At 43.8% G+C, this 563,587-nt stretch overlaps 30 protein-coding genes, 1 long non-coding RNA gene and 6 other non-coding genes across 43 annotated transcripts; 18 read left to right on the forward strand and 19 right to left on the reverse strand.

Annotated features, from left to right (window-relative positions):
- The first annotated feature begins 4,837 nt into the window (after positions 1-4,837).
- On the forward strand, positions 4,838-6,795 carry LOC128299439 (UPF0692 protein CG33108). Its single transcript, XM_053035409.1, has 3 exons — positions 4,838-5,557; positions 5,852-5,948; positions 6,015-6,795. The coding sequence occupies exons 1-3, from the start codon at positions 4,995-4,997 to the stop codon at positions 6,234-6,236; spliced, it is 882 nt and encodes a 293-aa protein (XP_052891369.1). The 5' UTR covers positions 4,838-4,994; the 3' UTR covers positions 6,237-6,795.
- A 146-nt stretch (positions 6,796-6,941) lies between these two features.
- Positions 6,942-48,515, reverse strand: LOC128299438 (phosphofurin acidic cluster sorting protein 2). Of its 2 annotated transcripts, XM_053035407.1 has the most exons (12): positions 48,452-48,515; positions 46,461-46,750; positions 16,025-16,841; positions 15,611-15,923; positions 14,230-14,382; positions 12,975-13,497; positions 12,736-12,890; positions 12,386-12,645; positions 11,943-12,296; positions 11,775-11,862; positions 11,578-11,694; positions 6,942-11,488 (listed from the first exon to the last, which is right to left on the reverse strand). In XM_053035407.1, the coding sequence occupies exons 2-12, from the start codon at positions 46,568-46,570 to the stop codon at positions 11,358-11,360; spliced, it is 3,021 nt and encodes a 1,006-aa protein (XP_052891367.1). In that variant the 5' UTR covers positions 46,571-46,750; positions 48,452-48,515; the 3' UTR covers positions 6,942-11,357. The 2 variants fall into 2 exon arrangements, with proteins under 2 accessions (XP_052891367.1, XP_052891368.1); XM_053035408.1 differs by lacking the exon at positions 14,230-14,382.
- A 1,779-nt stretch (positions 48,516-50,294) lies between these two features.
- On the forward strand, positions 50,295-52,025 carry LOC128310127 (3-ketodihydrosphingosine reductase). Its single transcript, XM_053046680.1, has 3 exons — positions 50,295-50,517; positions 50,593-50,840; positions 50,904-52,025. Exons 2-3 carry the CDS (start codon positions 50,627-50,629, stop codon positions 51,671-51,673), a joined length of 984 nt encoding a protein of 327 aa, XP_052902640.1. The 5' UTR covers positions 50,295-50,517; positions 50,593-50,626; the 3' UTR covers positions 51,674-52,025.
- A 459-nt stretch (positions 52,026-52,484) lies between these two features.
- On the reverse strand, positions 52,485-57,845 carry LOC128310126 (mucin-19). The gene is made up of 2 exons (XM_053046679.1): positions 57,497-57,845; positions 52,485-57,410 (listed from the first exon to the last, which is right to left on the reverse strand). The coding sequence occupies exons 1-2, from the start codon at positions 57,841-57,843 to the stop codon at positions 52,778-52,780; spliced, it is 4,980 nt and encodes a 1,659-aa protein (XP_052902639.1). The 5' UTR covers positions 57,844-57,845; the 3' UTR covers positions 52,485-52,777.
- A 2,476-nt stretch (positions 57,846-60,321) lies between these two features.
- LOC128310804 (methyl-CpG-binding domain protein 2) lies at positions 60,322-62,223 on the reverse strand. The gene is made up of 3 exons (XM_053047525.1): positions 61,960-62,223; positions 60,860-61,037; positions 60,322-60,796 (listed from the first exon to the last, which is right to left on the reverse strand). The coding sequence occupies exons 1-3, from the start codon at positions 62,079-62,081 to the stop codon at positions 60,485-60,487; spliced, it is 612 nt and encodes a 203-aa protein (XP_052903485.1). The 5' UTR covers positions 62,082-62,223; the 3' UTR covers positions 60,322-60,484.
- Positions 62,224-62,317: 94 nt separating this feature from the next.
- Positions 62,318-64,063, forward strand: LOC128309529 (metaxin-1 homolog). The gene is made up of 4 exons (XM_053045941.1): positions 62,318-62,501; positions 62,596-63,039; positions 63,101-63,592; positions 63,664-64,063. Exons 1-4 carry the CDS (start codon positions 62,433-62,435, stop codon positions 63,736-63,738), a joined length of 1,080 nt encoding a protein of 359 aa, XP_052901901.1. The 5' UTR covers positions 62,318-62,432; the 3' UTR covers positions 63,739-64,063.
- Positions 63,983-66,491, reverse strand: LOC128309528 (vacuolar protein sorting-associated protein 45). Its single transcript, XM_053045940.1, has 3 exons — positions 66,221-66,491; positions 65,957-66,155; positions 63,983-65,897 (listed from the first exon to the last, which is right to left on the reverse strand). Exons 1-3 carry the CDS (start codon positions 66,311-66,313, stop codon positions 64,465-64,467), a joined length of 1,725 nt encoding a protein of 574 aa, XP_052901900.1. The 5' UTR covers positions 66,314-66,491; the 3' UTR covers positions 63,983-64,464.
- Positions 66,492-66,937: 446 nt separating this feature from the next.
- LOC128310044 (elongator complex protein 1) lies at positions 66,938-71,167 on the forward strand. Its single transcript, XM_053046578.1, has 3 exons — positions 66,938-70,468; positions 70,546-70,952; positions 71,023-71,167. Exons 1-3 carry the CDS (start codon positions 66,969-66,971, stop codon positions 71,085-71,087), a joined length of 3,972 nt encoding a protein of 1,323 aa, XP_052902538.1. The 5' UTR covers positions 66,938-66,968; the 3' UTR covers positions 71,088-71,167.
- A 2,280-nt stretch (positions 71,168-73,447) lies between these two features.
- On the reverse strand, positions 73,448-73,519 carry Trnae-cuc (transfer RNA glutamic acid (anticodon CUC)). The gene has a single exon. It is a non-coding gene; the product is annotated as a tRNA-Glu (tRNA).
- Positions 73,520-92,129: 18,610 nt separating this feature from the next.
- LOC128297027 (serine protease 27-like) lies at positions 92,130-93,314 on the reverse strand. Its single transcript, XM_053032577.1, has 2 exons — positions 92,531-93,314; positions 92,130-92,448 (listed from the first exon to the last, which is right to left on the reverse strand). Exons 1-2 carry the CDS (start codon positions 93,312-93,314, stop codon positions 92,243-92,245), a joined length of 990 nt encoding a protein of 329 aa, XP_052888537.1. The 3' UTR covers positions 92,130-92,242.
- Positions 93,315-113,404: 20,090 nt separating this feature from the next.
- LOC128297156 (mucin-5AC) lies at positions 113,405-124,679 on the forward strand. The gene is made up of 8 exons (XM_053032734.1): positions 113,405-114,450; positions 117,926-119,960; positions 120,652-120,986; positions 121,068-121,164; positions 121,249-121,455; positions 121,524-121,948; positions 122,019-122,202; positions 122,522-124,679. Exons 1-8 carry the CDS (start codon positions 113,405-113,407, stop codon positions 122,570-122,572), a joined length of 4,380 nt encoding a protein of 1,459 aa, XP_052888694.1. The 3' UTR covers positions 122,573-124,679.
- LOC128297157 (heme oxygenase 1) lies at positions 124,659-126,012 on the reverse strand. Of its 2 annotated transcripts, XM_053032737.1 has the most exons (3): positions 125,834-126,012; positions 125,103-125,762; positions 124,659-124,963 (listed from the first exon to the last, which is right to left on the reverse strand). In XM_053032737.1, the coding sequence occupies exons 1-2, from the start codon at positions 125,928-125,930 to the stop codon at positions 125,116-125,118; spliced, it is 744 nt and encodes a 247-aa protein (XP_052888697.1). In that variant the 5' UTR covers positions 125,931-126,012; the 3' UTR covers positions 124,659-124,963; positions 125,103-125,115. The 2 variants fall into 2 exon arrangements, with proteins under 2 accessions (XP_052888697.1, XP_052888695.1); XM_053032735.1 differs by having other exon boundaries at positions 124,659-125,762.
- Positions 126,013-126,403: 391 nt separating this feature from the next.
- LOC128310188 (putative tRNA (cytidine(32)/guanosine(34)-2'-O)-methyltransferase 1) lies at positions 126,404-191,307 on the forward strand. Of its 4 annotated transcripts, none has more exons than XM_053046763.1 (4): positions 126,404-126,572; positions 126,636-127,294; positions 127,363-127,525; positions 191,206-191,307. In XM_053046763.1, exons 1-3 carry the CDS (start codon positions 126,452-126,454, stop codon positions 127,504-127,506), a joined length of 924 nt encoding a protein of 307 aa, XP_052902723.1. In that variant the 5' UTR covers positions 126,404-126,451; the 3' UTR covers positions 127,507-127,525; positions 191,206-191,307. The 4 variants fall into 4 exon arrangements, with proteins under 4 accessions (XP_052902723.1, XP_052902727.1, XP_052902724.1 ...); XM_053046767.1 differs by lacking the exon at positions 191,206-191,307 and adding an exon at positions 190,981-191,054; XM_053046764.1 differs by lacking the exon at positions 191,206-191,307 and adding an exon at positions 175,458-175,583.
- A 5,526-nt stretch (positions 191,308-196,833) lies between these two features.
- LOC128299252 (GS homeobox 2-like) lies at positions 196,834-199,681 on the reverse strand. Its single transcript, XM_053035156.1, has 2 exons — positions 198,927-199,681; positions 196,834-198,479 (listed from the first exon to the last, which is right to left on the reverse strand). The coding sequence occupies exon 1, from the start codon at positions 199,533-199,535 to the stop codon at positions 199,176-199,178; it is 360 nt and encodes a 119-aa protein (XP_052891116.1). The 5' UTR covers positions 199,536-199,681; the 3' UTR covers positions 196,834-198,479; positions 198,927-199,175.
- LOC128299249 (latrophilin Cirl) lies at positions 199,550-203,826 on the reverse strand. The gene is made up of 2 exons (XM_053035154.1): positions 200,109-203,826; positions 199,550-199,945 (listed from the first exon to the last, which is right to left on the reverse strand). Exons 1-2 carry the CDS (start codon positions 203,586-203,588, stop codon positions 199,697-199,699), a joined length of 3,729 nt encoding a protein of 1,242 aa, XP_052891114.1. The 5' UTR covers positions 203,589-203,826; the 3' UTR covers positions 199,550-199,696.
- A 216-nt stretch (positions 203,827-204,042) lies between these two features.
- On the reverse strand, positions 204,043-286,119 carry LOC128299253 (uncharacterized). Its single transcript, XR_008287291.1, has 5 exons — positions 285,640-286,119; positions 283,699-284,483; positions 251,873-251,902; positions 226,114-226,149; positions 204,043-204,314 (listed from the first exon to the last, which is right to left on the reverse strand). It is a non-coding gene; the product is annotated as an uncharacterized LOC128299253 (long non-coding RNA).
- LOC128299251 (chymotrypsin-2-like) lies at positions 235,197-238,449 on the forward strand. Its single transcript, XM_053035155.1, has 3 exons — positions 235,197-235,272; positions 235,332-235,732; positions 238,150-238,449. Exons 1-3 carry the CDS (start codon positions 235,197-235,199, stop codon positions 238,447-238,449), a joined length of 777 nt encoding a protein of 258 aa, XP_052891115.1.
- A 637-nt stretch (positions 286,120-286,756) lies between the features above and the next one.
- On the reverse strand, positions 286,757-290,174 carry LOC128296783 (conserved oligomeric Golgi complex subunit 3). The gene is made up of 7 exons (XM_053032266.1): positions 289,950-290,174; positions 289,401-289,902; positions 288,980-289,327; positions 288,759-288,922; positions 288,547-288,686; positions 287,383-288,476; positions 286,757-287,305 (listed from the first exon to the last, which is right to left on the reverse strand). Exons 1-7 carry the CDS (start codon positions 290,135-290,137, stop codon positions 286,895-286,897), a joined length of 2,847 nt encoding a protein of 948 aa, XP_052888226.1. The 5' UTR covers positions 290,138-290,174; the 3' UTR covers positions 286,757-286,894.
- A 399-nt stretch (positions 290,175-290,573) lies between these two features.
- LOC128310344 (transmembrane protein 141) lies at positions 290,574-291,035 on the forward strand. Its single transcript, XM_053046966.1, has one exon. It carries the CDS (start codon positions 290,694-290,696, stop codon positions 291,033-291,035), a length of 342 nt encoding a protein of 113 aa, XP_052902926.1. The 5' UTR covers positions 290,574-290,693.
- A 31-nt stretch (positions 291,036-291,066) lies between these two features.
- On the forward strand, positions 291,067-292,778 carry LOC128310343 (putative GTP-binding protein 6). Its single transcript, XM_053046965.1, has one exon. The coding sequence runs from the start codon at positions 291,067-291,069 to the stop codon at positions 292,705-292,707; it is 1,641 nt and encodes a 546-aa protein (XP_052902925.1). The 3' UTR covers positions 292,708-292,778.
- A 642-nt stretch (positions 292,779-293,420) lies between these two features.
- Positions 293,421-295,605, reverse strand: LOC128309768 (UMP-CMP kinase). The gene is made up of 2 exons (XM_053046234.1): positions 295,031-295,605; positions 293,421-294,588 (listed from the first exon to the last, which is right to left on the reverse strand). Exons 1-2 carry the CDS (start codon positions 295,460-295,462, stop codon positions 294,244-294,246), a joined length of 777 nt encoding a protein of 258 aa, XP_052902194.1. The 5' UTR covers positions 295,463-295,605; the 3' UTR covers positions 293,421-294,243.
- Positions 295,606-296,168: 563 nt separating this feature from the next.
- On the forward strand, positions 296,169-310,655 carry LOC128309582 (DNA-dependent protein kinase catalytic subunit-like). Its single transcript, XM_053046009.1, has 3 exons — positions 296,169-296,307; positions 296,372-299,129; positions 300,867-310,655. The coding sequence occupies exons 1-3, from the start codon at positions 296,169-296,171 to the stop codon at positions 310,495-310,497; spliced, it is 12,528 nt and encodes a 4,175-aa protein (XP_052901969.1). The 3' UTR covers positions 310,498-310,655.
- Positions 310,656-312,028: 1,373 nt separating this feature from the next.
- Positions 312,029-321,536, reverse strand: LOC128297844 (tRNA (adenine(58)-N(1))-methyltransferase catalytic subunit TRMT61A). Of its 2 annotated transcripts, none has more exons than XM_053033548.1 (3): positions 320,837-321,536; positions 312,377-312,546; positions 312,029-312,284 (listed from the first exon to the last, which is right to left on the reverse strand). In XM_053033548.1, exons 1-3 carry the CDS (start codon positions 321,462-321,464, stop codon positions 312,150-312,152), a joined length of 933 nt encoding a protein of 310 aa, XP_052889508.1. In that variant the 5' UTR covers positions 321,465-321,536; the 3' UTR covers positions 312,029-312,149. The 2 variants fall into 2 exon arrangements, with proteins under 2 accessions (XP_052889508.1, XP_052889509.1); XM_053033549.1 differs by having other exon boundaries at positions 312,029-312,266; positions 312,341-312,546.
- A 1,390-nt stretch (positions 321,537-322,926) lies between these two features.
- Positions 322,927-421,589, reverse strand: LOC128309605 (uncharacterized). Its single transcript, XM_053046042.1, has 9 exons — positions 421,579-421,589; positions 390,637-390,818; positions 374,692-374,756; positions 367,914-368,003; positions 345,262-345,654; positions 342,230-342,414; positions 332,808-332,914; positions 332,555-332,708; positions 322,927-324,526 (listed from the first exon to the last, which is right to left on the reverse strand). The coding sequence occupies exons 1-9, from the start codon at positions 421,587-421,589 to the stop codon at positions 322,927-322,929; spliced, it is 2,787 nt and encodes a 928-aa protein (XP_052902002.1).
- Positions 421,590-434,273: 12,684 nt separating this feature from the next.
- LOC128297254 (HIRA-interacting protein 3-like) lies at positions 434,274-437,440 on the forward strand. The gene is made up of 5 exons (XM_053032864.1): positions 434,274-435,775; positions 435,852-436,216; positions 436,280-436,430; positions 436,499-436,788; positions 436,847-437,440. Exons 1-5 carry the CDS (start codon positions 434,274-434,276, stop codon positions 437,119-437,121), a joined length of 2,583 nt encoding a protein of 860 aa, XP_052888824.1. The 3' UTR covers positions 437,122-437,440.
- Positions 437,441-440,544: 3,104 nt separating this feature from the next.
- On the forward strand, positions 440,545-480,604 carry LOC128310610 (WSCD family member AGAP003962). Its single transcript, XM_053047294.1, has 6 exons — positions 440,545-440,685; positions 477,741-478,405; positions 478,485-478,564; positions 479,630-479,801; positions 479,887-480,056; positions 480,146-480,604. The coding sequence occupies exons 2-6, from the start codon at positions 477,757-477,759 to the stop codon at positions 480,299-480,301; spliced, it is 1,227 nt and encodes a 408-aa protein (XP_052903254.1). The 5' UTR covers positions 440,545-440,685; positions 477,741-477,756; the 3' UTR covers positions 480,302-480,604.
- Positions 445,463-447,440, reverse strand: LOC128309616 (clotting factor B-like). The gene is given in 3 exon segments (XM_053046053.1): positions 445,463-445,516; positions 446,434-446,503; positions 446,623-447,440. Coding segments are annotated over 3 exon segments (942 nt in total).
- Positions 480,605-499,144: 18,540 nt separating the features above from the next.
- LOC128310749 (hypermethylated in cancer 2 protein-like) lies at positions 499,145-502,448 on the forward strand. The gene is made up of 2 exons (XM_053047463.1): positions 499,145-499,644; positions 500,102-502,448. Exons 1-2 carry the CDS (start codon positions 499,459-499,461, stop codon positions 502,214-502,216), a joined length of 2,301 nt encoding a protein of 766 aa, XP_052903423.1. The 5' UTR covers positions 499,145-499,458; the 3' UTR covers positions 502,217-502,448.
- A 501-nt stretch (positions 502,449-502,949) lies between these two features.
- Positions 502,950-504,397, forward strand: LOC128309792 (uncharacterized). Its single transcript, XM_053046264.1, has 2 exons — positions 502,950-503,076; positions 503,160-504,397. Exons 1-2 carry the CDS (start codon positions 503,060-503,062, stop codon positions 504,247-504,249), a joined length of 1,107 nt encoding a protein of 368 aa, XP_052902224.1. The 5' UTR covers positions 502,950-503,059; the 3' UTR covers positions 504,250-504,397.
- Positions 504,398-504,470: 73 nt separating this feature from the next.
- Positions 504,471-506,596, reverse strand: LOC128309791 (serine protease easter-like). Its single transcript, XM_053046263.1, has 3 exons — positions 506,239-506,596; positions 505,306-506,173; positions 504,471-505,242 (listed from the first exon to the last, which is right to left on the reverse strand). The coding sequence occupies exons 1-3, from the start codon at positions 506,477-506,479 to the stop codon at positions 504,588-504,590; spliced, it is 1,764 nt and encodes a 587-aa protein (XP_052902223.1). The 5' UTR covers positions 506,480-506,596; the 3' UTR covers positions 504,471-504,587.
- Positions 506,597-508,592: 1,996 nt separating this feature from the next.
- LOC128309624 (serine protease SSP1-like) lies at positions 508,593-508,940 on the reverse strand. The gene has a single exon (XM_053046065.1). It carries the CDS (start codon positions 508,938-508,940, stop codon positions 508,593-508,595), a length of 348 nt encoding a protein of 115 aa, XP_052902025.1.
- Positions 508,941-511,406: 2,466 nt separating this feature from the next.
- Positions 511,407-513,574, reverse strand: LOC128297420 (prostasin-like). Its single transcript, XM_053033054.1, has 3 exons — positions 513,337-513,574; positions 512,384-513,269; positions 511,407-512,315 (listed from the first exon to the last, which is right to left on the reverse strand). The coding sequence occupies exons 1-3, from the start codon at positions 513,572-513,574 to the stop codon at positions 511,706-511,708; spliced, it is 1,734 nt and encodes a 577-aa protein (XP_052889014.1). The 3' UTR covers positions 511,407-511,705.
- A 22,144-nt stretch (positions 513,575-535,718) lies between these two features.
- Trnay-gua (transfer RNA tyrosine (anticodon GUA)) lies at positions 535,719-535,814 on the forward strand. Its single transcript has 2 exons — positions 535,719-535,755; positions 535,779-535,814. It is a non-coding gene; the product is annotated as a tRNA-Tyr (tRNA).
- Positions 535,815-536,282: 468 nt separating this feature from the next.
- Positions 536,283-536,354, reverse strand: Trnaw-cca (transfer RNA tryptophan (anticodon CCA)). The gene has a single exon. It is a non-coding gene; the product is annotated as a tRNA-Trp (tRNA).
- Positions 536,355-538,162: 1,808 nt separating this feature from the next.
- Positions 538,163-538,236, forward strand: Trnai-aau (transfer RNA isoleucine (anticodon AAU)). The gene has a single exon. It is a non-coding gene; the product is annotated as a tRNA-Ile (tRNA).
- A 762-nt stretch (positions 538,237-538,998) lies between these two features.
- Positions 538,999-539,072, forward strand: Trnai-aau (transfer RNA isoleucine (anticodon AAU)). The gene has a single exon. It is a non-coding gene; the product is annotated as a tRNA-Ile (tRNA).
- Positions 539,073-540,134: 1,062 nt separating this feature from the next.
- Positions 540,135-540,208, forward strand: Trnai-aau (transfer RNA isoleucine (anticodon AAU)). Its single transcript has one exon. It is a non-coding gene; the product is annotated as a tRNA-Ile (tRNA).
- The last annotated feature ends 23,379 nt before the right edge of the window (positions 540,209-563,587 follow it).

Genomic DNA, 563,587 nt, shown 5'->3' on the forward strand with positions numbered 1-563,587 from the left:
GCCACTTTGTGGTTTGCAGTTTCTATGATGAATATGCTTCGTTATGAAGCATTCGTTTTAAACATTGAATTGATTTTAACATTTTCTTTACGAATTTCTTGTCATCGATTGGTGGATCTACCCCATCTGCACAGAGAAAAACAAAAGTTATCAGTTTATTAAACTCCACTTCAAACTCCACCAAACTGCGCTGTTTATTTATCCGATATAGCAGATCAGCGACATCCATCATATCTTTTGCAATCTAACAACATTCTTATTTGTTAGTGACAGTTGAGAAAAAAATGCTACAAGGGAATGGTTGCTGAGATGCAAATGGTGCCAAATAGTTAGGTAACTTCTTAGTAGGTAATAAGCTCAAGGTTTAGAGGTTTATGCAGAGATAAATTATAATATGTTATTCTCAAGTCCCCAATAACATAGACCTCGATATCATATCAACGTCTCACACAATCTTAGTATCACATTAAGCTATTATATTCTATGACGAACATGGATGAGTCAATTCTTTGACGCTTCTTTTAAAATACACAGTAATTCAAGTATAAATACTACAACTATCACGCTTTTTGAGCTTTTTTTAATTGATGGTCATTTTACAAAAAGTCTTCGCAGCCCTGAATTAAATTTAAAATTGTGTGTTAGTTTATACTACAGAATACTGCGGTATAATGGATTAACTCCAACCATTGTTCATGATGAAAACTGAGTGTTCCACTCAAAATTACTGCTTCGATAGTACTAATGTTAATAAATGATACTGATAAACTATTTTTCACGGTGATACAGCTTTGTCTCTGACCAGTTCTGCGGGATCTCAATATCTGTTATATGCAAACTGTGCTCCAGAACGGAGCAGAACCTTCTAAATGTGTCAACGAGCACTTACAAATATCAACAGAAGAGTATCGTTGTAACCAGTCGGATCGTTCGATCGTGTGATCGGATAATATATTATCATCGTCTTATATTATTTTTTTATTATTCCATTGTTCACTATTTATTTTATATCAGTATTTGTAATCAAACTAATTGTCATACCGATTGGTGACGGAAAGTGCAGCTTTTACCTACAATCAATCCATCTACAACTACTAGAAATCCCCTTGAAGAGCAACCTGCAACCGCCGGCAACATCAATAAACATAGGAACCCCTTACCATTCTTTCTCCTAACTACTGTGGCCACTGTGGATAAATACCATCTATTATCGATAATCTCTGCCAATGGTAAAAGGAACCATGTGGCACTCACGAAGCTTGTCCAAGAAATCCTTCACTCACAATCGCATCAAACCACCTATAGGTTCGTCACACTGTGCTCTTTTTAGCCTCATACCAAGAAGATGCTGGTAGATCATAAGCTTTGCAATTTCCCAAAGAGTTCTAGCCAACATATTGATACGGTTATCGCTATCGGCAGCATATCTAATCCTACCAAACCCCGATTTAAACAACACAAATGATAGTGCGTAGGTTTTCTAAAATCCAACGTCCATAACAAAAGCATTGACAACATCCTCCAAAGGCATCGTACAAGTCTCGTGTCCGAAGAGGACTTCAGAAATATGCGACTTGTGCAGCTTAAGCCATGAAGTCGAAATCGAAGTTGCATGAATTGATTTTTGTATTAAAAAATTAAATTCAACCTTTATATAAACCATGCGCATTAACCGCTCAGTAGTGATAGCTAGCTTACACGGACGTCAAATAACGTACCCAAAATCCTACAACACACCGACCCACTGCCCGGGACGTCAGTTCACACGGCAAGGCACTATTAAATCCAAAATGTCCCGGTAAGCTAGCTTAAAGCCTCAATTACGGAAGTTCATAAGCGCCGAAACTCAATCCACCTGGACGCGGCACACCTGGTGCGCCACGACCGCTATGAAAAGTGTGTGCTTAAAGAATTCGTTCGAGTTTTTGAGCTCGAGACCGTCCAGGCGGGTAACCCGCAACCCGGCACGCCATCCGGTCTGCTTTGGTTCGACCAATCGGCCGGCCCGGAACGAATCATGTCGCCGGTCTTATCGATGAACTGCAGCCAGCCGCAGCGCGTCCCTGCGGTGTGAAGTTCTACGATGACCGTCTCTGTGCGCTTTCCGAAACTGAACGAATAACGTTGCGAACGAGCGAACTTTCCCGTGCCCTGGCCAGTGTGCAAAATGTCGCGAAACAACTGCTAACAAAGAACGACAAACGGTACAAAGCGAAACAGAAACAAACTCCAATGTCCAATGATGTTGGTGGACACCTTGCGTATTTTTTTTTCCTTTGGTCCTTCGTTTTATTTCTTCATCATGGCACCCCCCCAGTAAGAGCGCCACTATGCTTCGAAAGGTATATCCCAAACAATGGAACGCACACACAGTAACTTGGCCGCAACGGTCTCACAGGGGAGATGCCCGGGAGCTGATCGACTTTCTTCTCATCCGTTTTGGCGATCCACGCTCTCGGGACTGTCCCTTTGCTGACCAGCTTCTTTTTTGTTGCGCTTGTCGCTTTATGTCGATGCTTTATGCTCAAGCACCATCCCGATGAACACTTCAACCGACGGCCGATCCCCGGCATCCCAATAAAAGGCCATAACCGTAGAAGTCAACTGCAAAATAGGCACCTTCCGATTGTTTACCGTTTGCTGCACCTGCGTTTTCTAATGTCCGCCGGCGACACTTTGCTATTCCGGCGCTCGCCGTCCCTCCCCCGGACCAACCCGGTGGACTCGGCCAGCTTCCAGCCATTGTTAGACTTTCTGCAGTGACTGTGGATGTTTTGGATGGTGATGGGGAAAAAGAAAAATCGGAACACTGTACGGTTGGAAACATCCGGCACTGCTACTGCCACGACGCCATACTGGTACGAGAGAAAGAGAGAGCGTATCTCTAACGAACGCACAAAATCTATTCACCCAAACCGTTGTCTCAGGGCTGTGGTTTTGTTGTCGTTCGTTTCGTTTTTTTATAGGCCAAAGGCCTTCTTTTTGCCACAGTGTGCTAGCGTTTTTTCACCCCCCCGTAAACCTGAGAAGGTGGTGCAGTACTGTGATAAACTTTGCCGGGGTTTTGGATTCTGCAACTTTCCGAAACCCGGATGCCAAATTCCATCACCTTTTTCGTCCAGTCGAAAACGGTCCCCGAGGTCATCGATGTACACACGCAATAGGAGTATGCAACTTTGCGCGTGACCGTTATGCCGAACGACATTTGCCACCCGCGGCGGGATTCATGTACTCGCGTCGGAAGCACAACCGCAATGGGTAAAAAAAAAAGCGTGGACGGAAAAGTCTGCCCAAGCGAGAGGAAGACTAAGTGACCGGTTCGATTTTACGTTTCGCTGAGCTGTAGCGGCTGGAGTTAGTTTGTTGCCCGGAAGGGTACTATCAACCGTACACCGTGTCACAGGTGAGATGAATGTTGCATCCTGCGGGGTGTGCTTTTATGTTATTGGCGTATGAGAAGGGATGAGTGTGTTTCAGTTTTGTTTTGAGTTTTTTTGCTGTTGTGTGTTCATTGTGTGTTATACTCGCGACAGAACTTTTGTTCCATTCCTTTGGGGTAGTAATCATCCTTGTTGTGCGTTTTTTTATGTTTCATTTGAGTTTAGTAATTCATTGAATTTAAAGTTTCCGCTTTATCAATACGAGAATTTTTATTGGTACGTTTGGTTGTTTGCAGAGCTACTGGAATTATGCAGTTGTTGATTTAACTGCTTAATGTACTTCTATAAGTGTTTAATTATGCAACAGAACTGAAATAATTACTGCAGCAGCGGTTCAAGTATTGTGTTAATAGATTGTTATTCTCTGTGCTACTTTACAAGACGTTTTGACCCGTCCGGTCGAAATGGCATCTACTTAACCCTGATCTTTCCTGTGCTATGTGATTTGTGTGCAACTCCTATATAGAAGAAACAGGTTACGCGAAGTTTAACATGAATGTCACAAATATGCGCGACACACTCTTAATAAAAGGCCACCTTTGACGTAACTTAAGGCAATAATAATAAATAAATAATACAAATAATAAATGATACAAATAAAACAAATAATAATAATATAAATAAATGGTTTAATAAATGATACAAATAAACGGATAAGTTTTGTTGTAAAGTTATTACTTCAAGTACAAAAAATTTTCACGTGTTCCATCAATGTGAAATATTTCTATTCAAATATGAAATCTTTCAGTGAAATATTGCATCTCAGTTTCAACGTGTTTCATCTTTTCGCTTCACACTTTGTAAAATAATAAAATTAATCGCTCATCTCACACAATTTTTATCAAAAAACATGTTCATATTATTTATTATTGTGCATTATTCATTGTGGTACATCTTACTGAATAATGCTGCACAAAAAGCAGAACAAATCTAAAATGAAAACCTCCGACCTTATTCACCAAATGTCTCGCTGAATGTCCAGCTACCTTCACCTCAGTTCGTCGTTTGTTTACCATTTTTTTCGAAGAACGAAATCTATTTTTGACAATTCTTTGTTTCTTTCCGTTTATTTTCCCCAGCTCGCAGCTGTTTCGCTGGCACTGTAGTTGTTCTTCTGTTCTACTTTTTTTGCGAACGGCCATAAGGTGAGAATAGTGTTCCACGGTCCAACCGAATGTCCCAACTCCGTGCTCCTGCTCCATTTGCTTTCCCGTTTGGTTCCGTAACTCCAAAACCTACACGCCTCGGCCCCATGTTCTGTGCGATTGTTTCCCCACCCGTTTGTACCCGTTCTAACTGTGTTTGCATTCTCATTTCTTCTATTCCGCGCTCGGTAAAACTGAAAATAAAACTGCCCCACAGCGCACGACACACCGCCGTTGTCCCTTATTTTCCATCCCCTTTTTTGGCGCGTACTGGCCTAACCACAACAAAGGGATATCGCCATTCGCCCGTCCTTTTCCTAGCTCACCCTCAAACGCACCCGTTTCACTCTGTCTATCCGTGCAACAAAACCTTCTTGCGGGTGCCCGGAGAGTGCCACTCAGCTACTAAATGTCGAACAGCACTCCTTCGCCTCCTCCATCGCCACCGCCACCACCACCATCACCTGCGCCACCACCGCCCACCCAGCCCAAGACGCCCCTGTCCGAACTCAACCTGGATGTGCTCAATAACAGCAGCAACCGTATCGGTAAACCGAAGCATAATGTGATTCTTTCGTCCGGTGAATGTGTCTGGGCGACACAGTATCCCGAGATACAGAAGGCCTGCTTCCTGAACCGCGTATGCCAGTACGCACCGCCACGCGAACTGCGCGTACAGAACGTGGAACCGATACTGCAGAATGGACCCACCTGTGGATTGACCGCCTTGAGCATGATCTTCGATGGGGCACCGTCAGCGACTGCTTTACTGGAACTGGCCGTTGGCCGCGGCTACTCGAACAATGGTGAAATGTTTAGTGCACGCCAGCTGAACGAACTGTTTGAACTGGTGCTGGAGGAAAACCGCCACCTGGTCGAGTATAAACCCGTCACCCACACGCTGGTCGGTGGTTGGATGGATGATCCGAACATCCAGGTCAAGCTACGCCTCGGCGCAATGTTTCTCGTTCCGTATCCTTTTCCAACAAGACACAACACACTTTTTGTTTATTTATACCAGATTCTTTTTGTAGCGTTACGTTTGATTAATCTGTTAAGAAGAGTCATTCTTATGCTCTCTTTATTATAAAGGTTTAGAATAATTAATTCATCTCCAATAGTCTTCAATGAATGTTTAAACCGATGAGACTTATCTGACCTGACTATGGTCTGGATTGGAAAGCCAAGAGTCTTTTGCTGTCGGTTTGAACCGTACAACATTTTGTACAAAATATAAATCCTTTCCTTAACCATTACGAACCGCAGCTACGATCCGGACAAGAACCACACACCCTGCCTGAACAAAGGACATCGTGCCCATTGGGCACTAGTGGTCGGGTATCTCATCGATCAATTTGACGACGTAAGTGCATGTTCCCGAACCTGCCTATAAAACATTCAATAAAACGCTTCTTATTTACCATTTCAGTTTTACGTGTTTGCACGCCATGGGAAAACGAAAAACCTCGCCATATGGTCACTGCGGGACCTTTCCCGGAGCAATGGTAATCTAGTCGAGTTCTGCCAACCAGCAGGACATCCCAACGAAACCTTCATCCTGCCCGAGGGCGGCATGGGTGGATCCAATGGATTGCGATGTAAATTCATCATGATCGAACACTACAAGGCTAAGAATGAGATCGTACTTTGACGCGGAAGGAATGAAGAGACTTTCCCCTTACCGAGCTACATCCCCGTCGGCTTGTTTTCACAGATGTGTCCACAGCATTACCTACGCTTTATATAGGTAGCCCTTCAGTTCTTCCCAACGTTGCTAGAAGATATTTATTTACTACGTTCGCCGGGGAGAGATGCAACTATTTATTGAACTTTATTTATCTTTATTTTACTCATAGCTTTATTTTCGGGTTTCCGTTTTTTGGCTATATATATATATGTATATGTATATGTATATAATTTATTTTAAAACATGCATAAAACAGTATTGAGATATTTGTTGCCCTTCTTTTTTCTCCCACTCATTCACATTCTCTCTCTCATTCTATCTCTCTGCTTTGTGTTTCTGATTTATCGTCCCTTGGGCTGAGGATGGGGAACCACCCCACCGGGTAAACTATTTCGAACCGCTATCGACTTTAGCGCTATCGTTCAGGAATCCTTCTGGCACGATCCACTAACAACCACCACAGGTTGTTGCAAACACAGGAAATGTGTGCAAATAAAATGCAACTCACATTTCTGTCCGGACGTTCATACGTCTCCACCGAAGATGATGATCCCTATCCTATATGGCCCGGTTTTGTGTAAAGGATTCTTTCAAATGTGTCCCCATCCTTGCAAACACGCACCCACAGCATAACGTACTTTACTGTATTTAGTTTTCACTAGTTTCACATTTATTGCGCTTATTGTTTTTTTTTCTCCTGTTTCCATTCACGGTAATGAGGAGGGTGGCGGGGGTGGAGGGCGGTTATGATTTGAGTAATGTTTGCGGCATAATAATGGGTATGTATGATTAATATGTATGCTTGTCGGTTGCTTTATTACGTGTATATGATGCTTGCCATTCGAGTATGATGGGGTTTACATATTGATTCAATGCCATGCCAATATATAGATAAGTGTGTTCGTGTGTGCTGTGTGATGCATTCAGGGATAAACTAATAACACTCGCGAGCAACACGGTGGACATCTGTCCCACCGAGGAGAGAACGAGAAAGGAGGCAGAAACTGTGTGTAGAGTATATTTACCAGGGAAGTAACAAAGCGCACACATCCTTTACGACTTATACGAGGAGTGTATCTGATTAGAAAATGGTATTTTGTGTTGTTTTTATTATATAAAACATACTGCACGGATGAAAATAAAAGGAAAACTATAAAATCAAAAGCTTTTTTGTCGGTTTCGTCTAATTCACAAAGGAAGGACAAGAAAAAGACTAATTAACACTAGAACTACCGGACTTCCACGTAATCACATTAATATTTGTGTGTTTAAACACTGCTTTATTATGCAGGACTTTTATTGTACGAGCTCCAGTAAAACAATAAAACATAGTCTAGTGTTTTCGAAACTGTTTACAAACTATCCAACCTATTGTTAAGGGGGTAGTTCTAGTGTGAATGTGCAAAAAATCCGAATCGAATTGAATGAATTGTGCTACGTATTGCTCCACAACATGGCGCCTGCTCTCGAAGCCTTTAACATTAATGCTATCGGCCACGTAAATACACACTGCTACGAGGGACGAAATTCTGGCAATGGAGTAAGCATGACGTTAACCAGTTACACATTTCAACGGAGCAAAGCCTACAGAATAGTAAACCTAAGTCGGTAGTAAGCGTCTAATACGACTTTACACATCAAATAACGATCATTCTAAGCCGCACCCGATCAAAAAAGATGATAGGTATATGTATAGGAGACAACCGTGTAGCATTAGTGTGTTATCACACCGAACAGCCAGAAAAGCTGCACAACAAAGTGTTGATGACAGTCACGAACAATTGCCATAGCACACTACCTAGTGAGGGGCGTAGAAAACTCACTGGACAGGTCAGGTTGGAACAGCAAAAACCTAAATCTCTACGTGGAGGGATGCGTGCGCGTATGTGCGTTTGCCATAAAAATAAAACCCCGAAAAGGATGCGTATTACATGCATCGTACCTTGCACTAACGTTGGCATAATCTACTGCATGATCTACACATGATAGAAAGATGAGAGCTAATAAGAAAGCAGCAGTATTTGTGTTGCAACCTTCGCCTACACTGCTTACAGCCCATATGCCGCTGTTTAGCTAAATTACACTGTCTAGAGCCTGTTTATGTTTCCTTTGCTATGAAATGGCAATTTAATGATTTGATGTAGTACATTGTTTGTGGTTTGGATTGTGTTTTCTTTTTCTTTCACACGCATTATCTCTCCCTTAGTAAACTCCCGCATTAGTTTTTTCCACAGCCATAAGTAACGGACAAACGCTTCGTTCGTTTGTCTTGGGTTTATCTATGCGCACCACCGCTTCACACTGCGTTGGGCAGCGTGCGCGTGGCGTGTATGTCCTTTCATTCAAGGGATATGTGTCAGTGCAGTTTTGTGGGGGGAGAGTGGGTTGTGTTTATGCGCAATGTTGGTAGTAAGAAGCCTCGGGAAGGGTGCTAGCACTTTTCTACCATTACCCTACTTTTCCATCGTTAGTGCAGCTTCGCCTTGTCCCGGGAGTTAGAAACATTTTACCTCGCCGCAAGAATTTTCGCGGGTAACGTCAATATCACGAGCATCAATTTCAATTCTTTCGTGTTTGCTCTAAATGCTTCGATTATTATCATTACGACAAATATCCTGCACCGTCCGTTGTATGTACGTCTTGGTTTCGTATGTTTTCTTATGTCGTTGCGCTTTTGTCTTACTTTTTTATACGTACAACAATACTTACTCCTCTGTCCAATCTTTCTACCTTTCTCTGCTTTTTTCCCACGCTCTCTCTCTCTCTCTACTACTTCTGCAATTTCACGTAATATCGTATAAAATATTTTACAACTTCTTGCACCTTTTCACTGCGTAAAATGACTGTTCTCAATTACTGTTGCTTTTGTTTTCTAAACTACGACATTTACTGAATGCACAATGAAGTTTGCACACGAGCACTTACGAGCTGCTGCTACTACTGCTGCTACACAGAATAAATAGACGTTCACGGTTTCACGGTTAAACTGTATTTCATTTAATTCTGATATTATTATTTACTTTATCTTGCAACATTCAGGAAATTGGCCTTGATGCGGATCAAGCGATCAACCTTTCCATCCGTGCTGTGAGTGTCGTGTCGTGTACGTCGGCGCTTACGAATAACAACGATGGTTTTACTTGTAACTTTACGTAATAGAATGCGGGTTTGTGTTTCTATAGGTTCTTAAGAGTTTGATTTTATGAGCACATTGAGTTTATCTAACGCGATAATGATGGCATTACGGGGCTAAAGAAACCCTTTTCCCGTTCACCTATTTCCACATCGCACATGGAGAAATATGATGCAAATAATAACTAAAACAAAACTTTCCTCCACATTTATTATCTTACAAAACCCATTTTCATCGCCCCGTCTCAAACTGAAGCTAAGCGGATGTGACATGGTTCGTGTTTAATCGCTAGTTTTATCTACGTGCCGGTAATGCGTCCAAAACGCCCAGCATTCTCATTAATTATTGCAATATTACACAGCGGCATTACATTAGTTGTAATTGTGCCTGTCGTTACGGTTCTTTTTTGCGTTCAACAACAGCAAACGCGTACCGCCTCTTTCTACAATCGTCATCTCCGCCCTTTTTGCTACTGAACAAATTTTTACAATTTTAGATAGACACCTCATCCATACATTACGCCACTACGTACTAAACCTCTATGACAAAGTCAAGCAGTCTCTAAATGGTTGTCTAAAAATTCGGCCAAACGTTATTCCCTTTAAACTGGGAGCTGTTTATGAATTGGGGGTTTTTGCAGTGATGATGTGAGTTGACCCCTTATCTTTTTTACAGACGTATCGTTAAAAATAAATAATTCCAATCATGTGTGACTCCTGTCCACTACTTGCACAGTTGTGAGGTTTCTTTATTGCCTAATAAAAGCAACTTGTGCCTAGTATTGGATGTTGGAATTGGATGTTAAACAAAACCTTTCATCCTTCTTTAATACAATACACTTGTGTGATGTTTAAAGATGGACTGGTTGATGAAATGGGTCTAATTCCGCTCACCTGCAGCAAACCTATCGTCTTTGCATCACTGCATTCGCTCCTGTCAGGACGAAAACCTCAAAAGCTTCTTCCTTTCTTTTTAGAATGATACAATTCCTGACGGTAAATGCAAACGCGTTGTCAGAAAAGCATTCTGTTGTGCGAGAAATTTTGACGACACGTTTCACGCTTCGATTAATCGCTAGCCATTCTTAGTTTTGCTGGTTGTGCTTCTAAAGACTAGTTTTTTTTCTCTATCTCCCTCGCTCTTCCTGCTGAAGCATAACCAACAAAACGCCACACAGTAAAGCGGAGTGCGCGAGCTCCCGCACACATTGTAACGCTAAACACCATAATGATATGCGCCGTGTGAGTAGCAGTAGTTGTTGTGAAATGTATTGTATCTCACTCAAATCGCAAAATTCTTATCACAAAATCAAATAAATTGAAAACAAATAGATATCTCTCCCATTGGTACATTTGCACTCATTTCCATGCAGGAATGAGATACCGTGGAAAGCAAAGTAGTACCGACTATAATTTATGGTATACACTGATGCGCGTTTGCAATACTGACGCAACTGGGGCAAACGAACGTGTGCACCTTCATACCAAAAGTGAAAATCACGAACGAAATCTTATCGCAGGAAATACAAAACATTTTGCTACTACTATAAAATACATAATCTCCACAATTGCGATACACAACCTGCTGGATATATGGGTACGCACGCAGCACGCCTAATCCCCGCGCGAGCGGCTGACTGCGGCCCAGCTTCGTGGTCGTAAAAGACGCGATGTACCCGTGGTACTGCCGCTCGTGTGACCATGACCCGCACTACCGGCTGTTGATGACGGGAACGACGTATTCACTGGTGGTTCACAGCCGGCGGATCGTGGTAAAGGTGGCAGTTTGGAGACGATTGACTGTTGACAACCCGTCGGTAGCAGCGGTCCGAAAGCTACGAAGCCAGCGCGGGTCGGATGGGCGGAAGGTGAGGAGCCTAAAAACGACGGTGATGGTGTTGCTGGTGATGTAGGAGTGGGTATTAGCTCCGTCAAAACGGAGGATGAAACTGACTAGGTTAGCATTTCGGCCGGAGCCAGCGGGGCACCGACCAACGCTATGGGGAAGTTTTTAATGTGCGTTTGCCACTGGGAAGATAGTTGGAAAAATTTCACACCCGTCCACTCCGTACCATCGATGTACACTGCAACCAATTCCAACGCGAAACGATCGAAAGAGAAGCGAAAGGTTAGCTACTAATAAGTACTGGTCGTGCAAAACAAAACAACTTACCTCGCAACGGGACTGGGTGCGATTGTTTCGGTGAACATATCAAACGAGCCACTCCTTCAACGCACTGCTCTTTCTCAGCATCACGATCTTTTTCCTTCTTTTTACCCAATCTCATTACTACAAAAAAAAAACCATAAAACATGATTAAACAAGCATGACAATCGTTCGTGTAACCTCTTATTACAAAAGATACATACTTTTCTGCTTTTTCTCCTTGGTAGCAAAGCTTAGTGTTAAGCCATTTGTAAACTCGCCAAAGCTAGGAGCTTGCGGTAGTCGCCAAACCTGTTGTAGGATATCAAAAAGTAAGGAATCATTCAAAAACCAACAATAAAACATTCCAATCCAATGGCTTATAGATATACCTGCAGGTGTCGGAAAGTGCTCTTAATACTGTTTTTCCCCGACGGATCCTGGCCCTTGCCAAGCGGTTTCTCTTTCGGATCGAAATTTGGCCGTGCCAGCGGCCAATAATCCACCTGCAGCTCGAGCGACTCTTGCATCTGCGTGGAAGATGATGACGCTTGTTGCTGCTGTTGCTCCTTTTGTTGCAGCTGTGCAACCGCGACCGGTGTTTGCGATGTTGGCGGTGACGTTCGACCGCTCTGGGGTGGCGAACTCGACAGCATTCTGTCGGCGCTGCCTTGCGAAAAGTACGTTAACGATTCATCGAGATCAAGAGACACCTGGGGCCCTTCTAAACAGCCAATTCTAACGTCCTGTAAGCCGTAAAGAGAGCGCGGGGATTTGTGTGTTTAATTTCACAATATGAACATTTCCCATATTAAAGATCAATGCTGCTACTTACACTAACAAACGGTACAAATATTTGACAAGAGTCTTCATCGCGATAGTTGACCATCGCTTCGGCAATAGGAACTTGCGTGCACGGTCCGCCCGATATTAGATATCGCTGTATTCGGTTGATAAACTCGGCTGATTCATTCTTCGATTGTGCGCTTTCAAGGTTGGCCGTACGATCACAGATCTGCTGCCAACTCTCCGTACCGAACATGCTCATGTAGCTCGAATCAATCATCCCGATGTAACGAGCGACCGCGCATGATCCTACGTTAAGAAAAATCGCGTTTAGACAACAATTTATACGATACGGTTTATTAATCCGTATCCTTCTTGAGGACCTTCATTGCCACTCACCTAAAGGAACAATGTAAAATCTGATATGATTCACCCAATCGGGTGGCCGAATGCCCAACAATTCCACGTAATGACGCAAAACGGCGCCCTGCAACCAATCGCCTCCGACTAGAACTACTTTCACAGTTGTTGGTGGTTTTGCTGTTGAATTACAGCTGCAAAAACGGAGCAAAAAAGGTAACCATTAACCAATATCTATTGGCCACACACACAGACATGAATTTGCAAACGAGTCTTACTATTTCTGAATTTTGTTCATAAGCGCCTGCGTTATTGCCTTCACCTCAGCGGTATTGTTGGGTAAAAATGTAGGCCGAAACGTGGACGATATGAGCGAAGCTAAGCGCGGTGTCGGCGATACGGTGCAGGCTTCCGGCGGACCTACGATCGTGACCACCTCCGGTAGCAGCGATTCTTCCGTGGTAAATGTTCGCTGCAGCTGTTCGAGCAATGACCGCCGCGGTTCAACATTAGTCGGCGACAGACACGTTTCGAGCGGCGAAGGTTTCTGCTGTTGGTGCTGTTGCTGTTGTAGCTGCTGCTGCTGATCCATCTGGAAGCTGAGCACTTGTTTCTGCTTTTTGGCACTGTTCGGAGTGCTGCTGCTGGTACGGAACAGTCGGTTCTTCTTCTCAACTGCCGTTTCCTTCTCCTTCGGTGGACTGCCAGTGTTTTGTGGATCGGAACTGAGTGCTTCTGGGTCCGTATTGCCAGCACCACCCTCATTACCGGAACTATCATTTTTCCATTCTCCGGATCGGTCTGGGGAAGAACATTAAATACACATTTATTTTGATATTCTACAGTGTCAGCTAATGAACAGATTTACGTAGGAAATAATTTGAATGCTACAATCGAATTGTTAGAGAAGGTTGTGAAATCAGTGAGAGTGATATCGAACGAATCGTTATAGCGTAAGAAAATTGAAAGGAAGAAAAATTTAACAAAGGCAAAGGACCATCATCGCGTCAAAGAACCAGAACAGAAATCATAATAAACGGTAAATGCTTGCCAAAATTTAAACGTTTCCGAGCTGGAACAAACAAATCAAGGCACAGTTAATCATTAGCAGTAGTCGATTAATTAACTTCAAAACAAACAAAGAAAAACATAACAACACTAAACTGATGCCGCGCAAAAACCACGAATCGGAAAAACGATGCAGTAGATGCTTTGCGTTGGCGAGCATAAAAAGGTACTTGCTTGTCAGTGTAGGTAGGTGAACAAATACATGGTGAAACGTTTATGCAGCTCTTTAGCTTAGGAAGATAATTCGTGAACTGTAGGGATGCATCTACGTACGAACAAACCCGGTGCGGTGAGTTGACGGAAGTAAGAGAGTGATTGTGCACACAACGGGGAGGGTAAAATATATATGAAGAAGTAAAGGGTAGCACAGTGAAGGGATAGAGAGAATAAGAGTGTGAATAAAGACGATAGATAGAGTACGTGAACCACAACGATTGGTTTTGGTTGTTGTTGAAAGCTACAAACCTTGGATGTTACTGTAATTGCTAGTCTGATTGTTATTAATACTGTTGCCGTTCATACTATTAATAAGATTATTGGCAATTGTTATTGAATTGCTTTTCTTTTCGGCGAGCGAGTCACGCTTCTCTAAATTGGGTTTCTTTTCTGGCATAAAATCTGAAAGGAACGTAAAAGATAATGAAAGAAAACAAATAAAACAAATCGAAAGTACTAACTTAAACGGCTAGTAAGCACATTTTGACCAACACCGGGTACCACCTTATTACCGAGGGGGAATGTAGTATTTTGCAAACATACAAGATGGGGCGGTCGCGAAATGTTTTGATGAAATGAAACACGCAAACAAATTAAGGAAAAATGACACAATTCGTAAGAAACGCAATAGCCATGCAATAAACACGTCCTGGTTGTAGTAGTCATGAATCGTAAATGGAATGTCAATTTTTCCAAAGATGGCGAGTCTAATAGAGACAAAACATTTTAATTGATTTGTTAAATCCGACGCTAGAAAACTGATAAACCACCGGCGAGCGTGTTTGTGTCACAAAATATTAAACTGAATTTACTACAACACCGGAATGCGGTTTATAAAACACAAATAGCAAATAACTATAAACACTAGAATGACCACATCCGCCAAAATGATTGATTTTAAAAATTTAAAAAAATAATTTTTAAGAAATAGTAGTATTTCTGATTATTTGAACAAACTTTTAGTTTTGAGAAATGTGTAAAATTGGGTGCTTTCCAAACATTGTGTTTCGAAAACGAAAAACGTGTTTCGAAAAAGAATTGAAATTGAAGTGAAATTTCTTCCTCAGTCGTTTGAGCTGCAATCATTGGGAGGAAGTACATTTAATAATTATCAGAGCATTGTTGGAATTATATTAACCCAATATAGTTCACATTTCAAATTATAAACCAGTCAAAATTAATAGCAGGTCGTTCTAGCGTTAGCGAAGTTTTCCTAAATGACACTTGTAAAAAGAAAGCATTAAAATGAATATTATAATAATAAAGCAGCTTTAATAATAAATGTATCACTAGAATTATCAATCTATTTCTATCAGATTCCGCCAGCTATCAAAAGACGATGCATTTATGAATAAAGTAAATAATAACTGGAAAAACTATAAGCGATATGTAGCGTATATGGTACTAAAACTAGTGTAGTATCACCACTAATATCATGATGTAGCTTTTTGGTGGAAATCATTATGCAGCAAAGCAATAAACTAAAACAGGCGGTATTGGATGAAAATGCGCAAACAGGGATGAGGCAACGCGCAATTAGAAACAACTTGCTCCAAAACGCACAACAAAATCGGCCGCAGTTATTCGGTACAATGGCGGGCAGTGCATGGCAAGGATGCCATTCGTTTACCTTTGTTACCACTACCCTTCTGCATCGAGCTTAGCTGTATCGAGGAATGCTGCTGTGTGAGGACCGGTTTGCCCGTGTTCTCAAAGAATGGCCTTAACGATGGCTTCGGCGTCGAGCCGATGGAAAGACTATCCATGTCCTGCCCGGAATCGTCCCCTTCGCCGCACGACAGTGATTCCAGCTCCTGGAACAGTGCGTCCAGGTCGCGTTTGCCGCGCAGTGCCGGACCACGCTCCCGCACATCACCTTCCAGCTCTTCCGGCACCTTGAAGCGCTTGAGCAGTGAAATGATGCGTTGTTTGAAGTTTCGTTGCTAAAAGAAGACAGACAGGAAGAAAAAAACAGTATTTTAGCAACATTTCCCTAATGCTACGAGACTGTCGATGGCAGTTTAACCCATATCTCATCACTTACCCGACTCATTTTCCCCCGTGATTTTTCCTTGCCCATGTTGTCAAAATCACTATCGCTATCGGCCTGGTTGGAGGGCAACATATTACCGTCCTCCTGTTCACCGTCCTGTTCGCCCGATTCGAACTTTTTGTACGAGTCGCGCTTCCCGGCATAGTTGCGCTTGGCCGCGTACCCCGACAGCCCTTCGTCGTTCTCATCGCCCGAGCTGAACTCTTGCTCCTCGTCCTCGTCCGAGTACTCGTTCACGCGATCCGTCACCAGCAGGCTGTTGTTGTTCTTGTTGTCCTGATCGACGGGAATCGATGTGACCTGGGTGGCGCGCAGCGTTGCTATCGTTAGACCGGCCCGACCCGCCTTACCCGACCCATTCAGCTCCACCGTCATGTCCATCGACTTCTGCAGCACGGCATCCATCCGGATGACACCCTCGGCCAGCGTTTTGTAGCCGAGAATGGTTCTCGTTTTGTACTTTTTGCGCCGCTGCAGCAATATCAGCAACCGGTTACCGTCGCGCTTGATGAAATGTGGATACTGTAAGCTAAAGTGCAGATCCAGCTCCGTTTCCAGCAGTGGCGGTGAATTTAGCTGACCAACGCTGGCAAGCGAACCACCGCCCGATCCACCGGTACCGCCAGTGCCGATTGTTCCACCTCCTGTGCTGCTGCTGTATCCGCTGCTCAGCGATTGTGGCACGGGAATCTCGTGTGAACGGAGCGTTCGCTTTGAACTTTGCATCCGAACCGCCAGTGACAGTGACGTCAGATCGGACGACAGGGGAGTAAGCAGGGACAGGCGGGTAATTTTTAACGAGCATAATCTAAAAAGAAATATCGGATTTAAAAAAAAATAAATCAATAAGTGACAGTCCACAACAATAAAATAAATTTCAAAAATAATTCTAAATACAAGCTCCGTGTAAATGACGTACATTCATATCTTAAATTATGTATGCAACAATAGACATGAATACCATCGTTTGCAGTGTTTCCATTAAGTGTTTCATAACCATGCGAGCTATAAAACGGAATCCTTTTTTTGAGGTAAAAGTGTGGATAAATCAACACCACCATGGAACTGCGACCGATAAAACGAGGATACGGTTGTGCACGGTTTTATAGAACAGAAATTTCCCTTCGTCACGTGAAGCTGACCCATTCGTGACGCATGGGAATCGTGACACATTTACCATGCCATGTCCTCTCTTTTGTGCTCCTTTGTCACACCGTTTCGGTGCTGCCGGAGAGCGCGTGTGCCTAATGACCAATCGACGAAATGAATGTCGATTTAGTGCATAATTTATGAGCACCTAGTACAAACAATTCTCCAACCCCACACCGGTCTGTATCACCGACGCCGAATATCCATGGTGCATGTGGTTAGCCATATCGTGTGCGGATTAACGATTCTGTACCGTTCGTATGTTTAGACCAACATTTGTGATACGAATGGAAACGGATAAGATTATACATTAATACAGGTTTCCCGCAAATATGACGGGCGAAGATAAAACACCAAGATAACTAATTGTCCATCATTCAATATTTGATTTTTCGTTCAGAATTCCTGCTGATGTTGCCCATTGTTTCGTCATGGAGTTGAGGTGAAATTATCATTTGTCTACGAACAGAATTCCGTCCGTCATTCGGAAACATTCAATCCATCGGATCCAAAATGTACGTGACAAATTGTAATATCTTCGACATAGCTAGCTAGCCCAAGTCGTCCCGAAGTTCGCCCTAATCCCTAGAGAATTAACTCCCATTCACCAAAAGAACACACCTTCTTCGCATTATGAAACTCACTCTAGCGGACACCATCCGCACGGTTGCTGTTTGTGACTTTTTCCCAATTTCGCACGGCCCGACGAAAAAAGGTCACCGAAAGTTCCGAATCCACCACCTTATCTTTACCTCATCAGCTTATCGTCATATACCCTCCCAGGCTGATAACATGGACATGATACACCCAAAAGCTACCTTTCCCTATTAAAGCTAGAACATCGTCACCGGTTTCTTTTTTGCGTTCTTTGGCTTTTGCCTGCACCTTTTTGCAGGTGTACCAACGCTGACGATGGACATTAGTTATATGAAAGGGAAAAGAAGCACCACACAACAAATCACGTCCGTACGCGCTCTTTGTGTGGGACGGACCATGTTGAGTGTTTGCATGGTACGTGACGTAGATGCAATGGTAAACGGTGGACACGACACCTTTTTGTCTTTCGTACATCCCGGACCGGACAACTTCCTTGGACTGTATGTTGCAAAACCGGAAGACACACCCCCGCCACCACCAGCGGAAGTGCCATAATGTGTATTGCTTGCCATTAGGGCACCAGGGAGAAAATCACAATGAAGCCATCATTGTTGACAGGCTCAACTGAGCATGAATGTGAATATTAATTACATATCACGGGTTATCGGCTATCCCACCAGCAGCGTCGTAGAATGGCATCACATCAGAAGTGCACTCAGTCGAACATTGTTGCCAATATCTTTACCAAGAGAAGGCATTACAATTTAGTAAACTTTGTTGGAAATTCGTTGTTGAAGCAGAAAAATTGTTAGTTGTTGTCGAGAAAATTGATCAAACTATAGCTCGTGACTATAGCTTCGAGCAGCAGAGTTTGTTTCAATTCCAATAATGCCATCCCGGACGGATCCCCAACATGCATCCAAAAGCCACACTTTCAACTCGAACTGGAAACAAAAAACCTAATGTCTTACGTATTGCAAGCGCAGGAAACGAACCGCAGACCTTAGTGAACAATTATTTCTACTAACCACCTAACCTTACTTTCACCCTTGCTGCTAGCACGTCTGCCCCTATTAGCACATATAGCTTACCCACCCTTTCTACTGTCTATACGCACACCTGTCCGTCTCGACCTGTCAGTAGCAACCGGTGCACGAACCGTACCGTCCGCTCTTCTGCCAAATTAACCAATGAGCCACTAAAATTACTGTACCACCACAGCCATCGTGCACCATCCACCCCCTCCTTCCCGTCGTGACGTGTGCGGTGTCATCCTGAAATAATCTGGCACCGTTACCGGGAGATGTGTGTTGTTTTTGGCGGCAGAGGCGTCGGGCTGTACGCGAAAGCAATGCTTCCGAAACGTAAGCAAATTAATTGTCCGCAGTAAACTTAATTACACCAAATCATTGCGCAAACACGAAACCACAAAATCCACACACTCGCAGCCACATTGACATGTTCATTAGCGTGATGCTATTTTGTCTTTGCCAAATACTTTGCCACGAGCGCCGCTACTGTTTGGTGCGGCCAAACAAAAAGGTGTATTTATGTTATGCTACTTTTCCATCACCATTCTTATAGATGGTAGTTACTTGTACAAGTAAATTGTACAACTTTAACGTTTGTGTGTGTTGTTTCTGTTGTTTGTTGTTTTCATTTTATAGACAAACTTATCTCCTTCGGCAATGGACACCATTCAAACGTTCGATTTATCTTGTGCTTGTTGACATAATAAGCGTTTAAATCGTGAGATGAAAATAAAGGCACATTGCGATGGTGGCGGTAGTAGCGTCACGAGATCAACACTCTGCTGCGCTCCCTTAGCCATCTCCCTCCCTCCCCTCCGCGAGTCTGCCATTTGGTGGTTGTTTATTGTCGTACCGATTTATTTTTGCAATTTCACACATGGGCCAAGACAAACGACGCTTTCAACGGGAACAGTCTTAAAGGTCGGCAACATTGTGAAAGGGCATAGGAAACAGGTGTGCCAAACGCAGCAGAGTCGGGACAGGAACATTATTTACATTGCATTTGCAATACCAACAATAACAATAACTGCTACAGAATCATTCTGACAGAACATCTGTCTGTGCAGTAATAAATGTGTAATAAATGCAGTAATAATAAATAAATGTCTGTGAGTATAAAGTGCAAAGGCTTGTTAAGTATGCAATTTTGTAGTTTAAAAACTACAACTCTTTTGTCACACAAAACATATAACTATCTGTAGCTAATAGTTTGACTCTACTCTCCCTCTCTGCATAAAATTTCGTTAATGTCTGGAACCCAAATCTGAACGTATCGCCTATCCATACATACGAAACCTAAGGACATTATCGGCTGGAACTCCTTCGGTGTCACTCTAGTATCATTATTAGCTCACGAGATCCTGTGATCTTAAGTTTATTTTAATTGGATTTCAGAGATTTTTAGCTCTAACTATCTGTCCAATTCGTCTCACAATACAGAGATCATGTGTGTCTGCTCCAACATCATTCAACACAAACCGAACCAAAACCGATCGCAGGGAATTTCAGAATCAGAATCCTTATCTCAAAGGCGTATGTGACTACAGAAACTGCGAAAGATGTTTTGAGTGAAAGTGACCTGTTGCACAGGTGTTGACTCTTTACATAAATGTAGTTTTCTGTGTATGTGTATGTAATTTTTAACCCAAAACCCAATCTGAGAGTTTCCAGCGATCTTGCTTGATCCTCAGGAAAGTCCTGAACCATCGACATCTATACCATCTGATTATCCAGGAATCTGGATTGAGAAGGTGATCCTCAAAATGATGGCGATCTTCGACGATTCCATTTCAAAATCGCTGATGTATATGATGACTGAGGACACTAGTGTGAGTTTAGCGATAAGTCAAGCGATCACAACTACCTGATCAAGACATTCCTGGCCCTTAGAACCAATAAGTATCTCTTTGTATGTGACATTAGTCATAGGTCGTGCTTTAGTTTTGGGTCAATATTCCGCAAGAGGAGTTCATTGCGACCTAAAGATTAAACCCTCATTATGTTACCGAATGAGACCTTACCATCAATCAAAAGATGAAGGTATCTGTCGCATTCTGCACAAAAAAAAAACCTCATCAACAACAAAGGTCTGTAGAATCTGTGCAGCCATCGTTCGCACTTGAGTGCGTTTCCGTCATGGTACTACTTGCTGTTGTCCTAAACTACCAACCTGCCAACTGTCCGTTTGACGGATGTGAAGATCACCGCCGTATTACGACCGACCTTGCCCCAAAATTTTTCCCCATTTCACAGCATCGCACGAGCCCCGAGAGCACGCACCTTCAACCCCCCGTAACCTTTACACCAACAACGCTACATTGCACCGCACCGATGCAGAGAGCAACACCCTTCGCTACGCTGCACCGGGTGCCACGTTGTTTCCGTGCCCGTGCACCGTACGCGTTAACTTTCGCGAGATATTTTTATCTTATAATGTCCCCGAAAAGAACCCTGGCCCGATCGGTTCCTGTGCAGCTGCTCATTGGTTCATTGGTGCGTGTAGTGTGTTCATGTTAGAAACGGTAACATTTACGGCTCCTTGGCTTGAAATCGTAGAAAGAGAGGAATGTTGACACGCTGACCAACAAAAAAAAAACACACACACACACACAGAATACCGTGCTTGCCACCGGCAGTGAAAATCATGCCCCAGCATCATGGCCCCACAGTCAAGAAAACTCAAGGAGATGTAAACAAATGGCCGGTCTCCTGCGCGTCTGCGTACGTGAATGATGAGTTATTTACGTTACACAGCGAAACGTATGGGTATGGAGCAGCCACTTTGCGCTTTGTATACGAGGGGGGGAAATTGTACGTTATTCTGCTCAATCCAATTCAAATTACTACCTTTAATTATGCGACACCCGTGCCATATGAATACAAGTATGGACCTTCTTTTTTTCCCTCTTTTCCGCCCATCAATCAATCAAATGTGTCGTTTCGAATAAGACCATACGAATTGTGTGCGCTTGGGTCGGTAACGAACCAAATGCGAACGTTATTATGTATGCAAAACCACACGACACCGTACTTATGGTTATCTTTATCGATTATCAATTGATTTAGACGCAAAACGCGTATCGCCTTCATGGGCTGGGAACCATTACGGGGCGCGTGCTGCTGTTGCTTTTCACAGCCAAAACGGAACCAAATCAGGACGATCTGTTACGAGCACCATTTTTTTTTGTGTTTTTGCTTGCCACCAGCAAAACGTCCGCTCCATATTCTAATGCTAATGCGCACGCGGTCTCTGTATGATCGAATATGGGAACGAATGATTGATAGTAATTATTGCGCACTTAGCAGAACGCCAGATAAACAAATATTCCAATATGCAATTGCATAAACAAAGCCTAAACTTTTCACAAGAATAATTTACAACCACATTTGGTGGGTGATTGCAGTTAGAGAACAATATGTAAACAATTGTAAAATAATGGAAAAATAAATACAATGAGTTAAAAGATGCTGCGACAAACTAAGGGTCTGTAATTATAACTGGTTATATTATTACTATGACTAAGTTAAAGTTGATTGCTGCAGGAATAGCGCTAACATTTGCACAACAATGGTCATACAAAATCGAAATGTCCAGAGAAAAGATGCCAGCAATAACCACAACAAAAAAACCCTCCATAAATCAGGTCTTTTCAGATAACAACCTGCCACAGTATGCATCAGTCAGCAAGGTCATGCCAGAACAATCGGAAAGTTAAGTCCACAATTTACCCGCACCGGGGAGCCAAACTACTGCTTGCGACCCTTGGGTGGTGCCGGACGACAGTGAACAAGCAGTCGGTCGAGAGACGCAGTTGTTGATGAATAATTTATTCATCCTGCAAGCTTGAAGTTCATTTCCGTGCGGAATTCCCTTCGCCAACCAGCGTACTCCCGTTCCACCGCCGTCCAGATCCAGTTGATGGCGGCAACGGAACACAACAAGGAAATTCGTGTGGCGTAACCACTTTAGCGAATCTGTCAAAACGGTTAGAAAAAACCAACAATCACGAGAAGACGCTGTGACATGCGACATGCTGTTGGATGGTGAAGCACAAGTACATACGGCCAACATACCAAAAAAAAACGGATCATCACCTTAATAAAAGGAGAGGAGATATCGAAAACTTGGCATACAACTCCTTTTAAAGAAGCTGTTCTGTACTACCTCGTTCGAAATGGGGAAAATATCCAGACTCATCAATCTATCATTTTTTATTCCCGTACGCAAATCAGATGAGATGATTCTGGAGATGAGCACGATTATCCGGTTGCCCTTCGACTGCTGGCCTGGAGGTCTTTACTCGCTCGCTGACCCTCTCCTCAACGGTACCGGAAGCAGAAGCGGATACAGAACAGATTGCTCACCAGCTAACCTTCAGTGGCCATCAGAGTACGGACCCTGGTGAGGAGGAAGTATTTATGAACTCATTCATCATTCTAGCACACACGTACATTCTAGCTTTTGCCCAATTTCTACGGATGGTCCCAGCGAGGGACGAGCAATTGACCAAACCACCCCTATTATTCAACTGGACGGGCTGCTGCCTCTTCTCTCCCACCGCAGCAAACAGCAATTCTTCTCGAACGACAATACTTTACAGTTCTCTGCTCCACTTTTTGCCGGAACGGAAATGTCCAAAGGCATCTCTCTCCGCCCGCAGAAGGCCATAGAACCAGGCAAGAAGAAACCCGTGGCCGCCAAAAGTAGGGCAAGCATAGATTGGTGTTGCCTCATTGCTATTCCACCACGCTCTCACAGCTAATCATTCAATCTCAATCATCGAGGTCCTCCCCGTTTTCCCTTTCCTGTTCCCACCTAACTGTCCCCGCCACTGTTCCATTCTGAGACATTCTTTGCCGTGGATCGGAAAGTGTTTTGCAAAGAATCGCCACGAGCTCACCACCGGTTGGCGGACGCTGCAATCCCAATCTCGTTTGCCGTGGAGCATAATCGCATCGCTTCCACGTTCGACGCAACTTCGAAACATTTCGTACCACACGGCACGGTTAGCGTGCGTTGTGTAATAAATAATACATTTAATATTACGAGCTGTTACGCATTTGCAACCGATCGATGCATGTATCTTTCGATTTTTTTTATGATTATTATGGTTTGAGATTTCCCCCATCCTCCTTCTCTACAAAACGGCTCGCTGCACGGCTCACGCCGCATCGGAAGCTCGGCGCGGTCGGGTGTTTGTGATAATTTCTAACCGACCGCCCCGTCGATCTCCGTCGTCCGTGCAAGCAACATGCAAGTGAAAGCATCCGAATGTTGTTTGGGGGGGCCGAGCTTCTTCTTTTCCCACCCAAAGCAGCTTTTTGCTCGCATCTGCTCACTTAATAACGGCAGAGGAAAAAATCGATTACAGCACCGGAATGTTCGAAGGCATCAGGGTGAATGTGGGCGCACCAGATAGTGCTGAAAGGACCGTGGAAAACCGCCATAGGCATCGGGGGAAGAAAGATGCGTGAAAATTGCACGATACCATTTCCCAGCGCCCCGAAGAAGCCGAGAAGTATGAATCAATGGAAGGCTATGCTTTTAAGGTGGGTTTCGTTGAGCTTTTTGCTTACTTTCGGCTGCACCACCTTCTTATCTCACATGCAGCGCGCCACAACAGAGCTACTAGAGCACTTGTTCACTTCCTCAAACCGTGTTATGTCGACGGGCGCGTGAAGAACTGACGTATTTGTTTGTGTAACACATTCGCTCCGTTTGCTGCTGCTGCTGCTGCTGCTGCTCGGGAGCGGGTTATCTTCTGGTTCACCTTTTATCGTCTTCAAAACCGGGGGCACGTGCGTACAACAGCCTTTTTTTCCCCTACAGCATGATTTCATCCATGTAAAACGTATCGCTAGAACGTGTTGGCAGCAAACTGCAAACTCCATTGTACTCCAAACTCATCCAACTTTGGTGGCATACTAACCGACCATGATCGATCCGAAGGGGTTCTGCACCATTTTTAGCGCAAACCCCATCAATTCTCAAAGGGTTTAACGTTCCACTTCCACGTCGAATGGCAACCTGCACCTAATTCATCCATCCTTTTCGGTGGGACGATCTCGTCCGACTGCATCCAATGATTAATTGTGGTGTGTGGAAATTCACATTCCCCAAAACATGGACACGGTGCATCGAGCGAACCTAAAATGTTATCCCTTGTGGATAATTTATGAATTTAAATATCACAAAACCCACCAGTCAGGTTTTGGAGCGTTGAACTCGTACAACTTCTTGGTTCCTTTGGGGAAATGCAGCTGTAAATCAACCGACCGAGAGCACCAGTGAATGACGCCTCCAAGGTGTCAGAGCGAGAATTCGATGTTATACGCTAACCTTCCATCGACAAATCAACAAAATCTACGTATTCAAATACACTTCACTTCATTACTGACAGTGACAGACGAAGATTAAGCGGTTGCGACCTGTCACACGTTGGCCAAATCATTAATCGCTTCATCGAAACCGATGTCGCACGGAATTAAGAATGTATTCCCCACATCCCAAGGATGGATAACAGTTGGTCCAAGGTTTGTACAGCCGTATCTCACCATTCTGGACATATTTCACCCTCTTTATGGACGGTGTGTGTTCAAGCCATTTCGCCACATGTTTATTCACCATTCAGCGTGGCAATGGGCAGTCTGTGGGGAACGCTTTGCAACGATCGGGATGAACTGGAGAGAGTCGGCGAGATAACCATATCGGCAAGTCAGGAGGCGGTCAGGTCAGAACATCACGGCTGCTGATGACGCTGATGACGATGATGGGGAACGACGTGTGCGGGGTTAACCACTCGTGGAGTGGTTTGTTTGTTGACGCAGAAATACGACGCGCGTGGTTGGCATGCGTATGCAATCGGAGCGCTTACAGAACATCTTTCTACGCAGCAGCAGTAGTAGTAGAACGTTATGGGCCGTGACCGCTTTGAGCGGTTGGATATTAAATTCCCGTGACAAAAACAACAATTCGCACACACCGCCCTCTAGAAGCAGGGCCACGCTCTGGGTGAGTTTCACTTTCAAGTACGGCATCCGATGGAGGGAAATTCTCCACTGCCGCCATCCAAACACGACACACATGTGTGCGCCGTCATCTGTTCGGCGTTCATCAATTAGCGAATCATTTAAATCTATCTAAACACATCCGGTCCGTTTTCGTTGTTTCGTATATTGTTGATGATACATTTGTTCGGCAAACAGTAGACCGGAGCCCCGATCGCTCCCACCCAGACGAATTCGTGGCAACAAGTTGTGTGAAACATAGCGTTTATTAGTGAGCATCGGTGTTATCTTCACCGGCGTTATGTTTGCGGTGCCATACAAGGCAAATTAAGTTGATGGTACGTTGATAATGCTTTGCAAATGATGCACAAATTAACACAGAATAACTGAAATAATAATGGACATGGCATCTGTTTGTTCAGGTGTGAGAAACGGAAGCATCTGTGGACGTACAAATTTGCAAACCCATTCTGAACGAATGACATCAGCTAAGCCGCGGAAATGCGTGTCTATTGCGGGAAGTATTTTTTGGACAGCATCACAACACATCGGACGTGGAGGAAGCTATAAAACTGGGTGCCCTAAAATGAGGTAACACCATTGCAGCCATGTGCGAAATATCGCTCGTCCGTACCAAGTGCCTCCACATGGCGAAAAGATTAAGTTCATTCAGAAAATATACTCTTTCTCCTATTGCATGCATGCTAGAACTGGCATGTGTTATGTCAACGCAATGTACGCTGCACTTATGAAATATTTCGACAAAAGTACACTGAGCCAAATAAGAATAATACTCATCATGTTGTCAAACATTTGCTGAGTTTCCACACCAATTTCAAGTTGATCACGTGTGTAAAGTTGGGGAGAAATCATATTTAACATGATAAATTTGTGAGGAACTAAGCAAAATAAAATTGTGCCACTTTCGCTTTTGATCAACAAATCATCAAATTCCCGCAAAAAATAACATAGAACATAACAGTTTAGAAACTTTAAGGAAATTGTCCGAGCCATTGTTTCGAATTGATTAAAAAAAACGTGGATTCATAGGCAAAACCATAGGTTCCATGGTTTCTGGCCGATATGCTCACAGCATTCTCCACTCTATGGCAAAATCTTTGCGATTTTACGTCAGAAAATCAAGTCAGACTAAAGTTGTGAATCACGGAATGCCCATCGATGACTAATATGTTCAGTTCAGTTCAGTTCAGTTTTATTTACATATGTTAAGAATTACAAATTCAGTTTTAGATTTCAATATTGGTTTGGGCTTTTCTAGTCCTTTACACAATATATTGGTTTTAACTAACTATACTTCATGACATGTCATGTACCAGCTTTACGCTTATCTTTTGAATTTCGAAACCGCAGGGAAAACGCAGAAAAAAAACCCTGGTCACATTGACTAGCTTATAACTAAATCTTATTATAATTTGTTATAAGGAAGGAATGTAACCTAAAGCCCTAATACTAAACTTAATTCTAGGGCGCTTAACTTATTCTATTTACATTTGTACAGGCTATTTACTACTCGGCGTCGGCTAGTCGCGCAATTTGATTTATATTTATCCAATAGAAATTCTGCGTGTATTATAATTCTCATCATGTTAGTTCTTTTGTGTATGGATGAATAGTATGAATTTTGTACATTTGAACGCAAATTTGATTATTTGAATACAAATATTCTCTCCTTCAAACATCAACATTCAATACTTATCGTTTTAAGCTTTTCGTTATTTCCTAAAAAAATCAAATTATCGTATATTTATGTAAAGAACTGTAAACGTAATATCAACAGTAAGTAACCTTTCTGGCTTAAATATTGATCATAGATAAAAATTAGAAAAACATTTCTAACCCAACTATTTACATTCTACGCTCCTCCGTTGCCAAGTTAGTCAATAAGTCGAGCAGCTCGAGGAGATTATGATTTTGCAAAATCTAATCCTTTGAGTTACACAACAAGATTCCACTATCAAACATGTTTGATCCGGACCGTTTGTTACACATCGGAAATACAATCATCGTCAATTACGCCAAACATGATTGAAAAAACTAACCTCACTTTCCACAGTCGCGCACATGACCGGGCAGCAGCTTCTCTACCAGTCAGAAAAAAAAGACCGGTACCATTCCACCAGTTTAAGGGTCCGGCGTACACACTTCACGCATTTCCCCACCATTAACTTTCAAACCCACACATAAAATGTTCACCCATCCCGACACACACTCGGCCAGACCCGGGTCGGCAGTTGTCAGTCGCGACCTCTCTTCAAGGCAAATTTATTCCCAACGCAAACGCATCAACAAACGCGTTGGGCGCTCGAGCGCTCGACAGCCAACAAGGGCAATGTGCGGCACAGCGGGAGAGACCGAATGTGTAAAACCCCGTGCAAAATCTGTCGTAAATCGAGCAGATCCCAAGCACCGGATATCAAGCACGATCACGAATGGGGGCAATTTAGCTCACAACGACGCAGTACAGTGTGCATGCGCCAGTACGGTCCAAGATAACGCTGCTGCTGCTGCTGTGCGGATGAAATTAACTTTCACCCACTGGCGCGGTGTGTCCGCTGGTGCTGCGCCGATGCGACGCCGTTGCATTTCGCGCGAATGGATTTAAAATGTTTTAACTTTTCACTTTTCTGTCAATGGCCATTTAATTTCGCCGATTCATTGCGATGTGCTGCATGTGTCTGTGTGTGTGTTTGCGGGGGGGTTTTAAGAGATTTTCATTGTCACGGCTAGATACCGGCGATGTCTCATCGGTAATGCGATTTTTGCCCGTATCATGATTCACCTCGCCCCAAAACAACGTGGGAAGAGCTCTCAGAAACATTGTTCCGAGCTGATATACCGTTGCTTCGGTTAGCAACCGATCGAAATCGAAACACGCACGTAAGAATTTACATCCATGAGTCAACGCGCACGAGCACAAAAGAAAAACTCACTCACCTTCCTCACAAAAAAAAACTCCGATTTAATCCCACGCGCCTTCATGTACCTGTGTGTCACAGTAATTAAAAACTGAGACAACCGTTTTCGGGGATTCGGGGATGAGCGACCGGTCGGGAAATATTCTCACGCCCAGAAAATTGCGACCTACCGTTACGGAATGGAATGTAGAAGCAATATTTGCTTTTAGCACCACCCTGAGGTTGGACCACCGCGGGTGGCGGGAATTCCTCCCGAACCACGCGTTATGTCCGAGGATGAGTTTTCACCGGCTATTTTCGTCCCACACCGGAGATTCGTCCGAAATTCGACCTGTGCAGCAAACAAGCGAACCTCCTCGTCAAAATCTCAATCTTCCACGATGACTAAGTGGAGTGGAGTCTTCTGAGCAAATGTCCAAGAAAACCCGCAGCCGTTCGGCGAAAACAAGTTCAAGCTGGGTTATTTTTTTGTTTTGCTTCCTTGCCATTTCCCAAGCAATCATTATCATCAAATGCGTTTATTTGGTCGATTAATTTTCCCATTAGTATGCTGCCGTACACACCGGCACCACAAAAAAAAGGATGCTCTCCCGTGTGAGGATCGAAGCGGCAAAATCGAACGCAAATAGTAATGGTGCTATTAGCTATTAGCGTAACACACTCGGCATAAAACACGCCCCTGTTTAACAGCCCATTACAATCATGTCTTACAGCAGACGCTGGCTGCCACCCGGCACGGCGCGATATGACGTCGGTAAAACAACGGCGAATACAACCGTCCGACAACAACCGGGCGTCGTTTACAGCTGTACAACAGTCCTGATGCATCGAGCCTCTGTACAGCATTGGCCGGAGGAGTTCGGTGCATGGTTGTTGTTTTGTTAGTACCGTCTTCACACATGCAGGGGAGATGGAGATCTGATCGATTACCGGCTGGAACCAGTCGGTTGGAAAATCAAAGCTGATAGGGTCGTATGATAAGAAAGACCGTTTTGCTGTGCATGAAGCAGCAAATAAGGAACCGGCGTCGACGAGCGTATACAAGCGTTATCAAAACGCTATTCAGCTGATTTGCGATTCTTTTGCAAGGAAGTTTTTATATCTCTTTAACCACCTTCTAATCAAGTCCCCCCCTCCTGCTTGTCGGCTTGTAGGGTCGTAGCGCAAGTAATAGCACAACCTCGTAGCGAATCATTTTCCCAACCAACCAAAGCGCGTCACGGGTGAAAGAGTCAGGCAGTGGAAAATGCGGCCACTCACCGGTTGACTGACAGCCTGATACTGCTGCTGCTGCACCCAAGCGCCACAGCGTTTACGCCTGGATGGCAGAGCACAGCGGCTGTACCAGAAGGCGCGAAAACTATGTGAAACAATACGACGGTAAAAGGTAAACAATGCCCCGGGGCCCGGGTAGTGTGACGGCTTTTCACAGCCAGGCCGCGTAAAAAGGTGATGCAACACACGTTTGACGAGGAAGGAAGGTTGCGTTGACTGGGCTAACCATTTTGTAGCATCGTAGCAGAGATGCAGGCCGGGAAGTCGAACACTGCCGAGTGGAACAGAAATACCCATCAATAAGTCAATAAGAACGGGGTACACATGAAGGGCGCGCAATAGCAAATTGGCATTGAGCATCGACCCCAAAAACTCGAATCGAGTGTAATTTGTCTCCAGTCTGATGTCCGATCGAACACGTTCTGCGTCAATCGGAATAGAATCGTCGGCCGGCATGTTTGATTAAAAGGTGCGCTTGGTGAAGCAGGAAATAATTTACAGATCAACACAGGGTGACTGTTAAGGCAATTGTTTCAATTTTTCAAGTTTTGCTCACTTTTTATTTTGTATTACATAATTTTATGCAATATCTACAATGTAAAAAATGCATAAAACACGCAAACTGGTGGGTCCAATAATTTTGGGGTATGTGTGTTTTTTTAAAATAATACATGTTTCTTTTGCTTCCAAAACTAAATTAAACTTGTTTGCTGCAACTTTAGCACTATTTTGAAATCAAATTATAAGTAGACAAACTTAGTTTTAGTGTCCCATATTTTACAAATGAAGGCAAGCATTTAAAACGACTGTTCGTACCAAACTAAAATATAATGATCAAAAAGATTCGAGCGTTACATGATATTTTTCACGGAAATTCTATAAGAACTCCTTCGCTGAGATCGTATGGTTTAGCTGCAAATAAACAAAATTCTTCTGAGTATAGTCCGAAAATAGCATAATTTTGAATACCTACAGAATATCATTTTCTTGCCGATATCTACTAGATTCTGAGACAGATTCCATCTCAGATGTTGAATTAACTAGCAATTCAAGGAGTTAACTCCAATAGTGGGTTTAAATTGGGAGTTCTTGGCGGATTTTTTAAAAATTGATAACTTCGTTTCCAGTAATGCTTAATCTTTGCAAGCTTTGAATGGGTTCAGACCTTGCTGAAATTTCCACACCCTCGTACCGTCATTTGCCGTCATGTCCACGACTTCAGAGATGCTTATAGGCCTTGTCCGCGCAATACAGTTCCACTCACGAAGAATCCAGTTGGAAGCGTCCACACCGTTGCATGCGACGGTTTCACAATTTCGGTCACCATTCGGAGCTACAAATTATCGTTGGATAATTCCTTCCTCCAATTCCTTCCTTAAATTTAAGTTGCCTTTCTAAACTTTAATCGATCTTTCTCTTATTGAGGTCCCGCGAGAATGATCCCTTATGTCATCCTGTACATGAAAATGCTATGTCCCTTATGAATCTGTTCCGAATGATACAGCCCGATGATACCTGGATTATTTGACTGATTCCGGCTGAAAGCTTAACCTTTCTAACTTATGGTATGATCTGCCAATAAGCTGCCAAAATTTGAAACATCCCGTTATTGTCATCGGACAAATTAGAAATGGTTCTTGCTTTTCAAACACCCTGTGCTATTCTTGTGTATAATGCAAATAAACAAGCCGGAAGAATAATTACTTTTTTGTTGCTCTTGTGAGAAACCTAACTTACAAATCATTCACCTTCCAAAACAAAAAAGAGCTGCCGCTAAGCATTTCAATAACTCAAAGAGCCAACAAGGATACACCGGCTAACTTCACCGAAAACCCCAAACTCTAATGTACGTCCCAACAAAACCGCACCCATGATGGAAACTGATTTGGGTCGAACCCTTTTTTTGTTGGAGAGAGCGAGAGAGAGAGAGAGAGAGAGAGAGAGAGAGAGAGAGAGAGAGGTAAAAAAGGACCCAAAAGAATCCATCCATTTTGGGGTGCGCGCTTCCACACTTATCGATCACTTCACTCCAGGCACAACTAGCATGCACTAACGACATGCTGGTCGGGGGGGGTAAGGATGATGGTGGAGACCCAACGACCCAAGTTAGTGGTGACTCATTATTTATGCAGTACAGACACAGCATATTCCAAATATAGTGCCACACGTGCAGGCCGTCGTTTGGGAGCATAAAAACGCTCGATGAGAAGCGGCGCAAACGGAATGTGTTCCCCCAATGATGCAAAACGATCAGCAGGTTTTTTTTGGGGGGCTAACGATATTGGAACGTTCGTTAAAGTAAATCAAATTGCGGCACGACCGCGGCAACCGACACTTTTAGCCCCTTGCGGTCTTGAATTGCCAAGTGTGAGCGTTAAGATGATTGCAGAAATTATCGGAAACCGTTTGACCCAGCGAATTGGTTCGTAATCAATTTATGTAACGCTTCATTCAAAAAAGTGTACTTCCGAAATCGTGTGTCGTTTTTAGGTGAATTTTTACAACCTTCTCGGGGTGCCACCGTTTGACCAAAGGTGGGACGTGACTGCCATCAACGGTGAAAGTAATACCTGGACAGGGTCATCGAGTGGCGCTTAGGTCCAAACTTATCCATAAAGGGAGGCGAATTACACACGCATTTCATTTTTTATCGTTAATATCAAACAAGAAACCTGCGCCACGAGTGAACGCTTCATCCCGGACGTTAACAACAACGTTTCGTTGCCACAAACACACCGGGTATTGTTTTGGTGCAGAAATACAAAGCGTACACGCACAATAGCACTGCGGTGTGTTTACCGTGCGTTGTTTACTGTGTGTCGCGTCTTGATAACATGTTTTCTTGGCGACATAACATAACAACTACCGCAGCTACCGAACATTGAAAACGGGACGCTTTTCTCGCCCTTCCTTCGCGGCATTTTACAACGCAAATCAATATCGCTTCTCCGTATCACGGGCGACCATGACGAGTGCAAGGTGCAGACGTAATGACAGAACCACATTCCAGGCACGATTGAAATATTTATACGCTTCGCTTCTGCGCTTGCCGTATTCATAAAGTAGGTTGGTGGCGCAGCATAAAGATGAAGGTGGCGCTCGAGAAAAGGAAGGCCTCGGTCTTACATGCACGGTCGGGGCGGGTCGGGGCGGGGTACACCACTTACATTACCATCGTTCACTTCCTGCAAACATCCCGTGCGACGGTTTCGTGGTGAGTACGTACGAAACTACATATTTATAGCTTTGTTTTGTGGCAAATTTGTTCTGCCGGTGCCCGATGATGTTTGCGACTGGACCGTGCACATGGTGCGCCGACCGACTAGGACGAAAGGCTAGATGACGCTCACAAACAAACAAAAAAACATACCAAACAGGGGAGAAGGAGAAGAACCACACCAGAAGAATACCAGCCATAACGACATGAAAGCAAGCGACCGGCGACGGCACTTGCCCCCATTGGACCATTTTCGAATGGAAGTAATATGCTCGTTCGTTTGTTTGCAACTTTTATTGCAAATTCTTTTCGCATGAAGCAAACCCCGGGCGTCGGGTTTCCCATGGGCCCGCCATCGGGTGTTCTAGGCCACAGTTTAATAACTTTCTATCCACCGTGACATTCTTCCGGCTGACGGTCCCGTATGTCCGATGGCGCACACACAGGACCCTTTGCTCGTACGGCTGCACATTGAAGCCATACACAACCCCAGTCGAATATCATTTCCCTTTTTTTGCGAGTGACGAGAGGTTGAATCACCTCTTCATGTGGCAGGTACTTTTAAAGGAGAGAAGTACTACTAAGAACTTTAAAAATACTGAGTTTTACATCATTCTTCTTTAGTATTCTTCTAATTTAGCTAATTTCACAAGCCAGCGAATGAGCAAATCCTTTTTGGCATAAAGATCTCCTAAGCTGTGTCAATCATAGAATAATATTTTAGACTAAGTTTTCGAAGTCTCATGGTGGTATAGCGGTAGTGACGTCGATCTCCACACGAAAGGCCCTTCACAAATATCCTATCCGGATCCCGAGTGCGTCCTCTTACACGGGACCAACTCTCTTATCTTACGGGCGAAGTCACTCAATCGCATATCTCGATCTATCTGATCAGCCGACAGACTCATCAACGTCAATCTATGTCTATTTGGGACTATCCTGTACCTTTACGGACGGACCGGACCGTTGAGTGTCATTCTAATGGACATGGTCAGGTGAGGTGAGTGAATTTATCGTACAAATCTCATGAAGTTCATGTTTATGAAGCTCCAACTATTATGCTTCCAAACATACGAGGACAAAAACTCTTATGAGCATGTAGACCGAACATCTTAGATACTTATAATCTAGGTCCAGGAATCCCTGAAATAGAGAGTCAACTCCTTTCTGAAATTGTTGGAAGTATTATCAGAATAAAACAACTCACTTTAACTGTGCAGTAGTCGGGGTTTTGCTACAAGGGATTCGTAGTCCAAACATACGAGGACAAAAACTCTTATGAGCATGTAGACCGAACATCTTAGATACTTATAATCTAGGTCCAGGAATCCCTGAAATAGAGAGTCAACTCCTTTCTGAAATTGTTGGAAGTATTATCAGAATAAAACAACTCACTTTAACTGTGCAGTAGTCGGGGTTTTGCTACAAGGGATTCGTAGTCCAAACATACGAGGACAAAAACTCTTATGAGCATGTAGACCGAACATCTTAGATACTTATAATCTAGGTCCAGGAATCCCTGAAATAGCAAGTCAACTCTTTTCTGAAATTGTTGGAAGTATTATCAGAATAAAACAACTCATTTTAACTGTGCAGTCGGTCGGGGTTTTGTTACAAGGGATTCGTAGTCCAAACATACGAGGACAAAAACTCTTATGAGCATGTAGACCGAACATCTTAGATACTTAATAATCTAGGTCCAGGAATCCCTGAAATAGAGAGTCAACTCCTTTCTGAAATTGTTGGAAGTATTATCAGAATAAAACAACTCACTTTAACTGTGCAGTAGTCGGGGTTTTGCTACAAGGGATTCGTAGTCCAAACATACGAGGACAAAAACTCTTATGAGCATGTAGACCGAACATCTTAGATACTTATAATCTAGGTCCAGGAATCCCTGAAATAGAGAGTCAACTCCTTTCTGAAATTGTTGGAAGTATTATCAGAATAAAACAACTCACTTTAACTGTGCAGTAGTCGGGGTTTTGCTACAAGGGATTCGTAGTCCAAACATACGAGGACAAAAACTCTTATGAGCATGTAGACCGAACATCTTAGATACTTATAATCTAGGTCCAGGAATCCCTGAAATAGCAAGTCAACTCTTTTCTGAAATTGTTGGAAGTATTATCAGAATAAAACAACTCATTTTAACTGTGCAGTCGGTCGGGGTTTTGTTACAAGGGATTCGTAGTCCAAACATACGAGGACAAAAACTCTTATGAGCATGTAGACCGAACATCTTAGATACTTAATAATCTAGGTCCAGGAATCCCTGAAATAGAGAGTCAACTCCTTTCTGAAATTGTTGGAAGTATTATCAGAATAAAACAACTCACTTTAACTGTGCAGTAGTCGGGGTTTTGCTACAAGGGATTCGTAGTCCAAACATACGAGGACAAAAACTCTTATGAGCATGTAGACCGAACATCTTAGATACTTATAATCTAGGTCCAGGAATCCCTGAAATAGCAAGTCAACTCTTTTCTGAAATTGTAGGAAGTATTATCAGAATAAAACAACTCATTTTAACTGTGCAGTCGGTCGGGGTTTTGTTACAAGGGATTCGTAGTCCAAACATACGAGGACAAAAACTCTTATGAGCATGTAGACCGAACATCTTAGATACTTAATAATCTAGGTCCAGGAATCCCTGAAATAGAGAGTCAACTCCTTTCTGAAATTGTTGGAAGTATTATCAGAATAAAACAACTCATTTTAACTGTGCAGTCGGTCGGGGTTTTGTTACAAGGGATTCGTAGTTCAGATTGGAATTGGAATCACAATGTTCGGTGTACTACACCAAAAGTCTATAGGAACTACCATCTACAAAGAACAGGAACATGTGGAAAAGGCTTCCTGTAAAATCTTTTCTAAAACAAAAAAAAACACCAACCCGTTGAAATATTGCTAACCTTGCAGCATGGTATAATTCCTGCTACAGTTCCGTTCCACCTGAGGCATGTTCGGTGGTTAGCAATTTCTGACGGCAGCAAACAATTAGAAACTCATTCAGTTGCATCAGACACGCGGCGTGGTCTACATGAAACCAAAAGCTCCGGTGCAGTTTAGAAGGTACTGCCACGGCAAAGGTTAGGGCGTATACCGAGCCCCGAGCCAAGAATACGCCAACATGAAAACCCATCGCAAAAGGCAACACCAACATATTCCCGTTTCGTTAATGAAACCTGTAGCTGTAGTGGCCCAAAAGGTGCAATTCTCGGCGTGTGTGTGTGTATGGGTGGAGGTTTACCTACCGCCAACGGTGGTTTCGGTTTGCAACAGCAGCGAGGGAGAACATCCAAACACCAAAGGCACAATGTATATAGTGCGGGCCGTAAATAATTCAACGCGCGCACAGGCCTGCTCTTGGCGCACTACTGGCTCCAATCCTCCAATGCACGACCATCACCGGCCGCATAGATAAAGAAGCAAATTGCTGGTCTAAGTAAAATTAGAACATACGCCAGGCACCTGTCGCCACCATCGGAGCACTACTCCACTACTTCGCTCGGCGTCTTAAAAGCGGAAGCGGAGATCTCGGTGGGCGAACGGGCTCACACACAATGAAGCCAGCTGCACGCACGGACACGGCGCCGTAGCACCAAGGCATCCACAAGGCAACGTATGACGTGAGCAAAACTTGGCAATCCCGGAAATAGACCACTCCGAAAAGCTTGCCTGATTCTAGCCGAGGAATGCTTTGTTATATATCAACCCGATATCAACCGGTGAGGATATACACCCCAGCGCAGCTACAATTCGATCCAACAATTGCACAAACCTTTTTGCCATACGTTGTCCTTCAAGCTTCACGCATCCACTGCGACTGAGGCGGAATAGAATGCTAAAGTTCTAATGGCCATGTTTCACACAAGAGTCACCGGCGCTTTACCGCACCCGATGAGAGGTTCTTCCCGCTACGGTTAAAGTATGGCCTCACCAGAGTGGGGCATCGACGTAACAGGGCATATTTGTTTACATGTTTACAATTCCTCAGCTGCAGCGCATCGAAGCGATCGGTGCTCGGCTGGGGGAAAAAAAGCACCTTTACCAACGCGCCCCAACTGCCAAGGTCTACACACACGACCAGCTTCGTCACCGTAACCCGTTTGCGAATGCTTCGAACTACGGCTGCCCGTCTAAACGCAAACGAGACGCTCCATACATTCCATCCGTCGATTACTACAAAACAATCGAACGCAAACAGCAAACAACAAGTAGGATCTCCGGTGCCGGGCTTACACAGCAGCCCGCGGTGCGGTGTGTTTGTGTTATGAAATTTGAGGGTTTTTGCGGGACATGCACGGTGGTATCGGTTCAAGCTAAAACAAACAACAATTCATTACCTTCAAGCCGAAGATCGTCTTACCGAGCGTCCAATGTAAGCAAAAACCTCCCGCACTTAGAACGCTAAGCGGTGTGTGCCGGGGAGCCGTGGCAAGATGTAGCCAAACCGCGGTGACGCACCGAACCGTAACCGAGCGGGAAGCGACGGCTCAGGGATTTGAAGACCATTCGGGCAAAGCGTGTAAAAGCATGGCGCATTGTTAAACAAAGCGCACGTATCACGGTCGGGCCATCGATCAGGTCCTTCCGCCGACCGGCATCTCCGGAACAAAGAATTCAACCGCCGTCGGAGTCATTCCGTTCAAAGTCCAAAGACAAAATGAATCCATCAGAACGGGGAAATGTTGCCTTATTATACCTTAATGAGGAAAAGCAACCCAACGGCGAGCCCGCCGTCTCCCCGTTGTCTATGTTCCGTGGTGGATGCGAAAAAAAAAATACAAAACCACTTCCACCGCATCGCGCCTTACTTGACTTGAGAGAGGGTGATGAACAGGGTTTGGAATTCGCTTCCCATCTCTCCAATCACTACCTTGGCTTACCCATTCGCGATGGGACTAACGCTGCAAAACCCCTTATTTGGCGACTAAACAGTGCCCTTGGCTTGACGAGATGGCCTCGGCGAGAAGCTGCTGGAAGAGGCGGCCGTAAGAACCTTTATTTCCATTACGTACGAGGCTAGCTAGTGATCGAAATTGGAAATTCTCGGATCACTGCATCCGATCGAAAACCACCGAAGCGCGGAACGGTTTGCAATGCGCTCAGTTGATGATACACAACCACCGGTGCGATATCTCGTAGTACCCGCTGGCAAACACTTGACAGATAAAGTGAAATATAATAGGTCACTTTTCAATGTTCCTTCTTTAAGTATTCCAAGTAAGTTCCAAGAAGAAAACAACCTACGAAAGAAAACAAAAACACTAAAACCAACCCAACAAGTAGATTGTTTATCATCAGCAAAGCCCTTATCTAAAGCTAACCTAAATGATAAGATTAGAGATCTTTCTTTTGCTATTCTTTCTCTCGAGACACTCAGTAGTAGCAAGGTCGCCCAACAACAGCAAGGGAGATGGAATTAATCTTTGTTTGCTTAACTGTGGGAAAAAACCACTCCACGACATCGGGGTCCGATGGGCAAGGCGACCGTAAACGTGGTACAAAAAAGGTGTGGTATCATCAGCAATATAGATCTCATGATTGACTGCATGCTGTTGCATAATGAGTTGCATCCACTCGACCATTACCAGCATGATCTTCCGACACCACGTCGGATGCTGAGACGGAAGCATCCGTGCGGGTGCGACCTTACGTCCATGCAAAACCGGTTCCGTACAAGCACACACACGCAGGCGTCGATGAATTTGGGGCTTACGGCAGTGAGAAGGTCGAGCATTGAACGAGATCATTGTTCCAAATTTTGGTGAGTCACTGTGAGGGACGAATCACGAAAATTTTGTAGCAGCGGAAGAATGATTTACAACGAGTGACAGAGATCCACAGACTCGGACAGATGCATATAGAAATAGAGTACTATGAAGACAACAACAAGACAAGATCAAGGAAGACCCCGCAGGGTGCAGTCGCGTGCTTGGCCGTGCTTCATCACATATTTGTTTGCTTCTTTCAATCAGTGGGAGAGCTTGAGATCTTGTGATTGACACGGAAGGCCAAGGTGACCAATTATTGACCCGCTAGCGCTTATTCTTGTTCAGCGGAGAGTTCTGAGTTCTGACCAACGCGAAAAGTTGATCACCTGCTAGACAAAACAAAGCGTTTGGGGGTGCAATGAATTTTTACTTCACTCCAACGACGCGAACGGATTTTGTCCCTGGCCAAAATTTCACCAAGCTTCTTGATTCTACTTTTCCACACAACAGGGTAGAAAATCGATTTCACCTCACCAAACCCTACCACACCGTGTCCCACTTCCTCTCTCTTTCTCTCTTGTCTAACCCCGAACGAATTCCTTTTTCCAACTATTCTGTCGCACTTTTTTGCATCAAAATCAAACTACTGGACTTGTTTGGTGGTCTTCCCACCAACCGACCCTTCCTGCGGCTCTACCCTGCGAAACCTGGATTTAGGTGCGACACAAGCTGCACGTCACCACGAGTCGCGTGCCCTCCGGTTAAAAGCGGCCTGCAGTCGTTCAGTGGCGTACGACCGGTTAAGGTCGCGAAGAAGCATAATAAAAACAGACCTGTCAACAGTACTGGGAGAGGCCCGGTTCCGCTATTCCACTATCGCAGGCACCCGAGATTGCACCCACAACGGCAAGAGGAACGAAAGAGAGAGAGAGAGAGAGAGAGAGAGAGAGAGAGAGAGAGAGAAAAAAAGCAAACGCGACGAATGTCGCCCCAGAACGAATGTCGGTAGGAAACCGGGTGCTTCCGGTTTCGCTTCCTTGCGGATATCCCATTCTATCACTGGGCACCAACACCAACCATTCGCTCAACATTGGGCAAACACCGGGCCCGGTTACAAGAGCTGCCCGGCACATTAGCGCAGTGCCAAGAAAAACGACTTTAATATTCTGTTTTCCCCATTCCTTTCGGTTGAAGCTTTGGCCCGATATTGGACCACCGCAACCTCGTGTAAAGGCACATTGGTGTTTATTCTCTGCTTGGACGAAACATTTTGTGCACGAATATATTGGCACGGGTTGTGTAACGGTTGCGTCGTCGCGTTTTTTAGTTCCCCAAGTCCCCGCGAAACGACACAACAATTGCAGCGAATGTTGAAATGTCGCCCTGGCCGGTGGGTGACAAAACAAGAGCACCCACAAACCGTCCGATTCCGTTCTGGCAAAATTTGGCACTGACTCACATGGGTAGCAGAGATTATGAAATCCCAACCGCCGGAAAGGATAGTTGAATAGGATTTGCTGCTAACCGTGATGCTTCGTGATGGAAACAATCCAAACATGACCATGCGGTGGTCATGGTCGCAGCCGGCATATCATCACCTTGCTTTATTAGCGCCAAATAATGTCAACCTGCGCCTATGTGTGTTTGTGAGTGTCTCTTCCGCGCGAGATTCATCTCACAGGCCACACGTTGCACATCGTGTCCGGTGGCCGGAGCTAAATGCCAAAATCCACAACGCTAACCCAATAAAACGGTGCCGTGCCAAATGCACGACCGCCAGTTGTTCGCAGATCGTTACGAACGGTGCGGAACTAGTGACCTTTTCAAGACTCGCCAGGCATCGTTCGGATCGCACCTTGTTTAGACTATTTACGTATTATTATTAGAAGGTTTTTCGATGCATTCGTGTAACTTATCATAAATTATTGATTCCGATTTATATGTTCCAAATTCTTCTGCTTCCAATGATCAAAGAAAATCGTCTTGGTATATGTTTTTTGTTTATAAGTTTATATAGTAAATTCTGACAGCTTGACAGCTTGAGTATACCAAAAGATTTTCGACAAACTTGATATTTGTAATTAATCCTAAAATACTACTATATTTAATATATTGTGCAACTCCTATTGGCCATTACATCAGATGGACTTCCGCCGGAAATATCTTAAGCTTCTCTTGAACTACAGGTAAGGTTTACGAGTAAGTAGACACTCCAATTAATTTTTTTTTAGCTTAAAACAACCATTTATTGCAACTGGCTGAATTTACTACCCCTTTAAAGAGTTTTAAGCTGCGCTCAAAACAAATTAATGTTCGTAACAAGCCATTTTACGATGGCACAACTGTAAAAGTAAGACTCTCACTAAGGAGACACTTCGTGGAATGTTTTCCGTTGAAGATTAGCGTAAATAGTTAGCGAATATCTGTTATTGCAGTGTGAGCTTTAAAGAGCTGCCCTTACGCTGCATTTCAGCACAGAGTTCCTCAGCAGAACAAGCTAATGAAGTGCAGAAAGCAAAATAATTGGAACACCACCAGGCACTTGCAGGGAAAACTATCCGATATTATTACTTTTATACATTGCACATTCCCGTGCCGCTTTCTCTCTCGTCGACGGACCAGGCCGTAAAGTCCAATTATGCTTCCAGTATTGATCATAACAAACTGGAACCGGGCATCCGAATGGAGGGTAAGGGTCATGCTGCTCGACCATTCACCTTCCATGCTGCACGCTGTGCTGTCGTGCTGTCCAACGGTGACGCATTGCATGAACGTTCATGTTGTTGTTACATTTACATCGATCTAACATTGACCGAACGGGACCGAAAAGAACTTCACTGCAGTCTCAAAAAGCCCGTCCCTTTTGGTGGGTTAATTCAAATGAGTTGAAGTTCGCAAAAGTTACGCCATAAAACCAGCGTCAATTTGTTACCCAAAGTAAACAACCACGTGGCGTTCAGAATTTTTGCTATAATTAACGTTTAATTACGCAAACACTATAAACTAAACTATCTTCGTAAACATGCATCTTCCATTATCAGTGTGTCACCCCTCCGACGGGAGTTGGAAATGAACTTTATTGAACCCTTTTGGCTGTTTAATCTCAGCGTAACGCATTAATCAAACACATTTGCTGGCTTCTTCGGTTCTTTCGGTTCGGAACCCGGGATCGGGCTACGGATGACAAACAGAACGCCAAGTCAAAGGTCTTGGATTTGCTTTGACTTATTCCAATAAAGGTTTCATGCGCTGCTGGCACAAGAATTCGTTGTACGGTAGCATATGAGCATCAACACCGCGACACACATCAACCAACGACGAACGATTCATCATCCTTAATTTTAAACACTTTTTTCTTCGTCCAAATTTAACTTGACATTCTTCAGACGCTAAGAACCAACCCCGCGATATGCGCTGGGTAGCTCTTTTTTTTTCTTAAGGTACGATTTATGTTGCAGGCTAGTCGATTAGCCGAAAAAAAACCCTACAGAAGCGTGAGAAGCAGAAGGGAAAAGAACCGCACGAAACTGTATCGAAAGCAAACAAAGAAATAATCTTCACCTTCAGCGCATCCCACACGGAAGCCAAACGGACCGGAGCGACCGTGGTGTAACACCGGGACCCCGATGGTTCTCGTACTCGGCGAGATTAATGCTCGATATTTCCCGAAACCGAAACCGCCGGGGCGATACTCATCTCGGTGCGGATTGTTGTAGTTGGTCGAACGAACTTTTACCGTCTACACCCCAGTGACGTGTCATAGACATGGTTTATTGCTCCCAAGCGTTGGCGGTCGAAAACCGTGGGTGCAACACGAACTTGAACTTTTCCTTCCCCGAGCATAATCTTCTCGGTATTTATATTTTACGTTTCTTGATGATTTTTTCTGTCTGTCGGCCCGTCCTCTAGAGGTCCAACGGATTCAACCGCCAGTTCACTACCGTACCGGCGAGAGACCAGAGTAGGACTTGAAAACCAAACAAAACCCAAATCAAAACTACAAGAAAGAACTAGCAGCAGCAGCAGCAGCAGCAGCAGCTCGTACAACTATAAACACACCATCAAACTCAACTACGCAACGGAACGCAACGGTAGAATGATGCAATTAAAATTATAATAAATTACCACGGTACGCATCTCCTGCACGCGAGCGTGGTACGGAGCATGGCTCGGGAATTTGGGGCTTGTTTATACAGTATTTTTATCACATCTTTCCGCAAAGCCATATAATCTCCTCATCGTGCTGGGTGTATTCTATTGCCAAGCTTTTGATGAAAAGATGAAAGCAGAGTGAGAGATACACACAAGTCGTTGGTAAGAAATGGGAAAAAATGTATAGACGTTTTTCCTGCCCGGTAATATCGGCATCCAGCAACATATTTCCAACAAAACACGCATACAAGCACACGAATTAGGATTAAAAATTAAATAACACTTTCCATGGGCAAGCAACACACTAATTTGCTGACAAACGTCATGAAACGGCCATAAAACATCGCAACAAGAAAGGGCGGACAGCGTTCGGGTGCAAATGGCATGAAACGCAATCTCGCTGGTCCACGACCATTGGCAGATTTTTATAAATAGTGTATCGTCTCTGCAATAAAATGTTTTTTTGGGATCCGTGCGCCGTTCGATGTTTGGTTTAACCGTTGCGAACACATGATGGATCGTGCGGGGGTCTTGTTTTCTTATGATTCCTTGGAAATTATGTCTTAAGTACCTTTCTTTAGGGAGTAATAATCCTTGAGGGAGAGCTTTATTGTCCGATAGAACAAGACATGCCACAAGAATAAGCGCATACAGTTTTATGAAACAATGTCTTGGTAAGGTTTTTTTTTCAGAAAGGAAAAAAATGCAGACAAACGCAACATTGACCAAGGCGATAGGTTCGTCTAGGACATATGGCCACTAGCTGCCGATACTATTGTTAGTAGAGGTAGTTGAGCAACAAATGCTCTAACCTGAGGAGAAATTAGGAAAGACCCAGGAACCTGAATTCCCCAGTCGTACCTCACAGAAAAGAAGCAGACAGTTTTGTCTGATATGTTCGATTCGAGATGTTCAAAAATATTGGGTGATATTTATATATTCTGCTCCAAGAAATTCTTCATTTTGAAGGATCCTTTTTCTTTAAATTGCTATATTGTGGAATGGTTTAATTTTTCCGCTCAATTGTTTGACCGTTTTGACTATAATCTTAAACCTAATAGATCTTTTGAGAAGACCCATTAGATATATTGAATCGATTCATCAAATATTAACAATCTCTGAACCGCAGCTGCGGTCAAGGATTACGACTCAATATTTTATGTAAATCAAATCATACAGGTCTGTCTATCTGTTCAGAACGGTCTAGTTGAAAGATAATTACTATATAAAAAAAAAACAACCTATCTTGCTTAGGTTCTGATAGGGAAGCATATATAATTTAAGTTCCATACGACTTTGTTTGTTTGAAATGACAGTTAGTCTTAGTTCGTTACAATATATGCCATAGTGATCGATACTTTTATACATTTCCTTTGCTTCAATTGTACATATTAGCATTCAAATGATTAGGTTTATTACAAAAATAAAACGCTATAATTTAAAAATAGAAGATATTAACTATTAAATTATAACATTAGCTCACCTTTCCCACATAATTTGCAACCCAGCACAAACTCACAAGACAGAAAATGGCGATAATGTTTCACGAAAGAATACTAAACTCAATTTATGACACCTGTTCTGTTGCCACAGCAGTTGCAACATTGATCAAGGCAAGACCTAAATATTTTCCCCGGCATTCGTCGGTTACCAGTCCTTGTTGATTGAGGTCAACAGCATCGGAACCGGGAACAGGCACACTAGCAGTCACCGGGTAATCCGCCGGTCGGAAAGTCAGGCAACCTTTCCGAAAGGGCTGTCATTCTCCATTTTCCAGGAAACTCATTTTCCTCCTAATGAAAAAGAAAAATCACCGAAAATACCACCCGGTTTCTGTTTTCGTGGAAATCCCCATTCCTCACGATAAACTATGAACCGCCAGTGTAAGCGGGGAAGCGAGTAGAGGCCCATCATCAGAAAGAAAATGGAGATTGAGAGTGGAAAACCATTCACACGTCTCGTGCTTCTTTCCCGTCCACTGCCCGCGAGAACCCAGCAGAGATGGTGTGTAATAATCATCGTCACGATGAGTGACGAATGGGACACACACGCTGGGAGAAGCGTGTGTTTTCGGTGTCCTTTTTTTTGCTTGAAGTACACTAGACACATCCATCCCGACCCGTTCTATTCTTTGCTCAGAACATTATTTAGTACGCTTGGCTTGACTTTCGTTGCTTGTTGCGGCACAGAATATCAAAAGTGAAAATCGCTGTATCTGGGTCAACGACATATTCTTGGCGGGTTCAACGATTCAACGCCCCATCTGATGATTATGGGGGCAGCAGTGGCACGACAGGCGTACTCATAATGAACCAGCACAGAACAGAACGGATCGGAAGGGCATAGTGGTTATAGCCATTATTATTATTCGTGCCGGGGCCATCTATGTTCTGCGTGATGTGGAAGTGATCGCACCGTGCGCGTGATGAAATAACTATTTTATTCTTATTAATCAAGCTCACGGGGAAGGACAAGAAAATACTAAAACTCCCGTCCATTCATTTCCACTTTTTTTTAGCGGGATTTTCCACCGGCAAACTAGAAGTATCCTAGTGGAAAGTCAATTCTACATCATGCACAATTATTCTTACAAAGGGAGAGATGCCGAGAGAGATAGAAAGAGAGCAAATCGTACAATGCATACCACACATGACTTCACAGGCAAGGACTTCCAGATGAAATCAAGCATCTTTGGGCTACTCTTTTAATCCTCTTACTGATCAAACAACTTCATGGTGCCGCTGGTAATGCTGCTACTACGCAATATAATTACAGCGCATTATTACTAGCCTCCCGGACCAAGCAAGCCATGGGGAGAAGGAGTTCAGGTTGGGATGGAAACTGATTTCCTTCTCTTTTTTTTTTGCACTCCATCTTCAAACCGGGAAAATGTTCCCCCCTTGAGAGCAATCTGAGCTCTGGAGCATAGAAAGAGCGAGAGAGAGCGCGCGCGAATAAGAGCATAAAGTGACCGGACCAGGATGCAACCCGGTTTTTTGAGAGAATGATTAGTAATATTATAATAAAACGGAGTAGATAGAAAGCTGCTGGCCAGATTACTGCTGCTGGGGATGGAGGGTGGCGCAATTGCATACACACCCAAACAATTGCAGTTTTCAGTCGCTGCAGTTCGGTTTTACTTCAGGGATGGAAAAGAGAGCTGGAGCGAGAGATACAGAGATAGAGAGAGCTCCCGTTGGTTCTAATGAGACGAAAACGCTTTCATGTGTCTTGTTCCGCCAGTGCATTTGCAACCCGAAGACGCCATTTGGTATCATTGGGAGTCTGCCTTGCCCGGATGCATTTTGCATCCCACCCCATTACTACGGCACTTTCCCTTACCTTGGAATGCAGTTCGATGGTGTCCGGTCCACCTCCCAGGCAGCGAACAATTTCATCGGCACGGGTTTGGTCATGGCCATCCGTTCGAATTTCGTTACTTTGTCGGCCATCGCGTGCGAGTGTTTGCTGTGCGATGATACGTCACGTTTTCCGATTCACCCTTTAATGCTTCTTAACACACACGCACATAGAAACTCACACACTCACGTACATACACTTAGAACACTAGCCCCCCCTCAATAGAGGGGCGTTTTGAATGACGGGGAAATTTTTCACCTTCGGGACGTTTTCTGATGATTAGACAATTAGGGGGATGATTAGACGACCATAAAAAAAGATAAACAAACCTAAACTAAAGCACTAAACCTAAAGGAAATTCTTGCCGGACTGCACCACCGCACTTAGATGCCGGACGGTGATTGTTGGTGGTGGTTTGGGCGCTCCGGTTGCCTTGGCTTTCTCTCCCGAACGTAACGCGCACACATCCGGGAAAAAGGCTTCTCGTTCGTTCGCACAATCTCGGTCGGACACAAACGGGAACACACACACCGCAAACTCAGGATATGGACTCCTGTATCACTGTTCCCTCGGCGGCATGGAAGCTGAGGTTTCGTGAGAATGGAGGGGTCAGACCAGACACAATCACCGTCAACAACAAAGAAGAACTCCTCACATCCTTCGATTAGAAATTTTTAACATCTTTATCAATCATCGTCAAGTCGTCTTTCCTTTCTCTTTCCCGCGCACACTGTCACTTTCAAGCAAAAAAAAAAGCCTCTTTTGCCGACACGGTTACTTCCGGTTGTGCTTTCACTTTCCGGTTGCCGTTTTTTTTTTGTTTATGTTTTCTTCCGTTTTATCTTTATGCAAAAAACCCTTTCCTTGAGCACACGTATTACGGCACACCCACATACACACTGGGGGTTGCTGTGGGTGGAATTTAAGAGGTGCAGCGGCACGAGCGCCACTTCTCGCGCAACAACAACAACACAACAAAGAAACTCGCACACATACACATACAGACGCGCGCGCATAAACTATGCTCGCGGGAAGCATACGGACACATTAACACACACACACACAAACACGCCCAATTGATGATCAATGAATGGGGGATGGATGAGAGAAGAAGCTACATCTCTCTACCGTCACGTCACAGTAGGCCGTACACTGAAGGGAATTGTTTTCAATTTCACCCGTCAATGGCCATCACACACAAGCGCAACAGCAGAGAGAAGTGTGAGGATTTCCGGAAAAAGGAAGCTGAAGAGATTAAACAACCAGCCACAATACTGTTTTGGGGCCTAATTGTGTGCGTTCTCTGTCACTTTTTATCTTTCCACCACACTTATCACACTGACTAAAATCCTCCCCTTATACATTCGGCGCACTTTCACGGGGGGTTTTTCATGTGGTGCAACTTTTCACAACGAGATGTGCAACAGGGCCACCCAGCTACCTTCATCGTCACTCTCGGTCAGCATACTAAACAACGATTGCACCTCTTTGTTGAGCCTCACCTATCTGTTCTTGCCGGTGGGAATTGGTGGTAACGAACAAAAAATAATACAACACAGGTCAGAATCAGCGAGATAAACACACATACACACGCGTCTTTTAATCGAGAAGACTCACACCTGGCCCTGTTCCGAAGGTAGCAACACGGCCAAAAATTACTGCCAAATACCCCAGAGATACCGAGATCACTCGAGCCAGAATGTTTTTTCTAACAGCAATCACTTTTCCAACCAAACAACCAACATTCACACACGCACCCCTCCCGGCTGACAAAGATCTGGCCGGATGTCCAACGCCCAAAAATGACTCCCGTGTCTCGTGAGTTTGCCTTCGGGGCGCTCCCGGTGGTTTTTCGCGGAATCTGTGTGCGCGGTCTTGGAATGCTTCTTCACGCACGTCGCACGAATGTTTGCAACTACCCGCACTAGACAGGATCACCTACTGTTAGTTTCGTTTTGCACAGTTTCACTTACATAGCACAATTTTACAGGAAAAGCGGCATACACGACACATACGCACACCGCCAGTCGATTTGCACTTCTTCACGGGAGGAAGAAAACGGGAACACAATCGACACAATAGGCGCAGCGTTCGAGGCGAACAAAAAGGCAACCAATCGCACAGTGGGTTCGTGTTGCATGTATTTCGCCTTCAATTTTGTACTTTTACGTTTGCACTTGGTTATGAATGAAAGTTCTGCATATTTGAGCTATGAGGCACATACAATAAATTCTTTATTTTTAAAATTCTATAAAATGTTAGAAAAAATACACATTTGAAAGGAGTACGCATTGTATTGTGTCGTGAAAAAACTGTAAAATAAAAATTAAATGTCTTGCATTCGCCCATAGTTGCACCACGCGAGAGTGAGAACACTACTGGATCAAAAGCGAGAAGCATAAATAATTTCGCCCCGTAGCGATTTCATAGCAAGTCTGTCAAAGTTGACATTTTACCCACCTTTGTAGTGTGATCTTGCCATTTGCTCGCGCAAGATGTACAGGATTTGGCAATAGATAGGATATGGCGTGCCCAACATATGGAATCGCGCAAGCGAATAAGATAAAGCCTACCATTAATAGTGAAACGCAAAACACTTTATGGTATTGCGTGATCTAGATACAGAGTTTGGCGATAGATAGGATGTGGCGTGCAAAACATATGGAATCGCACAAGCGAATAAAATAAAACGTACCATTGATAGTGAAATGCAAAACACGTTATGGTATCGCGTGATCTAGATATGGAATCGCGTGGACAATTTAGTGAATATCAAATCGGCCGGTCGGTTTTGGAGCTGGGTACATATTACCCTGCTGAAGAGTTGAAATTTAAAAATAAACATTTCAAATTAATGTTGCATCCGCTTGCAGTTTGCGAGTCACAACAATTAAGCTAGTACGAAATGATGCCTGTCGTGCCCTAGCACCTGAAAACACACAATAATGCAATAGACTTGCAAAATTTTGCAATAGACTAGAAATTTTGCATCGTTTTAATCTCTTTGCTCAAATACGTACCTTTACAGGTATGTTAACCGACACCTCAAAGAAACGCACGATTTGCGTTAAACAGAAACCTGAACGCAGGATAAAAGTTGTTGTCCTGCACACTTGGAATAACTTTAGACGCTTTGCTTACCCGTGAATTTTACCTAACGACAGCATATATCCGTGCTTTGAAATCCTGTCTATACATACAATGTATGAAAGATCCAATTCAAATTATTGAATGCTTTAGTTGTATATGATATTCAATGTTGTTGGTTGACGGTGGAAATCAATTATTTTATGTTCTATTGTCATTAAACAATAATTTACATTCCTTTTTTGCGCCTCCAAAATTCGATATTTCATGCAACATTAATTTGAAATGTTTATTTTGAAATTTCAACTCTTCAGCGGGGTAATATGTACCCAGCTACAAAACCGACCCGCCGATTTGATATTCACTAAATTGTGCACGCGATTCCATATCTAGGTCACGCGATACCATAACGTGTTTTGCGTTTCACTATCAATGGTACGCTGTATCTTATTCGCTAGCGCGGTTCCATATGTTTTGCACGCCACATCCTATCTATCGCCAAACCCTGTAATAAATCGAAAGAAAACACCATAATTGCGGTATTTGATAAGAGGGAAGTAGTACAATAAGTTATTCTGATCGTTGTCACGCAATTGAATTAACTAATTTAAAGTAAGTTTTATAAAGTTTTATAAAAATATTTTAATTTTAGAACAAGTGTACGAACCTTGGCATTACAACGGTGTCGTTCGATCTAGATTACAGTGTAGTAACGGTGTTTTGTTTACTTTACAATTCCGGCAACACTCGACTAGAACAATTTAATTATTAAAGCATAATTCCTCTTCAAAAATCGAAAACTATCGTATCTATCTATCGCTCCTGCACTGCACTTCAGCCTGGATTCTGTAAAGTACGGCCAACGTTTTATCTCTTATCAGCATTTTTAACTAATCTTCTGTCAATCGACTTGCGGGTCCAAATAAGCATCCATCAATCGAATACGGTTGAGGTAAGGAGTGGTCCCTGATATCATATCTTTTCTGCTTTATAAACCCATTTAAACTTTTTCTTTCTGTTTTTATAGCCTCCGGCATTGCAGACATCGAGTTCTGCACGACATGAACCATTCCACCGAAATCATCCTGACCATTGCCGGCATTGTGTTGGTACATGGGTTAATTTTCTACTTTCTCACACGAAAGTCCCGACTGATTAAGGGCAAACATGTGGTCGTTACGGGCGGTTCCAGTGGGATCGGTCTGTGGGCAGCAATCGAGTGCGTCAGATTAGGGGCGCACGTTACTATCATAGCACGAAACGTGTCCCTTTTGGGTAAGCAACGTGTAATTGTGTCTTCCCGCATTGAATAAGTGTTGTCTTATTTGTTATTTTCAGAAAAAGCGAAAGAAGAGCTCGAAAAGAGACGCATCCGTGACACACAACTGATACAATTCCGATCGGTTGATCTTTCCAAGAGTTACGATGTGGTGAAAAACACGCTGCACGAGTTAGAGCAAGCGGTCGGACCGATCCACATGCTTATCAACTGTGCCGGTATGGCCATTTGCGGCACCATCGAAGACACCTCGATCGAGGACGCCCGGAAACTGATGGATGTGAACTATTTCGCTACCTACTACCCGACCCGCTACGTTTTGCCAAAGATGAAGGAAGCCGGGGACGGTATCATCGTGATTACTGCGTCCCAGGCAGCGCTGATGGGAATTTATGGTTACGGTGCGTACGCTGCCTCCAAGTTTGCCCTTCGTGGATTAGCCGAAACGATCGCAATGGAAGCACGGCATCGTGGCGTTAGTGTCACGCTTGCCCTACCGGCCGATACCGATACACCCGGGTTTGAGGCGGAAAATCGTTCCAAGCCGGAGGAAACGAAAATTATTTCCGGATCGGGCGGATTAGCAAAACCGGAGCACGTCGGCAAGCGGATCGTGCAGGACGCGCTGAAGGGTTCGTTTTTCTCCATTATGGGACTGGAAAGCTGGGTGTTGAGTATTCTGTGCGTCGGTATGGCACCGTGGCGTGGGCCATTGTTGTGCTTTGTGCAGTTTTACCTGTTGGGACCCCTGCGGCTTATCGGGCTGGCACTGCAGTGGAACTTCCAGCGGATTATAAAGAACTGTGCCAAACAGCGACAACGTACATGAACAACCAAAGGCAATGGCGACGAGTGGAAATGCGATGGCGATCAAATTAAACGTAACTGAATCCACCTAAACACGATAAAACAATACAATTAGCAACAATATTGCATTTCCTTTAGGGACTGCAATGTGTGTAATATCCAAAACTCAAAAAATAGCATCGTGCATTAATCTTAAGTTTTGATAACACAAATTTAGAAAGAGACTACCTAAAAATACGCGCACAACTTTCACATCAGATTAGGAAGGTAAAGCTCTAAAAGGATCGATTTATGTAAATCAGTTCTTACAATATTCAAACATAATAAAACCAAAAAACAGTATTGCGTGATGTTAAAAGATCAAAATTTACTATTACCGCAAAAAAAGTTATTTAATATGTTTTGTTCTGTTTTTCTTATATAATTACACCATCTGTTTTATTACACTTTCATCCTATTAACCTTTTGTTTTTCCCCCCCGGCTGTGGCTCAACGATCATAACCCGTCTTCTTAATGGTTTAATAGATATTTAAATCTAAAGAAGATACAGAAAAATCCAAAACTCATATACATTTCACTTTACTGTATAGGTTTGTTAATTCCGTTCCGTAACTGGAGGTTATGGTTGTAATTTTATTAAACTTTCCTTTCTTTTTATACAAAGTCATTTCCTGTTCCATATACACACACACACACGTACGTACGCAAATTTTCTACCACCCTGCAATTTTGACCAATTGAATGAAGACGACCCTTAGCAACTTTTGTTCGTATCATCGAATGAACGACATGAAACGGAGGTCAACCGTGGATATATTTGGTAATAGAAGAATCGTGAGTACTAAAGCAATGGAAACGATACACTAACAAGAAAGGGACTATTGTTTTTTTTGTACCGAAAGAACGTCACTGCGATACGCCGGAACTTGATAGTGTGAGAAGTTTGTAAACAGACGCAGAGTGCATGGCTCTGGATTAAGGCAGGCAGACACAGCAGCGAGGCATTCCGGAACGTTACATGGTAAAAAAAAACCTAACTTGCCTCCTCCGGGGGCCCTCTGTCCCCTTAACTTACCCACGGTAAACCCTTAACAACGTGTGCTCAACAACGTACCCTTGTTACGGTCACTTAACGCGCCTCGTCGCCACCTTTATTCGCCGCTGGCCACCCGTCGGTCCATTAGGTGTCGAGTTCGTACCAATGCTGAACGTAGGCATAATTCCACCACCGGGCACCACACCTGGACCACCGAACGCGGGTGGTGCACCAAATGCTGGCGAAACACCGCCCACCATCCCGAATGGTTGTTGTTGCTGCTGCTGCTGCTGCTGACCACCCATATTACCGCCAAAGTTAAACGCTGCGCCCGGTTGTTGCTGTGGTTGCGGTGCAACGGCCGCAACATTACCGGCGGAGAAATTGAACGGTGACGTTATACCACCACCTGCACCCGGTCCCTGCTGTCCTACCGATGCACCGAACGTGAATGGACCCGGGGTGGCCGACGTATTGTTGCCGGTGGATGAATTCCCTCCATTAACCATTGCGCCGAATGTGAAGGGTGACGCATTATTGCCCGCTGGGTTCGTGTTGCCGCCCGTTGCTACCGGTGATCCGAACATTGGTGGAGAGGACACATTTCCATTCGTGTTGACGCTACCGATCCCACCCGTGAAGTTAAACGGTTTGGCCGCATTCGAACCAAGGTTAAAGTTGAAACCGCCCGGTGCACTGGGTGTTGCCTGTTGTTGGGCGTTTAGATTGTTTTGTTGCATCGTACCACCGGCATTGCTGTTGGTCGCACCGAACGTGAACGGTTTGCTAGGTGTCGTCGTCTGATTGGTGGTTCCGATACCATTCGCAAGACCACCACCGGTTGCATTAAAGCCGCCGAAGGTACTGCCGGTGACACCGGCACCGGTTGCACCGAACGTGCCGGATGAGGTGTTGTTATTATTGGATCCAGCGCTGTTGGTCGCACCGAAGGTAAACAAACCTCCGGATGAAGCCGTTGGAGCTGGAGCTGCCGCTGCATTGTTCGATACACTCTGAGGTCCGTTCGTTTGTGTTGCTCCAAAGATAGAACCGGCCGCTGGATTTTGGGCGCTTGGAATAGCAGTTCCCGGGCGTGATGTATTGCCAAAGATGGAACCACTACCGAACGTCGGAACTGGACCGGTACCGTTCATAGCGCCCGCACCAAACGTGGGCACGGCAGAATTAGATGTGTTGCCACCGACTGTTCCAGTGGTATTGTTTGACATCGCGCCAAACATTCCGGATCCGGGAGTAGTACCCGCTGGCGTCTTATTTGCCACCGCACCGAATGTGAATGGAGCTGCGTTGGTGGCCGTACCAGTACCAGCACCGAACGTGGGTATAACTTGAGAATTTGATAATGTTGCCGGCGCATTCGACTGCTGTTGTTGTTGTTGGGGTGGTGTAGCTATACTTTGTGGCGTCGTGCCTGGTGCTGCCGCTGGTTTTGTCGCGCCAAAGGAGAAAATTCCACCCGTAGGCGCTGGTGCGCCTGCTGGAGAATTTATTGTAGCAGCATTGCCAAAGATGGACCCAGTAGCGCTAAGAGCATTGTTAGGAGCACCATTCGTCGGTGCAGGTGATCCAGCGACCGCTTTGCTGGCACCGAACGTGAACGGAGATGATGCAGCTCCAGTGGTTCCAGTTCCTGTTGCGCCAATAGCAGCACCGAAGATGGAAGTTCCAGTCGTCGTGTTTGCAGCTGTGGTTGCTTGGCCAGCAACAACCGACCCGAACATGGACGATGCAGCGTTCGGCTGTGGTTGAGATGCTGCGGTAGCGAATAGGTTCGTCTTACCACCACTATTACTACCATCGGATGGTGCGCTGCTGGTGGTGGTTGTGGTAGCCCCAAATATGTTTGCAGTTGTGGAGGGCGTCGGTTTCACGCCACCGAACATGAATGGTTGCGATGGCATCTGGTTCGAAACAGTTCCGCTGGTATTTGAAGCCGTTGTCGCTGTTGCCTGTCCTGTACTTCCGGCCAGTGAACCGAACGTTGGGAATGTTGTTGTGGGCGCCACGGAGGAAGAAACTGCACTTTTTATACCGGTCGCCGTAGGGCTGGCCTGCGCTGCTGTTGCTGCTGCACCAAACGTAAACGCACTGACAGGGGCAGCATTTGTTGTGTTATTACCACTTCCAAACGTGAATGCACCACTACCAGCAACCGGAACAACAGGTGTGATTGTGCTGGCAGAGGAACCCACCGCACTGATCGCCGTGCTGGTAAATAAGGGTCCGGCGCCGAACGTTGGGATTGTCGCGGATGTTGTTGCGGGTTTGTTGTTGGCAGCACCGCTGAAACCGAAGTTAAACGCAGGAGGCACTACTGTTGCTGCCGATGTCGTCGCTATTGTGGTGCTGTTGGTATTAGTTTGTGGCAGACCAGATGACGAGGACGCTACCGTGAGAGAAGCGGGGAGTTTGAAGCTACCGAACGTGGAACCAGCTCCGAAGGTGGGCAAACTGGCACTCGATGCCATCTGTGGTGATGTGGTTGTTGTTGTTGTTGAGACTGGGGCCACTGTTTTGGAAGCTCCACCCGTGAAGGAGAACGTTGGCGTACCGGTTGACGTCGCTGTGGTGGCTACCGTTGATGATGTTACCGGACTGCCACCGAACTGAAGTACGGGAGTGGGAAGCTTTCCAGCCGTGGCCGGTGAGAAGGAAATCAAATTCGAGTTGCTTAAAGCAGCGAGTGGACTGCTGCTTGACGGAGCGGTAGCCGTCTGTGCCGGTGTTCCAAACGTAAATGTGGTTGCCGTAGCAACCGTACTGCTCTGTTCGGAGGCAGCAGTTGTGGTGGGTTTAACCGGTAACGTAAATCCAGTACTTGTGGTCGTTTGAGGTGGAGTTGAAGGAATGGTAGCCAACGTCGCACTGCCAGACCCGAACGTAAACGTTAACGATTTTGCAGCTTCCGATTGTTGAGCGACAGTTACTTCGGGGGGTTTTTCTTCGTTCGATTTTGCAGCCGTCGTTTCCGTGGTGGGCTCCTTGGATGCGGGAGGAGCTATCTTTCCCAGTCCAGTATCTTTGATTGGATTGTTTATCAGAGCCGATAAACCGTTCGTGACTGTTCGTGACGAAGGTGGTGACGGTGTACTAACGGGCGTAACCACCGTATCCGTTTCTGTCACGCTTGCGGGCTTCGAAGCAACGATCGTTGGAAGTTCCTTGGGTATAGCATCTACGGTATCCTTTGCGGATACCGTGGGCCTACCTATACTGAACCCGGAGCGCGATTGTGTAAGTGCTTGCGATAAACGTGGCTGCGGTGGTTGTTGCTGTTCCTCTTCCTCCTCATAGTCGTCCAGATCGCCGCTTAGACACTTCAACATCACGGTTAGCTTCGATGGGGCCGGTTTCTTGAGCGGATCGCGTGAAGAACTAAACCCGCTCGAACCGAATCCGGACAGGGTTACATCGTTGGGTGATTTTTCCTTCGGCCTCACAAACTGCACCTTTCCACTGCCTTCACCGTGTTCGTCCTCCTCGCCATCGCTCGCTATTATACGACTGGTGCCTCTAGCAGACGGTGAGCCAGATTTATCCGCCGTCGAGGTTGATATCGCTGTTTCGTACGGCCGGTTAAAGAGTGTTATCTTTGGTGGAACACGGTGTTGCGTTGGTGCCTGATCCATCGTTTCATTGCTAGCACCGCGGACAGGTTGTTTCCAGTGGTCAATATTCGAACTGGTCCGGCTTGGAAGACCATTGGGTGCCCTCGGACTTTCACTTCGCCTCAGCGTTTCCGGTGTGTTTAGTGCCATGTTGGAAAACTTCTCTGGAGTGGCAGGTCCGACCATAGTGGAAGAGGATGTTGGCATTGTTCCAATTGCCGGACTGGACATGCTCACCGAAGCGGCATGATTCGCGTTAAAGCGTCGCTCCGCCCTTGGCACCATGATACGCTTCGGTGTGTTCATCGTCACCAAACTGGAGCTGAGCGAACTGAGGATGTCATTGTTTTTTATGCAGAGCCGCTTCTTTTGCGACTGTTGTTCACCACCGGAGCTAGGCAGACGGCCCACACCACCCAACCCGGGCCCCAGTTCTGACGGTGACGAAGGGCTACTTTCCGTCGTCTGTTCGCGGGTTCGCTTCGTAGCCATCCCGTGCGTTCCAATCGCAACGGCTGCCGTCGACGATGGAGGCCCACTGCCGGCCGCATCAAGCTCCGACAGTTCCTGGCACTGCTTCTTGATGCGATCCGCGTCCAGTTCCTCGCTGTTGATGCGCTTTCGGGATATTTCCTTCAGCGCATCCAGTACGCTACGGGTCGGAGTCGCTTCCAGCTCGGCACACGGTGTGATTACGCGATTTTCAACGTCGGCCTCATCACCTCCTCCGCCCCCGGATGGTCCATTTCGGGCCGACCCCAAACCACCAAACAAAGACGTTTCGCTGGCAGACTCGTTTGTGGTTGGTAGGAGCAATGAACCGCTGCGAAAAATGCTGCTACGCTTGTTCGTGTGAAAGAGAGAACGTTCCGGTGGTGCTATGCGGACCATGCTGAAGTTTCCATTCCGTCGGGACGCATTGCTGTTCGCGTAACGCAGCTCCTGCTTGCGCAACTGCACCAAAGGAAATTGTCCCGGTTTGTTGTAAACGCTCGACAGAGACTGGGAACGATTCATCGTTTGGGACTGGCTCCGATCGTAATAGCGCACCAATCGATTCACCAAACCGGGACTTTGCGCATCAGTCAGAACGCTAAAAGAAAGGTGGCAACGAACAAATACATATTCAAAACATTCAATTTGTCAACCTCCGTCAAAAACATTCGCACTTTTACTTACCGTGAGTTAACACGGCCAATTCCCGTCAGATTCCCACTGCTTTTGAACAGTGTGCGGTTGTTTAGTAACGGTGAAGTGGGCCTCCGTTTGGACTGTCCACCGATGCTGGTACCGTTCCAGGCAGAACTGAAACTGGTGCTGCCAATGTGCGTCGATTCAGCAACCGGTGGTGTACTGAGCGTCCGATCCAAACCCATCGCACTGCCCGCAAAGGAACTCAACCTTGACGGTGTACTTTGATTCCTGCTCGCGGATGACGATGACGGTGGACCGGATTTCATCGTGCTGTTGCGTGCTTCCGCCTGACGCGTACCCGATCTTTCTCGCTCCATCGATCGATCGAACATCGTCCCGCCGCACACGCTCGCGTCTTAACCTTCAAAACACGCACACGACACAAACGACCTATCGCGTTTGTGGTGCTGCACACCGTTGAGGGATTACTTGCCAAAAAGGAAATGCACTTTTGTTGATGCACTAGACTACCGCGCGGTGCATGCTTCCTTGTTCCAAAAACGGACCACAAACGTAACGCACATACGCACGTACACACACCTTTTGCGCAAACTTGCTTGACGTTTTACGGCGGGAGGTCCGTAGCTTGAATGCTTCCCTCCAATCGATGCGTATAGGAAGGGCACAAAAACACGAACTGGATAATGTACCACCGACCGTGTCCTTTTCACTTTCTTGCTTTGACTAAACCTGGCCGGGATGTAGTCGTAATTTATCCTCGCTTCTGGAAATTATGCTCGCAAATGGTGTCTGCACCAACTATTTTGGTAGAAAATCGCAAAAGTTATGACTCGCTATTGACACTTGGCTGTCACTTTTGACACGCTTTGCTGTGACAGCTGTCAGCATCGCATGCGAGTGGGGTTTTACACCAAAGCCCATAGTGCGGAAAATTCAAAAACGGTGAAAATCGAACATAATTACGAAGGAAATGTAAGTTTTTCTTATTTCAATGGAAATAGATGGAGAAAAGATATCACTTTGAACGATATTATCCAAGCCATATATACCATTTCTAACTAATGTACAAGACTTGTTATTCAAGGCTATAATTGTCTGTACAAGAAAGCGGTTGAACACATATTGCAGACTATCTGAAATCTGGTTTATTTGCAAATACTAGCTAATCGGCCCGGTTACAGGGCTATGCAACAATTCTATGCTATGCAATTCCGTTGTGTGCATAAACTCAAAGATGTTTAAAAAGAGGTTTTCATTCCTATTGGTGGACGTTGATTTTATTTCATTTAGTTTAATAATTTGTCTAAACTATTCCACAAAGCATATGCCAAGTCACATAGAGCTATTGTTGTTATTTTAAGGTTTTACAGATAGTGAGCCTTAACTATCTCTTAGTCTGAGATAGCCATTTGTCTGATCTGGACATCTTGCATCGTGTTTTAGATATTTGGCCGTTGTAGTTTATTAGTCCCGAACCTTGGTCAGTTATCACGAATGAAATGTACACGTCCTGTTTGCGTTCAGCTCCCACCTGGACTTTGCAGCTCATATGCGACATATAATTTTAACATTAGTACTCCAAATTACACTTAAGCGGTTCTTAAGAATCTTGCGTCACATTATACCCCTATTCCTTATACTGCTTTTCGTACGCAATGCACATGATTTGATCGAAAGTCGACGACTTTCACAATTGGAATCCTACAACTGATTTCATATGTCTAAGGTCAAGTAGGTATTCCCATTCAGTTAGCACTGGTTACACATGAGCTTTTCTGACTTCTTCTACCGATTCAGTATATATGAGTCGAACCTTTCCTTTAACAGGCACATGCATGTTTAGATTTCATACGGTGCCATTTTATCAGATGTGCCTGGTAATATATTTGGAAGCGGCACCAGTCTTCATTGGACAGGACCGGTACAAATTTACATCCGAACCAATCCCTCGTTGCCAGGCACAACTATTCAGGTTACGGGTAAATCAAGTTAAATAAAGTGCTCAGCTTGTGTAATGGATTGTTGAAGCACAGGCGATCTGCAAAACAAAATGCCCTACTAAAAATGTTCTCGTCCTACAAAAACTCCAAACATGGACTGCAATCGCAAACCCGAAATATTCGGTGAAGTACAATGATCAAGAAGATGATGGCAGCCAGTTCTCTTGGCTGGTATGATTTGAACTGACGATTGTTGACTATGATTTAACCGAGCCTTTCATTCAAAATATGTTTTCCTGAAGTTTATGGCAATATTACGTATTTTGCCTATTAGCATTTGATGGCATCTTGGCCATTGGGACTATGCTGCACAATATGCTGCGTCTCCAGACTCATGGTTGTTTGGTTTGATAAAATTTGCTCTATATAAACAGAGAAGTAAACAATAGGGCATAACTACAACAACATCTGCTCTTGAAATAGCAGTATCTGATGGTAAAATTATGAAGAATTGCAGCGAATCAAGCAGTAAAACAGCTTCTTAAATGCCTATATAATATAAGATGTTATAACACACGGTATCCTCTTATGCTGCTACCTTTGTGAGTTCAATGGTCATTTCTGGATTTCCTTGACATGTATTAAATAGGATAGTTAGTCCTGTGTATTGATATTGACTGTGGTGAATTATCAGATAGTAATGCACCTTACTAAACTAATGTAATATGCTAAAACATACAGTTCTTGACGAGGGTATTACAACGAGTTGTATTACAAGATACAACGAAAAACCCCTTACTAGGCAGCAATCGTCCGGTTGAAACGTTCCTGAAGGGATAGAATCAAATAAGCGTCAAGAAAACCTTGGTGGATATATTTGTTTGAAAAATTCCAAGTATATTTGTGTATTTCCATCATGCGGGCGTTGTACGAATAAGTAAAAAGTAAGAATCACGTCTAGCAGTTAAAATAGTGTGTAGGTAGTAAGCGACCGGTTGATGTTGTTGAGGTTCCGCTGTTCCGATCGAGGATGTCAGTACTCGCTCTCTCCTAAGGCTGTGTGCGGAAAAGCTTAGGCACGCAGCGCTTCCTGTAGCCGTAGTCGGGCGTACTGTACGCGTTCTTCCTGTCGCTTAACATCCTCCTCCGTGATGGTCACGTTCGTCATGAGCGGCTGGTGCGGATTAATGAACACACCGGCATTCGTGTTCAGGGACGTTTTCGATGCCGTCTGGCCAGTTACGGGGAGCGAGTTGTGGTGTAGGGCGGTGGCTAAAGACTGCAGAACCGTCGTTTCACGTATCCCCGGCCCTATTGGTCGCAATCGTTTCGGCAGTTCGATGGAACCGATTTCTTCATTGTGTGTATTGCTTGATCCAAGATTCTGTCGAGGAATAGATACATTTTAATGGAGGAATGTGTGGAACGCGCAAAGCTGTAAGAATACCTCTAAACGTTTTTCCCAGAACAGCTGCTTCGGTTTCACCTGATTACCGTGCTGGAGTTCGCGTTTCACTTTGGTATTGTCGGGTTCCTGTGATCTCACGACCGTTACCGGTTGCTTGAAGATCGAAGCCGTCTGTCTGATCGGTGGAATAAGCGATGTATCTGCTCGCATCGCTCGGCTGGACAATACGTACAAAGGAAAGTGAATAATTAGTACCCCAAACGGAATCACAACCAAACACCATTTAAACCCGCTCACAACTGATAAAAAGCATGCGTAGTAATAACGCTAATCCTACAAGAAAGAAAACATTCAAACCAAAATTCATTATTTACAATACGTATATGTAGGCACAAGTTTCCCAATGGCCATGGTCTTTTTTACGCGACCTCCTACTAATGGAAACTACCTGTAATCGTACTGAGATGGTGGTTTCACACCACAACCGGTGCTGATCGGTGTTGCATTAAGTGAATTACTTCCACCGAGTGGCACTGATGGGGGAAACTTCCTGCGCAGGGCGCTGCTATTTGGATGCTGTAGCAGATGATACCCCGGACCCTGGTGTGTGTTCAGTAACTGTGCAGCGCCCACCGAGAGCGGTGCAATAATGCGTCCAGCCTGATAATCGAACGTGGACAGATCGATCGTATCGCCGAGTGCGCGGGCAAGCTGTGGTTTACTTTCGATTCTCTTCCCCGATGGACTTCCAGTGCGAAATGAATGCAATGGGAGGTGATTAAGGGGGAACAGAGGAGTTTGGATGAAAGTTGTAGCATAAATAGATATCACGGGAGCCCCATTCCAATGGACAGTTCCGTTATGCTAACTTGAAATTTTGGTTCTAGCCAATTCGTTTATAATTTGGTCGCAATAGGTTGAATTAACTCCAGTGTGTCGGTTGATAGGAATGTTATCTTAGGGAAGAGCCCAATTCCAATCCGATTGCTTCGAGCGATCCAGCACTTTAAATTCACCCTCAATCAGCGACGATACACCGCGAGTGCCAATGAAGCAACTTAATTTTGAACAACCAATGCAAACTAACCAGTAACTGCACGCGATTTAAACCGTTTGAAAAGCACGGCACATTGTCTTACCTGTAGTAATACACATCGACTTTTCCAGCAGAAAGGCCTGTCTTGCGAAGTACCTCTTCCCGTTGCCAACCCTTCGGTAGGCCAACGCAATCGTTTCGCTTCCGTTCGATGGATACGTTCATGGTGCTTTTGAATGATGAATAGGTTTCAAAACTCCAAAACACGCCCCAGATTATCACGGTCTGTAAACGAAGTGCTGTATTTTCTGTACAAAATACCACCAGCGGGACACAGCTAGCGTTGTTTGTTTGTTTGGCTCGGAGCAGAACTTTCTTCTTTCTCTTCGCACTGTTTCGTGTGACAGTTGTTTGACAGCTAAGATTCGGTCGCCTTCTGGAAACGGTTCACCGAAGAATGAGAATTGCACAACGCGTAAACACACATTTCTGGTTATTAAAAAATACGCGAGTACATAAAATCAAGACTGGCAACCGAACGGCATATTGTGGTTCGAGCGGAACTTTATCCACAGGATGGAAATATTTGTTTATCGCGGCGAATGGGGACTACCATCGATCGATTACGAATGTAACCGGCTTTTGGTAAGCAATACCGTACACATTCCAACCGAAAGTTGCTTACGAAACATAATCGAATACTTGCGAATATCGGTTTTTCGTGGTTTTCTCTTTGCAGGCTTATCTAAAATTTTGCAATGCCAAAGTAACGGTCAACTTTAATGGGAATCCATTCAGCTCACCGAATGGTATGCTACCGTACATGATAGCGGACGGGAAGAAGATTGCCGGATATGGTCGAATAGTGGAACATCTGTCCGCTACCGGTATAGGGCCACCGATGGCAAACAAGACCGTCGACGTGGGGGATGTAACCCTGCATGCTACCCGCATCAACGGCCACATGCAGTATGTGCAGGAAAATTTGCATCCCTACTTTATGTACATGCTGTGGGGAGATCCAAAGAACGTGGACACCACCCGTACGGTGTATGCGAAACGCATTCCAATTCCATTCAATTTTTATTGCCCCCGAAAGTATGTGCTGCGCACGAACGATATCACGCAATCGTTGGCAGGATTTTCGTTAGAAGATTCGATCGAATTTCACGACGTGTCTGAGGTAAGATGATGCAAGCTGTTCAATTCGATTCGCCGTTTATAAATCTTTTGGGTCATTGTAGTTCCAACATAATGCTAAAACCTGCCTAAATTGGATTGCAACGAAGCTCGATGATAACCGCTGGTTTGTCGGTGACAGCCCCACGGAAGTGGATGGCATACTTTATGGTTATCTATCGGTTTTACTAAAGCTTACTCTACCAAATAACGTGCTCCAGAACCACATTCGACAGTGTCCGAAGCTTATGCAATATGTGGAACGAATAACGGCAACCTACTTTGCAAAGGAAGGATACAACAGTTTTACTGCATCAAAGAGCAGCAATAGTAGTGAACAGAAAAGTTCCGGCACTGGAACGCCAAATGATGGAAATTCTTCGTCATCCTCTGGCGAACAATCAGAGAAGAAGAGTGGGAATGATACCAAGTTTCATACCGGCCATCAGCAAGATCCGGACGATGGGCCGAAGGAAAGGCGAAAACGCTACATTTTATCTGGTTTGGTTGCGGCAGTTGCAATGGTAGGATTTGCCGTGTTGAATGGCATTGTGACGGTACGTAAAATTGACCGTTTGTTAAGGTGTATTTATATTTTGTAATTCGAAATGCTCCTTTTCGTTTCTAGCTTCCTAGTGAAGGAAATCATGGCAATTTCATACATTACGATGATCCGGGCGACTATGACGATGACGATAATTAGGCAGTAGTGTCCACTATGGTTCCCACTGCCATTGTTGTGTGCTCGTTGCTACGGCTTCCGGATAGAGTCGCTATAACCGAACGCTTTACAACGATCTAAGTAACATTTAACGCCCTATTACTTGGATCATTTTCAACGTCTTATAGCAGCAGTAGTATGAAACAATTACCAAAATTAAAGCGGTTTGCTGAAAGTGTGAAGAAAAATCACCATAAAGAGCTGCGCACGCATGTTCGTTACACTTAAATGCGGTGTAGAGTTTATTTGTTTTAAATCTTGTTTCACAGTTATATTATTTCAGTTTATCTAGATACGGCTTTCCTCGGACGAATAAATAAGCGAGCAAAGATACTACTTATTACATACACATCTTACGCACGCGCACACGCACACACCAAGGCCTGCCGGGAAGTAGTATACATACCAACAATCAGAATAATGTGTAAGGAATGGTGTTAACTAGTGTTGGGTGAATCTGAGTCAGATTCGTGAATGAATCTGAATCTCGTTTCTGAAGATTCATGTACTCCCAAAAATTCAAGAATCCTCATAGATTCGTGAATCTTTTGAGAATAGACTCAAGATTTGTATGTCTTCTCACTGAAGATTCATAGGAATGACTCTTCTCAAAGGATTCACTAAGCACTAGGGTCAACGATGATAGTTTAAATATGACCTATTAAATCTCGTTTGCTAGTATTAAAAGGAAGCAGCACTCATTTCCCTCTAAGCCGTCCCAGCCGGTGCATGGTGGAATTGCTGCAGCGAGCGCGAATGTTTAAATGGCACTCCAACCGTAGCGGCAAGCACTTCCTCGATGAACGATTCCGAGTTGTGGATCGTTGTGCCACCGAGAACGATCCGGTAGCCTTCCTGATTGTATCGATGGACTGCGAGTGCTTCTTCGTACGTTGCACCACCGACGATGAATACGATCACTTCAGCCGGTGGTCTCCGGAACGGTACCTCATTGCCCATGATCGGATACTGCGCATCGAGCGGACGTCCCTTGATGATCTCCTCGAGCGTTCCCTTCAGCACACACTCGTGCTGGGCGTACACGTTTTCGACCCCCTTCAGCTCCTTAATTAGATTACGCGTCAGCTTAACTGCATCGGTTATCTTGACTGTGTTGAACAGTTCCTGCCGTGCCACGGTGCTAATGTATTCGAGCATGCGGGGCGCAATATGCGGCCGGCCGCAACGATCCTGCAGTAACTTTAGCAAACCGGACGTGTCACAGTTTGCGTGCCGTTCATAACGCATCGCGTACAGTAATACGAGACGCAGTGCATTGGCCGTACTGATCTTGCCTTCCGATACGAGCCGCTTTACTCGTTGCAGCTGGGTCGAATGATCAGCCCGGCAGGCTATTTCTTGCTCCAGTTCGGAAACCTCAAACAGCTGCTGCTGACCGACTTGTACCGATAGTTCGCTGATTAACACGAGATGCTTCGTAACCGTGCCGGACATCTTCCGGAACTGAGGGTACGTTTCGACAAAGTTTTTCATATCGGCTATGCTTTCGATCTTGCGTTGATCGTTTGCCTTCTTCTGGAACTCGTCCATCAGCACCTTGATCGTGGTGGCAATCTCGCCAAAATTTGCGTACAAGTTGTTAGCGTAGAATTCATCCTGCTCCGTCGAGAGGACCACCTCTTTTAGGTCCTTCGGTACACCTGCAACTCTCGATAGGTCCACTCGCTGTTTATTGATTGTGAGTAACTCGTGGACCATTGCCTGATACGTCCACTGGTTGAGTAGCGGTGTGATTGGGTCATCTCGTCGGTCCAGTATGAGCAGGAGTGGTGGTGCAGCACCGTCTTCCGGTGGCCGGAAGCTAAACAGTGCCGTTTCCTTGTTGATCGTTTCGTGAACTTTTTTTGCGAGCGTTTGGGCTGCGGTGGACCCTGACCGATAGCGAATAGCCGGACGGAACTTGAACGATAGTAGCACGCTGACCAAACCCTGCGTGGAGCGCTCTAGTGCTTCCGGGTTCCAGTTCAGCGCCTGCAGACAAGTTGGGATGTGTAGCGAGAAGAGGTTCGGATTGACCGGCAGATAATCGGCGTAAATCTCCTTAAAATCCTGCACGGATTCTCCTTCGTCACTTTCGGCAAGCGTTTTTATGTCCGTCCGTGGGATAATGTTGCTGAAATCTGGTCCAAAAACACACATGAATAACGTACGTATGGGGGAAAACTTACAACACGCCTACATATGTAATAGGAGCCAAACTTTGGGCTTTGAAGTTCCTGCTGCAGCAAGAAGATGTTATCCTTCGTGGGACGCACAAATACGATGCATTTCAGATACTTCAGCTTTTCATTAGAACGCATGGAATCGAGCCGTTCGAACAGGAACACTTCCTTTTGCAACATCTCCGACTGGGCAAAGGCCATTGACACGATACTTATCTGGTTGGGAAGTGTGCAAATTAATCAATTGTCTATCAGAATAGCGTGCTTTGAATGCTGCTTACCGTCTCCCGGTCCATCATGAGTAATTTCATGCCTGGTCCGGCATCCGAGATCATTTTATCAATGTACATCTGTATCGCACGAATTACGTTCATCTTTTCAACACGATTTTTCTCTCTTTGGCGCCTTGCAATAGGAAGAAGCGGTACGTAAGCGTAGATCTTGAAATTATCCACGTACGCGAACGATAAGTTAATTGTTTCGCTTCCAGCTGGTACTTTTGTTACACCATTGCTATTATTGACTTTTTCACGTTTAATTTCCCTGCTTCCTTTATCAGTCCTAATTTTGCTGGTGATACAGCTCTGTTTTGACGTTGACTGATCGGCCCTTACCAGACCGATGTAACGTTTCTGAAGGGTTTTCACTTGAATCTACATATCGAAACCGGCACACCTCGATTATAATTATATGAAATAAGCTCTAATTACATAACAACAACGTGATAAAATTTTATGCGTTAGGCGTTTTAGGCGTTAATGAAAACCCTGTTTCTGTTGTTTATAATCAGTTGTATCTGATGTGGCCTATTTATTTACCCCTCACTGTAAATTGCTGTTTACGTCAGTAACAAACCGTTCCCGAAGGCTATTCTGTCATGTCAGTTTGCCGCAACTTACCGAAACAATTTTGTAAACACCAGGTACCAAACAGAAACGTGCTCGTGGAAAACATTAATAAAAAGATTCCTTTATTTGCAGTGCAGTTCTAACATTTCGATGAGCATAGAATCGTGAAAACGGCCGCACAATGAGGAATCTTTATCGTGTATCGCATCAAAGCTACGATCTATCGGAAAATAAGCTACTTGCTGTCCGCCCCGGTTTTACCGTCGATCAGAATGCGGAACTCAAATTTTACTTCGCCCAGGACAGTGGTGTGTTTTGTTGTCCCCTGCTTATGGACACGGAACGTCCCTTCTGTGAACCATTGCTTTCACAAAGTGATGGACACGAGGACATTATAGCGATCGAACATCTCGCTCTGACCGATGAGCTTTGCTGTGCATCATCCCGCGGCAATGTCTGGTCGTACAAGTTATCGAGTGGACAGGTGGAGGAAGTAACCCACTGCAAGCATGGCATTAAAGCGATGCAATGGAGCCCGGATCAAGAGTTGGTGGTGTTTGTGGACGGTGAGCTAAACGTTGTCACCATGATCGGTAGTGAGTACGAACCGATCAATGAAGTACAGCTAAAGGAAGACACGTTCGGTGATCGACAGTTCATGAGCGTGGGTTGGGGCAAGAAGGAAACTCAATTCCATGGTTCGGAGGGGAAAGCTGCTGCTACTGCTAAAAAATCCATACCCAAAAATGATGCGAACACTGGTCAGGAGAACGAACAGTGTGATGATTCGGTGAATATAAGCTGGCGAGCGGATGGAGAATACTTTGCGGTCGGTTATTTAGCACCGTTCGGTCAGCGAGCATTCAAGGTGTTCAATAAGGAAGGAGCCTTACAATTCACGTCGGAAAAGTGCTATGGATTGCAGGGCTCGCTCGCCTGGCGTCCCTCGGGCCAATGGATTGCAATCCCGCAAGACCTAAAGACGGGGTATGTTATTGCACTGTTCGAAAAGAATGGTTTGCGCCATCGGGAAATTCCACTCACATTGGATCCTCGACCCGGAGAGAAAGTACGTTCCCTTCACTGGAGTCCAGATTCGGACGTGTTAGCTGTGCACTGGGAAGATACGGAAAAAGGAACCAACAACGTGTTCCTGTACGTGATCGGGAACTATCATTGGTATCTAAAGCAAGACATGTCATACACGGCAGGTGCTTTCATTTCCAGCATTCAGTGGGATCCGCGACATTCTGCCGGCAAAACATTGCACTTGTTATCATCCGACCGGTACGAGAGTATTCGTTTCGATTTTCGCGTTGATCGTTCCGTGGGTCTTACGGAGGACGATCAAGCCATGGTAGCGGTTATCGATGGAAAACGATTGCTGCTTACTTCGTTTCGAAATGCCGTCATACCGCCACCGATGTGTGGCTACACACTGGAACAAGAACATTCTATTAATGCGGTCGGTTTTATTCGTACATCAGGACGGTCAGAAGCGACGGGACAGGACGTAAGTCCAAACGCATTCTTTACCATCGATGCACTAGGCGAAATTACTTTGTACGACACGAAGTATACGAAGGATACGGGACGGACCATTTTGTCTGGAGTTACCGTTTTGCTAAAGATTGCAGCCAGTAGAATGAGGGTTTCCGATGAAGGCAAACCTAGAACACTACATAATCTTTGGTTAAACCCGAATTATCTAGTTATGGATCACAGTGAAATGCGCTGCTGTGTTTACAGTATGTTACCGGCTACAGACGGGCCAACCTTAAAGAAAATATGGCCGAAGGAGATAGACAACGATGACGCAATTGGTTGCATAGAAGCATACGGGAAGGATAATATACTCGTAGAGTTGCTCTCTGGTCGCGTACTACAATTGGACGTATTAACTAACACAGAAGATGCCGCGTTGGATGCAAAAACAAACAACCATAGCGTTCTGCCCGTATTCTGCGAACAGCTGTACGTTGACCGCAACCATCCCGAGCGAACAGTTTATGCACTAGCACAAAACAGACGGCATCTGTACCGCAATGGTACCTTGCTGGCTTCCGATATAACGTCCGTTCTGCTTACGGAAAGTTATGTACTTTGCACGACAATTGCCGAGCTAAAATTCATAGCTCTTGGTAGTTCCGATGTTGCAGCGAACGATCGTGATCCGATCATCGGTGAGCGACGAGTTGAACGTGGCTCCAAGCTGGTAACGGTTGTGCCGAAAGCTTCACGAACCGTGTTTCAATTGCCACGCGGTAACTTGGAAGTGATCAATCCCCGAGTACTATCCCTATGCCTAATTGCGAAACATCTGGATGCGCTCGAGTACTACGAAGCGTTCGATATTATGCGAAAAGAGCGCATCGATTTGAATCTGCTCGTTGATCACGATCCTTCAGGCTTTTTGGAGCATCTCACGAGCCACTTTCTGGTCCAGATAACAAATGTTAACTGGTTGAATCTGTTCATATCGGATCTAGCCAATCAGGACGCATGTCAAAAGTACGAAAGTAACTATCGCTCTAGGAACGGTTCGGGTCCGACCCTGCCGGTCGGTTACTCAACGCAGGAAAAGGTGCGTTTTTGCTGTGAACGCCTACTAGCGGCCATGGATGTGGATCCGACGGTGTTAACGCTTCCGAAAATTACCTGCCACGTGAAACAGGGGCAGCTGGAAAAAGCCCTTGCACTTATCTGGACACTGAAGCAACGCCAACCCACGTCCGAACCGGCCGAAGAAGCGTTACGCTATCTGCTTTACTTGGTCGAGGTAAACGTGCTGTACGATGAGGCGCTTGGAATGTACGATTTTGGGCTCGTCCTGTTTGTGGCCACCAAGTCACAGAAGGATCCGAAAGAGTATCTTCCCTTCCTGAACGAGCTGAAGCGTATGGATGAGAATTATCGCAAGTATCGCATCGATTGCCACCTGAAGCGTTACGATCGTGCGCTGGAACATATCGCTCGTTACGAGACGGAAGAGGAACGGTTCCAGGAGGCGTTGGAATTGACGGCTACCCATCAGCTATATTCAGTCGCACTTCGATGTTACAAAACCAGTACCAACAAGGATTATTATCGTCGAGTGTGTGCTCTGTACGGCGATTACCTACGCAAAGGAAGTAAACACGCGGACGCTAGCTTAATGTACGAACGGGCCGGTGATCTACAGCAGGCGATCTCTTCTGCCCGCCATGCCTTGGATTGGTGTCGTGTAGTACGTCTGTCCACGACCGGTTCCATGCCGGCGGACGCTGTTTTGCGGTCGCTCGTACCGGCATTATTGGAAGCTGGAGAGTACGATGCCGCAGCCACGATCGCTTACGATCATTTAAAGGACACAAGGCTAGCGATCGATTGCCTGGTGAAAGATCATCGGTACGAAAGAGCGCTCTTGTTGGCAAACGAACCCGACCTACAGGCTAAAGTTCGGAGTTGTTTAGGGGAATATCTAACCACACTGGATGAAACGCTTTCCGCTGAAAATGAACAGTTCTTGCGACAAAAGGAGCGATTAGTGACGGTACGGGAAGAACGTTACCGGAAGCTAACATCCGCCGCAGATGGTGAGGACCATGGCGATGCTGATGCGGACTGTGGTGACTGCGATCTGTTCTCGGATAGTTCCACTATTGCTTCTTCACGTCACACCGGAACATCTGGACGTTCAGGGTAAGTAATAATGTTATTCGTACATTTTAGTACAAGAATTTTTGCATTCATTCCGAGCACCTTCTTTATTATTTTAGCAAATCCCACCGTTCGAGTAAAAACCGACGCAAACATGAGCGAAAACTGCTTAACCTAAAGGAAGGCAACCCGTTTGAGGATATCGCTTTGATCGACGCTCTGCACACGCTGGTCGTTCGTGTTTGCGGTGTCGAACGGCAACGACATGTTCGGTCCATTTGTCAGGTTGCACTGGAACTCTCCTACGACAACGAAGCACAGAAAATTCAGCATGATTATGGTGCGCTGTTTCAATTGATTCGCTATTCACTGGATACTGTTTGGGTGCCCGAAATGATCGTACCCGGAATGCCTCCGAGCAGTGGAGCTGATACGGCCATGGCAGGGGCTCCTGTCCACCTATCACCTATCCTAACACCATCGGATCTTGTGCGAGCTCAGGATGCCCAACGTTATGCTTTGATAAGTATGCTACTACTTAATCGACGTTTCAAATATTCTGTTTGACTTATTTTTCCTAAATTTTCATATTTTAGAGCCCCATCAGCGCTACAAACCAGAAGTACAGTCCATTGCCTGGCAATGGGATATCTTAAAATAGAAGCAATTACGTTTCTATTTTTGTTGATTTATGCACATTATTGGCGTTGCCGAAATATAAGAAAGTTATCTTCAAACTGAATAAACTTAGAAGAAACAAATATTGAAAACTGTGGGGATATATGCAAACAGCAGGAAAACACGACCGAAATGGTGATGTGATGTAGCAATCGAAACGTTGTGCAGCAAAGAGCATGATAACAGTTATCCAAGTTTTACGAGTCAATGCGGCATTTCAATTCATCGCGATCGATCGATTGTTTCATATGTTTGCATTACGGCACACGGGGTGATCAGGTGAGTATATAAGATGAATGTAAATCTGCGGGCCCCTGCACGTGAGGCCATGGTAAGACATGATGTTTTCATTTCAATTTGCACATCGTTTATACACAATACGAGACGTTTCTTACGTCGCGTACGGTAATCAAACCGTGTTTTGAGGGTAGAAAAGGAAAGGAAGGTGCATGTTGATCTTCAGGCGAAAAAGTAGAGGAGTGAGACAAAATTGGTGCCCGAAACTGGAGCACATTCGATGCTACCGAACGACGTAAGAAGAGCAAAATTCATCCATACTGCACCGAAATTCACTCAGCCCAGCTTGAAGCTAATTTGAAGGCAGACGAAAAAAATTCCCGTTGCGGTTGCGTTTGCTTTGGGTGTTCGGACGGATGCGGTTTTTTGTTGTTCACACGGGTGGTCTTTCTCGTTTTATTGAATCTCTTTCATCTGATTGTATGCGGACAGGTAGTGGAGATGAGTACATTCTAATCAATGTAAGTATTAAGCTAGAAATGACTAATTCCAGTGATATAGTCAGGGTGCTTCATTAATCTATCCTTGCGTAAAGTCATGTCTGTTAAGCGATTGCAGATGTGCATGCGTATGGTAAGCTTATCAAAAAGTGGGTGTCTACCCTCCATTACCTCATTTCTTCCAATCGCAGTCGATTCGATTCATTGCGTATGTATATAACACCCATTCCTAGAAAATAATGTTTCACATTTTTCAAGATAATTTTTATTGGTGTTTCGATTTTAAATTTCCGGATTTCACGGGTAGCTTCCAGATTTAGAATTAAATAAATTTAAACCTTACCAAGTCAGATGGTTAGTTAAAATTCATGAAATTTTAAAGATTTATGAATCTTTGATTAGAAAATCATGATTCATAATGGACACATAAATGATATTCGCTTTAAATCTTCTTTCAGAGTCGTACATCTAAATCAGTACCCAAATCTGATCCCAGTTTTAGATTCGACTCTCAACCGTTTTTTTTGATTTCAAGGACGCTATTTGATTTAAAGGAATCATTCCATTTTTTGAACTTCATGACGAAATGTTTCTAACTTATAATTAAAAACTTAACTTATAACCTTCAATACTTTAAATTAAGTTCCACTCAAACTAATCATTGTTAAAGCTGGTCTGGTGCCTCGAGTAGCCCGGATGCCTCAAAATGGATATATTTTTCTGTTTGCCAGGCACAAGGTAAAAGTCGTGACATCATCATCCCCTTGACGGTGAATAGAAAATAGTGTGCAACTAGTATCCTTACCCCGTTGCCAAAATCATAACCCGTTTTATGCTGACAATGAGTCGCAATTTGCAATTTGAACTCTAAACAACCTAGCTGCTAACATTCCAACACAATTATTACTCTCCATTGTTTCTGCAGCTACTGTTTAGTTGAATAGACAAACCACCAACCCCATTAACAAAACACGCAGCCTGGGGGTATATGGATGCAGCAGCAGCAGCAGCAGCAACATCATCGAGTTAAATTAATCGTTTCGAATTGTTGTGTTCTACGCGCACAGCTTGGTTGTCGTCACCGTACCGTGACCATCCATCTTATTGTTCGATAAGCCAACCTTTCAAAAACCTAAAACCATCACAGCAAGAAACTCTTCCGCCGTTTTGTGCAAGGTTCGTCATATTTGACATTGAATTGTTTAGATCGCTAGCTTTGCGTTACTTCCCTTGCAGGGTGGTTAGCATTTCGGGAAGATCGCTTGTGTGCCCGTTGCAACACTCGCTTAAAGGCTGACCAATAAAGCTGCAGCTGCTCCGGTTGATTGTGCCGTTTGATTACGGTGGGCACGTGGATATTATTCATAGCTTGCTGCAATTAGACAGTTAATTGATCCGTTCGTTAGCGATGGAGCGCAGGATTATGTTACACATTGTAGAATTCGCAGGTAGTTAAGTAAAGGATGGCGGAAACGTTAAACGCAAGGTTCTGCAAAAGCTTTTAATGATTTAAAAACATGTGCAAATAACCGTTTGAATTTAATTGTGATCATAAAGCACATAAAAAACACATAATGGTGCACAAACAATAAAAAAAGCACTCTTATTCCCATACCGGGAATCGAACCCGGGCCTTCCGGGTGAGAGCCGGATATCCTAACCACTAGACAATATGGGATGGTCGAAAGGGAGCGTCTAAATGACCACCGGCACACGAGCTACATTCTATTTTTAGTGGAAAATTAAAAGAAAATGCGCCTTACATCGAGTGCGCCACACAGATTGCTCTTTCAAAGGGGCAAGCAAAATGATGAGCGAAAATTTCCCAAAGCAAATTATTCTTTCCATTTTACACAACACAAAACGACAAATGACCCACGGTTGCATCGCCACCAGCTTTTGTGTGTTGGTTTGTCCAGGGGGGGTTTACTTTCTGCGCTGCGAATGCATTTTGGGTCGTGTTGTTTGATACCTCCAATTTTGGCAACACCCCACACGCGAGCGATCGTATGCGTAGGCGATGGTTTTGATTATGCGATTGTGCAAAGTCGGTTAATTTTTGTTTCTTCTTTCGTACGTCCAACAGTAAAGCAAATGGATGTTGTTCTGCTACTCACGGTGAGCTCAAAATTAGCATTAATTGCACTTATGTGAAATGTGGTTGGAATGTTTGGAATGAGCGTAGATTAATTTGTCCTCCGGTGCTGTTGCCGTTTGCTGGCCGAAGCTCAGCTATTAACGGGTTGCTTTGCGAAAGACGAAGATCAATAATTTCATCTACTGGAAGGGAATGGATAGGAAAGCTAATATTTTCATCGATGTGTGTGTTGCAAAACGTACGATTTTTGCTAAACTAAATCATCAAGTGTTATCCTTCCGAGGTTGTAATTATTGCAACGCTTCAAAGATGCGAGTTTACCTTATAATTGATTACAATTTGTAACAATTTGCGTATTAGCATACCACAAAAATGAACAGTTTGCACACGCTAACCGGCACACGGGAAGATGGGCGGGAACATTCCTAACTCAATAATGAAACTATTGATAAATGATTTAACTCAACGGATTATGATAATGCGTCCTTAATACGAGGCGTAACTGCGGCGCGGAGGTTTGTGAGCGACCGACTGTGCCAACATGTAACGGGGAAATTCATTTGTTTTCTAATGATGCCAAAACTTACCAAAACATTAAAGTTTCAGTGTGGGCCGGGAACAGACGGATAGCCAGCGATAAGGTTTGGTCGGTTTTGGTCGAACAGTTTTAACCGTTTACCCAGAAACATAATTCGCGCATCTGCGCTATCGGCCGCACACAGAAGAATTTGCAAATGTAAAGAAAAAAAGGCCGTTAATTTAATAAAGAAACCATAAAGATTAGCTCTAGCAATCATTAGCAGCCGCACAGTAGGTACGTACCCTAGGAAGGGATTTTTACTAATGCCCAACAGCTGCTATCAGGCGTGCGAAACTAATTCGATGGCCATAGTGTTTTAGAACGTCTAGATGAATCGAGAAGTCGGTCAATATGTTAAAACTCTTCTCGATTGTTTGAAGGTAACACATCATCTTTGACATGACCTAGTAAGCTTTTTCCATTCATTTCGTGCCATAATGTCAAGCATAATTTGTAGAACATATTGTGTTGCATAAATTGGGTTCATAATTCTTGTTATGTACTCCATAATACGCGCCGTTGTAATTTGGTTATTCAAAACATTGATGCAAACATTGTTTCTATCAAACGCGTGGTATAGCTTAGGGAAACTTCTCTTTGTTAGGATTGAGAAATTGTTTAATTTTTCAGTTCCAGTGACATTATTCACTTTGGGTTCTTTGTCCAATACTGGTAAATATTTCTTTGCCGAGTACGGGAAGCGTAAGGATGTTTGATCCCGTATTTCTGGACAAAGGTTCTGGCAAAGGTGAGGGCAGTACTAAAGAACTCCAGCAGCAGATCAAGAGCATATTGTGATAGAAATTATAATTGCCTTAGATTGGAAAAGTAAAAATGAAAATCCATGCAGCTTACTACTACTTATCAACTTAGATTTAGACCCTACTTAAACCAACAAAAACACTTGACATATTAGATTTAGACCCATATTACTTGACATATTAGATTTAGAGATAACCTGCTAATCTTTGTCACGGCAGTCACGGATATAGGACTATTATAATGGGTGAAACTGCTTGAGAATCTTGAGCCTTGCTACAAGAAGTTAGCAGAATGAGAGTCAGTGTAATGAACTTCACTAATTTCTCATTCAACTGGGGACATGTTGCAAATTACTTGTCAATAGTTTAAACTTTGAGATAACTAATCGCTTCGTGATTCAATTACAGCTTCTACCGCAGCATCAATTTTCAATCTTCGTCCTTGTGCGAGAACTAGAACCTTGGATGATCTTAACCGTTTGTTAATATCCTTGAATTCCATTTATCCGTAGCAAGTCTAGCGGGAAACGATGTGGATGCGATTTGATTAAGGTCCTGTCGTGGGAATAGAGCGGCCCCACCTCGACATAATCAACGAATTGCTTCGTCCAATCAGTCGTTGAGACATCAAAGATTGACTGAGTATCGCCATGGAATTTACGTATTTGCGAAACCAGACTTTAATTTCTAATCATTAGGGTAAACGTTGTCTGTAGCATTTCTGTTTCTTTTCCAGAACACAGCTAAATCTTCAAAATGTGAAACTACCCCGAAAACAATCCGTTCCGGAGTGGAGGAAGTCTGCTATTGTTTGTTCGCCGCTGCCGGTGCTGCTGCTGGTTTTCTATTGATAAAATTTCATGCTCCTTCCAACGCCACCGACATGATCGTTTGCCAATCGAGTGGTAACGTGTGTGTTTATTGTTAGTTTTAACTCGGCTTTAGGAGTACCTCACGCACCTCGATCCACGTACAATGTTTCTTTATTATTTTATTATCGAAGCACCCAGCACGCCCGCCGGCCCCCCAGCCGGGTCACAAGTGGGGCCGGAATTTGTGCCGAAAATGGTTAGGCCCCGGGGCCACTCCGTGGTGTTGGTACACACGATAGTACAGTTATAATTGCTCGGTAACGCTTCCACTGTTATTACCACGCCGGTGGCGGCGTCAGCCAGGCCCGGTTGTGTGCGGTATTTAGGTGAAGTCTTTCGTTAATCTTCTCATGGCTGTGCAATCGAACGAAATCAAACTTCTTGCTGCTGGTGGGTTTGGTGAATTGGTGGAGAGTAGTGATAGGAGCGCGTAAGTCATTTTTGATGTGTATTCTTTTGTGCGGTGGAGCAATGGGAAGAAATCACAACGGAAGCCAGAAAGGCAGTGGGGCTGCCAAGTTAATTGAAATTAATGATCTATTTTTAGTATCCTGTAGAAGGATACACATCGAATGTAATGTTAACCAATGAATAGTTAAAGTTTTTTTGAGTGACTTCAAACTTCTTTGGAGTATTATTCAGGGAACACATTGTGTACATTAGAATAGACTTAACCTTACAATACAAATAATTTTGAGGCGCTCGTATAACTCCCCTCAGTACTGTTTTGTCGAGGTAAATTGATCCAAAAGATGCGAAAAGGTCCCTTTTCGGTCTCTATTTCGTTCGCTGCTACCAGTTTACTCATAGCGATCACTCGGCTAGTGAGTTGAACCGCATCAAAACATCTCACTACGGTGATCGTGATGGAAAACTCACAATTTCACTGAGCTACCCAAGGTAAAATAGCTGCCCAAAACAAACCAAAATCTCGTGTAACCTAATTCCAAGGTGTGAGCGAGGAATTTTCCACCAAACTGTATTGCGCCGCAATATATCGACCACACACGCCCATGCACAAAGCGCACGCTTCTTCTGGCCCATCAATTCCCATGGCCTCGATCGGTTTTTAGATTTTTATATCTACTTCCTTCCTTTTTTTTTTGGCAACCCTTACCCCTCTTCTCTCAATTCCACGCCCTATGTGGTCGAATTGAGCATCTCCGCGAATAGATTCGTATCGAACTGTGCTTGAGCAGGTGGAGTGCAAAGTTCAGCGATGAAGAGGATGCTGCCGATGCCGTTGTTGATTGGGGTTTGGGGCAGCTCATCAACATCATCGTCGGCCACAAGGATGGAAAACTTTCCCTTCCCTTCTGGCACCGCATGGAAAGGTCGTAAGAGACGGAAAAAATCGACCCAGGCAAGACGCTGCTCGACACGGCCATGGTTTAATTGTGTTGCCCAGTGGAGCTGGGTAGCAAGAGCGCGCAAGGAAATGGAGGCCGGGCCAGATCGATCGCCGCTCAACCCTTTTGTGAGACACCATTTTGCATGCACCTGTGAATGCGGTTACGCAGTGCTGTCGGATCCGAAGGTGGTGTGCGCGTGCTTCTGATGGACAGGTCAAAGTAAATAGAAATTCGGAGGGTTTATTTATTGTTTTTTTGTTTGAAGGTCTCATCCAGGAGAAAATTGGTTAAGTTGATTTTATTCGTGCCTTGCCCACCCCACCGGACGGAAGTACGGTAAATGGTTTTTGGCTACTTTTTTTTCTTCGTAAACTTAAAAGTTAGTTATAATCATTATGTTTTTAGGCAGGTGTGCCTGATTTGATCACTAATAACTGACAGAGGAGAAAAGATGCGGAAATTTCAGATACAGAACATTCCGGATATAATGAGAACTTTATCAAACGAAAATTTAGGTAGATTTACCTATAACTGTGTGGATAACAGATGTTAGTTTGAATTTATTATTTAATTTTTATATTATTTACAATATTCATTGCATAAAAATACATATACAGCTTCCATTACAGAGAAGAAATTGCCGGAGACTGAAGGGCAAACATGGTTTAACCTTAATATTAAGTCTACCTGTGGCACAAATGTTTCCTTTTTTATTCAAATTGTATTTATTCCAGGTTAGTCATACGCACTAGTTCCCAATATATGAACGGAAATTTTGTCAGAATATACACCAAATATAAGAAATGGTTGTGAGATGGCTACTCGCTCACTGTTTCCTCGATACTGAAAGATTTTGTGGAACGATTAGAATGCCATTTGTCACTATGTGTGCGCAATAGAAAGGCTCTACGAAGAAGCCAACTTTAAATATCAAATTAAATGTTCAGTCAGCGTTATTATGTTCGGCATGGTGAAGATCAACTGAACGAAAATTCCGCAAGTACAATTCGTAACTTTTGTTGAAAATGAGTACCGAAGCATATATCTTTATTATGCGGGACTCTGTGCTAGATCTGGACCTAGATCTGATGGGTTATTCCATGTGGGCGTATGTTAAAGCTCTGGTCTGAAAAAAAAACAGTTCAGTCCGATATCACCCATGTGGCTGTTGATATTGGTGGACTTATTAAAAATAAACCATTATTCGCAATCTTGCAAATCTTGTAGATATAAAAGCGGACTGATATACGCATTAAATATGCTTAGACTTCTCTTGAACCAAGCAATTTTTTTATTATATCTTAAGTAAAAAATGACTTCATTTTCCTGTCTGCAAGAATGGTAAAGCTGACAAGAGTTGTCGTTTTTATATTATCTATCGTTGCTCGTTAGTCGTACAGGGTAATGATCGTAAAGGAATTTAGCATTGAGATCCTGTCATGTAAAGATCTCCTTCTTCTTCATCGGCACAACAACCTCAATCAAGAGGCCTAGGCCTACAGCACGCATAATCCATATTTGTTCTCTGGAAACTCTTTCTCTTGCTCCGAAAAAGGCTGATATGCTCTTGACATCCTCATCATGGTTTTCCTTGTCATAAACCTTACGCTCCATAATGCAAAATAGAAAATACATTTTTCTATCATACGTCAAACAGACATGCGATTAGCGATGCATTTATCACATAAAAGGTTTCTAAATTTCATCTTATTTTCACAGCAACCCTTCGAAAAGGGTAGCATCGTCCATTCTTCAAACTTTCTCCCATACCGCATGCATCCGTTTGCCCAAGATGCAGCTGGCGGACGACACCACCACACTAGAGCAAACATTTTTCATCCCATTTTCACCACACGAGCCGCATGCGTCGGCCCATTAGATTGGATTAAAGTGTTTTAATTGACGTTACATCGACAGAAAGCGACGCGGGATGCCTCACTGTCCACGTGGTCCACGCTAAGGATGCAGTTTCCCGATGCGTACCGAGCCCAAAATTATGTTGCGCTACCGCTGCGCGTGCGTTTCACTCGTTGCGCTTCAATACGCGACCGTTTGACCGCGTGAATGAGGCATAACGGGTGGGTGGCATAGATTAATTCAGTTGCGTTTGGTTTTTTTGATTTCCTTTTGCTCGCATTCCTGTGCAACGATGCACAAGCACCGAGGAAAGGAAAAGCGGGAAAAGTGTGAAATCGTATGCGTTATCTTGCCCGGGGGTGGAATAAAACTGGTCAGCATCAGCAGAAAGGATGGCGTAGTGACGAATGATGGGTTTTTGTTCATTTCTCCGTTAGCGCATTTATTTGTTCAATTTGTAATTATGAAAGATGAAGTGGAGCCTTTGAATTTTCAAACGCCCAAAAAGGCACTTCTTAATTACCTGTCAGCTTCCAGCAGCAAACCATCGCACCTTCATTTGCAATGCCTTCTTTTAAGTAAATTCAATAAAACAATAATGATCCAACGTTGCCCAGCGATGGCCATCTCTCCAAAGACTATGAGGTGCTAATCACCCTAACGGAAAGTGTTCCGGTAGGCCTTATGGGTAGGCACCCTTTTGGGTAGGCAAATTTTCGCAAATTCTTTCACCGTGAAGATGGTAATGATAGCTGCAAAAAGCAAAACAAAAAAAACCTTTAAATACCCAGTAAGGCTTCTTCACATTTGATACACCACATGTGCCGTTTGGAGGGATTTTTTGTCTTATTTGACGGGGAAAATACACATGATCGCAGCATGATCTCTCGTGCTGTGTGCCTGTTAGGTCAAGGTATTGCGGGAAGTGGAATAAGAATTGCAGAGTGGAGATTTCATTTTCCACATTCGGGTACTCATTGCCTTCCGCGAGGAAGCAATGCAGAGGTCGTTTAGCAAATTTCTCTCCTTAATTATGCGCACACACAAAAAAAAAACCTTCGCCATGTTGAACCTGTACCTCGCATGCTTACAAATCCATGCGGAGGACCTATCATTAAAAATTTAAACCCTCTATAGCCCGAATGTGCCCGAATGTGTCTTGTGGTGCTTCCCACGGCGGCCGTTGTGGCTTTGCCCTCCTTTAAATAAGGCCCCCCTCGATCTCCAACGGTTGTAGCCAGGCTTAGATGAAACCGGGAAGGAAGTTATGGTCAAAGCTGATATTCCGGCGATGGAAACTTATTGAGAAGCAGTTCAAACCTGATGCATGTTTGTGTGTTTATGGGCTGGTCAAATTTGCACTTATTACTTATCATTATTGAGACTTATTACCAACGAGTTTAATAATTCATTAAAATAGCTTTTGCTCCGTACTTTTGTACTTATTTTAAAATCTTTTTAATTGTGCAAGATGCTCTCTTTTACTTACACGACGATTGAAAAGAAATTAAATTCTTTCAAATTTTAAGATGTTTTCAAAACATACTTGCATTGTCTTGAAATATTTTTTACTATTTATTAATTTTTATTAATATTACTTAATAGATCTACACAAGCAATAACGGCCGTTCTATTTGAATAAAAAATAGATCTAAACTACATCCTAATTGGGTATGAACTCGTAAGTCACTATACATTTTTATGTCAGTTAACATTAACATCACAATAGCAGAAATATTTATAATTAATAGAATTATATTTTCCTACTTCACCACGTTCCGTAACTTCATGATGAGTTGAGAGCTCTATTTGAATTTCATAAAACTAATCTAAATCTAAACAAATTTTGCTTTTATATAAATTATTTTATTTATTTTATTCCATTGCAAGCTTGTGAAAGCTAAGTTACGTTTACATAGCTCATAATACACTACTCCATATTGCTCCCATTCAATTCAAGGATTCTAACGTCCTCCAGTTGAGTTTGTAATAAAAAGTTGAAACTTCTGTTTAAATGCTATAATCTCTTAGTGTTCCAATGGAAATAAAATATCAAAATAAGAGATAGACCTAACAATAACGCATTATTTAAATCATGAATGTAAGGTACAGCTTCAGTTGGTACTGTTAAAATATTAAAATTTTTCTTATGGACATAAACTTCGATGAAAAACTAATTCTGCCACCACACCTTCTCGTTACTTCACTACGCATAACTGTATTCTATTCGATGTGTTTCTCTCTTGTCCAACTTTTTACCGCTGGTACGCATGCGCAAACACATTATTTGTGGAAAGAAGGTTATTAAATTATTGCACCGAGCGCTGGGCAATATGGTTCACACCGGCCACAAAACAACGCGAACGAAAAAGTGGATCGATCGATCGAAAAGCAACATACACTGCCCGCCGATGCCGTAAGTGTAAGTGGGAACAAATTTGGGTACCGATGGCGCCAATGGGTCGTTTCATCATGGCAAGTGGCAAAAGCAGCAGCCAAATCCTTTTTGCCCCCGGTTTTTCGCTCCATTGCTTTTAACTCCACTGTGTTTCCAATATTATGGAAATGGAATTTTTCTTCGACAGTGAGCTTTGTCGAGGTGTGGGAATTCATCGCGATCACTGCCTGGCGTAATTGAATTGTGCAAGAATAAAGTAGTGCATACGTAAAGAAAATGCACACATTATAATTTGTTGATGAAAATACACATGGTATTGGTTTGTGTTTTTATTTTTAAATCTCATTGTGAAACAATCCTCCACACAAATTTTGTTTACCATAATTTGCCTCTAGCCGTAGCTATTAAATGTGTTGTTAAATGAAAGAAAAATACATACGCACTAATCGACTGTAACAAACTGACCGGTTATCTTGAACCATGTAGCCTCATTTAAATAGCCGATGTTTGGTTTTCGGAATTCATCCTACACTCGCCCTACGCGGAAACCAATTTGTCGAACAAATTGCTCTAATCAGCATTTACATATTCCATAAAACATTATTGCATGGTTCACCGGTTTCGGAGACGATCAACTCCAATTTTAGAGGAGGTTTGTTCGCGGCTGAAGTTAATACATTCATTTGATCATGGTTCGTGAAATTTCGAAAGTTCGAACGTACCTTTTTACACTTTTAATAACTTCATCTTGTTGCTTATTATGTAATGTACATTTTTTCTTTATTCAACTTATAATATCTACTACTACTGTGTCGTGTTGCAGACATTCTTTCGATGCTTATTTGTTTTTTTTTTTTAATTTGTTTCTTTTGATTTTTTGCAAAAGTGCAGCATCCACACGTTTGACGATTTTCATCCATTTTCTCCAACAGTTTCACCTCATGGAGGAGATCATGAGCATGGCATGCTTGCATGATTATCAAAGCATGTACAGATGCGCCTTGTGCGAGATAGATGGAAGACGATCCGCGGTTTCCACGACCACCTTGCAATGTTTGCTTTATTGGTGGACGAATAGCAGCTTTAAATCATTTCGCGATCTCTTTTCGACCGTCGTTATCTAGCGCTCGAATCTTGCGCTTGTTTATCTACTCACCATGGCTTTCCTTTACACATTTTGCTCGGTATGTAGGAACTGGTCGGCTTTCACTGGTGTATAGCGATCTTTCTAGATTAAAGTTTAAATTTTATTTGTGGTTTTTGTTAACAGTCCTTATTTCTAGTGTGATTATATTTTTTTAAATTGTTTTTCATACATGTTTCATACATTCATGTTTCAGTTCAAAATGTTCTTTAATTGATCTGAAGCACATAAAACATTCTAAACATTAAATAATAGAGAAGTTCTGAAATATACCTAAATTTTTTTTCTCCATACTTCTATCCATTTTCATTCGATGTAATATCACTTCTGCATACCTTTCTCCGAAACAAATCCCGTCAAAAGTTGTTTACAATGTGAAAATATGGTGTTTCAAAAGATGCATTTTTTTGTACACTAGCTGGCATTTCTTTTCCCTTGAGCTGGGACGTGGTCGACAAAAAAAAATGTTTCATGCCATTTAAACCACCAGCTACGTTCGCAGTTCACAGTTTCTAATCATATGAAATCAGTTTGATAGTAAGGCGCGATCACCAAACATTGTCCAAAGTGCGAAGAAAGGAAAGGGAAAGAGTGAGCAAAACACGGAAAGGAAAATCCTAAACCTTGCCTCTCGCCCTGTAAACGGCCAATACCGGACAACACGAGATCACCGTGCCATGCCGAGCTGCTTAGGCTCGGTAAGAAATAGAGCGTTAAGGAATCGATCGTCAAACCGGACGTAGCGAACGGGGTGGGAGAAATGGAAACAAGTGTTAGTTTCCTTACACTTTTCTTCCTTCCATCCGCCGACGCTTTCAATTTTTCACTTCGAAAGCGTGGACCGGCCACCGCGTGTCCTTCGGTGCGGTGACTTTAATCGGACACATTTAGGCGGTGCGTTTTGGCGAATGGTAGTTTCCCTTCCTTTCTAAATGGTCGTGTAAATTGACGCTACCGGCTACCGTGTGTTGGAAAATTGCGACGAAATTTTCACACTGTTTTCGCAAAATAAAAGAAATTTTTTCAAGTTATTATTGTTATGAATGGATGCGTGGATGAAAACACAGGAGAATGTGTTATAGAAGTAGTTAACAAGATGTTATTCTTTATTTTTGTTATTATTGAAAAGGTGCAGGTTTTCGACTACTAAAGCTTAATCTTTCCTGTTTATAATGCTATATAATTATTTTGTTCATATAATAATTTGTATGCCTTTAATTAATTTTGAATGAAAATTCTGGAAAATGCAAAACGTAATTTTGAGAACATTTTGCCCTCAAACTGCGTAATTGTTTTATCGTATATTCCAGAGATCTTGAGCTTATATAAAGTTTAATGATAATAATTTATATTAAATTATAAAACCTATGAAAAAAACCCCTTGATATGATCTTCATGTGCTCAACCTTATTTAACAGGCTTTACATAATTTGAAATTCTAAAACTACGCACTAATAATAATGAATATGAGCGTTTATCCCTGACTAACACTGTGCGATCGTATATGCAATTTAAATATAAAATAAAAAGTGTCGAATTCAGTGGCGCCATATTTTTGGGGAAAATGATCGCGCTATAGTGAAGTCCATTACCATGTAGAGTTTTCTAATCGCGCAACCTGATCCAATTTTATGATACTAATTCCAAATTATGGCACAGGATGGTACAAATTAATGTTTTGGAAACCTAGCTGAGGCCAGACTAGACTAAAGCGACCAAGGGAAGTTTAAAACATGTTACACTACCAATCTAGTACCAATAAACGGGGAAAGTAATCAATTTAAATTCGACCACAGCCGGTTAAAACTGTTTCACCATATGCGCACCGACGCCGAGCTCAGATGTGACGAAAGGTTGTTAAAGCAAAAAAAAATGTAGCTCAACTTCACCACGTGAACTACCACGTGTGGCTGTGTGCGTGTATCTGCGGAGTAATATAATACAACGTTCGGGAATCGAAAGTGAGCAGGAACCACATGGGCTCAACGAGGCAGATCAATTTTATTGGTTCATCTCCACTGGCGGTCACAAATATCGAAATCACCTAAAACCAGACGAAGATGAACACACGCCCAACGGCAGAGGACAATTAATGTTTACAACTTTACAAGTTCCAACCGCATGCGCATGAGCATTCGAGCAGCCTGCCGGTTCCTGCTTATTGGGGCGCGCATCCGAATTTCGAATGTCCACAGCCAGCGCTTCCTGGTTAAGTTTTTTGGTGAAAATTCGTACTTTTACTTACGTCATGAATGAAACATTTGTTCCTTCCTGGTTCCACCGATCCTCCCCCTCTTAACCTCGTCCTCGCGATTTTCCCGACCGGTAACTGCAAGCCATGTGGTTGCATCTTAATTGTTGATCCTCCTCACATCTTCCGCCCCAGTCGCACTCTTTCCCTGTCACTGTGCACTGTGCTTCTGAAAGGAATTCGGCTCAGTTTCTGGTCGGTGCCTTCGTGTAACACTCGCACACCGGGTTTTATGTGCTTTAATGCTTGCGCATTCATTTAACGAGTTGACCGCGCGTAGTTTAATCGGGTCAGTTGTGCCCGATCGGCTTGAAGACGATGCACCGCATCTCCGTATCACTGTGGCCGTAGCTCCACACCCATCTAACTCTCTCTGGCGGGAGGCAATGTAGCGGGAAAAAGTGAAACGAATTCGGAGGGAAAACATAGCAATGCTGCTGCCGGTGCGCTTCCAACCCAAAAGCCCCACCGGTGGCGGGATGATCTACGAAAGAAGCACCAATTCGTTTTGGCAAAGGTGGTGGTTTGAGCAAACAAGCAAAAATAATCTCCTCCTTCTTCTACCCCATTCGATCGAAAGTGGATAATGAGTGAACTAATAAGAGGAATGGTTTTAGACAAGCTGGTGAAGATCGCCCAGAAACAAATATGCGAAATTGTTGCTAAGAAATGATTTTTGGTATGTTTTCTTTTCAAATCTTGTTGGTAAAGTTTGTGTTCACAATAATTTCTATGCGTAACACTGTAATCTTAACTGGAATATGTTGGAATATTATTATTAGTATTCCTCGTATACAAGGCCACTAAAATTTGTAAGAAGTTCCTTTTGATAGTATTATGTCTAATCTCGATCCTAGATCCAACTGTGTGTTGAATAGAGTCCCTAGCTTTGTGTAATTGGACATTGTGTAACTAAAGTGAAAAATATGTTTAAACTATCATTTGCGTTATTTAACGTTTTACATTTTTGCTTTTTGTTTAAAATACTCCTCCTTTCTTTCTTCGAATTGGTAACTAAATTATAGAATTCGTGTAAATTTTGTTCGTTTCATAGCTGTTCCCGCCGGGTGTTCTATGTTGATAGCTCGCGATGTGTAATTGCGCTCTCCATAACGCTCGCCAGCATAAAATCGACAACGTTTTTCCTTTACTTGAAGCATAAAAGGTTTCATACTCTCTCTCCTCTCTCACTATTTATCTCTCAGCTACATGCGCTTATAACAGGTATGTCAAACTTGGCTGTAATGACCGGCCAGCTTTGTTTGTCATGCAACTAGATCCTTGAATCCTTGATTGGTTTATTAGTAGGGGTGGCCCGGTGGCATGATGGTAGCGGCGCCGGTCTTCACACCGTACGCAGGACTGACTATCCAGCTAGGAGTAAATAAAATCACAGAAATGGCAGACCTAACCCACTTGAGTTAGTTGTGCTGATAATGAAGAAGATAATGTTTGCTGGAGTGGTATTTTGGGTCATTTTCTTTTTCAAGAATTTTTCCTAATATGTTTTAAATAACAAAATAATATTACTACATTTAAGCAAAACTTGCTCGCATTGTCTGGTATTAGAATTACAGTGGAGCGCCGTTTATCCGGGTACCTTTTATCCGGCTGTCCCATTATCCGTGCTTCTCAAAAATGACATTTTCATATCGTATCCTGTCATGTTTACATACATTCAAATGTGCTTTTTTGTGCGTTTATACCCATGCGTACTTTCTAATGAACTCTGCAGATTTCAACACTGCAAAATCGTATGCTGATGGGTTGTTAGAATTCATGGACAGCAAGGGTTTTTGTTACAGTGATAAATTAGCTGTTCGAAAAATAAGAGCAAATATTATCAGCATGATGCAAAATCAAATCCAAACGAAAATCACAGACTTATTTAAGAATATCTAATAACTGTATGTACAAATCTTGAATAAAATAATCTTTGTTTTGATACTTAGTCCCAGACCATTGAATTGTGTTGTATAAACGCATATCTGTCAACCAAACTATATGAAACTTTTATCCGTGTTCTTCCATTATCCGACCACCATTGAGTCCCGACATGCCCGGATAATCGGCGTTCCACTGTAAGTGTTTCTAATTGTTGATTTCTTAAAACATTATACAATAGAAAATCAAACTAATAATTTCAGCCCTTTTCTTGTAATTATTTATTTTGTTTCCTTTTAACCAACCTTTTTCGCATAGGTAAGGAATTATGAATAATCCAATGGTCAGTGGTATGGTCTTTGACCCATACTTCAGTTTTTATTAGTTGCTTATTTGTCTTAATTTGTTTGTTTACTTATAATTCTATATATAATGCAATTGTTGCTCGATAATAAAAAATATTGTTGTCATATTCACACATTCAGATAAAAAGTAACGATACTGTTAAAAAAATACAAACATTGGTGCGTTTTCTTTCGATTTGCTAGTGAGTTTGACAGGCCTGCACACAAGTGGAAAACAATCGAAACCTCTCCCATTCCGCACGGGCGGCTCACGCATTTGCTGCACTTGTTTCAATTCATTCGGTGCGGATTCATTCGATACTTTGCCACCTAGAGAGACGGACGTACGTCGGTAGTGGTCGCGTCAGAGCTAGTTTAGTAGTGCTACGGGTTCGTATGTCGTGTGTTTGTTATGTTGTACCAGAGCGAGAGATTTGTAACCGCCGTTGCCTAGCAAAGTTGGACATATTCGCTGCCAAAACGAATCAGTGCTCGGAACGTTTTACAGTCGCGGTGAAGGTTATTTTTCGTATGTACAAAAAATACGCGAAGCTCATCGATGTCGGAAGATTTTGTTATAAACTCATCGATGCTACAAAAACTATTAAACGCGGTGTAGAAAAATGTTATAGAATACAATCCAATCCGTTTGACATTGAACAGAGTTAAAAGTGGCGAAAGAAGGAAGTGATTAAGCAAACGAATGGTTGACAAACATTAAGCCCGTATTCGCAGTACGATCTTGCATCCCTCTTGAAAAATCCAATGCGCCAAACGGTATTCCCCATCGGACGAGGGGTACAAGAAGTGTTGTGTTGTTGCGTGTGTCTCGGCCAACGCGATAGTAGTGTGCGTTTTCCAGTATGTTTCACCCAAAACGGTGACTATGACGACCACGGACCACCACCACCACGACAATGGCAACTGCGACACTGGGGAATCTGTTTATGCCAACCGCTGGCCCATTGATGACATTCCGGTGACGTTTTTTGGACGATGACGATGACGACAATAGCAGCAGTAGTACGATCGTCGTATTTCGAAAGTGATCTGGACGCCAATGGAGAAAAATTTAAAAAAAACCTCATGCACAGTGCGTCGATGGTTTTGTGACTCTCTGGCAAACACAAACAAACTCATTCGTGAATCATCCCTTATGGCGCTGCTGGGTTGCTATGCCTACAAGATATGCTGTTCCGTCATTGTAGTTGGCAGCATGTGGTTGTACCATGCAGGACGCTGGCGCGTTGAGAAAGAAACTAAGCATTGATCTGGCTATGCGATCAATTGATCTGGTGCAAGATCGCGAACGCGAGTGTTTTGATGGTGTATGTGCCACTTGAAAGCTACCCTTATGCTAAACAGTGCGTTACACGGATGTTTGTAGTGTCGTGTTTGTGTGCGTGTGCGTTGCCCGATTATCCTGTGATCGGTGTTTGAGTGAGAGCCGCCAGCGCTTTTCTTAATCCAACAACCCTGTTTTATGACGTTCCCTTTTGTACGATCTGTTTTACATCGTTTGCTCACACGTTCAACTCTCCGGTTCTGTTGGGGAAGGTAGCGTCGAAGAAAAAAAGAACCATCACTCGACAGAGTCTGTACGAGGCTATGTGGCTGGTGACAGAACCGTCATGAATGATCGTAAAGCGACAGGGAAAAAAAACCTACGTGTTTGTTGCGGTTCCCGTACGATGGTAGTGGTGACTTTTACAACCGCAACAGCGTGTTGTTTTGATCGACAGCTACGAGAAGTTCCAACCCCGTGCGTGCATGAAAAATGTTTCAGAGCGTAGGGTAGAGAAGATTTTTTTAGCGATTTAATATTAATTACTTTTCTTGCTTTTGTAGGGTAGCAATAGGTGTTTAGGTACAATCCAAATCTCAGACAGAAAGGAAGGCTTTTTGAAAGTTTTTTCATCTTCAAAAAGTTAGGAGTGTTCAGTGTGTAACAAATAGAAGTGTTTGTAGGGTGTATAGATTTCAAGAATTATTCACTAGCAATAATTCGATCAATAGACTTCGTCGAGCGGCGGAACGGCAAGTGACGAACCTGCGATATTGCTTCAACGATTGTGTCGAAGAACTAAAGATTTCGGTAAGTGTCAAGCAGATGTAACATTTATTAATTGTCTTAAGTTGGGCTTAAAGAAAACAATAATAATACGTTGTTATTGTGGGGTCTTGTGATCGGAACAAGTTTGAAGGACACTTTCAGCTATTTTGGATGGTATATGAAAATCATTCTTCTAGAACCTACATTATACTTGCCCTCGAGCGTGATTGGTTACAAGTTTTTGAAGGCCATAAGCCCAAAAGGCACTTTTCATTCCTTTTAGGGTAATATTTGCAAACGCCGCACCGTGTTGGTTGTGGCCTACCATAAACCTTGCTTTATTGGTGAGTGAAATTGCCTGTACCTGAAAATTGCAATATTAAATGGTATGAAAGATACCTTTTCAAGTCAGCACGAAGCAAGCAAATGTAAAATATCTATCTAGTTGTATATAAAGTAAATTATAAAAATTAAATTGATGTTATACACACTTTAAGTGTGTGAAATTATCGACGTCATTAACGATGACGGATCAGGGTCAGTAATTTGGTTTTTTCTTCCCCATTCGTGCTCCCTTCCAAGAAGGATGCGATTGATTTTTATCTAATTCTACCTTCGTTTCTGGGTTATAAACAAAAATCATTAATTTGAAATGATTTAAATCACAGCTTTGTTTCGTTGTTTCCGGCATGTGTGTTGAATTATGTATATACATAGTTTCAAACCCTTCTAGGAATTCTGGTCAAATGAGTCAACAAGTTTGCGAGAAATATATAGAAAAAACCATGATCATATTTGATTAGTCAGATAACTAATCTGTTATTATTTTTCAAAACGTTCAAAGCTTCTCCACAAAGAGTCTGGAAACACCTTGCAAATGCATTATTTCTTTGTCACTCGTCGAGAACAAATATAATGTTTCTTTCCAGCACCTGTTTAATAGCCTTCTGCCGTTTACGGGAAGGCGCTTGGTGCATCGAAGCGTAACACGTTCGCGGTGCCTCTTGTTTTTATTTGCGTCAGATCGTTCCGGGCGCATCGCACTCATCGCAAACCATACATTGCATTGCGGAGTATATTTGCGAGCTTTGTTTTTTTGGTTTTGTTTCCAAGCCTTAAAGTACGCGATACGAGATGATGAATGTGTGTGCAAAATTCAGAAAGAAGCATCAAAGAGAGCGAAAGCATTTTGAGGCGAGGGTTTGATGCAAACGCGGAAGGTTAAGGCGGACCGTAGATAGCAAGATAGACGGTATGAGGCCGTTTGGTGAGTCACAACCCCCAACGACGTAACGGTTGGACGAATAAAGTCTGCCAGGAAGTTGAAGAAGATGGGTGGTGGAAAATGGATTGAAACAAACAAACAAAAAAATACCACCACCAGCGAGGAGACATCGAACCAGACCGAACGCTTCTTCATGCGCTGTTTCTACGTGGTTGATTTATTTGCTCTCATTAATGCCCCCGGTGGGAAATCCACCAGGAAACGCATTAAGAGGGTAAAAAAAAACCTTCGCGCACGACGTTCGATAGTGCATATCGTTCGATAACGTGGCGATAAGAACAACAACAAAAAAAGCTCGAACATGACATCCGACTGAGCCAATACAGTCCTGTGCGGTGTGGAGATAAAACTTCACGGAAGCATCCAGACGAACAACAACAAAAAAACACACATAGAACACAAACCACTTTCTGTCCGTTGGCGAATGTTCTCACTTATCGATAAGAAGTCCAACAAGTGCGTTATTCTTGCGCTCGTACCGTAAAGGTTCGTGCGTTATCATTTCGCATTCCGTTTCGTGCTGGCAGGGTGGCAAAATTTGCTACAGCGCAAAATATGTGCCTTCGTACCGTTCGTAAGCCAACTTTCGGTAGCTTTACTACATCCGGTGGAACACCGGTATGTTTGCGCTTTGTTCTACTGCGTTCTGATGGTGTGGATAGCTGGGGCAAAAACACACACCGCAAACGGCGGAAATGAAACCGATGGCTGAAGGGTCGTCTGCCTTTGCCATTATCGATGGTTTATGGCACCACGCTAACAACAGGGGCGGTTTTGTTTGTCTTCCGGGTTTTGCTGTGATGGCTGCGAGTAGACTTTCATGCGTACAAAAGATATATTTTTTTAGCAAAACTAAAGCATTAACTTCGATAATGGTTAAAGTAGCTTTACTACTGATAACTTGGTGGAGATCAACGACTTCAACAATTTCCGAAACATATCTTCCCTACTTGATCGTGAGAACTGCACTAAGACATTGCAATCTTTACTTTCTCGCACCGGGGGCACATCTAAAGTTACTTTAATGAAAATAATAGTTACAGTGTGCCAGCGTTAAAATCTCGACCAGTCTCTAAAGACGGCACACACTCCCCACAGTCACAGTGACGTCCGTAAGAGCTCACGAAAAACGAAAAAGGGAACCAATGGACGGTCAAATAATTGAAAGAGAAATTTGCATTTCCGTTTTGGTGAAACACAATTCGGAAACGGAACAAACCAAAATGCGAAAACTCGTACGGAGAGTGGTTTGAAACATACCGAACCTGTCACGAGTCGAAATGCTGACCCTTTGTGTTTCGGGAGGGCCTCTGGAGAAATTCCAACCTAAATAGCTAGTGCCCCGGAGCGGAAGTGCGCAAAGTAAGGCGGAAGATCATCGGGCGATCGAGAATGCCGTGGCCAGATGGTGTATGGACACAATCGTTATTTATTGTCTCACTGATGGGTGGTTTGGTGAAATGGGCCGGAGTGATGGGGCCGATACCGCGCCCGTACCGACACAATAGAACGCCCATTTTGTCTAGCTGTTGGTGTCGGCAAAGTTTTCCATCACCCAGTCCAGTGCCGGATAGAGACAATCGAAGGAAATGATGTCGTTCGGCAGACAGACGGAACCGGGCGTCCATTGACGGGTGGCCCGTGACACGGTAAATCCGAGCAGACTCCACGTGCCCTGATGCTTGAAGTAGAGTGCCGTCCCCCGATCGTTGCTGGGTAGGTTGAGATCTAAAATATACAGAGAGAGAGGGAGAGAGTGGACGATATGAGCCCCGGGGTGCAATGGTTTGTGACGTGTGGCGCTCCTTACCTTTAATAGTGAAGGAAACGGTCGTTCCATTGATGGACCGTGACTTCATGGCGAGCGTCGATCCGGAGCATAGCAGGAACTCGTCCAGTACTAGGCGCACCGGTTCGTAACCTCCCAGCCGGTTCCTTTGGCTTTGGTTGAGTATGTACATTTCCGTCCCGTACAGTGAGGTCAGATCGAGCGCATCCACCAGGCAGACCGGGATGGGCTTCCAGCCCCTGTCGATCGTCGGCGCCGGTTCCGGCAGCAGCTCCTCACCACCACTGCCCTCCTCACTGGAGAGGCTCACGTCGGGCAACAGCTTCGGGACGGTGCGAGGTTCACTTAGCTGCAGCTCGATCAGCGCCAGATCCGACTCATCCTCCACGGTAACGTTGCGCACCTGGAACCGTCGCGATCGCTCGTTGTCCTGCTGCACCGAGACGACACCGACGTGCACTACGAGCTGGTCGGCCGGCAGCAGCTCACCGTCGGTGCTCCCGCGCACGGTCAGACAGTGGGCGGCGGCCAGCACGAAGCGCTCGTCGATGAGCGCACCCTCGCAGATCTTGGCCGGCGGATCCAGCCGCGAACCGGCCCAATAGTAGATGAGCGTGTGCCAGGGCCATTCGCCCGGTTCGATCGGTATGTCCGGATAGATGGTTTCGTTCTGGGCACGCCGCTCACCACAAAAGCACTGGTAGGCCACGGTCGGTGCTGGCGGCAGGAGTAGTACCAGTGCCAACAGCAGGGTCACCGATGACGGTAAGAGACACACGCGTATCCGTCCGGTGCGGATGGACATCTTGCCGCAAGTAACCGCGCCCGATCGCTATCAGTACAGGTTTTATACTGGACAGCTGGTGCGCGTTCGTCCGCGATCGCTCGATTGAGGATAATTCGGTCCAATTTAGAACGATCATTGTCACCCGGGTCTCCGAAAGATCCGAAGGTCGTTCCGGTTGTCGCCGTGTGGATTGGCACACTCTGTGTCTTGGTGTGATACCGGGCGATACCTTCGTCCGCTTTCTACTTGCATCTTCGTAAGGTTGGACGACATTCGGAATGGGGCGACGCATTGTTGTTACACCCAGACACAGACCGAGATGAGCAAAATGGTTGAACACAAGCGCGGGCTTTACGCAAACGGGAAGCGAACGGGACATTTTTGCACAAATTTGCGATTGCGTAAGTGCGCACGCCCCTCACAGCGATTGGTGTCACATCACATTATGTACGTACGGTTGGAATGGTTTTCCTCATTGATATCGATAACGCACACAGCAACCGCTGAAAAAACGCCTGTGGGCCTCAATCCATTCTTTGTCCTTTTATCGCGTTGCGTAAGTTGATTGGGCAACGCTAGAATTTTGTGCAGTCACAGGAGCACGTGTTGTATCAACCCAAGGCTTGTGGTGGATAAAACACCGAAACGTTTATTTCCCGATAGGCTTTATCGGTATGTTTTCACCCCGAATAGCTAGCTTGCCGAAAGAATGCGATTAGAATGGAAGGCGCACACAGCAGTCCCATGTTAAAGCACGGTAAGTGCGTGACTAGATCTTCTGGTCGTGATTAGCGGCATGAGTTTCCTTGATTTGTGCTGTACAGACACGTTCCACTCGATAACACCTTCCTGTGGTCCCAAAAAGGCAGCAAAAGCATATTAGCTGATAAAAGAGAGCGAACGTGAATTATGACGTCCTGTAGAACGGAGAGCTCTTTTTTTCCTTGAGAGCCCAAGCGGACCTTAGACATGGTCAGTTGCAGTTTTTCTTCACAAAGTGCATCCACATTTTCTTCATTGTTTGTGTTTCGATTCGGCATTGTTCGCGCATGGTGTGGTTTCTCTTTTTTTTGATCGTATCTGACAGCGCGGGTAATTTTTTGTGGCTAGAGAATTTGACCGGTGAATGTACAGTGGCGATCGAAGGGCATCTCCCCACAAGTTGATGGGTGGGTGAGCGCATGATACTGCGTGCCCTCCCCAACGAAGATACCATCACTCGCTGGGCATTGGGGGGGCCATTAGGAAATCCTTTTTCTTGGAGAGACCTTCACCGGTGAAGTTCTTGTGGAGTTATAGACAAAACAAAACAAAAATCAGCCCCAGTTTTTGTGTAACATCCCCCCGAAACAAGACACGCAACTTGTGGCCCAGCAACTGGGTCGTACTATAAACGGGGTTTGAAGTCGCTTTTTTTTTCGCTGCTTTCGAGCAAGAGAGCGCGCATGTCAAGTGTATTTTTCAGCGAAATGATGAAATAATCAACCTTCTGTGCGCGGCGTGGTTTTGCACAAGCATACTGAAAACGTTTCAGGCCCCCCGCGCGGGTGGAGGCGTCCATGTCATCGCGTTTATCGCGTTTGCGTGTTTGCATTCGAATGTGCTTTTCGTTCTGCTGTTTTTTTGGGGGCGTCTTGGACGCGCTTGGTGGGTGGAAATTACCATTCCATCATGTCTGTCATGTGCGGCCTTACCGTTCCCTATCGTACGGATCGATTGTAAGGATGCAAATTGAGAGCAAACGGTGGCGGGTGTCCTTCTTTGCTGTGTCCTTCCGTCATACAGGACGGGTTTTTTTTATACTCGTTCGTGTTAATACTTCCGTCACGAAGGTATGCGGTGGTCCCATTTTTTGGAGTCACCCACTGTGCTGCATGCCTGCATGTGACTTGTTGAGGAGGGTTATGTCCAAAACGTGTGTTCGATGTTCGATCACTTTTACTTTAATTCATGAATGGAACGTAGCTATGGTAATTGTTTCGGGAGGAACGAATTGTCCGCTATTAAGTTAAATGGAATTGGAATTGGGGTTTTGTTTTTCTATTGCCATTGTTTGTTCGCGTAATGGGCGATATGTTTGAAACTGGTAGATATTTGCATGCAAGAAATCGCAAATCGAGGTGTGTGCTCTGCAAAACGACCCCACAATAAATGCCCTTTACGCTACCAGACGCAAAAGGTGGGTAAGTTAAAATTGAGCGCATTGTCTAAAACTACATGAAGCTCAAGCGTGATGATCTTGTGATCGTAATGGAAATGTTATAAATGGTTGTTTAATGTTTTTTTTTTGTTGAATGCTTTAAGTTTGGAAGGGCTACCTCACATAGCCGCCCATGCAGTTTGGGCTCGGCAACGGCAACGAAAGAGGGAATTGGGTAAGCAAATTGGTTTCGCTGCGATTAAATGCGTGCCGGCAGCGTTCCCTCCAGCAAGGGATTTACCAAGAGCGTCTGTCTGTCAACCGAACACGAGATTGCTGGTGGCACAATCTTGCTTCTTTTTAAATATAGGGAGCTTGTGGAGAACTACCCTCGTTAGGAAAGGCAATTTTTTTAGTTACATAGAAGAAACAAGGTAGAAACTGCTTAAATTTTCTTGGTGATCGTTAGGAGATTTTAAGGTTTTTGCCAACAAACCCCTTATGGAACTGTTCTGTATCAAAAATAAAATAAAATATTCAGTTATACTTATTGAGTTACACTTATATTGAGCTAAGCTTCGTAAAAAAAGGAAAAGACTTGACATGAAATCTCTAACACTAGCGACGAACCCTTATTTAAGAGATTTCCAATGAAATATTAATGCAGAGAGATGCAGAGATTTGTGAAACATAAAAAAAAACAACATCATAATTAATATACAAATGATTAATTTGCTTGCTTGTAAAGCTTCCACAAATTTGCACAAAAAACAGACCTTTCATTTTTACATTCATCTTCTACCATAGAGATCGCTTCCGCCTTTCATGTGTGACAATAGCACTGCCACTCTCCATACAACTAATCAACCGCTATTTTTCGTGTCGATTTTTGTGTAATTAATGTTTTCCTTTTTGTTGCCGTGGATTTCCCGTTTTCTTGTATTTTTTTTTCGCTATGCCCTCTTACGTACGTATAAAAATCGAAAAGAAAATGCACGATTGTAACCGAATGGTCATTTTTGTCTCGTGTACCGGGTTGCGCTTAATGTTGGGTAGCTTCAATTTTGGTGGAACAGGATAGTGCATTCATTCGTTGATGATGATGATGATGATAGTATATGTGAAGAAATAAAAAGGCAAGGTAAAAGTTGACAAGAAGAAATACGGTTGTGCTGCCGGTATTGGTAGGTATGTAACGTGCCATATGTAAGGAAAAGTTTTGCATGACGCAGCAAAGTATCATCAGGCAACATTGGGGTTGCATCATTCGATTGCAGCTAGCCTTTGGACGAACTCTCTGTGAACAGCTCGGGACGTCGTTTAGTATGACAAAAGATGGGTTGTTAACAGCCCTTTTCCCACCCCTAGTAGTGATTTAACAGTCTAGTAATGTGTATGCTTTTTAAAGTGTTAAATGCTTTCCCTTTTCCTTTAGATATCTTATTTTGGGTATTTGACACAAACTATGATTATTCATCCTCACAAAATCACCATTTACACAAAATTAAAAAGGTAACAATTTATGAAATATTTAACACTAGAACAACCAGACCAGCCATTTTGACTGGTCACAATAATTTTTGGGATCAAAGTGAGCAGTGGCTTTGACGTATCTATTCTGCAGTAATAGCTCAGAAAGATATTAAAACATAATCCAAGTCTTTGAAAGTGTTCAGAAAAATGATCTTCAATAAAAAAACACTCAAAATGCTTGATAGTTCTACTATTATCATCATTCAAAATTAATTTTAAATAGTCGAATAATTATTTAATTGGATAAAAGTTTTTCTCATAAAATTATGTGGGTTTTTAATCATAACTATGTGTTTTTACATCTTTCTCCGCTTTTAACTCATCATAAACGAAAAAAAACTGGCCCTCAACTCCACGGAAATATGTCGCAACAACTGCCAGTTGCAGTGTTGTACCATAAAGCTTTACTGACCTATTTAGCGAGAAGAAGGAGAGAAAGAAAGCGTCACTCGTTCCTCACTAGTAAGCGGTAGGAAAGAAGTTACCTTATAACGTCAGTAAATGGTTCCAATGTCAAGCAGGTATAGTAATAATTTTTCACAGCTGGATTGCGTCTAACTATTGCCGTTCACGTCATCCTCTGTATGATGCACAACGATCCGCTAGCTAAAGTATGACCGGAAAGCCAGGGCGAGTTATAATTTCCGGACTCTTTTTTCCGCCAGAGCTGTAGTGTTTGAAGTTGTTCGATCAATGACAACGGGGTGGAAAAGAAGAATTTGGGAATTTGGGAATTGGAAGGACCTCATTTATAAGACAGAAAGAATTTACATATTTCTATGTTACATAAGTATACCGCAGAATATAATTAATGTTATCAGAATTTGGCCACAAATTTAGCTGTATAGCAACATGTTCAGAATGATGCAAACATTTTATATAAAACGCGGCTATATTAACGCGGCTAGATCTTCAAACGTGTACCAAGAAATTCCTCTGTATCATAGCCCGTGGATCTAGGAACCGGTTCCCTGGAAACATTTGTACAAGCCCAGAACTTGCCCACCAGGAAAACTGATCCACTTTTTCCACGCTCGGGAACTGGAACCGCTATCGCTTGGGACGCAACGATCATCGCCACACGTAAACTGTTTCCACGAGACTGGAGCGACAAATCAGGTCACATCACATTTTTACCAAACCCCCCCCATGTTCGGTGCCATGTTGGCAAGGAACCCAACGCAACGCTGGACATTGCCAATTTTCCCGTTGGATTTTCCGCACACTGCATTCGGCCCAATCGATGGAGCTGAGGCTGGTTGAGCTTGGAGTTTCCAGTCGCTGCGCGTGCTTGTTTCATAATCACACCGCCAGCGAGTGCACGGGCGCACACAGCACGTCGCCGTATCATAATAATTCCATCGATACACCGTCGATGTGCTGCAAAAACCCGGGGCGGTTTGCAAAGCGGTGTCGCAAAGTTGTTGGGCTGCGGGCGAGCTTCACCATCGCGTCGCTAGCATGCCTTCTACCCTTGAGCTGCGCGGAAACATTTTCCCAGCGCCAAGCCCGGCGCAATTCGTGGCTCAGGAATGTTTGCAAATGGCGCGTGGTAAGGCGTGAGAGGTTTGTCTTTGTGTCACTTGGGTTGTTCGGAAGTGGCACGGGGTTCGGTTCGGTATTTCTTCATGCTCCGAATCCGTTTGTGTCAGGGGATATCAGTCGCTGGGGGTTCGATGTTCTCGGGAATGGTTGGGAAACTGTTGGTGGATGCAAAACCGTACCGAACAAAGCCTACGCTCGACAAGATGGTGTGTGCGCACGCGCTGTAAGAATGTTCACTCCGCCCGCACAGGTTGCTCGATGCGAAATGTTCTCATCATAGTAGCCTGCAGTTCTAGTAGATGCAGTACCGATCGCCGTTAGCGCTGGTGGTGTTTCGGTGTTATAAAGCAAACAATCAAGTTGAGAACGTTTCCGTGCTGGAATTTGGAGGCGTTTGGACAGGAAACGTGTGAGAATCAGACAAGATTTATGAAATGTTTAATCATATTTCTTCCATTCATATCCCATTCTAGCGGGTTTTGGATGAGTTATTTTTGACCGAGAAATAAAATGCTTAGATAATGATAAGTCTCTTTGAATTATTTTCATAATTAATGTTCCGAGATCTACGTTTTTCTATGAAGAACTATTAAATTGAAACTTTGTGTAGTTCTTGACACCTTTGGATGCAATGTACAATGCAACTTTGGGTTAGTAAACTCCACATCCCAAAAGAAATCATAAGGAAGTATTAGCCGCTTTTAAATGTTAGATGATTCGTACAAACGGTACGATTACAGTATGGGAAGTTCCAGTAGCACAGGCGAATAATTACACAAAATTTGAAATGCAGATGTGCCGAAAAACATGATTTTATGTCATATCGTAAATTTCACTGCACCAAGCATTACCTTCCTGGTTGGTCGGGTTGGTGGTTCCGTTGGTAGTAGGTGTTGATTTGCCATGCCACTAGCGTTCTCACGCAGGCTGCAGACCCTCTCCCGTAGAGTTAATGAATTAATCATTTTCTGACAGATGGCCCAAAACAAAACCTGGGAAAAGCATGGCCAGACGCCTGAATGTGTTGGACAACTGTTATCTCCCGTATAATCGAGTACGATTGCATGTCGCTGAGGGGTGCCACCGAACCACGGGGTCCTCTGGACGGTTTTCCTCCGGTAGCTATTCTTCCCGCACGAGAAGCAGGTTAAGGTGTCGAATGCGTAACGAAGGTGGATTCGTTGGGCTGGTCAATTTTTGAGACCATGAGAGCTGGGTCAAGAGGCCGTCCAGTGCGCTGGGTGGTCCGTAGGTTCGTCAACGAATTCTCTGACATCCCCCATGATCTGTCGTGATTTTATTTACGTGGAACCAATCTTTTCATTGCGTCATGCGCGTTTCTCTCTATCAACTGCGATGAGTGGTTTGGAGGTTGGTGCACTTCAAACATTATCTCACTGATAAGCAAGGTGTACACTGTATGTGAGGGTGAATATTAGCTATATGGTGAGGCTGCCCGGTAGGGGTAGAGTTCTCCAAAAGTCCAATTGAGCGCCGGTATCGGTATCAGCACACCGCATCTGGCAAAGAGACGGTGAACGGGCGGATGTGGGCGATAAGAGGTCGCACGCGATGTGTATGAGTAAGCATCGAAAGCCCGGGAAGATTAGGGAACCTGGGTGTAGACGAATGCGTTACATCGTTGCAGTCGTGGACATACAGTCATGTACTACAGTGTGCTCTTGTTGACAATTGATGCGAGTGTTTGGAAGTCGGAGCAAAACGGTCGAGTGCTGTCCGATTAGTCCGATTTGGTTTCATCGTGAGGTACCTGGGATAGATTAGTGTTTAGTTGGTCAATGTTAAATAGTGTTGACCAAAGGGGAAGGTTGCTGGATAACCTTCTCCAATGCGTCGAAAGAAAAGGGCTGCTATCGAGTTTTGATAGTGACCATGAAAAGTGTTTTCCCCATACAATAGTGATAACGCGTCGTGATTCTCACCGTTCAGGGATGTTATGAAGCAGGACAGTGATAAGGCTTTTGGTGGTGATCAGTGCATTCTTTACGGCAAAACGAGATAACATATTTATTGAAAATACTTGTCTAATATTCCCATTATCGACAGTGAAAAAAGTAACTGAAATATTCATCGGCCTCATCCAATTCTTATCTTAAATTACTGTGAAAGTGTTCGAAATAAAGATTGTGCTCTCAGTTGTTGAATAATCGACGACTCCAGTCCTGCCCAAAACATGCATGCAAACACATAGAAATGGAAATTACTTTTTTTTTACAGCCAAAGCCTATGGTGCACCCATAGAATTGGTTCGATCGCTTCATTAAATCCATGTGACTTGTTTAGTGTACCGCATGAAAGAAGCAAACCGCCGTGTCTAATAGGGCCCCCCAAACGGGCTGTCTCGTTACCGACGTTAGTGCCCAAAAGAATTTCTTCCGCCATTCACCAAAAAAAAAAGGTTGGAAAATGTGCTAAACATTAGGCTACCACACGCTCGTACTAAGCAACGTTTTGGCGGTGGGTAGTTCAACGAACCGCGGCCACCAGCAACGCAAAAGCACCGCAGCCACATCACATAACCGGAGGGTGTCCGTCGCGCGACTCCGGCAAGCTCCTGGCTCAGTAGTGGTTTTCGAGAGGGGGTTTAGTGGTTTCCAATGCCCACAACCGCGCGCAGACCGCGCGTGTTTGTTTCCTGTTTATTTTCCACGCCCGACAAAGCACACGCGCACGCCGCCGTGTTTTTGCTTCGATCTTTCTATTGATCCATGAGTGGTTTTATCTGCAACATACACACCTTGGGCTGGGTGGTGCTGGCTAGCGTGATCAGAAAGAACTTCCCACCCCGTAGCACAGGTGTTTGAGGTGGCAGACTGAACGCATGCAGTTCGGTGGTGTTGGCCAGTTGCACAGCTGCAATCAGCGAACGCGAAGCAGCAGCTAGTGAGTGACGGGTGTCTGTGGGGTTCGGGCCAGCCAGTGTTCAAATGAAAACAAAGCTCAGAATAGCGAGACGGTATGTGGATGAAGCAATCGTTTGCTGCCCGTTGATTCAATTTGCAATTGTGCAGTGAGGGCCTGTACCACGTGCATTCTCGGTCCATCAGCCTAACGGAATCGATCGCAGTGAGTGAAAGTCTGCAACGGAGGTGATCCGCTAGACCAAGTTCCTCCAAGTTTGGTTTGTTTATGTTATGGTACAGCTGGAGCAACATTCTGGGCATGGCGTGCCAGTGAAGAAGAATGAAAAGCACAAGTGGGTTAATTAAAGGCGAGTCAGACATTTTGATCTGCATGCCCAGTGTTCAGCAACTTCCCGTTAAAGGGTGTTTTCTCTGGCGTTAGATAATCCGTTAAAATGTGCAATGTCCAAACGTAGTGTTCAATTCAATATTTCTACAGGAATGAGTTTACATCAGAGGGCACTATTTGAGTGTGATGACATACTCAAGCAGATATTTCCATTGGTGCGGTGAGACGGGAGATTAGGATGCGATCATGAATAGAGATGTTCATAACTACGCGGCTATTCAGAGGGGCTCAGTCATCAAGCGAGTAGTGATCGCGTGAGAAATATCTCCAACACGTCATAATTCCCTACGCCTTGTCTAGCCCATTATTTATCTTCCATGTTTTGTTTTTTTTTGCTCTCTAAATCGGGCAAGTACAGCCCCCGACGTTATCGCCCCGACAATGTTATTATTCCACCGATCAGATTTTGTAGATTCCTCCCGTATTGCATTCAACAATGTTTTATTTGGAAGCAGTGCGATCAAGTTACCTAATGAGAATTTTTTTAGACAAAACTGTGTACCGAGAGTGAACGTAATGGCCGCAAGGAAAGTGTTAAATAGAAAGTGTCGATCAGAGTAGTGGCAGTGTGAGAACTTTGAAGTTGCAATGTTTGTTTTTTTTGTGCATAATATCAATATGTACAAATCACTTTAAATAATTGAATAAACAAGAGTATCCTCATGCTCATCTTGTGTTGACGATCTTCGTGAACCATTCTGCCCATGTTGCGGTAGCGGACCCAATTGTCATGCGTACTCCCATTACGCTTGTTACCTAATCTTCCCTAATCAAACAACAATCTCCTCTAACGGACGGTCCCACGTTTTGCATCTTTGTGGGACGCCTCGTACGAATTTGTTAACTTCCTAATTTTCCTCTAACTCGGTCATCTTGCGACTGAAGGAATAAAGGAGTTGGAGCACTATTTTTAGAGTGGCCTTTATTTCCGGTTTAGGAACCGACACCGCTTATGGGTTAATTCAGCAATTCCGCAGTAATGATGCATTTGGACGGCTTGGATGGAATGCTTCGCACATCTGGTTCTGTAAGGTCGTTTCGATCGAGCCACTATTTGCTAACGCTCGTTGACACCAAGTGTCGGTTTTGTCAAACTGTGCCCGATTGAGGCTTGATTGCGTCGCCTTGCGGGTGCTTGTAACCCGCTGATTGAGACCGGATTTGGCCGGATACACCGGGATGTCAATCTGTCAGCAACAGCGGGACCGTTATAGCTATGCGCTAGAAAAGGGGTTTTCTGCGCAGATTTCATGTTTTGAACATACAGTTCGAAGATCGGTGAGACATATTTTACTCATCCCACTGGTAAGGACTCTAAAATGTCACTCTAAACTGGTTTGGTGAATAAATGTGTGTAGCATGTCATCGCCGTTTCCGTCTCATCTAGTTGGGAGATGTTCTTCTGACATGTGGTCGATTTGGTTGAGGTCGAGTTTTCAAGTTAAAATAAACACATACAAGCGATCCATAAATAAACAATTTTAATGGTTCAACTCGAGCGCTTATTTAATACTCTTATTAATTAAAATTCGAATTTACGTTCAAAATATAAAATAAATTAGTTGCTTCACAACGATGACTAGTCAATAACTAAACAAACGCTTAAAAGGAAGCATTAAGCTATTGAATCATCAAAAATAAATAAATGTTTAATATGCTTCATGATACACATCAGATTGCAATTTAGTTTCTAATGCATAATTTTAATATTTTTTCTTTACAGGTAAGACGATCTCCTTGCGACTTTTATTATAAAGACACCGTAGCAGGCAGAAAACACACTAACGACTGTTCAATCCGCACGATTTGCTGAGGTAAACGATGCATAATGGTGCTGCCCTACACCAGAGCAAATATCAAAACGCAATTATGAGCGCGATTGAGCTGAGTGTTGCGCAAAAGTGTCGTACCTAACGAGTGATCGAGTAACGATTGATCGCACACTGAGTCAGCATCGGGGGAGTCATTTGACGCTTCGCTGACGGGTAACTTGAGTGTGATCACAAAGTTCTGGGGGTGTGGTGATCACATGCTACAGTGTGGGAGGAAGGGGGGGTTTATGGTTTATTTATCGTTGAACAGTTGTGTAATTGAAAAGCACCTGATAGAACACACCGGAAGCTTTCAATCCGGCCCAATCAAGCTAAGGCGAACGATGGAGATCGGTTTGCATGCAGAACTAATTAGGCGACACGCAATCGAAGCGTTCAGTGCACTCGGCACATGCCACCATTCGCATTGCGCAAACGATCGTCAAGAAGACCGCACCGCGAAGAAGAAAGAAAGAAGAAGAAGATGCACCGCGCTGTTCATCCGTCTCCGGTGACAGTTTATATGCGGGTGATTCATATGCGCGTAATGTGTCGGAACCTTTCGGGCGATGAATCACATTCAGCGGGCGCACACTGCGAACGATTGGAATGCGACCGAAGCCGTCAATGTCATCGATTGTGCTTGTCCGTTCGATACGCGCCAGCAAATTGCGTATGGTGATCTATTTTGGAACGGACTTTGTTACGTTTATTTGTTTACCTACGTGGCTGTGTTGTGCGAACATATGGAAGAAAAAAAATCATCGATTGTATTTGACCGTCAACCTGCGCTTCATGCCATTGGGTGCTGATCGATTGCCGGCGGCCCATCATTGAATCGATCGATGAATAATAGGCTAATGATAAATCAATCGGAAAAGGTTAGTGCCATTATCGACCGAACGGCTGTGACGTTTGACGCGATCGTCTCACGTCCGCGTAACGTGCCGCCATGCTCACCATTTTGTGGCATAAAACCATTTTAATTCATCGTGACGCACATCAGGTTATGGTTCAACCGTTCTTCTTACCGACCACTTTCTTCGACGATGTTCATCCCAGGTGTTCAACTTCTCTTTTCACTTCATCGAAGCAACCGCAAATAAAGAAAAAAGAAAATCCAGCACCATACGCACATCCGCATGCATTAAGAAATGATATTCCGTGCTCCGCTTGTGCGCTGACCTCAAAATTAAGCGATTTGAAAAATTGACCCACAGACCTCCAAACTGGTCCGGCGAAGGCGAAGACGATTCATGCCGAATGTGCTGTTGGTAGCAATGGGTGTGATGGAGTTTTCGTGCCGGTCCTAAGTGAACCCAGCCCGAGGTCGTAGTTTTGGGCTTGTTCGGCAGATGGATAGTCGCTGCAACTACCCTCAAAAAAAGTAAGCTGTACCCATAGAACCGCGGGCATCATTACACCCCGTGCGCATAATCTTTACTAAACAGCCATTTATGTTGCTTCCACCACTGTGCCACCATCCTTTCACCGGTACGGCCAGTATGTATAGTCAGGGGTACCTTAACCCCTTTCGACACGGTTACAGCTCGTTAGGGGTGGAAATGCACGGGCGCAGGAAGGAGTACCTCACCCCTGTTGTTTTTTTTTTTCTTCATCGTACATTCTTTTTTTTCAATTTTGATGTAGATGTGGCGCATCACTCAAACAATTCAAATTAATTTTACATCCACCACAGTGCCATGCCACTCTTTTAGCACAACGATAACCTGCGATCGTACCGGAGATGCGAAGATGTTCTCGTCGTTCACGGTCAGCAAAAGTCAGTGAACAATTGCGTTAATGAGGTAACGCAAAACGCTCCGAAGAAAGATAGGGGCCCCGGTGCGGTGTTGCGTGCGCTGACTCTCGTCAGCTGACATGGGCGTCACGTGATCGACGAGGAATGGCGCCAACTGTGGAAATGAGTTGGATGCGTTGCTTCTCGCTGTGTGTCTGTGGGCAAACGATAGCGAAAAAAAAAGAGGCATCCGAAGGTCAGTTGCATTCTAGCAAACAACGGTCGGTCTCTCATGGTGGTAAAGTGCGTTTTTGCGCTACAAAATTCCCATCCATGTAAACAATTTCTTCCCCCACCGGCGATACACCGCCAAACATCGACCGCTCGAATGCCTGCTTCTTTCATCTTTCTTTCGGCTTCTAATCAGGGTCATTGGATGTAATTGTGCGTGCAATTGCATGCGGTTCCGATGCAGTTGGACCGGTGCTTCGCAATACACGCTTGGGGGGGTGTTGGGTGTTTAACGTTTTGTTGCTGGAGGTCGTCGTCGTGCGCTTTTTGCTCGACCAAAATGCCGATGGTGTTAATTACGGCGTCGGTCTCTAATTGCGTCCGAGTTAAGCAGAGTGACCGTTAATTTTAATGATGGTTCTTTTTTTGTTTCGATCCACTTACGGATCGAGAATCAGTTCGAATTAAAGTTACGCTTTATCGGGAATATTTGAACTTATATAGGAACACTAATGGGACAAAAGTTACCCCCTTTAAAGGTGTTCCGTTCTAGGTTAAGAGATTAAGTATCAATAAGTACAACGTGTTATCCTTTTAATTACGCCTGCATCTGGTTATTCCCTATTTAATCTTAACGTTTAAAACAAAGCGTTGCAAGTTCCAACTCCATTCCATTTTTAGAGCTGCCTAACGCCAGCTCAAACATGTTACGTGTTAAGGTGCGCTGGTTCGCGATTGAATATTAATTCAACACAACGAATGCTGACCGTTGTGGTGCACAGTCGTACCGGATTGGCGTTCACCAAACGCAGCCAGTATTGTGTGATTGTGACTAATGAGCCAGTGAGTGACTCTGTGTGAAGGAGTACTTTAATTTGCATGAGTAGCAGACAGGCTTAGTCTGATCACTTTGTCCGTTGTGTAGCTTTGTTACGAGACGCTGCTTTTAGTTGGTGGACATATTATGCATATTTCCTCTGCAATAGTTCACACGTGTCATTATGACCGTCTCTGGATGTTTGTACACATCTTCACGAGGAATGATTTGTGGACTTATATATTGTAATCGTCTTTACTGTTTGTTTGTATACAATTTGATAGAATGTATAAATTTTAAACCATTCTTAACATTGTGTTTTGGTTGGGTTTTTTTTCATGTATAAAGAAATTGTCACAAAAAACGAAGACCGTAGCGTGGTAGAATTCATTTTGAATCGTAGTTTGGTGGCGTTGATGGTTGAAGGTCGTTACCATGTCAACCATGGTCGGCTTCATGGCATGCTTCATAACAAGAGGATATTGACAAAACAGACGTTCATTTTTGAGGTTTTTATTCACAACTTCGATTCTACAATTTCTTTCTTTTCAAGACTTCATCTAAATATATTCTCTTACAAGTAGAAGATCTGCAAGATTCAATACTATAAATTCAAAATTACAGTGATTCCGTTCAAAATCTGGTCGATAAATGTTGCATAGCGGTTGGCAAACTTTAAGTGACGGTTGTTCGTAAATATAGACTCACCCGCACAGCACGTGTCCAACACGGGACGTTTCTTCAACGACATTCGTGTGTGCTTAAACGCCCGGACGTGATATCGATCCACGTGACTGCCCATGCTGCTGGTGGTCCTTTCTCTTTCGGTTCGCGCTTATGAGTCGCCGTGGAACGTGTCTCACAACGTGCTACCTGTGACACCCCGTACCGGTACCGTGGAGGATGTCCACGGTGCATTATTAATAATTGGGCTACTTTCACTCGCCACTCTGCCGTCAGTGTCTCGTGGAGGAGTAAAAGCAGATGTGACGACAGTGTGCAGTGCGATACGATGAGCTTGATCGTGCTCGACACCGATTCGTGGACCGTACGTGGACTGTAAACCATTTTGTGTGGCTATGTCACTTACACCCGATCAGCGGCACGTTCATCGGACTATGTTTTTTTATTGCTCCGAAAGTTTGAATCGATTCAACAATATTGATTCTGCTTCACACTATCCTTTTTCGGGGTGTTCGTTTTCCACTCGGTTGTCTACTAACTGTCAATGTCAATGCCGACGTTCGTTGACGTTTGCCGTTCATTGACGTTTCGGGTTAGTATTGGTGTAAAAATGCGCGCGCCACCGTGTAAAAGCGGAGAAACGTACGGAACAGGCTTGCTGCTAATGACCCGTTCGAGGCAATCAGCTGCTCCGAGCCCGCAAGGGCTAACGAAACTTGCTTATCTTCTTAAGATGACGCGCCTGGTTATAAGTGTGTATGTATTTTAATTTTTTCTTGCTTTGCACAATCACCTGCCTGATCGGGTCGATGGCAAGCGGTTCCGGATCTGCAGTAAACGGTACCGAGCGGGCCCCATCCGCTCCGTCCGTTATTCACCTTGCTGGCATTGAAGGTGTCATTTAGTTTCGTTCGTTTTGCAACAACGCGAGACCTATGCTACGCAAGTTTCGACTCAAGCACTGCCGCATAAGCATCGAACGTCCGTTGTGCTCCATTTGCATGAGCTGTTTATTCGTGGTTGCTATTCGGGACGCGTATCGTGCCGTTGAAAGTTCAAGGGTAACTATTTGAATCATCATGTTGCCATGTGTTTATTTGCAGCACTGGGCAGTTGGGGGAGATGGAAGTTTTCCAGTAAAAGGGAAGGTGAAACAAAACTAAAACAAAAATGGTTGTGTACAAAAGCCACCCTGAGGGTGGTAATACGAATATACCGTATGATGATGTATGGGGCGTAGAAAGTTTTGCTTTGATAGTGTTGCGATAATGCACGCCATCATAAAAAGGGGGAGTTGGACATTTCAAAAATCGATACCGAATGTAAATCGATAAAAGGTGTACACAGGGAAGGAGTTATTCTTGCTTTCCTTTGAGTTTTTAACTCTAAAATACTTTCGTGTAATCAATTTTACTATTTATTCCAGTTATTAAAATTTCTTTTTATCGAATCAAATCAATAGTTGCGGGCGTAAAACATTAATTTATTAAATTGTTAAAATATTGAACTAGCTTTCTGAAAGTTGCGGCTAGCTTCAGTGATGCATTAAAGTGATGTTCTGGCTATTATGCTATTGAGGCTCATGTAATTGGCCAGGTTTTGAACAGCGTTGTCCTGGAAAGTAGTGAGCAAAGTCCCTCTATAGAGCGGTCCCTCGAATTGATGATACTGAGCACAAACCCGTATTTACATTAGTGGGTTAGTGTGACTACGAATGTGGGAGTTGTTGAGTTTTATTACTTACTTACAATTAGTAAGTTTATTAAACAGTTTATTAGTTTACAGTTTTATTACTTTATTACAATAAAAGATTTGTAATTTACAAATATCTCACTGGTAATTCCGTTCTTCTCAAACCTATGTTCTGACATAACGTTCTATTTAGAGATTTAATGTTCAATATTATACAATTCTATAGTGTAATGTTCCAATTGTTAAGATTGGAACGTTTATTTGTACCAAGACGTATTACACTTTTCATCGCAATATGTTAACAATGTGTTCTCAGTGTTCGGACCAATAATTCCCCAAAACATGTTCAGTGTATGAATCAATCACTTACCCTCTTTATTGGAGCTGGTTCGTCAGCCGAAAGGAATTCAATGCGCCGTTACCGAACGACTCGCTGTGATTAGCGCTGCTGTTGCGTCGCTTTCGAGGGCCGTGGGAGCTTGTCTATGGACAAAAAGACCATTCAAATTTGAGCGGATTTGAGTCAACGGTTTAACCCCACCGTGTGTTGTTTGCATTAAAATTCTTTATCCCACATTTTCCCCCCACAGAACATTGTTCTGCGTTCTTTGTGTCCGAGTGAAACGGCCGGAGAACAAAGCAACGCGACCGAGGGGGGTGGGTAGTTTTTCATGAAATGAAAATATTAATATTGATAAAAGTGTGTCACCGCTGCATGTAAACCACTGCAGGCCGTGCAACGAAACAATCTCGCCTTCCCATCATAATCCGGGCCGGTAAGGCCGGTCGCTTCTAATCGTTCCCGACACCCGGAACGGCACGGTATTATTAACGAACGGGGTGTAAGCTTACTGTTGTGTGGCATTTCGGTGGTGGCTAGTGGTATCTCGGGTATCTCTGCACCAACAACACGCCATAAACGAGGGTGCGCGGCGGTATGGCTCGAGCGCGACACAAGCTTTTGCCCCATTACCGTGGCTGGGTGCATTCTGCCAGAAACGGGGATATTATTGCCAGTCCGTTACGTCGGTGTGTCATAAATATGCTATTAGCTGCAGGTGTGCGTTATTCGATCCAGATGTTGCATTTCCCAACACTTCGATGCGTTTCGTGGCGTTCGATTTCGGATACGAAAAACAGTTAGCAAAACAGTAATATTTATAAGAATGACAGCAAGCTATGGCTTTTTTTTTAAAAGGCTTTTAAACTCCAAAATAAATAACGTATAGCTCCAATCTTAAAAAGAAAACCCTTGAAACTCTTTTAATTGAAATGATTAAACATTTCATCAATCATGCAACGTAAAACATACATCATTACCACCTCTTAAAGACAACTCGTTGGGTTTAAGTTTTTGGTATTTTCGTGTGCCTATGTTTCGCCAGGCACACGCCCCAAATTGTTGCGCATTTGCAACACATCAACGCGACCTTAACGGGCTAAGTCGCTATTGTTTCTATCGAACGAAAGTCACATTTCAATGTCGAATTTCGCGCCCAAAATGAGTTTGCCAGTGGAGAGAATTCAATTTTCTACTTTTGTTTTCCACTTTCCGTCACCGAGCGCTGCCGGTAGTTTTCCACTTAATTTTCCACCGTGGATGAGGAGCGTCACAAACACCAAAGAAAGAGGTAGAATTTTCGAAATTCCATTAGCAAGAAAGGTGGTGCGCTGTGGTGAAAACCGATCGACAGGTGCGTTGGTCCAATCGCTTGGGCGAAAATTGGGAAATCGTCTCCTCGGACTCGGGCTCGGACAAGCCAGGAACGAGGTTGCCTGTCTCTGACAACGAATCGCAAGACATCGCCTGAGTAATTGCAAAAAAAAAAATCCTCGCCAAAGTGAAAACTTGGAATCGGACAGTATTTCCATCGAATGCTGCAAAAAAGGCAACAGATGTGACGCTGGGTGAGATGTTGGGCGCGAGGGCTCCCATATCAAAATTTACCTCCCCCATGCAGTGAAAGCATCACATTTCTCTCCACCACATCGATTACGGGAGGAAATGCATTTGCACACGCTGGAAATTGTGAGTTTGCCAAATGGATTTATAATTAGTCAGCGAAGATCAAGCGGGAAGTTGACGCAACGTATGGAGGATGATCGATTTTACACGCAATGATATGTTGGGCGCATGGGAAAGTGTGAATGAATGAATGTGTGAAGAAAACGTCTACGGTGGGCATTTTCTTTCGTTTTTTCACATATTTAAATTGTGTTTGCTTATCACCAATACCGACGCCATCTAGGGAAACCTTAGGCGAGATAAGCATCATTTAAACGATCAGAAATATGCCATACTCATACTCATACTGGTGAAGAAGATATCGGTTTAAGTTGAAACATTAAAAGAAAATTCCAATCTCTAGAGTCAACTTTGAAGGAACAGCTTAAGTGGTTTATGATATTTTTCTCGGGCACACGATGCTCTGCATGGACATGAGACTCCAGGTCATTTGTCACAGTCCACTCAGGTATAGAGTGCGGTATTCCGCACCAACAGCATCAAAAGAACTGGTGAACACGGATGATGATGAGTTAGCTGCTGTACCCTTCTTTTGCCTGTCAGTGTTTTACACCTTTAGGCAATGGTTAATGCGAGCGTTCTACTACTCTGCTGTACCATTAGTCTGCTGAATGGCTTAACGGGATTAGTGGGTAATGAAGATGTGTGATCGTAAAGAAACCAAACCTACTTAGCCATCAGGTTAGACAGAAGCGGGCCATTCATGATGCGTGCACAGCGTGCATGTGGAAGAATTTATTGTTTCCATTCGTTATACACTACCATGATGTTTGCTCTGGACCCATTTATTAGACGTGGAAGGATATTCATCTTGATGTCATTCGCATTCGGATATTCATCATTCGCGTCATTCGCTGTAATTGAATAAAAATTGGTGCCAAATAAAACATTTCCACCCAAATGGAAACACAAGTGGAAAGTTGGCTAGCAAAACGACAAACTCAACACCCATAAACTACACAAACACAACGTATTACTACCATAAAGCCAGCCATGGTGGGGTGGCGCTTTTTTTTTGGGTGGCAGAAATTTTAATGACATATCTCTCTGTCCCCGAACACCACGTACGAGTAGTGGGCGCGGGCTGGATAGGAAGGCTTTAATTTTCCGCACCCATGGTAATGGCGAGAGATTTCCGTCGATCATGTGGGATGGCGTTTCGTGGGAGTGTATGTGAAGTTTTCCTACCCATTTTTGTTTGCTTCATTCTTGCAGCTCTCCGCATGTGTAAATGTGTGCGGGTATGTGTGTCTGTGTGTGTGCGTATGTCCCCAATTACCGGCAACGGTCGTTTGTCAACGCTTTACATAGTAGGCCACGGTAAAGAGCGGAACGATGATCAAGATGATCGTGTGCTGGTTGAAACGATGCCGACGTTGATGATGATGTTACCCGTATGAAGTTGTCCCCAAAAGTAGTTTTCATTTCATCTGGAACTCTTCCAATTGTTGGAACTGGGGCTCGAGGAGCGCAACAAAACCGAGACGCATGGCGACGGTCACAGTGGTCTAGACATCACGTTCAAGCATTTCAGGGTCGTTATCAAACTCACAACAAAACCACGCCGGTTCAATGAATGGAGTTCCGCTCGTTCCGCAGTTTGTAGTAAACATGTCGGTCCGTACATGTCAACGGCACTGTCCGGACGTCCGTGATCAGGTTGCCAACATCCGGATGGACGGAATCGCTCTCGATGTACGGTGCAAAACCCTGGGCACGCCTAAACAAGCAATGCATCTCGTAACCGGTTAGGAAAACATTGACCGTAACAGCGAAAGAAACTGAGCCGGCTCAATGCCGTTAGACTCATCTGGCGGTTGGAGTCTCGAATCGATCAACCGCGTGTTGGTTAATGCGGGACCTGATCTGCACGAGTTGATGACTTCTCCGGACCCCGTCCGCGTGAATGAAGGTGAAAGTGTGTAATGCGACGAAAACATTCGATCCCACTCGTCGCGATCGTTCGACCGTTTGCCGATGGGTTTGGGAACCGAGCCAGCCCAGCTGGACGGGCGGATTGCCAGGGAGAGGAAGATGTCGATCACGAAGATGAGTGAACTGATGGACATGGTGTAATGATGGTCCCATGGCAGGCTTTTGCTTTCGCACGGATGTAAGTAAATGTTACGCGATACCGTGAACACAGGGAGACTGGCTGACTCCAAAGCATCAACAGCCATCGCAGTCGTTGTGGTCATCGTCATGGGAGACGAATATTTACATAAGAGTGGGACTGGATCGCACCATCCGGACGCTCTTATGTGTTATTGATGATGAGTTAAAGCTTTCTCGCTCGAATGTTGAAACAATTGCACGATACAATGTTAGACAGTGTTAACATATTTACAGGCACTAATGCACCCCGGCTAATGGTATATTTTGTTTCGCTTTCCTCTTCAACAGGTTTCCATTCTTCGCAATACTTTTCGGAAAGTGCTAACCAAGAAAGTGAACATCCTACAGACAGACCAGAGGACAGAAGAATGACCAGCACCTCACCGAGTGCTACTGCATCACACTGTAGAGTAGCGTTACTGTGAGAAAGTGGAAAACTCGCAAACTCTGTGCGTGTATTTCTACACCACCACCATAGCCCTGAACGAAACTGAGAGCAAATGTTAGAACAAAAGCGGTTAAATCGACAGACGTCCAGAATGGCACGATTTGTGGCATTGATGGCATTGGCCGGGTGTCTTGTGCTGCTCTGCAGTCATCTACCCTCGGCGCGGGCACGTGTAATTGTGCGACGTCAGGCGGAGGAATCCGGGCCAACCATGGCTTCAAACAACAGCGAACAAACTGTAACGGACGAGGTGCTCGAAGCGACAACGTTGGCCCCGACTGATGAAGATGCAGCCAATAAGGTGGCGACAACTCCACCCAGGCCAAACGATCGTTTCGAACAGTTCCCGGCCGATGGTTTAAACTCGGACAGTGCTGTCATTTCGGGCGATGAAAGTGAGGATGAGTTATTGGCGTCTTCCCTTTCGGAAACGATGGAACGGCAGTCGAGCGGTACCGAGGAGGAAGAAACTATTGCCAAAACGACACTAGCGCCATCTGGCGAGGAATCCATGGGCTCCACGAGAGACTCATCCAGCACCGGAGAAGAGGACAGTGCGAATTCTTCTTCCTCGCAAGGAACAATTGAATCGCTGAGCGCCAGCCAGCAGCAATCCGATGCGGATGTGTCCGATAGGAGCGAGGACTCGACGGAACTGGCCGCAGTGAATACGGTGGCATCTGCAGAATCATCTGCAAGCAATGATATTACCACCCCGGCACCAACAGCCGCTCCTGCCCGTTCGGATGTTCCAAATGAGGTGGGCTCTGAAGCGGAGAGTCTCAGCAGTGGTAGTGTATCATCGTCGACGGAGTTGCGAACATCGGAATCGGAACCGTCGTCTGAATCGGATCAAAGTTCACGGCCTGAAAGCACGGAACAAACGGTCCAGCGACAGGAACCGATTGAGCAGGACTCGCTGGCCGAGGAGACCACCACCGAGGCCAAAGTTAATGTTGGTGATGATAATGACGGTAGTAGTGTCGTCGCACCAACCTCAGTGCCCGAGCTACCCGAGGCAAACCCAGACGCGGAAACGTTAAGTGCCCCGGGTTCAAACCGTACCGAGGACGACGGCGCACGGTTCGACTTAAGTAGGTAAGTGATCAACAGGCAAATATACCGATACCAGGGAAAGATAACAACAATGGGGCCTCATTTTCGGGAGGGCCACTAATGATCGATCACCGTGCGCTCTTGGCCGTCGCGGAATGTATGCGCGCACTGGACTCGATTGGGAAGATGTGTGGGGTTTTTTTTTGTTTTGTGTTTCGCTGCTTTCCCGCCGGGTAACTCTCGCCAGATGGTTCGCTACTAATTTCGTGCGGCCTCGTTTTGGCGATGGAAGCAAGTGTAGGAAAGCGTGCGAGTGGCCGCACTTACGTTCATGATTAAACATCGACCACCGTTATGATTAGCGAGGCATTCGCGGTAGCGAGGGAGCTTCACTCGGGGAAGGTTGCGCTGGGTTGAGCTGGGCCTACAAGCACCACAGTTAAGGCAACAACAATAATCGTCTAATTTCATTTCCTATCGAACCCCAATCGCTTCGCTGAGCGCTTTCCCGGAGCATCGCGTCGCCTGCAATGGCGTGCGTGCGCGTGGCCTCAATCCTCTCTCTCTCGCTCTGTCTGTATCCCTCTGATCTCTATGCTTGCCTCCACACACACCAAATAGGAACATTTCGGGCCGCCAAAATGGCCATACAACCGGAATGACGTAGGGGATGGAAAATTGGTGTTCCTTCCATTCGGAACACCGGGGGGGGTGTGAAACAATATTGGGCGGAAAACGGAAAACTAACACCTTCTGCATAGGGCTGGCCACTTGCACGGGAAAGCGGGACTGGATCGTGCGTCAGAAGAAGAAGCTTGTTTGTGTTTTGCAACGAAAAATTGCCAGACTTGCGAAGGAGAATGGGAAGCAAAGTGTTGGATGGAGTCGAAGAAGTTTTCAATTTTCTCCTTCTCTCTCTCTTTCTCTCGTTTTCTTTTTTTTCTCTCTTATGTTCCATGTGTACTTTTTTCATCCCCAAATTTCCAGCAGATAACTATCGCAACCACCACCCCAAAATTTAAACAACCCTGAGTGCTTTTCCGATCGAACTAACCCGATCGCTGTCTGATCTGTTATCGCCGCGGCGCCCAATTTCTCAATCATGCGCTGATTTTCCGACCAATTTTCTCCCCACGATCGGGCGTGGGGGTGCTTTCTTTTTGTGTGAGTGTTGCTTTTTTTTGCAACAAAGACTGTTGAAGTGTTTCCACCGTTCGATCCCGTGGTAAAATCGATCTCAATTTTTCACTCAGTGTTTGGGGTTTGTTTTTGGTTTTCCTTCCAGTGAGCTAGTGGTATGGATGAGTGTCCATTCCCAGTCGCTATTGTTTGCAGCTACGTTTGGCACCTGATCGTGATTGTTGCGCGTGTTCTCTTTCTCGTTGTTGTTATTGTTGGATGATCTATTTAGCCTTTAGAAGCCGACCGCAATAGCGATCGCGATCGGGCAGTATCGAACAAATCAGCCCGGGCCCCATTATGATTGCTCTTCTGCTTTTTTTTTTGAAATATTTTTGGTTGTTGGCGGCATGTTTTTTTTTCTGCGTGTATTTGTGCCCCAATCTAATGCGCTATGTGCATGGTGGTTTGAAATTGAATAGAAATTATGATAAAATTTAGCACACCACAATCAAGCGTTGGCCGGGCCCTCTGCGCTTGTTTGCGATCAGCGTTTTGTTGTTCTGTTTTTATTAATTTGGCTGTGTTCGTGCACTTCAGTTACACGTCATGGTGGTGCGACTGGGGGGATTTGCCGGTGGTACACTTTGTACACACCAACGCGGCATCAGGCGGAAAGGTAAAAAAAAACCTAAACCCATCTAAATCAACGCTAACACTTTCCATTCCGACGTGTGTGCAGTATTTTGGGAAAGCGTGATGTGTTGTTAGTATCTACATTTTTTTTCTGCCCGTCTATAAATCATCGATGTGGGAAGGAAGGGATTTGTGTGAACTTTTTTTTTATCTATGTATGATAGATTTATTTTCGTGAGCAGTTAATGGTTCAGTGCGCTTTCGGTGTAAAAAGTATGCCACCAATTATTATCGACCGCTCTGGATTTGTATGGTGGCTGGAAGACTGGTCTGATTATTCAGTTAATTGCATTAGCTATGTGTTAACATGAATCTTACACGCGTGTGTTTCTTTGTGTCACGTGTGTAATTTGAATAAAAGGAAGTTTTCGGGAACGGTAGGAGAAGAAATTGGACATTGATTGGTAGTGTGTATTTAATTATTTGAATGATTATGCTTTACCCTAACAGATGTTAATTAAGTCAAGCAGGTTCTTTTGTTTTTTTTAAAGTAAATTAAGAAATATTTACAAAACAAGAAGAGATTAATTAATTATAAAATTTGCACTAATTCATCTGCTCACAATACACTATCTGCAACTTATCCCACCGAATCTCTTCATTATCCTGTATCCATAATTAAAGTGACATCCATGTTGTAGATTTTTTATGTAAAATTTCTTTCTCAATCATAATTTTATCAGCTTATAATTCATATTTTTGATTTGATTCCATCAGAGGCACTTGATTGCTATAATATTGTCCAAAATTTTGATTTTTCTGACAAATAGTGGAACGAATAGTGAAAAATGTCCCTTGTTGTAGATATTTAATCTGCTCATAATACTAGATTAGCTGCTATTATCACCAAAGTCACCAAATAGATAGTGAATTATATGCTGATCCCATTAATTAATGCACTTAATTATTCTATTTTCCTGAATATTGTGTTTTGTGATGAGCAGTGGAAAATCTTTTATAAAAACCTCGAAAAATGTTTGATTTATTTGTAAATATATTGATAACTCATGGAGCAATCTCTATTCAATAGTCCCTCCTATACTCTCGTCCAATTCGTTAGTTTAAATAATATTTAAAAATTTGTTTAATACCATACAACATTAAACAAATACTATTATATGGTATAACATTACCAAACAAAGACCATTAGTGTGGTTATTTTACAAAATCGATTTTTAAAAAGGAAGATGAAAATAGCTACACAAATTTCACCAATAACATTACTTTTACCGAACGGAACAACCATGTAATAACCATTGGCTGATAATTCAATTCATTTAATCAATACACTGCTCAATCAGAAACCGTTTAAAATTCCCGATGCACATCTTTAATGGTGGATGTGGTTCGTTTTAGCCGCAGGCTTTCTATTTCCTGCAGCCCTATCATTACTATTGGGGCCCTATCATTATTGTGCACCGAAATCAAAAGCTCTTTAAAACGCTTTACCGTTTGTGGAGATGTTTTTTTATGTTTTTTTGTTCTCTCTATTAATATCTTTCATGTAGTTTTATCGATAATGGTACCATTACCAGAAGTGATCTGATTTCACTGAACAGCTAATTCCGCTCAATCGTCGCTGGTTGGTTGGGATGCATTCCAAAAATTAATCGCCCTTATCACGGGACTTGGGCTGGTGAAACTGTAAATTGATGACTGCGGATTTGATTACACCATTAACCTTCTTTTTGTTCCATTGCAGGTATACGGCACCGTCCAACTACTCGCAGGGTGCTGTACCGCGGAACGAAAATTCCACTGATGATGGTGAAAAAGAACTTAGCACGGAGGAACCTTTGTCGGTGACCACACTATCGACGCTTAACGTTGGCGCGGAAGATGAGTCCACCGCTGATGGAGTACGTGTGAACGAAAGCGTGGAAAGAAACAGTTCCGTGTCGGTGGAAAGAACACAGATCGAAACGAATGCATATGAAGAAAGTTCCAATGAGGTGGAACGCAACCAGACACAGGCCGGTACGATACCATCGCGCACCAAGAAGGGCAAATTCTTGGACCAGTTCAATGAGGAAACTACCGAGGACAATGATATTAACCTGCCGAACGGTGCTGCCTGGGCGTTGGCCGGAATGCGCATGGTGGAGCGAAAGCAATCGGACGCTGGTCAGGCAGTGAGCGAAAGCACGGAAACGGTACGGGATGATAGCGAGAATGTGGTGGCAAACAATACGCTCAAGCAGCTGATGGATTGGGCAATTATTATGCAGCAAGCGGACTTTGCGAATAGTTCCTTCGTGCGTTCCACCGTAGCGTCGGATGAACCGTCGGTCGGTAAGGACAGGCGAACGTACGCGAATAAGGTTCCGACTGTCGAGGGCGGTGATGTTCTAAGCGAGGAGAATCGCTTAACAGCGGTCGTAACAGAAACTGCACCAACGAGAGCCGTCGCTGATGGGGAGAGTATGGCCACGGAAGCGGAGGATGCAAATGTGGTCGATACAACGTTTGTCCCATCAACCGAAAAACCCGATCGTGATGGGCAAGAGTTGGAAGATTTCAAATTTGAAGATCGATCTACTAGCAGCACTACGGTGGTGAATGAGATTGTGGGTACTAGCGAGAGAGTAAACGTTGTTCCCACCACCACAAGACGTACTTATGAAGTTAGTGAAAATGTGGACGAAACTGAGGAATCTTCGAAGATTCGTAACACACCGGAAATTCGAACTTCAACAACGACCACTCAACGATCGGACGTTAGCACTGGTGTAGGTATATTTGACGATGTTCCGATAACGACCTACTCTCCTGTGGCACCAATCCTAAGACGCACAGAGCAAACTACTCCTCCAATACCGCTTACAACCATGATCACGCGTATCGCTAGCACGATGCCTGCAAGACGTCCAATTACCTTGCAGCAAGAACTCGCCGCCATGACAACCACGGACGTGTCGATGAAGGAAATTACCAGTACGGACGTGGGTAGTGCTTCAGTCACTACCACAGTGTCCAGCAGCGAATTACCACCGCGCGAAGGTTCCGAACCTAAGCCACTAGAGCAGGACTCGACAGAATTTTCGGAAGTGAGCCAAAATGTGCGAAGCGACGAAAGGCTTCTGGTGACCACATCCACCATGGCAAGCGTGACCACCGTTGTGCCGAACCTGTCCAGTGCAACGCTTACAAACAACGTTGAGTTTGACGATTCCTCTGCGGGGGAAAATTTAATTGGACAGTCGAGCGTAACTACCGAACGTTCGGAACCACCCCAACCGACCACTGACGAAACCGCTGACGATGGAGGCAAAGTTCCGATTGTTTTAGATGACAAGCATGTGTACGATATGGTTTCAACAACGACACTTGTAGCAACAACCACCACCACGACCACGCCATCTTCAGCTCCTACAACGGAGGTCAGTCCTGGAACGTCACCGAACGGTTCGGGACAATCGGTTGGAATTTCGGCCGAAGCTTACACTACACGTCGCACAATTGATCGTTCCATGACGACAACCGAACTGTCGGAGGAGGAATCCGTCACGGAGGAAGACTACATCGAGCTGAACAATGTTCCGGCTACGGGAGGTAGTAATCAACCGCAGGGAGATGGCCAGAATCAGACGGAACAGGGTGTTCCACGGCAGGGTACTAACGGTACGACGGAACAGTCGCAGAGCGAACCGGCAGCAGAAGAGGATAACAGTGTTGTCGTGGCTGTGGTGGCCAGTATCGTGAGCGTGATCGTGGTGCTACTATTGATAGCGGCTTTCGTAAGTATTCTCGAGCGGAATCGATGTCCGGAACCATCTGTAACCGCTGTGAGCGTCTGAGTGACGCCAAAGAATGAATGAGTTTAATTAGGCGAGAGTGTGAATGGAATAAGAATGATCATTACAATGGGTGGTTTTTCCTCAAAGTGGGTTGTTTACAGGTTTAAAGGTTAATAATGTTTGAGTTTTTAAGTAGATGTTAAAGAATCTATATTTATGAAAGATTCTTTCCAATCATTTCTTCCATACATATGAGAGACACTGTATAATTAATCAAACTATTTCTTATAATCTCTCAATCGAGAATAGCAATGGTAAAGATCGTTAAGACTTGGCTGGAAAACTAACACATAAATTGTATAAAAACGGCATCAACCATATGTAATCAAAATGGTGAATTGGTTAAGAAGCTCAGGATTGCTGGAAGTCGCGTGTGAACCAAGTAAATAAGTTTCGTTAACAATCTATAGACAACATCGGACCACCTGTATAAAATGGTTCCTTTTATCCAGTGTTCTTTTTGCAAAACGTTCTAATCACTTGGTTTTGGGGAGTTTTGTGTTCTGATACTATATCCTTATATCCCCTATCCTTTTGCGCGTGTGAGTATGAACGAGTGCACATAGTGTAAATACCGGTTCCTAACCCTGCCGATCGATGGGCAGACAGGTGCACGCTTGCGCTGATCTAGATGTACTATCCGCCGTTGCAGATCGTGTTCCGCAAGCGCCAGAATCAGGTCTCGTACGGACAGCGCTGTCGCCCGGTAGGGCTGGATGCGTACAGTTTGGACAACGTGTCCGTGTACAATAGCGTCCGCCGGAAGGGCAATACGGCACGCATGTCTAAACGTTCGTACGGTAACTCAGCGTTCGAAGATCCCAACTTCAAAACGAACCCACTGACGGTGGCCGAACTGGCAAACATCATTCACAACAAAACGGCCATTTACGACGAGTTTAAGGAGATCCCGAATGTGACGGCCCGGGCTGATGAGGTACCGGAAGGATGTGAGGATAAGAATCGGTAAGTGGGTGGCGATTGCTGCCACTATATGGATGAAGGGTTTTGACACTAATTGACATTTTCTACGTTCACTTTCTAAAGGTACGCAAACGTAGTTCCTTTGCCGGAAACGCGTGTTCATCTGAAGCGCATGAGCGACGATGAGAAGACGGAGTACATTAATGCTAACTTTGTGAAGGTAGGTTGCGTGAATTGCGTGGCTTTAAGATCTCTTGGTTGGACATTTCAATTCTAACTGCAACAACCTCTCGTCTAAACCAAGGGTCCCAAGGATTCCGCCAACTACTACATCGCATGCCAGGCACCGATGGAGAACACGATCAATGACTTCTGGCGCATGGTGTGGGAACAAAACTCAAAAGTCATCATCATGGCAACAGATCTGAGCGAGAACGGGGTGGAAAAGTGTGCCGAATATCTGCCGCCATCGGTCGTTCTGGACAACAGCCGCACGTTTGGAGATTTCCAGGTAAGAGCGTGGTTAAAGCGTGGAACCTCCCCAAACACACATTCTAAATAAATAAAATGTCGTTATAGCTTACGTTGAAAAATCGTGAAAATAAGGAGAAGTACACAATCTCGACGGTGCATATGCGACACACGCCCAGCAACAATCTGCGCGAGATCATGCACTTCTGGTATCAGTGGCCCGATACGGGCGTCCCGATCGACGAATCGTCCATCATCGGTATGCTGCTGGAGGCACGAACCTACCTGAAGCTTTCCCCCTCGGAGCTGGCCGAATTTGCCACGATCGCTGAGGAGACTGAGGAATCGTCTCCGGTGCAGCCGAGTGGAGCGGCCAATGGAACGGATACCACTAACACTAGCAATAATAATAACAACAACAATAACAACAATGCCACCAGCAATGGTACGGCGGGCGCCGGCAAAGAGCCGTCCAGCATCGTCAGCAACGGTGGCACCATGGACAAGCACAAATCGCTACAACGAACTCAGGGGTAAGTCCCGGAGCAGTGATGGATGGCCGTACGTGATGGATTGATGTTTGATTTTGAACGTATTTTGCAGACCACTCACCGTACACTGTTCGCCGGGTACTGGACGTACCGGAACGCTGGTCGCGTGTGACATTGCGCTGCGTCTACTAGAGGTGCCACCGCGTACGGTGGATCTGCCACAGATAGTGTACTACGTACGACGAGGACGGGCCAGTGCCGTGCGAACACGCGAACAGTACGAACTGATCTACAGGGTAAGGCAAACTGTAGTTAATATAATTTTGGAGTTCACGTAGTAAATTCTGGAGTTCTTGGGGAGTGAGTAGTTTTTGGGGTTATGTTTGAGGTGCATCTGGAATCCTTCCCGCTTTGTGGAACTTTGGAATACACTAAACGCTGTGAACATAGTTTATTTCATTTACAAAAAAGCTCAAAAATGGTTTACGAACTCCACATGTTCCTGTTCAGCTTCAAAAGAATTTTGAAATAATTCCAACTTTACCGTTAAAAACATTCAAACTTCAAAGCACCTCGTTACCGTTGTATTAATGTATTGTTTTATCCACATTGCAGGTAGCTAACGTGTACGCGACCAAATTGACGGGACCGACCATAGAAACATAGGAAAGACTCATTTAAAATCAAGTATTGTGAGTATGTTCGACACAAACCACTCGGATGGAGATGAGCGTTCCATCGGTCCACGATCCTCCAGAGACTCGATCGACACTTGGATGGGGTGCGAGAGGGAAGCAGTAAAGGATGAACGACACCAACCAAACACCACCAGCATACGACAAACTGGCAGAAACTAATACTTCTAGGCCTGCAAAGCCACCAGCAATACATGGAGAGAAATGGATCCTTTTCCATCCTCTGCCATCTTGTACTTTCCAGGTTCACGCGTGAACTGGACGCACTCTCACACATTTCAATCTGACCCCCCACTGATTAAGTCCCGAGCGAGATCGACAGTGACACAGACACCGTTTGGGTTGCCGGATGGTGATGCTGGCTGCACTCGGCGGTAGCGAACTGGGCAGACAGCATCACCGTCTAGCCACGTGCTTCGGTGTCGGGATTACTCATAATACTTGATTTTAATCTCTAGCAGGGACTAGAGAAAATCGCGATAATCCTTCATCCCATTCCAAGCGCAAGTAGTAGTAGCAGCCGAAGTGAGAAGAAACGAGGGAACAAGAAAGTATTTGCATAATCGCGGCAAAATCAACATTCCAGGAAAGGTTGCGTGTATCTTTCTCTTCGTGAGGAGGATACACGTTTGGCGAAAATGCAAGCACGCTACCTTAAATGTTGATAACTGTAGAAAGGGGACAACACTTTAGCAAGGTTACAATTAACTACTCAAAATCTCATCTACTCTCATGCAGCACTTTCCACCTGTTTCCACAAGCCCGTGAGTTTAGGAGTTTTGTTTTGTACATGTGAAGTTCCTCGTCGGTGTATCGTTATCCTTTGTTTTGTTTTGTTAGTGTCGTACCGTGATGGTCCGGTTTGGGGAAGGATAAGCCTTCGTTCTGTTTAAACTAGCATAGGCATGTATAGCTCAAGAAAGAGGAATCGTTTAACGATCAGCTCAACAGCGTGTTTAACAGCTGGCGCTGGAATTTGAAAGAACTGCAATATAGGGTTCCCTAGGCATGAGAAGCTATCGACTAACCATTAACGAAGAACTAACCGTGTTTCAACACGGTCACGGGGAGGTCCGTTAAAGGAGAGAGAGAGAGAGAAATCGGAAGGATAACTTTGTTTTGTTGCAATATAGGATGTAATGGAGCCGTTAAACTCAATACATTTATCATCTATGACACTCTTAGGTTAGGTACGAAATTAGAATAAGAAAAGTGTCCCGCCCGATTTTCTCTTCCACCTTCCTCGCGTGCCCCCCCATAAGGTTAGATAGATTTCCAATGCACGTGCCTTCATCTGGTAAATTGCATTGAATTGCTCCGCAGTTGGAAACGACCGATGAATTGAACTAACTGACGATAGATTTGATTAGAAATGTGATACTTTAGCTACGGGATATTTACTACCGGAAAAAAAATGGAAGACACACTTACCTATTATTATACACGGCATAGATTTATAGGCAAATTTATAATAATAAATAGGAAGCAAAGGGTAGAAATTATGTGGACGTACCAATCGCGACGCATCCCATCTGCACGAGTAACCTCACGAGAGTTCAGAACGTGTGTTACCCCGTTTGAGACTAGATATTGGGCAGGCAGTGGGTAAAGTTTAGCTTTAGCACAAATGGGTATCGATTTCATACAGCTAATGATGCTTATCGTCCTGCCACGATTGTGTGTGTGTTGCATATTTATATACCATACACTCGGCCTCCCATCAACCTGATATTCTGATCTGTCCTTACAGCGACGTATATCGTTTACAGTGGTAAAGCTTATTCCACTTAAAACAAAAAAAAGCTCAAAAGGCTAAACATTTATCACGGCACAAAGACAAACTTTATGCCGATTATTTATCCGCGATGAGATGAAAAGCGTAATTTCGTAATGCATGAATCTGTTTTTGGTTTTTTTGTAGCGTGCGAACGAATTGTACATCGTACGAGAAAAACTAATACCCGTCTGAGGCTGAAAACTTAACGTAACGAACGACAAGCAATTGAACGAGATTTCTGTGACCATGTTGCGTGGGACAAAATTATACTCCCCGGGACATGGTACTACTTGTGTAGAAGATAGGGCAACGCGAGTCGGGAAACAGGACTGCAATAGTTCTCCTTTGCAGGACCAGTACCACGCGCTTCATGTTGACCACTATTAGGAGCGAGGGTTTCGATATTACTATAACAATAATCGCAAAATGTTTGGGTGCTATTACTTCGGGTTATGATATGAGTGGCAGCGCACAAAAGGAGGGTTCGCGAACCGTCCGAACCGGTACCTCTTTCTAGAGTCTATTTCGATGTTATAATTCCTAAGCGGGTACCGATTGGCTGGCTCCGTGTCAGTGTGGTAATCGCTATATTAGATGAAAAATATTAATCGGAAAGAAAAAAACAAAACTAATTCCATTCGTTGCCTGTTTGTGTGTTAACAATTCCGAAATTGATCGTTAAATTGTTTAATTCAAAATTTGTTAAAACTATAATCACACATACCCCCGTACATGCTCTATGGGTCTTGTCTGCTCTCAGCGTTGTTTCGTAGAATGTACTGCATCAACACGATGCCGGCGATTGCCATAGCAACGTACGCAACGATACGCACGTTTGCTGAACCGACGCCCTCTACCGTCCGGATGATGGTATTGTTCAGCTCGAACACTTTCCGGCTTTCGTCCAACATTCGCTGGTGCGTTTCCTCATCTAAACGGGCACCAAACTCGTCAACAATTTTGCGTAAACGTTGCTTCAATCCGTTAATACTGTTATCCTCGAACGTAGTAAGAGCCGCACCATCAATCGAGCGTTCATCTGCCCGTCGGAATGGATTAAACCGACGTCCCAATGAGCGGCGCTTTTGTAATATTTGCCCACCAGACAGAAGACCCATGTAGAGATGGTACACGTATGCCAGCAGCAGGTTTGCATTTTCCTGTTCGATTTCCGACAAATGGTTCAAATAGGCACACACTTCAGGCTTTGGGGTGTGCCGTTCGGACCATCCATCGCCGAGATAGAAGCGTAAATCTTGTTCGAACTGTGCCGTTCGATGTAGTTCCGGAGGTAGAAAATCGTGCGGGACACGTTGTTCGAGATGTTTGAAGACGTCGTAGAAGATGAGCAAACCTTCCGCCCAAACACGGTTATCGTAAAGGGCTGTCGCGGGATGGAGCAATGTTAACATACGGATGATTCTACCTAAAACTAGGGGACACTCCCTTACTTACCGAATGCTAACTTTGCGTTAACAAGTGCGTCGCTTACACTGTGAATGTCTCTCGTGGCTAGGCGCATTTGTTTCGAAAAGGGCACATTTTGTGCCATTTTGCTACACTTCACGATGCGTACCGAATGGATGACCGACTGGTAATAATATTGCGCAAAAAGGGGATGACAATAACAAAGAATCAGCTGTTCTTTTGTGTATGGTCGCGGCGTTGACTTCCCACCCGGTCGCGACCAACAGCTGGCGCTGGAATGTAAACAAAGAAACCGTTTCGTGTGGCAAGCGTTTTTGTTTTGGAGAGTTACGTTCGTTTGGCAGATGTTGAAAACGCTTCGCAAAGCGGTAAAATTTATTAAGCATCCGTATGACATTCTAGTGTGTTAATATTATCATATAATTAATTTATGATACAGAGAAATAGTAGAAAATACTCAGAATACATAATAAAAGACAGAAAAAACTGGTTTGCGTACGGATTCATTTCGATACGTGTATTCGTACCATAAGCTCAATCGGTTGCGAACTGTCATCGTTGACGTTTCAAAGCTGCAAAGTGCAAACTACAAACAACGCGTATATTTTCCGGTCGTGCGAACGTTCGTGCAAAACGCCGTGAAAAATGGGCAAAACTAGCAAGGACAAACGGGATATCTACTATCGCCTGGCCAAGGAGGAAGGATGGCGAGCTCGGAGCGCCTTCAAGTTGATTCACATCGACGAGGTGTTCCACATTTTCGACGGTAGGCATATGCACTGCTTCATCTCGATTGCCCCGACGCTTGAAACAGTTCTATTGCTTTTAGGTGTGACGCGTGCGGTCGATCTGTGTGCAGCGCCGGGCAGCTGGAGTCAGGTACTGTCCAAGCGGCTGTACGAAAGCCGCGAACCGAAGGATCGCGAAGAGGTTAAAATCATTGCTGTGGATTTGCAATCGATGGGGCCGCTGCCAGGCATCATTCAGCTGCAGGGTGACATTACCATGCTTAGTACGGCGGAGGCCATCATCCAGCACTTTGGCGAGCAGCAGAAGGCCCAGCTGGTGATCTGTGACGGAGCACCCGATGTGACCGGGTTGCACGATATTGATGAGTACATTCAGTCGCAGCTACTGCTAGCCGCACTCAACATCACCACGCACGTGCTCACGAAGGGCGGAACGTTTGTGGCTAAAATCTTCCGCGGCAAGGACACGACGCTGCTGTACTCGCAGTTGAGAATATTTTTCGAGCGCGTTACGATCGCCAAACCGCCAAGTTCGCGCAATTCCAGCATTGAAGCGTTCGTGGTGTGTCAGGAATATAACCCGCCTGAAGGTTACATACCGCAGATGATCAATCCAATGCTGGACGATGTTCGGCAGATAGCATGCCAAACGGATTCACCCGTGAATCGTGCGATCATACCGTTTCTGGTTTGTGGTGATTTGCGCCAGTTCGATTCGGACATGTCGTACAGTTTGAATGTAAGTTGTGGCAGTGCCTCGTTATTTCTGCTACGCACACTTATTGGCACTTTCTGTATACTTCACAGATTGACCCGGAAAAGGATTACGAATATCGCGATGTGGTACAGAAGCCACTCGCACCGGCGTACAGCGAGGTACTGGAGCGGATGAAAACGACCTCGCTGAAGCATGGCAGCATTAAGGTAGAGGCAGACAAAAAGAAGGACTAAATAAATCCACCATACAACAGTAAGTCACATTACGATAGCACATAACGGGTGGTGGAGAATTTCTTGTTTAACTCAGATGTTACTATCCGAATGAATTCCGAATTGCCTTCTCGATCGATTATTAGCAGAACGGTGCGTGAATAAAATGGTCCTACCATAGCAACCATAACTAAAGCCATCGGGACGATCGATGGTTAATCGGTACGTCCCGGGAATGGCAATTACATTCACATGACTAGGTTTAATCGTTGTGCCGATGGTTTGATAAAACGGGTGCGATTACCATGGTGGGCAGAACAGGAGTCATCGTTAAATGGATTGGATGGCTAATTGTGCATGTAGCCTTTTTTTATTATACCACGCAATTTCCATAGTCTTCCCATTAATGATACACAGAGTTCGCTAATGGGGACACATTTCTATTTGCATAATTACTTTCAAAAACGGAATGTTTTCGGACCCAAAAGTGCCAGTGCGAGTGAGCGAACCTGATCGTAGTTAATCGAAGCGAAAGTGTTTCCGGTACTTATAATAATTGGGCTGGTGTGGGACCATGTTTTATTACAACAATTTACACACGTACTACTAATTTAAACAATACGATAAAATGTACCGATATAGCGTGCATATGATATTGTACGTTGTATTAATCACCCACCCCAAACATTGTCATTTGCAATCGAATTGATAAGTGCATGAAGGATGGCTGTACGGAACATACCAAACAAAACGAAAAAAAGGTATGACACGCTTTAATTTGCAACGCGTCATTAAAAGTACAGAATGCGGTTGCCAGGCGAGCCATGCTGGTTACCATGGCAAAACCGGGCGCCCATACATTCCATTTTTCTCAATTTAATTGGTTGATATTTTGGTGGATGATAATGTTTCCACTACCATTGGCACGCATCGATTGCATTTTACAATGTGCACGGTTTGTTTCTTGCTCTTCTTCAATGAACAAATGGACCACGGAGCCGCACACTAAAGGAAATGATGGATACATAATGCGGGGTTTTGTTGTTGGTTGGTGTATATACTCCAAACGTTCACATTTGGCTTTCGGGAATTTTCGTTTCATCTTTCCAGTTTCTTCTCGCACCAATGGTAACTGACACTGCTCACCGTATGACTCTGAGGTTTCTCGTAACGGTAGGAGGCAGAAAAACCTCCACGGTATGATAAAACAACCAATTAACACCTGTAAAACACGACATTCCCATCGACATGCCGTGGGTAAACCATATGCTACCTGACCCGTTTGCTCATTATGCAAAATTCTGCATGTGATTTGATGCGAGGTTAATGTCATGAGATCTACGGAACAAATGACTCATCTCTCCTGTCCACCTCTTTTGCTGAACGGGTTGGAGTGACTGAGAGAGACACAGATAAAAATTGCATTCAACACATATGAGCAAAGGAAACGCAACAAAACGGAACGGGAAAGGATAAGAGTGATAAAAAAGAGTAAAACAAAAAGCAAATCTTCAGTGAGAGCATAAAATTTCATAAATAAGTGCAAACAAATTAAGAATGTAAAAATATTCGAATAATGTTTCGAAAGAAGCAGAAAAAAAGCCAAAAGGTTCAATGAGACCATCCGGGATGCATAATAATAATGCAAAAGCCATCATCCTTTCGGGATTAACATGATACAAAAAAAAGATCAATTCGGACCAGCCTTTCAACCCTCTTGCCTGCCAGCATTGGATGTATGTTGATGTATGCATTACTTATCAACTTCATTTTCCACCTGTTTTTTTGTGTTGATATTTTATTCCTTTTATTCGTTCTCTTGCTTCTCTTCATTATCGGCGGTTAATTTTATTTTGCAACAGATAATAATAGTAATGATCAATACAATAATGATTCATGTCTACAAAAATTCCCTACCGTAATATAATAAATCATTCGCTTTCACGTTCAAATTACAATCCCACCTGTTCTGCTTACCGCTACCGATTATTATCATTTTCGCGAACCATTGTACACTGGAGCAAACTTGTGTACGAGCTTTAATGTATCCTTTCGCGCTTATCCATTACGACGGTTTTATTAGGTTCTAGGGCATTAATTTTGCTCCCTTTCGTTATTGTTTGCCATTTAATGTCCAACGTTTGATTTAATGGAATAATTTATTAGATTGATATTTATGCATACTAAGCCTGAGTGGTATTTGGTTTAAAAGTAAAAGTGGTTTGAGTTGCTTGAGGTAATACATACATAATTTAAAGTCTTTTCAATATTTGCCGTTTGTCGAGTAGCGAAATGTTTAATTACTTTCTTATCGTGTGGTTTAACCGTTGCGGGATTAAGCCCTATGTAGGCATATGCAAATGCTGACCTCTGTAAAAGACTTTACGGACTGTGTCGTCCGTTGAACTCATAAACAAAAATTCGAAATCATAGTTCTCCAAATTGTAATGTTTTCTCCATTGTTCTTCAACGCATACGGGGCTAAATTGCCATATACAGAATAGTCTCTAGGAAAGCTTTTGCAATTTTATTTATTTTATTTTTTTTTTACAGTATTTTCATAGATCCAATTTCACCTTGGCAAAACTGATGGAAAAAAGCCTAACATCAAACTCTTAAACGTACAGTTGGTTTCTGTCATAAACATATGTAATATTTGTTTTTATTAATACTCCTTTTTCTGTTATTTATAGTTTTTTCTCTAATTCTTACCAATATTCGCGAAAAAATTTGTGCTTTTTTAGGCACATCTTGCTTAATTTTGCAGATGGCGATGATGACGATGATGATGATGATGCAAGAACACTTGAGACTCGGCTGGTGCTAATTACTCTTAACAGTTGTTTCATCTTCGATTGTTTTTTTTTTATTTTTCGTTGTGCTTTTGCCATCTTTTACTTTTTTTCGGCGCCTGAAGCCTTGCATTTCCACATCATTTAACCTGTGTTCTTTTGTGTCTGGTGTGGTTTGGCTTTTGCTTCTTTTCAATTGCTGTTATGCTATTCGCATCTTTCGCTTTCGCGTTTGCATTTGCTTCTTTGCATCTCTCCGCAGCTTCATCTGGCAGGAAGAGTATTTTTTCTGCTTGTTTCATTTGTTATGCCTTTTTTTTCACTTACCTATCACAGTACACACCGCATATGTGCATACACGCACAACTTTGGAGCAAAAGTGTAAGTGGAGCTGATAAAATGGGGATTTAAACTGTTTTCTTATTTTCGCAACACATTCCCATGTTTTAGCTTTTGCTGTTTTCTTTCCTTTTTTTTCTCTATCACTTACCTGTTGTCTAAATTCTTTGGCTTTAAAACATAAGAGTTTGCAACAACAAGAAAAAAAAACCCTGCGCTTATCTAGATTACATCCTTATTATGATTGTGTTTTATTTTGGTTCTTTCGTTCTTGCATACGATTTAGTTCGATGTTTGTCATGGGCAAACTTCGATTGCTGTGCCTTTTATCCATCAACCCGTGGTTGGTGGAAGGTTCGGTATTTGACATTTTGTTTATCAGTTGATTTTATTGCAACGTGCTCTTAAGCTTCCATCATCGGTTAACCAGGCACCAACACGGGGTATGGCCAACTTCTTTTTGTTTCTGCTTACTTATGTTACTGGCCATTCGATTCGACGTGTTTTGTGCGTCGTTTTGTTCTGGTATCGTCTTACGTTATCGTGTGCTCTTCGAGGTAGTGCTGGTTTGAACCGCTTATCCGCCTTTCCAGCTTTAGCTGCTTCACTTTTTACTGCAGCTTTCAAGATTCTTCACTTATCTGTTCATAATTTTATTGAGCGTTTTCGCTGCGGTATCGCTAATAGCGGTAAAGCCAGTGGAACACTTACTGTTCGCTTTATTGCATCGCAACTAGGTATGCTTTATGTAGCAGCAATTCATTTACTCTGCCATTCCTCCCAGTTATGGGCCACATGCACACACACACACACACCGAAACCGACCAACAATTCCGTCGGTAATGAATCGCTTTTCGAATGTTTATCAAGATTCGGATAATTTCAACGGATTCCCGGCATACGTTTGGGTCATCCTTTTTGGCGATGGCTTTTTTGTTTTCTGTTTTGGCGGTTGTTTTTTATTCCCTTGTTGCCCCCGGTGGGATTTCGCAACTCCGGACTCGCCACCATGTGGGACGTGCCTAATTAATTGATGCATCGTGGAAAAACGTACTCCCAGCGGGGAATGATGCAGATGTGGTCTGACCGATCATCTTCATCTTTCCCTCATACGTGCGCCGTTTGCGGAACCGATCCATCCGGCGGCCCTCGCCGGGTTCATTGAATTCGCGTGGTTTCGCGGTGATCCCTTCGCGGCTAAGACACAAGAAAGACGAAAATCTCCCGGGCAACATCCCGGCGGGGTGCATGAATTGTTGTCGTTTCGTGAGAGGGAGAGCGAACCGGGGCGACCCCGTGGAAACGTAAAGCGAAAAGATTGAAGGAACACATAAAGTGAAGCATAAAAATAAAAGGGGGCAAGACAAGTGGGCCGAGTACGCGAAAGACAAAACGAGAAATTACTCCCCTCATACATACACACACACACCCCTAATGACCACTGATAGTTCACTCCGGGCGGGCGGTTTGGCTTACATGGGGCTAATACGTTTTGGTGTACGATCGCCCTTCGACTGTGACTCGGGGGCCAGGCCTGGGTTTGCCGAGTGACGTTTCGCAATGTGTACGCAATGTCGTGCCGCGTGAGGAAGGTGTACGCGTTGCAGTTGCAATATCCCCAAACCGATGCATGTGCATTTCGCTCCGGAAGGAACGAAAGACCCATAAAATGAAAGCGGAGCCCAGCTCGGAGCCGCGGAGCACGGGAAATGCAAAAGTGCCCTTCGGTGTGCGGCGATGTAAAGTCCCCATTTTACAGCCTCTTTCGAGGATGCTCTCGCACTGGACGCATTTGCAATTCAACCATGATCGCTTGGTTCGCTCTTTCGGTGTTCTTGCAGTGGCGTCGGGACGGCAGTTCGGAACGGACATTTCTAACCGCGCCAGCCCGCTCGCGTCCCCGATGGCAACTGGTTTAGCAGAAGGTGAATGGCAAAAACGGGCAGACAAAGAAGAAATGGCCCGCACGATGATGGTCCACACACGCGGTTCTCATTGTGAGTTGCTCATCCGCCGATCTAACTCACTCTAAGGCACCACACTATCTCATTGCATGAAGTTTTAAAGATCAACAATCGCTACAAACTTTGTTTGAGGCCGTGGTCTATACCATCAACCACCATCAACGCTGGTGAAGTTGGAACAAATTTATTAGCTCTTTTCGCATAGTACAATAGATTTCCCGTTAATGACTTTTCAATTTTCACATTTGTGAAGCTTTTTTAACATGGCGGGAGCGTCAGTCGGGAAGGATTCATTTCGAACAAGATCCTGTACATATTCCCTTTTAGGTTGCAAAAATTCTACAAATCGTATTAACTTTACCACTTGTACTCAAAAACCATTAAAACAATTAATCGGAACTCTGCATTGGGAAATAATATTTAAATTAGTGTAGAATTCGCAGAGTTCTGTGAAGTATTCTATAAATTCTATAAAACCGTCTTAGAGGCTGAGGTGTATGGTGGGACTTTTAATAATATTGTATTTGCTATATTTTTGCCAACTTTTCGTTTATATGGTTTAGGTTTTAGTAGGTTATCTTACACATCCGGATCTTTCAAGATTGTTTGGGGGTTGTTTGGTTTGTTTCAGTGGAGGATCAATCCCCTTGGAAGCCCAGGGCGGAATTATAGTTGGGGCCTCTAATTTTAAAATTAAGAATTTAAAAAAAAATCTAAAACGATGAAGGAGGGAACATTGAGACCCTTAAAATGAGACAAAGCGAAAAGCGCAGTAAGAAAGAGCCTACTCCGCCTACCGTTTGATCCGCCGCTGGTTTGTTTAGGGGTTGAGGGGTTGTTTTAAGTCTCACATTGCTTTCTACAGTATCAACAAAGTTTAATCAAATCTGTTTTGGGGTTCATCAAACTGCCTCATTAAAATAATGCGCAAAAGCTTTGCAAACCTTATGCGGAATATTCAATAGACCACGGCCTTACCGCAGACTGTCCCCACAAGCTCACTCGTGCACTCGTGCCTTTTACCTCAATCCGTCACGCTGTTCAACCGGTTCTACGGCGTGTAGTGGTGGCCATGTTTTAGGGAGTCTCGTACGCTATCTCGCTGTTTCTTTTGGGTCAGTTCGCTTGGGGGCAGTATTTTCCGCACACATTAGTGCACGCATGTCCAACGGGAAGCTTCCTGGAAATCGTACCGGTACGATCACAACCCGAACCGTGGTTCGCATTCTCGAATTCGTTTGTGCCCCTGTGTGTACGTATTTTGAATGTTGTGAATACAGATGTTAAGAAGATCACGGTGACACGGTTCGTATGGTTTGTTCTGGACTAGCTTTGGATTAGGAGATATGAAGGATCTTCATCATCTTTTGGAAGGCAACCCTCGATTTCTTGTCTTACCTGCTGCTGAACTTCTATCCAATACTGTCTAACTCCATAAGATCCCTTCCTTCATTGAGAAGATTAAATAAAAAGAGATCAAATTCCATTACAAAAAATACACACACGTTCGTATATATATAAAGCGAACGATCAAGCTGCGGCGCGAATCCTTCTCCGTAACGATCGTCCCGGGTGGAGCTGGAAACATCTGCCGCCACCCTTTGATCGTGTGGCCCTTTGATAATCCATTGCCGGAGACTTGCTCTCAAAGAACTCTCCATCGAAAAGAGAAAAAGAAATGAATGCCACGCAAAGCTACGTACGATCAATGAACGAAATGCAAGCCGTTACGATCGTTCCGTACGATGGGAGAGCGAATAAAAAACCCAAATAATACTTCCCATACCGTGGCCACCTTGACGCTTTTTGAATATTTGTATCAGTTGGCCGGGATCATTTCGAGCGGATCGCGTTTAAGTGAGAACTAGAGGCCGGTGCGATGATATTCGCGTTAATGCCCAGCTTTGGGGATGCGAACTGTCAAAAGAATGGAAAACATGGACACACCGTTACGCTTGAGCTTAACGTCGGTTTATTTCGCGTTCGCTTTACAATTTGCATGCTGTGTGTTACCTTTTCCCACAGTTTAGTTTACATTTCATTTTTACATCACAATTGAATTTTTTTTTCATATAGTTTTGTCCCCGGTTTTTACTGCCGGAAAATTACTTCAGATTGTATTGTTTGTCGCATTTTTTTTTATTTGGGTTGTGATTTCAATTTACACGTCCATCGCCATTGATCTAACAATAATTACATTATTCTATTACCATGATTTGTTCGCAGGTATTTCCTATTTCCCTTTTTGTTATGCTTCCATACAAAAACAAAATTGTTGGTATTTTTTTTTCAACGCTACAATTATGGACCTTTTTTTATCATTGTACGATTTTCCATAATTGCATTTTTAACACCATTTCGATTGCTTCCATTTCAAGCGAATGTTTACATAACTTATCGAAACCATTCATATGGATCTGTTGTTGTGGGGGTTTTTTTTTTATTTGCGCACTTCTTTTGAAGGCATCAAATTGATGCCATTGATGTGATGCATTTATTTGTAGTTCGGGTTTCCTTTACTCGCGTCCGCACACATTGCCAATGTTTGACAATGGTTCAATTAATTTTCGCACACGCTTCCGTGCCTTTTGTCCCATATTTTAATGTGTTTGTTTTTATTGTCCCTTTTAAGATTCGTTATCCTTTAACGGGGGGAGGGAGTCAATTGCTTGCATTCGTCATCGTGCTTTTCTCATCGGTGGATTGACGAGATTGCACTTGTTATGCGTCATTTTTGTTAAGGTTAACTTTAATTTTTTTTCTGAATTTATTTATAAAATAGCTGGTATTAAAAAATATCAAACACAGCTGTTGTTCTCAATGCATACTGAACTAAAAAGGGGAATTGAAAACCAAACGGATTTCAAATGAATTTCCAGCCAGTCATCAGTATAAAGCAAATAGAAATTGAATTCCTGTATGACATTCCTTTCAGCACCGTGTGAGGTGCCATTTTCTATTGAATATTTGCTATCTACTCTGTGGGTCAGAGTGGGGAATTATTGCTAGGGGTCAGGGAGGGCGCGAATTATTCACTTCCGCTTTATCGATTTTGGATAACAAAAGAATGAGCAACAAAAAGAATAACATAACACCCAGCAATACACACAACATCGAAAAAATGGATGCAACGTTATTCAGTAGACATTTTTTTTTGTTAAATATTTCTCACTCACGCTGTCCTTTCGTCCTTTTGCATTCGTGTCTCTGCTCATCCGTGTTAGGTGAAATTTTGCTTCACCGCCCGTTGCCAATTTTGAACTGATCCGCTTATTGTAAAGTGGCGTGTCTGGAAAATGAATTGCCATCCCAGCTACAGTGATGTGAAAATAGGATGGGATGGGCGTTCGGATGAAGCTGTTGTCGAGAAAAGAACTTTTCCCAAATCAATCAGTTTTCCAGCACCCACCAACACTCACTCGGTACACATCGATTTGCTTTGTTTTAGTTCCATTTCCATGTATTGCTACCCCCGGACTGGTTGCTGTCGATTTTTCCCGTCGATGGCGATCGATCGGTGCAGTATTGGTTTATTGGTCTCGCAATCGATGACGGATGACCGTAGTAAGGATGCAGTTATGTGCCAGTGTAACAATAATCCGAATCCTTTGCCGTATAACCCTTTTCTCGAATTTTATGCCGAAAGTATGTTTCGGTGCAGTCATGATTGTAACGGAAAGTCCATTATTTGGTATGAGGTATAGTTGAGGATTTTCTGTACCATGACTACTGGCACGTTGCTATTGGTAACGCGTGGAGGTTTAGGTGTACAGTGGTGTTCACAAAAATGTGCGTGTTGGATATTGTTGAAATATTTTGGTACAGAAATTCAAGAGGATTATTGTGTTTCGGTTCATTGTGAACATTTGGTTTTAGATAGTAAATTTCGGAAACATGGGATAAGTATTTACATAATAACTAAAATTTGAGAAGCTTCTCGAATACTACGTCCCTTCCTCCTTAAGTTTACTCTTAGCTACTTTCCATGCCTTTCCAAATTTATTCTATGTGTTGCGATTTGGAATTTTTTGAATCGAAGTAACCATAGAAAAAAGTAATATTGTAAGCCGCATGAAAAATAGTTTAAGGAAGCTATGATTTTTTTAAAAATGGGTATATAAGCGGGAGCAATTGTTAAATAAAGCAGTTTTCGTAAATCGGTTGAAGTAGAAACAGCGAAAAGTGAAGGTTTCTTTTATCAGAGCTCTGGTTTTCGGTACCTTACCCCCTTCTGTCTGAATAGGCTCCCCAAGCATTGGATAAGGAGCAACTAGCGGGAAGGTCTGGTAAGCGGGACGAATCACCACCTCTGTTTCACCGGGAAAACTCCGTTACCGTCGCACTGAGTCTTTAGCAAAAGGATTAGTCCTTCGCTTGGTCTGCCGAAGAAGCTCGGCGTGTAACACTATGCTATTATTATGGATTAAATGTGGACAGTTTTGTATGTTAGTTGATGTTTTGTAATTTTTTTACAATTATCTAAAAATTGTACTATTTTATTTGTCAAAATAATTCCAATAATTAAATATAATAATTTTATCCACTTAAATATGTCAAACGTGATGTAGATTCATGCTTTTACAGCATACGGAAATGTAGCGTTGAGTTTTGTAGCGTTGAGTTATGCCTTTCTAAATTAATTCTACGCTATTTTTATGGATTAAATGTGGACAGTTATGTATGTTAGATGATGTTTTATATTTTTTTTACATTTATTTAAAGATTGTGCCATTTTTCTTCAAAATATTTCTAGCCAGTAGTCTATTTTATCCACTTAAATATGTCACTCTTAAACTATGCTTATACTTAATGTTACCGAATACTTAGTACCAATAATTCGCTTAGGTAATTTGCTTCATAAATGAATCAATTATATTAGCAATCCCTGAACTCTGAAGCCATCGAGATAAATGAAATAAATTTTCTAGCAGCAACACATACGTTACGCACTGTACTTGCATCGAAAAGTTTCAACGGATCAGCAACAGTTGCAGGGAATCAAATTTCGGCACCGGTTGCAAACAAATCTTCAAATCCATTTGCAAACTCGCACTGCATCGCAAACATTCGACATTCTGTGTGACAAATAGTTCCACATCCAGTTCAACAACCAAAATGAAGTGGCGTAAGCGTAATCGTAAAAGCGTTGCGCACTGATCTAAACATTAACCTTTTTTCGCATGTAAATTGTACCGGAAAAGTTGTGCACCCGACGGTGAGGCACGCGCTAAAGTTCACTTTGCCACTTTATTTACTGAAGCGATTTGGCGATGCACCTACCTTCAGTTTGCTGCCGGTACCGGCAGATAGGTATTTTAATAATTGCAACTTAAAATTTAAACTTAATTACGAACGAACGCTGTGCGCGGGGATGCATTGTTGCACCGTGCAAACGTGCTGCACGAGGTAAAATTTCCAAATGGGTGAATCTGTCCAGGGAACGGTGAATGAAACGCTAGAATGGAAAGCGAGGAACCGAAAGGCTGCATGGAAACTTAAACTTTCGTAAAACCATCACAACCCCGGAATTGGCCGGATTTGGTGTTTTGGTTGACTGGGGAAACTTTCTGGGGTGGATGGTTGTAGGTTTCAAACTTTCAAAGTTCTTGTCTCGAGAAACGGGGCGAATGAAATTAAGTCTCCCATGGAGCGCGCTCGAGGTATTAATGCGCTAATCAGGGCGCTATGAGACACTGTTGTTGGCTTTAGCGGGCTGCTACTCAACTTGCTACTTTCCACACTCATAGTTGGAAGTTTTACGAGCGACGAATTGAATTCTCTCATTGCATCATTGTTTTTGTAACGAATTTTTATCATTTCGTATATCCTCTTTTGTCTGTTGGTGCCTTAGATACTGTCTTTGCTTGTTTCTATTTTCACATCTCATGAGATTGTGTCTCACGTTGCTTGTTAAGCAAAAACTGTCCTAGAGGGTTTGCAGACCCAAATAAAACGGAAGGAAAAAGTACACAAATAACAAAAGCGCTCTTTCTAATTCCGTGACCGAGATGGCTTATTTCTACGGACAAGGATAGAACCACTCTCCGGAAATCCGACGGTATGCCCTACGGAGGTGGAATCGGATTTCTTTTCAATTTGCCACTTTGCTGTGCCTTTTGGATTCTTGTCCTGGGGCTTTACGAATGGCTTCGGCCAAATGGATGCAGAAAATGCAATCGTTGCGATAGATGAAATTATTTCGCTGTTGTTTTTTTGTTACTTGCAGGGTTTTCCGTGTTCCAAGTTAATGTATAACAAGACACCATCATATTATTATGAGATGTTTACTGGTAGATGAGCTTAGATGGTATCATACCGATGGCAATAATCGTAATAGCAATAATGGCTATGGAATAAGAAAAAAACATTGGATTAATTAGAATTATTTTTGTTTAGTTGTTTTCTGGCAGTTGCATCGTGCTCCGTGATTTACTAAGCAGGATATTTTCAATTTCAACTGTTGCTTGAACTGGCGATGTCCATGCAAAATACCATACCAAAAGATTTTATTTAAGATTAAATGTTAAAGGTTAAAGAATGACAAGCTGAAAAGTATGTTTACGACAATAGATGGTAGAAAATACATTTGCAACAATCATAAAACAGCGTGGATATATCTGCACATTGTTAAAGGAAAGAATATGCATACACTTGTGAAGAACTACAAAATAAGTTATTCTGTAAAGTGATTATTTTTTCTTCATTCTTAAATATATTTGCCAACAAGGCTGTAAATGCGATCGCAATATAACAAGCCGTTGATATATCATAATAATTGATCGTAATGATTGATCGCAAGCAATTCGGTTTGGCTGTTCTTCATGAACAAAAAAGTAAATATATAAACGATCGTAGGTCCGCTTAATGAACACTTCTTTAGAGTGTTATCAGAATTGTCACATCATGACCACGTTTTATACCCCTGCTTTTTATCATACTCTGTGAAGAAAATTCTCATCGAGAAGTTTCAGCAATAAGTAGGTCATCGGGACCGGTACAACAATACCTAGCCCCTGGTTTTGCTTTCCACGCTTTAATTTCCCACACTAATCGACCTTGTTCGAATTGTCCTTCTTCGCCCTTGTGCGGAGATGAAAGGCGATAGATGGTTCCAGCAACATTCCCTTCATTCGTCCCATATCGCCTTGCTCAGCTAGCACCATTGTCCCAATGACTGCCGGGGGACAAAAAAGGAAAACAAATCGAGCTCAGGAAGACGTGGTACAGCAAGATGCAATAAGAGATTTTTTGTTGTTTCCACTTGATTTTGCATCGACGCTAAAGAAGATGAGTTAGTGGAACGATTGAAGGTTGCGCACATCATTGCCAGTGTATTTCGCCTTTGAGTTTCTTTTCTACTGAAGATTTATTTTTTCGTTGCGCGTGCATTTATTCGCGTTCGCTTTTAATTGTACTGCTGGAAGCAAACGCAAATGCACACCCAGTCTCCTGCCCGTGCGGTAGAAAGAAGTGTTCTGCGAGATGGTTTGATTGGTTTTATGACGCTCGTCGGTCGTTGTACACTCGCGGACACTACCGGTCCGGTCACGCATAAATTACTTATTGCAATGCAAGCTACATTTTCGAGACTGCATACTGCAACACTGTTGTGCGCTAGATTTTCTCGAGCGAAGAGCAAACCCGTGAAGAGCGTTTGGACGTTTGGAACCGACATTCAATTAATGTTAATGGCAATGATTAAAAAGCAGCATTTTTGCAACATTCTTGACGACGGACACGGCACATCGGAAATGAGTTTCTTATCGCCTGTCCGTGGATGGTGGAAAAACGAGAAGAAATTAGATTAGAAAAAAGGAAATAGATGCACAAAATTGCATGTAAAGCGTTTTATTTGCTTATGGCGATAAAGCTCCGCAAAGATTGGTAGATTGCATTCTTCTATGAAATTTCGAACAAAAATACATGTTAATCTCACTCGTCAATGCCGATCTTATGAAGTGTTATAATAGGTCCCGGATATGTCGTATTATCGTCCCCACGGTTTTAGTTGTAACTTTTCATGAACAGCAAGAGATAGGGAGAAAACGAACAATATCCTTTTGCTCTGAACAATACTCCCTTCAGTTGACATGATTCTACACGGTACGGGTGGCAATACAAGAAGTCCTACTGCGTACCAACTGTGTGACCAACCACTTTCAAATCATAAACGCACAAGTGCAGTCACCGAAGCTGATAGCGTGCGTGCAGCTTTAGCCAACGTAATGGGTAGGCACGTTTTGTGCGATTGTGATCATTTTAACTTGTGCATGCAGGGAAAAATAGCATGAGCAGCAAGAAGCAGCAAAAAAACGGTCTAAACACACGGAAAACAATTACCCCCCCCCCCCCCCCCCCCCGTAAATTCCGGAAACGTTACGGCGGAAATGGTGGAAATATGAGCTGGAAATACCGTTTTATTGCACACAGTCACACGAGAGTGATCGTGATAAAAACAACCCCCGGAAATACGCAGCGAGCGTGTGTGTGTGTGTTGATTGTTCAGAAAGAGATGGTTCAGGATGTAAATTATGTGACTTGATAAGAAAGGGTTTCTCTTTGAGCTGTATATCCTGTGCAAAATGGATGAAGAAAACGCTTCGTTAGAAAATGTACTCCTTAATGCTGTTATATGGCATTATTGTTGTATATATATATGAAATTCACCTACCAGATCAGAACCATCCGTTAATGACTCGGAGCGATTCGAATCGGAAATGAGCCTATGCATACGCCTATGCTTTCTAGAATCTATTGGACCCATTCTATACATAATTGGGTCAATTCGACGAGTTGGACTTCGGATTTCGGATATGACCTAACGAATAGGCTGGAAATATTATCTCCGTACATAGATTTCAAAATTAGCAAGAAGATATCAATTCCGAACAGCATGTACAGTACGATGCATTTTTCATATCATTTGAGTTTCTTTCTCAATGTTCCATGACTGGCCCAATTCCTTCCATATGGAACTATTTTAGGCGTTTGCAAGGACAAATACACAGTCAGCATGTTCGGAAAATGGTATTACATTTCCAAATTCTAATTTGTGTCATTTCCAAACAAATCGAAATGTTATTTTCTTCATTTATATTTCCGTACATTTCCTCGACGGTATTTCAGGAAAATCTGGAGCAAATTTCAAATCAATATAACGGCAAACAACGGAATTAAGACCGAATAAGTGAATGCATTCATGTTCCCGTGTACGTCTTGCGTCATGTGCAATGTCGAAATATTTTGGGTTTTTTGGATTGTTTTTTTTAGGGAACGCCGCATGGATAACAAAATGTCGGATATTTCAGCAAAGAACCTAATTTTATTTTATTTCAATAAATATTTTTCCTTGTTCTAGTTTTTTCTTTTTTTAATGTTTGTTTTTGTGAGTTTCTAAGAGTATGTTCCCCTGACAAATTGTAAATTTTCAGTAATCTTTTGATTATTTTTTACATTTTTGTTGTAGTTTAATACACTTTTGGTTATTTTTTACAATTAAAACACAAATAGCGGCCGTTGTTCTTGAGTTAAATTTCAAAAAGAAATCAAACACAAACTAGGTTATAATAAAGCTTTTCAAAGTTGTTTATTAATTAACCACACATAAAATCTTTTGAAATTTTAGTAGGTGTTGGTGTCTGCCTTGTTATGAGGCCTAAATGAGGCTCAACTTTATCGCCAGTAACCCTACAGCACTCTTTCGGCCCCTGGTGTGCTGGTGACGATTTTTTCCCGCGCCGGATGAATTGATAATCCTTTCGTGCAATTTCGTACCATCATACCGCAAAACCTTACCTTCAGCGCTCCTAATGCTGGATGCTCCATCTCACTAACGAGAAGAAAGCACTGTACGGCAACAACAATAAAAACAGGAGGGGGGATGAAACAAACACGTTAACAAGGAAGATCCTTCAATGCCACATCGCACATCGCAACTGCAAACAAAGAAAAGCGGGAGAAAATAAAAGCAAAACCCATTTCTGAAGCATGTTCTTCAAGGTCTATGCAATAGTTGCTATAAAGGCGAGATAGGAATCGTTCTACGCGCTCACCCTAGTGTCGTCGTTGATGGCGTTGATAATAAGAATGCCGACGTATGATTGCGTCTTCGCACTTTGCGCCAAAAGCCGTTATTGCCACATTTTTACGCCCGTTTGTACACTACGTCTACGTGGAACACCGGAACATGCTACTTTGCCACCACCATTACCAAGGTTTTAAAGGTAGCGAAGGATGGTAAGCTATTCCTTGTGGCTTGTCCCTTGTGCCTAGAGAATGAAGAGCTTAATCCGTTGGTATGAGGATTACAAGGAGGTGAGTGAAGTAAAAAATTTTGAAAAAAGGAAAAGAATTCTTAAAGGAACGAATGAAAAAAAAAAACAGCGGTGGGTGGGTTAATCGGAGGCTTATAACAGTGAAGGTTTTGCAAGTAGATAAAGCGTGAGCACATAAAAAAAGCGGAACATAGAAAACAACAGCCAGACAATTACAACCACTTTAGCCACACAGTTTAACAGTTTTACCGTGTCATTGTTGTTTTTGTTGTCCTCTTTTATGATTGAACGTTCATTTCACCGCTTCCTGCGCTTGTGAGAAAACATAGAAATGAAACCGTTTTTCTCAGCAACGCATAAGCTACAGCTATGCATGATGGAACCGTTCCACAGCACCGTTGAGTCAACCCGCCTAGAAGGGGGAGGGCGGATGCAAATGAAATGAAATTTAAGAGCTGTTTAAATTTTATCTTCCATGTCGTTATTAATGTAATAATTCGCTTCTCCCGTTTTCGCAGCGTGTTGTCGAGGTGCACTCTTCCACACTCGTTAGCAGTGATTGTAATGGCGACATTACTGTTTTATTTGCCCCCCGCATGGCGTGTGGTGTGCGTGTGTGTATGTGTGCAACGAATTATTATTGTTTTTTTGGTGCTGTTTTTGTGATGAAATATCGACGATTGATGATTTTTCGCCAGTTTTAATTGGTGGATTTGTTGAAGTTTTAAGCATACGAGCTTAAACAGACTTTACACTGTGGGCACAAAAGTGTTAACATGCGACAGCAAATCAGTTCATTACACTAAAATATATACGAGTTTTTCTCAAAGTATTTTCAAGCATTCTGAAGCATTTGTCGCCAAACAGTATTTGTTTCGACATTTAAACTGCTTGTTATAGTTTGGTCCTTAAGCCGTTGTTTAACCATTCTGCAACATTAATATTAGATTGATTTCTACTGACTTGTTGCGATTTATGAATTTATTGACATATTATTAAACGGTCAGTGCTTTTGTCCTTTTAAGTTCAAGAATCTTGAGATGTGCAAAATAACTTTCCCTGAAGAATTCTTCAATCCATATAGTTCTGGTGCCCACATATCCCTTTAAGACATAACCTTGTTCCAAACACAGACCAAACCCTTCTAGCTGCGTTCGGGAACAAGATGCTAAAAGGATTTTTTCCCTACGTTTGGAAAGACCATTGAGATACCGTTACAGTGACGAGCTCTATATGGTTTTATGATTAACTCACTTTCGTTCAACGTATTGTCCTTGTCAGACTCCGGTAAATTGATCGTACAGAACGAACAACGGATATTATTTATCATACTTCTTGCCCATCAATTTCTAGGCCATTTTTCTCGTCTTCATAGCTTTGCTATGTCTCGCATGTCCTTGTTGAATCGCTTGATATCAGTTTTCTTAATTATTCGCTAGGTTTTACTGTGCATGGAATGAACGAATTCTTTCCTGAGTGCCAATTTATCTCCTCGTCTCCCGTTTAGGAATTCCACTGTTGCTTTTATGAAGTCCGGTCCATAGTTCTATTTGTTAGTATTCTGTAATGCTTAATACACAATTATGTTGACGTTTTTTGTCAAATTAAATCATCAATCAGTTGATGCGCCATATCCTTTGCTATTGCTTTGTAATTGCTATTTAAAAAAAAGGATCTCACTTTCTTTATTGTTGCCGATGTTAGCTTGTGGAGTGCGAGTTTGGGAAAATCGCTCTGGAAATCCACAGGCATTGAAAGCGTGATACAGACCTCATAAATCAGAGGCTTTACTGTTTTAAAACATCTATGTTATGTTACAAAAAGATCCCCAATACAGCGGCGAATCAAACGGTAAGCGGAGTAGACCCCTTCTTACTGCGCTTTTCGCCTTGTCTCATTTCAAGTTCCCTCAATGTCCCCCTTCCCTCCTGTATCGGTTTTAAAATTAGAAGCCCCAACTATAATTCCGCCCTGGGCCTCCAAGGGGATTGATCTTCCACTGCCCCAATATATGTACCTCACTGGAGCTCTATATAAAACATTAATGTTATTACAACCTAATGTCCTAATGTTTTTACCTAATTTTATATGTTTTGACATATGATATGGAAAAGAATGCTTTCATACTGTTAGTGCAATTTATTTTTAATAGTCTCTATAGATTCTACAAAATCCATCATAATAAATAAAGCCTAGTGGTGCTACACGGTGTTCACTGTTTCCTGAAACACCTTCGAACAGCATCAAGAAACACGCACCGATAAACGACCTTCACCGAGCATCACTTTACTAGTAAAAGCGTACATGAGAACGGGTGTACCTGTTTTCTCGCATTACCATTGCTTTTATTTCACGTCGAATCAGTACAATAAAATAAAGGACGTGAAGCTGCAAACCTACAACCGAACGCCCCGGCGTCTATGTAGCCGACATTGCCGAAGCATCCGCATGCTACGCGTCCATTTGCTCGGCCCACGGTTCGCCCATATCCGCCGCCACCTTTTAATTGCTTTTCTGGTTATTATCGTCCTAATAATTCCACGTACTATCACATCACATCGTCATCGCTGCCGTGACGTGCCCTGTGCGGTTGGGTGGAGATGTAGGGCCGGCTACGGGGGTAGCCCTTGGTGGACACACAAACACACGTACGGCGATCAGTACAGCAGAGCAGAACTCGCAACACAGCTACCACAGGCCATTCTTGTAGCGGACAACTTGCTGTACCGGACAACTAATCCTCGTGCGAGATAGACAATGACAAAAACGGTGAGAGACGGGTTCGAGTTCTGGAAGAGCTGAAGGCTGGAAGTATTTGTGGACCAACAACCGATGGCTAACAGCGTTAACTGATTTGTGGAACGTTTGTCAGCGAAAGGAACAAGATGGCGCCGTCGGATGAATCGGTGCAGCATAGGTACGAACACTCCGGTTAAGCTTTCTTGGCGGAAGGGAGTATCCAACCTCGGGCCATGTGGAAAATAAGGGGAATTGAGGGGAGGGATGGAAAGCAGAGAAGAGAATCAATGTAGCTTAATCATGCACTGGTCATAAATACTCACACGTACATTTACACACATACAGCTACATAAGGGCACACAACTGGATCTTTTGCACGTGGTTGGTCCGTGGGGAAAAATTCATCTTTCCCACCCTGTGCGGGAGGACCTGAGGATGAGTATTACATTCTTTTCCACCAGTCCACTCGTCGACCGAGACCGAGTAACGGTCACTCGCTGGGATACTGTGGAGCACGGAAAATTATTTCCCTCCGCCAACTCGGAAACAGATAACAGCAACAGCACCAAGGATTCACACTTGATCCATCGATTAATACAACCGACAGACAATGGGGTTTTGCGTTCGTGAAGCGGATGGAGAAAATTGAATGAACTAAATTTCACATCCTTGCCACGGGAAACCATCATCAGCGGTACAACCTGCGTCGCTCGGTAGATTGGAACGGAATGGGGAAGTACTCCTACCGCTATGCTCCAACCATTGCTGGGGTTCTTTTAGCAGACTACTAACGGTCAGTAGTTTTTCTCACGCTTCACACAGTATGAGAGTGCTAATCCGGCGGCTTAAAAGGGGAGAAAAAACCCCGACGGCTTTCCCGTCTCTTGTGTACCATGAGTGAATCTTTTTCTTCCCATCCAAGAGCGGACACGGACAGCAGGGAGGATATGCTCAAATTTAATAAGTGTGTGTATGTGGAGATCCAGCATCCAGCATATCCACCGGTCTAGTCCATCCGATAGGGTGAAGGATAGACGAGAGATAATAATTTTCTTTTATTTTTCTCCTTTTGTATAACTCCCTCCTACCCACGGTAGTATGTTTTTTGTCGTGCTGATTTTGCAACTATATTGCAATCTTTTTTTCGTGATTTGTTCCGCTTCTGGTGAAGCACATCGTGCTGAGCTTTCGAGCCGAGGAAGCTTAAGCCGGGAAAAATGAATTTACGATTACACTGGCGGGTGTAGTTTTTTTCTCACAACCGCAATGTTCACTTGTTTTATTATTTTAGTTCCTTTAAAAAATGTATTTCCAAGTTTTTTGTTTTACCAATTTTTTTCTGATAAAATGTTTGCGTAAAATGCTTTTGTGGTTAAATACATTAATAAGTTTTTGTTTTCAAGCAGAATGATGTATAAACAATCCCACTTTATCAAACATTTTTATAATATGTTGAATGTGTTGTATTCACAGAATTTTGATATTTATTTTGAAGATGTATAGTTGCCCCAGTATTAAAACCGCTATGGAATTGGCTGCCGTTATAGCAAGACCACATTAAAGCTGAATTATTTTAATATCCTCAGGTGTCAAAGGAACCGAACAAGCTCCACTACTGATGTCTTTAAATCGTCTGTCATAGTTTCGCTAGTACAACAGAGAGGATATTGTGTTACTCAAAGAAGCTCAACATCATAGCGATTCTTTCATACTTGATACGCATACAATCTTTTAGAGCAGCTCTCGTCACTACTTGCCTAGGAAATGTTTGCCTTCATTAGCCAGACTTCAAGCCGTAGAGACATTTCCGAACGATTTTTAATTTGCTAAATGGTTGATCAACCTTTTATGCTCAGCTTATAATTCAACATAGAAATGCAGGCTGGACACATCGAGGAAATGTAGAACGTTTGCAAATGTTTACATTTTCAGCATTTACAGTTCACATACATGTAGAAACTGAAGACTTTTTCATTTGTTTGTTTTGTTTGTTGTTGTTTGTTTGTTTCTTACGTCAACTCATAGTAGATGACTTTACGAGCAAAACTAATTTCGGGTTAAGTACCATACAATAATTTGTATTTTTGTTTGATTTGTACCTGTTTTATTTTGTATCTGTCATCTATGGTTGTGAGTACTTGAAGGGTAACACCAAATTTATCATATTAACAGTGTTAAGGATTGGCGTTATTATGAATTATAATATTATTTAATAGCTTACCTACAATGATGTGGGCGGCCCGGTGGCATGATGGTAGCGGAGCCGGTCTTCACACGAACGGCCCGGACCAAAATCCCATCCGGACCAATCCCCCGTAGCAAGGACTGACTATCCGGCTACGTGGTAAAATAAGTCGATACGGCCAGGCCGTTCTAACGAAAGAAAAAAAAAATATTGATGTGATGATTGAACTTCTAAAATACTTAAAAACCTATTTTGTAAACCGTTTGTAACAGTTAATTGTTATTCATTTGTTTGATGATGATGGTATTGGCCATATTATTAACGCTGCTTGATTTGAGATTTGTTCAATTTTTACAAGACAATTCCTTGTAATTTACCTATTCACGTAATTTACCTATTACTCGGTTGACGTTAACTAATATTGAATATAAAAATATTATTATTGTTTTCATAATTTACTATTTCTCTCTGTACTGTCTGACGTAGTAGATAGAAAGTATTTTTCCTGATTCTACGATGAACAGGAGTACTTTAATACTGATGATTGCTGTTAAGCAGATGCCAGTCACTGTACCGTTCGATGAAAAATGTACGAACGATAATAGCCCACGATGATGACAGAGGAGTAAGCAATCTCGACCTGCCGTCCACACCGATCGTTTATAGTGAATTTCATCGAAGAAATCGAATTTAATCCTGGCGTGTCTTCCCTCGACAAAACCCGGGAAAACAATCCGCGCGTACTTCATTTTCCAGTCGCTCCAACCACCGAGTGTGACCACCACTGGTAGCAGTTGAATTACCAACATGGATCACACTGCTTGCTACACCGTTTCGGGACAGGCGACAGACGAACGTTTCAATTCCCACCGGAGATATTAAAGTGAAATTGAAATCGCGCGTACGCATGGCAGTCGGTACCCCAAACCCAGGGCCCGTGACAGTGGTTGTGACCATCAACAGGACTCCCGCTTCATGTGGTTGTAGTGGAGACACAACAACGACAAACAACAATGATGTGATTCTTCTTCATACACTCGTACAAACATACGATCGTCGTTGTGTGTCGTGTGAAACTCGCACTCCAGTTCGCTGGGTGAATATTGGAGCGTCGTTTTACCATCATGTGTTCATTTCATCCCTTCGCAATTTTCTAAACCCCCTTTTTCCAACTTACCCACATCGTTACAGCTCTTTAAAGGGACTGTTTTTTTTCGGTATTTTGGTGGAAAAACGGAAGGATAACGATGAAGATTGCAATCACCAAACAAAAGGCAAAACGCACACCGTTGGCAGGAAGAAAAATCGTCTCCGATTAGCGGAGGAACTTTGCGAACTGCTGAGAATGTATGTCGTCCTTTTTGGGGTTTCGCTTGTGTGTGTTTGTTGATTTTGTTTTGTTCATCGTAAATATTTCGCGCACATTACCCCGAGGCAAACCAGGCACATGGCGGGAAGCAAATCAGCGAATCAACAACTTCCTTCTTTTTTTTTTGGTGGCACGATTGTCGTACGGTTGAACGAGCAAACAGTCTGAAAACCAAAAGGATTCGTTACCTTCTCAGGTGTTCTAGTCGTTGTCGTCCTTGCCGAGATGTTGCGTGCTGTGCATCAGGGTATGTTCGATCGTGCGTGCCGCACGCGCGTTTCGCTAACATTTCCTTTCGGCCTATCGTACCGCTTTACAGTACATCCTGTCCTAACCGTGTGTATGATTGTATCGCGACCTTCCATCGTCACAGGACGAACGTTTCTTGTTTTTGCTTCATTTTTGCAATCAAGTTTGGTTTAATTTTTCGTTGATTTGGTATTTCGAATACTTGTCCCTTCCATTCCCTCGTCCTCATCGCACTTCATCGGCAATGTGGATCAGCAGTTGGATTTGTGTCTTCTTTAAAAAAAAAAAAACGATGTCGTAAAGCCGTTGTCTGCTGTCTATCTGCACAAGGACACCGTAATGGTCTGGTGCTTATTAGAGCCGGTTTTGGGATCGATCAAAAAGCCGATCCTAAGACGGAAGCCACTTTACACTTCCATCCTATAACACTCTGGTGTGGCAGTAGATATTACCATCGCTTCCGCCGTTTGTCGTGTTTGCGAAATAAAACAATGGTGCACACTTTTCGCTACGATATGTTAGCCAGTTGATTGTTTGTGATTGGCCGGCGCAGGGCGAATGGTACGGGGATTGGATTTTCTAATAGTTTTCTGCACGCTGCCAACAACCTGGCTGTCAGCTTCGTTTCATGTTACGTGTTTGTTATTTTTTAAAGAAAAAAAAAATAGAGGAAAAACGAAATGGAAAGTTAAATCAATTAGAGTCACGGAAAAGCGCCGGAAAAGGGACTCCGTGCCATGGCGGACAGGAGGTGCTACGACACTCGTTGTTGACACCCGCCTGCCACTGTTGACAGTACAACTAACAATTTTGGCCGAACGGAACGAGACCTCGTCCCTCTTTTTTTCTCCTTTTAACTGCACTTATGACTCACCGTTTTAGCATATTTATTCTTGAACTGTAAAACTTGTTCAATCCCTGTTGTTCTATACATAATGGAAAATATTTATAAAATTATATTTGCTTTATATTTGATCGTTCGTTTAAAAAGCATAAATTTGGATTGTATTATGAATTGTATATGTAATCGAAATGGGTACTACTTTGGGATCTTAATGTACTTACGATAAACTCGCTAAATAGCTAAGTACGTAGTTTCAATGTTGTCCCAACCCTTGTTGTCTCGTAGCAAGAGAATAAAGAATTTTCGACCTCAAAAACCAAGTTCACTGTGGATCACTTTAGGAAACAATGATCACCTTAGCCATGAATCCTGAATTAAGAAAGCTCAAATAAAGCTTACTCAATATGGAGCGCTCAAGTTAAGTGACCGAGTCATTCGATGTCGGGCGCATTGCTCAACCTTGACAGGACATTAGCGTTTAACGCAAGACAAATGACTTCTCACCGTAGCAAAAATCTTCAACTACTACTTCAACTACTTTAACTATTCATGTACAAAACGATGGTCTAACATCTGTGCAGTAATTCAACGCCTACTAAGGCGCTAATAACTGAAAAGCGACAAAATCTAGACCTTCTTCACAATGGTAAATTGGCAAAATTTGAATAAAACGTAATGAAAATATTAGTTCCCTACTATATGCCATATTTTTAGACGCCTGATTATGATTTATTTTCTATTACCTGTAGGTTGAAACCCTTTCCTATTACCAAGCGTTGGCAACGTTTAACCAATGGCTATTTTAATAATTATCCGACACAATGATTGGAGCGCTGTGGTACAGTTTCTCCTTCTTAAAACACTTTCCCCTTGCTTATCAAGGAGGTGGAAGTAGTTTATGTAAGTTGGAAGGAAAGTATTAGAAATTTTTTTTTCCATTGCGGAATAATAACAAAATGCTGCATTCGTTAGTCTGTTTTGGGCTTTAAGTAACATGATATATTTGAAGATATAATAATAGCAGCGGTATTAGCATTTGCTACATGCTTATTCTTGCTTTTGAGCACAGATTGAAGCGTTTGATAATGTCTACTATTAAGCCATCGTTATTAAAGAAAAAGTGTGTTAATGTTAATAAATGCAAACCATTAGAGAGTTTTCAGGACTCGTTACCATTTTCCAATTACAACTGGTCCGGGCGATGGGGAGTTGTTTGTGTTTACTCATACTACCTTTTTTCCAGACGAACAATCCACGTGCTTGATAATGGATTGAATAACGAAAAACACCAAACTTCTCTTAACTATTCTCGATGTTTGTTCACATGTTTACCCCGAACCAGTGTGCTAGTACGAATTTCATATCTGCGCTTTCTGGTCGCAACACACGGAACTAAAACAGAAACCCCAAAAACTCAGATCAGCTAACAAACAAAGACCTATTCCGGTTACCATATTATGTTCGCTTTCACCTCGGAACTATCCATTACCGATGCCGTACCGCGTAGTGCGTTGTGGGTAATAGGATAGGAAAAAAAAAATCACTACTGAAAATCAACCATGCTGACCGGGCAGCGCCGTTTCAATCTCGATGCATCACTTGCAGTAACACGGTCGAATTTCTGTGCCGCGTGTTGTTTTGCAATTTTTGCGTCTATTTGATGCTTGATATGAATTTTGTACCGAAGCGCGAAACAGTGCCAGTTGCCGGAAATCGTACTATCAGCGGGTGGGTAGCGTACACAGACAGAATGGTTTTGCATCCGATGTCGCTCTCAATTACTGGTCGGAACGGTATGTCCGAACACGACTGCAAACAGCAATACGGGCGATTCATTAGCGGTCCCCCCGGTGGAGGCTATTCCACACACCAGACCTTTGTTTCGTTTCCGATCCGCAAGCCGTAAGTCAATTTCGTGTGTGAGTGCGCGAAAAAAGAACGACAACCCCTAGCAAAAGGCAATATTGAAAACGCCAAAATCCGCACCGTTCCGTTTTGGTTAGTGTAAATGAGAACCCGATGCAAAAGGATTCGGCTGGGCGCGAAAGCATCCGTCGAACGCTGTTGACCGAACCGAGTTATAGTGGATTGATTCTCGGCCATGATCTGTCGTGGCGCACTGGTACACCATGCCGGGGAAAAAACGAATCTACCCCGATGAGTTAGTGACCCGTGTGCAATTGAGTGGACATTCTGCGCCCGGTACGAAATGCATTCCATTCCACCGTGTCGGCTATACTGTGTGTGTTTGTGTGGTACGACAACGCAGGATGAAAACGCGAGACAGAGCGAAAAAAAGGTCAATAGTCACCCCCTCAAAAGAAGTGCACGTTTGCAAAAACGGGGGGGGGGAGAGCTAACGGAAAAGAATTCGTAAAAGGGTACTCCAAAAAGCTGGCCAACAAAAAACAAACTCTTCACTTCATTTTCGTTGGCGACATTCTCTTTTTACGGTGACCCCAATTTAAAGCGTACACCGGAGGGGGAGGAGATATGCTTTCGGTGCGAATTTTCGGTGCAATTGGCAAAGCGAGGAACACATCGGTCCAGCGTTCGAGGCGGACCAGAAATTAAGAACTGACCAGTTTCCTAGAACATGTACTTCGAATTCTTTAGCAATCATCAAACACGAAAAGCTGGTGGGCTGTTGGTGTTGACTTTTTTTATTGTCTTTGCTTTCATCGCCGTCTGGAAAACAGGCACGATGGCGCTTGGGATGCAAATAAAAGTTGCCATAAAAACGTAAATTAAGAGTGATCGAAACAGCAATTGCGGCACCGTCCGTCAACCATCCCTCCCCCAACACCAAATGCCGTGGGAGATCAGGCCGCAATAAAATCGTTCGTTTGAAATGAGGAAGACGAAATAATTTGGCTGAGCCCGGGTGCCCGGGAAAAAGATACCTCAATTTAAACATTTTCGGTGGTCGTACATCCAAAAATGGGGCTTTCGATGAAAAACGGCGGCATCAGAAAACATTGAGAAGAAAGAGAAGAAAAATAACAAAACTATTGCTGCAAGTTTTGTAAGATGGGTAACGAAGATGGGTAAATAAAAAGAAAAATACACAGAAAGAAAAATACCACGAAAAAAACGTGAGGGTGCACAGCAAAAAAGATAAAATTAAGAGAATTAAAAAAGGGGTAATAAAATTTTAAAGTAATACGAAGTACGAAGAGAAAGAGCAAAAAATGTACCGAAAGGCAAGAAGGGTATCGCATTGAGTACGAGCTTAAAATTGGACTAGAATAAAGAAGCGACACATGGAGAGATATACAGTACAGTGGACAGGATAACAGGTAATCGTAGAAGGCAATGAGCAGGGAGAAAAGAAGGCCATGAAGAATAGAGAAAAAAACAAAAACTAAAGGTAACTTCTCCACGAAGAGGATATCCACCCGGAGCAGCAGCGGGTTTCATTTAAAAGCCATCTCGCTCGCAATAAAAGAATCGAAGCGGAAATAAACTCCACGTACCGATAAACTCCAGTAAAAAAAGGGAAACAGTAGAAGAGAGCTGAAAATATATATAAAAAACACGCACACACACACTCACTTGTCCACTTCTAAAGAAAGAAGTAAAAATAAAAAGGCATGCAATGGAGTGTGTCGCAAAAAAAAGAGCAAAAACAGAATTGGTAAAAAAGAGATAAAAATAAAACAGAGCAAAAACAAAGAGAACGTAAACCAGGCGCAGCATTACACACGAAGCAGTACGTTGGTATATGATGCAGCAGCAGCAGCAGCAAAAGGTGCAGAAAACACTGGACAACACCCGACAAGCCGACGGAGACACGTGAAGAGTTGGGCGACACTTTCCGAGATGTGGAACACGTCTCTCTGCGAAAAAGGGCGATGCTGCAGGGAAGGTTAAAAACAAAACAACCTTTTGGAGAAGTGCAGAAACAAAATCAGCAACAACAAAAAGAAAAGGAAAATGAATCAAAACAGAGGAAGAAAAGACAAACCCAAACGAACGCAAAAGCAAAGTCGCACAACTGCTTGCCAAACGCAAGCAGGGAGACCGCGAGAGTGTTCGAAAGTAGAGGAAATAACTTGAAATCTGAACCGGTCCGGACGGTTTTTGCCGGACGGTGGACGGTGTTCTGGTTTTCCGGATTCTCTCTGGACTGTTTGGTCCTCTGATTCTTGGGGGTTGGGGTCACCATATCAACCCCAGCCTGTTCGTCGTTTCCGTGCACCAAACCAACCCCTAAAGCTGCAGAACTAGCCGTGGACATGGATGTTGGGGAACTCGCGCCAAACGAAAAACTATTCGCTGCAAATGGTGTACGCGAACGGTGCGCGCACAATGCTAGGCGTCGTCTTACGGATGCTGGGCAGGGAGCAGAAAACTTTTCCACCCCTGGTGGTGATCGGACGGCAAGAAAGAAGCACAAAAAAATGCAACCAGATCGCAAGACACTGAGGACAGCGTTGGACTGAAGAGTGAACACCGAGAGCGAAGAAAAAAGACACACGAAACGATACTATCACCCCTACGTCGCATGATCGGACCGAGCGAGAACGATGCGACGCGAAATGAATTGCACAAGAGTTTGCATGGCTCGAATGCCACCGTTGCGTGGAGCGTACATTGTGGGCTGGGATGGGATGCCACATGCCAGCGACAGGGGCGGCACCGTTACCGTCCCGAAGACGCGCCCGTCTTTTCGACTTTAAATCGCGCACAGATCGAGACCCGCGCGAGAATCGAAACTATTCATCGGTAAAATTTCTGACAGCCAACCAACGGACTTCGCTTTTGTGATAGAAAGCCGGACATTCACTCGGGGAGGAAGCGGTTGGTGAGCGAAGCGGACAGTGGAAGAGATGGATAACAAAAAAGCGAACCAACCGAACTGGAAAATCATCATAAGTCACCGGGTTTGGTGCCACCAAAAAGGCACCGCGTTGCCCCCAGAAGCGCTCCGGCGCGTCAGACACAAAGCAGTTGAAAGGGAAGACACGGGGACGGTGGGGGGGACCCGCGCGTGCACACGGTTCCGATCAAAGTTGGCGTTTTTCAATGCCATTTGCGGATCGAAGTTCGCATGCATGAATGCATCAGTTGTGCCGTAGTTTAAATCCGGAGCCCATCGTATCGGTCGTATTGTTGAACTGAAACAGGGAGATCTGCAACGGTGACCTAGTTGCATTCGCGGTTCACCACGGTGATGAGCCATTTCAGTTGGTTCCGCGTGATGATAATCGGTATGGCGGCGTGTGATTTTAGACGACTTAAAACGGCATTAAAACAGCTACAATGGCGAGGCCATTCTTCAAGAAATGTGATAAAAAGGGGATTAAAATCATTATCTCGTACAGTTTTAAAAAAAAGAGACGAAATCAAAGCTATAATAATTTTTTAAAGGCTTCATAAAATTATAAAGCTTTATTAGCAATTTATGCATTGTGGTATGAAAAAGTTTTAAAAAAAACTTTCCTGTACGGAAATTGAGGATATTCAAACAAGGCGTGCATCGTCAGAACCTTTACATCGGGCCATTTCAGGAGACTGACGTGGGATTCAGCATATCGTCCATATAGAAAACGAACCAAGAGGCCATTAATAAAAGAAACAAAAGCTTTTAAGTTCAAAAATACAGCATCTACAATGCACGAACTAATAACGAGAGCAGATCTCATCGAAATTGTCTCTCGAATTTACAATAATGTTTCGTATGTGGTTGCTTCACTTGGCTGGATAGTCAGTCCTGTCTACGAGGGATTGATTCGGGCGGGATTTTTGTCCAATCCTGTCGTGTGGGCCGCTTGTCTTGATTATGTGGCTGCGGGTAATTTAAATCAGTAGAAGCCAGTAGAATCTTTTTCCATCCGAGAATATTCAGAGACAAAGACCAAAACGCAGTAGGCACTACATCGGAAGAATGGCACCTCATCCAGGGTATAATCAACTTTGTTACTATTCCAATCATCTTTCATTACTTCATGCAAATTGTTATGGTATTAATCATCCACTCATCTTGTATAACTTTACGTCTTTTGATTGATACAAGATACCATCCCGGTTGATGGAAAGTGCGATTTCCATGGATAATGCTTTCTTCCATTAATTAAGCTCCTAAAACACACCAACAAAGCAGGCGTTTTACTGGAGCAACGCAGATGCACGAAACGGCCGATAAATAACAAGATTGATAGGAATAATATTCTCGCACAAGGACTGTATAGAGACGAAGTGAATAATATAAGATGCTAATGCAAATAATTATCTTATCTATCTTAAAGCTTTTAAGTAGGCTTGGAGGAGCTATAGACACAATAAATACGAGTCCAATAATAATGACAACAATATGGGTCTAGTCCATGCTTTGGAGTTTACTGTGGAGCTCTAGTCCAGAGTACATATACATGTGGCACACTTAACATCTTCTGAAAACACGGACATGGTCTACTAGAGTTTAGAGTGTAAATCATGCTATTGTCATTTATTGCCTCACTACTAGTGAGTCGTTCACTTAAGCCCTTGCTACAGGGGTTTGAATCAGAACAGATTCGTTCTTGGGTGTATTAAGCCGTGTCACGAGGAAAGGGACAAATTGTCTGCAATCTTACACATGGTTGGTTTTAAGCAATTCTTCACATCTCGTTGTTTAATTATGGCTGGATTTACTACAAACTTCGCTGTGCGCTAGTACACCCTGGCAGCACTAATCCCGGTGTACATTAATCCTCACCGGCAGCCCGCAACGATGGCGAGGCAAAACACACACACACACACACACATACAACGGACGTTCCCTGTTTGCCGTGTTAAGGATGCTCTGTTCTGAAATATACAGAAAGGTCAACCAACATTACCGAGATAAAGATTCGGTTCGAATTTAGACGAGCAATTAGTAGTATTTACGTTAGAGTTTAAGCCGCTTCTTCATGCGATGATAGCAGCAACGTTTTTCTTTCTCTCGCTTTTCGTCGGATCCATTAAAGCTTCCGAATGTCCGTTATCAACATCCATTAGAGCGTCTTGTATTTTTTTCTCTCTCCTCTCGTTGTTGCTCGCTGCAGATGACAGATGCAACATCGTTTCAACAACTTAATGATGATGGCTTTGCACTCATCCTCGTGCAAAAGCGGATCCGGGAATTAATTCGCATTTTTATTCTCCGATCCCTTTAGCCCCGTGGTGTGATGTCGGCCACGATTATGTTTTTCGGTGCATCGTTTCCATCAACATTTTTCATCAATGCGCTAGAAGAAGTTGCTGCTCTCTGCCAGCGGTTGTTGGCTGTCGTGGGGGTATGTATTTTTTGTTTCGGTTATTTTTGTTGTTATTCATTTTATCACTGCAATTGTTTTGTGTTGCTTTTGTTTGTGATTTCCGAAAGCAGTGCTGCGTTCGAGACGAACTTATTTCCTTTGAACACAGTGCTGCGTTTGCGTTCACGGTTGTGATTAACGGTTCGAGCGAATTTATGCGGAATTTTGTATCCCAGAAACGGGGAAGCACATCAGCGTGTCCTTTCTGATTAAAACTCATCCAATACTTTGTCCTTGTTTGTTTGTTTTTTTTTTCGTTGCTGTTATTGCTTTTATTTGTTTGCTTTCACGTCTCGCAATTTCTGTTTTCAAAAGCACTGCTCAGAGCAGATTAAGATGCTGATGATGAAAACACATTTCCCATCCCCCCGGGGGCGGATCTTTTCCATTTACTACTTATTTTCTGTTTTGATTATGGTTTATTTCGCCTCGTATTCAAACGATGTCCTGCCTGTATAGATGATTTAGAAATCAATTCATGTGACGCAATAACGTGTGTGGGGCATGGATATAAAATCCCGATCGGTTACACAGCACATATCCGCTCATTTGCTGCAAATTTGCGAGGCTATGATGTTCCTTTCTGCAATTCCTTCATCCGTTTAAGCTAAGGTTCGCGCTGCTTCGACATCGTTTGAGGCGCCTATTGCCAGCTGGCTACAAATGCTGTGCTATCCGCACAATTTAATACGATTTACGTAAGCAAAAAAAAAAAACAAGGACCCTAAATATGTGTCCTGCCTCGCTGCTACAATCTCGCGGGAAACATCGGGGAGGAAGTGTTTTGCTATCAAAATTTTACCATTCCTTTTGCCTGCTTATCACACTTGTGCCACATCAGCTTTTATCATCATCAGCGCAAAACGTACCGAGCGCGTAAAGGCAGCAGCAGCGTAGTTGTTATTATTTCTATATCCCACAAATTTTCCTGCGATGAATAGGATGTAATTTATTTTACGCTTATGCTCTCGTTTCTGTGTGTGTGTGTGTGTTTTTTTTTTACTGTTGGTTAGGACTTTATCCCTGTAATTCCCTCTCCCTTTCTCTTTATCACTTTCTTCTCCATCCCGTAGCTTACAGGGGAGCTTAAAAGAAGAAAAGATAAATAAATTTCCTTCCGAAAACCGTTTTTCCCACGGATTGGTGAATCGTCGTGATTCCGCTGGAGGAAAGATGATCGAATGAGATTTTTTTTTCGCTCGCTTCCTCCACCTACCACCCATTTGCCCATCATTCGTACATTCCTCATTTTCGGTGCCATCCGTCAGGGCCCGGTCCGTGGCGGGATACATCCGTCTGTCGACCGAACGAAACGAATGTGCGATTTCACGAGTGCGGGCACAATTAATCACAGCTTTAAGCCACATGGCCCGTCGCGGAAAGTCGAATTCCCGTTCCTTTGCACGGGACGCGTTGCAACACACGCGGAAACCGGAAGGTGTCCTCAATGGGAGGCGGAGGGATGTTAAGCAAAAAAAAAAAATAAATAAATCGAAAAACGGCTGGATGGGAGAAATAAAATTATCCACCCATGTGATATTGTTCTCTTTTTTGTTCTCTCCTCAAAGTGCTATCTTTTTACAGCCTTTGTGTCACATGTATTGTGAAATGTGTAGGACACTTTGTGGGTGATTATCCTGGCGTATTTAAAGCTATGCGTTCGGAGCATACTTTTGAAGCAGGAATAATTTCTATTGCATATTTCTAGACATAGCGATGGAGTAGAGGCAAATGATTACAGTTGTTTTAAATAAACAAAAATTCATTACTGTTTTGCATTTAGAAAATAAAACACTGTTTTGCATGTTGATTAACATAAACTCCATCCTTAATTGACAGCAAACTACTGCAAACTATAATTTAATTAAATAAATGTTCCTAGAATCTTTCTCTCATCTTTACTTCTTTTCTTAAATTCAACCTTCAGGCGAATACATCGATGCTCGGTGGTCACCTGGGAAGCATCTTGACAAAGGCCATTATACTATTAACAAAGATGTTCCGTTTGAGATTTGCCCATCAAAATAATTCTCTCAGTGACATCTTAGAGACCATGAGACGGTTGGCAGCCTTCGGTAAAGCTTTTATTTGTCCCACTCACATCTCCACTGCCTAAAGATCACATCTTTCGTCTTATGGTGTAGCTTGTTGTTGTCCACATCTTCCGAAAGACATATTGTAACCATATCTCAAACCTGCGTAACTCCGGAAGGAAAGGATACCCAAAGTACTCGGCACTTATTGGCCGATAGTTGATTCTGATTGGAAAATTCAAAACGCAAATGATAGTTTTGATTGGCAATCACTGGCCAGTTGCAGCCGATCTCAGTTGACACATTCGCAAACAACGATACAGATAGCTTTCCAACGTTTGACCGACTTCTGCGGTCTCCCAAACAAACGATGAGGTAACTATGTCCTTTGCAACTTGACGATCATGAATGCTGTAGTAGGAATAATGATCCTTCCTTGGAGGAGGCCCTGATGAAGAATAATAAGAGAATTTTAGTCGATAGTTTATACTTATGACAACATAGTAAAATCTATTTTTTCTACAGATAAGCTACATCAAATAGATATCTGGAAACACACTTTACACGGAAAATTGGAGGAGGCCCAGATTTGGGCCCTGATGATGTAGCCCTTGATGATCTTATCTTGGGGTTATCCAGGGGTTGGCAGGTATTATAGAACCCCCCTTTTTGCTACATTTCGCAGAACACGCAGCTTCTGACAATGTAAAATTTCTTTGCTCCGTAGTATGGTCCGTTTGGTCTGAAGTACGATCAAAATTTCAAAAGGAGTTGTCCGAGTCCTTGTGGTGATTGTTACAGATTATCGAATATAATAATAAGAGAATTTTAGTTGATAGTTTATACTTATGATAACATAGTTAAATTATATTTTTTGTACAGATAAACTACATCAAAAAGATGTCTGGAAACACGCTTTACACGGAAAACTTTGTTTCACGATAATACAATTAATACATTGCTGCTGTATCTATCACTTCATCGCAAAAAAAACCCATCAAGTTTAACAAAAAAAAAAAATGCTGCAAAACATATAAAAAACACGAGTCTCTATAAAACATGTTTTTTTACTCAGCGTTTAATGATATATTTAATTCCCTTGTTTTCTGTTTCTGCAAGCACCACACACAATGCGCAACGGTTCGTCACACGAAGCATTGCGAACAGGTGCAACGATAAAACCGATTTTATCCTTCACCTATCATCATTACCATTTTTTTCCACCGCTTAATTCGTGCATCGCCCTTCCCGACTGTCACAAATACAAAGCGAAATCCGTTGGGTGAAAATCCCGTTGGCGTTAACGTGCAAAGAAACGAATGTTTCTTGTTGCCCCCTAGCTCCCTCCAAAGTGGAGCGACGAAGGAAGAAAGCTTCCGAAAACAAAACCACCAAATCCTGCTGCAGTATCGAGTGTACTTTAGCTTCATTGGTGTGCCCTTTCGTGCTCCTTCCTTTCCTGGTGGATACGTTTAGCAGAATTCCACAAACTGTATCGATGATCAATAGATGGATTATCGAACGGAGAGAAGAAAACACACGGGAACGTTGAACCAAAACCCATCTTAATTGCATACTCGGCCCTTTGCCGAAAACTGCTCCAACCACTTCAAACCACCGAAGGGTCCGTAGGGACGGTTTGCAAGTGGAATGTTTGAGTACATTTTTAAAATGCCAACTTATTTGCCGGTAATCAAAATTCAGACGTTTTCCGTTCGGTTTTGCTGTGTTGCTTTGGCAAACATACGGCGGTTTGGTTTGGGATGGCCGGGTTCAAGGCATGGAATGGAATGTCTGAAGCTTAATGAGAACCAATAGAACCACCCGACATAAGAAATTCGACGGAAAATGTTAATTGAACGTAAGCGCCGGTGGATCCGTTGCCGTGAAACTGGTAATGATTGATTTTGATGCGATTTTGTTGTTTTTTTTTTTAACAACGCACTTCCATTTGCTTCATTCGAAATCGATAAAAGAGAAAAATAATTTTGTCCAGAAACGATGCCCACGAATTGGTTGTATTTGAAATTTATTCCGACCGATCGTACGGAAGCTTTCATTCTCGTCAATTAATTATCTGCCGTACGGGTAATGCTAACACAGCTGCTCTTGTGCAGTGTGCTTTTACGCTCCTGATTGCAATTTCTCTGTATTTCTTCAACTAACGCTTTACGCTTGCAAGTTATAATCCTTGTACCGGTTGTTTAATCTTCTTTAATGCTTCTACTCATAGCCCAAGCCATTGTTGTACGTGCCTAATTGGCTCTAATTGGTTGCACTGGTAGTGATTAAGTTTACAATGCAACGAGCAAGATTTTCTTTTATTATTTAACTAGAATATTAAACAAATTTTACGCAGTGGAGGTGCATTTTGTTGTATTGTGCGCGTGTTAGTTACAGAGCCTCATATATCAGCAAAATGGCTGTTAATGAAGGTAAGCTGGGTTTACCATTTTGTTTTATTCATTTGTAAGCCATTACAATTTTGTTTTGTTCGTAGTAAGCCATGTTTCTAGTGTTTCCATACTATTCCATTTCAAGTTCAACGAAGGTTTACAACAGCAAACAACTATCTTTGCTGATCATTAATTATTGAGGTTCAAATGGTTCGAACCACATCGTAAGATTTCGTCGGAATAAAATATAGAAACCGCTTTGTAGGATAAAGAAAACGGATTGGAAGGCTGCAATAGTGCATTATTTGCACGTATTTATGAAATCATCGGTGCAGTATTTGACGATCGATAGTTTGTTTAACTTAAATCGTAGAGCTTTTGAGTTTAATCGGTTAGATTTCCGGTGGTTGAGTTGGGTACAAATAATCCCTTTTAAGAATCCTTGTCCCCTTCTTTCACTTCATATGTTTCATTTGATAACTGGACAGTCTGATCTGAAGATGGGGAATTAGTCTGGACGGGATTTCGGACCGATCATGTCGTGTGGAGACCAATGCCGCTACCAAATAAAGCCCGCTGGTGACCTAATGAGCTTTACTGTGAAGCATATTAATTAAAAAAAATAATACAGCTACTTACTTCACTCACCTTCTTCGGTACACTACAAGACACATAGATAGAATTGTATATACATACCGCTCGAATTCTTACAAATTGCCTACCTTATGAATTTCCCTTGGAATGCATTCTTCTGAACACCCATTAATTTGTGGTATTGGATACCTCACAGCATGGAATTTTGGTTCACTTTATCCCAGAGTTGGACAACAATGTTTGATTTTCTCGCCGGAGTAATTAAACGTAATTCCATTGGCATTTTTGTATTGCAGAATAATGCACTGGAATAATATTAGTTTGTAAAAAGAATTCTAATGTACTACATTCAGGGTGGCTGCGGATGACTTTAAAGCTGCAAATTAGTCCCAAATATCTGCTTTACTATTGCTGAAGTCTTATTAATTTGATTAGCATGCCCTGAAGGAGGGGACGGGGGGGAGATGAGAAGCATTACGAAACTTTTACGACAAATTTCAGACCATTTCGGAACTTGCAATGAGCATCATGCATAGACTTACACATAGACATATCATTGGACTGACGTCCCTTGGAACACATATTAAAGGTAGAAATAAACTGAAATTCGTACTTTAAAATTCATGCAACAATAAAATATTCAGCATTTTATTTAATTTGTTTTAATACGCACGACATAAGTTGAATGTGTATTGATTGATGGCCATATAAAAGTGGGACTGCTCTGCGTTCTGACTGATGAGCTCATCCAAGGAAATAATAATAGCATACTAAGTTTGCAAGTAATTTTAAACCCTGAAAAACAATAATTCTGTACAAAAAGTTTGAATAATAAAAAAAACCCTACATAAACTATCAAAGTGCCGGAAGCGCTGATAAAAGCCTTCAAAAACCGACAAAATAGAGAAGAAGTGAAAAATAGAAACGCTCCACATAGTAAATGGAAGGAAATGCGAACACTGCACCAAACTTGCCAACAACGAGCGGGAACAATAGCATTGTTAAAACAATACCGGTCCAGTTGGAAGATAGAATGAAAAGTTTCCGTGTGTACGCAAGTGTTTTGGGTGTAGTAAAATGCAAGAGAAAAAAGGGCAACCGAACGGAACAACATTTGAGTAGCACAAAAACAAAACACACAGTTGCCAAATGGTGTACACTCGTGTATTTGCTGTGTTCGTTTTGTTATCGGCTGCGTCGCTATTGCAGTGCAGCAGCGACACGGCTCCGGCACGGTACACATTCGCACAAACCTCATCGAAACCGGTGTGTGCAATTACAGCAAATGCAGCCAGCAGCCAGTACGGCAAGCTAGCACGGAAATGCATTTATGCGCATATACACCGGACCGGGAAAATGAAATTATGCCACCCATAATATTTCAAAGCTCTGTGACACACCGGTCAGAACTGGGTTGTTTTTTCTCTCTCGCTACTTTCTTTGTTAGTCAACTCCATTTTAATGAGGTAACGTCAGGTGAGGCTCGCTCGCTAGCATGACGGGTGGGGAAACATTTTTTTTTTACAAAACATTGTTTTTCTAATTTTAGTAAAAACTGCGTGCTGCGGTAACTAAAGGAGGAGGTAAATCGGTGCTATATTTTTTTTTACTGCTCTCCCTTTATAAAAGGTGAATTACAAAACCCGAGAAACCATCGCGCAGTGTGTTAGTTTTATAGTAAAAATGAAAATAAAAAACTCACTCATGCCTCAATGTCACCATGCAATAACGGTGAATAAAGCTTCACAGCGTGTTCATGTTAAGTTTGTTTGATCTTCAATGATATTTTTTTCGAATTTCATGTTCTAATTCCTTTTTGAAAAAAATACCACCGGATCAGCTTCTAGGGGCACACATCAACCAACACTTGCTCGTAATATGGGGTTTCCTTCTTTCATTTACATCCTTTTTGGATCCAATAGTGTCGGCAGCAACTCATGCTATGTTGAAGTATCAACAACGTATCAACCTTTTTTGCTTAATTTCAACCCATGTTCTTACACGTATATTTTATTGTTGTTTATTTATCTGGTTTTACTGCGCTGGATATTTCCGCTTGCATGCCTCCGGTGCGGCAGGCATTTCAAACCACCTGTTTGCGGTAGTTATGTTACATTGTTTTTCTTTCGATTAAATTCTTCACAAAGGGATAAAAAAGGATTAAATACTAATGCTTGAAATGCTGTATCGTTCGTTATCTATAGAATTCTCTACAAAAATACACTACAACAACTCTCTTTGAGTTATGTTATGTTATGTAACCTCTGTTATAGGTATGTTATTTAATTTTTTTATTGTCACTCTGAATAGCAGCAATTCTTTCTGTATTTTGAACCAAATTGGATAATTTAAATTATTAGTACATTAACTTTGACATTTAACACAATAATCCAAGCGACATCGCTTCAGTCTACATTGTTAGACATGGTCCAAAATATCTTTATATTATTAAGTGCATCTAGAAGCTTTTTTAAATGTTTTTCTTTAATTGCATTTTATTATTATTATTATAAGAAGTTTGGTTACTCATAGGGATATTTTACACCTGTCACAAGCAAGCATATTTTCATTTCGATTTAATTACAATGATAAAGCAAATGAGTAACAAACCGCACACTATTCGTTGAATGTTTTTGTCTAAAAATAAAGCTTTTACTGTTTGTCGGTTATCGCTAATCAGTGTCCTTCTGCGCACTCCCCCGATAATGATGGGATCTGTTTGGAGTAGCGAGCCCACACTACACAGCTGAGCTAATCAATTCAAACCATATCGCGTCCGCGGTTGATTGTTCAAAGGGAAGCGGTTTCAGCGCGTTGGTGTTTTGTCATGTGGCCCACTGTACTTCATTAAATTAAGCTTTCGAACACGTACAATCGACGTGTAGCGAAAGCTTTAGTTCTGCCATTCATCATTAGCTGCATTGGTAAGTTAATTGTGGAATTTTAGTGCCAGCAGTTTTTGTTACAGTTTGCATGTTACCCGTGTTTTAGCCGGTATTTAATTGCAAGGCTATCGAAGGTAAGCCTTTGTCTGCCGCACCATTAACACGGTGCTGTAAAGCACGCAAACAATTAATTAATTGCATTATACGGTGTGTAATGCACTAAGCGCAAATACGTACCATGCTTCTTCTCACTCTCTCTCTCACACACACACACACACACTTTGAGGCAACCACACCGGGTTTCACTAAACCACTTATATCTGGAACGACTGCTTTCCTTAGGCCCTCGGAGTAAGAACGAGCTGGTTTGGTAATGGATATCAGTTCAAAGGGTTTACCCGTGCGTGCATTGGTTGTTGCAGTAGCTAAACCGTACCGTATCGCTGGTGAGTTGCACCGTTCAGCTCGTCGCATCTCATAGTAACTCATCTCATCGCCGCTCTTCGCGTGATTTTATGGATACGGCTTGCGTGGCTGCGAGGTGCAGGTCACACTTGGTTAGCACAACTGGATGAACGCGTCGACACAAAAGTGCAAATGGTTCGTCAACGTGAAGCAATCGATTAGTGGGTGTAGACGAGGGGATAAAAGGTGGGGAAATATTTATTTAAGCTTCTGCGCTCGCAGTGCTTGTATTTTTGCTAAGCCTGCTGCTGTTGTTTTGCATCAGTGAGTGGATAAACTGATGAGTTCAAACCAAATGATCCAAAATATCATTTGGAGAAAAGTGTTTCATTGTAAACCTGTGAAAGGTTAATATATTTTAAATTAATTTGTATGTCTAAAATAAGAGTATGAAACATTTGCATTACAAAAAAAAACGAGTTAAAAATATTAAAAAAAAACAATAATTTAATATAATAGGATATATAATGATTTCTTTGTGACATTTTTATTATTTTGAACAATGTATACGTTAACAACATATTGCACTACCCTCAACATTGCTGGCGTTAAACCGCATCCGCAGTCGATGGAGACGCGTGGTGTTTTTCGGTAGTGAACAAAAAACCTTGCAAAAAAAAAAACGCTTCTACCAGCAGTAGCATCAACAGATGAACCACACACACACACACACACACATACACTCACGTGTAAAACGAAAGACCGCAGAGTTCACAGAATGCTAACGAATAAATTTAAAACCCATAAAGAGCTGACACAGACACGGAAAAGGGGGTGGTGTTGATGGTGGTAGAGTGCATTAGATGTGTTTGATGGTGTACGTAGCTTTTCGTTTTCTTTTTTTTCCTGCCTTCCAATCTAACGCTCAACCAAAACCCCCATGCCTATCAACAGTGCGGTCCAATCGGTTCCAATCAACGACCGGGAATCGGGCAGAAACGCGAACAAAAACCCATCCATCCCTTTGATCATTGTGTTTGTGCGTCAGCGTCTTCCTTCCGTGGTCTTTCATTTATTTGGATCCATTTCCTCGATCATACACACATACGCACACATACATACATAGGCACACGAACAGGTGCAGCCACAGGGATGTGTGTACATTTGGAACAACCACAAAATCTAGTCAACTTCCTGTACTGTACTCAGCGTGTCGGTTAGTGGACGGCTTTGTATGTGTGTGTGTGTGTGTGCTTCCATCCCTTTAGGGAATATCCTTCGTCCGATGGGAAGCTCAGCGTAGCAGGATGATGGCAGGGAGCTGAAGTAACTCTCCCTCCGGTAAAGGACCTAACGACGGGATTCGTTCACGTCAGTCGTATGCAAATCAATCCTTGTGCCTTATCCTCTACGAAACACTCCAACATACCTAGTACCGTTCCCAACCGTACCAGCAAAGGTGGGCTGCTCTTTACTTTTGATTTTAAAATCCAAACCGTTTTCCACCGCCACGGGGCGCGATTTTACTTCCACGCCTGTGTTGTGCAACAATTCCAATTCCTCCCGTGCGAAGGGAGTGTAAACGCGGGAAAAAGTATTGAAGTGTGTGTGTGTGTGTGATAAATCCCCGTGGGCAGAGTGAAATCAATTTAATGAGATGAATTTGCTGTACCGATCGGTATCATAAATGCTGCCCTGCTAATGAGGTACTCTAAATTCGCTAGCGCAAATGCTTCCCTACCAGTTCTACCGCAGGTTTAACCGCAATGCGGATAAATACGGAACTGGCGTTACCTTAAAGTTTTGGATAACATTCTAAAGTCCTGTTGCTGGACGATACAAATTAAATGGAGGCAGACCGCGTTTGGCCGATTATCATGTGGAATGGAATTTTGTGTGAAGGATGCGCGTTGGCACTCACTGTATCATTCCTGTTTGGTCAAGAGTGTTAACCCTTTGCATTTGGGATCTGTCGTAGAAGTTGGTTTCGGTGCCATGGCGGCATGATCACGTCTCGAAATATCAATCAAGAGAATTTGAGAATAGCAGTAGGCTAGCCACCATTTCAAACGTCTCGCGCGTTGTTTTACCAAAATAGAAATATATGGTAAACAGATAACAATAAATTAATGAACAAAGAAAACTATAATGAATCATAAAAAATGTTATGGTTTGGGACCTCTGACCACGAAACGCTAATTTTACACCGACTTGTTGGTACATCCAGCCGAAAAATCTGCCAACCACTAAGGGATAATTGTATTTACACTCAACGACATGTTGTTGTGATTGAACTACGAGTACGAGTGTCTTGCACTTGGAATGAAATTCGAATTAATTGTATATGGAATGTATTGCTTGGTATCTTGTGGAAAATAATCCCACAGTTTACATTGTACTACGAGCGGGAATAAAATAATAAATACTGCTGGTTAGATACTACAACATGCAACTGGGTTAGTGATAAGAGTTGATGTAGAATTTAGATGTGTCTCTTTACAATGTATACATTAAAAATGGGCAATTTTGCATGAAAAACTATTTAATATAATTGAATGCATTTAATTTCACTTCAATCATATACATTCAGGAAAGGAGCTATCAGGCGTTCACACATCATTTGCTCTGAACCATAGCTAATGCCATTTAAAACAAATATGTTCGGGATCACGGCTATCAACTATCAACTGGCCAAAACGATGAGTTTTGTCAGTAAAACAATTTTATTAACCGTGCTGCAGTAAAACGTTATTATCAACCAATCAAAAACTATTTTTTACAAATTGCTCCTTCTGTGAAATTGTCTGCTAGCTGGATGTGACTTGACGTGTCTTGACGAACACTTCTTGACAAAAAAATCCATTTTGTACAGGTATTTCTTCGCTGTACGGACGATTGCTTCAACTTCCAGGAAGGACGCTAGGATCACTTTTCCGATCGATCTTTAGATATTGATACACTTTACAATGGTTTCATATATCAGGTCAATCTGTGCTGTGATGACCGGAACAAAATTGCTATTTGACATTGTGGCCTTTCTTATGATAGACAAAGGGCACTGAAAAAGCTTATTCGATTATGTCGGCCATGTACCGTCGTATATCCAAATTTGACTTTGAATATGTATAAGCTTTGAATGAAATATTATGTATCACCAATCATATGTTTCCTTTAGATTTTCCCAATTGGTAATTCTAAAAACTTTGTTATATTTCATTTTAATATCTGCTTACAATATTCCATAATGCTATAAGCAATGTTTCGTTTTTATAATACCAAAAATTGAATCAACTTGTCGGCTTATATTTAGCTCATGCAAAGACATACAATCAACAGGGTTAGAACTCGAATACAGAAAGATCCGTGCTGGGTTACACCGTCAGAAGCTTATCCATATGAAACTGATTAAATTCGCTCATGTGACAGGCCATAAATTAGATTCTGCATAATTTCCACCCGGAAAAAGTTTTACTCTCGTTTGGTTTAGAAAAATAAATTCTGTTCTGGGCCCCACTTTAGTTAAATCGGAAACTTATCTGATTACCGAATAAACCACCCAACAACACCCAGGCACACTGGTGGCATCCTTCGTCAAGCAAACAACACACATTTCTCACACCTTCGCCCGGCATGACGTGCAAACGTCAAACTTTGACAGCTAATTTGACATCCAATTTTACTTTACATCGAACCTGTTAACTGAAAGCACTTATACGACCTGCCGAGCCTATCCCGGTCTTTGTATGCAGTGGCAGCAGTTCTGTAGGCTAATAATATCTAAGCACCGATAAAGCCTGCTGTAGGCAGATTATAATCTTTCACTCTACCAGCTAGGGAGCTGGACCAGGAAGCGGGAACGAACACTATTTCCCTTCTGCCATTGGGGAAGGGTTCTCTCTCTCGCTCAAAACACTACCAGTTCCCAATCCATGTACCAGTTTGCTGCTCGATGGCTTTTGAGCTAACGATGCTGATTGCCTTTACCTTCTGCGTATCGCTAGTTCCACCCTTTCAGGGCCTGCCAGTAGCCGAAAGGGCTTTAGCGTCACCTTGCCTGGAGGATTGTGCTATCAACATCATCTTCATCGCCACTTCATCGGTGTTATCGGGAAAAGGGATAGCCGTCGGAGCCCAATTCGGTCGGCTGAGCAGATGGTGAGGGAATTCTAGCCGATGCACGGCGCGCCCTTTCTATCCATGGTCGATGTGTCCTTTGGAAGGCATCTCATCAATCAAAGATCCTCCTCCTATTGCTCCTATTGCTCCAGCTACCGAACGCCAGAACGGGATCTTCCACGGGCCAGATGCTATTGGGCAATTCGCGGAAAACGGAAACCGGAAGTCCAAGATACGCCGGAACGCTGCGTCACGCCCGTACACGCCAATGGACAGAAACCCCGAATCCCGCTGCGGCATGCCCGATCACAATATGATGTGAAGGAAATCGATCATTTCCAATCGCGCGTTAGCATAGCGGGGTCGCACTTTTGGCATATCATCCATCGGCCATGTCCTGCGGTTCACACCGGATGGGTTTCGTGGAGGGGGGCAAGATTAGGGTAGAGGGGATTGGGAAAGGCGGACAGATTTATCTCCTTCGCTTTTGCGTTTGATAATATTATAATCATCGTCCGTCGTGTCGTGATGGTGTCCAGGAACGGGTTAGGGTTGGGTTCGGATGGATGCGAACGATATTGGATATTGGATTCTATTGCACTTCCTGAGCAGAAAGAGAGAGCATGTGTGTGTGTGTGTGTATAGCAGGGGTGTGAGGAAGAAGTTGGATTTGCTTTCAAATCACTTCCGGGACTGGGGATTCCTCTGTAAATGCAGCCACACGATATCAAGGGTGGCGATGATGATGATGATGACGAGAACGATGATGTAGAAATGGCAGTGTTGAACTGCTTTAAAGATCGCTATTTCCATATTTGCTCCGTATTGTTCGCATCAAGCGGCGTATGTCTTTTTTATGCTGCTTTCTGTTTTACATAAACAAGAAGCGAGATTCTTTCGCGAGTTGGAAAGGAAATCGAAAGTCAACCGGGGAACACGGGGATAGAGCGCAACGGAATCACGCTCACGCAAATGATAATGATGAATGTTTTTGGCGAGCGCCAGGGAATGCCTTCGGAGTTCCTGAACACTGCTGCCAGCGTGCCTTTTGCGGGTAGGCTCGATCGATAATCGATGGATTCCGTGCGCCGTGAGTTGTTGTTTGCTTGGGACGGGCGTGGGCAAGAAAGTGGAGTGTTAAATCGTTTGTTTGATTTATAGACAGCACGCCCGTCCCGTCGGTGGCAGGAGGGCTTGTAGAAAATCTAAGTTATTCTAGTGCTTGGGGAAGGAAATGAAGAAAATGAAGGGAAAAACAATCAAGATGCAGGGTACTTCTGTCGTGGGGCTTTTTTCTTTTGGTGGTTGTTTCATCCGATTCACTCCAGAATCTTTCATTTGTCATTAGTACATAGGAAGATCAGCATTTGATTAGAATGAACGATGTGTTTACATTAATGCATTTTGAATGAGGCATGATCGGGACATGATGGACATGAGTTGGAAGATTTTGCCACAATTGACGAGATTTTAAAGATCTGCTAGACGCCGGGCGCTCTATCGTTGAACGGTTTAGAGGACTTCTGCAGCGGGCGAGTAGTCCACGAGTCGATTGTAGCATCAAATAAGTGAGTAGACGTGATCAAGATGGCATTGGAATCAAAGAACAAAATGTGACCAACAGGAAGGATGGAATTTGTGTGGGGAGTATTTGCCTGTTGAGCTGTATTTGTGTTTATTACCTATTTATTGCACCAATTCAGTTAAAGTCAAGCTCCTTGGATATTAAATCGTAAAAACTTATGTTGCGGTATGTAGTATAATTTAACATACTTTGAAGATCTTGTAAACATAATTTCCAAACAAAAATGATGAAGGTACAATTTTTATAATACTGAACAATAATTTCCAACCACGAAGAATCCACATTTTTAGTTGAAAGTTTCAGCACCAAGTGGTTCTTCTTCGTATTTAGTGTTTAAACTACTTTTTATTATCCACTTTATCCACTTTTTATTTTTTTAATACTTAAATTTCAAGAAAAAACAAATTGTAATGATGATAAGGAATATTTCTACAAAGGATCCATTTTCGAAGTCCATCTGTTTCGATTTCTGCTGTGAGAAATGCTTCACACTCATAAGTTTACTTTTTAACGATTCCGATTTTCCGAATCGGTCCTCTCCTGGAGGGAGGCGGCCTCACGATAGAAAACGTGGCAGGTCATCGTACGCTATTAACAGACCATCCAGGAGAAATTGATGGACCATTCCAGCAGTGGCACACCGGGTCGAAGGACGTTTTATGAAGGGAAATAAATATTCCACTCTCCGAAATCGCTTTCGATCGGTGATTTTCGATAAAAGGAAGAACGCAAAAAAAAGAAACGCAAACAACAACACGCAAATCGAAACAAACAAAGCCCAATACCGGGCCCGGTCCCCGATTTCACGCGCAGTGGTAGAATTTGTTTGTAACCTTTCGCCTCAGCCAACATGAATGGAACAGCGTGGGCCCACTAGTAGACACGTGGTGGCACGGTAGCAGAAAGCCACGGTGGTGGAATGTACTTCCAATAGATCGTTACGAAATCTGCGCTGTGGCACCCATAGGCATTATTAAGGGGCACACATTCGACCAATCGATCCCCGGAGCAATGACGAAGGTAAACAACAATTTTACGCTACTCAAAAACAGATTTAGCAAATATGTTGTGAATTACACTTTTCCTTTACTTGTCCTTTTTTATTCTTTTTGGAGAGGCCCTAACGTGTGGGGTGAGAGAAGTGGTGGGCCTGGTGAGAGGAAGATAGAGAAAATTCGGATAGAGCCGATTTTTATATCGCTGCTTAGTCCCTCAAACCGATGATGGGTTTTTAGGCCGTCTTGCCTTGATCACAAAATCATCAAACAAATATTTTTATGTCCCTCGTGACGACTTCTGGGTTTGCGATGAAGTTACGGGTGGGGAATTTCCTTTGCCGAATTAGGTGACCATTCCGTGTACCGTTGGCGGGATTCGCCTAGCACTCGCGTCCAATTTCCCGCCGAAAGTCCAAGCGGATAAGGTTGCGTGCCGATGATCAAACCAGCCCGGACGCTGCCAGTACAGTTTCGATTCATCCTTGCCCGAGTTCCGGTTCGAGGAAATTCAATCAAATCGAATATTATTCCCCAAGTGCGCGGTACGCTCCGCTTCCCCATTTTCACGAGGAAAAGCCAAAAGCCGAAACGGTCGAACGAACATCGCAGCAAGAAGTCGCTCTCGCCGGGGACTTCTATAGTTCTCCTTTTGAGTTACGAAGCTTGGCGAAGAATTTTCCATTTTTCTTCAACGCTTTCCCTCCATCGCGCCTCCATTCCCCCTGCTCCATTCTTGATCGACTCGCGTTCATTCATCAACTGCCATTCCGAAGGGGTGGGCCAGTTCGATTCTGTTTCCGTTTGGCGTATGGAAATTCGGCCCTTTTCCAACTAGCGCACACCGACCCACGGACATAACCACACCCAGTGTGATACGGTGATTTGCATTGGACGATAAATTGAATTCCATTTTAATGAGAATCACTCGCAACCACCGGGGAGAACACGAGCACCGAGATGGTGGCGTTGCCGTTCTGCTCGGTGAGAAGGTCACTTTTGAATTGGCTAATTTATGCGCTGCGTGTTGATGATGTTTTATGTGTTGGTTGTGCCTTCGGCCACCTCCGTACGGTGAGGTCCTTTGACACGTTTCTCCACTGAGAATCTTAGGGCAGGGTTGGGGCATCAGCCAAATCTCGTTCGCTCGAACATGTTGGCAAATTACGTTTAAAATGTAAAAATCACTTCAGCGGCGGGGTGGTTGGGTGGTAGGTTCACGGTTGACCGTTTTTCTCCGATCGGCAACGTTCTGCAATTCGAGAAGTTGTACACTTGAAGCGCACAACTTTCCGTTTCGTTTCCACTTTCCGTGCGCTTGGTTTTAGATGTTTCTGCTCTTTTGTCGCGGCGCGGATGACTTTTACAGCGGGCAGGGTAGATGTTTCTTAACAATTTTTCTTTTACTTTTTTTAAAACTTCTCCAGACACCTGTCTCGGAGTACCCGTCGGATTCAGCTTCTCCATGTTATGCGCCATTTTGAACCATCGTACCATTTTTATAGCATTTGGTTCCAGCATTTGCTTCCGCTGGAATTTTCACACCTTACAAGAGGAGAAAGGAAAAAAAACAAAAATTGTAGACGTTTTCCCTTACAGGACAGGAATTTGCTCGTTTTGTTGCCGTTATGGAGTTCCATTTCTCCCCAGTAGAACAGTAGAACAGTACAACGGCAAATGTGGCAATAGTTTTGAACGTTGAAACGATGAAAACGTTTAAAATTAATTGTCATTATTTCTGTTTATGAAATTATGTTTGTGATGTAATATTAATATTTAATTTTAATTAATTTAAATAAGATACACATTGATGATTCTGATAAAACTATAATGATTTTTCGTTGTTAATTCGGCGAAACATTTAGTGTCCTGGTTCTAGTCCATTTTTGATAATTCTTAATGGAAATCCAATCTTAGTACAATTGAACTAAATTTGTATAATTAAGAACGGTTGCCCCAGAAGTGATAACCAATACTATCGTTGCTCTGGTTCTAGTGGATCCTTTTGGGATTGAACAAATGATGCGTGCAATTAACTATCAAATCTAATTTCACCGATTTTTAAACAAGATACACCCATTGGTGAATACCGAAAGACTTATCGCTGGATATCGTGAATATGGCAAAATATTGTCTCCATAAGCAAGCGCGTCTAGCACTAGCTTAACTTTGACCTTAGCGGGCGAAAGGTACAATATGGATATTATAATGATAGAGCATCAGTCGAGGCCGATCGCTCCTGAGCAGCAGGAGTGACAGTAAGTTCTGATTGTGTTTTTTCCAAAAGCTGCACGATCATATTTCTGAAGTAGATCCTTGAGTGGTTGACGATCAGCAAACGGGAAATGTGCCTTGTCCTCCAGGAATTCCGTGATAAATTGGGGAAATGGTCACAAAATGTCGTCCGTAAGTTGTCTAGGAGTGAAGGTATAGATGATCGTTAGGAGTCTAAGTCTTGGACTCTAAACTGACATAATCAGTCAAGTCAAAACATCAATGAAAGAGAGTAGCTGCTTCGAGAAAAAATGTTTTTTCGAACACACTTTCCCAATGTGGTATTAGAAGCGTCCATAATCCCGATAATTTAGAGAAAATTAGCAGTGAACCGAAAACTAGCATCTACGCTTTGTGTGACTTTTGTTAATGTTCGGTCCAACCAGTGTAAAGCAGGTTGGTGGACAAACGATGTCGTTTGCTCTGGCGGCCTTATTGCACACTGTCTACCAAACCATGTAAGACATAACTATGCGTGTCGTCTTATAAGCCATCGTTAATCTGAGATTTGCTAAAAAAAAACTAAATAAATGAAAACCCCTTCGAAGTCCAGTTTATTGCTAGCTAAAGCTTTACAGCTTTACAGAGCACAGCAGCGAACCAAAAATTTAATGCGGCATTTTTAATTTCTGTTCCCGTATTTCCCTACAGTTTCTTGGAATCGTTTCACAAGAAGGCGTGAAATCTCGAAACGGCGGAAGTATCACCCCGGTGCGAGATTACGGTGGAAAAGGCGAACCATTTTTCCTTCATCCCGGAACAACCTCACCGTAGCCGGCGCAAAACCGGTGAAGGGAAAATCTTCGTCTAGAAGGGAGTAAACTCTCGTCCACGCTTGTAGCGACGGTAGAGTCAGTGACAAGCGGGCAACGGCAAGAAAGCACGCGGAGGTGAAGTGGGTTTCGCAAGAAAGTACGATTTCAAGGGAACACACTTGTACACGAATCCGTTTTCCCTTTTCTTCCTTTATTTTTTTTTGTTCTGTTTGGAACCACCATAGATTTCCCATCCATCCCGTGTATCCTAGTTTTTTCGTGAAGAAGGGGAGTGCCATTTGTTTTACACAAACGGTTAAAGCTCGCTCGGAACACGAAAATAAATCAATCCCACGCCAGCGCGGCCTTCGCTCGAAAGGGTTTTTGCAGCGTCCTCCTACCGCTCCCTTCAAGTCTTCCCTTTTGCTCCAACCAATGTTGGTCGTATCGCGGTAGTTTTTCCGCCGTTTTACCATTCATCCTGCCACCCAGCGGTAGCCCGGTTCCGTTATCAGCTGTCGCTTGTTAGCAAACCGGGACAGGCAAGATAGTACGAAGACCGGGTGCTTTGCCGTTTCTTTGTGGCAAAAACAATAACGACCTCCTGCGTCTTCCGGCAGGGAACAGTGCGCGTTCGGAACGTTTTGCCCGATTTCGAAGCGTTCGCAACGCAACACCGATTCCACGATTCCAGCGCACGGGAGTTTGGTACAATGTAAAACTTTTGCTTTGCAACAACGGAAATGGAAATGACAAAACACTCACTTCCTTTCGGGAGAATCCATCTCTGCCTGTGAGCGTACTTCGGCAAAATTCTCGTTAGCTATTGTTTCTGTATTTGAAACTCTGCCAATCGAAGTGTGCCATGAAAGTTTGTGGAAACGAATCAACACACTGCGCGTTGTGTTCGTGTTCACAACAGTGGAATGGAAACGGTTGAAGGGGGTCGCGAGCGGCGAAAGAGTCCGCTAGAAGACATGTTTGCAAATGAAAATGATCTTCATGCTGTGTAGCGCCTTAAAAGCGATACCAATTGAAAGGTATTGTCTGTGTTTTTAAACATTTCAGCATGCATTGAATAATTGAAGTACTGACTTCGATTATCCATTGTGTATGCATTGTGTAATAGCACATCTGTTGTAAATTCCTGACACACCTCTGGAAGAACATGTTTACTTAGTGGCATAGAAATGTTTGCCAGCAGTTTAATTCCACTTCTTTTTCGGGTTTGGGTCACAAATTTTGTTTAAATCGCTTACAAGGCGGACTTTTGCACTAACGCGGCATTTTCTCCAAAAGTACCAGGCGTCTCCATTGCTATCCACCTAATATACCTTTAATTAACAATAATAATATTTACTATTCGAATAACTTTGAAGACTTCCTCGGAAAGGATTTAAATTTACAGTAACATAATTATGTTACTTTTAACATTAATAATATGACAAGCACATACTTTGGCACCTATATCACACAAACACAACGTAACAGTTACCGGCCATATGAAGTGGCACAAGCCTGATAAACAAGTTATATGTAATTTAATGACAATTGTTTTAGCTTTTCTATTGAACATAGTTCTAATATATATATTAAAATCGTCTGTTTAGAAAGTATTAAAATTTAAACATAAATTTATTAGAATCAACCAAAAACCATAGAATATTTTGAAACATTTGTTGAAGCTTTTTAAAATAACTGCAATAAACATTATTTTTCGTCATCATAGAATAATTAATAAAATCAATAATTAATAAAACATTATTCTTTTTATTGCTATTCTACAACGAATTAGGAAATCTAAAAAAAAAGGACCTATGAATGTTCAAATGTTTACACTCAAAATTGTTTTCCATGAGTGTTTCAGTTAGCTAGCGTTAGCTTGATTTTAAATAGAAGCTGAGGTTGCTTAAATACTTAATTACAATGAAATAAAACTCGAATGGTTTACGCATTTAGCGTAGTAACTTTAGTCTTTTATCTGTTTTTTTTGCAGTCGTACAATCACTGATACCAACTTAAAAAAAAACACATAATAAAATAGACATTCTTCGTCAAATAACACCTCATCGTGGCCGTTCCCTATTAAGAAAACAATAATTAGCGGCATCTTTCTCAGCCTACTTAAGCTAACTCAAACTATAATCCATTCAACACACTCGCGAAACAGCGTGCCAGTGGAAGCAATGTAGTTATTAAATATAAATGTACATAAGGTGGAAATTAAGCAATCATGCAAGAGTGCCTCCGTGACCCAAACACCAACCGGGTTTCCGCTCGCACGATTGTGTCTTGTGTTTTCTGCCGCGGACACAACAATGCTGACCGACCGCTGCATCATAATTTATCCACCACTGACGTTTATGGATAAAGTTTTCCACCGCTTCCGCCCTAACCTTCACGTACCAATGGTTGTACCGTGCCGTGTGTTTGTGTATGTGTGTTTGGTTTTTTTTTCGTTTTGTTTTCTTCTCGTCATTCTTCCCGGTCACTTTTAGTTCCCCGTCCATTCCGTAAGGTGTTTTTCGTGTGTGTGTGTGTTTGTGTTTTGTTTTTCTTTTTGCCGTGTTCCGATGGGCTATCTCCTCTCGCTACTGGTGTGGTGTGCTGCTTCATCGTGTCACTGATATAGGTATTTGTGAGTGTTTACTTCATTTTCGGTCGGTTGCCTTTACTTATCCTTGCGGATGATGTCTTCATAGTGTCCTGCCCGGGTTTTCCCATTACAGTACGATCGCTTGCCGACCCTTGGGAGCATATTATACCCGCTTGTTTTTTTTTTTTGTTTGTGTGTTATTTCCATTCTCTACATCGGGATCTCTGTTCCTGTTTTGATGGAATTTTTCCAACGGGACACAACACCAGCAGAGAGTGTCCCGGGCCGTGTTGCAGAGGAAGCGTAAGGAAGCGGAAAAAGGGAAACGGGTGTGGACAATTTCGCTGAGTCCGGTTTTCAACCCTCTATCATCGGTGTGCAGACGCCGCCATTCGGTGTCCTTTTTCGTTCATTCAATCACTTCTTCCTACGGGTTGACGGTTCCCTCCTTTTTTGTTAGTTTGTTTGCTTTGTTTGGATGGGAGAGCTTTAGAAAGTTGTTAAAATAACCTTGACTGTTGAAGAAACGCGTGCGCTTGCGATTGACAGGCGGCAACGAGTGACAAACGATAAGGAGTTTTCCGAGTTCCTTACATTATGCATTGAAAATGATTAAGACAGTGTGACAAAGTCCCCACTCACGGCAACCGACAGGCAACAGGGATGCCATAAAAGAGGAGACAGCAACGAAATCATCCAACAATGTTCCCTGTGTTTGCATTGGTGCTGATGGTGGCGCATAACCAAACATTAACCATGCTTCCATGTGGCCGTGCGTTTGTGGATGCGAATCGGGTTAGTTAATCGTGCCCTACCCGACACGAAATAAAAGGACGATAAGTGTGTTGTGAGTGTTTGTGTGTGGCGCAAGGAGTAATGGGTTCGTGCTGCAGTGTCCACCAGGAAGAGGGCGCACGATCGTGAGGAAATTCCCAAACGCTATAACACAATTACAGCAGCATAATGCTGCGTTCCCTGTGGTTAGGCACGACGGATGTCTTCCTTGCTGTAACGATACAGCGTGTTTATGCAAGCGGGACAGCGATATACGGTGTGCAAAAGCAAACGGCAAGATCATCGGTTCTGGGGGTAGGAGCAGGACCAAGAAAAGAGACCTCTTTCAAAAAGGCTCACTTCCGATTCTGGAAGGGATGCGCACAAATGCACTTGCCCGAAGATGCCGGGGCAGATGGAGGGTGGCACACAGGCTGGATGCTTGTTGTGTGTCCGACGAAGCGTAACGATGTGCTTGGCGCTCGAGCATGTTATGTGCACTCGCTTGTCTTCGTCTGTCCATCCATTGCTTTTATTGCGGTAACACGCTTACCCTCTCCGGCAAGCGTCCACAGCCCTCTCACACACATTTGCTGGTTGAAGCATCCAGCCCTTTGCTGATAGGCGAGTTCTTCCTGGAACTTAAACTCTCCCAGATCTAGTGCAGGATCTGGAACGGGGTGATGTAAGTGTGCGAAGCGAGCGGGTGCAAGGAAAGCATTTGTAAAGGTGTTTGGAATAATATTAGTCTACTAGGTAAACTCAGGCTCACACTACACACGCCCATGCAGCGCCACCTTTACGACGGTCCGTTTTATTGTGCCATCCGTCCCTAAAGGGGCATTGTTATGCTACGGGCTGTACTGAATGCAGCTATATCTACATGCACGAGCGTGTAAGCTGGCTGGTACATCGAAGCAACGGCGTACACTACCAGTGTGTCTGCCGGGTGTGTCCTTCCAAGGTTGCTCTCTCTCTATGGTCTCGGTCTCTTAGTCTTGCTGGTCCTGGTGCCGGTGAATGTCCTTCGCGCAAGGTCCTGTGTACAAGGACACACCAATACACACTTCCCCACTCCTACTCCATGTTACCTCAACGAATCGGGGCCTATTGTCATCAGCGGCACCATCATCGTTGTCGTCTGCAGCGCGGTAGATAAAGTTCTTCTTTATCCTTGAATAAGGATAATGGTCCCACCAGCGCTTTCGCCATTGTGATGATGCCCATCTTATTCCACCAAGATAGAGAGAGAGAGAGTATCTATGTGTTCTTTTTTTTTCGGCACATGGTCCGTTTCTTCCGTATGAACGTTACTTCCTGTTTTATCCTTAAACACGCATACCAACGTGATCGTATTATCGTGTTGCTTCAGTCGCGTAATGTTGCGATGTTTGGAGAGTGATTTCTGGGGCCGCGGAAGTTGAGGTGACGGGAACGAATCAAAATGGCACCACTCCAAAGCTTTACCGCGACATAACGCTTGGTGGGCAGCATGTACACAATCCACCACCGGGGGGGCGGGTCCCTCACCCAGGTGGCACTCGAACGGAAAAGGATCAACAATGCAATTAACATGGTGAATGTGAGAGACGTAGTTCACATAACTTAGAGCACTTTGTCACGCAAATTGCATACTTCGCGGGCGTTGGTAACAAGTTGCGCCAAAAAGTATGCAATTCGCATTACAAAATGTTGATTCTTATAAATAAAGTGCATTTTGCGCAATAACGTCACTTTTTGGGTGGCGTACAATTCTAGCTTGTTTGTCACGCTTAATGAGACTGTCCCCTGAACTGTACTTTAAACAGCTGGTTGCGGTGATGATACCCTTGTCCTATTTAGACACCACACAAACAGTACCAGGAGTGCGTGTACATCGGCAACAGAAATCCGGACAGCATATGAGGCAGATAGGAGAGATAAAACAGCAATGTCATTCGTGTTTGCCTTCTCCAAAATAAACGCACTACTGACCTCGTTGCTAGAAACATGGCTTGCTGTTCGCCTAAAACCCCCAAAACGCAAAATCTGCTACAGACAACACGCACACGGATACAGACACTCATACGCACACATACCGCCCGCCTGCTTTGGTGACAAATTTTCGATTGTAATTAGTGAAATCGTGTGTATAAATGTCATGGTTTATTGGCGAGTGTTTGGTACATGTGTTGGAGGGGGGGTTCTTCTCTCCCGTGTCCGGTGCGGTAGAGGATAGCCCACAAACCTGGCTTCTCGCTTTGTGCCTTCCCGTTCTTAGCCGAATGAAGAAACTAACCCCATCTCGTCGGTTTGTTCGGTTGCTTGTAACAATAGCCAAGGGCTGATACCGGCCAATCTCTCAACCAAGCATGGCTTTCTGCGATCATCGGGTACTGCTGCTTGTGGGCAGCAGCTTCCAACCAGAAGCAGCAAAAGCCCATCCTCCACCATCCGATTAACCGAATAGGGTACCGAAGGCCTCGGTTTCGATTTCTAGCTGCAAGGACCACAACAAATCCCGGCATCAGATCGAATTATCTTGCCGGGCCAATCTCGACCAACGTCGAAACGTAACCTTGTCTGGACATCCGGGCTGTTCGTTTCGTTGCCTTATTTTTTGCTCTCTGTAAAGAAATGAAGCAAAAGAGGATACGAAAGTCCTTTGCCAATCCTTGGCCAAATCTTGGAGGTTATGCTTTTACTCCTACAGAGAAAAAAGCTCCCACTCCCGGTGTTCGGTGTAGCGTTAGCGTTGACCCATATCATTACGAAAGGCCAAACTGGCCGGAAAAGCTTCGGACACGAAAACCGGTGGCCTTTGCTGCGGCTTTTGGGACATGCCGGAATAGTTCCGGGAGCTTTGTGCCTTTGGGGGCCACCCACTCTTCCCCCGTCGAGTTTTTGGAATGCTAACGCTTGCGAACGCTATCTGCCCCCACATCGACCGGACGCAGCGCACGGTGGCCAGAAGGGATTACCCGAAAAAGGCAAAACGGCGGCTGGTTCCGGAACCGGGTGGTTTGGTGTATCAATCTCCATATCGATTCCCCTTCGACTGATGCCAACTTTGGAAGGTTTGGGGAGGATGGGGAGGCGAAGGTTTTTGTTGACTCCTTTTGTGAATAACTAGCAAGGAGTGAGGCTTTTCGTTTCGAAGGACTGAACAAAAACAGCCCAAAACTCTGTACCAATAACGAAGAGTGAACAACACGAAGAAAAAAAAAGAGTAAGAAATACATTCGCCATCACCCGAAATGGAAATGAAAATGGACGTGGAAATTGGCACGTACCGACACGCTCCAGCATCAGACTGGGGTCTGGAGCTGGGTTTCTTCTCGTTTACTCCCTTGACGGCCGGATGGGAATTTGGGTAAGCGCTCGTTTATGCTTGCGTACCTTCGGGTGCCTTTTTGGGGTAGTGTTTCGGATACACAACACCGCACGCCGAGCGCACAAGGTACACGTCGATTACTTACGATCCCTGCTCCCAAAATCCCACCGGTAACGTGTGGAACGGTATTGTGCGAGGAGCTGCTGTCCACGGAGGAAAAGCAAAGCAAATAAATCCAATCCGTACATTGTATCCATTCCGGTACGAATGGCCGTTTGGCAATTAGAGCTCCGTTTGCCTGATCGTTTGACCACCACAGCTGGATATGGTTTCGGTTTCAAGGGAACTGTGGTGCTGCATGCTTTGCCCAGTGAGAATCATTGTGTGTTGGGCAATCCTATATTTTAGTGGTAACTTTACATTGTTTGGTGTTCGATATTCTTGGAAGTGAATTTATTCGTTGTGTTTACAGATAACTATTTGTTTACATATATATTGCATTCCTTCCGGAGTAAAACATTCTTGGTTTAAGGCGAGCGCCTGATCATCTACGATCATCTACGAGTTGTTCTTAGCAACATACGCACGTGTACATATGCCATCTTCCAGTGGTTAGGGTTTCAATAGTGAACACAAATGTTTCCATTGGTGTGATTTCGATTAATTAAATTATGTTTCATCTTTAGCTTGATCAATTGCTAAAAAGCTAACTTTACCTTCAATACACCAGCTTTGCTAGAAAATGAGATGGAAACTGAACAACATTGTTTTAAAAGCCATAAAATTAACCACTGCTCAAATATTCATTAGCATGGAAGGTTCAGTTACAAAAAAATCGCAATCCTCGTTCAAAAACCTACACATTGTCAATCCCCGTCGTTGCATTATTGGCACTCGTGGCGCTCAAGCCCGCAGTGAGGTGGAAAGCACTGCCGTAGAAAGTATCCGTATCACCTTGTATCGCACTCAAATACCGTACCATTCGGACCCGGGATAAGCATCTCTACACCCTCGAACAGTGGCATCAAATGGCCATTAGATGGGCGCAAAGAGTGTGTGTGCAGAAGTACCCTCCAGTGTACAATATTCGCTCGGTTGCATTTCCGACTGGCCTGGCGAGCGATAGCAGAGATCAGTGTTAACCATCCGTACCGCTGTAATACGTGCAGGAATAGATGCAATAGAATTAATCTCCCGCTGGAATTGAGCGAAATGAAAAACGGCTCCGTTTTCTGCTGTTCCGCTGCTGGTTAACGCACCGGACTGTCCGCGCATGCTGTGTTTCCCCATTTGCCGTTGGGGTTTATTGTTACACGCGTTGTTGCGTATTGAATGCATTTCGACGTACCTGCCCTGTTGGTTGGTGGCAATCGAATTGAATACTGCAAAGCCTTGCAGTAATGTACCTCGAAAATACAATTTGTGTTGAGTTCTTTTTTGCATTTAATTGTGTTACACCACGAAACTGTAGCGATTGAAATTACATGCGTTCGTCGGTTGAAACACTGACCCTTATTTAGCGTCATCCGGGAACATATGTTTCGATTGTTTTTTTTGTAGCTAATTGTCTTGGCGCAGCACACAGAATGCGATATTAAATTTAATTTTGTAGTTCGTTACATTTCCTAAGTTTAAAGTTTGACCTGTTTTGCTCTTGGTACATATAAGGTTCACCTATATATGGAAAAAGTGGGATATTTTAATTATGTTGAACAAAAATCAAAGTACACAAATAAACCTTTTAAAATACAATTTATTTTAATCAAATAAAAATTCGGAATCATCTTGATTTTTTGCTCAACAACTCCCAACAACATCTTTGTAATATTCCTGTTCAACATGTGTCCTTTAAATACAATCAGCCACCAAATGTCCTTCCCATACGCTGTCCCATACAAGCCAACGGGAGTTGTTCTGGGTTTTATCAACAAAAGTCTCCACTAGTATGGTGTTCCAGGTTACAGGCAGCACAAATTGCATAATGATATCCGAAGAAAGGGACTAAATCACGCATAAAAAAACGGCACCTTCTATAGATATCTGCAAGCCTGCCCTAATAAAAGGTACGAATTCTGTGCAATAGGGGGGAAACCGATAAGGAACAACTCACGACAAAAGGATCCTCAAGCTCGAACCCCACACAAGCAGTACAACCAGCTACTAAAGCGAGCATCGACCTCCGGTGGAGACCACCGTTTCCCCACCGTCCACAATCCCGTTTTGAAGGGGGTGTGTTAAAGCACGGGTTGACAAAAAAAATCACCCTCGGGGTGGTTTTTCCTGTACCAATGTTAAATATTAAAAAAAAAATGTCCAAAGAAACTGGGGGAAAAATTATACAAAAATGAATCTGTAACAGAAGCGTATTGCAAGGGTTGGTGCATAGGAAAAAAAACCATTAAGGGATGTCCCAAAAGCCCTGACTAATCCCTACACTCAGCCCACAATCCTTTCGGTCGTTCCTTGTACTTGGACAATGAAGACAGTGGGGATGAAAAATGCTGATTGGATTAGTTTTCAATTTTTCCTTCGCCATCCGAAGTTGGCCAGCAAAAAAAAAAACACGGGGAGCGATGTTTCAAAAAGGGGTAACCCGGGAAAGGATTGCCAAGTGCAAGTCCGATGCAGCAATGGAAGGGCCTACCGTGTGCTTGTTTATGTGTTTTTTTTTTTTGGTTGCGATTTTCCTCTCAGGAAGCAGAAGCTTGGAGGATTTTTTTTGAGTAAAGAGAGCCCCTTTTTGTTAATTTTTTAACCCTCACATTCTCTCTCTCTCTCTCTCGCTGTCAAACTCTCATATCCTTTTCGTATTATTTGCATAACCTTAGAAAAAAAAAACCAGGCGACATCCTGAAACGGAACCACAATCCGGTGGCTTTCAGCTTTTGCTAGCCAGCAGCTGGTAGTGAAAATTCTTGCACATCAACCACCGGGTCTGCTGCAAAATGTTGGGTTGCCGAGTCGAAACCAATGAATTTTTAAGCAAACGAGCAACGGTTCGCGGTTAGTCGGACAAAAAATTAAACACCAAACCCGGGAAACTTCAACCGGGAAAAGCCTCAATGGCAAAAGAGTGTTGAAGAAAATAGCAAACAAATAAAAAAGCGCATACCTGCCGGATCTTTTATATTCCGATGCGCACCTCAAAGCAGTTTGCAGGTGGCCAACAGTGGTCTGGTCGTTCACATTGGGCCAGCACTGTGTCCCAATGAACGAACTTTAAGCGTAGTAAAGGCATTATGCTCTCCTCTCTCGCTGCAAAACCTCCATTATGCGACATACTGGACATACACGTACGGCGAACGGTAGATTGCCCAAGGTTGACCCAAAACCCGGACTTCAATTACCGACGAACCGGTACCCGTGGTCGGGTAGGCTAATCGAATTGATGTCCCAAAGTCAAATGGACGTTCGTGGTGGTTCCAACCCGGAGGGGGGGGATGGAAGCGAAAGGATTCTAAGCACACCGTTAGACGATTCGTGCTTGAATCTTGAATCCAATCCAAAGTGCTTTTTGTACCAATAGGATCTTCAGCAGAATCCAGTTTTCTGCCCAGTCTGCCCCCAATGTCCACCATTCCGTGCGCTTGGCTGGTTGGGAGAGGTTCACACTGGGACGTGAACACACCCTGCGTCATCGTCCTGACTCACCGTAATGCCTTCGCTCATTGATATTCAAACCATCGTATCCATCACGGTCTGATCGGGTAAATTCTTGACATAAAACCCAATTGTTGAAGCAAACCGAACGAAAACTAAAAACTGCCCAACCGTGCACTCGCAAATTCTACCTTCTGTACAAAGCCCGCAGCAGTCCCTCCTTTCGTCGTACGGCCATCCGGTATGAACTCGAGTACGGTAGTTTCAATCAGACAGTTGTTTTTCCAACGCTAATAGAGCGGTTCGTTCGCTTTAAAAACGAACGATCTTTTCCTTTGTTCTAGGGAATGCTTGGACTGGAGAATGATGAAACTCGTACATCAAAATCTAGTTAACTTTTTGCCGGCCAGCCTACTAGGATTTGCAGTAACCATGGTGCGATGATACGTGTACAGTGTACCCGGGTTGGATTCTTATAACGTTTGAATGAACAGAAAGAGAAAGGATTCAAAAATTCGACCAAATTAAAACTAAGAACGAAAAAAAAGCACACCCATATTCTTTTCAGTGAGCTCACCTTCGAAAGTCCGAAAGGCGTTCACTACCAATGCGGTGAAACTGCTACATATGCTACACAACCTTCCGGGTACAACATGCCAGCTGCTGTAGGGTAAAGTACATTGATTGAAATTATGTTTTGCAACGAAAAAAGAAAACCCGAGTACAAAGTATGAGCTGCGTATAGAATGAGGAAAATAAACCCTATCGGAAACAGGATATTGCTACCGGAGAGTAAAAATCCTTCGGCTGCTGTAGTGAGCGTGTGATAATGTATAACGATCGTTTTGTGTGTGTGTGTTTGTGCTGTATGTGAATCTATGCTACAGCTTTCCACAAATTGGTCATTCAATCCTTGTCGGACAGAGCAAAAGTGGTTGGTTCCTTTTTTTCTTCCCCGATTGCACCATCTGTCCGACGGTAACACACCACGCGAACAAGGGCTTGAAAAATCAGTACGAACGATAATGGCCATACCTCACGTAGCTCTCGATACACCTTGCAGGGGGGAAACTCAAGCGATATATGCCTGTCGTCAGTATCGTGTAGTACATGCATTTCGCACTCCCCCGTCTACCCTAAATCCTCCAGATTCTAGTTTCGAGTTGAAGACCTACCGTCTCCCCTTGCTTCCCCCTTTCCCTGCCTACGAACTTCCGGAATGCTACCAATTTCCGGTGACATTCCGATCGTCAATAAAAAAAAACAAGAATGTACTACACGAGACCGGGTGGAAAAGGAAGATACGAGCCAAAACGGAAGAACTATACAAAATGGGAAATACCGTTACGAATGCGGGCATTGCCGCCCATGCTGCCACTGTGTGTGTGTGTGTGTGTGTGTGTGTGTGTGTGTGTGTGTCGGAAACGATGAATGTCCTTCGGTATATGGCAAATCCTGCCCAACAAGCCTATCTATTTCTGTTAGGCGAACAGTTGAAAAAAAAAACCCAGAAACTCGCCTTTGTCGTATACGCAACTAGAGCACGGTATCAGCATCATCATTAGGGGCCGGAGGAGGGTAGTGGACGGTTCGTTCGTTGTCCCGGTGACCAACTGACCGACAGCGCAGAAACTCGTCCATGCCGGCTCCCTTCAATCTCCTATAAGGACATTTAACTCATCCGGTCCCAAACCGGACGGTACGAGAATGATGAGTGATGGACAAAATGTCACCTTCCGGCCAATAAGTCTCGCCCTCACGCCAGAACACACACTTCTTCCACAAACACACACACGCTGTGAAAGTGTGTTGGATGTTGTTTTTTCTTCTTGCTGTATCTTTTCCCTTCTTCCCCACCCCAAAAAACCATCTTCATCGTACGAGAAGCAAATCGGGAAATGACTTTCGATCCAATCAAGGCACTGCTTTAGGCCGTTCTCGTTATTTCAGCGCATATTCTCGTCCGCCGAGTCTGGACGTGCCTAAATTGGTGGGGCTTTTTTCTCTGTACCCCCCCTCCCAGTGGAAAACTCCTACGGTCCGCAGCAGAAGATCCTTCTCGTTGGGATGCTGTCGGTTTTTGGGGTATCTTAAACGATTTTCTCACTCCCCACTGTCCTTGTCCGGGTTCCGGGTTTTGTGAGACGGCCGCGCGCACCGTCCGTTTCGTCCTACACCGTGCATCCGAAACCCATCCCGTCCCATGATGATTGAGGCTTTTCTTTGTTTCATTGCTTTACCCACATTTTTTTTTCTCCTCGCTCACTTTCACGGTTTTGGATTTTTGCTGACCTTCAAGGCATGCCTTTCGTGGAAGGCACTTTTCTTCCCTTTCTTTGCCAGGCGCTGGCTGCCTGCCTGGGCCAAGTTTTGGTTAGCTTTCGTTTTTCGCTTTAACTTTCTGCCCAAACACCTCTTCCTCGGTGTTCCGGTTCAACTCAATTGCTTTCAATCATTCATTTGAGGCTACGGATTGTGTTGTTGGGAGGCGTTTAAGGATAAGCGGTGCGAAAAGAAAGATTTGATCGAGTTTCGGTGGACGGTGGTGCGGTGAAGCCCGTTACACGCCACCGCCGCCGGACGCACGTGGCGTGAAAGTGTTGTCCATTTGGATCTTAGTTAGTGGAGGGTTCGCAAAAAATAAATACAGTGTTTATAAGACGAACACGGGTCGAGAGACGGTGATGAAAATTTTGGCCAATTCTTTTGTTGTATTTGGCCACGGCTACGATTTGCTTTACACGCCTTGACTTCAATAAAAAGGATCATCAACCAAACGATGGTGAGGCTTTTTTTTTTTGGTCGACGTCAACGTTGACGCTCTACCGATCAAGACATTCCGGTTGAGGTGCGAAGAGAGTTTTACAAGCCAGCAGAAGGAGAGTGCAGCAGAGAAGGATTAGGCCATCCACAAGGGATGCGAAATCTTAGTGGGAAAATGTGAGATCTTTTCGTCGGATGAAAATTGGCCACACCGCAAGGAAAGCAAACGAACCAACGATACCATGGATCTGATACCCTTTATCAGAGAAGGGAAATGTAATGCGACTGTGCTGGTGTGCGGTATCTGTTGTTACCCTTTGGAGTGATTTATTTTCACCCCCGGCCTCCGGAATCGCCGCCGATAACCTCCGTTCAGTAGCGCATCAAACACGATTCGATGTAGTTCGACACCGTAAAATTATGGCTCTATTATCAACGCATGATAACCGTAAATCGATGGCACTAATATGGGGTTTTTTTTGGGGGGGGGGAATGGGATGGACATAAAAAAAAATCCATAGTACCACTGGATTTAACCCGCCCATAAAATATGCTCTGTGAGTGCAGCTTTCGAGAGCGAGAGAATAAAAGGCAGCACATATCAATCATATGGTTCATTTCCTTTTGCCAGCACACTAATCCGGAACCTGTTCAATGCGTTGCTCCATTTCCCGCTTCCGTGCTTCCGTGCAGTCCTGCCGCAAGATTGATCGGCGGATTGAAGTAGGCAACGAAAGAGGCGGTGATCTCTAATTCAAAGGAAACAGAAAGTTCGTTATGATTTATAATAGCCATACATTTTATAGCGAAACGGTAAGATGTGTTTCAGATGTTCTTTTTTATTGCAAAATTCATAAATCTCAGCATGACTGTGTAATCGTTTTTTTTATGGTATTTTTTGTTGGTTTCTGTAAATTATAGTAATTTTCTATAAAGACGACTCAATCATTGCAAGTAAATTATGACATTGAAAGCCAGTTTTTTAGGTAAATATAAAAATATACCTTTATTAGCGTTCTTTCGGGAATCATGCATTGCCTGATCATGCAGACTGAGTAGCAGGTCCAGGTCACAATAAATCCTGCAAAGCAAGTTTCTTCACTGTTTTAAACATACTTAAATAATTCGTATTGTCACAACGATTGACGGTCCGGCCTCTGCAGTACAATACAACAGGGTGATAATCAAATTCACGACAGAAAGCAATGAAACAGAGGTACTACGACTTATCCAAATCACTATCAGTATGAGAGTCAATAGATCGTGATCACTTCTCCTTCGTTTCTCCTTGGGAAAAATTACAAGACATCAGTCGAAATGGAAATTAATTTGTCGTTGCTAAAGTGTACAATTATAGAAGAAAAACCAAGAAGATATCTATAATATCAAATTCCATGCAATTAATAAATTCCAGTTATATCTTAACTCACTACATGCAAACAGCATGTCAAAAAGTAATAAATAAATCTTTGTACTGCTCTTTCTTGTAAACCGACAAGCAATGGAATAAGTGCTTCTCGGATTAAACTCATTCTTAATAATTTAACGAAATATTTTACGGGCTTCGGTGAAGTATTGTATCTATCTTTCAAACATCCATTAGTTGAAATATACATAAATAATAGCTATAATAAATATTGTCAAACATTAATTGAAATGTTAAACGCATGGTGGTCAACTTTTGTTGTAAGATTAATTTCGTTCAACCACGCTCTGGCTCAGCGGCGAAATGGAGAAAAAAAATCGAAACAAAACAAAAGCCACTTCAGATAACAAAATCAACCACCACACGCTTGACGGTTCCGATTAATCCGATAACCATTTCGTGTAACATTTACAATTCAATTCCGATTCCCAAATGCGAGAAGACGGGACGGGAAATTTGCATTTGGTGGTAAAATTTCTCCAATTCCAATGATCCACTCGCACGCCCTGCAGTGCCCCCCCCCCCCCCCCCCCACGGCAACAATCAGCTTACGAAATCGGAAAGCGGAGGAAGCGAAAGGAGGAAAATGTATGTACAAAATACTGAGAACAGCAATGCGAAAAGATTCAAAGCTTCCAAACCAGCGCGAAGCATATTTTCCACACTGCGTGGACGGACACAAGCAGCGGTGGGTGGTGTTCCGCGCGAGGAAAATTCTTTGCCTCTCGTAAGCGAAAAGCCAAGCGCTCCTAGGAATCCCACGCTAGAATTGTACGAAGGGGTGTGAACGAAAATAATAATAAAAAAAAACAACGCCCAACAAACGAACGAAACCGGTTGCTTATCCGATCTATTGATGTTTCAATTATGGAAAAAGACGATTTCGGTCCTTTGCTTGGTTGCTTGCTGCTTGCTTTACCTCTTGCTGTTCCGACCACCACCCAAAGGCACATTCCACGCAGTCTACCTATACACGAGGGCGAGACGAGCAATCTTGCACCAGCGATGGAAAACCTTGTACGATGGACGGAAAACCTTTTTCCTGGAGGGACCGATTACTGACCGTGCTCGAACAAGAGGCGATTTAGTCTGAAGTCTTGTGTATCGAGGGGAAAAACTTGACCTACTGGGGTAAGATTTGATTGTTTCTTTTTTGTTTCTTACTGTTTCAGTGGAACATTTGAGTGATTCATCCAAGCAGTTGAGCGACAAAATTGGGAGAGTAATTTGGCAATGCATTGCCACCGTGTTTTCTCCGAAGGCTACAACGCGGTAGGTTAAAGGGGTATTACACTTCAACCTGAATAAAAAGTGATTTTCGAGATTATTTTTTGTAAAGATTACTTTGACACAATTAACAAATGACCTATTATTAATTCTATTCCAACGCCTACTTTAGATAATTCTGTTTCCTACACCGAGATTCCTGGGACGCCTACTTGGATGGTGATCGGTGGACATCACAGAGGCCTTAATTTTTCGCCTGCTAGAACCTAATCAATATTTTCCCATTACCTTCAACTTAGCAGCTGTCATCGTACGTAGTATTTTTTATTAAGGTAAGAAATATATACTAAATAAAGTTATGGAAAAATACCACAAAAATCCTAAAACGCCTACTAGACATTCGATGTTTGGTCTGAAACTCGAGTACGGCTATTAGGATGAACAATACAATAAAAATGTTTTAATGATTTTGTTTATAATTTTTAGTGTGTAATGTCCCTGTCGAAGAAGAAAATTGTTCATAATAGATGACGGAAATCATCTTGCAGCATCGTACCTTTTTTCAACAAATCTCACTGATCGGTTCTTGTATTCAGTTGAAGGGTGACAACCGTACCTGAACGTAGATTGTACAATCTCGTAGAAGGGCACAAAAAAGTGATTGTAGTGCTCTTACTGAAACAACCAAACGTACGAGTGGGAAACAAAAAGGTTCGTCCAATTTTATCAACCACCGTAAGGATTCACCAGCCTTGTACATATACTCGAGCACTACGATAGGGCACAATCGGTAAGGCCAAATGGAAAATGGAATGCCGCTTTTCGGAAGAGAAATTCCTGAACCTCACCGAAAGCAGGAAAGAAGGATTTTCTTCCCCTTCGAACAAGGAAACCCCCGGTGATGACCGATGTCGATTATCGGCGACTCATAATAACCGGAAAAATGTTGCCACGTTACCCGGAATCAAGAAAAAGGGAGCGCTGTGGTGGGAACGAGAAAAAAAAGCGGAAAAGGTTTTTCTGCTCGTTCTACACAGCCGCAACCCACGGCAGCAATATTACATTGCTGGCGAATTGTGAACAAATTGGACATCGATTCCGATTTCAGCCCGGCCGGCCGGCCGGCCGACCATACCCATGATGATGGCGGGTGACCCCGAAGCGATGAAGCATGGTATTTTTATTTTCATTCCTTTCGGTTCCAGCTCAAAATCCACTCCCCTTCCCTCTCGTGCTGCTTTTTCCAAAGCGACCTGCCCGCCCTTTTGGCATGGTCCAGTCCACGGAGCGCGCGGGGTGGTCCACTTTTTCTGGATGAACACGTTTTTACGATGTCAAAAGTATCGAAGGTAAATGGGCTCGTTTGTGTGTGACCGTGCCGGTGAATGTGTGTGTGTGTGTGTGTGTGAGTGGGTCCAATCGGTGTAACAAGAGGTTTTTCCTTTTGCAGAGCGCGTGGGTAAGAAGTGAAAAGGACTCACACATCGATACCGATAACAACCTTCATCTCACCTCACAACCGAAACCAAATTTGAAGCCAATCCGATTTGCCGTAAGTAGCATTGGGGGCTGCTGGATGTCGGTTTGAATCGTCGTAAAAGCGCACATAAAGGAGGAAAAAAAATGGCCGAAAGCTTTTGTTCGATTGCATTGACACAACCGCTGTTACGGATGCGTGTTCGCAGTTTCCATCACTGGAGCCGGGCAAGAATAAAGCAACCAATTCCGTATCCCTATCGGTGTCCGATCTGCAAGAGGTTAATCGGTGAATGTGAAAAATCGGTTCCTTCAGCTTCCCTCTTGTGTTCTTTCACACACACACACACACACACACACACACACACACACACACACACACACACACACACACACACACACACACACACACACACACACACACACACACACACACACACACACACACACACACACACACACACACCGACACGTGTTCGAACGTGAGTTCACGGATGGAAAACTTTTTCCCAGCCAGGGGAAAGGCAACTTTTTTGTGCTCCACAGTTTGTAATCGCCCCAAATGGGTTGGGATACGATGTGTGAGGGATACAACAACAACTAACAAAAAAAAACTCTCCAAAACTTCTTCACCTCACGTTTTTGACGTGCTGCCCCTCCCCCTCTTTCCGAACCACATTCCACAGGCTTTGGCCCGCCGGAAGTGGGTGAAATGGGTGAAAATACCGGACGGCAGCAGGTCATTCACGAAAGCCGTTAAGGAAAATAAAGCCTTTCCGAACGATTGACTTTTATGAAACATTTATAAATTGCTGCCATCGCAGCCCGCACACTCCATATCTCCGGTCTTTGCTGCACGGTACGCGTTTGTGTGTGTGTGTGTGTGATTGTGTGTGTGTGTGTGTATGTAGAAGCTTTTCGCTGCAGAAGTGGAAAAGACAAACTGCTGCGAGTGATATAAAAAAAAACCCCGGAACATCGAACGGCGGTGGTAGGTACAGGTGTCGGCAGCAGTCCAAAGGCGGAAAGCATGCGCGACGCTTCGAAATGGCCGTCTCCGTTTTCGGTGAACGGTTACCTCCCTCACGCGAATGCGCTTCCGTTCGCGTTCTGCGTGGCTGAAAAACAGAATGTGTTAATGAGCTTTCCACGGAGCATCGGTTCTGGTGTGTCTCGGTGGGCGCTTTTCCTCACCCGCTAAATGACTCATCTCGAGAAATTGATCATTACCCGCATAACAAACGTGAAGACAACGTGGGGAGAGGGGGATTAATGGTTGGATTTAAGCCATTACTTACCACACCCGGAGTCCGTCGGTGAAGTTTCGTTGATCCGGCGAATAAACTAGGAGAAAAACACAGTCGGTGGTCTTCCGCAGATATCATCACCATTCTGAATGCTGGAAATAATCGATTTCTTCTCGAACCCGACTGGAGGATTGCCATTACGGTAGGACAGACAACAACAGAGACCATCACCATCGGTATCTACTTTTACACACAGTGAAGGTGCAGGACGGAATTATAAATGGGGCCTTTAATTTTAAAAACGATGAATTTGGGGAGCATTGAGGACCTTGAAATGAGGCAAAGCTAAAGGCACAGTAAGAAGGGGCTCCTGAACTCATTTTGAATCATCCCACGCCACGGGTAGTTCGCAGTCAAATTTCGCCAGGGGCCTCTTGTGGCACCCTTCGGGGACCCCTGTAGCATAAAGAGATGGGGCCTATGTACACACCTTTTACTATTACACACATTTTTTGGGGCCTCCAACATGGTGAGACCCTAGGCGACCACCTACTCCGTCTACCTTTGGTCCGCCGTTGATCCCTTTTCTCAACTCAACCACGAATCCGAAGATCGAACTATTAAATAAACTTTAAATAAACACACAAAAATACTGTCCACAAAATACTTCATATAAACACGTAAGTACGTAAAAGCATTTAGAAGGAAGAATCGCCACCAGCAGATGCTGATCGCGCCTCATAGTTGCATGCGGTTATGTACTGAGTATATAGTTTGCATGAATATACCGGCGAGCTGAGCTGTGCCGGTGCCCGAGGGACGTGGACACCGCTCAGCATACGACGATACGGATAAAGAGCAGTACAATAGATATCACATATCACAAATTTCAGCAGATTGACACATTCCCACATGGTTATTCTTCTTCTTGATGACAATCTTCGTTAAGGGACAACAGAGAGCAAAATGGAAAGAATTAATCACCTTCAATTAAAGCTAGAGGAGCACACGGTCATCTCAGTCGTCATTGCATATTATTTTTAAGCGCTTTTCCTTTCGTCGAAGTCTCTCCGCGCATGCGCGATCGGACACGCCAAAAGCGACCGGTTTTGTGATTTCTGACACCAAGAGAGCATCCACGAAGAGAGATAACATCAATCTGATCCGCACAAGGATCCGCCATCGATAACGCTTGCTCACGTTATCGTGCGCTGTGATGCTATTGATCAATTAAAGACCTTCTACTATTGGCTATTAGTTACACATACTATCGAACAATGGCCCTCTCGGGAGAGCGATCGATAGAGCAAATAGCTCAGCTACTGTGGGGAGAATCTTCCGTCTCGTTTCATCCATCCAGTTCTTACAGTGCGTCTCATAACTGTACCGATGTTAAGTTTTTTAATTATTAGCAGTAGGAAATGTGCTGTGCCACTATTTCCGAAGACATTATGTATTGTTTATTGTTCGGTTATTTTCCAACATTCATATCTCTTGTCGTCATGGGTTTAGAAGGATGCCATACATCAATATTTTCCATCAATATTCCACATTGTTATTTGCGTAAAAATAAACTTGTGCACAGGTATGGTACGCACTGTACTGATTGGACGAACGGAAAGAGATGCAAGATCAGTTGACGGATCAAGCGCTGTGATCACTAGAGGGAAGGGTACAGCTATATGAAATGATACCACGTGGTACGGAAATTTGTGCTACCTCTTCGTTGATCATGCTCTCTTGGTGTCGGAAACCAAAAATTCCATCGTTTCTGGAGCGTTTTCGACGGACGCGATCGGCGCAAAATACGAAAGAGATGCAGGATCCGTTTTGCCTTTTCCCCCTTCACTCTAATGCGTTTGATAGGAATGTGAAAGGAATGTTCTTTTATAAACCTTAATTCTCACACTCCGGTCATCAAAGAAATTGAATTTATGGGTATATATGGGTATGTATGTGCCTTACCTTGTTATCACTGCAACTATGAAAGTAAATAAACGAAAACATGGGTTGTTGCTGCATGCTATTCAGTGCCAATGCCAATCTTCTTATCCAAATTGCTAAGCACATTTGGATTGGGTAACATTACCTGGTTTGCTGCGCGTACGTCGTGTTTACCGGATGCTGTGCGCAGCGTCACTACGCGAACTGTTCCGTCCTTGCCAGGATGAACTGAAATAATACGCCCGATTGCCCACGAGGAAGGATTCATGTTGTCTTCTTTGACGATCACCAGTTGGTTTTCTTTCAGGGATACTGATCGACCATTGCAATGCTTGACTCGCGCTTGCAATTGCTGTAAGCAAGTGAACCGTGACTCCTTTCATGCTTTCAGCCCGAATGTAGCAGCAAGCACCATACACCACTTGTGATGCATCTGCGAAAATGTATATCTGCAGATTTGTAGCCGAAGTGTAGCGCGGAATGCGTAAATTACGACGTTATTCTAGTGAAGGGTGAAACCTTAACCATTCGTGCTGTAAGTGCGATGGGAGTTCGCTATCCCAGTCCCATGCCTTTCCTTCCTTCTTTAGCCATCCTAGTTTAGCGACGATTATCGTAGCGACCCAGCAAGCCGAGAGGGTCGAAGATCTTGGCAATGTATGACAAAACTATCCGCTTTATCAATACCGCTGTTGCAGATGGCAAAACACTCGAATGCGTTTGATAGGAATGTGACACCGACAGGCACCGACTGCCTACTTCGCCGCTGTTTACACATCCAGACAGAACCAAACTTCTTTCCATCAATGCATTTCTCAACGTAACTTTCTATTCTTAATAGCTTAATCGCGACGGAAATAAAACACATTCGCCAAATATGCAAGTAATTCATTTTTCAACCATTGTTTGTTTTTATTTCTTCCTTCCTAAATTTGCTTCCTTTCCTAGTTCGCTTCCTATGGTACGTGTGGGAAGAAGGAAAAGGGCCCCCTTCAAGCCCTTATATTCCATTCAATCTCTCTCTCTCTGTCTGTCTGTCTCTCTCTCTCTCTCTTCATCATTGATTGTTGGGGGTTTTCCTTTTACTTTCATTCCTGCAGAACACAGTGCAAACTCGCACCAATGTTCACTGTGTGTGTCAGAAGGGCTTTCGTGTATACATGTTGGATGAATTTCCGTGCCGCTCTACAATCAAATCACGGCGCTTGTATGAGTAGGATTGTGTTCCATCACGCTTTTCGGCTTCATTTCGCCTTAACCCCACGAATAAAACTCAATAATTAATGGCGCGCCGCCCCATCCATACTGCTGCGCAAGGTGATCACCACCTCAAACGTACGGAAATCAAGGTTTTAAAAAGCTGGGCGTGCGTCACATGCCACCCAACCCAGCTTTCCCTATCCAAGCACGGGTAGGGAGAGCGGACAGCGGACAGCAGCATGGCCGGAAAGTATGACTCGGAATTGGGAAAGTCTACGCTTGGTGTGGGATGGTGTGAGAGAGAGTACACTAACTAACAACGCTAACCATAAACCATTGTCCGGATTGTTTTGTTGATTCCGCCCGTGGACAATGCCTTCCCTAGTGTCGCTTGTGTTAAATAAAACTAGATTCTTGTGGTACTGCGCGATTTACGAACGCTTACGATTAGTATAGCTATACAGTTGTGTTTCTTACTTTGTTTTGTTTATACATTCAGCCACCAACATTGATTGATTGATTCTATCACTCGCTTCGTTATCACCACCATCACTTCTTCGACCTCTGTTCTCACACGCTCGTTCTTCCCTGTTTAGATTTAGTTTGCCATTTTTTGTTTGTTTTTGTAACAAAACACTACAGTCCTGTCATGGGTATTTGAAGATGGTATGTATTGCTTGCTTGAGTGACACGATGGAAATCCACAAATGACATCTTGTAAACGATTCCTAGTTTCAATAGTATCTTGTTTTGCTTTTGTTTCGTTTGTTTTTTTTTTAATTAAATACGTTCCTATTAACCTCGTGAGCGATGCCACACACGCACATCTAGTACATCATCACCTCCCAGATATTCATGTCTCCTAAAAATGTTTCGTGACAGATGTCCGTGCAGTTCCGCACTGCGTGCTACCTTTCGTTTCGCCCACTGCAGGGCGTAGAAAATACTATTTACAATGCGTGTTGTTTTTCCGTTTTACAAATGTTTGTTCTGCCGAAAACTCTAACGCGTGCAGGCGTGCAGGAATGAGATGGCCGGGCATCCATCAGACAGATTCGTTTCCCCCTTGCGGTTCCGTCACCGCTCTTACTGAGAGACCATCACTATAAATGCACACATTTAGGGACAGCAGTATGAGCAGCTAACAGCGACATATACAGAGAGTGTACGTGTAACTGACACAATTGTTACATTGTTTTTTACAAATAACTACACTGCAGTGCGGTTTTTTTTGTTTGTTAAAGGGCAGGGAATGGTTTAGTGTTCGTAGCAGAAGTGCAAAACAAAATGCCTAAAAAGTAACAAACACTGCAAAAGGATGCTACAAAGTGTGCTACGCCACACCGTGGTATCTGTGGTAAAGGAGAAATAAAGTAAAAGCGGAATAATCTAACTAGAGGCTTATAAATAATACACACAGTACTGATCCGTCACTCTGAAATGCACTCGTTTTCGATCGCTTTCTTATCATTCCGACTGTATAACACACACATGAAACACTAAACAACAATTAAATAAAAAAAAAGTTCTATATAATACAAAAATATAATAATACAAATTGCTATCCTTATTAAACTCAAAGTTACCTAATCGTACATCGTTTGGACCAATCGAGCACAATCGAGTGCTGGTGCGACCGTAACAAAACAAGCGTAGAAACGGACATAACGCAAGATTAACATAAAATGTCATAAAACGCAACAACAACAACAACAACAACAACAACAACAGTAGTACAACGCAACAACAACACAACGATAAGACTGATTGCTTTGCCAAAAACAAACAATAATCCATACCGATCGCGATCCACATACCGGTCGATGGAGCATCGTCGCCGTCGTCGTACTCGCCTTCTACTGCTGTGTCTCTATCACCGCGTACAAATCGCCAAAGCCCATGTTGCTGTCATCAACTATCTATCTCAACTGATACCCGCGCGCGTTCAACAGTTTTGCTTCCAAGTCCAATCGCTTCAGAAGCGAATCCCGGAACCCGGGCGCGTAGTCAGTGATATGATGCAGGCGTTCCGATCGTTCACAGGCTCATCAGAGGTTTCGTTTGCTGGGGATGGGTACGGCGTTGAGATCGGCGGCAGAAGCGGCAGAGCCACCCGGGTGCAGATGCTGATGCAGGTGGTGATGCAGATGGTGATGGTGGTGGTGGTGCAGCAGCGGCACACTGGCACTCGCGCTCGACGAAGCGGACGAGGCAATGGTACCGACCGTGCCCGCACTCACCGTACCACCCACATTACTGCCCGCAGCAACTGCTAGCAAACCCGAGGACGCACTGCTCCCGATACTGCCCTGGTGGTGGTGCAGATGATGTAGATGATTGCCGGGCGAATCACCTTTGCCTACACCCACACCATCACCGATCTCACCGCTCAGATTGTACGCTACCATCTCAGCGGCCGTGGTACTCCCGCTGCTACGATCGCTTCCGCTACTGTCCACACTGCCGCCACCACCGCCACCACCACCGATCGCTTTGCCCACCGGTGATAGCTGCTTTGTGCTGACCGGCACCGTTGCCAGCGTGGTCGTTATTAGCGAGGTGGACGCGATTAGAGATGATGCTGATGGTGATGATGGGCCGCCATCACCGCCGAGCCCTTGTAGGAGGATGGAACCAGCGGTGGTTGCGGCAGCTTGCGGTTGGTGGTGGTGGTGGCGGTGGTGGTGCTGTTGCTGCTGAAGGAGGACTGCTGCAGATGGTGCGTTGGCTGATGGTGCAGGTTGTTGGTGCTGCCGGTGCTGCTGCTGCTGTTGCTGCTGGTGCTGCTGCTGCTGTTGTTGTTGTGCGTGATGATTGGCTGCGCGTAATAGATTGATTTGATTATTATTGGTACGATAGAAGGGAAAGGGTTTCACTAGCGCATCGTCATCAACGCTTTTGCCGCTAGTGTGAAGGATGCTGTTGTTAGCGCTATTGCTACTACTACTACTATTATTGTTACTATTAAAGTTAGCATTTACATTGTTGTTCAGCCGGGCGAGATGATGCGCCGGATGGTGATGCTCGTAACCGCTGCCCGGTGGTGAAGGTGAACAGTTGCCGGGCCCAATGCCGCCCCCTCCGTTCAGGTTGTTGAAGGTGGTCGTCACCAGATTGTTGCTGTTGGCGTGATGATTGCTGCCCAGATTATTCGGGTGATGGTTGTGCAGGTTGTTGACCGGATGCTGCTGTTGCTGCTGATGGTGGAAATCGTCCGCCACCAGCAGATGATGACCGGTACCCGGTGGAGGAAGATGATGATGCACCAGATGATGATGATGATGGCCAGCGGTGGGGATGGTCGGGTGATGCAGATCCACACCCGCGTTGTTGCTACCGCCATGATGATGATGCAATCGTCCCGCAACCGTACCGTGATGGGCGGATATCGATAGTCCTGCAGGATCGCGATCAATAGTACCGCCTCGCAAACCTGCACTAGCTTCCGGACCACCGTTACGCAGCTTTGCGAGTACCGCGCCGTGGCAGAGTTTGCGCGCGAAGAGCGCGACAACGACAATGACGACCAGCACTGCAATGCCGATGTACAGCAGTAAGCTATCGTCCAGGTTGGACAGCAACGATAGCTGCGTCTCATCGTCGACCGCATCCACCAGCAGTGCGAAATTGGTGAGATGGTTGCACATGCACACGGTATGCGTGCTGTTCGTGTGCTCCACGTGACATCCGTCCTCTGACCACGCGTGGTCGATGTAGTTCCAAAATACGCACGTCGGATTCGATACGTTCTTGGTGCGCAGATGGCGAAGAATCATGCGAATCGGTTGCGAAAGTTGAATGTGCCGGCCCTTGCCGAGACTTGCGGAAATGACTTTACTGTTGAGCAATCGTAAACGGGGCGTCTCCGTTATATCGGACTGTGCAGACGTATCTGTGCGGGTACCTGCACCTCCCGCAGCTGAAGATCCAACGGTACCGCCGTCGTGTGTTCCCATGCGATCGAGATTACCACCGCCCAGCCCGGCAACGTTGGCCGATGCGATCCCCTCCGTATCGAGATGTCGATGCTGACTTGGTTCGGCACGCGCCGAAGACACGCCGGCACTGGAGGCAGGCTGTTGCTGCTGGATGTTGCTAAACTGTGGGCGCAGTATCTGCTCTAACCGATCAAACGCCACAAACACGATGCGTACCAAACCTCCCTCGCTGTTCTCGATCAGGGCCGCCTTTGGTAGCTCGATCTGATCGTTGCTGACCTGCCACCGTTCCGTGGAGGAGTCGGGAAATAGTTCCGTACTCTTGGCGAAGTTACGCGTCTCGAGCACGCGTATCGACAGCAGTATGTTCTTCACCTTCTGCACCACGTGCTTTTCGCGCAGAATCGTATCGGCCAGCAGGAACGCGTTGTCCTCCAACCCAGTCAGCAGCGAAGTGGCGACACGCATCTGATCCTCCACGCTCAGATCCAACCAGCTGGCGTGCTGCGATTGATCGAGCAGGTTGCTACCGGTTTTAACCACGCTGTTCAACAGCTCGAACACCAGCGCTTCCCGTTGCCGCTGGTCCGGTATTGTCTCGATGTCGTAATGCATCTTCTGCGACATTGTCTGTATGATCTTGGTAGCGACGAGCATATCGCCACCGTACAACGTTTTGCTGCTCGTCACCTGTGCCAGATCGTTCGCGATGGAAATGAGTGACGATTCCGGCTGCTGAACACGCACCTCCAGATTGTTCAGCCAGAGACTTCGGCACTGCGTTAGGTCCGGTCGGTAGGCGTACCAGGTAGCGGCACCGACCATCGATTGCTTATCGCTAAGGGCAACGCTGTTGCTACTAAAACTAATATCACCTTTGCCACTACCGCTCTCGTCCGCGGCCGGTGTGCCGGAACCGCCGGTACCACCCGACTGCTGTGCGGTGGTCTGCTGTATCTGCAGCATCTGCTGGTGTTCCTGCTGCAGGTGGACGCGCTGCTCGGGGCTGAGTGAAGCAATCGCCACACAGCGCCATTTGGCGATGCCGGTGGCACCACCCGGACAGGGCTGTACGTTCACTTCGCCGACGCGCGTCACATTCCAGAACAGATTGCGCGCGGTACTGGGTCCGCATGCATGGCTGATGTCGATCTGCACGTTAGCACCCCCATTTACGCTCGTACCGCCGACCGGATCCTTCCGTACGACGATGCCCGGCGGTGCCGCAGCGCCTGATAATACTGCAGTTTGGGTGGGATACAGATCCGCACCGTCGTCGTCCTCTTCCTCTTTCGGGTTAGCACCACTCGCCGGTGCTGTGCCATCGTCCGTCCCACCGGCTGGTGCTCTGGGACCGCCGAGGGGTTCTACCGGGCCGCCGCCACCCTTCTTTCGATCAGCAATCGTCTTAATGATCGCAAGATCATCGTTGACACTCTTGTTCTCGAAACCCTTATTGCGGAAGGTGGTCGGCGATTGGCTGGTTTTTGTGCCAGCGTTCCCTCCACCTCCACCTCCACCACCACCAGCAGGTCGTATCGTTGCTGGTGGTGTTGATAGGGCAGGAGTGACGGCCGCTACCACCGCTACTTCACCGACTCCACCCAGATCGGTGGTTAGGTTTAGCCGGCTCAATACCGGGCTGCGCACCGTCGATGTACTCCACACGATCGGCTGTGACGTTTTCAGCCACGGTGGACTCGGCCGGTTCGTTGTGGTGGAGGACTGCGCGGCCGATACGCACTGATAGTGCGCCTCGAGATACTTGTGCGTGCCAGGGCACGGATCACCGAACATGCTGGTCGAGGCTAGCACGGAGCAGTTCTGTTTCTGGGCGCACTTGGAATGCAGCACCCGCAAACTCTTCGGCGACATACAGTTGACGCTCCAGTCCACATTGCCGTGATCATTGCAGATGGTGATCGAGAAGCGGCCATAATTCGCCCGAATCAGATTGATCAAATCGCCCGGCTCGCACTCGATCATAAGCGTTTTGCCCTCGCAAGCGTACGCCGTTTCGTACTTCGGAGTTCCCGCAAGAGCCGCCGGCAGCAGCGCTAGCAGGAAGATGGCACCGGTAATGAAGGCCTGCCGCCACCAGGGACTGCTGCTCATTGGCGTCACTTTTCGCCGACGCCGGCTACGTGCACACTGACTTTCCAGTAGTGTGCTCCGTCGCCAGCAGATGGCGGGCGAACGGGTCATCGCATTCAAATCCATACTAAAATCGTGCTTCTCATCGTTGTTAGCATCGGTGCAGCTGTTACGTTTGCCGCACGATTGCGGTTCTTCCGCTGCTCGCAAAGGATCGCAGATGCTTGACGAACCCAACTCCCGGAGCAATTCACCTGGAGCATTGCTAAGGATACTCCGATCCCGATCGCTTCCGGCCACGGACGACCTCTCATTACCGGCTTCCGATTGCTTTCTTCTAGTTTCATTTCGCTGTCGCTTGCGCTCTCTTCGCTGCAGGTGAAGCAATTCTCTCCTCCTATCCTGTTCGGTTCGATCAAAGAGATCCATCTTAAAATTCTACTACACTCCTTAAGAGTAGTATTTGCTTATGGTTGCCTTGCCTACAAGGGCGCTCCGTCTTGAGCTACTATTGAGCTATAGAATAATTTATAACCTCCGCACCACGTCGATTGTTTTTCGCCTAGGCTTCCAAATTTGCCTATCACTGAAGCTATTGACATATGCCGCTGACAAATAAGTTTGTTGTCCTGCTAGCGGGTATCGTCCACTCATTGCCAGCGGTGCATCGTACGCCGCTGGATCGAGCGAGAATGCCGCTCAAATTGTGCTACATTCGATTGCCTCTTCCAGACTGAGCGGGCGCGCGCGCGTGTGCCCGCGTGGTGTCTTGGCGGCGCAACTACTGCCTAATAGTGCGCGGTGTTGGTGATTGCACGGTCAACGTAATTGCGGTGCCTTTTGACTTGATCGCAGCCGCCAGCACCGCCGCACTGCTGCTGATCGGCACGGTCACGACACTGACGACGGGGCCCCCGCCGATAATGATGCTGCTGCTGCTGCTGCTGCTGATGATGATGATGACTCTGGTGGCGAGCGTTCCTTGCCGGGGCTGTGTTGCGGTTGCAGTTGCAGTCGGCCTCCGGATGCTCCCGACGTACTCGGTGGTGTTGCCGTTGCTGTTCGTCCAATTGCTGCTGCTCCAACGGTACTAACTGCATCATCTTCCACGGCCGCAGACAGACTTTTCTCGTGTAGCTCGTGGGGTCTCTTCGACTGCTCATCCGGGTGTGTGCGCGGGGCATTGCAGAGATCGTAGCGGTGTGCATCCATCCGAAAGCGAAACAAGCGAGAAAGAATGAGAGAAAAAAAATTAAAAATATTTATTAAATCGTGACCAATCAATATCACACAATTTCCCCGGCCTTTCCCCGGTGTGTTGTTGCCTCACCGGCAGCACCAGCACCGGGTTGACCAAAAGGATCGCCAAACCCTTTCGTTCCCTGTGGCAGCAAGTCGTTTCTGGTTCGTCCCCGGGGGTTTTTCGGTCGGTTCGCTTTTTAGGTCTTGCCACTGAAGAACAAAACAAAACAAAAAATACCGCAGGCCGCATGATCTTGGGCGGATGTGTTTCACTATCGCCGCCACCATAAACATATTTATATATGTGTTTCTCTTCTCCCAGGTATCACGTGGAAATGACTTTTTTTTTGCGGCGAGTTTTTGTATTACTGTTGCACTTCTCCCCATTGCGGTTATTGCATCGAATCAGACACTCTTCTGATCGTGCGCTAAGTGGGACAGACCGAAAGTAAAGAGTAAACGAAAAAAAAAAATAAACGGAACTTTGGGGGCGCTTCGGTGTTGGTGGCAGGATGAAATTCTCCTCACGATCTGCGATCGATTCAATCTACACAGCTCTTCGCTGCAGCTCTTGCACCACCGATGCGCAGGATTGAGACGAACGATGGCGAATGGGAGAAAATGCAACTTTAAAAAAGCAGCACACATTCCCAAAAGCTTAACCCAAAAGTGAGATATTTATACGTTTTGCGTCGCTTCTTCCGCTAGGACACCGACGCCGCCGTACCACCCAAACGGTTGCCCATCTTCCCGAACTCCCGGTGGTGGTGTAACGTTGGTGTGCTGCAAAACCAGGCACTCGAGAATCATTTCAACACGATCGGCATTTCGCCTTTTTTTCTGAAGAAGGGAAGATCTTGCCATCATTACGACGATGGAGTTCCCTGCTAGTGATCTCGGCCTCGACCGATCCCCCCCGATCGGTCCACAGCTTCCTGCCCCCAAGCACACACACCAGGGCTAATTGATACGTAAATTGCACGACTAATCGCTTTGCAATTGTTTCCCCACACAGAACCCTCAGCTGTATGGCTGGTGGTGGTACACCGATGTACATAACTTGGACCTCGTAGAAGATGGGGAGATGTTGGCGTATTGGAATTTTTACCTCCGTCTGTTTTTGTTTCATGTAGTGTCGATTCTTGTCTTGAGAGCTTTTTTTTTTGGTGAGTTGCTAAGAATTTTTCAGGCCCCGTTTTCATGTCTATTAACCCGCCTTTTTGTCCTGTTTTTGCTTGTTTGTGGCAGGGCACGACTTTTGGCAGGAAAGCCTTAGCTCACGATTCTGTAAACCCCACGACCAGGCGATTCGATCGATTTGTCACCGTATCGGGGACGCATTTGGTTTACGGGGCGCGCTGCGGTTACTGGCGCGGCCACATTGGAATTACAGATTTCGTTCCCGCGACAAACGTCACCGGTTTGGGTCGGCAAATGGTCAAGGTTCTCGGCAAAACAAAACAAAAACACGCACACACGGTTTCGGTTTTGTTTTCACTGCTATATACCTTTCTTAAGCGCTTTTAATATGGCTTCAACAAAAGCTTGTCAGTTGTAGCGCAGATAATCCCTGGCCGGTTAATATCGAGACGCTCCTTAAATGGGCCGGGGGCCGGGGCTTTACTGGAGACCTTCGGCCTGGAAAATTCATGTCACCATGGTAAACGCCACCATATGGATATCCTCATCAAAAACTATTTACTTTTAATTCTGCTTAAGTCCACCCCGTGCGCTGGCTCACCCCAACCACCACACGCCCCATCCCAATATTATTCCGCTGGCGAAAGCTTCACAAATGCCTAGCCAACCAAGCTATTAAGCGAATAAAAATAAATGCATTTAAGGGTTTTTTTTTTGCAGTCAATGCTTCTTTCTTGCGCTGTCTCGTCCCGCTGGGAGCGCTTGTACGACACACAAAAACATGCACAGCGCAACACCGCACCAAACCTGTTGCAGTCGCGAGCCGGATCATCATACCAGCGCGGATTGGCGTTCGATTCCGGTGTGGCGTGGTTTCAGTAATAAGCGAGTACGGTGCCCCGAGGAGTGCCATTCGTTGCTCGGTCTCGCTGGTTTAACGGCGGCCGTGTGTAAAGTCGCATAATTTATGTACTTAAGCGTTAATACCTCGCGCGGTCTCCGCCACCATCCGGTGCGCGGCCGGCGCAGCCCGGATTACATGGTACTTAAAGGCGGCAACCAATATAACGACCCCAATCGCTAAAGCGCAACAAAAACCTGGTGACGAAGACGTGCGATCCGTTCAGCCCGAACCGAACCCGGAATGGAAATGAAGGCAGGAGGATCGGCAACGGATCGGCCGAATCGGCGGTAAACTGATGTAGAGGAGTACACTATCAGCTGGGCGGCAAGCAAGGAAGGCGGGTTTGGCTTTGGAGAGGTTTGAACAAAAAGCGTGGAATAAAAATATGTGTGTTTAATATCGCTAAATCGACACCAGATCCAAAAACGGCAATCTACCCCCTCGGCGTGCTGGCGAAAAAGAGACGCAATCGAACGAGTAGCGCGCAGTTAAAAGTAAGAAATATGGTCTGCACGGTAATGGGGATAAGTAGAAGTAATATAAAATTTAACCACGGTCCCATTGGTTGGACAGAGTTGGTCAGGGTTTGGAACACCTTGTCGAACCGCTCCTCCTCCAGTTCATGCATTAAAACATTACGCTTCTTCGAGCGCTCTGGCGCAATCCGGCATCCCTGTCACATGATTCAGTATGCGCGATTTCGATCCGCGCCCGCATCTCAACGGGACAGATTTGTCAACCAGCGAGGATCAGGTTTTCTCTCCATGACTCGATTTTCTATTAACGTTTCTTTTTTTCCGAACGATGCTTTAGATGATTAGTTAGGTGTACTGGAATGTATCTACATTTAAAGTCAACGTCCAATCGATCGTGTACCAAAAAAAAGGTACAGAAACTTGACACAAGTGACTGCATGGTCTTGGTCTATCAAACACTTAAAACCCTGAAAATGTAACATTACCATAAAATAGGAACAATCATAAATCTTCCGTAAAACTCAATACTAGACTGCCTCGTATTCCTTTGCCCATTAATGTGCTAGCCGCATTAAGTGAGATAATTTGACTTATAGGCTCTCTGTTGGGCTTGCGGGGAAGGTGCGATAAAAGCTGCGTCAACTATAACCAAACGCACACCAGCGATTCCAGTATCTCCCCCCCCCCCAACCAGTTGACGGCAGGAATTCGTAGACCATGTACACTGAAGTAAGGCAAAAAAAACCTGAACGCCCTCCTCCATCCTCCAGATCTTCCCCCTTTTAGCCCTTTTGCTAGAGCCGCGGGCCGGTGCAGCATCATCATCATCCTGCCGCTGCTGAGGACCTGCAATCTTTCAGAGGTTGGCATTTTTGCTGATGAGACAGTCGGAACGTCAGTAGAGCCGGGGCTCATCCACTGGGAAGGGAGGACCACTGCGACGGCAAGGCGAGCAACGGTTAAGCGCGAAAGCAATCATTATAAGCCCATCACAGTCCGCAAGCGCGCCAGCAAACACCACATTTGCAACACTTTGCGGTGGTGCCCCGGTTCAGGCTGTTCTGTTTACAGGGAATACGGGAAAAGAAAAACGGAGAATTGATGGAGAGCAGATTGGTGAAGCAGAACAACAACAACAACAACAACAAAGCTGGCCCATCATTAATAGTGGCGTAAACGACACCGCCCCATACCCTACGGACACCATCTTTTTCCCCAACACTATCCGGTGTCCGCTGGTTTGGTGGGGCGCCTAAAGCCGGTTCGCATGATCAGATCAGACGGTTCGTTTCTATCGCACCAAAGATCGCGCCTTTCGTTACACATCCGAGAGCAACCAATTTCAAGATCTAACGATCGAAGTCGCAGTGTAATTAACTAATTTTGCAAGTAAAAAATTATAAATAAAGAATGACTTTATTACTGAACGGGCGACTCAAGTAGGATTATGAAAATATTACGCGTTTTTACACATTTTTAACATTTTAACACGTTCACTTATGTAATGTTTACAGCAATATACAAGTACAGGCAGTCCCCGAGATACGCTATTATAGTGGACCGCTATAACCCGGGAAAAATCCGCGTAAATCGAATCCTGATGCAATTTCGTTTATACCTCAAAGTCACAGAGTCGACTTCCTTCTCTGCATTTAATTTATGCAGCGAATCAGGTGATTTTTAGAAAGATTACATTACAATCAGTTAGAAATAAATGTTTTATGTGACATAAAAGGTATTTTCGACCAATTTTTCATCATTTTGCTTAAATTTTGTGCAATAAACTAGCTCATCTGTCAAATTTCCAAAGACCGCATATCTCCGAATCCGCGTATAAGAAGAACCGCGTATCTCGGGGACTGCCTGTAATGGCCAAAACTACTAGCTAATTATAGCAGACCTCGGAGATCCGTCGTTCCGCGAATTTCAGCGTATGTCGAATTCGGGTGTAATATCGTATATATTTTTCCGACGAAAACATGGAAGAAGGAAAAACGCACATCCCAAATCACGATACAGACCCCCGCAAGAAAAAGGACTACTCTTTAGGATGACGGAATATACGCAGCAAAACGACCGAGTACACCCGGGATAAGGTGACCTTTCACCGTTTGGAGAAGGAAATGTCTTCAAACGAATGTGAATTGTACAATAGATTAAGTTACTCTTAGTTGTAAGCAATACGGCCTGGCCGTCTCTGAATAAATAAATAAAAAAATAAAAATCGTATATATTTGAAAGTTAGAGGATCAGAATGAACAGAACTTCTTCATTAACTCGTAAAGTATTTAATATTTCAAGTGGCTTCTTGAATGTTAATTTTGTATTGAATATTTTGGAGTGTCTAATTATAAGACATTAAGTATGCTCTACTTGCATGAATTTTGTGCTATAAACTCAAACATTTTTCCAAAAATCGTAAGCGATTCAGAGCTGCAGAGTTATAGTAAAATCATAACCGAAATGATGTAAACATTGGTAATGATCTTAAATGTTAGGCAGTATTCGATCACAACATACAAACTTCAAGCGTCCATTAAGCATCTTATCTTCAAGTATCTTTACGCAAAAGAAAATGTAGCCTGAACTCATTCATATTTTATTTCGTAATCTTTCCCCAAAACGGGGCATCCGCCATGTGATTGTGTTATAATTAATTCTATGCTTGGTTCAACCAGTTATGTAAATGATTTTTCGCATCGTTGTGAAAACAAAAATCCATTTAAACCCAACTAATGGGGCTGTAAAGGCCACAGAGCCTCGACTCCAACATCCGGGGCATCCGGGAGAGTGGGGGCTGGGGGCTGAGAAGCGCAAATATGCAACCTACCGTACTACGCAATCACTCAAACGTTCCCGCACCGAAACACCGCCTCAAGAGTAAGTGTGTGACGTGTGCACACAACACACTTTCCATCCCGCGACATGCCCAGCTTCAACGGGACGTTGACAGAAGCCCACAACAGACACCCAGCCCAACAGATACCGCAACAGGGTTTGCGTTCCACCCGTTTCTGCCCGTTTCCCGGGCCGGGGAGGAAATCCGATCTGATGGCGATTAGAGCGCCACGAAGCGCGGCCGTACAAGAATCGGGAAGTCGTTCGGGACGTCGTGTGTATGCAGGCGCGGGACAATTGCGGGCCCTTAAAATGCAACTCACGCAGCGGTCCGTCGTCCACGGGCAAAGCAGCAACCGATGCTGCCCCGTTACGCAACGGCAGCAGTAACGGCTGCTAGCCCAAACCATGCCCTGCAGCCGTTCGTGCATTTACACACAAGGGGCGAGGGCGAGAAGTGTGACGCCGGTGGTGTTCACCCTTTCCTGTCACGACGCAGTGTAATGTTATGTTGCATCCCGCTGAAATGGATGCTGCGTTGGAGAGATAGAAGGATGGCTTCTCGCACCGTTCGTCATTCGTGCCGTCAAAAAAAGGGAAAGGGAACGGGTCACACACGTCGAGTGGGGTGGTGGCTCTTTTGGCTTTGGTAGCGAAAACTAACACACGACGCCTAAATATGATTTAGCCTTCGCTTAGTACACGCGGGACCGATGGGTCATGAAAGCCATTAGACGCGTGAGATTCAGCGGTATTTGGACGAAAAGGTTAAAAGCGGACGGTATGGCGGAAAGTTCAGAAGCCTTCGGAAGGGAAACCACGCAGGCCGGGCAATGGGGCCTGGGAGGATTATGATGATCCCCGGGTGCTATAGTGCATTTGCTGAAACCTATCATTTCGTGCACTCTCATGCGGTTTGCACGCGATCTGCGATGGGCGGGTGAGGGGGTGAGCGCGGCCCATGTGGCAATAATGAAATTACTAAATACAAATTATCTGCTCACAACAACACACGATGCGATGCTGGAGGTCCATGGGAAAATTGGATGGTTCGGTTTAGCAAAAAAAAAAAAGAGGAAACACTTTTACACGTAAAATCCACACATGCAATTACAACAATGTAGCGGCGCCGCTGTAATGAAATGGAATCCCTTTTTCTTTCATTATGCCCTACGCAGGCACACACCTTGGCCCTTTACACACACGCACACACACGTCCCAGAACGCATCAACCTCATGGGAAATGGTGAAATTTGCAAAGCTCATATCTCGAGCCCTGTCAGGGAAAAAGTCCTTTAAATTTTACGCGCATTCCACCACGGTGCCACAAATTATGGCTCCCGTGGGATGCGGCATAGGACATGGGCGAAGAAAATCTGGCAGTGCCCCCCGGTAAAGATTCCGGCCAATGCGTGTCCGGAAGGTAGTGGTAGTTTGCAGTATGTTTAGCATATCGCGAGCGCGTGCTGGAGTCCTTTCGTTATGCCCGGCTATCAGCTGCGCCGGCGAACTGGCAAGGCACGGGATGGTTAAGAAATGTTCTGTGTGTGTGTGTAAATACTGAATTCCCATCGGACGCACAGCTGCGCGCCGGCAACAAACCCCACGAAGGGAGAGTTATTTTTTTGTACCGAATCTACCAACTTTATGCAAGAAATCCGTGCTAATCTGTCGCGTTAAAGCGGAAATGCTAGTGAATGGGTCTCGTGGGGGTCTTAAGTCTTAGTTGGGTTAAAAATAATACAACTGTCAGGGCTGTGGCAAGAAAGATTCGCAAATAATTGGAACACTGTGTGGCGCGAGGACAACGTTAAGTAATTTCGTGCCAGTCGTATTGTAATTAGGTGAAGTTTATTTGTTTCGATTTCTATATTTGTTATATTTGTATATTTGTTTTTTTTTTCTGTTCAGGTGTACCTTCCCTTTTACAGAACGATCACTAGCATAGCTGATTGGCATTAAATTCAGTAACATCGTCAACCTGCGTGTTTACAAATGTAAACAGTTCGACCACGATCACTAAACCAAGCCGATCGAGATTGCCGTGTTTGCCGAGAGAGGGCGCAGCCGTCGCCTCGTAGATCTCGAAGGAGCCCGAAGCAGCGTTGGAGCGATGACCGGAGAGGCTGGGATGACGACCGAGAGGATAAAAGTACGTGTCAGCGTTTTTTTCGAGCCTCTTTTTGGCTAGCGACTTCAAATAACAAATTTTTAAACAACGTGTGTGTCTGAAAGATTTTTCATTTTGAGATTCGAAAAGAGCCTGTTGCGTGACGCAACACTGGGTTCGAAGCTTGATTGTAGCATGTTTTTAAGGAATTTTCGTTGCATCTTCATGTCACAGAGGACCTCAAGCCATCTGATTTATCTACTGATACAAAAAAAGGCCCACGTAACGATAAATTATGTATAGCGACATCTGAAAGATTCTTATTCGACTATAACAGTTTTAAATCTAATATAGATATATGAAGTTAGACCCGTAGCTATTCTACGCTTTTAACCATGCCAGAAATTTAATTTCTTTGCCAACAAAATTATATACCACGGGGAAAAAGTACAAACAATCATACGGTGGTGAAAAATATTCAACATGTTCGCATCCATTCACAGTTGCTCCCGTGTCCCTCGCAACGTTATATTACACCCCCGTCGTAACCAAACTACTTGAAAACCTCACCAAACGAGACCGACCCCCTTTACGGCACAGAGCAGACAGTGGGAAAATGTTATCACCTTGTTTACGACCCCAAAAGGCAAGCTTCTCGGTCCTGGGGTTTTTGGCAGATGGATCATCGCATTACATACGTGCCCGTGGCTCGTTGACCATGAGATTCGATGACTGGTCCGGCAACAATGTTAGCCACAGAACCCACAAAACGGTGCTTGAACCGTAACAGGCATCCAGCCTGTGGTGTACGTGCCTTGTGTAATACACACACAACCAGAGTTTGATGGGTGTTTTATTTTGCCACACCATTGCCAACTACCTAACCCGGTCCAACCCATCAACGGATGTCAACAGCGCAGCTAGACGGGGCCATTCGATTTGCGAAGGATGACAATGCGTCACCGGTGCGCTGGGCTACTAGAGGACCACACTGCAGAGAACCACCGTACCACTGCTTTATCTCTCACATACCAACCGACACGTCGACTCGTCGAACGCTAGATACGGAGGCCATGCTTAAAAGCTTTCCGAGCGCGCACCGGATAAAAACTGCACGCCCGGATTCGCCTACTTACGCTTACCGCTGCTGACATTCAACGTCATGAAAAGTGTCAACATTTTGCCTGGCTTGCTCCAACCGTCGTTGGGTCCTTCCTTCCCTTGCGCGGTCTCCAGGTCTCGCGACCCAACTCACCGAGGCGCTCTCGAGACAAATCGCTTCGAGATGGACAAGCGAAGATAAGCGCCAAGCACCAGGCGCAAGACACTTCGTCCGCGACCGGTGGGGGTTCGGGATACCCTTTTAACATGCTTGCAGAGAGCCAATGTAAAAACGGCGTTCGAGCGTTCGAGCAATCGAAAACATTGTCGCAACAGACTCGAACTAACGGCCGGAATGGGGTGCTTAAGGGGTTGAAGATGGAGCTAATATGCAATTTCAAGTCACCCTTACGGATGGCGTTGAGGGACTTGCTATCGGTTGCATCCTGCAACTGCAGTGATACCCATTCCCGTGGTGCGATGGGTAGGCATCACTCGTTGTATATCTCATTTCTAAACAGAGTGCCCACAAACGTCGCACAAAACAGGTTCATCCTCCATTTCTCGGTGTGTGAGATGGCTGATAGCGATTGCCGTGTGCAACTGCAACTGAGGCCCGGCGTGTGTGCCTATGCAGCGAGCAGTGCAAATAATTCAAAAATCTCTACCTTAAACAGGTTTGCAGGCAGGGATATCAGTACTAGCCGGGTCCCAGCCGGGCGTCAAGTCGAGCATGCAAAGTAACCAAATATCTCTTCAATCGCCATTTACGAGTGGGAACAACTTGGCCGGTACGAAGCCATCCAACGTTCGTACGCCGCAGCGTTGTTCCATTCGACGAAGCGCCATCAACCGCAGAGACCAGGCGAAAAGGCGACCCTCTCGGCACCGTTTGTACAACGACGGACGACAGGGACGCACGTCGACGAAAACAAAAGTTGCCACAAAATGCTCATTTTTGCTCGAAACTGCAGGTGACTGGATCTGTGGTTTGTGCAGCGAGCCGCGGGTGCATGGGAACGGAACTGTTTAGTGCAAGCCCGTTGCTCCGTTGCCGTTTGCCGAATGTTGCCCGGAAAGAAGAAAGCATTTTGCTCGATGGCTGAAGCTTACTCAGCACCACTGGCGTTTCTTCCACAATGACCGCGGAAAGGTGGACGACGTTGTCAAGAAAATGAGTAATAGTACACCCAACACACACACACCCCGCGTTGGTCACCCAATTCTAGAGCCTGGCTACTACTCGTAGAATGTTACAAATGTCCACAATCGGAAAGGAACCGTCAGGTTTGAACTCGCCAGGGCGCAGTGTCGTCTGGTTGCGACAGGTATAAAGCTATGGAGATTAATTTGAAGAATGACATTCCATTCGTTGTGGTTGACGAACACTGTGGTGCTGGTGCAGTTTCTCATTAGAAACCCGTGTACCGTACCGAGCAACGAAATTCAAAATACCGGTAGCTAAATTAATGCATTATGAGGTTTTTTTTCCTCCCCAAGCATCGCCAGGTAACTAGGGGGCGAAGGAAACGGATTCGGACCATGTTATACAGGGGGAGAGTAAATTATTTCCAACATCAAATCTAAACCTTTTTACGGAGCAGTATGCAGATGCACAACAACGGGTCATTCCTATTGTCCCCCATAACAATGTGTTTTTGAACCTGCAGAAATCGGATGGTGAGTGGTGCAATTTACTTACGAAACTATCCAACCGTATGCTCTGCAATGTCACTCCGAAACACGTCCGCCCTAAACACTAGAGAACGGCATTTTGGGCAGTGGATGCCGTTCCACTGCCAAAATGGTCGCAATTCCTCGGTACGTACGAGAAGATAAAAAGAATGATCGTTTAGAGCCCTTCGGGGGATTGAAACCGAAAGCGAACTAATGTTCCACTTCCGGTGATGATGATGCCACCTTCCGTGCAACACAACGGGACACGCTCGCTCTCCTGTCTGAATGGCAAACAGAGGCATTTGGTTGCACTTTGTCTAGCGCTGGACGGGAATGCAAAACCGGTGTAGCTACGATTGGTTTGAAATTTTTCCTCAAAGACTATACACACACACACCATCATCCCGGTGAGGTAGAAGATACCACTCTGTCCTAAAAGTCCTCCCCGTAACTACGAATTCCCAAAAACCAACGAACCAATAAAACGGTTCATTCGCCCGGTTGATTGCCATACCCGGCACTGTACGGTATGCGAGCGGTAATGAAGACCCCCTCCCGGGGCTTTGATTGCAAGACAAGCCGGTTCTTCCACAAACACGGACGAACGCAAGACACTGGGAAAGGTGCTCGTTAAGCAAAGCATATCATATATCCGCACATATCGAAGGCAAGATACATTTCCTGCAATTACCGTGCCGTAAGCGAGAGAGCGAGAGAAAGAAAGACAGATATAATCGAGGAAATAAACATGACATCAGCAAACGGGACATAAGCACATACCCGGCAGGACATCAGAGGACACCTTAAGGCGGGGGGTCATTCACTATTGTCGCCTTCAGTGCGGCCAAAGTATGCCAGGGTCGTGTGTGTCCACAGTCCGGTGTCTCGAAGGTTTATCGCTCGGATGATATTCAACGGATAATACCGATTCTTGCATCAAGGCCCGACTATGGTTTTCCAACGACACGCTAACGTCATTTTGGACGTTCGGTACCATATCCATCGCATCGTTGGCTACTTCCCGGTGCGGTACAACAGGCGGTCCGTAAAAAAAGGCATCCTGCACTCCCCGGCATCAGCGCTTTATAACTTTGAGTAATAAAATATTTTCCCAACACTTTCACCGTCACCGTGCCGGAAATGCACTGCTCGGATCTTGTGGATTTTGGATGAAGCAAAAGGATCCATAAAACCTCCAGACGGGTATGGTTATTAATTCGACAAACTACACCGAGGCGAGGCGAGGTGCAACTAGCGCACGGTGGGCGCTACTGTTTGGGAAAGTCCTTTCCCAACGGTCAACTTTTGTTTGGCTGCCTTAGGACATACCCACTGTGGTGGGTGCCGGAGAATAGGAAAGGGGTTTTTTTGGTTGCAGAATATAACAAAAAAACGCCAGCCAGGGGGTTGAGGACACACCGTACAGGACACATTCGCCACGGACCATCGTCCATCACCGTTCGTTTCGTCAAGCTAACCCTGCTGAATAGGGGCGAAACTCTTCATTGTCTAACGTCCCATAAAACAGGCGGACAGGCGGATAGTGCTCAGTTGAACTCGGTCGGTGAAATATACTCTCATCACCATCATCATAATCATTAAAAAGTCTCCCGCTCCATGGGCCCTGTTGTCTTCAAACTTCAGCCATAATAATGCAGGGATTGTAACATCATTTCGCAAAAAAAATAAAATAAAAAGTTCCATTTGCTACAGGACCTAACTAAGGGACCTAACCAAGACATGGACCAACCCGCATCCGTGACCGTGCGCGCGCTCCATGCACTAACAAACTGCAAAACCCCGGCGTGTACTACCACATGATTCCAGCGGTCTGTGCCAAGTTCAAACCACTGAAACTGAGCCGCTCGTGGTGCGGCGGCAAACGGCGACATGGGGGGCGAAAATCGTAGTAAATTAAAAATTTAAAAAAGGCAGAAAAAGCAACGCAATCCTCGCATGAAAGGGTGCTGTAACTTTCCGAACTGTCCGACAATTGAAATAAAAAAAAATCCCTTCCATAAGCCATAGTTTTCCTATAACACAGTTAAAGGAGTCTGGTAGCTTGAGTGGAACACTGAAGAAGCGTGATCGGGGTTGGTGTGTACGGGCGAGGATTTGTATGTGTGCGGTGAGTGCACTTTTCCTACCCTAGAATCAACCGCAGGCTAAAAAAGGATATTAAATGAAGGACCCGGTACTGGATCATGCTGGATACAATCTCGAAGCTGACCGAAGCTGACTGTACAAGTGTGTGTTTGCTAGGGAAGGGCGAAAAAGTGAGTGGACTGCTGCTGTGTATCCGTAAAAGTAAATCTTAATTCCGGGTGAGATTTAACACATACCGCATTACCATCCCCACCCCCCCCTGGCCCAGGGGTCCCATCCAACCCCCCCCCCCCAGTGTGGACCGTGGTCGGAAATCCCTCTGCATTGGCCATATTATTTCATGTTCATTTTCGGTATTTGCAGTAAATATTAGCAGAAATAATAACCCTTTCAGGTTGAGGTTCGTTTGTGGGTTTCGGTACAGCACCTTTCCGTTGAGAGCGTGGTGTGGTAGTGCTGCGCTGTTTTTGTCGTTTTATAGCTTAATCCGACCGGTCGGTACCGAATGCGAAAGTTCTTTTACTGAAATTTATATGAAGAAGGTCTTTTAGCATTCTTGTTGGCATGTAACAAAACGAAGACGAAGGAAAGAAAGGCAGAGTAGTAAAATTGCAATCGATTGGTGGAAAACAGAAAAATGGAAAACTTGAAGTACAAAAAAACGACACACACACACACACACACGCACACACACACAGAGAGAACTTCAATCCAACAAGCTAGGCATATATGATCGAACCTTTCACGAGCACTAAAAGATCGTCAGGAAAAATGTTAGTTAAACAGCGAGACAGAGAGACAGAGAGAAAAAGAGAGGAAAAAAAAATCATTTTTCCGGGAAAAAAATCCACAAACGCGACGAGAGTTTTTAAGCTCAATGATGGATTTTCCAGACCGCTCCTGGTTCCGTCGTGCTGTGTGTGTGCTGCACAGACCGATGTGATCCGGATTCTCGTTGTATCCGTTTTTCTTCCGACGACACCATTTCCAATTTGGATTTCATTTTTTTTGCTCCCCGTCCTCACCCTTCCGTGTGTATTTCCGTACCGGGTTTTCCTTTCCATTTCCCACCCATTTACCCATGCACCGTGGGTAGACACACTTCAACGGAAGCGTTATTTGCGTCCTTACGATCGTACCCGGCGCGCCGACGGTTGAAATTGAGCCCTAAAAACCCAATATTTCATCTCGCAAGGCACTGCAACGGCACGGCGAACGAGTTCGTCCTGCAGCTATTTGCAAAACCTGGGGGTTTTTCCTCCAATACGTCGTGAAGAAGTCGGCTCTTCCATCAGTTTTCCGTGGGCATGGGTTTACCCGTATATATCCATCATGGCTCTTTAGCGGTCCCTTTTTGCCGCTCTCCGCCGGTTAAAATCCGGGCGAAAAGGGAGGCTTAACCCATGAGTACAAACACAAATATACACGTTCCACCTCCCCGTGCCACAACCCCGTCCCTGGGTCGGGGGAAAATGTTCGGTGGTAAAATATCAATAAAACCACCCCGGAGAGAACCTATTCCCTGTAAAAACGTTTTACCAAATTTTGTCGCTGTCCCTTGGGGAAAAACGGAAAACACACTAGGGATGCAACATTAGATACATGTGTGTGTGTGAATGTATGTGTGTCCATCGAGACTTAAAAGGTGACAGGGAAGGTGGTGTAAAGGATTTGAAAAGTGAGAACGATAACATTTCCATCATTTTCATCAACGATTGAAGTGTGTCACTGAACCTTTTCTACCTCCTTCTCTCACTCTTTCTCCTTCTCTCTCCCTGTGCGAAACCGATATTTGCTATCGAATTTACGTTCTCTCACACAACTACCGTAGAGTGTGGCCCACCGGCAAGGATTAGAAGCGAGTGTTACACCATCCCGCCTGGACGGTTACGGCGAGAAAAGGGTGTCAAACCCTCATGAACGCCGCAGAGACCTATTCACACACCAACGTGGCTAAATTACGTTTCTATACACGCACACCCCGGAGCAGCGTGGTGATGATGTTTGCAAAATGTTGCGGCATAAATGATGTAACAATAAGCGAAGAAAATGAGCGTAGAACCTTGTGAACCTACGTTTGGGAGAACGTGAAAAAAAAACAACCAGAACAATCACGCACTCAGTAGTATAATTGGCTCTTTTGGCTAACAGCTACCGGGAGTTGAAGTTCGTAAAGGAATGTTAAGGAATAAATGAGAAAATTAAAAAAAAATAGGAAAATTATTCCTTACTGGATTCAGAAAATTTTAACAAACTGAAATAAGAATAGTATCAGTTAATAAAACAAGAATCGATTTTATGGAAATGTTTTCTTTTTCATTTACTCCACAATATCAACGCACAAAATCAAACTGAATTTTACATAATGTTCTGATTATCCTACTCTTTTGAAGATTGATTGATTGGTTCTTTGCACACAAATATTTGGTTAAAAAAAGTAAATTAAAATATGAATATAAAATAAATGCTTTTATTAAATTAAAAAAAAATATTATCCTATAATTTTAAAAAATGTATAACTTCTAGAGAGTCTAATTATAAATCGAATGACTTTACACGGTCCTATATGAATGATTATTCTCAAAAAGAATGATTCAGCTCAACAATTTATCCTGCAAAGGGTGCCACTTTCGACCCAAAATAACGCAATGCGTTTGGAAAAGCAAATTCGACGACATTTTACAGCAACAAAATATCATTTTTATATACATCGCGAACATATCCTTCCACGATCGGTACAATATAAATAGTTCTAACCACACACACCGGTCATGTACACCCTTCGCTGATTTCATAACAGGCGCAATACCAACACCCGGAATCGGTCGGAAAGCAATGTGGAAGAGGCAAACAACCGCCTTTGCCTGTTTTTATTATATCCCACTCGGTTTATCCGGCCACCAACACGCCAGGACATCCCAAAACACAGCTTTCCTGCCAGACGACATTCACGCCTCGTACAGGATGGACAGGGAAACACCGGCATTACGCTCGGGCATTCTCGGTGTGGTGGTGTGGGTGAAGAGTGTTCCGTTCTTGTGTGGACAAAATCGAAAAGAATTTCCCTGTGTGTTCCCCGGTCAGGAAAAGGATCCAAAACGCAACCCATCTCAGGGTGGGCTGGAAGAATTCGGCGGGACCTAAGAGAGGCTAAGGTTATGCAAAGAAAATAACACACACACGAACAGAAAATTCAACCACACACCGAAACCGGAAGACCACTTTTGTGCTACGACGGCACACACAACCACCCAAAACCCGACCAGGTTCCCTTACCCGAGTGCGAGAGAAGAAGCAAATTTTTCCCAATGCCCAGAGACGAGAAGCCACCGGAGAAAAGGTCAACGAGTGGTTGCCGATTGTGCATAAATCCATAATTTATGAATGTTGCTGTAACTTGACGTAATCGGCATTGAATCCCCTCCGGCCGGGAGCGAACCGATCTGGGTGGAGAATGAAGACGAATGGAATGGGAAATATCCCGCCGGTGCTCTGGTCGGGCTATATCCCGTTCGTTTTTCACTTACCGGTTTACTCCCGGGGTCCCATATCGGGGGTGCGGTGGGGGCACCTTGTTATGGAGTGCGCTTTTCGTGATGAAAATGTGCTGAATGCAAAAGGAAAGTTCTACTGTACTGCGTATGTGTGTACCAGCTCGTGTCGGTGTTAGGTTACTTGGGTTTGGGGGAGTTTGAAAAAGGTTGAGAAGCTGAAGAAATGACAAAAAAAAGCATTTTAACAAAAGGAACCGAAGAATTGAACATGCTTTAGTGCGTACTGGTAGGTTTCGTGGTACAGAAGCGCCAAAGCTATTGTTAAAATGCAATTTCATCTTTCTTTTACCATTTTATGCTGTCGATCGGAGAACAGAATCCAGCGTTCCAATATATTTCTGGCATTATATTAAATCCGTATCACATCACAATTTATTTTTTTTACGAACAACATCATACATAAGGAATTTTAAAACATAATTTTACTTAAGATAAGTAAAATTACAAACTGTTTCTTTATTACTCTACCAGTCAATAAAATTTGTGTAACAAACACTTATCAATCCACCAGCTAGGAAGCAAGGATTATGGACATTTGTCATAAGGTACCAGTCGGTCGGCATGTAGCTCAATCGTAACTTCCCACAAAACTCATTTCTCGTCTATTTTTTTTTTCGCTCGCTTCGCTCAAATATCCAGGATATTCCTTGCCATCAATGTCCGTTCGAAAACCCCAGGAACTTTGGCGTTTTCCAGCCTTTGCTGTTCACTTTTTTGTTGCCGGATATTCAGCTCATGTTTTCCAACATTCCGACCGAGGGCGCGTGTGTATGTTATAGATCCGTTTATTTTTTTTCATTGTTGTTTTTTGTGTGCAGTACCCTGTAGGATTTCTTCATTTTTTACATCCATTTCTTGAAGACACTCATGCATGAATTCCACTTAGTGCTGTGAGGCTTACAATGAAATCAACCGCTCGCAGTGCGTCGTCGTCGGGTCGGGTCGGGTGTATGAAACGCATCTTTCTCCCAATCAGGTGCAACACATGCGTACCTTTGCCTTGGTCCACATGCGGTGAAGTGGTTTAAAGTAGAAAAAAAAGTAAAGACATACAGAAATAAAATTACACATAAAACAAAAGATTTGCTGAACGCGGTGGAACCAGCGGTGATACGGTTGGATTGCTTCACCACGTCGGGAAATGGTTGCAGGACAAACCCGGTGGTAAGGAACAGCAAAAGGTGATAAAACGGCACCATAAGCACTCCACAACATATCCGGGAACATTCAAACAAGTCCTGTCGTTCTGGTCTGCCTGGACCTGGTAAAGTCTGGTGTTTTTGTGCGTAGGGTTTGCGCTGAGTGAATGCGTGTTCGCTCCCTTAACACTAAGGGTGCAAAATATTGATTTTTCTATTCTTGCACTATCTTGCTGTACACTACACACTCACGTAACTGCAGCATAATTTTAGCGTCGTTTAGTGATGCAGCACGCAACCTTCTGGCGGTAGAATACCGAGCTGGCCGGGGGGATGCAAATTTCTTACACCACCGTCTCACGCAACCCCGCAACTGTGTCTCTTCTATTGCTGGTTCTCAATTTCCTGATCGTCAGTTGATATTACAGCAAATATTTCACCTCACCGAACGATGATTTGCTTCGTATGGAAGGAAAGTTCCGTGTAAGGTAAGGTCTTACTTCTTCCTAGCGCTTACTGCGCGCACAGGTGCTCGAGGTCTCGGCACCATAAAACGAACGGCGAAGGTCCTCACCTACGCGTAGCAGGTCCTGTGTAATGGCAGCAGAATGGCTACACAATTTATGATTCTATTTTCATATATTGTTTCTTCATGGCCTAGATCCGTTTTCGTGCTTCCATTACCGAATTTTTCCTTGTTCGCTTTTTTGCCCCCCCCGTCGAACAATAAATCATAGATAGTTTTTCCTTGTCCGATCGTTCGCGAAGCCCAAGGTACAGGAAACTTTCTTCTCGTAAGTTTTCTTCGAGCTAGCTTTCCATGCACACAGACTCATGAATACGCACCAGCACACAACCGGAATGGATTGATATTCTATTCCGATCGACACGAACCTTTTCGAACCGATGGCCCCGGATAGGAGGGGAGGGACTGCAGTTTTAACACTCACACACGAACGCTGTCTGCTTGTGGAAATAGTTTGCATACTTTTTTTTTGTTTTGTTTTGCACGAAAGTAAATTCACCCGCACGTGATCGGAAGCCAAAAAACGGAGCCAATTTCAAGGGGGTTAAAATTTACGTTCATATGCTGGAAGGACCTCTTTCGTGGGAGCTGGAAACGACGCTAACGGGTAAGAAGGCCAAAAACAAAATGAATAAGCAAACAAGCTAAACTAAATCATTCATGCGTGAAATGAAAAAAAATGTAAGGAAAAAAAGGAAGTCTTCTGCCACACGGTGGATGTAATGATTTACTGTCCAAAATGGCGATCATACGCTTTTTATGTCCGAAAACATTTATAACAAAAATAAAACAATAATGCTCCTTTTCCAATTTGCTTCCAAAACTTGTAATATTACTTTACTTTTAACCACGCTTTCTATACGTATTTATTAATGTAAAACATTTTTCTATTGTAGTAAATTTCGATTGAATCGCACAACGATCGCATGTAAACATGTACCACGACAAACGACACTTCAAAACCAGTAACAAGCTAATGAAATTTAAATTCTTTATTCTGTTGTACACAGCTTATCAGCCAGAAACAATCCGATCACAAAAAGCAGCGTCCCGTGCCGCGAGGTAAAAATGCGCCTAGAAACGATTACCTAAGCAGCGACGAGCAGGACCCAACAAAAAAAGTGGCCATCAAAAGGACGCGAACTCACCCCACCATTAGCGGAGAGAAAGGTCGGTCGCTCCAAGTGACAAGTTTGTTATGCGAATGAAATTTATGGTAAAATTTATTACCCACCTTCGCGAGCCGATGGGAGAGGGAGGTCGCAACCCCTAGGTCGTACGAAAGGAAACATACAAACTCCACGCACTTATTTAAATATTCCTGAAGTTCGGTGGACCGACTTCTTTGCGTTGCGTTCGTGTATAGTGCACAGAAAACATTACTAACTTTTCTTTTACGTGCGTGTATGTGTGTGTGAAAAAAAGGCGAAAGGAAATAATGTTTCGTGCGTGATTTTACCATCTCGCTTTGCTTGAAAGCCAGGTGCCGTCATTGGCTTTCGTGTCCGCGAAGTACAAGTTGTCCTCTTTTTTTTTAACAAATTTCGCTGTCTTGAAGACGAAACACACCAGGCAAACAGCACAGTGGCACGAATAACAAAAAAGAAAAGCACAGAAATACATTCATCCACCAAAAATATGTTTCCCCACCTTATGCCTTTTTGTCCGACACCCATCGCTCCCATTTGTCCCGGCGCCTTTCCACCCCACGCGCACGCCGGGGTGAGACGTTTGTTGGGAAAATAATCTCGTCAGCAGTCGCCGGCAGCAAGTACAATATCATGTCGCGGCCGGTTGATGGATGTCTAACACAACACGAACACGAACGAAAGCAACATAAGCGATAGGGTGGAGGGAGTGAGTGACATACAGGCGGGCGCATAGCTTACGGTGGTTCCTGTCCGTCTTCATCAGCTTCCTGTTATCACTCTGCCGAGTCCGACCCGGCGGTAAACATAAGCACAACAATCAGCTCTGCCGAAAGTGGAGCGCACACCGACCATAGAACGGAAATGCAATTTAAATTTCAACAGTGAAATTCCTGCATTTGTCCATAATCTAAGACGATCCATTCGGGATCGCTGCTTTCTGCTCGTGTTTTGGTGGGTGCAACAGATAACACACACCCAAAAGAACCGAGCGCACCGAAATGAACATCGAAACATTCCCCCACAAAATGGCAACAGTTTGCGCTTGTCAGGTAGCTGGGTGTGTGTGTGGGGACCGAGCGAAACAACAGCGCCCGTCAGCAGCAGGTTTAGAAGGTTTCGGAACATTGCTCACCTTAAGATAAGGAATCGGTGGTGTGATGCGTGGGGACAAAATGTTTTCGTCCTTGGTTGCATTTGGATTTTTGTTTTCGCCTGCGCACGGCGCGCTGATAATGGAAGCTTCCAGAAACATGTCCACATGCATTTGGGTTGGCAATGTTGCACCAGAAGACAACATTATTCAATTATGTGCTGCTTGCTGCTGAATCCGTGAGCTGCAGGTTCTTGGTTTTGTCTTTAGTTGTGCGAGCAATTTGAAAGTGTAATCGTTGTGATGTGAAAGACGTATCTGACTCATCATTGGAGAAAAAATAGAATCCACTAGACGTTCAATCATATCTAATTAACTTGTGCAATATTTATTGTGCAAACTTGTGCAAGTTTTACTTTTAGCACTAGAACTTCGATGATATTCCCAGATGTTTTTATTGGTTAATTCTAGGTCCGAAACGTGAAATACATGAGGGCAATCGCCTCCACTAAAGAGCTTCCTGTCTAACCAGAGAAGAAAATCTTCAAAGTTGTTCAAAACGGAGCCTTTTATTTATAAAATGAACTGAAACTGAATTTAATTTCCATGACAATTTTTTATGAGTTCTCTTTGACTTCAACTAAACAAGATACTCCAAAGTTCACTGGAACAGCGAATCAAAATATTAATATACTTTTCATACCATTTAACAAACTTCAGTTTGAGGTAAGCAAAATGTATATAAGAGTCTAGGGTCGTTATTCGCTTTTTTCAAATTTTCTAAAAGGAATTTATGGACTGAATCTATGATAGATATTATAATTATGTGATCACCTTGAAAGAATGTATAAGTCAACACTACTCAATATCCAAAATATCACACAGCTCATAAAGAGTTCCACGGTATGTTGATGAACCTCCACTCTTTTTTCTTTAGCACTGCCTTGAAGACGTTCCTTTGGCAAGTGGTTGCTCCCAGAGATCTCCCAAGCTCTGATTGTTATCAATGCGACATCCAGAGCGAGAAAACATAGTCCATAGTTCCTATAAAAAGCAATTCTTTGACGATTGCGTTAATCATCCATTCACTTGGATAGACTGAGTTGAAACTAAACATGCCATTTATGTCTTAGTTATCTGTAACAGCAGTGGCTTGTCTGTGCAATTTTTTCGAAATACTTACAACACACTGAATTCATTTATTTTTAAGGATTTCTTCAATGATCATACCTGTGGCAAATTTATACGATATCATAATACGAAATATTGATAGAAATTGCTTGAAGCTCTGTAATCCTTCTAGCAATGGCCTAAAATCATCTTTCGAACTCGAGACATCTGTACACTTTAGTTTGATAGTACTGTGTTTGAAAAAAGAGTATTCTAAATAAAGAAGAAATAATAGGTTAACAGGGATATGTTTCTAGCGTAGAATTACTGTTCGGCCATAATTCATCTTTTCCACAGTGTCACTTCTGAGGGGTATTTATTGTCGCATTCAACCGCGCATAGATATCAGTGATTGAAGACGGCAGATGTTACATCAAGGTTGCATCATTACAACGATGCTACAGAGATGCACATCTCGCACATCCGATAACGATCACAGTATACTTGTTTCGAATTTATGTAAGCAGTAACGCATCAATTTGTTATTAGCCCACACACACACTACCAGTTTTAAGTGATTGGTGGCAAAAAAACTCGTCTAATAGTTTTGGAAATTGCTATTCGCGACCACAATGGCAAATGTGTAACTGGCAAGATCTCTTTCGTTCGTAATGGCTAGCAAGTGTCGAAACTCCCAATTGAAAGCAACCGAACGAACCCGTACGCGGAGAGTCGCCTGAAATAGATTGCTTGCTGGTTTTAATTTGACGGAACATGCATCAACACTTACGCTAACTAACGGCGTCTAACGGGCAGGCAGCAGCTTCTGTGAAGTAGAAGGAGAGAAGAAAAAAAAACGAAGGTGATGAGAAGTTTGCACTAAACGAAATACCAATGAAGAAGGAGAACTCACTACGCAAAAAAAAGCCATAAAAACTCACACACACACAAACACAGAGAAACGACAAACGCAAATGGCGAAATTGAAGACAGCAAAAGGAATTGGTTAACACGCGTTGTTTTGTGTTGTCACGCCGTTCGGGGTGCCGTTCGATGGGAACAGCGTCGTGCGAAACTGTCCCCCGAAACGTCCGTCCGCGGGCGCAAATGGGACGCGCGCGTGTCGCTGAAGAAAGATGGAGGCGCATCTGGCCAATGTCCAGAAATAGCGCAACAACGGTTCGACCACGAGATCGCGCGCGCGTTGGCCGAGTTAAGATTTTTTTTTTGTGTGGTTGGTTGCAAGCCGTAACGCAAGCAAGCAGCAACGAGAAGGAAAAAACCATAGGGTTTGAACACGTCTAGGAAAGAGAGAGAGAGAGAGAGAGAGGGAAGAAACGCAAAGGAAAAAGATTGAAAGTGACAAATTATGTAAAGTGACGTGCGACCACACCGCAGGGACAGTTTGGTTGCTCGCTGACGGCGGTGCCGCAACACTGGCCGACCGAACCGAATGGTCGGCCAAAGATGGTGTTCCATTAGTTTTAAATATCTCTAACTATCGCGCCACACGGAGACTGGAATTACATATATACACACACACACGCACAATATGCGGTGGCAAAACATGGCTGTCCCAGGATCACTACTGCACTACTTGTGTGCCGTGGACACATCACTTCACGATCCGGTAGCCGCGGTGTGGATTGAAGTTCGTCGATCGAGCGGGGAGGTGGTGGAAAAATCCGATCAAAACTTGTTCATGAGCCCATATTACAATCCGAAACGGTGCCGTGCCTACCGGGCCCGCGACCAGTGACTGTTGTGGAATTAATACACCTTAAACGTAGCCAGACGCCCATCTGATAGAGATCAGCTTTCAGGTGCTTTTTACCGATCGCTTTCGTTGCTGTTGTTGCTGCTCTTGGGGCTATGCTTTCTTAGGTCAGAGGCTGCTCCAACTGCCACATACCCACGGGTGCCACACGCGTCCGCCCTCCAAGACCGCGCAGGACAACCGAAGGTGTCGTAGATGATGACGGGTGTCGGCTATTAGAGAGTGTGAAGAGGGAAGGCCGTACGTTTGGACTGATGCCGGGGCTGAGAGCACCGGAATTTGGACGGTGGGCGTTCATCGGCCCATTCAGCAAACGATCAAAACATTCCACCTTTGTAGCTGCGTCCCTCCCTCTCTCTCTCTATCCCTCTGTACCCTCTCGAGCTCTATTTCCAACGAGTAACGACGCGTACGAAACAAAAAGGTCAGTCGACTTACAAAAGACCTTCCCTTCCCTCGTCGTTTTGCGCCTTCCCCCAGCAAAAGGGTTCGCTCATTCCACAATGCTCGAGAGGAGTTTGCCACATTTTCTTCTTGTGCAGAGCAACCGTAGAGCAAACTTGTAGCTATACATTAATGCTTTACACGTTGCAGAGAAGCACCCTCCCCGAAGAAAAAAAATAATAGGAACAAAACCAATAGCTCTGGTACATCATCAGAGGTGCCGCAACCAGCACTGCTTACCCTCGTCACGACCAGCAAAGTTGTCGGCAGCAAAGTTCAACCTCCCCCCCTCCGCTCGAAGATCCTTTTCTTAAGGTCCACTTTTCGCATGATGAAGTTTGAATCATTAATTTCGCAACCCTTTTGCCATCCGTCGACCGCGTTCCCCATTTGGAAGACTGCACGACTTCAAATCCTAGTCCCAAAATATGGTTTTGACGCACGACCATAACACGGAGGAAAGAACACACAGAAAAACACGACTTCTAAACAGCAACAGTTCGCCCAAAGTCTTTTCCAGCAAACGAGTGGCGCAAGTCGCTTCGAAAACTGCGGTCTCGTAGCTCATTGTCACCGGTGCTATATCATACATACATTATCAATCTGTACACCCGGGGTGGGTGTGGGTTTTTTGCCGTCGGGAGGGTGTGGTGTCGCGGGTGTGGGGGTTGGGTTGGGGACCCAATATGTCCTGATATGGGACGACTGCTCGGGAATGATATATGTGTGATACGTCCCCGTGCTCCCACGGTCCGCCCGATCCGAGATATATGTATGTGGCTGGGTGTCACACATCTTCAATACACGGGCGCTGGTATATTATGCGTATGTGTCTCCGCCACCTCTAACTACCGGCCGTATCGCGTACGATCTCTCTCTCGTTGCTACTTTTTCAACAATGATAAGCTTAAGTTTTATGATACCCGTGTGTCACACCGTTTATGGAATTCGCCATCCAAGGAAGGATCGAACCCGTCACCTCCAACCTCCTTCTCACAGCAGCCCCCCCGGAAAAAAGGGGATGGTTTATGGACTAAAATCAAAAACTGGAGGGGTCTGTCTTTCAAGGTGAAGGTGCGGAAGAAATAATCATGATGGCTGCTGCTGCTGCTGATGATGATGATGATAATGATATCGATACCAAGGACGAGAGCAACTGCTACAGGACAACGCATCATCATGCTGCGATGACGGGGTAGTAGAGTTGGAGGGCGCGGTTACCCGTGATGACCCTGACGAGCCCAAAACGTAAACGTACACGTCCACCCGAATGCCGGGACCAAGAATGGAAGGTTAGTAAATAATCATAAGAGATCATTACAAGGCGATAGGCAGTGCCCATGTGCGGCGCGATACCAGCAAGGACCGAGGGACCGAAGGGCGAAAAGCCCGTGTCTTAGAGTTTGTTGGTGAAAATTTATGGTTCCATTCTTGGGACAGAGCAATCTTGATTAACTTTTACCCGCCCGGAGCAGCACTGTTCTGTGTGAGACCCGTGGCACCGCCAGCGAAACAGTGCGAAAAGCCTAAACCTCCGTGTTCTTCCGAAAAGTGCCTCATCGAAGCAGAGGGATAGAATAGTGAGGCCACCATGTTTTGAATCCTGGTGGGAAGTAGTGTGAGTGTGTGTGTTTGAAGATGTTATTTTGATTACGCAATATTTCCAATCTCATTATTAACGGAGCAAGGCGGAAGTACGGAAAGATGACATGGCGTGCTGCTGCTGCTACTGGTTGAAGCTTCTGCTTTTGTACTTGGCATAGAACAGACCCTTTGCTGTAGCATGGAACCCGACACGATGACCAATTGATGGTGAGAAGCGTTATGAAGCGGTCGTGGCATGACGAAAAAGGGGTATTGGGGATTTGCTTGGGCAGAATAGAACTAAAGGGAGCTAATGGTTATTAAAGTTTCCCAATGGAAGCGCTTATCTGCCGGGCCCGAATGTGTCTCTAGCAACTGCTTGGGATAAAGTGTCGATAAAGTAAAGCAAAGCAAAAAAAAAGTGATGCTTAATAGCAAGCTTAAACACACAATCTAGCAGCCCCTTGAGAGGACGTGTCCAGGAACTCGTTAGGAGTCAATCCACACTCACTGCTGGCATACGTATAAGCTGGTGATGGTGGTCATTAAGAATTCCATACCATAACCGAATCGTGCATTATTAGAAAGGATCAAGCGTTCCGAAACACTTGCTGCTAACCTTCGTTAGGAACCTCAGTCACATGTCTTTTGACAGCATTTCGCACAGCCCAGAGCAACCTACGTCAAGCAGGGTTGGAGCGTGCATACAAACGCAGGATGGAGCAAAGATTCACCCGCTTCTACGATGAAACGTCCAATCGAATCCACAACACGACGAACGTTTGCTGAATGTGCCACCTGTAGGAATGCTTACAGCACACGCAGATTTCAATCGATTGAGGCAATAAATTAATAGTGTTCGATACGACACTATATTGGCCTGGACGTCGACGTCGTCGACCGACTTTCTCTCCATAATTCCTACCCCGAACTTCGAATAGACGAAGGTCAAAATGTAGGATCTTGAACGTTAGTCTCGAAGCAATCGCTTTCTACGCTCACTCCGAACTTTGATTCCACACCGTTGGCGTCCTGTGGTTTTGCGACCGTGCCAGAGGCTCGGCATGCCGACGAGTTTATGACCATCATCATCGAGTATTACGAGGCAGCGGCACGCGTTCCTAGGCCAGAAGGCGCTTCCAGCTTATGGCGTAGCAAATGACCAATCATTCCCCCGGCCCCCGTTCTAGAAGCAGTCGATGGGCCAATGTTTACGATCACAAATTAAAGGCCAAGCAATGCCCCCCCGTATGTTCTAGAGGCACCCCCAAAACAACGAATGTGACACTTTTATTAAGATTTAACTAAAGTTCATTTCACCACCGTCACCGTTCCCTCCGCTGCTTACCCAGCCAAAAGCCGTGCAATCTCTGCTTGGGGAATTAAATCTTTGGCTTGAAAATGTAAATACGCAGTGCCATATAGTTGACCTTAACGACTGAACCTCATCATTTCCCATGGATATGGAAACGGGGAACCGGCAACCGAGACGGTGGGGAACAAGAAGAAGCATCATCAAAGCTATTAAAAATGAACCCATAAAAAGGTTTCTCCCAAACCAACCAACCATCCACAGTGCCTATGAAACTGCGGCCCACGTGCCCATATGGTGGAAGGTTTGTCACCGTCCGCTATCCGTTCCGCCCTCGTGCTGGAGCCCGTGTCGGATAGTAAATCATGAAAAATGATGTTTCGGTTCAATTTTCGGGGACAGATTTTATGCAGAAGACGTTGAACAGGGGAAAAGAGCAGGAGAGAAAAGCGAGAGCTTAATAAAGGGACATCTAGCCGTTCCATTTTGCGGGCAAGGAGGAGCGGGAAGAGCTCCTCCGTGGCAGATAAGACTAAATTCCTGCGCCGGTTGGTGGGGAGCGAAATCTTGGGAAAGTATCGCCTGGGAGCTGTAAAAACGGGGGATTTCTAATTGATGAATCTCTTTCCAACTCCCGGTGCCTCGGGTGATTGCACTTCAAAAATGAATAACTCTTAATCGTATTCAAATTACCACAGCGACGTCAGCGGCTTAGGCCCCGGTTGTAGCGCGATCGTGGTGATAGTGGTCGGATTATTAAAATAATAAAACCACTCGCCGTCAAGTGTAGCCATCGAGGATTTTACGTCTCGCTGCAAAATGTAAATGGAATTAAAAGTATTCTCCCATGCCCACTCTCCCGGCTCGCTTCGTTTGCATAAATTTCCACCGTTGATCCTCGGGACTAGTACCAACCAATATCGCGCACGGGAAGTCCTTTGGGTTCTTGTGCTTCGACCTCGCACACACTGGAGCGATGTCGTCCAGCGGGCACCGGACCGCAGGTAATTAAAATCACTTGAATGATAATTAAGTGAGCTAATTATTATTTATCCATGAAGTCAACAGTACAATCCACAGAGCACGATGTGCGACCTAGTTTCACCTCGCATCTCGCTCTCTTTCTCCGTTTATTTGTTGCTCTGCTGCGTTTTTTTTTTGTTTTTGGTTGAGGCAATCATGTTCGACAACACCAAACCGCACGGAATTGAGCTAATTATAAGTTCGCTGCGAATAAGCAACCACGTAGCTCGAGATATTGATCAGAAGTCATGCAAAAGAGGCAACAAAAGCAAAATGCTGAACCTTTTTGCTCGTGCCTTTCCGACTGGCTTTTCCATATCGAGTACTTATTAACAAATCATGCGTGTTTGTGCGGGATCGATCGATTGTTCCCTTTTCTCAAGCTAATTTCTCGCGTACCAGTGGCAAATAAAACAAAACAAATATCAATGTTGTAAAATTAGCCCACTGTTGGCGCAAGCTTACGTACGTATATAAAATGTCCTCAGGATATCAGATCTGGCTTCTTTCGCAAACCACACACCACCAAAAAGGCCGAAACCTTTGAAGCGCTGGAAGAGTGTTCGTGTCAAAGTAAAACATTTTCATGACGACCGTAAAACGGGGCGACGATAACCTTTAAGGCACCAACCAACGGAAAAAGAGGAGAGCAAATAAAACAGTGGAGAGAAAAAATCCTTTTTTATACACCATCCCGTCGTCTCCGTCCCGAGGGCTCACCCACTCCCCCTCCGCCCTCCATCGACCAGCGTCAACAATCACTTAACCAATTTAGAGCCAGCCATCCTTGGGAGTACGCTCCCCATTGCCTCAACATTCCCTCCCATCATCACTGTTGCTGTTGTGGGAGAAGGAATAAATTGCTGCTGTCACCAAACACCCCCAAACACCCACAAAAGCTTTTGTGTGCGGGACAGAGCCATTGCAAAAGTGAGTTTATCGTTTAGTCGTTACGCAAAATTTGTCCCGTTTTTTTAAACTCCTAATTGATTTTCAATCATAAAAACGAGGACTACAAAAACCCATAGTCCCTTCCTCGCGCCCTGCCACCTCTTTGTTCTTCCTGTCTTCTCTGCCTCCTCTTGGGTGAACATGGCGGCGGGAAAATTTGCCGAAAGGGAAAAACTCCCCAAAAACAATCAACTATAATTTTTAGATCGCTTTTATTTTTATGTTCACACCATAACACGGAACGGCTCCGTGGCCGTGGCGTGTGAAAGGAAAGTCGAATGAAAGAGGCATCTGGGTAAGGCACAGCATACCCCGCAGTCCAGGCCCCCTCCACTCGTCTTTTACACGCAACTCTCTCCTCGCTGGTCCACACAACCAGGCGGGAACCGTTTTGTTGTGTAACTCTGTGGCCCTCTAACGCAGGCAAGAAAGCAGGTGAAGAAGTAGTAAAATTTTGATTACCAATGGACGACGCCCTTATGGCCCTGGTTTTCACCGCACCGCACACTAAACTTTCCACCGGCAGAGGACGATTCGGTTTGGAAGTTTCTAATCGAAAAAGCCAATCAATAAATTCGATCGCTTATCAGCTTATTGGGTGTTTCGCGCGTTCACACGAAAACGGGCAGCGCGAAGGTGTCATGAAGGGGACACACTGCGAAGAAGTTTGCCGGGCCGGGCTGGCTGGATGCTTCTCGAAATGTACCGGTGGCTATGAAAAGACCGGATGAATCACCAGCTAGTGTCACGAATGAAAAGGAAGGATGCCATTAAGGGAGGGCCAATATTTTATACACCTTAAATGTGTTCCACACGCACGTCCGAAGATTGGGGTTCCAGTCAACCGTGACTGCCGGGTTGTTTTTTTCTTTTTCGGATGAATTTTCTATTTTCCAGACGTTTCCGGTCACCGATGTGGCCAAGACAGTTATAGAATGAAAGCGGAAATTAATAGTCCAACTCGTCCGGTCAGGCTAGTCAAGGTTGCGCTGAGGCTCGATTGAGCACTGGAGGAGGATTTGTACAAACATGAAAACAACATCTCACAAGACGAATGTTTCGGACGAAGAAACCGCAGTCCAACAACTCATTCGCACCAAATGTCTCTAACACCGCATCCTACTGGTGAATAGAATGGTCGAAAAGCCATATCTGTGGACGATAATAAAGATGTAAAACTGCCCAAAACGAAGAGAAGAACCACCGAAACAAACGTAGCAAAACCATCCCCCTCGATTGACAAGCTCTTCCTAGTTTCGTATAGTAGCAGCAACTGAGAAGACGGCAGATAGAGTTCTCCCTGTGTTGAATATATGTTGCCGACCGTATGCAGAGGACTGTGTAAGGCGCAGATGGTGAAATAGTTGCCAATCGGTTAGAGGTCTTTCGCTATCGCTGGAGCCGTACAACCGTGTGACAACCTTCCCCTGGATGCTCAGACCTTTTCTCGGTAAACCTCGCAGAGATGCTATCAGTAGCCTAGCCACTCTACGGCAGCACTATACCCTTGTGTGTGAGTGTTTGTTTCTTCCCTATCCGGGAGCCGAAATCGAAGCGAGATGGAGCTGAATAATATGTAACCCATTCCCACCTGTACGTCCGTGGGTGGAGTCCGCAAGGTGGAGCCGGTGGAGGTCGCAAGCCTAAGAAGAAGCCTACCCTCGAAGACTAATGCTTGCCTGCCAAGCGAGTCGGAAAACGGTCTTAGAAAACCCCCCCTTAGACAAGCAGGGGGGTAGGGCGTAACGGTGAAGGTGCACACGATTTACGACATCGGGATTAGAGAGTTTGGTAAATATTTCAACACTGCCTTCCCGAAACCCTCCCCCCAGTACCCACAGTACCTTCTCCCCGTGGAAGAATCGAAGGCACGGGGAATGGTGGTTTTGATCGACTCTCGTACACGCCGGGGATCTGTTTACGGGCTTCCGCTTCGTAAGCTCATGCCAAGAAACCCCGGCTTACAGCGAACCTCTGCACCACACACACAACGGGGGGTGTGTGTTGTGGGCATTTGTGTGCAGCAGACCCGGGGGCTTAAGTGAATCACAAATGGACATTGCCATTTTGAACACCTGAGCACCCGAACTCGTCCAGAGGAGTTATCGAAACGGCCGAAACGGTGGCGTTCGTTTCGGTACGGTTTCATCTCCGATAGCATCTCGAAGAGTGCTGCTACTACGGCCGAGAAGTCTCGAGAAAGCATCGGGAAGGCGAGGGGTGTGTATGCTTTACTATCAAAGGGATGCAATGGGAGAAGGGCAGGTGTAGCCTGCAAACACAGAAGGCTTCAATCAATTTCATTTCCCTCCTGGTAACCCGGTGCAAAACGGTGGGCGCTCGCTCGTTGACCAGTTATTAGCAGTTATCGCTTCGAGTAGGCGCACATTAACCTCCCTCCCCCTAAGAACGAGCGAGGAACAGCTGCGAACGCTAACGATAGTGCCAGAAGCACGGTACTAACGGCAGGATGTAATAAAGTTTACGCACCAGGTGTCCCACCGGCCGGAAGAGATAATCTTCTTGACCAAGTTATGAATTGCTGAAATTTGTGGAACCCGAAGATATGCGCTCGACCATCGTTCACCGATAAGCCATCGGAGCTGACCGGGGCTGAAGGGCCGACGGTAGACAGAAAAACAAAAAAAGAAACCATTAGATATGGTCCGGGCATCGATTGGAGGCTATAAAACGGTACGACAGCACACACGTCCGGGTGAGTTCCCAGTGTGTAACGCAACGCAAAACGGGAAAGAAACCCGAAACCCGGCCACTATCCGTAATGAAGACGTTAAGAACCTGCGCCATCTTGGCATTTCTAGCAGTCGCGAGTGCTGTGCCGCACCAACGCACCAACTGTAAGTGGACACTTCCGGCGGGGGGCTTTAGCCCATGAATAATCAGATCGTCCACTCAGCTGCGCCCACTCCACGGATTGCCGGTGGCGAGGAGGCGGCCGACGGCCAGTTTCCCTTTCAGGTGGCACTCATCAACGAGGGTTTGGTGTACTGCGGCGGAACCGTGCTTAACCGGCGCTGGGTACTGACGGCCGCCGCCTGCATCACCGGAAAAGCGCTCTCGGATGTGCAGCTGTTCGTCGGCAGTGCCGATCGGCTGGAAGGTGGCCGCAATGTGACCGCGGAACGGTTCGTGCTCCATCCCGACTTTGACTCGCAAACGTACGCGAACGATATTGCGCTGGTGCGTTTGGTGGAGTCGCTCACCTTTTCCGGTGTCCAGCTGCAGCCGATCCAGCTCGAAACGGAATTCTTCGCAACGGCCACCAATGCGACCGTGTCCGGTTGGGGGCGATTCTCGGTAAGTTATTTTGTAAGCAGCTGCTATCGGTGGCTTCGGGCAGTGATTTTGTGGAATTAGACGTGGAAAAACCGCCCCACACAGTGTCTAATTATTATGCCGTAATCCGATTGGATTTGGGCCTCAAGGAAGTGTAATGCGACAGCAATTCTTGGAAATAAGGCAATCACTGCGTTTAGTGTATGTTCGCCGAGCAAGAATTCACTGCTGCTACTTGTGTCAATTAACCAGAAAGTGATGAAAAAAGCAAACAGATTTTGTCCAAACAAGTACTGTCAGTTGCGTAGACGACGGGTCCCCCACACCATTGTGATGGATTATCGTGGCTGTGATTAAACATGGTGGGACGGTTTATCGGCTAAACCTGGTTCCTCGAAAACGTACACAGTTGCCAACCGGAAACGGGGGATTACGTTGGAACCGGATATCACCTTCACAAACCAACTCTCTACAAATGAACTTGGCTGATGTAACAGGTCAGGCTGATAATTGTTTGGCCTAAGACAATGTAAAACACCTTTTTTTGGCAAAATTATTTAACATACGTCCCTTCAAGGGCTGTTATTTTATTCAACATACATCCCTTCAAGGGTGTTACACCGATTATAGCCGGGTTTTAATTTTTGGTTAACATTTTTGTAATAGCATTTGCCATTTGCTTCAAAAATGGCCTTTGTTTCGGCGATCGGATCTTCATCCGAGGGAAATTTCTTCCCAGCAAGGATCCTTTTGCGATCTAAGGAAAAGAAATAGTCACTGGGAGCCATATCTGCGGAATACGGTGGGTGAGGAAGCAATTCGTGGCCTATTTTATTTATTTATTCCATGATGACGGCTCTCGCCGTATTATCAATTCGTGGCCTAATTAATGAAATTTTACCATTGTTTTTCGCCGATTTTTGGCACGGCACGTTGTCTTGATGAAACAAAACTTTTTTTCTTCTTCAAATGTGGCTGTTTTTTGGCGATTTCGTCCTTTAAATGCTCCAATAACTTGATATAGTAGTCGCAATTCATGGTCATTCCTTTCCCAAGATAGTCGATGAAGATTATTCCTCGCAAATCCAAAAAACCTGACGCCATAACCTTGCCTGCTGGTTGTTGCGTTTTCTCCGTTTTGGAGCAGGTTCATCGCGTCCAGTCCACTCGAATGACTGTCTATTGGACTTTGGAGTGAAGTGGAGAAGCCAAGACTCATCCATGGACACATATTGACGCAAAAACTCCGATTTATTTCGCTCAAACAGCTCCAAACACTGCTCCGAATCATCAAATCGTTGTTGGTTTTGGTCGAATGTGAGCTCGCGCGGCAGCCATTTTGCACAGAGCTTTCTCATATCCAAATACTCGTGAACGATATGTCCAGCACGTTTCTTAGACATCTTTAGGGTGTCAGCTATCTCGATCAACTTCACATTATGGGTGTTCTTAATGATTTTGTGAATTTTTTTTAATGTTTTCGTCAGTAGCCACCTCTTTTGAGCGTCCACTGTGTTCATCGTCCTCAGTGCTCATTTTACCACTTTTAAATTTAGCATACCAATATTTTATGGTTGATTTTGGAGGAACAGTGTCCAAAGACTCTTCATCAAGCTAATTTTTGGCTTCGACTCTATTTTTTCCCTTCAAAAAGCAATATTTTATCATCACGCGAAATTCCTTCTTTTCCATGATTACTCAAAACACATAAGCTGTCCAAATTTGACAGCCCTCGTTTGAAGGTTGGTAGAAACTAAATATGATATGGATTTAAATCTTCTAGCGCGACCTATGTGTTAGGCCAAACAATTATCAGCCGTCCTGTTAGTGTGTGGAACTACGGAAACGTATTAGACCAGCACCAGGGGTTGGTGTATGAGACACACACGCCAGCAAAACCGATACCGATTCAACAATTCTTTAATGCACTTTTCCGCCCACGGCTCTTTGACATTCTGTGCAGTCGTGAGCGCAAGTGCACGGGCTGCAAGAAAAATCTAAAAGGTGTGCAAACACACTTCAAACTTTCTACTGCTGAGCGGAGTGAGACCATCCAGACACGAACAATCCCCATCCGTTCGTGGGTCCTGTTACAGCAATGGTGCACAGACGCAGCCAAACGTTTGCCATATGTCCGTAAGCACACTTAAGTCGATTCAATTTACCATTTTAATCTCCGTCCCTGTCTATAAGGCAGTCCCCGCCATGGACGAGCGTTATCGCACCGGGGGATCCACGGCGGGAAACTTCCGGTACCGGGACCGGGATGAAACGTTTAATTGATTGAACCGAACGCTCCGAACGCTCAGGACGCTCAACATTCCGAGTATGGTTCTTTTCGTCGTGAAACTAAAATTTTATCCCGTGCGCACACAAATCATGCCGATGCACAACATTCCAAACGCCAGCTCCCTAATTCCGCACATCTCTCTTTCCAGATTTCAAACAATCAACTCCCGACTCGTCTGCAGTTCATCCGCACGGACATCATCGGCAGCGAGGAGTGTGCGGACCAGTTCGAGGAGCCGTACCGCACCCGAATCTCGGACCGCACCATCTGCACCAGCAATCAGGCCAACCAGGGCGTCTGTCTGGGCGATGCCGGCGGTCCACTCGTGCTGGACGGTGTGCTGGTCGGTGTGCAGTCCTGGAGCGTCCCGTGCGGTATGGGACTGCCCGATGTGTACGAGCGCGTATCGCACCACCGTGCCTGGATTCTGGCCATTACGCTGCTGTAGAGTGGATCTCCGTCCCGTACGTGCGCCGTACGTAGGTTAAGTGGTTAAGTTCTCTACATCTGTGCTGCTTGGGTCGGGTTCGGGATTCGCATCCAACCGAAAGCGGTACCGATTCGTCAATAAAATACGTGCACGGTGCGTTTGTCAGAAATATCGGCAGTGGATTCTACAAAAAAAAAAAAAACAACCGAACTTCCAAGCATAGTGTCATACATGCGCACCGGAGGCATTGTCTTCCTTTTCTTTTTGTCCGAGACTGCACACCCAATGGAATTCTCAATTTCGCGCCCGCGTAGTTACGAGCGGCCCGTCGGAGATAATCAACTTAAGCGATTCGATTTCACCTCATAATCCCTGGGAGCTGACGGCCGCTGTTTGGGGGGCCGGCGGTGCAAACACAACCGTCCAACAATGACACAACAAACATCGACATCAAGTCCGCGAGTCCGCTGGAAGGATTCGCGCCAGGCAAATAGAGATTGAGATGTACGCGATCGCTCAAGTGCCGCCCTGCTACCCCTGCGCTTGTATTCAATTATTCAACTTGATTGCTTTCCCAATCAAGACACCCCGAAGCGGTGCGAAACCTTGCGTTCATTGTTGCCGTTGAAGTGGAGATGGAGAGTCGGGTTCTGTCGGGTATATTCCAACGATCCAACGGTGTTCGCGTGTACTTGCGATGAGGAGATGGAGTGAATTTTTGGAACGTTTCCCCAACCACCCCTGGACGACTTTGTTAAATCGGGGAGAATGAACTTCCGGCGTATCGTTTGGAAGGGAGGGCAAAGTTTAAGCAGCACAAATCGAATTTAATCTTTACATTTCTGAATCGGGTGAACTCGGGTACGGCGGCAAGAAACATCCGATCGTTGAGAGTTTTTTTTATGAGCACACATAAAGGATGGGCCAATGTATTAGCTAAATCGTAGACAAAAAGGGGTAAAGTTTGCAAAATGAATTTACGCAACAAAAGCACCAAATCAGACGAATTTAGATCGCTCTAGAATGGAACAATTTTTCATTTGCAAGTGCTGATTTTATTCTGAACGCAGAAAAAGAACACAAATCTAATGTCATTATACGAGTTCCCCGTGCTAGACGTGTATCAAATTCGACCATCAACATGTAGCGCTACAATATGGCCATAGCATATCCTTCGATGAACGATGACTTGTCACAGCAACAGCAAACGGTACATAAATCATAGCCCGTGCGAAGGCGAAACGCAAAACGGTGGCCGCGAGAGAACGAAGAATGTTTTAATTTAATATGACAGAACGCAAGAAAGGAATACGCCAGTCCAAACACACAACTTCAACTCTCAGTGCAAATTCTTCGGTTTTGTTTTTTTTGTTTTCCTTGCCAGTCAGTCTGACCGCTCTGTTCGCGTTCGACAACATACTGGGGCTGCGTCGTTTTGGCAGCAGCAAAATATTTGCATAATGTATTGTTATTAAATTCCGTACGCGTGTTTTTTCTTCGCCGCCGCACGGTGCCGCACCCACCCTGCTGTTTGTCAGTGTGCTGCTGCTGCTGGATTGCATTTTATGTTCTGCTTTTCAAGCACATGAAAGCACACGTTTCCTATAATACCCACTCACACTCTCGGGAGAACGATTCGTTGCCGGGCCATATGCAGGTAAGGATCGAGAAAATTGCACCATCACCATCATCATTTTCCATCCATCAAAAGTTGGGAGTAGCAACAAATGGAGGGGGGAGGGCGCAAAGGTGAGCAACTGTAGAAATGAAAAATATGACGAAGTAGAAAAAAAAACACACACACACCCCCCCACACACACCCACGACATTCCCGGAACCGGGAGTTACCACACACACACACATGTCCAACGGGGGGACATGACACGCCACAGTGTTTTCCCTCAAATATGTGCTCATCAACCGCCGGGAAATGCAAGACCCGGTGGATGTTAGCCTGCCGACCGTTGTTCTGACTTTTCCATCACATGTTACCACACGTATACAGGGAAAACAAAATGAAAAAAAGCTAAGGAAGAAAGCAAATGAGCTTTTCCGCAATCTCTCTCGTCTGGGTGGCTCAAAAATAAATTGAACCATGAAGGATACACCATTCCACGGGAGTTTCATGGCGTTTATATGAAAGTGGGGATGTGTATGCTTGTTCCATCAACCTTAGACGGCAGAAGAGATTGAAAACTCACCACGCGCGTTCCTAGCACCGGAAGGAAGCATCCCCGGACATGGCCGAAACAGCGTTCTGGACTTGCGATTGCTTTTTTTGTTTTGCGTTCCTATTTTTTACTGTTTGAAAAATTGTGGAACATCATTTTCGGTCAAAACATCGCTCGCTTGTGGGCCCCTACACTTCAAATGATCGATGATGATGATGATGATGGTAGATGACGATAGCGATGTACCTTCGCAGTGCCCATAATCCCGGGATGCCCGAGCAGTGTCTTAATACCATTACTTCCTTAAAGCCATCTGCCCCAGCAAGGCCCGGCTGCGAGGAAAATTGATGCAATTTTGTTCGTATCGTATCGAAAATTGTCTTGATCTCCATTTTTTCCGTCATCTGGTCCGGGGGTGTGGTGGGGGCTCAGCAGCTTAGTCATTATCATCACCGCCATCGCTGGTCGTTATCAGCAACACGGTGGGCAGTTGTCTATGCTGAGACTTCAGTTTTTTTTTCTCTGCAAGCAAACGATGAACGGTTGCCGTTAGTTACCTTCCTCGCGAAGGAAACATTATCCGCGATGGAGAGAGCAAAAAAAAAATGGCAAAGACGTTGGGAGTTGGATTTGTGCTAAAATCAGCACCGCAACAACAAACCGAACACCGGCAGATACACGCGCAACACCAATAAGACATTGGTGGTATTAGAATTTATTGCTTCATTGCAAACCCCGCCGAGGAGACGGAGCGGTTCTCCCAAAAAAAAAACTTCCCAAGTAAAAGATTTCTTTCTTGCGCGCATAAGAAACCAAAAAAAAAAAGAACGTCCACAAGATCTCTGGTTGGGTAAGATGAAACCAAATGAAGGCGAGCCGGCCGAATTCTAGTTTCACCAGCACCACTGTAAACCCTCGGGATATGCACACAGCGCTACAGATAATTGAACTTCCGGATCCCTTTTTCGCCGGGGTTCGTTTCCCGGAATCGGAGCGAATCCATGATTTGCCCTCCGGCCCCCACCCGGTGTCGTTCTCGATCAAATGTCAAACGTTGTATATGTTGCTGTGTCCGGGGGGTTTTTTTTTTGCAAGATTTTCCATTAAGCAGCACACTAACACTAACTAAAAGACCGCGAACCTAATTGATATGGTAATGAGAGGAACGTGGCGATGTGTATTGATTTTCTTTTCCATTCGTTCAGGTTTGTCGTCGAACGTCTGCGCGGCAACGTTCGGTCGCGTTACGCTGCACAACGAGGGTATACTGCCAGCTTTCGGCAAGGCCCTTTTTGGCCGTTGTGACGTTGTTTGAAATGGGGAGGAAAGTTAAATAAAATTAAAATCAGCGCACGCTTGACCTGGCGCCGTTGCTTATGGTTTTACAGTAACGTCATCTAAATCAATTAGGTGTTTTTGGGGCTGGAAAATTGGGTCGACAAAATTAAGACAGTGAGGTATTGATACGATAGGCACTATGCAATAAAAATGAAGTTGTATTTTAAAGCCATATTTTACGCGATTCGACTTCGAATAACTAAAGTTGGTGACATCGATGTCACTCGTGAAAAATTAAATGATGGAACAAAATTTAAAGATTTTTAAGCCTGAGAGCACAAGTATGCAAAACTAACGTAACAAACGAGCAAAAAAGTATAACAGAAAATGTCTTAAAATGGAATGTGTAGAATATTATTGAAAATTGAGAGCGAAGGTATTTATTACTGTAAAAAGTTTCAAATTTACTCAATACTGTGTAAAACTTCTTATCAAACCCATAAGAATATTGGATCAGTTGCTACAATGTCCAACTCTACGAGCTTTATGACAAACTCACTATCCTCCGGTGGGTTAAGCATGTCATGAGAATGACGCCAGACAACCAGACCGGTAAAGTTGTTTTAGGTCATACACATGAACAGAGTGCTTAGCAAAGTTCAGCTCAGAAAGTCCAGTATTACAGCACATAATTTTCTTTGAGGTATTATTTTTTATTTACCCATGCAGCTGTAATGTTAAGTTGTTTTGTTTGAGGACAAATAAATCAAAACAATTGTTGTACAACCACAACGATTGTGCATCAATCAACAACACCGCAAAGCTGAACATGAAATATTCCAATTCCCACACAATTTAGGCTATTAAAGCGAAGTAAATTGTAACCGTTCAAAATATAATTTAATTAATACCAACCGAAATGGGAAGAGAAAGTGGAACAAAACACTGTTGCCACATGGCTTGAATAAAATATTCTAAAGCGCCCAAAACAACACCAAAACATAAAAAACGCAACAACCACGGCATGAACACAATCAACATAAATGTGAACTTGTACGCAGAGCAGCACCACACCACGGTTCATAAAGCATGTCCAGAGAACGAGAAGAATTGTGAAATAAATTCAAACACCGCCACAATGAGCACAAGAAAAATAGTGCACAGAACAACAACAACAACAACGAAAAAAAAAACTCAAACATTACTATGCAACTACACCTAAACTTATTCATATTATTCATTCACCAAGCGGTCCGGCAACTGCTGGATGCTCGGTCACACCGAATGCGAGAACAAAAGTAACTGCCCCCGGGGGCGTGTGCTTCGGTGAGCAAAGACAAGGCAAAAAAGGGAAAGTCGGCTTGGGAACCGCAACATAGAAACAACAAACTGGAAGAAAATTCCTTTCGCCCGGTGAACTATTTTTCCACCGACCATTTTTTCCGCATTTTAAAACGATTTTTCAAACGAGTTTCGCTAGCAAATGGAGAATGCATGCAACATTATTATTGGTACACTTGGTACGGTGTTTGCGTGTGCCGCGATAAGTGTTGGTTCTTCTGCTTTCTTGTGACCGACAGGGCCGAGAAAGAAGGGAAAAGAAGCAGAAAATACACGTTTATTATGATGCAACGAAACTTTCCTTCACGCCGGTATGACCACCAACGGCGTTTGTTATTATTCCACACGTAGTTTAACGGACCTGGGGTGGGCTTTTCTCTAAGCAAAATAACCCCCCCCCCCCTCCCCCAACGTATTGCATACCCGGACCACAAACTTTCTTGCCACCCCGGCACCACGGCGACCACGGGGCAGGTTGCCGAGCAGTATCGGTTTCATTTTAATAATTTCCAAATTTATTTACCACTCCCGCGGCGGTCGCGACGATCAAAAATCACCACCGGCAACGTTTGGACCGCTGGAAGGTACCATCTCCTTGGGAGGCTGTGCGCGCCGGCCGCCCTTTTACTTCGCAGTTCTGTCGACATCTGCACCCCAAAAAAAGGGGGCAGCTTCTTCGCGATTAGGCGCCACCCTTTCTTTTGTTTCTCCGGTGCACCACCTACTCCACCACCCGGAAAGGGGGCTAGAGCTAGTTTAAGACGACCGGGAGAGTTTTTGAAGTTTAAATTAACAATTTCCAATGACTCCTCCTTTTAAGCAAACCTTCAGCCGGGGGGTCCGGCTGGGAAAAGGGAAGATAAAATATTATGATGACCCCCGCCGGTTCTCAGCATCTCCAAAGGTCTGTGGGACGCTACCTTCTCTTCCGTTCTTCCCCGGTGACTTCCACTCCACCAAACCGCCCCGAAACGTACTAGATACACAAAGGCAATGTGGGCACGTTGTTGTGATTTCTTTGGAAATTAAATTAACAGAATAATTGCTGCACCTTTTGTCGTTGGTGGCCGCTCGTGTTTGCACCGTCAGCTGTGCCGCTGTGCTGGGGGTCGGATGACGTGTACGCGGTTGGCGGACGGCCAAGTTTATCATTTGTTTTCCATGGCCCAGGAAAATGGCCTTACCGGCATTAGCTTCGCATTGGGCGAGTGTGTCTACTCGGTTCACTTTTCGTGCAACAGAAACACGGTAAGGAACGGGAGAAATCAGCAAAATGCTACTAATAAACTTCATTTTCCTTCCGGCGCGCTACACCACACTCACAATAGGCAACGAACCCCTCAAAAAGCATGAGCCCACGGGGGTGCACTTGCTTCAACTTTTGTGCCAGTGTGCGCTCGTTGCCGATGGTGATGGTGGGCAGACGAAGAACTTCGGGCAGAAAATAGTTTTCCCGGCCGAAAACTTCCACGAAATGACAATTTCAGGCTAAAGTTGTGTCCTTTTGGGATTTTGGTTTCGTTGTGTGGGGGGGTGGGAGAGATGGAAAGCGAAGGCAACAACTGGGAACAACTGGCGACCCGGCTCAAGGAATGCGCGCGTACCCACACACAGACAGAAAGCTTAATAACAGCATACTCTGGCACCGGTGTGCCTGCTGCAGCACACCAATAAACGACTCGTCGGTTCATTGTCTAAGCGAAAGCGCAATAATGGAAATAGCAGCCAGTACAATCTCGTTGCGATGGAGGACACAACACACGCAGGGACCTCATCTTTCGCAGGGTGAAAAATGTTAAAAGGACATTGTCGCAGCACCCCGGAGAAGAACAGCAACAAACTTTTCCCATCACCTACAGGACCACCGCGAACGGTGAAGCTATTAGGTGTACATGTAAATTTAATTGAAATTATAAACATAATTCATTTGCTGGTGTTTATGGAGGTGAAACGGAACTTTTTTTTTTCCTAAGTGACTTGCAGATAATATTGAGATGTAAATATGTGCGAACGTTGTACGGTTGGTTTGGTAATCCATTGTGAATAGTGTTTTTTTTTCTGTAAGACTAAATTATTTCTGACAATTTCCGGTTTTTATTTATCTTGAATATAACCAATTAATTTTATTACTTATTTGATACTCGTACCCTCAAAATTTAAATATTTTGTTAAAAATGGAGTATGATTACGATGTTCCATAAATGTCCGATTCCTTCTTAGAAAGCTTAAGATTTAACATGCATGTAGTGTACGTCAAACAACTAAGAAGTTGGTGAATTGACAACAGGTCAATTCCATCCAGGAAGATGTGTTGTATACCGTAGGTCTGCTATTATACCAGACTGAATTCCCATAAAAACATAATCTAAGATTTAAATTTATTTTAAATTAAATCAAAATAGATGATCGCTTGATTTTCATAAAAGTTCGTTTGCATTTCTAGCTTATTGGAAACTAGAGATAAACTTGTCAAACTACTTTAAAAAATGCTGTGTTTTGATGCCTAATTTTCATGTCATAGCCAGTTTAAGGCGAATTACCCAGCTCAATCCAGTTTCCAAACTTCAAAATGCATGCAAATAGCAAAGCTATTTAAAAAATATCATAAAACATTTTGATGCACCTAATTGCGTGGGAATTTTCTCACATATTGCTGTACCAAATTTGTCATATATTTTTCCCTATTTTTTGATCAACTTTTTTTTCATTTTATATCCACAAATCCGCAGAGCAGCAAAAGGATGCATACGGTATGTCACTTGCGGTCATAGGCAACCGAATCTTTCGGGTTCTTTAGCTTCGTCTTCAATTTTTGGCTTCCCGATTTTTTATTTCTTCGAAAATGACATTTTAAGCGGATTTCTCACGTTGCCCGTCGTCATTCAGCAAAACACTTCGCTCCGCGGCTCCCTGCCCTACTGTACTAAACCGAGTACAGGAAATAACATTAATTAAGAGGCAAGGATGAAAACTATGCACTGTGCAAGGTTGGGCCGTGGCTTTTCCGTGGGGGGAGAAAACGGGTATAAGATTAGAAATTTTCCCCAAGGTTAGCATACACCATCATTCCACCAAAACGAAAGACCGCGGATCGGAAACCGCGTCGGTGAGAAATGGATGAAACGCGGGCGGGGGGCCTTTCGAAAACCGTGCACAACTTTCCCGCGAAACAGGATATATGCTGATGTCACTGTCACATGTCACACACGCGTCTTCCGGGGATATGTGGTCGGAGATGTGATTAAGTGAAAACTTTTCACACCGCCGGCACCGCACCGGGGTTCGTCCCCGGCTTACCCACACTAGATTGGTACAGTGTTTGCTAAGTGTGGTAGTGCTGTGTGTGTGTGTGTGTAAGGAAGTGCTTCTTCTGAAAGGGTTCTTCATTTATGGTGCGATTCTATTAAATTCACAGCGCACTCGAACGATGAATCAAATTATCCATTCAGCATTTCGAGGACGCACGAGCTAAATGATACGGATCCCCGAAGATGGTACCGTTGCGAGCGCAGGAAGGAATCAGTCACAAGTGGAAAAAGGACACGGAATCCGATTGCACAACAGCGTTCATGTTCATGTGTGCTGATTATGCGCAGACGATAGAGAAAAACTGGCACTGCCGAGCGGTAATTAAATTGCACTACGAGTGACACTTTCTCGCGCCGCATTATCTGCGACATCTGCACTACAACACTACGCAGTTGGAAGGTAAAAGCAATGTTAAGAAAATGATAATTAATAGAAGAAAAGCTGTGCAAGAAAAGCCTTACATGAAGATTTAGCAATTAAACAATTGTAAGAAAGTTAGGCAGGTACTTTGAAAAAGTATATTACTTTATTATGTTTAACAGTAAGTTTATTAAATCGACATGCAGTTGAGTATCAATTTCGCCATAAAATTATTATAAAAATATTAAAAATTCTAACCCTGTAAGTTTACTGTCACTACAACCGCACCAAACAATATTGTCCCAGTTTTCCACCACCGCTGACGGACACAGCGCATCGCATGCATGCATTTTTTCAATCTTGCCCCCGAACCAGTTTTAATGAGTTAAAATGACATGCCCATCTGCAGTAACAGCTTGAAGAGCTTCATTTATGCCAGCTTCAACTTTAGTTGACTGATGACACCACCGCGAGCTGGCATGCACGAGACACACAACATTTTCCCTCGCGACTGTTGCGCCCGCCGTGTATAAGGCGGAGCACTTGGAATGTTTAATCCTTTTGCCCGTTTGTGGTACACCACACCAGCGCCAGTGCACGAAGAACGAGTAATTGCACACGTTTGCAGAGGAAGCTTGTGAGTGGTAGAGGTTTTTTTTTTCTCGCTTGTTGTTGCGTCTGTAGCTTTTCCCACACTTAACCGTCTAAGTCCACTCATCTCATCTTCGGACGGTGAGGTATAGTGGATTGTTTTGCAACACACAGCACTACCCAGTGTCGGATTTCTTTCGACAGTGAAAGAAACTGAAATTGAACGAGAGAGGGAAAAACTGCGTTGGGTTTATCAAGAAGTTCTCGGAAGTCTTCCTTCTTTATACTTATATTTAGCACCTTAACCATAAGGAAAGCATTAATAAAGTGGGAAAATGCGTGAAAATAATGTGAAAGCAATGCATGCGATCCCGACATGCGCCGGTAACCATTTCACACCTTTAGTCGTGCTTCCATATTTGCTCTACGTCAGTGCAAAGACAAGGGAAAAAGCAACCAAAAAAAAAAAAATGTTACCATCACCAACATTTTTGGATCCGTTTTTGCTTTTTCGCACAGCTCAGCAAACGTAGCATTATACGCCTCCATATCCCAGGTGTACGCCCTTTGGGACACGGTGTTGACACTCTTAACGGCCCAGATACCAGGCCCGGGCGTATCCAGTTCAGATTCTCCGGTAATGTGGTGCAAAGTGGACTCCCACAATTAAGTCATCCGGCAGAGTGTCAAAAGGCTGTGCTTCACAGCCTCAGAAAGAGCTTCTTCAGCGGGTAAGGGCTTTATTTCTATGCACGCCCGGTCCCTTTTTGCCGCCGCGGGGATCTCACAGGGAGGGAAGTCCTACCCCGTAACGTAGGATGATATCTGTTTGCCTTCTAAAAGCGAAAGGAGACACCGAGTGGCTTTGAGCGTGTAAAAATGAACCTTCGGGGAATGGTTTCCTATGGGCACAAAATATGAATGGCCAGCAATACACACACACACTCATAAACCCGGAATTTGTGAAAGAGAAAAGTATGTGCACGTAACGTAGAACACAAATGTAAAAGAACGATAGACCATTCAGAACTCCGTGCCGTGCCCGATGTGGGTAGCTGATCCAGATCTTCATATGCCGCAGCTCTGCCGTACACCAGCTTGTTCAGCTTGTTTAGCTTTTGCCATCAAAGCTTTTCGAGTCAAAGTTCGTTATAGATTAATGCGGCAAACGATCCAACGGCTACGTAATGTGCTACCTCAATGCTGCCCGCTGCTGGCCTGCGTGTATCCACGATCGTATGCTTCCACGAGATGAATGAATAAACGGGCCAGCAGAAGAAAAAAAAACCACAGATACACAGCCAAACATAAAGCAGCACTGCACTCTTGAGGTCGGTAATTTACATCTTCACTGAAGATGCGGAACTTTGCAAACGGAAAAAAGGGGTTATTTAATTACATCTTGTTTGCTCGAAACCTTGCACTTGCATTAAAAACCAGACTCGATTTAATTGTTTCAATCATCGAGAGGCATAAAAATAAAACCAGAAATACTTATTAATGCAATCATATAATGCCTGTGAGCGGCAAGTTCGCCCCCGAAACACGGGGAATTAATGTTAATTTAAAAATTCAAGGGCATAACCTAAGGGGGTTGAGAGGAAAGCAGAAAAGCTTGCGAGACTTGGTCCATCGTTCTGAGCGGAATGGACACTATACCACCTTATCGGTTAACGAAGAAAGTCTTGAGATTAAATCGCACCACAACTGGCCCCGAAGAATGCGAACTCTTTTATCGAAAAATTATAGACGCTGAGTGATCATAAAAATAAAAAAAAACTCAGGAGATTTGGTTTTATTCTTTCAGCATACATTTCTAAGCTGCCTTGCGGAGTAAAAAAAAAAACCCCATGCACGGGGAACTGTGCCTAGCAGTTGATGGTCATTCCTTTTGGAAACCCATTACTTAAAGCATAACAAACAGTTCTCCCCCTTTTTTTTATTACGGAATGCAGAAGATCGGTAACACCAGCGTGTGCGCGCCCGTTTGTGTCCGTGCGATTGTAAGCGAGTATTTTGTAAGATAAAATAGACTCCCGGACTTGCTGCTAAGTAGTCTGCATCGTTCCGGTTTCTATGCGAGAAGGGGGGGGAGGGCGAGCGAATAAAATTATGATAAGCTCCAGCGGTGGACCGAATTTGCATGAAAATGGCACTCGCAGCCAGGCATTATTCCCGTGGCGCGAGTAAAGCCTTCCATCCCTATGCTGCCAAAGGGTGTGTGTGTGTGTGTGTGTGCAACGATGATGACGGTGGTGGTGATTCTTTCACTTAAGCCATCCTTTTTTTTTCTTAACAAAAAAAAAAGCTCACCTCACCATCACTCCGAGAGCTGGGCTCTGAGCGCTGTGCAAGGGATTCTAAGCTACGTGTCTCGATGTCCCGGATGGTTCAAGAGAGACCCCGAACAGAAAGGTGTGGAAGAAAAAGCGTGCAACCTTCGGAGCCTGTTTATGAGCCGCTGTCCCGTTGTTCAACAGCGTTTAGTGCCTGCTTCCACTCCCGCTGTGCGGGTTTCCGTCCAGACGTTTGTTGCTCACCCCGCCACAGCCAGTTCTGCGGGACATTCCACAAATCTTCATCCCCCTCCGTCAACCGTCCTTCGCACCCCCCTCGGCTCGAAGGCTTCCTGCGTTGGTGCTGCTCGTGTGCAGGTTTTGTAGCATTTTTCTTTCGTGTCTTCTCTCGCTCGCGTTCTGTACCAGCATCGCCGAAACATCATCATCGCCATCGCGACCCCGGGACGTGGAGGATGCCGGAACAAAACAAAACACCGCGACAACCCAAAAAACCGACCAAACGAGCGTGCGTAGTAGTGGGAAGAATTAGTTTAGAGAGAAAGAGAGAAAGATCGAACCGGGTCGAGGGAAGAGAAAAAAACACAATATTAAAATGGTTTCGCGCTGCGGTTGATAGTTGCTTTTTTTTTCGGAGGATACTGCTAAGGTTTCTCTTCCATTCTTCTTCTTCAATTCCCTGTGTTCAACCGCGTATCGGTCGGTTTACTTCATCCGTACGCGAGATTGGGCCCTGGACACGTACAGAATACACTCTCACACCGGTGTTTCGGTTCTTCGATTGGATTGTTGCTTTTGAGGGTGACTCTTTGCCATGGGCTCCTCCAAAACAACAGCAACCAAAAAAAAAAAGCACCCCGAACGATACCCAAACCGTAAAGCAAATCGAACAAAAAGAACTCGTCAATGCGCGTCTCCATCCGTGTGCGTGGTGGACCGAAGCAAATGGGATGGAGATAGGGGCGCACCCGTGCGCCCCATTAGCGTTGCTCTGTGCCGGCTGCGTTAATCCGTTCGCTGGTCGTTCTCAATCGGTCACCGCGGCCCATGGATGGTTACGGTGCTAGGAAGTCGATGCTGTATTGTACCAGCAAACAGTCCCGACCGCCGGACAACTCAACCGTAGCGAGCGAACGGTAAACGCAAACTATCCGGGCCTTAGCCATGCGTGGCGTTTCATGGCGTAAGCGACGAAACCCCCCAGGAAGGCTCTAATCTAACCGTGAACGTGATCGTGCGCTCCGCACGAATGTGAGCGCAGATTGTTTGGGAAGCGCGAGCGAGAAAGCGTGAAAACCGTTCGATCGATTGGTTCTGCTTTCAAAGAGTTACCCCCTCACGGAACCCTAATGGACAATCGTTGGATGCATACTCATCTTTATTATTACGAGTAATCTTGATTACATTTCTTTATATCATGTTCACTTTGAGCTCCCAAACTTTGTCTCTAGATAAAGTGAGAAAAAAGGAAAATCTATAGCGTTACGGCATGATGGGGTCTCGGGTTGGTTGAGTTTTTCTATGCGTTGTCTATGAAGTTTGGAGGTGAAATAACTTTATACAGTTCAGATTTTTCTACCAAAAGCTTTTTTTTGTTCTTCAGCACAATGAATTTCAAAACATTTGTTTTTCCTGCTTGTTGGACAAGATTGCCACAGTATTTAACTAATTTGACAAATTAAACAAGCATTTGATGGAGTTATGTTTCTGGTCGCCAACATAGATTTGATTTGTTAAAACAAGGGGTTGGAAAATTCATTCATTTAAAGTAATCAATAACTCGTTGCAGTGAAGTGGCATATCATAGCCGTAGATGAAAAAAACCTTCAATAACATTTGTATGAAATTCGTAGCTTTATCTAAAACGTGTTTTAAATCTTAACCTTTAGCTCGAAAATCCCATTTTGAACTCAGGGGCTAATTAGGTTTGATAGGTTGAAAACCTCATAAACTTCTGAGCAGAAAGTTTAACAAGTTTGATGCATATTTCACCATCAATTCTGTGAAAATTACGACACGCAATACGCGTTAGAACTACACGATTATTTGACATTTATCGTCTTGAATATATAAGCTTTTTTTAAATTTAGTTACCTTGTAAAACATTCATAGAATATTCCAAATCTGCAAAAAAAAAAGAGAAAAAAAGAAATTATCAGTAAACGGACTTTAGGTACACGAGATGGAAATGGTTTGTTATTGATGTAAAAATGGATATAATGGTATATATTGCTAGAAAATCTTGGAGAGAATTATAAAGTATATAATCAACAACGTGGTCCGGTGGTGTATTGGTAGCGACACTGTCAATCACACGACAAGACCGTTACAAATTCCCATTCGGACCAATCCTCTGTACGCTACGGGTAAATGAAGTCAAAGAAAGCATGATATGACCTAGGGTCCTTGAGGGTCTTGAGGTTGTTGTGCCGATAAAGAACATAGTCATCAACAGAGAGTAAGTTTATTAATTAGAATACATATACGTTTCTTTCCGAATTAATGGTATGAGCTTAGACTATTGGACGTACTTTATGAACTGCTCCAGTAATCTGGATAGAGGCTACTTTAACTAAATACTTTAAATTATTAAAACCGCAACTTCAGAAACTTAAAAAAATACAAAAGTTATAAGAAAACAAATAAAAATATGGCTTCGGTTCAATTTCAATATACAGAATTATACAGAGTAAATACATACATTACTACAGCAACTCTGGGTTAATGGTTCGGAGTCGAAAAATATTCGAAAACATTCTTACAGGCCTTATTGGAGGTGATGATGTTGGAATCGTAAAACATTGTACCCTAGCAATGCCAACTATTTACGGATGCAGCTCATTAAAGACCAAAAAAAAAGCGTTAAACGGAATGCGTTTCCGATTGTTCTGTGGTTTTGAAAGTGTGGGCCGGAAAAAAAAATCCCCAAAAAATAACCCTGTTCACCCAATTGCATAATTTACGAAGCATGCAAGTCATACCGAACTCATACCCATGAATGGTGTTACAAGTGGCGGTTGCACACAGCCACATACACACGCACATACTTTGTTGACTATTAAAATGCCATAAAAATGGAGGACTCAATTGCGAAACACGACCCCGGGGGGGCATGGCCCCCAAAAAGGATCTATACCACCCCCCCCTCCTCCCGCGTGAGTACATAATTCTCACTCTCTGAGCGCGGCAAGCGAAACATGATTCCATGTGTGATGATTCCTTTTCGCTGCAGTGTGGTGCGGGTTTCGTTCTAGCGGGCACCAGCACCGGGAAAGCCCCCTGTGTGAGCGCGATCGTACGAAGCATCGCTGAAAACAAGCTCGAAATACGATCCGTAAATGTGATCCGGCCGCTTCGTACTTGTCCTTCGCTCCTTCGCCTTGGGAGCGGATTGAAAGGCACACACACACACACACACACACACACACGGTTGGTGTACAGTGTACATTATTATTTGGCATTGCATTTTATTCAATATATCCTACACGCAGAGCAGTGGAGAGAAGAAACACGACACAAGAACGCGTTTGTGATCAGCTCACAAAGGAAAGAGGAACCCCCCCGTGGAATGGGCAGAGCAACATTAAAGAAAACGGTCCAACCTGTCCACATCTCCCATTCGCGCCAACCCATTCAATTCAATCGATCGTAACGAAAGCACACGCACACACACACACACACGCTGGTTGAAACTTACAAATGCAAGAATCCGCAAGATCGAGAAACTGGCGAGTATTTTCTTACCGGTTCGCGTTCGAGCTATTCTGGCTTGCTTCGTTTTTTTTTTTGCCTCCCCGTCCCCATTTTCGCTTCGATCCGATGCCGAGATTGGACAGTTGATGACCGATGAATCGTTCCTATTTTGCCGTTCGTCATCGACCGGTTATAGGCTTTCCGTCGTACCGTGCCTTGCTGTCCGACCACAACGGTCCACACAACGCCGCCCGCGTTGTCCACGCTGTCAACAAACGAGCGACAATAGCGACAACCGATGATCAACAAACCCGCTGCACGGAGGAGCAACTCACGGGCGGGGGTGGGTCCAACACTGCTAATGGGGGGTTGGCTGCCGGACTGAATCGCCCACGGTACGTGCATGTGCATGCGGCATATTGTACATGCTGGCGTGCGTGTCCGGAGGGATGGTCCGGACGAATCCCGACCCTTATTCTGGTTGTCCCTCGTATCTGTCTGTCTATTTGCCCGCAAGCTGTCCGCTTATCATGCTGCCCATCGTCGCCGATCGTTTCAATTATTCCGGTGCTCGATCGATCGTTCCGTTCTGGAATATATACACACATACACCGACAGATATACGGCCTGTTTCTACTTGACAGGGGGCCTCGGTGACTTGACAGTAGCCAACCGAACCGAGCGACGAGTCCAACCGAAGACACAGTGCCATGCGAGGTCATCGAAATAATGCACACACGCTGACATCCCTTCCATACCTTTCTTCACGCGAAAGGAGGTATGAGGCAGAGAACGGAAAAAAGAAACAGGGAGAATAAGAGAGAGAGAGAGAGAGAGAGAGAGAGAGAGAGAGAGAGAGAGAGAGAGAATGAAGAGTTCCTACAAGATCGATCCAGGTCGTCCGTTCATCTCCAACAGAATAAACCGGTTCCCGGTTATACACCACTCTCGGCCACACCGTGTACACTTCCAGAGTTCACCGTTTCCCAAACGTTTCCTCCCAATACCCCCACCCCCCTCCCTCCCCCACCCCACCAACACTTGGACGCAGTTTCAGAGTGCACTGTATCTGGCCGGCCCTATCGCGACGGCCATTAGACTGCAGAGGCAAACGCGGCGACATTCCGATGCAATGAGTCTCACACCGGCCGCGGTCACAGGCGCGTACCTGATGCGAAGGATTACACACCTTCCAAACTGTGAGTCATTGATTCGCTATTAGAGCCCATCAGAGCCCTTTTCCTCATTGCCTTCCCGCCCATTTCATCTGGCCGATCCCGCTTCAACGACGCCATTGTTTACGAGATGGACATGGGGCCATCGTATGAGAGGCACTCCGAAAAGTACAACCCCCATCCCCCCCATGGATCAGTGCACTGAACGCTCGTTGCTGTGTGCTCTCTCTCTCCGGCAAAGGTATGGACGACGCGCATAGAAGATTTATCGCAGCTAGGATCGCGCGGCGCAAACAATGGCGAACGAGCGCAAACCATATCTGCCAATATACTACGATATGGCATGCGGCCCTCTTTTCGCGAACATGCGTCGAAGAACCCAACATTGGAAGGGTGTGGGGGAGAGGGGGGTAGGAGGACGGTTTGCTTTCTTTTGCGACCAACTTTCAACCATTTTATTACCATTGGTGTAGCTCACTCGCCCCAGTGAAAAGGCTGCAACTTCCCCCCGGGACAAGTCCAAATCTCTGGAAGACTCCCTTATTTGGGAGTTACTAAGGTATACCCAATCGGGCCAAAATTCTGGCGCCTTTTCGTCGTATGTGTGTGTGTGTTTATTTCCCAGAACACTGATGACCTCTCTTACCACCAAGAGCTCTTTATGTTCCACCAGCTCTTTTCACCCGCCCTTTTTAGAATGATAAATGTCAATCGATAAATTAACTCCACAAAATGCGAAGCGCCGGGTATACAATTCCCCAACGTCCTCCCTTCCCAACCCCGAAATGGAAGCGAATTGGTTGCCACAATCGGCCGTTTAATGTGTCTCCCTCCCTGCGATCCAGATGCTCCGGTGGCTCTGGAGCTGAGCGCATGCAGGGTACAGCAGGACATGGACAGGTCAGAGATCCGGGCGGTCCTTGCAAATGGCGGGGAAAAAGAGGAAAGCAATGCACGATGTTGCGAAATAGAGTTACAGCAAATAAACTCCAAGCGTGCAAGCAACCGGCGAATCGGCGTTCACCTAGGCCACTATACTGCCGAGCCCTTTCCGGAGTCGATATGCAGACAAGCAGCAGCAGCACCAGGCACGACCGTCCGAGATCGATCGAATGGCGAGCAGCAACAGGGCCCCAAAACCCCGCATTATTCGCTTACCGCATATGCAACTCCACTCCCTCCTCGCAACACGGACAACGCAACGCAACACGCTGGTTTGAATTCTTACCGGCCGCATATCTTCCCTTCGGTTAAACTGATTTTAATGCAAATTTATCTTCATGCAGCAAACCAAACCCTGCCAGCCATTGCTGTGGAAACGCGGTCCGGGTCGGTTTGGTGCTCTTGTTGTTCTCGGTGGCTCGGGATTTTATCTTCGGTCTCATGTGGTGGTTCTCGTCCTCACCCGGGCATTATCATGCACAATTGTCGTGAGCTGCGACCCAAACAGCAAATGGACTCCGCCTACCCATTTTTTATTCGGATCTCTCGTTCTGGCCTACATGCGACGCGAGATAAAAAATCGAACACACACGTGATACACACGCAAAATCACGGTACGCGATCCACGCCCTCCATCGCGCGTATACGGATATCGCAACGCACCAACACATTCAAAGCAACCGACCGACAACGCGTGTGTCGACAGGTACCTGTGTACTGTGCTCGCGTCTGCCGACTTAGAGTAAAATTTTGTCCTTGCAGCTTTCGCGCCTATGTACGCATAGGCGAACACATTCAAAGCGACAGACCGATAACGCGTGTGTCGACAGGTACCTGTGTACTGTGCTCGCGTCTGCCGACTTAGAGTAAAATTTTGTCCTTGCAGCTTTCGCGCCTATGTACGCATAGGCGAACACATTCAAAGCGACAGACCGATAACGCGTGTGTCGACAGGTACCTGTGTACTGTGCTCGCGTCTGCCGACCTAGAGTAAAATTTTGTCCATGCAGCTTACGCGCCTTGCAGCTCAGCATATGCGGCTCGAAGCCCACATATTCAACCTCTCATTTAAAGCGTCCAACTGACTGGCGTGTGTGGATTTCTGCATTTAATCGTACTTAAATTATTATTTATTTCTAAACCATCGGTTGTAAAGTATTGGCAACACTTTAACTAAACAATTGGAACACATTTTCCTAGGATATTTGAAGGACAAGCGCACAAATTCAATGATCAAAACTAGGTATAATTTGATACATTCGAAGACATTGCTTTGTGGCGATCGGTAACACACGGGAGTATTTAACAATAGCAGGAAAAGTTTAAGTGTTAGATACATACATTGTTCTACAAAGTGGTTAAGAATAAGAAATGTAGTTTTTCTATACATATTAGTGGTGATTTTTCCATAATTTTTACATATTTTTAAGAATAACTAGAAAAGTAGCAGAGATAGATAAAAATGATGTTCTACAAAAATGTAAAGAATAAAATAATACATCTTTTTATGGTGTTTGAAAAGTTCTAAAACTTATAACAAAAATTTTTTTTCATTATTTTTCAATGCAAAAATGATTTCAAAATGCCTTAAATTTTATGTTTTATTTAAAAACAGCCAATCGCCAAGCCATTTGAATGTTTTTCAAAATTTTCAATGACAAAAATCCTTCCCGTTAGGCTTTGTTTATAAACCGTTAGCAACGCACGTGAGCCAAGCTACTCGCGCGACCCTGAAGGATGTACCTATTGCTGCTGCTCGACCGACTTAATCCAATATTCTCTTTCATTACAGCACTATCGCCACGCAAATATATGGGGAAAAAGAGTATCATTCTCTGATAACGGCTCTCACGAGAGAGCCAGAGAGTGGTGCTAGTTCCCCCACCCCCCTTTTTTTTGCATAGAATCATATTTTTGCTACGATCCGGCGTAGGTCCACACGCTGCAAAAGCCGCCGGGCGACTGAAGCGGGCGTGGTTACGCGCCGCTTTATATACCATGCGGTGAGAGTGTGTGCGTGAAGGTTGAAGTTCGTCTTCCTGTCGGTTGTCTACTCGAAAGAAACTTGACTCAAAATTTGACTATGAGAACAAAAGAAACTCGACCAAGAGACTCCGCCTTTGCATGACTGGGGAGCCACAAGCACACACACACACACACACCAGTCGAAGGGGCACAGGAGGATTGCTCTTTGCATTTTAGCTCGCGTTGTCAACGTTAGGTGAGGTTTGCGTTTTGCCGGGAGATTTAAGAAGCGCACCGGGACCCGGAATGTCGAATGTGTTTTCAAAACCCGCCACACTTCGGGATGCGTCCTGCAACTAGAAGTGGAAAGCGAAAGATTGCCAATCGAGAGGGCGCGCGCGCCAATAGCAGTAAAGTGCATCGGAACTGCGCTGCGGAACACGAACAGCAGAGGTCTGCAGAGAAAAACGAGAAAAAACAAAACAAAAAAACGATCGTGGGATGTGAGGTGCATTTGATGTGGCCCCGCGATGTAGATGTTTGTGCCGTTTAATAGAATATACACAGCTTCAAGTCAAGTGTTTAATGGAGAATTACGCTTTGGGCATGGTGTGGACACGTTGTTAGCATTGCACCGGGATTTCGCCAATCGTTGGGCCAGGTCTGTTTCGTGTTTCAATATTTACAGTGGCAGTTCCAGCAGAATGTATGCCTGCCTGATTCAACCTAACACCTTTGGCAAACACACTTCACCTGCACGGGGTTCTTCGGCGAGGCGAGTCGTGGATAATTACGCCTAAATTTATGCACCGTTTGCGACCGGCACCTCTTGCACACATTCCGCACGGGGTAGAGCATAAGTTATTCTTTACACCGAGGGCCCTCAAACAAATGCAACTCCGGTATGTACTCCGGTGTGTACTAACTGCGGGAAGGAGGTAAGTTCTATTATTTTACGATGCTCTGTTCTGGAGCTAGAAGGAGGAATTTTCCATTGCGATTGTCTCTTCCAGACGGTTTCGTGCGATGATGACATCGACATGGTTCGGTATCGTGCTTCAAAAACGCGCGTATCCGCTGTTAAAAAGCTAGGTACACACGGCTGGCGTTTTTCCACAAGTGGTTCCACACCAAAACCACACGCCGAACCTTCACAACAAAGCCATCGTCCGTCACATCGAACTTTCCCAACGTCATTTGCATAATCCATTGTGCTATCGAAATGGAATGGACAAGTTTAAGAACTGTCCGATCGAAGGACGTCGAAAGCCGATGGAGCCGCCAGCGGCAGCAATCCGAAATAGACCGAGTGCGCGGGCTAGGCGACTGAAGCGCTATGATTGGCAAATAAAGTGCACGATAAGTTGACGGGCGGTAGATGTGCGCTACTTCGGACGAAATTCCGTTTGCCAGAGGTTCACAGTATTTCAACTCCCGAACGGTAACATCCGAAGGATTCACCACTCGCGTTGCTTACCCTTTTACACCACCACCGCCCTAGAGCGACACCGGCCGTGCCTTGTGGGAAAGATTTGACAACTCGGAAAATCAAACCGGAATCAAACTTTAACGAGCATCCACACAATCACCATCCACCAACCACGATTTCTTCCGTCTTTTTATGCGCATGATTTGATGCCGCAAACGGATAAAAGTTCTTCCCGCTCGAAGAACAGCGAGTGAGGTGTGTGGAGAGCGTCGAATAACCGTTCGAATTCGTTTTTTTTTTTTTTGTTTTTTGCAAAACTGCAAAACTGAATTTGCATATTTTGTGCCCGATTTCTCGATCCAGCGATCCCGTTCGTTCGTTCCGTTCGCGCTTTGGGCAGAAAGTTCTTCGCCGATCGTTCGCGCAAGTATGTCGATTAATTACGAACGCTGGAGAGTGCGGTGGTAACTACTTTCCGCCGTACACCGTGGGATATCGTTTAGCCGCAAAATTGTAGCAAAAGTTTGCACGGTCCGATACGACGCGACTATGCAAATGACAAATTATCACGCCCGGGCAATATAACTGTGCCCCGTCGGATACGGTCGGTGCGATGAGAGTGTGTAAGAACTTTCCGTGGCGGATTACATTTTCGTACTAAAATTTCATTAAAACCTGACCCGAACGGGGATGAAATGGAGGATAAGGGAACGATAAAGGAGAAGGCGGGGAGGGAAAGGAGCTGAATACTAAATCTCTAAACCGTTTGAATCGTGCAAAGAGTTTTTACCGCACAATAAAAATCTATAAAAAATAGCATTCACTTAGAGTTCATTATCTCTAGTTGAATCGTGCTAATATGACAATTGTTCAACTCAAAAACTGAGTTTTTTTACGCTGGACTAAAGCTTTTACACTATCGGTGATAAAAATGATTGGTAATAAATAGAAACTACATTTCAAAAAAATTATCAGGTGTCTATCGAATATCCGGTTGTAATTACGATCCAAATCCGCAATAATTTCAAAATCGCTGAACGATAAGGGCAACATAAACTTAAAATGACCTTTTAATGACAATTGTATTTTAACATTAATAATAATTACTAAATACAATTGGAAGCAGATGGCCCGAATATTGTGACGAATAAGTTATTCCATCATTGTAAATAAATAAATAAATTATTTAATTAATAAACGAGTTTGTTGTGTTACTGTCGGACCATGAGTTGACTGACAGGATGTTTGACAGATAACTGTCGTTTTTATCCTGTACTAACACGCCATAAAACACAATCGTACGGGTAGAATCGAACATTTTTATGCTTTACATATCTCGCCGACCGAAGATACAAATTATATTAAATTGCATTACTTTCTCGTCAACTGAAACTATAGTTAGCATTCAAACGATTGTGGTACGAATTTAGGAGGTTCACAGTGCTCTGATACACCCCAATATGGATGACGCTCTTGTGCGCTTACAATAAAACAATCTTTTGCATTATTGATATGGATTCAATGGAAAAAAGATCAATTAATGTCAATTAAAAACGAATAGCGAAATAGTATTTATAAATTTTAATAGAAAAGCATTGTTAATCGTATAAAAATACCATTTTGTCGCGCGACGATAAAACATTCTCTCCTCATCTGTGATGGTTTTGGGCAACTCAAAAAGATTTAATTCGAATAGTTTCGTTTTGCAATTGTTCAACAATTTTCTGTAGTTAAATATGATACGGAAAGCAACATACCCCTTGGGATATAATTATCTTACATAACTGAACGAACAAATTGTTTGCTCATAATAATCTCCCCTCAAATACAAAAGAATGTATATGAAAATAGCACACATAGTAAGCAAATTGCAACTCTGCTAAATTAATGACTTTGATACAGAATTGATCGACTTCATATACAGATCTTTGTTTGAAAATTATTGGTAAAATTCCTTTTAGTTCTGCTTATGTTAGCTGTTATTTGATACATTTATTTACATGATATTTTTTATTCAATGACAAGCAAAGCAAGGGCATTGAACGATTTGTGAAAATAAATTTTAGAACATGTAAATAATGTAAATACACGAATACAGACCGCTACAAACTGTAATGCTAATAATTGATAAACATACACAACTATTGAGGCACGAGCAGGATTATTTCCAACCAATTACGGTTTGCTGGGGATTTGCTTCCCGAATAAAATACCACAAACCACCGTTACACACCGATTGCGCATTGTAAAATAAAATCAAACACTAAATAGTTCCAAATTCAATAATAAGAGTGCAGTTTGTGTCTCGGTACCATCCCTTCGGTACCATCCTTCTTTGCACCAGCGCGAAAGGAGCTGGAGTGCAGCAGGACAAGCCGTTGATTCACCTTTGGCTTCTGTTGACTTTAGATAAACAGCACCGGTACCAATCAATACGCGCATTACCGCTTGCGCTACAACAAAACCAGTGCGCAAACAATCGCCAACCCATCGGCAAAAGTGGGTCCGCCGCTACGCCGCGCCGTAGAATATTTCGATCGCTTCACATCGGGTTAAATCTAATCAGCGGTAAACAGTCGCCGGAAGAGAAATGGAAATATTTACACACGGCCGCTTGTGCGTTGCGCCGCCCTTCTGAACGAGTCCCACCCCGTCACCCCCTCTAACTTTGATTGGGCAAACTAATTTTCCAAATAACTACCATGCTTCCGTTTGCCGCATGCTTATTTCCCGGCTCGTCCTCCCGGCTCAGCGAACCGAAACCATATGCCTCCACAGCATAAACAACGCAAGCTGCCTAACGGAAAGTTTATTGATCGGTTTTTGGGGGGTACCGATTGATAATCATGATTACGAGAGCATGATGATGTTCTCGCACTCGATGACGCACCACAGTTGGCGACGGGTGATGGATGAAGTGCATCGTTATCATTAGCGATGGTTACGGTTCCGTTCCGAACCTCATAAGCGAAATGGAAATGGGATACGGATAGGTTGCTGGAAATTAGGACTGTCAAAAGACCGGCGGTAGGCGAAGACGAGGCCCGGAGGGGAAAGGAATGTGAAATGAAATCCGTGCCCGTTTCACATTGCGATCGAGCACCGTGTAGCCCTGGGCATCGATATGCACTTGTGCAAAAACATACAGGAAGCACCCACTTTCGGGTGGAAATTCGATCGCCTGAATTGACTCTTCAAACTCACTTCTCCCTTTTGCATAACGGGGCGCTATGGAGTGTGTTGTTGTACCATCGGGTTCTTATAGGTTGATCGCATATCGCGGTGCTTGGGTGTGAGTGTGCCGAACAGAAGACTCAAGGACTTCACTTCTGGGGGTCGTTAAACAGCAGGAAAGTGCGTTCTTAAGCGGAGGTTAACAATTGCCATGCAAAAATGTTCCAAGTGCTTTGGTGACTGTAAATTGATGCATTTGTTTCGATCCTTTTTATATCCCTTTACCCTTCAAACTCCCTTAAATATAGCGTTCACGTGGAGTGTGTTTTAACTGGAAAGTGAATTAAATGCCAAAATTATTAACAATATTTCCTTACACGTCAATGGAACACACTTTCCACTGAAACTCACACTGAAACACATGGAAAATAATGTTAAAATTATATTTATTTTAAATATCTTACAAATAATTATGTTAAATTTCAAAAATTCATCCAAAACACATGCAATACGCAGAGTTACTTTAAAATACCATTCTGTTATCAGTTACTGACTGTATTTTGTGTTTACATCTAATTTTAACTGATAGACAATTGTTTCAATAATCAGAACTAACAGTAGACGCTATTTTTGTACAGTGTTATCGGGGGATTGATAAATTCTTAAATCCCTACATGAATTCTAAAAGATTCGTTCATCTGTCAGCAAGCGTAATGAGTATTTGAGCCGTTTCATAAGAATTTTTATATTGACGTAATAGCACAAGCATAGACCTGATGAAGAACCTATGGGTGTCCATCCTTTTTTTTTTGAAAATTGACATTAAACATTTGACGTTTAATGAATGTTAAACGTTTACTAATTAAACGTTTTACTCAGAATTCCCTCATGATTCGAACACCTCCCAGAAGCGTCATACGAATGAATGATTAGTTAAGTGAATTTAGGTGTCTGATTATGATCCTGAACATAAAAGATAGCCATGAGAAATATATTACAAAAACAATAAATTATGCCCAATTAAAACTTATTTCTAATCAAACCATGCCTCTTCTTATTTAAAATTCTTGGAATGCCTCAGAAAACCCCAAAAATATGTTCAGTGTAAATATGTGTTTCTGTTTAAAATGTTATGCTGTTCTATGTAGCCTTTTAAGTGATGCATGTTAAACTTCCACATAAACGCTTAAGCGTGTTTTAAACATACGCACATAAATTTAAGCGAGGAAAACACGTTATTAAGAACAAAATAAATATTTTATATAACAGCGTTAAGCTTCTTTCGAAAATATCCAACGCATAATGTTATGCCACTCGCACTCACCCATTTTCAGCTCGAAATCGGGAGCTGTTGCCCAAAAATAACTCTATTTTCACTTTTCCAACAACATAGGCAACATCAATTAAAACAAGTAGCATGGAAGAGTTAGGTACTGCACGACCGTTTTCCGCCGGTCAAAGCGGATTATGGACTAAGTGTATGTTTTACCAAGCCCATTAGAAGCAGCGGCAGTTTCGGTTGTTTTTTTTTTTTTTTTGTTCGAGCTGTCAATGAACATCAAAATCGAACAAAAACACAATCGCCGACGGCAAACGAGTGCGTACAATGCACACATTGGGGCGGGTGGGTATCGGTTTCGGTTTCAAATTTCCAAATTGTATTTGTCATCGAACCGGAATCCGCTCAAACAGAGCCAAAGTCAAAGTGTAACTAGCTCCAGCAGTATCCGATGCCTTTCGAAATGGCAAAGTGGTTCCCGATGTATCGGCCACGGACGCATACACTTTCAACTGCATCGTTTTCCAGGCACAAATTAACCTTCCCAACCCATTAGTCAGCAGTTGGTCAAGTGGAAGGTCCATAATGCCCCCGGCCCTGCAACACACGCTCGCGACGTTCGAAGCCAAAAAGGAAACGGTAGGACAAAAGTGAGAACGCCGAGTTGGGTCGGTCGAAAAGGGAACCTAACTTAGAAGGGTAGAAGGTTCGAAGGGCTAGCAAATGAAGCCTTATCGTACGACCCAACAAGCGACATTCCCGGGCACCTCCACTATGGCCGTTTGCTGGCATTTTTTTTTTCTTTGCTATCTTTCCCGGCTAACCGCTGTGCAAATAATTGCCTACGAAAACGACACCGAACACAGAAAATCAATCTATGACCAATTTGTTAGACATTTGAATGCGTTCGCCTGCCTATCGCGGTGTGTCGGTGTGTATATGCTTCGGGCAGCGCTAAGCAAGCGGCGATCCCGGTGTAGGCACTTTGTTACTGCACGCAGTACCACCCCGCAGTGTTGTCGAGAGACAAATCGATCGTATTACATTCATTTGCTGGATTGCATTTATCACCGGCCTGTCAATTGCACGAGCGCATTTATGCATGACTGCCTGAGCACATGAACCAATTGCACACCACGAGAAGTGAATCGGTGGTACTTTTTAACCGTAGCGGCGAACCGAATCGTCGCTGCCCGAGTGAAGGGAACGTGAAGCCCGAAGCATAACAACGTCGATTGATGTTGTACAAGAGTAAGTGCACCCGTTTAACAAATCTAAAATATTGAAATAAAAAACACAAAAATATAACGATTGCGTAAAACACGGGCAACACCGCGGACAAACGGATCCCATTTCCGAAACGGCATCGTTTTGTGTATCAATTAAGTAGGAATTATGGATACCGCCTCTGACATCCTGCGAACGCATCAACCGAACCAAATTGTCCAACAATCATTGCGTTTGGCTAGCGGGCTCGTCACCCTTAGCGGGCTGGGGCTTCGCAGATGACGCACAATAGACTTGTTAGTGTTTCAGCCGAGGGCCGAAGAAGTTCCCGCAAACAGAAAGAAAAGACACGAACCGAGAGGGGTTTGTAAGTGGCCTGCGGTATGGAAAGCGCTTTAAATCGAAACAGAACAAAACATATGTACGGCGCGCAGAAGAAGGAGAGCATAAAAAAAAACAACCACAACAACGGTGGCCTCCACAATATACGGTAAGCCAATTAAGCGGAATGTTTCCGAGGCCACCGAAAAAATCAACGCGTGGACGGCATGCCGGACAACGAGGACACCGTCCGTAATAGAAAGGCAGTAAGCAGTGAACGTGAAAGGAAACAGTGTAAGATGGTCCCACAATTGGTACTGGGACGATGTATGTAGGATGTATGTTTATTTTTTTTCCCCCATTTAATCAACGCACAGCAAGAACTTTCTTGCGGTGCGACATTATGGAGCAATGCGGAATAATTGATGCATGGGGTTTTTATATGTTACAGGGGTTCCGAATTCTAGTGGAGTCATTGGGAGAATTCTTTTCAAGTTGGTGGAATTTATTGTGGAAGTATTGCAATGTTTCCAATACAATGAAACTTTTGCAAATTGAAATCAATTCTGTTCCAAACTGTGTGAAACAATTGAAACAAGAGTTGTTGATTCGTTGATTGGCACTCAAGTCTACAAAAACTGAAGATTATTTCTAGATTTTTTTTTCAAATTAATCTGAAAGCTATGAAGGGTGATTTTTCCAAGCTTCTTAAATTTTTGTAAATGGAGTTACTAAGAAAATTAATTATTTTAAAGTTTAACTGAAATGTGTTGAGATAGATACGGTATTCTTCTTAGTTTCTGGAACTTTGGCAAGTTGAAATCAACACAGTTTAACAAACTGATACCTCAGACATATTGCAGACGATCCAAAAAGTATTAAACACTAAAAAATAACTCGTCAAATTCTAGTTAAACTGCAGTAAATTCCAGAAATTCTCCGATCTTGCCAGTTGAACTCTAAACCCCTCGTATGATAATATTGTCTTTAGTTCCAATAAACAGAGCAGATTTGTACTTAGCTGAGATGAATGAGTATGTCAAATTTGGGGACAAAAAAAAACATCATGAACTGTTGTGACATATTGAATAAAGTCCACGTACGTCCAACAAAACTTCAAGCAGTAAAATGTAATTAAAATGTAAATTTACATTTTCAAACAAAATTCTTCACTAATCATGTGTACCGAACAGATTGTTGTATTTTATTTTATTTTATTTTTTTTGACAAATATATTTATCTTTTCATTTCTCCTGCACAAACACAGACCAAGCGAAATGAAACGTAAACACTGGCATTTTCACCCGTTTTGTCACGCACAAAAGAAGCAACATATAAGCGGGGAGAAGATACAAAATCCTAACCACAAAAGTTGTCATCGAAACGGAGGAGAACCAAAGAAGAAGAAGAAGAAGAAAAAATGACCAGAATTTATGTGTACCGGTGCGTTTTCTTTGGTGCGCCCTCTCTTGTTGGTCACGTTCGGTAATTTGGCCACTAGGCAACGGTCATGAAATTAACCTTTTTCCAAGCAAGCGAACAAAAAAAAAGGTTTCGTGAAAGTATGGCGCAGACAGCGAGAAACAGCCTTTTGCACGCAAATTGATGCAATTGGGCAGGACAAGGGCACCCGGACACAACCCACGGAAAGGGTCTAATTCGCTCTCTCTCACTCTCTTTCACCCTCTCGAGCTTTCAATTATTTGTTTATTATCAGCATCCGCACGCAACGCATCTTAACCCAAGCGTGGGTAGAAGGTGGTTTTAGATGCTGATGTTTTTTTTTGCCAAATCCAAGAATACGTTACAATGGTGCTGTTTGACATGCTAATATGGTAGAACTCATGTTCAATTTTGCCCCATCTTTATTCAATATGAGTCGTTTCGTGCGATGAGCACCCGGTTGTACATTTCATTAACTTTGATTCGGCTGTGATTAATTAGTGAGTACAAGGTCGTAAAACATGGAGAAGAAAAAACAAAGACAGATTCAGCTGTGCAGAAACCCCCTTTTGGTATTTGGTTCGCTTCGAAACGAAAGCACGACCATAACGGCAAGGTTAACCATGCAAGATCGTGATCGCATGTTGATTATTACGTTAAGATGGAATCTAATAGCAACAGAAACAACAAACACACAAAAAACCGTGTACTGCGAAACAAATTTCCATTGCTTCTCGCTTTCGTTTCGGTGTGTGTGCATCTATTTTGGCTCTAATCGAGTTCAATTTTTCACAGCCACGGCATGCAAAGCAAACGCTTCGAATTAAGATGCAGATGGTTTTGATAGGGCCGATACAATGCCGCACAATAGGGTTTAGGGCGGTGGCAGTGCAAAGTCGTGATCGGGCCAAACGGGCACGATTAATCCATCCCGGGATTGTCTACCGATCGTGCCCGGCCGATAGTGGCCGGTTTTACAAGTGTATTACCATTAATAGCAAAACAAAGAGAAAAGCCCGCATAAAACATCAGAACCCCTAAAAACGAATCTTGAGTGGAGGTATTTGTTTTCTGCTCGGTGCTAAAATAGCGTATTACATTACACGGTTAAAAACAAGCACGAAAGGCAACCAAAACTTTACATCGCACCCAACCAATATCCACGAAATCCCACGAAGATTCAAGTGGAGCAAATGCTGCTGTCTGGTGGCGGCAGACATGATTTATGATTTATGCTTCACAACTCTACACCTCCGCGTTCCGAGGGTTGGGGCTGTGCTGGTGGGAAACACTTATAAAAATCCCAGCACATGCCTTCGGTAGGTCGTACAACGCGTCGAGTGTCGAATCGGTGTGGTAGAACAATAATCGACCGAGTTGCCAAAACAAAATCGTAAACAAACAAATTGCAATTTACGGCGCTAAAGCCGAAAAGAAAAAAACAAACGGCCCGGTTGGAAAGAATGCAATATTGATGGGAAGTATTTTCTGCGTGTGACAGAACCAGAACTTGCTGCACTGGATGGATTGGACAATAATCATCAAAAAAAAACAACAGAAATTAAACCATCCATCAAAATGCTGAGGCTCAACAACCGATCGCACTAAAAGTATAAATTGGTTTTACGTGGTTTTGGCGCATTGAAAATGTATACACTCCGTCCAAAATTATCCACTGACATAATGTGCCGGGCAGTGGAAGGCCCACTTGAACGATTGTTTTCTCGACGACCATCGGGTTGTATTGATCTTGAGCCGGGCGGTTATGACCGCGGTCAAGTGGCTGCTAAATGAATAATTGAAGTCCACTGTGCCCGCTTCTCTTCGTTTGCCACACCAAACACACACACACACACAACATACCATACAGAATTACGATGGAAATGCTGGTTCGTTCGAGATTGGATTGATATTGATATGCCATGGCAAGAGAAAAAATGATTTTGAATTATTTAACTTTCGTACCGTCGTTTGGCTTCAGGCGGCAATAACAAAAAGGCAGCAATAAACGTTGGTTTTGTGGGTTTTTTGTGAGAGATGCTTTCACCTTTTAAGTCGTATTAAAATTTAGCCAGATTTAATATTCAAATTATAACACAAATAAAATAAACGATATTAAAAAATAATTTATTGCTTTCCTAAGTAAACTGAATACCTTTCAAAAATTGAAACGTATTTATACATACATAATACAACAAATCAACTTATGGATAAAATTTTCCACACCACCAGACAGTGGCGGGTTTAACGGTAAGCAAACTAAGCAATTGCGGGGGGCCTCGAGCTGACGGGGGCCCCGAGCTGAGACAGGCCGAGAGTTGAGGATTTACCTTTTTCAGGACGTGGGTTAAGCAAAAATTGGAGTAAACAAGCTTCGGGTATGCAGGTAAAATCCAAAATAATTTTATAAGACAAAGTCTACTGATCTACTGTTCTAAGAATGCCCCAATCTTGGGCTAGACCATTCTTCGGCAGGAGGGGAACACAGCAAATGTGTGCACAATTGTTCGAGCCAAGAACCCTTCAGTGCATTGCGGGTGATGAATTAGAACATTACTTACATTTCATGAAAGATAAGGGCACAATTCAAAGTTCAGAACTGAACATTCAGGAAATGCATAAAATAACAAGACAAATTGCGATATTATTGAAAATTTTCTTAACCATCCCAATGTCAAATGCTTCAGCGGAAAGATTGTTCTCCACTTTAAAACGTGTTAAATCACACTTGTGGAATACACTAGGATCAGAAAAGCTAAACAATTTAGCACTTTTGTATGTAGATTTATTAAATCAACTAGACACAGAGAAAATTATTCAGGAATTCGCCATTAGCAAAGCCAGGCGTAAAAATATTTAGCTCATACTTATAGAAAAGTGTGATATTTGATACAAAATTAAATACAGTTGCAAATGAACTCCAAAACGACTAGAATCAAATTGTTTTCTTTTCATTTAAACGCAAATTTAAACTTTAAAAAAATAAAATCAATAAGTTGAACCAAAATTGAACATTTGAATTAAATTAAAGAAAAAAATGAACTACAGGTATTTTTCATCTTTTTCAAATAAAACGTAAGATATATTTAATAAGAAAAGCATTTTTATTAGGGGCTCTAAATCTATTGTTGCTCAGGGCCTCCGCACTCCTAAATACGCCACTGCCACCAGAATGGCTTCGGTTGATTGAGCATATGTTAAAGTTTGTGCAGTAGAAACTTTTTCCAAGGCATTTAAAAGAAGGCAGGGTTTTCCGTGTGCTTCGAAGTTATTGTCCTCAACAGTCCTTAATGGTAGGTTTTCTTAGTACATTGATCTGAAGGGTTTCTGAAAGTTGGGGTAAAACCTTCCATACTTTGATTTCTGACCTTCAAATAACAATAAAAAACATGAGTTCCAAAAAAACCCATCGTTGATTATACAATATTTTATTCGTTGATTTATGAAGCACTTAAATTTGCTTATCATACGTATCAAAGTTTTGCTAGAATTTGCTCGCTATAGAATTACCTGGAGATTTTTATACGCTAGCTGTCAAGTTTAGGAACTTCACAGCTGGGTCATATAATTTAATAAATGCAAAAATGAGAATAAACAATTAAAAATTACACTCCAAAAACCAATTTTGTACCCACTTCGGTAGACGAACCAATTTTGACACCATTTGCACAAATAGCAGCAGCAAGGTTTTCGACACATTTACCTCAAAACGGTTCAGAAATGGGGCATCAACATGTAGTACTGGCGTGTTTGTGATTCTTGTGCTTTGATATTTTTGTTGTTTTTGCGAACTAATGAAATAATCATTAATCAAACGTAATAAAAACAGCAGCAGAAAAAAAAACAATTTCCTTCACCAAACAGCGTTCACCACCGCGCTGTGCACGGATGGCGAAGTAACGGCAATAAAGCAGCTAAATGCTAGCCGCAAATTAATTCTAAGTCGCTGCACTTGAGCCACCTAACTCCCGGCCCGGGAAGCGTAGTACTCAATGCCTTCCAGCCGCTGCTGTTCCAATATGTCACCCCCGGGAGCAAAGGCAACGGGGTCCTGGAAGGCAACGGAGATTTATTGGGTGGGTTTCAGCAACAATCATCACGATTAATCGCCGTTGCCCACAAAACCCCTTCTGTGTGGGCTACGGCTGTCGCGGATCAAAACTGTGGTTGGTGCGCGCTCCCGGTTGCCCATAACAATCGTGGCAAGCAGTTTCGGTTTGGTGTCCCACAGAGGGCGTTTCGTGTGACCGTTGCGAACAGACGAAACAGGGCGAAGAACAAGCGGGGGCTGGAGCACCAGCGAACGAACGATGACGAACGCGACCTTGAGGAATTTATTTATCGCTAAAATCCTTCAGCCATCGTACGTGTCTGAACGTGTAAAATATGCTAAAATCATGCTCAGCTTCATGCCTGCACATGTTCTTCTGGATGGTGCTCTTTTGCGATCGTGCATCGGCCAACCCCGATCCGTTGGAAGGTAATTGAGGAAGCGGTACGGAGCAACCGCTCGTCGTTCGGAGGAATGGCAGAAATAAAAATGGCAAAACATTACCCGTCAGCAGTGTTTCTCTCTACCGCCGAGTGCGGAACAAGTGGCGCCCTCTCCCCGAAGCATTTAAGAGCCGTGGAAAAATAACATTCTGGGCCCGGGCGGTGAGAGCAAAAAATAAAAATAAAACCAAACGACACCATTTTGTGCGCGCGAGCAGGGCCGCCCAGCACAATCCGAGAACCGGAGAACCTTATGGGATTGGCCAGTTTCAACCACGGCCGTTACAGTGTACCCGTGAGCAGCAATTAATTCATGCCAAGTCCTTCGGCGCCTTATCCGACGCGACCAAGTTACAACGGTGTTCCGAAAGGAAACAGAAGAATATTGGGGTGCCTTCGGTGGCTCACCATACCGTAGCGAGCACCGGGTGAAAGAAACATTCCATTCCGAGCTGATGGCGATCAAATCGACCGAAGGTTAGCAAATGTTAATATCTTCATTCGCACCGCAACCTCCCCCATCCATCCATCCGGCAGAAACACTAATCCCAACTGGCACTAGCACACAAACTGACTCATTCCGAAATCAGCAGCACCAAAACCGCGCTCATTGCTGCCGGGTGCTGGAAAAGTGTTTGCCGCAAATTAAAAGCACATATACACAATGTATGGTAAGCAGCATTTATGCTGATGGGATGTTTGCGGGGAGGCGGGATGTTTCCCCGGCCCGAACAAAGGGTGGAGAAAAAGTGAACGCTACCGGGGAAAATAAGCATTCCACGGGTTCACCCCCCCGACGGACCGACACTGTTGCCCTACATCCGCAAGGAATGTGTTTTTTTCCGTTGGCGACAAAAAATCGTTCGCCAAACACCCGCACCCGGGCGCTGGCGTAACAGCTGAAAGCAATCAATGGAAAAACTACCATCTAGCAGCTATTTATGTTGTTTCACCGTTTTGACAAAATCCGCGGTACGGCGGAATGGGCCACGGTGGTACCAAGCTGATGCGGTGATGGAAATGAAATGACAACCGATCGCAACGAAAGTGGTGAAGTAGGGCAATAATTATTACGGCAAAGAATTAGTTCATCCTATTTGATTCCATACTTTTATGTTGTATTTCTGTATTTGATATTTGAAGAACCGCGTCTCTTGATTGTTAATCAATTTTTATTCGCTTTTATATATCAAGAAAGTGTTACATCCATGATAAGGTCTGGTTCTTTGTTGGAAAAAGTACAACAGAAAAGTGCAAACATGTCCAAGACTATTAAAGTTATAGTGCCATATAGAAGAGAAAGATGGCTGATATGAGGTAGTGCCATATAAAATAACAACCATATACAATATGCATCTGGAGCAGATCTTGAAACTTCTGTAAATTGAAGGGATATTCCGTGATATAAAAATAAATAAGATAAAAAATAGGACAACATTTGTCAAAGATTCGAGAAGATTTCGAACGCCAAATGATATATCCTCCTGAAGGACTTCTTTGGGTCTCCTGATATGTAGACCTCAATGGTACAAATTCTTGATGGAATTCGAATAAATTTTAACACAATAAAAAAAAACGTTAATTATAAATTATTTTACATAATTACTTGATTAAAACAATAGTTTCAACATTCAGTATTTGAAAATATTGCTAGAATATTGGATTGGAATTTGAACATTTGTTTTGATATTTGTCGAGCAGAGTAGAACATTATTGATCTTTCCAATCGCGATCGTTTATCAATAAGTTTAATGAGAAAATAGGAAATTTCTGAAATTAACCAAACAATTCAGTAGCATAAAACTCAAAGCTGGGAAGAACTAGTTTTCCCTGATACCTCCCAGAAAGGAGCGATTTTCAAACAATTCATTAATTAATGAAATAAATTAATAAATGCAGTTAGTCAAAATCCCAATGTAGACATAAATTAGGAATTATTAAGTATATAATTTTAGACTATTATATTTTATATTGAAATACAGTTTTTGTTTGAATCTTTAAAAAAATAGAAAAGGATGCATCCATATGTCCATAGGCCATTGAAAAAATTGGCATAAGCTAGCGTTAATTTCAAAATCCCGTTAGAACAACTATCAGTATATTTATAAAAAGCTATTCAAGTTTGTAGGTATTTCAGTTTGTACGCCGTTAAACCTTCGAAAATAATTGAAGACTGTAAATAAATCGAACATATTCAAATGATCCATACATATTTTATTGCTATCGGCGATCCAGTTCGTGCAGTTATTTGACTTCAGTTAGACAATATTTTACTTGTTGCAATATTTTCCCCATTTCACAAACCTAACTGATGCTTCCTCCGATCAGGCGGATATGTTGAAATTCAGTTTAATGTACGTTACAGACAGAAGCAGCTGCAGATCAAAGCGCTCTCGAAACTCTCTCGCTGCAAATGTAATGCCACACCACCGCCACGGGAATTATCGGTTCACCAAAAGTCACCTGTACCAGACCATTAGATATTCCGTTTTCTTTTCTTTTTTGCCCGACTGTTCAGCCGAACTGCGGCAGCCAGCGTCAGGAAGAGCATGTTGCCCCGACTTCCAAACACTCCTCGTCCGGGGCGCGATCAACGAACGTATCATTAGCAAATCAACACAGGTTTGGAGAATATGGAGTTTGCGGTTTTACAGCAATATTTCGACAAATACACGCAAACGCACTCGAAACTCCAACCATCGCCCATCGCAAAGAGGAAGGCGAAGTAGAAAACAACCCCAACAACAACAACAAAAAAGACACATAATTCGACACCCCATCTCTCCACAGCGATCTTTATTGCAACGTGGGCCAAAACAGTTTGTGTGTTACGTTACGTGCGGGGGTTGACAACATTCGTTGGGGGGTTGGGTGTTCACGCTTTGGTCGTTGGCGTGCGAGGATCGTAAAATTATTTTCTTGGCCACACCAACAACCCCAACCCCAAAGAAAAAAAGAGCAAACCTTTAATTTCGACTAAGGCCCAGCACAGAACCCTTGGCTGGTAAGGTAGGTAGGTAGGTAGGTAGTGGGCAGCATACACCAGAACCAATTCATAGGTGAAAGCGAATGTGGGGAGTCGCTGCGAATGGGGGTGGTGAAGAAGATGGGAATGCTGGCTGGATGTTATTTCATATGTTTGGCAGGGCTTTAGTTGCGCAGCAGCGGGTACTGTGGCAAAAAAACGTTGGGCTGTTTAGCGTCAACGCGTGGAGGAATGCAATAAAAAGCAACCATTAACCAGATGTTGGCGTGGTTTGGCCTGTTTCCGGTCCGGGTGGAAGGGAAGGATGGAACGCCGGAACGTAAGAATCCGCTTTTGTAGCCTGGAAGGATACGCCCGTTTGGCAGCAACCACATTTCGGAATGTGGTTTTATTGAACCAAAACTATTCCGAAGACGAAGCAATTATGGTGGTAATTTTATCTTTTACCGGTTCAAGTCTTTTTTTTTCACTTATCGCTTATACGTTCTTTAGGCTGCAATTTTCCTTTAATGTGTTTATTTCAATATTGGTTGTTGCATTCCGCCCACTAGAGCGCGGTACATAATTTTATCGTAATAATTAAATGATTGCCAACATCGTACAAGAGCCGCCGAACACACAAAGGCGTACGCCAAATGTTTCAGCTTCATTTGCGATTAGCATTTTATTGGCCGTGCTTGGCTCCCATTCCCTGCTCGTTCCATTTTGGTTACTTTTTATTTAATAATTATTACCATGCTTTAATTAATTTCAACTTGTTTAGTTGATTACACCCCAGTTTCCAACGGGCCCAAATCCGTCCCACCGTTCCGGGTGGGTGGCTCATCAGCTGCCGTGCTCTGTGTGTGTTTGTGTGTGTTTGCCGTATGCGAATGGAACCGAAAATTCTTACCTCATTAGACGAGTTGCTAGTTTCTTGCTGCAGCTAACGGTGCCACAGGACGACGGTATAGACGCAGTCGCCCGATGCCGTGTTGAAGGTTGTTTAATTAAAGCACAACACACACACACGCACACAAAGTAAAGACCCTCGTAAGGCTAAAGCGGGAAGCATTAGGAGCAGCAGCTACATTCAAGCGTAACACCCAAAAGCATACGGCATTTTGGTTGCTTTTGGGAAGATTGTTTAGATTTCTGGTCCCGGAGCAAATCGGGCGGAGTAGAGAAAATTCGCTTCTTCTCTCCACAACCGTATTTCAACCCCCTGCTACACGTGAAGGTACATAACTCTCGTAGGATACGATCTGAGAGCAGCTGTGTAAGAACTGTGCGCACTGCAATTGCTTGGGCCAAACAACTTAAACGTTTCCTCTATGGTTCAAACTCACAAATAAATGGGAAGAGATAAAAATTTCACACCAATCGAAACCACTTCGACTCGCAGCATATTTTCCCCACCACCAACATCTTCTTTTCTATGGTGGCGCCAAAAACCAACAAAAAACAAGAAATAGAAAGAAGGAAAAAATTACACTCCACAAAATTGGCTGTGAGAAAGAAGGTAAAAAAAGCTTCACCCAACCTGTGATTGTGCACTTGATCGCTGCGCATTCAACACGATCAACGAAGTGGTGGTTGAGAAGAATAAGAAGAAGAAAAAAACACACACACAAACAGTTCCCCCCCCCCCCCCCCCCCCAGTAGGCGGAAAGCGATGATCAAAATTTAATTTGATAAATTCCCATGAACGACATGCCACCGCAAGTCAAATTAAATAATGGACGGAAAGAGAAGAAAAGCCGGTACCGATCAGGCGGGTTGATGCGCCGGAAAGCATATGGTGTCCGGAAAAAGTGCGAACGAAACAGGGGGAGCGAGGGGGGGGGGGGGTGGAGAGCGGAGCATATAATAGGAAAACTGCTGCTCCAGCAGGTTAGGTGGGTTCGGTCTCGGAAACGGAAGGGAAAATTTAAAACCGCACATCACCACACAAATCTCAGCTCCCACTGCTTGGGGACGTGGTGCGCGTGAAGTGATGCGGTGAATTGGTGAAAGGGAGCAGGCAAGACATATAAACAAATAAAACATAAATAAGTCAAGCGGCACTAAAAGCAAACGGCGACAGAGTACGGAAGAAACAAAAAAGAAAGCTATTGGATGTAAAAATAAGTTTCCCGGGGATTTCTTTCCCAATATTTGAGGTTTTATAGTGGAAAATAGTTGTTATGTTTTTGGTGAAAGAAATGGCCATCAAAAATTAAAACTTTTTGCCAAACCCACGAATGAATCGAGCCAGTTTGTGATTCCCTCTACCAAAACGAACCATACCCCATGGCATACAAATTTTCTACATCGAGCAAAGTAAAAGGTAGTTTAATGATGTCTAGTCAGGACTATAAGATGGACGAAACAGGATTTCCCATCTACTAAAGCCCAACAACGACATGTTGTCGAATCAATATTCAGTCCAATTTTCAGAGCATTTTTCCTTCAATGCTCACTTCAAACGAAGGTTCATAATATATGACATCATTCTGATCCCACCATATGCAGAGCACGATTTTCTACAATTGAATATTTAAACTTGGTGACGATCGAACTTGCTCACTGGACTCGCAAATGGTTTTTTTTACTTTGAGAGTTTCAAAAATTACTGTCCCCTGGAGTTTCCTGCAGTCAGTCACGTCAAGATACAACCATTTTTTTTTCATATTAAAATTATGTTGGCGACAACACTTGATCGGAACTGAATGCCTAGATCATTACTATCATTACATATAAGTGATGGTAGATCAATAGTAAACGATTTTCAAACTCAAGAACTCTCGTCTAACCTAATTTGTCCTTGCCAAGTCGGACGGTAAATCCACCTGTCTTGGCAAATCTCAACAAAGTATGACTGGCTGCGGAAACTTCAGATTAAAATAAGTCAATTCCTTCAAATAAACATTTTTTTGGTTCAAAACGTCGCCATTATGGCACTACAATGTTCAAACATAATATGTTACTCGCAGATGTCCAACTAACAAATGTGACACGTAAGACATGTGACACATTCTTGTAGCGTCAAAATTTTATAAAACGTCCAAAACTTACTTGTCGACCTAACGCCCATCGCCACAACCAAAATGAAAGGCTTAGTGAAATAAAATAAAAACAACTATTAAATAGAAAATGCCCCAAAACAAGAATGAATAGCACTGGTGAAAACAAAACAAACAAAAAACAACAACCGACCAGCGTTTATTGGACGCGTTGGATTGGCAGATTTGTGTATGGCGTGTGTGTGTGTGTGTGAGGCTTCCGGACATCCGGTTGGTTTATTTCATTTTTACCCCCCTTTTTTGTGTGCCTTGCAGCAGCATGACTTCACAGCTCGAGTCAAAAATCTGGGGCAAATACTAAATGGACGTGCCGGCCACAAAACAACGAGAAAAAGCCAAACTCACTCGCAGCCTACCGTAACCGAGCGGAAGTACTTGCCCAGTTGCAAAGAATTATCGCAGCATCGCGCGTTCTACCCGAAATTGGAATTCCAGTAAATACCGTTTTTACTCCTCGGTGCGTTTTAGTTTACTGCGGTTAGAATGTTTTGTACGGAGCTTTCGCTCCTTCGGTCAACATAAAACGGTGGTCAACGAATATCCCTTTTTTTGTTCCAGCGAATTCGTGCGATGAGTACCTTGGGAAGCAGTTATCTGTCGAGCGATATTGTCCATTTTGCTCCCCAAGAGCGATGTGGGCGTAATGCACGATGTATTTTTTAATTTTCGTGTGGATTCTTATTGTTTACCACATGTAGTGGGATAGCAAACACATATACAAAAAAAAAACCCTTTCATCCACCATTTCTATGCACTGTGCGTTCGATGGATAAAAGATAAATTTCGTTGGCGCAAGATAAACAAAAAGCACCAACAAAACAAAAAAAACGAATACACGGCACCGGTACGCTTACGTGTGGTACGAACGCCGGTTGTGGTGTGTCCCAGTATGGTGAGCCCAACTGGATTGGGAAGACAGATCCGTCCGCTGCAATATACGCGAAACCCGGTGGCTTTTTTCGTGGTTGTGAACCTTCTGATTAGTTTAAAAGCAGCGAGGAAAGCGTAAATAAAACAACAAACCAGCCGCGACAAACCTGCCAAACCAGCAAGAAATGGGAAAAGCGACAAATCAGGCACATTCACCCCGACAAACCAAAAAAAAATGGTTTACGTTCCCAGCAGCAGCAGCACTGTTTGTTTGTGTTGTTATTGCCACGCCACAACCAGCAGCCACGGACACGGGGTGTTGGAAAAAGCAGAAAGGAAAAGCCTCACCCCATCGGTATGTGCGCCAGTTGCGATCGGTATCGGCTGCGGATGTTTGTTCCTAGTGGGCCGCTTAAAATTGTATTGTAGGAAAGAAATGAAACGTCAACACGACCTTCACCGTTGGCATTGAGGCTAACCAGCGAGAATTAAACACACATAAACGGAACATTTTTCCTGCATTGTTTTGCTGTTGACTCACGAAAGATAATCTATCTTTTCCGAGAACATTGAAATTTTCCATTGATTGTTTATGTAATGCATGGTTGCAGTACATTTTTATTTGATTCGATGTTCAATGTTATTTAGGATGATCAGATGAGTATTCGCTACAATGATTAGTTCACCTACGAGTTCGATGATCGCACTAATTAGTTTCTCATGCAACGAATTAGTTTCTCTAGGCTATGTTTGGCTGGTTATGTCATTAGAATAACACCGGACAACCTCACAACTCTTTTTAGGCCATCCATTTAAACTAGATGTAGCGTGATACCGTCGAGTGTGATGGGGAAGGATGTCGGTGTCGGTGACGAATACACCTTTTGTCAACGATCCAACCCTCAATATCTTGTAAAAATGCCAAAATCAAAGTACTGGACAAATAACGAAGCTATTTTCGGACTATGTTTCGAAGTCCGGCCAGTTTGACTCGTTACATTGGTCTCACTAAATAGAATTATCTTAAACAATTTAACGAAAGTTTGAAATTGTAGTTCAAGGCATTTTTGAAACAGTAATGCCATGAAAGAAGAAAAATTTATTTGCCCAATTCACCAGCACCTGAAGAGAGTGATAAAATTGAGTCCTTAAATTGATTTTTTATTGCGTTTCCTAGCCAACATATGTTATTACTTAACTTTTTATGTCAATTATTGTTTGTTTTAATTCCAAACGTTCTCAAGGCACTGTGTCTGTCTAGGTAACGCATATTCTTTCTATCATAACAGTTTTAATTGTTATAATTCGACAAATGTTTTTTTTTAATATTCGACGAATTCTCCATAAAAAGTGCCTTTCGAGTATCATTCGAATCATTGAACATTTTAAAGCAGAATATTTTATTTATGCATCATCAAACTAACTTCAACAATGTCCAATCGATTCTGTGATGTATCTCACAAAAAAAAAAACGATCCATTTTACAAAACAATCAAAGTAGATCTTACCCGTTAGTGGAAACACCTCCCAATGCGGCCGGTACAACCGTACCACCGTTTGACCGTTCCGGACCGGCCAACAAGGAAAAAAACGAATTGGACCACCGAATTCCACCCATTTTAGCAACCCATATACAGCCAACACAAAACAAGCCAACCTGCATCAGGGTGTCCCGGGCAATCACTAACTACCATCATCATTCGTCCATCAAGCACCCCAAACGCAGCAAACGAGAAGACAGCGGTTGATTGTGGTTGACCAGAAGATGGAACGGGAGGGGGAGGTAGAGACCACACTAATCGGAAACTAATTTCCACTCAGCTTTCCACCCCACACAAAGGGGGTGAAGGTTGAGGAGGAGGGGGGGGGGGGGGAGTAGGAGGGGGATGGTGTTGTGCCAAAATAAATAGAAACACATTGGCCATAGGTAGTAGAGTACAAGGGTAGAGGGGGCTCACCAAAAACGCCAAGAGGTAGGGAAGAGCGGGTGGAAAATTCTAACATTTTTTTTCCCGTCGAGTAAAAGAATTCCCAAGAGCGAGAGAAGCATGAAGATCGTGTTTAAAAACAACAACAACGAACGAAACATCCATTTACAAAAAAAACTGCCCGCAATAGAGCTGATTGGAATTGGGAAGGGCACAAAGCACCGAGAAAAACCACAAGTAATGAAGCGCAGGAAAGCCGGGAAAGTACCGGGCAGCCGGGAAGATTAAACCGCCGTGTTGGAGGTTGTGTTTTCGTTTCCACTGTAGCCTTTTTCTTCCACTGCGCGCGGCAGCTAATCATCCTGCGCTCCCTTTTTGGCGTTTCGGGGCACCACCATTCGTCACAGCTTCGACTCAAAACGATGAGGCGCGCTGATGATGAGGATTAGTGTGTTGCGCCGCCCGATGACCCAAATTTTGGCTACCGCACGGTTGCTTCGCGCGCATCGGTCAGGTGAAAAATTGAAGGGCAATCATTTGGACGGAAAGGTTGTGTTTTTTTTTTATTTTCTTCAGAAGAAAAGCAAAAATAAAAGGGTTTCACAAATGGTTTTGCAGCGGGGGCAGCAAAAGCGGGGAAGAAGTTTACCATAAGAATAGGGAGGAAAATAACTCATTCCCAACGTGCACCGCTTCCCTCTACCGTGCACATATACACCGCGTTAGTCTACCGTTCCGATCCGGGTGGACTTTCTTCCGCCATCGCGTACCATAAGCGCACCGGGCCCGGCATGAAAACGGCACGAGCAGCCGCGAACGAGGCGGATAGAAAATGAATCCATCGCCATCATAAACGCTAAAAAAACCGATCCCGTCGTTTCCCGAGCCTCCATTACCCACCCCGGGTTCGCTGGTCACCAGTTTTGGACAAGCCGGAGCAGCAGCAGCAGCAGCAGCAGCTTTTGATCAGCCACGGAGAGAAAAGGACCGACGGGGGATGGAAATGGAAAGGGCCTCCCGAAACAGGGGGGATGGAAAAGGGAGGGGAAAATCTTCAACCAATTTATGATGGAAATGATGAAGCGATGTGGACGAAGATCACAGCTCGCGCGAGCGAACGAAGAAGTAGCGGAGATCGAACAGAAATAAAAAGAAATTGAACAGAGCAATGGGCTCCGTTAGCGTGTTGTCTGGGCACGGTGGTACAGTCGGGTGGATAGAAGAAGAATAAAAAAAACCAAGTGACGCATTGATCGATTCTGCAGTAAAGTAATACGATTTTTTTTTTCGTCGTAGCTTTGCTAGAACTGATCGTTGCAAAACGATTGATGAGATGACTGGTGTAAAACAAACGACGGTACAAAAAAATAGACACCACAACAAGTAGGACAATTCTTACGTAAATCGATGATTTGACAATAAAGTTTGAACCAAAACAAGAAAAAATATGAGCAAAAGCTGAGAAAACACACAAAAAAACTTATTTGAAAGTTTCTTGACCAAAAAATTATATTGCGAAATACGTGATTCACATAAATTAAGATGTTATTCACATCAATACGAGTGGCCTGGCAAGTTTTGGTTTGGTAAGTTCGTTAATTAACTTCGAGCAGAAAGTTTGAGGACTATTCTAGTAAAGTTTATTCATTCAATGCAACTGCCCAATCTGATCAAGCTGATCGCATCTACCTACTACGAAACCCAACCGCGAGAGAAGGAACGTGAGCACTGTCCAATACCGACCAATGCCGAAACGAAAAGGTAGAGCGAACCAGCGGTTGATAAACAACCGAATGCATGGCTCGTGAAGGCGAACCTGCGCTCGAGAGGGTGACGAATCGAAGGAACCCGGTGCAAAAGCATCACGGAAAACGCACCTCATTCAACAAAGAAGCAGAAAGAAGCAGCAATGGTGTGTAGGGAAAATTAAAATTAACAGCTTAAATGAGCAAGATTTGTTGTAAGCGCTCAATAATCGCGGCCCTCCGGGGCTCCAACATTCCAGCAACGCAGCAGCGAATGAGGAAGCGGACCAGCCGCGAGAGAGAGAGAGAGCCCTACCCGACGTGGATGAAAACGGAACGGTGTAATAAAAAGGGGGGAAACGCATGTTTCGAAGGTGTTTCGGTCCGGTTTGTTTGGTGCGCCCCAAAGGCGTCCCCACAGTCGGTCTCAATTCTCGAACGCTCACCGCACCGTCATCGTTCGCCATTGTTCGCCGGGCCGTGACCGGGTGTTGCCGGTTACTCCGGGACGGCACGGCAAAAGACAACTATGCGGACGAACATGGAGAGCCGCGCCGTAGGGCGGGCGGTACGTCAAGCGCTAGAACGAATGCTGCGCTGGCGAAGCTAAGAACGGACGAGGGCCGAACCTTGCTTTTTTTTGCTGTTGTTGTTGTTCCTCCGCTTGACGCATTTGGACGTGCAGAACATCAAGTGAGTTTTGGGGGGAGTCGAAATTGCATGCCCGGCGAAAAGACAACCGGCAAAACAACCGGCGAATGGGAATGGGGAAAAAAAAGGTAAACTGAGGAAGCTTAATGAAGGAGATAATCGGCGAGCTTCTGGTGAGGTAAAGTGCGCTCGCATTTTCATTTTATGGCCCCCCGAGCAGATGACTCATTACACACTGGCCGGTTCTGCCTCCTGAAGCGGATGGCCGAGCTTTTGTACCAATTAAATTAGCAAATACATTCTTCCGCGCGCGACCGGGACGGGGTGGCCCAAACTTTTCTGGCAGCGTAGGGATGTTTGTCATTGCTGTGTTTTTTTTTTTGCTGGGGAGGGGGAGTATTTTAATTTCTTACGGAAGTTTGGCAATTAGTATGCTCTAGCAGAGAAAAAAAAAAACACTTACAAATTTGCACAAAATTTGATTAAACATCAGGCGTTTATCAAGAACAACCTGCGAATGAATGGGTGCATCTGATTAACAACCCTGAATCGGAATGAATATTTTAACAACATGAATCATTCTAAATCTTTGGACATAATTATGAATTGAACACAAGAAAAGTTGCAAAATTTCAACTAAACTGGCCTTTGCATTTTAATGGCATTGCACACAAATCTACAGATACATCTTAACACAGAAAGAAAGTGTACTAGGTATAAACTCATCAGTCGTTGGGAGTCGACTCATGATTTGCAAGACTCTTCACTTAATATGCATATGACTTACTCTTCAAATAATATAAATAAATCAAATGAAAGATTGATCAACAGATTATTGATCAAACTATTATCGCCTTAGTATCAGTACATTAGTTCTATCCCTATTTTATTCCCTAGTAAGTACAATCTTTTTTAGTACTCTGGAAATAAATAGACGTTTTGCTTTTTCGCGGCGATTTTTTAAAGCCTCAACAGAAAGCATCTTGTGTAAAATGGGTTTGCTAAGCAGTTAAGCGATTTGAGGAATCTTATATCATACTTAGACATATATCTTGACTGATGCAGAAGATGCAACATGGATACCCACAAAAACAAACTTTAAGATAAGACACACTCGACAAGTAAACGGTAATTTTCCATACATTAAGAAACGTTGAGTTTACTTGTAAATTTACCAAACAAACTGAAAGTTCTATTGACTTTACTTATGATATCTTCATCATAACTTGAACAAGAATCTTCTTTACAGTTTGGTTTAAGCAAATATGTTACAGTGCTCTGACATCAATGTGTGGTCCGGCATCAGTCATGCTTCTGTAAACTTTTGAAAATGTTCTGTTTAAAGTGCATTATAGCACAAATGGAAACATCATAAGTTTTGCTTAATAATGCAGTGGACGTTCGTAAGATATTGAAAATTAGCTCATTTAAATTTTGATCATTTACCAGCGATGGAGTCTTTACGACCCATGATAACCATCACTGTGTGAATGGTAAATACTTAAAAATACATTTAAGAAGATGAAAACAAAAAAACATTACATCACCGCATACCTGTGCCGCTAAGGGTAAAATCCATCGTTGCTCATTATCATAAGCTGCAAAAGGTTCGTCCAGTTTTTGTTTTGCGTTTGTTTCGTTTTCAAATGGCGCGCCGTCTGTAATGAATCGTTTGTCGTACCGGTCGGTGGAATGTATCGATGTACACGTACTGGTCGCCACAACAATCACTGGTGGCTTTTGTGGTTTCTTTTCTTTTCCTAGCGCACGATAATCACCAGACGATGCTAATCAATGAGTGCGCCTAATGCACTCACTAATGATGGACCCGCAGAGCTCGAAAAGAGTCGCGAGGGCGTAACACACACATGCACACACACACACAAACACACAGAACACGCTTATTGCGTGTGCACTTCAGACGCAATGCACTTCATTCGGGCACTTACTTGTGCGACAATTTCACCTGACGCTCCTGCACTCGCTCTTCTTTGCTCACGCTCGCAATTCGAGATCGTGTGATCGTGTGCTCACAGAATGCAATTTCACTGTGCCGGGGAAAATATTCTCACTGCTCACTTCCCCGTTCTTCTTTTTTTTGCACGCAGTATGCTCAATCTTATGGATGCATATATGCACGCTCACGCCGGCCAAACATATATGCACTGGGAGAGCACCTTTTCATTCACATTTTCTGGGTAAGAATATTTTTGCACTTAATTTTCTTGCCTTTTTTTTATTGCTCATCGGGTTTGCACACACCGCCAGTGAGATGTTTTCCTTTGCACACTTTGCTCACTGCACCGATATGGCTATGATCACACTACCGCACTGTATTGCTGAAAATAAAGGAAAAGAGAAATAATCAAATGAAATAGCAGAAAAATGTAATTTTGATAATGCTAAGCGCACAAACATTGTAACATTCAATAACCCGTCAAAAACCCGGCAATCTTTCAAACCCTGGACCACTGGAATTACCATGGCAACCTATCGCAAAACGATGAAAACGATTAAAGCGCTTTGTTGTCTGAACCGATCTCAAATGTCGATAATTGAGGCTTATTTTTTGTACAATAAGAACGACCACGCCGTATTGTTAATTGAGCCCAAAACGTAAGGATAAGATTTTTGTACATTGCAGAAGATGTTTTGAACAAGACAAGAATCAATCATCTCTTTTCCAACGTTGCCACACAACAAAATCTTTGAAATCTTTTCTCAACGAAACATTCTCAACTCCGAAGAATTCGAACCCGTTTGCATTGCGTGCGTGTGCAGTTATTGCATGCTATTGAAATGGTAACATGCGGTAAGATTTTGTTCCGTAACATACAATAAGCAGAACATTCTAAGAATTCGGCAAATCGCAATCCGTTCCCCACGTAATCCCAGGTAATAAATCACTGCTAATTATCAGCGAGACTCAGTGCAATCGTTATTCACATCTTGTCGGTACACATCTCGAACTGGCACTATTGACTGAGGAGGTCCCGGAACAACTGCATATCCTTCTTCCTTTTTCGTATTTCTTCTTTTCAGCGCCAATTCTCATAATTAAAGCGTCAAGTGTGGGAATGAAGTGAGAAAATGGGAAGTGACAGATCCCGACGAGATGATGAGATTGATTTCGATGAGATTGTACAACAATCTCGATTCAGTGGTACACCGGGAAGATGAACACCCCATTCCGCAGGAGGTGGCGGGTGTATGTATGTGTATGTGTGTGTGTGGCAGGAAGAAGAGTGTCCTTCAGACGAATATTAATTACTGTCTACTTGTGGGCCAGCAGTCCGCATTTATTCCTCCCCGTGTACCCACCACCCTGTGCCTTTCTCTGTGTCGTTCCTCAGCAACCTGAGCAAGCGCAATTTTGAAGCCGACAAACGATGCCCTGGCCATGCAATTGACAGCTTCCTCCAAACCCCGAACAAAGGAAGTAAGATCAGCAAGGTGGAAAGGAATAGCCGGAGCGCTTGTACGTGATGCACCTACCCACGAAATCACCGCACATCGGCTGCTTTGTTTTGTTATTTTTATACTCTTTTCCCTCTATTCATTCGCACCCGATGCTGCTAGTTCCGAGAACGCACCCATCGAACGCCATTGCTTGTGCACGGCAAATTCAGGATCATTCACGCACTCGCATTCAAACACACATACACACGCGGAAACACACGCACGCACACGCGTACGATTCTCAGCTCAGACGCCGCGAGACGCCAATCAAAACCTCGGTGGCAAAGCACTTGTATCCGAATCGCGACGTACAGACGCACACACGACGAACGAACAAATCGCGCATACCATTTTCACCGTGTCTCGTGCGGCACACACTATTGCTTGATTGGTTTTTTTTTGCAACGCTTAATTTTCCATTATACGGCTTTCTTGTGCCTTTTTTTCCTGCGCGCATCAAGCGGCGGAAAATGTTACGCAGGAAAAATCTTCAACACAGCGCGAGCGAACACACAATGCGTCCGACGTCTCGGAAAGTTTACACAAAATACAGCTTGCGTTCGTTTATCCGTGATGCTACGTTCGGGCCGAATGTTCGAACGGCACGGTGTATCGGGTTTGTTCGGATGACAAAATCGTCGTTTGTTGCGCACAACGGGCTCGCCGTAAGGACGTCCTCGCTACTAGTCCAAATGATAGTTCTCCGAGTCGTTAACCGTCGTGTTTTATTTGAAATATGCGTATATTGATCTTCATGATCGCTTCCTCTCATATTGTTCTTAAATTTCATCAATTAAAAATCGTTGTGAAAACATATTGGAAGGGTAGAATTGTAAAAAATGATCACAATAAATTCATCGACATAACGGATACGTGTTGGACAATGATGCATAAAACATTTTCTAGAAACGATGTTAAACAAACTGAATTTAATGGAGCATTGAGACTAAATCCATTTTACAATGTTCTTAATTGTTTGAAGTAATTAAATGGATATTGTCCCTATTTAAATGATGGTGTGTCTCTCTGGTTCTGTAGGATATTTGAAAAGTATTGCCCTCTGGTGGTCGGTTTTATTACCTTTCTGCATTTGTTCGATGCAATTATATTTCCATTGAAATACGAATCTAGCTAATGTATGATTTATTAACAATTACGATAATACTTTTATTAACTTTATAAAAAACGCAATATTGAATTTGAACAAGTTCAAATCTTTAAAACCATCAATAAAACAGTTGACATTCACTTTTGGAATCATGCATTTTGCTTATCAGCGACCTGTTTTTAATCATTCTGTCGCTGAGGTTGGTCCTGATTGATGAGTTGCTGCTTCCTGTACTTCCACTAAAGCTTCCTCACCTTTTTCTATCTCCGATTCTTCGACTCGCTCAATTTCAACCACCGTATTGGCTCCACTATCGAAGCTAACCTTCTTTTCGATTGGTGGTTTTGACGGTTGTGTTTCCGCCGCATTGCTACCGACCGAAGAACCGGTACTGATCTTTCGCGTCGGTTGTACTTTACTACCAAAGGAAGCTACCGGTTGTTCGGCCAACGATCCACCGGCTAGATTAACGCTCGATAGCAGCACAGAAATCTGTTCCGCCGATGGACAGCTTACGATCGTCAGATCATCCTTGTTGTAGGCGTTTAGTAACAGGATTTGTTCCAATTTTACGAATGCTCCAATAATATTGTTCTGCAATGAAGAAGCATACAAACACAATTTTAAGTATATGAACCATGTTTGCAATTGGTATCGAAAACAAAACTTACCCGAATGGGTCGGAAGAGGATAAATTCCGTATCCTTGTTGGCGAGATACAGCTGCATCGAACGTTGCAGTCCAGCGAGTTTCGATTTGATATTTCTTAAGCACTCCTGTATGATGGAGCTAATTTGTTGCGGCGCAGCGAACGGTGCCATTCGCAATGCCATTCCCATGCTTTGTCCACTCCCTGTAGCAGCTGTAGATGGTGCTGCAGAACCGGCAGCAGTTGCCGTCTTTCCACCGCCCGGTTGATTGCGGAGATGATTTTGTGCCGCTTCAATAAACGTAAGCACAGGCCCAACGAGTTTGTTCGTGGCGTCTTTTATAAACGCTTCGCACACCATCTTCAGCTGTCGATCCACATCTTTACGCGAATCGAGCAGTTGCTCGCGTACCTGTGGTGTACCGTCCAGCAGAAACTCAAGCAACGCATTGTTCGAACCGAGCGAAAACAGTTGCTTGCGTTTTTGCAACAATTCGTAGGCAGCCGTACGCACCTTGCTAAAGTCTAGGCTTGTTTCCTTCGCGGTAAAATCCACCCGAAACGGTGCGATTTGTTCGCGCAGTATTAGCAAATGCTTAATTTCAAACAGCTCACCATCGATCGTGGTACGGTTCTGCGCTATCTGACCTGCTGCTGTCGAAACACTGTGTATGCAGTGTGCTAGCGCTTGCTGCGAAAGGCTTTGGAAGATGGATTTGTCAATGCAGCGATAGAGTCGCGAAAGGCAAACCAACGTACGGCGCACGGTCGGGTACCACATGCCATGCATGTCGGCGGGAGAATTTCCCGACCTCACTTTCAGGGCCGGATCCGTTGTGGGTGGTGTCGTTTCTAGTGACGCGAGTGACATTCCTGATGCGATAGAGCTTCGTGAATCGGCCCGCCTTAGCTGGGGAGGCGCGTTTTGATTTTCCTGTAGCGAAAGTGCAATGCTTTCCATCATTTCCAACTTTTCCGGGTAGGCGAGATCACCCGCAGAAGGACGATAGTTGCGAATGTCCGACTCAAGGTAGTTTTGTGCCCGGAAACCAATGCGTTCCTGTACGTCTTGCAACAGTTGGTAGACAATCTTTGCGAAGGCTTCAAGCGATTCCGCTGAGATAAGAAGAAAAATGCATAATGTTAAAATAAGGAACAGTGAATTAACGAGATGATTATAGCTTACGACTGTAGGATACGTGTTCGTCCAACATTTCCACCTTCAGAATGCTACATATTTCGGCCAGCGTTTCAAGATGATCTATACGAATAATGTAGGGCCGCAATGTGTCATAGAGAATGGTGCATAATCCTTCCATGTAAATGCTGCGAAGGTATAGAATGCGTTAATTTTCGTTTTAAATTATTGAAATCCTTTCCATAAGCCACAAAACTTACATCAGCTGGGCACTTTGTTTAGCGAAAAATTGATAAAACAGCCTGTGCTCATCCTGACAAATGTGTACCATAAAGGCACAAGCAGAGCGTACCAGTGCGCAATGATCGCCTTTGTGCTTCTTTGCAAGATCCTTTATAGCTTGATCGACACCGGATCTCATAATCTGTGAAAGGAGCACAAACATTAATTACCGAGCACATCTCTATCACACTTGTATTACCGTTGCTCGCTGAGTAAGATAGCTTTGATGTAACTCCCCGAGCAGCTGTTCATAGTCCGAGCTACGATCGAGACGATCCTCGATCAAGCCAGTGATACGTTTAATGCGCGGTGAGGACGCTTGAAACTTCCCATAGAACAAAACAAATGCTGCATCTGCCGTGGGATCGCCAATTTTTGGCTGATCAAGTGCTTCTAACGATCGCGGAACGCCGGAACCCTTCGGGGCGAGCACCTGGGCGGTGGCATTCGAAAGAATCCCGATCACGTACGTTTTCATCATCTGAGTAGCCTTGGCCAGACAAGCGCGATACTTTACAGCGTACGTAGATGCCTCACTAAACGATGGCTGCAGAAAGGGACGATAAAGCTACAATCGATAAAAGGATCTCATTCATGAATAAACTTCCCAATATACCCACGTTCACACGCATGTATTCGATGCAATCGTCGATCGTGTTAAGTATATCCACAAACGTATCGTTCGACACGGAAAATGTTGGATTGTGCAATCGCTGCGATATGCTTTCCGCCTGGGTGAAGTACTTTAGTCGCTTCTTTATCTCGTCGCCCGTATCACTCAGCCGCGTTTGATCCTGCAGCAAACTTTCACTCGCCCGGTGCAGCGAAGATGTTTTCTCCGACACAAAATTAAACTCCTGCGTCAGCTGGCGAAGCGAATCGAGCGACACATCGATTTCCTGCAACATTTGATCGCATTCGCTGGTGCGCGACCGCAGCTGTTCGTAGTATTCCATATACACATCGTCAAAGTGTTCGAGAATTTCGGCATCAATCGAATTGTACCAGGAAAGAAAGTTTTGCGTGGAGTCGATAACGCAAGCAGAGTGTTTGAACTGTTCCAGCGAGGCCGGTAGCTCTTCGTTCGTTGCGTGACTTTTGCTATCATCTGCTAGCGCGACGCTCTGAAATTAAATAAAAGGTTTAAGTACTGCTTAAGGGCGAATTACCTTGCACAACTTACTCCGCCACTCGCCGGTACGTTGCCGCTGGCCAGATCGGTTAGGCGATTGATGAAATCCGATTGCGTGGCACTAAGTGGAGCGAGTGGATTTTCCTTCAATTCCCATTTCACCAGCTTCGATTGAATCTTCCGCAAGCTGGCGTTATCTGCTCTCATCGTTGCTACCGTTTCCATGCTGTTGCTGATAGAAAACAGGCCCGAGCTGACCGGGACAATTTGGTGATAAATTTGTCCTCAGGAGGAAAGAAAAACAGTGGACGTGTTTGTTTACACCATCGTATGACGTTTGCTTCGTTCGTCCCGTTTTGACAGCTGATTCGCTACACGGCAGGAAAAAAGTATAAGCGACGGTGGAAAATAAACGCTTTGAGTTTTTTTAAAGAGGAATCAATACTTTATTCGCTTGATATTAATTGTTAATATTAGATTCGAAGTTGATATTACAATTCCAAATACCTTTTGATTAGAATCAGTGTACACGTAAATAAAAGAAATATGTTCGCTGAACACCATAAGATCATAACTGTATCATCTGTCAAAATACCGGGTTGATTTTGATTTCACAACATTTGTGTTTATTTACATCGCTTCACCAAAACCAAATGTTCCTGCCAGCCGGTGTGCTTTCGTAAAATCGCCAAGATTGCATAACGCGCTCGATCCAATTGCTGGGCAGTGGGCCAATAACATTCTTCTCTAGTTTCGGGTAACCGGCATCGGCTCGAACGCAATGAACGACATCCGGCTGCTGAAGGATCAACAGCGTGAAAAACATCCAGGCTTTGATTCGTACATCGAGTGTATGAGCCGGTCGTTGTTGACGGGTTTGGCGACGTTTTCACTCGGATTCGCCGGTATCTACTTCCTGCAACAGATCGGGCAACGCTATCTGCCGTACACTAAGAAAGGCAACATACTGGTGGCAACGCTTGTTGCAACCGGTGCTGCGTACAAGGTGACCTCGGATCGTACCCGTGCCTGTCAGGCACGGTGGATGGCCGTAGAAGAGAAGTACAGCGTACTGCAGGAAGCAATCGAGCCGGGAGCCGCATCAAACGAGACGACAATTTAGAGACGAAACAATAATCGTCCAATAGTTTACAATGTTAGGACTAAGTGTACGATCCGTTATACGAAAAGTGTGCTTGAAGAACGCTGTGCAATCTTACCAAACCAAAACCCTTGTCGTTACCACACGATGCCAGTCATTGGCGCGGCTAAATCTGCGTCGAGAGAAATATACTGATGCAAGCAAATACAAAGGCGGAAAGTTGGCTGGACAACGTCAAAAAGCAATAGCATCAGAAAACGATCATTTCGTGTCGGAAGATGATGAAACGTTGCACGCTGGAGATAATCGAACCGAGCTGATAGATGATCGTGATTACGATACCGTGGCTTCCAGTGCGATGCACGTTACAAAACAGATTCTCAACGTACAGCATGTAGTCATCATTCAGCCGTACATCAAGTGGGGACCACGGAAGAATCCCACCAAGCCGGAATTGTTGCTACAAGAAGCGGAAGCTCTCGTGCGTTCACTGCCCAAATGGACAATAGAGCTCAGCATGAAAATTCCGGTGGAAACGCTCGACAAAAGGCAACTTTTCGGTAGCGGTAAGCTGGACGAGCTTAAGAACATTATCCAAACACGTCAAGAATCCGGCACACCTCTTACCTGTGTATTTATCAGCAAAGGCACGCTCACTTACTCCCAAAAGCAAACACTCGAACAAACCTTTCGTCTCCCAGTGATGGATCGCTACTCGGTGGTGGTACAAATACTTCGACTGCACGCTGTTAGCATGGAAGCAAAGCTACAGGTTGCCCTTGCCGAACTACCGTACATCTGGTCGCAGGTGAAAGATCAGGACGGTTCCTCGAAAGGTTCGGGTCGGATCTTTTTGAGCGATTCCCAGCGTCAAATGTTGCAGGTACGTGAACGTAAGCTTCGCCACGAACTTGCCACGATTCGCTCACATCGCGAGTTGCTTCGTAACCGTCGTCGGCAGAAAAGCTTTCCCGTCGTGGCAGTGGTCGGTTACACAAATGCGGGCAAAACTTCACTGATCAAAGCACTCACGGAAGAGCAAAGTCTGCAGCCGCGTGATCAGCTGTTTGCTACACTGGACGTGACGGCCCATGCGGGACTGTTGCCCTGCAAGCTCGAGGTGCTGTACATGGATACGGTGGGGTTTATGGCGGACATTCCCACTGGGTTGATTGAATGTTTCGTAGCTACGCTCGAGGACGCTATGTTGGCCGATGTGATCGTACACGTGCAGGATATGGCACACGAGAACAGTGCAGAGCAACGAGCTCACGTAGAACGTACTCTGGCGAGACTAATGCACAAAGGTGAACGATCACTCAGCCCGAAGCGTGTTATCAACGTAGGCAACAAAATCGATCTCGTACCGGATCCGGTTGGGCTGACGATCGATTGTAATGATGGAAAGCGACCAACCTACGATCGATTACATCTCATTTCCTCCCAGACACTCGTTGGTGTACACGATCTGCTGTTGGAGGTGGAACGGAGAGTTCTCACGGTAACGGGACGGCAGCGGATTGTGATACGGGTGCCGATGGGTGGGTCGGAAATGGCATGGCTCTACAAGAATGCGGCCGTCACAGAAACAGCGGCCGATCCGGAAAACGCCGAACGGATGCTCGTGAGTGTGGTCATAACGGAAGCCAAACTGCAACAGTTTCGCCATCTATTCATTCGAAAGCGAAGTTGAGTTGCAGCTTTGTTTTATAATAAAAGTGTGTTATATTGTACAGAAACAGAGCGATAGTTTAGATGTTAAAGTATTCTGTCTTCAAAGACAGTATAAATTAACAGAAAACCAAACAAAATTGAATATTTATGTTATTCTATTAAAACATCGAGAATGTTGGATACCGTATCAATGCTCCTTCCAGATCGCCACAAGGCAGCAACCTTGGCTTGCTACGAGGTCTACCATTGCGACAAATCGCTGATACTTCATGGCAACGATGCGAAGCTGCCGCAGCAGACCTGTTGCGTCTTGAGACGGCTTTCAGTACGTTTCAGTCATGATGTTCCACGAGTGGCTTAAGGCTCGTATGTCGTAAAGAAACCCTCTATTTGACGAGTAAACCATAAAACCACTCTAATCTAGAGCACAACTAAAGTTCTTTCACAACTAGCTAGAACACATTACCGCTAGAGGTAATTAGAAAATTGGTCTGCTCAAAAAAACTAACGCGTGACATAAATGCTATACTGCTCCTTAGTACGCTCTGTGATGTGGTAGCCTACGGCTGCCCTTGCGCGTTTAATGTCCATCAAACGCGAAGTTATGTGATATTCCTGGGAGTCCACGTAGACTACAGCACGTACGCTGCGCTTTTCTCTCAATTTTAGATACGCGCGGCAAATATGCTTCTCACAGATAATATCAGTTTTTGAACCATTCTACTCTAATCTACACACAAAATTCTTGAATTTTCCAAGGGTATTTTTTATAACATGCCATCGTATATTTCTACTATTATTTATTATCCATTGAATTCGTTTCCCGCTGACCACATTCGAACACATAAGCTGGACACATAAGAGTGAAGTTGAATATGGACCCCACCATAAGACATTTACTAAAACACAATAATTGTATTAAAAGTAGTATTAAAACAAAAAAAAAAAACGTACTGCAAACTAATAAAAAGAGCATAATGTACGTGTACATTCGCTCCCGGTTCTGCTAGCACCATTTCTGGTGACGTTATGCTCTTTTGACACAAGAATTAATTAAGCGTGAAAGTTAATACTTTACTAATTTGCTTGCCTGCTTACAATAATGTAATTAATTGTCCGCCGAAATTAGGTTGTACAGTGTGGTAATGGGATGCAATCTACGCACATCAAGTTGGTCAGATAAATGTTGATAAGGAAAACGTGTCCAAATCCGTAGAAGAGGATGCTGGTTTTTGTTTAACCAGAACCATTCAAAGAACCCACAAATAAGCTCGCCTAATTTGCCTCATTTGCTGGAATGAGGTTAAGGGGATTCTGTTTCTAGATATGAAGGAATGTAGCACGCTGGCTCTGAGAGGACGTTTGGAAAGCGCAGTACGATTTCCCATTAGTTGATTTTAACATCTTCCCTATCTTTCATCCTTTTACAATTACTTTCCGAATACCGATGCTTAGGACGTTTGCTTAATGATATAAAAACAACGGGCGTCTATCAAATTGCGTGTACAAACTTCCTACCAGCAGTAGCTGTTGGATATTTTTCCTGACATCGCCTTTACTTCTGTTCTCCGAAGAGAGCTTTCACGTGTTCGAACACCGCATCCGGACCGGCGCTGGCATCGATTTTCTTCACCAGCTGCAACTCCTCGTAGTGCTTAATAATTGCTACCGTATCGTTGATGTAGGTATTGAACCGTTTCTTCAAACTTTCCGCATTATCGTCCGAACGGCCACTGCTTTCGCCTCGCTTCAGACACCGCTCGGTGCACTGTTGCTCGGAGCACTCGAAAAACAGCACGAACTGCTGCTCCACCTTGTCGGCCATCTTTTTCGTCCAGCCCTGCAGATTGTCCTCATTGCGGGGGAATCCATCGATCAGGAATCGATCGTTACCGGTTGCCTGTTGGATATACGCAGTGAAGCAGAGGGTAAAGCATTCAGCAACAATCTCATTATAAAGCGGTTCTCGTTCCGCGTCGCATCACAGTCTTTCTTGGCGCCCGTTTTGCGCCTTCTCCTTCCGATTGGCGTTTGGGGCTCTAAAAATAGCAAAAATCGTACAGATTGCGTAAAAGTGCGTCCCGTGGAGACACGGTTGAACTTGAGAGCGAAAACACGCTACGGCCTGAGGCCATCGATAATCTGGTCACCTATACAGGCGCAGTCGGGAAGGGTCATTCGATAATTTCAATTGTGTAACAATATTCGACACACATTCGTTGGGACGTTACTTCTGCTTATCAGAATACTAAATCCGGATAAGACTGGAAATGCGAAACTTGCGAATGAATGGTCGTACAGCTTTTCATGGTTTCCCTTCGGCTAAAATCCAGAACTCTCACCTGAATCGTTTTGTTCATAGCATTTTCCAACAGGGCGCAAGTAATTTCTACTGGCACGATCCGACCATTCTTGATGTTGTCCTCAATCAGTGCACCATACTCGGACCCTTCCCGGTTGCGTTCCTCGCGCAGTAAATCACCGGCAGACAGATGCGTATAGCCAAACTCTTTCACAATCTTTTCGCACTGCGTACCCTTGCCGGAACCGGGTGGGCCGAGAACGAACACAACCTTTGGCTTTCCCATCACGCTAAACTTCGTACCGAAGGGACACACGAGTAAACTGGTGCTTTTGCTTGATTGCGGAAGTACCGATTGCCGGATGTTTGCGAGCTGTTTGCCTGCACCGATACGCGTCGCGGACCAGCACTGTTTAATGTGATGATGATGCAGCACTGCCCAGCTTGTAGTGCGAGCGATAACGGACGTCATAAAATGTCTTGCGCGGAAAAAGGGTGTGCAGGGTGTGCGTATCTGCGCTGACGTCACCGCTACCGACCGCCGGAGGGGGTGGAAAACAACAACACGGTGGCGTTAGAAAATCGATTGAGTGCAGCAATTTCCCAGCACCGTACACAGGTATATTCGCGTATGCAATTAATGCCGGTCGATGGGTGGACGATCCATCGGTCATGAGGATACGACGTGGGATGACATTTCGTGCAATGTTTTATTGATAATTGTTTCGGGTAATAATGCAGGGTCTGTTTTATTTATAATAAAATAATTTGAAGCGTTTGCTAAGACAGTATCATGTTTTCTAATACGAGAATAAAAACTATTTTTCAAAAATCAGGATTTTGTGCGAGAACCAACCACAGTGAGGATGACAGCTGACAGATAAACAATAGATCGCGGCGCGCAATTTTCATTTATTTGCGATCTTTCTGTGGGCGAGACCTTTAATCGTGTAGTCCTCATACTACATCGTTTCTTCATCATATTATTTGTTGAAATCTAGCTTCATTTTGTTGTGAATTGTGCATAGCACCATAATGTTTATGTGAAGCAGCGGAAGAAAGTGATAAATACGAGTATTTTACGGCGGTACGAAGATTGATTACCAGTCTTGTTGCCGGTGTTTGCTTAGATTGCGACTTTGAACTGGTATAATATAATCTCTTTGATTACAGCACCAATGGCAATAGATTTAAGTACGTGCTTACGGCAGCTGAACACATGCCTCGATACGCAGCAGACCCCTCATGCCCGCAGCATAATTAATCGTATCACACAGCTGATCATTGATAAAGTCGATGAAAGCACCGCGGAAACAGGTATGAATCATCCGTTATACCCACATATCTCCAACCCTATCTTCTAATCCTGTTTTATTTTCAGACTTTAATCTAGAATGTTTGTTTGCTCTACCGAACGGATTGATGGCATTTTTGGAAAAATCATTTCCCACTGCGAAACTCTTTGCCAAGGCAATTGATGATACGTTTGATTTGTTTCGTAAAGTGATCGAGAAACATTCCTCGCTGCTTGGCAAACGGATGACGATCGTTGTGCCGATTGCACTTCGTTACATACAATCTTCCTCGGTATCGGCTCGATCGCGCGAGTTGGCAACACTTGTGCTACAGGACAGTATTGCGTATGGCTGTCTGCAAAGCGACACGTACGACAAGCTTGACCAGCTGCCCGGGGAGCTTCTATTGGTTTTCCCACAAGGAAAGCTGCCGAACCGTTTCCAGCAAAACCTTTACGAACTGTTAGGCCAGCTAGCAAAGCACTTTCCGGCGAGTGTGACCGAACCGGATAGAATGCGGGACACCCTTATGAATGCGGCGGAGAAACAGCTTCTGGAAGAAAATTATCCTTCGCTGGTATCGCTGGCGGGAGCAATTCGAGGATTGGACTATTTTCTGGTACATTTCGCACCGTCGGAGAGCGATCGGGAGATACGCCAAAGGTTGTACCTATTGATAAAGAAACTTTCGATCTGGGATGAACACCGAGCAGAGCGAAACGTTTTCCGCAATGCGTTACAGGTATTGGCGAACCATGCACCACTATTTACGCTGCATCTGTATCTGGATCACGTGCACTGGCAGAAATTGATTGCCGGTAAATGGATCAAATCGACGAATCAGGATGATAGTCAAATTGGTATAAACGCAATGTACGCTTTTCACGGTGAAATTGCACGAGTACTTTCCAATCCCGAGTTCACGGCCGGAAGCGATCGTGAATGTCCATCGACGGTGGATGTCCTGAATCAGTATGTGGCGTACTATCGGAAGTTGCTTAACTCGCCCGATGCAGATCGGTTTGAGATACGGATTGCTATTCGTGGATTCGGTATTATGGCTGGACCGTGCCAACAACTGGCCGGATCGAATGTGTCACTAAACGAGTTGCTTACGATCGTACTACAGCGGATCGAGGGTATATGTGAACGGTCGGTTGCAGCTGTAGGAGATATGCTTGAATTTTTACCCGATTTCATTCAGTCCCTGTCCGAGATTCTTACCCATGCAAAACAACTTACAGCGATACAGCTCGTCTCGGTACAAACGATGACCGTTGCTTTGGTTCGCGATTTTTATCATCTTGCTACGGTACATCATGAACTTATCATAAAATCGCTCGTATGCATGCTTCAAAACATTGGAAAGTTAGGTGGAAGTACTCGCGATCATCTACTCGACAGTATACTGCTTCAGGGAATTGTTTGGAGTTGTACGCATTCATTACCGTTCGCCACCTCACTGCCCGTACCTACGCCAACTACTGGTACTCATGCTGTTGCCGCGACAAAAAGCGACTGGAAACAAGATTTTGTGACGTACAAAAATTATCTTCCCCTTTGGCAGGGGCTTTTGGATAAAGCACACGGTACACAAGATACACCCTTAATACGAGCGATCTACCGTGCCTTCATGAATACGCTATTTGTGATAGTGGATAAGCTGGATTTATCTACCCGTAAACGGACCTTCCAGGATGATGATGGACAGGAAAGGGAACTGTTTTTCTGCGACCCTAACATCGATCTCATACCGACCAAACCCAAGGACTATCATATCTTTCTCAACCTTGTCGAACTGTATCGGGATGTTTTGCATGGTTTCCAAACGCCAACCGCTGTACGGGAGCTCTTCGCCGATTGGATTCGTCCGTACTTCGAAAGATTCGTCAAAGCATCGCTAGAACGTCCGCTGGTGAGTGGATTCGTAAAGCTGATCGAAATGGGGCTCGGTACGGCAGAAAAGATCGGTTACTTCCATCAGCGGGAAGGTTCACCCGTTGACACGGACGTTCGTTCGATTCAACTGGTGCTGCTGTATTACCTCGAACAAACGGTACAGAGAGCTTTGCATGCAGTCGGAGAACTTCAATTAGCATGTCTCCGGTTCGTACTAAATGCACCAGTTCGTTTGTTGCTCGATTTCGTTGAAGATGAAACCCAAAAGCAACCGCTAATGATGGAAGTGTTTCGGGCAGCTTTCCGTATCGGGCATGGATTGCTATCGATTGCTCGGGTGGCGCTGAACTCTCTCCGCCGTATGGTACGCTTCCGTTATCCACCGATGAGGCCGACGCTGCGAGAACAACTGCTCCGACAAGTTCTCCCAATGGTGGAACCATTCCTGCGCACACGGGACTCAACACAACCACCTGCCCAAAGTTTACGTTTGGCGAAGTTTAAGCGTCACCGTACAGCTAATGTTACTGCTGGGAAGATCGAACGCATTAAGCAACAACACCGAATCGAGCAGACGGTAGACTCGAGCGAACTCGTTACGTTTCAGATGCGAATTCTGAACTTTTTGGGCGATCTGCAACCAAACGAATGCTGCTGGTTGGTGGTGGATGAACTAGAGAGTACAAGCGACCAAGGATGGGACGCGTTGGACCAGTGTTCGCTTACACGATGGGATGCAGATAGTGGACGATCGCTCGAGTTGCGGTTGCTGTGCGAGAATGGAACGCGCCCGTGCATCAAGTTGGATGGAATTGTTGGTCGCGTATGTCAGTTGGCCGTGGAGTGTAGCGATCGTGCGACAAAGTTGGCCGCATGCGAACTTCTGCACACCATCGTGCTTTATCTATTGGGCATCAACTATCAGGATCAACTGGACAGTTTATGGTGAGTACGAAATTTATTGTAGATAATACAGGGTTACTTTCTCTCGGTAAAGTATTTAACAATTTCGCAATATATATAATGCATTTTTATTTAGACTTCATTATCTTCACTATTATCCCAAGCACAATTACTAACAACACACTTCCCAAAAGCATAAACCAAAACTTACGTAAAAATAAGCTATCCACCGTTTTATCCGCTTCGTCATTTACTTGAAGCAAAAATTCGTTCCGAAAAACGCATTGACACGGCTGCATGTACGAAATATGCTGGTACATCTGTGATCCTTTGTTTAAATTGTGCAGTTCTGCTTGGTATCGTGCGACCTCGTTCGTGGCTGTTGTTGCTACGAGCGCTCCAAATTGTATTATCTTTCGACTGATTTGGTAACAGCTCAAGAGCGATACGTAACCATTCCCATCGATGCGTAGATCCACGGCGGAAATAATGCCGAGCTTACTCGGGCCGGAAATAGGTGCAGTCGACGCTGGGTATGCGTTACGGCAGGCAACCGTAATATTGAGGATGTTTCCCCGAAGCCCAAGATGCAGTTCCAAACATTGTCCCATATTGGTGATGTTTGGAAAGATGTTAAACGGATTGTGGCCCGTATTATCGCCCACGATGCGAAGCAATTTAGCGGTAAGGTTAAAGTCGCCCTTCCGCAGCCAATAATGAGATGGCACCACGCACCAAAAGTCGTGCAGTATGATTGTTTGCGCGCGGAAAATAATTACTAGCACGGGTACTAACCGTGGCCACCGGAATAAGTACGACATTGCTACTAGCGAGTAGTAGGAAACATTCGTAACTAATCAATTTCCGGAAGTGAGAGCTAGATTAGGGCATGGTTTTATTTTTTCCGCTTTTATGTTGAGTAATTCGAAAGTTTTATTCACAAAGTTTTACATCATGTCTGTAATGATGGATATGTGGATGTACGTATTCTTTCGGATGTGGACACTTGCACAATAGTTTCAAAGTGACGATAGTTCTCGAACGGTGAACATTTCCTCAATAGAGTTGAGACCAGTTCCATGGTCATCGAAGGCAGGGGATCGAATGTTATTTAAATCGCTTGCTTTAGCTAGGATATCGATTTAATATGACCTAAATGACCTAATCGATTGTTAAACCACGAATAATCCCTCTCTGTGGTATTTGTCCTGTTTTCCTATTTTCTATTTATTGTTCAAAGCCATTTGAGCTATTGTATATCAAATAATTAAACACAGTGTTTTAACTGACTGCGGCATAATTATTTCCGATAATTTTCTCTTATTTAGGATCTAGCAAAACGTGTGTTAAATACGAAGGGTATATTTATTGTAAGGGCGATCCGTTGTCGTATTTGAAAGAGGCACCGGTCTTCTACACGACAGGTCCGGGTTAAAATCTAATACGGACTAATCCCCCATACGCAGGGCTGACTATGCTATCGCAGGGGTAATTATTGGTAATTAAAGTCAAAGAAAGCCAAAAATGGCAGGCCTAGACCTCGTGAGGTTTTTTTCCGGCAAGGAAGGATATTTATTGTGTTATGGCTGTTTCTTAAGTTACCTCTTGGCCAGGTTTCCTCGTAGGATTCACATTCGTATCTAGTTGATGTGCCGTTCGTCGTGGAATACTGTGATATTGGTGGCGAATGAATTAAGGGTTTTTTTATTTTCCTTTTAGGAGTTGTATTCTTTCGTTTTATGAAGAAATAATAAGAAACTTTTCGATCAATACTTGCAGGACACAAATATGTCAACATCTATTACAACTGAGCTGCGATACCGATCTAGCGGTGTGCCAGATGTTCGAACCATTGCTCTTCCAAATCATCCACTTCGTAACGCAGCCATCAAAACTTAACCAGCAAGGGACGCGAGCACTGCTCGACTGCCTGACGGCCGCAACCTTCAACGTGGAGCATAGCGCTATCCGAGACCTATCCGTCCGATGTTTGCGAGAGTTTCTGCAGTGGACCAACCGGCAATGTAGACACGCGGACTCGGGTATCGATCGCCAGAAGACCAAGAGCACACTGTTGGAGCGGCTTAACACACACGCCTTAGAGTCGAATGCTGCGCATCGGTATGGTTCTGCACTGGCGTTTAACAATCTGTTCTGGATACTGCTGCAGGAGGATTATCATACGAAACTGTACGGTTTCGAGCTTATGCATTCGTACGCGATTGGACTCATTGTGACGGAGGAGCAGGCTGGATTCGGCACGTCACAAGCTAGCGACGCTATTGCGGAACAGTTTTTGCTCGTATTGCATCATCTTGGGAAATTGCTTGCGCTCCGGTACGCTTTATTCAATGCCGAACGGAATGAATCATACCGGCCGCAAGTTCGCCAGATCGTACCGCCGGCTATTGGTGGAGGTGAGATGAAACACCTTGTGTGTTGGTTGTTCCGTCAGTGTGCCGCACGACAGCGACTTTATCGCGGTAAATGTATGCAGCTATTCACTCGACTCGCTAAAGCGGTACCACATGCAACGAGCGGGGAACATTTTCTTCGCCAACATTTCACCCCAGATGACATCAAATCGATCTGCCTTCACGCTGATGCTGTGCAGGGTATTCATCAGGCTGAAACACTGCAAAGTTTAACGGCGGAACAAACGAACTCGTTCGCAGTCAACATATATCTTTGGTTGGAGTATCTTCTTGCAACGCTCGACATGTACTGTTGGTTGCGAAGAGAGAACCTTGTTGCGGTAGAACTACTACAGGCGCTACTATGTCGTATTTTGCCCGCCGTACAACATTTCCTCCGATCTGTGGTTGATTTTTCCGTGCACGAACTACTGTCCCGCGTCAATATGCACCGATCGGGCGAGAGAGATTTGATCACATGCGATCAGCGCATGAACGCGGATAAGATTGTACGGTTCGATGCACTGAAGGCGGCCGTCATTGTGCAAATCATCGATCTGTTCGTTTTGCTGCTTTCACACGCCGGAACTATGGAGAACGATACTTCTGCGGAAATCATGGAACTGTGGCAGGATCAACCAACGATCAATTTTCTACTGGCGCTTGTATTTAAACCACAACAGCTCGGGATAAATTGCAATGTTTCGGCGCACCATGAGCTGGAAAACGATCGACATCTCTCGGTTCAACTGGAAGGGTTAATATTGCGCCTAATGGAGCGTTACAATCAACCCGACGGGCAGCATTTTGTGCGGGCCCTGTTCGAAAAGCTTGTCACGGTGATGCAGGATCTTGGAGATCGAATGAAAACGCTTCTGACTCTAAGAACAATTCTTGTAGCAGATCAAAGGACTGCAAGAGGCTTGCTGTTTATGGCGAAACATCTACGAAAGCGCTACGGGGATACGCACCTGATGGATGCCAGCATAGAGCGCATTCAACAGACCGCCCGTAAACTACTAATCGACTGTTACGAGGCTATCGGACAGGAACGTGTGTGCTTAGCGCTCAGTCCATCTGCAGCACGCTTCGGTACGGTCGTGTTAGAAGCTATCTTTAGCATGTCGGAGATAATCGGGCACAGCGATAGCGATGGCATAGTGTCTGCAACTATTACGTGCTGTTTGAGTACGGACATGCTACACCCAAACATACGCCACGGGGAACACTTTCTCGTTTGCTTTGGATCGGCCGTGTATGAACTGTTTCTGATGAAACCATCTGAAAGCTTAAGCAAGCTCCTGCGAACTCTCGATACGGATAACTTCCCGTACATAGTTCGAATTCTGTGCGACCTGATGGATTACAGCTATCGGAAGCAAGCCGCGAACAAGGATCGGTTGGAAAATCTTTTGGAGATCATGCTTAACGGTTGGTCACAACTCTTTGCAAGTTCGCGCCAGCAGCCAAACGTTTTCGGTGCGTCTGATCTACAGATGATAGAGTTGATGACCAACATGGCGATGATATGTCCCTTTCCTTTGCATGAAATTCGCCAGAAAGTGGGTGTAGTGTATGAGGAGTGGTTAATTGAGCTTATCGGAAGTTCCCGACCGGAGGTGTCCATAGAACTGAAAGCGAAAGCTATTGTACTGCTACCAACCGTACTCGGACCGGGTGGTGGTACCGCTGAAACCGAGTCACACTGGGGCAATTTTGAGAATGCTCTCGAAAAGTTACAGACCTCACACTTTCCGCTCCGTTCGACAGAATTTCCACCCAACAGTCCAAAGCGGGTTGGATTTCTAAACTGTCTCGAACGTTTGCTGGAAGCGATGATCGTTTCCCGTTCACCATTGCTTCTGAAGGTGATCATAGAGATCACGGCACCAGATGGTGAGGGACACATTGCCGAAACTCAAATTCGCCAAGCCATCGAGCGATATTTCGCCGACCAACCGTATGAGATGCAGTGTGAGCGGCTCCACGACCTATGGAATTTGTTTGCAAACCATGGCTATGCGCCGACCGTTCGCGAAACGATACTACGCCGATATCTGTGTACCGCACTGTGGCACTGTCGGTACGATTCGATCGTGGAGTTTTACAAACGCACCATTCGTTCCATCTCCAACTTTACCACGGTGGACATGTATGGGCGTTCTGGTTGGGAATTAGAGCATATGCTCGTCGATGTAGCTGCTGCTTTTCGATTGTTGGAGCATTATGCTGCACTGCTTCCTAAACATATCCTGACCGGTGAACTTTGTCCCGTAGCTACAGAGCTTTATGGTTCGGCAAAGGATGGGGAAGCGCCAGTACGAGGAAAACGTTTGGTGGCAGACTTCAGCAAACGAGCACATAGCGTCCGACGGGTTGCGTGTCCTTCGAATGATCGTACCGCGGTGGAGCTGTTCCGCAAGTACCAGTGTGCCGCTTATCGGGCATTGGTAGCAATGATCTCCAACACGAACGACAACCCTCGCATGTACTCAGCGCTCCTGTTTCTAGAAAGTCGCGATAAAGGCGAATATCTGTGGCGCCATTTGGTCGACTGCAGCAATGACGAGCTGTACCTGGAAGGAAGCCAGGAACAGGAACAAACCGTCCGTACAATCACAAAGCGTGTTGCAATACGGAACGAAGGTGGATACTCAGCGTCCCAACTACCGATCACCAACGATCCCGGCCTGTCGGTGGTGAGGGAATCATCGCTGAGCCAACAGGTGTTTCGCTTCGATATGAACCATTCCGTTGTGCTCTCTGCGCGCGAGATAGCGGAAAGGGATGCTGCTGAGCTGGCCAAGCGACAAAAAGGCACACTCTCCGACGTTTCACTCGAACGAACAACAATCAACGAGCACGAGATAATGGCCACGGTTTGCGGATGCATTCGACACATGGCTGCAACCAAGGTGGAGCTGCAAACGGTAGTACGCTTTCTCGTAGGTTCGCTAAACGATCCGGGCCAGCCGAAGAACGTACGCCTGCTCCTGGCGAAGGTGATCGATAATTGTCGCAAAGAGCTGCAACCACACGCATCCTTGTTGCTGTGTCCATTGATGCAGCTCGCCGTCGATGCGTGTAAGATTCGCGGCTTGGGCCCGCTCGTAACCGACCTGATTGCGCTGACACTGGAATGGAATGCTACGGTTGTATCTTGCGAAACTAGAAGAGAAGGTGCTGCTGTCGCAGAATCTGCCGCACTAGCGAGTGTACTTCTTCGATTTCTTATGAATCACGCTTGTGTGCAGCAAGGTGCAAAAAACCCAGCACCAAAAGTGTTACGGCTGAATCTGGAACTGATTCAGGAGCTAATATCACAGTGGCATAGTGCTCTGGTTGTGCCGGAGGAGCTTCTTTTCGAAATGGTATCCAGTCGGCAACGTTTGCAATCGGAGGAACGATCACAGCTTCAACTGATCGCGGGTCTGCAGATGAGTTCAATAGTGCTCACCAAGGGAGGAGGCACGTTAGTGCCCTGGATGGAAAGTACAAAGCGGGAATATCTGGGCGCGATCATGCACTGTTTAGATTTGCCCGACAGCACCAGCTATAAATCTGCCGCCCTACTGTTAGGTCACTGTTTGGCGCGACTCTACCCCGATGGTCTGCCGGAAGATCAAGACGACAGTGCAGACGAACAGTTCCATACCGAATGCATTACCAAGCTTTCCGCTATTCAGCGTGAATACGATCGCAAATTCGCTGAAATATTATACGAAATAGCAAAAGGCTTTCCATCGATTGCCGATCCGTTTCTGTCCATTTTAAGCCATCGCTTTCCTGCAGCTGCTGTTCCGGAGAAACGCATGTATCTGGAGCTGTTGCTAGGTGGGCGGCTGGAGAAGTTTAACGAGGATCTCTTCCGGGAGCTATCCTCGATGGAGTTAATGCTGCTGTTGCGCGATAATGAATTGCAGCTGCCCACATTGCATTTACTCAATCGTGCACTTCCGCTGGTGCGTGAGTTGCAACATGTACAGCAGCTGATCGACCCGGTTGGACGTGTTACATCGGAACCGAGCACACGCACCGAGTGTCGGGCGGTGGCTTACGAAATTTTAATCTACATTCACGAACGTAATTACGCCGAGCTTTCGGAGGCATGTCAACACACGGTTTGGAGATGCCTGGTGCAAGGCTTATGCAGAATACAGGAAACCGATGCCAACGACGCTTCCATTCGGGCCAGAATTCTCGAATACCTTACCGACAGTGGGAAGCTGCCGAGCGATGTAAAGGAACGCTTCTTGTTTCTGTTGGCGGAACTGTACGATCCAGCCGTAGAGGCGGAGTTTTTAGGCAGTGCAGTGGCACTGCTGCTCGATCCGGCAATCCGTTGCCGAGAGTCTAAGGATCGTTTGTTTCTGCACGAGTATCTGAATGCAGACGTTAAGTTTCACGAGTATACGATTGAAACAGGAGCTCGCCAGCGTCACACAATGTCGCTGCTAACGCCAATGTTTGCGGAAACCTCACAACAGCGGCAGCTACAATCATTCATTACGGGCAGAGGCTCACAGATGGAGCAACTAATAAGAGCGACTCAATTCTCCGGCATGGACCGTACCGCGCTCAACGATGGCAATGCGTATTTCGAGCCAACGCAGGATCCGACCAGGTTTATTAAAGGCCATGAAACATTTGCCATGCCAACGCAACATTCCCTTATGCTGGAGCCTAGCACATTACAGCTGGACCGTCGGTCGCAGCGAACGGGCCAAGTGTCGGAAACGATGCAACAGGACCGTACGTTCGAACGTCTGCGCAAACGCATTCTCAGGGACAGTGCAGGGAATCAACAACAGCATGCAGCCTGGGCCGTGAGGCGCCATTACACCAAGCAGCGGCAACAGACGGAACGTCGCCGTGAGACTGCATCCCAGGTGACCCTGTACCGACGCTACCGTCTTGCCGATTATCCCGATCTGCAGATCAATCTGCTTGCGTTTCTATTACCGTTGCAGGCTCTCTGTCGTCGAGATACGGCATGCGCTAGGCAAATGTTTGTGGCCATTTTTAACGGTCTTGTCGAATGTCTGATGTCGGGAGACGCTGCAGGGCGCCGACTGCGAATGGTTGGTGACGAGTGGGATCGTTTCGTAGACCAGCTAGACAGATCGTTACAGCGCATTCTAGATGCGACCAAAACCACCGATCCCACTCTCTTCGGCGGTTTGATCGAACTGACACTTGGCAAGGCGTCGGGAAAGTTTACGCTTTCTCCCCGTACCATCGCGTCTGTGGCAGGTTCGTCCAACATGCTCACGATGGGTGCGCTCTATCTGGAGGCAAAGCTAGCGAATGGTGATGACTTTGACGACGAATCGGTACGTACCGTTGGGTGCAACGCCACCTCGGAGGCAGAACACTGGCTGCAGTTATCGAATTTGTACCACGCGATGCACGAGCACAGCGTAACGGTGGGCATCTTCGGCGAAAAGCTCGACACCGATCCGCAGCTGCGGGAAGCGATCGAGCTGGAAGCACTGGGACGATACAACGCAGCATACCGTGCGTACTGTAAGCTGCTAATGCGTGTGAGCGAGGCTCGTGTTGAGGAACGCAACTTTTGCTACAAATCGACCTTTAACTGCTTGCTACAGCTCGGACAGTGGGACGGGCTGCTGGAACAGATCGGTAATCAGGTAACGAATCTCGAGGAGCTGTGGAGTGACGAGTGGAATTTGGAAAACTTAATGCCAAACTACGTGCAAGGCAATGTGGCACGCGTGTTAGCCGGCAATGCAGCGGCGCGTGAGTTTTACCAAACGCTGCAACAATGGTTGCACATCCCGGATCGTGCGAAACATATGCGGCAGCAGTTCGGCGAGCAGCTGACGGCGCTATACATCTCCGGCCAAGAAATGGTCCGGGCCCGCATGTTCGCCGACCGGACGCAGCGGCAATTCCTCGACGAATGGCACTGTGCTGGCGTGCTGCCGTCGCTAGTGCGCACCGATTGTTTGCTTGGTGTGCGCAAAGTCATTGAGCTGGTCGCATATAGTGAGCTGTTGGAGCATTCAAACGATAAGCTGGAACAAGCTCTCGACGGCTTAACTATCTCGTGGAGAAAAGCACATCCTGCACTGACGGATTCGCTCGTCACCTGGGACACTATAGTAGCGTACCGTAAATTCTTGTTGCGCAAGCTCGAATCGAAATGCTCCGGGCAGGAGAATATATCCGGTAACGTGTCGAAACTGTACAGTTTGGTGTACGAGCTGGAGCTACAACTGGTGGACGTGGCATTCGAGCAGAACAACATAAAGTATGCACAAAAACTTATTACAAGCCTGCGAGCCGCTGAATCATCCGCGGGCTTAAGAAAGCCGGCAATGGAGCAAGCGCTACGAAGAAAAATTGCCCACATACGGCACGATTCAATACTGCAAGTGGAAACAAATTCAATTCTGGCCCAACCTCTGCTGCGAGAGTTAAAAAAATTGGTGAAAGTTCAGAAACAGCTGACATCTCTCGAAAACGACACCGATAGGAAGCGGGTGAGTCGAACCGCTTGGACAGAACTTTACCGGCTTGCCGACACTATTAGGACGGCGAACAATAGTTCCGATGATGGCATTGCACCAGAACATGCATCGATCATACAGAACGTTATTCAAACTGTAATGAAACTGCCGGATGACGCGGTATCTAGCGAGCGTCTGACGTTAAGCGAAAGATTACGTCGGTTTTCGATCCACTGCTTGCAGCACGGTATTGATGTGTTGGCACCTGATTCCACGCATAGGAACAGCAATGATGCCGCCTTATTGGAGCTCGCTGAAGCTCACCTTCGTTTGGCTCGCTACTGTTACGAAGAGCTTAAACCGGAACGAAACGGATCTGAGGAGCTGCCAGTTGAACGGCTTTTAGTAACGTCCCTTTTGCCCGCAATTAAATACGGTTCCCGCGAAGCTCGGCATCTGTTTCCCGTGTTGTTGCAGTTACGTAATCTTCAAAACAATACGCTGTGCAAGGAATTCCAGGAACACTCGTGTGCGGTACCGTCGTGGAACTTTCTCCAGTGGATTCCCCAGCTGCTGTCGTACATGAAGATTGCGTCGGATGGACCCGGAAGATCGAACCAAGCGCCCGTTGAGGAACATTTTCTGGATGAACTTTTTATGCGAATTGCTAGAGATTACCCAATGGCGCTGTATTATCCTGCTCGTCTAATACTAAGCGACACCGAAGGACCGGTTCGTCCGATTGTAACGAAGTTGCGCAATGCCTTGAATTTTCCCGTGTTGGATCGCTTCGTAGATGAACTGTACCGGGTAGTTATGCCGGAAACACGACTCCATACCATGATCGTGGAATTGAAACGACATCTAAACAGCTTCACCGACTCGGCTGCCTACCAAACCTTCATTGACAGAACCGTTCCGCATGTGTTCCCGACCAACGCTGACGATCTGTGGTGCCACGGACAAGTTTACCGGGATGCGTTCCCACTAATAGAGAGTTTTCGCGCCCTCAAGCATTACCATCCGGTGGATGAGCGTGATCAGATCTTGCAGCAGCTACATAAACTGGGAAGTACCAAACAATCGAATAGACCCCGCACCAAGCCCATGGAACTGAAAGATTTTTCACCCTGGCTAGCAGACTACCATTGCAGCGATATTGCAGGTGTGCATGGAGAATCGTCTGTCGAGGTACCGGGTCAGTACGGTGCGATAGATCGTGGCACACCCAACCCGTGCCAGCACGCGACGATCTTGAAAGTTGTGCCGGATGTACTGGTGTTCGGAACGCTTCGGCTGCCGATACAAATAACGTTCCGGAGTAGCAATGGACGGCAGTATCGCTTCCTGGCCAAGTTTGGCGAAGATCTTCGGCAGGATCAACGTATACAGCAGCTGCAGCGCGAGATAACGCACCGCTTGCGGTGGGACCGACACTGCCGAGCCCACCAGCTACTGCTCCGCACGTACGAAGTTGTGCCGATACGGCGCGATTTCGGTTTGCTCAGCTGGCTGGAAGGTACGATTGCATTGAGCGAAATTGCCAAACAGGCTGCACCCCGCTACAACCCGGGTGACCAGGGACAGGCACACTTGCACGACGAATACACACGCTTTCTGATGAGCGTAGCGAAGCTGGATCCGTCGGCAAACGATTCGTTCAACACTGCCGCCAGGAATTCGGCATCGTTGTACGGAATGGCCGCAGCGTACGGTACGCCCGAGCAGCTGCAATCGAAGTATATCGAGCTAGCGCAAACTATTCGCTCGTGCACACTGAAACGTGCGCTGTACGATATGGCCAACTCGCCCGAATCCTTCTACCGGTTGCGCATGAACTTTGCGAAAAGTTTGGCCACGATGAACGTTACCTGTTGGGCGCTCGGGATAGGCGACCGACATTTGAGCAATATTGTGCTGGAACGCGCGACCGGCATGCTGGTGGGGGTAGATTTCGGCATTGCATTCGGTGCCGGTACGCGTGACCTTGCCATACCGGAGCTGATACCGTTCCGGCTTACGCCGCAGTTTGTTGGAGTAATGGAGCCGATGCAGCTGGCAGGCATTTTACAGAAGTGCCATCTGCACACACTGCAGTGTTTGCGCAATTCCCGCATGGTGCTCCGTGCCTGTTTGGAGGTGTTTGTCCGTGAACCGACGGTCGACTGGTTAAAGGCAGCCCGCCAACGGATGGCTACAAATACCGGCAACGAACGATCGTCCCGGCAGAGCGTCGGAGAATGGAATCCTGAGATGCGCGTAAACACGGTCCTGCGCAAGCTAAATGGAGCCAATCCGAAGCAACTGCTGATGGATGAGTTGCGTTACGGTGCCGTTGCTCAACAGAGTGATTTTTTGGTGGGCTATCTGTCGCTGGTGCAAGCGTCTGCCTCCGTGAGCACTGTAAAGGCGGGTCGGGCAAAGGTCCTTTCGACGGAGTTGCAAACCGAGATGCTGCTAGAAATGGCCATGGATGGTAAGCTACTTGGCATTACGTACAATGGATGGCATCCTTGGTTCTAGACGAAGAAGGACGTGCATGAAATAGTTCACACGTTGCTGATGTGATTATTGGGGTTTGTTAAGAATTCTTTTCACAAATTGTATTATGTAAAAAGCTATAGATTTGCTGTTAACATTTCATTCACTGCTTTTTCATCAATAAATTTTGATTCAATAGCGTTGATTATGAATTGGCTACAGTGTTATATCCATCCACAGTTTATATTTGAAAGCACAATTGATATATAAAATGCTTTATTTAGATTACAATGTTAAAGCGATGATATATAGCAAACCTTATTGTAGAAATAAATGTAATGCAACGAATAGACAACATGTTTTCCAAACCTCGAGATATTACTCTCACTGTCAAAGAATAAAATAATGAAAACTCCCGTTTAGTTCGGATATGTAGTACAAAATTTATAGTGGGTAAACAGGTTAGGTAAAGCATATTCTTTCGAGGATATCACATCCTTGTAAATGCAGCATTGAAGAAAGAGACGCTAGGGAACTGGGATTATTGTTTCACTGTCTGTGGTATCTCCGGCACAACCGTTGCTGATGACTGCTTTTTACCGCAAAGACAGAAGCGAAGCAACAACACAGCACCGAATATCACTACCGTAGGGATGAACAGTTTCACCATTAGTTCCGAAATGGCAACATTAACCTGCATCGTAATGTGGCTGTTCGGTGTTTTACTTTCCGTCACATTTCCCTCGCTGCAGTACGGTTGTGCTTCGGGTGGTGAATTTTCTATATTTTGATTCAAATTTGGCACAAACGCAACGTACTCGTTGCGAAAGTTGCACTCACTGCAGTTGGCTCTGAACTCAAACGGTACCATGCCCGGCTGTTGGAGTTTCTTGCGCCACATCGGTAGAGAGTTTGGCAGCATGTAGGATCGCGTTTCGATATCATCCGTAAGCAGTAGATGGCCATGGTACGAGTGTGTTTCGTTCAGCGTCACACAGCTGCTCAGCTCAAACCGACGCACATCGTACTCGAGGTAAACCAGGTTCGCAAGGGGCCATTTAATATCCGACGTGTACACTGGACACTGTGCACGATGATCATGTCGCGCGTTGCGTTCATTTGGCAGGGCAGCGATGCCTTGCGCACGGCCACAAGCGATTGTAATGTTGATGGTTTCGGCTGCATAGCTAAAGTGCACTTGCACACAATTGCCGTACTGCGTCATGCCGGGAAAGGTGTTAAATGGATTGTGGCCAGCATTTTCACCCATCATCGCTACCGGACGTGCGTGTCGTTTGATGACACCTAGCATCGCCCACGGGTTCCCCTGGATGAAGCATGGCCGGGCGAGCAATAATCCATTAACGCCCACGATCGGCATAATAGCCGTGGCAGTAAACGTAACGAATAGAAACATACTACTGTGTAACTGCATCGTTGACAAGCGAGACGCGCCCGATCAATCAGTACGGAAACCGAAAAACTATTGAAACGGAAGAAGAAACACGCTGTAAGAAAAGCTTCATGTAGGAATTTTCTTTCTGGCGATGAAGAATGTTACAATCATCCATTTCCATTTCCATTTATTGTGTTGTCAAGTTTACCGTGAAACTTATCACTTCCGGTTCAGAAGTAATTTCCTTTCCTCATGTGACGAGGATTTCGTCATCTCTTTTCCACCGTTCGGGCGTTCGTTACCGGGCAAAGAGCGGTGGCAATTCGGCGATCGTTAAGTACCCGGTGTGACCGGCCATCGTGTTCGGTGCGGACGAGGTTATGTACTTTTTGTTTTCCCGTGGCGTTTTCGTATCCTTCTCCGACTCCGGACGCTATCGCAATGATGTTGCAAGAAGTTGGGAAATAATTAGAAACACAGTTTTCAGACGAGGCAGTATCGCATTATGCGCTCCACTCCATTTACCTTTGTTTTGAGAAAGTCAAGCTCAATCACGGGAACATTACGAGTACGAACGATGTCCTCGATTTGGAGCACTTCAATGTTCTGCACCTCGATGAAACCACACTTGCCAAGCGCCTCGCAGACTCGCATCGACTGTTCGATGCAGGGTGAAAATGAACAAATGCGACCACCTGTAGAGATTAGGAAAAATGGATAACTAATAGGTTTACTAAAATGTTGCTGCTGCATATTAACTACGCATATGATGTCACTTGTATAACAGTGAAACAGAGTAGTAGTGGTAGTACTCTCCAACTCCAACTAGTACCCTGCCCTGTCAACAAAAGTAGTTGGCTTGAATTCATATTAACTGGTGACTCCTCCTCGAAAAGGAGTGACTATCACGATATTTTAAGTTTGCTCTTTTCTTGATCTGAGAGGAATATTAATAGCTGAGACTCCACTAGGATCAGCCAACTCACTGTATTCCTGTTAGTTAGAGCGGTATCTATTAAGTAGGACATGACTCACAGCATCCTCATCGTGTGTCCTAGTAATCATATCATATGACCGTCAAAATGTCTGCTCCGGAGTAGTTAGGTCTGCTCTCTACATAAGGCCAAGGGCAGTCCGAGACTATACTTATCGAGCGAAAATGGCACAGGTTCTTCATCCGCATTTTCTAAGACTCGTACCTAGTTACTAGCAAAATCGATCATACGAATTTACCTCGATCAGCTTACGCATTCAAATAGTAGCAGTGCATATCCATATGTACAACAAATATTATTTCAGAAGCAAAAAGCATAAAAATATTACTAAAATCATGTGTCCGAATAGATTCGTGAACGTCTGAGGATTCATAAATCTTGTGAGAGTCGACTCTTGAATGACTCTTCATTAAAGATTCAACACTTCAACGACATTTATCGAAAGATTAATTAATATCAAAACCACACCAGAGGATTTCATTGCTTAAGTTGTAATTCAAAAATACAATCGCCTCAATGTACGATCTTTTCCTCTCCGTACTACCTTATCAGATAGTAGACAGCATCCTTAGCAGATACCTCGTATAGGGCAACACTGTAACCCTGAGCGAGTGTTTTGAAAAGTCGTGCATTGCAGGTTACATTATTTGAACTAGTCGATCGTCACGTAATATAAAAATGTGAATATAACACCGAAACCGTTAGGACTAATACACCAAAGATTGTTTAATGAGTCTCATCCAGATCGGTCCCGAACAAGTTTAATAAGCTGTAAGACGCAAGTGAAGAAAAGGAATCCTGCGACGCATACGATCGTCAAACATCCAATTCAGAAATTAAAAGGGTTTTGAGTATCACTTGGAATTGCCTGAAATGTCATCTCGTAATTTGCCGTCCTTAAAGATGCTAGGCGGAACAACATTAGCACTCGCGAGTTAAACGCTCATACTTTATGACTAGGAGGACTAATACCAGCATAGAATGTGTTATTCTATAATACAGATCTACTTTTGAATTTCTACTCTGAGTATGTACTTAAAGACCATTTAAGTGATATTTTAATTTTCTGACTGCTACGGCCTCCATTCATATATGTAAAGATGATGCCACAGCGAAAAATCCTTTGAAAAACCTTCGAAAACGTCGTCATTGTAAATCCACGACACCTGTGCCAAATTGGTAGTCAATTAATGTGGTAGCACCGAACAAAAAACACATTTACCCGTTTTTTTCTTCTTTTTCACCGATCGGAATCGGTGGGAAAATGCAATAAATCTACCCCTTGTCAGGATTGGCATGAGCTTTAACCGATCGTCATCGTCGCCAACCACCACTACCCGCGCGCGTTCGATCTCCTCGCTTCTTAGGCAATTGGTGATTTTAACGATTTCAACATCGATTTCGCAGACTGCCTGGCGAACGGCACACACTTTCACAGTCCCCCCGCCTTTACTGTGTTTCTGTATCCGCGCTTGGATGGTGGTGGAGAGCTAAGAAAAGCATGAAACGAATCCTCGTGCAAGTGCGCCATGAATAATGCAACGAAGTGGCAGTCTCATTATCGTTATCGGACAGCCACTGACACGTGAAATAAAAAATAGAGGATGGAGGGATGGCAATGCAAAACACGGCAACAGGAAAAGAAGCCTTTGATGGTGGTACGTTTGCTTGGGCTTCCAATTCCATCGAGGGCTGATCGTGTAAAGTTCACCCATATGTTGATGGTTCGCACATAAAGGGTGTTGTGTTTGGGATTCATTCAATGCCATTTTTCATTCATTAGCAACAGCAAAGCCCACACTCAAACGGTTCTTCTTCGAGTAACTAATGTTAAAATTGGAAATATTCTTGCCAGTATGCTTCAAACAGTGAGCGGCACTGTTTTAAAGCAATGATAACTTTGATCATTTTACACACAAATGAAACAGTATTCCAGCGAACGAATCTACATCCTTTTAACGTTTTGTGTCTTAACAACGTGACACGTGTTTTTGCTAACCTTTAGCTGCCAGGCCATTCTTTCACCCTCATGCACACATACAGAAATTAAAATTTAAGGGCCCTGTCATTCATGTAACACGTCGCCGGTCGAATGAGTACTCTTCAGGCATTCAGGCGTACGCGTACTCTTCCAAACTTTACGCACCCAACCGATCCAAATGTGGACGGATTCGATCCGTCTGGTTGCCGAAATCGATCTCGCAGCACCCATCCGCCCTGGATGGGAAGAAGTGTGTCATTCATACGTTTCGGACGCAGCGAGTGTAATGACAGCAGTTTACAAGCAAATCCGCACCGTCGAAATGGTAGCACTGCCGGGGGATAAGATATGTGCATAAATAATCGCCTCACTACACTACTTCGCTCTTATTTCGCCGTCAATCTGTCCGCATCGATGAAAATCGATCAATCTTTTCGCTGGGGATTGTTGTGTTTTGCTGGCGTGTGCAAAGTAATATAAATTATCTGTCAACATCATTAAACTTGATGGAAGCGCGCTGTGTAATATTCGACGCGATCAGCAGAAGCTGCATGATCATGGACAACCTTTGATGTGAAGCTGTTGGACATCTTTGGGTGGGTAGCGTTTGCTCTGCCCCAAAGCATTAACATACGATGCAAGTGGCGTTTCCGGTTCTTTACTTAATACGACAGCACGGTACGGAAATGGAAGTGAGGCGGTGGCTTTCAGTCTAGTGAACAGTGGTTCCCAGGTTGATCGTGTTCATTTGTCGACATCAGTACATTGACTAATACCATATTTGGTGTTTTGTGCTGTATTGCCCCCTCCTGCTGTGTGAACGACTCACGCTAAGCTCCGTGTTCATCAGCGCCATTAAGAGCTGGTGCAGTATGACTCCTATTTGATAAGCTTAATATTCTTCATATCATATTGAATAAAACATGTTTTAGTTTTAATAAACTGTTACTTCAAAGTCCAACGATCAGCAGATCAAAAGCTTCATCCATTGCGATTGGATTGGGATCTAGTACACCTTTTTTGTCTATGTTGATTGTCCGGTATCATTCTAATAACATGACCGTCCCTGTCAGTGCCTGGATTGCTACTGAAAAACGAACCTTTTTTATTGATTCCTATATACTAAAAATATCATTAATTGTGAATTGTGCATAAATTAACACAAAAAAGCATTCAAACTGACAAGTGGAAAACATTTTACGGGTCGTTTAGCATTAAGATAAAAGGCTGTTTAGATAACTACAATAAACACTCTAACAAAAGCACTTATCTTGGATAATAAAACACTTCCCAATATGAACATCCAGTCGTAACAATATGACGCTTGATAAAGTTACATGCAACACTTTTAACAATCATCACGAGACATGAAGAATTGCTTCAGCACAGACTGCTTTTGCGCCACGGGTACATCTTGTTCCACACGCCAGGAGAAGAACAGTACACGAATGGTTGACATTTGTTCGTTGCCGGCGGTTGGGATTTCTCTATATGTCTTTATAAGGGTAAGCGACTCGCCTCCCACCGGGAGGAGGATGTATATTCGCTCTGTCCGTAGGGTTTAGTAACATGTTTTGGCGACATTTGAACCCCCTGCCGATGTATGACCCGAATCGAGATTGCGTCCACCTGTGTGTGTGTGTGCGAGTGTATCTTATGCTTAAAAATGTGTGTCAATTTCTCTTCAAACGCAAACCATTTTAGCTCGCTGGAAATACTGTTGGCCACTTGGCAACGTGGACCGGGAACTGCAGTGGCCAGCACGAATTCATAGGAACAATCTTCATTGGTGTGTCACAACGAGACGGTAGGCCGACATCCGTCTCTAGTGTCTTTGATCTTATATTAACATAGCCATAGTAAGGTGCAGCAAGCGGCCGAGGGTAACGCAGCGTGGCAAGAGATTGTACCAACTGAGCAACTTCAAGCGGTCGGTGTCTCTAAGGCATTAACCACCGATCGGGTAACTTTGTATCCATCGACTGGCCGCCCCGGCAGCAATGCGAGGGAATCGTTTGTTAATAAATCATTCAATTCCGCATCGATCGCATCGATCCCTCTCTTCTTCCGTGCGTGTACTGCCAGTGTAAAGCCATACCCTAGAAGCCGTTTGCGCCAAAAATCGTTTTCCTTCGCACAAAGGGCAAAAGCCACGTCATTTTCTGATACGGACAAATCTTAGCGAGAAATCACGCATTCAGGTGGCAAGATTTCATAACATCACCGTAAAAGTGATGAATTTTCCTACAATAAAATGTGATACCTCAATTGCACGGGGTAATCTTTTTCCTCCTAACTAGACTTCGTCATTTGATGTGCTTTGAAGCATGGATTGGCGAACCGTAACTTTCATAACGCGGCATCAAATGGACCTGCGGCCTATTGTGCTTGTAAAATCGCACGTCGACACACATTTTCCAGTGCTTTCGTCGATAAATCGATGACACTCGTAATCGCCGCACGCTACTGGTCCATACTGTGCTTCGGTACACAGGTGTGATTTGATGTTTGACGTTCCCGGAGACATCCAGCACCGGAGCGTACCATCTGGTGGATTTATTTCACCATCCACACAACACCGATGAACGCTGTGTGTGTTGTCCATTCGTTATCGGCAGAACAATTGCCCATTGAGTAGCGTGTGCGGGAATCGGATTTCTATGTTTTGACGCAACGAAACACAACCAACCGGGTAGCTTGTCAACCGGCACTCAACAGCTTGTCGCCGTCGCCGTGGTGATCGTACAGCTCTCGCCCGGTGATCGGGGACGTTCTACCTTCGCTGTTACCCGGTGGCGCAACGTTTGCCGAACCGATGTCCAAATCGATGAGTTCCGTGTAGTTGGGGGAGATCGTTTTGTTTTAACTTTGCCGCACCGACGGCACACCGATGGACATTTACGGCTATGCTGGTCAGACGATGGCCCCGAGGTGCGCGTAAGCAACGATGTGAAAATAAAAATTAATTAATCGCATCGTCAACATGCAATAACACGGTTTGGGTATTTTGGCGTACGCTTCTAGTGGTGTCCATTGAGATATACGTCGAAATCGGCGTTCTTTGCGTTTGGAAGCTGTTGATGGTTGCCTCTCTTTACCGATGATGATCATTTATAATGGCTTCAAGAAAAAAAAATTACATGTCTGTAACGTTATAACACAAATCACTGAGATAATATATGGAAGAAATACTTTAGTAAAACCCAAAACCATACAAACGAATAATATATACACCCAAATCCACCTCTTGGGTGGATTTTGCTGACCAGCTTGTCCATAATCGCGAATGAAATGGACCATTTCAATTGCTGCTTGACAAACTACTATGCGCACCGCAAGAATTATGTTCGCCGTTTGCTTCATCACGCTTCCCGCACACTCGCTGCCTACCAACGTTTGTGCAACCAAAGTCGCACCGGGAATAGTCAAAACACTTCCCTCGCCCAACGAACACTGTTTCCATTATGGGGTTCCACTTCAAAGGAATCGCTACAGCGATGATCACAACGCAGTACGCAGCGTCCAGAGATCCAGTTTGAAATTCCTTCCTCCCCCATTCTACATGCTTTGCTTCCTACCGTCCCAGTTGGCCATTCCTTTCCACCGTTCGCATCGAAAGAGTGTCAAGAGCTGTGTCAACTGTTCCCATTCGTCCGTCCGATCGAAAGGGTGACAATGTACATAAATTCTACCACCGCTAAACACCGTGTGTTCTGTCCCTTTTGGGGAGGTTCGTAGCTTGCGCGTGCATCGGGAAGTTGGTTGACACACGTGGTTCACTCGCACAGCGCTCCAGAGATCCCTGGGCGGGCAGGGAATGGTGCGACTGTTGAATAGATGAATAGTGCTGTTGCTACTGAATCATGTGGACAACCGCCGCCCCTTTGGATTGCGCGGATTTCGCGCTCCGTTCTTTATCACCTCTGGCCTGTTTGCGGACCCGGACCGTGCGGCACGTGATGTTTGATGGTGTACAAATGAGAAAGAAAGGACATGCCGAGGTCTACAACTATGGGCTACTATGCTGTCAACTACTGTAGCGTGTGTGTGTGTGTTTTGTAAGTTCATTGAGACGAAAAAAACCGATCGGTTCCGTACTCCAGGAATCTACTGATCGAGTGGAAGGAAGTATATGCAAATCTGAAACCACCAAACGGTCTCCCCAGTCCTGCCCGTTAATAAATGATGGCAATTTTCATTTTTGCTTAATTTGGTACGAGTGACCGATGCGGACATGCGGTCCCGAATTGTGTAAACCCTGCCCGGCTTGGGGTAAGTGAACGGCAGGAACGGGATGAAAAATCCGTAATTTAACCATATCTGCACTTCAAAGGCAAGTTCAAAGGACCGCCAGCGCTGGTGAATCATGGTTTGCCGCCCCGTTTCGGGAAGCAAAAGGCCGGCACTACCCGGTGCGATTTCAGACGTGGTGATTGATTTTGCAATAGAACGGATTCTAGACAAGTAGCAGAATATTTATTCATTAGCTGGCGGTGGTCGATCGTGTAGTGTGTCAATTGCTTTGTTTTTTGCTGCTTTTTCTACTTATTTGGTACCGATTTACACAATTCAAAGCTAAATGGAATGAGAAGAAACGTTACTATTTGTTATGGAACTGCAGGAAGGGTTTGGGTCGGTAGATGCTTCATACAAAATTCGTAAATAAAGTCTTACTTAAGCTCTTAATTTGATCCCCTATTGCATGTATTAAAATTAAACAATAAATTACAAACAATTAACAATAAAAAGAGTCCAGATCCGATCGAGGATCGAATTGAAGTTGTTTGTGCTTTCTTGAAGCTAGCGGGACCGTCAAACCAGTTGAACTTACCCGCCTCTACGCATCTTTAAAACTTGAATCCACTCCACTATGACCCTGTTAACCGCGTTCGAAGGGAGGTGATCAGAAGGATTTTTGGACCCGTATGTGCGGAAGGATAATGAAGAAGCCGCTACAATATCGAGCACTTCGAGTTTAAGAAAAACTCATAAAGACCTTTTAGACGGGCCCCTCCCTTGGACAGAGAGAATCCGCTAGAAGTGCCAGGATATTGAATTAGCAGACGACAGCACACGACCCATATCGATTTGAGGTACTCCCCAAGCAGTCATAAACCGTGATCCTGTTATTATGCGGGATAAGTAACTAAATATTCTTTTGCTAACTGGTAGTATAATATTGATAATTGATTGTTAACGAGCGAAACATTTATAAGGGACAAACATAAAATTGAGAAGGATTGAATGTATTTTAATTGTTGAACGGCTATTGAATACCGCATATACGAAACATTCATAATACATAGTTCCACTGTCCGTAGCCACTTTTACGAAGTCCAATTTATATGCATAGTTGTTTTTCCTGCAACGAAAACACTTGACACAAAACCTTTTCGTTACTATTTTCAATTTATCAAAACCGGGACCTCATATCGTCGTTTCGATGATATCTTCTTTGCTGATTATTCCGAAACGACACGATCTCGATCATTTTTTTTTTGAAGTTGTACTTTTTCTTGCTATTATTTCCTTTTATAATGAATCAATTTCGCGATCAACCATCAGACCACCGTGCTACACGTGAAATATTGTACACACAATTGAAATGCGTTCACGTTGGTACGCTGGTGAAGGTGATAGTTGAGTGTGGTGTATGCATGGTGTATGGAGCCAAAACCAGTCGGGATCGTTTATGCGTCACAAATAATTTATGATGCCCGATAAATCATACCCACAGTGCGCAAGGAAAAATTAATTGTTAACTGAATACGAATTTACGGGTCAAGGAAAGAGGCGTCCGGGAAGCAGTAGAATGCGAAAGGTTCACCCGCAGGGTGTGTTCATGCCGATTGTTAGCAGCCGCTGTGTCACCAGGGACTACTGTAGTTGCGACAGATTTAAAAGCTATTTCTCTCCATTCCACATCCACCCAGCGTGTTTGTGCGGGTGTATGAACGTGGAGGAGGAGAAAAATCCATTATGGTTGTTTAATTGGGGAGTAAAGCTTACCTTCATCTTTCAGTGCTTTTGCCGCATGGGGGACGGCGAGCTGTGGTGCCGGCAAGTCCAGAAACACGGCATCCGCTACACCGTTCAGCTCGTCGCCGAATCCCTGTTCGCACACATCCCTTTGTCGCACGGTCACATTATCGCCTAGTCCATGGGCGACAAACTCTTCATGCGCCTTTTGAACACGCTCCTCGTGGAAATCGAATGTGTGCAGGTGGCCCGACGGACGAATGGCGCGCAGAAAGTAATGCGATAGTGAGCCGGAACCGGTACCGGACTCGATCACGATGCTTCCCGGTCGCACTTCCAGCTGATACAGTATCATGCTGATGTCAGGCGTGTAGAGAATCTGTGTGCGGTGGGGCAGTGTTTGGGTCCACAGTTCCGGGTTCGGTTGCAGGACGTGCGCCCAACCCTTGGTGAGTTGAACCCGTGAACCATACCGTACCCCGATTAGATCGCGCACCTTTAACGCACCGAAACTCGTTTGGAACACGTACTCGATCATTTCGTTCTTTTTGTTGCGTATCTGTGGCACCGCGTCGATCGTGTGCATTGCAGCTGGAGTCAGATACAGCACGACCGTATCACCTTCAGCTATGATTTCTTTCGGACCAGCGAAACTCATTGTTATTCAAACGAAATTTGTTCTACTTGCGGAATGCGAGAGTTTATATACGGCTAACTGCACTCTTTACTTAAATTCACACGTGCGAGTAAAGCGGCTTGCGGATTTGTTTACAAATAGATCTCCCGGTGCACGACTGACAGCTGACAGCTGACAACGCATTTTATTGCTTGCTTGGTCGCGCTGGATGACAAAACGAAGGAGTTTGAATTTGAAAACAAACCGGTTTTAAATAATTTTCCCAAACTACAATCTTGGGATATTTTTAAATATTAGCATCTTATTCTTGCGGAACCCAAGAAATGAATCAAAAGTATCACACACTCTCTCTCTCTCTATCTCATTTTCTTCTTGATGTAACGACCTACCAGGTCATGGCCCGTCCATTTCTAGCTTACTACACTAATTTTACCACATAGCCGGATAGTCAGTCCTTGCTACGGGTGATTGGTACAGATGTGGTTTTGGTCTGATCCTTTCTCGTGTGTCCTGTCTAACCAACACACCACCGGGCCGCCCCAAAAATATCACAAGCGTTATGATTAATTTATGTAGAATGATAGAATAATTGAGCTAGTTGGCACTGATTGAATAGCTGACAGGCTGGCAATGTACGGAAATTCCAGAGACAAAACAAAACAGAATAAATCTGTGATAGGTTGCAGTTTATTTTACATAGTGATATTAATTTCCAGTTCACATACCTTCATGTTGTACCACAAGTACTTTCGGATGCTTCAAAGCAACAACTGCTGGATCACTAGAGTCAGTAAAAGCAGTGTATAGAATTATATAAAGGATGGTAGTCATTGAACTCATCTCAAGGTAAAATGAAGCCAACAGCATTAAAGAAAATTTTTTTTTTTCAAAACATTTTTTTATCATATTTCTCATGTGTTTCCAATGATTGCATAAATATAACAAAAGCTACATCCTACATTAGACCTACATTACTCGCGTACAACACATTCATTACTGCTGTATTCTATGCCATATGTAAAAGGAATCAATTCTAGCATTATTAAATGCATTCACATTATATTTCTATTTACATGATCAACAATTACGCAAATTCCTATTCTTGCTGCTAGATCCGTAAAAGTTGCCCCTTTCGTATTGCGAAAATAAATATTAGCCAACTGTAGATTAAAGCATCCACGAGCAAAGGGATGTTTTAAGATTCTTGTGGGTAAACGAGCAAATGCAATTGAGCTTCTAAAATAAGTTATCTCTATGTGAAACGCACAGAAATGCTCTCCGAAAGGATGTTCCGATGCGTTGCGCCTTTACTAACAACAATACTGATGCGGAAGATGTACAGTAAACGTTCTAATGAACGAACATATTCATATGAAGATGAACATCCTAAAATAAATAATTTAAACGTCTATCAATAGTAATACCCCACCCAAGACTGACTACGTTCCAGTGGGCATTAGTAACAGCTAGCTGAGATAGTTGGTCAGTGAGATCGTCGCTGATCCGGATGGTCGTCCAGAGGCTTTCGTTCGCTTCCACTATCTCCCGGTGCCGTCGATGCTGTCGAAGATCCCGTAGTACCTTCCAGTGCCAATAGCCGGTGATCTGAAGGCCACGGAGGTGGAGGTATTTGAAGAGGCACAGGCATAGGTAAAGATAGCCCAGGAATCGGAAGGCCTTCCTGCGTGAGACAACTGGGCGGCAACACACACCCTACGTTCCCTGTCACCGTACTGTGATTGTTGCTGGTAGAAAGGCAGGAAATTGAGGATGTTCCAGACACGGATTGCGAGACCGCTGTGCTACCGGATGGAACGAGCGTGGTGCCTGTGCAGTCGGTTGCGATCGGTACAAACTGTTCCGGCATCCAGTCGAAGGAGAACGTGGTCGCCGTTGGGAATCCACCGGTGTGATGCTGATGGGGAGCACTGGTGGGCGTTGGTGGTGTCGTCGTCATGTAAGGGGAGAGTTCTTGATGCGTTATATCCGGTACCTTCTGCGCGGTTGTATCAGACCACGGAGGGCTTGGATTCCATTGCTCCATAAAGTCGGTAGGTTCGCTAGACATATTCGATACCGTCGTGGGGAGGATCGCCGATTTGGAGTGGAGTCTACCGATCGCGGTACGGTTGCCAAGCAACATCGTCTGTACTCCTCCTCCTCCACCTCCTCCACCATTACCACCACCACCACCACCTATACTGCCGCTTCCATTTCCAAGAGATCCGCCACCCTCAATACTGCTGCTGAGGTGGTTTAACCCATTAGTGACACCCTGTCCAGCGCTCTCTGTCTGATGTAATCCGGTCGAATTCGTCTGTAGCTCTACCGTAGATACCTCGGACGGTTCAGACTGTCCATTTTCGGGGATGTAGATGGGTTCCAGTCGGTTAATGTTCCGTTTTTTGGCCGGGGGCGTCCCATTGTGACGGTCACTAGTTGCAGTGTTCGTTTGATGACTACCGGCACTGGTTCCATTGCCACTCAGTTCACTTCCCGTTCCACCGCCGTTGTGGCAGCGAATGTGCGGTGTCACCTGTACCACCGGAATAGGAATAGCTGCCGGGTTCACTATTGCCGGAGGTGCTGACGCCGGTGGTGTTGGATGACCGCCACTATAGTCGACCGGCTGTCCGGTAGCATCTAGCCGAAATCCATACGCACGTGTCCCATAGTCGTCGCTACCGGTCGTCAATCCGCCATTGTTCACCGGCTGATGGTGATGATGAGCGTGCAACATTGGCGTTACCGAGCCGCCGTTGTGATGTTGTCCCGATGGCGAATGGTAACCGTACGCTGGGATGTGATGGTGCGAGTGGTGTGATTGTGGCGTGTACCCATGCGTTTGTACTCCGGTGGCCGTAAGAGTTCCTCCCGATGTGCCCACCATGGCTCCACCCGAGGTACCGGCCCCACCCGGTGAGTGATTGTTGTGATGGACCGGTGTGTTGGAGGTGTAGTACGGAGCCGTCGGCGGTATCCTTGTCGCACCCTCGAACGGTATACCGAACTGCATCTTCGACTGGACGGTGTAGTAATGGTACAGCCATGAGTTGGACAGCATCACGGACGCCTCACGGTCGCTGGAAAGACAAGCAGGCAGAAAATGGTGAAGCGCATACACGCATAAGTTAAACCGTTCCTGTCACCGTAGAACAAGCACGAAGAACTCTAAAAATGGTGCCCTTATTCCCACACTTTTACGCAATTGCCGGTACAGATTCGGGGCCCAAGGTTCGTTCGCCTCATTCGTTGGGGAGCTTTGGAGGATCACATAAAATAAATTGTCCATTGTCAGCATTGTCTCGAGTGAGGTTCCTTCCATTCTTCTTCTTCATTAACTCGCCCCACCAAAAACCGTTCCCGCCGAACCGTTCAAATGCTAACTGCAACCGAAGCATAATCTCACAATTGCGTTATTCCGCCGGACAGGGACACGCCGCGAGTAAAGGAAGAAGCAATACGCGCACGCGTGTGCAATATGAATTTCGTACGATCGTTTAAGGTGATCCGCTTTTTGCTACGCGCGCCCGCGCTCGGCAAATAATCGCAACCGTGATTCGTGATTGTTTCCCCTTGTGCACACACTCACACCGTACGGCATTTGTTCTGTTTTATTTCTGGTTTGTCTGCAGCATCTTCGGCGCAATGCGTCTTTTGTTTGGGATGCCCATGTGGGTATACGGCAATAAGCGTAACCTTACGACCTGTCGCAGGACCAGCACAGCTTATCGTCCTGCTTGGGGAGCGTACGCTTTTTGGTTTAGGAGGTTGAAAAAGCGCACAAAAAAAAACGCAAGGTTTGTATGCAAATTTTTACGTCCCTCCCGGTTGCGATTGCTATGTGCTCCTGCTGCTGCTGCTGCTGCTGGTGGAGTATCGGCAGATCGACTCATAGTCCACCAGATAGAACCATTGCTGTAATGTATGGTCGTAAATCATCTCGTTTCGATTTCGGCCGCCCAAAGATCGTTTCGGAGTTCATGAACTTTGCTGAGGAATTCGTACATTGTGTCGACAGGAAAGGATATGTTGGAAGCAGTGTACTAGCAAACTGAGGTACAAGCAATTTCCCTTGGGAAAAAATATGTCTCAGAATGTGAGTTGATGAAAGTACCATCAAACTTAGTTTAACAAAATCTTCTATAATTGCGTGTTGCAGCTGTTAGATAATTGTTGTTTTTACTGCTTTTTTGTGCTCATTTATGCCTCTGAAATTTGGACCTTGTCTAAAACTGTGAAAGGACTACGGAGAATTCATTACAATGGAAAATCTAATAGCTAAACGATGAGCTCATTTTCGCATGACGAATAAGACATGCTGAACTCCAATAAGTTGGTCATGCCATTAGAATGACACCGGACGACTCAGTCCTCCTTTAAGTCCTTTAAGGTCGTCCAAATTGAAATAGGACATGGAAGTATACCCAAATTGAGATCGAGTGATGGCGTTGTTGCGTCTACCAGGAAGGGCTGGGATATTAGATTGGCAGTCCACGACCCTTGGCCGAGAGTCTACTCATTTAGCTTACAGTTTTGGAAAGGATATTCAGTAGTTCAGTTTTTACTGGTTCCAAAATCTCAAAGATTTCGTCAACCTCACACACGAAGTTGTGCAGGATGGTCCAGGCAAATAGGGGAAAAAAGAAATTTGGGTGTCTACGTTCTATAAAGGGCAGCATGACTCATTTTAAAGATAAAGCTTATCCTTATATAGGACTGTAGCGATGACAACTACAACTATAGCTTAAGTACTGTAATAGATCTACCTTCAAGGTTTGAGCCCACCTGGTGCAATAAATTACTATAATTGTGTTTGTATTTCACAGTTTAACTAAACTAAAACTGTTTTCGAATTGCGTAACATTTTTTAAATTATATTATAAAACATTAAAGACATTTAAGCATATTGCCGTTTCTTGCTTACATCCATGTGAAGTAAAACTCCCTGCAACAGTTGGCACTTTGCTTCGTAAGCTTCAAACTGTTGGCAACATCCGTTTTTTTTTGTGTAAAGTTTTGTGAGTGCACTTGCAACTAGCGCCGCCTGTACGGTCATCCTGCACACGATACACAGCCGCCAACATACGATGCCCTACAACATTGCTTAATGTGCCTTAAGTACCTGCTTTTGGCAATAAATCTTAGCCAACGGTCGGGGTTTATGTGCTCTGTTTTTTTTTCTTCTCCTGTTTTTTTTTTGTAACTCCACCACACTCCACGCGTCGATCTGCATTCCACCCCGAAAGGCAGTGCCGTTTGCTCCCGCGTCATGCCCCATCCGATGCGTAATGGAAACGGAAAGTTATCCGTCCAGTTGCGATGCGTGCCGTAATTATAAAGTGTGTGCTGTGGTGATTTTTATTCCCAAACTAGAAGGCTTGGAAGCGGGAATGAGCTTGCTTAGGCTTTAGGCTCCATGCGCTTGCCATTTTGCTCTGCCTCGCTACGGTGTTCTATTTTGAGCTAAGCCGGCTCGAAAGCCCAATCCCCCTTCTCCAGTCCAAGGCCTGCAAGGTATCGAAAAGGGGTTCGCAGCATAGGGAAAGGATGAGTAATTTTGTGTTTTGCTCGATGCGAGATTAAATGCGAACACTTTCTGTGGACTTGTGCAAAGTGCAATAATTCAAATCATTGATCCACAGCGTGGCATGCCTCTGACTGCTGCCTGATGCTGGTCGTTCGCCCCTCGGTTCGGTCGGGCGTATCGTCCTGTTGCGCTTCATCTCTGCCACTCGTTCGGCATTCGGGGAACGTGAGAAATTTTCCGAACCATAATTATGTCAGTTTTGTTGCGCGAGAAGCCGCGACCGGTCCGAAGTGATAAGGCTGTAAATTTGCTCGCCTCGCAATTGTCGGTAGGGGCTGCAGCCTGCCCGCATCGAAAGCGCCAGAAGTGGTTGCACACACCCATGCAGCAAGGTACGAAACATCATCCTGTTACTTACCGAGCAAAGGCGTACGAAACGGATCACTTCTTACTGGCTTTTTTTACCATTGCGAACCAAGCCAAAGGTTCCGGTGAAGTTGAGGATTTAATGCTGCGCTAGGGTAAACAAATATATTCCACCACGCGAGGCCCGGTTCAATCGATCCGCTCTAGGATGAGCCTTGGAAATTGGAGCAAACTTTAGCGCAGCTCGAGCAAGCTGCCGGACGCTTCTTCGTGCAACGGAACAGTACAAGCAGCAACATAAGGTTGCAAAACACACCACGGGCACGTTTGCTATCAAATTTTGCATTAATTCATCACTCTGCTTTCGACGGTTGGATTGAGTTGGTTGGCAGTTGCTGTACGGCGCTTCCCTTCTGTTTAGCTTCACATTTGTTCGTGCTTTGGCTCATTTGCACAAGCGCAAGCAGTGTGATTGGTTAGCGGAACTGCTATATCTTGTTGGATGTAAACGGCGGCACATGAATGGAGGGAGTTGTGATGTCGAACGTTTGATTTCGTGCTGCTTCAATAAGACGATTGAAGGTACTAAATATTCAAAGTTTGCATCCTCTTAATTATTACAAGCAGCTTTACAAACATTTTTACAGCGTACAGCTTTATAATTGATTGGGTTTATTCTCTTCAACCCGTTTTAGCGCTTTTAATTGAAGACAAATTATAGAATGCTCTTGTTTGCAGCATGCCTTAAGTTTATGTGGCATAATGCACCAAGAATCGAGACCCGCACGAGAGAAAGATTTGCTTCTTTACAAAATATTAGACAGTGGAATGTGTTCAGGCGATTGTTGCAAGGAGAAACCGAGCACCGGATGTTATTATTAAAAGATCGTCGATAGGTGTCCCTTCGGTGAAGTTATGGTTTTTGCACGCAAACCCACTTGGACGTACCTTTGTGGAGTGATTTTTTTGTACTCTCATTAAATCTGCATCATTTTCAGCTTCTTTAAGATGTTCCCTTCACTTAGATGCTCACTCCGCCAGCAGACGCAGTGCCAGTGATAGTAGCGGGCGTGTTTTGCGTTTTTAACAGCTGTATCAACCATCGCCTATATTTTACAGAACGCGCGCGCGCGCACCCTTTTAGTGTACGAGCGGCAAGAAGAGATAAATTGTGCGAAATGAAAAAAAATCCTACTAAATGGATGTTAACTCCGCACACTGCTTCAACCGGGCCAAAGCAGCAATTGACCGGGTAGCAAGTACCGAACGGCAAAGGGTTTCGGAAACCATCCCACCGTAACAGGTCGACCTCATCATCTGACGATATTTCATTCGCCTTAAAAACCGTACTTTCTGGCCCCGGCCGCAGTTTTCTGGCCTCGGTTCACCGCCTGGGTGCATTGAAGTCGCCGAGTTCCTATCGGACCGATCGAGTGCAAGCGGTGACTTCCCATTCATTTGTGTAACGTTGCTCGGGGTTCGCGAAAACGCAGCTTACGTTTGGACACCGGGCTCAAATGTATTTATATTTAATAACACTTTATTTATTGTGGTCGGCAATCAGATGGTTTAAAAATTACCTCAAGGCCGGGCAGTGAGTTAAATGACTTGAGGCTAGGTCAGTCGAGCAATGGTAATGGAGTGTGCATTTTTTTCGTTCGTTTTATCAAGCAAAGTGGAGCTTTTTTGTAGTTTTCATTAGATTGAAGGTTTCTATGATCCTCAAACTATGATCCACTGCAATTGACTCGAAAGATGTTATGTTTATGATCATTACGAAATTTGTGTATTATAAATAAATGCTGTCAATTTCTTGTCGTACAGGGAACAAATAGAGTTAACAAATTATGGAACGGAGAGAAAAAAATAGGATAGATACAAATTAGCGGACAGCCTAGTGATGCCTTTGACTATTAAAACTCCCTTTCCTCCTTGATTTTTATATTCATACAGTTAGAGGTACATTTCAAAATCTATTAACAATTGTTCGTTTTACTTTATAATAATTCTGACTTGTTTGATACAGAAATTGTTTGCAAATTTTCAATACTCAATATATTTTTCTACACATCATCCCAGAATTCAACATTACCAAACAACAAAGAATGGACACGTGATGAGTAATGGAATAACATTACGATTATTGTTACCATTATTAGTCCAAATGGAATTGAAATAAAAATAAATGCAGCCGTGTACGAAGCAGCAGTTCCGTTCCGAATGCCCGACATGATCGGAATCTTCACGAGTATGAAGACATCTAAAGGTAGGCCATGGACGCAACGGATCACATGCGGTCCGGTACGAGTGGTCATTGTAACCAGTGAGTTTTCCACAATCCATACCCGGCCGATTGCCGATCGGGCCAAACGATCGATCGATGGTTCTGCTTGCTGCGGTTGGTCGCCCGGTGGATGTGGCCGGGTGGTCTAGATTATTTATGTGAGAAACCATGGTTCGGTCAATAAGGTTCGGGCATTTGGTACTGTTGTCCTGCGCATCGCCAACCGACCCATAAGCAGCACAAAGCAGTCAGGATAAAGTGGCGCGCTGGAACCGCACAACTTACTGCTCGAAATCGTTCGGCGATCGATATGGCGTAGGGGGGAATTTTTTCATACCAACCCCGACATGACCGGGGCAGAGTTTACATATGTGACCACACTGGAAATGGGGGTCGCCGTGCATGGATGATATAGTGGACCGGTAGGAAGGGTTGCCAACGGGAAGAGTTAAAATATGATCAACTGCGGCACCGTGTGACTTTGTGTTGATCAATTTCCGCTGGTACAGTGAAATCATTCGCTTTGAATAGCAGCAACTTGAAATGAAAACGAGATCAGTTTTGTGGATGCCAGGGAATAGAAAGTATAACGCGTGCAAGCAAATGTTAGGGAAAACGAAATGAGTGGCTTTGAAGGGTATTTATTGGTGACTGCCTTGAATTCTTTTTTATTGTACAAATTGCTATGCAATTTACATAGTTTTAAACACCGAGTTATTCCATCGGCTGTATTTTGATAATATTAAAACATTGAACTGTGTACCGAAACAAATAAAGTTCGTCGCTTAAAAATTTGTTTCGCATACAAGTCTTTCGTTTTGAATGCATCTTTATTAACAGCAAATGCAACGCTCATTTTGTTGAGCTGATCAATTAATTACAAAACGGCTCTGGCTCGTCAAGATCAATTATAAAAGCCATAAATTGTAAATCCACCTGCGGCAGAGACGCACGTTACACATCGCGCAACCCAGCAACCAATGTACGCCCACTAACACCATCGATGCATGCACAACCCATTGATCGATGATTGTGGGCCACTGTTTTGGCGGATCGATGGCGTCGAAGTTCGTGTGTGAATTATTTGTCCGTGGCACGATTTAAGCCAACCGTAGCTCCTAGCTCTGCTGCTGTTACGCCTAGAAACGGGCAGGTGCTGGTTTTGCCGTTTGCCAACGACATTACCTTTCGAGCAAACGGTTGGTCAACGTGATTGGAGCTTAAACAAACAACCGTTTGACCGTTCCACTACTACCAACATCACAAACCATCAAAGTTGCTGCGTTGATATAGTTGTTGTTGGTTAGTTATTGATATCGCTGGGATCGACCCAATCGGTAATTAAATTCCTTCCATGAGCCATGGCCACCAGGAAGGATATGGATCACGATACGGCTCACCAGGGAGCCCCATGAGCGACCGTGAGTGGGCCAATTTACTCCTGGCGGCTCCTTACACGCATTGCTGAATGGCTATTGAAATGATCTCCTGTTGTCTGATGGCTTCATATACTGGTAACCATGCGGGTAATTATGTTGTTATGATCGGCCGTATGCTCCAATAATGAAGTGGTTTTCGGGATGAAGGAGTATCAAGTTACTCGGAACAATCCGCCTTCTAAAAACATAGTTTTCGAGCTTAAAACTGTTTACTTTCTCTCCTGTTCACCGCAACCACGCAACCATTAGCCATCAGCCAGCTCAGTAGTCCCTATTCCGACTGAATTACGGTGTAGCTTAGACGGATTTGATGCATCGGGACGATAAATTTAATTGCACACTTTAACGCAGCAATACGGGTTTTCTACAAATCATTGTGACATTTTCGGTTCAGTTGCGCCTTGGACGAACCGAATCTCAAAAGTTCCATAAAATAGTTCACATTACAGTAATGGCAACACGTTATGGGTTTGCGGGTTGTTAAGCCTACGCAGATCGTTGATAAAAGCAGATCGTTCGTTTGTGGTGCAGATGTGGACGGTCCGATAAATCCATAAATCCATTCGGGTTACGTCAAAATCAGGCAAAACCCCACCGTTCGTCCAGTGGGCACGGCAGTGCCGATCGCTATCAGCAGCCGTACTTCGTCAACTTTCAGGCCTCCCGCTTTCGGGTCCCTAATCCTGAGCTGTCCAGATCTGGCGTGATTTCCGATTGTCGGAGATCGTCAAAGTGCGGCCCAACGTTCTATCTCCCATGTCGCGCTGACAGCAACATATTGCCGGCGACGACAACGACGATGGAGGCCGCTCATCGTACCCGTTGGCGACGGAACCAGCGATTGCAATCACCCATTTGGCGGAACGATATTTAGCATTTGCAATAATTTCATCATTTCCTACAGCGGTGGTTCGTAAACCGGTGCCGGAAATGTGTACCAGAACGGTATACGTACACATGGAAACGCGCGCCGACAACCTTGAGCGGTGAAAAGTGAGGGAATCAGTATTCTTTTATCAAAAGACTTCTACTGGGACGCTAGCGACGAACCCGAACAAAATTTTTTGAGTTTGTCATTTGGCGAACGTTGGAAATGTTTTTTTTTTGCTCCAGTTTCATGTTTCTTCTTATTCTCGTATGCTGCACACTCCCCGGTACATAGCTCATGAGGTTTATCGGGCTGTCGTAAAACTGCTTGCCGTTGCGAATTGATTCTCGTTTCCCGATAATGATCGAATGTGATCGGTCGAATGTTCAACCATCGATTGATCGACGATTGCAATGAGAGCTTTGATTGCTGTCCTGGACTGGTGGATGTTTGTTTTCGTTTCCCACCCATTCCCATCCCTGCCAGGGTGGTCGTACGATTGGTATGTAACAGACCTCCCGTTACGGCTTGAAAGCTGGGCAGGCTTGATTTCGGTTTTACAACAAATACCTCACTCACGGCGACGACAACGGACAATGTATGCAAAATCAAAGCAAAGCTTACCTTAGCACCTGATTAGTGCACACGATCACCGATTGCTGGTTCGAGTCTTGACCGTCACGTACTTGCAGCACTACGTGCACCCACAGGAAGTCGCTTTGACGGCGTTGCATTCGTACCAGCAGAATGCACGATCGGTCTTGTTCGGACTGGGTTACTGTGAGAAGGGAACATTGTTATGGATAATTGGAAAGAAATAATGAATATGATTAACATAAGCAATACACTTAATAGTAAATTACTTTTATTGACTTACTTAGCCTATGCTTGCTTTGCGCTTCGCGTGTCGATTCCCAGTGCAGCAGCTGATACCAGGACACACCTTGCAGTTCGCTACGGCTGTACCCGAGATGGAATTCACCGCTGAAAGTGGAGTAATAATGATGACAATTAAATAACATTATTTTTATACCTGAAGAACGGTCGGCCTGACCGCTCTATTGCTTAAAGCTATTGGAATCTAGAAACCTAGGGCATAATTCACATTATTTTGGAGACATTCAAATCCTTTTCTTGAGTGTACTCAACCGAATTAAATATTATTTATTATATCAAGAATATAAAAATTACTTTATTTATTAATTTATTAATTAATCAATCTTACGTGGTATTTAAAAAATAAAAACATAATCATAAAAATAGATTTTTGAATCTCAAGAAGAACCTTAACGTTGCATCATTTTTAATTGCAAGAGTACTTATTATGTGAAAATTTTAAATGGCCACCTAAATAAAACTTCTAGCAGTATAAAATTTTAATTATTCTTTCAAAAATGATTGCACCGATAAAAGGAAATGTATTGCGAGTAACGCATTCAAGCAGATGAAAACGATCATAACCGAAGTGCGGTTGTTACCCCACCAAGCTGCCTGGGAACCATGGGGTGTGGAAGCGAAAATCATCGAAATAAATGAAACACGACGAGACCGGCCGTCGGCAAGTGTGCGGCAAAGCGCGACCATTTCTGTCTGTTGCTGACAGCCAACAACCGTGAACACATGTTGCTGCGAGGCTGCTGCTGGCGGATGAACACAAGAAAGTCGCACACGACAGTGCGGCAAAAGTGGAGTCCAGGGAAAGGATGTTAAGGAAAACGGGCAAACAGGCAAGATTGGGAGAGGCATCTGCTGCGATTGAACCATACATCGGTCAGCGCCCGGTGCCCGAAGGGTTAATTCTCCTGGGATCCGCACCGTATAAAACCGGCAACCCGACAGGAGAACACACAGACGAAACGACAGAAATCAATTAAATCGATTAATCGTATTGTTTTTCGTTCGTCTCCATCACAGCACCAAAGCCTCTCCCCCTCTGTTGGCAAGACGCAAACTAAGATCTAAAGTGAACAAAAACCCGACGATGTTGGCCGGGATCGATCGATCGGATCTTGGTTTGGTACCGGGAAAATACGGGACCGGATCGCGGAGTGAATACAGTAAGCGCTAGAGCCTCGTAGAAGGTGGCACGCAGGATGCGAAGCTATGCTTCAGCATGCCGTTCGGAAATGGTCGGTTCATATCAAAAGGTTTCGAAATTTATCTTTCACCACCAGCGGATCAGCCACCCCCAAAGTCAACTGATCGACTGATCGAGCGCAGGAAAGTGGAGAAGTGGCAAAGAAGGTATGCGCGTGCGGTTGGCTTTTATCGTGCCCGATTTCGGCCCCATCGATGCAGTGTATGTGTGTACATTGGTGCGAGTCCGATCGCGCGCGCGCGCGCGCCCTCTCGAACGCTTGGTATGGTTGGTGATGGCCGGCGGGAACGTTATGAATCGATTAGTCAAAGTGATGCTGTTGTATTGATTTCGATGCTGGTATCGTTCGGTTGAGGTCAGAGGTAGTTCCTCCCGATGCGGTATCGCAGATCATACTATCTCGTCCTTGGGAGGGTACCAAGAGGAAACAATCTTTAAATAGGGGTTAAACTGCATTCGCATTGAATGCGAAAAAAGGGATTTCATTCCTACCAAACATTTCGATTCCGTTCATTGATCACAACTTGATCGGGTTGCATTTGATCGTATCACCAGATGTAATGAATATTCCAATACCTTAATGTCACCACTTTAAATTCTAGCCTCCAGGAATTTGACCTACCCATTTCACAGATTGTTCCATATCTACAATTGATAACTTATTTAAGCATGTTTTGGTACGTTCGTGTACGAAACGAGCGCCACATTCCTCGATGACACTACTTAATTCCCCTGCAGCTTGCGGTAACACCTCCTTGAATTCTCAAACAGCGATGATTACAGTGCAACAAGGGGAAGTGCGTTGTAAAGCAGAAATACTAACAAAAGTACAACAATTTGTGTGTCGAAGAAGAACCCCGCCACCGTGGCTAACGGGCAAAATATGTTTCCCGAAGATGGGGAATAAACTATTTAATCTATTCAAAGACCTCTTTATTGCAGCTTTAAACAATTAAGTTCATGCATTACATTTATTTCATTTACAATGTGAGCGACTCTAATTATGCTGCTTATAAAAGCACAACGGTTTCAGTTGACAGGACTAACTCATTAGGTATATTACGATCGCCGCAGATGATAAGAGGTAAAGAGGTGAATATAGCCGTAATTGGCTCAAAACCTTTGTGATAAAATAAACATTGTTGTACAGGTTATATTATGTTATGTTCTTGCAGTGTCATTTGAGTCTTTAATCTGCTGAGGTTACATTGATTATCGCTTGCACTTTTAGAATATCTGAATATTTGAAAAACACACGTAATGAAGATAATGAAATAAAAACTTTTAGATAAATGAAATAATAATTTATCTCCGCTTAGATTTCTCAAAAGGTTTAATTTCCTCAAAAGAAAAATTTATAAATACTTTATAAAACAGGACTTTAAACGTCTATAGCATGACTAATATTCATATGTTATTCGTATGTTCACAAATACTAAGCTGTAATGCCTTTCATTGTTAAAAAATTATAAAAATAATATTAAAATTGAATAAATAACGTTTGACCAACTAATAGTACGTATACCAAGCTTCAAAACTTACAATTTCCCTTTAGTTTAGTTTCGTCCTTTAACCAAGTGAAGATAATAAATAAAGTATACTTTTTTTTAATTGTAGTTTAATTAAAGACAATTCGAGGTTCCTTTTAAAGTGAATATCAAAAGTTAACGCTTCTTATTGATGTGTTTTGGTTTTAAGAATATCAGACGATCAATTATTGCGTTTCTGAATAAAATTACCGTCTCCTTTGCAGAAGTAAGCACTGGTTTGCAAAACACTCCACACTCATTTCATCTTCATCCGGAATGCATCATCAGCCAACACTTATAATTTCGGTAAAGCATGAAACATGAAAATTAGCAAAAAAAGGAACATATCAAACCAAATAAAAACACATTCGTCCCATACTCGACGCCAGATCCATTACACGGCAACACGGTGGGATTTAATTCCATCCCAGTCCGCTCGGTTGATTAATGGTGGCGTTAAAGTGAAACAAGATCGCTGGCGTCGGCACATTTCGGCTCGGTATGTAATAGTGAGCGGAATTTGTATCCGACCTCAATTTAGTTTTTGCTGTGTTTGGCTCGGGACGAGAAAGTGTAAGTATTATTAACAGCAGCAAGATGTATGATAACAATTTAATACTTTAATGTTGTGCGTTGATATAAATAAAACCATAAAAAGACGAGCGATGATAGTTACTGTTCGCGATGATTACTGGAGCATCATTTACAGCATGTCGTTTATGTTTGTGGGTCTTTTGCTTTGCATTGATGTGATAGTGTGACTTCGTGTGACAAACTAATGATGGATCTAAATGTCGGTCGAACACGCAGTATTAATTTGCATATTTGTTTGCGTGGACATAATTCCCTCCAATCGTACTGTAACATGTCTCTGAAAGATTAATTTTTTTAGAGTAACATGTTTATATTTTGAATGATTTCTCCCTCACAGGAACACTTTTTTCCCTCGCCTCGGACACCGTAGCTGCGATATGATAATCAATGTGACGGTCTACCTTCCTGACCATCTGTTGACATACCGGTCGCGATTTGAGCCTCCGGACATTAGCCTCCACGATTATTCGCTCGGTCACGGGTTGCGGGTGCGGCAGAAAATTGAATTCGATTATGCTGCACCATATCGATATCGAGTTTTTGCGATTTCTCCCGATTTGCAGCGATCTCCGATCGTTCCGATCGTTGCGCACCTTCTGCAAGGCGTCGAATCGGATAAACGTTGTACCGCTTGCTTCGGGCGCCAGTTGGAAGGGCCTTGAAGGGCGTGGATGGGATGGTTCCCCGTAACCGCAACGGAATCCGCGGAACCAATCGCACAGCCAACATCGCATATAATCTCTAGCTGGCCTTTACTGTTCCGATCCGGATCAGCTTATCTGAATAGCAAAATGGACGAAGGCAAGCAATGAATAAAAAAAAAACACAACAGAAATCGATAAACACTGATCGAATAGATTCATCGCGTTGCAGGGCGTTGCAACGTATGACATATGCCAACATAAGCTGCAGGCGCTGGAATGGCGAAAGTAAAATCAAACAGATGCAAGTATAAGTTCGCACTGTGTTCAGCCCGTACGGAACTAAAACCATTGCCTCGGGCATCCAAACAAATATGGAGAACACGTGAAGGAGTTGGTGATCCTTTTGTGGGTTTCCCCGATTGACCTTGCTCGGCTTAGGGCTCGTGTGGAGGCGTGAATCTCTGGCCAATTTTTCAACGATACACAAACATACACACTCCCGTTAAACTAGGAGCTTTAATTTCTGCACCGATGTTGTGTGTTTTGTTTCTTATCTGCTTGAAGAAGTTATGCTAGAAGAATTCCAAATGTTAATTCTTTGCCGGCCAGCTTAACGTTTGTTGCAAATGTGGTCACTTAAGAACCTCGCCCGCTAAATTTGCCAAACCGCTTGCTTTGGCTGTCAAAATAGCAGTTTTGTTTTGTTATTCCCCACCTAACCACTGCTGTTATGCTCCATCCATTCAAAGCATTGTGCCGATGTCCTATTCCATTTTCTGGCATTCCCTAATCCAGCCAACGACCTCACGCCGAAGACAAAACTAATCCTCGAGTCGGAGACACCGGAGGTACATGCATAAACCGAGGTTGGTTCGAGATGCCCGAGCAAAATTGTTTCTGGAGCCCCCACAAGTCGTCCAAGTTGATTGGGTTGTGGGTTTTTTTTGTGTCGTTGTCTTCATTCTAACGTGTTTCGGTTGGCCTTTGGTTACTTTGGTGCTTTTTTGTCTCATCGGTCTCGAGATCGTCGGTGCTGGCGCTTATGACCTGGTAACGCTGAAGATGGGGCTCCACATGGCAGATGATTAATCACTCATTTTAATTTTTATCAATCACATTTTTCATTTTACTCTGCGCAACCGTGGACCGGACATTTCGAGGTAGTGCGGGATGGGGAAGTGTGCGAAGAGGAAAAGCGGTTTGGAGCGGTTGAATTGGTTAACGAAAAATAGAAGACCCCCCCGTTACGGTGGGGTTTGGATTGAAACATAAAGCATGCTTAAACTAGTCTAAAGACATTGCACATTGAATATGTCTTATAGCTCTCGGATGTTTCTGTTCATTAAGACAGAAACTCTCTGTGATACTGTCTTAAAATAACTTATGTGTAGTTATTATATATATTGAGGAACGTCGTTTGTCTAATTACTGATTAAGAGATTTTTCGATTACTTTTAATAAATGATTTTTTTAAATTCACAGCAAGCCAGATTTGGCAGGCCAAGACCTATTGAGGTTGTTGTGTGGATGAAACATTTGAAGATATAATTATTGCTCATTATTGCTATATTTAGTGCTCAACACAGTGTTCAAGTAATATTTTTCGCCATTCACTTATTTATTGAATAAATAAATGGACCATTTGTAATTTTACGTAACTTATGTTGAACCAAAAATGTTTAATAATCCATCCAGAGTACTAAACTGGGACAACACTAACTTTCGGAACAATATCATTTTCATAATAAGCGATCCTAAAAGCAACAAATATTTACCACGCATGTATAAGTACGTTTCCTTTTACGTACATCGCTCAGAACTCACAGATGGCGCGAACATTCATTCGATGTTTTCTGTACTTCAAGCTTTAGAATACCCACAACAAAACTTTCAGCAATACCCTTCTACCCTTAGAGATTGCAATACTACCCTTGGAGATTGATTGTGCCGGTGAGGTGGATGATCCGAGTGGGGGTGTCTAAATATGTGTAAATAAAATATGTACGTTGCTTGCCAATTTTACCAGCGCGTACATCGTGCATGGCATAGTATAGGCGCCTTTGCCAAACAACGATGGGAATAAAGCGTTTTCCTTCCGATCCTGCATCGCTGCAATGCCGCTGCAGTCGATGCAGGCATGCTGAGCTGATCGGCTTATTGTATGTAAAACAAGACATGTTTTTTGCCTGTTTTCTTTTGCGTTCGAAAACTGTACGCATGCAGTTGCTTCCGCAAGCGATTTTCCACCCGCTGAGTTACAGGGTATGCTTCTTAACGGACTGCGTTGCTTCCAGGTGTTCTTCATAAAAGGATCGTTAGATAGAACAGTATGACGAGTTACGGGAACGCTTGCGATAATACCAATACAAAGCGAATGTTTATCTAACAACGCACACAGCTTTGGCATCTGCCGAAACCAACCGCTGTTCCCAAAGCGGACGTCCAATATCTCACCCAATATCCATGAGCATTCCGCAGCGGTGGTTCGATCGGAATGCCAACCGATTGAATCATAGGCCACGTTCGGGGGTTCGTCGTTTGGTTTCCTTTCGCGTGTCAAACTCTGTGCCGGGTGACCTGCTTGCTCCACAGCTCATGCTCATGGTCATGGTTTCACGCCGACGGGCTACAGCACTGGATGGCCTCGACAGAAAACGAACAACGATTTGTGTTTTACTAGCTGGTGCTACACGGCCAATCGTTCATTGCAGTTAACGTCTATGTTCTATGTTAAGAGTATGGTTTACTGCTGACGAAAATACATCGTGTTCGATGTGAGGTACTGTTCAGTAGTAGTAGTTTAAATACAGCACGAAATGCAACGATTTACCAACAAATTTTTCCATAGATAATTGTTTTAAGTTTTTAAAAATTGACTAATAAGCTGTTTAATCTATTTCATAAATTGTTGTTGACAAATTCTCATTCTCAATTCCAAATAAATACATTTATTTTAAGCTTCGTTGGATTTTGCCGTGATCTAAACAGTTACGCTTTGAGAGCTATATGATGTTAATATTATTGTTTCTTTTAGAACAGCTAAGAACGCAATTTCAATACGATTTTATAATAATTGTTTTCAGAAAATTATTTAAACAAGACTTTATATACTTCAATTACAAGAGATAATTAATAGCTGCAAAATATATCACTGATTTAATGTTCAGGACATGCACGGGTTTTTCAACAATCGTAGTTATTAACCAAAATAGTATAAACTACTATCATGTTGCATTTATTTTTATATAAAGAGATAAAGAAATAAAGCGGTGTTGGTAATACGTCAAAAAACGTCATGTTGGAAAATGAATAAAGAGCAAAGAGAATTACTTTTCATATAATGTTTGGCCAAACTGTAGGGAAAATATCAAACATGTGCTTTATAATGCTGTTAAAACAAGTCGAAACTAATTTATATAATTGTTAGATTCAATTTGAGACACATCATGTAAAATTGTCTTTTTTTTCATTTAATTCTACAGTTTGGTAAAAAAGCAGAAAAGAATCAAATATTACTGTGACTGAATACGTCGATTTATCAGACGTTAGAACAACTTCACGCAATAAAAATTCCCTGCCATACGTAAATCACAATATAGTGAATTGTTCTCAGTGTTTGTCACTTCCGCGTTCATAAGACGGCATAGCATGAATCAACCATTCAGCAGATCGAATCAACAACTTGAATGACATCAACGCCGCCCTGCATGTGAGCAGACCACGAACCCGGATTCGAAAACCCAGCAATTACGGTACGCTAGAATTACGAATCGCAGATCAATCGGTTTGCTCGATGTTTGATTAGCTTAGTTCTTGCGAAATACATTATAATACCGGCGAATGCAAATCACTCGCATGCCAGCTCACACTCGGGCATAATTCACCCCTGGCAGAAGAACGTACTGGCATGCACCGGATCGTACACAATTGCGACAGGCCGGTGTGGCCTGGTGAACTTTCAGTGTTGATAATTGGACCGATCGACTGATCTGGATCGATGGATCGAAGGCACTTTTCCGAGGTTGCCGCATGCCCGAACTCGAATGATGAATCGGGCCAACGATTATCCTAAATTGCGCACTTGTCCAACCCAGGTGGATCCAGGCGAGGAAAACGGGAATCGGAGTCGGATGCGTACTGCTGACCTTTCGCCCAAAACACACCCGTACTAGTTGGGCCGAAGCGTTTGGTTTTAGTTCGGTACTATTAAACCATCATCACCACATCCACCCGCGTGCAAAGGGTGTTTGGAGAGGTTTGTGTTTTTTTTGTGTTTTGCCAGGATAAGGGCAAAGAATGTAAAAGGGCGAACACACTTGTTTATCCCTGTTTTGAGTACAGTGCCTGTTTTGAGCCCTTCACATTTGCCGTATCGTAAACGGTGTGGTGGACTTTGCTGGCCGGGCTTTTTCCTCGAACCGCATGGGCCGGTGGTGCATTATCAAAAATTTATCTTCCTTCTTTTCCAACACTTCCAAACGTTCTTTCGATCCACCATTCTCGATCCCAACTATTATGGTCCATTCATCATACGATCGTTTCCTCGCCTTAGCATCGCACATCAATCATTTGTAAACAATCAGTTTTTGTGTTTTTTTTTCTCGCTTCTTCTGATGTTTTGCAATGTAAAAGTATCAGTGGAAATGCTGAGGGTTCTTGAAGTTAGCTAAAGTTTGCTCCATTTATGATACCACCCAAATATTAATCTAATTGGTTTTTAAGCGTTTGTGCTTCAAAAACGTTCTGTGGGAAACATGAAGATGCAACATTGTTGCATGTAAATTATTGCTTATCGAAGCATCAAATCAAGCGCCAGAGATTGAAATTTAAAATAAAGATAACATAAAAATTAAGTTTCTCATTCGTTGGATCTGGTTGTTGATAGTACTTCAATAATACCGCTGTTGTTGCGTATTGCTATCATGTGCTACAATTGTGCTATCATCTGCCGCGATCGCATCAAGCCGTAGAACTGTCATCAGTCGCTCACATTGTTCTATGCAAAAAACAAAAAAACGAAACCAATAAAGCACAATACCAACTACCGAAAGTGAATAGTCGAAAAGTGAACTAAAAACATAAAAGCTCAAGGAAAGCCACTGATAATATGCGTATTAGTTTCGATTGTAACAAAGCGAATCCCTTTACGTACAGCACTAAGGAACGTAACAAACCTACGCCTGCACTCCACAAACAATCGATCGTTAATGATGGGCGCCAGTCAAATGCAAGTCAAATTTTCGACGCACACAATGACCCGGCTTCTTGCCCAGGTCGCCTTCCCCGAATGGTCATGAATTATTAATGGCCTACCGGCAACGCCACCAGCCAACCAGCCGCAATCTCACAAATGATCCCGTTAGGATGCTTAACTTCTCGAGCTTTAAGCACCGAACGCTGTCCGATTTTGCCCACCCAGTGGCCGTGTACTCACTTTTTGTCAATGTGCACCACCTTCATGTCCATCGAGTGGATCGTAGTGAAGACGTTGGTCGCACCCTGGACGACGCATTCGCGCGTTTCCGGCATGGCGATCGGTGTGCAGGTCGCAATGAAGACGGGCTCGTTACGGCTGCACAGCGGCAGATAGGAAAGATAGTGGCCCTGCACCAGTACCACCTGGAAGACAGAAACGAAACGGGAGACAAAGTTGGAGCGAACTCGGTAAGCAAATGTCATCTGTGGGGAAGGATAGGTTGCCAACCGCGCGAAAGGGCAATTTTAACAAGCCCGGGTTGGAGTAAGCTTCTAATGCTGGACGGGATGATTAAATAATGGCCGCGCAATGAGACACGGTGGTTGAGGAAAATGTTCATTAGAGCGAGTTTTGCGAAAGGTCAGCAAAGGGTGTTATGAAGGGCAAGCATTCGGTTAGTCGCTGATGGGTTTAATATAGCCCGTGCTAATGGAAGTGAATTATTTAAAGCATACAATTTCATTACACTTTTGTGGTGTCATTAATGCATAAATGAGATGCAAGCAAAGCATTAGTTTGATTAAACTGTCGTGTTGTTTTTCTTAGTAGTGGATTAGTCGTATCAATTACGTTATCTATTTGATGCATTAGACATCAACAGGGTGAATAAAACCTAGAATATTAGCTGTTAATTCATCTGCCATTGATTTAGTTCCGCTACGGAGCTGTTACTTCCTGATCGGTAAATTACCCTGACTGGGGGAACGGAAGCAGATGCCTTCGCTACACGTCAGGATTGGATTTTCCCGAGGCCACCGTAAGCCGACGTAGCCCTGAAACCGTCAATTAACCTGTGCACCCTGTGCGTCACTTTACACCCCCAGTTACATCACCAAACTTCAGCATGAAGGATTGGTTCCAGAGCTCGCACTTGCTGCTAGAACGTGGTTAGTCCCATAATTTTTTATAATTGGATGCTTGATGCCGATATGCGCCATTACTTCGGTGTGCTGTTGCCAAGAACCGAACGTCACCTTGGCGAAGGGGTGCATCGCAGCAGGTGTGTGATTCAGTACGAAGGAAGATGCTTCAATCGGTGTCGATGTGCAATCGATTGGCAGTGTTGGCTGCGGATATCAGCTAAAGGCTTGGTGGCGTCAATTACAGCAAGGTGACGTCAATGCTGGTGACCATGTGATGATGATTGAGACGAGCGAACGCGTACTGTGGCTTTAATAGGGAGTTAAATAATTCTATTCGTTCTTAATGTTATCTTAATAGCTTCTATCGGCACATTATAAACTGCTCATTTGCGTTGAGTAGTTATATCAATAACTTGTATCAATTTACATGTTTAAATTGCGTATATTAATTTTTTTCAAACAAATTAAAAATCGCAACATTAATGAGGTAATTTTGTAAAAGTTTCCAAATTATTTAGTTAAATTATAATTTAAAAACAATCGAAGAGAGATACTTTAATGATAGGTACAACTCTCACTTCAGCACTCTTGAGAATCAGACACGGTGCAATACTTTCTCTTACCGATATTCGAACCGTTTCTACTTGCACTTTGGGCAATATAAATCTTACAGCACAATTTGATGACACCTTTCTCCAGACGATGAACGGTTGTCCGGATTTCATCTTTGCCCTGCACATCCGTCAGGGTTTATGGATGTGCACATATCATGGTACTTTTTGGATTTTATTTGACCGAGATTCAGCTCGCACAGAAAAAAAACATCGGTGTGGGAGTGGAAATAATTGAATGAAATGTCGACTGTGCCAGAGCCTAGTATATTATACTGTCCCATTATTCAACTGCAATTGCATCCGGAAGAGCGGAAGCGAGTTTGTGCCGAGCAAACGCAATACCAACCCAACCGCTCTGCAAATGAACTCGCCCTGCTTGGGGGACAGTGTCGTTAGCATCGGCAGCTTATAAAGCAGCCAGTACACGGTTCATGTTGGATCTCTTCATTTAAAACCGCCCGCAAGCGTCTCCGCTACAACAGTACCACAACGACGCTAGATGGAGATGTCCCACCGTGTCCATCCGGGAATTGGTTGCTCTCGAAGTGGGTGGAATTTAAGGTCCAATAAGTAGGTGGAATATAGACATCACTCGTTACCGGGTCTCGTACGTATATTGATGGACGACGGTACGGTAGTAAAGCTGCGAGTCAAAAGTCAAACGAAAGTCTCACATTTGATTGACTTCGTGCGACCATGCCACACATCGCTATCAGTCTCTGCAGTGTACGAGTAAGCGATTGTTGTGTGGCGACGAACCACAACACACAATACGGATCGGTGACGGGAACTCCAGCAACGGGGTAGGATTACCTATTCGTTAAACCTTCCCCGCACACTCAGGGTCAGGGTTGGTGTAGCAAATGTACCCAACGCTGCAACAACCATCACGGCCGGGGGTTCTACGATGCAGGCGAATAAGCAACTATGCATACAATGAGAGGATTAGCTGTACGTGAAGTGCCCGGAGTTCATCATCGCACATCGTCGTCGGGTATTGTCGACAGCCAGGGCATTATTCTTATCCGCGCAAAGCATCTCTGGAGCTGGTGAAATAAATTATTGGATCCAATTATGAGCTGGAAAAGCTCGTACGTGCCCAGCGCCCAGGAACGCATGTAGGAAGCTTATTTCAATTATACTCTCCATGGTAGTATGTGTGACCAAGGGGGGGTCGCCGTAATCGGGCGCAATGAGATTAGTGTTGGATTAGTGTCGATGGGAGAAGGTGAAGGTGTCACATTACGGAGCCAATTTGCAAATCAAACTAGAAGCTGAACGAGAGCGAAGAAGAGCATACTATTTATATATAATGTAGTAAAATGAGAATGAGCTTAAGAAATGCACCTAAGAAAGGATCTAACTAACACAATGTACACTAATTTAGTAACAATTACTCGGTTTTACAATTCCTAATGAATGGAACAAATATTAATTTACTAAAATTTACTATAAAAAGTTACACATTTGAAACACATTTGATTGGTCAACAATTTTCCAGTTCTGCACGTACCTTCTGATCACCAAACCGCATCTGGCGCCGCGCATTTCTGCTCACATTCATGCGACAAAGAAAGATTCGTTGCTCGCCGTCCAGAAGCGACGAACCCGCCGACGAACTCGACGATCCGCCGCCACCACCACTCGAGCTCGCTATGGACGAACCGGAAGGCGAAAGGGAACTCCCATGGCCGTGATGCAGCAGATGGTGATGATGGCCGTGATGGTTGTGATGATTATTGCTTAGCTGCTGGTGATGATGGTGCTGGTGCTGATGGTGATGATGATGATGATGATGGTGACCCGTGTGCTGCGAAACACCCCGACTCAGTTCACTCTGGATGGCACCGTGATCCTGCTTGTCGATAATGTCGTAAACGGAATCACCGTGTATGAGTAGATCCTCCTGGAATTGTGCGACAAAAAAAAACATGAACGGTGATAATTTAAGTCGCTCGACTACACCTGACCCACCACTGGGATGTAAAAGAAATCTGTATCGGTGCTTATTAAACTTCATTCATGCCATTTTCGAACACCACACACCAATTGCGAGTAGGAGCTTTAAGGACATTTAAAAAAACGGAACAGATTATAAAACGATTAAACGATGATCAACGAGGACCAACCCATCGACTCGGGTGCTACACGTTAGGGGCAGGATGGATGTCTTTTTCTTTAACTAAAATCGCTCATTTAACACGGCTGCTGTGCATTGAGGCGCTATAGATTGCATCGCAACATTGTGCATCAAAAGCCAGAACACTATTCGATCGTTTTACATTGGAGGAAAATGCGTTAAGAAACCTCCCTCCCCATATCAGACGTTTTCCATTCAACCACCGTGTGGTAGCGTGGAACACCCACCCAGAATTGAGTTTTCCTTTCGTTCTTCCGTTTCGTACGTCCGAGCTCTTTAGCTCATTCGATTCGCGTCCGATAGTGCATCTGATAATCTTTCGGTGTTGATATTCAATTTCATCGCAAAACCCTCCACCACCCGCGACGCCTTCAATCCCTCGTCGCTCCTCCGTCGCGATCCGACGATCGGTTGCTTTCGGCGAGAATCGACCCGCAGAATCGTGAGTTTGGTGTTAAACGTCGGAAAGAAAGTAGCGCAAAGGTGGCGTGAAAGAAAATTCTAAAGCCAAGTTTAACACAAGTAAAAAGCGTTTCATTTGCATCGCTTCTGCTTCATTCTTTCAGCGAGGGCTGATCCTTCGCTGCGCTGCAATTCGGTGCGAGTAGCGGGGAACAAAACGCAGGTAAATTGAGCTGCATTCTAGCCGCTGGCAGTGACCGTAATGTCGAAGCCGAACTTGGGAACGAAATGATGCCCCTCGCGCATCTTCGCGGTTCGTATGGGCAGGGATGACAAGGAGTGAGAGCTGTGGTGAAGAAATATTTATGTGCGAATAATAATCATCATAAATATCATTTTAAATAAGTGCTCTCCGGAGCGGTAAGTGGTGGGTGGGGTGCATGGTTCGGTTGGTACCCTTGCCATGCAATAATATTCGATCGTATCATCATCGGTTTAATCTGCATCGGAATCAAAGGGAAGAAAATCAATTAAATATGATCCAACGCTTGGACACACGCAATGCACGCGGCCAGCATGTGCTCGACGGTGACATCACAATGGGGCGAAAAGTTTTGTTTCACAAATGATGATATGAAGAACTATATGTTATTAAACTATTCTTTACGTTAATGATGTACAATAAAGAACTATTGATTTTTGAACACCTTTTTTAGCTAATATTGTTGCTCACGCCCTAATCTGTAAATCAACTAAATTTGACTACCACTTTGTAGTGTATAATACTTTTCAGCAGAATAAAGCAGCAATGTACTTAACGCACATTGATAATGCTTGTAGCATAAAATAAATAGCAATAAATACAAACAAATCATTTCATACCTAAGGAAATTCAAATCACTTATGTTTTGTGTCCATTCACTGCACAACACTTGCCCCATAGTCCATCCAGTGGAAATGGATTTTACTTGCCGTAATTGCTTCATTTAGTCCGGCATGTGTGATCGTGATCGTGATAAGAATGATCGATCCTCTGGCGCAATGAGACTCGTGCTGCTGTGAGCGTCCTCTGTCGTCAACGTAATAATTGGTGACCGCCCTGCTGTGCGACGCACTGGAAGTGAATGCCAGATGAATCCTTTTCATCTGTGGGTTGGCAGATTTGAGAGCAGGCAATTACTTGCTTCTTATCGTTGGGCGTAATTATACACCGCGGTAGTATGATTTGGAATTGCAATAGCTCAAGCAAGCCGTGTGGTTTCTAAACGGAACGCGGAACGGGACGGAATGGAAATATTGCTGATTTATTTTTAGTTTGTTATGATTTGATACTAGTAATATGAAAAGCTTTATTAGTAGTAAACTTTATGCACCATCAGGGTAATATGATGCAAAACACCCTTTATGTCCCACACAACAACAAAATACAGCTGAAAGTGAACGTACTAAGACACACTGTCTAAACCGATTCCTTCTTCTGGCATAACCGGATCAGTGCGTGCATGTGTTTAAGCGTATGTTTCTTCACTTTCAGTTTCCGCCCCCAATTGGCCTAAATGTGCGACGATAAATTTAATCCACCAGCATCAACGTCTCCCCCCTCCCCATTTCCTTCGCTCCCTCGCCGACCTCTCAGATCAAGTTCACTCTCAATACGAGGGGGGCAGGGGGCAAAACACAGTCATCAAACAGCTAAGGTGTGGTCCGAAGCACGTAACCTAATTGAAATTAATGTCTGTTTATCCTGCGGCACAGCTCGGGCCGCATTTCGGCACCGAAGGTTCCAAATTGCTGCGGCTGATGATGATGAGGAAGACGACGTACGTGTGCGTGTTTCTTCGTTTGAGGTTATTGAATTACGAGTCGAGGAAGCGTTCAAACCGTCGCGCAGGCACCTTTGCCCCGGGATGCTGTTGATATTAGAAGTGTTGGAGTGTTGATAAATGGATAAAAATTTATCAAACCAAACTATGGCCCACCGGTCGCGGGGTCTCTTTTGCGGGCGATTTTTCCCTATCGTTGCTGGCACGGCTCAGTTACCGCTCACATGACTCATGGCTTCTGGTAAGGAGATTGCAAACCGAGATATTTCACCGTGTTTCTTTTTGGCTCACGCTCTATCGCTATCGGATGAATGTGGTGGACAGCCGACGGTAAAATCGATTATTGACCTGCGGTCCTATCGCCATGTTTCACACATTTTATTGCCATTAATTTTTTTTCTCTCTCGCAGCGCTTACCCGAGGTTGTAGGTGAAACCAAGAATTAGTGTCCAGATGTTTTGATTGGAGCGGCCGGTGTGGTGCGGTCGTAAAAACAAGAGGCTCTATCGGCACCGAAACTGTTGGTAGTGTTCGGTTCGGTTTTTTCGGTGCCATAAATGATTGATTGGTTTTTAATGGTGGGCTGGTAGAATTGTAATCAATCACAATTGATATTTATCTCCCTTTAGTTGAATGGTTTCGAGGTTCGATTCTATATCAATTCGATTGGGGGTGTGTTTTAATTAGATAATTTTTAATTATAATTCAAGTGTCGAACCAACTGGTTCAAACAGTGTCGGACAAACCAATAAGGGTGCGTTATGATCTCAGTGAGTATATGTCTTAAAAAATAAAATAATCACTTTCTTCAAACGCATCAAAATCACTTAGTTAATGCGTTTTAAACATATTACAGATATGATCTCTTTTTTTACACCTCTTACCCAAATTTTCATTTATCGTCTATTTGTTATTGATGAAGTTTAGTCAAAATAATCAAAAGTTGTGATATAATTTCGTCCCACACTGTTTATCGATCAGATTTGTTAGTATAGATCCTTTATGGCATAAGAACTGGACTTTATTATTTCTCTAGACTCTTCACGCATCAAATTCGCTATTCCACGCTAGGGCAAAAGCCAACACCGATACCAACACTTCAACAACAAGAACAACATATAACCCTTGTACTCACATGCGCCTCACATGGCATGAAGTTGGCTTACATGTCTAATGCTTAATATTTGAAATAACTTGATAAACATTGGAATGATCATGTCCGCAGTTTTAGACAAATTCTTCAGCAAATGTACTTCAGGCTAGTTATTTATTTCATAGTACATGATTAGCTTATCCTTCTACAATTATTCAAAAAGGCTACTGGAAATTCCTTATTTGCAAACACTCCCACCGAGACGTTACCGTTGAAATGTTGCGAAAACATTTCCTAAAATCCCAAACATGGAACCCCCGAACATGCTCTCACATAAATCGTGTTCGCATGACAACAGCGTGTATCCGATGTTTTGTATTATGCTAACGCTCCGTACCAGCCCAGGCCGGTAAACCGTTGTCGACAACCTGTTGCATTGCCTGCGCCAAAATCGACACACCTGTGCCGATGGCGGGGGAGGGGTGGTGAACGATTGGAAAGGTTAGCTTTGCTGTGGCGAACATTCGGGTGCAACCTTGTGCCGGGAGTCGCTACACCGTGCGAACGGTGGTGACTAATATGATATCATAATTACATTAATTTATCGATAGCCATTTACTGCACCCCGGGAATGCACATAGCGGGCGCATGCTGTGCATGCACCAGTTGCACTTTGCATGTAAGCTGAGATGCTTGTGCTTCACGGTCGCGTCACGGGGTAGCCAAATGGAGCGCGCGGAGGTTTTTAATCGGTTGGAGTGGTACCATTTATTAGGTCGGGTGGCTAGTGCCACGATTTGGCGTACCAAATAGATAGCCCTTTAAAATGGGGACCAGCATGAAGCAGGTGAACGAAACCGTTTGTGGCTGTAATATAGGTTGTGTAGTATGAGAAGTTCTGGTTAAGCAGAAAAATAAAATGCTCCCGGTTGATGTAGCGGGCGGTTTATGAGAGCGCTTACTGTGGCGTTATGAACGAGCCAGCAGGCAGCTTCCCACAGCTCGGACAAGGAACTGGTGCACAGCTGCCTTATGGTAGATGTACTGGCTATGAAAAAATATTCATTGTTCATTTTAATATCAAGATATAACAATATCAGTTCAACTAGACTGTTTGGACGTATTTTTTCATAATTTTATAATAAATTGATTGGATAGAACATTTATAGACGCAACAGTTACTGTTTCAGAACAATTATCTCATTTTGTCGCAGTAATATTTTTTCAATTATTTCCCACTGCATTAATTCATGCTGCACTCACTGTGCACGGTCTAGACTGGTTGGATACGGTCCATGTGCTGGAATGGTGCAATTGCATTCGGTTTACCCCTTTGATGCTACCCGAATGCACCTTACACCGGCATCGTAGACGTGTAGCGTAGTGTGCAGCAAGTGCAACTGATCCCGTACCGCAAGGCTTCAGCGAACGGCAAGTGGCAGCAATGCGCTGCACTTAAAACATACGATGGAAAGCAAAACAACACACTTAATGTAAATGAAATCACAAATCCGAATGGAAACGATCATTTTCCGTGAATTTATTACTCAACCGTGTGCACCGACAGCCACCGAAAGGGTGGAAAAGTATGACAGGGTGGCAAGAGCATTTCGAATGACAGCAGAGGGTAGAGTTGGCACGTTTATCTAAATGTAATTATTACTATTAGACAGCAAATGCGATTAGTGCGGGCGCGGGTGTACTGAGCTTTTTATGTTTCTTATGTTTTTGTTTTTTCCTCTCCAAAACCGGCCACATTTACCGACATGTTGGCCGGCCGGGCAGGCTAATGGTGGGTGTCAAGTTGGTCGATGGAATCAAACTTTACGCCACGCCACGGTTGGAGCGGAACGCGCGATCGAACCGAACGCGGGCAAGCGCTTCAACTGTCATCGGGCTGTCAGTCGGTGTCCATGGCTACCAAGCCCATTCGCTTTTCGGTAACGATATTTCAGCAAATCCATTAGAAACCGTGCAGTCTGCAGTCGCGGATGCAGCAGCCCGCCGTGGCCCGTGGCCCATCGCCGATTAAGGTAACAAATTTCTGTCGACTCATCATCAAACGATGTCGTTAAACGGGCAAGCGTTTATCGTTCGCGTCTGGTCGAGCATTGAAATCGTTTGATCGATGTCGAATGGCCACGATTGTTCCGGCGTGCGGTACGTGGAAGGATAGTTTCAGGGTGGGTTGGCTCTACAGTCAGCGTCCGGGCAGGCTTAATGCGTAGGAAACGTACGAACAACACGCACCGGGATCAATATGGTTCGATTGTTTTATGCTGCCTGGGTGGTGTTGAAATCTATCACAGCCCGAAACTGGCCATACCCAGCGTCTTTATCGCGTTCATCGATCAGTCCTGACACAGGCTGCATTCTTCTGAGTGGCAAGAATTTAATGCCATTTATTTGGGTCACTTGAGATGTCGGCACGAGTACAGGGAGTTTCGTTGCCGGACCGTATCGCCGAGGGATCGCGCTGTAGCTGCTGACCCGGTGCGGTGAATGCAAATCGATTGGACAGTGGAGGGCTGTACTGCCACGGTACGGAATGGAATGGTTGGGAGTTGGAATGTGGTTTAGACCTTCGCGCAATCATTCATAGGATCTGGAAAACAATTAAACTTCAACTTTGAACTAACCAGGAATGTTGGTGGATATAGAATGAGAACCCTATATTTTTTTTATTATTATTATTTATTTAACCAAATTGTTTGCCTCGCGAGCTGTACAATGATATAAAAAAAAATCTTAAGTGGCCCTACATTAAACCCTACAATGAAAAGAAGAAATTAAGAAAACTGCAGGAACAAGCGAGTACTAACTAACTAACTAAACCGGAAAGACAAAAAGGAAGGAAACAAATAGAAGAGGAAATGGACTATTCACAAAACAGAGTAAATAGAGTGAGAAGAAAAAGAGAAAGAGAAAGGAAAACAGGAAAATAGCTAATTAGAAACAGAGGATAACAGACCGAAATGAAGACAGGGAGATGCCATAGTCAAAATGAGTATAATATTGAGTGTAATGTATTGAGTGTAACAGAGTGAATTGTACATAGCGCTAGGCCTCAATATATCCTGAATGTCCTGTGGTAAGCCGGAAAGGAATGACGTACGTATGCGTCTTATCAATTAGCAGTATATCAAAACACTATAATTGTACCATAAAATTGCTTAAACAAATGAGGCATATGCTGTAGCAAAATCAATATGGTTACTAATATTGCAGCACTCTTCGGTTCATCACTATCACTGCTTTTTTTTCTTATCGTTTCACCCCCAAGAACAAAACCCGATCGCCGCCTTTCGGCTGGCGGCTACAAGATCGTACAATATTTAACCGCGCAACCATAAAATAATAGATTTATGACTTTATTAAAAAGCGCTTCTTCTGGCGCTGGTGGCTGTTGACCCAGAGTACTGGGTGCGTTCAGCGGTTTACCATAAAAGATATCCCTTCCATTGCGCAGGCCGTTCGAACTTCTGATCCCGGTTTGAACCTTTCGGTGCGGGAGCTTTGAGGCGCTGTTTTCCGACGGTACGCTGACGGTGGCCAGGTTACTAATAAATTAATAAAGTCCAGTTTCCCCCGGAAGGCGACGATAAAGTTTGTATCTGTGAAGAGGATGAGTCTTTCCGTTCTGGTTTCACCACCGTATGAGAAGGCTCTGTGTTCGCTTTACCTGACGGTGCCGCATTTTTTTTAAATAGAAATCCTACCGTACCGGTTCGATTTCGAGGTAAAACTTATTAATTGCACATTATTTTAGTACCTGCATGATGGAAAGATCCTGGGAGAGTTATGGTTTATAGGTTTTTATTTTCACCGCCCGCCGTTATGTGCCCAATAAACAATGCCGATCGTATTCCATAGGGAAGGAATTTTCCCATAAATACATCCCCGGGGCGTTCGGTTTGATGCCTTCATTAGGGGATTTGCGGGAGTCATAAGCCGTCGGAAAATTAGCCATATGAAATGTCATTCCCGTGCTTCCAGTGGGGTTGGGGGGCTGCCCCGGATGAACGTCTTGCGCTGGAATGATGATGATGGGTTTCTGTTTTTATTTCAAAAAAAAAATCCCCCCTGTCTTAAGTCAACAGCAGCCAACGAGGCCAACGAGGCCAACGGTCAGCCCGTGCGGTCAATTTTTGTGCCAATGCAACGAACGCTCCTGGGGGAGGATAATTCTGTCAGTGGGGTGAGTGAAATAAAAAGAGAGAGAGAGAAAAAAAGCGAAACGTCATGTTTGCGAGTAGTTTCTGCCGATCAGTTTTAATTCTTCCTCTCGGGTTCCTTTCCCGAGTGCCTGCCCCGGTGCGGAATCCTTTGCCGGTTTGTGCAAAACTCAGCGATCACAACAAAACAAACATCTTCGCCGGTAATTATAGAGAAAACATGTTTATTTCGTGTTATAAAGCAATGCCAGCATAGGAAGAAAGAAAAAGAACGTATATAACTGGAAGGCGTCCCGGAGAGTATCCGTACGCATCCGTATGGCAGCAACGGGCGGGGCGATACGTCCACCCGCAGTTTTGGGCCCAAGCAGAGCAGACATCGGGAAGGAAATAAACCAACAGAACCAAATCAAGCTCGATGGATGAGAAATCCGCTAAACAGTGAACGAATGCTCTGGATTGGGCAGGGTCATTGTTGGTTTTATTGCACTTGGGCAGATTGTTGAATCCACCGTGAGAAAAATCGCGAAACTAGTTGGCCCGATGCAGGTCAGAATCGACGTGAAAATATGTTTCAAATGATGATTGGTTGGATTGTTTTTGTTCAATGTTGTGCAATTGGAATGGTTGTTTTGGCTGGGCGAAATGGATCAGATTTGGAATCAATTTCCAAAGGCAGGTTCTCGATTGATGATGCTCATTGATTGGTTGTTATTTTCAAGCACAACTTAGAGCTAACCTCAAGGACCTTTATATCATTGGAGAAGTATTATTGAGATGAAAGGTTGTACAACTGATAACTACCAATAGACAAATGAACGAAAAGCTAGAAGATATCAGCTTTCATCAATCGAGTTATCAATATAAAACTTTGTTTGGTTACAACCAGATTTTTTAATAAGTACTATAATAATCGAAATACCGGAGATATTTCCAACGGGATATTCTTCTCATTATGAAAGGAGAGCCTCAAACATATTGGTAATGGAATTAGAAGAAGCAACTTCTTAACTAATCAATTGCACTAAATAAAACTGATCTCAAATCATTCAAATATAATTCGTTTAGGAATTTCCTATTAAAATTAAAATATAGTTTTTGTATATAAATATTCAATAGATGTGTTAAAAGACTTAACATTTTAAATATTTATCTTTCAAATAAAATTGGCATTATTCAACTTTGCATAAATTAACATTTAACAAAAGGAAAATATTTCTCCTTTGGATTAAAATTTTCCTCTCTCTTTTCTGGTCAGCGTAGAATAGCGATAGGACATTACGCACATCGCACAAGCAACATACAGTACACCACAAAGTTTGCCGGAAAAAAGGGCCGGACCCTTTCGGATGGATGGATGGATGTATGGAACGGGCCGCAGCCGTGTGCCTCTCGTCGATGAGTGCCCGGGACCACCCCAAAAGGGGCCGAAACGAGTCTGATCTAATGTGATGGATTTTCTGTAATTTGCTCCGACATACCTTTCCGGTATGTTTCCCTTGAGACGTACTGCGGGACAGCGCCGGTAACTCCTGTCCCTCCAGTCGCCCAACGGTTCTCCGGCATCTGGTGAGTGATCTTGCTGATCGTTATGATCAGATCAAGTCCGTCTTTGGGTCGCATCCATTCAACCCATGCTGGATGGTGGATAATGCACCGGCGCGAGTTTATTACATTTTAGCGAATGTGCAACGCGGAATCACTGCCCAACTGTCGGCTATGGGAGGAGTCGGTTCAGGCTGCTTGTCCGAGTCGGTCACTAATATGCCATGGTCCCGTTGGGCTCGCGTGAGGCTGGTCTGATTGCTCCGGTGAAGGTAGGGCTACATCAGTCAGTTGCTTGTTTGCACTTCGCTTATCGGATGGACAGGAGGTCGTACCAAGGTTCATCAGAAGACGAACGAAATCATTCCAATTGCGCTGATGGCCAGGATGGAGTTGGTGGTATAAGTTATCTTTTTCGCTTCACCATTAAGACACGAAGAGGATCGTTTTGGACGAAAAAAAAAACCAGAACTCTCACATTGAACACATTCTAATCACGGGGAATGGTTCACACGCAATAAATTTACGGGCTGCGAAATGTGACACAAGGGTGACATTATACGTTTGAAGCAACCTAAATCTCGTCTCGCATGATTACACGTGGAAATATCACAAACCCAAAGCACCTTCCTAGAGCGTTTTTTCAGCGTCAAGTGTCAAGCAAAACTAAAAGCGTATGCAATTTTCTGTTATGGCCAATAAAACGGATGGTAATGGTTGCGGAACGAGCGCAGAATCTGAAAGACCAACCAATCCCAACGTCAAAAGTGGGTCAAGGTTTCGCGCAGCGCCGTGTGGGTGCGATAAAACTCGATCGTTCCGTTTTTATATGCTAAATTTGGGTGCGATATAAGCGACAAACCTCATAAAACTGACACCCTCCCTCGGTGGTGGGCAATTCGGGTGAAAGGAAAATGGTACGTTTCGACGTCTCCCCGGGTTTCCATTACATGCGTTATCTGCCGTGCTTATCAGCCGATATGTTTCCACCAGCGTTGGGTGGAACCCGTTACCGTGCGTTTCAAAATGGATCGTAGATGGGTAATGGACACCTAGCCGTTTCGGAATTGTCTCAACCTAATATAGGTGAGCTATTCATGTTTCCATTTCTCTCTCGTCCCGTTTTATAAGTATTTTTCTTTCACATCCAACGCTGTTAAGTGTGAGATTAATTAGTTGATCTCATTGAGGCTTAACGCTACGGGTAGGAAAATGAAAGCAATATGCGCACATGCTTGCTGTAAGCGGAGTCTTTATTCGCGAACGTTAAATGGCGAACTTTGCTTGGGATGGTGGATTAATAAAAAAAACCCCTGTACTGCGTGTGTTTAGCATCCATCAACGATAAGCCTGCGATGGGTAATAATAGTGAAGTGGGTTATTTTCCTTAAGCAAAGGAGAAATGAGCTTAAATCCACTGTAAAGGTGAGACCATTACGGTCAACCGGTGGTTAATTGCACAGTTTGGATTATGAGAAGTGTTGATGAATGGATAGGTTCGGTTGGTAATGAGTGTGTAATTAAAAAGGGTTCGTTCGTGCATGTAGTGAAATTTCGCATATTTCACACTGTACATGTGACGGGAATAAATATCTTCTCATATTTCAATAAGCTCATCGGGAGAAATTAACTTACTAAACACGTGTAACATCATAAATGGAACCGTAATGGTTTGTTTAAGCGTTTGTTTTCCACACATTTACCGTTGATTAAAACATGCTGTACCAATAAGAGAAAAATTCATTAAACTAACTTTGCATAGCGTTCCGTTCTGTTTGCATCCAACTCGCTTTGAGCGATTTTCTGACACTGTTTTCAGCACCGTTTACATCCAACGACGGTGTCCCGATGGGGTTTACTCTACCTGCGTAAAGCTTTGCCAACAAGCAATACCGCTGCCCATCGGTACGGGGCGTAGTTGAACGGGTCGAAGCCAAAACACATCGAACCAAACATGATCGTAAAAATCGATCGAACATGACACCCTGGTCGAAACATGTCTTAGCGTTTTTTTTTCTTGCGCTACGATTCTGCTAACGGAACCGAAGAGTTTCGGTGCGCCGAATCACAAACCGGAACGGTATTTCGATTTATTATGGAGTCGTTCATAAATTTCCCTTCCAGCGTACATTTGTCACCGGGTTTTAACCTGTACTGTGGACGCGGGGCACGTCGAAGGTTGAGCGTCGGTTTGGTGCTTGGCAAAAATGAAGCCAAAAACCCACCCCAAGGATTCTAACGCTCGAGCAGTTCGTATGCAGCCGAGTTGCATGCGATGGTTTGCGGGCGAATCGTCGAAGGAACAGTTGTTTTTTGACAGATTCATGACGACTGCTTTCCAAATGAACATGTCTTCCGGTGGTTTAGCACACCGGGAAAGGGCTGACAGTCTGACCAGCATCGAGTAAAAGGAATGATGAATAAAACGAGCTATACGCCGTATGGTCGCAGAGTATTGGGGAAGATTGATCGATGGTACAAACAATGCGTACGCTGTACGCTGCAAGGCTTTCCATTGAGACCGCTGGTCAGTACAGCGTTTCGCGTGGTACGTGGGAGTTTATGAATGCGTGTACCAGCACCGGCCTGAATGGAAATTAGCCTCGTGCAAGGGGAGCCTGTGCCCGGATGATAAGTAATGGATGATGTTTGGACAGTGCAATGACAGGAGAGCACTGCAACGGCATGTCACATTAACTATCCGATGTACGTGTTCAGTGCGATTGAATTGTCCACTGTTAAATGATATGATCCTGCTAACGATTGGGCTGCTATCAAGATCGTTGCGTTTGTGATCGATTTTCTCGCACTGGACATATCCACCATGCATGGCGCGGTTGGCAGAAGATCATTGCAGCTAAGTGTTACAGGTTTTTTTTAGTTCGAATGGATAAGTTGGAGCTTTTTTTGGGCCCTGCTCAAGTTATACTAGAGGCCGCATTATCACATAATTATTATCTTGACATCATCGCAAATATATAAATGTAAAGTATTTAGTGTATCGACCTTTAAGGAGACCTAATCTTTAAGGAGATAATATTGGATATGAACACGAAAATGAAAAGGATTAAATATCTGCATCACTACATTCCAGTTCTATTTAAAAAGAATCCACACATGCCTCCATTGTTGCTATATAATCTTGAAAACCCTGTAAATGATCATTTGGACCAATTTCATTGAACTGGAAATTTGTTTAAATTTCAAGATCCAGGGAAATCTTATCTTCCAAAATATCTTTTAAAAATTTGCTTTGCTTTGGATATTTCCTCGAAGAACTGGTTGTCGGGGGAGTACATTTTAATCTTTAATTCAAATACTAATGTAGTGTGCCAATTGAAATGGGATTCAAGATTTAAGAATTTAATCTTAAAAATGCATTTCAAAAATTGATTGAAAGGATCATTGATCCCTTTGGCACCTGAACTTGAAAATTCTGCACTCTCCGATGACAGTTCCATAAATTTCAACACAGCTAGAGTTTAAACGTTCTTGGAAGTATTAAATCCACGTAGAAATCAAAACTTAAAGCAAAGGAGTTTTCAGTTGATTGAAATACATTATTATGAATGAATTACATCCAAAACAGGGCAAGTTGTTTGAGTCCTGACCTTCTACCTACAAAAAAGTGGTTCACCATCATAAACCGCGCGTTAAAAACAATGTAGCACCGTGTGAAACATGTAGCAAATTGAAATCGTACGGTGATCATTTGAACCGTACATTCCTGGTGTAGCGTTCGCACGTGTTGGGTGAAAAAAGCAACGATTCTCACTCTGTGCGGTGCTAAACCTCCATCACCCAGGGTGTACAACTGTGCGGAGCAAGATGGCGAGAAAAAAATAAAACGAACAAAATCAGCACACAAACGGCGTGACAAATGACGCATCGCGGGGCACGCGCAAATCTGAAAAGACGTTACAAACGGATGCTGATACTGTTTGAGTGTGTGTTTGTGTATGTGTGTATGAGAATGAGAGAGATGGTGCACTTACGCAGCATGTTTTGCGCCGCATGAGGCCAAAGTAGCCTCGCGCACGGGCGCGCGCTCGATCGCCCGTTTGTAAACTTCACCTGGCGCGTTTATTTACGTGCGATCGTACCGAGCTGAAACCGATCAATCCGATCGCATCCGGACGCCCGGCAAGAGGAGTACCGGGGGTGGTTTGGTTAGCGGTTTTATTATTCTGTTTATTATATGCAGACCCGATTAGCGGTGATTATGATTGTGAGCAATCATTTATTGGCTTCCTACGCCAATCGTAGGGGCTTCCAGTGTGTACAGCTGCAAACTGCTGGTACTACCGCTGCGGACGAGGTTGCTGCTTTCTGAAACTATCTGAGGTGCTAGTATTTGGTAGCAAAGGATTAATACCTGCCTGTTTAATGGTAATGTGCTCTAGTATTGCAGCACTATGACACTATCTTATACGAACGCCTGACAGGAACTTCCAGTCTTTTTGCTCATTATCGTAACAACATTAAATATCATTTAATGTTGCTTCATTGTGTTCGATTTTAATAAAACTAAAGGAAATCAACTCTTCGAGAGAATAAAGTGTTTCAATTATATTTTTAAACTCATTTGAAGGAGTTATAAAATATAATCTGAGCATTATAATACACACAATTTTTTAAGGGTTCGTCGCTTCATGTCTACTTGAAATCTTTTCCTCTGTCATCGTATTGCTCGTTAATTCCTCTACCAAAACAAATCGTAGGCAAACAATGCAACCATTTCTGAACGTGTTCCAAATCCTCTAATCGCCTATTTCTCAATTGGTGTACGTAGTTTTTTTTTCCTCTAATTTGCAGCACCGGTGCGACTACATTAGCACAAAATAGCATATGAAAAACTTAAATTGCGCTTCCAGGGGTGAGACGATGGCTGTAAGCCGATGGCTCTAAGTAGATTTACGGTCGGAGCGCCAATTAATTATCTCCGCTACTTAAATGCCCAGGAGAATGGTACACGCAGCGGAAAGCTGTGCTATCCAACTCCTTAACCTTACCCATCATAGCACAACAAACTCTAGGAAACGATCTCGAATGCGCCAATAAGACCCTGATTTCGACGCAGACCAGCACACGGGGCGTATAACGAAACGCGCGGTGGCGAGATTTGTTTTCCTTTCGGTCACAAAACTGTTCCGGCCGTTAAGCTGTCCGTACCGCCAGCGCCTGTATGCCATTTGCCGAAATGATTGCAATAAATTCACTTTTCCAGCACGGTCCACCCGGTGACATAATTCAGGAGTGCAAACCAATAACAATATCGGAGCGACAACGACAGGGGGAAAAAAACGGAACTATTAGCATTATTTATTTGGTTCGGCTGCGTTGCACCGCCTAATCGGCTTCGTGGGTTTTGCGAAGAGACGATTAGAAAGGTTTCGAACACTGCGCTGTGTGAGTGGGAATTAAGAAAATGAATGATTAGGTGGTGGTTGCTTAAAGACACTTTTAGCAACACTAGATCATGGTTTTTTGTTTCATTTGCGAATTTCTGATCTGACATTGGGTTTTTCGTGTTTGCCAATAAATAGCAGTTGACATTAGTCACATCCTTAATGGATGTTGTTTTCTATAAGACTCTTGTATAACATCAATTTCATACCATTTTGTTTCCTCGTTGGAGTTAACTGGTTTAAAAGTGGACTCATAGTTCAGAATGAGTTATTAATATAAAATACGACTTCTAATTGACAAAGAGTAAGCGAACTTTTCAATGACTGCAAATATACGCTCAGATCTATATTCAGTGAAAGTTCAGAGATGATCATTGAAAAAATATGATGAATTATATTATTTTTATTTTAGATATTAAAATAACGGTAAGCTAAAAATTAATTTTTAGTCTCTTTTATGTACAACATTTCTTTTAAATTATATTTTTCGAGTTGGTTTATGTTGATAACATTTTTTAAAAAATGCAGTCGTTAAAAAAAGATTTCTGCAGTAAATAATTCAATGCAATGTTTATTCATTTTAACTGTAGTTTTGTAATTGTCGCTTAATAATCGTTCTGTCGGTACGAATACCAACCGTACTAGGGGTAGCCAGCAGATTTAGTATTCCTGCTGTGACAACCACTCCTTGCAGCTATCAGAATTAGAAAGAAAAAAAAGCATCTAGCTGGAGTTCTGTTGACCCACTCGGGAACCGCCAGGCAAAATGTCACCAATGTTTCCAACGGCCAACCTTTCTGACGGCGTGCCCTAAATGAACACGAGTGTCCCACACCGGGAGTTGGGGCCCGCTTGGGGACACTTTCGGTTTCGGCAGAGTGCCCGCGCACCAAGGACCCCCAGCGAGTGCGGCGCAAGTCTGCGCAACTACGGCGCGCTAGCGTTTGGTCGAGACTCGGTCCGTTTGTAACCTTAACCTCAATCGCTGTGCGCGTTCGATGCAGATGGAGACGGATTTCGCTTAGGGATTGGTTCGCGTTGTACGTGTGAGTATGTGTGTTTTTCTTTCTGCCGTTTGCCAACGGTGACCTAAACTTCACCTCGCGTGCATTCCTAGTTTGCCCGGCTCGGAAACGGTTCGTTAGGTTTCAGTCGGTTGGTGAATTATTTATATTTATTCAAAACCGGCCAAATCCACCGTGCACATCATCTCGCTCGGGGATACAGCATCGCGGCACAAGAGCGGGCACGGGGAAGTGCAAATCCTGGGCAGCGCGAAACCTCAGCACCCTCGGTGCACATCCCACGGAAAGGAAAGCCAATCGGTGGTAGCCGGCCACGGCAGAAGGTGACGGCGGTGAAGCCAAGCAGATGTTATCAGCGCGAATCAGGCAGGCGCAAACAATCCACAAGTGCGCCCTCGAGAGTTTGCGCCCCGTTTGTGTGTGAATAGGGGTGCGCTATCCAGCGCGCAGCCGTGGTAGCAAATCTTGCGTTTGCGTCCGCGTCCAAGATGCACGGGGGAGGTTCAGCACTTTAGCAGAATGGGTCATTCGAAGTGCGGCCGCGATCGTCGTCACGGTTGGCGATGCCGATTGCCGATGTCTAATGAGCCTTCACGTGCGGTTGGAAACTTCGATCGATCGGTCAGACACTGCACACTGATAAGCATAAACGCGACGAGCTGTGGATTGGCTGATGCACACAACCGGTCACACATACACTCACCTTCACTAGACGGGGGCTACGTTAGAACATAAATTAACGTGTCTATTAATTGGTCGTTAGCGGCGTTGGGAACGCAGTGTCGAGTGGAAGGTTCACAAACCGATGTGCATTCCGTTGAAATCTTCTCACACAAAAAAAAACCGCTCATAACTTGGGTCGTGTTTGTGCATTGATAGCGCATCGATGGAGCTGGAAATTGATTGTCAACCAAAGGGGGCCAAGCTTGTTGGTTATGCTGCTAACCCACTTTAGGTGTGCAGAAAAGCTCGCAAAGCTCCTCATGCTTCTCATGTAAATAATTTAACTTATCAAACCACTTACACCGAGCGTAGTCTGTGGATTAATTTCATACCCAGAAACAGCTTAGAGGGAGGAATGAATGTCCATGTGTTCATATTATTTTATTTCTCCAGTATGACGGCTTTTGCCGTATGAATGTATATGTGTTCAAGTGTAAATTTTCAAAAAGTTTTAATTTTATTGTATTTACACCAGAATAAAGGTTTATTTTGGGTGCCAAAGGGGTTGATTGTTAATGTTTAATTGATATGCAGTTCTTCGAAACATGTAACCAAATTTGTTAAAATGTATACCAACGAGATGATTATAAATTCTGAACTGTGAGCAAACTGAAGGAAACTGCTGATTGTTTAGAGTGAAATTTGATAATAATTAATCGCACCTTAAAGCCTCTAACGAATTAAATTGAGTTGAATTAGCGTGAATTGAAGGTCCTCGCGTTCACTGAACATGAACAAATCGGTTTGTGCGTAGATTGCTCGCAATTCGTTATGTTCCATCGGGATAGATTTTTCACGAAGGTAATCATTTTAAATTTCTTTTAATTCTTTGTGCGTTTAATCGTTGTGGTGCTTCAAGGTGAAGTGCAATATCACATGACAAAGGCTGATATAATTATTGATGGCAGACATAAAATTTAGAACGCAACTTTAGGCTTGCTATCAGATTTAACCTAACCAGAATAAGCAATAACTTGATTGATCATCCGAATTGGACGAATGTTGAAACACAAGCGACCAAAATATATCAGCTTAATGTTAAGATCCTGAGGCCTATTATGAGATGCACATAGCAGTGGATGTCAGAGGATTACGTTCGAAAGAAGTATTTTAGCTTAAATTTCACATTGATCATTTAAGTATCCCTTCGAAATAGTTCTTTCTTCTACATTCAAGGAGTTAATGAATCATTCGTAATTCCAACGGTAGATCATATTGAACGCTCTCACACGTAAGCATTTACTGGCACGTATTGCGCCTAGATATGTTCGGGTCCGTTCACTATCAGCGCCCGTCCAATTGTCAACACCTCTCCTGTGGGCCAACATCAGCAATCACGGCACTGTGCAGCAAAATCTACACACAGCGACACATGGCGACACCGGTGACGCTAATATCTTGCCACAGGTATCAACGGTGCACGTATTTTGCATTTACTCTCAGCGTTCCAGAGCGTTGAGTCCATTCTTCCCAGCCCAATCCGTGCCCAATCCAGTGCCAGGCACATTATGATACATTGCGGACACCCTTCAGCCTGGGGAGCTAGCAGGATGCAACGCTCATGGGTTCGCTCCGGGTGCGGTACTTAGCATACAATATGCTGTAAAATCCGTGCAATGCCTGATTCGCTTTCGCCTCACCTTCAGCGCAATTGTCTCGACGGCGTACCGATGGCGCGTTATCATACGTACGCAGCAGTACGGTACATACACTCCCGCGAACAGTCGCGTACACACAATCGCTTAACAGTTTAACGCGCCCGCTCGCCTGCTCAGCTGTATGTGAGGAAAGAACAATATTTTTCGGACGACGCTTGACCAGACCTGGACGCATTATCACACTTAATGCAAACCGTAGCGCTTTATTTACCCCGTCGCCAAGCGCATGCACTTCCCGTTGGCCAGATATGTACGGCCAAGATCGGCACCTACCCGTTTTCAGCGTCACACAACCATTGTGCTGACCTTTCACATAGTTCACATGCAAAAACCCGACGCTCAATGGTTACGGGGAGCAGCCGTTACTTAAGCAACCCAAATCGGGTCCCCGCGTCTGCCCAAGTTGTCGTAGAAGCTTGCCGGCTCCCGGAACAGATGTGTGCGCGTTGCTGTAAGCCGAAGCGGCTGAGGAGCTACCACCGAGTTTGCCAGGAATGGAGCTTTGGAGTGTGTCATGCGTTGTCATTTATCGTCCCTTAACCGCCGGCGGAGGTTTATGGAAATATGCCTCTTTTTTCCTAGAACCAGCCAGATGTCATATATTGCAACAGCTGTCATGGAAGGATCACAATGGACGTAAGCGACGAACCTTACATCGCATCATAACTCTGCGCACTGGACCCGGAGCACGCTGACAAACTGTTTGCTGTCATTGTGGGGTGAATTAAGAGTTGTACGAGATTATTTAAGACCTCGGTTTAGATTTACTTTCGGGGATGATACTGTTGGAAATTCGCTGTTTTTTTAATGCTCGTTCGATTGCGTTTTTTATTACTTAAAATATCAATTTTGAAAGAAAGAAATAGTTAACAAAAAATTGTTTAACTTTTTTTGCAAAATTAATTAAGCAATAATTACTTAAATGAGGATATTTACAGTTTTGTTTACATGCCAGACCGACTTGGCCTCTCTCAGGCATCGATTCAAAACGTTTCCAGCCATCGATCGATGTGATGAGAAATATAAGACATTTGTAACTGAGAAGCCTCCGCATTCTCGAAGCATGCATTTACATCGACAGCCTCCATAGGGTGCAACGATAGCGTTCGTAGAGAGGAACCCATGACGGTACGCCAAATAGTACATACCAACAGACAAAAATTGCTAGAAGAGAGCGGGCCATAAGATACAGGGTGTATTCAGCCAAACGATGTCTCCAATCAGCATAGAGATGTCAACGTTTTGCATGACAGCTGCTGAGAATTTGAATAATGTTGCTGTGATCGGTTGGCAAAGGTTGTGCGGTTGGAAGGAATGTATTAGCGAAAGGATGGTTTGGTGATGTATTGATGCACGCGGCATGTTGAAACATTGTGCTTATGTTAATGGGAATTTGTTAACTTAAGTAATTATATACTTATTTATGCTGTAAAAGCAATATCTGCAGCATGGACAATTTTCATTGAGGTAATTTGCAATAATTATATATTGTTCTGTTTTCTGTATGGTATTTATGGTGGAATTTCTTGTTTTGTTTTGCTAACAATATGTACACTAAACAATCAAAAATGTAATGTACTAGCTAGGAGATAGATAGGAAGATATAAAATTATCATAACGCATGAAAATGAGCAATTCTTGAGGAATCTCGCATCCATAGTTTTACGACGTGTTTGAAGTGCAATAGGGTCCAAGGGCGATCCTTGCGGTTGGCAAAATTGCGCTTCCGTGCTCAATTTGGCGTGAAAATAAATTGAAACACTAATTTTCCATCCGCCAGATTTGAGTTTGTGGTTTCCCTGGACCTTCCCAGCTGCACCTCTGTTGCCACACGTTGATAATGAGAAAACAAGTAAAGAAAGCAAGAAAAGTGTGTTATCTTCCGAATGCTACATCGGTTGCGGTTTTCACACCCATATCAATTCACAGTGCCGCAATCTCGCAATGCTCTTCCGTGAGCATTACCATCCCACCTGCAATTGCGGTGGTTTTCCTTCGGCTTTCGATCGATTTAATACAATTCATTCCGCAAAAACCCGGCTAGATGATGCACGTTAATCAGCTTATCAGCCTGTTAATCATCGTCACCTCTCGCCAGACAGGTTTCGGTTTCGAAATGCGCATTGAAACTGTACCGTGGCGTCCTGTTGTGACCGAATAACATCCGCCCCGGTATGTAAATTGGTCTGCGCACCGTGGGGTACATTTTGCGGTCAGTGTCAATCCATCCGAATGGTGTGGTGAGTGAGACGAATGATTCCGTACAGAAGGTTCGCGTTGCGAAAAAAAATAAATAATAGTGAAGCCAGCGAACGATGCAAAAAAAAAAAACAGCAAGAACAACTGGTGAACGATATTAAAAGCCAATCCATTATCGTTAGCATCGGATCGAGCATTTAGCCATTAAGCCCGATGGCAGGGTTATGAGTGAAGTGTGCCCTTCACAGCGGTCTGTATCGCTCGGCTTGCCCCAAAAGTGCGCATTTTACATCGCAAAGTTAGTTGATTTGTTTTCCGTTTCACACCTCGTTATCGCACATCCGACGCGGTTCAACCATCAGCGGACACCGATACCGATTCCGTGTGCTTTCCTTCCATCCCGGTTTCGGGTGCTCGCCTCTTGGGCGCGCATGTAGGTAGTTTCATAAAACCCTTCCCTCCCTGCCAGTCGTTGTCCAGCGTTAATTCTGATTCAAACACGTACCCCCGACGGAAGGTGGGCCATTTCACACCAGCACCACCCGCGCTCGGGGTGGTGGTGAACAAACTGCAACAGCTGCTCGTGAGATGCGTTTGCTGCCACAGCTGCTGTTGCACTGACACTTCACAATAATCTTGCCAGACATAATCATATTTTTGCCTTCTTTTTCATTCGTTGCACCGAGATCGAGAATGATTTTTTTTCTGTCTTCCATATTAAAATCCTTCCTGCATAAAATGAAAGCAGAAAAAAACGCCATGTAAACGTAGCGCATTGCCACCACCATCCACCATTTGTCGAGTGCTCATTCTTGAATTCCATTGTGCAAAAAAAAAGGCGAAGAATAAACATCAAAACAATCATATTTCACAGGCGCACGAGACTTGCGCGAGCCGAGATCGCAAGAGGGATGCGCTGCACACAGGGGATTCGCGTTTGGTTTGGTGTGAAAGGTTGTAAGAGCGTGCGCGGTAACCGGCCAGGAGGGCTCGCCCGATCGTCAGTTGGTCAGCCGTCTCAGCGTCAAGAGTCAAGAGGTGACTCCGAAATTGTTTCCCAGGAAGCGTTCCAGTGGTGCGGGGTGCCATCAATAAGGCATAGCAGGAGGGGGGGAGGGTGGAGCGGAAGGGTGAAGCACCAAGGAGTATGCGGGGGATTGTAATATGATCGGATGCGCTTTTTAACAAATTGCCGTGGTGCGAAATTTAAGATGATATCTTTCTCGCCTTTTTCGCGCGACTCACTCCGGCCGGTCCATTCGAATGGTTTTGTTATTGTTCCTCCGTGGACCGTGCTGCCCTTTTATATGCGCCCAGCGTGGCCATTATCGGGCGGCTTCCCGACAACCCGCCCAGCAGGGAAGGAAGTACCCGAATGCAGTTGTTTTTTTTTTTGCTTGCCAGGGGACGTCCTTTTTGCCCGGTTGTGGTAAGTGGACTTGTGGTGGTTGGCTTTTTTGATATCGGAAAGGCAATGCAGTAGGTGCGCGGCCGAACGGTTCGTTTAGAGGCGTAGAGGTGCAAGGCTAGCACGCAATTAACGCGATATTTACAATGCAGAAAATGGGATCCCGTCAGATTGCGAGCTGTAGGATGAGGGGAATGCGACGCGTCACCGGTGACATGAATGGGGGATGACGTGGAGGTGAAATATACGTTGGGGATTGCGCGTGTTTTTCAAAGTGCCCTAAAACTATGACAGAAGTTTTAGCATCATTGTGAGCAGTGTACGCTGGAAACAATCAATTAACATTAAATCCATCCACCCTCAACGCCTGAACCATTTTCGTCCAATGGACCAAAGCCCGGTAGTCACCACTGCTAGCGAGACTGCCTTAAATCTGGCATTAACGTTAATAGACTAAGTCTACTTCGGGTTTGTCGTTGAGTTTGTCTTCATCCAAAGGTCCCACACACGTTCAACCAAAACCAATGGATGAATCATCGATTGCGTCAAAGATCCCCGAGACTTACCATCGAGTGGCCCAAATATTCGGCGGCATTATCCGAAATGTACAGCAGCTTCCCGTTCTGTGTGAGCATCATGAGGAATCCAGATAGTGCCTGAAATGGAACGGAGTGGAATCAAATAAGAATTAAAGGGGAAAAAAACAAAACCAGAACCAACGAACACGGGTGGAAGAACGAAAGAGAAAACGGCGCATTAATAAGTCGTTCCGTATTGTTCGCACGCAAGGTACGATTAAATTGCTTCCTCTTGTGGGCGGAAGGCATGGGGTGGCCAAACGGGGGAAACCAATATTTTAAATCCCCGATCGGGTAAGGACCGCCGGTTTGACATCTCGTCACTTTTCGGCCAGCCACTTACGTAAACCTGACAAATCATCAAATTTCCCAATCAAATCAATCTCCGCACCGGTGACATTCCTGCGCACGGTCCGACCAGGCCGGTAAGCGGACCGGTAGACCCGGCACTGCTGCTAAAGCCTCCCATTTTCGGGAGCCTTGTGAGAGCACCAGTGAGGACACTGTTCACACGGGACGGCGTTCATCCCGTCCCGTTCCCATACGATTGCCAATCGTGCTCGTAATCGTAAAGGGCGCATCATAATCCGCATCATGCCCGGGCCAGCATGGCGGTGGCGCATTCGGTCACTTTGATTTGCTTTATCTGTAAGAAATTTCTTTCCTCCATTTTAGACCGGCGTCACATGTGACGAAAGTAGATTTTGAAGTTGATCGCCTGCCGGGCTCACGTGCTTGCAAGTTCTCAGCCACTCTACCATGCCATTTGGACAAAAGGGATTCGGGTACGGTGGGAACCGGAAATCCTTTAAATGTGTCGGCCGAAGAAATGTGAATTGTAAGTTGATGTGCAAATCGTCGAAAACGGGTTAAATGTTTGATGTTTGTTTTGTTTTTTCGGGCAAAAATATTTAATGGATTAATTCTTTCAATTTCGTACAGTATTCAGCTTAACTTAAAACAAATGCATATGTTAAAAGTAAAATATAATATCTTTCATGAAAAATGTTTTATGAAAATGCCAAACTAAAGTCGAAAATATATCGCGTCTAGATTGAGACAAAATCCAATTCACCGCAACGATCACGCTGATGAGAATCGCAAAAATTGCACTTTACCAATCTTACGGAACCCATCTCCCATCGCTCTCCCACATCCTGAGTTTTATACACATCTGTGCCGTGTGAAACAATCGATCAACGATCTGTTTTTTCCCATCAGGCACATAAACTAGCTACTCGAGTAGCACCGTCAGTAGTAGCTTATGCTACGCTGCGTTCGAGCTAGGATTCGAGAAGCGAAACCGGTGGGACCAACGTAACCATTACCCTACCATGCTTATGACCCGCGCAGGAGAATGGGTGCATAATGGGAGCTGTAATTGTTGAGTGCAACAGTTATAGAAATAAATAAATCTATTGGCTGTGGGTTGAGCAATTGTTTTTGTTTTCTTTCTCCTTTTCGAACCACCGATTCGATGCGGATCGTACTCGTAACAGACGATGGAAGACAAAGTGGGATAGGATCGGTGATCATTGTCGATGAAATAAAAGTAAACAATAATCGATTATCGATCGGTGTGCGCGATGATTGCATGTGATTTGGGGTGAATTGCGCGATGCATTTGCGCGTTTCTTCCATTTGGTTTCTACTCGAAACGCTTTGCTCTGCAGTGAACGACTGGTTCATAACTTGCTTGTGTACGAGCAACTGTTTGCTGCTTGATGTATGTACGTAACGGTGAAGATGGGATGCCATTCTCGTGGGCTGAATAGTCGATATATTTTGTTAGAAGTTAACTAGAGGGATCGCTAGACTGTAGCGCACTGTAGCTGGGAGAATAATAAGACAATTTCACATCCTCTTTAAGTGTGTCACTTTGCTTAACTTCGCTATTGTTATAACTTACGAGCATTTAAACTCCCATAAGTTACGATGATATCAGAGCTGCTGCGATATCGTTGATCGCAAGCTCAGTGATCAATGTCCTTCTGTACCTAATCCACAATTCATATGAAGCTCGGAGCGGTCGGACAATTTGTCATGCAGTTGACGGCAAATGGTAAAAATAATAGAAGCTATGTGAAACATTGTTTGATGGGTATTTTTATTCGAGTCCCGTTTATAAGGGGTACATCCCGGAGAGTTTCATGTGTGAATGGGGGTTTCCCTCCGTACGGACAAAAAGGCGGCTACTAACTATATCCGGGTGTTGATCAATAATGAGATTTTGAAAAACAAAATCCCAATATCTTGAGCATGCATCAAACAGGACGTGATGGTTATGAATTGGAAGTGAACCGGCTTTAGAAGTACTATTAAGAAATGTGAGAAATTGTTTAATATAATATCGGATAATGATGTCCGAATAATTGTTAACAAGTAGATTTACAAAAAATGTTTATTTCCACAAGTTTCTTATGACTTTTTAATATTTTCATTTTAAATTAAACCATTTGATTAATATATTAAATATTTTTACTTTAGATCGTCTTTTGTCTACTAAATGTTTTATTTAAACAAAGCCACTTTTTCCCTGCACGAAGTAAAACTCTTCCCCACAAGTCAATTCCAACGCCTGTCAACACTGTAACAAACCGTATAAATGGATTTTCATTCACTCGCAAACCATCGTTAAGCCCCACACTATCCAATTTAGCAAAACGAAAAACACAACAACAACAACATATTTTTAAAAGCAACAGAAACATGTGTGTGCCTCTTGCGGTTCAGAAGAAGACAACGTAAAAGGCTCGCTGCTGCCAAATGATCTACCCCATCAAAACCAACCAGGCAAAGCGTTGCAGTTTCTTCGGAGGCTTTGAAGAATTGAGCTGCGACGCCACACCGTGGAAGACCGTGGAAACTGGGTCAACTATAGGGGATGCTTTTTTTTTTGTCGCTGAATACTACAGTGGCACAGTGCGCGCTTTGTTGGGGATTGAATTCTTCGTTGGGTGGTTACGATCCTTTCTTATGCCACATTCGTTGTTGTTTTCAAAGAGGAGTTTTAATTTTTAATGTTAACAGCCTACAAGCAGTGCAGTACTGTTTAGTTCCATTTTTTTTGTGAATTTATTTAAGGATCGATGGAATATGTTTGAAATGTGTATCATAAACAAACTCACTCAACTCGGCCATATAGACCGAGTATAGCCGTTTTGGGAACCCATTTGCGAAGGTAATATGCATATGAGTGCTTGCAGCAATCTGCACCCTTAAATGGTCATCGTGGACATCGTGGAGGCTCTAGTTCATCGAGGTCCCAGCCCAGCGGCTCGGCAACTCTGAACCAGTGCTCTCCTCGCAAGGAACGCGTTGACCCTCGGACATCGTGTGAGGCTCTATTGTTCAACCACACCGTTTGAAACCGTTCGTATGTTTCCCTGAAGCAATCTTCGACATTCGTCATTCCTATTTACATTTCAGTGCTTCAAAGATCAATTTTCCATTTCACATCTTCAGTCTCATCGCGTTTCGAAAACGCCGTCTCCCCACCCCCTCGAGATCGTTTTTTTTTTCCGCAGGCAAAAATGATAAATTCATTGTTAATGCAATAAATATAAGAAAATGATCGTAGGGACCTACGTCCCAAAAAAGGGATTCCCGTTGTTTACGTCGGCCAGTTGACCACCCAATCGCAATCGAGAGTAAGCCTCGATTAGCCAGGCACTCGATGGCGTACGAAGATCGGCGTGCGCAACAGAGACAGAAGTGGCCGTGGAGAGAAATGGATGATTATGATTAATCGTTCCATTAGACGCATTAGGAAATGTGACTGAAGCGGACGTACAGTGCGAGTTCCAGACGCGATCTGGTCGTCCTCCGGCCAAGAGCGTCACCCATTTTGGGATACGGCTTACCACGGCACGGGTGAGGTAATTCGTTCGATTGATTTGGGTTTTTACCTTCTTTCGGCCCAAACGCTAGACACACTGTTTCGGAGCGGCCTGTAGCAATGGTTAAAGGCTCAAGTCAAAACAAACCGCACCACACGGTACGGTGGAGGTGTTGATGCTGCCCAACCGAGGTGACGGAAAAAAGGACAGGAAATTGGTCGACCAGGAATGAATGAATTGGCAACGGCGACGATACGGTGCCGCTAATCGCCCTTCGTGGTAGGGGTGAAAATGGCAAACGATTTCGCCCTTTTTTGACGTGCGACGACGACGAGCACTGCTATCCGATGGCAAGTAATTACATCGGGACGGACGGACTTTATACGGCCACTTTGACAACAATCGAGAATAAGTAGACGATAGGAAGGGAAGGACATGCAATCTCAAATGGACGACAGGTTGCGTGATCTAATCGATTAGCTTTAGATGTGAGACACGTTGGTCGCACAGGAAACGAACGAAAGTTTCGATGAGTTTTAAATGCTTGATAATGTCAATTCAACTGTTATTGAGCTTCTCCAAGTCAGATTACTAAATACAGCTTGATGTTTGTAGATAGTTTTTACATTGTACCTTAGGCCAGTTTCACTGCACAATTGCGACAATGTTTAAAAAGTTCCTCACAGCTATAATGTTCCCAAACGCTTCAATTACACCATGCGGAATTTACATTGTTCTCAAGGTTGCATAATTGCACTCTTATTGTGTGTTCATGTGACTGCTGCACAACAAAGTTGTAACTCTTGATTACTTTGGTCACTTGGGGTCCAACTCCAACGTCCACCTTCAAATGCAACTTTGCGGAGAAAATTATATCAAGGGGGACTTTTGAATACTACTCAAAATGAAAAAAATAGAAGCCGATTAACTACACAATGCGATAAAAAAAAGCTTTCAGACTTACTTTGCGTCGGTTGAAATGAGTCTTTTCGGTGAAGAATTAGCCGTCGATATCGATAGCGACAGCGCGACGCAGCTGGAAATGGGAAATGAAATTGATCTTCCGAATGGAAACAGCGATGCATGCCCCAGAACGAGGAGCAAGCAGAACAAAACAATCACAAAGACGCTGAAGCCTGGCATACGCAAAGCTGGCCACCGAAGTTAAGCTTTAAAGTGGTAACGTGATGATTTCGGTGTAATGCTCTCCCTTCACTTCGCAAAACGACCGGACGTGGGGGCTCCGGGGATGGGTTTCGGGCTAGCAGGACTGATTTGAAGACTGATCGGAAAATGCTCCCAATGTTAAGTTCCTCGCCCGAGTTTGGGTTTTGCGGTTCACCGATGCGTGCACTCTTGCTGGCCGTTCGGTTTTTGGTGAAAGTAAAGCCGAACACCGCAAGGAAAGCATCGTGTGCTGTTTGTTTTGCAGCTTTCGGTAAGGATTTTGTTTTAATTCGTTCGTTTGGTTCGTACGAAGAAGTGTGTCCGTAAATGAGCTCGTCATAAATCACGACCAGCTGGGAGGTGAATAGGAGCCATCTACACGGGGGCGAAGATCGATCCGACATTGTTGGGAGTTCTGGTGGCCGGTGCTTTGATTGGTTGTTCGCTGAGGCAACAGCAAAGACGTATCGTTTGACCACACAGCAGTTGAAGTCGAGAAATCAATCATGTGTCTCATAGTCTCGCTGTTTTGCTAGCAATAGTTTGTTTTTAGCCCAGTCGAAATAAAGGGTGTTGTACGGGAGATGTGAATTGCGGTGAGAGGGTGCAAAGCGATGTATACAATGTTTCAAAACAGAGTTAGTTGATCATTGTACTTAACATAGATAAAGAGAAACAAATTATCAGCTCAAAGGATGTTTGTATTTGTTTCTAAAATGTTTTATAGAATTGTACATCATTTTATATTAACAAATCAATGTGCTGCACAGCGGGAAAATCCATCCGTTGGCTGCCCCGGTTACCGCACTCGGTTGTGCTAACGAGTCTCTCAGCATCCCCCAAAAAAAAGTGGCCCAATTTCTCAGCACCACACATTCCCCCTAATCGATCCAACCATCCTCCGCCACCGTATATGTGCTTTGCTCATCAAAACACTGGCTCAATCAGCGGCATGTCACGTTCGGGTTCGTTTCTATCCCACCGGCCCACAGAGAGCTCAACGCATGGGAACCAGCGCATATCATCTCCCCGCTGTGGGAGGGTTCAAAACATGGAAACCAGCCCATTTCCTTCATCTACCGCACAGCTACGCACAGTATGAAAATCGATCAATTATAATTACAACTCATCGGGCAGCCGGACAAGCGCTCCCAGCATGTATTTAATTTTTGGACTGCGCGTTCGATTTCGCAATCGAAATCCGGTACTGTAAGCCGACGCAGCTTTTCTTTCTCGAGCATTTCCAAAGAAACTCCCATCACCCGCTGATGGGTTTCATTCACAACCTCCTTCTTCCGTCACAAATTGCATGAATGAAATGTGGCCACTGTGGTTTGGCGATGAATGAACTGGTGCCAGCAAATGCATCGCGTTCACACACAAAATCAATCACGTAGATTAGATCCTGTGTGTTTTTTAACCACACACGCAAAGGGCACTACGCCTTCTTCCGGATGCTGCAACGAAAGTGTTTTCCCATCAGTTGCAGACCGCCATAAGGATGTGGAGAATGCTTTCGCATGTGTGTTGGTGTACATATGAAAGTGAAAATAGCATTTCTCACCGCTGGCAATGGCTTTAATAATCCAACCAAGTGTGCAATTAGCAAAACAAAATTGAATAGTGATTGATCCGAAGCAAAATTAATACATGCATTAGGTAGGTTAGCTTATGACATTGGATTTCGTTTCTTTCAATTACAACACTGTTAGAAGAAGCAACTGCCGTGGGAAATATGAATACGCGCAAGAAGTAATTACCTTCGAAAATCCTATATTTGGTGTCGGCGCTGAATGTAAACCGATGTCGATGCTGCGTTTGAAAACTAAAATGAAAGTAAAAAAAGGTATTTTTAGCAAATTTAATAATAAAGCTTGTGTAGTACAAAATAAAGAAATAGAATAACGTTTAATTGCATTGAAACGACAAACACAATTCATTACATTCTTCAGATAAAATGTCAATAGAAAAATGAAAAGCAACAAAGTATACACGGTAACTATTTTCATCGTCTGCTTCATAAAACAACAAATCGATGAATTAAAATAAAAGTGAGAAAATAGTTACCATTAAATGTAACAATGTATCATGGCAAAAACATGTTTTTGTTACAATCAAAATCTATTTAATAATAAATATCGAAGGTTTAAGTGTAATATACACTACTGAACTACGAAATCAATTCATAAACAAACATTTTAAAGGGTTTTAAAAACTCTTGCTTTTAATAATAAATGCTTTAGGAATTTTCACAGGAGAAAACTCACAAACTCACAAGAGTATAAAACAATTATTTACTTAGATTATTTATTTGATGAGCGCAACTCGAGATATATCTAATTATGGTAACAAGGCAAAACTGTGAAGTTAGAAAATTATTTTTGGACCAAAAGTTACTCAATGTTTTGTCGCTTCGGAACAAAAATAGATGATTTCAAAAGTACATAAATGTTTAAAAATAAAATGGTCATCTCTGGCCATGCACTAGTCAACTATGCAAAGAATTCCTAATGAAGAAGTTGATCGATTTTCAGGACTTCGAAAAATCCTTTAGCAACCATTGAATTTTCGAACATTGAACGACTTTATCAGATGTTTTTCATGTCTTATGCTACAAGAAAATGCATTGTTGTGTGCATCTATTTAAAAATTTCTAACGATTGACCTAAATTGAGAATCACTTGTTTGAGTTTATAGTAATGAAATTAGAAGTTATACACTTGTTCATCTTTAAAACATATCAATATACTTTCATTGTATTCACTGTTATTTGCACATTTCAATGTGAATGTACAATATTCTTTAGATCTAATTTATGGTACGTGTCATACCATTATCCACACATTCGATCAATAATCAACGGGTTCCGGGTAGAAACGAAAGAAATAGCCAACTCAGTACGTTTTCCGATCCGGTGGGTGTACGTAACCGTTCCGCCGTTGTAGAAGATGCTGTAACGAATCGATCTTCTTCGCAGTGGGTGGTAAATTCATCCCTAGCGGCTATGAAAATCGTATCGATCGAGCAATGTGAGTGGAGGATAAAATGTAGCGACGACAGATCGAATCTTTTACAAGAATAATATGTTTACTGTGGTATAAAGAATCGTACAGAATAGTTTTAAAGTGAGTATTTTACATAGAATCAAGCAGCATCATTGAAACTTAAAAAAAATAGCTCCTTCATTAACGCCATATAACCATTCAATTAAACGTTTGTACCTTTCATCGTTTCCACGATTCGAGCGTTGTACAGCCCTCTTTCATACCATTCCAATCTCATAATTTGGCAGGTGCAGATCTCAATCGATGCACCGTTCGATGCCGATTGCCGGGCCGATTCCATGTTGGCCCAGCCTTGCAACTCTCCATCGGCAGGGTTGCAAAAGTCATCATGATCTTCAGCAAATGTCTAACCGGCCCACGCAAAATGCAGACGTGTACAGGCAGGGAAAATCAACATCACCGACGACAAGTTAACCCAAGTTCGATGCCAGCAATGCAATGGCGTTGATTTGGGCGCTTGGTGCACTTTCTAGCATCGCACTTCGAACGGCAAACGGTGGGAGATTTCGATACAGCGCGTGGTAATTGTTAGCTGTCAGCTTCGTTGATTGGCCTTTTAACGGAGGCAGCCCGTTTATATTGGTGGGGCCCTTTGAAACATGGGTAGGGCTCGTGGAAGCGAAAAAAAAAACAACAAGGAAACGTACACACGGTTCACCCGACATGAGGCAGGTTTGGTTCGTTCATTGATTTTCTTTAATTGATGATGAGTTCGATCAGGTTGTTGCTTCGGTGTACTTATACGTCCAGAACGGTTGAGGTTTGTGTAAGTGTCTGACAGTTGAGGTTTGTGGTCGTGTTACATTTGACAGTTCTATTGGCTACTAGGAAACGGGGGTTCCTGTCAGATCAGTTAGGTGTGGCCACAGTGGGTTATAGCGGATCTGCCGTATTGTAGTGCTGTCATAATTGGTTTAGTGTAGATGATACATTTTGACATTCAACAATCGTATTCAGCCTTTTTACGACGTAAAAGTCATGTTAAGGATGGAAAAATAATACCTCTTTTGACACATTTTTAAATAATTTTAATAAAAAAGCTAGAATAAGTAAGTATTGCAATAAATTATATTATAAAAATGTTGGTCAATATTTATGGTATTTTTCATTCAGGTTCAAATTTATATATTTGTACATAGTTTCTGCCGTGTATAGCTGATTTAAATTGTGTCAAATCTTGTCATATCATACTTTAAAATACCTTTATTTATTCGTTCGAATTTCAATAAACTTTAATAGCAACTAACTAATCCAGCTTTTGAAACCTGATATAATTATTTGTTTGTTGAGTTTTGCTAAACCGTAATATTTAAAACCATGTCTTCATTTCCTTTTAATAACTTTTCATTGCATACTCTTTTTATTAAGTTACATGGAGACATGCTCCAACGATTTTCTCACTAAGCGATCTTTACATTGCTTGGCATTGGAGAATTTAGAAATCATTAGACAAAAAGGATCTCTTGTAAGGATTCTACCGCACATACATATGCAATTCAAAAGGTGCGAGAAATAATAACACCTCAATTATTCACTGTCGTTCACACATTGGTGTGAATCAAGAATGGTTGGTGGTCTTTTCTCTACATTTGAAATTTTACCATCCAGAGGGCGTGAGGAATAATTAGGGCCCAAAAAGAGCAGGATCAAAGAAACTTTTTTTATGGATAGAACAAATGATTAAATTTTTCACTCATTGACACTCATCTTTAAAATCGTCAGGGTGGTCTATAAACAGGTTAATAAAACATCGACGTTTTGTGGTTGAACTTTATTATGCGGTTACATAAAAATGGATCTAAATTAACCCATTGTACGTTTGAATGGCCATTTAAGTTACTGAGGAAGTTACATTAAATTTCAGTAGAATACCCTCGCTTACCACATTAGCATCTATTTAATTGATGTTAGTTTGCCCTTTTTTTGCCTGCTATATTATCATTTTCTGGTAAAACGTTGTCATTTGCGGGCCCCATAACGAGATCAAACCTTCAAGCGAAAATCTTAGAATCACCTTCAAGTGGTCCAATAACGGGCAAGATAAATGGTTCAAGCGAAATTTCACCAAACGTAGGCGGCAACCGAATGCCCTACGATCGTCAGCAGACGCTCGTGAAGTGACCCTTCGAACCGGGTGAGGAGCCGTCTATGTTTGGTGATAAATGAAATGGATCATCCCACCGGGGGATTTCCCCTCATCGTGTGGATTAATTTCGCCCCAATGCGGCTGACCCGTAAGACCTCTGGCGCTTGTCGATGAGTCGGACGGAAACGTTCACTAATGCGTACGCCCGCTAATTACTCCGTCCGTGAGCAAGACTTTGTGCGAACGCTCCAGGCCGGCGATAACGAATGGGAACGGGCGGTTCCTTCGCCCGTTCCCGTTCGCTAACTATTGCCGCCCTTCAACGCCACTCGACAAAACGATCATGATTCACTCGGCACATCATCTCTTTAATAAATATAGTTAAGCGCTTGACTAATTGATTTTTGTCCTGTTTTCTTGCTCAGTATTTGGATGTTGACCTGCGTAAGCTTTTACGGTGTTCCGTGTCTCAACCGATCATTTGGGGGCTTGCATGGAGCTTTATGCTTAAAAGCAGCAGCGGAATTTCGAAAAGGAAGAGAGAGAAAGAAGGAAATATGAAGGAAAACAACATGGTACACCTCGTGAAAAGCGAAAACTTCACTGATGGCTTCAACAATTAATGATCGGTTTTGGCTCACGTGTAAGAGAAAAACATACTGACGCTCGCCGTACATCCCACCACTCATCGCAGTCTCTTTTCCTCCAACGTGGCGGATCGTCGGGTGGCTCCGGGCGGAACCCAAAATGTTTGCTCACACAAACGCTTTCCATAGTTTCCGCTCTCCACATCGTTTCCTCATCTTGCGTGGATTAGTAATGAGCGTTTTTTTGGTTGTATTACAGCTGTACGCGATCCTACTTGTGGCGCTTGCTGTCCGCTTGTTCTGAAGCGCCGCCAGCAGTCGATGGAAGGCGTTACCCATCAAACAAAGCGTAATGCTAAATGGTGATGAGTGAAATTTGTGAACTTATTATCGATATCAGAAGAAGAAGCGTTCGTAAACCATTGCTCGATTGATACTATTTGTGCTGGAAATGTTTCTCCTGTTGCAGCGGGTACTTTTATGCGTTGGCCTGCTTCGTATCTAACGCTCAAACGTCTATGCTGGGTGGAAGCACTGACAATCAATCCTTCACAAACCTTCACAGCTAATGGTAATGTTTACACCTTTCGGAGGTCTTTCCGATACACCACTGCGAGCGATATCACAAACACACCATTTACCGGCAGACACAATGCATCCACGGTGTTGTAGAACCGCTACGGGACACGCGGTGCACGGGTAAAGATCTCTCCCGAAAGCCATTAAGCGCTTACACCATTATTATCCCCGGACAGACATCGAATGGGCTAACGCGGGCCCGATACGACGCGGGTGCTTCTAGGCGAAATCAATTCCTAGTTATATGGAACCGTTTCCCACTCTCCCTCTAGATCCTTCCCGGATCGATGCCCGGTTCGTTGCCGCAGTGGCATTGAAATCATTCGTTTTGCCGCAGTTCTGGATGGGGCTTGGGAGGTCGATGGCGTACGGGAGTGGCATCGTGGGACGATGATAGTAATTCAGTTTGAGCGCATGCCGGATTAAGATCGGGCCCCACGGAACGGTGCAAAAATGGGAATATAAATAAATGTTGAACAAATATTGAATAGAATTCACGCCATACGGGCCGGGGGTTTGCTGCTCGCGCGCGACTAAATGAGCAATTTGAAGCGGTAAAACCGGTGTTTACGCCGCAAACCGTACAGCGCCCGAGGTGATTAGAAAGAGGTGCACTGTGTGCCGACGGGGTGTCACGGTACATGCTGCATACCGTCGATTCGTCGATCCCTTCCGCGTGTAAGTTATGGGCTTTTGGGGCGAGGGTGCGAAAAAAGAAGGTTACGAAAGCCTCTTTGGCTAGTTTGGGGAGAATCGTTTAGCGTAAGCATGGAAGGGTAACACGTCGCAAAACAGGGATATCGTTAGAGGGAAACAGTACCCATACTGGGGAGGGCTTTGAGCGAAGGTGTACATGGGGTAGGTGTTGCTGTTCGGGAAGGGAGCGGCTTGTTAGGCGTACTACACGGCGTAACAAACAGCTAACATTTACAAGCATTTTGGCACGCCAAAACGAGTCCTAACCTATTCGCACCCGCTTCCCGGATGACTCGCGGTGTTGTAGCACCTTGGGCCGTTCAACGCCACACGTACTATCCATGGATACTATTTGTAGCGTGAGAAAATAATCCACCCTACAGGGAAGGGGACGTTGCGACGATCGGTTGCGTTTGACTCTGTCCAATCAGTGTACTTTCTATAGGATTGCGTCTTAACATAGGCGTTCTTCCTTTACGGTCTCCACGTACTTGTGGTGAGCGAGTGAATGAATTTTTAATTGAATTTATTTGCCATCCGATACGGTTTCACATCACAAATAGAACGTTTGTTATTTGTCAACACCCTGCGGATGATTTCCTTTTTTGGTCCACCTACAAACCACAGCAAGATCGATCGTAATTATTCTCAAATTATCTTTCAATGCAGGCTGTACCTTTTATGGTAGCGAAGAAAACTTATCAACGTGATTGTTGAACGAGCGAACGTAATTCAGAGACTAAAGGCAATCGATTTATTGCGATTTATCGAGTTCAAGCGATATCTGGCTGCATTGCAGCAAGCTGAATTAAACTGAATCTTGCGAAAATTTTCATTCATTGATTACTGTTTGTGCTTGTACTAAAATAAAATTAAAAGCAAGGTATTGTTTATGAACTCAAATGGTTAGACAGTTGTTCGCATCTTCTCATATATTTTTTTTAAAATAAAAAAGCATATGTCTATATATATATATATGGCAGAAATAAATTTATTTAAAAAAAACTAGTTAGAAATTAGCTTCTACAACGTTATGTTTTCCATAATGAACATTATGGACAAAAAAAAAGAACACCACCATTAATTCAACAATTCAAACAACTAATCCACCCATATGACGGATCGTTTGTGTTGACATTTGCCGTCACCATAAGCATCACATTTAGCTTCTCATTTGCGACACGTTCTTCATCAGAAGTGTTTTGAAGTTCGGCTTCGTTTTAATAACATGCTTCACTGTTTCATGCCGGACTAACGAATGAGTGTATTTGTGATTAGAACAAATTAATTCTCATTCCATTCGAACGGAGACATTGCGGTATGGAAGTATGGCGGATCGAATGGAAGCGGGAGACATTTTTAAACGAACGCGGTGACGCATACCTCTAACCAGCGTCGTAATGTTTCATGCAGCATAAAGCTTTGTGCGGTATGCACTTGCATGCCCACCGGTTCCATAGCCAAGCGCGACAAATCGTGAATCGTGTGTGATCCACCGTTGTGTTAATGGCGCCAACTGGCAAACCATGACAACCTGTACAGCACGCGAAGCACCGTGTCGAATCGCCCGGAGGATACGACGGTGGTGCGCTGCACAATCCGTGCACTATTGGCCCCCGTCGGGTAGGGTGCGGTTCGCCAGGACACTATGCTGCGCCCGTTTCTCCATTTTGTATTTTCCGTGTGCGTTTTTTTTTCTTACTTCTTACTGCTGCCCTAACAGCCTCTGCCGAAGGGACAGTAATTGAATGTCACATGTACGATTGTAACCGCTTAAACGCGCTTACGTCAAAACGCTCTCACGCTCTTTCGTTCACACCGACACACGGGTTGGGCCAAATCGTAATTAATTGCATGATAGTAAACATAAAACTGTGCTGCGTCACAGCCGAGTCGCTTTTGGCAGTCTATCCCGATCATCATCATCATCATCATCAAGATGAAGGGATCTCGGACGGTTGTGTGGGTCGGTGCGTCATAGATAGAAATAGAACGCCGCAGCGGAAACCATCGAAAAACCGATGATTGATGATCGCAAGCGGCTAGTGATCGTTGTTTGATGTCTTGAGCCATGGATTGATTCAGATCATCCCGTCTCCGGCCAGGTGGACAAAGTACGGCAATCCAAACAAAACTACCCCAAAACCGATCGATCTTGTTACGAATCCATTCGTACGAAATTGTCCTTATGTCAAGCACTTCGGGGTCCGTTTTTGAACACCGAACCCGACGGGGGGGATTTATTTAACGCTTTATTAGCGAACAATCGATTGACGATCGATCGGAGTTCATCGATCGAATTCAATTACATCGGCCGACAACCTGAATAGGCTTATCGGGTTTTGCTAGCGCGATGTTCTAAAATCTACAGAAAGCGAAATCAGGATCAACAGACCCATAAAACGAGCATTTAAGTCTTTCGTTTTGAAAGCGACGAACCTCGGCTTCACGAGTTTTTTTTTTCTTCCTAGAGCCATAATTTGAATTTATTGAAATCTCCATACGATATCCCCTAAATCTATTTCACATCGCATTCCGTTCATCATTTCGTTGCTGGTGCGGGGAAGCGTAACAAATTCGAAACATTATTTTCCTACTGGACGGTAACTGTAGTAAAAATAGCTTCTTTGCTTTGCCTCCCGTTGTTATTTTCATCTCTTACATTCATCAAGTTTGCTTTAATAATTTCGTTACGGTGGTTAAGCCGTTCTAGTTAGCACCCCAAAGCGTACGCTGCGGGATGCTCGAATCATGAAGCGCACCGCGAAACTGTTTGACCGCATGGATTGACGAAGAAGTTGCCAACCTTCAATCGGTCCAGCGTTCGATCGATTGAGTAGGAGTTTTTTTGTTGTTTTCTTTTCATTGTAACGTGTGCTGCATGCGGGTTGACCTCGGAATCAGTGGACCAGCATGGATGAGTATGATTGGAACAGGTTCCCCAATGTCTGGCACTAGAAATCGACACCCGTGGTGGAACGACGGGGCAAGGACTCACCCGAGAGGTCCTCGAGGGCACGCAGCTGTTGATTATTTCCGATGACGATTCAACTCTTGCTCCCACTGGCAGTGCGAAGCATCATTTAAAAATTGGACAATTGTGGAGAGGAGGAGCAGGGGTGTGCGATTGGAAGGAGCGGGACAGCAACTATTGGTGGGTTTTCGTGAGATATACGTAAATTGATAAATTAGGCACGGCTGTTGGTTTGGGCTGCTGCTGGGCTGCGCGCAGTAAATTGATTCTTCTTCAGCGCTAAAGAAGGTATGCTCGGTACGAAATTCTGACCGAAAGATGATTGGCATGGGATCCGATGGAATAGGAATGTATGGTATGAAAATGCGGAAAAAACTGGGTCGGATAAATCGTGCAATTACATGGGAAAACAACCAGAACGGTATGCGAAAAATGTTTTATCAGCGGAATGTTATTATTGTGAGAGACAAAGGGGAGAATAATGGTAGGTTGCGTTGTAGGTGTAGTTGTTCACCATAGAAAAATGAACTTAGTCATAAAAATTCCATAAGAGAAAAACTGAGTGTTAAGCATAAATTGACTACCAAATCAAAGATATTAAAAAATAGAACTCTTTAACAACTGTTCTTATGCGGATTATCTTCCCAAGCTGACCACACAAAAGCTCATTACACACTGTTGACACAGTCCGGGAGTAAACTGTCCTCACGTCCAATCTCGAGCCAGTAATGAGAACCCGCCTCGCTCTAATACGTGACTACAGCGATTTGTCGCGTTAAGTGTACGGGCATCATTTTTCCAATTAACCGCGCTAAAGGCTCATCTTTGAGCAATGAGAACCCGCCAAATGGCTCCCGTTACAACGGCGAGCCGGAAATGGAACCATTCGATCGATCAAGCGTACTAAACAAAGTGAACTTTCGTATGCGAGCCGCGCCGAATGCGACAGATCGTGCCGCCATAGGTACGGGGACCGGGACGAGCAGCCGCAATTAGTTGGCTAATTAATTGGAAGAACCCGATGTTCCCCAGTTTGGATGACACGGTAGCGACATCTAACGGGAACTTTCACTGAACAAGAACGGGTCAAAATGATGGGTCCGGTTGGGTGGCGATGCTGTGGATCACCTCTGACACCCCACAAAAAGAAAAACCGGAACGGAACCCTTTTAACGCCGCGGATCAGTTACGCCCGCCACGTGTTGTCGGCGTGCAATGGGCGAAATGCATCGTCACCGTATGAGGACGTGATGTGGTTACGTGAGGAACTGTTTTTTTTTTCTCTACCTCAATCTCCCACAGGGGGAATTGAAGCGCTCCGACTCCTGAAAAACAAAAGCTCCATACGATGGAACACGAGTACCAGGTTTACGGATGAAGTTTGAAGGAGTTGTACAGAACCAAGTCGAAGTTGGTTGTGGGTAAGTTGAACGAGTTAAGCAGCGCATCAACGGTTCAGCTCATCCATGTGCCGTTAAGGAGCACTTGAGGAAACTTGACTACTCGAGCCGGAAAGGGTCCTTACGTCGGTGGATGGTTCTTGCTTTGTCAATATGTTTGCCTTCCCATGTCCGCTCCGCTCGTACAATATCTTTCAATCGGCCAGACGATCGGGCCAGAAAGAAAAACGCGTGTTGCAGACCGCACGCGCGACAATGCCGGAGATCTTGTGGACGTGCCACAGTTCAAATCCCCAAAGGTGTTCCTTTGGTACGTCACTCTCCACTCGCTGATTGCAATAGTTTGTTGCGAATAGTGCACATGTGGCATGTCTTTCATTCGTCATATGCTGAAGTAGAAGATATGTAGGAACTGGCCACAAGAAGTATCTCTCGAGAAAGCAAAACACCACGGTAAGTATCGTGTGCGGTCGCTAGTAAAAGGTGGGAAGAACAAAAATGCATTTGCGATTATTTCCTTCCATCGAAATAGTTCATGGTATATCTGGTGTATGAAGGAAGTTCTTCTTGAAGTTAGAATACATTAGTTTGCAAAATTTCGTTTAATTTACATTAATCTTTCCTTACTGACAATTCAACATGAAGAATTTTATATTTACTTTTACAAATTATAAAAACAAACAGATCTTTTAAATATTTTAAATCATTCACTCTTTTCAATGAATCCAGCCCATGCCGTCTTCTTCAAATCAGTCGATTCATCATCATCATCATCCGCAAAATGATCTCACTGGAGCTAGGAAGAACAGTCTCCCACGTTTCGCGAAGCCGGAATCTTAAAACCGGACGTAAACTGTAGGAACGTACACAATCGCAGGTGCGGTTTCGATCGTCCTTCATTCAAATCGCGCACCGCGCTAGAACATTCCTCTACCGGGAAACAATCCTACGGCGAAGGGCAACGGAACAAGGCGATTGTACGTCGTTCGACATATAGTCAACCGAGCACTTCTGAACTGTGCATGGGCTGTGCTTATCTCAGCGCGCCTATCACAATCTGTTCCCGGAACAAAGATTATCTGAGCTGCACGTAAGTCACATTCCCATCGAGTTGCAGAATACAATCACGTGTTTGTGGTGTATTTTTTAAAGATATTTTTAACCGTGCAAGAAGAAAATTTTATCTTATAGGGCACCACTGTCCCGAACGATCTTCATGTGTGCGAAACGTTTATTAAAATGTTACATTACTATCAAGAAATCGAGATCCATTGGGGTCGATTACGATGGTCTCGATGAGTTGAGCTTAAGTGAAGGGACGAAAGGAGGCGAAGCGTTGTAAGCGCTGACAGATGAGAGCATACACACACTAACTGGAATCTTCCTCAAGTGCGTGTGAATTATCATTTCGATACGTTTGGTTTAATAAGATGTGGGATGCTCGGTGCGTTTTCATTCCCTATCATTCCTGCACCCTAAAACAGGGCGTGTTTGAGACATCGTTCGCAAGGAAAACAATAATATTACGCCTGAGGGCACAAGTTGTCATGTCGCATATTGTAAAACCGAACACAATGGGTTGTCCTTCGATTGTACTGTCAGTGTGAAACGTGTCGAAATCTGTATGGGAATATAATTGAGAAGGAATTATTTTTTTTCCAAATTTACGAGCAACAGTCCTCACACAATGAGGAGTAAAGATTACAACTTTTCGATCATTTTAAATGTAATTTGTCAAATAAAATTGAGTTAAGTGAATCTTTGTAGAAAATGCCCTGTTTATAGGTTTCATTAAAAAAACCCTTTTTCGAAATTACAAACATATATTTACGGGCTTTATTTCCCTAAAAACTCTCAACGCCACTTTTACGCGAAATTTTCTTCAATAGTAAGAAAAATGCTAGTAGCATTCTCAGGCTTTCAGTTTAATAAGCCTGTTATGAGATTTTTTCAACCCATTCAAGTCAAAAAATCTTTTGATAAACCCGTCAACACTTACGTTATATATTCACTTCCAGAAAATCATGCTTTGAATATTGTGGGATCAGAAAAAAATCACATATTACGAGCCTTTTCGGAACGGTCAAACCATTACTATCTAAAGTTATTAAAAAAGTTGTATAATATGTTACAAATTCTTTTAAAAAACCCTCGAACTTAGAGACAAATTTGACATACAAATTAACCTAATAACATGCTCAAAAATATCCTTATGAATCAATTCCGTAAACAGCTCGCTCACGCTCTACCCCTTCTCTATTCCCCGTTCTCTCCGAGCGCCATGTGCCTGTAATAGGATGTAAATTTATGTTCGTATCTTGTCACCGACCACACGTTTCTTAGTTCAACCGTACCGGGCCGCATCACTGCTCATCACAAATTTGCCGCCATTTCATCATTATGGCCAAGGTCGTCATCGGCCACCTGACCACCCCGGACACATGCGCAACAAAAAAAAAATAGCCGGTGCAACGTGTCGCATCACACACAAGCAGCACCTAGCGGCAAACTGCAGCATCAGCATAAGCCGATTGCTTATGCATTTTTCGCTGCCGAGATTGGAACGCTGCGGAAACCGTGCCAATTATTGTCACGCAACCGAGCATCCCCCTCGATGCCGCGAAGAGGTGTCATCCGTATCGGCACCGACAGCATGTCAGCGTTATGACACGTGCCCGAAGAAGCTACAACGGAAGATAATGGCTGCTGAACGAGAGGGCAGTAACGGAACGCGGAAGATTCACAACGGGTAGCTTGTAATTGGCCGGAATCGAATGCAGTTCGCCTAAACGGTTAACCGAAGCCCTTCATTTTCGCCTTGTTTTGCTTGCAATTAAAATTTCCAGCAAGTCGTAACCGTATCTTATCGGTTGTAGCTTCGTTCTTTCGACCAACGCTCGTGGTTTGTGTACGGAAAGAAACAGGAATGTGTGGATGTTGGCTTTTTCTTTCGTTCCTTCTTCGGCTCGCTCTGCCTGGCATCATCGGAACGTGCGCCAAACGACAGCCGGTACGAATGTGGAATTTAGCCGAATGACGAATCGATTTCGATTACTTCTCTTCCTTCCATCCCATGGTGGAAATTTTGGACCAAGAGAACAGCAAGTGTCCGGTTAATTTTATTTCAATTATAAGCTCACAGTCAGAAGACTTTGTATCCGGAACAGGCGGAGGCAACGATGGTCATCATCAACGGCAGCTTACGAACGCGGCTTGATTAGAATGGTTGGTATCATTTAAATGAAATTGACACAGCGTTTGCATCAAGTGCTTCTGAACCGATTTTCCTGTGAACTTGTTCATAGCTTGTTAGTGAAAAAGAAACATTCATCCAGCGTAACGTAGTGAGTGAAGTTTGATCAAATGTGATCAACAAAACGGCATCACATTCGATCGATTTAAAAAGAACGATTTAGGACCATGTACAAGTTTTCCCTTCCGTTTCGGTGATTCTCACCTGGAACACGTGCTTGTACGGTGCTCGTCCGGACCATCAACTGGATGGACGTTAAAGCGTTTAATTTAATAATAGAATCGATTCCATACGCTTGTGATTGGATTAAAACTAACGATTACCTGCGTTGTCCCTTGATGTTTTGATCGATGGAAGAGAAATCGGTCGTTGAGTTCTATGCTACAAAGGTTTGAGGGCAACCCATCAAAATTACTTTATGTTTGAAATTTTCTTTCATTGCAGATTTCATTGCAATATGTTTAGTAAACCAGTTAAAAAAATTGGATTGAGTTATTCTACAACAATATTTAATGGTTAAATTTATTGGAAATTCAAATCAATTTTCTCAATTGAAGAATAATTTATTAGTGAGATATTAAACCAGATAAAGTAGGTAAATTGTGTGTTGGTATCGTCGCCGCTCATCACACGACAAGATAAAAATAAAGTCAAAGAAAGTCAGAAATTATAGACCAAACCTCTTGAGTTTGAAATGGCCATAAAGAAGATCAAGGATCAAGTAGAATGATCTATTTAATCTAATTCCAATCATCGAATCTAATGTAATCTAATCTAATAATTATTTTTATTCTACTTTCTGCATAAAACACCATAGATTTGAATATTGCTGCAATTTTCGGTGTGTATTATAGATAACAACAAAATATTTTAATTTATAATGAAACCATTCATCGATGATTCTAGAAATATATTTTTTGACAAAAAAAACTTATACCAAACCGTCAACGCAAATAAACTCATGCAAAGATTTCGATCCATAGCTGTTGCTAGTGAGGCAGAGTAAATATTTGTACGGATCCAACAATTTGACAGCCCTTGAAAAACGGCACCACAAAGCATAGCAACACTAACAACCCCTTACACCAATCAGTAAGCAATACAAAAGTGTGTTTTTCTTCACGCGTCCTGATTAAGTCATCCACCCCCAAAGACACGGACATCGGCACCCCAACACAACATCATTCATCTATTGACCTTTCCAATAACTTTTTGACTGATTTTGGTTAAAAACAACCTTCCCTCCCTAGTGCAAAGGGTGAAGAGGCGAAAGAGGGTACGAAGTGTACGGGGCAGCGTGTGTATTTTGCCCCCAATGCCTGTTCCACTTGCTTGCCCACTTGGGGTTACCTCTTGCATGCATGCAGTTAGCGATCGTTTCCAAACTTCCAGCACAAACAAAACGCCCTCTTGAACAGTTCCCGCTCGATTGAATGTGGCGCCGGTTCATTCGCTCTAGTTTTTCCCTGTGTTCCGATTCCGAACATTCCGATCGATTCGTTGGGTGTCACTAAGTTCACCCATCTCCCATCTACCACCCATTCGGTTGACATTTGCTCTAGAAATAATCACTCACAAAATATCACCCAAACCACTCGATCCATTTCGGCCCCCATTGCTTCGATTACTGATGCTCTAATTCTGTGGTCAAACAGTCGGATCGGCTTTCGGGGTGGATTGGTGATAGAAGCTTGCAGTAATATATAAGAAGGAAACGCCAGACAAACGTTTGAAACGGCTTTGAAGTTGGTTATTGTTGTCTGAACCAAATTTAAAAAGTTGTTCACCAATAAGTTTTGCAAAATTTAACAGAAGAGAGTTTTTGAAATCGCTTCATCTTAGGTGCACGTATGCATTGCTGCTTGATTTGAGACTCGCAAGTTTGTATGCCCGAGGCAGTACAAAATGGATTGATGTTTCGAGGTTGTAAAAAGCTTTGCGGCCAGCGTTGATTTATGATTCTATTGACCAAACATGCAAAAGGCCATCGAAGAATTGTCATATGTGACACGTGTTTTTATTTTTTCATTTCAATAGTTGGACAGATTATTTATACACAACGTTTGGGCTGATTTAAAAGCCAGTACTAAGGGTTGGAAAAGGAGTTGGAATTTGCAAATGATTTGAATATTTTGCAACTGTTTTGAATTTCGTCAACATTAACAGTTTATCTGAATCTGCTTTCGTAGCTAAACATTTGTTCGGATCTTGGGAGATTCATCAGCTTCTCTCCTGGATTCTCAAAAACTCTACATGGCGAAATCGCACAATTTTGAATTCATGCCACTTTGATTTGCATCTAAACGCTAGAACTTTAAGGAATAGCTTATTGAGATGTGATTTTGTGTAATTTAGTTAAGCATATATTCTCCCGATACATTTTCCATTTTAACTGCAACAATAATGTCTGTTTGAAAAATGTCTAAACTTCTTTAATTCATGTAACTCTTCTTAATTTATTTATTAGACTGGTTCATTCAACTGTTCCAATATTGATTTTATTCAATTTTCCATAACACATAGGAAGAATAATCCCACTGCCTTCGATCTCCCCTCAAACTGGCAACCGAAGCTAATTTACTTAACACCACAAATTGATTTTTTATCTCCCCACAAAGATCGTGTTCCGATGTTAGCAGCGTTGATTGCAAATCCTAGTTGGTGGCTTTTGTACACGGGAGCCCGGGTAATGAAAACCAGTAGCCTAGGTAATAATGATCCTGGCACCACGTTCAACCGCGATGGAAATGAGACGACCTTCACCGATTCTGGATGGTAGATGATCGATACGGTAGCGAACAAAAACACCGTTGCCGAGTGATCTTGATTTCATGAAATATTCAGCAACAAATGAACATATTTTTCATTACCACAACCAGTGTTTGGCCGTGATGAGGGGAAAATCACCGTGCATCCGTTACCGGCGCCCGTTGCCCAAAGCCGTTGCGACCCACCGTCGGCAGGATCGGAAGGCTATCGGAAAGCTGACCTTCGGAATATATCATCGGCAGCTCCCTGTGCTGATCGGAGCTGATTTTGATTTTGGACGATGGACGAACACTTACCCTGCTGAAAGTAGTTGGCTTTGCGCACGTACACACATACCAGCGCCATCAGCTGAAGTTGCGAGAGCCTTTGCCGGGTAGATTGGGGCAGTGGTAGGAGATCGCGCAAGTTGGCAATCTCGGAGTTGATTAGATCGCGCCTCAGCTTCGAGGCGCCTTTGGTGGATTTGTTTGCATCGAATCTGTGAATACAAGAATGAAACACATCAAAATGGTATTATACGTAATTCGTCATTAAACTTCATTTAAGTTAAGGCTGAATCATTTTAACGAGAAATATGAATTGTTCTACAAGATTTACTCGTTCGTAATGGCAGTGTTATTCGTTGTCGTATTTACGGCTGTACGGCTTACTTTCAGCACATCATTTGCAGTTATGTTTTATTTAAACGAACATTATCGTGAGGGTCGGGCCTTTCGTGTGCACGCTTTTTTTCCGATAAAAATAAGGATAATGACGAATAATGATTTTATTGGAAACTAACGTAACCGCCTTCAGGTGACTGAACGGAGCGTGGAAGTGGACCCGTTCCATCCATCCATCACCATGGTACGGCACAAGCTTACGACCGTTGTCGTCGATAATGGCCGCTGATAACGAAAGGTGCCGAAAAGATCGAAAGTCACCCGCGGCCGGTAGGGTTTATTGATTGTTCAAGCGAAGAAGTGCCGCACTCGCGCCTTAATGGTGTTAACGTTGCAATGTCAAACGCCTGCGGAGCGAAAATTGCACTCTCAACGTTCGATACTGCACCGTGGCTCGTACGATCGATCAACGAAGGCGACAATTTGTCGATGGTGAATGGTGGAAATGTGAAAATATTGGAGCGCTCGGGCACAATCAAGGAAGCACGCTTTTAAAGCTGACCCTTTCCGCAATCAACGCCAACCGACAAACCACAGACACCGCAGCTGGCTAGCCGGGCGGACAGCAAATTTGGTTGATAGTAGCGAAAATGGTGCCCACTCAACCGCTAAGCATCTAAAGCCGCCTGCTCCATCACGCGCATCATGATCTGGCGCTCGCCCATCCATCCATCCGTCCGCAAGGGTTCGTTTCTGTTGCGATCGCTTAAATCACCGTGCCCATGCGAGAGCGCACGCACGCAGCGGTTCGGGTTGAGTTTCCGATAGTTCCCACGCTTGTGCAATGACCCGACCTGGTCGCATGTCGGGCTACAAACCATGCAAGTGGCAGCGTTTGGATAGGGAAAGTAAAACTGCACTGTAGGTTAGAATCGCACGAAATCGCACGCCACGCTACTCCGGGCCAGGAAGCCGTTTGTGTGCCGGTTGTAAAACATTCCACCGAAAAATAAAACACTAATTCAGTGCAAACACATCACCATGGTAACGATTCAAATGATCTCGATTGGGCGAAAAGCGGCGAACTTCGCGAGGGGAACAAAAAACCAAAAACAAAAAAAAAATGCACACAACCAGCGCTGGAAACCCGATCGTTCCTCGGTACGACTACACGGTGTAATAATAACCGAAATAACAGTAATAATGCAAATAATAATAGCAATACGAAGACTAATAATAGGGCTTATTATACAATCAGATAAATGAACACATTTGTTAAGCGTTTTCGGTGCGTTGTTTTACAAATATACCGTCGCTCCGGTTGATCGCTCCGGCCACACAGGCAACACTCTCGCTTCCCTGCTGTCCCTACCGCCCGTTTGGCACATTTCCTCACTCTCTTTCGTACCCATAAATACACAAAACACGCGTACAAACATTCGCTTCTTTCGCTATAATTCTACTTATTCGGGTAGAAACAGCAAAAAATGAAGTGAGAAAAACTGGATAAGTAAAACAATCGTACATAAACATCGCCTTGACTGCGGCATCACCCTACCGAAGGGGGTGCTGCAAAGCCCCTGGGGGAGGAGGAAACGATCCAAACGATCAGTGAAAAATAAAAACAAAAAAACCCTCTCTCACACACAGCCAGAGAGAACAAAACAGCGAAGGAGCAAACCGAACGGGACGAAAATCGACACTGCTTTTGGGGTTTGGGGCGAACGCGAAAAAATAACCGCCTTGCGAAAAGAAACCCCTATTAAAATTGTAACAAATATCGCGTGATTTTACACGCAAACGTACAAATGAATGTCCGAACGCGATCGGACGATCGGCGCAGAGCCGTACGATCGGGGGTTTGAATTTCGGTAAATGGATTCGTCCTTGTGGCGGGAATCGGTGCAGTTTGCACAATTTTCTCAACCAATTGCCATTTAATATTGTTCAAGTGGCCCGTAATGCGTATTGGTGCGATTGAACGTGCATGTCTTGTGTACTGTGGTGGAGACAATTAAAGCGCTGACTCTGTATCTGAGTACAGATAGAGGTTCGTTTGCAGAGTATCAGTGCGAACTAATCGATCGGGAGTTGCATCTTCAATATGACTTCATGGTATGCACTTGCCTGTACTATTTTGGAGTTTTGTAACGGAGGGACCAATGTGGAAGACAACAATTCTGAATTCACTTCTAACTGAGTGTTTAACACTAGTATGTCCATGAATTTTAAGCAGTTTTCATAGTTGCCTACTTTATGAACAGTTTCGAAGATTTTTCATGTGTTTTAATATCTTTTGGAGGTCATACTATAAATTAGAATTGTAAATGTAATGAATAACTCCATAAATAATTTGATCAAAATGGAGCTCAAATAATACCCAATATTGGTTCGCGTCTAACTTTTCCTTTCGTCATTATTTGAACACCACATGAAAGGAGCTTCACATTTCATTTCATGACCAAAGATTCCAATAACCAAGATGCAAATAAAAGGAGGAAAGCAAACTCACAAGACAACCACAACTAGGTGCACTTCACCGGCTGACTTCACCCTAAAGTGGCGTTGGTGACAGTTGTATAAATTTCCCTGTCGACACACGTCTCCGGGTGCGTGTCGGCACCACGTCTACCAGATGCTCATTTTTCCTGTCCCTAATCCCTACGTGAAGGAAAGTACGCAAAGCATGGTGGTCATGCGCCACGTTGGATTTTCTCCCATTGCCTAGGTGTCGTTGTCATTCGATGTACATGGTCGCCCATCGAGACTGTGAATTACTGTGACTTTCATGTTCCATCTACCACCGAAGCTGCTTTCTTCCAAACTTGAATCCCTTTTGCATGGTGCAGCTCTGAGCTAAGGCGAGAACCGTGTAGAAGGTAATGCTTGCTGGCAACTTTTCACCCCAAAACCCCAACAACGTCCACACACAATCTCCTCGGTGTGTGCCTTTGCCATCGTCGTCATTGGGTTCATTTCGTTGCGCTTCTTTGCAGCGATCAGTTAAGCCCGGGAACAGGTCGCCCGGTCGGCCGTTCCGAGGTGGGTACTACCGCGACCGAAAACAACCGTTCCAGCAGATCTTAATTGAGCTTGCGTCGTGTGTTTTTTTGCAGTCAATCGAGGTATTAGCGGGCGAGCGCGGGTATCGACGCCTTCGCAGCGGTACGGCAACATACTTGGCACTTGCACTTGAACGGCTGTGAGGCGCTGCTGCGGTGGCTGCTGCTGCCTGAAAGTAAGTGCTAAAGTGAGTGAACGAGCGAACCGAGCCCTGACCTCTTGTGGGTTGACCTTAAAATAAGCAGCCGAAAAATCGAACCAGTCCACTCTCGGGAGAATCTCTTCTGCAGACACTTCTGCCGTGATGGCAGAGCGTACGTGGTGGGTAACAAAGAATCCCGATGTTCCGAAAGGGATTCCGAAAAGTAGATCGAAAACAGCACGAACTTTGATTAGTTCCGCGCAGCCAAATGCCTTCAAATGGAAACCGTCACCGACATTCTCCTAAACCCGAGCAGACGCCAACGCCTGTGCCTTCGCCGGTGTGGCGAGCGACACAGTGAGCGATAGCATCCACGCTGCCGAAGCTTCCGCTGAAGCACGAGAGCCTAATGTTAAAATACGGTACTAATTAGGCGCCTGGGTAATTTGATTTGCGCATAATTCCAAGGGATTTTGTTGCTGTTCGTTGGCAATTCTTGATTTCAATTCGTTGCTGCACAATGTCTATTCGGCAATGCATGCGAGTTACGAATTAATGTTCATCTTTATCGATGAATGCCTTGCGGAGAATAGTTCCCTCAAGCGGATAGCGTTAGATGTGTATTGAAAATGGAAATCAGCACCATTGATGACTTGATGCACCGGTGTTGATAGACAATTTGTTGCATTTTAATGTGGTTAGTACTTTAAAATCTTTTTCTAAACGGTTGTGGATTTAAGTTAATGTCAGTGGCGATAAAATAGAGTTTGACTGTAGGTAATGCACCTAGTTGATGCAGATGAGCTGGTGAAAACATTTGTTGGGGTAGCTAAATATAAAGTTAATCACAATGATTGGAATAAATCAAAGAATTTCTTACCGAAATAATATTTGCTAAAAAAAATCTCAAAAAAGGTTCCTGTTCGGATAGAGAGAATATATTTGAACTCTTTGTCTAATCTCCCTAGTCTGATAGTTGTAGCAAAGCGGGCAGATTCGATATAATTTAAACAAGGCTTAGATTTAAAAAATAATTTATCAACTTTTAGCACATGTCTGCAATCAAAAACTTGAAAAGCTCTCTGGTGCGCTAATCTTAATATATCAAGCTATGAATGTCTATGTCATGTACTACACTCAATGCAGAAAGGTAACTAACCTGCTCACTTACTTTACTAAGAATCAATACCAAACTGAAGCTATCAAAAATGATCATTACTTGCACAGAGATCCATTAACGTAACTCTTCGCTTATTCCCTGTTGTTGGTCTTCCTACTATAACCCTCAGAGAACATCCAGAGCGATCCTGCTTTGACAACTGATAATTTTGTGCTCTAAATTTACAACCCATAGCGTTTAAAAATAATTGCACCACCGAGAGCCACCGGCCAGCGTCTTTGCGCACCCTTCGATGCTCATAACCCACACGGGAGGAATTTCCTTTTCGCACAGTACGTATGCGCTGTCTATCCTGCTCATCGGTGTTGGTATCTTGTGCCTGTTGGTGCTTCGTTACACCTCCATACACTGGGCGATACATTGACGGTAAAGATAAAGCTGCGTGCCGAAGTACACTATGCTACGGTACGATCGATAATAATGATCCATATTTCCCTGCTCCGTACAGCCGTCCAAAATCTGTTGCCTTCTTTTTTTTTCTTTTTACAAGCAGCTCCCTCTAATCTACCGTGCTTTGTGAAAAGTTCAGCAGATAAAGACGAAAGCGACGCAGTTCCCTTTTGGGATGTTTTTCTTCCTTCCGTCAGATCGCTCGTATCGAGGATCTGTCTTGCTGCGTTGTTATTTTTTTTTTCTCCGATGGTTCTATCTGGAGTTGAGATTGGGCGGACTTTACGATCTTAATTACGGCCGATCGGCCAGGAGCAGCGCCATGCATGCAGCACAAGGATGAAGATCGAACGATCCAAAGCTGCTTGCGATCACTTCTTATAGATTTTAGGATTGCCCTGGTTACTTTTTGCAGTAAAAATATTTCAAAATGAAGATTTCCTTTCTATTTGAGTGAAAATGTTAAAAAGGCAATTGATGTTTTGTTAATAAAAATGGTTTTAAATGAATGGTATGTATATGAAGCTCTATTAATCGAATAGGAAAAGTCGTTCATATGACCCTTCATTGCAGATGGTTTATTGTCAATTTACAAAAGGTAACAAAAAAACTTAAGGAATTTTCATATATTAATAAATCAGCATAATAAGGATTCAAAAAAAAATTATTTGCTTTAAAGATATGTTTAATATCATGTATCACCAACACTATAAAATAATACAAATTTATTGGTGACGTATGAACCAGATCATTAGCAGGAACAGATTTTTTTCAAATGATCTTCAACACATTTCATCCAATACCGCACCAAACTTTTACCACTCGGCAAGCCGGCAAACATCGTAAAAAATGGAATGTAATCCAGTCCATTTTTTGCATCGTTCATATGTTCACAAGAACTCGTCGGCATTTTTCATGCGCACGGAGCCGCACCACATCCAAGGTGAGACGAATCGATCGCAAACACAAAACAGGTATTAATTTAGCAGCCTCTCAATTAATGATCTACCAGAATTATGGCTCCCCTGTACCGGCTCACCAACAGGCACGCACACACGAACTCGCAGAAGATCGCTACCCACACTGCAGTGAGTATACTCCTCCGACGCTGGTACGGTACGTCGATAAACGCAAGAAAAGCGATCTGTGGGAAAAGATGTTCTCCGTTCCGTCCGGTGGGCAAAGAGAATCCGCTCGTGGCAGCGAAAAGATTGGCAAAACGCGTTTAACGCAATGCGATTTACGCGTCGCACTGAAGATGATTGAGGCTTGAGTGATTTGTTCTGTGTGGAACAGTTTATGATGCGTGCCTTATGGGGGTAAACCGAAAAGTGCATCTGCAATGTTGTTGAGTGTTTAGATTACCAAGAAAGGATCAGATTAATTTATATTTGAAACTGTCCCTTATGACTATTACTTTGATAAAGCAGTTGCAAAACAATTAAAATACTCTAAAAAACTGTAAAACATATTCCCCAAACCAATCACTACAAACGCTTCAACCCACCCATACGCCACGCACGCATGTACTGAACATTGCGTAGTTATCTTTTCCCTCCCCCCCTGCTTGCATTTCCACCGGACCAGATTGGAATGTTTCACCGCGGTTCTCGCAGAACAAACCGGCACGCAATCCTGCGCCTCCATTATTCCATTGATAAAATAAAACTTTACCCAAACGGCAATTGCGTTAAATGCTAACGCACGACCAGCAAAAGGGCTTTTCTGCCGGCTGTACTCAGCAACGCTCCTTTCGCTGCCAGCAAGCAAAATAACGGCCCAACCCGGTGCCAGGAGGTCAGGCAAGGGTTTCGGGCTTTGCTGGAAAATTGTTATTAATTCCTGTTGGTATCCGATGGACCGTAAAACTGTGCGGCACACACTGATGTGTGCCCGTTGAAATTGATGTGTGCGGTTAGTGATTACGGCAACATCTTCGCTTTTGCTACCTCTTATTTAGCCACGCTAAGGCTGGTTTAACTGTCTGGATGGAGCGGATTATTTGGAAAATGAGTCATCCCTAATGGGCGAGTGTTGGTGATTTGCGAGTAGTGTGGGAAAGTATGTGCGGTACGAAAAACACTTGTTGTACCAGTTCATTTACTACATTTTCTCTTCGGCGGAACTGACACTTTCTTTTTTTATGTGTAGTTCTCAACATAGGACTTCAAATTTGCATCAGCTTATTTCCTTTTCTCTAAAGTACGTTTCGCAATTAATAATTTTCTGTGCTACTACGCCTGTCATTTTGTGCAATATTTTTATTTATATATAAACATAACATTTATATATAAACTGTAATTCGAATATTCTTCTAACTCAAGCTACAATTTTTTGTACATGTGTCCCATAAATGTTCCACATATTAAAGCCAAACACTGTACTTTCACCTATCTCGAGATCTCACACTAGTGTCAAAAAACAGGAATACACTGTTAAAAAGAAACACATTATTTTATTAATGAGATGAAGTCAAAGGGTTCATTGCAATCATTGAAAATACTCATAATCATATATAAAGGGTTGTAATTGCTTTAAAATGGCTTAGAAAGAACTAAAATATTTAATATAGTGTAGTGATATAGAAAAAATATTCACATATTTCACGGATCACACCAGGAACCATTAGAACACTTTTTAAAAAATAAATACACACTTCTCAATTACATCACATAATTGTGTTGCATACGTGCAATTTCGTTTCCATCCATTCACCCATGCAACGGAAACAATAACAATTTTAAGCACATTTGCTACAGAACAAAAGCCATGCTTCCAAACATAAAATAAAATGTTACGAAGGAAAACATTTCCCGCCTGTCACAAGCGGACATTGGTGCGCAAATCGGTCGCTCGAATTTATGTCCGCGTGACAAAAACGACCAAAACAGATTCCCGCAAAATACACAGCTAGCAGGCCTGGCACCCGGACGTAACAGTACGAGGGATCCTCATCCACAAGCGAGGCCTTTGTTTCGCTTTTTCAGAAATTCTTACAATTCTCCAACACACCCCGTAGCCTTTTACAGTCCCGTACGCTTGTAAGTATAGCTGCCGAATGTGGCCGGAGCCGGCAGAGAGCCGGATTCGGATGGAAACTTCGATTTTTTTGTACCTCTCCATTGACCCGATTGTGCCGATCCCTGGGAGCCCCCGAAAGGAAAATCCACTGCCTTTCGCCTCTAAGTGTTGGCACATTTCCCTTCCGGCTAAGGCACGCCAGCTTCGGTATGGTACCGTGGCGTACCAGTGTGGCGTGGTGGCGTGTCCCAGTGGCTGCCCCGGTCCATGGTATCGCGTTGGCTAACGTCAAGGCGCCATTGAATAAATAACGACGTCCAAATCGTCGTTCGAGACGAAAATAAGACGCTAAAAGCATGGGAAGAGCCCGTCCGCAACACTGGAAGCTAGAGATTGTTACCGATAATGAACGATAATGATGACGCTGCTGCAACTGGCATGCACTCTCCCGTCCCCCAAAGGTGTGCCCTACCGCCCGATTCGACCCTTTCTGCCTGCTGCGGGAGTTCCTATTCTTGGCCGGGGAGTTGCAAATGTTGTAGGCCTTCAGTTATCGTTTCTGTACTGTGCTAAGCCACCGATTGTCCGAGTTTTGCCGCGAGTGATTTTTTTCTCTCCGATCGTGTGATCGATCGATTGAATTCCAAGGATGGGAATAAACAAAGCAGCCTCGGACAGATGTAGATATTGTGAAGATAAAGATAGCGCCAATGATGCCCTACAAAAGTCTTTGTTTAAATTAAACGATGGGATAGGTCAACCAATCGCAATGAATGACGTCGTTAAATGCTTTTGTAAATTTTCTTGCGAAATTGATTAGAAACTCGTTTGCTTTTAATTTGTATACTTAATAAATTTCATTTCAAGTACTTATTTATGTTAGAAATCAACAAATCTGGTTCAAAATTCGTATGTACTTGTTCCTTTTACTTCAAACCCTCCTAATACAACACTCGTCAAACCACCGGCTTCGATCATGAATACGTTTGCAATGCCAAAATGGTTGCGCGCCTGGGAACCGCCCGGTTTGCGGTATGCACTAAATTAATATTATTAAAACGAAACCAATGCTGGTTGGCTGGTGCCGGCTCCCGCGCAGTCGATAGCGTTCAAGACTCAAGACTCAATTTGCCGCTCAAGGATGCCCCGTATGGCTCGCATAAGCCCCGCACGATAATGATACGCGAGTCGCCGAACACCGGTGGGAACCGGGGCCGGTTTTAACGGCAGGAACGAAACCTCAAATCACTAAAACACAATCCCACTACATGCATCCATCCATCCATCCATCAACGGCAGTCCTGAGGGACGTCCTTAAGCCGTGCATCCCGATAAAGCCCGGCGAATTCGAACGCCAGCCGCTGCACCACCGCTCAAATTGAACGTTAATCTTGTGGCACGGTACGGATTTTGACTCCGCTTGGCGCTTGCAGGAAAGCTGCTCTCTGCTTGAAGTTTCAGGAGGGAAAAAATATGAACAAGCATATAAGAAAGTAAAATGGGTAGGAAACGAGAGAATGAGCCTGGCAAAGATGCGTTCCTGGAATTTGAGCGCACTGTGTGTAACGCTGATACCGGTCGAGCGAGGACCACCGAAACCGATTTACTCACAATACCGATGTGCCACACCAACACCATGAAACACGAAAACGAAATGCAGCCTCAGGATAACTCGTATCGAATACACACGCGCGCATCGCTCGGAAACCCTCTTATTACCGCGAACCTCGTCACTTGCGTTTCTCACTCGCCTTCGACGAGGTCTAAGAGGTGGTGGTGAGCCGGGTAAGCCGGGAGCAGGATTATGTTTTGCTCGAGAACACCGAGCGAGCCGGGAAGATGGCAGAAGATGGGCCAACTGAACAAGGCCGCCAAAGCCGCCCGGTATCGATCGACGCTCGAGTTTGTGCCTTGCACTGCTTGAATAGGGCGGTTCAAACCACAGGAACGGTAGCGGTAACGCTGGGAAGCAAACCCGGGCGCCCGGGAGCGGGGGGAAAACAAACTCGGCGGCTCCTTTCACCGCGCCGCACCACACATCATTAAAACAACCGTTTGGGTAAGACCGGTAGTTTCGGGAAGGCTAAAATTACGGTGGCAATATTAGGTGGAAAGGCTTAAGCGATGCGAGCGAGAGAAAAACATGCTAAGGGTAAGGCGCCGAACGAGCCGGGCTTGTGTTTCGTGGTGACTAGCGAGAACGCGACCGAGACGCGTATCTTCCAGTTTCGAAGCATAATACGCCGCAAGGGCCACTCATTACACTGTTCCGATGCCGTGGCAGCATGTGGCTTAAGAAACGAACCCTCACCCCATGGAAAACAGCCGGTAATGGGGGTAGGGTAGAAAAGGGGGTTGAAATGTGCGCTACCGATCTTCTCGAACTCGAGGCAGCAAGGAAGCAAGAGAAGTGCTACAGTTTTTAATTTTAATTTTAAGTAGGAAGCGATGACTTGTTCCCGTATCATATCAAAAGACTCTAAGCGACGAACCTCATAGAAATTTTACAAATACAGTCAATGTCCGAATTACGCGGTTCTCGACTTACGGTAAAAAGCAGATTTTTTTACATTTGGCGTGTTTTGTATGCAGAATACTATTTTGAATTTGAAAATTATAAATAATCTTAAAAATACGTTATTTTTAATAATAAAAATAAATTTCCATAATTTTTTTTTGAATCGAAATTATTGAAATTAACGTATTCATATCAATTTTAAACGTACATCGTTACGTAAAAATAAGAAATCGAATATGAATGCTCTTATACGATATAAAAAAGATGTTTTAGAAAAAACTAAAGGTACACGAATATTCAAGATACGCAGATTTCTCTGACACTCACTATCCGCACATCTCGGGTATCGACTGTAACTCAATGACAAATAAATATTAACAGGGTAATCAATAAATTACAGCTACATACTACAACATTTTGTATTGCGAGAAATTATCATAAGATATATTCTTCATCCAACTGACTGATCGATTGATCAGTTCCAGCTATGACAGATAAATTGCCGGCTATAGCTCATCATTAAACGCCTTCGTTTGTATTTGGAGCAATTTTTACGCTTACAGCGAGAGAGAGAGAGAGAGAGAGAGAGAGAGAAAGATAGAACATGTGAGAGAAGAAAGAAAAGGAAAGAAACATTCCTATCACTGTGCGCAACATCGTTGCTTTTCTTATCATATTCGTACGTAGTAGTTCCTGCACTCCGAAACCAGGAACCGAAATCTATCAGTACCTACTTGATCCTTCAATCGATGGCATAATAAAAATTCAACCGCTCGAAGAGGACCGATATTTTCCAAACATCTTCCATCAATCAATCGCATCACCTTCGAGGCCTTTCATCAGAACGTCGATCAAATCTGGTAAACAAACATAATATTCACTGGCGCTTTCCATGCTGGTCGGTTAAAGTTTCTTGGAGGTGGGTAAAGAAATTTTTGGCTATCATACAAATTAATTACGCAAACGCTAGCGCCCCTCACCGGGCACCGGACCGATGGAGAGCGTTCTTGTTTGTTGGTTGCGTAGAAAGATACACGTCCGCTCGGACGCGCTTGACCGACGATCATCGATTGTAATGATCATCGCCGGCCAGCATCAATCGCGATCGCTACCGCTACTGGATTAAGTTACGAATATTACTCTTTACATGGAGTTTCTTTTCATGTTTTTCTTCTTCAGCCGCTTCAATCAGTGTAGCGTTGGCTGGTTGCGATCGATCCTAGCCTTCCGGGTGATATTTCCCCAGTTGCGCTCCGATTCTCCATTGCTTCCCATTCGAACCCATAAACCATCCCCTGGAGAGCTTTTCGGTGGCGTAATTGTGGTAGCAGCGTGCAAGTACTTCATTTCAAAAATGCGCCACTTTCCCATGGTCCAGTCCCGGATTGTAAAGTTTTGCATTGACCAGCCATCCTTGTTACCGCGTTTCAGTCGTTACCTCCCCCCATCCTGCCTCCCGATGGTACTTTTCAGACGAACAGTGCGTTATGCTAAATGTTAATGTATGCACTAAAGCAGACCCCATGGAGATTGTGGCCCGCGCGTATGGCCAAAGGAACAAACTGTGGCAGGCTTTCTTCTCACGACGATGCGGCAACCTGTAAAACCGTCCACAGAACGACTGTTCGAAATCGAATCGAGCGCACACCCTTTGTCATACCCGCACTGCTTGCTTCCACCATAAAATGGTGGCGCGTGAAAGCGAAAAGTGCTGTTTATTCAAATGCGATCGCATAACTCATTTCTTCAGGGATTGCACCAAGCTACTACACTTTTGGTACGAAAGGGGACAGTGCAACACAGCGGCATGCGATATGTTGACGCAAGAAAAACGGTGACCATCCAGCCGTAGCGACTGGTGCAAACACCCGAAAGATACATACACGGGCGGTTGACTAGGTGACATAAAACTAGAACAAAGTGCACAGTAGCATGGCAGACGGTGCTGTACAGTGTGGGAATTGCAGTGATCGGAATTCTCCCACCTAAGCACCCGGCGGAACCTTTCAGCTATTTGTCTCACACCCTCTTTTCCCGATCGCCTTTCGGTCATTGTTTTCTGGTGGATTCTTATGGTTTGTTTATAGTCGTCGAGTTACTTTAGTAAAGGTGTTTTTCACAGCAAAAAAAAAAACGACGGACTCAAACGGTTGTGTTTTCCATTCCGTGACGACAAGTTTGTGACTTTATGTGCGCATGAACATACAGACAGGCACAAGTGTACAGCCACAAAATATAAAGCATCCACTAGAACCCATAAATTTGCGACCTATTTGCACGAAACGAGTCTTGCTTTGCGGTTTTTGCAAAAACGATTTACAGCCATAGGACATACGGCACGTTGCCTAAACCGGTCATAAATTGGTGAGCATTTCTGGAAAAGTGAAGGCAGATGATGTTAGAAAGAGCTTGCTGTTTTGTATTGAAATAAAAAAGGATTTTAATTTACTTTTTTAAAGGTCTGACATTCATTATTATGACGTAATGTAAGAACATTTTATTTTAGAAGATCACAAATTACTTTCGCGTTAAAGACATTTTTTATGTACATCTTTGTCTTTGTACATCTTGAGGACATTTCGTAATTAAAATTAATGCAAATTTTGAAAATTTTTTCACTCAGCATTATGACATACTATAAAAAATCACAATACAGAAGGTGTCAAATAAATTACGCTAAATAATTATAAAAAGTTAATAAAATATTGTATTGCTCTAAAACTTGAGATTTTTGTTTTTTTGTTTTTTGTTTGTTTTTTTTCAAAACTTGTGTAGGCTATATTTCATCAATCACTCTACTATTGTGAACAAAACGAGTGTAACCGACTCTATTCGCGCAGCCAACAACAGTTTCCATCAGCTCGTGTAAAGTACAGCAGCATTGTCCTACCGAACTGTGCCACCGGGAACCAAAAACGAAACAAACTACTTATGTATATTTATGCACCCCAGTCCGAGCCGACCCAACCTTAGCTACGCCAGGCAAAAACACCCGTTGTTCGGAAGAAATAAACCCAGCAGCAGAAAATAAAGCACTGCACACACAACAAAAAACACCAATACTGATCGTTCGCAAATCTGCATCCATGTGCACTTTCAATCGGAATGGAGGCGCGCGATGGGGATTCGCGAAGAAGAAAAACTGCTCACCATTTGCATAATTCATTGAATAATAAAATGGAAATAAATTCCACCACCGTGCTGTGATTTGCGCTATTCCGCACCACCGGGTCCAACCCGCAGTCCAACAATCGATAAACACCAATCATCGGCTGATCGGCGAAGACACTCGCGTGTGACGGTAACAATCGCGAAAAAAAAAACGACACACATACCAACCGATGCACTCGTATCGAACGATTACTCTGCGCACTGTTTTTGAATTGACGATGATCGGCAATCACTCCAGCTTCCAGCTTCCATCAAACGATCATTAGCGGCAAAGGGCCGGTGAGTGGGAAACGGTAGAGTTTTTTGTTGTTGTTTCGCTTCGCTCGCTCGATAGGGAAATTTATTGCCAATCCCTGACATCTCCGCGAGCGTTCATCTTGCGACCCTTCGCATGAGCTGGATCGCAAATGAAAACATTGAAATCTATATTTCCCTATGCTTAATTTATTAGCTGATGTCGATGCGGATCGGACCGGATGGTGCTTACCTTTACGAACCGAGCGGTTTCGAGGGCCGCTAGCAGTGGCTGGGGCTATGCTAAGCAATGCAAATGTTGTCTCACTTCGGGGACGAAGCGACACGACGTCATGTCAAAACTCCCAGCTCTGTCCGATTTAGTGTGTCTTGCCGTGATGGAGTTCAGCTGCTGTTTCGAATGCTCTTCGTTTCGATTCAATACCCTAGCGGGTAATGGAAGCAAGATAAAGCTCCCCAGCACTGTTCGTGATTTATCATGGAAGGTTTGGCGATGAATCATAAGTTCTAGGTGAATTGAACCTTCAGCATCTTTTTCTGCTCTTCATTCGTTTATCTTTAGTAAAAAAAATGGTAAGGTGGTAATGTTTACTGCTTTCCAAACTTAATTGAAGTTTTTAAGTATTTTTATTGATTTAAGTTAGTCTTTACAGTTCAAATTGCATGACATCTGTCACCTTTCGTTATTATTGGACAACAAAGGTACTAAATAACAATAATAATACAACAGCAATTTTAAATTGTAAAAGTGGTGGCTTTTGAGTAATACTATAATTTTTCCACTTAGCTATTGAGTCATGCTTCAACTATTATTCAAATGTTGTTGTTGTTGTCAAATGTGAAGATAAGATGTCTCGGTCATGGCTTACAGAAAAGAAAGAAATCTTCTTTCGCTAAACAACGTTTAAAACAGAGAATTTAGTACTCTAATTCTATTGAAAAAAGGGTATTTCAATTCGAATTTTTCTATCAACGTACACTGATCTCAATGAACTATAGAGTTCCTGTCAGTGCTATGCGCATGAATTATCACACCATCAGTTTTAAAATCGTGTCTTTACTGCCACCATTCTACCCGACCGTGCTGCTACTTGTTCGTCCCTCATCCAGCCCTACCACTGCTTCCTCCCGACTGGCGGTACACAGAGGACACATGAAAGCTAGATGTTTGAGTAATTTATTAAACACCGATATTGGTGACATTTATGAATGCTACCCTGGCAGCACAATTGTACTGATAGCGCACCGGTTAGAGCAATTGCAATTGTACGATTAGGGGTACGAAGAAGAAGATCTATCCGTACAATTCAGATTGACAGCTCGGATGCTTCCCCCAAGGTTCATAATGATTATTATTTCTCAAGGTTATTAAATATTAATTGAAATAATTTTTTATCCTTTTTGTTGTTTACAATTTTTATTTCACTACAAAGTTTTTATATTACAATACATTACCGCACAATCTTTAAAATAGTTTTAATCAGGCATTCTGACCGAAACTGGGACACACGATCGGAACATCCTATCATGACGAACGCAGGATGATGATGATGATGATGCCCACCGGAATGATCATCTACTTCCAGTATTGCATTGTCCTCGTCCTCGATGTTTGTCCGTGTGTAGATATCGTCTTCCTGCGGTTGCCGCTGGTTCCTGCAGTGTAGCTCCCTTCTGTGCCATCTGGAAATATAGTTATGGTACATGTTTAATAGAAACTGTGACTTTTTCAACAGTTCCAGCTAATGTATGTAATAAGTACTTACTTGAAGGTGTATATTCCTTGCAAATCTTTGGTCAGTTGTTCTGTTCTCTTTGATAAACTTTTCACAAACTGCAACTACTTGGCACGAACGTAGAGTGAAACCTGTAGCCAAACAACGCAAGGTACAAAGCCACACAAGCCAATGATACGATGACGAGCTGGGTGATACACACGCTCGCGACCACGCACATATCTACATACGGGAAGCATAGGCTGATCGGTTTGACAGCTAGCCTATTCGTACAATTGTGCCGCCAGGGTAATGTAAATTGAATTGTTGTTTGTTTATTTTGCTGAATCAACTGCAGCGCCACGCTTTTTGCGCTGTGATGTTGTTAATGGTTGAGGTGATATTTTGTTGTTGTTTCGCTCCTTTTGTATGACAACCAATTTACTGCCCTTCTAATGCTGATGCAGTAAACGGATGCAATGGGGTGGCTTAGTTCGAAGTGGTGGAAACACACAGCAAAGCGGAACTGTAGCATGCTGCATTTTTTGTTTCGATTCGTACATGCGCTGCGAGCGCACCGAGCCCTTAGATTGTGTAATTTATGGGTTTAACAAAGCAACACAATCCCTTAGCGAAGCTGTAAGAAGCGAGTTTGAGCGGCGGTTGAGATGTTGGAGCTTTGGATAAGTGTTTGAAAATTATTTCAATATCTTCGTCTAGATCGCTGCGATGACGCTTTTGTGCGCCAATCGACACAGTCATCGTTAGGTTTGTCGTCAATTAATCGTTGAAATCTTCGTTTGTACGGATGTTGTTTTTTTTTGTTAAACAAGTTCTTGTCTTAAATCTACAATTCGGCTCACGTTGTGCTTTTCACAATATGTCGAAACCTTCTCCAGCATTTACGCATCTTCAGCAATAGCAAAATGCATTGCCGTTAATTATCCTAATTTTGCAATTTTTATTTCAAAATTCCAAAACGTCTGCAAAAACCACACTCATAAGTATTCCCGCGTCTGCACTCGAAAAGGATACGACAAGAAACGGAGAATTTGCTTCGTAAACAATTGATTCCACAGTTGCGTGTTGTTGGCAGATTCGTTTGTCTCTCCGTCTGCCGTTCGCCCGCTGCTCGTAAAGCTCATTATGGAAATGAATCCCTGCATCTGCATCTGGTGGTGTTGCCACTTTTCTCATGCATCCGAAAATGGAACATTATGGTAATTGGTGCTTAATGGAGGGGCAGAATTTGAACAGAAATCGCATTCCGAGCTGGTTGCACGGTATGACTGCACCCGTTCTGACGGTTCTGATGGTTCGAGCCGGTTCAGGAGCCTCATTGATGCTGCTGGTTTATATGCTAATGTAAATGGTTTAACTGAGATATAACCGTTTGCTAGTGGGGATAAGTGAACTTATTCCGGTGTGATAAAGAGTTTCACTAGCGCCATGGGAAGAAATCAGCGACGTGCTAGTCGAGGCTAGCAAATGTTCAAGACAATACTATATTTTATCTTAATTGAACATTGTTGTTTAAGGCACAGATTTATAAGAGAATAAGGAGAGCTAGCTATCTCAACATTATCATTGGAAACGAATTTTCACTAAAGAACTTTGACATCTAATAACAAAAAACTCAACATTAATTCTGATATCTAAAAACGGTCATAACTTGTGTTAATTAAACATTAACACATTATAATTCATATCACGAATTAAAATACTTTAATTAAAAAACATACAATCTTTGCTTTGGTCGTGGATGTATGTTGGGAGTAATGTTTTATTTCCCTCAAGTGTGATAACGAACACAATACTTCAACGTCGGTATTATATTCCCGACCAGCTCATATGCACATTTACCGTTTTCCATTGCATTCCATATTTTCCCACGCCAAAATCACACCCATTGTCCTTGGTGGTTAGGCACGTAATTAAAAATGAAGAGGCTCCTGGACCAAGTGGGTTGGCCGGCGTACCCATCCCGCAGCAAAACACTGACCGACGCTTGGACGAATTCGACCGAAAAGGTAATTAGCTCGGTAAAAGATAAGACAATGCTCCAGAGCGTTGGGGGCAGTCTGCGAATGACGGGGAGAAATAAAACTTCTCTTAAGAGCGCCATTCGTGATTCTGGTCCCTGCTAAGTGGGGCTGGAACCACAACCATAGGGCCCGATGGTCAGCGGGCGGTAATATTACTCCGTTTAATGGTGAGAGGCTTCCTGCAAAAAAGACAACTGCTGCCTACACTTCAGAAGTTAATTTAAAATATGAAACAAACGGCGGCTGGTAGAAGAGCGCCGTTTTCCAAGTGTTCTATGCGCTTTTTTGTTTTGCTCTGTTTTGGCGCCGAGTATTCAGTTACAGGCCTACCAACTGCTGCATCGTAGGTGCACTATGGACTCACGCTCATCCACCAAGTGCAGCAAGCATTGTGTAACGCCGTGGTGATATCCGCCGCGACTCATTACTTTCCACGACGCTATCTCGCACGAGTAGCGGGCAAATATCTCACCCGGCGAATGTGGAAGGTGCTGGTACCGAAGGTACCGAGCAGATCAGAAGCAGCAGCCAAATCCCCGGCAAACTGCCCCCGCTGCAAGGCAGACGAACTAAAGCCAGAGCAACAATTTGTGCAGCCTTAACTAAATGCCACACTCGTAATCCGATACTATCCATTAGCGTACGCGGAGTCCCACCGTCGGGGGGATTTTCTCATGACTTACGTGGCCAGGGAAAGCTACGTCGTAGCCGGGGTTGCTACAGTTCCACGAACGGTATGGCTCTCGGTCCGGTTGTTTATTGTATCCTTCCACCCAATAATCAGTTACTATGTATCAAGGTTAAGCATAACAAAAACTGTACCACAAATGAACGTTACATTATGGTTGACGGTGAAGAACCATGGCAAACCTGAACATGCGCTCGGTGACCGGACTGTGGAGCATTATTAGACCCTTCTTATCGGTCCATTACATCTACGCAAAGTGCCTCCATCGATCGATTCGAGAGAGAGAGAGAGAGAGTGTGCGAGCAAGCGAGAATCCACATCCACATCAGGCCAATAAACACTTAGTCATTTCGGGTCGACTCATCCGCATCATTTGAGGGCTGCGGTTAGGAATTGTTCCACTGGACGCTGTTTAGACGATGACTTTCATTCGAACGCGCACTGCCAGCGCAACCCATATCACTTTCGATACTAATCCACCACGAATGCGAGTCATCATTAAACAAACAAATCGTCCCGTACGACCCAGATTGGCTGCCCGTGCCCATCGCCGTCGAGATGCGTACTTGAATCGGTTTGGTCGTAAGCGCATCAAAATATGATATTCAACATGCCACACATTCCAATGTATCAGCACACACACACATAGTGACTGTATCGCTGGTTTACCATCATGGGGTGAAAATTTGTTGTATGGTTTTTTTCAAACCCAACAAAGCATCGAATCGCATGACCTCCTGGTGCGTTTTTGTGGCAGACTAATTTCAAGCAGATTGCTCGCCAGAAACAGATCCCATCTGGATTTGAGCTTTTATGATTGCTTACACCTCATTTAAGCCTTCTTTTTTCCGTTGCTATTTACAGACGAAGGTGCGAACAACTTCCCATCAACCACCAGGGAGGTGACCCCGTTTTGTGTACGAAACGATCAACATGAGTGAGCGGACATTTTCCCTTTGCTTGCTCACTTCAGCCTAAAGCTCGATCTGACGATACGGATCAGTACTGGAACGCACCGCGCTATAAAGCTATGGCCAGTTCTATGACGCTCTTTTACATCAAATCAAATAACGCAACAAGCGGAGAAGAGAAAAAGAACGGATTGAAATAACATAATCTTCAAACAATCTAGCCCCGTAGTTCAATTGGGCTGTAAAATAAACATTCTCGAAATCTGCGCCCATATCCCACTCGGCGCACTGTTAGATCGGCTCGATTTCAGTACAATGTCGATCGATCGAAAGGAGGGTGAAGATTAATAAAGAGATTTCCGAAACTGAAAGGCATCTTCTACTTCACGTGCTTCCCATTGCTTTCGACGTTCGGTCGCAACCCGAACCGTGGTATGCCCGTATATCGGGATGGTGATCTTCAGTTTCAGGCGGTCTAACAGTCCGATACGATGACCATCGGATGTCTCTGTAACAAGGCGTATCGAATCGACGTTCCTGCATTGAATCTCGATTCGACTACAGACCCAATCATAGATGTCAAATGTTTTGAAGCCAAACTTTGCTCTTAACCGCGTGGAAAGTACACTAGAGAGAAATATGAGTTAACTTAACAAAACAGAACTTATGACAATAACAAATAACTATTGACCATCTCAGCGGAGATGATCGGATCGGATCAAAATTGGACGGATAGGCGATAAGAGATTTATCGTTGCCGTTTTTTTTGGAACGTTGAAGAAGGTTGTCGAGATCGTACGGATTGGTCCAAGAACGACTTAAGATGAGGTATGAGAACTACAAGCAAGTCCAAGTGTTTTGGTAATACAAACAATCACATCACTTCACTTTGCATGGACGAAAAATTTCTCTCTCTCTCTCTCTCTCTCTCTCTCTCTATCTTTAGGAAACTTCTTGAAGAACAAATGGGAAAACCTTAATATCAAAAGACTTCAATAAAAGCGACGAACCTTACTATTGATGCTAGTAAAGTAAATGAATCAACTACAAGCAACATGTGAAGCAATATCTTATTTTATGGGTTTTTTTCGAAACCACTGGAAATCTATTCATACAGTTTAGAAAGAGGCTTTAGAAAAAAATTGTAATCGTTACTTAATATTCTATATCTCCTACACGCTGTCCCAGTGCATTCTAATTTAAATTGTATGTACAAAACAAACAGGCGGTGCACCTGTACGTGATTTGTTTCAAAGGGGCAATTGAAATTTAACAACTCTTCATTCTCTGTCACATTTGGGGACGCTTTAACCGGATGTACGACGCGTGCTTGCTCCGGATGCTCTGTTCATTCGTTCTTCCGGAAGGAACGTAGCCCCGTTTTCGGCACTTCAAACACCAAACCCAAGCCTGAATGCAATCAATGATTATTTCCCTTTTTTTGCTACGCTTACAGGAAAACTACTTCTTAGTGGAAAACAATACATATTCTCGAATAACACCCGGAAGCGTAAGTGTCTCACACGAACGTTGAATGGCAAATAAGTCATGAAAGACTTGCCCAAAATCATTTGGTCTCACTTAAGTCACATTTAACGTTGGAACCAAATTCAACTTTGTACCATTTTCCTCTGGTCATGAGTTTGAACCATGTTTAAGCTACACCGGTAGACGTACCAGAACAGGACGTCTCCGGAACCCTTTAGAGATTTTAAAACTTTGTCTTCACCTTCTTACGGTATGGCGCTTACGCTTCGCACCTACCAGGCGGTCCGCAGTCTATTGTATTCCGTCAACGCTTCAGTGGCCGATTCGGCGCCGCCAAAGTGGCAGTTCGAAGTGATCATTAACATAATTTATGTGCCCACTACGTGTTTGTTTTTGTTTTTTCCCCTCTCTCTCGCTTGTTTCGTTTGGATACAAGATTATTACTTCCCTATTCACGATTTTACTCAGGTTTTCTTTTCTTTTTCCCTTTTGATTTGACACACGAACGATGAAAACGACACCCACGTAAGACGAGTTTCGATAGATGAAGGCTAGAATTATTAGGCGTGTGTAGGGGTATGCACGTGCTACTTAAAAGTTGCCAGACACTTTTATTCTGGTGCTTCCGAACTAAACCTTAATCGACTGGGAGTTTGATGATTGTGATGAACATTATGGTGCCTAATATTTTGTCTCTCTTTCCCGATCGGAGACCGTATGATGCATACTAATTGTAAATTATTGTAGACACCTGCCCTGGGTTTATGACCTATCGATTAAGGTTGGGATAATGAAATCATAAAGAATCCTTACTTATTTGTGAAAGAAAAACCATACAATAGAACACGGAATATATAAAATGCCTTTTAACCTTATTTTTAGCAAAGAGAAAAAAAAAAACAATAAGCCCACACTCGTACGACACTTTCCCTCGTTGGTGCTGTCGTTGCCAAATTATCTACCCAAAAAAGGACAATCTTTCGAATCCGATGCAGCGTGCTCTTGTACCCCAAAATCAGCACCATCATTGCGAACGGAACGTTTAACCAAAATTTGGTACCAATTTTGCTCCCTAATTGACAACTCCAGGCGCCGTTGTTCGAACCCTACCGCCTCCACGCCCGCAGCAGCTTTGCGACGCTGGTGCGCTTGCACGGTGGACGTACGTTACCATTTCAGATAATCTTTTGTCACCCCCACGGTACCCCGTGGGTATTCGCTACTTCCGAAAGAAAGCCCATCGAGAGGGCTACCATGCTTTACGGAATACTGCGAGATGAGGTGTATGCAGCGGAATCGGTGCAAAATCGGCTGGAATGTGTACCTCATTATTATTCGTTGACTGAATAAGCAAAGGAGCGTATCGGAAAATAAATGAACAAGCGTGAAGGGGTTGGAAAAAAAACAACACAAAACAAAATCACCACAACGAAGGGGTACGTTCGCACTGAAAGGTTCTGAGAGAAGAAACGGGAATCGGTATAGCACCGGGTACGTTGTTCAATATAATCTATCTCCCTAGTGATGGGATGAGTAACTTCCACTGCGGAGCAGACCAAGCTATTGTATCGCAGCTTTTTGTGCGAGAAGAAGCTTTTCCCATCCGAAATTCGTAGCAATTAATTAATTCATCTTGGATTTTCTTTTTTTCCACAAATTCTTCGATGATCTTACAGGACATCGATCACAACCGTCGATAAGATGCACAACAGCAAAGACAACCAAAGTAACAGTGTTTCAGTGGAGCAGCTGTTTTCCTTCACATACACACACACTCAGTAGGATGCAAGCTCGGACACTCACACTTTGTAGCAGCAGCAAAAGACGCCACACAGGCAATCTGTGGTGAAGAAATTCAGCAGACATCGACATCTCGAACGATGACATGCCTGCATTCACCGATAATGGTGCAATTTTTGGTGGAGATCTACCGGTACAGCCCTCCAGGAAATCGAGTGAACCTTCAAAAAATTAAACAAAATAGAGGGAGAAAAAGAGAGAGAGAGAGAGAGAGAGAGAGAGCAAAAGATAATCCACATTTTCGGACCTGAAGGAGCGTACGCGCGTACCTGTCGCAAGGGAACGTAAATGAACTCAACAAAAATCGGAAAATTGGTACGCGAATAAGAAATAAAAACAGCCACACACCAACGCACACACATGGGCCCTCGGTAATACGCGCTACGGTGAGGGTGCGCGCGCGACTTGTACCGATCTGGGAGATTGCACTTACAACACTCATCGCGGAAAAATATTGGTTTTGATGTACGCAAATAATTGGCCACCCACAAGTAAAAGTAGGTTCACCAAAGCAGAAACCAAACCAACCAAGCTGACGATGTAGGATTGAGCTGATTGGAATCGGTCGGAGGTGGTTTGTGTTGATTCTGATGTCCGGAGAGCGCGAGAGAGAGAGAGTGAACGTCACCGAAGGGTGTAAAGAACAGGCTGCCAGGCGAACCATCGAGGGTGTAGAATATCCGGGTGGTACCAGTTTCGGTGTCCGCAACGGTTAAGGCAAGTAACAAATCGATTGATTCGATCAGCGCCCTGCAAGGGAGGACGACGTACAACCGGACAAGTGGAGAGTACCGATCGTCCAAAGTGGATCAGTCTGCGTCAGATGACCAGCAGACAACGTACCGGTGTACCCGGTGGTACACTTCACCCGGACCTCGAGTGCTTTTAGTGAGAAGGTCCTTAAGTAAGCATCGTTCGTTGAAGACATCGCCGTACGTAAAATGTCACCGGACGGGAAGATCTTGTACCGTGCACCGTTTGTCCGATCGGTCAATCGGGGGTTCGCTTCTTTCCCCCGTCGGAAGATGATGCGGATGATAGGCTGACAACGTACGGATAAACGAAGTGCCCAGCGAAACACCAACGCTTCGTACGCATCCTAATGCGAGTCCGTCCGGGCTCACCGGCACATGAGGTGTGTAAGCGAAAGGTAAAGCTGCCGATAGTTATCAGCAAAACAAAACAAACGAGTGGGATACAGTTCGAAATGGGGAGCGTTTTTTTTTTGTTCAGAGACAAGCCGAACGAGCAGGAGCATCTCACCAGTCTTCCGAGAAGGGCCAAACGCTGGCTGTGTATGATTCTATCGCCATCGGGCGGCTTCACTCTGCGGACAGTAAGTACGGTAAGCATTCCCGAACGAGTCACCGAAAGGCGTCGTCATCATCAACGCGCCATCCGGGGCGTGTGTCTCCGATTCTTCCGAAAGCGCTCCAGATCGCTAATCTTTGCTTCTGCAGTATCCCCGGAAGGGAAAAGAGTTTGGCGTCCGCATTGTGGGGCGACTCCTCTTAATTAACTCTTTAAAATACTTTTCTGTGGTGGATAATGCGCGGGAACAAATTCGGACCAGTAATCCGTCGAACGTTATCGGAACGAACAAACTGCGTCCTATCGTACGTATCGCAATGTCGTCGTATGTTATTCTTGTCCCTATACTATTATTTTTAAGATTAAAAAAAAACCTAAATTCTATCGGTTCAGTAAAAAGAAAGAAAAAAACCCAGGATTATTGGAAGAAATCCTTCCCATATTTGCCTTTCCTGCTTACTACACAACACAAACAGTTGAACAGTAATAAATGACTTTTTTATAGCCAAAATTAACATACAAACTATTAAATTATGATTTCCAATATAAAATAGGACTTCCACTCCAGACAATCCATAAAAAATCGATTCGAAATGGATAGGTGAGTGCAGACCAATTAAGAATGGCCATTCTTCATTGTGATTATTCACTGCAAACCAGTGAATAGTGAGTAGGACATTCCTTACTAGCTGCTACAAACCCATATCGAACACCAATACTCACCGCTGGCAGTAAGATCGAATTGCAACAAAGAAAATGTTGATTGGTTTCGGTAAGAACATGCAGCAGCAGCAAACAAACTTCGGCTGCAATCAATCCCTGCACACATTAGGTCTGAATGGCGTAGTAAAGAAATAAAAACAAAGAACCAGTAAAGTTGATCCCCACAACTGACAGTAATGATTTGGCTTGCCAGCATCCACTCGCAGATATTGCATCGCACAAAACCGTTCCATTGACTCAATCGACACACATTCAACTCAATTGCACCCGATTGACAAGCCCTTCCTGGTGGCGGTTGCACACGGCATGCAAGATGCAAACGATTTGATATGCAAAATAGCTTCCTACTTGCAGTACCCTCGTGCGCCTATGCGCTTCTTGCTCGCTGCTCAGTATTTGGGACTGATCGATCGACGGGTTCGCCGTGATCGGTGACAGCTGGAAAATGGACAATCATTTTCCCAACCGTCGCATACATTTCAATACCACGCCGTGAGTAGCAGCCATCCATTGTCGTTGATGGGTACAATAAAGGTGCAGAATAGTGCCACCATCGCGCTCCATAACGTCTAGATGGCGCTTGAGATATTAAGTCAAAGGCTATTTTCTAAACAGGACATCTGATAAGATGCGTGATTGGTTTGGTTAGATCCTTCACGGAGGATGATGATAAACTATTGATTGATTCATATTTGACCATATCAAATTTTAAAACATTTTCTTTAAATAACATCCTTTTGAAAGACTGTTACCACATGTTTGCGTCAGTATGGCTTGTATCGTTGTTATTTAATTTTTGTACGCTGCAACGCAGACCAAAGCTGCAATCTACTATAGATATTTCCGAATCTCATACACCATTTTTAGGTAACTCTGTGGTGTAGGTTTCTCACTCGACTGAGTGGTAGTAAATACCCTCTGGTACCTTCCGGAGAACTAACTTTCAAGTTCTCTATTTCATCTTCAACGCACTTGTTTCATTTCAGGATCAGAAATCCTAATTCTTCAACATTTGTGCGTTTTTGTTATCTTCTGGCAATATTTTATACAAAAAATACAGATACACTCTAGTGCATACTGTAATACTGGACCTTGAAAACGTCAAATGTTCTATCATATCGAAAATACTAAGTGCAATATTCTTAATATTTGAAAGAAGCTTATTTTGCTAGCTTGTTTAAAATTTATGAGCATGCTCATGCAACATTTTAAAAGTCATCATTATTCCACAATAATACGTCGTTTTTTAGTTCAAAATCTGAGGTATTAGTCAATCCATATTTTGTTTCATTTGTTTGATTTTTTAATAATACATTATCATTGTACAATATGCAATAATAAAAATTTACGTATTTGTAAATCTACGTATAAGACGTACTGCGTTTTTCTGGGACTACGTTTAGCAATTTTTTTTTCGGAAGCTCATTTCATTTTTAAACGATTATCGAGAAGATTCAAAATGTAGATTAAAACAATATTCTATTACTTTTTGGCATGAATACCTCTTATATTTTCTTGGCCTTTTCTTGGTTCTCGAATTTTCCTTTATTTTGTTCATCACTAGCTCGTCACGGTCAATTTTGTCGTTAAAAGACCGACAACAATACCATAAAAAATCGCTCTTAAAAATGAAAATTTAGAAACTGCCTTCAGATGTTCAGACAATGAGAGAGATAAAAAAATTCTAACACATTTGCACAAGTTTTATCTCATCAAACTAACCCAAATAGGTTAGTTGCGTTTAGTGATCAAAACTGAAACAAAACCATTGCCAAAGCCAAGCAAACCGTCCACCAACGGGCTGTAGTCTGCTTCCTTAATCACACCTAAATGTGGAGCTGACTTTTCGGTTGTTATTGTTTCGGTGGACATACTTTTCACACAAATTAGAACCTGGCTCGCGTCAGCATACGTCCTTCGTATGGGGCGCAAAAAAAACAACCCCTTTTCCAGTACCCTGCACCCAGAATGTTTTAATGTTTGTACAAAAAAACTGACCTCATCTTCCAGCCAAGATGCAAGTTCATGATCACTGTTCGACCGAGAAGAAGCTCACGCTTGGAAAGGGGCGGGTCGGTAAAACATAAATCGATAGAACTAGTACATTAGAGTATGAACACACACAAACACCCGGATCCTAGATACATCTCACCCCACGAACACACGGCCAAGCATATTTCGCTGCTCTGCGAGGCTAATCACCCGGCTGGCTACCCGGCTTCGTTCACCGTGTTTGCGTGACCACTTCGCACCTGGTGCACTCATCCAAATCTGGTCCAGATCAACCGCAAGCCGAGACCAGACAACGTGCGCTGGTCGCTGGAAGCTCGCGACCGGGTTGCCAGCACAATTAGAATCGATGTGTGACTTATCGATCGCTGAGGTTAATTCCACTTGCTACCTTCAAAGGGAAAGGATGGGAGACAGAAAGTAGAAGCAGAGAAGGATAGCAAACGCAGAAAGAAAGGAAACCTGACCCCAGAACTAGAGCTGGACATAGACATGTGAAGCGAGAATGGTGATGGAGAGAAAGTCTTCACGCAGAATAACTGAAGCATGAAGAGCATGGGTTAACGAAACAGACGCACACGGTGGGCACACGGTTCGTTCCCAAGTGGCAACACAACGAAACGAACACGGCTTTGACAATCTGTGAAATGGATTCATTTTAATCGATGCTCCACCAAGGCTTTCCCCATTTTTCCTCTGTTTGGTGGTCGCGGCCTTCGCTAGGCGGTAACTTTGCATACACCACACAAAAGCCTACCTTGATTGTCCGTCAAACTTGATGACTTCTGCGGTGCCGCATTGAGGACTACAAAACAATAGAGACGCAGGTTATGGTGGACAGGTATGGCTTTCTCTACACCATCCACCACGGAAGACGTCTAATCGAATTGATTTTAGTAGCCTGCTGGGGGATCAACCACGGATCAAAATATATTGCCACCTGTGGTGGCTTCCATGAAACCGTTCAGCATGCTGCCCAATCCTGCCCCATCCCGTAGTATTCCACCAGAGGTAAAAAAAAAACACGTCAAACGTCGGCTGGTTGCCTGTTGCCTCACATTATGACATTATGCTTTCGTTACCCTGGCCGTCGAACCGATTGAGCTATTTATAGAGCTTACCTTAAAAGCATTTTTTCGTGAATATCCCAGCCACTAGACTGAGAGGCAGGTCAGTAGTAGCACACTTGTGCACACTTAAAAGCTTTTACTGCCTACACCCGCGACTTGCGCCGCACTGCTCCCAGCAGGCTTTGATTGATAGAACTGTACCGCGCCACTAATTGCGCGTGCGTACAATGGACGTGCAGAAGTTGCTGCGGGCTGTATGGGAAATGGAAAGGCAACGCGTCGCGACCGGCTAAGCTGCGTCACAAGAAGCTAGCGCCATTTAAACGCCAAACGTAACAACAACTACAAGAAAAAAAACTGTCAGAGGCGCCCAAAACAGTTCCAAAAACATGCTTTCAAAGTGGTAATAAAACAATAACAACCAAAACCAAGGGAAAGAGAGAAAAAAAAGAAATACAACATCGTACACACTTCAACGATCCCTTCGGACGCTTTGTTGCTGGGGAGCATTATAAATCACGCGCTTAGGAGAGCGCCGTCTGTCGTACATAATGTATTAAATGGGAATCGCGATAACATATCTATTACATTAACAACTTCGCGGCACATTGGTAGAGATGGGGTTGTTGTGGTTATTTTTTTTTTTCCTTTAAGATGGTTTGCCAAATCAAAGACAAACATAACGTCCTGTTTGTTCTGGGTTCAAACATTTATACGCCAGTTTATCATTGTCCATTCTTCTCTGCAATTGTATATGGTTTCAAAGTGAAACATATGTTTAAGCCTCTGGGTGTGATAAGATATAAATTAATATTTTTATTCTGATACTTTGTGTACAACAGTTGATATATTCTTTTACATAGTGTCGGTTTATTTTAAACAAATTTAATCCAATACAAAAGTTTTTGATACACATTTTGGCTCAATATTGTTAGTTGGCGCGCTGTCTTTAAAAGGTGATTTGTACAGCACAAAAGGCTATTGCAATCAAACAAATAAACTTGATATTATTCTCACATTCTCTGTCCCCTGAAGCTCTCTAATTAAACGATGACAGTATTACAGCTATTATGCAATAGTTGGCGTTGTTTTCTATATTAAATGATAAATTTTCATACGTAAGAGATGGACATATTTTATAGGCAAATAGTATGATTACTTAACAGTTGAACAGTTATCTGCAAACCGAATTGTTTTGCAATTATTATCGTTTTTCTAGAAGCAACATCGTTGAAGCTGTATTGAAGTGATTATATTCTAACTTAAATCCAAACACGTTTCTATCGTAAGGTATCGTAAGGTAAGTTCTTCTAGATAGTGAGTAGCACTTACAAATTGTTTCAAAATATTAACTTTAATAATAGGCCAATATACTATTGGTCCAACCCAATTTCAAGTATACTATTTCACTAATGTTTCATGCTCATTATTCGAAGAAGTTTATACATTTTTAATACTACGAACAACATTCAGCATTCGCATTAGCATTTCCTAGTACTATTTTTCTCCAAATGTATAGCGACTACCGTTAAACGATTTTCTGGATGGCTACAAGTGTCAAACGCCGAAAAACACTGCTTACCTGCTGACCCACGATAACCAGATCGCGCGCCCACATTAACCCCACAAAAACCGAACAGAAACACACTCATAAAATGTTCCATCAAACGATCACCCTCGACGATGCTTGATGTTCACTAAAAATCAATAATGCTTGTCTGTTGATTTACAGCGATCGTTCGGTCCGAACGGTGTGTGACGAATTAATCCTTCGCCCGTGGAATACCAACCACAGCGCAGAAGAGTAGGAAGAAAAAACGCACCGATCACATTTACAGAAGCCTATAAAATTAATTACCTTCCTCCACACGTGCGGTTCCCGTTGCGGGGTGTTCGGGTACAGATGAGCTCTAAAAGTGGGCTCTTAAATTTGATTAACCTAGCCATTGTTCACACATTAAGTGGTGGTCTAGCTCTAATCCCATCACACGTCTCTTCCCGGCTGTTCGTGTGGCAAAAGGGTTTTTTATCGTTTAGATCGCTCTTTTTACGAATCATTTGGAAGGGATGTCAGCCAAAAATGGAGTTGGTTGGTTAATGGTAAATAAGTTCCTATTGAAGTTGATTAAAAAGTTAAACAGTTGTTGTTGTAATTAAATTTCAAGTAGTATTGCTTATATTAAGAAGAAAAAAACTAGCAAAAGTTATTAAAAGATTTAGGATCAATTACATCCATAGTTTCTTCTCCGTTATGATACGTTAACGCACTCTTGGGCGGTCTGTTATAATCATTGCCACACGCCAAACAGCTTTAATGAATACCCACGAACGCACCGGCGACTGGTTCATCCTCGCTCGGCATCGAACCGAAGCAACCCATCCACCCGGCCGCGTGAGCTGAAATACCGGAACGCACGTGTGGCGCGTGTAAGACTCATTTAAGGATCGACCAATTGTTGAAGTGAGTCAAAAACAAACAACAAAGAAACTCAATAAAAACCGGGTAAGAGAGAAACAGAGCGACACAGCTAATGTCTCCCCGCACGCGCACAGGAAAACAGACGAAGCAGCAAGGTAGTATTCTAGGGATGATGATTCTGGTCCCTAAAACTCCACTCCCCATTCCAGGGTCCACACGGCCAGCGCCGAAATGTTATACGAGGCGCTTATGTTTGGAGAATGTTAATTTGCATGCTTCTGTTGCCGTTCATGTGGATCGTTCGATTTGGTTTGTTGTGTTTATTTTGTGTGTTTGTTTGTAGTGTTCTTTTTTCCTACGCATCACGATCACGTCTCGATCGTATGGCAAATTAAATGGCTCCATTTGGACCAATGGTCTTTCCAAAAAGTAAAAGCAGCAAAACTAAATACACACTCACACACACAAACACTGGCAGCGATGATGTTGTAGATTACTAATTAAAACAATGTTCCTTGGCGAAGCCATAAATATGTATCGCAATCGATGTGAGTTGGGAAAGAATGTTTAGATTGGAAGGGTTCGTCGCTTGTACCACATTTTAGGCCGAACAAATCTTACGTACATGTGTTTGGTTTAAGCTCGCTAACTGATTGGTGGACAAAATTCGCAAAGAATGGAGTAGAAAATTGTGGTTTAATTGATAACTCACTCACCTGGTGAACATTTTGTAACGTTTTTATTTGGCCGTCGTGCAGAAGTATGCTGATGCAACTGATCTTTTGACAGCAACCGTATTCACTCACTCACTCACTCACAACCCGACACACTCCCGACGCACGCACATCGTTATGGTTTGTATATTAGCAATAAAAACAATGTTGTATCACTTCCGAAATCACCACACAACAAATCACATGTATTCACTTGCATCGGAAAACAGTTTTTCACATCATCATATTAAGGCACATAAATTGGTGTTAGTATTGTAGTACCTAAAAGCAGAAAAAATACTTTAAATAATCGATCATATAAACCATCATTGCCACCATTTTTTCCCAGTGCATGACAGCTTAGCTGATGTTGCTCTTAGAGTACAATTTAATTTTAATGTTTAAACACTTTTCAAGTCTACCCGTTCAGCAGTAAAATTTTCTCACACATACTCCGCGATATCATGCTCGGCGCAGAACGGTACGCACGCTACAATCTGGTCCGCGATGGTCCCACTTGCCCAGTCTTGATGGGATTTCCTCCCCAGGTGGTAGTGCAAAATAAATGACATCTTCGCCCGGCAAACTGCGTGTAGCGCTGGCGTCATGATCGTCCACGGAGTCGATCCGTTGCACTAGGCACGCAGGGTGTCCGTGTCCAGGATCCCGACCCCTCCCGTTCGCTTGCCTGCTCCCCCGTTAGGCCAGGCGTTGTCTTAACAAAGTGATGTCATTAAAGAAAAAAGTCCACCGGGCAGCCACCGGGCGCTACCATCCGCCGGACGACAGATTCATCGCACGGCCAAGAAACACATCCGCGCAAATGAAACGATTGCAAACCCCAAATCCCAAACAAAGCACGCATAAAAAAAGTGTAGTAAACACAACGCAGTACGTGGCATCTGGAAGAGAGTAGGAAGCGAAAGGAGGAAGTGTCCGTACAGCATGGAAACTGCACAACGCCGGAACGACAACGACGCGACATGGAAACGATCTTGTTAGTGTCAGCAAATGCGTTGTGCGGGTTGTCAGTTGTCTACTGTTCGCCCGGAATGGGATCGATAAATTTTACGAAAACCCTACCCATCGCGGTGCGCAAAGGAACGCACAAGGAAAAGCCCTTTTTGTTGACGTTGTTGTTGTGTTTTGCCCTGCCGAGAGGCGTGTAAATGACAACCTTTCGCCCGTGGATGGGATGATGGACGGGAGGGGCCGTCGCGGTACGGCTAAGCTTCTTGACCTACAAATGAGTACGAGCTAGAGTGATGCGGGTGGGAAAATTGGGCTTTGGGCCCACACGCTGGACGGCACTGTTGGTACGTAAATAAGGAAAAGCTTTTCCCTCCGAACGATTGGTGTTCGATTGGCATCGGGACGGATGATCCATTTTACGAGGCTGTTTGTTTGCTTGTCCTGTTGCGCTGTGTATTGTGTAGCTTGTAAATGTGTAGCCGGGTAATGAGCCACTTTTACGATACAAAGCATGTTTGCGATGGGAAACAAACTTCAATTTATTTCATATTTTTACATTGAAGTTTTCAGATAAGTGCAGTGCAAATTTTTAAAGCTTAACTAATTTGCAAGTAATCAGTTATTAATATTTCAACACATCGAATAACATTTGAGACTATGAATTATTAATTATTTGAAACAAAAATTTATTAATTAGGATACGTAGGTTTCGTGTAGTGTTAATTGAATCTGTGAAAAAAAACGACGAATTAAAAATTGGAAAATTGTGTGGGAATCTTGAACATCAGTGAATTACTTCGATGCAATATTTTGTCATTGAACATTGACGAATTGATATTTCTACGGCGATTGGTGCAGAATTCCTACACAGCTCACAAGAACCTATTGTCTTAAATAAATTTTCAGTTATTACTACTGTGATTAATCCCCATATTACAGATATTCACAATAATTCCGTTTATGTTCAATGTTTTATAGTGTAATATAGACCACTGCCATTTTATAATAGAACTGCAGCCAGTTACAACCGTGTTCAACAACAAGCGCCAAAAGACACGAACACTGACGAATGCAAATGAGCAAAGACAAAACCTCAACTGCACCTCCGAAACGGAACCTTGACTCACCGAAAACACCAAAACCATGTCGCAAATAAACAAGCATCATGTAAGACTAAAGATCACCATTTACCCGTGAGGGCGAGCGACACAAGTACCGCGCTAACCTGCACGAAGCGAACGGAATCATTCAACTAAACAGCGCCTATCAGACGGATTCAGATTTGGAGCATGTTTTGTAGCGAAGCGGACGATACAAGCGCATCATGAAAACATGCGGGCAGCATGTTTATGCAGTGAGCTGCTGGAAAGCAAAGGTTACTCGTGGCTTGCCTCCAGCCCCAAGAAGTGATTCTACTACACGAACGAGTTGACAAAGCGTTAGTGTCAGCGGAAAATCATACCACACGACGCACTACCGACTGCTGCCTAGATGTGGTTTGATTCATCCCGCGTTCAGCGTGTGACAAATAGGTTACATTTTAATTTCGATATCAAACCGTTGGCCGGTGCCAGTGAGGTTTGATATAAAAGGTTTCGGATAGAAGCGGCTAGTCAAAACGGTTGCAAGCCTGAAGCGAGCGAATTGGTAAGAGCTCGTGTTTGGTTCTTCTACGCACTGCTACCACCGATATCTTCGCCATGAGACACCCGTTCGGCTTGATTGTGGTAGAGCTGCAGATGGTTAATATGATGTTGATGGTTCGTATCGTTCAGAAAAAGGCTATTTAGCGTAGAAAAATAGCTGCTTAGGATTTGTGTTCGACGACGGCTTTAATAGCTTGTTTTTTGATCGGTTTCAAAAGTTTTTGCATTAGGTTCTAGCTAAAATCTAGTGTAATCTAGCTCCTGTAGTTTATCCATTTTTTTGGTTTTTAACTTAACTATTCTCAAACCGAATAAAGTTATTATCATCTTCAAATTATGGATATATCCTATACAACTTCATTCAGTTCGCTTGCCAGTGAAATATCCTCAAGAAAATGTATTCAAATGATTGCTTCCATCTTTCATATTCAAGCAGCTAAACCCGGAAACTCATCCACCCGAACCAACCATGTCCGATCGCTACTGATCTGTGTTAAAAAAAAAACAAAACATCTAATAATAAACAAAACCAAACGATCGTTTCACATCCAAACCCCACATCGAACCAAGGCGCTTATCGTGACATCCGCGTGACCAGAACTCATGCCTACTGTTCGAGCATGGTCGTGTTATCGTCCCACCACAAAACAACATACCGGAGGTCGTCATAAAACTTCTCACAACCAGGATGGTTCCCACCATTTGAAACAAAAAGGCTTAGAATGCTCGTTTCTACTAACGTTGTCGCAGTTACTGCACCGCTGCATATTGGTGTCGTTGGACAGAAAGCAAAGATTTGCAGCTATTAAAGTACGCTACTGGTGCTGGGATTTGGTTCCGTGAACTAGCCCACATATGGCTGCCGATTCGTTATCATTGTCTTGGACTGGTTCGGGCCTTATAGATGGTCGTGCCGGTGTTATTTATTTGGTTCGTTGTTTATTGTTTGTTTCACGAAATTAGCTTCAAAATTAAATGTTGTAAGTTACGATGCAACGATGACATCAGCTTTTTTAAATCAGAGATTACGGTGCATCATTTTTAATTCTAATATTTCTGTTTTAAGAGGATTTTCATGCTACATGCCATGTTAAGTCGTTGCAACAACAATCAAGTTGCCTTTAATCATAATTATAATCTTAACTAAACTAACTTCCATTCCAGAAAAAGGATTCAAATGACCAATAGTATAAGGACATTGTAAATACCAGCATTTTAAATAGTAAAATCATAAAATATATAAATTAATTTAAATAAATTGGTAACATATAACTATAACAAGTATCACGTACACAATTTACAATTTAAACCATAAATTGAATAAAATCACAGCAATACGATCTGGCCGTTCCTGAAGAAAAAAAAAAACATAATATGATTTGAATCACTTAATTTTTCATTACTAATTTCGTTAACTTATTTTCATATTGGAGATCTTTTTATTCTTAGCGTAACAATCTACTAAGTCATGCTTACCCATTTCTGGCATACTAGACTTATATTGACCACGTAATAGGATAATCAGTCCTTGCCACGGGAGATCCAGATGGCATTTGATCTGACTCGGCGATGAATACATTCTATAAATTGAATGACTGCGCTACTGGCGGGTTAAATAACACCAGAAAGTGCAAAATTGTACAAATGCTATTGCACAATCAAATAGGACCCTTTTCAATTAAGATTGGTCCGTGGACGATAAGATCATTTTGCGAAGAAACGTTTTTTCCGTATTTGTTGGTGTTGTTGAGAAGCTTATTATAACAACACATAATCAATAAACGAATTACATTGTTAAAAGCAAGTGGTTTCATATTTACTATCAGTAGGCTGAAGACACTCTGTGAGAAGCACCACTTTGGCAAATAAGAGAAAAGGCAGCTAAAATCATATAAACGACAAAGGCAATGAAATGGTAACCTGATGCGTTTCATACTGCACCGTATCCTATAGTGTGAAACTCACACACCAGCCATTTCGGTTTCAGTTCACATTATTTAAATCCTGCCCCAGCAAACCTTCCCAACGGAAGCTTCTAAGAAATAAGATATAAAACCAAGACCTATAGATATTCGAAACTGAAAACAAACAACAGGCCTAAGCAATGTAGCACTAGTGAGTAAAACGAAACATAACCGATATTACTGTTCGGCAAATCACCCAACAGAAGGACAACACTGTCGGCCGAGGGTAAAACATTGCAGCTCACCCACCAACACACAATGCCACCCAAAAGCCAGACGGCCAACCGGGGACCTGGCATGTTTTGTTTGATTTTTCCCTGCCTGCACTTGAAATATTACCGATTGTGCAGAACAAAAGAAATCATTCGCGGTCTCCCATTTCAATAAAATAAATTTTGCCTCCCATCTTCCTGCCCGTTGTTCGCCACCCTTTCCTCATTCCGTCCCGGGGTTGTTATCCGGCGCAGTAAAACATGCGGCTTGTTTTTGTCCTTTTTCAGTTTTCTCTATTTTCACTCCTCGATAGCCTGCTCGGCGTTGGAAGCTAACGTTTAATGCATAACTCTCTGCACCAATGAGCTTTTTTTGTATACAGGAGAGTGGGAAAGAAGCATACGAAAACAAAATACAAACAAACCCAAACTGCAATAGCACACCCAACATTGCACAGCACGGCCTACTGCACGCCGTCGCAAGAGGTAAGGAGCCACAGCTTCTGTGCTTCTGCAGTAGGATGCAAACATCGAAGAAATTAAGACAAGCGCAATAAAAATAAAACGACACACATTCGCACGGTATACACCTTCTGCTTTAGCAAGCCACCGGCAGACAGCAGATCGTAACCGGGCGCCGAAAATGTTCTGGCGACATTCCCCAGCAGGCACCGTCGCATTCGCTCGATACGGCGAAAGTGGGTTGGCATTCGATCGGAATAAAATAGCAAAATATCAAAACCATGTCGCGGCAAAACGGGATGCCTTCCTTCGTTTTGCTCCCAAATCACTGCCTCACCCACGCGGCCCCTCCATAATATCGCACGCCCCAAACATACAGAGGTCGTTACGTACGGCAGACGGGGGGGAAACATTTCCAACGGCAAGAGTGACTGGGCAGGGACACAATTTTCAAATATTATGTTGACAATATAGAAATCTTGAACAAGACATTGTTCTCCGACAAGGATCGATTCGGTGGGATCGGGCAGAGGATTGTGATGATGCGACCGGGCGATATCGTGAAGAAGGCCAAATGCGAATGTACGATCATTGTGCGAGCGTGTTTGTCTTTATCCTTACCTGCAGGATCGGGCGTGCCTTATGAGTATGCTTTTATGTTTGTTTGTTTTTTTTTGCTGCTGTTGCTCTTGCAGGATTCCGCATCGGTTTCAAGTGTTTTGCTGGCTTATTTTCATCAACATGGATTCCTGCCGGTACTGTATCGATCTAGATACTTGTCGCTAAACGGAGTGGTACAATCGGTTTTTTGAAAGATTTTATATTTCGTTTGTGTTCGATTGGTGCTCCCGTTTCGTTTGCGTGTTATTTCCACGATTCCACTCTTCCAAAGGGGTCAAAGAGCTTGTGGTGAATGGTTTGCGATTTGCTTGTCGCATTTAAAATGCCCGATCGATCGTAGCGCCCCCCTGCTAGGTGATCTGTACTACTGGGTTCGAGTACGACCCAAAATTATTACTTATTTTTTGCTGGTGAAATTATACAGGGGAAGTTTTTGCTTTTCAATGGCAATAAGAATTAAAGGAGACAATTTTTACTTCAACAACTATGCTCTTGAAACTAAATACCTCACCACAGACAACAAAAAACTTCAATGCGCGGTATATGGCCAGCAAGCGACGAACCTGTCAAGTCACCTGGATGACCGCCGTCTACGTGCTGTTTTCGGAGCAAACTTGCCCTGCTTTGAAGCAAACTCGCTGTTTTCGGAGCAAATTTCTTTTAGTTCCATCAATAATTTCCTTTCAAGCTGAACTTGGCAAAATCAAAAGACTAATATTTAGCGATGTCACTTGTGTAGACGGTAAATATTATCTAGTAAAAGTCCAAACACAGGCAGACGGTACAGTACTGCACTGTACCCACCCGATGATGGGTCTTGTAGCAGATAATCGGGTCACAGCAGGAAGCTTATCGAATCGTAACCAATCGAATTCCCGTTTCCTAATGCAACGGTTGCGAGGCAACGTTCCTTTCTGCTGCTTTCTTCACTGGAAGGTATCTATCCGTAGACGTACGAGTAGCGTACCAGCGGAGGTACTCGATTCTTGTCCGTATCTTGATGCTAATACTGATGATGGTTGATATGAACCCGGTGCCTTGTTGCATTGCATTGGCAAAAGCAACGGCAGCAGCACCATGCACTGATAGCAACAATGCAACGAGCATCATGTTGCGTTTGCAAGCTTACGCGCAATTCATCCCCGCGTACAGCCCTTTTTCCGCATGATAGCCGCGTGTGTCTCGCATGTGTTGTAAAGTATCTGAAAAATTCCATCATGTACAGCAGCTTGCAATAGGGACTATTCAAGCAACAGCGGGTAAACGAAAGCATCTCAGGCATGGACAATCAGCGGGAGGACAAAATGTTGCATGCATACGGTTTTGGCGCAATGCGAATCATGGGACCGGTACAAAGGTGTCTATGAAGTTGTGAAGCTTAGGCGCGAACGATTTTCTAGAACCGTTTGGGATTTGTAAATTTTGTCGATGGGCAAACACAAATCACTTATATATGTGAATAAAATAGCGCTCATGATAATGATTAATGTACCAAAAACCATCTTTTATAACACTCCCGTATTCGCGCACTCACGCACATACAAACACACACACGCGCACGCACATGCCCATTGGTCAGTGATTATATTGAGGTGAGTGATGTCAGCAGTGTATAAAGTTCACAATGATGCTTCCATTTCTGCCATGATTTTCATCACCAACGTGCAAACAGCACTCTAATTGGTGCTGGCTCTATCGTTTTACCATCCAGCATGATCCAAATCCAATCGAGTGGCAGAAATGCCACTCAAATTAATTATCACACATTTTCAATGCGCACACACACACACATAAACACACATGCACAGTCACTTTAATCTATTAAACGGAATTCCTCGGGTCAGAAGACAAAAGATTGCCCCGAAAACAGCACGTTGACGGCGGTCATCCGGGTGACTTGACAGCTTGGGCAGGTTCGTCGCTTGTTTGCCATATACCGCGCATTGAAGTTTTTTGTTGTCTATGGTGAGGTGTTTTGTCAGCTTCACAACATGTTCCGGTTTCGTTTATATTTCTTCACAAACTTCTTTAATTTCAATTCGCGTTTTAATCCACTCGAGAACAAATCCTGAACATTGCATGCTAATTTTGTCTGCAGAATTTGACCATTTCCACCAACCACCCCGACTCAACCGGTATACAAATCCACGATTAGCTGCTGCTTTTATCACATTCAAATGAGACGCACAGCGCTGCTGTACAACGCAAGGCCTGTGCCATACACAGTCACAGTGCGTCTCCATTCTGGCCAGGGCACCAAACCGTTACACTCCACAATGCATACCGCAGCCCAGTGCGGAAGTGGAAAAGCAGACGCATTTCGCGCTTATCCATTCACCCGGTATCGCTCTGATTTCACCCGCTAATTTAACGCTAATCACTCGGGTCAACATATGGCCAGCAATGCGATTGAGCACATGTTTTCTGTACGTTTTTGTTTTTTCGCTTTACCGTTCACAGTGGGTATGTGTAATGTTGCGGTGGAAGTTTTAAAGTTATTTTAGCAACACTTATTTGACACTGGTTTTTTTTTTTTGCTTTCAGAACAGTGTCACCATTTATTTGACGAAAGTATACAAATGAAAAATACTAAGCAGAATGTTTCACATTTGGCACACACATTCATTTTTTACAAAATTATATTTTCATTCCAAAACAACTCACTCGATCTTTCACTGTTTAAACTTTTTTTACAAATAAGTACACCACTGTTTAATTGTCACACCGTTCGTCCGTCCGAATATCAATAGAGGAACGTAGAGCTATGCGCTCGAAACACACGACCGCGGCGATCCTTGGACGTCGTACCGATTCTAGGGCATATAACCGACAAACGTCGTGCAGCCCGACTGTATTCAACACGATCGACAAACACACTGAACCTACCGTCAACTGTTCCGTTCGCGGGCAGTTCGATCGTTCGCCGGCTCCAAACATCAGCATCCGCTACGAGTGCCGAGTATGGGCCGAACGAAACCGGTTAACCGTTGTGTATACGCTCGCCACAAGCCGGCGTACGTCGTTGGAAGAAAAGGGTTCATAACAAAACTGTTGGAAAGACATCGCTATATATGATTATATGATAATATTCGTATCACATTTCTAGCATAAAGTTTGCTTTAAGTTTTCTTATCAATAGACAACTATCAGGGGATCGTGTATTATGCTTGAAAATACAGGAATATGCAGATCACAAGAAATATTTTTAAAACGAAGATAGAACACTTTTAGTCACAGTGGCTTTGCTCAACAAATGGTTTTGGTTATGAGCAAATATTAACCATAACAATGTGGTTATGGATATGAAGGTTAAACCATCCCCACACAAGCACAAACACACGATCGCGATCACCCATACTCCACACGTGTACGAGGTGTACGTGCTGAGCCATACCGGATTGCTGGCACCCACCGTCATCCAATCAGTAGCCCGCTACGACTGTTTGTGCTGGACAACAGAGACAACCAGAAGTCGCAACCCGTACCAGGTATGGAGCCAGAGTGAGTGGCTCCATAAGACCGTTCGTTTAATCCATTCCGCTTTATAGTAGATCGTACAGCATCCAAACGGTGTTGAAAAACTGTTTTCTAGCTTACTCCTCCCATTGTCAATCGAGTGTTAAGGTACCTAGTGTGTTATCACTAGACAAAATAGTTACGTGCTGTTCCGTTCAGCCGCCTTTTTTTGGGCCCCTGATAAGAGACGTCGTATTCTGTTCAACCCATTTCCAAATGTTGCCAGTGCAAACCGCCTGACGAGATTTCGTATGTTGATCGTGATATTAACCAACGAAAAAAAACCATGTCTTGATCGATCGATCATTCGGTCGAAACGGTCACGATTGAAGGACAGCTGAGAAGATCAGGGCAGAAACGTTCCATTCAGCACTTCGGAAACTGATTGCTTTGGCTTTCGTTTCATTGATGGGTGAGTGATTATTATGCCTGGCATCAAATCCTGTGTTCAACAGGATGTAGCTGATATAACGATAGAAATGGTCGCTTCGCTTCATGAAACGGTGAATGAATTTTCGATTTGCATCGATATATAAAACAGGACTTAAAAACAATAAGTAAATGTTAACAATTTTATAGAAGACCTTTTTTAACCTTAAGAAACAAGCTAGACCATGGCTTGGTCATTGTATCAATCAACTCATTCTTATGCATATTTTAACTCAGTTTATTTAAATTACTTTAACTGATGTTCCAATTAATTAGAACTCATTTCTTACAGGTGCTTTCTACAGTTTTATAAACTATTCTATTTACATTAAGCCTTATATTTATGAAGCTAAAAGTTCAAAATTATTTAGAAAAATTGTTGGTGGATCTTTCGAGAAACCGGAAAAAAAATCAACAACGCCAAACACAACTGCCTGGCCCCCCTTTTATTGTCACGACATGGGCGTGGTCGTGCGGACATCGATTCCACCGAACTGTAAAACGGCATCATTTCAAGTGTAATAAATATTGAAACAACCCGGTTCCGCGGTGGGTTACAAAACAAAAAGGTAGAAAAACTTATCGACACAAAGTAAACGAGCCAATGGTCAGCGTGGGACCGTGAGCGCCACTGTCGCGACACTTTCCAGTAGCGATCGAATTAAGTTTGCTCCATTTCTTCCCAATTGTATGGTCCTAGCGGGGTTTAAATTGAGAACAATCCCTTCGATGCGCGGGCGATGTAGGGCAAGAATGGCAGATTCTTAAATCGTTTTCTTCTTCGCCGATTAATCGTGTTTTGCCTCTTGAAAATCAACATTTTCACTAGACGGCTTTGCCTTGCAAAACTATGATCAACGCAAAACTGTTACAATTTACATTTAAAGTAGTTCAAAGAATTCTCTGTTCACATCAGATTTCTCTACTTTCGTATGCCTCACCGGTACAGTTGTTATTGTACGCAGCCATTTTGTACTTCCTTCTTTAGTCAATACTGCATACTTTCCTGTAGTGTGTTTCAAAACCAAACGGGCAATTAAATTCAGAGCACTACCTCCAAGTGCAGTGTTAAATTGAAAACGGTAGTTTGAAAGCATCCAGGCAGCGGGCAGAAAAGCAAACGACAAAAGCGTGACTGAACAAGTGAACCCGTGCGTAGAATCGCTAACTATCGTTTATTCTCCATCTTGTGTCTTGCTGTCCTGTGATTTCAGATCACGATGACATCAGACCGGATTCGTAGCTAAATGCACTGAAGCCAAAATTGAACTAAAGGTAAGGTATTCTGAGAGAAATATCACCCGCAATAACAAATTGTACACATATGCAGAACATATTGATGATCGTTTCTATGATCATATTCTTCTACTCATTTACTTTGCTAATTTACTAGTAATTTTACTACTATTTACTTGTTAATATATTGATAGCCCAAAAGTTGAGCAAGTGGTAGTTATATTTATATTTTAGTAGTATTTTCCCTACGCGTTTTTTTTTTCAAAACGCCTTTTTGCAAATATTATCCTTATGAAGAAATCGCCTTGCGATTGTATATATTCTTTAATATGCGATGAAAGACATAAAGGTGAATAGCAATGCTATTAGAAATTGCACATTTCTGTGTTATACAACTATTCAATTCCATTTTCAACTTTTACTACTGAATATTGCCCACCGGTCTTTTCAATACTCAGGAGAGGAGCTGGTTTTTGTTTTCTGTGTCTAAATCGTTTGTATGCATGATTAATGTTGTTTACAACTACTCTTCAACTCTTCAACAATCCGCATATAAGCTTTTTTTTAACTAGATACCTTTTCGCAACAACAAAAAAAGTTCTACATTCGAAAGGAACGGCCGTGTTGCTAATAAACAAAATATTGTTAGTTTGATAATACCGCGTTTTGGATAGATCCTATAATGGCAACATATTACATTGTTTGTTGATAAAAAAATTTGAATAAACATAAACTATGCATTTATTTCCGCAACTTACCAAATCTTACCATGAAATATTATCTTAATATTACCTAAGCATATATGTGCTTAATACCAATGCATTAAGTAGCAACGTACTACGTTTCAGTGAATTAGTAATAGGCGTGTGAGCTATTTACGTACGAGAACTTAAAATAAAACGTGAAATAGAATTATAAGCCATTTTGGAACCCCAACAGTATTTTCCATCTTGCATTTTCATCCTTTCCAATCAGTAGTCGCTATATCTAACCAGTGCGGGACAGCAATACAAACAACCACAATTGTCTGTTAGTAAGTTTTTTGAGTCACTTATTTGAAAAATTGTTTAAATCGTTTAAATTCCGATTTGGGAATACAGCACCCTAAAATATTCTTACAACTGTCAACTCATATTGAAACTTTTCACATGAAATATTTCAACATTATTTTTCATTTCACATTCATGGCCAACTGGTATAATTTATGTTGGCGAAAACTTACTTAAAAATGCGATGATTTGATTAGTTAATATGACTTATACGTTTCCCAGGAAATTTACAACCAATTAATAAGTATTTTTGTATTTTATTCAGTTAAATTTGCCACATACCCAGCTTCATCTATGACCGTTTCTTTCATTCTTTTTGAACTGTCAAAATGGATTAAATGAACCGACCCGTGCAGCAGTCTGACCTCGCAAGTAAACAATCAACAAATAACAAAACTCAACTTTAAAGCGTGTAAATGATGATTTCATATTTTAATCAGTGCAATATACATTAAACTAGACCTTTAAACTTGCAGATGTGAATAGTGAAGTGGGTAAGTCAAATGGGTAACTTGTGGCACATTTAATTTCGGAATACATCGCATATCAACCCTTCCGACATTTGTTTACAGTTCCTCGAGTTAAAGAAACATGGAAGGATATCCTTACATACAAAAAGTGTCCAGCCCGTATGCGGCTTTTCAGGAAAACGCATCAAATCCAGACAAATCAACTGTGAATGGGAGCTATGAACAACCTGTTTACGAACAATTGATGCCCTCTACATTGGTTACCGTTGACCCGTACCGCTATGAAGCTGGTATACCTTCTGCAAGTAACAGCGTTGAATCAACCATAGTGGTTCCACAAACAACATCCTGCTCCGGAACGTACAATATTGATCCATATTCTACTTCTGTAGTTGGTAGCAATAGTTCGGTTCAAACCTTGGCGTCAGAACGAACTCCTCAATACGTACCATCGGTCCTTAACGGGCAGCAGGCGAGTGATATAACAAATGTTAGTGACATACATTCATTTCCCGGTGGCGGCGAGTCATCTATATGTAATGGAGCAACGAGAGATCACCTTAAAGATAATCCTATACCGGACAAGTCATGTTTAACAACACTATCAGAACAAGCCCCTGAGTGCACACACAAAAGTGACGACGGAAATATAGTCCCACCGAATGAAAAAATCACTATGTCAACAAAGGAAGTCGATGTGCATAATTCCTCTAAAGCGATTGAGAGCATAGAATCGATGGAAATGAAAACAGAATCAAATGCATGTAATCAACCCTACGCTAGTGCCATATCGAACCACGCAGCTGTAAAAGAAAATGAACTTCAGAGTGAGTCAAATCATTCTGTTCTAGATGATATTAATCATGTGCAAACACCGGAGACGGCTGATTCTGCGTTGGCTGAGGAAAAGCTTGTTCAATCCAATCCGGATGAAGATGAAAACAGTAGCGACTCGTCGAAATCTAACTCATACACAGAAGCTCAGCATTCCGAGAATGTATCTTCACTATTTAAAAACGTGGTGCTAGTGCAAGCACACCCAATTGCAGTAGAGGAATATGATTCCATGGATCGTGTAACATCTGCTTCCGAAGTGCATTCGTTAAACGAAACGGATGCGGTCGATCCAATCGTAACTAGTTCCGTGGAAGATATTGGACGAGAGGATGGACCAATGGAGCACGAAATGATGGATCCCACCGGTTTGCTGATAGATGAAACGGGAGATGTTCAAAATTTTGAAATAATGGAAGGTGTTGCCGTCGGTCAAATGGGACAGATCGTTGCACTGGATGCACCTATAATTGACCCCAATGACGTGATGGAAGAACCGGAAAACGATACGGATAAGGGAAGTTTATATGAAGAAGCCAACACCGATGCTAATTGCAGTGGTGAGGTGGTATCAAGAGAAGAAAATTCTTCCGATGTTCCTGTAAAAAAGTCCAAACAGCTGGACACCGTTTCGCTTTCGTCCGGCGATGAAGCTGCAGAAGGATGTAAGGGTGAATCACAAAAGTGCCAAATGCGTAAACGAGGTTTAATTCGTGTCGTAAATGTAAAAAAAGAATTGCTGCAGAAAAAGCGATCAAAAACATCCGAGCGAGGTGCTTCCAATGATGAGTAAGTAACGCATTCCGGAGGCAGGATAACTTGTAGCTAATTTCATTCTCTTGTATCATTTGTTCCATATTTTCAGTCCCTTCGGTTCGTGTGCAAGCTCATCAAGCGAAGACGTCCCAAACGATATGTATTTCGGTTCGCCGGATCGTGTATACACCGTCAGCACTAAACTACACTGGCAGCGGCAGAAACAAAAGCGTAACAAATACTATTCACGAGAGAAAACTACTGATCAGTACAGCGATGCATCAAGCGATAGCGAGGAGAAGGAACAAACTCAACGAAGGGCTAAAAAGGCAGAAGAAATTGCACGCCTTAAGCTTCCGGCTTATCATCAACAGCAGTTGCAAGAATTGGTGCTAAAGAAGCATCCCAAGCGTGGCCGATTTTATGATCGTTCGCAGGATATACCGAACGATATTTACTTTGGAAACGTAAAAGGTACACCGGTATGCGTAACAATAATGTTTGATTTAATATTTTTTTTTTTTTTCATTTCCTTAGTCCCACTACACATCCTTCACGCGAAGAGCAGTAGCTCTTCGGACGAAGAACCTTGGCTTGGTGGAAGCGCCAATTCAGCGACGAGTTCTAATTTGTGCCCTCGCAAGGAAAGCACATCGTATGCCAAATCTTCTAACAATCGTTATTCTAGGTGAGCTGTAAATTGTAACTAAACTTAAGCGTTTTTACAATACTATACAGTTTATTAATATTACCCAGGATTTCATCGACGAGAGCTGAATCAACGAGCACACACGGAAGCGTACGATCCGTTCACCGGATGAAGGAATATCTCAAAATGGCAGGTTTCCGACACATGCGCTATCAAAAGCTATGGCAAGGCTGTGAAACTAATCATGAGCGCGCGGAAGCGATACTACGATTTCTTCAGACGCATGGTCTACAGGGTGAACCGACGGATGAAAAGTGTCGCGAGCTGCGCAAACAAATTCAACTACAAAAAGAAGTGGAAGTGTTAGATACGAGTGTCATCATTGGCAGTGGTGAAGGTTGAATATATTAGTGGGTTGTCGTGAGCATTTTGTATAAATTAATTTTATTTTTCAGGACGTGTAACAAGGCAAAGGACTAAAAAAGTTTCCGAAACGACAGCTGTTGTACCCGATGTAAAGCGTTCGTCGGAACAGTGTCTTCAGAAGGACGAAGAGACGCTAGATTCTGCTATTGCTACTGAATCAACGGCACTAGAAACGGAAGACGTACAACAACAGGAGCAGCTACAGCAACAGCAGGATAAAAATGTCCCATTAGAAAATCATGTGGAACACGCTTTACCGGTAGGTGAATGTGGTATCACGTCGAATACACCATCAAACGAATGAATTTCTGGATTTGTTAAAATTGTATTTAAAAACAATATATTTTGAAATACCTTTATTACTCCAATATTTACGGCAAAGCCTGATTTAATATGTATGTTTAGTTTACCGTCTCACGCGGTTATGCCAATCATATTTCAATGTGTGCAATTTTGATTTATTTTTACGCTGAACAAAACACAATCAAAACATTAAACGTTATATCATTAAGCACAGCACCAATATCTCTTCTGTGAACTGTTTACGATGCGCCATACACTATCTATTCAATATTTTTGATACTTTTAAGCAAAAAGGTCACATTTAGTATAGTCATGAAACATGAGTTTATGCCACGCGCCGCGTAAGTTAGCGAAACGTAAGACAAAGTGCATCATTTTATTCAAAATATTTTGTAAACAAGTAAAATAAAAACGATATTGTATAACAACAGCAGTTCATTTGTTTGTCAATGTTTACTTCGCTCAAAGTTGCTTCACATTTTCCTCCGCTCAACATGAAATCGTGTAAAGATTAACTGTCGTTAAATTTATTAATCTGTTATTTACTGCTCTGAAGGCAATATAACACATTTGAACCGTTATACTGCGGGATAGTCCCACTTGTGATTTATTTTTCCTATCATCAACATAAATGCATCATTCTATTAATAATTTAAAGAACTTCAACAACGTTTGTGGTCATCAATTAAAGCATACATGTCCCTGTTTTTGGTACTAAATTAATCAAAGGTTATTAATTTCCTGATACCACGTGAACAGAACTGTACATCAATGAAGAAAACCCGAAACATAAAATTAAGTTAAACATATTTTATTACGCTAAGTGCTACACCGTTCTAGCGGGTAGTATGTATAACACCAAGAACGTTTGCCCCATTGCACTCTACGATCGACCTACTTTATTTAGGTCACTGTCGTCGTTACGGCTTTCATCTCGGAAGCTGCACGGACGACCAAATGAAACCACGCAGACGGCGAAAGAAAATGGGACAAAGAAAAGCAAACGCTCGACCCCCGAAACATGCTCACTGGTCGTGCCTTTGTCCTCTCTCTCGCATAAGAAACTGCTCAACGCGCTGTGAAAAGAAGCAGATGGTTGCATACTAAATTAAAAAAGGAAAGGAAAGAAAAAAAATAAACAAACGACTCGATCTCGTTCTTACATCACATTTATGCTCTCTTCTTGTTTGCTCTTTAACATTTTAGGTTTTTTTTCTAGCTCGAACAAAACGGAATGCGATCCATTCCGGTAAAAACGAATCACTAAAACCATGTAAATGCTTCAACACATAAGAACATTTTATAACATGTTTTAGTTTCAAAAGTTGACGCAAAATAATTTATCACATTCTTTGTGTGGCTCTCGCGGTCAGCTTTGCGAATCAGCAGAAGAAAAAAAACACCCGTAACCCTTACCTCTATCACACAAACACCGAGACGAGCGCAAAAGAAGGAACGCGTCCGAAAACATTCGACCAGCATCTTTCCGGTCGCTTATCTTCCGACCGCTTTGGTTAATCTCTAATCTGCCGGGAAAATGCACAACATAGCGAAACCCCTTTCGCACAACGTACACAATGTGTATGTGTAACCACCGGCCGTACTGATTTTGCCGATGCGTACTCATACAAACACTTTCACATGTTTTTCCGATGTTTTTCCACCCCACGATGCACGATGCGAATGTGTGAGTAGTTAAATGTCCCCATGCAGAGTGTAGAGGAAGAACGCTGAGTTGAATATTGCAAAACATTCTCTCTCGCATGCTCGCGCTCCACCCTACACACACTCCCACACGCGCGCGCATTCATACAAAGGTACGCAAAAAACGTGCGCATGGAAAATCGCAAGCCAAACAACGGTGTGTATCTGTTACCACTACCGATGAGAATCGGTACGATTGGAAAAGCTACGAACTGTTCGGATCATGGTCGGTAAATTACCCGACCAGACGTTTACAGTGGGTGCTGCGTGGTTTTAAACCAAAGTTTAATGCTAGTCCATCTAAAATATTTTTTCTGTACATTCACGTCATATTTCGCCAAATTTATTCCATATATAGACACAACATGTTTGGCATATGCCAAAATAAAAAAAAATCATGGGAAATTAATAAATCTGCAAAGATGAGTGAGTCTACAAAGATTCCCAAAATCATGGGCATACACGAAACGTTTTTTTTATAACAGAGGTTCAGAGCCATTAATTTATATTCATAAATAGCAATCAGTTTAATTCTTTTAAACTGCAGATAATGAAAGGCTAATAAATTGACATTAACCGGGATGATTGGACGCCGGTTAACTCACTAGCACTAAGTTAAAATCTTGCCTAAACCGTTATGGTAGGACAAAACAGAAAGCCAAAAACAAAACAAATAGCAAGTTGTATTAAACTTATTATATTAATAAGTCGCACACATTAAAAGGTCAAAAAGGAAGAAAAATTAAAAAAGGGCATGTAAATAACATGAACGTCTCGTCCCGCAACAAAAGTTCCTCTGGCTGTGTCTGGCAGAACTAAAAATCACTATTAGGATTAATAAGCTGTGCCTTAAAAAAATATTTTAATTATTACATTCACCTGATAATGGAAAAATAAATAAAATAAAAATAAAAATAATTACTTTCACCTAATTGCACAATGAATGTCTTAACTAAATTAAAACAACTAAGAAAATTAATGAAACAGCCAAACTCAAACTAAAACAGTTTTTTTTTTAATATTGTTGCAAAAGTGTTGGGAATCGAAAGGGAACATCACCCCTGCGGTTCTATTCACACGCGACACACTGTACGCTACCGTTCACAATACGGTATCGGGCGGCTCCATCATCACGATTGCGATTCGGCCGTTCGGCTCACCGTTTTCCACTTGCCGATGCTGCCACAAAGCAGTGAACGCGAAATTCATGCTCAGTCTACGACAGACCGCGACCAAACGCTGACGGCCCCAAAACGCTCGGTGCGTGCCTTGTGCGTGTGTCCGCGCGCTGTAATCTCGGCGGGGTTCGAATCCCCACCCAAAACAAAACACCCAACGCACGTACACACTTACCCAACAGCAGCAGCGTGTGCGTGTGCATGAGGGCGAGGGCCTTGCCGTGGTGTGCGGATGCGCCAGGCCCGAAGGAATCGCGCGTGTCTGTATGCATGCAAGTGTGCCAGTGTGCAAAACCGAAAACGAGGGCCAACATAATATAAACCGCGGGGTTGGGCCCACTCTCGACGGGGCCTTGGTTTTCGAGCAACCATCGGCAAAACAAACGGGGCTACAGAAAGGATAACATAACACGGGGCGGGCAGTTTTCGCGTCAGTTTCCTTAGCTCTAGTGGCGGTCGTGTTTTGTTGTGCCGTGTCGATAGCGTAAGCCGCCTATTGCGAAACGTGACAAAGCAGCGAATGAAGTTCCAAGCAACCAGCACCAGCAAGTGATATTTGTTTCACGAGACCTCCCCACGAGTCGTGCATTCGTGGTTGTATTCCGTGGGCCTTGTTTTCTGGCAACCATCACCATCCGGACGGTAATAGCGAACCCGGCACGGAACGCAAGCGTAAACTAAAGGTAGGCAAACTGAAAAGTGATATTGTGGTAGAAAATCTGGATACAACTGGTGACTTTTTGTGCGACACAACATAAAAATTTTCCTTGCTGGAACGACAGAACATGAATGGCAACGAACGCAATCGGCGTTAAGTCAAGTGTCATCCTTAAGATGCTGTGCCACCCGGCGGCAGGGGAGAAGCAAATCCCGAAGCGTGAGAAGAAAAGCAACTGTCAACGATGTCTTCCACGAAGAGGTGGTCCACGGAATGGCTTCTGCGTCCTTGACTTCCGTTCCGGCACACTTTCGCGTGTGCTGTCACTCCGTGACGTGACGGTCGAGACGGGGCAGGTTTTGCTTGGCTTTTTTTTGCTTCTCGCCCCCTTGTTGGCACCGACAACGACGAGTCGATTTGCCTCTGCTTCCATTATACACGTCGCAGAGCACGAGATTACTCGCTGTGAGGTTGATGGAGAAGCAATCTCACAGAGACATGGTTTGTGGAATTGTGATGGAAAACAGATCGATCGGGAAAGCATAAAAGAACAAAAAATAATACGCCAAGAAGGGCATCGTTTTTCTAACCGCGCTACCACCGGCCCACTACGATCAACTGCGGCGATGATCTTTCACCTGTGGTTGCAAAATAAAGCCACAGCCGCCCCGGCGTGCGCCCGGTTACGCATTGCCGTGTTGTTTATTTTGCACCGCGTGTGCGTAAAGCAACACGCTGCTCTTGGGGATACTCTTGCCGCAATGAAATCCCCAGGTAAACAATTATCACAACCGAAAGGTAAAAACAACACCCGCCCTGGGCGCAAAACGGACGGGGGGCCCCCGAAACGTCCCGAGCGCAAATACTTACCAAAGTTCTTCGCTGTCTTTGGCCGGTTTGGTGTGGTGTGTTGGGGGCGAATGAAAATAGAAGCAAACAAGCGCGAAATCCGTTTGCCCCGTTGCACACAACATCCCACGCAGGGTGTTGGGGGTAGCCGGTGGAGGTGGATGGTGGCCCTGTGGGGTCGAGGTGGCTAAATAGCGACACTTGCTTTTCCGCTGTATTTTAGGAGCTGTTTGCATTTTTGGCATTTGCATGGGCGAATGCGATGGGTTGTTGCTTCATAACTGTTCAGAATTTAGAGCAAATTCCTAGCTACCCCAATTTTGAATGGCAAGCACGTTTTTTAATCTTTTACTGGGATGTTTTTTTCTTATATTGGTGCTGTGTTCTTTCACACGCGATACTGTTCCTATGCGTAGAGTTGATGAGATACAAAATGCAACTTTATGTCGTTTAGAAAAAAAAGATTATAAAAGTGTTTCACCAACTTCCCTACATTCTGTTTGTTGATTAATATGATAAAAATAGTTCTGCTATTTACTATACAAAGGATTAATTTTAACTAAAAATTTAAATAACGAAAGATTTTGATTTTGGATTTTTAAATTTCATAATATCTTAAGGCATCTTGCTTTTATGAAAAATTTCACCATATTATCGTTACAAGAACAATTTTGTCGTAAACATATAAATACGAAACATGCGAATGTACTAGAATATACTGAATGTACTTCTGACACCAGTTCATTCTTTATGAGGTATCAGAATTGTTGGCAAATGATAGTATAACCATTAAAGGGAATAACAATCGAATAGGAACTGTTCTACATTTAACTACCATTAGATGTCCAATGGGACACCTCGGTGGTGTATTGGTAGCGATGCCGTTCTTCGCACGACAAAACCAGTCCAAAATCCAACCTGCACCAATCCTTCGTACGCTGGACTGACTATCCGGCTACGGATGAATAAAGTCAACTCAGGCCTAAACCTCTTGAGGTTGTTGTGCAAATGGAGGAGAAGAAGATGTCTAATGTCCAAGAATTATTGAGTTAATACCGAACAAATGTGTGTAAAGATTAGAGAAAACAACGCTAACCTTTTTTGAGACCAATTTTATTCCGTTTCGAAGTACAAAACCAATCTGTCCCTTCCCAAGCGCACGCCGCTTATATAGCCCCTCACTCGTTCTCATCCACTCGTTCTAATACACTCGTTCTCATACATACACACTCATGCCTATCTCAATCACTCACGCCTCTCAAGTCACTCACGCCTCTCAAGTCACTCAGACGATTATTGATGAGCATCCTAACATCCCGACTTCACATGTGTTTGCCCATTTTTTACTATAAAGATCTATTCAACAACTAAGTAAACTGAAGAGAGCCTTGACAGCATGCGCATGCATTCACGGAGCTAGCCTAACCTGTTTCATCAGAATTTACGGACGTACTTATTTACTGACTTATTTGGCGCTGCAACCACTTCGCGGTGTTGGCCTGCTGTTGAAGTCCTTAGCCAATCCATCATCCTGGCTTTTATGACGGACACATCAACGCCATCACTCCACCTCAATTTGGACGACCTAAACGGATTGTCCGGAGTCATTCTCATGAGTTAAGCGGATTCGTGCGAGTAATTTGTTGTACGATAGTGAATTCATCTTACCGCTCATAGGCTGGGCCCACATGGACGTCCACGGGTTGTCCAAGTCCACGAAGTCATACAAACATTAAGAGATACTGGGTCCTGCCGTCCACAAAGCACGAGGTGAAAGGGGAATCGGGAAAAAATCGTCCTATTCGCACATTTTCTATTAGAATTACGCGTAGGGTGCATTGGGGCTGAGCTCCTTCAATGTCATTCCACTCTAAAGGGGTGAAAAATCATGCTGAGCATCGTCAGTTTTGGGTTAAGCATATGCCTCAAAGGCGTATATGAGTATCGACGCTACCGCTGTTTTGAGTAGAGAAGATTCCTCAGACTGGATCAAAGTCAGCACCCTAACGTCTCAATCTCAATACCAATATTTTTGTCGGTGCTGACCTTTGACCAAAAGTAGACGAAATTTTGGACGAATTCAGAGTTGCGATCATACCTATGTAAGTTAGGGTTTTTGTTGTAGGAACGTTCTGGTGGCGCTATGTATATGGTTTCTGTATATGGTGGTTTCTGAATCTGAGTATTCTTCTGGATTCAATCTTTTTGTAGTACTTAAAGCAGTACTTTTTAAATGATTCAATTGTTGAAGAGTTTTACAAACGAAGAAGTATATTCAAGAGCTGGGGATTAGTGTTTGGTGTGAGTGTTATTTAAATTATTCCTCACTACTGCTCTGAGCCAAACCTGTCACGGACAAAATATACATCCATTGAAAAAAATCCGTACATTACGACTGCATTCCAACGCAACCGAGTTATGTTTGCTTAACGCAAACGATTGTCACTATTTCACTGCAATGCTCAGGCTCCGGCCAGAATGCAAACTATGCCGAGTTTTGGTACAAAAGTATGCGACAAAGCAGCAAGATGCACGATGAAACGATAAAAAATAATTACATCGGGCCTGACCGGATTCAATAATTACAGCCCATGGAGCATCGGCCGTGCCACCTACACGTGGCCCCCCAGCATAATGCGTGTCCTCTGTTTGCATAATATTTGCATATGAATGACCCATTACTCGTGGCACTTGGATTCGCGATTACACTTTCATTCGGTTTTCTTTTCCATTCCGCTTTACTGCACCCACACGCGTACAGCGCTGTCGTTAGTGAGCTATAACCGATAGTAACTGTCCGGCGCGGCCTGTGAGCATTTCCAACCGAATGGCAATTCCGCAACCCGGCACTGCTTGGCGATGGCGTAAAAAGTGTGCTACCAGCAAGGTCCTTCTCCAACCTGGTAGGATGTAGGACGGCCCATTCCACACCTGGGCAAAGTGGGAAAGCGTTCTAGCAATTCGTTTTTTTCCGGGCGAGCAGTTCCTTCCATGCCTTTGCAACATCGCTCCATCGCTCACGGATTCAACATCCATCCATCAATCAGCTACTTACCTGTGAGCTGTTTGAGGAACGATGTAATCGAGTGGAAGAATTACAAACACGAGCCAAACCTAATGGCACCCAACCAGCAACAGCCGATTGCCGTCAAGGTAAATGATGAAAAGAAGTCTATTCTTCACCGTTTGCACGTGATCTCTTTTCCTTTCTATACTCACCGCCTCGCCACGGATGAATTTCTGCTAAAGTTTTGGAGCATCAAGGAAAATAAAGGATCCACCGATATGATGTACTGTGTGGAAGTAGTGAAAAAAGCCAACAACGTCAGTTCGAAAGCATTCGAGATTGAAGAGCAGACAAAGAAACATACTGCCGTTAGCACCGTGTTGACTTTCACCATCGTAAACCTGCACACAAACGCTGCGTACGGCGGTGTTGTTTGTCTCAACAAAACACGGCGTCGGAAAATGCCGGAACCGACGCCTCCATCGGCCTCAATCGCCAGGTTCCGGGTGCGATTTGTTTGTTTCAGCGCTAGCTCGTACGTACTGATGTCCTGGCGCATCCGAAGCGGAAGGAAGCAAGTCAGCAAACACGAGGCAAATTTCTAGGCCCTATTTTTTCTTGCGCAACAACAGGCTGTGCCAGAAATGGATCGTACGCGTATAATGAAGCAGTGGAAACAAACTGTAAATCAAGCCTCTTTAGTTGATGTTCCATACACCTTATCGACCAATAAATTTTGTTTCAAGGAAATGTGTCTTGATGTTTCCAATGAATGGTAAAGGCTAGAGGAAGAGCTGTCCTTATAATCGATTATCCTTATAATGAGTAATAGGAACGATCATCAACTCTACAGAGTATTCGTAAATACGGTTTCGCGATCTCTTCTAAATCGCCACGTTGCAGTCGTTTTGAATCATATGATACAATGGTTCTCACTTCAAACACTTCAACTGTTTCTCAAATCACTTTTGCCTAACCGAATGTCCGAAGGCTTAATGCACTAGAAGAAAGTGCGCATACAGACCGAGGTAGATGTGAATCTAGTGACATCGAGTACCAGCGGTCGATCCACAATACAAGAAGTTTAACCAATGAGCGATCATCGAATTCCCCGAAGGGATAATATTTTCTTTACCAAGGCAATCAAACTGGACAAAACCATACGCCATGAAGCAAAAGTAGATTGGGAATCTCACTTTTTTATTCAATTTGCTTATGTGTAAAGAATCATCTATATTGAAATCTTCATTGTCTAATGATGCAGTGCAGTACATCCAATTCATCAACTGGTACATTCATACATACATTTTCTTTTTTTTGCATTTTAATTTTCCATATTTAGGATAGCGGATTCTACTCTTTTATGTTTTCTAGAATCCAGTCCATATAACTGCCTACGCTCGTGTACATTACCGGGACATGGGAACTGCAGAACGACAGTCCGAACGATAACACTCCATACAACACATAGCGGCTCTCTCCGTTCACTTGCTGCACCAGCTGTAGTGGAGTCCCTGAAGAATCGAGCTTGCACTCTGATGATGCACTCTGATTAACTTGTTGCTGGATGCATATCTGGCGTGACGTTGTTGTTAAACGGAGATCTGCATCTCGTATCATGTTTTGGCATTCGATTGAATCGATAAACTCGCTTATCGACCTTTCGAGCAATTTGTTACTTTCTTCATTATACCTGGACTTCAACAATTGCCACGACGTATGAATGTAATGGGTTGATTTCTGACTGCGCAGTTCATGGGTCACTGGAAGACAAATCGGCTTCACATTCCTCCAAGTAGTGTCCGCTCGATCACGCAATCGGATAAGCGCAATATCGTTTGCAGTAATTGGTTTGTTGTAGTCCGGGTGCGTGATCACCGACTCAATGCGTAATGTTTGAACTGGAGGCGAACATACCATTTGTCCATCCACCTGTGCGCAATCCTTCGTCGAGTCCATGTCATACTCTCCCAATCGTACGGTTGATCTGCAATGAAAGATGATCAATTAGCCTTAACAGAAAGCGTGGATATGTCTAGGCCACAATATACGCACAAGTAGCATTTTTGTATAGGCGGAGCGCAATGAGCCATTCCGACTAGATACAGGTCGCTAATTAATACCGCTTGACAAAATATATCCTTTTCGAACGTTTCTTTTTTAGTACACTCTACTAGACCCATCCAAGGATATCCGAGGATGACCGGTTTAGATGATTCTTCCCAGCTGGCATACGGATTGGGACCACAGGTGGACATCGGTAGCAACCCAATTTTTCGATTATTATTATCATCTACAACCTCCGGTTGATCACCAATTCCTCGAACGTGTTGCTCAATCCAGCTCATGTACTTCGCCACATCGGTGAACACGGTGTATTCGTTCGTGTCACATAAACGCGTATTTTGACGAGGCTTCGTAAAAGACACCACGCCACGAACGAACCAGACATCGTTGTACTTGAAGAATAAACCTCCTCCGCTGTCGCCGTTACAGGCACTGATCCCATCACGATTACCAGCACAGAACATATTCGAGGTTAGTTGATAGGCAAACGTTGCTCGGTTGCTTTCGATGCAGGTGATATGGCTAACGACGGGAATGGTAGCTTCACGCAGTGTGTCAGAAGTATCATCAGTCTCATCAATACCAAATCCGATCACCGTTCCCCAAGAGCCCTCGATCAAGCGCAGATCATCGCCTCGATTCCACAAGCAAATCGGTTGGATGTAGTCGGTATAGGTGATATCGGTAGCGAGCATAATCAGAGCGATATCGTGGTGGAAACTGTTGACGCTGTACTACGGATGTACGATCAACTCGAACGCTTCGTGTTCTTGTACTCGTCTGCTAGCTAAGCTGATTCGATGTCGTCCAACTTGCACTACGAGTCGTCGTCGTGCAATTAGACCATTCGACGTCATCACGCAGTGAGCCGCTAGAATCGACAAGAAGGAAAACACTATGTAGAAGTTCTGTCATAGACAGGTTTTTGTCTGACTTACCCGTCAAAACGGTGTTCTGGTCCAGAATTGTTCCTCCACACGCATAAGCAAATGACAGACCTTTGTTGTGAAAAATGGCCACATGCCATGGCCAATGACCATCCTTCGCTTCGGTTCCGTTCACAATAAGTTGATTTACCACCTTTCGTGTGCCACAGCTTTGCGTTACTCTTGATTCTACCACCAGCAACATGCATAACAGCACCAAAGCGATTGCGTAGCACTTTGCGCGACCCATCCTGAGCCTCTGATAACCTTTCTCTGCTTTAAATGTCGAACTTCCCTATGCTGGGGATAATTCCAACAATTCCTTCTAGTAGAGCACGTACGTCAGCTTCGACCTAGTAGCTTATTGAACAGCAGTCTTGGAACTAAACTCGATTGCTACATATGATCATCATTGAGGTTGAGGCACTCTCTTCAACGAACTGTTGAGAGCGAAGATGAATATATGCTCAAAGTGTTTATAAACACTGAGTGTAAGTGCGTTTTGCTAAAGCGCTTGCATGTTATCAATTCTTTTGATTCATAAAAGCAGAATGATAACAGCATGGCAGTAGAATGTAATTAACGGAGACCATCGTCTATAAGTCAATCCATACTCTGATTGAGGATTGTGGATTGAGCAGGCGGATGAAAACATTGGGTTGTACGTCGAACTTACTCGGACGACTCAGCCCGTCGTCGTCAAAGGAAAGGACATTTACTTTCAGGTCGTTCACATGGACAGATGAAGCGTGGTTGGTCCAAATTGAGATGGCATGATGGCGTTGATGCGACTGCCAGAAAGGCCAGGACAACGATGATTGAATGACGGTGGCGTTCGACCATGAGCGCTTGAGAGGAATACTGCAGCAGGCCAAGACCGCGAAACGGTTCTAAAACTTGATAAGTTCGTAAGCAAACTATCTAGAACTTCATAAGGTGAAGTTTACACAGCCCTTCATGATTGAAAACTCGTTAGCATTTGGCCCGTACGATAAAATGAACTCTTTATGTCATAAACATATTCGTTAAGTGCTAATGCACCCGGCTAAGAAAAGTATCAGATAAATTTCAAATCAATCAGTGCTCAGATTTTGTACAACTTCAGGGTACTGATTTACAAATCTGGGTTTCCTTAGAGAGAAACCAGTCTGAGCGATGAATTGTGCATTTTAACGTTGGGAGGAGTTTCCGATCAGATTGTACTTTCTTCAAACGGTTTATTGAGCTAAAAAAATCTACAAGATAAATTATGAAAATGTTAGCTTCAAGCTACATCAATTGAGTTTTTAAACATTCTGGCTGTATATCATCGTCTAAGTGAGGAACATAATTTAGCTTACAATTATTTTATACAAATACCATAATCGACTTAATACCTGCATAGAGCAGCGGCAACTAGAACTCATTCGCAGTATTGGGAAGCTGCAAGAAGTCTCGAAAAACTGCCGAGTAAAGTTCGGTCGTCTGTCAATCATTAATCAATGCTTTCCGTCAAACGCTAACAAGCCTTGGAGCTATCTCACTCAGAGTTCACTGGTTTGGTTAATGGTCAGCAAAAACAAAAGGTTGATGAATTTCCCGGTATTATTCGCATACAACGGTGGCATTATTGCAACGCTTTAAGCGAAAGCTACTGTTTGCTTTGCTACTGTTTGAACGAAGTGTATTGTTTTATAGACATTGCCCTTGCTTAGTAATGAACAATTCTGCATTATTTAATGTGCCATAAACATCTATTGTGTGCATTATTTCACTGTTACCCTAACAAAAAAAAAACAACAACCTCCATGAAGCAAAACTTTCCTCCAACTTCCCTTCATCAAACGTAATGAACGAAGTTTAAATTGAATAATTATTTCCACCCTGCTTACTAATGCGCGCCACGTTTGTTCTTTTTGAACGTTTGTTGCCGGAATTCATTTGGATGCCCGTTGCACCTTACTCGATAGCCCCTTTCGGTTTAATCCGAACTGCAATTGCATTCACCTTTCGGTTTACGGCCGCTGTGCTCACCCGCCCCGGATCAGATCGGAGCTGATAACAAAAACTTTGCCTTCCGTGTCGCGGACCGCAACATCCATTGCCACTGATTGGATATCGATTGACAGGAAATGCACAGTGGAAATACACGGAAAACCCAAACACCTCCGCTGTTGGCCGGTAGCATTCTCATCAACACATCACGTACCGCGTGGTTCCGCGGGGAGATTTACACAGAACGGCACAGAGAAGGATGTTGAAATTTAATTTCAAAACCGCTCTGCTACACCTGTCAACCGCCCCAAGCCCCGCGAGAATTCTTGGGAAAAGAACACAACCTATACAGTCTGCGATGCGCATCGAGTTTCTTTCCATTCTGCAATGGCGCCTTAATGAGGGTAAATTGCGTCGTCATGGAGATGCATCTGCAGCAGTGTACCGGACCTGCCAGACCAGCGTTCGTATTGCGCGTGTGAACGACATTCTAAGGCGTAAGTGATGGAAACGATACAGCAGTGGGCTAGAATGGAGCTCCAGATGGAAAGTTAGAAGGTATTCGCAATGCGTTAGCTTTCATTCTTGAATTTGAAGAAATGGAGCAAAATGAGCGTAGTGTGCATTTTCTCGCTCCACTCGCACAATACATAAATGAATGTTGATGGTGATGAATACATGCAACAAACAATGGATGGGATCGCTTACATTAGTGCGGTACGAAGAGAGAAGAATGCTTTACCTTAGATCGATACTTTCAGTGACGAATATAAGGAAAATTTTCCAAAATGTTTAAATAAATAATGAATTTATCAGAAACCTTCGGGTCAAATTTCGGCTTTTGCAAAGGTTTGAATAAATAAAGCAGGGTTGTGAGGTTTATGGTACGCATTAATAACTTTATTGAATTTTAGACGAGTTCCTTGCCACATTGCGATGAAACGAACTTAGCATCGTCTATTCGCCACACAGCTCATGCGTTCTCCGTGTAAAGGTGATCGAGCATGCATAGTATCCACTCACTCATCAGGAATAGTCATAACGTCTAACCGAAGATCAATTTCGCCAATCCGATATCTAACCTTAAAGTACAGATCGTTTGCAAAATAGTCGCAACATTCAACCGAGAGCTACTGGCTAAATGGGGATGATTTCTTAAAAAATGGGCAGAATCAGTCGGGTCCGGTCACATGTTCGCATGGCCAAGAATTGATGACCTTCAAACCATTGACCGAAAAGATTCTTGTATGGGTGCGAAAATTTCACGTTCTTCCCTTGTGATTTTACGGAGATATAGGATATGTTTGCAAAATTTCCTCCGAAAGTTGCCGTAACAGTTAGTGTACACCAAGAAGTAGTATTAGAGGACGATGTAGGACGACGAGGTTACTGCATCAAGAAATATCAGATATGGCTTCTTGTTGCTGAAACCGACCAAACATTTTTGAGGAAATCTTATCAAACATCTGCTCTCTGCTTCTTGCGCTCGAATAATATGGACGACAATACGAAGAAGCCGATCATAATGTCTATGAAAAAAGTATTATGTAAAGTTGATAATAGTTCTCTTGATGGTCTTATGAAGTTCTTGAACTACACGTAGTCCTTGATGTAGACAAAACACATCCCTTTCTGCTATGAGCTGAGACCGTTTATCCATAAACCAAAATTAAGCTTCTCTCGAAAGATTTACATCTTAATCTCAACATGATGGTACATATTTTAACAGCGATATAAGTAGATAAAATTCTACAGAAAGATTTTATATTTGATTGTAACATTTTCCCCACACACATTTTGATGTGTATGTGTATTTTCACGGCGAAACTTCACACGCGGCATGTAGTCGTGTGCACTGCATGCCATAGAAATTGTTCGAGATCAAGTTAAGATGGATACCGAGCTCGATCGTCTCATTCCGGACGATAAACGGAACACTCCAAAGACGACGATGATATGAATTTGCCGAACCTTCCGGATCGTTGAGCGTCGAGCTCAATTCAAACTTAATCATTCGTCCGAACCGAATGACTTTGCAGAAAATTTCTTCTTCCTGCTTGGGGCGAGTGTGTGGGTTCCGTGTATAGACCGCTGGGTCCGGAAAAAGAGTTTCTACTGTGTACACACTTTCTTGGGTTGGTTTATACTTCGTTTAAAAACACACACAAACACACTTCCATCTCTTTTTGCCATCTGACATGTAGTGGAAGGCTGGAACATGGAGGCGTGATGATGGGAGTTTTCTTCAACTAGCCCTTCGGATAAAATCACCATGAATGAGAGAATTACTCCAAGGAAAAATAAAAAGAATTGTACGTGAAGCATTACGGGCAACAATTGAGACGCCTCATGCGGATGCTTTCCGTTAGTGGAAGCTGTAAGCTTTGCATAAAGCTGCACAGATTAGCTGTAGTCGTTCGCAACTTTGATTATGATGTAGGTATTAAGTGCAGGGCCATGAGAGCTGACAAAATGTTGACAAATTTGTCAAAACGGCGCTATTTGCCAAACGGTCCCTATTTGTGAGCTTTTGGCAAATTTCATTTTGTAGAAAATCCACGACAAAAAGTTGACAAAATCCTGACAAAATGCAGATAAACCGCTTGGGAATAAATGCATTATGTTAATTTTTTTTTAAGGAAAATTATTTTTCTTTTTGCATTTAGAGTATATAAACTTGATGTTTAAATGAAATATAACTTGTATTTTATCATTATTCCTCAAATCTCTTAATATTTACACAAAAAATAAAAATATGAAATCAGCCATTTCTTTGGTAACAACTGTCGAAAGCTACTTCGATCATGTGAATATTCTTGTCAATTTACTTTGTCGATTTGTCACTTACTTTACGGCAACGGTATAGTGGTTTTTCGCAGTTGACAAGCTGATTTTGTCACTAGACAAATTTGTCAGCATTTTGTCAACTCTCGTGGCCCTGCACCTATTGAGGTTAAGGTTGGAATTACATAGCATGATCGGACGGAAAATGTAGTGCAGTACCTGCGCTTAAAATGACAGCTTAAAATGAAATGCTCGCAACTATTGGACACTTTATGGGGGAATGATTACATTTTGAAGCAGAATGATTTTTATCTTCCTCATGTTGCTAGGTAGAAAAATCATTTTATAAGAAATTCCCTAATAATAGGGAAAAATAACCAACACAGACATAGCATTATTCTCGCTAGTGTAAATAATTGGTATAAAAATCACATCATCACTAGATCTCGCATTCCAAATATTATGAGAAGACATGTTTGCCATAAAGACATGACATGTTCAACCATGTATGCAGCAGGACCTGCTACTTTTATTTGTTCCGAATGCACACATTATGATGCATGGCGCAGTTAATTTGAATCGAATGACATAAGCTGCAAAATTTCATACTGTGCAAGGTGGAGGTGCTTCGTCAAAGTTTGACCATAGAATAAAACCATCGAACCATGGTGACACTCGGGTGTTTGTAATGTAATGGCACGATTTTCCATACCGTCCTCCAGTACCGTTGCATAACAATCTTCTGCACTGCATCTGGCACGCTCCACTGCCGGAAGACAAACTGTGTCCTTGTGATACTTCTGACAGGCATCCTGATGGAGCGTACTGTGGGTTCCTTTTTTTTTTTGGTTTGTATGTGATACAAGAACCTTACGTGAACCTTTCGCCGGCAAACTGTGGTACGTGGCTGAAACATTCAGTTACGAGCTTAACAGATGCAAATGTCAATGCAAATGTGTCAGTCAAATGTCACCGTGGCGGGTGGTCCTTTTTCCTGGCGGAACAAATGTCCTTCGTTTAGAAGGATACAATATCATTTAGAAAGTCTGCCTGGTTGTGGGTATAAATTTAAATAACAAGTTCGCAAAGAGAGAAGATTTACTAAGGCAACCCATACATTCGACGCTAGAGTTAAACAAACAAAACCCATTATAGTTTTGAACATAACTTATGCTAAGCGTGAAATTGATTTTAATGTTTACCATTTTGATCAATATACCTTATATCAATTTATATCAATATACCTTAATATACCTTAACTCTATTAAAACTTCATCCCAAAGCTGTTCATCTTCGTTAACCGCTTACAATAGGTTGGTAGTAACGAGCGAAGGAAAAATGTTACTGCCGTTGCTAAAAACAATGCAATGAATTTCATTCAATGGACTTTGGCAGTTCTGTCACATCCGTTTCCACCGGTTTCGAAACACATTATCTTACCCTTCTGGCAACGCGACTGACCATGCTCCAGTCTTCCCGTTTTTCTACGCACATCGAAAACAGCACTAACCACAAACATGCGGTGATGGAACGAGATTTTCAAGCACGACACTAGCTACCGAATGTAATTTTCTACCAGATTCTATTCCATCTTCACTGCATTGCATTCGGTGCATCGCTACACATTGTAGCCTAGTGTGGCCCACTGCACCACTACACATCCACACGAACAACGCGCCGGATGGAACAGAAAGCTAGCGTAGACTTCGAATCATCTGCTGCCACTCGCAGGCACCCGTACTCGTCAGCGTGATGGAAATTGAGCAATATTCGCCATTTCGTACCACGGTGGATGGCAGATCCCATTTCCTGTTTTCGGGCTATGGCAAACCCGGTTGTCGTAGGGACACTTTTACACGAGGGTTTCCGTTCTGGTTCGTTAGAGCGCGAAAGCTTTCACCGATGACTACCAGATACGGTGCGTGTATCTGTAGGTTTGAACGTTTGGCCGGATTTCTAGGATCGTGTTGTGGTGCAATGCTGTGCAGCAGCTGAAGTTACTGTCGAGCGTCTGTTTGGCGCGCTGTTACGTTCGGTAGCTGGACGGATGCACGCAGCGGCGGATCAAACGGTAGGCGGAGTAGGCGGTCGCCTAGGGCCTCGCAGTGTTGAGGGCCTCAAACAATTTGTGCCGATTGTGCGATTTTTGGGAATTTAACAACAGAGTTAATTCATAGAAAATAATTTAATTAAAAAGGTAAAAAAAAATTATCTAAAATATCTTCCTGGGTTATATAAAACATTAGTCAAGGGGTCACCCCTTAAGAGACATGCTCTCCTGGTATCGGAAATCTTAAAACAACTGGTTTGTATGGAAAGTTAGTGTTTAAACATTGCATACCTTACGGCGCATTGCATTGCAAGTTGGTTGCAAAGTTAGTGTATAAACATTGCATACCTTACGGCGCAGTACTAGGAGCTACCTCTTCAGTGGATGCTCTCCTGGTACTATTCATTCGGAAACTGGTAGTTTTCGAAGAAATTTTTCTCCATCAACGGGAAAGTTAGTGTTTAAATATTGCATACCTTTCGGCGGTTTTCGACCAAAATTGCTGTACAAGGTGCTACCTCTTCGTGGATGCTTTCCTGGTATCGGAAATCTGAAAACAGCTGGTTTGTATGGAATTTCGTACCAACCGATGGAAAGTTCAAACGAGATGAAGGATGCTTTCCGTTTCATCGATCTTCCTTACATTAGCGATCGCTCTCACGGGTTTGATAATATGCAATGCAAAAGTGATGGGCAAATTTATTCCACACTGCAGGTGTCACCTCTTGAAAAACATGCTTTCCTCGTTTCGCAAATCTGAAAACAATTGTGTCGTTCATCGCCTAAAACATCAACATGAGTGAAACAGGTTTCTAAGAAATTTCTCTAATTGTTACCATAAAGTAAACCGATTGAAAACTGTACCTTGGGCGAAAAATCGTAGAAGGCGTCGGAATAATCAGGAAACGTAAATGAACGTAAATCGTAAAAAATGCGATGCAAGTAGTGGCGTTATGGTTCTCCTTAGCGCATACAAACGCTTATATATAGACTAGCTTACTAGGCCTGTTTACAGGACTACGCAACAGAACTCTGAGGTGTACGCAAGGGAGCTTTCTTTCTGAGACTTTGCTGGTGTTGTTAAATCATGTTAGAAGTACACCTCCCTAACACCGATAATGCCGTAGCAAAATTATAGGCCCCCTTTAAAAATTCCGCCCTGGGCCTCCAAGGGGATTGATCCTCCACTGGATGCACGTTGCATGATGCGCTCTCGAATGACCCTAGCCTAGGCCGACAGGTGAAATACTTAAAATGTTCGACTGTGAAATGAGGGTTATGCTTTTTTTTTGGAGATTATTTGAATATCAGTAACAAATAAAAGGAATATCTAAAAATGATCACTGTTGGTATTCATGAATAGAAGATCTACCTGTTAAATTGAATGTGAGTACTGTTTTGTACAATGTTTCATGTATTTCAACATTAAACATGCACGTTTTCTCGTGGATGTGGGCTTACTGCCTGTCATATTCCTTTTTAATTTATTGGTGTAGAAATTTTAATAAAAAATACTTTTTAGGCCTTAAACTTCCTTTAAATGCACTACCAATATAATTGGTTGTATGGAGTACTGTACTATAAATGTTGTGTAGTGGTTTAATAATATTCGTTTTCAAACATGACATTCAATTCAATTCAACGTATAAAAATCATAAATATAAGTGTCAGCCAGCTTTGGTTCTGTTTTTAGAATAATAATTCTGAAACTGACTTTATTCAAACAATAAACGAGAATAAAGTTCATGTTTCAATACACTTGGCAAAGTGAGACAATAAGTAAATGTAGTTAAATCTCTGCTGTTTTACAGTATTCGAATACGCAAACCAATCAAACAATGACGCTATTTAACGCTAGCTAACTATTGACTTCACGTCAATATTTCCGCTGGGTAATAAATGGTTCCACCCAGTCACCAGCAACACATGTGCACAAAACGGTAGCGACCAGAATGCAAAGACGAAACATAAGCTTCAAACGTCACAGAAGAATGGTGTCATTCTTTCAACTCATGTATCCACTTCCCTTCCTCGTTACATCCATGTAAAGGCCGGCCATCGGATGCCGGTACAGATGTGCAATATGAGTAAAAGCAAAACAAACGTAACCAAAAGGGAGAAAAAGAACAACACTGAGTTTCTGCTAATTCTGTTCTCTACTCCCACAACATGGCGCTTCTGGTTTACTGACCAGGGAAAAAAACGTGCTCTGGTCCACAAACGTTTCTTTGGGACCGTTTGAGTGTAGCAAGCGTGACGAAGGGTATGCAAATCAGTATTGGGGATGAGGGAAAAATCGGACTATCGGGTTTGTGTGTGCGTGTTTTTTTTCTGTTTCATTTCGCTTCCCGTATCTGAACCCGCCACTGGAAAGATCGGCAGAATACAGATGTAGTGGGAAGCATTTCACGTGCACATTCGTAGAATCAACGTTTAACGTAAGAGGAAGTGGATCGTGCGTACCAGTGCGGTAGGTGCAGCATCATTGCATAAACAGTCTCCCATTTGGGCGAGATCATAAAAAAAAATACAGTCAACCAAAACACTGTTGCTCGGAATGTTCGATGGCGTCAAGCGACGGTGGCGTCGCGAGTGAACCAAAAATTTAACCACCCGCGTGGTGGTCGATTGTATTGAAAAGATGCTTTTTTTGTTATATTTGATCGGATATTGAGAGCAGGACAGAACGATGATCGGTACGCGTGGAACGTAGTGCAACACACCCTGAAACGTTTGCGTACGATTATACGTGACTTTTTGTTGGAAACATGGAGACCAAGTCAAGTCAAATTACAATACGAACAGCGGATGGGAACATTGTTTGCTTTAGAACACATTTACGGGGTTTGTTTCGTATTTTGCGTAGCATCTTGATCTGCATGCCAGCTGCTCAGATAGTGGTTGAATTGAACTTTTATTTATTTTTTAGTAATAATTAATAAAACTGTCAATTCATATCAGATTACAAACTTTGCTTTTTAAAACAATTGACCATACACTTAACACGACAATTTTAAGCATAATTAAACATAAACATAGCATTTAATGGTGTATTAACTTTTTATTAACGGTGTATTAACCGTTTTGCTAAAGGGTTTGCTCTAGTATTTTAATGTTTAATTTCGAACTTCACAAAAAAATATCAAACTGATTTCAATTCATATAATTACTTGCACCTTTGATAAACTTGGTTTCAAAATTATGGAGGTGTGCTTCATGGTCCGTAATTTATAGACTTCTACAATATCCTTTTAAATTACTTTTTCAATCCATCTGAGATACAAGGAATTGACTTTTACAACATTTGGACCACTTCATTAAAATGTGTTCTATGCAATAATCAGCTTGATATCTTAGAACCACGTTCTTATTTAACTATTCTTTACTTAGGTTAGTATACTGCTTGAATTCCAGCATAAACAACAACTTTAACATAAAAGCAAGACATAACATAACAAGAAATAGTCAACGTATTAGTATCTGATGTATCTAGACCAGTATTGCTAGAAAAATCAACAAGTCGTTGTAATAGGATCGTTGCTATTGAAAAAACCTATTCCTGTTCCTACCCCTATGCTTTTATTACTAGAGCTGCTCCGGAGCTTTTTAGTAACTTTGATTTACATAGCCACACGTACCTAATCCACATATATTCTACACAAACAATCACAACAGTTCCAAAAGGAGAATTCTTTAATTTGGTATCCATTTGCATAGTTTTTTCCCTCGAGGGTTTTCTCTAGGATATTTGTGGCACATAACTCCTGGAAGCTTATCCCATTCAGAGCAATTGCTCAACAAAACATAGAATCTTTTACTAGAGCATTCGCTGATGATGGCAATAATGTGATGGATGAATCAGACGTACAATATTACAACATTGCTTAATTAGTAACCTTTGTTACAATATTATGCATGTTAAAAAGAAACAATGTTGCTCTGTTGGCTCTCGGCATTAAGAATAGTGAGGCGTCTCCATGTCTTTGGCGGGTAAAAACTACCCGAGCAAACGCGAGTAATTTAGTAAACAAGAGTTCAACTAAACATGAAACATACACACAAAAACCATCGTAAATTATTGGATTTGGTTTCAATCACTGCAATAACATAATCTGTATTATCGTTCTATTGTATTAGCTTATGCTATTGAACAAATTTATAAAACAATCGCTTGTACGTATTCGACCCTCATAAAAGCACGGCACAACGACAAAAAAGCGGTACAACAGCAGCATCATTTGATTACCTAAAATCGTTACAAATTTTCCCACCCCGAGAGTACTGAAAGCACAGAAACCATTATTCGATCAGTCAATTTCGAGTTCCCAAAAGCAAATCCAAAGTGTACCTCCAAGCAAGTGGAGTTTCCACTAGCAACCCGACCGACCGAATCGTGGAAAGCTCCCACCGCTGGAACATTGTGGGTTGTGTAGCGGTGTTGTAGGTGCCTAGTGCAGTCCTCGTTTTTGTGTGTAATTTATGATGGGTTTCGGGAAATTCAATTATTTCACCGTTTATCGCCGTACGGTTCGGTTCGCTCGGTACCGGGTAGCTTACGCCGCGGGTTGCCATAACGAACAACTTCAGCTCAAAACGGTACTCCAATGAAGTGGTCTAACTTTGCTATTACAAAAAAAAAAAAACACACACACACATGCACGCCCCCCAAAAAAAGGATGTCCATAATAGGGCGACACTCGGGAATGGAATGTTTTGGCTTTCATTTCCTGCTTTCATACGCTGCTATCAAGGTGTGCATTTGGATGGAGCACACTGTTGTTCCGGGATACAATCTATTTATTATAGTGCAAGTTTGAGAGCCCATACGTATCTCTGGAGCCCAAACAAACCATCGACGGTTTGTTTTCATGCGGATTGAAATCTCAATCCCGTTCGGAGAAATTTTCCAAATCAAACGTACGAGAACTGTTCGCATGGGGATTTCATGGAAATTTTCAGCCTGCATATCACCAAAGTGACCATAAAATTCAGCTGAAGCTTAGCAATAAAGCAATGTTATATGCTCCTGTGCGGTATTTGCTGTAAAGCGCGAGTTTTGGACTACCAACAGGAATTTGGTGGTAATTAATTAATTCGAAATAGATGTTAAATGGTGCTTGTTTGAAACTGTTTCACATTCGATGATGTTAAATTTAGAGTCAAAAAATCTTTTTTTCCAGCGAAATTTTACTACATGTAACTACCTTAATTAGCTTAATGTTCTTTATCAGCCAATAAATTCCCTGTTAAATGGAATGGTTTGGCTATTGCGAAGTGCACAGCACCAAATTGAATGGAAAAAGAAATTGGCTCACTAATGAGTTAGCGTGACTGCGGTGAAACTAATGCCTTTTCTTTACGGAAACGACCTTTTTCTTTGCTCTTCCTTAACGCTTCGAGTGTAAAACCATCGGACCATTGCGATTTTATTCTAAACAGAAGAAAATCATCCCATATTTTTCTTGTCCTAACTGACCTAAAAATAAACGGCCCGTCATCATGGTTCTTTTACACAAACCCAACCAACCGATCGTTCGCTATTGCTTGAATCATCATCGGTATCGGTATCGTTCGACCATCCGGGCTGCGATGTGTTTTACGATCAATAGATTTGCTGTGTGCGCTTTTCCGTTTTGTCGTTAGAAAAATTAATATCGTCAAAAAAAAAATGACCCATTTTGATTTTAATAGCAAAACGAAACATCATTCGGTCAGCAACATTTTCCAACCAGGAGAAGAGAAACACTATTTTCCGTGCAGCCATCTTTAAGCCGTTTCGCTTGCGTTGAATATCTGTATAACTTTATCGGTACCAAAATTCAGCACAAGTATCTCACGTTGTGTTTAAACGGTCGTTTAAACAGCCTTCCTAGCTTTGCAGCTATGAAAAAACATCATTTCCAATGGTACATTACAACATACCGTGTCTAATACATTCCTGCCAACATCGCCCATACTTCCGGGAGTTCGAAGTAATGGCACAAAACAGCCATGGTTTTATTCTCGGAAATTTTGAGCCATTTCGACTGTTTGCTTCTCGAGTAAGCGGTTCTGTTTGGCGTGTGTTGGTGGCAGGAATCCCAAAAAGTAAAACATGTCTCATCCTGCAACCTTCTATGAAGTCTGCCGGCATTGATGCAAGACAAGATGGTAACTTTTTTGTCATTTCTAAGAATCTGTAATAGGCGGATTAGGCACACTTGGTTGGGAAAAGTTCTTGTGTGCTAGTTTTGTTTGCTTTCATAGCTGGGGGAATAATGATGGGAATAAAGGAGCGTAACATGTCACATTACTTATGCTTACTTTATGAGAAAAATAATATAACAAAATAAATACAGTTTACTAAGGTTTTTCCCTTGTCGCGGAAATGTTTCTCTTTTGTCACAGTCATGATGTCCCCAATTACCCTCTGGCAAGCAAATATACTGATGAATGTATTTGAAAAGGATTTCCTAGCGCTACGATAACCGATCATAATGCGATCAAATGATCCTATGCATCGTCCAATGTATCAGGTTATACGCACCGGACTCATCATTAAGCCTCTTTCATGTTGACACATCCGCACGGCAAACCATTAGTTCCGCTCCAAACGTAAGGATTATCAACCCCTTTCGGTGAAAGTCAAACACATAGCTAAACATGCACCACCAAAGCCTCATCTAACCAGTTGTACGCCCCTCCGTTGTTCCCCAGTTTGGCCATGTGTCTGTTGCATTGAACTATCATCAAAATCTAATTTCAAGCATTCAGGAGTTTGTCTTCCACTAATTGCACGTACGCTGCACACCAACACTGCACGATGCGATGAAAACACATTACCCGACCGATTGAACTGCGCTTAACTGGGGCAAGTATCTGAAAGGCACCCATTCACGGCACAAACGCGCTGCATAAATTAATTATCAAACAATGGGTACATGGGAATTTAGTTGAATTAAGGAGCACGTCCGCTTCCACGTTGATCCTTTATTGCGGACATTTTCCGAAAGCTGAGCAGAGCGCAGTGAAAATGTGTACAGGAGTACAGTAAATTTTAAATAGAGTTTGAGTACTGCGAGTTAATTTCTAATGGCATTGGCTTGGCTTTATTGCTACGTGGGACAAGTTTCGATATTTACATAATTTATTATGCTCTCTAGTTCTACATAGCATACTGCATAACATGCTTGGTAAAGGCTACCAATTGAAGGGCTAGTTTTGAATGTTAGAATTTTTAAATATCTTTTAGAACAATTTTTACGTAATATCTTCAATTTCTTGCGTGCACAATTTGGCCCAACGGATGTACAAAAATACGTTAAACAAATGTATGTTCACTTTTTATTCAATCACTTTAATCTTGCGATGATGTCCGCTCTCTTTGGCGTGTGATACATTCCATCGAAATTAGGGTACAATCCAGCAATTCACACAATCATCGCATCTTATCATTAGCTTCAGGGATGGAGGAAAACAGTATATATTGCCGTACAAACACGACAAAAGGATGTTTCGTCCGAAAAACGATGTGCCCCAGTGCGGTGAATTTAATTATGCAACCCCAAACTCAACCCCGCACGCTCTACACTGTCACATTGGTTTTGTCCTGTAGCAAACCAAGTGTTCGTACAGGACGATAGCCTATTAATTGATTATCCTGCAGACCAGCTATCTAGTGTAGCTGAAATACAAGTATGTTGTTCACTGTTTGAAGTTAAAACTGGATGGAAAAGCCAAATATTGTAGTTTTGCTTAAACGAAAGAGACGTTCTAGTTGTCATCTGGTTGGGGCTTAGAGTTAAAGTAATAATTGGAGATAGCGATCGCAGTACCAAGGAAGTTATTAAAATTTTCGAACAAAAAATCAATATAACATTGGAAATATAGTATTTACTTTTTTTCATTAAAACGGCCAGGTCGTATCGACTTATTATATTATATCTGCTCGAATCAGCTCGAATAGTGCGGGAGAACGATCCAGATGCGATTTTGTCTCGGTCCTATGGAGTGAAGATAAACGCGACAACCAATACCCCATGGGACCGCGCTTAACAATTACATATTAAACTATACATAATTAGTTAAATATGTTGAAAATTTCCAATAGTCTCCTAACAAAACTCCTAACTCCTATCTAAAATCAATATCTCTAATAGTCTCCAAAAGTAAAATAGTCCAATAGCATACTTGAAATATCTCTTTGTTTGCTGTCACAGTTTATCCGCAATTAACCTATTTAATTTCTTTTATTTATATTTACTTGAGATATGATAATAATCATAACAAATAGTGTTTAGTACTGTTGCACTGCAATTGAATTATTGAAAGGAAAGCGTAGACCATAGCACATGTAATGAAGCCAATCGACTCTGCCAAGCAAATATATACGCCAATTCCTTCCTTAACACATAATTTCTTTCCGATTTATGGCCGGCCCATAAATTACAACCACACCTTACACTACCGCCCACAGTGCGCGGGGGCAGTTACATAATCGACTTGCAGCGTCCGACTTTACACAAAGAACTTTGTCACTGGCTGTTCCATTCGGCATCGAACTAGTCTCCCGGCCACCTTGCTCCAACTTTTGTGTTCATTTCTTGTTTTTTTTTCCTTTTGTTGTTGAAACCTTTGGGAAAGATTTTGGCAGCTAGCCAGACACAGCACCGGTACGATGTCCTCACAGCACGCTTGTTATGCCTTCATAGGCAAATGGACTTATGAAAAATGAATTTTCTTCGTTCGTTTGCTCATGGTCACCGTCGTCGGCTTTTTTTCCCCCCACAAAGGAAGGAGCAAGAAGTGCAATGGCGAATGAAATTTTCCTATGCCAAAAGTATGAAGCATTTTGGCAGCTTCTAAAGCTGCAGTGAAAGCGACAGCGGTGCGTAGGAGACTGCTGGAATGATCCGACAAATCTCTTCGTTTCGCAAAAACTTTCAACAGGACCCAACAGCAAAAGAAATCCCTCCCGACCTGTAAATAAAGCATTATGTGTGTTTTGGGAGCGGTTTTTTATCATATTATCTAGCCATTTCAATGTGTTGTTTGTTTTTTAGATTGGTTATATCGATAGGAAAGTTGTGAATTTCCCATTTCAACCATAACTGAGGAGGGTTTATTTATTTACGAAAAGTGCACATTTAACCTACCCAAAACTTTATAACGCCTACTGCCTGACTTTATAATGCAATGCACACTTTGAAGCTCCCATCGCCATTTAATAATTGTGAATTATTCCACCCCACATGTCGGTGGCATGCGTTCAGCACAACCAGGTACCACAACCGCAACAAAAGCCAACAGCGGGGAAAAAGTCGCTTTCTTTGTTCGCGTTAATTAAGCGAAACCTGTACGGATTCAGCCACATATGCAGCCCCATGCCATAATATCAATGCAAAGGGGCCGGTACATTTCCCGTAGCAACGACAGCATTTCAAACCAGAAACCACCCTTGTCCCGCTCGGTAGGCCTGGCACAAACGGTTTGCTAATGATGGGGTAGTTTAATTATTGGTTAATTTTGTGCATCTCTGTAATGTAGTACAAGGGTAAATATTCTCCGGCATCCGGTATGTATCCCAGCGAACCCTTATTTATTGTGCCAGCTTCGTGTCCATTCAGTTACCGGCCGGTTTTGCGGTGGCGGGTCGTTTATTTTCCATCCTTTCCAGCACGCAAATGCTGCACGGAAAAGTGGGATTCCGTGCTGACGACCTTCGAACATTACGGCCATGTTACACCGACAGTGGTCTTGTTCCTCCCCCGCGCGATACGAGCGGCTTGATATAAATAGCGCGATGAGTGATGATACCTGCTGACCGCAGAAAAAAAGCCCCACACACACACACATGCGAGAAAAGAGAACACGCTAGGTCGTTTTTTTTTTCTTCTCGTAGCGTTACAGATCTGATCTATCTGTTGTACGGGATGGAATGTGTTATGGCACACAAACAAGATATTAATCATAAGCGCGTTCCAAAACAACAGCTAGGGTAGTGGGTAGGTCGGGTCTGGTGCTAGACGATATGCTTTGCGAAAGCACACACAAAAAGAGATGAATGGAAAATAGTATCACGTCTTACTATGTTGTTTGGCGAAGTGCGAAAGAAATCGGTTTTAGATGCCTAACACACCTCGGTTCATACTTCAAAATTCATTGATAGAATTGATATGCCCTATTTGGATTCATATGTTATAAATAACAATGTATATAAAATTCTATAACAGACAAGCTGTAGTGGACAAAAAGGTTCTTTGTTTTATAGAAATTGTTTTTATATATGTATAATAAACATACATATTCTATGCTCTTTAGTAAACGAGAACCCTTCATAGACACAGACGTTTGATCACGAACACGAATAATTAAAGCATGCAGTCAATCCGTCTGTGAGAGGTATTGCAATGGTTGAGAACTTTGAAGGAGCTTTGTATTATACTAACAAGATTTCGGAGTTTTTGACGTGAAGGAAGAAGGACAATAGAGCAACTGATTCACTAACGAGCACAGCGAGCATTCGGGCGATTCGGAAAACCTTTCGCTGAAAAACTACAGGGTTTAGTTCAAGATCAAAATGATATATCATATATTATTGTTGTATTACTGCTCCCAAAATGTTACAAATAAGTTCGTGCTATTAAGTTATTAAGATGTAAACTATCGTAATTAACATATTATCACAAATCATTACCATGTTCATCATTCGCCATACTTACATTCCATTAGCTAGAAGCAAAATTATGAACAAATTTGCTTCAACGCTGCTTCGGGAAAAAAAATTGTGCCCAAAGGTGAAGCGTAATAAAATCATAATGTTGGCATTTCGGCTAACTTCCTTTCGCTACTAATTTCCAACCAACCGACAAAAGTATCGAAAGAATATGGAGCGCAAAAGGGAAACAAAACCCATCGCTAAGGAAATGGGGTTCTTATCAACCAGCTAATGGTATATTATTTATTTGCCCGTGGTCTTTTCCGACCCGGACCAGTTTTCCATCCCATCTTCATCCACCCAACGTCCAACCGCACAACGCGACTGTTTGGGCTTGTGGTTGGGAATGTGAAATCGGAAATTTTATCAGCTCATAAAACCACGTACTTTATGCTGTTATCGAAGGGCCATGGCTTTCGCCTTCTGGTACTCCATCCTACCAGAGCTGGAATGAAGTGTTTTCTTCCGTGCGGTCCCCTTATGTTACCTTGCACTAGCGCCGTAAAGCGCTAAGGTGCTTCGCAGTGATTGCATTAATTACGAAATAGTGGCAAAACACGATCGTGCGCTAACCAGCAAACATCGAATGCTAATAAATGGAAATGGCTTATGGAATGGGGCAAAAAAAAACGTTGCTCACCGACCAACAATCGAAGGTCAAATCAACGCGACTATAGTGGTGAGGGTCACAGGCTGGTTGCGTTATTGAAAGATATTATGCCGGCATACTTACGTAGACCGAAGTTTGGGGATTGAGAAAAATAAACTACAGCACCGCCTAGCGTGAATATTTACACCCTGTAAAAACACCATTTTTCAGCAGCATGTAGAAGAGGCACGTGATAAAAAAAACACGAACACAGAAGAAAAGCACTAAGCTCTCTGCATACGGCCCGTACGAACGCTCTTGCGCTCCGGACGCCGGACAAAACTGCTTAAGGATTCAATCATAAATTTCACCAACTTTGACCGTGCGTTCGTGCGTTTCGATGCGAAACCCTCGCAGACCCTCGATGCGACGAAGGGTCCGTGATTAATATACAGCGATTTGACCGGAAAGGCAGACCGAAGGCAGAGACAAACATGATACAAAAAAAAATAAAATACCACAACACCGACATTTAATGTTTGCGCTATGAAGATGTTCGCCTCGCCTTGAATATTTTCGTAACTTGATGCCCGAAGCTATGGTCGATAATGAAAAGGACCGTGTTTTGGAGCAGGTGGCTCAAAGGTGAATCTTCTCCCTTCTCCATCGGCGTATTGCGTGGTTTATCCTTTTTAGATAGGGACAGGAAATGTGGAGGATAGGCGATGGACGCCATTAGTAACCCTGCCCGGGAATGGAAAGGTGTACGGTGCGTTTCAGATTACAGGTAAAGAGGTTACGTGCTTTGGAATAGTAGAATAACATCAACCTTACGCTTCGCAAACGGCAACGATGCTTGAGATGCCATCAAACGATCGATACGCCGTACACATCGTCCTAAGATCGGACCTAGCTCGGCCCGTCCTTCCTGTCCCGGGCGTGCATTAAGAAGATTAGCACAGCTACCGTACGCTTACAGGAACCTTCGGACTTGGCGAGGCTTATCCAAAAACTAAAACAATCAGCGCTTCGGTTTCACCTTCCTCAGCAGAAGGGCTTCCCTTGGATTCCTCGCTATCTTACGGCTAAGGCTGAAAGGTAAGCCAAACACGCCTCTGCCCAACTAGAAACAAGGACGATGCCGAAAACTATGCAAATCAAAGGGAAAATCAATAGAAAAACATAATACTCGCGGGTTTCAGGTGTGTTCAAGCGGCAAACCTCCGCCCCGTCGCAAACCGTTTGGTCAATTACGTGAAAAAAGCCCAGGCCGATGGGGGTTTCAATGGCAGTGCGGGAGTTGCGGCACGGAGCAAGAATGCAAATGGGGAAAGATTATACTTTTGCGTTACGACATTACCAACCCCAAATGCTGGTAATGATTGAACCCGGTAACCTGCGGTTCAAGCGGATTTGACGTTGAGCTTAATCGCCAGATCAATCGACTCAAGTGGATTGTGTAATCCGTGCCATAAAAGGTTGTCCTTTTCAAGGTGTTAAGGGTGGGGAATCGCTCAAAATGTTACACAACGTTACATTTTAATGTTAGTTTTGCCACTCATGTGGTTTACAACAATGATAACCGGATTAGTAGGTCAAATAAAGAACCTAACCAATGGATGTGTTTTTTGCCGGAAAAAAACTACAATCCTTTTCCTTTACCAGATTACCAACCCTGTAAAATTTCAACTCAACTGTAGAAAATGTCGTTTAGGGTCTGTCACTGGCATACTGGATGTTTATTATACAGGTTTCCATACTGTTTATGCTCGGATCATTGCATCAAATCAAATTGTTTTCATTCGTTTCGATTTTACCTTAATTGTTTTAATATTTAATTGTAATATTAGTAGTTTTAAGATAAGTAGATTAAATTAAACAGGTACAAATATTACAATGGAATATCAAAACAAGCAGCTTCTTGCCGGAAGCTGGAAGCTTGGGATTTTACAGAGTTGGAATCCAGTGTTCCAGTGTTGAATAGGGTAAACGGGCCCGAACTGTTTGTTCGATTCGTGAGAATTGTTTTACGCTTTTGACAGATAGTGTTACGTGGTTGAACTGAATTGATAAACCCTGTAATAATGATATTTATTTAAAATTAACATCATTACATGCTAATCTCCATTGAGTGTTTGCGATAAAATATACTCTGTAATATAACTTTAAATATAACTTCTAATTATATTACTGATTAATATCAAAAATTAAAAAATTAACCGATTATTATAAACCTGTAATTTGATGAAATTCCACAGTTCAAATCAGTTTCTAAGTATCTTCATTAATGAAATGCACTATACAACCATTTGCTAGAAAAAATGTAAACAAACATGTTTTAAATTTTCATTAAAGAAAAAAATACTATACAAAAGAGACCTTTGTTCGCGATGTTTCTGTTCGAGCTGTTGAAATATGACTGTAAATACGGTAACAAATTACGGAACGAGTTATTTGTATGACAAACCATTTCTCACCGGTACTGTATGGCACTAGCATTGAAGGCAGTCACGAACTACGCGCACAAAGTGAACACAAAGACGCCCGTCCGGAAAAGCTGCAACCATTTAACCTATCGCCATAGATAACAGGCAAGGTGCAGCGAACAGGTGAAAAAGTATTCTAATTACCTGGTGTCAAGATGAGGCAGAATTAATAGCCGGAAGTCCACGGCAGAGAGATAAAGTGAACGGATTGCTACATGGCACGGCTCGGAAGAACTTTTTTCTGCCCGAGGATTATACACATTCACACCCCGCAATGGTTTACAGGGAAGAAAGATTAAAGTTGAAAAAAAACAAACACACCAACCCAAGCACAGTGAAAGTGTTTTTGTTCCATGGTGGAATGATAATATTGTAACGCAAAAATCATACACCATGAAGAATTTCCAATCGTTTATGGGTTTTGTTGTATAATTACCATTTTCTGGTTAATTTTTGCATTTTTTTGCTATTAAAAATCCACCAAACTTTTTACTGTACAAAACAGGGTAGCTTCGGTTTCCGTCGAACCTGGCGAGTTTCGAGCGCCGTATAAATTTGCCGAAGCGTTACGCTGTACTCAGCAAACCGCAAAACATAATGGAGCTACAAATTCGTTCGATGAAGCAAATGCTACCACCAGCGCTGCTGCTGTACCGATTTCGATAGGAGCTCGTTAGGAAAGCGCTTTTTAATAGAATCGATAGCAAAGAAAAAGTTATTTCGATGGAGACGCCTGGTGGTTTAACCGTTACCACGTGTTAGCAACGTGTGTTCGTGTCTGTGAAAATGTGTGCTGCATTTTAAGATCCTTTACCACCAGCAAGCAAGAAAGCATCGTAAAGTGTTTGGCATGAAAAGTGTTCTTTAATTCGATTCCATTCGGGTAAACCGTTAACGGGCGTAAGAAATAAAAACCCTCCCAAAAACACACCCATATCGAACGACCCTGCACACCTTCCAGAAAGCCCATAAATCTTTATCGGGGTTTTTTTTTATGACGTTATGGAACTGTTATGTTTTACAGTAAGTAAGGCTTTCACTGTACATATAGAAACATACTTTTCTCGATGCTACGTAAAAAAATTGTGGAACGTATAAGTAATGAAGTACAGCAATTTTCATAACTCACCGAATCGATGATGGAGAAAGGTTGAATAAATGTTGCGAAGAATGGCACACTTTGAAGCACAGCATTGTATGGCCTTCGCGGCGATTAAGCCGGTAAAGGTTGTTGTGCAGCGTTTTCATAAAGTCCGTGAATTATTGATGAGCCTTTACGTGAATTTTAGCAGACATTGGACGCATTAATATTGAAAAGTTGGGAAAAGCGTTTTATTTGAGATAAAAAATGTTCCCTTTCGTACGCAATGCCTACTGTAATGGACTGAAGCATAGAGCGTGTCTAAAACATTATTAAACTATACTTATTTTATTTTATTTTTTATAAACCGCTTATTAGTAGCAAGGACTGACTATTCGTCTACGTGGTGAAATTAGGCCATAAATGGCTGCAAGACACTATAAAGTCGTTATAACAAGAAGAGAGATAGAGATAAAAACCGTTTATTTGGTTTTACATTCAACATTTCTTATGAAAACGACCAGTTTTGATCATCCGGAACAGTAATCACAAAGATCACAAAAAGCGTAACGGCAATAGATTGTTGTGATAAGAAATTCTAATCAATTCCAAAATCGCAATAAAAATAGCATAAGCACGGCCTTATTTTCTCTTCCATCCATTTGCCTATCTGTTGGGTTTACGAAGGTTTAAATTAAAGAGCGAAAATTTTATAACGGCAACCATGCAAAACTTGAGCAAATATCAAGTGCGAAATTGAAACCATTTTTTTTTTTTTCAAAACCTTTTATCTGTTATTGAGTTGAACGAGCACACCAGAGTAATTTGTTGAAGAATTTCAATTAAAATATGAAAATGCTTTATTTCAACATTTGTCGTACAATGTATCGAATCTTCTATCGAAACGTGTCTATACCTCAATGTACACGCTAACTTTGCTTGACACGGTATATATATGGAAAACTAGTATACATTGAAACATTGAAACAATTTACTTTAAAACGTCAAACAATTATCTTTAAAGATATCAAAACCTTCATGTCTTGGTCTGAGCTTTGAGCTTCTGTGGCCATCGTCGGAGAATACTATGTCCCCATGAAACAATGTGACATTCATTACAATATCATAGCTTCTTTATTTCTAGCGAAATTTTCAGGGAAATCTTTGTTGCAGACATGATTGTTGTGTGAAAAACACTGATAATTATAGCATTTTTTCCAACGGTTATTATATCCAAATCAAGCAATGAAAACGAAACTAACCCAGATAAAGAACACCAATCTGTTCGCATCAATCAAACCAACAACTTTAGCAATAAAGCATACATATTTCGCATCAGCTGGATGGAAAACTTTGCCGTAAAATAAATAGCATACAATCAAACAATGGGAAAGAAACTTTTCACATAGAAGGATAGACAGTAAACGGAGAAAAAATGTACACTACAATGTACCATTTTGCAAGTCGACATTCAATGGGACACAAATCAGAGATGTCAGCGGGGGGACGGTGGAGTGGGGGAGGGGAATGGAGCGAGAAAAAAACGAAGAATTCACGCAAAAAGAAAAACGACAGTGAGCAAAAAAACAAAATAACATGCTCCACAAAGCATTAGCATCGAAGGCAGGACACATAAGCGCAAATCGGGAAGAAATACTACATATTGTGCTATCACATTATCATGAAACATACCATCCGTCTTCGGAGAAAGCAAAAAAAAAACACCAACAAACACCCGGACATCGGAACGGGAAGGAAAGAAACATGGGAACGGAGGAAGTAAAATATTCAATAAACGCCAAGCCGTCCCACAGTAGACGCAATTTGCAGTTACATCCCAGTGGTCGGGTGTTTGGCATCCAAGCATTTCGACTACAAAGTAAGCAAAACCGTCCCTTCCCAAGGGACCGACATTGTGTAAGTCACAACACTTTCCCCTGCTAGGGAACGAAAGTTCCAACGGGCACGGGTTATCTGTATGCTTGTGTTAATGGAAAAGCTGGATGGGAGGTGTGCCGTTTTTCTAGCTTGCCTATCGTAACAGGCAGCCTAGCCAGCTACTTATCTGGATGTGGATGGGCGTAACAACAGTGCGAGCATGCAGATTTGCCGTTGCGGCATGGATGAAGATTTCCATCTACCACTTAGTGTCGCAGCAGGTTCCGACTGTTCTGTTTCATGCTTCAACTCCATGGCTAAGCTAAAGCTGTTGGAAGATGATTTATTAGAGCTATGGAAACTGTTCCAGTAAATAGATACATCGACACCAGGCTCCTGTGCGATGCGCTTCGACCTCCGTTCGACGTACAGGGCAAGAGAAGTGCGCGATGTGTTACGATTCGTGCAATGTATTTCCTTTAGTCATTTATCTAATACCAACATCAATCATGCAAATTATCTGTCCAATTAGATTGTGCGGACGAAGTGTACATGCACATGCATCTGGGAGTGATACTACAAAACCTGCAACCAAACACTTTAGTGTGAATTTGTGGCAAATTTAACACCAAAACGATTATGCCGTTTGTTTATTAATTCTATTGAATTCCAAACCTTATCGATACGCATTTATCTCGATGCAATCACGTGGAATGGTACAATACGAACACTTCAACGGCACCGTAAAGTGTACAGCAGCGAAAGGTATGACAAATTGTCAAAGCGAACGCAAACTTTGCCACGAACTCAACCAAACCACCCCGAGGGATCGATTCGGCTCAATAGCGAAATCGCCCTTTTCCATACATTTCTTTGTGCAGGCAAAACAAAACCAAAGCACAAAGCGAATCTGCACCAATAGCCCTCTGTCAACGATTTGCCGTAATCCACTTCAACCCATCCTGACAGCTGACAGCCGAAATGGGATGGCGTTCGTAAAATTTCTAGCCAGCGTTCGCCGAAGTAATGCCGACCGAAAGGCGCAAGCGGTGTGTCGATTGGAATTTGGAAACCATTCGCCGGAATTAAGCATCGCTCGAACACACTCGAACGCGGTAGGTCGTTTGCCTTTTCAAAGCGGCACATAGCAAACTTGACTAGTTTTCATACCAACATATCTTCACCTTTGCATACTAAACGATAGCGATGAGTGTGTGGCTCGGGTTTAAGTAGTTCACGGTAATTGGGTTCGCTGAGAAAGTGGAATAAAATTATCTCTACCACCAAAAATGGGTTATTTCCGCGCTCGGTCGTGACGTAATGGGGACCGTTTCAGCCGTGCCTTAACAAACGAGATGATTCAATCAATTAAGCGTGCTTGGTAGATGTTTTGCGTTGAAACATGCTCGCGCAAAAGGCTAATCAGTTTGAAGTGAAATGAAATCCATCAATATGGCATCACTATAATTGGATTTAACAAGTGGGACTATCGGTATATCCTTGGTGAATTTAAACCATATTATGGTAATTAGTTGTTGTAAAGGAAACCCGAAATAAGCTATTTAACCTTTAATCTCATTGCCTTCTTTAGATGTTGTAAGCTATAAAAGAACATTATTAAAGAGTTCTTGTGGCAATCAGTAAATTTCAGACCCATGGAGGCGCCTAATACTTCACACATTGACATGTTAGTAAATCAGAAACATTTATTGTAATAATTAAATTATTATTAAATTTATTGGTTACATTGAAGACGATGATGAACATAGATTGGGAACTACGTTTAAGCTATACTTAGAATACATTTGCTTTGTTGAAAAAATTATTGATACCAAAGGGTGCACCCAAGAAAAAAATTAAAAACTCTGAAATTACTGTCACATCAAACAGTTATATTTTATTAACAGACGCGTTCCGTCGCCTTTTTGGTATAATATTATCAACGATTCATCGTGTGCTGGTTTTTATCTAGCCAGTTTCACTAGGTCTTAATATCTCAGATCGTGGTACAGTTTCACAGAACAGCATAAACTAATGTATCGTATAGTAGCGATCTTCTTTGTCGCTCTCATGTGCACAAGTCTAAATCAACTTTGAACTAAGCCACATACCTAGCCATAATCTTTGAAATTAAAAAAATGAGTAGTTTCTAGCGTGATCTAGCGTAGGCTCATCTCCTCTGCAAGTGCTGCATCGGTGGACCTAAACCTCTTCGAAATACTGTACTAACTGTCCTTCCAAAAAACTGCATATATTGTAATTGATTTTTATGCATAAATGCACACACATTGTTAGATCAAAAGTATATTTCACGAGGTTTGATACTGTTTTCATTGTTCTATTTGTGCAACCGTTGCAATCATGTTGCAAGTCGTAACCAATGATCAAGAAATAGAATAGACGAGCAAGAAAGCCATTTTTCTGAAGATGGGTTACTGCTTTGACACAGTAGTTCATTTTATTTTTGATTTATTATTGTTAACAGATTGTTTATAGCAATAGCTATTATACTATCTTGGTTTAAAGCGTTACACTCTAAATTACACTTGAAACATCTCAGGTTCTAACATATTTGTTTTTTTTTCATCGTCCCATGTCTGTGAAGCGAAAGCATATAAACAAAACTTCCTCAAAAACATTTCCAAAAAGAAAGTAATTAGTCAATAGCGACACTTAAGTGCTACCTGTTTGTTGTATGCACACGATGAAACTTTCGGTGCGTTGAAACTTTCATCGCAAACACTTTTGTGCTTGCTTGACCAACGAGTGCATTCTAGTGTTTTCTAACGTGATGATGATCTTCTCGCCATACGTAGGGTAACGCGTTAAACTGGAACACTAAACTGAAGTGAAGCAAGCAAGCCGCTAGAAATGTAAACAGTACTTGTCTTCTGGAAAAGAAACACCACACAACAAACAACAGCAGCACGGCCTCACGTTCTCGCATTCCGTGCCGATGGGTTCCAACGAGCTTGCACACTCCAGCGCGCTGAACCAGCCTTAAGAAAGTTGCCACACAATAGCACGATGGGGGTTTTAAAGCCCTGGGCAATGCGCACAAAGCGAACTTGGAGACGCACACGCGTAAAAGCAGCAACACCAGAGCGCATTGATCCTGGCTGCAAAACCCTGCTGATTCTTTTCTCATCCATCCCAATGCCAGCGCCCTTACACCGGTTCGTTATTATCCTCGACAAAAATGGTAATAAAAGCAATACCCTACAGCGCAATATTGATGCAAAGCGGTGGCCCTGTGTCTAGAGCAAGACAGAGAGGCAGAGAGAGCCACTCACATGAGTCGAGTGGCATCCTCGGCTCGGCAGGAGACATCGAAGGATATGCTTTCACCGCCCCGAACGACCGTCAGCCCTCGGCTGTCCTGCATGGTCTTTTTGGGGGTTGGAAATAGCCTATTAAAAGGTACACTTAAACACTCGCCGAATGTCAGCGTGAAGTTGGTGCGCTATCGTCGGCTGACATTGAGATACATTTTCACGCAGTTCACGGATTTGCCCATCGGCCACTGATGGTGATGAACAGATGGACAGAATCACACCACGTCCGGGGCAGATGCTTGCACTTCGGCAAGATTTTATACCGCCTGCATCACACGGCCCGGTCGCTCTTGCAAACAGGATAAAAGCGTTCACATTTCCAAAAATCGATCATCAAATTATCGTCCAATTTGTAGGACGCAGAGGACGCTAGCTGGATGGAGCTTTGCGATGGGATCGATGCGCCGTAGGTGTGGAGAGATTGATGGATTTGGATTCGATTATTTAATGGTCGTTGATATCCGATATCGTTCCATGTAGCGTAGCGGGTTGATGGGTGTTCAGAGCGTAATTAGTAATACTTAACAAATCTTTCATCCAATGAAGGCAAGGATATTTATATGATTGATTGCAAGGATGAAGTATAATAGATCCATTCATTCAAGCATACTTCTTACTACTCAATGCAAATAAATACAACAAAATTCTTTTTCAAAATTATCAAATCCCTCCTTTCAGCAGGTGATTAACGTAATTCAAGCTTTGTTTGCCTAAATATCTTCACACCGACGGACGGCACATAAAATGTGTTTAAAAGCAGGCTCCACGTTGCTTTAGCTACCCATCCCAGAACCGACCTACTGCGACATAAAATCAAAACCAGCTTCAGTTTTACGGGTGTCGACACATAGTGCAGAATGCATGCTTGTATGTGAGACGACTGGTTAGAATGGTTAGAAATTTCTTACCACACAAAGCACTGGTGCCATCGTTAAATACGAAGAGATTGTGGTGAGGGTTAACTTTTATGAACCCAGTTAAACCCCCACCGAAAAGCTCCAGCCATACGACCCGACTGCCGAGAATGGAAAATGCCAGTTGAAGATGGCTCGGATGACAATTACCACTTTGATGCATTGTTGGAAGAAATTTGCATAGTTCATGGTACAACATGGTAAAATGTGTTGAAAGTTTGTGAATAGCAACACTGAATGAATGCTAAACTTATCGTATGTATTGCGATTTTAGGACAGTTCCGCATACTGTTCGTGTAACGTTTTTTTTTATATAATTGGTTTACTGATAACCTTTTTGAAAGCGATGTAACATACTGCACATTTCTCTTAAAAGAATGTTCGTCGTGCAGCTGCATAGATTTTAGTGGAACTACGAGACATTCTTATATAGAGTAAATTTTAAAAAATCGCAAATCACTAAGAGAAGAACGATATATTCACACAATTTACATAATTTATTAATATAGTTAAAGACCTTCGTTATATTATCCTTATTTTATCGATTGAATTCCACAACAAAGTCAAGCTTAAGGTCTATTAATTACGTATTTCTACGGGAAATCGGACATAAAATAATGTGCACGAATTTGTGAAGGATCTCGAACTGGTTCACATGGCTTGTTTTTACCAAGTAGTCATAATTTTACTCCCTATTTCAAAGAAATATAACTTATGTTGGGCCCTTAGTTTAGGGCCTTTACTTAGTTTTAATTTTATCCTACTCTGTTTGGAATTCTTAGTTATAGATCATTGAGTTTATGAGGTAAATATCACTAATTATTATTTAAGAAAAAAAAATTGCATAGAATTTGAAAGTGACTAGCAATAATCTCATCCTAATGTGACTAAATTGTTCCTAAGACTAGGGTTCTTTGAAGTACTCACGATCAAGAGTCACACAATCGAGACTTTTCTAACGGATGCATAAAAAGCACTCCGTCTTAATTTCGATCTATTATCGGCTATGGTCAAAAAAGGGCAAAGTTGATCAGTGTCTAATTCTAATAAACATAACCTCAACTCAACGTAATCTGACGAGCGAAATTCGTTGTGCCCTATTATACTTCCACACATACATGATCCGCAGGAACTTCTTCGTCTCAGAAACAGACTCTGAACAGAGTTAATGTCTCAGGGATTTATGCAGACGCTAGCATTGTACAAGTGTTTTTTTTTAATTATCCCAGCCTCATCCCGCTTGACAAGTGTTTTGAGTGGAGAATAAATGAAACGAAAATTCGTTAACTTTTGTTATTCATCTCTTCAATTTCATCAACTGATCCATCCATTGATCCATTCTCTCGGTTGATTCATTGTTTTACCGTACATTAGCGAACATGTAACATCACACAACAATGCATGTCTCATAGTGCGCACAATGTGTTCATGTGGCAAAACAAACGTTTTACCGTGCCTTTTGTACAGCTAAATGTTAATTTAATTTTAATTTGGTTGAGGTACGTCATGTGCCATAAAACAAAACCAACAACCAAAAAAAAAAAGCGCAACCGTGCCAAAGTGGGTAAACATTTGCAGCTCATGCACTTTTATAGAACCATTAAACTTCCGATACCGTACCGATGGACAACCACGCACGAACCTATTGTTCCATAATTACCAGCCGATAACAAATCTACTTAGTGACTCTGGTCACATCCGTTTATTTTTTTTTTTGCGCCAATAATAATTACCCTCTCGATAGAGCGATAATGACCTCACGGCTCCCTACCCTCTTCTATGAAACTGGCGACTATGTCCGTCCCTTGCACCCGGTGTTTGTGGTGTTACAGTATGAAATCGATGCCAGCAATTATTAACACCCATCAGGCCATCAAGTACGTTACATTGAATTGTTTCGGATGCCGAGCCGCACTAACATGGTAAAAGATGTGATAAATGACACTGCACCGAGAAGACACACGACTCAATGTCATTCGTGCCAGAAGTAACACTTTAGATACTTGAGGCACTGACTGTACAGTGTGCCTCACGAACTGTTTCTCTTCTGCCCTTGAAGCGACCAGGGTCATTCGGGCTGAAGAAACTTGCATCATCAAACAATCCATCCAAATGAAACGATTTCAATGGCTTGGCTTGGCTTAGTTCATGTGGATGGTCTACAGTTTAAAGCGCGTAACACAGATCTCCCACTTGATAGTGCACGTGTTGTGTTTTCGGCTCGCGTGGAAAGAATAGCAATAAAAGCGAAACGATAACGCCGTCTGCATTACATTCTAGAGGGAAGTTATCGTTTCAACTTTCGATCGAAAAATACATTTCGTGAGCTGTAGTAAATTAACTCCCTAACCTCGATTACACAATGAACAGTCCGCTCGAACTGCACGTGCGCTTTTATTTGCTAATCGGTTTGTTTGCCCTCGGTTTTGTTCTCCTCGTTTCAGATGCGATAATGCGGCCATGGCACTGCGCGGCTGGCGACTGTTTGGGGTGGCCGGCACCATACTGGTGTACGTCGGCGGCATACTGTTCCTATCGTTCGTTAGCCTGCAGGGACCGCAGCAGAAACGCGGCGTCCATGGGCCACGCGGCTACGGCGAGTTCGAAACGATCCGCAACCGGGACCTCGGCCTGATGAGCAAGAAGCCACCGTTGCAGTGGTGCACCGAGCTGCACTATCTCGACGCACCGGTCCGTGCACCCCGCAAACCACCCAAGCTGCTGCAAACCTTCCCGGGCCATTTTGTGAAGAAGTTCAGCGTGTACAGCTACCGCGGTGGTAGCAGCGGCAGCAGCAGTAGCAACAACCAGAACCTACACTCAGCACCGGGCCGGACGGTACAGACGGGACCGGCGAACGATGGTACGCCCGCCGGTGGTCCATCGGTCGCTGCGTCCGGTCCCGGTAGCCTGGGCAGTTCCTCGCATCCTGTTCGGCCTAACAGTGACACATCTAGTGGTAAGCTAGTGGATAGTGATAGCGTAAGAAAGGGTGGTGATGTGGCGTGGCGCGCGAAGGCACTACACACGAAACCGGAACTGACGGCGCTCGTGTCATTCCCGGGCAGTGGCAATACCTGGCTGCGATATCTGCTACAGCAAGCGACCGGTAAGCGATTTAACGGCGGAACCGTGTGGTGTGCGAAACAGCAAATGGCCTAACGTCTTAACACGTTCCATTCCAACAGGCATTCTAACCGGTAGCGTGTACAAAGACTATGGGCTCCTTAAAAGTGGTTTCCCGGCGGAAAGTGTCGCCAACTCGTCGGTAAGTGTTTGAGTGTCAGCAACTGGGTCACACGGACCGAGTGAGTGGACGTTCTTGGTAAAAATTTTCCTCAAAGCAGTGTGACTCGCTAACCACTTGTCGTTCTTGTAGTAGTAGTGCTATAATGCTATAATGCGCTATAATTGGAAAAGTTACATCTTTTGTTTTATGGTTTTTAAAATTCCTTAAGATTTTGCACTGACTGAGGCAAAACGTTCGGATGTTACTGCCAAGCTAACCAGCGGGATTTTCAATGCACAATAAATTCGTGCTTCCCAGGGTTTTTTTCGAGGTACTACCTATTTGAGATACTACCGGCCAGAAATCGTAGACACACAACATTTGACATCTTTGGTAATTTTTAATGTTTATGCTATGAAAACAATCACGCAACTGCTTTCGAAACTTTGTTCCAACAGCGGCCGTCAAACCCGAATGAAAAAGTTTTACCCGGTGTTGGTAAAACAGCTATATCCATGAGATATAGCTGAGATCAGAGTGTCGCACAGAGGTTCTGTGCTGGTCACCCGACAAAGGAATCTAAAGATGGAGATCAAGCGCGATGTGTTCTCCCTGCAAGGTGCAAAACAGTGCAGAAATAACTAGACAAGATGGGCACTCAAAATATCATTTGAGAAGAAGCCTAGTAGAAGCGGCTGAAGCGTCACCAAAGATCGCCTACCTGCGCAATGGAACTCAGATGCGAAAAGCAGAACTATGGGTGAACCTCGAACAGACAGTAATGCTCCAAGCCTACGCAAAAATTGTAGACCAAATGTTATGACTTTTTGATTTGCGTGGCGTAAGCAAAGGTTCTGGTCAACTGGCATTAGTAGTCCCGATAGGCGTCCTTGTATCTAATTTAACAGTGTAATACTCTTCTTCATTCGAATATACAGAACGATTATAGAAACAAACTAAAGAAGAATATTAGTTTTATGTTGGTAGAAAACATAAATATTCTATCCTATCTTAACTGTAGTCGTTAAATCTGCAATTCTAAACATGCTTCCCGATGAATTGAGACACTAAAGCAGATTTTCTATCTATTCTCGCTTTTCGCAGGTACTGGTAGTAAAAACACACGAATGGGGCCCGCACGCATGGGCCCCGTACACGAAAGCGATTCTACTGATACGTGATCCAGAGCGAGCCATACTGGCGGAGTTTAATCGTCAATCTGGTGGTCACGTGGGATTTGCCTCGCCTGATCGTTACCGTAGGACCAAGGGTCGATGTAAGTAGCAAGGGGGATAGGAAGAGGGAGGGGCAGGCATCCAGCCGAGCTCGTTAATCTAATTGTTTGCCCGGTTGCTTTTCAGATTGGACTCAATTTGTAAAAAATAAACTTTGGGCATGGGAACAAACGAATCTCTCATGGGCAAAAAATTTCACCGGTGAGGTGAAGCTAGTCTTCTACGATGATTTGGTGGAGAACGTCGAAGGTACACTGCGCAGTATTCTTAAATTTCTCAACTATACGACGGATGAGGTAAAACCCGCAAAACGATCGGCTAGCTTTGTAGCATAATAATGGTGTAATTTGTATGATACATTGTTCCACTTACTACTTCATTGCAGGAGCTGTTGGCGTGCGCACTGATGCGAAAGGAAGGCATTTACCGGCGCAAAAAGCGCATCCTTCAGTTCGACCCATACAGTCCGGCCATGCACGCAGCAATTGACGAGAAGCGTGCCGAAGTGTATGCAGCCCTCGGACGTTATGACGCACATTGAAAACTACAGAGGCTGTAATAGTGATTTATGGTTTCGTTTCCTTCTGCATTAGATGTTTTTTTTTTTTGAAGAAAAAAATACTCTTCAACAACGCAAGTTGCAAGAGGCTAGAAGGAGGGCGCGCCTAGTTTGCTCAGAAAGTATTGTATAAAACTTAAGTAGAATGTTCAATTTTGTAAGTATAGAACCCAGTACGAAAAGAATCGTTCAAACAATTTCCGCACCAATAAGGGCACCATTTCAAAGCTTCCATTTTGCGATGTTTTTGAGCAAAAGACAGAGAAAAAGAGAGAGAGAGAGAGAGAGAGAGAGAGAGAGAGAGAGAGAGAGGATGAGGGATGTGTTCTCCCCTTTTTTGTACAGCCTGTATATCCCGTTTGTTACTGTAATTACTGAAACATTCTAGTCAGCAAAGGGGAAAATAATTTGTTTTGCCATGTGGATGAAGATGCAGAAGAGCCAAAAATGTCTTAACATAACCAAAGTAAAGTAACACGATTTACCAGGAACCAGTAAAACGGAAAGAATAAATTAGAAACCAATATTACCACAAAACACACGATTTAGAGCAAACATTGTAGACGTTATAAGAAACTGGTAAGACTTTTAGAAACAATTTAGGAACAATAGCTACTACAACCGTAAGCATACATTTACGCACATGGCAGGTATTTGAGTTGTTTCTTATAGAAAATGTATGCAAATTTTACTACTACCATCACCAAAACACGAAACAAAACAGTACCGAGCCCGTCATGGTGGCGGTAATGTGTAATATGGCGAGAAGTGTAACAGTGTAGCTCGTCGTGTTAACGATTAGTATCCGGACGAAGCTAAACACGATGTATGATAGCATTGGAGGCTGGTGTAAACGAATGTGCATTATGTGTAGACACCAGAGGCGTAAATGGAATAAACTTATTTAGAAGTGTTCAAAACTGTTCTTCTTCTTGGTACACTAACAGTTTGAGCACAACTCGCTCAAATAGCAAAATAATCAATCCATTTGCAGGAAACACGGTCCAGGGATGCTCTCTTTCAAAGACGGTTCCACGCAATCTCCGACATGCCCCGTGCAGATCGCGTCGCTAACAAGCGCCTGCCTGGTAATCTGGATGTCTACAGCGGCGGATCAAACGGTAGGCAGAGTAGGCGTTTGCTTAGGGCCTCGCCGTGTTAGGGGCCCCAAACAACTTGTGCCGATTGTGCGATTTTTGGAAATTTAGCAGCAGAGTTAATTTATAGCATAAAATCTAATTAAAAGATGTAGAAAATTGGTTATCCTTGGTTAGATAATTTTTTTTATTTGATTAGCTATATCGGCCCGGTTACACGGCTACGCAAGAGAAGTATGCAGTGTATTCAAACTCCTTCTTATTTATCGGCACGACATCTTCAGGATGTTTAAGCGTACAGTTTCTGGCTTTTTTTTACTTTATTTACCCCCAGGATAGTCAGTGCTGCGTACGGAGATTTGGTGGTCCAAATGAAATTTTTCCGTGGTCCTGTCTTGTACAGACCGACTGCGCTACCAATACACCATCTGGCCGCCCTGTGAACCCTTATATGCCCTTTTACTTCAACCTTTTCATGTATTCTATTTCTTGAACGGGATTTTTTCACCTGTTCGTAAATGATCCTACCGTTAGATGTTAGAATAGAAACCATGCTTGTTTTCACTTCCGCAATATTCGCCAGCTATTGCCATTGCGATACTCATGGTGTGGTATTGTTTTCTCTTCCCGATTGAACCGTGAAAATGTCCTGCCTACGTGTTTCGGAACAGTATTGTGGTGGAGCATTGTGTTTAGTATTTCGATTGTCACAATTTCTGCAAGTTTGCAAGCCGGTAATGATGTTATAACCGACACAATCTGTCAGTGTACTACAACATAGCTAGCATTGTCATAGAATATGAATAAAATCATATTGCAATCATTAGAACTTTCTTTTCCGTTCGATATATGATACTTCATGGTTCTTGGAATACCATTTCTGTCTTTCTTGATTATTACTTAATCGAAGCTGGATTATAGGTCCAGCTTATGTCCACCCATCCCACACTGTCCAAATATTTCATCATATCCCCTTGTAGAATACTGTTCAAACTACATTGTTGGAATTTCGGTAACATTTGCATCAATGTTAGACTGAAATTGTTTTAAAATTTTCAATTCTAAATTCATACGGTTTAAGATCATCACTGCGAAATCGTTGATCTAAATTAAAAAAAGAACACGAAAAAAGATACTTGAAGAAATCAATGCACACAATTGTTTTCAGATTTCCGATACCAGGAGAGCATGGTTTCCCAGAGGTGACATCTGCAGCTTGGGACAAATTTGCCCATCACAATTGCTATTGCATACTATCAAACACGTGAGAACGATCGCTAATGTAAGGAAGATCAATAAAACGGAAAGCATCCTTTATCTCGCTCAAACTTTCCGTCGGTTGGTACGAAATTCCATACAAAACCAGCTGTTTTCCGATTTTCGATACCAGGAAAGCATTCACGGCAGGGGTAGCACCTTGTACAGCAATTTTGGACGAAAACCGCCGAAAGGTATGCAATGTTTAAACACTAACTTTCCTGTTCGTCGAGTAAAATTTTGCAGCAATTTTGCTCGAAAACCGCCGAAAGTTATGCAACGTTTAAACACTAACTTTCCCGTTGGTCGCGAAAAATTTCTTCGAAAACTACCAGTTCTCGAATGTATAGTACCAGGCAAGCATCCACGGAAGAGGTAGCTCCTGGTACTGCGCCGGAAGGTATGCAATCAACATGCAATGTAATGCGCCGTAAGGTATGCAATGTTTATACACTAACTTTTCATACAAACCAGCTGTTTTCAGATTTCCGATACCAGGAGAACATGTTTTTCAAGAGGTGACATCTTCCTTCCCCCTCCCCACTTCCCCCTTCAAGATGGTGACCAATATGGCGGACAATAAGGCGGCCAAGATGGCGGCCAAGATGGCGGACAAGATGGCGGACACAAGAGGGCGGACAAGATGGCGGACAAGATGGCGGCCAAGATGGCGGCCAAGATGGCAGACAAGATGGCGGACAAGATGGCGGATAAGATGGCGGATAAGATGGCGGCCAAGATGGTGGCCAAGATGGTGGACAAGATGGCGGACAAGATGGCGGACAAGATGGCGGATAAGATGGCGGACAAGATGGCGGACAAGATGGCGGACAAGATGGCGGACAAGATGGCGAACACAAGATGGCGGACAAGATGGCGGCCAAGATGGCGGACAAGATGGCAGACACAAGATGGCGGCCAAGATGGCGGCCAAGATGGCGGACAAGATGGCGGCCAAGATGGCGGCCAAGATGGCGGACAAGATGGCGGACAAGATGGCGGACAAGATGGCGGACAAGATGGCGGACACAAGATGGCGGACAAGATGGTGGACATGATGGCGTACACATGATGGCGGCCAAGATGGCGGCCAAGATGGCGTACAAGATGGCGGCCAATATGGCGGACAAGATGGCGGACAAGATGGCGGTCAAGATGGCGGACAAGATGGCGGTCAAGATGGCGGACAAGATGGCGGACAAGATGGCGAACACAAGAGGGCGGACAAGATGGCGGACAATATGGCGGACAAGATGGCGGACATGATGGCGGACAAGATGGCGGACAAGATGGCGGACAAGATGGCGGACAAAATGGCGGACAAGATGGCGGACAAGATGGCGGACAAGATGGCGGCCAAGATGGCGGACACCAGATGGCGGACAAGATGGCGGCCAAGATGGCGGACAAGATGGCGGACAAGATGGCGGACAAGATGGCGGACAAGATGGCGGACACAAGATGGCGGACAAGATGGCGGACAAGATGGCGAACACAAGATGGCGGACAAGATGGCGGCCAAGATGGCGGACAAGATGCCAGACACAAGATGGCGGACAAGATGGCGGCCAAGATGGCGGCCAAGATGGCGGACAAAATGGCGGCCAAGATGGCGGCCAAGATGGCGGACAAGATGGCGGACAAGATGGCGGACAAGATGGCGGCCAAGATGGCGGACAAGATGGCGGACAAGATGGCGGACACAAGATGGCGGACAAGATGGTGGACAAGATGGCGTACACATGATGGCGGCCAAGATGGCGGCCAAGATGGCGTACAAGATGGCGGCCAATATGGCGGACAAGATGGCGGACAAGATGGCGGTCAAGATGGCGGACAAGATGGCGGACAAGATGGCGGACAAGATGGCGGACACAAGAGGGCGGACAAGATGGCGGACAAGATGGCGGACAAGATGGCGGCCAAGATGGCGGACAAGATGGCGGACAAGATGGCGGACAAGATGGCGGACAAGATGGCGGACAAGATGGCGGACACAAGAGGGCGGACAAGATGGCGGACAAGATGGCGGACAAGATGGCGGACAATATGGCGGACAAGATGGCGGACAAGATGGCGGACAAGATGGCGGACAAGATGGCGGACAAGATGGCGCACAAGAAGATGGACAAGATGGCGGCCAAGATGGCGGACAAGATGGCGGACAAGATAGCGGACACAAGATGGTGGACAAGATGGCGGACAAGATGGCGGACACAAGAGGGCGGACAAGATGGCGGACAAGATGGCGGCCAAGATGGCGGCCAAGATGGCGGCCAAGATGGAGGCCAAGATGGCGGACAAGATGGCGGACAAGATGGCGGATAAGATGGCGGATAAGATGGCGGCCAAGATGGTGGCCAAGATGGTGGACAAGATGGCGGACAAGATGGCGGATAAGATGGCGGATAAGATGGCGGCCAAGATGGTGGCCAAGATGGTGGACAAGATGGCGGACAAGATGGCGGACAAGATGGCGGATAAGATGGCGGACAAGATGGCGGACAAGATGGCGGACAAGATGGCGGACACAAGAGGGCGGACAAGATGGCGGACAATACGGCGGACAAGATGGCGGACAAGATGGCGGACAAGATGGCGGACAAGATGGCGGACAAGATGGCGGACAAGATGGCGGACAAGATGGCGGACAAGATGGCGGACAAGATGGCGGCCAAGATGGCGGACACCAGATGGCGGACAAGATGGCGGACAAGATGGCGGACAAGATGGCGGACAAGATGGCGGACAAGATGGCGGACAAGATGGCGGACACAAGATGGCGGACAAGATGGCGGACAAGATGGCGAACACAAGATGGCGGACAAGATGGCGGCCAAGATGGCGGACAAGATGCCAGACACAAGATGGCGGACAAGATGGCGGCCAAGATGGCGGCCAAGATGGCGGACAAGATGGCGGCCAAGATGGCGGCCAAGATGGCGGACAAGATGGCGGACAAGATGGCGGATAAGATGACGGATAAGATGGCGGCCAAGATGGTGGCCAAGATGGTGGACAAGATGGCGGACACAAGATGGCGGACAAGATGGCGGATAAGATGGCGGACAAGATGGCGGACAAGATGGCGGACAAGATGGCGGACAAGATGGCGAACACAAGACGGCGGACAAGATGGCGGCCAAGATGGCGGACAAGATGGCAGACACAAGATGGCGGACAAGATGGCGGCCAAGATGGCGGACAAGATGGCGGCCAAGATGGCGGCCAAGATGGTGGACAAGATGGCGTACACATGATGGCGGCCAAGATGGCGGCCAAGATGGCGTACAAGATGGCGGCCAATATGGCGGACAAGATGGCGGACAAGATGGCGGTCAAGATGGCGGACAAGATGGCGGTCAAGATGGCGGACAAGATGGCGGACAAGATGGCGGACACAAGAGGGCGGACAAGATGGCGGACAATATGGCGGACAAGATGGCGGACAAGATGGCGGACAAGATGGCGGACAAGATGGCGGACAAGATGGCGGACAAGATGGCGGACAAGATGGCGGACAAGATGGCGGCCAAGATGGCGGACACCAGATGGCGGACAAGATGGCGGACAAGATGGCGGACAAGATGGCGGACACAAGATGGCGGACAAGATGGCGGACAAGATGGCGAACACAAGATGGCGGACAAGATGGCGGCCAAGATGGCGGACAAGATGGTGGACACAAGATGGCGGACAAGATGGCGGCCAAGATGGCGGCCAAGATGGCGGACAAGATGGCGGCCAAGATGGCGGACAAGATGGCGGACAAGATGGCGGACAAGATGGCGGACAAGATGGCGGACAAGATGGCGGACAAGATGGCGGACAAGATGGCGGACAAGATGGCGAACACAAGATGGCGGACAAGATGGCGGACAAGATGGCAGACACAAGATGGCGGACAAGATGGCGGCCAAGATGGCGGACAAGATGGCGGCCAAGATGGCGGCCAAGATGGCGGACAAGATGGCGGACAAGATGGCGGACAAGATGGCGGACAAGATGGCGGACAAGATGGCGGACACAAGATGGCGGACAAGATGGTGGACAAGATGGCGTACACATGATGGCGGCCAAGATGGCGGCCAAGATGGCGTACAAGATGGCGGCCAATATGGCGGACAAGATGGCGGACAAGATGGCGGACAAGATGGCGGACAAGATGGCGGCCAATATGGCGGACAAGATGGCGGACAAGATGGCGGACAAGATGGCGGACACAAGAGGGCGGACAAGATGGCGGACAATATGGCGGACAAGATGGCGGACAAGATGGCGGACAAGATGGCGGACAAGATGGCGGACAAGATGGCGGCCAAGATGGCGGACACCAGATGGCGGACAAGATGGCGGCCAAGATGGCGGACAAGATGGCGGACAAGATGGCGGACAAGATGGCGGACACAAGATGGCGGACAAGATGGCGGACAAGATGGCGAACACAAGATGGCGGACAAGATGGCGGCCAAGATGGCGGACAAGATGCCAGACACAAGATGGCGGACAAGATGGCGGCCAAGATGGCGGCCAAGATGGCGGACAAGATGGCGGCCAAGATGGCGGCCAAGATGGCGGCCAAGATGGCGGACAAGATGGCGGACAAGATGGCGGACAAGATGGCGGCCAAGATGGCGGACAAGATGGCGGACAAGATGGCGGACAAGATGGCGGACAAGATGGCGGGCAAGATGGCGGACAAGATGGCGGCCAAGATGGCGGCCAAGATGGCGTACAAGATGGCGGACAAGATGGCGGCCAAGATGGCGGACAAGATGGCAGACACAAGATGGCGGACAAGATGGCGGCCAAGATGGCGGACAAGATGGCGGCCAAGATGGCGGCCAAGATGGTGGACAAGATGGCGTACACATGATGGCGGCCAAGATGGCGGCCAAGATGGCGTACAAGATGGCGGCCAATATGGCGGACAAGATGGCGGACAAGATGGCGGACAAGATGGCGGACAAGATGGCGGACAAGATGGCGGACAAGATGGCGGACAAGATGGCGGACAAGATGGCGGACAAGATGGCGGACAATATGGCGGACAAGACGACGGACTCAAGATGGCGGACAAGATGGCGGACAAGATGGCGGACAAGATGGCGGACAAGATGGCGGACAAGATGGCGGACAAGATGGCGGACAATATGGCGGACAAGATGGCGGACAAGATGGCGGACAAGATGGCGGACAAGATGGCGGACACAAGATGGTGGACAAGATGGCGGACAAGATGGCGGACAAGATGGCGGACGAAATTAAGGACAAGATGGCGGCCAAGATGGCGGACAAGATGGTGGCTAAGATGGCGGACAAGATGGCGGACACAAGATGGCGGACAAGATGGCGGACAAGATGGCGGACAAGATGGCGGACAAGATGGCGGACAAGATGGCGGACAAGATGGCAGCCAAGATGGCGGACACAAGATGGCGGACAAGATGGCGGACAAGATGGCGGACAAGATGGCGGCCAAGATGGCGGACAAGATGGCGGACAAGATGGCGGACACAAGATGGTGGACAAGATGGCGGACAAGATGGTGGACAAGATGGCGGACGAAATTAAGGACAAGATGGCGGCCAAGATGGCGGACAAGATGGTGGCTAAGATGGCGGACAAGATGGCGGACAAGATGGCGGACACAAGATGGCGGGCAATATGGCGGACAAGATGGCGGACAAGATGGCGGACACAAGATGGCGGACAAGATGGCGGAAAAGATGGCGGACAAGATGGCGGACAAGATGGCGGACAAGATGGCGGCCAAGATGGCGGACAAGATGGCGGACAAGATGGCAGCCAAGATGGCGGACAAGATGGCGGACAAGATGGCGGACAATATGGCGGACAAGATGGCGGACAAGATGGCGGACAATATGGCGGCCAAGATGGCGGACAAGATGGCGGACAAGATGGCCGACACAAGATAGCGGACACAAGATGGCGGACACAAGATGGCGGACAAGATGGCGGACAAGATGGCGGAAAAGATGGCGAACAAGATGGCGGACAAGATGGCGGACAAGATGGCGGACAAGATGGCGGCCAAGATGGCGGACAATATGGCGGCCAAGATGGCGGACAAGATGGCGGACAAGATGGCGGACACAAGATGACGGACAAGATGGCGGACAAGATGGCGGACAAGATGGCGGACGAGATGGCAGACAAGATGGCGTACAAGATGGCGGACAAGATGGCGGACAAGATGGCGGACAAGATGGGGGACAAGATGGCGGACAAGATGGCGGACACAAGATGGCGGACAAGATGGCGGACAAGATGGCGGACAAGATGGCGGCCAAGATGGCGGACAAGATGGCGGACAAGATGGCGGACAAGATGGCGGACACAAGATGGCGGCCAATGTGGCGGCTAAGATGGCGGACAAGATGGCGGACAAGATGGCGGACAAGATGGCGGACAAGATGGTGGACAAGATGGCGGACAAGATGGCGGACAAGAAGGTGGACAAGATGGCGGAAAAGATGGCGGACAAGATGGCGGACAAGATGGCAGGTAAGATGGCGGACAAAATGGCGGACAAGATGGCGGACACAAGATGGCGGACGAGATGGCGGCCAAGATGGCGGACAAGATGGTGGACAAGATGGCGGACAAGATGGCGGACAAGATGGCGGACACAAGATGGCGGACAAGATGGCAGACAATTTGGCGGCAAAGATGGCGGACAAGAAGGCTGTTAAGATGGCGGACAAGATGGCGGGCAATATGGCGGACACAAGATGGCGGACACAAGATGGCGGACAATATGGCGGACAAGATGGCGGCCAAGATGGCGGACAATATGGTGGCCAAGATGGCGGACAAGATGGCGGTCAAGATGGCGGACACAAGATGGCGGACAAGATGGCGAACAATATGGCGGCCAATGTGGCGGCCAAGATGGCGGACAAGATGGCGGACAAGATGGCGGACAAGATGGCGGACAAGATGGCGGACAAGAAGGTGGACAAGATGGTGGAAAAGATGGCGGACAAGATGGCGAACACAAGATGGCGGACAAGATGGCGGCCAAGATGGCGGACAAGATGCCAAACACAAGATGGCGGACAAGATGGCAGACAAGATGGCGAACAATATGGCGGACAAGATGGCGGACAAGATGGCGGACAAGAAGGTGGACAAGATGGCGGAAAAGATGGCGGACACAAGATGGCGGACAATATGGCGGACAAAATGGCGGACACAAGATGGCGGACAAGATGGCGGCCAAGATGGCGGACAAGATGGCGGACAAGATGGCGGACAAGATGGCGGACAAGATGGCGGACAAGATGGCGGCCAAGATGGCGGACAAGATGGCGGACAAGATGGCGGACAAGATGGCGGACAAGATGGCGGGCAAGATGGTGGACAAGATGGCGTACACATGATGGCGGCCAAGATGGCGGCCAAGATGGCGTACAAGATGGCGGACAAGATGGCGGACAAGATGGCGGACAAGATGACGGACAAGATTGTGGAAAAGATGGCGGACAAGATGGCGGACAAGATGGCGGACACAAGATGGTGGACAAGATGGCGGCCAAGATGGCGGACAAGATGGTGGACAAGATGGCGGACAAGATGGCGGACAAGATGGCGGACACAAGATGGCGGACAAGATGGCAGACAATTTGGCGGCAAAGATTGCGGACAAGAAGGCTGTTAAGATGGCGGACAAGATGGTGGGCAATATGGCGGACACAAGATGGCGGACACAAGATGGCGGACACAAGATGGCGGACAATATGGCGGACAAGATGGCGGACAAGATGGCGGACAATATGGTGGCCAAGATGGCGGACAAGATGGCGGCCAAGTTGGCGGACACAAGATGGCGGACAAGATGGCGAACAATATGGTGGCCAATGTGGCGGCCAAGATGGCGGACAAGATGGCAGACAAGATGGCGGACAAGATGGCGGACAAGATGGCGGACAAGAAGGTGGACAAGATGGTGGAAAAGATGGCGGACAAGATGGCGGACAAGATGGCGAACACAAGATGGCGGACAAGATGGCGGCCAAGATGGCGGCCAAGATGGCGGACAAGATGGCAGACACAAGATGGCGGACAAGATGGCGGCCAAGATGGCGGACAAGATGGCGGCCAAGATGGCGGCCAAGATGGCGGACAAGATGGCGGACAAGATGGCGGACAAGATGGCGGACAAGATGGCGAACAAGATGGCGGACAAGATGGCGGACAAGATGGCGGACAATATGGCGGGCAAGATGGCGGCCAAGATGGCGGACAAGATGGCGGACAAGATGGCGGACAAGATGGCGAACAATATGGCGGACAAGATGGCGGACAAGATGGCGGACAAGAAGGTGGACAAGATGGCGGAAAAGATGGCGGACACAAGATGGCGGACAATATGGCGGACAAAATGGCGGACACAAGATGGCGGACAAGATGGCGGCCAAGATGGCGGCCAAGATGGCGGACAAGATGGCGGACAAGATGGCGGACAAGATGGCGGGCAAGATGGCGGACAAGATGGCGGCCAAGATGGCGGACAAGATGGCGGACAAGATGGCGAACAAGATGGCGGACAAGATGGCGGCCAAGATGGCGGTCAAGATGGCGGACAAGATGGCGGAAAAGATGGCGGACACAAGATGGCGGACAATATGGCGAACAAAATGGCGGACACAAGATGGCGGACAAGACGGCGGCCAAGATGGCGGACAAGATGGCGGACAATATGGCGGCCAATGTGGCGGCCAAGATGGCGGACAAGATGGCGGACAAGATGGCGGACAAGATGGCGGACAAGATGGCGGACAAGATGGCGGACAAGATGGCGGACAAGATGGCGGACAAGATGGCGGACAAGATGGCGGAAAAGATGGCGGACAAGATGGCGGACACAAGATGGCGGACACAAGATGGCGGACAAGATGGCGGACAAGATGGCGGACAAGATGGCGAACAAGATGGCGGACAAGATGGCGGACAAGATGGCGGCCAAGATGGCGGACAAGATGGCGGACAAGATGGCGGACAAGATGGCGGCCATGATGGCGGACAAGATGGCGGACAAGATGGCGGACAAGATGGCGGACAAGATGGCGGACAAGATGGCGGCCAAGATGGCGGACAAGATGGCGGACAAGATGGCGGACACAAGATGGCGGACAAGATGGTGGACAAGATGGCGTACACATGATGGCGGCCAAGATGGCGGCCAAGATGGCGTACAAGATGGCGGACAAGATGGCGGACAAGATGGCGGACAAGATGGCGGACAAGATTGTGGAAAAGATGGCGGACAAGATGGCGGACAAGATGGCGGACACAAGATGGTGGACAAGATGGCGGACAAGATGGCGGACAAGATGGCGGACAAGATGGCGGACAAGATGGCGGAAAAGATGGCGGACAAGATGGCGGACAAGATGGCGGACAAGATGGCGGGCAAGATGGCGGCCAAGATGGCGGACAAGATGGCGGACAAGATGGCGGACAAGATGGCGAACAAGATGGCGGACACAATATGGTGGCTAAGATGGCGGCCACGATGGCGGACAAGATGGCGGACAAGATGGCGGACAAGATAGCGGACAAGATGGCGGACACAAGATGGCGGACAAGATGGCGGACAAGAAGATGGACAAGATTGTGGAAAAGATGGCGGACAAGATGGAGGACAAGATGGCGGACACAAGATGGTGGACAAGATGGCGGACAAGATGGCGGACAAGATGGCGGACAAGATGGCGGACAAGATGGCGGACAAGATGGCGGAAAAGATGGCGGACAAGATGGCGGACAAGATGGCGGACAAGATGGCGGACAAGATGGCGGACAAGATGGCGAACAAGATGGCGGACAAGATGGCGGACAAGATGGCGGCCAAGATGGCGGACAAGATGGCGGACAAGATGGCGGACAAGATGGCGGACAAGATGGCGGACAAGATGGCGGACAAGATGGCGGACAAGATGGCGGACAAGATGGCGGACACAAGATGGCGGACAATATGGCGGACAAAATGGCGGACACAAGATGGCGGACAAGATGGCGGACAAGATGGCGGACAAGATGGCTGACAAGATGGCGGACAAGATGGCGGACACAAGATGGCGGACAAGATGGCGGACAAGATGGCGGACAAGATGGCGGACAAGATGGCGGACACAATTTGGTGGCTAAGATGGCGGCCACGATGGCGGACAAGATGGCGGACAAGATGGCAAACAAGATGGCGGACAAGGTGGCGGACAAGATGGCGGACAAGATGGCGGTTAATATGGCAGACAATTTTTTGGCAAAGATGGTAGACAAGATGGCGGACAAGATAGCGGACAAAATGGCGGACAAGATGGCGGACAAGATGGCGGCCAAGATGGCGGCCAATGTGGCGGACAAGATGGCGGACAAGATGGCGGACAAGATGGCGGACAAGATGGCGGACAAGATGGCGGACAAGATGGCGGACAAGTTGGCGGAAAAGATGGCGGACAAGATGGCGGACACAAGATGGCGGACAAGATGGCGGACAAGATGGCGAACAAGATGGCGGACAAGATGGCGGCCAAGATGGCGGACAAGATGGCGGACAAGATGGCGGACAAGATGGCGAACAATATGGCGGACAAGATGGCGGACAAGATGGCGGACAAGAAGGTGGACAAGATGGCGGAAAAGATGGCGGACACAAGATGGCGGACAATATGGCGGACAAAATGGCGGACACAAGATGGCGGACAAGATGGCGGCCAAGATGGCGGACAAAGGTGGCGGACAAGATGGCGGACAAGATGGCGGACAAGATGGCGGATAAGATGGCGGACAAGATGGCGGACACAAGATGGTGGACAAGATGGCGGACAAGATGGCGGTTAATATGGCAGACAATTTGGTGGCAAAGATGGTGGACAAGAAGGCTGACAAGATGGCGGACACAAGATGGCGGACACAAGATGGCGGACACAAGATGGCGGACACAAGATGGCGGACACAAGATGGCGGACAAGATGGCGGACAAGATGGCGGACAATATGGCGGACAAGATGGCGGACAATATGGCGGACAAGATGGCGGACAAGATGGCGGACAAGATGGCGGACAAGATGGCGGACACAAGATGGCGGACAAGATGGCGGACAAGATGGCGGACAAGATGGCGGACAAGATGGCGGACAAGATGGCGGACAAGATGGCGGACACAAGATGGTGAACAAGATGGCGGACAAGATGGCGGTTAATATGGCAGACAATTTGGTGGCAAAGATGGCGGACACAAGATGGCGGACACAAGATGGCGGACACAAGATGGCGGACACAAGATGGCGGACAAGATGGCGGACAAGATGGCGGACAAGATGGCGGACAAGATGGCGGACACAAGATGGCGGACAAGATGGCGGACAAGATGGCGGACAAGATGACGGACAAGATGGCGGACAAGATGGCGGACAAGATGGCGGACAAGATGGCGGACACAAGATGGCGGACAAGATGGCGGACAAGATGGCGGACAAGATGGCGGACACAATTTGGTGGCTAAGCTGGCGGCCACGATGGCGGACAAGATGGCGGACAAGATGGCAAACAAGATGGCAAACAAGATGGCGGACAAGGTGGCGGACAAGATGGCGGACAAGATGGCGGTTAATATGGCAGACAATTTGGTGGCAAAGATGGTAGACAAGATGGCGGACAAGATAGCGGACAAAATGGCGGACAAGATGGCGGACAAGATGGCGGCCAAGATGGCGGCCAATGTGGCGGACAAGATGGCGGACAAGATGGCGGACAAGATGGCGGACAAGATGGCGGACAAGATGGCGGACAAGATGGCGGACACAAGATGGCGGACAAGATGGCGGACAAAATGGCGGACAAGATGGCGGCCAAGATGGCGGCCAAGATGGCGGACAAGATGGCGGACAAGATGGCGGACAAGATGGCGGACAAGATGGCGGCCAAGATGGCGGACAAGATGGCGGACAAGATGGCGGACAAGATGGCGGACAAGATGGCGGACACAAGATGGAGGACAAGATGGCGGACAAGATGGCGGCCAAGATGGCGGACAAGATGGCGGACAAGATGGTGGCCAAGATGGCGGACAAGATGGCGGACAAGATGGCGGACACAAGATGGCGGACAAGATGGCGGACAAGATGGCGGACAAGATGGCGGACAAGATGGCGGACAAGATGGCGGCCTAGATGGCGGACACAAGATGGCGGACAAGATGGCGGCCAAGATGGCGGACAAGACGGCGGCCAAGATGGCGGACAAGATGGCGGACAAGATGGCGGACAATATGGCGGACAAGACGACGGACACAAGATGGCGGACAAGATGGCGGACAAGATGGCGGACAAGATGGCGAACAAGATGGCGGACAAGATGGCGGACAAGATGGCGGACAATATGGCGGACAAGATGGCGGCCAAGATGGCGGACAAGAAGGTGGACAAGATGGTGGAAAACATGGCGGACACAAGATGGCGGACAATATGGCGAACAAAATGGCGGACACAAGATGGCGGACACAAGATGGCGGACACAAGATGGCGGACACAAGAAGGCGGACACAAGATGGCGGACACAAGATGGCGGACAAGATGGCGGGTGGTGGATGGTGACTCGTGGGATGTGAGTGGTGGCCCGTGGGAGGTGGGTGTTGATACGTGGGAGGTAGGAGGTGGAAGGTGTCACGTGGGAGGTAGGTGGTGACTCGTGGGAGGTGGGTGGTGACCCGTGGGTGGTGGCCCGTGGATTGTGGGTGATGATCCGTGGGAGGTGGGTGGTGACACGTGTGAGGTGGGTGGTGACCCGTGGGAGATGAATGGTGACACGTGTGAGGTGGATGGTTACCCGTGGGAGTAGGGTGGTGACTCGTGGGAGTAGGGTGGTGACACGTGGGAGGTAGGAGGTGACACGTGGGAAGTAGGAGGTGACACGTGGGAGGATGGAGGTGATATGAGGGGGGTGGTGACACGAGGGGGTGGTGACACGAGGGGGGAGGTGACACGAGGTGGGAGATTACTGCTAATTGACGGCTAATTGACGGCTAAGCGACGGCTAATTGACAGCTATTTGACGGCTAATTAACGGCTAATAAACGGCTAATTGACGGCTAATTGACGTCTAACTGTCGGCTAATCAACGGCCTTTTTTCAGTGCCGGTCACTCAGTAACTCAGGGGCTCAGGCACTCAGGGGCTCAGGGGCTCAGGTGTCTGAGTGGCTGAGGGTCACCTCTTGAAGTACATGCTCTCCTGTTATCGGAAATCTGAAAACAGCTGGTTTGTATGGAAAGTTAGTGTATAAACATTGCATACCTTTAGGCGGGCAAAATTACCAGGTGCTACCTCTTCCGTGGATGCTCTCCTGGTACTATACATTCGGAAACTGGTAGTTGGTAGCCCTGTTGGTAGCTGGTAGAAGGCGTTGGACTAATCAGGAATCATAAATGTACGTAAATCGTAAAAAATGTGATCCAAGTAATGGTGTTATGGTTCTCCTTAGCTCATACAAACGTTTATATATAGACTAGCTTAACGGCCCGGTTTCAGGGCTACGCAATAGAACTCTGAATTGTACGCAAGGGAACTTTGTTTTCGATACTTTGCTCATGTTTGTTTGATCATGAAGGTAGTCTTTCAACACAAAAACTTGACTTGATTTTAGTTTTCAAATGCTAAAAGCTATGCAAATCTAACCGGCTGTGCATAACACAAATTACTATTATTATTAAATAAAATTTGCGTTGTTTGCTTAATTGGATACACAATGTTAAACAATCCACTAAATAACAAATAAATAAAAGAATCGAAATTCACAACTTAGTAACTCGCTCATTCTGTATTGCAAATCGTACTGGACTATATACCTGTTATCAAGACTCGGATTACAAGTCACGGTGATGAACAGATCTGGTTTGCCCAAAAGCACAAAAGCCTCGAAGGGGATTGATCCTCCACTGGATGTCTATTACGCCAAAAAACTCAGCTTGCTTGTGGTTCATCCTCCTTCTTCTCTAGTCCTGTTTACAAATTCCACCAAAGATAGTACAATATACAGTAAGACATTCTAGTAGGTACTTCGTCTTCGACGCATTGATCCTCAACCCATTCCTTTAAGGCTTTGCTACTGCTAAAGATGTCCGATGATGTCTGTGTCATCCACGAAGACTGTCTTCAAAACTTTATGTTGGTTGATTAATTTGTTATTCTACGCTGTATAGTAAATATAGTTTTGGATTTTTTATACCTCATTTTAGCGTGTTTTGATGTAATAAATTAATTGATTAGTTTGATTATTGCTTATTAAGTTTAAGTTGAAAATTTCATTTACAGCAAACGACTACTGTATCGTTCCGTTAACGTGTTCATTTTCGATGTTATTTTGAAATCCACAATACAACGCATGCGATGTTTTTCAAACGTCAACTGCTCTGAAGCGTTTCCTATGTACATGAAGCATTTCATTTAAAATAGCTAAATAATAACTTTTTGTATATTCTAGGGTTCGTGTGATTACTAACCTAACTAAACTAACTATTTGGCTATTCAATAAAAAAAATTTTATTAAGTTCTGTTTTATGTAATGTCATTTTGATGTCATTGAAAATGTCCAATAGAAATCCATTGGTGCACACACGCAAGAGTTCATTTCAAACACATGGTGAAAGGATTTCACTCGTCGAATAAAGCAGTTTGTAGTGTAAAAGTCGCTTGAACCTAAATTAGGACGCACTTTTTGCGACCCCTCGTGTAGCCACGATCGTGTAAATAGTACGTTAACTCAAAAGTAATTAAGAAATTGTTAGATGTGCTGATTTGTTGTTGTTTAAGGGGACACCCAACGTGCAGTTGTCGTTTCCGCTCAATCCACCCGCAACACACCCTTGCCGTTAGCGGTGAGCAGAGGTCGATGAACCGCACGGAGGTCTATACAGCAACCTAGTTCGCAAATCGCCTGTTTCCACACACACACACACACTCTCGCTCGCTCGCTCGTGAAACCATTTTTGCCTAGTTCAACCTACAACGGGCCAACATTGCATTTCCTTTACGATGTCGCGAAATGTTGGCGGATGAGTGACCTCGGAACATCAAGTAGTGCAATACACAGTGTATCGGTACATGTGCAGTGCATCCCGTGTGACACGTACCGTACACATTTCCCATTTTGAGAAAGGGCGAAAAACGAAGAGGTCATACCGTCATTGAGTGCAAAAGTGTGTGTGTGTGTGTGTGAGTGCGGTGGAATGGAAAGAGTAGTGTGCTGTCTACTTTTTCTTGTCTAGTGTGTGCAAAAAAATTACCATCATCATTGGTGTAGCATAAATATTACTGGTGACGTATTGGTTTGTTGTGTTCGGTTCGCACACCTTCGTGACCATACTATCATTCGCCTTGCTCCGATGGCCGTGTGAAAGAGCAAGCATCAGAAGCAAGCATCAGAGCAAGAAGGGTCGCGAGAGCGCGCGCGGGTGTGGTGAATAAATTTGACATTTATTTGTTATTGACCTGCGACGTGTGCGCGAGAGCGGCTAGGTATAGTCAGCCACACAACACAACCGCAACGGCAACGGCAACCTTCTAGGGCAAACGAACGTACTTTAACTACTCAAACATAAGTACAGATCACTTGAAACAAATGATTTTCGTTTAGTAATATAGTTAGGAAATAAGCTTTGTAAAAATAGAAATAAATCTTAATTTGTTAAAAAAAAACGTACTTGGCGCCCTCCCGTGGTTGGAACGCATTGAAAGGCAGCAGCAGCAGCACTCACCAACCGCTCGAGGTCACCGCACGTGTGCAGGAACGAGCGAGCAACAGACAGACAGTGCGAGCGGTAAAGTGAAAGAGCGCATATGAACCTCGCCGACGGTGACGGAGGACAAAACCAACAACGGCAACAACAGACACACCACAGCCAAGGCCTCCTTTTTAGCATCGATGACGAGCGCGACGATGAACGGCACACACTAAGCAAAGGTAGCAAAACACAGCCAGACACTAGTACCGATCGCTGCGTGCTCGTAGGAAAAGTGAGTGCGCCTTGGAGTGAAAACCGGGAATCAGAAGAGTGTATGGGTGTGTGTGTGTGTGTACGGTATCTACACAACAGTTTCTTCCTTGCATACGCCGTTGCCTAGCAGCTGCTATCCACATTCTACCCATCGCTAGTTGTGACGTTGTTTACTAGGATTGTAGCAGAAACGTCTCAATGCACACATCTTCCTAGTGCGCCATTTATGTGTGCCCTTCCCGTAGTGCAAATTGCGTGTGTTACTGCGATCATGCTGTGTCTTTAGTGCAAAACAGTATTCGATTACTAAGAAAAACGAGGATCTTCAAACACAGTAAAAAAGATCGTACTAAAAGAGGGAAGAGACGTAAACAAGAGGTATTGACAGTTGTGTATGCGCAACCGAATCAATTTGACGCGTAGTATAACTATACGCGTTTTGTATAGTTTTGGAGAAGTAAAAACGGGTGATTAGCGAAAAAAAGAAATACCCGGACGGTGCGCTGTTGTTGGAGGAGTATTTCGCGCATGCCACCCAAGTGAAAGTCTTCTGCTTTACCCCCTTGTCTGCAGTGTTCGTGGGAGTGAGAGTGGGCACTTTTCGCGGTTTTTGTGTGTGTTAACGTGGCCCCAAAACTGCCAATCGACTGTGTGTCGTCGCGATGATCGCCGGCCCATACGTTTGAAGAGCGATTTGAGTGGCGCTTTGTTGTTTTGGCCGGAGTTTAGGGAGCGCAATGAGTGTGGGCAACCGGTGGAGGGACAATGACGCAAGAAGAAGTGCCGCTACCGTCGAATCGGTTCGCCACCTGCTGCCGGCTGTGTCTGTCAGCGGACGAGCTTAGCTGCAGCCTGTTCCCGACGCACCCGGAACGGACGACCGACGGTGCTGATCATCATTCCCACCGTCACAGGCTGATCGAGATGATACTGGAGTGTACCTCGGTTCAGGTGAGCCCACATCGTCCTTGGTGGCCGCGTACGTACGAGTAGCCTTCATTTGTGGTGTATGCACGTTTGTCTCGATGTGTGTTATTTCCTCTACAAGGACACACGGTGCAATGCGTGAGCGTGCAGCCGAGTCGCCTTCCAACCGACTCGAGGTTACACTGGCGCGCGCGTTCTCTTTGTGCGCGCCATTCAATGCGAGTCTATGTGCAGCGTGTGGAGAATGACGGTGTATGGGCGACCTCCTGCACGACCGTTCACCCGCCGCAATGCCCTTCGCGACATACACACACACACAACCACGTTCGCGCGCTCCACACAGTAAGGCGGCCAGTGTGCGCGCGACAGATACAAAACACACTTTGGCTTCATTGTACGCTCTAACGTATCTGCCTGTCTTTGTCTTGCTCATTGCTTTATCTCACTCTTGGTCTCGTTTTTTTTTTTGAAACATTCTCAGATAACCTTGGAGGAGGACTACCCGGCGAAGGTCTGCAAAAAGTGTGTCGAAACGGTGGACACATTTTATCAGTACCGGAGGCGCTGTCTCGCCAATGATCAAATACTGCGGCTTGAGCGACAGCGTGCGGGAGGCCAACGGAAGAACAACAATAACAATGAGGACGAGGGAAACAGGTCGTCGCCGACACCGGCACCTCCATTACTAACCGTGCGTCGATCATCACCAGCGGGCAATGGTGAGAGCAGTCTACACCAACAGTCGCAACAACTTCAACGTTCTTCACCACCGGGGCCATCGGTGATGGTAGTCCCGGCAATTAGGATTAAAAGTGAACCACTACCACTGGAACAGCGGAGAACAAGCTTAGAGGATGTAAAACAGGATGTGGAACGGTATGCTTCTACGGTAGAACAACACGATGCCGCATCTACGGCAGATGGTGGTATGTCATCGATATTGCGAAGTATACTACTGCAAACGCGTGACTCCACTACGAGTCGATCCTCACCGAACACGGAACCGGAATCACCCCGCCAAACGCCCCAATTGCTGCCCATCCATCCGCCACCCACGTTCTCGTGCAACGAAGAGGACCAACCCGAACAGGAAGATGAGGAAAGAGACATTAAACCCTCGCTTTTGCAGCAAATGTTGTTGCAGCAGCAATGCACATCCCCTGCCAATCGTTCGCCCGCGAAACTAGGTGACTCCAACACCTCAACCACCAGTGAACAGGAAGGTTCTTTATCGGGATGCCCCATCAATAACAGCTCCACCACAACATCTTCCCTGTTGAAACGAATGTTGCTAGATGGCAGCGGGACAATGGCCGGCAATGTCGCATCCGAGCAAACTACACCACAACCGCCGGCATCCGTGTCACCGCTAGAGGGGACGAGCTGTCAGCAGCCACGTACCCATCATCGCACGAAACATGAACCTCCGAGTGCCACCAACACACCGTCCCCACCATCGTCCGTCCAGCGGGCGAAGGATGATGTGCCTTCGAATGAGACACCCCTGGCATCGCAACTGCGCTCGATACTGCTACAGCACCGGGCAACGAGCTGGGCACGGACCGCCTCCATGTCGGATGTGTCACCGGAACTGGCACCACCGTCACACCATCCACACACCGGTTCCGATTCCGACCAAAAAACAACCACCGGTCCAAACCCGGAAAAGCCGGAAGTATCGTACGTGAGAAGTTTGTTCCTACGCAACGATTCCGACTCGGAGAGCGAACCACCGCCGGTCGATGATCAGCGAGAGATGTTGCTGTACGCAATGTTTCACGAACTGCGAGCACGCCAACAGCAGCAGCAGCAGCAGCAACAGTCCGGACTGTCAACCGACTCGGATGATGATTCGGACGATGTGCCGCAAGATTACCGGATGCCGAGTGTGCGACGACGTAGCACGGATTCGGTGGAATCGCGCAGTAAACGGCGGCGGATGGAATATCCCTGCTTGCTATGTGGACGTACATTTGCCGGACGGACCAAACTGGTACTGCACATGCGTACCCACATGATGCTGGACGGTGCAACGGATGGCGGTTCTCCCCTGTCCGGTACGGCTGGCTCCGGGTTAAATACAGTTCCATCTGCCGGCACTCACAGCCTGCTGTCCGGTGTGTTACTACCGAACGGTGCTAGTAGCGATGTAGACGAAGTTACTGTGGGTCGATTAGTGGCGACCGCCACTAACCGCAACGAAGAAGCATTCGGCGACAGTGTCGTCGGCAATGAGGACGAAATCGATGCGCTCGAGCGGCGATCGTACGCGTGCTATATCTGCGGTGCGGACCAGAACAATCTGCACCAGCTAAAGGAACATCTGCTCGCAGCACATCAAGATCGAATAAGGTCGCGTGGACGAACGCGCGAACGACAAAAAGCGTCGATTGCTTGCGAGATCTGTCAGCGCCAATTCCGCAGCCAGTTTGCTTACGGTGAGCATATGCGGACGCACACCGGCGAACGGCCGTTCCCGTGCGATCAGTGTGATAAACGGTTCCCGCGACGGTTCCAACTGCTCGGCCATTTGTACAACGTGCACAAGCAGTCCTGGGTAGCGGACGAGTCAAAAGCCAAGTTTGCAAAAAAGTAAACCCAATCGCCACCATCCTCCCTCGCTCATAAGTGTGCGTTGTGGCCTTCCGAGCAAAAATGAGCGTAAAAGAAAAACACGAATTTTACTATGCCTTAGGAGTTTAGCAAGCTATAGCTTTGTCTACAGCAGTAAGTAGGAGATAAACAGATGTCCGAGACATGTTTTTTTTTGTTTTGTTCCGTAGCGTAATTGTTGCTAGTTATTATACAGAGGAAGGAAAAATATACTTATATACATAATCTTTTTAACAAAGCTGTCCCATTACAATGGCCACGCTAGGCACTTTGAATAACCGAAAAGATTTAATTGATATGAATTTGCATATGAAACACGTTAAATATTTACATGCAGCCCAACCGGCTGTTCTTATCATCAAACGACAGACAAAACAAAGGCGCACACATTTTTTCAAAAGTAGGCGCAGCATATTCACCACTCGCGAGTGGTGAATTTTTTTGCATCAACATCAACATTGCACAGTGAAGTGTGCACGGGTCAAAATTTAATTTATTTATCACAGTATTGCATTGCATTACGCTGTATTTGAGTAGTTTTATTTTTTCCGTTGATTGAAATCGTTATAAATTTATAGAGACAAGTGCTTTGTAAATTTTCTAGAATTATTTTATTTTGTTATCAAAAAAAATTTGCCCGATAGCGACTTTATGTGCGACATTTTTTTTTTGTTTCACCATCCGTCAATGTGTCCCGCACCGTCTGCGTTCGCTTGTAAACAAATCATAGCGATTAAACGGAACGCGAATCAAAACAACTGTGCCGCACAAAAAAATCCCCCACGCGAATACAAACCGCAGTGTCTATGTCGGGAAGGAAGCAAAAATGGAACCGCGTACATTGTGAGTTTCTACCGAACTGCACGGCGAATCTAAACGTGATTTACAGTTGCTCCTTTTTCTCTTCCCATTTTTGTTTTGTGTAGCGCTCAGGATTTCTTCTGCCGGTTATGTGCATCGGAGGGCATTGTAATACACCCGCTATTCCCCCCGGGTGACAATGATCCGAAGGATGAGCTAGTGCGTATGATTGCGGTGCTTACGTCCGTCCATCTCGCACAAGCGGATGACGCTGGGGCGGTCATTTGTGACAAATGTTTGCAAATGTTGGACCTGTTTTGTAAGTTCCGCGAGGAGTGCCTGCGGCAGGATGTGATTATACGGACGAGAAGGACTGTGCTCGCTGAACAGCTGGAAAGGCAGGGACAGCAGTTGTTACTTCAACAGCAACAGAGTTCTCAACCGACGGTAGAGGTGAAGCTGGAGAATGATGATGATAGAGCAATGCATGCCGCGCTACCGATAATAGCCGAAGTACCGGAAGAGATTATCTGCACACCAACACCACATTTTACCGATATAGAATGTAAGGAGGAAAGTGATGGAGCGGAGAATATGCAACAAATACTAGTGACGCTAGATCCAGTACCGCTTGCAAGTCCCCCGGTATTGCACCAGTACGGTATTACCCATGACAGCATAATTAGTTCTAGTATCAACGGAGGTTCTCATGCCCTCCCCGGTTCGACACTGATCTCATCAACCGAAACTCTCAGTGTCTCGGTTCTGGGCAACCAAATACCACCGGGCGGAACGTGTACGACCGCTAGCGAGACGACGATTTGTGAAACGGGTAATACCTCTCCAATCCCTTCACGGCGTAGCAAGGGAAACATAAAACCAAACTTTAAAAAACCACCGCCCGGATGTGAACAGTGTCGGCAAAGCTTCGTTACGTACTACGAGTACGATCAGCATATGAACCAGCAGCACGCATGGGACAAAACCAGCCGTAGCTCGTTGGCCTGCGATCCGTGCCAGATGAGGTTTACCAAATCGTACAACTTGAAACGGCACATGTACGAGGTACACGGGGAGATACCGCAGGGACTCACGGTAATACCGTGCGAGCATTGCGGCGAGCGTTTCCTGCGCGGTAACATTCTCGAACGACACATCGCGAAGGTGCATAGGCGCAAGAACAAGCTGAAGGTTTGTGCCATTAAATCGACTTAAAGTTGCCATGAGCGTTACGTGAGTAAAGTAAGCAAGAGTCATGATTTTTTAACTGTGGAACTGTGAGAATCAAACATGACGCATCGTCAAAGCAGTAGATGCAATACTACAGTAAGACTAGAATTAGAGAGTCCCATGATGTTTCTAACCAGTATTAAAGATGAAGGAAACCCTCAACTATTGGGGAACTGCTCGATTACGAGAGTGAAATATGTCGAAATTCCTTCAATAAAATGATCTCCATCGCTACAATTATTTTATTTTGAACCATAAACAACTAGTGTTGTAAAGTTTCAATCAGAAGGAATGATTAAATTATGCTCTTTCTTTCAGTAAGCTTACGATGTGAAGATGAGCTGCTCGCTTGTATCGGGACTGCTCAGCCTCATGTTCCGCATGTTGTACAGTATCCAGTCGAGGTAAACGGCCACATTGGTGTAGATATCGGGCACCGTTGCGTTACATTCATGTGAACCGAACGAAAGCAATCCCTGCAAAAAGTATCGTTCCCGTCGGCCGAACGTTTGAACAGTTTGCAGTGTCGCACCGGAAATCATTCGCTCGCACGGTCCGGTATAGTTGGCCGGTAAACCCAAGGCACAGATTTGTGTGTGACTTTTGCGCAGCGGATAGTTGAGAGCATTGTAGCGCTCCTGACAGTTGACCGAGTTTAGATAGGTCGGACTGCTGCTAACGATTTGACCATCACCAGCAAGGAAACCACCCAGCGCGAAGGTGGTCGGTTTGTAGCTACGCAACTGAATCGTTACCGGTAAACAAATCGGTCTTACATTCGGCTGGCTAATATTGGCCGGTCGGTGAAATTCAATCAGCGCAATATCGTCGGTGAATGCGGCTCTGCTGTAATCCGGACGTACTATGATTCTTTCGATCGGAAGTATCTGCACCGGTGGCGCACAAACGGTAGTGCCGTTCCGATCAATGCAGTCCGTTTCCGTTGACCTGTCATAATCACCGAACCGGATGGTTCGTCTGTGGATGAAAGGATGATAATCTATCAATGTGAGACAGTGCATCGTTCGACCCATTACTTACTCCCTCCTATCATTAGCGAAACAATGTGCCGGTCCTACGGCGTACCACTCGCTAATTAACGTGACCTGGCAAAATGCCATGGTTTGTCCCTGAACGGTCACCTCCACCATTCCGATCCACGGATAGGCGAAGAAGCTATCGTTCGCCCCGTTCGTGTACGGGCTGATACCGCAGGTATTAAAGTTGAGCAACCGCAACTTCGGACTGCTGTCCACCAGGAGCGGATCTTCGCGGACGGACGCTAGCGTTGGGTTGATAAACTGTGCGATCCAGTCACGATACTTGGCCACATCGGTAAACACCGTGTACTTGGTACCATCGCACAGGCCGCTGTTTTCGCGCAACGGCATAAACGACACCACGCCCCGGATGTACCAGTTGTCGGAAAATTCGAAAAACATTCCACCACCACTGTCCCCGTTGCACACACTAACGCCTGCCTTTCCACCACCGCAAAACATGCCGGCGGTCAGTGTAGAACCGTACGCGACCCGATCGCTCTCGATGCACGTCCAGGAATCAACCACCTCGATCGAAGCCTGCCGCAGATAGTCCGACACGCGATCGTGCTCCGTCAGTCCGAAACCCACCACCGTACCGTTCTTGGCCACAATAAGGTCCAGGTTCGGATCCATGTTCCACAGGCAGACTGGTTGGATGTATCGCGTCAGTGTGATATCGGTAGCCAGCTTGATCAGCGCTAGATCGTCCGCGACACTGTGCGGGTTGTAGCCCGGATGTATGATGAGCTGCGATGCCTGATGTTCCTGCGAGCGTGTGCTCGCTTCCGACAGCTGATTACGCCCCACCTGTACGGACAGCTGGTCCAGCTTGATTCGGCCGCGCGACGTGTACAGGCAGTGCGCCGCTAGAATGGAAAAAGCGAACAACTAGCAACACGATACGCAACAGAGACACGCAGTATATACGCACCGGTCAGAATAGTGTTTCGATCGATAATCGAACCACCGCAAGCGTATTCGAAATCTTGACCCTCCCGGTGATAGATGGCGGTATGCCACGGCCAATGGCCTTCCTTCGTTTCCGTCCCGTGCTGCACCAGGTACACGGTCTTCACCTTGCGTTCACCACACTCCAGTGGGATTCCCTGAGCGATCGTTGTTCTTAAAACGCACGCACAGAACGCTACAATCAGCACAGTGAATCCCCTCATTGTGTTAATTAATCTCGGGGAATCCCTGTCGAAAACGAAACACGCGCGTGTATTACTTTATTCCTTTGAAGATCTTCGCTGCTTATGTTGCGTAGTGTGCAGCGATCTGCTGTTGGCAACGTTCGGAATGAAACTGATTTCACTCCATCGCACTGATTGGTCATTTTATCAGCGCCAAATGGGGCACTCATGCTCAGCTGATAAGATTTGTGGAACAAGTTGCCCGAGAAGATGGTTGAGTAAGGAGCGGTCGCAAAAAAGCATCGTGCGGCGTCGTTGAGTGTATACGAGTAGAAAGAATTCACGCACTTCTATGTGATCTTTTTGTTTTAAAAATGTCAAATAATGGAACAGAGAACACTCACCTCATAGTTGCTGTCTGGAAACTGACAACATCCGATGTGCCGAGGACTGTTTGTGCGGGCGATAATCGATCGTTCTCTCGATCTTTGATCTCATCTCGTTTGTGGGTCCGCTGGAAACAGTCGTTTTGCGTTATGGTGCGTGTTATCCTTTCATTTAATAAATGAATGACGACACAACATCAATGAACGCTCATCGAATTCCCAAAAGGAGGGATACATTCTATCCCAAGGCAATCAAACTCGACAATATCATACGCTATAAAGCAAAAGAAGTTTACGACAAAGAGGTCTAATTTTTTATTTAATTTTCTCTTGCGTAAAGAATCAAATACTTCCTCCAAATATTCTTTTCGAGGATAGGATAAAAGGATAGCCTAAGAGGTTTGTTGCTGTTCGCTATGTTGAAATCTTCTTCATCTAATCATGCATTCCAATGGATGCAATTCATCGACTAACACATTTATAAATTCATTATCCTTTTTTATGCTTTTTAATTTTTCATATTGTGAATTGCGGATTCTACTCTCTTATGTTTTCTAGAATCCAGTCCATATAACTGCCTACGCTCGTGTACATTACCGGGACATGGGAACTGCAGAACGACAGTCCGAACGATAACATTCCATACAACACATAGCGGCTCTCTCCGTTCACTTGCTGCACCAGCTGTAGTGGAGTCCCTGAAGAATCAAGCTTACACGCTGATGATGCACTCTGATTAATTTGTTGCTGGATGCATATCTGGCGTGACGTTGTTGTTATACGGAGATTTGCATCTCGTATCATGTTTTGGCATTCGATTGAATCGATAAACTCGCTTATCGACCTTTCGAGCAATTTGTTACTTTCTTCATTTTTCCTGGACTTCAACAATTGCCACGACGTATGAATGTAATGGGTTGATTTCTGACTGCGCAGTTCATGGGTCACTGGAAGACAAATCGGCTTCACATTCCTCCAAGTAATGTCCGCTCGGTCACGCAATCGAATAAGTGCAATGTCGTTTGCAAAACGTGGTTTGTTGTAGTCCGGGTGCGTGATCACCGACTCAATGCGTAATGTTTGAACTGGAGGCGAACATACCATTTGTCCATCCACCTGTGCGCAATCCTTCGTCGAGTCCATGTCATACTCTCCCAATCGTACGGTTGATCTACAATGAAAGATGATCAATTAGACTTAGCAGAAAGCATGGATATTTCTAGGCAACAATATACGCACACGAAGCACTTTTGTATTTCCGGAGCGCAATGAGCCATTCCGACTAGATACAGGTCGCTAATTAATACCGCTTGACAAAATATATCCTTTTCGAACGTTTCTTTTTTAGTACACTCTACTAGACCCATCCAAGGATATCCGAGGATGACCGGTTTAGATGATTCTTCCCAGCTGGCATACGGATTGGGACCACAGGTGGACATCGGTAGCAACTCAATTTTTCGATTATTATTATCGTCTACAACCACCGGTTGCACCGAACCACCAATTCCACGAACGTGTTGCCCAATCCAGCTCAAGTACTTCGCCACATCGGTGAACACGGTGTATTCGTTCGTGTCACATAAACGCGTATTTTGACGAGGCTTCGTAAAAGACACCACGCCACGAACGAACCAGACATCGTTGTACTTGAAGAATAAACCTCCTCCGCTGTCGCCGTTACAGGCACTGATCCCATCACGATTACCAGCACAGAACATATTCGAGGTTAGTTGATAGGCAAACGTTGCTCGGTTGCTTTCGATTCAGGTGATATGGCTAACGACGGGAATGGTAGCTTCACGCAGTGTGTCAGAAGTATCATCAGTCTCATCAATACCAAATCCGATCACCGTTCCCCAAGAGCCCTCGATCAAGCGCAGATCATCGCCTCGATTCCACAAGCAAATCGGTTGGATGTAGTCGGTATAGGTGATATCGGTAGCGAGCATAATCAGAGCGATATCGTGGCGGATACTGTTGACGCTGTACTCCGGATGTACGATCAACTCGAACGCTTCGTGTTCTTGTACTCGTCTGCTAGCTAAGCTGATTCGATGTCGTCCAACTTGCACTACGAGCCGTCTTCGTGCAATTAGACCATTCGACGTCATCACGCAGTGAGCCGCTAGAATCGACAAGAAGGAAAACACTATGTAGAAGTTCTGTCATAGACAGGTTTTTGTCTGACTTACCCGTCAAAACGGTGTTCTGGTCCAGAATTGTTCCTCCACACGCATAAGAAAATGACAGACCTTTGTTGTGAAAAATGGCCACATGCCATGGCCAATGACCATCCTTCGCTTCGGTTCCGTTCACAATAAGTTGATTTACCACCTTTCGTGTGCCACAGCTTTGCGTTACTCTTGATTCTACCACCAGCAACATGCATAACAGCACCAAAGCGATTGCGTAGCACTTTGCGCGACCCATCCTGAGCCTCTGATAACCTTTCTCTGCTTTAAATGCAGAACTTCCCTATGTTGGGGGTAATTCTCAAGTAAAACAATTCCTTCTAGTAGAGCACGTACGTCAGCTTCGACCTAGTAGCTTATTGAACAGCAGTCTTGGAACTAAACTCGATTGCTACATATGATCATCATTGAGGTTGAGGCACTCTCTTCAACGAACTGTTGAGAGCGAAGATGAATATATGCTCAAAGTGTTTATAAACACTGAGTGTAAGTGCGTTTTGCTAAAGCGCTTGTATGTTATCAATTCTTTTGATTCAAAAAAGTAGGATGACATTAGAAAGGCAGTGAAATGTAATTGATTTTCCTGTGGGAATTTGCATACAGTTTATGGGGATCGTATCGTAATCATGATTGATTGCGAATGACAATATCGTAATGTATTTCTGCCACAGTTTTATTCAAAGAAATCGACAAGTTTCGATCGTAAATAAAAATCGTACGTAAATCCTTATCAATCCACTCATCCAATCCCACTTATCCAATCAATCCACGAATGAACCAGAGCTCATTAACACTTGGTAAATTGTTGAGCAGCAGCGATGAAACTAAAACCGGTTTCTTCACATGGTCATCTTTCAAGTTAGATTGACCATTTAAAAAGATCGCTCTTTTTGGGTCCGAAATTAAGCGCTCCTTTGAGAGAGATATAAAGAGTGACAAGCGGTTCGGAGTCAAGTAATTTATGCATAGCAATATATTGCCTTTATTATGTTCAATACAATTAAACGAAAAAGAGTTATAGAACTAATAATAGATTCGTTTTGAAAACTGGAATTTTGTTTCCGGAAAACCCTCAAACATATTATGGATAACTTCGTTTTACTAGCACTGAAGGTTGGAGTAACCGGGTGTATTCTGTGTGTGTGTGTTTACAAAAATGTGCTTTCTACCAATTAATTATTTCCCCAAAGACAGCAGCAACATCAGTAAATACCTAAGAATGTCGAAGCAGTAGCAATGATAGCAATATGACAGCTTTACAGCACGGGAGCAGCAGACAATTATCCGCAGTGTGCTGAGCACCCAAGGCTCTAAAAGGAGGCGCACTGCACATATCAGTATTTGATTTGAGTGGTAACATTTGTTGGCCATCTTGATGACGCACGCCCAGGCTGCGATAATTCCGTCAGTGTCCGAATTGATCCTGCGACCGTGGGGGCTTTGTGTGTTGTTATATAGGATTGTATTGTTTTATCTTTAAGCCAAAATTATAAAACTGTGTTTGTATCAAGGTTCTTTTAACTGAAACAGTTAATAAATATCCTTAAAATAACATCAACATTGCGCTTACATGTGTACTAACTTGTACAGTGCGATGCATTCGTTTAGCCGGATATTGATATGTTTGTCAGTGAATTGAAGTCCGATTCAATTTAACTTTTCTATAACTTTTGTTTGTCTGTTCAAAGACATTTAACAAAATGTTAGGTTTGCAAGTTTCAATTACAAAAACTTTAAAACGGGTGTTGCATTCCTTTAGCTGCACGCCCAAAAAAGTCAAAAAATTTGTCAAACTGACTTGAAACTATATTTTTAAATATTTAGTAGTTCTCTTTTTGGTTTAAATTACTCCAAAGATTTGTTTTTATATTGAAGTAACTAGGTTTTGAGTGGGCCGATTTGCTCTCAGCATTCCCTTTAGGGTGTTGACCGACTGGTCCCTTGCCTAAAACTTAAACTTACTCTCCAATGATTCTCGATAGGGTCACAATACAAACTGCAAGCTGTCCATTCATGAACGGTGATTTTTCCTACTTGAACGGATACGGTTTAAAAGGTGTCGCGGACCGCATCAAACGTCATCGCGGGCCGTGTGCTTGACATCTCTGTTTTAAAGATAAATTTTACTAAAGTAAAGATGCCAATGAGATAAACTTAGAAAATATCCAAATGATGGTGACACCGTCAGCAGGTTGGTTAGGCACCAACGATTACCAACTTGGCCTTACGCTGTTTAAAGAATTCCCAGGCCTAGGCAGGCATAGACTGCGAAACAATTGTAGCGTCGAATGAGCATATAAGAAGGATATTCATTCCTAAACAGGGACAGGGACCTTATTGTCGCGTGGTGAAACATTTTCTGTGGCACAACAGCTTTGTTGCCTTTTCTCTTGCAATGTTGAAACCACCAGCAAAAAACAATGTTGTCAATTTCATACATCAATGTGATTGTACTGTCAATATTTCTTACTACATTAGACAACCGTCTTCAGCTTTATTATGGCTAGCTCCTACTTAAGGATAAACCGCAATTCGATTATGTATTGATTAGAGAACAATAGATGATTGTCAATAATAACAAAAAATGTTCAATTACACACATTAGTTTCCGAACTTCCGAAAAATCACCATTTACTATAATCATTCGTTAGTAGTTTCAACTCCCACTTTTCGTATATCGGATGTTACTCTTGTATGTTTTCTAGAATCCAATCCACGTAGCTGGCCACGTTGGTGTAAACGTCTGGGTAAAGCGCACTGCAGCTCTTTGGTCCGTACGATAACACTCCGTACAGCACATAACGACTTGTGCCTTGCACTTGCTGCACCAGCTGTAGCGGAGCTGCTGAGGATGGGAATTTGCATCTTGCGCTGGATTCCTGTTGTTGCTTGATACATATCTGTCGCGTCGTTTTCTCCAGCAAAACCGAACGTTCGGTATACAGCTGCTGGCATTCGATTGAATCAACAAGCTCGCGTTGCGACCGTTCAAGTAAGTTACCACTAGACCCAGAGGCCCACGCTGTCAGCGTGTAATGGGTTGGCTTCTGACTGCGCAGCTCGTTCGTCACTGGAAGGCAGATTGGTTTCACATTGTTCCGACTAGTGTCCGCTCGGTCGCGCAGTCGAATAAGTGCAATATCGTTCGCGTAACGCGGTTTGTTGAAGCCCGTGTGGGTGATCACCGACTCAATGCGTAATGTTTGAACCGGAGGTGCGCATACCGTTTGTCCATCCACCTGTGCACAGTCCGTCATCGTATTCTTATCGTACTCTCCCAGCCGTACGGACGATCTGCAATTAGGAATAAACATTAAAACTTTACCGAACGTATGGATATTTGCATTGAAAAGTATACGCACAATGTGTATCGCCTAGGAATACTGCTGACGCAGTGCGCGCCAGTGATTAGGTAGAGATCGCTAATTAATGTCGCTTGGCAGATCGTTTTCTTTTCGCGTGATCCAGTCTCTGTATACTCTAGCAGACCCACCCAAGGATATCCGAGTAAAACCGGCTTAGATGATTCCTTCCTGCTGGCATACGGATTGGGACCGCAGGTAGACATCGGAAGCAACCTAATTTTACGATTATTATCAGTCTCTATCACAACCGGTTGACCAGTCGTTTCTCGAATGTGTTGTTCGATCCAGCTCAAATACTTCGCCACATCGGTAAACACGGTGTATTCTTTCGTGTCACATAATAGCACATCCTGGCGCGGTTTTGTGAAAGAAACCACTCCGCGTATGAACCACACATTATTGAAGTTGAAGAATAAACCTCCACCACTATCGCCGTTGCATGCACTGATCCCATCACGATTCCCAGCGCAGAACATATTCGAGGTAAGTTGGGTGGCAAATGCGTTGCGGTTGCTTTCGATACAAGTAATAGCGCTCACCACGGGAATTCTAGCTTCACGCAGTGTGTCGGAGGGATTATCGGTCTCATCAACACCGAATCCGATCACAGTGCCCCAAGTGTCAACGATCGAATTCTGATCTTCACCTCGATTCCACAAGCAAATCGGTTGGATGTAGTCGGTGTAGGTGATGTCGGTGGCGAGCTTTATCAGAGCGATATCGTGTTGAATACTGTTGACGTTGTATTGCGGATGCACAATTAACTGGAACGCTTCGTGCTCTTGTGCGCGGTTGCTAGCAACGCGCAGTCGATTTCGTCCAACTTGAACTACGAGGCGCTCTCTTGCAATGATCCCATTCGACGTCATCAAGCAGTGAGCCGCTAGAATCGGAAAGATGGTAGAATCAAAGATGGGTGTATATCATAAACAGGTTTCTGTCCGGCATACCCGTTAGAATTGTATTCTGGTCGACAATTGTTCCTCCACACGCATAAACGAACGTTCGAGCATTGTTGTGAAAAATGGCCACATGCCATGGCCAATAGCCATCCTTCGCTTCGGTACCGTTCACAATGAGAAAGTTGACCACCTTTCTTGTGCCACAGCTTTGCGTTAAACTCAAATCTACCACCAGCAAAAGGCACAACGGTATCAACGCGATTGCGTAGCACCCTACCCGACCCATGCTGTACTACTGATAACCTCTCCGGTTGCGGTCGAACAAAAATAATGTTGTAGACACAGATCTTCACTACGTTGGGGAATTCCCAAACAAAAACTAACACCATAGGAGTGAGCACTGCTAGGCGTGCTCTTTGTTGGACGGAAGGGATGAAACTGAAACCGGTTGCTTCCAATGACCATCTTCGAGGCTACGATATTTTGACCACGATTGATGATCGCTCTCTTCCGGAGGCGGTAATGAGCGATCGTGTGAGAGCGAAGATGAACAGGCAGGGTTGAGCAACTTTTTGAATTCATATAATCTGTACAATAGCTTGTATTATCCTATTTAACTATGTGAAATGTTCCTTGGGTCTCTGGATTTGACATCTTTGGGTAATATGAACGAATATAATCCCCACTCATTCGCTCAAATAACATTAATAATAATAATCCTACTACTTTCATCTTTTTTAGAGTAGCGATGTCAAAATTCATTTCAGTTCGTGTACCGATTTGCAAATATAAAACTACTTTTCGCAAGATTGATCCTGAGGCAGATGACCTTTCCTTCGACTGTCGGTCCTGTGAGGCAAATCAGAATTCAGAAATAAAAATGAAATAAATATTAACTTGACGTTAATATTTATTTTGTAAAAATAATAAAAGTAACACACTAACCCTCACTCTTGACTATTCACAAGGATGCGCCGATGTAAGATCAATTCGACTGTCTTCTCTTTAACACTAGAACCGCCGATGGGACTTTTTTGTCCCATCGCACTCGAAAAAAGTGTGTTGTTCCGCTTGCCGTCGTGTCAACTCATTGAAATTTTGTGACTTTTATTTATTTTTAATGATCTTTCGAATGCGCCGATCAAAAATTGTGTATCCCATATAGTACTTTAAAAAAATCATTTCCAACCTAGAACCGCCAAATGGGACATTTTTGTCCCATAGGCAAAATACGTAGTGATGGCTGATATTCCTGCTGCAACAAGTGATGGATGTGCTTCTGCAAGTCTGGCAGCACTAGCGTGTATGCGTTTTCGTGACAAGGCATGTCAATACGAATAGAACAATAAAAGTGCGCGAAAGTATTCAACTGCATACCTGCTTTCGCATTTGATTACTACGTGTTTATTTTTGCGCTATCATCAATCGGCTAATCTATGTAAGCACCATTTTTGTATACTCTACCGCAATTTTATTGGAAGCACTGGTTGGTCTGAGTGCCCCTATCCCCAGCTCTCCACTCAAAGCATCAACTGCTGGTTATTGCGTATAGGGATCCCCAGCACAATACTTGCAGCTCCAAACAAGTAGCCTTCACGTTTCGATTTGCCTGTTGGTCTTGATCGCTGTGTTTGCTCTCCCAACACCCACGTAACCAGTTTGCCTGGTGTACTTAGGACATTGCAAGTGTTTGCAAGGTGAAATTTTTATTTGTGCGCTTTCAAGAGTATCTAAATATGGTGCGCCAGCGTGGTTTACGACCCGAAAATAATATCGCTGCTCTGAACGACATTTCCAGTGATCAATCAGAAGGGGATCCTCTGGCCGATACCTCTGACTGCGATTTATTTGATCCATTGGTATGCTCATCTGGTAAATCATCCAACAACCAGCTTGAAGATTGTGTTCCAGAACTTGTGTTCGTCGGCGTTGCCAGGTTCAAATGCCTTGTCCCAAGGGCAAAAATGCTAACGAATGCTTTACATGCAATAGACCAGTCTGTAAAAAATGTACTCAAAGAGCTTCGTACGTATGCATTTCATGTGAGCCAGGTTCTGATGAAGCAATGTAATATAATGTCCTGATACCAAGAAACCAAAAGATGTGTTACAGATGCTTTAAATAATTAATCTAGGTTTTGCTTTTGCTTTCGAAAAAAGCTTTGGCCTCTTCTTTTGGTCATTTAGAGCTATATTGACATCGAATTTTTCTAAAGGGAGTCACATAGAGTAGAACAAAAGATTTGTTTTCTTATCATAAAAACCCTACTTATCACCCTACTTGTACAAAAAACTAAAAGCTATAAGCTTAGATTCACTATCGTACAACCCTATAAAGAATAATTAAAAGCTTTTATCACTAAAAGTCCTAAAATGTTATATTAATGTAAAAAACATGGCCTTGATATCCTTGGTATGCGATTGATATGATCTCAATTCAATTTTACTTATTGATTAAGTTGCTAATAATGCTTTATTATTCCTAATTATAATGTTTATTAATTATTTAACCACAAGAAACCCTTAGGTAATAATAAACATGTCTAAAAATTTATACATAACAAATGGGACAAAATTGTCCCATATGGCGGTTCTAGTAAGGTTGCATAGTCCGGCGGTTCTAGTGTTAACCTACCAGCAACTAAGACTCAGAGGTGGAGAAAGTTTCATAGGTCAATTCAATAAAACGTGCAGGAGTTCAAGTAGATTTTAGGCAACAATTTTTTAAATTGCTATTACCGGTATTAATTGCTATTACTGCGATCACCGATTTGTCCATCCAAACTATGGTCCGGCTGTCTATTGCCGATAGTGGTACCAATATTCAGATGTTATTAAAAGACCAGGCCACTAAGCTAATTGTTGAGCTCAAAAGAATGATTTACTGTCCACACAAAACGCCTGTTGCTGTTGTCGAAGTTGGGACTAAACAAGGGGGCTGGATGTCAACTGATCTTCCTGCAATTTTATGAACAATGTACACTCAAAATGTTTGTCGAGACAGTCGAAGCTATAGACTGTACATACAATTTCATATAATTATATTCACATGCTCTTCTCATTTTTTACGCCTACATGTTTTGTTCGTCTTGCGCAGATTATAACGTTAACGTTTATTTTTGTTACTCTTGCTCAAAGCTGCAGTGGGATGTAAGCTATAGTCATTGTAAAAAGAATGTGCCCACCTTTATTCAATTATCTTTTGCAAATTTGTTTCCCTTTTATTTTAGAGCACCATTCCAACAACCAATAATCTTGTATTCCATTCTCATGGGTTACAGCTATCCGTGTACCACGATGTGTAGAGCTAGAAGATTGGATTCTGTATAGAACAAATTCGATCTAAAACTGAGTAGACATAACTACCATTCATACCATTCATTTCCTTAATTCTTCAGATTATTTGAAAAAAATCTTCCTCAGTTAAATTATATTTTCAGAGCTCTGATAACAAATACAAGTAGTCGATAGTAGCGAAGAATTCATAATAACAAATTTACAATCAAAACTTTTTGTAAACCAAAAACTGTAAATTAATTATACAGAGGCGACGTAATAGGCTCCAAAATAGACGTTGAGTGATGAAGGCAATGCGCCCGCCAAGATGGCCGTTCTAATGGAACCTGCAGCAAATCATCACTTTCAGACAGTTGTGGCACTTATTAATCAGGTTAGTTATATATCTAAGAGAGCGGCAACCATACTACGGTTTGGTTGTTCCAATATTCACTATAATAAAACATCTCATCAGCGTTGACGCACTAAGGATCGATTCGTAAAATTATCACCTCGACGTGTCATTTAGTGTAATGCAATTATTATTAATGCTGTCGAGCTTTCACAGCAACCAGCGTGTGATAGAAGAGATGACATTTCTCCAACGCCGTTGAGAAGATTTTCATATTTTCATAACCCCTGCGTTGAATTTTATAGCTTTCTTGTCCTCTTAATACTAAGAGAGAAAGTGTTTCTCACCATCTATTTGCTGCCTAATTATGCGCAAAAATGTTATGTAAATTCATACTTTGCCCCATTCCTTATTCGCAGTTAAAATGTGCTGGGGCGAAAGTGGATTGGTTTGAAAGTAGATGGTGTTTCGTTCACAACCGCGGCGTGCCTACTTCAATCGGCGGAAGATCAAACAGCATACCTGATGATAAGCAATGCTACAAACACCCGCTAAAGTATGAGGACCATGCTCAACTTACTGGGGGTCCCCTATAGTCTACTTTCTACGTTCAGCGCGTTAGCGTTTGTAAATCGGTTTTACTACCGGTGTGATATATCACTCAGAGAGCAAATTGCCTGATGCTGTTCCTTGTGCGATGCAGTGGAAAATTGCAACCATGCAATGGATATGGGCAGCCGAGGGAGGAGTTTTTTGTCCGACGGAAGGCGAAAGGGCAAGGATCAAACTCATATCTGCATTTGAGGGTGCTGCTAAGATTAAACTATGGGAAAATTTACCATAAGAGACTACTGTTAGGTTTTCTACATGCTAGAGTATATATGTATCTTTCAGTTAATGCAATGAAGGAGATGACTTTTGGGTTATAAAGAGTTTTCATAAAACATATGGAATAAATAATAAAATTCTAAATCACTTTATTCATAGTGCAGCCAGCAACACGCTGATGCTGAACGCATTAAACCCGACGCATCATGCAATGATAAATGATTTCCGTTAGCAGAGAAGCACATAAACAAACTTCATTGTATGAGAATGAAGGCAAACAAGAACACACAAATCACGCCCCGGTAAGAGTGAGCGATAAAAAAAAGCATTTTGCGCCATGATTTATTTCGCTTTAGCAAACGAAGATGAAAAATACAAAAGGGATGAATCACGATCATCACCATAGTTATGAATAATGAAAACGTCAAACGACCTGCAACCCCATCATCGATGCCACCATCAAAGCTTAAGCTGTGTACATTTCTTTTTGTTCACCTCCATAACGAACGACTTGCTTTTCGCTCCGATAGTTCACACTTTCAAAAGACATCCCATTCTTAAGGCACGACCACTCGCTAACACGGCATCAAATTAGTTCAATTCTTGCACAATCTAAGGAGACAGTTTTTCCGTGCGCCTTCGCTCATATACACAAAGAGGCGCCCTGAATTCAACGGAAGCATATCAATGATTGGGCTGTACACAGCTCGGGGAGACCTTTGCGCACGGCACAAGATTAGCTCGTCCGCCCATTCGTCACGGTTGCATGCAGTTCGTGCTATGGGAAAATGAGAAAATCCGCTCTCGAGTGCAATTTGCCTTAAAATAGAACCCCTTATTGTCCTTCAAACGGCATCACCCTGTTCTGGTTTGTTCAGCTTTTCCATCGCTTTTCATCCAGCCGTACCGTTGATTGGAAAGTTCGTAATCTTTTAATCATAAATCGTCGTTCTATCGTTTGAATTTGGTCCGAGAACCGTCTTCAGCGCACAACGGGACGGCTTAGCTGTCAATTTTGCTGAAAAATAGCCAATCCGTTTGATCACACGCTTGGCACAGTTCTTCCAGCAGGGTTGCTTCCGTTCAATCTTTTCCCACTCAGACACACACACACACACACACCAAGTAAACGTCGGTAACTGAGCTTATTCGGCGTCTTTCAGTTCAATTTGTTTGCTTTTATTTGTATCGTGCAGATGGACCAGTGATAATCTTTTATACTGGAGATTTTATCTGCTTCTTGTGCTGCTTTCCAATCGAGAGCTTTCAATTGTAAAGTGTTTATTTTTTTTGCCCTCTTCTCAACGGCGTTTAATGCGGCCCAGCTAGAAGTTCCAAATAGCGGCCAGTCAGTGCTCGGGTTGTGGGCTAGATTGAGTGCTAAAGCTGCTTTTCCTTGGCAAAGGATCGACTTGGAACAGTGGAGGGTGACTATCGGCTGAAGGTTTTGCTGAGCTTATCGCACAATCGGTGCTCGTCCAAATCCCATCCTTGTTGTTCGCAAGATTGTAAGCCTCTCTTATATTGCCACGACAGATTATTGTCATGTCGACGAGAAATTTGCTGCCAACCATGGAAAACAGCATTTGTTCAAAATTGAAGTCAGTATAAATTGGATGCTCTAATTTTAGAAAACCGGTTTTTTCGATCTTCTCACATCAATATCTTAGTTTCATGCGTAATTGAAAATGTAAGCAATTTTGTAAACGCAATACGCGATAAGTTTTAATGAAAAGTTTCATATCATCGTGGTTAATTTATTTATTATCCAAAACCATCAAACTTGGAAGGATTTTCATCTAAGATTTATTGCTTGCTTAGTTATTAATACCAAATTACGAGGACGTCAGTACAGATCATATCGCACCACGGTGGTGTGCAAAGTGTCTCATGCTCAACTCAAGAAATCTCTTATCACAGACTAGCGACTTATTTAGTTTTTTTCTTTCCACTTTCTAATTTTAATTCATTTTTTTCTTATTCTTTAAATTTAGCAGTTATACACTTCGATCTTTCGAAACTCGATTTATTGAATATTGTCAACACAATAAGGGCCTACGATTGATAATTGCCGTATTAAGTCTATGCTTATCAACATTACAACACCAAAAACTACTCTATCTATTTCTAATGCGAAGAAAGACTGTTTTAGTAATATTTACCAATCATAATTAATCAAATCGATGGCCCGGACGAGGGGCGCCGGTCTTCGCCGATTTCACGGGACCGATGAAATGCTTTATATTTGAATTTTTTCCGCATCGATCCAAACAGACCTAACAAGCACAGTTCAGATAGTTTAAAGACTAAAGTGTTAGGCAGGCTAGGTAAATTACACTCTGTATGCAATACCGTTTGTAGCTGAATCATTTTTATTGCAATGTCCGCATCAAAAGTATCACTTGGGTTAGATATAATGGTCTACTGACGCAGAAGCATAGGCATCGTCCTTCGGATGCTTGTTTAAAGTCTTTTGTATTATTATATTAATTCATCGTTATGATCAAGCAAAAGAAGCCTATTTAGCTATAAGCAGTTCATGCTTACAGACATGGAGTAACATGAAATTCTAGTAGGTGCTATAATAAGTAAAGGACTTCACTAAGTAATTAACTATTTCACTGATAGTTGATGTTATTTCGATTGTATTTTAATCTGGTTACAAGTGTTATGAAAACTGTTCTAAACATTAACGCCGAACAGAATTCATCATAATATGTCTCGTAAATTTTGTCAAACATATAGCAATTATAATGCCAATGATGCACAATTAATGACTTAATTGGTATCATTTGCAAAACGATCATCAACACACAATAAGTGATTAAGACTCGTGATAAATGTGTAAATCAATGTTAACCGTTTTTATTGAGCATAGTTTGTGTCTAGTGCATTCATTCACTACTAAACTACAATCTAATTAAAAACGCATGCACGCTTCGTAGGATTGCAGCAGTACATAGACCTGTCCTGTACTATCCCTAATAATGCAAGATTGCTCACAGACCGTACTCGGAATGTTCGAGGTCCAAGTTGCTCTTTGTTCAGCACGGCAAGCTTATCTATTCCTTCATTCCATTCCAGCTTGATGAGCTAACAACGACTCGAACATACATTCCTTTGAACGCAGCAGAACACTGGTTTTGGTGTATGTGCCAGCAAGATGCACCTGTCAGCCACGTCGAGTTCTTCTGGGCACAATGGGTGGGCTTATGCATCCGCACCGAATGTACAATCGTAATGGGGCAACGATTTTAAGAAACTTCACTTCACTTTGAGGTGCATTAAATTAAAACCAGATTAATAAATGCTTGCAAGCCAAGCCACATTGTACCCGTGCATGGACGAGCTTTGCACCTGCAAATCGGTGCAGTGTCGGCATTTGCTGCCGGCATGCTTGAAAGCTGCTCCATCTTATCCGCCATACATTTACGACAGAAGAGAAATCCCATACACTGCTGTCTGGAAACCCGTTGTGGTGAACTCCCTCTTTCATGCATTCCGAATGAGGTCACCCATGATCTTTGCTGGCTGTTTGATGTTTGACAATTCGGAAGCCAGCGGAGTTGTCGTGTAATGCCCGGACTACTCTGAATGCTGCTGCGTTGTGGGCAGAACGTTGGGAAGAAAGTTTCAGCCCACCTACAACTAATTTGCGCAGGAATAAATATGTTCTAATGGTTTATTTAGATGGAAAACGGGTCTATAAGATAGGAGGTTGCATGGAATGCTTTGTATGATAAATTGTTTGGTTATGCTGCGCTCGTGTGTTGTACTGTATCACAGCTCTATAATAAGAATCAAATCAGTCATTGGAAACGTTTCTATTTTTGTCATAAAACTTAAACATAAACGTAATGTTCGAATTTTAAAATTCGTTAGAACGTGCCTTCCTGTTAAGACTTGTTTTTACCACGAAGCCGTAGTCAAGTCCTTGTTACGGAAAATTCAAAATCTCCTTACGAAAAATGTTGCATTCATGAAGATCTTACCGTGCTTTATAAAGTCCAATGCATTCGAGTATTCGGCTATATTCCTTATATAGACTCGATAGTTTCCAGGGTCTGAAAAACTCTTGGTACTATAAAATGTATTGCCCGTGACTTCGCCAACCCAATGTGTTTGAAAGCGCTATTCTGTTCGTTGGTCAGATCTTTGCAATGCCAAATCCTATTTATTGCTTTCTTGCTGTACGATCGTATTGATGCTCCGTCTTTGTTGTGCTCGATTCCTTTTTATGTCCCTAACCATAGTCTTCGTATTCGTCCACCCTTACTTATCCCTTTTCGTCAAACCTCTGTGGGTCGCAATGATCCTTTGCTGCGTGCGTTACGTGCATTGAATTCCTCGTCTCACTTGTTTGATTTCCACATTTCACATTCCGTATTCTGTTCTTTGTTACGATCCTCTCTTTAATTCCTAATTCCAAGCGCCATCTAATAGTTTTCTATCCTAGCTCTTAAAGCAGACTTAATCTTAAGACTCTTAAGATCTTATTAAGATTAACTCTTAAGATCTTATTAAGATTAACTCTTAATTAGATTAAGAGAGATTAGATTAAGATCTCTCTTAGATCTTAAGATCTTATTTAGTAAGACTTATCATACCTAATAAGTTTGTATGTTGAGCCACCATCCGTACATTACTTAATAAACTTAAATTAAAAAATTAAATTGTTCATTCATCCTTATACTTTGAACGTGACTTTTTTACAAGACCAATACTAGTTTGTTAGTGCAAGACCAATTCAAGTATGCTTTTTCATACTCGTTGCTCTTTGAATTTCGGATTCATAAATTTGGATTCTTTATAGCTGCTTATGGAGAACAAATTGTACGCTTTTTTTCTACGTTTCTTTTGTGTTCGTAACGGTTTTAATGACCAAAGACTATGAATGACTGACTGTAGATTTCTGTTTGCATTTTTGTAAATCAAAGCTTGTCTCCCGATGATGATTTCATGAGCAATTTCACTTTGAACTTTCTCTGATGCCTATTAGAATGGTTCGTTGGAAGTAGGGCATCATTCGTACACACATATACCAAAGGTATTATAACAATATGTCCGAAAAATTTGCATTTGTAATCCATATTAATATACATTTGCGATGCACGTCATCAGGAATAAATTCGTTTACTTTGATTCACTTAAAATACATGTATTTACTGTTCCTGTGCGCAGACCTGGAAGCATTTGAATTCTGTATCATTTCGGTGTAATACGAAACCAAAAATACAAACCCAACAAGAGCGTTATTAATAATTTACAAAGAAAACACAGCACACAGGCGGCCCGCATCATCAGTCATCAGCAGGCCCCAAACGATTCACCTGTTACGTGTGCCGTGTATTAACAGGCTAGGTTTTGCCGCTCCTCGTGCCCTTTGATAGGCACATTCGATTAAAGATTCATCACATCGCTGAAAGCTACGACGGTAACAAGAACGCTCACAACCGGCACCAACCGTCATATCACATTATGATTTGGCACTGGGAAAGCAGGTACCAGTGATTCATGAATTTAAACAACTCAGCGGCAACTGTGCCCCAGCGTACAAACCGAAAACAAATTGACGTATGCAATCAACGGTGAGGCGCTCCGGTAAGCCACGGCAGATGAAAGGTAAAGGCAGGAGTGCAGGAAGGGATGAATAAAAAAATGAACGGCAAAAGGAAAATAATTTAATTCAATTTCGTCCAACGTGTACATATGAGCAGTGCTTTTGACGGAATAATTTATAATGATGAAGTTAGCTCGCCCCGCGGGGTCACGCGTTTTCTTCAGCGAAGGAAACAACAACAGCAACGCACTGCCACCACCATTCCTCTGCATGATGAGCATGATTTTCCGACCAAATCACAGTGATTTTAATGCATTTTGCTCATTTTTTACGAGGCTGTTTGTTGGCCAAAACTCTCCACCCCGAGGTGGGGTGTCGTTCCAATCTGCGATACCCTCCGGGATGAGCTATTTTTCTTGAGCTTCAATTAAATAAAACGATGACGATTTTGGGTGGTTTTGCATACACTTTGCCTTAGTTAATCTATTTCTTACGCCACAGAATGAGTCCCACAGCGTTGCTCCAATCTGTCAAAAAACAGTCCAACGGTTGACAAAGTGGCATGAAAGCTATCGTCCTTGTTCCCCCGTGCAAGGAACTGTTTTTCCCTCTGGAAAAAAACGGTTGATACAGATTAGCGATCAACTAATGGAAATTAATAGACAGGCTAAAGTGGTGGTTCTGTTTTGCTGCTGTTGTTCACCACTGTGCTACATTTTCTACACCCACTGGCCGATTCCCACGGCCCTGTCGCCGGAAAAGCGAATGGTTGTGTAATGTACTTTTATGTTTGTTTGGTACATGCTTTGTGTAGGCATTGGCTAGCACCAACGGTTTATGTCGCAGATTATCAAAATAAAATGGTTCATCTTTTTGGCCGAGATTGTCTGTCCCATCCCTTCCGGTTCCTCTGGCGTCACCACCCCATCCTCAACATGGCCGGTGTTTTGTTGCGTAGCAGGCACCCATCACCTTCAAGGCACCGAGTGCTCGAGATTGGCTTAATCTGATAAGTGAATAAATAAACAATAAACAACCGATGCTTGGCGCTCGGTACGGTGCGCTTGCCGGTTTGCCTGCTTGCCTAGCAACACGCCCAGGACATTCGCCCCCCCCTAAAAGTATCTGCAAATAAATTGTAAACCAAAAATAAAAATAATACAAACAGCCGCAAACCTCGCCACCCCGTACGCTTGCACAAAAACAACCCGCGGTTGACCACTTGGAGCTTTTCGGGTTGGACCGGGAAATGGGTACGTAAATTTTTGCCCCGCAGATCCAGATGAGCTGGCTTGCACACGCCGGATGATCCCGAGCGGCATCCTACTACATCAAGGTGTTGGTTAGGTTGGTGGCTAGTTTAGAGAACCCGGCCCCCATTTCCCAGCCCCGGCAGGCGGAAGCTAAAAAACACGTTTACACGGTGGCATGCGAAAACGTTGTCCGGTTCGGGGCGAAGGACGGAAAATATGGTCCCATAAATCGTGAAGCACCTTTAGCGCATCTGGTACCGAGCAGAAGTTTTGCGAATGGTTGCAGTACGAGGGCTTTGGCGCGTTTGTAGCAGCAGGAAGTATTAAGAAATAATTAGGAAACGCTGAAGAGGTATTTTACTGCCACGTCCATAACATTTTCATTCGTCTTTTATAACATAAGAGTCTACGTTTAATTTTTTATGTATAGATTACTGTTCGATAGCATAACAATTCACAACATTTTCGACCGCTATTTTATGCTGTATAACAGAATACGATATACAAGCAAAACGGCAACATGCAGTGCTTCGGATGATAGCAATTATCAGCGCTGCAACATCAGAAATCCAATCAAGTGAAACCCAAATGCCACCAGAATCTTCTTGCTTTTAATACTGCATATGGTTAGCGATTGATCGTGACGGTTTATGAGAAATTAATTTGTGCTGTGAAGAAAATAGAAAATACGAATAAATGCAGTTGAACATGCCACACTTGAAGTTTAGCATAAAATGTAGCATTTAAAGATATTTACTTCTGTGCTTCTTATGGAAAACTTTCTTATTCGACCTTATAGACCACGTTTATCAATTATTTTAAATTAACCGCACTTGCTGAAACCTCAATCAGCCTTTTGCGCTAACTATCGGGGCAACTTACTTACATTATATAAAAATTGTAAGAATTATATGAGTGGTATCGTGGTATCAAATCGAACGTACATCGAAGCTATGTCTTGTCTGCCTAAATAATGAGAGCTTTTCAGTCCCCATGGTTCAACTGTTTACAATAGGACTAGGCGATTCGCAATTAGAAGTGGTACATCTGAATTTATTTATTTATTTATTTATTTATTTATTTATTTATTTATTTATTTATTTATTTATTTATTTATTTATTTATTTATTTATTTATAGTTATTTATAATTCCATTATTTCGCCGTATTATATAATTTATTTATATCCTTTATATATCTGCATATCGCCTATACACATTGTGCTAGCACTGCATATATAATGCACAAAAAGTATCTTAAAATTGACATTAAGTAAGCAAAGACAGGAAAGGAAATCGAGTGGCGATTCTAAAGGTTTAAATTGATCAAATATCGTCGGAAAATCGGAACAAAAAATAGGGGTGCACGAGAGCGTGTACAAAACACAAAAGTTTATAAAGCTTCTACCGTATTTTCGCGTGCATAACACAACCTTCCGTATCCACGACTTTATGTCGACAAGTAGAGATGGTGCTGTACAGGAAGATTTCGTTCTGTAACGAGTTATAACAGATTGGTATGCAACTAATCGCATAAGTGATTGTCAATCAACAAACAAAACAGATAGACACCAAATTTCACTCAATTTGTGCCATTAGGTGGATGTGTTAGGCACGTGACGGAGTTGTCCATACCATAGTGACTGGTATGCTTCATTTCCATCAAATTGGTGTTGTTATTTTAAATAATTCTACCATAATTAAAACATGACTTTTACATATTCATTCTATTTACATATTACAAAGCATAAACCGGAATAATTTACAGTAAATTGATACATTTGGTATTTATTATATTATAGTTATACCAGTACATTACCGAAACACCCCATCAAACGCACCCCTATTTTTGGCGCTCATGGCGGCTAACTCGTCTACAGTCACATTCAAATTCGTTGCGCAGTTTTCCCGGTTTGCACAAACTGCTCCAGACCACCTTCTAAGCGTGCTGCATAAACAATCTCATTCCCAAAACCACTTCCGACACTGCGACCGAGAAATGGATGTAGTTCATTTCCACCTTACCGGCCTTTAATCATCCATCCATGTGCTTTACGGCCCCGGCAAAGGTGTGCAAAACTTTCCCGAAAACCGCACACGATGGGCTCCGATGGGCCAGAAGTGTCTCTCTAGTTTGGCTACCGAACGCAGTCCCGGTTTTATTGACCGAATGAGGGAACAGATACCAGGTACGGGAAGGAGTGGGATTTGGATGGATGGCGGGAACCAAGACGCCGTGCACAATGCCGAATCGGATGCTGTCTGTTTGGTTAAAGTTTTTGTTAAACAAATCATTTACCAGCCCGGCAACCCCGCCGTGCACGCCGTGTGCTCGTTGCGCTCGGGAATTGTTGCAGCTGTGACTTTTGTGCCAATTTATTTGCTTCATACTGCCCGAAACTGCAGGTAAATGGAGAATCCGCACGCCTCGGATGGGTTTGTGATATTCTTCCAGTTCATTTGTATAAGAAACAACAAGGGATGGTTATTTTCTGGGCAGAGAATGTGACCATACAATTCGTAATGTCTGTTTGAAATGCCAAAAAGTGCGCCCTTATTCCGTTATGTGTGGAAAGCAAGGAACAAACACGATGGTCATCGCACTACGGAGCTTCATTTGTAATCAGTGTGTGGAAGTTGTGGGAGGCTAAAATCAACACTCACGAACGAGCCGAGGGATAGTGTGCGCGCGCGGCGAATGGACGATTGAAACATATTTTAATTTAATTACGAAACTTTACCCTCCCATCGCTTCCCGGCCTTTCCCCGGTAATGATGTGCGGTCGCGTTTTGGTGGCAATTTTCACTCCACTCCCACGGCCAGCAGTTGGAAAACTCACCCAAACCGTAGCCGTATTAGGAGCATGTGATAAACCTACGCTACCCCGATGGTCGGTTTGCTTCACTGTGGCGCTGTGAAAAACTTTCCAACGAACAGCGTGTTATGTGACCGCAACGCCACCGTTATCCACTGTTGCTGTTTGGGTTTTGCACGCCGCCAACACGCTCCCCGGGTGGACGTTGTTGTTGGGCGCCGGTGGTGGTTGAACAATTGTGTCCTCGCCTCGGGGTTTTGTTTGATGTTGAATTAATTCCCCAGCAGAGAGCTTTGGCCACAGTGAACCCTTCGGTATTGGACCCCGTAACCTAACCCCTCTAAGCACTGTTAGCTAAATATGCTGCAAAACTTGCACGAAATTATACCGATGCTGCGTTAAAATCAGTCTCAATCGAACCTTATTTACTAAAACGCGATTTACCTTCCTATTATTCATGTGTGATGGTCTGGTTTCACTTTAAAACTGTTGACTTTATTGAACCAATTATTATGAAACACAATTTATGGCCCAGTGTAACAACTAACGAACCCAAAGTTATTTTTGCCCAAACCCCGAAAAGGAAACGCCACAGTCACCGTTCTGGGCCACATGTGTGCTAAAGGTAACCAGTGGTAGCATACCGGCGTAGCAAAAAAAGCACTCGCTCGCCCACAAAGTATAAAGGGTACGTGTAAACAGTGCTACAAAAGAGTAAGGGAAACTTTTCGAATGAAATTAATTCAGTAGTAAATTGATACGGGCCTGCACACGACATTCTAAGTGTGGTTGGCATGCGGCTGTGATGTAGGGGTGATCGAGCGGTGGATAAAGTTTACTACACCTCAGGTATTTCAGCGAGCGATGTACGATGTAGAGGTATTTTAACTCAATTTGTTATGATAGCCTGAAAGTGTGTTTATTAATGTGAAATACAGCCAAAATAGAAAATGTGTAAAAAGTTTCTGCAAAGAACACTCTTCTATTACTAGTTTGTGTGAACCAAACTTTTTGTTAGAAGCTAATGAAAAAGTAGAGTTTTTAATATTCTAGCCTACTATGTAACTATCGTAACGCGCACAGCGTTATAATAGCGTTGATGTATACCTTCCACTCGCTCACACGAATTACCAAAATAGTCCTTTACGTGAAATTATAAAGATTTCCAAGAGCATTCGTAAAATTATTCAACCCCGATCAATACGGGGTTTAGTACAAGATAAAATTTTAACACTTTTCATAAAATTGATGCTTTGTCCTTTGGATGTTTGTTATCCATCACTGCCCGGAAGTGTGTCATCGCTGTTATACAGGACATGTTTTTACGCTCTTTTAAATTTTTATCAACAGCTGGACAACATAGACATCACACGATATCATGGAAGAAACGATAGTATCCCCGTTCTAACCAAGATTCATAATAATGACTATGTGTTACTGTTATTAAGATCTCCTTGCCAAAGTCTCTTTGAAATTGATTTCAATGTAAAGGTTTTTATGCGTGAGATCTCCTGTCGAGGCAACATACTATCTTCAAATATCAACTAAACCAGCTTAATGCGTAGACACACTGCTCTGGCAAATAGTGCGTTCTCTGATGCCAACAAAATGCCGAAAACTTTGTCGAGACACCTCCTGCGGGCATAATTCCTAGGCTAATACTGACTGATGGATGCTAAAGTTGGCGAAGTCTTAGGCAGGTTATATTTCTAATGTTATTGTACCGACCTTTCCTGGTGTTACCTCAAAATTCTTCCATATGAGATATATTTATGACAAATAATTAGTAATCCACTCTAATGAGTCATTATACGACTGAACCAGAATAAAATCTCATCCGGACCAATGACTCCCGTACGTAAGACTGATTTTCTAGCTACGGGTAAATTAAGTCAAAGAAAGCTAGAAATAGTAGGCTTAGACCTCTTGAGGCTGTTGTTCCGGTAAGGAAGGAATACCTCGTCCATAATATTCTAGTTATCGTCCCGTTTTTAGCATTGGACTTTAATTTAATGCAATATGACAGCAAAGCTACTCTACAGGCAACTGTAATTAATTTATTGTCAATAACTAATTTCTGCAAAATAATGTTTACAATATATCGCTCACTTAAAAATGTCGGATCGGATCGGATCGGATTTATTCCATAAAAACACAAAAAAATATAATACTTACAATGCATCACATTACAGTTATTTTTACTTAAACACCATTGAGGTTCGACACAGCATAACGACCATTTCTCCCTGTAATATGTTCCCTTTTGTTGTGTGGATGTTATTGCTGACAGCAAACAATGTAACGCACCGTGACACAGCACCGTGGGTCATCGCGTACCGAGGCTTTGAACTGTCGATGCTGTTTGCTGCTGATGCGAAGTGACAAATGGAATAATTATTTTTAATCAGCTTAACACCTGATTGTCCTACTGCAATGTCCACGCCCTTGCCCGGTGGGTAAAGCTGATGATGCGCCATCACACGGGTCGGAATTATGATGGAGCGTTGTTGAAAATTTAAATCCCTTTTGTGAACCGGTACCAGATCGGGTGGGGATAATGATGAAAGCGAAACCGGATAGTTGATAATCAACGTTTCATAAGTGTCGCAAACACACAGCGGTACAATTAATGCGTTACATTATTTATTTGCTAAAGAAACCTTTTATTAATTCCACTTCAAAGTGTATTAGGGGTGCGCTTCATTATGCTGCATGCAAATGCATTAAGGACATCGTGCTGTATTTAAATTTAAGTTTAGGTGAACAGTTTCTGGAAATAGATTTAATGAAATATGTAAGCATTTTATAAAAGCATTAACATATTTTTTACAATTAATTATAACAATCTAGATACAGAATTTGCTAGTGATTATTTGGTTTAAACGTTCATAATTGCGCTTAAAGCTTGTGGCGTACCAGTCAAAATGACTGGTCCGAGCACTAACAGTTATCACACCCTACCGTCTTGATTTCTGAAATATGATAGAACGTGAACCATCCGCCAATGGGTGTGAACATAATTTGTGAAGAAAATGCATTAAATTTTCATTTCATTTCAAAGTTTTGAAGCTGACGATACTGGTAAGAGCAACGCCAACCTTGCCAAGCATGAAGAAGGGTTTAGTGATTTTATCATGTTTTTACCATTTTAATTTCTATCATCTTTTTGCCTAGCAGCAGTTGGAGCAAAGAAATCTTGCCAGGAGACATGGGGCAATTCGAAAATGAATATAAAATATATACATAAAAAAAAGCTCTGGTCTGGTCTTGATCCTAGAATGAAACGCCAATGATGGAAGCGAGGGAAGAAAAATGTGTGCTTGCAGGCGTTTCGTTTTCGGGGCGAGGTTCGGGATCCTACTCAGCGAGGCCGACAGGAGCAGAATTCCTGGGCGATGAGCCTTTGATGCGGTACCGGTCGTACGGTTGCACTCCGGAGCGGGTGAGCAAAAAGTAGGTACGGCAGTTAAAAGCTAATCCTTTGCCAACATTTTACTCATTAAATATGGAAAAGTTAATCATGGGAAAAACTGACTGACACATTAGTAACGGTGTACGAACGGTTGAAAGGTTTCCACAACGGTCTGCCCCGAGGTGCGGACGGGCGTTTGCTTTTTTGCTACAGCCAGGATTCACATGCCAGGGTAGAGACGGACCGGTACAACGACTAATTCCTTGATGCCTAGTTTGTGGTGAGGTTTAACTTCTCATTCTTGGCAACCCTTCAGAATGTATGTGTGTGTGTGGAAACTTTTTTACTTTCTTGTTAAGGGCCGTAAGGGCCTGTTTACAAACTTGCAACGTGAAGCCTGAATCAACCAGAGACTAGGTACAGTACTAGAGTGTCCCAGGTTTGGAAGGTGTGTTCTTTCCATTCTCAAATAGATCCCATTCCATGTGCTTTTGGTCGCATGGGTAGAGAAGCTAGATAAATGAAATGTAGAGATAAAAAAGCACCCTACCGTTCGGTGGCTACCTTCCACTTGGTTTGGTCCTTATATCCCAAAAATGTAGAATTCCGCACAGAGGGGACAGTTTCGTTGTACAATGTACCGTTTCCTTTTTGATTCTTGCATTTACGGTAACGATAGTCATCTGCAATGCAATGCATTCATTTGTTCGCTTCACTACAATTAATAGAGAAACCGGTTAGAATTGGCAAGCATATGGGACCTGCTCGAGCCCACACTTGTTGCATGCTAGACATGCGAAAGATAACGGCTGGAAGCTTCCCAACAAGCCCACCCATCCGGTGGATGGTACCGGAAAGCTGTCCCGGACAACCGGGAGTAAATAGTGATTCAATTCATTAAAAATAATTGAACCATTTCTGGTAACCACTCGGAACGACGTGCACAGCATTCCGGGCACGATTCATGCTATTGTCTGCGTAATCGTTTGGGGTTATGTTCGGTAATTGGACTGCCCGGGGGGAAACGGTTTCTACTAGCACAAGATAGTGTAACAGGCAAATCACAGCCGTTGTATTGTTTTACCGTAACTAATCGCAATGCCAAATGTCTCTGCGGAATGGAGAATGTGAAGAGATTTCTTTACATATTCTCTTTTCCAACATAACAAAATATTCCTACAATGAATAGTTCGAGGGAGGAAAGTTATCTGTCTAACGCTTTTATCTTTAGACAGGTCCGATCCTTAGCGTAACTTAGTCTTTATCTTAAAATCAGAAAAGAGCTTATAATCCAAAAGTAGTTACAAGCATACCTGCAAAAGTCCATACTCTTTTTCAGTTTTTCTATCGTAAATGACGAGATTTAGATTAGAAAATAATGATGAAAGGCGTATGTGTACGTTCTTTGTTGGATGGTGAAGAGATCCTCAAATTAATCTGTAGACCATGATCGCATCATCATGATCGTTATCCTTGATTACTACGTTAAACAAATACATATAATCTAAGCTGATGAAAAGGTGAACTCAAATATTTGTTAAATCAATTTTCTGACATATAGTTTTATAAAAACATATTGCACATTCTCCACAACCTGAAAGACATCTACCGATGGATAAATGTTTGAATAGTGATGTAGACAATTTGTAGCAAATTGGTTCAAGTAGCCTTTGTTGGTTGCTGTATGACCTAAAAGAACTCTATATTAGTATTTCCACGTTCTTTTTTAGCACGTCAAAATAGTGTTTGACGTACATGTGATTTTATGTCACTAACGATTCGTCGAATGGATAAAAAAATGATATGCTCAGTAAGCCAGCAAATGGTAGAAAGACTTCAATGCTATCTGATGTGTAGCTTCTCCATTATACTACCAAGATTGTAGGCTTAACGAATTTTAGAAAATTTCTACACTTGTTTAATTTTTAGCCATTTAAAATAGAATTACAGACTCTCGGAAATTTACTGATCAGTGCCCAGGTTGAAAAAAATAATGTTATTCTAATATACGACATGCGGCTACTAGATAAATGAAGCTTTTCATAACATGAATAAGCTATACTATCGTTGTAAATATTAAATGTGTCCACTTCTTAGAAAAAAAGATAATAATATGATTTTTCTTATTATTTAATTAGTCATATTGTTATTTTCCTTTTTTTTATCAAATTTGTATACATTGATAAAGTCTATTCCCCTTCATTTTCCAATTTCCATTTGCACCATTTTCCCATTCATTCCATCTTAATTCCATCGTTATGAATGAGTTTCCACTCATAAAAGATCCACTTAAGAAGATATCCCGCCTCAGCACATACGGCACTTCAGCACCGATCATAGGTGATGATAAAATAATATTATTAGCTTAAATGAATTTATTGCTCTTCGCAATATGATTATAACTACCGCAGCAACGATGGGACACGATGATCGTTCCGGCTGGCGTTTGCCACACACGGCAAATGAAGTCCGTCCGGGACTAGCAAGGAATGGGCATGATTTCTGCCACTTCACCACCCGGGTCACCACAGCAAACCGAACGACAAACCTGTTCCGTACTCCGTTTCGCGCCGGCATTAACTTATGCGAACAGTGTATAATTGCGTCAACGGCAAACGACACGACGATCCGGGCACCGTCCCAAACGATACCGTCCAATTACGGTAACATTTTGCCCCACAAATCTCCCGAGATTGTGCTACGGTTCGGTGTGCTAGGCTAGGCGAGGGATAAAGTTTAACCCTTTCGGCTTCAGATTCCAGTTGGTCCAGGGTGTCCGTGCCGTAGAAGTTATTTTAACGTTTCACAGTCGTACACGTACGATTGAAATTTGCCACCATGAATAGGTGTTTAATTAAATTTACGATACAGTCCGCAAATCGATCGCTCGACTCTGAGCATACGGTACGCTTTCCCGTACCGACGAAATGTCTCTATTCAGGCAAAGACGTAGTTGGGCCATGACAAAAAGCAGAAAAAAAGAGAAAATAATAACGCCATAGTCAATGGCAAAAACAAGCAGGGGGTCAAATTCATCGCTTCGAAGCCGTACAGTGCCGGTGTCTGCGTTTATGTTCGCTTTTGTGCATAAATGCGAACGAACACACATTGTGTGTCTCCAATTTACATGCAAAATTTAGAAATCAAAGCCGATTTAACGAGCGTTTTGTAACACTGTTGGAAATGGCCGGCCAGAAACACCTGTTCCGACTGTACGGGACTGTACACAAATCGGATATGTCCTGGCCCCGGAGTTGTGGGACTTGCGAGAGACTCCACCAGGTGGAGGCAGTGCTTTTTCCACAACCTTTCGCGTGTACATTCGGTGAGCTGAATTGGGAATTAATTTGCTTCCCATCAGCCGAAAGGTTGCACGAGATGGGCACGAGTTGAAACGTCACCATCATATCGTCCCGGTTCGGGCTGTCATCCTGTCAGCAGCGACGCGAGTGACGATTATGGTAGTTACGGTGGTACCCACCCATCACTCGAGCAAAGTTGCGAACTTCACGGGGAGTTGGTTGATTCAATGAATGAATAATTAGTGCTTAATCTTCTGAATTTCAATTACAACAGCACCCCGGAAACGGTGCTGTGTGTGCCGCAATGGCGGCAACGGACGCAGTGCCCGGTTTCGAATCGTAACACTGCAGCACTGTGTTGTGTAAGGATGAACATTCTTTCCGTACCATTTTTCCGTGCATATAATCCTCGATCACGTCCACGGGGCATTATCCCACAGCCAATCGGACCATGCTTGCAAAACAAACGTACAGCGAACAATGTGTAGAATTGGTGGTCGAAATTAATGGGAAAACTTTCATGGCGCCATTTTGTTCGTTGGTAAAAGGTGGTGTAACGGTTAAGAAGCTAGCCATAAACTGAAAAAAACAGGCGCTTTTAAAACTGCACAATACGTAGGAGTTGCAAATGAGACGATGCAAGACTGCAGCTTTATGGCCGGGAGTGCTCAACAGAAGGGAAGTGCTTATCAATATTTAGTAATTAAAAGTATACCGCCAACGGTGCGACACCGCCAATGAACGCAACCATGATACAATGACTGAAAAGCGGTTATAAATTGTTCTATTTTGTTCTATTTCATTTATTCTATTCTCATAAAAACATTCTACTAATAGTAAGCATTGTAAATGTCAAATATTATGATAAATTTATCAATTTAAAATTCATCAACAAAAGTCTTAGCAATACATCATTTTCCCACAAATAATCTTAATATAGAAAAGATTTAACATCTCAGTAGCTGTGTTGTAAAATTTCATATAAAAAAATCATTTGCTCGCCATTATACCCACTATGCGCTACAGACTATGCTACTACATGTGTCTGCTGTTGCTGCTTTCTTCTGCTGTACCAGAAACTTGCTCCGATATCGAATGTCCAATAGTGCGCGAGGAGAAGTTTTAAACTTTAAAAACAAATAAAATCTCCAACATCCCTACCAATTACTGTGATTTCACATTTTTCGTACCATCATCCGGGACGGCAGGAAGTTCCGGACCGGTGTAATAGAGTGCTCAACTTTTGCATCGTACCGTAGTGGCACGGAATGGATTAAGGCTGGTGTACGAAACATCTTCCAAGAAAGCTATTAATTATACTTACGGTCACTGGTAAGAAGTTTGGCCAGAATGATAAGCTGCAAAATATTATTCAAACATTTAATTAACAATTTACAATGCCGTACAGGGGTATTCTATCAGAAGCTAAGGAAGGTGTTTTGTTTGATTTGTTCGGCACAATAGTTTGCCTGGAGCATTGTACAGAACTGGCCAACCGGTTATCGGCACGCTAGGTATACTTATTTTAAATTACAGCGAATCAAAGAAACTTTGCAGTAAGTCAATTGTAAAGAAATACTTTCATTTTATATGAAAGGCCATGTGGATGTTTCTTAACAGTATCTTTATAACAACCTTCGATAGCTCAGTTGGTAGAGCGGTGGACTGTAGAAGATCACCCGTGTGCAGTAGTAATCCATAGGTCGCTGGTTCAAATCCGGCTCGAAGGAGAAATGTTGATGATCTTCCATCTGTTTTTGTTGATATTTTAATGATGAAGTGCTTTTTATATTATGCTTTGTTGAATGATGTTAAAACCGCCAGTATGAAATATCAAAAGTATATTTTTGACACGTGAATTTATGTTATTTACTACAATCTATTTGTAATGTAATAATATATGACGATATATAATGATAATATATAATGGTTAAATACGATTGTTTTTAAAGGAATCAGGGATAGAATGGAAATAAATTTAAAAATATATTATACAAATAAAATATTTCCATTGCAACCAAATATCACCATTTCTATCATTATATATTAATATAATTTTCGCTAAATATCATCTCTCTCTTGATACACACACATATACATGCCTAGAAAGCAAATCTCTACTTTCTTTGCTAGTTGAAACCATACAAAACCGCTATACACTCACACATCTAAAAATATCTTTTAATCTTTTGTTTCGTTGACCCCGACGTGATTTGAACACGCAACCTTCTGATCTGGAGTCAGACGCGCTACCGTTGCGCCACGGAGTCTTTTTATATCTCACGTGCAGTTTTTGCGCCGCGTACGACCATGCTTGTGAAGGTATTTTTTGCTGTTCGATAATTAAAACTACCGCACGAGAAAGCAACTCACCCCTCGGTACGATCTATTGTTGCATGTTCAAAAGCGCATTACAGGGTTTAACTTGCCATCAAAAAGCGCTGAAACAGAACGTTCTATGGACGGCTTAGAGGCAAGGTAGGGCAAGCTGCGAGTCCCGGTAATCGTTGTCAATCTACAGGGAAAAGGGAAAAAAACTAAGTGAAAATCAAACAAACTTCTCCACTGTTCGGTATGCTATCCTTCTTACCACCAGGCAACTTATAATCCAGTTTCGGTAAAGTGAATTTTAATTAAACTAAAATTGATTAAACACATCACCCTAACACCGCAACTTGGTCAAAGTTGAGCAAAGTGGGCAGGCCAGTTAGCATCTGAGAGAAGGGACTAGAAGAGACCGTTCGAATCTGGTGAAGATTACCGGACGTAACCGATTATATTGCAACAGGTCAAAATGGTATGGTGGTTCTAAGTCGGAGTATGTTTATCGTTGTGCCGGACGTACGTCAGACAGAAAGAGTGGGCTCGTATGTAAAACCGGGAACGATTATTTTAAAGGTGCAATATATTTCCGCACTAGTGTTTTTTCAACCCTCTCTTCTGCGCGTCCAACTTGTGGTTATTTAGTTTTTCTTCCCATGCCCTATCGAATCACAAGTTCTTTGGTATGTCGCTTCGATGCTGGAGAGATACTCCCAATGGAAGGAAAGTTTTAATTGAATTCTTTCTTCTGCACAGGATTTTTTCACCATAGTTTCATTATCTTTATCGAAGGTATAAGTATCGCAATGAACGTTCTTTCTTTTTGTGTGTTTGCTGATGGCATGAACATCACAACCTTTCACTCCTCATGCCGGTGCATAGTTATGGAAGGTGTTGTGCATTGCTTGTGGACAATAATTTGCGACACTTGGCACAAACAGTAAGAGTTCATTCATTGAAATAGTACAGCATAAATTTGATTTGCGAAAAAATGATCTTACTGTGCTTTGTCTCGGTTCAAGTTCTGCTGCTGGTTTCTTAACGCTTACCATGGTAACTAATTTGGCGAATGCCAATGCCGCTTAAAAATGTATGAAATTCCGGATTTTACGGATGTGCTCCAGTACGCACACACAGCAAACGGTACACTTCCGATAGGAGGATCAATTATTCATGCTAATGAAACGTCGGGATGCTCCGTTTGCTGCCGGTTCGATAATGCTCAGCATGATGATTATGACGTGCCTCATCATCGTTGCGTGAATTATGATTTTTCTGGACCAGATAAATCCACGGATCAATGCAAAGCGCAACCCAGCGGCACACGATGTATTAAAAATGTATGGCTGATGTTACGGTTACGCCATACGCTCGCAAGATCTGAGCTGCTGAGCAGAGGATTTTTTCCCCTTTTTAAGGTCTCAGAACATCATCGTGCATGGGAATGGTTTCAATTTACTGACGCTGCAACACAATATAAAAATAAACGCTTAAGCAGCGGCAGCCAAGTGGATGTAATCCGCAACATGAACTAATATGTTATCAGATTGCCACACTAGTGAGTGGCTTAGTGTAAGCGTATCAGCTCGTATCAAATTGCCTTAACTGTATTAGTGCTCAATTGAGGCGTGCTAGAAGTTATCTAATCTAATCTAACAGTACGATCGGCAATATGCTATGAATGATTACATTATCCTCATCAAATATAAATAGATTCAAACAAATTGTTCAGTAAGTGAAACAGTATTGTACAAGCGGCTCCATAGCTCAGCTGGTTAGAGCGTCGTGCTAATAACGCGAAGGTCGTGAGTTCGATCCTCTCTGGAGCCAAATTAAGTTCATTTTTGTTGATTAAGTTACCATAAGATTCAAAATTTGGTTGGCTACACTCCTCCAAGGTCTTATAAGCTATATCTAGAATATAACGATGTTAACTGTTGTACATTAACTGTTATTGTAGTAATACATAGAAAACTAAATAGATTAATATTTGATTAAACTTGTTTATATATAATAATACATAGATACAAATAGTAAAAAAACATGATTATTTTTTTACTATACATACATACATACCAATTTTATTAGGTATTCTTGTTGGTACAACTGTCGAGCGCTGTTTGTAACTAACGATTCATTAACTTTAAAAAACAGACATTACTCTAATGTATTGTGGCAAATCAGGCACATCATATGAAATCCTCGATAAATTCTACCATCTCGACGAAAACTAAATGTAATCTCAGGTGTGACGCACGATTGACAACGCTGAAAAATAATGTAATTAACTCTCAAGTATATAGGTGGGCAACACACAACCAAGTTGAGTGATTACATGACCCAGAAATAGAGAGGAAAAAGATACGTTGTGTTTGTTATTGAAAGGATATCTTGTTGCACAATTTATTTATTGTACCATGATTTAATTTTCTTAGATATTATTTTGTGTTTAAGTTCTTTTGCAATTACCTGACCAGCGTCATTCAAACAAAATAATAAACCAACAAAGTCACTTATTCGTTCAACAATTATACATTTCTCACACTGTGAACTGCATGCATAGCAAGACACAACCTTTAAAGAAACAATAGAGGCTCCATAGCTCAGCTGGTTAGAGCGTCGTGCTAATAACGCGAAGGTCGTGAGTTCGATCCTCTCTGGAGCCAAATTAAGTTCGTTTTTGTTATTTCAGTTACCAAAAGATTCGAAATTTGGCCTACACTCATGTCTCTTATAAGTTATTATCTTATCCAAAATATAACGATGATAACTGTTCTAGTATATAGTGCGTAATCGTATACAAAATGTGTCCGTAGTAGTTTATCTTTCCATACAACAAATTTAATCAGCTATCGTTTGACGTCTGTTTGATTGCAAAAATGAAACAATTTATATCTTCACAACTATGATCTTCAAATATCAATCAAAAGGCCTGTCGGTTGTTATGTTGTCGATGACACAACTTTATTGTCATGTGTCTTCTAGCAAAGAAAGCAAAGGAAGTACAGAAATTAAAATATTACCGTAAATTGCTAGTAATACATAGAAAACTTGCTAAATAGGTAAATATTTGGTTAAACTTGTTCATATATATGTAATAAATGTTCATATAATACATAGAAACAGACAGTAAAAAAAGAAGATTATTAGAGTAACGTACTATATTAACAAACAGCAAAAACATACCTATTTTAATAGTTTTTGTTCTTGTTGGTACAACTGTCGACCGTTGACCGTAACTAACGATTCATTAACTTTTAAAATAGACATAAGCATTGATCGAATGTATTGTGACAAATCAGGCATATCATATGAAATCCTCGATAAGTTCTCTTAGATCTCGATAATAAGATCTCGAAAGGACCTCGAATAAACCTAATTGTAACCTCAGTAGTGACGCACAATTGACAACGCTGAAAAATAATGTAATTAGCTCTCAAGTAGATAAAGTAACACATAATCTAGTGAGTAATGACCCAGAATTAGAGAGTAACAAACTATGTTGTGTTTGTAATCGAAAGGAAATATTTTTGAGCAATTTATTTATTTTACCATGATTTCATTTTCTTGGATATCATTTTGTGTTTAAGTTCTTTTGCTATTACCTGACCAGTGTCATTCAAACAAAATAATAAAACAACAAAGCCACCCATTTGTTCAACAATTATTCTATTCTCGCTCTGTGAACTGCATGCATAGCAAGACACAACCTTTAAAGAAACAATAGAGGCTCCATAGCTCAGCTGGTTAGAGCGTCGTGCTAATAACGCGAAGGTCGTGAGTTCGATCCTCTCTGGAGCCAGCTCTAAGTTTATTTTTAATTTAACTTTTGACTTAAAAAGGACTACAATCGGATATTTTTAAATACGATATGCCTAAGAAGATTTTTTTTTTATATAATGTATTGCTTCACAGTCAGGCTACATTGTTCTACGCTTAATACAACGAGCACAACATTTTATTTGGTAAAAATCCCCATTTGAAATATTTGATCGTACAACGTGACAAAAATAACCAAAGCTGCTATGCGATCAAATATACGAATGTAGTTCCGAAACCAACCACCAGAGCCGCCACAGAGAAATACTCGAATCAAACTGCTCGATTGTACATAATTCGCGGTTGTGTACAGTGTGATATATAACAACAGCAATAATAGTACACAGCATGCTCAACAGAATAGTAGCATAATAATTTATATGAAGGTTACCATTAGAATTGTAAAAGCTGGAATAAATTTCTTTGTTTCGTGTTTCTTTCATTCAAGTTTCATTTGATTTCTCGAATTGTGCGCACTCTGGTGGTGAGTTTGAAGCTGTTTACCATCGGACAGAATTTCAAATCAACAACACTTGTTCTTTTCCATAGGTTTTTTTTCCATATCCATCGGAGTAATTCAAAGGAGAGTCATTTAAAAGTTTTGGTAACTATGTTAAATATTTGCATTAAAATAAAGCGCTACTTTGTCACAAAATCAAACAGAAAGATTCCGGTAACGTGTCCTTACCGTACACGTATTCCCGTTCGCCTGTACCTTGCAGCAGTATGTGTGCGAACGTATCAACCAACACCACTACCACTGCTGCTGGAGCTGTCAAAATCTGTATCGAAAGGAAAACAGCCCCGTGCATTTTACACCCCATTGGATGTGTCTGGTTCTTTGTGCATTGTTTCCGTAGTAAAATCATAATACAGGTCCGTTTAGTGAGTCCCGCGTACTGTTAAAGGAAACCTCCTAGGAAACTAGATAGCATGTAACAGTAGCAGCTACGGTAGGACAACTTTCGAACGTGTATGGGAAATATTTTTTGAAATTCCTGCTCGTGGTGCATTCTTTCATACCGGGGCTGCCCAGCATAAGGTAACGTGATGCAGTGCAGTGGGCGATAAAGTGACGATTTGTTGTTTACTGCGGGCTGGTGGTGCATCATTGACGTCATCTAGTCGTGGTGGTACAAACCCAAGGGAAAACTTTGCGCGACACACGAACAGGCTGGAGTAAGAATCAAGCCAATATGTACGTACGGTCTTCTGCCTGGACAGCTGGCGTAGATGTAAATTTTAACCTCGTCCCTAATAATCGTGCTTTTCGTGTATCGCAATTGTTTCGATCATATCGCTGTAAATGGTCTACCTCGAAAATAAATATGCCATAGCGATGAAAGAAAAATCTCCTTATTGTGGTTCGCGAGCGTTAAATCCTGGAAGTTCCCGGGGACTAGAAGCGAAAGGTGTATTATCCCCAAGAGGGTGGTTGTGCGATTGTATTAGTGAACTATCACCGGTTGGCGCGTCGGAGTGTGCGTACGAGTGGAGAAAAACACAGTGGCAAAACAATAATATACGAGCAACATCCTGCAGCAGGTGCACAGTGGGGAAAAATATTGAATTATGTCCAAATTTTGTATAACATATCATTGAATCGCTCTGTACACTATGATATAACATTATTTATCTAAGATTTACCAATTCAGTTTAATATATGTGTGGGTCAAATTCAGCTTTACTAAAATTAATAAAAAGTACAACTATTCAAATAATTTGCTGGAGGCGCCTGGTGTTTCATAAAATTAAATATTCAAAAGAATTAAAAATATTGCTTTGCTACATTCTTTAAATTCCTAAATCAGTTTTTTACTCACATGAGGTAATTTAAATGGTACATTCTCTCAAGATGAAACAGTCGAATTAATTTTACCCACTGTACAACCCCACTGTGCCGTTTAGGATTGAGCAGACGAAACTGTTGCGGGTTGAAAGTGAGCGTGAGTGAATCGTGACGAAAACAAATAGTTCGATGTTACCATTTTTTCCTTCACTGTTCTGCATTACTTAGGTAGAAGGCCGTAGCATAGGGCAAATGTTACGAATTATTGTGTTGCCGAAAAGAAAGCTAGCAAAGACAGTGACGTATTTTCTCGCTACCGTGGAAGTGAGCGTGAACGAGAGATCAGTGTGCAACAGGATAACGAGTGAGACGGCGCACAACCACACTGGCGTTGTGCAGTCCGAGAGGAAAAAAGGACGATAGGACCAATATAGGAAACAAAGAAAAACGAAAGCCGAAACGCTAATGATACGGGCGCCCGGGGTGGTTGGACGGGTCTGTGCAAAAGTTTCTGGCCACTTGTTGTGTTGTGTGTGCAAGTGTGATGTCCGTGCCGTGCTATCGATGGAGTTAATGAGTTACCGCACACTGAGTTGATTTATTGCAGCGACAGAGCTGTTTGCGACGGAACCCCAACAGTGACTCGTGGGTTTGCATTTCTCTCTCACTCCCACTGTGTGAGTCAAGTCGTAAGGAATCACATTTCATCCCCGGGAATTTCGCCCCTTTTCGCCACCCTGCACGGAAGAACCACCTGCCACAAACGTTGCCGCCTCGCATCCGCCAAGGGAAATAGTATCGCTTTCACTGCTGCCCGTGGTTGCGCGATGCTGTGTGCGTAGTGGTAGTGCTGCGTGTTTTCGAGGGGGGAACGTATGATATCCCTTATCGCTTCGCGTTCACGCACACACCCGTACGCGTCTCGGAGGGCTGGTGCGCGTAAAGATATCGGAAGACCATCGAACGTACCGTGTCTCGCTTTGGCACATTTCGGTCTTCTACCAACACGCAACAAGCGGCGGGTCTGCCTACACTATCACTGCTTGCATGGTAGAAACGCACACTGCTGAAGCATCCGCAAGCGTCTCACTATTGCTCGACGCTGCCGTTGTCATTTGGAAGGAATAATTGCACCATTAAATAACAACAAAACAAACAAAAAACACAGAAAGCGCAACAAACGGTTAGTGTGTGTCAGTGTGTGGGTGCGCACGTGTATGTGTTTGTAGCAATGGAGTGAAAGGAATAAATTAAAGGCACATGTCATCTGCCCATGTCACAATGTAAATTTAAGCATCCTTAATAGGATACTGAGAACAAAACGCTCGTATAAGAAATACGTATCTCCATGAAGCGCCTTAAAGGTATGCAACTGTAGTGCGTTGGTCTAGCCGTGTCCTTTGCAAGTGCAATTCCCATATCCCTGTAGCTTCTACAAGTGGGTTCGTGCGTACAACAGTACTCATCATAAACATACGGCTGAAAGTACCAACGGGATAATTTTGTAGTTGAAAAAAAAAACACACAAAAATACTTCTCTCAGGTGGTGTCTCGCTCATTCTCTCGATGGGAGTCACGGGTTGTTAGTGCACCGGAGACGCATTCGGTGGGTGCAACGGAATTCGGCTGGCACCGTGATTAACGTGATCCCTCTCGCACTGTGTCTAATCGGCGGTGGTTCCAATGTCTTAGTGTTGGTGATATTGAATACACACCACCCTTGGGACCGGACGGTGAATGTCCTTGGCGGTGTGCGTACGTGTGTGTGTGTGTATTTGTGTATTACGCGAATTACGTCTGCTGAAGACGACTGTTGCTAGGACGTAGAGAAAAAAAGGACATAAAATCATTCACCAACAGCTCGGGGTCAGGTGCTCCTTTTGCTGTTTGTCCTGCAAGAAGGTACGTGTTACAGTTTGTTTTATAAAGAATTTAATTGGTTTGTTTTTAAAACATTTTTCATCAATTTACCCATGAATATTTATTTTACAGGTTAACATTATTACTATGTTTATTTACTTTTGTGATATTTTATCATTTGATTTTACTATTATAAAATACACTTCAATTTTTAATGTCTCATTCGATTGCTCCAGTCTTGTAAATATAAATTCTCTTATAGCAATTTAAACTAAAGTCAATTTTATTTGATTAGAAATAAGCATTCAAATTAATGTGCAATCATATTACAAATATCCTGCTATCACACAAACACTATCAACTGGCAGAATCTACCTCGACTAGTAGTGCACAAGGACGCAATGTTTTATTCCAAAGAGGAAAAAAGAACAATTTAATCAATAACAAAAAGATTTCCACCAGCAAACATCTCCAACAATCCACGTGCTGTCAATGTCGAGATGGTTGGTAACGCAACCTTCTTACCAATGCAAATCTAATCTGAAACTCTTACGTCAGTTATCGTCCGTTCTGCAGAGCAAAACTTCGACCCATTTCCTATCCCAATCGGATGGATAAACGAGACCAGACACACGACGGTTAATGGCGGATGGACCGGACAGTGCCAGGGGAGCGGGAAAGCGAGGGTGTGCCGTGTGTCCTTTTGTGTGTTGCGCATGGACGCAATTGTCACCCTGTTGCTTTCGTTCGGTTGGGCTCACCCATATTGAAGGGCCCCCTTCACTGCTGGCTTTGTCGCAGGATCACGGTGCCGATTATCCTACCCAAGCAAAGCGAATCAATATATCTGCTATGGCAACATCACCTCATCGGCTCATTGGGATGGCGTATATGAGCAGGTGCTGCTGTTCTGCCCCGTTCGGGGTGACATTCTTAGCATGAGGTACGGCCGACTGTTTCACAAATCGGCACGGTTCAACGGGTGGGTAAGGTTTAAAAATAAAGATCCCCATTCTATCAGGGGAGGGACCTGTAGCAACAACCTTTTCCCGGTAGCTACCACTCCTGCAGTCGTTCGATTCGCTTTCTGATGGGAAGACACGCTCGATGGTGGTATCTAATCGATTGACTTCTGGGTTCGAACCCTTTCGGCTAAATAGGGGGAGGTAGATGTTCACCCGAGCACTTACGATGCCGGGCCTTTTGATGTCTCTATTTGGGATGGTTGGGCGAGCTTGGTTGTTTTTATTTTCATTTTGGAGAAGTTTTTCTTCCCTTCATTTGCTGCTACTGATTTTCACACTCGTTTGCCACTTTTGCTCCAAGGTGGAGAAAGATTCTCTCCCAAAAACTAAACCTTTTACGTGGCTTTAATCCGAGAACGGTGGAAACCTGGGTTGTGAGCTTAGCTTTAATATTTGCTCACACCCCACTCCATACGAGCGATGTGAAAGTCGGTGCAAACTTTTTTCTTTGCTGCAGTCATGATTATTTTTTCATACATTAAACAACACACCTGAACACACACACACACTCGCCCGATTTTGCCGGTATCCGTACCCATTGCGACCGGTAGCAAACACACGGAACATCCGCGTTTCCTTGCCTTGATTGTGAAACGGGTAAATTCCGCGTTTTTTCTCTCTTTCTCCCTTGCTCTCCCTTGTTCGCCAAAATGCCCACCCAGGCACACGGTGGCTCATAAATCTCAGTATCATGCATATATCAATTTCCTCCAGCCTGGCCAGCCCCGGTGGCGCACGGTGTGTGCGTGTGGATCCCCTTTCCTGTGCACCGGTTTTTTTTTGTCTCGGTTGAGCAAAGGCAGGAACGGTACCATTCGACTCTATTTGCGTGTACACACATTTGAGTGATTCGGCGAAGGTCTGCGAAAAAGTTCACCGTTATGCCGTAAGATTACATTAATTATTCACCAGTAGTGTGGAACAATATGGCAGTGCAGGGAATACGGTCGTAACTTGTAAGAAATGGTAACAAAAATGGCCGTGTGCACTGAAGAGAAAGGTAAACCTGAGTGCAACCAGAGGGGGAGGTGGCGGGACAGGGGTTTGACGGCACCGGAAAGCGTGGTTGGTTCAAAACGGATATTGAAAAAATAATGGTCGTGTAGCGGGAAGAACAAAAAAGTGTTACCATGAACATATTGCCCATATTTGTATTCATGTGCGTTTGTTTTTGGTTTGCTTTGTGTATTCTAGAGGAGTAATTTTAAATTGTGTGTGCGTGTGTGTGTGTGTGGGTGTGTTATAATAATTGAAAAAAAAATCTGTAAAGTTTCTAAACTTATTGTTTCAATATAATGTTACATTTGCCAGTGTACGATCATTTGTTTTATAAAAAAAATATTTTCTTTTAAGTTGATGAATGATTTAAGAAAATGAAAAACAATGAAAACACCTTTTAATTGGCATAATGTTATGACAGCTACTAGGCGCCTCCATCACTCGCGTTTCAGATTTTGCACGCTTAAGGGAGGATAAATTTTTAAATGCAAAACCAATCATCAATATCAATCGACCAGTAAAAAGTTCTTTCCACGGTTTTCCCCCTCTTTCCTGGCGAACGACCCTTTGGACATGACATGCATATGCTTCATGACTGGTCTGTTCAACTATGGCACACGATACAACCGTGTGTACTTTGTGCGTTCAAATTTGCCTTTTTTTTGCGTCAGTTACGTACGACATTCCGTGAATGCTTCGCTATTGAGCACAAAAGCCTTACACGGACAACGGACACGTGATCGATCGCATACACCTGCATTCAGCTTCCAATTCACACATCGATAAAGGCATTCAATGCTGGTGCGAGACTCCATGGTTGAGTCCATTTAGATGGCTGACACTCATCGCCGTTTGATTCATTGAGCAGATCAAGATAAAAAAGTAGTAAAACTCGGAACGCTTTCACAATACACTCACGGTAAACAATAAGAAAGGGTATCAATAAGAAAGGTTATGCTGTACCTCGCAAGGTATTTAGGCACCTTTTGCATGAGTTCTATGGGGTAAATGGTCCAATTACCACTACGTTATGTCATCAATATGGATTTTTACTGTTTTACGAGTCATATTTGAGAGGAGGTTAATGCTTTGAGGCGATTTGATGCTGTATGTACTCCAATTTCCCAAATAACACAAATAACACAGAAACAAGTTAAGGAAAGTTTGTTATACTTTCGAAAGGTAATCAACATGTTCTTCAACTACACAGTTTTTTATGATTTTTTTTTTTATTTATTCTTACAACTAAGAGTAACTTAATCTATTGTACAATTCACATTCGTTTGAAGACATTTCCTTCTCCAAACGGTGAAAGGTCACCTTATCCCGGGTGTACTCGGTCATTTTTTATGATTTAATAATTATGAAAAAGAACTGTAAGTCACCTATCTTCATAGTAAAAGTCAAAGAAATTTATAATTTAAAGTTGCTTTTCTTTTCGTTGGTATATTGGTACAAGCAGTCAACAATAGTGCACTACTTGGTACAAGAGCACAAGTGCATTTTTATATTGTGCACCAATATAATATTGTTTATATTAGAAGGTTATAGAGTCGACTTCCATTTATGCTTATCATTTCCAATACCAATACTTTCAGCATAATTAATAATTTTTACGTTATAAACTACCCATTTCAACCGTCTAGGAATGCCTGCAAGGGTATTGATAAAGTCAAGCTAGTTGTCAATCATTTTAACCACATATTTTCAACTGAATTAACTCACAGTTCGTTTTCAAGATTTCATTTAAAATGTTATTTAAAAAAAAGGATTACAAATGCGTGTAAATTGTCGCTTTAACTATAATTGTATCTATTTATCTCCTTTTGTGACACCTTTTTTCCACAAAAGGTTTTTTTCATTTCTGACTATCCTTCACTTTATTCACCCGTAGCTGGAAAGTCCCGCATATGCCCTGGTAATGGCACGGATGAGATTTTGTTCGAGTTCTATCGTCTTATTACAAATGAAATCCGCAAAATTACTCTCACGTTTTTGTCTTTCGCCATTTTTCCATCTTTCGTAGATGTATATTACTAGTTAAATAATAAGCTAATAAGCTTATGGAAATAACTATAATTACGCTTAAAGACGTCTAAAGAACATTGAATTCGGTTGCCAATTTACTACCCTTTTCGTACCGTATCTGTGCCTGATAAGCAAAACATAAGTAGCTAAAATTTGAACACCCAATCGATAAGTTATTATGTTCACATCGTGTTTGAAGGGTTGTATGGATATCATCCCATATCCAATTACACCGGACATGATCGAGCGGCTCATCAGCACAGCGCATTGATGACAAGATTTACACTACACGACGGTATAAAACTAGAAATCCTCCATAACTCGTTCTGAGCCAATGCCATCAACTGCTCGGGTGCTATGCGGCGGGTGACTTGCCGTAAACGCATCGCCTAGCACGTTGCAAAGCGCAACGTAGAAAAGTTATCACCTCGTGACGGCGAAAACGGTCGGTAATTTACCATAAAATATCACACCCCTTTACACACTCCGCTTCCTGCCCACAGCACAAACCCCCGGTTCCATAGAGCCACTTATCCACGGTTGGAGGAGGCCTCAAACCGGAGGTTTTGTCTAGTACGGGCCAGTCCCATTGGCTCATAAGACCGGGGAAAAATGATATCCAAGATGAGACTAAGGAAGATAAATCTATAGTAATTTCCCCTTGGTCGTACCGTCTATCCACCACCCGGCCGTCCGCTCCCACCAAACCTGTGCGCCACTATCGATCTTCGGCGCCTGGGCGCTGAAATTGAATCAACCGAATGAGGTTGGGTGAGTTGTTCGCGTGTGGGCACCACCGTGGCACCGACGGTTATTTCGTTGGATTTGTTTGTGTCTCCCGACGGGAATAGACGCGCGTGAAAAGATGCCATTTTTTCATGCCCTTTTCGGTTCACCGCACCATTAGGCCGTCTTGTGGCCTGCCGGAGCTGTGGGCCATTTCGCTGCATCACTAACGTTTCTTTTTTTTTTGTTCGTGGAGGATTTTCTGCTTTGTTTTGCACACCGTTCGGCACACGAAAGTTTAGACGTTTGAGTGAATTTTCGCATTCGGCCGAATAAGTTTCCACCAGCTCAGTTGCACGCGCCACGCAAAAAGGCTCGTGACGGTGCACATGAGTCGGACATAGGGATGGCGCAGAGTGGTAGTTGAAGGATAGCAAATTCATCCCAGGGTATAAATAAATAGTTTTGCACCTGAGCACCACCATCGGTTGCGCCAAAAGGGGTGGATGATGGTTTGATGTGCCAACAGCCAAAACCGGAGAGTCTCCACATCCTTCCGCAATGGTCCCGGGTCGATAATGCCGAGGGAGGGAGGTTCCGTATTGCCTGTAGTGTTGTAGCATTCGGTAGTTGAAATCATCTCTCCCACATCCACACCCACTAACGCAACGTACCGCTGTTGTGTTGTTTGGGTTTTAGTGTAAAACATTTATTTTCCCATGAATTTCTAATCATGCTTGGCCAGAACGGTACGGCCATGTATCGTACCGCCGGCGATAAATTATTAACCGTTTCATTTCTCATTCCAATAACGATTACGAACTGGAATCGGTGTAAGAAATTGGTCTGTTCGGTTTGGGGAGCACCAGAAAGCTCTCGGACAAGAGCAAGATGGAGTGGTCCGGCAGGTTGGTAGGATAGCCTTCCTTAAGGTAGAGCCTTTTAACCTTTTCAGCAGCTACGATGTAATCCTTCCACGAGAACTAAAGGTCGCTTTTACAGTGATTGGTATTGTTCTACATGCGTATAGAGTGATCCAGTTACGGTACTTCCCTACACAAACCCCTGTCTATCGCCCCTAATGGCGTGCAGTCTGGGACTGGTTCTTTTAAAAGATGATTCTTTGTCACGATGCACATTTCTGCCCAAAACTGTTGCACTGTTCTTCTGCAATGGTCCTGCATCGTCTTCCTCAGTTCCACTCGGATTACTACATGGTTCTGTTCGCCCTTTTGCTCTTTCTTTTAAACACATTTACCATCACGGAAAAACCCAAAAGCTGATGGTGTTTCCATTTTTCGTTTGAAGTTCCTAATCCTTTCACCTCGAGCCTTTCAGTCGCCTGTCCTTTCGTTGTGGTTTAGTGGTTTTGCAGGACACCTTTACAAAAACCGTACTTTTAAGATACTTGCTTCTTCGGTCATCAACTCGCCTACAGCACTGACTGACTTATGAAGAACCGATCTCGGATGGATTACGTGAGGTGCGGCGTTGCTAAGTTCATAAGATGTAGTACGCACATCACAATAAGCTTTCCTCTTCTTGCTGATGTTAGTGCTGCACTTAGCTTTCGGCAGCTTATGTTTCAAGTATAACAGATTAGGCAACACTGTGAAGCTGGGGTGGTTTGAACACAATGTTATGAAAATAAGGTATTTCAATAATAACTGTTCATGTGGTATAAATAGTTAGCCAACAGAACTTTCATTCATCAGCAAACAAGATAGGACTTTCATCTTAGAAACTCCTACGCCAGCTATCTTCAATACAATGTATCCCACACGTATTCCCCTAACGTTTGCCACATGTTTTAGAAACTCTCGGGGAACAAAAAAAAAACTCTGTCCTAAAGTAACTCACCCACTCCATGCTCCAGCCCAAATCATCTTGCACAGGTACCTTTTTGTGGATTTCGATAGATATGTTAAACCTGTTAGTTTGGTGAAAAGAAAATGTTTACCGTTGCACAAGAAAAACATTACACCGAAATAAAAGAAAAGATAAACAAGAACCTTGTGTAGGGTTTGCAGCGTTGTGTGGTTGGGATATTGTTTGGAAAAGAGCCTTACTTTTCACATTTAAGTCAAGTGATGTATTAGCTTCCCTTCCCTATTGCACAATGTGCTGTACCGTGCGGCTGCATGGTATAGTCATTATTTTTACAATGTCTCAATGCTGTTTATTAAAAAAAGAATGTTAGTTATCAGATTCAGTTGCGACAGATTGAAATTTGAACGTTCGACCAATGGCCCGATAAGAACTAGAAAGTGTTCTGTGAAGAGCTCATCAAGTTAAACTCCCTAAATGATGTTCCATTTTATTAATAATCAATAACTTCTAATATTAGACATGTACGAAGCTTTCAGCGTTGTTCTGTCTTCTTCATCTTCAGTTATTGCACGAATAAAACCTTTTGTCTGTAGAAATCGATTAATCGGCATGCGCATTTCCCGGATCTTCTATTGTATTAAAATTTTCCTCATGCGTTAGAAAGGAACAAAATCTTCAAAATTATTATTCTACAGCATGAAAGCAACGCAAGTTCTACATTTCAGTAATTAATAACGAAACCAAACTGTATTACAGTCTATCTTAATGTTGCTTTAATCTCAAGAGGCCTAGGCCTGAAATTACTGGTGCTTGATGACGTTGTTTGCTCTTACTTACTCTGACTGTCAGAACCTACCAGAAACTTATAGAAAATTCCTTTAACTCCGATTTAACAATAACCCATGGAAACGTCGAAAACACAAGAAATTGCTGGTACAAAACCATGGCGAGAGGGCTTGAAAATGGAGGAAAACACCAAAGAATAGATAAGAAATATCAATGGAAAACTATCAGAAACTTCAAGGAAACCCTCAATATTGTATTAAAAAGTTGTGGAAAATATCAAAACAAAATTTGAGAAATTCTAATTCAAATTATTCAAAAACTTGTGATAAACTCTTTGAAAAGCTATGCTAAAGTGTATGGAAAAATTCTGCACAAGTTTTGAAGAACTATTTAATAAGCCTTTGGAAAATTATTTGAAAACTCCTAGATCATTACTAAAAAAAAGTCCTCGCCTGCAACAATGCTTGCTAAACACCCGAGTTGAATATGATTTCAGTTTTAATGCCATGCCCAATTCCAGAATAATCTCGATTTAAATCCGGAGTTAACTGAGGAGTTTTACGGAGTTTTGGGTTTTTAATCTCAGTAGATTGAAGAATCTCATCACTAATCAGAATTAGAGCAGCAGTATTTAAACTAAATAACTGTTAGAGAAGCATGTTTTTTATTGATTTTATATTTTAAATACTTTATTTAATTTGCAATAATTCCTAGATGACTTCCTTGTGTAAATGATACACCATCTATGTTCAAATTGTCGCTTGTTGCAAACGTTCATATTAACCCTCTCTCGTTTCACCCCTGCGTGCATCATAAATCTCCAAGTACCCATGCGTCTCCAATATGTCTGCGTCTCCACAAATCTTCCCACCGGATGGAACGGATCAATTACTGCGTGCCTTTGGTACGATCAATTAATCTTATCCTGAACGGGCGATACCTTCATTACGGTTCGATAGGTTTTCGTGAAAATTAGCAAATCCACCACCGTTGGCCTTCCGCTGCGCTCATTCTGGTCATCGATAATGTTGTAATCGAGCTCTAAAACGTGGTTCGCTCCCTCACTGTCTCGCCACTGCACGACAAACTGTCAAAGGATCGTAGAGTCGTAAATTGTGACGCCAGGTGAACTGTCGCCCAAGGGTAGACACTTCCAGGGGGTTTTGGGAGTCCGGTCGCTTGCTATTGACATGCGAAAGGAACGAACTGTCAAGCCCGGTGGGACGCGCGTTTGATATCCCTTTTTTTGTTTTTGCTCACTTTATAATTTATCCATTCGTTCTGCTTATCCCCCTACGGCTTGATGTGCACGTTGATTCAAGCATCCGCACCCCGGTAAGTTCATTTATCCCTTGTGGTATCAGCCGCTTTTCCGCTTTTACTCCATCTAGAAATTAACCCTCGCATTCGCATTTCGCACTTTCGCAAACCGGCCACCAAAGAGGCATAATAGCTTTTAATGAGTTTTTATCGATTCCGGTCGGCCGGATTTGTCTTCCAGCACGGCAGAACGACGGGAGACTTAAATCACAATTTACCGAATAATTATTTGTCATTTAATTGGATTACGCTCACCAGTGAAGCACGGTGGCTGTGTGCGTCGCTTTTGGTGCGTGTCGTGCATTTTATGCGTTCCGCTGTCAATGGGTGTGCGTGTTGTTTTGGTCATTTATTTTTCTTTTATTCTGTCTTGCACTACATCTCTTAAACCCATTTGTTGCTTCCATTGCACAATGGTCTGGTGGGTATTTACCTGTTTGTGCCTTTCTTTTTTTGGAGCTCCACAACAAATTGTACCTACCGGACGACGGTCTGCGTATGAAGATCCATTTTCCCATTAGGTTAGTGTAGTGTTATCAACGGAGGATTGCAAATGGATGAGGTAAACTGTGAAGGATAATCACGGTTGAGTAGCATGCAGATAAATGCACCCAACGCTTCGCAATTGTTCCAGTGTGCTAGTTTATTTAGTGTGATCGCTTCCGGCTTTATGTAGCAGCCGTTTCTATCGGTCCGGCCCGTCCAGCATCCCGTCTGGTCTGAATGGGCGTTCAACAAAGATATCCATTTGGGTCGATTGGATGCCGGAAGCGAAATGACCGGTTGATCTGGTTGGTTGGTTTATTTAGATTTATATTGCTGGTTTGAAACCGTACCATGTTAGAATGCTGACTGTCGTAGAGTGTTTGCTAGAGGAATTGTAACAACCATCATGCTCTACATTCGATCTGAATGTACTGATATATTTTATTTGAAGGATGAATTAAGGTAGTGTAAACTTTATTTAATAAAATAGGTTCTTCCTTCATTACCAAACACGCTTCACAAACGATTTTAACTAATAAATACATTAAATTTCATTGCATACCCAACTTTAAGCTGCCCCTATTGCTGAGAGTACGCAAAGATTCCAAGCGATAACTATTTCTGAACGCCAACCCTAAGCCTCCAGATTACAGTGCACTTCGGCGTACCCCGGAGCAGTGGCGGATACCCGTCAGATCTAAGTGGCCACACGTAGTTGAACAATACGTGTGCATGGTTCGCCTGCTGGCTGACCATAGGAGAAACGCTAGTCCCGGGTACTATTGTTTTGTGGATAATTGTATCACGGTCCCAACCCGTACCTGTTGCATAAACCCCGATTGCAAATTATCCCGTTGCATAATTGCTGGTAATTTGCGGTTTGGTTTGCTCTCATGGCTGCCACCGCGATGCGCACCATCCGCGTACAGTTGGCCATCGTTGCGCTGAAACTAGTAGGCCATTATGCTGGACGGACAACCGGTGGGAATCGGAATGTCCGATCGTAATCGGTAGTGAAACGCGAAAGCCAGCGGTTGAATAGACGGGGAAATTGCAAATGATGTCGTATCTTGATTTAATCTTAAGTGCTGTAATCACAACCTTTTTATGCTGGTGTGATTGGTTGCACTTTTGCAACGCTTGATAGAGAAGCATTATAACTATTTAATGCTTGATGCGTGGTTTTTTATTTCAAATTAAATTCGATTGAGGTTAACTTTTGAACCGATGGTCAAACGTCAGGCTAGAAAAGAAAATTAGTTTTTAATTAGTTTTCATAAGATTCGAGGACTAAACATGGCTCCAGGAGTGCTACAAGTGTGATTCGCTGTATTAGCGCTGCTTTAGCACTGCAAAAATGCTGGATTAGTGCTGCAGAAGTCCTGCAGGAGCGTAGCAATGCGGTAGCGCAACTGGAGCGTTGTTTTTTTTAACGTAACAAATTAATAATTAAAAGCAAAGATGATTGATTAAAGGAAGCTGATTAAAAACTGAAAAGTAAAATATAATTTTTAATCTAGCAAGAACTTACACAGGGGCATAAATAAAAAATGACGAACGCCAAGATATTAAAGTCATAAAAAAGCACTACTTTGACCGATGCTTTTATAGACTTCATCGCGTACAACTGTACGTATCCTGTAACCTGTACAACTCACGGTTGTGCTCAGTACCCCGGCTGTACCCCTACTTTTCTCAATTATTTATTAAGTAATCATCAATGGAATAAAACTGCATAAATCTTTGGTTTAGAACATCCTGGATTAAAATATCCTAAATTATATACATCTTTAGTCAAATACCATTGCATGAAATATCGGATGTAAAAACATAACATATAACAAAATAGGACAAACTATTCCACCACTCTTTCACAACCATCAACATATTTAAATTGATCGCTATTGTAAACTATTCATCAGAAGATCTCACGTACGAAACGAACTCCCTGCAACACATCGAAGCGATTGTCTCAGACGTATGATGCAAAAGGTGAGACAAAACTCGTACAACACACACTTCATAAATATTTAAACTATTCACAATGCTGTACCATACGCTCGACTCCCAAGTGTCCAAGGCTGCATTCGACTGGTCATCGGTAGAAGGATTCTTCGAAAGCCCGGTAGATGTGGTTTCGATCGTGAGTGGCTTTGTTTAATTTTATCAGCCCTGCCAGTGCCCGGATACAGCTTAAGGTGCAACACTATGGAAATTGGGACATTTGTCGGGAATGGGACACAGCGGAAGTCGTTGCGCTGACAAGTACACGTGCTGCAGTGCTTTCGCTAAGCCAGAAACGAGCGACTGTTATGAAAATGCGCCCGGTGCAAGTTATTCATGGGATTGCAACGGAATGTAAAGGGTATTAGGGATAATCCAACGGTATGGATGTAGTTTTTGTTGCCGGTCGCAACCAGGAAGCACTAACGACGAGACACTGTGTGGGCGATGCTAAGAGAAAGAGTGCATGTGTACAGCGCGCATGTAACGTGCTTATGTGCATAAGTGTACGGTAAATAAAAAGAAAGATAGAATTGAGTTTATTACTTGCGGCTTGCTGGTAGTCCGTCCGAATGGAAAGTTGATTGAATCGTTACACGTCATGCAGCTGGTGTTTTGGTGAGTCCCTTTGCGTATACATCCGCTGCCAAGGTGCGGGGACTAACCAAACACACGAAATGAACATCTCGTTATCTGACCACAGGATGTTCCTCACGAACCGCTGATGCTGGTGCAACAACTAATCCAAAGTTGTCCATTTATTGGACGGTCAAAAATTAACATCATGATTCCCGCAGTATGCCTGAAGTTGTGCACCAAACGCAACCGAATAATCCCACCTTGCGGGCATCTGTTTCGTCATATGTCTTGACCTCGTCAGTGTCGCGGGGTCGTCACCCGTCCGTCGAGCTCGCTCCAGTAAGGTGACTTCCGGTGTAAAGAACTTTGTGCGCCCAACAAAGGAAGTTCATTATGCAACTGCTGCAGATGGTAGCAATCAATGGAGTTGGAGTGGTGGATCCTGTGGGTGTACATTCAGCCCCGGATGAAAACCAGTGGATGTCCGCATTTTGGTGCCCACACCCCTTCTCAATGGCGTCAGCCTCCGGAGGACCCATCCCGGTAAGGTGCTTTCGTTGTAGCAGAGTTAATTGTTTGACGATTGTTTGTGAATTTAGCCTCACCTGAGCGTTTTGTTGGCGTCGATTTTACGAGTTGAACCTTACCCGATGTAAATTACAGGGCTTTCAGATGGAACGAGTGCGTGTATTGGTGTACTTGTGGCCCTATAAATACCCACAAGAAAAGCCCACAATCGAGTGCTAGTTTACCAACAGCGGAGGTCTCGGATTTAGCTGCCTGGTTAATGCAGCCCGTACCAGATCAATCTTTGCGCATCTGCTGGATAAAGTGTCCGGAAGAGGGAATGTGATTAATTATTGTAATGAACCACGGCGTTCCGAAACCGGCAACGCTCGCCTCGGGTGAAACCGTGCAATTTGGCATGGTGCACAAACATTGGACAGTGCAGTTGTACGCACTGACAGCACTTGGATGGATGTAACAAATCATTAGGTTTGCTGTTGCTGCATACTCGCCGGTGACCAATGGTGACTTTGGATGGATTTATGATTTGTTTCGACCTAACCCGCTATAATGTTGCAATGTGTTGATGATTGTGTTACTGCAGTCTATTGTACGTGCCAGTGCAGTGAGATATGATTATAAACATGCGGCCAAAAAGCTGCCATGATTCGGGGTGATGAAATTAAATGCTCTCAATCTAAAATCCGATTCATGTAATAATATGCGCCGCTGATCAGAAATCGAGTACGCTGAGTCAAAAAATATGGGCAACCAGTCAAAACTGAATTGTAAAACCCTGTATTCTTCGTTTTTTAAATTGATTTTTATTTTCATATCAATAATATGGTTATATTATTGTTATAAACCTTAGCACATATCACTTATCATTTTAATAAAACGATTAACAAATCGAATCTACTAATAGATAATATACTCCGTCCTTATCAATCGTCCTTATTCTTGATTGTTCAGTCAGAAACGTGATCGTATCGCTGTAGTAATTATCCTTCCAGCATGGCAGTTACATTAAATGGCGCACGATGAATCGGAATTTCGTACAATGAAACTTCATTTGAAACAGTTTCACATACCCACCGCTAAGAATTTGCAATAATATTGAACAGGTACTAGCACAGCTGGCTAGTGTAGAGCACACAGCACACGGAGGAACACCTCAACATTTTGCGGTACCATCAGCCCGTTGAAACCGTTCTCGCGCATTCATCACAATGCTTCAATTAGTTACCATCCTGGAAAGATGATGCACGGGAACGGAAAGCGTATCGGGACTCGGGACGTACACATTCGCCCACAAACCACACATCATTTCACGATCGGGGAGAGTTGTGTAGTCAGTCGGTGAAGCTATTTTCTTTGCCATTAAATTCACCTGACGTATGCAATTGCCAGTAAAATTCCACCGTTAAGGATTTCGTGCGTCTCGTTCCGGGTAAACCGAACTGAACCGTATGCACGGAAGCCAGCGAATAGCTGTATCGGCTAAATGCGTTAGCTTCATTTGTAACGGTGCGTTACAACAGTACGGCACGCTCAGCTGCAGGTGAGGGAAATTTTCTCGTCAGAGCACGGCACCAAAAAAAAAAACGGTTACGGCAATGTTTGAGTTTAAACTAATCATCATTATGGAGCGGTGGTGCGAATGCGTTTAAAATTCTGCCTACCCTTAGACACATATACCTTCGTCAAATGTATCCCATGATGAATGATCCTTTCACCACATGGTGGAGTTGCAAAAAAGCTAAACCATCACAGTTTGCATTTTCCCGAGTGTGTGTACATTGCTAACATCATTCATTAGAACGCTTTTTAGGCGGTGAGCCTAGTTTCGGACTAGTTCCATATTTCGTTGCAATGCATTTTTTTTTTTGGTTCAACTACTGCAGAGATGTCAAACATTTCCAGCAGTATAAATGTTTATGTGTGAAAAGCAATATTCATCTAATAAACGCATTAAGTCTTAAAAGGGTAGTGTTAACAGAAATTACCACAAACTCCAAACTGTTTGTGAAACTAAACTAATTTTAAAACATTAGTACCTAACGAAAAAGTAGGCTGTAGTATAAATATGTCATTCCGTTTTTACATTCCACTTACATTTTATAGTGAAACATATCAAATATCTGAAACTAGTGATTCTTTATTACATTTATTTATTAATTTATGACTAATGTTTCTGAATAACTTAATGGAAAGTTAATATTGTACATTCCAATAATTACTGGTTAAATAGTTAACTAGGGCAAAACTAAGAAATTCAGTAATTGTATCGAGGTTTTACACATTTTTACTTATCTAATGGTCGCAGTGTTGTCTTTATGAAGGAGTCAGGAGCCTTTTCAACCAGGAATCGACTCTCAAAAGATTCATGAAAATAAATCCATAATCATGTTTCAGAAGAGATTGTTGAATCTTTTGAATTATGATTTAGATTAATTCGTTCAGCTCAGAAGTTCATTCAGATTCAAGTAACTGAATTAGACTCACCCAACACTAAATAGTTATGTTATTAGCCCATTTTTTACTTCGCTTACGCAACTCAGTCAGTGTTTGTTAAAATGTTATTAATTATTAAAATCAAAATATGCACATAAGCTTGTCACAAATGTATTGATTATTCATTATGTTCTGCGTGGTATCAGCGAGCATGTTTAATGCAATGCTCGAGTTTCTGAAGTTTCAGTTCAGTGTACCAATATGAGAATTTTCAGCATGCCGCTATGCCATTCATTATTCAACACCCGAGCAAAAGTACATATTTGCTATACATGAAGTTATACATTCATAAAATAACCCATATTGTTATTCGAATTTGTATACCATTTCTACGCCTTTTTATTGATATGCAACGTATACACTTGATATACCTTTACCCGCCATCCGGCAGTTACATTTTTATCAATGCCCTTTGTTATGACCTTTTTTCTCATAACATGTAACCTGTAACGGAGTAATTTGTTTTCCTGCTTTCTCGCGATTCATGTTCGTTTAACAGTAAACACAATTTTAAAAACATTAAACCACGGTACCCTTTGCGGAACTCCTGCCCATCCGCATGACAATGACAGTTGTCGACAGTTCAGTCTACGCTCCTAGCTGCCGGGAAGTAACACTGGTGGGAACACACCAAACTCATGTTTGGCACTCATGTCCTTTGTTAGCTTATGCGCATTCTTTTACCCCCGGTTCAGGCCAGTATGTCCTTTTTGGCCAATGTCATCGCGGATGCCCGGAAATCGCGGCCACCGCGATGTGCAGCGATGTAATTAATTAATAATAATTAGTACTCTCATTTATTCTTCCCGGCTCATCGCCATATGCGGAGCAACGTTGAGCGTCAGTCAACCAGTTAGTAAACACAGTGCGTGTGAGATTCGGTTTTTTCGGGTATTGGGCTGGGTTACTAGCGCGACGAACGCGTCCGTTGCAACCTGTCCGACCAGAAGCCAACGCATTTCGGATATTGTGTCAATACCTTGTGCTTCAACACGCGGGCCGAGTTTTACCGCGGTCACTACCCGACTATACCAACCACTTCCAAATTATCTGTCACTTGCAAGCGGCAGAAACACAAGCACCCTGACTGACTGGCCTGTACCTCCATCCTTCTTTTTTCTTTTCATTGCACTCCCAACCAGGGCGCTACTACCAGCGCTGACTAGCTGACGAGCGAAATTAAAAAATTAATTCCTCCCGATTTCGAGTGCTTCACCGGGCGCGTCCATCCGTTGGAGTGCTGTGAAAATATTCATTATCCTGTTTTGCGAACTACTTGGGTGCTGGGTAGTTTTTATCCGGCTACGGCTACGGTTCGCCTGCTCCTGACATGGTTCTGTTGGTACGCTACCGGGTGAGGTTTCGAGCAGGTCAGGTTTTTGCCTGATAGCCACGGTGCACACTTACTCGTCTCATCACAAGAAAGCACCAGAATCGGGGCGCTTTTTTGTGTTTTTGAACAAACGCAATCCACCGAACTACCATGCAGTAGCGACCGCGTACTGCCAGCAATACCGGATGAGCCGAAGATGTTGTACAGCGTGGCCTGCGGGGTGCGGTTCAAGCATTGCACCGGGCGTACTCCGTATTTCGCTTACCTTTCGAAGCTAACACAATCCTTTCTTACAGTACGTTTGCGTATTCATCTTTCCACCAACCACCATTACACTGTTCCTTTGTGGCCCAAACCACTGCAGCATCCGTTTACCGTACCGACCGTATAATGTACCGTGCAGTTTGAGGTTAGCTTGTAGTGAGCTCGCGATAGGGACGCCCGATTGTGCTGGTTTCCACTTAGCAAAGTGCCCAGGTACCGGAAGAAACGAAATCCGTTCCTAACAAACACGACGGCGCCCGGCAGTCAACTTGAGCAAATTAGCAAGCTTGTAGCGAATGGTGGTAGATCACCATTTCCGGTTACCTCTACCTGACCGGAAGGGAAAGGCTGTATCTGAAGGCGGCATTGAAAACAAACGAATCAAGCCTCACAGAATCCAGTAGAAACCAATGAACCATTTTTACTAGCGGTTGCTGCCATCGCCCATCGTACCATGGCCTCGGGTAGTGTTGTGGTTTTGCTTGATGCTGCTTTTGGTTTGTTCGGGATTTGTTTGGGCTACTTAAAAATGTAAATTTGCTCTTGCTGGGTGTTGGCGTGGCGCTCGTACAAAAGTCGGGGTGGTTTGTAATGGTAAATACTTAAGACGTAGTAAATCTAGGCTAGAGTGAAAGAAAACATCATGCGAACAGTGGTGGTAGAGGTATAGAAATCCAAATTAGGGTTTCTCAATATAAACTTTTGTTTATAGGTGTGTTTTAAGCTTATTCCTGATAGTTAGTTATACATTTTCTAACACTATTATAAACAAATTGTGTGTAATGCATGCATTATGCGGCTTTAACGAGCTGTCCGTTAGTACTACCCGATGGCTATCCGATGGCGGCCTGAACATACTGCCAGGATCCTGCCTAATCGGGCTGACCAATGGTAGCCTGTACTGTACTGTTATGAGGTATGAGGTATCCAATATAATATATAATATTCCAATAATAGTTCGATAATAGCCTGAAAACAGTCCGATAATAGCCCGATCGTAGTCCTATATCACTGTTATCGGACTATAATCGAACTGTTCTTCGAACTCGGTCTTCTATCGGACTATTGTGAAATATATCGCACATTGATTCGACCGGTGATCCTCTATGGGCACGAGTCTTGGACCATCCGAGCGGAGGACGCAAACGCTCTGGGCGTGTTTGACCGACGCATTCTCTGGACCATCTTTGGCGGTGGGTTCGAGCATGGAGTGTGGAGGAGAAGGAAGAACCACGAGCTTGCTGAGCTGTACGACGAACCGGCCATCCTGACGGTGGTGAAAACCGGCAGGATCCGATGGCTGGGGCATGTATTGAGGATGCCGAACTCATGCTCCACCAAGAAGGTGTTCGACATTAACCCCCAGTTCAGCACGAGGCGCAAGGAGTATAGCGAGCTCATTGGCTGGATCAGGTGAAGCAAAACCTGTCGGAAATCGGGAGTCTCCATGGATGGAAAGCTGCAGCCAGGGACCGAGCATCCAGAAGAATAATTGTTGATCGGGCTTGTTACGACGACGTGCTCCGTCGTGAGACGGTCAACGAGAGAGAGCGAGAGAGAGGAAGAGAGACATGCAGTTGAAAACATGGATTATATTCACTCCAAATAACTAGGATCTGTGTTGTTGTTATCACAAACAGATAGTAAAAGGAGTAATATTATCAGTTGATTTGTACCACTACCACTAGTCTGTTTTGAAAGTTGTTTTTTTTATTATACCACCGGTCTACCCCGGTGTTATTAAACTACTGGTTTTCCTCTGGTTCTTCCTCGTGTATGTCGCCTTTCATTTTCCCTAGCTCTACCTGACAGGTCGTTGGGAACGTTTCACCCACTGTTGTAGGGTTCCTTTTGTCATCTGTCAAGTGACACCGCATGTTATTGTTGACAATTGTTCCTAGTGATGCACACCCTTCGAATTAAATTGCCTGCTACTAATTTCGCGTTAACAATAAACTCGAGCGCCGATTCGATATTCGCGGGTAAGTATCTTTAACTTCGGTTACTAGCCTGCGCGCAGGTCTAAATTTCTTTCGTTTCACAGTAGCTTGCCTAACCGTCAACAATCTATCACCAATCGATACTACCGATACGCAGCGTCTTTTCGGCCCGCAGTGTTTTCGATGGTTACTATCTAGCACACTGGGCTTTCTTCTCTCTCAAAGTGGGAGATATTTTTTCGTAGTGTTTAGTGATAAGTGCATACGGTTTCTTCGCTTTTACTGCCTTGCCGCAGGAGCGTCTTTACCGCAAAAGATGTATGTCGATGCCACGATCGTATTGTCGTTCACCGGAGCCGCAACGTCCCCCACGGGAACCAGATCGCTATCCGCTGCAGCTGAAATACGCGCACTTGCCTCGCGAAGCTTCGTTGCGTTGAAGTCCGAGCAATGAATACGCTCCATATCGATGGGTTGCTCTTCGTGCGGACGTGCATACTGCGATCGATGGATTTGGAACCGTTGGCGTCGAGGCCGTTGTGCCTGTATACGTGGTCCCAGTGTTCGATGATGCCGGTAATACCGGTTATAAACGCCTTATCGAAGACATTGCCAAAATCGTCTGTCAGATCACCGATCCAACTTCCAGACTCAATCAAGGTCACCTCCTGTAACGTATTCCTCATTCTCGTCCAATCAATCTGTGTAGTGGGCCGTAGTTCACACACCAACTCCTTTCGGTTCCTTTGGATTTGGTTAAGAAAAGTGCTGTGAAGTGAACAATGCTGTGTAGTGTGATTAAAGTGCATTGCGTTGTTCCCCGAGTGCATCGCGTTTTCCGGTCGTGGCGCATGGTTTAAGTAGCACGATGGCGTCGCGTGTGATGTGTATCCCGAATATGTCGCGTAAGTTGCGTATCCAGGATGCGTGTGTGTATGACGTGTTGCGTTCACCGCGTGTGTTGAGCGTTCAGTACGTGTAGCATGTAAGGATGTGTAAGATCTGTTGCGATTCCTGCGTGTAGATCGCTACTCCCGGTGTCTTCTTCCGACGGATTATTGTCGTAGTAATGCGTGTGTCCCGCCTTACTTTTGTGCACACGCGCGTATGGTACCCCTTCTCGTGTTGTAGGGTTGTACCTTGACGTGAGTCCTTGAGGTGACGGGACGGCAGTTTCGCGTAATGTGCCCAGGGTAGATGCTTCACTGGGGCCGCTGAGAACGTTCTCACGCTCCACATCCTGGCTTGTTCCTGGAGTAACTTCTTCCGCCCCTGGCATACGATGGGTACTCAGATCCATCACTATCTCACTTTCACGCGATATTCTCATTTTTAACGCGCGCGATTTGTTTACTTTGATCCGCGAAACGGA

The sequence above is a fragment of the Anopheles moucheti genome, chromosome 2, assembly GCF_943734755.1.
Source record: "Anopheles moucheti chromosome 2, idAnoMoucSN_F20_07, whole genome shotgun sequence".
Taxonomy (NCBI): domain Eukaryota; kingdom Metazoa; phylum Arthropoda; class Insecta; order Diptera; family Culicidae; genus Anopheles; species Anopheles moucheti.

Bases quoted from the DNA above. Each gene is read 5' to 3' on its own strand.
- LOC128299439 (XM_053035409.1), top strand. From the start codon at position 4,995: ATGTCGAACAGCACTCCTTCGCCTCCTCCATCGCCACCGCCACCACCA. The intron at 5,558-5,851 runs GTATCCTTTTCC...TACGAACCGCAG, and splicing joins GGCGCAATGTTTCTCGTTCC to CTACGATCCGGACAAGAACC. The intron at 5,949-6,014 runs GTAAGTGCATGT...TTACCATTTCAG, and splicing joins TCATCGATCAATTTGACGAC to TTTTACGTGTTTGCACGCCA.
- LOC128299438 (XM_053035407.1), bottom strand. From the start codon at position 46,570: ATGGCCGACAAAGTAACGAAATTCGAACGGATGGCCATGACCAAACCC. The intron at 12,891-12,974 runs GTAAGACTCGTT...CCGTTTTTGCAG, and splicing joins ATGAACAAAATTCAGAAATA to CTGTAATTCAACAGCAAAAC. The intron at 11,695-11,774 runs GTATGTATCTTT...TTTTTTTTGTAG, and splicing joins CAAGGAGAAAAAGCAGAAAA to TAATGAGATTGGGTAAAAAG.
- LOC128310127 (XM_053046680.1), top strand. From the start codon at position 50,627: ATGAACCATTCCACCGAAATCATCCTGACCATTGCCGGCATTGTGTTG. The intron at 50,841-50,903 runs GTAAGCAACGTG...TGTTATTTTCAG, and splicing joins ACGAAACGTGTCCCTTTTGG to AAAAAGCGAAAGAAGAGCTC.
- LOC128310126 (XM_053046679.1), bottom strand. From the start codon at position 57,843: ATGTTCGATCGATCGATGGAGCGAGAAAGATCGGGTACGCGTCAGGCG. The intron at 57,411-57,496 runs GTAAGTAAAAGT...CCTTTCTTTTAG, and splicing joins ATTGGCCGTGTTAACTCACG to CGTTCTGACTGATGCGCAAA.
- LOC128310804 (XM_053047525.1), bottom strand. From the start codon at position 62,081: ATGAACGTATCCATCGAACGGAAGCGAAACGATTGCGTTGGCCTACCG. The intron at 61,038-61,959 runs GTAAGACAATGT...CGTATTGTCCAG, and splicing joins GTCGATGTGTATTACTACAG to CCGAGCGATGCGAGCAGATA. The intron at 60,797-60,859 runs GTATTCTTACAG...ATTCCTCGACAG, and splicing joins TCTGGGAAAAACGTTTAGAG to AATCTTGGATCAAGCAATAC.
- LOC128309529 (XM_053045941.1), top strand. From the start codon at position 62,433: ATGGAAATATTTGTTTATCGCGGCGAATGGGGACTACCATCGATCGAT. The intron at 62,502-62,595 runs GTAAGCAATACC...TTCTCTTTGCAG, and splicing joins ACGAATGTAACCGGCTTTTG to GCTTATCTAAAATTTTGCAA. The intron at 63,593-63,663 runs GTACGTAAAATT...TTTCGTTTCTAG, and splicing joins TGTTGAATGGCATTGTGACG to CTTCCTAGTGAAGGAAATCA.
- LOC128309528 (XM_053045940.1), bottom strand. From the start codon at position 66,313: ATGAACGTAATTCGTGCGATACAGATGTACATTGATAAAATGATCTCG. The intron at 66,156-66,220 runs GTAAGCAGCATT...CTTCCCAACCAG, and splicing joins TCATGATGGACCGGGAGACG to ATAAGTATCGTGTCAATGGC. The intron at 65,898-65,956 runs GTAGGCGTGTTG...TTTTTGGACCAG, and splicing joins GTTTGGCTCCTATTACATAT to ATTTCAGCAACATTATCCCA.
- LOC128310044 (XM_053046578.1), top strand. From the start codon at position 66,969: ATGAGGAATCTTTATCGTGTATCGCATCAAAGCTACGATCTATCGGAA. The intron at 70,469-70,545 runs GTAAGTAATAAT...TTATTATTTTAG, and splicing joins GGAACATCTGGACGTTCAGG to CAAATCCCACCGTTCGAGTA. The intron at 70,953-71,022 runs GTATGCTACTAC...TTCATATTTTAG, and splicing joins CCAACGTTATGCTTTGATAA to AGCCCCATCAGCGCTACAAA.
- LOC128297027 (XM_053032577.1), bottom strand. From the start codon at position 93,314: ATGTCCATCCGCACCGGACGGATACGCGTGTGTCTCTTACCGTCATCG. The intron at 92,449-92,530 runs GTAAGGAGCGCC...TGTATATTTTAG, and splicing joins CGTTTCCTTCACTATTAAAG to ATCTCAACCTACCCAGCAAC.
- LOC128297156 (XM_053032734.1), top strand. From the start codon at position 113,405: ATGTTAGAACAAAAGCGGTTAAATCGACAGACGTCCAGAATGGCACGA. The intron at 119,961-120,651 runs GTAAGTATTCTC...GCGCTGATCTAG, and splicing joins TACTATTGATAGCGGCTTTC to ATGTACTATCCGCCGTTGCA. The intron at 120,987-121,067 runs GTAAGTGGGTGG...CACTTTCTAAAG, and splicing joins GGATGTGAGGATAAGAATCG to GTACGCAAACGTAGTTCCTT.
- LOC128297157 (XM_053032737.1), bottom strand. From the start codon at position 125,930: ATGGCACAAAATGTGCCCTTTTCGAAACAAATGCGCCTAGCCACGAGA. The intron at 125,763-125,833 runs GTAAGTAAGGGA...ATCCCGCGACAG, and splicing joins TAACGCAAAGTTAGCATTCG to CCCTTTACGATAACCGTGTT.
- LOC128310188 (XM_053046763.1), top strand. From the start codon at position 126,452: ATGGGCAAAACTAGCAAGGACAAACGGGATATCTACTATCGCCTGGCC. The intron at 126,573-126,635 runs GTAGGCATATGC...TATTGCTTTTAG, and splicing joins GGTGTTCCACATTTTCGACG to GTGTGACGCGTGCGGTCGAT. The intron at 127,295-127,362 runs GTAAGTTGTGGC...TATACTTCACAG, and splicing joins ACATGTCGTACAGTTTGAAT to ATTGACCCGGAAAAGGATTA.
- LOC128299252 (XM_053035156.1), bottom strand. From the start codon at position 199,535: ATGGTAGCGTACAATCTGAGCGGTGAGATCGGTGATGGTGTGGGTGTA.
- LOC128299249 (XM_053035154.1), bottom strand. From the start codon at position 203,588: ATGGATCTCTTTGATCGAACCGAACAGGATAGGAGGAGAGAATTGCTT. The intron at 199,946-200,108 runs GTAAATGCTAAC...TATTACGCGCAG, and splicing joins TCGCCCGGCTGAACAACAAT to CCAATCATCACGCACAACAA.
- LOC128299251 (XM_053035155.1), top strand. From the start codon at position 235,197: ATGAAGACGTTAAGAACCTGCGCCATCTTGGCATTTCTAGCAGTCGCG. The intron at 235,273-235,331 runs GTAAGTGGACAC...TCGTCCACTCAG, and splicing joins GCCGCACCAACGCACCAACT to CTGCGCCCACTCCACGGATT. The intron at 235,733-238,149 runs GTAAGTTATTTT...CTCTCTTTCCAG, and splicing joins CCGGTTGGGGGCGATTCTCG to ATTTCAAACAATCAACTCCC.
- LOC128296783 (XM_053032266.1), bottom strand. From the start codon at position 290,137: ATGGAAACGGTAGCAACGATGAGAGCAGATAACGCCAGCTTGCGGAAG. The intron at 288,923-288,979 runs GTAATACAAGTG...CTCCTTTCACAG, and splicing joins ATCTTACTCAGCGAGCAACG to ATTATGAGATCCGGTGTCGA. The intron at 288,687-288,758 runs GTAAGTTTTGTG...ATACCTTCGCAG, and splicing joins AAACAAAGTGCCCAGCTGAT to CATTTACATGGAAGGATTAT.
- LOC128310344 (XM_053046966.1), top strand. From the start codon at position 290,694: ATGAACGACATCCGGCTGCTGAAGGATCAACAGCGTGAAAAACATCCA.
- LOC128310343 (XM_053046965.1), top strand. From the start codon at position 291,067: ATGTTAGGACTAAGTGTACGATCCGTTATACGAAAAGTGTGCTTGAAG.
- LOC128309768 (XM_053046234.1), bottom strand. From the start codon at position 295,462: ATGACGTCCGTTATCGCTCGCACTACAAGCTGGGCAGTGCTGCATCAT. The intron at 294,589-295,030 runs GTGAGAGTTCTG...TATATCCAACAG, and splicing joins CTATGAACAAAACGATTCAG to GCAACCGGTAACGATCGATT.
- LOC128309582 (XM_053046009.1), top strand. From the start codon at position 296,169: ATGGCAATAGATTTAAGTACGTGCTTACGGCAGCTGAACACATGCCTC. The intron at 296,308-296,371 runs GTATGAATCATC...TTTTATTTTCAG, and splicing joins TGAAAGCACCGCGGAAACAG to ACTTTAATCTAGAATGTTTG. The intron at 299,130-300,866 runs GTGAGTACGAAA...CAATACTTGCAG, and splicing joins GATCAACTGGACAGTTTATG to GACACAAATATGTCAACATC.
- LOC128297844 (XM_053033549.1), bottom strand. From the start codon at position 321,464: ATGAGTTTCGCTGGTCCGAAAGAAATCATAGCTGAAGGTGATACGGTC. The intron at 312,547-320,836 runs GTAAGCTTTACT...TAATCTCTACAG, and splicing joins AAAAGCACTGAAAGATGAAG to GTGGTCGCATTTGTTCATTT. The intron at 312,267-312,340 runs GTCTGAAAACTG...GAGTCGGAGAAG, and splicing joins GCATAATGCGATACTGCCTC to GATACGAAAACGCCACGGGA.
- LOC128309605 (XM_053046042.1), bottom strand. The intron at 374,757-390,636 runs GTAAGTGTTCGT...CTTTCATTTTAG, and splicing joins AGCCAACTACTTTCAGCAGG to TTTTCAAACGCAGCATCGAC. The intron at 332,915-342,229 runs GTGAGTACACGG...CTCCACTTTCAG, and splicing joins GTGGTGCACATTGACAAAAA to CGGTGAATTCCATCTCGGGT.
- LOC128297254 (XM_053032864.1), top strand. From the start codon at position 434,274: ATGGAAGGATATCCTTACATACAAAAAGTGTCCAGCCCGTATGCGGCT. The intron at 436,217-436,279 runs GTACACCGGTAT...TCATTTCCTTAG, and splicing joins TTACTTTGGAAACGTAAAAG to TCCCACTACACATCCTTCAC. The intron at 436,431-436,498 runs GTGAGCTGTAAA...AATATTACCCAG, and splicing joins TCTAACAATCGTTATTCTAG to GATTTCATCGACGAGAGCTG.
- LOC128310610 (XM_053047294.1), top strand. From the start codon at position 477,757: ATGGCACTGCGCGGCTGGCGACTGTTTGGGGTGGCCGGCACCATACTG. The intron at 478,406-478,484 runs GTAAGCGATTTA...CCATTCCAACAG, and splicing joins TCTGCTACAGCAAGCGACCG to GCATTCTAACCGGTAGCGTG. The intron at 479,802-479,886 runs GTAAGTAGCAAG...GTTGCTTTTCAG, and splicing joins CCGTAGGACCAAGGGTCGAT to ATTGGACTCAATTTGTAAAA.
- LOC128310749 (XM_053047463.1), top strand. From the start codon at position 499,459: ATGACGCAAGAAGAAGTGCCGCTACCGTCGAATCGGTTCGCCACCTGC. The intron at 499,645-500,101 runs GTGAGCCCACAT...AAACATTCTCAG, and splicing joins TGGAGTGTACCTCGGTTCAG to ATAACCTTGGAGGAGGACTA.
- LOC128309791 (XM_053046263.1), bottom strand. From the start codon at position 506,479: ATGAGGGGATTCACTGTGCTGATTGTAGCGTTCTGTGCGTGCGTTTTA. The intron at 506,174-506,238 runs GTGCGTATATAC...TTTCCATTCTAG, and splicing joins TCGAAACACTATTCTGACCG to CGGCGCACTGCCTGTACACG. The intron at 505,243-505,305 runs GTAAGTAATGGG...TTTCATCCACAG, and splicing joins TTCGCTAATGATAGGAGGGA to ACGAACCATCCGGTTCGGTG.
- LOC128309624 (XM_053046065.1), bottom strand. From the start codon at position 508,940: ATGACGTCGAATGGTCTAATTGCACGAAGACGGCTCGTAGTGCAAGTT.
- LOC128297420 (XM_053033054.1), bottom strand. From the start codon at position 513,574: ATGGGTCGGGTAGGGTGCTACGCAATCGCGTTGATACCGTTGTGCCTT. The intron at 513,270-513,336 runs GTATGCCGGACA...TTCCGATTCTAG, and splicing joins CCAGAATACAATTCTAACGG to CGGCTCACTGCTTGATGACG. The intron at 512,316-512,383 runs GTGCGTATACTT...TCCTAATTGCAG, and splicing joins ATTCCTAGGCGATACACATT to ATCGTCCGTACGGCTGGGAG.